Source organism: Neodiprion fabricii, chromosome 6, assembly GCF_021155785.1.
Source record: "Neodiprion fabricii isolate iyNeoFabr1 chromosome 6, iyNeoFabr1.1, whole genome shotgun sequence".
NCBI lineage: Eukaryota > Metazoa > Arthropoda > Insecta > Hymenoptera > Diprionidae > Neodiprion > Neodiprion fabricii.
Genome location: NC_060244.1, coordinates 17423650 through 17904382, shown reverse-complemented (window position 1 = coordinate 17904382; position 480733 = coordinate 17423650). Strand labels below are relative to the sequence as shown.

Here is a 480733-nt window from a genome sequence, read left to right as displayed (position 1 = left end):
TTTTTAAGGGCGTCGTCGAAGCAACAGCTTTGTGCATAATATTGGTAGAACTAAAACTGTACATCTTTTTATAATCGTTTCACATCTGTAATATCTGTAATACTCTGTAACGAGAAGGCAAAAATTATTTGTGCGAAAATGAGGCTAAGCTGCTGTTTCATCCAATGCCCTTGAACGAAATGTAGATCTATTAAGTTACAAATTCACTGTAAGCAGTTAAGTATAACAAGTATTGAACCTGCTAGAAACTGAGGATTGAAAAAAAAAAACACAATCTCATAATCATAGAACGATTTTACAAACAGGTATTGCAATCAAACGTAAGATTCGAAAAAGTGTCCTCAAACAGTTGCGAGGAAAACAGAAGAAAAGAAAAAACTAAACCGTATTCGTTGCATAATCTTGTATGCATTTGTTCATCATATTTAATTACATACGTTACGATGTATACGGTTGAATAACTGTACACTTGGGGGGAATGGAGGTTACAAATTTAAAAAAAAAAGACAACGACATAAAGTGCAACGAGTTAAGATCGTTGTTCCGTTATTAACGGGTGTCTAGATTTGATTCTAAAATTTTTTGTGTATGTTTTATAAGAAAAAAAAAATATACATATATATATATAGGGCGAAGAGTAAATGGTAAAAGGAGGAGGAAAAAGTTTGAGTAAGAACGAACCGCGAAGAGATTATTGAAAAATAAATACAAACCCTCGAGCCTGTCGACCTCCTTCTGCAACTTTTGCACGGACCTCTCGGCGAATTCAGCGCGAGCCTCAGCCTGTGAAATTAAAAACAAAAGGGAGTGAAACATACGTTAGAATCGCCAATATTCGCTCCGACGTTAAAATTCATGTACGTCAAATCGTCTGATCGCATGTACTGAATCGAATTGACGATGAAACGATATATGCGTTTGTACGCTAAAAATTATACAAGTCAACGAAGAAAAAGAATCAAATATACATATTCCGGGTTTCTTTTTCATCAAGTCATTTAAAACAATCTTTCTTTCATTTCTTTTTAAACATTCATTTTTTTTTTGAATTTGCACAGCGATTAGCAGCTAATTTTTAACGTCGTGTATATATATACATAATGGTATTCGATTAATGTCAAATCAATTGTTGTTAATAATAAAAACAACAACAATCCAACGCTTACTTCACATACATGATATATGTACTGATTGTTAATCGTCACAGGCAAATTAAAGAAAAAAAATGCATAATATTCTACGTTAGTTGTAAATTGACGGGTCAATTCAATTATTCGCGCAATACATCAGGAATAGCCTTTATTACCTTACTGATTCGGATCGTGATGCGCAAAATTGCCTTGTAAACAGATTGGGGGGATAGAGGGGGTAGTATAACAATTGACAATCTTAAACGATATTTAATATCGAAAATTAACTTTTGAGTGACTTCGAAAGTATAATAAGATCAAAGAAAAGAGTGAAATGAAGTTTAATATTAATGACAGAACAGGGTGAAAGGGAAATTTCCACCACCACTATTATCATCGTCGTCCCCTTACAGAGTCGATAAAGAATAAGTTCTGAAAAGAATAAACCGCGATTCTCACCTCCTTGAGTTGGCTGTCCAATATCTTGACTTGTCCCTCAAACGTTTCCTCCCTCTGTGTCGCCTGGGTTTTTTTTTTTTTTTAGTTAAAACACACCAAAAACAAAGAAAACAAACGCAACGAACTTTAGGGTTAATTTGTCAAATGAGAATATCAACTTATACATGCCGAAGATCTTCTGTATGATCGTCATTGACAAAATAAAAAAAGAAACATTAGACGCTTGAAAATATCGAGAACAATACTGTACATCTCTTTTTTTATGTGTGTGTGTGTGTGTGTGTGTATGTCACAGAAGAGCAGGTTGGATATACAATTTCCATATCGATTCTCAAGCGTCCAACTTTCATCGTTATCCATATACATATCGTGACACGTATCATTCGGATTATGAGAGTGTATCGTTAACAGTGCACGCACGCATCGGTTAATGTCAAACGTCGATCAAACTGTAAGGCAAGAAATTCAAAAACACTCTTTCGAAAGTCTACCTCCTTTAGACGGGTCGTCAAGGTCTTAATCTGGTTTTTGTACTCCTCCTCGCGTTGGTTTGCCTAACACATCGTAATTGATTAATGTACCATCCTTCGTCAAACATCAAACATATCATTATAATCAACGGGATTTTACAACTCGAATTGTTCTCCTATGACGCGATATCATACTTGTAAAGCCACAATGGATATGCTTGTAAAAATCGCGTTTGTTGTACGGATGACTCATTTACCACTTGGAAATCGACAAGAAATGAATCACCTTTCTACGCCTACAAATCGCGAGAGATAAGTTGAAAAAAAATAAAGGAAATATAACAATTTCAAGATATTACACTAGGTACTATTCGAATCCTCCAACGCGAATCGTCGGTCTTTATCTTTTCCTGTTCAATATTGATAATGAAACAAAACGGCGCGGTATATTTTCAATTAAATTATCAACAATGAATACGAATGTAAGATCGGACATTGACTCTCTTACCTTTTCTTCGGATACTTCGAGAGACTTCAAGTTGTTACCAACAACGCGAAGTTCTTCTTCCAACTCGACGATCTTTCTGCAAAATTAAAATCGGCCACATTTCACAATTGGGCAATCGGTTAAACTTGTTATCGCTTCGATGATATAAAAATAAATCTATATGTTACCTACAGATATCCGCACACGGCATCGCAACGAACAGTTTGACGCAATGTGAATCGGTAGAAATATAACTTATCGTTAGCTATCTTCGTTGTTCCGGTAATGATCGAACGTTATCTTTGAACGCTTATTATTATTGTGACTCTCGAAACACTTGGAAGAAAGCACAGTACAATTAATTCGGAATACCAATGAAATTGCGCTATTTCAAAACAATTGTAAGCATGTATGGAGTGAAAATAATTAATTTCGACTTCAATTTATTAATCAGATTTTTGTCGATATCTTGCAGCTGTTCTTTTTTCTGTGTTTCGATTAAATTCAAACCGACCAACGTTCACTCGTATCTTGATAAAAACTTGGTTTGCGTTACTTTTATTTTAAATACGAAAATATCACGTCAAAACGTTCGTCGCAGATTACATGAATAAGAAATCTGAAGAAGCTTTCGCTTTGGAAATAAGATATTTTTTTCTTTTTTTTTTTTTTTTTCTTTGGAGGGGCAAAAGAATAATTAATTTGTACACCTATACGGTAGACGAGAGACGTGTAATTACGGAAGCTTTTCTTTTAAATTCGTGCAAGCTGAACGATCTACTTACGATTCGGAGAGCTCAGCCTTTTCCTCGGCACGTTCGAGATCCTGTTCCATCATGACTAGCTTCCTGGCGACCTATATTAAAACAGCCACACGTGTCATGCCAAACAAAACATAATCTTTCTTCATCTTCTTTTGGGGTTTTTGATTTACGGGCTGGTGGGGAGGGGGGTAATTTTTTCACAACAAATTGTTAGGAGTCGTGCAAAAATTGTAACCAACAAAGTTGAAAAATTTCATGTAAAACTCAGTAATTTGCAAGCAAACGTTGATTTTTACACCGAGTGAAAATGAGTGACAAATATTATAGCAAAGTTTTTTCAAATCAATTCGTACCGTTCAGTTACGATAGTTCCGTTAATTTACACTATGAAAATATGGCGAGATTTTATTTCTTGTACAAAAAGTTTTCAACATTGTGCAGATAAATAAAAATAGAGTTAAAATTAAAGCTGATTAATTGTGAGTAAAAAATAAAATTCGTTGTCCTCTGGGGCAGCTTCAGGTTTCGTTCTCTGCCATCCTGTCTCATCGACCATTTTTCTGTCTTATATTAATAATCTTACAACAGTAATAAAAATAATATCCAACGCATTAGTATTTACGATACAATAAAAGTCTGCCGTTAATAACACTGACGATTTTCGATATCGTAGGAGTGACATTGAATAATTCGTAGTGATCAAATTTTTTCAGACATAGACAGAAGAGAATAAATCTCGTACTTAATACAGACATGAAACAAAATTCAGTGTATAATAAACTTAGTTTCATCCGGTCGATCCACGATTTCGAAAATTGTCATGCGTATAAAACAACTGGGAAAAATTGTGAGAAAGAAAAAAGTACAATACAATATTAAACGACTTATCGAATAATAAGATTGTAAGAAAAATAAAGGGAAAAAACAGGTGTACCACTAAAAAAAACGATCTCTAGGGGGAAAAAAAAATAAAAAAATAAAAACTCACACATGATGGGGAACAAATATAGCGATAATGATGCAAATTGGAGAAAAACGCCAAGACAAACAAATGCAAACTTCACGCGGCGAGCGAGCACACAATTTTGGAAAACCGACACTCTCCGTCTAATCGTATTAGGAAAAAAATTATTCTTCTTTTGTTTTTTGTTTTTTTTTTTTTTTTTTTATTAGGAGCGATAGAGAGAGACAGAAATATGCTTACGACTCTCCAGCCTCGGCACGTTCTTCGGCACGCTCAAGATCGGCCTCAACCATGGCCAATTTACGGGCGACCTGTGTGCGATTAACGGCCATTTTTATTTTCATTACCCGAATTCGTGGGTTTTGAACAAAATGGAGAAGAAAAAAAAATGTAAAAAAAAAATTATGAAACTTTTTTTTTTTTTTTGCTCTTTTTTTCACACAAATAGAATTAATCTCGTGTATAAAATCGTTTGAACGTCGACAAGGCGTCTTGTCTATCAAAAAAATGTAAACCAGATTGTCAAACAATTATAAGATTCGTTATTAATAATACGTATTACGATAATTATAAAAGCCATTATTGTATTCGTTCCGATATAAAAATTGGAAACGAATTCTTATGAATTATTAATGTCAAAAGTACTATTTCGAAGATGAAAATGCTCTCTACGTATTGAATTTCTTTTTCCCTTTTTTTTTTCCTTGTCAAACATTTCGTTACCGATGAATAAGTAATTGACTCGACTTCGATCTAATTTTGTTTTTTTTTTTAATTTTTATTCTTTTTAGTTACGCTTCTAAAAGTAGACAAGACGGTTTCCCGGCGATTTTCAGCAACGTTGTGCGTATCGAGTAGGAAAGAATATTTAAAAAAAACGAATCAATCGTCATTATGAGACGATGCAAATGTCAATGTGTTAATTATAGTATATTAACTGTATCTTCTAAGTGATTTTTTTGTTTTCTCTTTTCTTACTCGCAGATAAACACAACAAAGCTCTTGTATGTTTATATACATCAACGATTACAAGGTGATTAATGCATTTTAGTAATCAACACAACAAATTTTCACTGCGTATATATATATATATTATGTACGGGAAAAAAAAATCTGTTGCTGTTAGCGCACACTGCGATCTCTCAAGTTTCAAAAACTGCATCTGCGTGATCGGTAGGTATATATTTGGAAAAATACACCGACGTAAAATATCACGACCTAAAAATAAATACGTGATGATGTTACATTTGACGGTTGAAAGATCGAAAATTCAGATGCGAGAGAGAAAAAAAAATTAAACTCAATAACGGTTAGGAAAAAAAAAATAAATAAATAAAATCGAGGGGCAATTTTACGGAGTTACCGAGCTTAAAAATACACTCCAATCTACATGCAAAATTACTATATTATATTAGACATGTATAAAAAATTACGTTAATGAATTATACATTATAAGTGTATATAATGTATAACGTAAAGTGCGTGTTATTATTTGCATCAAGTAATCCACCTATAATATTCATAGTTTAATATGCAATCGAATTCGAAAGCATTGTCGAACACTTGATGACATTTCGATGACCCACCTGCATATTATTATTATTATTATCATTATAAGTTATGATATGAAAATCGATTGTCAAAGTAAAAAAACTATATATATATAAATAAAATCGAAAAATTTGTAACCGTTCGTAAAGAAGAAATATTATTTTTACTTGATAATTGTTGTTTTTTTTTTTTTCTTCTCTAATGAGCAATTTTACTTGTTGTCGTTATACCCTGAAAACTGTCATCTTTTGTTATCGTTTAATTACCGAATTTTTTGTTCTGGTTCAACAACGCGATACCGAATTAACCAAATACACTATAGTGCTTTCGGTGACGTATTTTTTACGACTTCCAACGTGAAAGGAATCGTTGATTCGGGTCTATCGACATCACGTACAATAAGGCTTCTGGATAAATCCTTTCCACGCAATATAATGTGTATATCACTGATCATTCAAAGCTATAAGTCAGTACAGAGATAAGAATATCGAAACATGGCATGAATTTTCAATCAATTATACGAGAAAAATTTTCATTTTTTTTTTTTATCTCGTTACGCGACTGATGACCGCTCTGCGTAAAGGCTGCAGGTGAAATCAACCCGGGCAAGATTTGTCTTTGCCCGAAACAAGATTGTTTATTTAATTCGATAAAATTGTTATCAACTTTTTTTTCTTTTAACCTCTGATACTTGTAATTTGTACTCGTCGTATATAGGAATTCATTATTCCATTTTTTTTCTTCTACTCATTCCTTCATCATTTTTGTCAACATTTCAATTATTGTAGCTAGGTATCTGGGCGAAGTGAATGCGTATATGATACATATTTATCCTGCGACTCGTCGATCGCTTATTAAAACATTGTCATTACGGTTAAAACAATGGTTTGAATGGTTTACACGTCAAATATTGCGTGTATACATATAATATATATAATATATATACAGAATGAATTCCTAACGACTGCACGGTCCGTCGTCTGCTAAAGTTCAATGCGCGAAAGCTACAATTCGAGATCAACTGTTTGCCAGGGTGACCAACCGTCTAACCTCAAAAATTCAAACAACTGACGGCTACAGTTGGGCTCAATTCAAAACTGTCAAAATCTTTTAGGTTAGCAACAGTTGGTCGCCCTGTCAAACAGCCACTCTTCGAACGTAACGCCAGCGTGCCAAAGTTTAGCAGACGACGGATCAAATGGTCGTTAGAAATTCGCTCTGTGTATACTATACATATACGTATAATGTCTCTGTATGCGTATATTATACAATGTATTACTCGCCTCTGTATTTAGCGCCCAATGACACAACATATGATTCCATTAGGCGTTGGATCTCGAAAGCGTGTGAATACGTAAATATCTCGGTGCGTCGGGAGATAGAGGATTCGAAAATGACAAAGAAAGAAAAAAAAAAACACCGCGGAAAAACTTTCATATTGTAGAAATTGAGCACACGTGTGAACTGATTTTACACAAGATGTTAGCGTCACCGCAGAGGCAAGATCGAAAGAAAATAAAATTAAAGAGCCACGTTATAATTATTTATCTGCGCCCGAAATTGAACACTGACGAAGCACTGTACGTATATATTTACTTTGTTAAAAAAAAAAAATGTCCATCGTTATTGTTATTTTTTATTTATTTATTTTTTTTTTGCTGTTTTATTATTATTATTATTATTATCGTTCTATAAGATCAAATTTCCTCTTCGTGACTTTTTTCAAAAATATTCATGCATCTATGTATTTATGAATAATATTCAATCCTGATTATACGTATTTTCAACGATTGCGAGGTACGTTGTAATTGTATGCAAAAGTCAGATGTATGCATAGCTTGACAATTTCGTGTCATGCTATAACGCGGAACAAAATTTTCATATTCATTCGTCTAATAAGAGATAGCAACAATAAAATCATCTTTACATATACATCTATATGTATTATTGCTCTGTAGACATTAGGTGACGAAGCTGCAGCAGATATCAGAGTGAGGAAATCAATATACCATGAATATTATTTTAATCATTGTTACTATTGTTCTTGTTGTTACTATTATTATTATTATTATTTTATACCAACATCCCTAAATACCATCTATTATTATATACAAATTTGTATAAGTATTCAATTGTGATTGATTTAGTTTTATAATCTGTTATTGAAATGAATTAGTTATATTATCATTGTTGTTACTTGTATCAATTATTTATTCGAGTTATAGTGACGCGTCAGATAATTTGAAAAATTACTCTAATTTTCTTTTCTTCCTTTTTTTTGTTTCAAGCTATGGTTATACCATATATACGTAACCGTACATATAATATACGTACAGCTAGATCGGAATAGTAAAGCACCAGTTTATCGAAATTTTTTAATAATTTTACGCAATTATTTGAATATGTGATTTAATTCGCGAGATAATCGATCTTTTAATATGTATACACATACATACATATATATATATATATATATATGTACATATATATAATATGTACATAATTTTATTCACACACATATAACATTATCACTTTACAACAACAGCCGCGTTGTCATCACGATTTTATGTATATCTATACATAAAAGTGATAATAATTCGCGAACGAGTAGAAACAATTATTAATTGTGATTCTTTTAAAACACAGAAGAAAAAAAAACGTACATAAAAACCTTCAGATTCACTAATTGATTGATTTAAAGATTCTCTATCGATAACGAGAGGAAAGGAATTGAAAACACAATGTCCAGAAAGAAATGAACGTTTTTTTTTAAATAAACATATCAAAGCTGCACGATTTTTTATCCGGTTTAAAAATTTTTATTTTATCACTTGGATTCGTTATCGACGTTTCGAATGCCCGTATAATATTTTAATATTTGGCACACCTGAGATTTATACAACGAATTTATCAATCGCGCACATCAATTTTCTCCACAATTCACGACTCGTTACTGTCATCGTCGTATACAACAAATATACAACACAGGGAAACTTTTTCAAGTATCCATACCGTCGCTGTTTGTCATCATTTCACGAATTATGGGTGTATATATGCGTAATATATACATATGTTTCACAGTCATCGACGAACGTAATTCTGGGTGAAAAATTATCACGTGTCAAATTTTGCCAACTTCAATATTACATGTATACATACGAGTAACGATATTCGTTTATCGGTTTACTACGTATATATGTATACACATATATATCATACATATACGGTTATATACGTGAAATTCGATCACGATCTGCATGTAATCGGTCGACGATCATCATCATTATCGTCGTCGTCGTCGTCATCGTAATCAAGAACAAGTGTAAATTATAGAGGGAAAACGGAAAAAAAAAAAAAAAAATCATTGTTCACAAGAAAAAAAAAAAAATGTAGACACAGCGAACACAAGGCAAGTTATTACAGGGTTATTATTAGGCACTTTTAATATCGGCTAAGAACCACCACTGCAGTCACTAGTGATTGGCGTAGTGATTGGTTCCCGAACCTCATCGTATTTCTTGTCGGCTTCTTCAGCGAGGAATCTAGCCTCCTTGAGTTGATTTTCAAGCGCGTCCATACGCTCCTCATCGGCCAAACTGCGGTTCTCAAGAACCTTGCGGGCGCTTTATACATATCGGACGGGAAAATAAAATTTGCAATTATAAAAATGATAATTACACGAGTACAATACATATAATATGTATATATACGTGGAAGAGAGAAATCATATGACATCTCTTTCGTCGTTCCGCTCAGCTCACCGCCGTTTCATTTTTTTTTTTTTTTTTTTTTACCTGTGTGACAAACATTTAGACAGCCTTGATTTTCAATTTCTCTCGAGTAAAAAAATCCTACCGCTTTTTTTTCGATTTTTTGTTTATTCGTTTTTTGTTATTTCTTTACAATCCACGGCACCCGCATTATTGCACGAACAAATAGCAGATATTATTCATGAAACGAGATGAAAATCAAAGCTCTCTGACAACAACATAAAAATGTACCGTGAATGTTTTTTTTTTCATTTTCTTTTTTTTTTTTTTTTTTCTCGTATCCAAGACCCACCTCTTCGTATTTTTTATCGGCCTCTTCAGCAATCAGTTTAGCCTGGGCCAGTTGTTGTTCCAATAAGGACACGCGGTCATCCTCCATGTTGGTACGATTTTCAAGGGCCTTCCGTATCCTGATAATTTTTTTTTTTCATATTTTTGTTGTTTTTTTTTTAACCTCTCCTCCCCCCCACCCCTCTACCGTTCGCAACGTTCGATTTTATTAAAAGAATGAGAGCCTGAATCTGTTTTCTCAACAAAATTCCGATACACTCTATGTACTTTCGTGTAATATAATATTGCAATTACGGTAAATTAAACGAAGAATTTTCGAAGATCAATAAATAAGTGAATTCTCAAGACTTGTTCTCGGAGCTCTAACTTGAACGATTTGAATGGTTTGATGATACGAATAGTAATAAAAAAAAAGTACGCCCGTAACTTCTAATAATTCTAGACGGTATAATTTACGTACTTAATATACGTGAGATGAATATTGCACCGGAGATACCGGAATTTGCGCGCCTACGAGTTGCGCGTATATGAATTGTGTATTTGGCAATTCTTCGTGCGTTTAATGTGTGTGTGTGTGTGTATTTCAAGTACCTAATGTAGCTCATTCTTTCAACATGCTGTAATAATCTCGTGACGTGTATACTAAAGGGGGGAATATGACATCATCCCCCCAGAGTGCAAAAAAAAAAAAAAAAAAACAAATCGTGTCACAGCAAATTCTTATCTATATGTATATATCGTTATATAGGTACGTAACAACGTAATAATTAATCATGTAAATATATAAGTTATGTGTTAAATAAGGCGATACGTATACGTTTTTTTTTTTTTTTTTTTTCTTTCTTTGGCAGTATAACGAGTATATAAATGCTCAGATGAGATTTGACAATTGTAATCGCATATTGTAACGTTTGATAGAAAGATTGACTCGGATATCGATAATAAAATAGGCCGGCGATCGTTAATTAACTGATTTGTGGCAAAAAAGAAGAAAAAAAAAAAAAATACGGAACCCCGTAATTACCGTAAAGTAATAATAATCTGACAGTGATAATCATAATCTGCACAAGAATATACCAACTTCCCCCCCACTTTATTATATAATACGACAAGTGGCATTGATAATTTTGTGTTTTTCGACGCAATTACATTTGTAAATCTGCAATATTTCGTGCCTTCGATCACTACGCGCTTATAACATTTATTTGCAATTTTATAAATTAAATTTGCCAAAATTTACTCGTAACCAAAACTTGAATGTCGTACGATTTTTATAGTCACATGTATCTTGAATTCATACCTTATTTTTTCATTGTGTTATTATACGCACACGTCGTAAAGTTTCGTTAATATAATTCAATAGCTTCATAAGCGCACGAAATAATAAAATCGAGCTTTATCATATACACGTTACAGGTACTTTGATCATTCAAATTGTTTTAGAAACATTTATTTTCTTCCTTCTCTCAAAAATAATCTTACACGTGATATTTATCAGTGTAAAAAATTGAAATTATCTACCAATGCGGTATAATTTTCACATAGACTATAATTATTTTTGGAAGTGTCGAAAACTTTCTCTGAAATTTTGCTTCGACAAGCATTATATATATATATATATACATTTGTAAGGCGTAAAACGAGTTTGAGTATAATTTAAAAATTGATAATAATCGCTGAAGTAGAATATAAACATTAATAAACTTCGCGTCCAAATAAATTACGATTAATTATACTCGATAAATACTGATTGCAAAAAGTTCGGACAAATTACCCAGTCACTCATCATGGTCAGCCTGCAGCGAAAAGAAGGTCCTTTATAATTTTACAACAATGTATAATAAAAAATCTCGGATTGGACGCGAAATCATTTGTTTTTTGAACAAATCGAGTATTAAGAATCGATGATTCGTTATTCACGTTGCCATCACGTGTTTGTTCGTGTGTAAGTTATTTCAAGAGAGAAGAAAAAAAAAGCAAAATAGTTATAAAATATTTATATATATACATATATAATTATAATATTATTATTATTATTATATATATATATAGATACGTGTTTGTGTGTATATGTAAATATACTCATTAGATTGGACTTTCTATAAAACTCTTACCGCTCGCTTTCATCGGCGGCCTGAGATGCCTCGGCCAACTTGGCGGTGGCAGTTGCAAGACGTTCCTCTGACCTCTCCAAATCTTCCTCAAGCAGCTGGATGCGACGGTTGAGAGCCGCGACTTCGGATTCGGCCTGAAACACGAGGTGAAAAGAGAAACGTCGAGATTAGCATTCTTCGTAACAAGGAAAAATGTTCTTTTTTTTTAACCCTTAAACTTGATCGCATCTGTAAGATTCAGCTGAAGTTTCTCATTGCAATCAAAGTATATTTAATAATCGTATCTAGTAATATACTTTTATTTTGTTTCAATTAATTCATTAAAAGAGGGGAGTCACATTTCTTACATTTCAGACAAACTTCTTTTCTTTTTTGTCTATCTTGCGATGAAATTATCCAAAGATTAGATTCAGTAATTGAAACGATGATGTCATGGACGTTTGTGCGGTAAAAAAAATGTCGTTATAATTAATTAAACATGATATTGTACGCTATTATTGTACACGAATTATTGGTACATTATATAATACGCATGTATCATGCCAGATGTAAAATATGTATGAATAAACTTGTGCGTGTCGTGATCTATATAATTGAATCATCATTCATCATGTGATTAAGCAAGAGCTCCCAAATAAAATATTATAAACAATGCCTTCGTGTAATTTAACGATTGATAATCGTCGATTTAACTCTAACAACTTTTATAACCGCACAAGTTCACAAACATACCGTCAAGAGTCACATTAATTCAGATATCCGGACTTTTTGTTGGTCATAAGGTGCATGAATAATTATATAAAATCGTTTTTTTTCTCGTCCTCTCGTTGATTTCAAGGAATTGAATACTTTCTCTTGACGCATACTTGAACGTCTACAGAGACCGAATTTTCAGTTCCGGATGAGCAACCAGATGGGAAAACAAACCATTTTCAAACACAAATATACGGCCTAAAAAAATATACCATATGACGAAGAGTGTCATTTATTTATAGACATTTTCTTATTTTTATTTTTTTATTTTTTTACATGTGATTTTAGAAATAGTGACGAAAAGACCAGAAACATTCGCAACATTTACTTAACGTGTTACATAATTGACATTAACACACAGCTCAATAATGACCGGGAAGAATTTTTCTTTCGAGAAACGTAAGAATAAATATTGAAATTTTCAATAAATTCCAAGCACAAGGCGAAGGATATAATTGTTTTGCTTAATATAAATATTTACACCGAGATTGCTGAGACACGAGAAATGTGCCCAATTTTTATTTCTTAAACGTCCGCGGATACGAAAATTGAAAAGTAAATATTGAAAAATAAATTTAAAAGAAAATGACAAACAACCGTCATTGAATTTCCTCCGAATCGAATGACAATGGCGAAAGACGCTCGAGGAACGCGCGTGATCTGCTTAAGAATTACAATTAATGTATGTCCAGTCCCCAATATATGTATATATACATAGTTATACAAATTGAAAAAAAGAAAAAGGGAGACGCCTTGAATTCTTACATTACATAGCCTCAGCTACATACGTCGTTCCACTAATGGAAAAGAAATTTGTATGACATTATACAATGATAAAAAATACGGGGAAAATGATAATGTTTTTTTAATGTATCCCGCGGTATTTTATTTCTGTGTCATACATAATTCCGTGAAATATATATCGTAATACATTATCAAACGAGGCGTGGTTGAAATTCCTAATTTCAAAAGTTCCGATACCGCCAAATTCCGAATTCTTTGGTGGCGAAACTTTGAGTAAAGAAATCAAACTTTGACGAAACATCAAAGTTCCGATAAGGCGTCAAAGTTTCGAAACAGCAAAAATGAAAAAATTGTAAAATCTGAAACATCGAAATTCCGAATGATCGAAGTTATTTAGTTCTGTGAATTTCAGGCTTGGTGAAACTTCACCACTTCGATATTTCTACGTTCAGAATCCTGATTTTCGTTTTTTTCTGATTTTTCACACCCACTCGTTGAGTAAAGCACGCCGTGTGCGTATGTTTTAATTTTTGAAATTTTAATCTACCGAAACTTTATTTTTCGGAATTTTTCTCTATCGGAACTTTACTTTTCGGCATTTTGCTCTATCGTAACTTGAATTTTCAGAATTTTGCATTTCGGAACCTTGAGCCATCGGATTTCCGACCATTCGAAACTTCATCATTTCGTAACAGTTTCATTTCTTTACTTCAAATTTCGCCACCAAATAATTCGGAATTAGGCGCTTTCGGAACTTTTCAAATTGTAAACTTCATTCCCGCCCCTGTTAAACTTAAGAAATTTTTCGACGAAAGTTTAAGTACATAAGTCGATACCAAAGTTCGTTCTTCTTCCTTCCCAAATTCGCGCGAGGAGGCGGAGGACTGTATTTTCTATCCTCATTCAATTACTTAATCAAAATTCCAGCTCCTCTTTCACGAAAGAGGCGTCAAATCATAAGACAAGAGACGTTTGGACATACAATTAAAATTCATAAAATTATATCCCCGGGGACTATAACGGCTGCACCGCAAAAAAAACACATACGTCCGTCATCAACCACCGACTGTCTATTCGACGTTACATCAGTTTCGCATGGAAGTCAGTGTCAGTGTCAGAATCGTTGATCCCATCACTCACTGTCTTCCTTTCCGTCATCTGCACGGCAGTGGGTACAGAAGAATCGATAATAACACATCAACGATCAGTGATCACGGTGTGACCAATCTGTATGCGAAGCCCGGACGTCCGGCTCGGAAACTCGGCTACACTTTATAGACGTACAGACAGACTAGACTGTGTACGTGCGTTTTTTATTTCCTCCTCTTTTTTCCCTTCGTCTATGCAGTAACGAGTTTTATACATAATGTATGCGACGCACACGACGGATTATTTTTCGTGGGATTCGGTGGAAACGCGTAACGAAGGGACGATTTATTCACGTGTTCGAACGCAGTATGCGACAAGGTGCGCCCGGCTTTTTCAATATCCACGCATGAAAACCCCACGATACAGTACATTTTACGCAACGCAACGCCACGCCACGTCAAGTCACGTCACGCAGGTGCGTCACTATTACGATTAGTCAGAAAATTTACAATTAATTGACGAAATAGGTTTCGCTGCACCCACAATTCGAATCTGTACCGTATTGTAATTCGATTTTCTTTGTTTTTCCAAAACAAAAAAACGGATAAGCTCTCGAAAAATCATTTTCTCAGTATCAAGTATAACGTTAGAATTGGAAAATTACAAATTCGATCAAGTAAAATTGTAAACCCTGTTACAAATTTACACGGAATAGTATACAATGTGTACGATATAACCGAACATTCTTCAGGCGTTATTCTTAATTTATTTGCGTACTAGCAGCCAGTCGCGACTTCACTCGCGTAATATAAAAATTCTTTTCGAAGAAAAAAACATCGCTTACAGTTAAGAATATTTTAATGAAGACGGATAATATCTGACCTAACCTAGAACTGAACCGAATCGAGTCGAACCAAACCAAACCGAACCGAACCGAACCGAACCTAACCTCTATCTATAAAAGTTTAGTCGGCGTTCGCATAAGTGAATAATCCTGTTCCGACTTGGCTTACAAATACATCGTTACTTCTCCGAAACTATCAATCTGGTAGTGACTTTGTAGCTATTCACAGGAAAAAAAAGAATCAAAATCGAAAATACGTTCATTTGTTGAAACGACTCGCGCGCCAACTATTGTAAAATGGTTGTACCAATTCAGAAAACTTCGCAGGCGTGCGCACAACTCCCCAAAGTTTCATCACGATCGGCGATCGGAAGAATGGTATAGAAATATGCATACGGTACAAACAGACATAATATATAACGATATATATATATATAAATAAAAAAAATTGCTATAAATATATATATATATATATATATATATATATATATAATATAATACACATCGCGCACAATATCCAATTTTGTACCTCAGTTGATTAATTAATTAATTCGTTAAATGATTGACCCTATTTTTATAATTCAATTATAGAAATAATACCGAAAGCTAGGCGGTATGCCTAGTACACAGGTATACAGCGGTATACAGGATACCGTATTACACTCCTTGATATACAGATATATATAATATATGGTTATAAATTATGCATTTCGCCACCGCAGAGACGCCATATCCTTTCCTCATCCTGCATCGTCAGACATAGACGTCATATATAATTGCAGTATAATTGCTACCGCGAAGAACTTCGTCGTGAAAAAGTATATCCAAACACGGCAAGTGCATCATTGTGAAGTTAGTAACGTTATCGTAACGATTCGTGCTGAGGAAGAATCGTGACTTTGCAATTTTTCAAGTGTTTGAAATTCAGCCAACCGTAATAGAATAATAGTTCCTTCAAAATCATTGTTAAAATAAGAAAATACACATTTTTCTTTCTCTACCTTTCGTTACGACAACGTTACTAACTTGTCAAGGTGTGAAATAGAAAATAGAAAATATTTTTCATTCGTAGAAAAAATTTTCATGCGAAGAATTGCGGAGAAGTAACAAACGGAGTCAATGCGAGTCTTCGACCTCGAATTATACGTACGCAGGTACCTGTAGTCGTTGTAAACGCCTATAGTATAATAAACATACCGGTTCCTTGTAGGTATGTATATATAATATAATAGATAGGCGGAACAGGGGTGAACGCAAGATAAAGATCGATGTAGCAAAAAGAAATAAAAATAAAAATAGACAAATAGGAATTTAGCCTTGAACTCCATATTAGTCTCAACTCTTGTACAGTACAAAACAACGCCATCTATAATTATATACCTATCTATATCATTGACTATATATATATATTAATCTTACACAGTGACCGAAAAATATTACTTTACAGTTCTCGGTACAAGACGAAAATTAGTTATTTAATTGCGACCGACCATATCCATTTTACTAAATTAATTTTCTAGTAGCTAGGTATAAGAAAAAAAAATTGAATATTTCCGGGTAACGAACCGCGATAAATGGAAAAATGATATCGGATGGTCGGTGGAAGCTGAAAACTCAGCAATACGCGGCTATTGTAATATATTATCGTACGCAATTTCCACACGCGCATAAAACCGCAATCGAAGAACCGTAGAGAAAATCTTGACTTTTTGCCCCCTCTGCAGCTTTTATACTGTTAACCTCATACTGCCGGTTGCGTCACCTCACTCACACGTTTTGTACCTAATATGTGTAATACGTATGTATATATGTATATACAGTGTGTGAGGATGTAACGCGTTACTCTTTGATGCGTTATATGGACTTTTGTACAACCGCAGACAGTTTCGTTTCTGTCTGGCTTTGCATTCCCATTTTCTGTAAATACTGCAATCTTATATATATATATATATATATATATATACGTCCTAGCTAGTCGGAAGATTATCATTGCGACGTTAAAAAAGAATTTTTGTAAATAAAAAGCTTTTTTCAAATCGCAAGGAAGTAGAAATCCAAAATTCAGAATATCCTAACGATATGGAACAAGTTTTTTAAAATTTTCTGATGATAACGATTATACGATATATATGTGTGTGTGTGTGCATGTGTGCGTAGATATAACGTTGCACGGAACGTCGATGACAAAAATCGTCAATGTCAGATCGATAAGAACGCGAGGCCGACAGATAAGTGGTTCAAAACGCCTATTGAAGGTGTAATATATAACAACAATTGTTTGAAGTTGTAGCTGGCAGTCTCAAAGACATCATTCAATATCCGTGCCGCAAAGTTTATCCTTTATTAGTTGTCGAACTAACCGGTATATCTAATTTTAGAAAGTAAAAAAGTGTCTTCTCTGGCAGCGGAAACTTTGTTATAATGGGAACAAATTTTTCTCGGTCGTTAAATAACGTATACAGAGACAACGACAATCTCTTCTATTCTAATGTAAAATTTGAAAATGTAGAACGTCAAAATATGAAAAATTCGTGAGGTTGAATGAAATGATGTATTTTTAGGTCAACTATTTCGCAACTTCCGAGTTGTCGGAAATTCAGTTACCGTTAATATATGTACGACCGGAATAATTCGTATGTACTTTGCAAATTAAAAGTTTCTCTTCTTCAAGTTTCACTGGCCAAGTTTTGACCCTTCGGTCATTTCGACTTGACTGTAAACTTCGCCTCTCTCCATTAATTCACAAGCTCTGTGAACTGGATTTTTCACGTCTTTGCAGATTCGACATTAAGACCCTTCCGTTGTACGGCCATCTAATTTTTCACCCTCAGGCCTCAGCCCGGCTTCCTCGGAAGCCGGAGCAGTACGGCAAAGTCCGAACGAGCGATCAAGCGGGCGTGGAGGGCTCGAGACGAGCCCACGCCCAAATTGGGGGTGGCGAAAAGATCGCATGCTGTCTGCATGCGGGGTGCATCTGGCGCCGCGTGTTCCTGACCAAGGTCAGGGTGTTGCGTGCAGAGGATGACGAAGAGTTCGTCGCCTTGGGGGGGTCGCTGATACTGGTGAACTTGCATTAAACGAAGGACCTTATATCGAATTAGAAGAAGAAGAAGAAGATGAAGAAGAAGAAGAAGATGAAGAAGTCGTCAACAAGGCCAACTGCATCACTGGACACACATTGGTCTAATATAACTCTGATAATGATTTCTCGAACCTGCGGCCTGTATCTCTCTCAGAGATAAGAGCGAGCAGATATAAACTCCGTATCAAATTTAAGCCGTACACGAATTATTCTATCCGCTACACCTGCTGTACTGCCATGATTCCGTTATAGTAGGTACCTGTTTGCGAGTATACCTTCACCGTGATTGATGAGAAAAGACAGCGTGGAAAGAAGTTGGTTGACAAATTGAAAGAAACAATGCGACGTTACGTTACGTTAAACACTATACTGTTTGCAGAGAAATAAGGTCAACAAAATGTTTTCTGAAGGTAGGTACATAGCTAAAAGGCACTCCAGATTTTTCCAGACTAATTTCTAATGTATGAAGAACATTTTTATCCGGATAAATGATCGGTACTTAATGACGGTAGGTTTTGAGGTTTTACTTTTCCGCACTTTTGTGGTAGATAAGAACTGATCTTTTTTCCCAGCCTACTTTAAGAGAAAAATAACTGCGAGGTTGAAGTTAGTAAAGTTATTGTAACGAAATAGTGGGGAAAAAAATCACTATATTCTTTTAATTTTACAATGACTTTGAAGGAACTAAACTTTCGAAATATGAGTGTACTGTATTGTTTTATTACGGTTTACTGAATTTCAGACACTTCCAAAATCGCGAAATAACGAGTTTTCCTCACGATGAATAGTTACGATAAAGTTAGTAACTTCAATATGGCGAATAACTATGATTCTTGTACTTGATTCATGTAGATCTAGCAGTTTGCTATCGGACAAATTCGATGCTCGAGAAAAATCGAAAGGCTTTGAGATAAAGGTGTTCAAATTATCTACCCTCGAGAAATAAAAAACATATAAACTTGACTAAGAACCGTATTAACCTTGGCAGGAATAGCAAGTGCTGCGTACAAATTGCTCATCGATCAAATATTTTCAAAGTTCTTTCAAATCAACTCTTTTCGGATATTCTTTTTCAAATTTTCCATATTTCGACAAAAACAACCTACGACTCAACGGAAACGCGAAATTTTACCGGTAACGAAACATGCATCTCGTTAAAAAGTGACTTTCGGTGACTTGAAGCAAACTATCGTCGCAATCGACATCTTTTCTAGCTAAATTTTTTTTTTTCTTCTTGTTTTTATTTTTCTCACCTTATCAATCAATAACCACATGTTTTGACAGTAGTATCAACAGACATTAGAAGATATCGAAAAATACGTTTATTCGTCCAGCTGGCTAATCGAGACCGATTCGGTGGCATCGTTTCATCACATACGCTCATAATTTCGTATCTATTTGGATTCTTCTTCATTTTTTTACGAACGAACGACCTGTGCACCTGTGCAACACGGGTTGAAAAAACGATAGCAAAGAGAAAAAATAAAGATCGTTAAATAGACTATATTCCTGTGTACAAATGACGCTACGAGACGTTGAATTTGTGAAAAGAATGCGGTGAGTGGTGTGCTTTTGCCCCTCCCTGCATGCGCTGGATGAGAGGCTAGCGGCGGCGGCCGCGGCCCAAACTCGTCGACGAGCCCCTGACACACACACGTCACGTTTTCGCTCTCCGTCGCACGCAGGGAGGACGGTTACTATTTCCACTCTCTTTCTCTCTCTCTCCGTTTCGCTCGCTCTTTCTCGCTTGCTCCGGGGGATCGATCCTCGGCGTTCAACAAACTCAGGACGCCGGTTCCGCGTTGATGGGAAAAAAAAAACATGGAAAAAAAAAGAAGAATAGAAGAGAAAAATAACGAGGGTGATCCATCGACGAAGGTCAAGAATGAATAGCGAAGACCGGCTGTATCCTCGAGTGTCGAGATGACCCGGAGTGTGTCTAAAATCGGGCGGATTATCGTGACCGAGAATATAATCAAGACTCACTTCTTCCCGACGCATCAGCTCGACCTGGAGCCGTTTGTGGTACTCGTCGCACTCGTCCTTGTATTTCTCCATCTCCTCCTTGGTCTGGCGCATTTTCTTCTTTAGCACGTCAAGTAGGCTACCCTGCTGTACTTGGGTCGTCATTTTTTCACCCGGTCTACGACTCGCTACTGTCACTAACTATTATAACACCGTTACAATATCGGGCTCGATTTCTAGTTTCTCTGGAGTACGAGGGTTTCGAACGCGCAAGGTGGTTCCCGTTGTCTCGAACTGTCGCACGACCACTGGCTACGATGCTTACGGCAAGATGGCCGTCGCCGTGACAAACGCGCATGCGCCATCCGCGATCGAGAAGTAGTTCCTCCACCCAGCGAAGAAACGACACACGCGACCACGACGATCACCCTGCGCGTTGATGTCTGCCTCTTTACCGACGGATCGACCTGTTAGTCGCGTGATCGAATTGAAACACATATTTCGTCGACGATAAGACGACGGAATATTACGATTGAAATATTGGCGGTAAAACCGGATGCGTACATTTTCCATGCATTAAATGCCCGTTGCCGTTTATTCCTACGCGGCCCGTCGCGCCGATCGGCCTGACCGGAAACTCCCGGAAATACCGCGCCCGGCACTTCACGCTCGGCCATTCGACCGTACAGGTATAAGAAATTTCTGTGCATTCGACCGGCCGATCAGTTATTGTCTATGCCTACCTACCCACGTACCTACCAATATACCTACACAACCACATACTGCTGCCGAAATGTGACAATATTGGATGAATTACCGCCGCGGATCGAGTAAACGTTAATTGATGTGAATCCGCGTTACGTAACGGTAGCTACGATTCATCGTTCGCCAATTTACTCCATACGTTTACGCGACGGAGGCAGGTGGGCACGACGCGTAACCTATGACCGTGAGATTAGGCACAGTTACGGCAACTCTGCCGAACACGCCTATCTGGGGATTGTCAATTTCATGCTCTAGTGTATAACAAGGGTCTGTATGCAGTAGACGATCATTCCTCAGATTAACAAGTGATCCCGTTCACTTGATACAACCGAAAAATAACAGGGACAAATCACGAGTCCCCTAACTTCGACGTCTTGCACTCAACCTTTGTAATCTATTTACCATGTTATGGACAAACTGACAAGATGAGAAACCTAGTACTCAAGTCTGGTGTCAATTGTCAATCAATTGTACTCGTTATGCAACACGTAATTTTAAAACTCTGTTTAGCTCTATTGTCTTAAAAAAATTTAACCGATTTTATGACCTAAATCGATTATATACGTGTGAATTATTTTATTGCATTGTTACTAGTATTGATTACGATAAGAGACGAAAAATAGTTGCGAGGGATTGATTGAATCTAATAGAGGACAATTAATTTTCAACTGAATCAATTACACATCTGCTTTCGACCCACAAAGAGATGATCAGTAAATCAGCCTTAACGTAGCTGTACAAACACTTTTTAGAAGCGATAAATTTTTTTTACTATCGTCATCTGTCGTTCGTCTAGAAACAATAAAAAAAAAATTATACTCCAGATAACATGGATTATCATATCGTGAATAATTTGTAAACGTATGTTACATGTTTTCAAACATATAGACAGTTTGAAGAAAAAATCTTTCTTTCCTGTTTCGAAGGAAATCAGAGGTCTGCTTTTTATCTTTGCGGTTTATCTTCCTATACATATACAGGATGGCCCTAGTTGAACTTCATTTCAATCCGTAGTTTTCCGATTAATCCCAAGTTTTTTTTACAATTTTTGCCAATCGTCTATGCCGCATAACGTAATTTGGTGAAATTTATGTCTATATAAATATGTATATCAACATACGGTCCGTTAATCAGTCCCGGTATACTAACTGGGAGTCGACACTGAACACTGTACTCTGTATATAGTTCTATTTGTAAACGACACATTCAACATATATTGAAGGCATCCAAAACGAAGCCGCAATCAATGCATTTGCAATATGCAAATCGGCAAGTTCCGCTCTATTTACGAAGGCGATGAAAGAATCAAGATATGATTTTCATTTATGTGTATACGCATCAATAAAAATCCAAGAATTAATAAATGAAAAGAGAAGTATCAAAACTGAAAAAAGGAAAATATACTAATTACTTGGAAAGTCTATTATTAATGTATACTTAAATAACGAAATAACTTAAACCCAACAACGAAAGGATTATCATTATTTTCGATCGGCGATGAGTAAAAGCTACCCAACCAGCCAGCAACCTCCTTGTTTGAACATAAGAGATTATTACCCAAGATGGTCATGTGCTGAATCCTGCAACTATATACATAATTCTTTCGTTGCAATATTTATTTCTCATATATTTTGTCGTATGTGATACATGTATATTTCCGTTAAACTTGCATCAAATCCTGAAAAATACGTAAACACCGCAGCACACGGATAACATCGACGAGAAGTAGGCGAAGAAAGAACGCGCAACGATGACAAAAGCGAAGGGCTTTTGAGGTCGGGATTTACTAGATTGCGCAATCGCCGGAACTAAGAGTGGGGACGAAATGGAGGGGGAAATTACGACGTGTTTAGGTGTCACGGTAACGTGGAGAGCGTGAGAGCCGTTGATGACAGTTGGCGAGATGACAGCGAGAGTGTCGGGCGATATGAATGATAAGGGACGCGTGAATTTGACCGCGAGCGAGATAGACTGACCGTTGCGTAACGTGTATTGTCGTTGAGCGCGGTTTGAGAAAGTAAATAAATAATAATCAACAGAGTATAAAGAGGACCGTTCAATTAAACGATTTCGTTAATTGTCAGTTATTGCTCCTATTTGCTGCGAGATAGAGAGAGAGATAGATATATAGATAAATAGATAGATACAGACGATTCGATTTTCAGTAGTTAATAGAAGATGCCTGTTAACTGCGAGAAATTTGGATCGTCTAGACAGCAGGAAAGCTCGGTGGCATTTAGACGGTATGCAGTGGCATGATGAACGATTAGGTATACTTGCTGAATATAGTTATGACGCATCTTTCCACGAGTATATAGGTATGCATGTACAATATGTACATACGTATGCATACCGAACGGAAAATAAGCCGTGAACCGAGTTCAAACAAGTCCGTTATGTTCGTGCGTGATTTCGAAGTTTTCGAACGCATATGTCTCCTTAGCATTTCGTACACCGAGTACAACGACCGCCGTTTCAAGGTCGCAAGTTTAAAGGTTACGCCGATTACGAGCTTTCACGGTGATAGCCATAGCCTTACTCAACGTTGCAAGTGTAATTACATGCTTGCAATATACTCGCTGATTCTTCGATTGAGTTTGGAATGTACGAATAAATTTAGAAAACAAAAGAACGAATAACGATACGGAAAGTCGTTCGAAGTGTTGGAACACGGTTGATCGTGAGCGAAATGCAAAAAAAATTGTAAAATTGAGGTAAAAAAATTTATCCGTGGGCGCGTATAATTTCAAATGGCAACAGCGGTTCTGAAATTACAAACGGGTCAGCGAGAGATTCGGTCTATTTTGTGTCGCGATGCGAATAAGGCCTCGTCTCTAATTTGGCGCATTCGGTGGCCCGAATTCCCTCCTCGCGGCTGATAGTGATCCCGTGGGTGTTCCTCGAGGCGACTTTGAGAAAAGGATAGCGCGTTAATTCGCGTGTACGCCGATTACGCAACCCCCGCGGGTATCGCTTTCGGCGCAAGTCGCTTATTTTTAGAACACACCGACGGTCCAGCTTTCGAAGTACATACTTCGTACGGATAGAGGGTAAAGAGAGCGAGAGAGGACGTGTGGGGCGGCCTTTCGACGAAGAATCATCGCATCCCCGAGTCTCCCGCGTAAAGGTGTATACTAACCCTTTTCAGCTGGTTCCCCATTATATTCTGCAGCTCGTTTTTAATCAAGCTGAACTTCATCATAGTGTCGCTCGAGAATATCGAGCATCCGAATGCGAGTCCGGGATAATCGGCGCACCTCTTGCGTCGCCTGGCCTCCTTCTCGGCCTGAACCTCGGTCCGCTCGCTAGGGCAACGCATCTTGGCAAGTTCGACGAGCTCCGGATCCTCCTCGATATTCGACGTCTCGTCGTCAGAATTTCCGTCGCCCCGAGCCCTCGCGACCGCGTGCTCAGGCTCGGGGCTCCTGTTCGCCTCGATTCGAAAGCTCCTCGGCGATTCGCCTCGGCGGTGCTTCGACCTCTCGGAGACATTTCGCGGGCCGAGGTGTCGATTGGAGTTCGCACTCGGCTCCGTCGGATCGGCAATCGTCGCCTTCGCCTCGTTCCGGCCACACCGCGCGGGCCTTTGAACGGGGCGTTCGGAATGTTGTTCCGGCTCGTCAGCTGGTTTGATCAGCTGTTCGTCGCGAGCTCGCAACTCGGCGTCGAGCTGCCGTCTCTCCGTCGCAGTTTCGTTTTTCCCGGGGTTTTCATCGGCGGAGGGGGGAGCCTCGTCGGTCGGGAAGAAATCGGGAATCGCGACGCCCGTGGGACCACACTGCGCGGGTCCCCCGCGGCTCGAGGCGTCAAGACGTCGCCGCGTCGCGTGTCGCGGGTGGTGCTGGTGCCCGCGACGCCGCGTCGTCGACGACGCTGTACCCTGGTGCATCCTCGTCTCCTCGCTCGCAGGGCTCGATCATAGACTACGCACTTCCACCGCACAACCCACACTCCGCCATGTTGGCTGTCACTCTAGGAATCCGCACGTAAGCAGCGGATGCAGTCTGGCATGCTGGCCGCTTCTTCGCTCCTTGCTCTCTCCTCACTCCTCGGCTACGTGACGTTTCGGCCTTGCTTGACAACTCACTAACAGCGCTACCTACCAACGCTACGCGGCGACTCCGCGCACTAACCGTGTACCAGACGCCCCTCCGCCACCCTGACAGTCGAGAACGCGAAGCCAGCGACGCCCTGCGAGGATCGAGTCAGACGCTGCGAACCCCCGACCGTCGGCAACACGGCAAACGCCGCTGTTACTAGCGTTGCCAACTGCAGGCGGTTTCTATGCGCTTACAAATTTTCACCACCTCGTCATGACACGGATTCGACCGCGGTGTTATATTACGGTAAATAGCTATGAGCTTTTTTCATCGTCGGTAGAAATTTACTTTTCCTTTTTGCTTTCTTCGAATTAGCGAAACGCCATGATACCGACGCGATCGTTGTACATATTCGTACCTGTACGTATTTCTATCACTCGTTGATCTATATTTAGAGAGTTCTTGCTAACGTCAGATGTTTTTAGTTTTTTACAGCTTTGAGGATTGTGGTATATTTTTCGAGGCCATATGGAACGATTTTACTTTTCGATACCTAGCTGCTTACCGACCAGCTCAATATTGCAGGTCCAATTTTTGCGGCCGGCTAAAGAACGGAGCGGAATTAATTATTCTTAATATTGGCGCAAGCGTTTTTTCTCTCTTTGGTAATTTCAAATGCGACCTGGAGCTAAATCACCAGCTTTAGAAACTTTTTGAAGCAGTGTAAACAAGGGCCGTAAATACACCAGAGTTCAGTGCCTAAATATCCCGGAACATGAGAACGTCTAGATGTAGGCAATCCGTGTCAAGATTACGTTGACTCGGTTGCTTATGCGTAGGTACTATAGCAAATCAACAAAAAAATAGAAATGTCAGGTACTTCAACCGCGAATGGATGCACTTTTTAAATTTCTGCACAGGGTTTGAGTTTTCATATCATTCTAGATGTGCGTATAACTCCATTTATGCCAAACCCTTCGAGGCTACGCAACTGGTGTTGCAAGCATTGAGAAATTAACGCATGAACGCCTACAGATAGGCAACGAAAGTAACAAGATAGTTACGTAAATGCAACACACAAATTGCACGTAAAAAGCATATTAATTACTGATTTCAGAGCGGCTCTAAAAGTTGAAATTACCTATCTGTCAGACTAGAAACTTTAGCTACTTACAGGTTGTGTTTGATATAACTATTATTCGCGTGTTTTCATCCCTAACGAGTGACTTGTAACCAATTTTACTCACGTTTTGAAGAGCCTTGTCCTTCTCTTCCAGCTTGGCGTTGACCTGCATAAGCGCTTCCTGGGTCTGGTCAAGTTCATTCTCGATGGTCTGGATCTTCTTCTGCAGGGAACGAGCCTCCTCTTCCGCCTGTTTTCGTAAAGATCGAATTTACCTTGTGTTATTGAATATGTCACATCATTTTCTATAGTAGCAATAAATCAGTGGAGAGAAAAATTGGGAAGCAAAATTTAGATTTTCCATTTGCTCAACAGATAGTTCGAAAACAATTTCGTCTTGAAAGTGACAAAATCCATTGCCACCATCACAATTATAGCTGTAAGAAAATAAAAAAATTGAACATGGTTGTGAAAAATTTAAGCTTGCATAAGATCATTACTGCAGTCAGTGGATGTAATCGTTGGGCAAACCGATACAATTCAGTGTCGTTTTCGTACGAAGGATGAAAATAAAACGCACGTGCTTGAGACGGCTGTCGAATTTGAAAAATTTGTGTCACCCACCTTTTCGGCGCGCGCGTTCGCATCGCGAGCCTGCTGTTCGCAGAGCAACGCGCGATCCATCGCGTTGTCCTTCTCCAGCTTCATTCCCTGCATCTTCTTCTTGATCGCGTCCATGGTAGCGACTTTTTTAATTTACCTTTGCACGAGGAAAACTCTGTAACAAACAAGTAATAAATAAATAAATACAGTGATTCACGCGTGTAGACGTAGATAAGTTTCAATTTCATTCGTTACATATGTTACAAATGTTCATTAAACTAACGAACTGGAAAAAAGTTTGATAACGAAACAAGAAAATTCAAAAAATATGTCTACCAAGGTTTTTCTCAAACTAATTTAGATTCGATTGATACTTTGCTTGAAATGAATTGAATATCAAACAAGATATGTCGTTGATACGAATTAATTTTTCACCGAAGCAATGAACGATTTGGCGAGATCAAATAAAATTTATCTGGAGTCACACAATATTCATTTTCACCAGCCGCAAAAAAATTTTATTGAATTCGGACAATTTTGTTGAACTCTTAGTCGCAAAAGACGAATGATTTTTTTCGCAGAGCGGAGACCTGTTTTTCCCCAGAAGCCGTACTCGCCACGAAATATATTACAATACGAAACTCGCATAATAATACTTGGCATCAGACACTGTTTTTAAACGTATATTGAACTTGAATATATAAGTCTCGTAATTGTTAAGACTCGACAGAAATTTTTTTTCTGTTTTTCTTTCAGTGTTATGATTATTTTTCACAATGTTATGTCACAACTCATCAACACGAATCGAAATATTAGTGTTGGAATTCAAACCGCATGGTAAATTCCATTCTCAACGTTTTCGCCTTTTTTAGCGATGTTAATATGTATTATAATTCCAACATACATACTATACGGATTATATCTTGTCTATAATGTGAATCAATTCGCTAAAAGCGTCTACACCGCGCGTTGACTCACAAAAACAACCGAGCACGTATATGAATATTTTGCCAGACTAAAGAAACAACGTTACAATAAGGCTATTTTTTTCTCTTTATTTCTTTCATTTCCTTTTGCCATTGAGCCTATCATAATCGACGAGGACAAGTGTCTGTGTCGCCCTTAGATCTGCTACGGCTACACTGAAAAAATTCAACATTACTCGCTCTACATCTTCCGCATGTACCAGCGGTAAAATATGTATGCCTAATACATGTTGGCCGCTCATTATATGAATAACACACTGTTAATTCAGTGCGAACAAAAGATAGAAGAAGAGGAACAATTTAGAAGAAGTAGAAAAATTCGGGATTTGTGCCAAAAGAATGGATTGCAAGCGAGCGGAAATATCGCCTGCCCCGAAAGCTTTCGACGGCAGAACCGTGCATCGAAGTATAATTAGTGAATGACGAGGTTTCCTATTTATAGAGGGAGGTCTTGGCTGTGAACTGCCCGGGCAGCCTAGCACACCACCATAATATCACATCCAAAACTTTCAAGCTCTTAGGGACTCGACGTGTAGTGTATATTACATCTAGTCTTCCATACGGCGGATAAAGCTCATAAGTTTGAATGAACTGTCTCACTATTGGCCACGGTCAAAGAGCTTTGAGGTGAACGAAAGAGACGAACGGAATTGTTGTTCTTTTATATGCTGACATTTCACTGCAGAAATTAATATGAGATGTGGTCATTTACTCGATTTTTGTTTTTTGGTTTTATAATAACAAGCATAAAAGTTTTTCTTCTCATTCGCGTGTTCTGAGAAACTTAATCTGTTCTTCGATTCGTTCAAACAGCGAGAGATTAGCAATATCTCCGAATTTTCCGAACTGTCCATCCATATTTAATAAAGTGAAATCTAATCAATAGCGATCAAGACACTGTTTTTAAATTTGTTTCATATGAAATCAAATTTACCATAAATCAAATTAAAAATGACCTAGAGCATACAATCGTTCCTTGAAAGGTTTTGGAATTTTCAGAATTGGCGATCTGCAGTGATATGTCGCACACAAGTTCAGGTCAAGGCAACGATTTTGCAAACGTTCCCTCTTATGTAATACACAAGTATAACGATACTCTGTGTGATATTATTGAGATCAACTTTTACAGGCAATCTGTGTAGGCAAAAAAAGATATTGGAAACCATGTCGGATCACATTTCGCACATTCTTAACATGAGAATATCACTGTCGGAAATTTGAAACTATTTATTTTTTAACCGACAATTGCTTATATATTTCCGCCATTAATCGCCTCAGGAGAGTCAGACTTGTCACAGATTTTTACCTTTGTTTAATCATCTCGAAGATAATGTATACTTGCAGTAATCTGCTATAACGACGATACTTATTGTAAATAGAATCTTTTGGCCGAACACAATAACGATCTCGAAAAGACGTCTTCGTCTTCAAATTGATGCGCAAACTTTCCAGTACTGTATCAATTTGTCATGACTGTTTATGAATGGTTTCTTTCGTCAGATTGAAATGAGAATACAATATTATTTTGAACAAGAATTCTAACAAGCGGTGCAATACAATGGTCTTCGGTTGATGGAATACCTTTGAACCAATCCCAGACTCATCGTTCCATATAAGGTATCGCGTCTCGAAGGATCGTTTGTTATTTTATTGAAGTGCATTTTATTCTTCAGCTGTCCATATTTTTTGCAAGCTTAAATGAGTTCCAAACCGCGACGTGATGCAGTCAAGATGCTTCATAACGCTTTCCATCGACTTTGAACAGGGAGAAACGCAATTTACCGATCAAAAAATCAATCGTTTCCAAATACGTAAGTACATGCGACTACAAGATCAAAAAAAATAGGTTCAAAATTATGATGAAAAACAGTAAAGATTTCCACACGAAAGGCGAGTGAAGTTCTAGATAGTTTTAGAAAAAGAAACGATAATTTTCATGATATTTTCATAACTTCAAGGACTTCCCGGACTGTTGGATCCCACACCTTGGTATTCCCGAAGAGATCGTGCATGTACGTCTCGATAGCTAAAAAGTCAATTGACAATGCCATGCAAGGACAAAGACCGCGAAAATCGAAAGACAATGCCAGCATTAAGGTGGATCCGAAAACATTCGCTCTTTCAATCGTTCATTGATGCACTCATCGACGAAGTCTGCGAGCAACGTTTCAACGTGACTTTCGCTTTCGCGTATTAGTAAAAAGCCGTTAAACGACATGAGATGAAACAAGAGCAAATAAGAAATGGTGAAGAAAGTAAAGAAGAAAAAAAAAAACATTTCCAATGTCACGGCATTCCGAAGGAGCATATTCGAAAGCGAATAGAGCCAAGGAGAGTCAAGGAACGGAGCTGTTAAGGCCCAAGATGACCCCCACCCCTCTCCCTCACCTCCCTTTCACGCCTTCCCTCTTTCCCCACCCCCGAATGGGACCGGAGCTGCATTCCTACGTTGGCACAACGATGACGTTGAGCGTTGTCTCTATCAGGTAACCCTGTCAGTCTGAAACTCTCGATTACACATCTGCAGTAACGGCAATACGCCGCTTACGCGTGCAGATTTCTCGGGCTATGTGGAGGAATATTTTTCTTACGTACTTATAAGACCTACGACAGTCATCGGACCAAACGACTCACTCACTCACTCACTCACTCTCTCTTTCTCTCTCTCTCTCTTTCTCTCTTTCCTACTCTATTTCTCTTTCTCTGAAATACACGCTCAGAACTTGAGGCTGCGGTAGCGTGACTAATACACGAACTCGAAGAAGAACTGTCTAACATATATGATATATATACCTGTACAAACTATACATGTGCACACATCATTTATACAATCGGTAAAAGAATGCGATGGGACCAAAACGTAAGACGTCACTCAGCGTCCCAGTATCGAGGTAACACATTCCGCGCATTCTCTTTCGGTGTAATTACCGAAAGGAATATACCCCGAATTCTGAGCCAACCTCGAGATAAGATTGCATTGCCGCTGCTGCAGACACGCAATAAGCGATCTGACTACTTTATACTTAGGTTCGCACAAAATTCTCACTAATAGTTCATGGGTTCATAACGCTGATCGCCAGTCCGCGAAATGCAAAAAATGATATTTGAACAAAATTCTTTTGAAACTTGTATAATTTCTAAGAATCTATAATAATCCACATGAACGCCGATTTTTCGAATAATCCAAAAAATGGCGGGAATAATTGAACGACTTTAATAGAAAGGAAAACAATTGTTTTACTCTTTTTATTTGCGACAAAGTAATTCTGGGTAACTCCGTACAGCCCCCCTGCTTTGGCTGTACGTGTGTACGAATAGGTAAGTCTATATCTGTACATATATTTGAAACACCATGGGCAAATCTTGAACGGTTGAAATCGCTCGCAGTGTGAAACGAGATGAGAGGGTTTATTTTTACGCACAAGGGCGACGGCGGGGCTGCAGAGGGAGGTAGAAGCGTTGGCCGTCGCGGACCTTTTCGGGTTACGCAGACCGAGCACCGTCGACGTACCGACGACGGTGTCCTGTTACGTTTCGTTCCGATACGATACATAGCGAATTGCCGGACTTGCGTCACTCCCGATCTTCGTTTTCATCTCATCCTGTTTAAGTATGTCTCGCTTAAATGTAAGATTCCATAAAAACTATTCGCGTTAAAACGACGGATGTCACGGGACCGTTCTAACAACCGACGAAGCTATTGTAGACGATTTTTAATTCTGGTAGGTGACTTCATCCCGTTTGTCCTGCGCAATCCTTGACTTTATATACCTATGTATGTATGTATGTATGTAACGTACGGTATACAGGTGTTCGACTGTGATAAGCACCTGTGTATTCCAACGAACAGTTAAACATTTTATAGGTATGCATCGCATATGTACGATGAATACGTTCACCTTGATGATAATTTACAATCTTTCAAAGTTTCGCAAAAATTGACAGCGATTCAACGGTTCTTTCTTTCAATGTTTTATTTTTTTATTTTGTACTTTTTTTTTTTTGATAATCACTGCTAATAACATGTCATTACCATATATGTCAGTTTAGAAATACACGCGATAATTTATAGAACCGTTTATAATTCCCTTCGTCAAAACACATTTTATCTGGATCATCGGTCGCGAAAGTGCTGAATTGGCAAAACTCGCGGTCTTGTCTTTCATTCTCTATCTTGGCCGGCTAATATTAATCGTCTATATTCCGTTCTGTCGCATACCGTAAATTAATTATAAGACACAGAAGTAACAATAAATGCAGAAAATTGTACACTTTGATGTTAAGGACGAAGCCGTCGCATCCGGTATCACCGGGTAGATTATTTTCGAGTCGATAAACCAACATTCACACAAGACGACGATTGAAATAAACACGCTTCGCTAATTCTCAGATTCTGGAAGAATTGTCAAATACAATCGAAACACTGTTGAAACATCGAACGCGGAAAATAGCAGAGTTCAAATTTGACGCGGTACTTTGGAATAATTCAAACTAAATTTGACGCGCGTGACCGGAGCCGTCGAGATTCCTCCAAATATCTGCGTTATATGCGACGATATCTTCACTTATCTCGCGAAGCGGTACAACGAGCGAATCGTCGTTTTTATATTTTGCGAAAAAACAACTTTGATACTTACATAGATTCGTCGGCTGACGAGTGTTAGAGTTGCGAGTCAAGTAACGACTGCCGCACCGCAAACTCTCCGTGTACTCCCTTCTTCGGGGCGCTCCTGGCGGACGGTTTGAAAAACACATCGCGCCACCCCCTACTATAGGCAACTTCGAAGTCGCGTTGCTCTCCGACACACACATACGCAGATGGACGCAACACGCTCGTGTAGGAACCGCCGCGAAAGACGGTCCGCTTCGCAGTTGAGGCGCCTGAGAAAGCGTAAAATATTCGCAAAAAAATTCGGGGTTGAAATACGACGAGTCGCCAGTGATCGCGGAGTCTATAAGTCGCTTTTTACTTCGAAAAACAGCTGATTGTGTCAGAGGTTGAATGGAGATAGGTTGTGTATAATAATGCTTTCTGCACTATCCTTTCTTCGGTTCATTACACTGTAAAAAATTTGCGGTGTAAACAAGCTCGGAGTTGTTGTTTAGGAATATCGGTGTCACAAACAACACCAATAAAGTGTATGAAAAACTCCGGCGATGTTGTTGTAATTAAAAATGGTGTTATCTTAACTAAATCAACACCATCTGCAGTGTTTAACTCATACTAACACCTTTTGGTGCAATTTGAATGACTAAGGTGTTGATTCAGCCTATTCAGAAGTTAGTAGACAAGCTCGGTGTTATTGGCTGGGAATTTCGGTGTCACAAATAACACCAATAAAGTTTATGAAATACTCCGGCAATTTTGTTGGAATTAAAAATGATGTCATCTTACGTGAATCAACACCATCTGCAGTTTTTTACTCAAACAGACACCTTTCGGTGCAATTTGAATGATCAAGGTGTTGATTTACCCTCTTCAGAAGTTAGTATATCTTCAAAATAAAAATTCCCATAGTCACAATGAGCCTCGTCTGTGGTACGAGGTATACTCACTGTCTAGATGTCGGAAATCTTCGTACATAACTTGAGAATTATATTCAATGATTATATCTCACCGTGCGCGAGATTACTCGGGAAAAAAATAGTCCGCCCTAACACGATAAAATTAAATAAAAACAAACAAATTACAATTCGAATTTGATCCAATAAGATTATATCAGATTATACGCATGTATGTATAAATTAGTATATATTATATGGGCAACATTTATTCGTTAATTCAAGAATTTAGCACTATATGGTGTCGAAAATGACGAGTTGCGTGTGCTTAACAAGCTGACCGTGAGCCAGCCCTCGATCTTCCCGTTATCACACTGCAGGTTCCGAGTTGACGGAAAAAAAAATATTAATATCCAATTCGAATTTCGAACTACAAATTCAGATTCGTGATTGATGTATCGAAAGTCCTTGGATACCATATTACATGAAGATAATATGATTTTCTTTTATTTTGAACCACTATAATGGATCCACCATTATAAATTTGGGAATTCTGACCTTGGATTTGTTATCGGTGACCCAAAAAACCTCCGACTACTAATTTCTACCAAAATCCGAATATTTTTAGATTTTATTCCACCATATTGGATTCGCCATTTCAGATTTTGCAAATCTGATCCCATATTCGTGATCAACGACCCCAGAAATCTCATGGTACCAATTTTCATTCAAATCCGTTGATCCATTCTCAAGATATTTTTATTTTATTTTTCGGAGATTTGATGTTCGAATAATTCAAAAAGTACTGAACCGATCAAAGCAAAAATCTAATCAGTTCTAAGTTTTGAAAAGCCGCGTCGATTGAGACCAAAATCATTGAAATGCAGTGCCTCGTTTTTGAGATATCGTGGGACAAAAAAATTGATCACACACGTATATACATACACACATACACACACACAGTCGTCCGTCCGAAAGCGGTCGGAGATGATTCTCTAGATCTTGAAACGTCAAGATTTAGTGAACACCTAACTTTTCATTTTCGGGGTGATTACAATAATTTCCTTTTTTCTCCGAAAACGGAGAAACGGGAAGTTAAAAAGCACCAAATAGTGCTGCTTCCAAACCGAAATGCAGTCTATAGAAGTTTTATAGAAGTTCACACCGTCGATTGTTTACAATGTGTTGGTTTGACGGCGATGGTGTCAACCTCAAAATCCAAGTCTGTCACAGAATTACGTATACACCGACATAGTGTTGCATTGACACCGACGCAATGTTGAATTGACACCGATGGTGTCATTCTGATGTCGAAAGCTCTTACGCGTACAAGTTTTAACATGCCGCAAGTCCTTAGCCCGCAGTCAGAAAAACTCAGTTTCCTCCACGCGCGCTTACAAGCAGTCACTTCGCATTTCAGGTAAAACGTGTCGTCTGCCTCGTGTATGGTTCTAGTTATGTCGGAATCAGATTTTGTTAATGTTTTTACCGTGACTTTGCTTAATATGGATGGCCCTGAAATGGAAAATGTGTTGATCAATAGTGCACAGCAAGCAGCAAATGTGCAGGATGCACCGGATAGTGGTGACATTATTACCGGGACATCTTTCCAGTTGCGAAAGGGACGATACAACGGGGAGACTAAATGGATAAAAGTGCTCACTCCCAATGGCAAGCCCTTGGAATAGAATGATTTTATTATTGCAGGTAAGTGTTAATAAATAATATTTTCCAATAAAACGTTAAATGCTATTTTCTGTTCATCTAACACTATTTCTATTTCACCAGTTTCACCAACACTATTTCTTTGAATAGTATCTAGGGTTCTTTCAACGCTATATAGTGTTATTTTAAACCATTTGGTGCTGACTTGTATAATTGAGTACGAACCGAGCATTATCATTTCATTCCGCGTACTGAATTACCAAAACGCTCGGTGTACACTAACCTATCTCCATTTGGTGAATTTATTGGAAATAAATTATTAAATTGGAATAAAATACTGCCACATTCTAGTCGGCATTAGCTTTGAAAAAAATTTTGAATTAACATATTTTACCTATATATAAGTGAAACTTTAGCCCGATATTTTTTACAGGATCATATACAGTAGCGAATTGTTTATGTGTTAATAAAACTATCTAGCATTTACTGATTTAAATTTCAGGAAATATTCTATGACCCTGAAGGCCGGTCAGGTTACATCTCCTGGAGACTGCGCACCCGCAATAGACGTCGTCAGGTGCCGAGTAAAGAAGTTAAAATTGAGCAGAAAGAAAACGTTCAACCCCCAAAAATGTGTACCCTCACAATGAGGAAAGTGCGCAAGGACAGTTGATCTTCCTCCGCAATGCCTGTCCTAAGACACAAAAGAAAGAAATTTTATTGGCTCAGGCGGAGGCAAATTTGATAGGTATGACAATTTTATATTTAAATTTTTGTTAGCGAGAAGCGATTTTCAATTTAATCCATCCGATAGAATATTCGTGGTGAAAAAAGTAGTTTCTGGATTTCTTTATAAAGTCGGATTTTCAATTGCAACCCATATTGATGAACAGACGGATCTACCCGTATTTCAGGTCATCACTCATATCTTTGTACATCGCAATGTACCATTCGTTATTTGTACCAAATGTAAAACAAAATATTTTAGTGACGAGTACCATGCTTTTTTAGTCGAACCCGAAATTATAAAGACCTATAGTTTAATCGATCTCAATCTGTTGGATCATAAGTATGCCTATGAATTTCATCAAAGTTATCACAAAACTACCACGTTCGTAGTGCCGAAATGTCATATTTTTTAAACGTACCAATATGCTACTATTTTCATCATTATCATAATTATAATCTATATGTATATTGTACTATTAGTTTTTACGTCTTTTCGTGTCACTCAATTCATATGTTCATATAAATGCATACCGTATTGAAAAGTTCCTATCCCGCAGAACGGAAAGTACAAACAATAATGATTAATTATTATTTAGCCAATTTGTTGTTAAAGAGAAAATAAGTTTTGTATCATTGATATTAAATATATAATATGTAAGATTATTCTAAGGTTCATGTGATTATATATATGTATATATGTATAAGCAAAAATAAGTTTATATATGTATATATTTGAAAGCACATGTATGGTGTTTACCTATATAACAGAAATTACATATTGACTTGGATTATCTTACGAATCACTGTATTTTATTTTTAAACCCTACCTCATGTGTCATATATGCATATACCTATATTCATACAAGAAAAAAAAGAGTCGGTTTACCAATTCTCTGGTGTTATTACCATGGTGTCAATTTTTTGGAGTTGTTCTCAGGGTGTAAGTTCTATAGTGCTATATTGCGGATGTCAATTTTCTGGTGTTATCAACTGGGTGTCAGTTTTTTGGTGTTATTGCCAGGGTGTTAATCCGCTGGTGTTGATTCGCAAGGTGCTTATTTAGTGGTGTGGATTCTTATGGTGTCCATTTCAATGTGGTTATTTCGCAGGGTTCAAATTCCTTGGTGCTGATTTTTATGGTGTCATAATTGTCTGGGCGTCAATACTCTGGTGTTATTCTGAAGGTGTCAGGTTTCGGGTGTTACTGCAATCGGTGTTACTTCGGAACACCGAACTTTTAACACTGTCTGTTAACACCAAGCATGCACACCAGCGGAGTGGACTTTTCGGGACTACGCGTGGTGTTAAAATGGTGTTGATTTTGACACCAAATTTTTTACAGTGTAATTGGCACCTTGGATCCATTTCTTCAAAATGTAATAGCTAGTAATTACTGTCGGGCGCAACAGTTGGCATACGATATTTTTATTGTCAAATTTAAATACGTTAAATTATCAGAACCACACAGGACCGGTAGAAATTTTCCGGTTCGAGAATAATCGTATGTTTTGGAAACACCAAACTGAAAATGTCATTTCGAGACGTGTTAATTTCGTAACGCACACTCCGGACTGTGGGAGATATTTGTTACACAGGATGATTTTGAAATTTATATAAATGATTTATCTCCGGATTTATTTTTTCTCGTAGAAGAGATTCAGCCGATCCTAAACCAGCAGATTCTCGGTTCAACCGGAGTTGGCAAACGAAACTGTTCATACGATCTTCACATTCACACTTTTGATACAAAGTATATACGTATGTTACCATCTTGCAAACCAAAGTCAGTGGCTGCCGGCTCAGCGGAAGAAACCTATAAGTACCACTGAGCGTTACACAAGACTCTCTCTGTCCCATGTGGTAATTAATAACGAGACATGAGGAAGATCTGCTATAATACGTAACGAGCCCCGCTTGCTATAACAAGCAATATTGTAAGATATCTCTCTTTTAGTAAGTTCCCAGGATCATGGGATAAAAACGCAAACCGTTCCGTAGGAACTTTATACGTAATATACACTTTGCTCCATCGTCGAAGTGAAATTTGTAATTATACTCATGGTGAGTTACTACGAATTCGTGTGATCGTACATCTCATTGTTGGTTAATTTCACGTAACTCGTCGTCAACTGTACGAGTCAGTAACGAGTTCCTCCTCTCTCTCTCTCTCTCTCTCTCTCTCTCTCTCTCTGTTCTCACACACACACACACACACACACACACTCACTCTTCTTTCTCCTTACCTATCTTCGCATCTGGGCGCTCCAGCACTTGCGTTCAAGTATGCAATGTGTATTACAAACGAACATACATACGCAGGCGTGAACCATGAGCCGGTCAGTTGACCACCTTATATGGAAAAGTGGGTAAGGTCCCCGAGGGCAGCCTTGACTCATATTCGGGCAAGTTCTTGAAATGTTGAGATCGGTTGATCGTGCGTTTCTTGATAGTCTCTCAGGAACTCTACGTCCGTGTATTACGAATACACTCTTGTGTGTTCATGTGTGCTTCACAAGTGTACCTCACGATCATGTGAGCAAACAAATTCCGTCACGGTTCACCTATACAGGTATACACATATTTATGCCCAATATCAAGACCCATCGACTAATTGAAGCTAATTAAACCATACACCTGCAATTTATAACTCAAAAACACTGTGTGATTAGAATTGCAGTATGACGAAGCAATGATGAATTACGAATTTCGAGAATGTGGATTTTGATGAAGTTTTGGATTTTGCCTACATCTATCAATTTGTATATTCTATTTCATTCCACTACATTTTTCTTAATGTGCACCGTCAGTTACAACTTTCCGTAACACATCTCATCCGATTAATAAGCTTTACTTTGCTCTGGTCTCCATGTACCCTAACTTATTGTCAGCGGTGTCCTAAAAGAATAGAATAGCAAAGAGGAAGAAAAGAAACTGTGACGAAAGGAATTCGAAGTATAGTAAATCAGATCAACAACACATGAAATACGCCAGAAATATTTCAAATTCATAACATAATTTCAAGAATATTTCTGAAATGTGTCTGAAATATGTAAAGTGTAATATAACGTTTTCAATATTTCCGAAACGTTTCAAAAATATTTCAAATGTAATATCACATCACCGGAACTATCGAAACGTTTCAGAAATATTCCAACTGCAACGTAAGACTTCGGGTATTTCTGAAATGTTTTGGAAACATCTCAACTGCAATATAACAGTTGAATATATCAGTAAAAATTTCAGAAATATATTATTTTACACGTAATAGTTTCTTTATTTCAAAAATATTTAAAACATTTGACGATTCAAATATGCCGTGTCAAATATTGCTGAAATATTTTAGACATATGTAAGATGCCACCCAATATTTCCAGTACTTTTATAAACTTCACTTAAAACCATCTTCCTATAATACATGATCCATTCAATATACTGTTCCGACAAAATTGAATTTTTTAAACTAATCACTCGTTTTATTATTGCCGAATTTCATTACATTACTTCGGCGGAAATGACACAGAGAAAACTAGAAAGACCTCATAAGCGGTAGTATAGCGTACTGGTTAGAATGTGCGATTAGTAATGCGAAGATCACGGTTCAAATACCGACTTAGGACATGATTATGCGAAGTATGTCACAGCGGACTTTGAATAGGGATTTTAGAGTCGACGTTCGGGACCAAAGTTAGGTTACGGTGACCTAAAAATCCTGCTATCCACTTAAAAATACGTTCTTTTACTTTACGTATTAACCAACCACATGGCACGAAATATGTTAAAAATGTTTCAGAAATGTTTCGCTTGTAGCATGAAGTGTTTATGCAACGTGTCAAAAATGTATCAGATATGTGTCTGTGTCTGCATTTGTAACTTATGAAATATTTATGGAAAATATTTCGCAAGTTATATATGCAGACATGGACATAATCGTGACATATTTCCAAAATGCTGCAGTGAAATATATAACATGTTTCAAACGAGACGTTTCTTAAATATTTTTCAAGTATGCCGTGTCGTATGGGATTACACTGTAATAATCGCGGACGGTCAAAACAACCACTGTACTGATAAGAGAAGATTGACAAAGATCGTGTGGCACTTGATATGCTCACGTTTCACCGTGAAAAATGCTGATAATTGCGAGTAATTTAAAGTGCGTATCATAAACCGCTTGAGTATGAAACGGAAAGTTCGTAACGTGTCTTCATGGTCGGGATTTGCAATCAGCATGCCATAACAGAAAAGAGATTATCGAAACTTTTTACGATCTTATTTCCTTTTTGTTTTGGAAGATTCTACGGTTACAAGCGCTGCTCGGTAAACTGACGACTGGACAAAACGAGACCAAGGCCAGGATAGTAATAAGTAATAGACCACCATATGGCCTGGCTATCAGCCGAATATGCAATTTTACCTTGTCCATTGCAGATAATAGTTAGCAATATCTCAACAAAGTTGTTCTGTTCCTGGCCGCAAGGCCGGTGTCCTACTTGCTTAAAACTGCTCATAAGGTGCCACGGCTTACTGAGTCATCTCCATCCTTTGAACGCGTATTCCGGCAGACTTTGAAAGTCAATCGTTTCAATGTCCAAAGTACCTGCTGTATGATATATCCATGAAATTGCCCAATCCCGCGGTGATACTTCGATGCCGATGATTTGATAAAATAGATCACGATCTTTGGGATTGTCATGTTTCTGGTGCGATCTTTCTTGGCTAATATTCATGCATAGCACCACAAGTTTTTCGACGAAATCTGTGAACGGAGATTCCGTATTAAAAAGTCTTAGAGTGTCGTACAGATTCACTGTCAACTCATTCCAAGATACCTAATTGTCAATTTTACAATTTTGCCGTATTTAACTTCGTGATTTCTTGGAATTTGACAACACTATCCTGTTTTATTTGTTGTTTTTACATACATCCCTGTAAGGTTTCGCGAGTAGTACATTTCTACATCAAATTTAATTTATTGAACTTTTATTCAAATTTCAGTTTCATTATTAGAACTGTGAGCTATTTATTTATTTTTGTTGGCCGAAGAGAATGCTTGAATGTCCTCTGGGAAAATCATGAGACTAAATTAAGTTATCGCACTCGATTGAATCTCTATTGAATATAACGAAATAGTGTACAGATAGAAAATTAACTTACACCAAAGTTTCATTTAAGAATACTCTGATTTTTTTTAGAATAAAATTTTCACACAGAAGAGAGTTTATTATTCACGGAGATTCATATTTCATATTTAGATACAAGCGAAAATCAATGATTTTAAGATGAATCCATGCTGGTACGGGCAAGGATGCAAAAGCAGTGCACAAACTTACCCGTAATCGATGAAATATGTTTAAATTAGATTTTGTTTCAATCGATTGCTACGCTTGTTACAGTGCATGAGTATAAAAGAGCACTGTCGGGAGGCAGAAAAGCCTTCACCGAACCACAACAGAGTGTGTAACTTATGTGATGACTCAACCTGCAGCGATGCAGAATATTATAAACCGTTATGAAGAGGTAAATTTTATAAATAAGTGTGTCATAAACTTGAGCGAGACCTTATCCATTTATTTATTTAACAACATAAATCCGTATCGTACTCCTATATAGGGCCGGGATGAAGTGATTCGTACCCGGTTCCCTTTTTCATTTCTTTGCTTCTGTTCCTCGTGCGAATCGTATTACAGAGAAAAGCGAAAATCATATCGGATCGCCGAACGTAAATTCTAAGAAAATTCTCTCTGCATACTTACACGTATCGTACGTATCATATATTTGAAATAATCTGCGCTATGAATAACCGATGTATAGCGGACGGCGTCTCCCTGCAGATGGCAGAAGCTGTCGCAACTGCTGGCATAAAATAAAAAATTTCAAAACAGAGAACTCCTCCAGGAAAACACCCTCGAAAGTAGTTATTTCTATACATACACACGACGTTAAACGAGGGTTAAATTCTTGAAATTAAATGACATCTAGCTATATTTTACCGTTTATGGTTGTTCGACTGTTTTCCGCCGCGCCAAATTTATGCGCCTCCCACATTAACGAAAGATGCGTGCGGTATCCCATGTTATAAATACGACATGTTTCTGGGGCAACGAACAGCTGAATAATCTCTGACGAGCATAACGAGCACGCTCATTTCCCCCCACAGTATCGTACAGCGGTGTGCGATATAAAATGTATACGCGTATCAAATAACTATGCCATGCAAACAATTCTTGAAACTTATAAGTATGATTTTTTCTCTGTCGTCTCGTACGTTATGAAGTTACTCCAACTTTGGCATCGGGGGAATCAAGTTTCCCTCGGACCCGTGTTTTCATTTTCCTATCCGTAAAAATTGCCTCGCGTTTATAGTCGCTAGGCCAGCCGCACGATCCGCCGTTTCAAAATAGAACCGACCGATGAAAACGGATATTTTAGCACCTCTGTTTACACCAACGAATTCACGAAGTTTTTATATTTAATTTCATGCGTGAATTTTTTCTCATGTTAAAACCGAATTGTGTAAAATGTGGTTAAAATATTTTTCATAGCTTGCACAAATCTAAATGTAATAAACTTGACACGCCCTCATTCCATTTTTGTAATTGATGATTCTTCACAAATTGAATCCGCTCAGATATTGTGCAACACTCGAAGTTATGCTGTTGGTAAAAAGGCAAAAATAAATTGTGCCGATGGCACAGTTTTCTGACAATCAGGCAACAAACGCATTGCTATTATGGTTATTGCATCGTTGAAATCAATATTGACGAAACGTTTTATATGACGTCTCGTGACCTACAGACCTGTTCGCAGACTAATGTTATACTACCGTACTACGCACAGAGGTAGTAAATCACTTTTTTCACGAAAATGTGTTATGAGTCTTAGATGATGTTGTATCGATTGTATATTGTATAATCTTATTGTATAATCAATTTAAAGTATTTTTTAATAGTAAAATTACTGTATCAACTACTAAGATATTATTAAATTACGCCAAAATATATTAGTATTCTTAGCATAACCTCTTAAGTTACGACTAAAATATCCTAGTATTCTTAGCGTAGCTGCTTAACCCTTAGCTTAAGTTGCAATTGAAATATCTAAGTATTTCATTGCTTGTGATACTCTCTCTAATATGTTTTCCCAGAAAATGATGTAAAAAGTAGATTTTATTGACAAATAATTTTTAAATTATTCAAATTCATAAGATACATCAGGTAATCTTAGTATTAAACGTTACAAATAATAATTCTCAAAGTAGCTAATACAAAAAATTTCAATTTTACTACTTAATTATCTAATAATTAACATTTTTATAACTAGAATAAGTAATATAATCTTTTATCTTCGTTATTCAATTCAAATATGAGAACTTATCCGCTAAAATATTATTATATGAAACTGAATATCTTAGAATGGTAAGAAAACAAGTTACCACCTTTCTGCTTAATACGGTAGTACAGCTGAGGTACGAAAATAATACACATTATGTGTATTTCGTAGTGATCAAGTGGCGATCTGTGGCGATACGTATCATGAAACTATTATTTCTCCCAACGTTTGAAATTCCAATAATTCAACCTGCACTGCCATCGTACGCGTGTATTTTAAACTTTGGCAAGGGCTTACATTCTTCGGTCAAACACACAGAAGTCATCCCGAGAATGATTTTTTTCATACCCGGTAAAATCACGCCCTACATTCCATTGTAGGTGATTGATTGAGAACAATAAAAAAAAAAAATGTATGGGAATGTTATCGGAACCCCGAAAAAATGTCACTTCAATAATTACCTACGTTATAGGGGTTAATATTTGTGGACAAACAGTCCAAGAGAAATGTCGTCTGAGGTTATTTTATTTAAAAATGAAATTGCACACAAGTTTGAAATAACTGAATACGAAAATATTAAACCATAGAGAAAGAGGCAAATATTATGGTAATTGCATAGTAAATACAAGAGGGACAATGCAGTTTGACAGTGATTATAATAAGCGGTAAAATGGATGTATTGGCTCATTTTGCTGACATTTTAATATAAATGTTGCATAATTCAACTTAATTGCATTTACGGTGATATTCCGGTGGTGCTGCTCCGTAATCTTGAAGACTGAATAAGTCGCTGCTATTCTTATGCAAGTATCTCAAAAAGTCGTGTATGTGCGCCAGAAGTAACTGAATACTTCTCTCGTCGAGAGGTGTGTAAGATAACATACTGCCAAGTTTCACTGTAGGATGAAATTATTAGAGTACTTTGAAATTTACTCAAATTAAATTCACATTATATATATGATATTATTGACTACATCGCACTCGTACTCGTTAGGCGAAGTCGTATGCACGTATCTTGCTTGCAAGGTATGGGTGGCTAACACAAAGCATGGTTTGTATTGCATACTGCGGCCTATTACACGAGTTTTATTTACAACTACTAGCGTATGCTGCTTTTAGATTTTTTTTTTTCTATTTTGACTAGTCAAGAATATATATGCAATTAATTAAAGACAGTAGATGAGAAGGATTAACGTGACGGTAGCGAGGAAACCTGGTGGTCCAGTGGGTATAAGTCCAGGTATAGGCCTCCACTGGTCCCAGGGTAGATTCTCCTGGTCGTCCGTTAATTTTTCTCATTGAAAAAATTGCACTTTCATTAATTATGAAATTCACTAGGTTTGTTATGATTAATATTTTTAACTAAATCATTTTCTGAAACGATATGTGCTACTTTGAATCCAATACAAGGCTTGAGAATAAATTTGTCGCTTACCAAATAGCCTGAGTAGGTGGAAAGCTCCGTATATTTGACTGGGAGTTGAGTCTGGATTTTCAGTCATTACTTCACTGTATTGTTGACGTTCCCATCGATAAAGTAATTGCGTACCTAACATCACATTGAAATACTCCCGCACGCCTTTTGTCACTTCTAGAACAGCGCTTTCTCTGCAGAAAAATTAGTATGAAAAATAATGTTTCTGTCCGAGCTATTATTTAAACTATTAGTAGAAAAGAAGTTAAAACGTATTTGCGTTGTCAGTTCGTATGTCTGTGTGTTATGCAATGGTCCCAAAACTCGATTTGGTGCCATTCCACTCAGGTTCATGGTTTATGCGGCTATGACTTGCTGGAGCGGAGTAATGGACTTTTAAACTGATTAGATCGAGGTCTGAGCATACTCTAGTTGGTCATAAATTTTTCAATTAAAACTGAACATTTACGTACTTATTGGGGTTGTTGGTTTTACTAGATGTCTTAAATTTGACGTAATCGTCCAAAATACGATCGACTGTATTCCTTGCAGGTAGTATTGCCAGTTTGCGTTGCCTGCTAATAGCATCCCAATCATCGACAAGCCACGGCTTCAGCTCATCGGGCATTTTAACCTTCACCTCAACTTTTGTTAAGAACTGCTCCTCCGTTTCCACAGAAGGATCAACGCGGCTGAATATAAATGAATCAGTTTGATTCTATTAACAATACTACAAAACTTTTACCAATCTAGTCACTTGTTGTTATAGAGAGTGAAGAGAAGTAAGAACCTTCTTTTTTTGCGCGGTGCATCAGACGACGAATCATGGGACGATGACGGTGTAGCACCCCCGCCAAGCCCTTTGGTAGACCGGCCCCCCGTCTTCTCAGCTATTCCAACAGGAGTACTTGCCCGACTTTCACTATCTTTGTCTCTGCCACTCTCACTTCTACGCCCTTGGGCTTTAGTAGTGGTCCCAGTCTTTTTACCTTTGTGCGAAGGCTGCTGAGTTGAATGGGCACGTTGCACTTCTCTTTGTTTTTGTACATTCGACTCGTTGTACTTCAGCACTCGACTCTCTGGCACCCATTCATCCCAACTAAAAGTAAACAGTCATCCGTCCCCTTATGTAATTTGTGACTTTACTCCATTACAGTAGTATCTAGGATATGATAAAAGACTAATGTATCAGGTTTCATACTAAAAGTAATACTGTATTGTTCTCAATATAAATCAACCCTGAATGTAAGGTATAAAACTGCATTTGTGAAATTATTTTTTTATATTTACCTGGAATGGCAATCTCGCATTAAAAGTTAGGTAAGAATGTTTCCGACATTTAAGGTAAATAAGAATGTTTTAATAATATGGTAATAAGAAAACCAGTTGCAGTATACATCTGCGCAAAACGCGATATATCAAATGGAAAAACACAAAATACATCAAATTCAAGTATCCTCGTCTCAAAAAATGCTTGTTTATTAATGATTATGATTTATTATTTAATTACCCATTACATAAGCACAGTGATATCACATTCAGATAGTGGTAGAGAATACTTTGCACAAAAAAGTAAATACTGTCCTATAATTCAATAAGTGCTGGTAAATTTTTGCTGGTTTTTAGAAATTGTAATGTAATTAACTTCCAAATTTTGGAGCGTATGAACTATCCAGGTTTATTAAATGAGGAAAATGGGCATATGAACATGTAACCACTTAAGAAAAGTCCACCCATTTACTGGATTTTGATAGTTTCAATAATTCAACAACCAAATGAACAAATATTAGGAAAGAGATTGAAGATGGTGTTTAAATGATTCTACAAAACAATGCTTAACATTTGTTATAACCTGTATTCTTGCAAATACACGCGAACCGCGGTAGAGTTCAGAAAATAAGAATAAACGGTTACTTACTTTTTGTTCCAACCCGCATAGTGTATCAGATATTTAATCTGTTTCTCCTTGGTAACCGAAGACTTCAGGCATTTCGCTTCGTATATTAATGGTCCGTGAAAACAGAGTACTTTTTCTCCTGAAATCCAATGGTATAATAATTATGGATTCAACTATCGCCAATTTGAGTAAAAATAATTACAATTACCACACCTTCTTGAAATTTACACTTCGGTGGCATTTTGTTTTCGATATTTTTACACTCTACTTGATTCCCCCCAGTTTATTTTTGTTTGATAAAATAAATAAACAAATCGTTTTTGATAGCCGACGATCAAATTTATAGGTTAGGGCACAAGACGCTTATGACAGACGCCTGACGCTCTCTCGGTCGTACTCTGCGTAACTGATATCAACCTCACACAACTATACAATCCGTGTCTCCAGCGTGATGGCAAGGCTGAATCTGGATTCGTGAAGAGAGTAAATCAATCGCAACAGTATTATACAAGAATGCTACACTTCGTTTGCTTCTGTGGAGTCTCACAATATATAACGACACGCGCGAGGTCCGACAGAGACGGTAGTCTTTCACAGGTAAACAGGACGATGAGTCATACAGAACGTTGACTGAAGAATTTAAGTACGGTGACCCCTGGGCAAATTTTTATGACTGCGACCGGTACTCGTCGGATAAGTTCCGTCAGCTTCTTTATTGACAAACACAAAATACTCCATGAGGGTAACCGTCTTTAAGGTGGTGCTCTGGCCGATATCGCCAAATAACGAGGTCCAGGGAAAAGGGTTAAACTGCCCTACTCTATATGCAATTTTGAACAAAAATACTTCAATACATTTTCATTTGACGCACAAATAAAGAGATGGGATGCTTTCTGTAAAATCGCTACAGTAAATTTGTGGAGTACATGCCATTTCTTTATTTCTGCGTCAAATGAAAATGTATTGAAGTAGTTTTGTTCAGAATTGTCTATAAGAAGGGAGTGTTGAGTCCTTTTTCGCGATTGAGGTACGTCGACTGCAATATATGTATATATATAATTCAGCGTCGCAATGGACCAGGACATTCCCTTAATGTGAAATAAGTTGAGTCAGGGATCTCATTACTAGACCTAGGACGAAATTTTATGCAAATTCAATTTAATGAAAAACTTCCCGGCTACTATATAAAATTGCCGTATATTTCTGGCATTTTTAAGGGCAATTTCAAATTCCCGTATAATTCTCGGTTTTCCAGGAATTCCTGGTCGCTGAACACTCTGTAAACGGATAAAAGCATTTTTTGTACAAAAAATCATCATTTTTTCTATTATGCGGATGTGTCATAATTCTATTCTTCGAAAAACTATAATATTATTTAAAATTTATAATAATGCAGTAAGAATTAGTTCAAAATTGAGAAAGAAGAGAGAAACTCCGAAAAACGGGATAAGTAATTTGCGGAAAAAAGTATAAAAGAGAATCATACGCTACAGTCGTCCCGCTTTTCAGGTTAAAAAAGTGTACATTTTGTTTGAATCAAAAATAAAATATGTAATGATTCATCAGATGAAGTACGACAAAAATCTGTGGAACCCTTTAAAAGAGAGATTAAGAATTGTGTAATGAAAAGAGGCAGAAACTACTAGAAGGTAATAATAAGCAACTAATGGAACAAAAAACTGAAATAAAAACTACTAATTGTTAGTAAGGAAATCACCCTACGGAGGACTGACAATAAAATAAAAAAAAAGCGAACAAGCATCGCAATAACGAAAACTCCACGCATAATCCATGCGTTTGAATAAAATTCAAACTGATTCTATGATTTAAAATATGTTTTTTAAGCACCACACGATAATGGAATCTCAATATTTACTATACTTAGTATTTCGATGTCGGGATTGAAATTTTTTTTTATCGGTCACAACTTTGTCAAATGTTAATGAATTTCAAGTTTTCTGGAATTTAGAGAAATGTTCAAAGGCCTGAATACAGTTAATGCCATTCTAATTGTTTTTGCAAGTTATTGAAACAATGCCTTGGAAAATTGTGAACCCAAAAAAAACTGAAAGCAATGAAGAGAAATTCAAGATGGAAGATTGTAACTAAAATTACATTAACTTTATGATTCCGTAATCAATTCCGATCGGAAACAAAAAGAAAACAGTCTAAAGAAAGAGCAGTTCAGAATTAAGCGCATTTTGTATTGATTGTGTAATATACATATTATAGACAGCCTAGTGCGAATAAAAAATTACAGTGGCATCAACTGTATTCAGGACTTCTGACATTTCTCTAAATGCCAGAAAAATTGAAATCCATTCATATTTGAAAAAGTTGTGCCCGACCAAAAAAATAAAAATTCCAATTCTGACATGGAAAAACTAGAAAATAGAAAAAGAATAGTGTTGTTTGATTACTTTCAGATTTTTAAAATGGCGGTTTCAGAATAGGTCTTCAGATTTTCTTTAAATTTCACGGGTGGCTCAAGAAATCTGAAAAAAAATCTGAGACACTTTTGGGTCGGTAAGAACACTATACTAAAAAATGATCCAAATCGAAGGGGGTGAGGTACATGCGGTGCTAATTTGATGTAGAATGTCCCATACACAAAACCGAAACATAGAATCGTCAGAATTCTGACCTTTTTACGTTAATTAACTCTTCCATATTTCTAATTTCTGCTTTTTTAAATTCTGTCATAGATATTCACGACTTCGAAAATTTTAGTTTGTAACTTCTGTTTTCTGATCTTTCTACATTTTTCACCCTATCCGCCATAACGGATATAAAATTAATTCGAAATATGTAATATATTATGGAACGAGCAGAAATAGTTTTAAAACATCACAACGTAAAAGAAGAATTACAGTTATGATATGTAAATCCACGTGAAATCTCTTGCCTACAAGCCGAAATTGCATGGAAATCTACCATACTCGTCACGAAGTCATTCTACAATCAATGTTAAACCCCAATTCGTGTGAAATCGATATGAAATTATGTAAAAACAATTAGAAATTCCGTGAAATCACATATAATCGCATGAAATCATACGAAGTGGGAAAAATTAGACGTAGTGTATTGCAAAGATCTGAAATCACTTGAAATTATCCGGAATCACTTGAAGTCATACGAAATCACTTGTACACTAAAAGTCTGAGTGAATATAAGCCCCTCCGATAGAATCAGGGTGTGAGTAAACGTTAAAATTGTTGGTGATTTAGCAAACGGAACTCGGCCTTGCATCTGTTTCGGCCTTATAGCATCGCATGGGTTGTGAGTTTTGCCGCTGGCTTCCGGCATACTATTCTTCAGCCGGAGCGTAAGTCGGAGTGCTCAGACTGCCCAGAATATCGTCTAATCTATGGTAATTAATATTATACCAATATTCTACAAGATTGGCAATCGACGCATGCGCATTGTGTGGCAATGCATCAGACCTCATGCGCACTTCTCCGATGCGCACAACCGTGAATAAAAATTGGTAGATAAATGAAAATATCTGAATAATAGTGAATTAGGTTAAACGAACAAGTCAGTGTAAAACTTTAGGTGAACAAGCTCATTTTTCAAATATAATTTTTACTAGTTATGAGTCTACTTGATATTCCTGTGAGGGTAGAAAGGAAGCTAGAGATAGTGAATTTTTAATTTCCGGCCGCACGCGACAGCCCAACAACAGCGCCATCTGTGGGTCACGAACGATAGTGAAAAGCTCGATATCAGTCGCCTACTGAGCAAATTTGTAAGAGATGGAGCTGACCGGAGAATTGCTACAATCCTGTTGAAAAGGTACGTGCGTTTGAACGCTAAAGAATGTTCCGGTATCGTTCCTCAACTGGAATAATCAGATACTCCGCTCAGATATTCGGGACTAACCCGAAGCCCCGTAAGCAAAGGCCACAATGGGATGACCAGACGCGTCCCCTGGTCGCTCGAAACCTGCGACGTATACGTTCTGTACATCATACGCTATTCTCTCCTGGAACTTAGCCTTCCGTAGATTAGGTTAATTGGTCGAGCCTATTTACATGTATCACCTCGCCAACATTCACTTTAGGCGAGATCCATCAGCCGGATAAATCGAGTTTTTCCATTTCTAACCGCCCAATATTCCAGCAATTCTACCAACTTATTCTGTTTAACAATCTCAGATTGTTCTGTATTCCTCTATCCGCAAATACCTACATAGGTATATATGTCACTGATAAGGATCTTGCAATTACAATCAGTTTTTCGGTTTATTTCTCAGTGTCAGTCAGCTAAACTATAGTTCAATGTTCAATAACTTGCAATATATCAGAACAGTAACGCGTAGACTTGCAAATTCAAATCTCATACTAAAGTCCACAAAATCTCTTCACAATGATTTTTTATCACTTGTCCTTTGCAGCGACTGGATTAACTTGATACAATTTGATTTTGTATTTGTTGACAATTTTCATTTTCGTTAAACTGTTGGATCAGAACTGTGTAAATGTTGTGTGCAATCTAAACTTTCTTTAGACAAAGTTGGCATACTTTCGATTTAAGCACTGTGAATAAATGCATGGTCACAGAGAAAAGAAATAGCTTGAAATCCATTGAAAGTATAAATATGTATCGTTATAGAATCAAAGTCAATGATATTGTTATTCCTTTTACATATCTAATATAGACGCTGGACAATGCAGACTGTCACGAATCAAGTTAAACAGCTTCCCTCGCGGGGGCTGAAGCAGGTGAAAGTAGACAATTGGGGGACATTTTTTCTCCAGCGATTGCAACAGCTCTATTTTGAAGAAGAGTTACTAGACCTTACAATCAAATTTCCAACTAGTGACATCACCGTACAGGTACATATTTTACTTGTATTTACTCTTATTGAACAGTTTAGCAAACTTCATGACGCGGCTGGATCATTTACTTCTTGTGGTACTTTCTAAAAAATGATTTGACAACTGTCAATAGTATTTTTATTATTAATCCTAACAGGCTCATCGTCTAGTAATCACAACATGCACAGATTACTTTACGCAACTCGAATGCCAGCTCAAAGAAAAAGATGATAATTTTGATGGTGTACTAGTCATGCCACCGGATATGCCTTATGAGTGTGTCAAGTCTATCATCAGGTACCTTATGCTTTATTTTTATCATTGACTTTCAGAGGCTTGGAAAACAGTACCTTGTATTATTGCCATTCAATAACAAAGGTAATGTACCGAAAGTGATAGCCTAGAATCTTTTTGACACTTAGTTTCCACTGCAGAAAAGTGTACAATGTCGTTTTTCAGTGTTTTTTTTTCGTTTTTTCCACAGTTTTATGTACACTGGTCAATTGGAGTATTGGACTTCAGAACAAAATGCTCTATATCGGACAGCACAAAAAATGAACATGACTGTCTTAACGAAGTTACTTGATGCACAATTTAATACCACAGACTTGCAATTGAATCCATCACCGAAGTCAAAATCTAATGTTCAACCAGTAATTACTATGACAAAACCTGTCACGCAGAGCAAAAAAATATTAAGTGGTCTCAGTCATTCGACAATTTTGCCTTCACAGCCATTACCAGGACGAAAGTAAGTACATAGCTATCAATTTTTTACATAATCATTTACCATGTTATCATTTTTTGTTCATAGTTTTTATTAAAATATTCAATTCGCGACGAATTTTTTCAGGCTCCCAATTTGGAAAAGAAAGTTAGACTCTGCATCCAATTACGACTACCCAAATAACTCAATTGGTAAGGATACCACTCCTGGTCCCTCTCGATTCGATCTCCCTGAAGTGGAAGATTTTGCTTTGGGAGTATTTTCCTCTTTTGACGACATTACCTATAACACAAAACCTATTGTCAAGGCGCCCAGCTCACAAGACGATTGTGACAATGAACTCAAAACTGGAATAAAACGTTCAAGAGACGAAGATAGACATTATAAAAACGAGACTTCAGATGATGAGGAGGGTGATGATCATGGTAGGAACCAAGAAACGGCGGCAGACAATTCAGATGATGATTGGGGCGGTCCCAAGTCTATACTAAGACCGCAAGAATCCAATCAGTCTCGGACTAAACGAGTAAGATTTGATTTAGAGGAAAAAGAAAATTTAGAAAAAGCTAAGAGTACCTCATCGCCAACAAACACCCCAGAAGCAATAAACAATCACGCTAAAATAATAAGAGAGGTTCTGAAAAAGTATCCCCACTTAGTTAGAAATAACAAGAACATACGTCTTAAAATCATGCAGAAGGAGGCAAAATCAGCCGAACCAAGTATTCCGACTAAAACTAAAGTTTCTTACGTTGTGCTCAAGTCTGACCACCTGATGGGTAACACAAACAGTGAAAGCTCAGAAGAGCCTAAGTTTAGCGGAGGGGACGGAACAGAGACAGGTCCTTGGAAATGCAATAAATGTGACATTGAAGAAGAATATGCGACTTATTATATGTATAGGAGACACATGCAGGATGTTCATGATGAAAGATTTGACCCGAGGATATGCGAACACTGTGGTTATAAGGCTACTAAGCGCAATATATTAATGTACCACCTTTATACGAAACATAACGTACCACCTCCTAAAAGTATGTGTTTCCCCAAGTGTCATACATGCTCTTATGTCGCTCTGTCTGAAAATCTTCTAGCTCGACATCAAATCAACAACAAACATTGCGCCCCTGCTCATCAGCCATCTCCGTCATCCGAAAATGTTCAGTGTTCACAATGTGCTGAGACTTTTGCAGATATATCAGAGCTGGCTAGCCACGAGATGAACACAGGTCACGGAAACAGAAGCGAAATTAGAGATAAACCCCATCGTTGTCCACACTGTGGTAAGCTGTTTGTAAGAGCGTCAAATTTGGAGGTACACATTGATTGTGTCCATAAAGATATATCAAAAAATTCCGACATCGCACCAACAGCTCCAATCGCTCTAGAGCCGTCATCCGAAGCAGAAGCACTGAGTCATGTGGCTAGTGGAATTGCAGCGTCCCTGGGTGTAGGTGATGCTATAGCAACACATGAACAAGTAATTACAACAGATCAGACGGAGTATATTGTTCCTGAGATGCAAATTACTGATGGAATGCACAATATAGCGTATAACGGACAAGAAGTTGGTGAAGAACCACAAATGGTTATGCTAATTGATAATAGTGAATATCAACAACAAGAGGGAGGTGACCATCAGCAAACAGTACACCAATTGAACGTAGGGGTTAATGAACAGATAGTTATGCAAGGTGACGAAGATGGAATGATTGTTTACGTCCATGAGAATGAGGAAGTTAGTCACGAACATTATCAGGTCGATGACTCGGCAGCGATATGTCAAGAAACTGAAGAAATTGTTGAAGAGGTAGTAGAAGAAGTTGAAGAAGAGGTTGAAGAGGTAGAAGAAGGGGAAGCTGGTGAAAATGAAGAAACAGAGGACATGGACGCAACTGAAGAAGCTCAAGAAGCAGAAGTAACAGAAGAGTATGAAGAGGCCACAGGGGAAAGAACAGAAAACGAAGGTATGGTTGAAGAAGAAGGTAACATTGAGCAAGGGGAAGACCTGGTCCAATATGTAGAGGAAGAAACAGAAATACTAGAATATCATGAAGAGCAATTAAATGAGCATACCATTGAATCCCAACCGGCAGAAGAGTCTGTCATGATTATAGAAGAGGAACAAATCGAGGCAACAGAAGGTGAAACAGTGAAAGAAAATCCGCGAGAAAATGTGAAAGCTGGTACCATAGCTGATGAATGGGATGATGACAGTGCAGACACGGGTACAACGTAGGTAATAAAAAGGCTTCCTGATACACAATAATAAATTGGTACTGAGAAAACATCAAATAAAAATGATTTTCACTGATCTGTCACCGATTTGGTTTTTTCGAGTAGGCAAAATATTAAAAATGAAGGTCAATACTCCATTTCGATTGTTATAGCCGTATCGATTATAAAAAAAATTTGCTTCCTGGAGTATAGTAGATCAGAATGAATTAGACTAATGGATATTCCACAAACAGTTTCACAATACATACAAGGATATGTATTTTATATGGTCAACGTCATTCGTCAATTTATTTAAAGTGTTGAGGAAGATTTGGTTGTTTTCTGTACTTTTATTAAGGTAATTAGGAGCCCACGTTGTTGTTACAGTACAATTGCACAGTACTTTTTGATTCTTGAGGATAATGTAATTTTTCGATAAACGCCATTTACTTCAGAATACTTCAGCTCAGAAACTTCAACTATCCTACTCTTTGGACATAATTCAGTAATTCAATTTCCACAAAGGTTTTATCTCATAAATATTAGAAATTTTTTTTACATTGAAACTAATCAATAAGAATCATCAGTTTACAGAAATACTTTATTTGATACTTATTTCAATAATGACCATTAGAGCATTTAAACTTTTGTTTAAGTTCATTCAAACTGAATTTTTATTTTTTATTATTGCAAAACTTCTTTCCACAAATCGCTTCACTGTCATACTTTATAATTCGTTATGGTTTTTTTTTATTACGATCACAGATCAGTTTCTAGATGCAATATTTCTTATTTTCTGACATGTAGGAGATGAATATTAATTCTGCTATTCAAGTGGTCAACACATTTGTAATGACTCGCGATTAGTAAATCAGATACGCTAAAATCTTAAGAACTACGTTCATTGTGTTGCAAGTAATAAGTGCAACTTAAAACATCAGCGTCATGAGTGTATAAACTTCACCTACAAAGGTTTTAAAATTGATGTGAATAAAATGAGAAATTATTTACTTAATGTAGCCTGCTTTCTGATGACTTTCCAAAACTCATCATTGTGTAGGTGCATTTAAAAGAGTAATTTTACAAAGGCTGAAACTTGTTGCAGGATATGCAAATTTCTTTCATTATATCTAGCAAAAATGGAATTATATTTTTGACTTCGACAGATTAATGATGAGATACAGATTAATACTAGAACAAACGCGTGTTGCTACAAAAATTGTTTATCGGTATTGCATTGTCACATCTCCACTACTATACATTTGTGATGCCCTAAATTTCAGTTTCAATGAAATTCATATATTAGCATGCATGACTAGTACATCAGAGAGGATGTGTGTGAGATACGTTTTGAATATTTAAAAATTTGTACTAAACGTCGACACAAAACATGAAGAGACTATACGAACAATATTCTCAATATCGTGCAATGTTTTAACAGAAATATCTATAACTAATGACCATTGAAAAGAATTGTGCATATTTATATACATTTCTCAATATAACTGAGAAAATAGTTCTACATTTAATCCACATCTGAACTCTCCAGGCTTTTGTGGCCACATTGTGGCATTTCACAATGAACATAGAGGTAGGCTGAACTGACAATTTTTTGATATACTCTGAGTTATTCAAGGTTGAACTTTGAGGAAAAAAAAATTCATCGAAGCTTATGGAATTGAGGCTATTGATTTCTATATTTCAAAAATGTTACAATGTTTGTTCATAAATTACAATTTTAGATATCGAAATAGGTCAATAATTGGGTCTCGAGTTATGAGTAATCCAAACATTGACCTCTGGTATAAATATATCGTACTTCTCGATTTAGACAATTCTCCTTTTTGTAGATTACTTATTTGAGTCATTGCACATGCCTAGAGCAGTAATTTGAATATCTAAATAACTGTCATACATCCAATAAGCTTAAGCAATTTTAAAAATCAGGTCAGACTACCTTTTTTAAAAAAAAAATTTGTGCACCCATTTAATGGTTTATAAAGATATGAAAAGCGAGAATAAGTTTTACATCCATAGTGTACCATCAATTAATTGGCATAATACCAACAATTTTTTGGCAATTATCTCCAATGTATTTGAAACCGATGCATGTATGATTTTTCTATTGATGTATATTATGAATGAAAAATTAGACGTCAAATTCACGTCATTCAGGAATGACATTCCGTTCTTTGGGTTGCCGAAATTGACTGATTTGAACAATCTAGTTTTGAAAATACTTTATTAATTACTTTTGGTAATAAGAATTCATTGTATTTTCAGCGTGAGGAACAGATAGAAATTAGTCATTATATACGAAATATACATATATACAGAAAATATTTTTGTAGCGAAAACGCTGCTACGCCAAGGACACAAAAATGATGTCTGTTCACTTACTTTCTTTTACATTTTATTTTGAATTAACATTAAAATATTCTACTATGCAACACTGTACCAAGTAGCATTAAAACAAATGAAAAGAGTATCATTGGCATCTCCCGAATATACTTTTCTTCCTTTATCAATACTATGTCCAGGTGTTTTCCTCCCAGGGCCTTGGTCCTCTTTTGTTTTCCCAATTATCTATGTCAAGCTGCAAATAAGATAAAAATAATGTTGTTGCAAATGTATTTTCTGTGATTATCGAAAACAGGACTACCCACGTCCTTGACGGAGTCATAAACTGTCTCTAAGGTCACTTCGCCTGGCTTTTTCATATCAATTCCAGCTTTCTTAGCTTCTTCGTGAAGTAATGGACCATCGTCGCGATACTGATATCTATGTGAAGAGAATTTGATGAGCGACAGAATATTCAGGAAGAGTAGGGTTTATTATTTGAAAAACGAGAAAAACTAAATAGAAAAGAAGAACATCTACCTTATCGAAGTGACCTCCTTGAGACCAAATGATCCAACGAGAACAAATAGCATGAAAGGAATACCATAGCGTCGGGTAGAACTTTTAAATAGTCCGCGAAATTTGTTTTTTAATTTATTTGATATTTTCTGATAGAATTCCATTTCACGATCAATGAAAAGGTATTTAATATCTATATGCGATTCGCGATCATCGCTGAACACTCAGCAGAAATAGTTATTAATACGATCTAATCGGTATTTGTAAAATGCATGAAGGAGCGCCGACTTCGGTTAGAGGTTAAATTTGTACAGAAGTTGGGCCACGGTACGAAGCCTAGGTACATGGAGACTGGAATGGTGTAATACATGAAGTAATGTAATGGAGACTAGAGCATAGACATAAGTATCAGAATAGACCGCGGGACGAACGGAGGTGGCCGTTGGTGAATGCGACAGCGCAATAGAAAGAGAAGCTGCATATGGGACGCCTGTATCCTTGTCTAATCGCGCATGCGCGCTCAGAGTTCTTTCAGTAAAATCAGAAATGTGAATTTCCGAAGAATTATTCATTTCGAAATGAAATTCTATTCGACAAGCGCTCGATGTATTCCATAGAATTGATATTCATAATTAATCCAACAACTTTTCATTTCCGCTTTCGATCTTAAATTTTCGTAGGCATAGGATCGAAACGCTGTTTTAGCTAGTGGCAAGTGAAGCATCTACATTAGGTAGAGGACCGTAATTGTTTTTCGAAAAGTGTTCGTATGGAAAAAAATTCAGAGTAACTGTAATACATCACGGATGCGCTAATTTTGATCGAGATGAAATGGATACTCCGTATATGAGACGGTATTTAACGCAGTGTCCTGATTTGAAGACCGAAAAAGGTGATTGCATGCCGTTTTTTCTTTTTTTTTGATAAGGAGGGATGATAAGAAGCTTGAAACTTCGAGTGTAGTTTAGCACACATTTGAAAGGTACGAGATAAAATTTCTATCATCCCACTGTCGCAGAACGGCAGCGTTATTAGCTGACGCGTTAACTGAAGGATATATCTTTAGTCAAAGGCTGATCATCGAAGGGCCTAGCCGCTTGAGTATGGAATCGGCAAGGAAGATAAAGTGCGTATTTCTTGTCTGGAATGTAAAGACATATCATATAATCATATATCATACATCATACATCGTACATCACACATCATATCATACATAGTATTGAAGTTCGAACCAAAGTTTGGATGTCGGATGTTCAGAAAGTGACGTCACTTCAAATTTTCTTTCTCTTGACGTCATCGACCTGAAATCAGCTAGCCGAATTCCTCAGTTTGGAACCAAACGCGCAGTAGAGCGGACGTGAGAGAATCGCGCTCCGCAGATTTCGAGTACCGTGTTCTTTACCTCCTGGGTCCTGCGCCCCGAGTTCGCTTTGTCGTGCAACTCGAGTTCCAGGACAAGCGCTGCGTAGTTTCTATGCTCCAGGTCCGCTACCTGGGGAAATTCGACTTTTAGGACAACCGCCCCGTAGTTTCTGCGGTCTAGGTCCACTACCTGGTGAAACTAGACATTAGGGACATGCGCTCCAAAGTTCCGGCTGTCCACGTCCTTGACCTGGTGACTTTTGACCTTCAGGACTAATTTTTCCTAGTTCTGACTGTCCTGGTTTTCCACCTTGTGGATTTTGACATCCAGGAAAAACGAGGTATGACCCGAGGTGGTGGACGGTGGTTGGTGGTGCTCGGAGGTGCACGAGGAGAAGGACGAGGAAGACAAGGAGATGAAGGTGGACGAGGTGGACGAGGATTTGTGCTCGGTAAGTTCACGATTTTTAAAATATTTAATGGCAATTGTAATTGTATTGTATTTGAAATTTTTCAAACTTGTCATGTTTACAACAAATTATTTCAATTCATTTTCTGCGCAAGCACAAATTCAGTAACTATAAATGCGCTGATAAAATTTATTATATTATTAATTATTTAAGTAATTGTATTAATCGTGACACATTATTTTTGATGTCTTTTTATGCTAAAATAATTTATTACTATTCCAGGTATAATCCAAGGTGGTTAGTGGTGGTCGTTGGTGGTGGTTGACGGTGGTTGGAGGTAATTGGAGGTGGTCGGAGGTGGACGAGGGAAGGACGATGAAGACAAGGAGATGAAGGTGGACGAGGTGGACGAGGATTTGTGCTCGGTGAGTAAAACACTTTTATAATACTTGATGGCAATTATAATTATATTTTGTCTAAAATATTTCAAACTTGTCATATTTATATCAAATTAGTTCATATCATTATTCGCGCAAGCACATATTCAGTAGCTATCAATACGCGAATAAAATTTATTATATTATTAATCAATTAAGTAATTACATAAATCCTCACACAATATTTTTGATTCTTTCCTATACTAAGAATATTTATTATTATTCCAGGTATGACCCGAGGTGGTTGGCGGTGGTCGTTGGAGGTGGTTAGCGGTGGATGGAGGCGGTCGAGCTGGACGAGGAGGAGGACGAGGAAGACGAGGAGAACACGGTGGACAAGGGGGACGAGGATTTGTGCTCGGTGAGTTTAACATCATTATAATATTTGATGAAGTAGGATCAGGAATGTAAGTAGGAGTAGAAGTGGGATCGGGAGTAGGAGTAGGAGTAGGAGTGGGAGTAGAAGTAGAAGTACGAATAGAAGAAGGATCAGGAGTAGGTGTAGGATCAGGAATAGAATCAGGAGTTGGTGTAGGATCAGCAGTAGAATCAGGAGAAGGTGTGGGATCAGGAGTAGAATCTCGAGTAGGTGTGGGATCGGGTGAAGAAGTAGTATCAGGAGTAGAAGTAGGAGTAGGATCAGGAGTAGGTGTAGAAATAGGAGTGGCAGTAGTAATAGCAGCAGGTTGCGGGGGGGGGGGGGGTAGGTTAGGGTAGGGTAGGGTGACGAAGAAGAGAAACCAAATACTAAATAGTAATAGCCCTTTGCCGCAGCATAGATCCATACAAGATTCCAAGGTAGGCATCTTAGATTTACGAGCAAAGTCTGATTAGTATTTTGTCAATCTTGTTAGACCTATGAGATACGTTTCTAACCAGACAAAATTATATTGAAAATTTACAGTATTTGACAACAGTGATACCTTATCACGTGGACAGTGGCCCACCTGATGATCAAGCTTTACAAGTCCTCATTAAGAGTAAGTTTTACAAGTTCTTGGTAACAGTACCAACAATTACTTAATAACTTCATTCGAAATTAATAATATGTTTTTGTTTTCAGTATTGAAGGCTATTAATGAGGATAGTCCAACGGTGCCCACATTATTAACGGACTACATATTGAAAGGTGGGTTGATTTCTTTCACCTTGTCTTGAATCCGTGCGAGATAAACACTTGTATATTTCACGGTCCCGTTATTATCATGAGGTTGAAGTTCGTAATGTTATTCAGGCTATGAATTTTTAGAAAAACTTGGAATACAACTTCAGGATTGTCTGAAAATAAGTAAACCGTAATAAACCAAATTATAATCATATCAAGTTATCAGTAATAAGCAATTGCGGGTAAAATATTAGCTTACTTTTGTAAGTATTTATGAATATAGCCTCTATGAATATTCATTGTTGGTATATAAGGTCTGGCAACGTACCTACTTTCTGTAAAAGATGCTGAAGATTTTCAACATAATTATGTTTCAGTTCTGTGCCCCATCTAGTGATCCACTAGTACATATCCTCCGACGTGACATCGCTGTGCTACGTATAAAGAAGAAAAGATTTATTAAGATGCAGATTGCTCCTCTCTACTTGCTATTGTGCTTTCATATAGCACTACAATAAATCTTATAGAAATAAGCTCTCATTGAGATTTTTCTGCATTTATGACTCGACGCGAGAAGGCAAAAATCAATGTAATGCCATCTGTAAGGTAATTGGACTTGTATTCGCACTACGAGAACTCGTTGGGCATTTTGCGGTGAAATTTGAAAAATTGTTGTACAAGAAATTAAATAACTACAAATATGGCTAAAAAATATTATCTCTAATTGTGAATGTAGCTAATACAGCGTTAACCGTATATTGATTATGTTAATGATCTATTGTGACAAGATCGGAATTAGATAAGCTCTCTAAATACTCTTTTCTAGACTATTAATTTATATCATGTATATGTAAATGCATATTTCTTCAGTTTATACAATCACTGCACTAGGATTACCCTTGCCACGTTTTATGGTGCGCTTTCGTAATTTGTATATTATTAACCTTACGTTTTACTCTATTTGCGACAAGTTGTGAGTGTTTCTAATTTCTTGGCAATTATTTATGTACATGTATGTGTATATATGTATATGTATACATATATACACATGTTTAAGATTAGATTTTTACAATAAACACAGAGGTTTTAGTATATTCACATACGGATTTCTGTGTATAGGTATACTTGAACTAAAATATCCTTATCTCTAATACGGAGTTCTTCGTAATTCGCATTTGTTCTTGTAACCCAATGTCCTACATACGATGGCAAAAATCGAGATCCAACTTGACTGAGTCTCAAAGCCCTGTTGACATAAAAGCAGCTATTTGATAGAAATTATAGTTTATAGTTTATACAGCACATTGCATGGTATTTCATTATAAATACATATGTTTCAATGTATTTAGGAATAATTTATCAAATATACAGAGGTCATGTGCAAGTAATAAATGAATTCGACCGCAGTTTGATGTATTCATTAGAGCTTTAACGTTAAATTTAAGCTTTGTTCTTCTTTTATTTTATTATGGATAATCAAAAACATTTCCGACTATTCGTGCTGTGGAAGCATGGGTATTAAACTAAATGTAGCAAAAGATTAGCAACAGTGTATGTAGAGTACGGGTATTTTTCTAATAATGCAAACACGTGCAGCTAGCTTAGTTTTGACATATCTAGAATACCACGCCTTGCGAATTAGCTTTCCACACAGAGATGAATGATGAATTTCAAGGACTGCATTATCGTTGTTGAATACTCTATGCCTCATGGGAAAAGAAAATGTGTAACGATAACATTGATGCACCGGATCATCGTCGACTTTAACTTTTGAAATGTCCTACCATTTCCGAACACCTCCAACCATCCTATTTACCTATATTACTAGATTAGCTATGATATGAAAAGAGAAGAATTATTCATTTAGAAATGGGATTCTATTCGACACGCGCTCGATGTATCCCATAACATTAATATTCAAAATTATTCCAACAACTTTTCATTTGCTCTCTCGATCTTGAATTTTCGTAGGCATATAATCGAAACGCTGTTCTAGCTAGTCGAGAGTGAAGTATCTACGTTGGGTAGAGAAGCAGAATTGTTTTTCGAAAAGTATTCGGATGGAAAAAAATTCAGAGTAACTGTAATACATCACGGATGCGCTAATTTTGAACGAGATGAAATGGATGCTTCGTATATGACACAGTATTTAACGCTGCGTAGTGATTTAAAGACCTAAAAAGGTGATAGGGAGAGAAAGAACGAAGCTTCTTAACACTTCGAGTGTATTTTAACACACATTTGAAAGATACGAGCAAAGTTTTCCTCATCCAACTGTCGCAGAACGGCAGCGTTATCAGCTGACCCGTTAACTGAAGGATATATCTTCAGTCAACGGCTGACCATCGAAGGGCCTGGCCGCTTGAGTCTGGAATCGGCAGGACAGATAAAGTGTGTATTTCTTGCATAAAATGTGAACACTAAAATCATTATACATCATATCATATCATCATACATCATACATCATACATCGTACATCATACATCATACATCATCATACCTAGTATTACAGTTCGAAACCAAAGTTTGAATTTTCGGATGTTCGGAAAGTGACGTCACCAATCCAAAATCGGCTAGCCGAGTTGCTCAGTCTGGTAACAACCGCGCAGTAGAGCGGACGGTTGAGAGTCGCGCTCCGCAAATTTCGAGTACGGGTTCTCAGCCTCCTGGATCCTGCGCTTCGGGTCCGCTACGTATTTCAAGTACCGGGTTCTCAACCTCCCGGATCTCGCGCTTCGGGTCCGCTACGCGGTGAAACTCGACTTCCAGGATAAGCGCTCCGTGGTTCCTGGTTCATGTTTACAATAAATTATTTCAATTCGTTTTTCGCGCAACCCCAAATTCGGTAGCTGTCAGTCCGCTAATAAAATTTCTCGACTTCCAGAATAAGCGCTCCGTGGTTCCTGGTTCATGTTTACAATAAATTATTTCAATTCGTTTTTCGCGCAATCCCAAATTCAGTAGCTGTCGGTGCGCTTATAAAATTTCTCGACTTCCAGGATAAGCGCTCCGTGGGTCCTGGTTCACGTTTACAATAAATTATTTCAATTCGTTTTTCGGGCAGCACAAATTCAGTAGCTGTCAGAGCGCTAATAAAATTTCTCGACTTCCAGGATAAGCGCTCCGTGGTTCCTCGTTCATGTTTACAATAAATTATTTCAATTCGTTTTTCGCGCAATCCCAAATTCAGTAGCTGTCGGTGCGCTAATAAAATTTCTCGACTTCCAGGATAAGCGCTCCGTGGTTCCTCGTTCATGTTTACAATAAATTATTTCAATTCGTTTTTCGCGCAATCCCAAATTCAGTAGCTGTCAGAGCGCTAATAAAATTTCTCGACTTCCAGGATAAGCGCTCCGTGGTTCCGCGTTCATGTTCACAATAAATTATTTCAATTCGTTTTTCGCGCAATCCCAAATTCAGTAGCTGTCGGTGCGCTAATAAAATTTCTCGACTTCCAGGATAAGCGCTCCGTGGTTCCTGGTTCATGTTTACAATAAATTATTTCAATTCGTTTTTCGCGCAACCCCAAATTCGGTAGCTGTCAGTCCGCTAATAAAATTTCTCGACTTCCAGAATAAGCGCTCCGTGGTTCCTGGTTCATGTTTACAATAAATTATTTCAATTCGTTTTTCGCGCAATCCCAAATTCAGTAGCTGTCGGTGCGCTTATAAAATTTCTCGACTTCCAGGATAAGCGCTCCGTGGGTCCTGGTTCACGTTTACAATAAATTATTTCAATTCGTTTTTCGCGCAATCCCAAATTCGGTAGCTGTCAGAGCGCTAATAAAATTTCTCGACTTCCAGGATAAGCGCTCCGTGGTTCCGCGTTCATGTTCACAATAAATTATTTCAATTCGTTTTTCGGGCAGCACAAATTCAGTAGCTGTCAGAGCGCTAATAAAATTTCTCGACTTCCAGGATAAGCGCTCCGTGGTTCCTCGTTCATGTTTACAATAAATTATTTCAATTCGTTTTTCGCGCAATCCCAAATTCAGTAGCTGTCGGTGCGCTAATAAAATTTCTCGACTTCCAGGATAAGCGCTCCGTGGGTCCTGGTTCACGTTTACAATAAATTATTTCAATTCGTTTTTCGCGCAACCACAAATTCGGTAGCTGTCAGTCCGCTAATAAAATTTCTCGACTTCCAGGATAAGCGCTCCGTGGTTCCTGGTTCACGTTTACAATAAATTATTTCAATTCGTTTTTCGCGCAACCACAAATTCGGTAGCTGTCAGTCCGCTAATAAAATTTCTCGACTTCCAGGATAAGCGCTCCGTGGTTCCTGGTTCACGTTTACAATAAATTATTTCAATTCGTTTTTCGCGCAATCCCAAATTCAGTAGCTGTCAGAGCGCTAATAAAATTTCTCGACTTCCAGGATAAGCGCTCCGTGGTTCCTCGTTCATGTTTACAATAAATTATTTCAATTCGTTTTTCGCGCAGCACAAATTCAGTAGCTGTCGGTGCGCTAATAAAATTTCTCGACTTCCAGGATAAGCGCTCCGTGGGTCCTGGTTCACGTTTACAATAAATTATTTCAATTCGTTTTTCGCGCAATCCCAAATTCAGTAGCTGTCAGAGCGCTAATAAAATTTCTCGACTTCCAGGATAAGCGCTCCGTGGTTCCGCGTTCATGTTCACAATAAATTATTTCATTTCGTTTTTCGCGCAACCCCAAATTCGGTACCTGTCGGTGCGCTAATGAAATTTCTATCACTTTACAATCTTCTCATAATCTTTTTGGTAAAATATGTCGATAAAAAAATTATATCAAACCTCACGCATTATTTTTGGTTTGTTCTCACGCTGAAAATGTTTATTAGTATTCGAGGCATAACTCGAGGTGGTTGGCGGTTTTCGTTGGAGGTAGTTAGGGGTGGTTGCAGGTAATCTCGGTGATTCAGGTGGAGTGGGACGAAGATTTGTGCTCGGTGAGTAAAACACTTTTATAATATTTCATGGCAATTGTAATTATATTTTATCTGAAATATTTCAAACTTCTCATGTTTACATTGAATTATTTCAATTCATTTTTCGCGCAAGCACATATTTAGTAGCTATGAATAATCTTATACAATTTATTATATTATTAATTAATTAATTAATATTCCTATAATATTCAATGGCAATTGTCATCACATTTCATCTGAAATATTACAAACTTGTCACGTTTACAATAAATCATTTCAATTCATTTTTCGTGCAAGCACATATTTAGTAGCTATGAATTATTTTATACAATTTATTATATTATTCATTAATTATTCAAGCACTTACTCAATTATTTTAATCCTTACACAATATTTTCGATGTGTTCTTATACTGAAAATATTTATTACTATTCAAAGTATAACCTGAGGTGGTTGAAGGTGGTCGGTGGTGGACGAGGAGGAGGACGAGGAGGACGAGGATTTGTGCTGGGTGAGTAAAACACTTTTATAATATTTCATGGCAATTGTAATTATATTTCATCTGAAATATTACAAACTTGTCACGTTTACAATAAATTATTTCAATTCATTTTTCGTGCAAGCACATATTCAGTAGCTATGAATAATCTTGTACAATTTATTATATTATTAATTAATTGATTAATTACATTAATCCTTACACAATATTTTTGATGCGTTCCTATACTAAAAATATTCATTACTATTCCAGGTATTACCCGAGGTGGTCGGAGGTGGACGAGGAGGAGGACGAGGTGGACGAGGAGGAGGACCAGGTGGACGAGGAGGAGGACGAGGTGGACGAGGAGGAGGCGGGGTGGGTCGTGGGAGAGGACCTCTCCTCTCCTCAGAGGAGGGGAGGGGGAGGGGCAGGGAAGGGGGAGTGGCGGGCGGGGAGGGGGAAGGGAAGGGAAGGGGCGGGGAGGGGAGGGTGGCGGGAGGGAGGGAGGGCGGGCGCGGGGGGGGTGTACTGCTCTATTAACTCTAACGGGCTCGCATCGACATCCGTCCTCCACTCTCTCCCTCCCTCCCTCCCGCCCGCCCGCCCGCCCTCCCTCCCTCCCTCCACCCTCCCCTCCCCGCCCCTTCCCTTCCCTTCCCCCTCCCCGCCCGCCACTCCCCCTTCCCTGCCCCTCCCCCTCCCCTCCTCTGAGGAGAGGAGAGGTCCTCTCCCACGACCCACCCCGCCTCCTCCTCGTCCACCTCGTCCTCCTCCTCGTCCACCTGGTCCTCCTCCTCGTCCACCTCGTCCTCCTCCTCGTCCACCTCCGACCACCTCGGGTAATACCTGGAATAGTAATGAATATTTTTAGTATAGGAACGCATCAAAAATATTGTGTAAGGATTAATGTAATTAATCAATTAATTAATAATATAATAAATTGTACAAGATTATTCATAGCTACTGAATATGTGCTTGCACGAAAAATGAATTGAAATAATTTATTGTAAACGTGACAAGTTTGTAATATTTCAGATGAAATATAATTACAATTGCCATGAAATATTATAAAAGTGTTTTACTCACCCAGCACAAATCCTCGTCCTCCTCGTCCTCCTCCTCGTCCACCACCGACCACCTTCAACCACCTCAGGTTATACTTTGAATAGTAATAAATATTTTCAGTATAAGAACACATCGAAAATATTGTGTAAGGATTAAAATAATTGAGTAAGTGCTTGAATAATTAATGAATAATATAATAAATTGTATAAAATAATTCATAGCTACTAAATATGTGCTTGCACGAAAAATGAATTGAAATGATTTATTGTAAACGTGACAAGTTTGTAATATTTCAGATGAAATGTGATGACAATTGCCATTGAATATTATAGGAATATTAATTAATTAATTAATAATATAATAAATTGTATAAGATTATTCATAGCTACTAAATATGTGCTTGCGCGAAAAATGAATTGAAATAATTCAATGTAAACATGAGAAGTTTGAAATATTTCAGATAAAATATAATTACAATTGCCATGAAATATTATAAAAGTGTTTTACTCACCGAGCACAAATCTTCGTCCCACTCCACCTGAATCACCGAGATTACCTGCAACCACCCCTAACTACCTCCAACGAAAACCGCCAACCACCTCGAGTTATGCCTCGAATACTAATAAACATTTTCAGCGTGAGAACAAACCAAAAATAATGCGTGAGGTTTGATATAATTTTTTTATCGACATATTTTACCAAAAAGATTATGAGAAGATTGTAAAGTGATAGAAATTTCATTAGCGCACCGACAGGTACCGAATTTGGGGTTGCGCGAAAAACGAAATGAAATAATTTATTGTGAACATGAACGCGGAACCACGGAGCGCTTATCCTGGAAGTCGAGAAATTTTATTAGCGCTCTGACAGCTACTGAATTTGGGATTGCGCGAAAAACGAATTGAAATAATTTATTGTAAACGTGAACCAGGACCCACGGAGCGCTTATCCTGGAAGTCGAGAAATTTTATTAGCGGACTGACAGCTACCGAATTTGTGGTTGCGCGAAAAACGAATTGAAATAATTTATTGTAAACGTGAACCAGGAACCACGGAGCGCTTATCCTGGAAGTCGAGAAATTTTATTAGCGGACTGACAGCTACCGAATTTGTGGTTGCGCGAAAAACGAATTGAAATAATTTATTGTAAACGTGAACCAGGACCCACGGAGCGCTTATCCTGGAAGTCGAGAAATTTTATTAGCGCACCGACAGCTACTGAATTTGGGATTGCGCGAAAAACGAATTGAAATAATTTATTGTAAACATGAACGAGGAACCACGGAGCGCTTATCCTGGAAGTCGAGAAATTTTATTAGCGCTCTGACAGCTACTGAATTTGTGCTGCCCGAAAAACGAATTGAAATAATTTATTGTGAACATGAACGCGGAACCACGGAGCGCTTATCCTGGAAGTCGAGAAATTTTATTAGCGCTCTGACAGCTACCGAATTTGGGATTGCGCGAAAAACGAATTGAAATAATTTATTGTAAACGTGAACCAGGACCCACGGAGCGCTTATCCTGGAAGTCGAGAAATTTTATTAGCGCTCTGACAGCTACTGAATTTGGGATTGCGCGAAAAACGAATTGAAATAATTTATTGTAAACATGAACGAGGAACCACGGAGCGCTTATCCTGGAAGTCGAGAAATTTTATTAGCGCTCTGACAGCTACTGAATTTGTGCTGCCCGAAAAACGAATTGAAATAATTTATTGTAAACGTGAACCAGGACCCACGGAGCGCTTATCCTGGAAGTCGAGAAATTTTATAAGCGCACCGACAGCTACTGAATTTGGGATTGCGCGAAAAACGAATTGAAATAATTTATTGTAAACATGAACCAGGAACCACGGAGCGCTTATTCTGGAAGTCGAGAAATTTTATTAGCGGACTGACAGCTACCGAATTTGGGGTTGCGCGAAAAACGAATTGAAATAATTTATTGTAAACATGAACCAGGAACCACGGAGCGCTTATCCTGGAAGTCGAGAAATTTTATTAGCGCACCGACAGCTACTGAATTTGGGATTGCGCGAAAAACGAATTGAAATAATTTATTGTGAACATGAACGCGGAACCACGGAGCGCTTATCCTGGAAGTCGAGAAATTTTATTAGCGCTCTGACAGCTACTGAATTTGGGATTGCGCGAAAAACGAATTGAAATAATTTATTGTAAACATGAACGAGGAACCACGGAGCGCTTATCCTGGAAGTCGAGAAATTTTATTAGCGCACCGACAGCTACTGAATTTGGGATTGCGCGAAAAACGAATTGAAATAATTTATTGTAAACATGAACGAGGAACCACGGAGCGCTTATCCTGGAAGTCGAGAAATTTTATTAGCGCTCTGACAGCTACTGAATTTGTGCTGCCCGAAAAACGAATTGAAATAATTTATTGTAAACGTGAACCAGGACCCACGGAGCGCTTATCCTGGAAGTCGAGAAATTTTATAAGCGCACCGACAGCTACTGAATTTGGGATTGCGCGAAAAACGAATTGAAATAATTTATTGTAAATATGAACCAGGAACCACGGAGCGCTTATTCTGGAAGTCGAGAAATTTTATTAGCGGACTGACAGCTACCGAATTTGGGGTTGCGCGAAAAACGAATTGAAATAATTTATTGTAAACATGAACCAGGAACCACGGAGCGCTTATCCTGGAAGTCGAGTTTCACCGCGTAGCGGACCCGAAGCGCGAGATCCGGGAGGTTGAGAACCCGGTACTTGAAATACGTAGCGGACCCGAAGCGCAGGATCCAGGAGGCTGAGAACCCGTACTCGAAATTTGCGGAGCGCGACTCTCAACCGTCCGCTCTACTGCGCGGTTGTTACCAGACTGAGCAACTCGGCTAGCCGATTTTGGATTGGTGACGTCACTTTCCGAACATCCGAAAATTCAAACTTTGGTTTCGAACTGTAATACTAGGTATGATGATGTATGATGTATGATGTACGATGTATGATGTATGATGTATGATGATATGATATGATGTATAATGATTTTAGTGTTCACATTTTATGCAAGAAATACACACTTTATCTGTCCTGCCGATTCCAGACTCAAGCGGCCAGGCCCTTCGATGGTCAGCCGTTGACTGAAGATATATCCTTCAGTTAACGGGTCAGCTGATAACGCTGCCGTTCTGCGACAGTTGGATGAGGAAAACTTTGCTCGTATCTTTCAAATGTGTGTTAAAATACACTCGAAGTGTTAAGAAGCTTCGTTCTTTCTCTCCCTATCACCTTTTTAGGTCTTTAAATCACTACGCAGCGTTAAATACTGTGTCATATACGAAGCATCCATTTCATCTCGTTCAAAATTAGCGCATCCGTGATGTATTACAGTTACTCTGAATTTTTTTCCATCCGAATACTTTTCGAAAAACAATTCTGCTTCTCTACCCAACGTAGATACTTCACTCTCGACTAGCTAGAACAGCGTTTCGATTATATGCCTACGAAAATTCAAGATCGAGAGAGCAAATGAAAAGTTGTTGGAATAATTTTGAATATTAATGTTATGGGATACATCGAGCGCGTGTCGAATAGAATCCCATTTCTAAATGAATAATTCTTCTCTTTTCATATCATAGCTAATCTAGTAATATAGGTAAATAGGATGGTTGGAGGTGTTCGGAAATGGTAGGACATTTCAAAAGTTAAAGTCGACGATGATCCGGTGCATCAATGTTATCGTTACACATTTTCTTTTCCCATGAGGCATAGAGTATTCAACAACGATAATGCAGTCCTTGAAATTCATCATTCATCTCTGTGTGGAAAGCTAATTCGCAAGGCGTGGTATTCTAGATATGTCAAAACTAAGCTAGCTGCACGTGTTTGCATTATTAGAAAAATACCCGTACTCTACATACACTGTTGCTAATCTTTTGCTACATTTAGTTTAATACCCATGCTTCCACAGCACGAATAGTCGGAAATGTTTTTGATTATCCATAATAAAATAAAAGAAGAACAAAGCTTAAATTTAACGTTAAAGCTCTAATGAATACATCAAACTGCGGTCGAATTCATTTATTACTTGCACATGACCTCTGTATATTTGATAAATTATTCCTAAATACATTGAAACATATGTATTTATAATGAAATACCATGCAATGTGCTGTATAAACTATAAACTATAATTTCTATCAAATAGCTGCTTTTATGTCAACAGGGCTTTGAGACTCAGTCAAGTTGGATCTCGATTTTTGCCATCGTATGTAGGACATTGGGTTACAAGAACAAATGCGAATTACGAAGAACTCCGTATTAGAGATAAGGATATTTTAGTTCAAGTATACCTATACACAGAAATCCGTATGTGAATATACTAAAACCTCTGTGTTTATTGTAAAAATCTAATCTTAAACATGTGTATATATGTATACATATACATATATACACATACATGTACATAAATAATTGCCAAGAAATTAGAAACACTCACAACTTGTCGCAAATAGAGTAAAACGTAAGGTTAATAATATACAAATTACGAAAGCGCACCATAAAACGTGGCAAGGGTAATCCTAGTGCAGTGATTGTATAAACTGAAGAAATATGCATTTACATATACATGATATAAATTAATAGTCTAGAAAAGAGTATTTAGAGAGCTTATCTAATTCCGATCTTGTCACAATAGATCATTAACATAATCAATATACGGTTAACGCTGTATTAGCTACATTCACAATTAGAGATAATATTTTTTAGCCATATTTGTAGTTATTTAATTTCTTGTACAACAATTTTTCAAATTTCACCGCAAAATGCCCAACGAGTTCTCGTAGTGCGAATACAAGTCCAATTACCTTACAGATGGCATTACATTGATTTTTGCCTTCTCGCGTCGAGTCATAAATGCAGAAAAATCTCAATGAGAGCTTATTTCTATAAGATTTATTGTAGTGCTATATGAAAGCACAATAGCAAGTAGAGAGGAGCAATCTGCATCTTAATAAATCTTTTCTTCTTTATACGTAGCACAGCGATGTCACGTCGGAGGATATGTACTAGTGGATCACTAGATGGGGCACAGAACTGAAACATAATTATGTTGAAAATCTTCAGCATCTTTTACAGAAAGTAGGTACGTTGCCAGACCTTATATACCAACAATGAATATTCATAGAGGCTATATTCATAAATACTTACAAAAGTAAGCTAATATTTTACCCGCAATTGCTTATTACTGATAACTTGATATGATTATAATTTGGTTTATTACGGTTTACTTATTTTCAGACAATCCTGAAGTTGTATTCCAAGTTTTTCTAAAAATTCATAGCCTGAATAACATTACGAACTTCAACCTCATGATAATAACGGGACCGTGAAATATACAAGTGTTTATCTCGCACGGATTCAAGACAAGGTGAAAGAAATCAACCCACCTTTCAATATGTAGTCCGTTAATAATGTGGGCACCGTTGGACTATCCTCATTAATAGCCTTCAATACTGAAAACAAAAACATATTATTAATTTCGAATGAAGTTATTAAGTAATTGTTGGTACTGTTACCAAGAACTTGTAAAACTTACTCTTAATGAGGACTTGTAAAGCTTGATCATCAGGTGGGCCACTGTCCACGTGATAAGGTATCACTGTTGTCAAATACTGTAAATTTTCAATATAATTTTGTCTGGTTAGAAACGTATCTCATAGGTCTAACAAGATTGACAAAATACTAATCAGACTTTGCTCGTAAATCTAAGATGCCTACCTTGGAATCTTGTATGGATCTATGCTGCGGCAAAGGGCTATTACTATTTAGTATTTGGTTTCTCTTCTTCGTCACCCTACCCTACCCTAACCTACCCCCCCCCCCCCCGCAACCTGCTGCTATTACTACTGCCACTCCTATTTCTACACCTACTCCTGATCCTACTCCTACTTCTACTCCTGATACTACTTCTTCACCCGATCCCACACCTACTCGAGATTCTACTCCTGATCCCACACCTTCTCCTGATTCTACTGCTGATCCTACACCAACTCCTGATTCTATTCCTGATCCTACACCTACTCCTGATCCTTCTTCTATTCGTACTTCTACTTCTACTCCCACTCCTACTCCTACTCCTACTCCCGATCCCACTTCTACTCCTACTTACATTCCTGATCCTACTTCATCAAATATTATAATGATGTTAAACTCACCGAGCACAAATCCTCGTCCCCCTTGTCCACCGTGTTCTCCTCGTCTTCCTCGTCCTCCTCCTCGTCCAGCTCGACCGCCTCCATCCACCGCTAACCACCTCCAACGACCACCGCCAACCACCTCGGGTCATACCTGGAATAATAATAAATATTCTTAGTATAGGAAAGAATCAAAAATATTGTGTGAGGATTTATGTAATTACTTAATTGATTAATAATATAATAAATTTTATTCGCGTATTGATAGCTACTGAATATGTGCTTGCGCGAATAATGATATGAACTAATTTGATATAAATATGACAAGTTTGAAATATTTTAGACAAAATATAATTATAATTGCCATCAAGTATTATAAAAGTGTTTTACTCACCGAGCACAAATCCTCGTCCACCTCGTCCACCTTCATCTCCTTGTCTTCATCGTCCTTCCCTCGTCCACCTCCGACCACCTCCAATTACCTCCAACCACCGTCAACCACCACCAACGACCACCACTAACCACCTTGGATTATACCTGGAATAGTAATAAATTATTTTAGCATAAAAAGACATCAAAAATAATGTGTCACGATTAATACAATTACTTAAATAATTAATAATATAATAAATTTTATCAGCGCATTTATAGTTACTGAATTTGTGCTTGCGCAGAAAATGAATTGAAATAATTTGTTGTAAACATGACAAGTTTGAAAAATTTCAAATACAATACAATTACAATTGCCATTAAATATTTTAAAAATCGTGAACTTACCGAGCACAAATCCTCGTCCACCTCGTCCACCTTCATCTCCTCGTCTTCCTCGTCCTCCTCCTCGTCCAGCTCGACCGCCTCCATCCACCGCTAACCACCACCAACGACCACCGCCAACCACCTCGGGTCATACCTGGAATAATAATAAATATTCTTAGTATAGGAAAGAATCAAAAATATTGTGTGAGGATTTATGTAATTACTTAATTGATTAATAATATAATAAATTTTATTCGCGTATTGATAGCTACTGAATATGTGCTTGCGCGAATAATGATATGAACTAATTTGATATAAATATGACAAGTTTGAAATATTTTAGACAAAATATAATTATAATTGCCATCAAGTATTATAAAAGTGTTTTACTCACCGAGCACAAATCCTCGTCCACCTCGTCCACCTTCATCTCCTTGTCTTCATCGTCCTTCCCTCGTCCACCTCCGACCACCTCCAATTACCTCCAACCACCGTCAACCACCACCAACGACCACCACTAACCACCTTGGATTATACCTGGAATAGTAATAAATATTTTTAGCATAAAAAGACATCAAAAATAATGTGTCACGATTAATACAATTACTTAAATAATTAATAATATAATAAATTTTATCAGCGCATTTATAGTTACTGAATTTGTGCTTGCGCAGAAAATGAATTGAAATAACTTGTTGTAAACATGACAAGTTTGAAAAATTTCAAATACAATACAATTACAATTGCCATTAAATATTTTAAAAATCGTGAACTCACCGAGCACAAATCCTCGTCCACATCGTCCACCTTCATCTCCTTGTCTTCCTCGCCCTTCTCCTTGTGCACCTCCGAGCACCACCAACCACCGTCCACCACCTCGGGTCATACCTCGTTTTTCCTGGATGTCAAAATCCACAAGGTGGAAAACCAGGACAGTCAGAACTAGGAAAAATTAGTCCTGAAGGTCAAAAGTCACCAGGTCAAGGACGTGGACAGCCAGAACTTTGGAGCGCATGTCCCTGATGTCTAGTTTCACCAGGTAGTGGACCTAGACCGCAGAAACTACGGGGCGGTTGTCCTAAAAGTCGAGTTTCACCAGGTAGCGGACCTGGAGCATAGAAACCACGCAGCGCTTGTCCTGGAACTCGAGTTGCACGAGAAAGCGAACTCGGGGCGCAGGACCCAGGAGGTAAAGAACACGGTACTCGAAATCTGCGGAGCGCGATTCTCTCACGTCCGCTCTACTGCGCGTTTGGTTCCAAACTGAGGAATTCGGCTAGCTGATTTTAGATCGATGACGTCAAGAGAAAGAAAATTTGGGGTGACGTCACTTTCTGAACATCCGAACATCCAACTTTGGTTTCAAACTTCAATACTATGTATGATGTATGATGTGTGATGCAAGTTGACGCATGATGTATGATGTACGATGATATGATATGATGCATTATGATTTCAGTTCTTACAATTCAGATCAGAAATACGCACTTTATCTTCCATGCCGATTCCATACTCAAGCGGCCAGGCTCTTCGATGGTCAGCCGCTGACTAAACATGCATTCTTCAGTTAACGCGCCAGCTAGTAACGCTGCCGTTCGGAGCATCCATTTTGTATCGATCAAAATTAGCGTATCCGTGATGAATTACAGTTACTTTGAATTTTTTGCCATACGAACACTTCTCGAAAAAGAATTCTACTTCTCTATCCAACGTAGATACTTCACTTGCGACTAGCTAAAACAGCGTTCTGATTCTATGCCCACGAAAGTTCAAGATCCAAAGAGCAAATGAAAAGTTGTTGGAATAATTATGAATATTAATGTTAAAGAATACATGGCCGAACAGGGGGACGAAGAGGACGAAGGTGGTCGGTCGCGGTCAGAGGTGGTTGGTGGTGTTCGGAAGTGGCAGGAGGTGGTAGGGGGTGGTAGGAGGTGACAAGAGTCGGCAGGGGGAGGTAGGAGGTGGACGAAGATGGTAGGCGGTGTTTGAAGATGGTAGGAGGTGACAGGAGGTGTTCGGCGGCGTTGGAGGGGCAGGAAGTGTTTGAAGGTGGTCGGAAGTAATCGGCGGCGGTCGAGGAGGACGACGACAATGACGAGCACGAGGGGTGGTGCTGAGGAGGAGGAGGGCGGAGTCGAAATTGACGAGGACGACGAAGGTGGGCGGAAGTGGAAGGAGGTAGTTGACTGAGGTTGGATGTGCTCGGGAGTTGTGCTAGTTGGCGGTGGACGCGGTGGTCGTCGAAGGCGGTTGGCGGCGGACTCGGGTCTTACGTACACACTTTTTACCGACTCAATCTTAAACTTTCATATGGACACTACTTTGGCTGCCACGAACGTCGGTGCGAGCCCGTTATGTAGAGTCGATAGAGCAGAACGCACCTACGCTTCCAGGCCCATCTGGGCCCACTAGGCCGCCGAAAATTGATCACCAAAATTCATCCAGGGGTACCGTCTTCATATTGTTCAGTCAACGGACGAGCACTGAAGTGAAGCCTTTTGAGCCCTCCAGCGCCATCCACCGCCCAATTTTTAATAACGTATTTCACTCTCTATTTAGCATAGCAGTTCGTGCTCCTGTCTCTACTAGTCTCTAGTCTCCATGGTCACGGTCTTACGTAGAGTTATGTACAGTTACGTACAGGTCTGGCAACTCCGGTGGTGGGGGTATGTACTCTTATTGCAGCACCGATCGTTTCGCCTAGTGACCCCGAGTGTCGCTGCGATAGAGGGATGCAGGCTGTGTGAGAGAGACGGAAATAGGTTCAAACCTAAAACTCTAAAAAAAAAAAGGCGAAACGATCGGTGCTCCAATAAGAGAAAACCCCCACCACTGAAATTTTGACCGAGTTGCCAGACCTGCATGTAAGACCGTGTCCATGGTACTGCAAATTGGCCGCAACTGTAGCGCCTAAGGGCCTGTCGTGGTTAAAACCAGCACTAAACAGGGAACCGGTCGGCCAATGGCAGTGTCCAGGCCCTGTGGCCTGAGGCTGGTAGTACTGCTTTCAACCACGGCACGCCTTTTAGCGATAAAGTCGCGGCCAATTCGCAGTACACTAGTGACGCCGCCGCCGTCTTACATTTCGTTACATTCCATAACTAACTGTGGCAGGTTTCATACTGACATTAGTTACACGCACATACCAAGTAGTGGCAAGCAGTTCAACTCACGGTTCAATCGCTGTGTTCAACTGGTTCAACAATACGAATTTCCGACAGGTGGCACTTAGAGTGGGTTTCTTTTGTATTATTTATTAAGTTTTCACAACCATGATGGCGACTATTTTCACTGGCGTACAGTTTACCTGTTGACAACCGCCATCACTTTGGCGTGAAATGTTATGTGTTTAAATAATTTTCATCGTGTGGGGTTTTGCAAATGAAAACAATAATATTATTCGGTTAACCATTGATTCTAAAAACTGAACTTTTAATAGAAAATTAGAAGTGTAAAGCGATGTAGCCCTTAATACACCTTCGTAATTTTAATTAAAAAAATCACTTCTACTCTTGAAGATGCACATTTGTTATTGAACAAATCTCATCAACTTAAATGCCGCTTGTGGTTAAACTTAAAACTTTAAAGGTTTCGGGTGTTGTGAACGTGGGGTAATGTAATGGGACGAATGATCACGACGTGGGGTCACCTAGAGGGTTTACTTCTTATTATTGCTGGTAAAATACTCCCATAGCGGAGAATGGCAGTGCGAGTGACCCTGGAATGCGGCCACACGTCGGTATTACGTTCAAGAACTACCCCCGAGGGTTATACCCACGATTGGGAAGTATTCTTAAGAGGAGTCGACAACGCTGACGTTCATCACTACATCGAGAAAGTAGTGTTTATTCTCCACAGCACCTTTCCTAAGCCAAAACGAATCATCAAAGAGCCACCATACGCAGTGCGCGAATCAGGATACGCTGGTTTTGTTATTCCGATTCAGGTCTATTTCAAAAACAAGGATGAACCAAAGAAAATCGAAATATCATATGACCTCAACTTACAACCGAGTGGTCCAGCTATCAATAAGGTCATTCGTCACGATGAGCTCATCTCCAACCCATCCAATGATTTTCGGAGAAAGCTACTGAAAGGAGGAGCTGTAAGTATTGCCATTACCAATGTAGAAATTGTCCCCCACATTGCATTATTCATTTAAGCTGTACAGCTGGCATTGTGTGATATTAATTATCATTTACCAAAAACAGCGTTGAATATAACCAGAATATTAACTTTTTTACAGACCATTGTATCAGGCTTGGAAGGTACATTGGATAAAGGAGAACCTCAAGCGACTGTTCCAATGATTGGAAAGCCAAAGCTGAGTGGATCCGATGGGAAAAAACATCGTCCCCCAGAGCCGAAAATCTCGAATTCCTTCCAGGATTTATTCGGAGAGCCAATCAAAACGGCAAAAGTTTCTCCAGACAATAAAAAAAATTTGCTAATGGATAAAGGAATAAACAACAAACCAACGGTTTATACAGAGAAAATTGAAAAAGCAGAAAAAACTTCAAAAGTAAAACATAGTCCTTATAAAGAAGGAAAAAAAGACAAGAGTACAGAAGAGAAGAAAGGCGATAAAAAAGATAAAGACCATTCTAGAGAAAGAGAACGGAGTAAGGAAAAGTCTAAGAGACCACAGAGTCCTGCAATAAAAAGTAGTCACTCTAGTCCTGGTAATAAAAGAGTTTCTTCTCCACTTCCACCCAAGAAACCTCCAAGTCCTCCATTACCTCCACCACCAAAGCGACCTCTTTCTCCAAAATCAAAGGATAGAGAAGGAAAAAAACTTTCGCATGAGAGGGAAAAGGACAAAGAGAAAGATAAGGAAAAGGATAAGTCATCTAAGGTTTCTTTGGATGGAAATGGTAAAAGTGAAAAAAAGAAGGAACAGAAGAAGCATAAAGAAGACAGGGATAAAGAAAAAAAGGACAAGCACAAGGAGAGAGATAGAGACAAGTCCAAAGAGAATACAAAGTATACTGATAAAATAGAGAAATCCGAAATGAAACAGGAGAAAACAGAGAGAATAGACAAGGTTGAAAAGCAGGTGGAAAAGCAGGAGAAAGTGGAAAAGGAGAAAAGCCAAGAGACCAAGATATCGAAAGATGTTAGGAAGTCTCCAAAGCCTTGTAAAGAAGTTGAAAAGCCAAAGGAAGATAGGGCGATAAAAGTCGAGAAGCCAGAAAAAGTGGAGAAGGCAGAAAAAAGTAAGGATGGAAAAGCTGATAAAGAAAAACAGAAACATAAGCATAAGAAACGAGACAAAAAGGACAGAGGAGATGGAAGCAAGGAAAGAGAGAAAAAAGATAAGAAGGACAGATCTAAAAGTGGCGGAGGGGAAAAACACAATAACATCAGTATTCCACCACCCCTTAATCCCTTGTCTACCCTCATAGCTGAAATGACGGAAAGGGATAGCAGCGACTCGACACCTTCACCTGATGACGATGCTCATTCTGACACAAAACAAGTTGTTATGAAGAAAGATTCTCCGCCAACGCCCCCGCCACCAACTGAGCAACCTAGACTTGCGTCTCCACCTCCACCGGCAGCAAAGAAAGAGAAGACTGAAAAAACGAAAAAAGAAAAGTCAAGAGGAAGTAGGGGTGAAGAAAGAGAAAGTAGAAAACGGAAGAAAAGAAGTAACAGCAAAGGGGATGACGAGCCAGCTGAGAAGGAGCCAAAGAAAGAAAAGGAAAAAGCACGCTCTCCCTCATTGCCACTTGAGCCTGTTTCTTCCAGTCAATCTCCTGTGGTCATGGACACGGAATCAATGCAATTGTCAAAAGCTAAAGGTGAGGACGGTGAAGAAGAGAATGCTAAGGATGAAGAGGGCGAAATGGAACAAGTTGCTCCTGATTCTACAAATAATATATTGGCAGAAGTAGATGCTGTTGACCCCCCTGTTTTCTCGGAAGCTTATCTGTCACAGCTAAAGGATCTGCAGCAAAAAATAATGACGCTACAGGACAACCAAGAACTACAAAGGGTGGTTCAGGTAATTGCAGAGACGGGACAATACGAAATCACCAAGAAGACTTTCGACTTTGACCTCTGTGCTCTCGATCGGAGAACCGTGCAACGATTGCAAAAATTTTTTTCCACATCCTGACCGTCTATTTCCTAATTGATTTACATCTTCACTTCAATTACATACTATTCAACACTTTGTACACAAGGTCATATGTTCAGCAACAAGTAAATGACCCTGTAGATTGCACTTTGTGATTTTGTCTCACCCAAGCAGAACATTATTTTGTTGAGTAATAATAGTAATTTTATCAGTATAACATAATTGTCGTTCGATTTACCTGCATTTATTTCCTGAATATGCAAAACTGAAGTTTGATTAAACAGTAAGCTGCTTTGGTGTTGGAAAATGAAAACCTGAGTATGTCTATTGAAAAAGTACGTAAGATTCGACTTGTAATATAGATAGATTGATCTCCAGCAAGAGCCATCTGGTAAAATGTAGCCCTGCTTTTTAAATTCGAGATCATCACATATTTATTGTTAATTTTTATTAATTACTTTACACCACACTAGTTCTGCAAAGCAAATGATTTAATAATTTATTTATGTTACTAATATGTAATATTAACAGTCAAATCCTGACAGTGTGAACAGCAAGAGGTCAGATAATCTTAATTAGACTGGATCTTCTTATAACAAAAGTAGAACTTTGTTGCTAATGTAGTATCACCTACGTTCAGGATAGCTTGGTGTGAAGCAGCAATTTGTTAACGCATTGCTAATTGATCTGTCTTTTTCCGAATACCCGTAATCTCTAATGATAATTATATTTACTTTCTTTCTAATAACTGCGGGACATGTTGAACAAAAGCTGCATCATAACAATTATGATTGCTTATTAGTTAACAGTGAAATTAGTATAATACCACAGTCATTATTGAATCGTGATCACATTTGTATAATAATAATAATTACCATACACAGTCATAATGTTGCGTGCAATTGACACACCAAATAGTCTAATTTTTTGATAATATTAATAATATAAGCAACAAAGAGTGTACAATACTATAACTTAGACATAACTCTTAGTCATATACACCTACCATAAATGTGTTTTTAATTTGAACAAAATTATTACATTATACTACGCGCATTACATGTAGATAGCTGAACTTTGGTTTTAAAAATAATAATAGTCATTTTAGGTAACACAGAAGAGAAAAAAGAATGCTCGAAGAAAAACTTTTGGTGTCACTACGACTACACATAATGAATTACTATATCAAGACAATTCTTGCTCTCTACAACTCAATATAGTAAACATATTCCTTTTCTTCAATCACATCTAAGCTATTATTTTATTTTTGAGTTTGAATACCTTTTTTGAATGTCTACTATATTAATTTCATTTTATTCCCATGTTCTACTAGACATATAATTTGAATGAAAAGAAATCTTGAAATATCTTCAACACGTGTTTGAGTATCAAATTTTATTATTGGTATCGCGTTTAATATAAATTTATAATTTGAGGCAGTTGGCTAAATAACATGACAGCATGTTGCTTCGTACCAAAAGATTTATCCAGAATTATCTGTAACATCAAACGATAAAAAAAAGATGTATCAACGTTTGTTCTTGCTAGTATTTTTTATTTCTACTTTGGTTTTTTATTTGTACTACGTACTGTATTCCAATTGACCTCGTGCTAAAAAAAAATTAAAGGGACTCAAAGATATGGTATTATTGATTGGTCAGTTTTATTTTTATCTCTTAATTTTTTCTTTTTGTTTACCATATGAGTGTATGTTATCAATAATTGCTACTAGTATTCATGAAATACCTGGTATATAAATCCTAAATAATATTTTACCAGATTATTGTAATGCGCAAACTCTATATAAATGTAATATCAGCATGTGTTTGATTAGTGAAAAACATTTTGAAACCAACTTAAGCATAGGTCATATAATTGGTCAGAGGTCAATCAATTTTAAGTTGCATACTTGACTGCATAATTTCAATTACGTATACAAAAAATAATACGAAATCATAATGATGATGAGAAAATAAACCAGTATCAAAAATGGATAGAAATTTTTTTAAATATGCAGAGATATGTACTCTAAGTATAATCGATTGTGCCTCTGAAAAATACCTCCGAATGAATCAATTATGTTTTCAAATCATTATCTATAAGGCGTGTCTATATAATAGCCATTGGCAACTATAAGCATGTATATACATGATAAATATAATAATAAACCTAGAAAGTAATTATCAAGAAGAACACGAGCCGTTTCATTTCATCCTAAAATTAAAACAATCTCAGCCATTATATTGGCAAGTATGTACGTATGAACAAGTTTTTATGTGATTTTTATAGAAAATCTAAAGAATTTGTTATATTGTTTTGGTGAAGTAATGAAAAAATCTCTGATAATTGACGGTGTTAGTTCAAACAAAAAGCAATCACAAGGGCATTCGTTTTTTGAATTCTAGTGGTTCAATAACTGAAGTTATGTATTTCCATCATGTAGGTAAATAATTATACAGTCGCATCTTCGTTACCAAACTTGATTTCAAATAATCCTAGCATATAGTTTCTAAATGAAACGATATATTATTATTCACTCAGCAGCAAATGACTAAAAAAAAATTCTCATATTAAAGTTCCATAGGAAAGCAAGTGTTTCAAGAAAGCTACACAAGAAAGACCTGTGTACTTGATTTGCAGATTGTAATTGTGGATTAAATAAATTTCATAGTTCCGTTTCAGCTTTTAGTATACCATACAAATATGATTACAATGCGGTATACATATACTCTGCGCGAGACTAGCTTCAGTTTCCTGATTTCCTGATGTGCAGGCGTATCTGAACATGAACCAAATTAACATTATATTATCAACTAGTTTACCTACCAGGTTGGAATTTCGAACAGTCAATCGCGAAAAAATTGTAAAATTTCTTTTTTTTCACTGTTCGTCGTTGTTGGCGCTTGTCATGTTTACATAGGACGATCACGTGCGATTGGAAAACATTTATCACGCACTGGTAATATATTTATTTAATTGTCAATTTTTTTGTGATTTTTCGAAATTCGAAATGAATGAGTCGTTTCAACTAGACGTCTGGAAAGGGGATTGGGGCCTTCCTTCTGTCGATCTTAAGTGCTTAAATATTTTGGTATGTTCTTCAATCTTAGTAAGGTTATGATCATCAAACTTGCATTATTCCGCATCATTATTTTAACAGAAAAGTTTCTTATCACATCGCAGTTTTCAAGATTTGATTATTAATCCCATCTTCAAATTGACCTGCTGAATAATCAACCAGAATATCTTATACACAGTTAAAATATCGTACCCTACCATCAATGTTTTCACAACAGCGAGAACTTCAGGTGTTTAAATTCAACTTGATCTAGATGTTTCCACTTTGTACCTTGTATTGTCATCTATTGATAGAAATTTTTATTCCTCTTACTGGTTATATACTTGTGCAATTAACTGGTTCTCAGGCAAACTTTTTTTTTTCTTCAAAGACTTAAGAAGATTGATAATCATCTTTGTATTGAAACTTTACGTCAAAATTCTCACAGGTATTTTTTCCTCACATGTCCAATAATTATTTTGTAGGTCTATGCCAAATTTAGTGGAGTACCGCTCAAGATAAATCCTACTAATAATCCATTTCGGACACCAAACGGTGCGCTACCTGTTCTCCGATGTGGTAGCGAGACTTTAGACTCAGTGAAAGATATAACTGCATTTTTTCGAAAAAAGAATTACACAGCTGATTTTAGTCTTACTCCTAAACAATGCGCTGAGGTCGTCGCATATGATACTATGCTTAAGGAGAAAATTTACCCGGCACTGCAATATGTTTGGTTAGTATAAAATAATAATCATTACCTACTAACTGTGCAAATAACAATCATGTCAAATCATCTCGTAGATCTGAATGAGTAAGTGGGAAATGTTAATTCATAGGCTTCAGAAACACGCTTGCATGCATATGATTATCAATGCCCTAAACTTTAATTTTAGGTTTCAAATGTTACAGGTGGGTTGATGTAAAGAATTACAATGAATTCATACAGCCATGGTACGCCAAAGCACTACCTTTTCCTTTGAATTTCTTTTACCCTGGTAAATTTGAAAGACAAGCTAGGAACATGATGGAATCGCTGTACCCAACTGAAGGCGAAATCAGTGCCATAGAAAATGCGGTAAATAGAAATATTTTACAAATGCTAGTATTTATTTATTTGCACATCTTCAGTAATTATCAACTAAAATTGCAGGTGTATTCTGAAGCACAGAAGTGCTTGACACTGTTATCGACTCGGCTGGGAGAAAGAGAGTATTTCTTTGGCCCTCACCCTACGTCTCTGGATGCAATAATCTATTCATATCTTGCACCTTTGTTAAAAGCTCCACTGCCAAACCCTGCATTGCAAAATCACCTCAAAGCCTGCACAAATTTAGTCAAGTTTGTAACTCGTATATCTCAGAAATACTTTCCGGACATATGTCAAGAATATGAGAGGAAAAAAGCTGAAGAAAGTGTTAGAAAAATGCGAAGAGATTCAGAGAACGAATTTCCCCACAAGAAGAGAAACCAATTCCTTGCTGGCGTTTTTGCTACTGTAGCCATGGTCGGTTATGCTTTATCCACCGGCATTGTTGAGGTATGTAAGTAAGGATAAGTTGCATTAAAGCACTCTTAAATACAGCTCCAAGATATACACATAAATTATCAATAGATACTAGTCCAAGATTTATACAAACACAAAATTACGTGAATGATATTATTAAATGAGGCTTTAGACTAGTCTGTTACACCCATTCTTAATACTATGAGATCTCGATCTCACTGATCTTCAGTTCATAATTGCTAAGATAATGGTTTTTTTAACATTGTCACAAATCCTTTATCTCACATAGTTAACCAATTCTAATTTCATCATTATAACTTGTGTGAATTCCAATTAAAAACTTACAACAAGAATTGTTCATCTTAGCTAATTGCATGGATGTGTCTGAAAAGGATGATCTAATCTGTGTTTAAGTATGTTACAAAATTGTAAAAGCTATTGACTGATTCCGTATCAAAATTATCTCCCACACATCACAACAGAATTTCTGGAACAACAAATCGTTAAGGATCAGTAGGGCTCGAAAAAAGGATTTGTGAGCATAGATCTAAATTGATATAGGTCAATTCATAATCAGTGTCATAATGTTAAAACCCCGGAGGTCCCTTACAGATTCCGAATAGAATGAAATTATGGGTGAGTTCGGTAGGTACAACGAAAAATTCTCATCCAAATATGAAAATGTTATGGTCACTTGACAGATTCGTATCAAACAAAGAAACCTGGTGTTTTGGTATGTAATTTAGACATGCCCTATTAACGAACTGAACATTTTCATACAAGTCTTTTCAAATTAACACCACACTTACTCCAATATTATGCGAAATAATCACTTGCGAAAAACATTATGTATCTGTTGAAGGTAACAAGAAATGATGACCGGATGTTGGAAGGGCCACCGGACTACATGCTTGAAGATCACACTAGAGATGAGTAGTATTTCGATATCAAATTGAATTTTAATCTCCAGAAGTGAAAACAATAAAAATTGTAAGATGTTAATAAATGGCCTTTATTTTGGAATAATGTTTACCCGCAAACTAGTACGTAGTCGTTCAATACTGTAAATCACAACTTTTTAAATCACTAGCTGTTTCTTTCAACTGAGATTATTCGAGTGATTTAGTTTAGACTTATAATCAATATTTGCAGTTATACGGTGAAGTTACTCAGATAAATTTTCATAAAAAAAACAGTTACTATCACGGTGCAACGTATTATAAACGGACCAATGATTATGAAAGAAAATAAAAAAGAATGGCTTACATATCACTGACTAATGCAAATTCGGAACAGATACAGACATTATCCAGTGTTAACTATTGTATACTTGAAGCTTGAGACACGTTTTATGCAACATAAGTGTAACAGCAGTGAAAAGTAATGTAAATAAATATTTAGTTACAGTATTGTTGAAGCTTTATTAGTTAGTTATTCCTACTTCGATATCTTCTTGTTATACTATTAGTAGCGCTTTGAATTTCCTCTGTGAACGTTTGGAAATTGTGAATTGTCGTACCACCTAAAATTATTTTTGTTCCTGGATTTTGTTTATTCAAATTATTCACAGCGAGACTTTCTTCATAAGTCGCACCGCCCACTATGAAAACAATAATTTCTTGAGGTCTGAAAATTTAGATGAAATCAAATACATGAGTACTGATTCGTGTAGTACCTACATTATATGGGAATTATTCATATTGCTTTGGAATATTATAATGAACATACCATTACTACGGTTTGCCGTAATCAAAGAAGTATTCCAATAATATTCGTTCTAAATACCTTTTTGACATGACCATATTTCCTAAATAGGGGAAAGTTTGAGTGCTCAACCTTCCTTTCAACAGATCATCCAATGTTTCGACTAGCAATGGTTTATGTTGCGTATATATGTTATCTACGCCACTCAGACCCATAAATAACTTCTTCGTTATTTTAGAAACCCCTTCATGATTAAACAGATTACTTTGCCTAGCATGAACTCCGCTGTACTCTAATATACTGTAGACAAGCTAAAAGAACAAAAGTCAAATAATTAAATTTTCTTTTCACATCACGAGCCAGTTACTATACAAACCTTTGTGTATGTTGCTGGAACACCTTTTTTCTTCAACATGTCTAACAACCCAGTGATGTCATTGTTACTATGCTTCTCATAATGAAGTGCATACAACATAACTAAACGTGTAGCATCGACGTCTCGCACTCTAGAATCATTGATCAGTTTCTTGATTTTCTGTAGCTGAAAAATGATGTACATACCGTGGAATCAAGTACAGTGTACAGCAGTATCCTTCATTCTTTGAAAACATAACTGAAGCAGACACTCGCAGCTGGTTCAAAAATATTTGAATAAATTTACAATTAGTTTATCATAACATATACCTGTGTAGAGTGTTCGCTCTGACAGCTGAGTTCCTGTTCCAATTCAGACACTTCGAGTAGATTATGCTTTCCAACAAGAGATGAAAGTTCACCAACAACAGTAACATGCTTTGACACTGTACCCGATATCTTTTTGAATTGCGGATACATTTCCACAAAATTTTTAATATCAGCTATACTTTCCAACTTTTGGTTCTTCTTTGATTTTTTTTGAAAATCATCCATTAGTGTTTTTATCATTTGTCCAATTTCACCAAAGTTTAAGTACAAGTTCTGGATTAAAAGAATATCAGGGTGATGAAATACTTTCACTATAAAGCAACTTTCTTTAAAATGAAGGAATGTATTTACATACTTGGGCATAAAATTCATCATGTTCCGCACTGAGAACAACCTCTGCCAGTTCCTTCGAAATTCCATTAACATGAGATAAGTCTACTCTGTTATTATTAATGGTCAAAAGTTCATGAACCATGGCCTGGTATGTCCATTGATTAAGTAATGGCGTAACAGGGTCATCACGCCTATCGACAATTAGTAACAGGGGATTAAGTTCTTGTCTAAAGTCAAATAGGTTTGATTCCTTGCTGAATGTTTCCCTGATTTTTTCAGCAAGTATTTTAGACATATCGGAACCACCCTGGTATCTAATGAACGGGCATTTTCTGAGAGATAGTAGAATTGAAATTATTCCTTGCGCTGTACGCTGCAAATGTGTTGGTATCCACCTTAGATCTGTAAAAATAATACTGCATTATAGTAGTAAGAAAATGTTTGAAAACCGTATTTTGTGATATTATTGTTAGAAATTAGCACTCTCCACTCACATACTATTTCAACATACCAAATCATAATCACACAAAAGAAATAATTGTGACATTGTATACCTTGTACGCAAACATTTATTCCAAGGGAGAATAGATGGGGATTCAATGCCAGGTAATCGGCATAGAATTCGTGAACTTCTCTCACTACTTCTTGTTCATCACTTTCGGCCAATGTTTTTATGTCAGCCTTTGCAATTATGTTACTGAAATCTTAATTAATGACCTTATGAAAGATACCATGTGTTCAAGTGTCTTTATGAACTTCATAACAAGTAATCGATGATAATTTAATGAAACAAAGTATGAATTATAAAAAGAACAGTGTCGTTTGTAATTTCATGATTCAATTTAACGTACAGTAAAGAGAATACTCACATATGTAATAAACCCCATATTTTGGGCACCTCAGCTCTCTACAGAGTAGGGAGATATTCTCTGCAGTTGGCCTCAAGAATACGATGCATTTCAAGTGACGAAGACCCTCAGGCTGCGCTCCACTGTCTATGCGTTCAAATAAGTAAACTTCTTTTTGCAAAATTTCCGACTTGCTGTAAACATTACTAACAATGCTTGTCTGAAAATGAAGAAAGTAAAAAAATTACATGTGTCTGATCTTTACGATCAAAGTACGATTTCAACGTTCACTCCTGTTTAGGCGGAACAACATTTAATTGTTGCCGCAACAGAAGAACCGACGTACTACTTTGACAGCCAGACCTAACCTAATCTGGAGATCGAAAATTAACTACCGTTTGCTTATCCATTAGGAGCACTTTCATACCAGGACCGCTTTCTTCGGTCATTTTGGTGATGTAAAGCTTTAAAGCCGAAAACACGTTCATTTTCGATGGATTTTTATCAATTATTCTACATTAAGGTTAAGGTGCACATAATCCACGACTTCGTGACACACAATCACTTGGTACGAATAAGAGGTAGTCCGGCGTCCAACTGCCCTGCTCCCTGTGTTGAGCTCTGTGATTATTATGCCTTAGTACGACGGAAATCCGCCAGGTACCTCATGCGTCGGTGAGGATGAGGTAAACAATAATGTCGGCGATCTAGCAGACAGTATTCACGAAAGTTTGACGTTTGCATGCGGAAAATCCATAGACATGGAAAATCAAAGCTGCTGCTGAAGATTACATGAATACATTAATATTTGACAAAATAAAATAATTGTATGATGAATGTATGTGACTATAGCGACAATATATTAGTGAAAATGAAATGTATGATGAATCGAAAGACCAAAGATTAAATAAAATTCCATTGATACGCTTTCTTGATAAAGAGAAAACGGTAATCACATTGAATCAATCATGCAAAGGATGCACAATAATAAATCTGTGGGTGGTTATTGTCTGGTTACACTTACTTAAGGGGGCTCCGACAACACGGCAAAAAATGTATCAAATCATGAAATTTGACGCGTAAGAAAAAATTGAAGTGAATTAATTTTGCTAGCAATTTTTTTTTTGGAATAGAAAAACTTGTAACGTTGACTGACGATGTAAAAAATGAGGTTGTCTAGTAGATCCAATGTATTTTATCGGGCTTTCGATTCCAGAGTGTTTCAAATCGCTAAAGTGTCGCAATCAGAATTTGAAGCTAAAAAAAGCAGCTTAGCGATATCAGGCGAAATCAATACCGCATTCGTACTTAGTTAGGACTTATTTCTAAACGATTTGACTCTTGTGATTCTAGACTTTGAAAAACTGACAGTGATATTCATATAGCATATTCGTTTGATTTAATAGTATTTTTATGGTTGCAGATAAATAAAATAGGCTTATTCGTCACATTTCACCCCACACTACATTAATTTGAATCCAGGAATAGGATTTTACAATTATTCATTTATCTCTAGATAAAAATTACATTAGTAAGTATCTCGTTTACCTGGTTAAACAATTGAGTTAGCCTTTTGCTTATCGAGCAAGAACCGCTTCCCTTATCTCTCTCAGCATTTATGAATTTTTACAAGTATATTGCCGTGTCTTAATTCACCTGAACCACTTACACTTACATACTTGCATACTCACGACGAAACAGTGTTTTGTCACAATCATGGAAGTAAGCCCACTGACCCACTGAGTACTCAGGTTTAAGTGCCTTGGGTAAATTAAGACACGGCATGTCTCAAAACAAACGTCACAAATATTGATGGGAAAAAATTGTTTTGATTGTTGCTTTTAGAATTCTGAAGATTCATTATTGTAACTTAATACAAAATTTAGTAAAGTATTTTATTGCTTTGACAACATAGGTATGTATCTACATGTAAAACGAAGAGGTGATCTCTACTTTATTATTATTGGCGGTTCTGCAGATGGAGGTAGCTCATTGGTCTCCTGAGTTTCGACAACTCTACTTTCGATAATATTCCCATCTTCATCAACTTCGTCAATCCATATCAAAATATTTGAAACAATAGGCATCGATTTGCCAGTCTCGTTAGCAGCTTCATGTTTGGACATTTTGAGGTAATCAGAATTGAGACTTTTCTCCACCTCTTCTGTTATCTATAAAATCGGATACAATTTCTCAGTAAAATGGATATAAATTTATTAAAAACATTGATAGATTTACAACTCACATATCGAAAGATAGAAGTAATACCATGAATGATTGAAAATATATACCTTCAACTTTGGTACAGAAGAACCAGCCGATAGCTCCAATAAGTAATTCTTTTCCTTTGGTGCGGACTCTCCTGTCACTTTGACAGTATCCTCATCCAAGGTTTCGTAACGCACAACTTGCAGTCGATAGCAGCCATCCTCATCTTTCTTATAACGAAACCGTTTGTGCCCGTTTGGCCATTGCAAGTGATGAGTTTCAATCAAATGCTTGGTAAGACGATAGCTCTTACGGTATTTTACTGGACATTCGTGGCAACAATAAAATCTGAGGAATTTTGAATGCACACGTTCCATATGTCTAGTGAGACAAAAACAAAATCTCAAATGAACAAACCAACTTTTAAATGTACAGAAGGAAATGAAAGTATCATGGGCAATTAATTAAAGTGTACATTATTTCAGGCATTGTTAATGAACTTCGCTTTCTTTCTAATTTTAAAATAACAGTCCAAGCACAAGAATACCTGTCCATCATGTATGAGTTTTTGCACCCATAGGAACAACCATCTACAGTACAGATGAAATTCGGTCCTCTTGTATGAACTGCCATGTGTGAATCCAAGTCTTGCTCAGATTTAGCTGCATGTGTGCACAACTGACATTTGAATGGTCTGCTGGATATATGGCGATATCTTATGTGTTTTGCCAAACTTGCCGGTGACTCGCAACTCATATCGCACATAGTGCATTTATAATGAAATACATGGAAATGCATGTGATTTCTCAGTATACTTTCTGTTGGGTAATACTTGTTGCAGTGTGAACATTGAAAGCCTTGCACTGCAGCAGAATACAAATATAATAATAAAAATTTTGAAGTACTGATAACGGGTTTCAAATAAATAAATCACACAGTCGGATTTGATAGGATTGTAAATATTGGCAAAAATTTCCCCATACATTGGTGTTATCATTACTTACGATCCAAAGGAATCTGGCGTTTGCAGTGATCATGAAATTTGGTATTGGAAGCAAATGTAGCACCGCAATCTGGGCAAGCAACCATCTTCTCCTTTGTGTGACATCTGACGTGCTCTCGAAGCTTGTACAAACTTTTGTAGTTACCATTACAACCTGTCCATAGACAATTTACTCCTCCCTCTACCTTATTTCCACGTGGATTAGTTTCAATGTGTGTAACAACATGCCACAAGTAGGCCTGGTAGTTATTGAAAGATTTTAGGCATTCTTCCCAACTGCAGATCTGAGGCAATGGCTGGTCAATCACATTTTTCAAACCCTGGTCTTGGTAACATTTCTAAAAAAATAATTTCAAATGGTTTTATATGAAATGTGAATGTATTAATTTCAAACGCAATTTAAAGCGCATTTAAGTAAACTCATTTCACAAAATATTACTAAACGAATTCTTTTGAATGATTTATGTATGTAAGCACATGTATTTTTCTGACACAGGCATGAAAAAGTCACTTTTTGATGCCTGTATAACATTCGGCGAGTGGTACTTTATACCACCAACCTCAGAACTATAGTATGAAGACTTTATACTGCAGTTTTGATGGGTAGTTCAAAGTGCATATGTTGAACTGCCATATAACAGACTTTTCTTCTATAACAGGCAATTCTGAGTCTGTTGCTCTGTCTGAAATATGGATCTCAACTGGTGTCAAAGTAACTTTTCATGCTTTTCTGGAAAAATATTGTATGGAGCGTGACCATAAAGTGTTTTTCACTCGAATAATGAATTGAGTATTTTTGCCCGGTAACCACCTACTTTACGGACATGCCACCTAAAATACTATTATGTATTTGAATAAAATTCGTCATGATCTATGCTTTCTCACTTCACTATGTAAACAAGAACAGTTACTGCAATTTGTAAAATTGACTGCCATGAACCATTTCTCACCAATGAAACAACTGGTTTTCATGAACGCTAACTCTATTACTTATATTTTTACAATCAAAGTAGAAAACGTACAGATTAAGTTCTTAGATAATGCTGCAAATGATATTGTCAATTTTGCAAGTTGCTTGAATAGTTAATTACAGTTTAGTTGGGAACTTTACAACTAAACAAGTGTAGCATGATCAAAATTATTTTAAGACAAGCAAAATAATAAAATTATATTCACAGGCAATTTAACTCTTCCTCTGATGTTAGATCCAATACATTTCAACTTTGTATGATAGGAGTGATAATTAACGTGTTTGGCTATATCGTCAGAAATATCAGATTCGAAGGAACAGCCATTCCACAGACACGCATAAACTTCCCGACCTTCTTCTGTAGTAACGATCTTGAGCTGCGGAATGTGGTTGGAAACGTGTTTGACAAAAATATCAAGAGAATTGGTGTCAAACAAACAATCCTTCCATTCGCACAGCAAATTCAAAACCTCATCTTTCACTTGTTTCAACACCCTGCGTCTTTTAGTTCCGCATTCAGAAACTGAGTCAAATTCCGAGTCAGTATCAAAGAACTCTTCTGGTTCGGTGTCTAATTTTCTTTTCAAGACATTATCCTCGGAGTATAAAAGCTCTTGCTGAGATTCCACCCAGCCATGGCATCTGTTTTGCAATTCTTTACTTGACACCAACTCTTTTTCGCTCATAGTCATTGCATAAAATTTATTAAGATATATGAATAATCATATATAAAGACTAGAGGGCGTGACAGCAAATATTTAACGAGTGATAAATTCAATGATCAAACCGCGATATATTTGATTTTACCGCCAATTTTGGTCCTGTAACAAAAATTATTGTCGATTAGTTCAGCATGTAATTATTTGCTAACCAATGAAACACAAGTAGAACCGAAAATAGAAGTACCGAGAGTCCAAGGACATTAAGAATCGCCCAGTAAGAAATATCGAAGAAATCCTACAATCAAGTTCGATATTTGTTCGCTATTGTGAAACAATTGAAAATATTAAAAATATAAATAATACGCGTTGTTGGTCACACAACTAGACGTAAGCTTTGTGGGTAGGTGTATGCATGTCCTCCACCATGACAGTTTTTAGCAGTGTAAGATCGTCCCATATTTGTTGGATTTAATCGTTCTATTTACAGTTTACCATTATTAACGATACTCACGAAGTACTTTTCAAATCTGGTCACATCGCAATCAACGTATAAAAATCCTTAGAGCATCAGAATACTGTAAATATCCATTCATAAAGATGCTCGCGCGATGCCTAACTCCACGCTTCATGATTTCGCCAGAGACTGCCGGAGTATTTTTCTTCAACAGACGGTGGAATGGAAATTCAACAATTTTTGCGCTCTCTTCTGGTTAACAATTGATCTACATATTTAATTCACCCAAAACGAAGTACAATTCATGAAAATCTAGTATTTCTAAAACTGTTTATTGAAAATTACGAAATATGCAAGTTCCGAAATAAATTTGCGTAGCTTAACGAATACAGAACACTAACTTGAATTTTAAAGTCATTCATTAAAGGTTTAACTTGATTTTAAGTTGCCCTCTGGTTATTCCATAAAGCAGGAAAATACGCAGTGCTTAGTAATTTCGAATATTTTATTTAAAGTAAAATAAAAATAAAAAAATAGTTATTATTTAAGGGCACGGGAAATGCGGTGTTGCTGTAATAAGGATATCAGGAAGTCAGGCAATTGATGCCTTGAAGCAAATGACAAACATAACGAAACTTGAACCCAGAAAAGCTTTTCTTCGAAATATCTGCGACCCAGATACAAGGGAAGTTATAGACAAGGGTTTATGTCTTTGGTTTCCAGGTAGCTACTTATTATAGATAGTTTTTGTGAAATAATTATCACACGCAATAGAATTGAATTTGATAAAACATTAACTTTATAGGACCTAATTCTTTCACTGGAGAGGACAGTGTAGAATTCCAGATACACGGCGGCTCTGCTGTAATTGCAGCTGTATCAGCTGCTCTTTCAAAATTGAAATTTGCCCATGCTTTACCAGGTGAATTTACAAGGCGAGCATTCTATAACAACAAGTTGGACCTGACTGAAATTGAAGGGTTGGCTGATCTGATCCATGCAGAGACAGAACTGCAGAGAAAACAAGCATATCTACAAGTTGATGGAAGTTTGAGCAAATTGTACAATAAGTGGAGGAAAACACTTTTACAATCTATTGCACATGTTGAGGCTTACATTGATTTTAGCGAAGATGACAACATAGAAGCTGACGTTATGGACAAATGCAATAATGTATTAAAAGTTCTAAATCAGGAAATAAAACGTCACCTTTCAGATGGTAGAAAAGGAGAGATATTACGTGAAGGTGTGCGAACTGTAATTCTTGGGGAACCAAATGTTGGGAAAAGTAGTTTACTGAATTATCTTGTTCAACGAGAAGCTGCAATAGTTACGCCTATTCCTGGAACAACAAGGGACATTGTTGAATTAAATTTAAATATATTCGATTATCCTGTGATTTTAGCTGATACTGCCGGTCTAAGAAAAGAAACGACAGACATTGTTGAGATAGAGGGTATACATAGAGCAAAGAATTATACTAAGGGGGCTGATTTTGTAATTCTATTGGCTAATTCAGTTTCGTATCTAAGAAGTAAGAAGAAGTACGACGAATTTATCATTGACTACGTCGAACGACTAGGGTTAAATGATTTGTTACTGAATAATGGAAAGGTGATGGATCACTGTATAGTAGTAATGAATAAAATAGACTTGTTGGAGCCCCAAGAAAGAGATTCGCTGTTAAAAGATGACAGGACAATATTTATTTCCTGTGCCAGAGAAGTGGGCCTCCAAAAATTCTCGAAACGTGTTGCCATACATTTAAAAAATTTGTGAGTATTGACCGGCTAAATAATCATTTATTTGATACTCTGTATTGAAACCGATCATTCATCTTTTTCTCATGTACTGTATGATAGTTAAACTTTTCATTTTGCAGATGTGGTAATCCGTGTCGTGAAAACCCTACTGTGAGTCAAACTAGGCACAGAATACATTTGACAAATTGTTCTGAACATATAGATAATTACTTCGACCTTATAAAGAGTGAGGAAAGGGACATCGTTTTAGCTGCACAAGAAATACGAAACGCTATGCGAGAACTCGGTTTGATTACGGGATACGTTAGCGTAGAACAAATTCTCGATGTAATATTCAAAGATTTTTGTATTGGCAAATAAATATACCACATTCTAGATTATCTTAATAGTGTACATTTTGTAACCATTCGTGTATTCAAATCCAATTTACCGCTATTATCCGAAAGTCGTCGATTGGCCAATGGCAGCGATAAAAGAAACGTCCATTCCTTACAATACTTCCGGCCAGCCATTTCTTTCAACGTGCGTCGTTGTGTTGTGAGGTGCGTTGTTTTTGGAATCGCGATATATCTCTCGAATCTGTACACATCATCCGTACCGTTGCATATAATTGTTTTTGTAAATGATTCAGCTACTTCATTCATTACATATTTTCATGAAATTGTACTTTCCTCAGCATTTGCGACAGTGATAACATAACCTCTAATAATTGTATTTTAACAACAGGATGGCACCAAGGTACGAATTGGCCGTCGGCCTCAAGAAGGGTCACAAAACCACGAAGATACGTGTCGCTAAAAACAAATCTGAAAAAGAAAAGACCGTTACCATCCGCCCAGCTAGGCTCAAGGGCGTAAGTGTCAATTTGTTTTGTACATAACCTCAGTATCGCGTTGCATTCAATTGGAGAAAAATTTCTCGATCCAAATACATAACAGTTTGATTTTATTTTTAAAAATTATTTCATTAATTGCCACAATCATTATTTTTGATCTTGTATGTATCACCGTTTCTGCATAGCGTCAAACAAAGCACAGCAAATTTGTACGTGACTTGATACGAGAGGTAACTGGACATGCTCCATATGAAAAACGCGCCATGGAATTACTGAAGGTGTCTAAAGACAAACGAGCTCTGAAATTCCTGAAGAGAAGGGTAAGTTACTTTAATGTTTCAGATTCCCTGTTACCAAAGCATTCTTATCGCAGTTCTTTATGAAGCGGAGGTTAGTAACTTTATTCAAATAATTTACTTTCCGGAAAAATCCATATATCACAATTTCAGGGATATCTAAAATGCAGTAAATCATAATAAGGCAAAACTTATTCATCTTTTAAAGACTCATCTATTTCAAAGTCACTATAAATTTGCAAAATAGTAATTTGTCTCCTGAATGTTTCATTACGTTACCGATATTAACTTCAGCCTTATAGTTCTTTTTGTTGCATCTAAAAAAACATGACAATCATTTTCTTGCCACTACTAAGTTATTTATGAAAATAAACGGAGTTGCAGAACATTTCAATGCTTAGACATAACCGACAAAGAAACAATTTGAATTGGAATATGTCCTACATACCAGACCATAGTAGAGATTGTGGAATGGGAGGAACTGAGTTGAAATCCCCAGTCTATCAGGGAGGATCTGAGCAATACCTCGCGAAAATTATAAGATGGGTCACATCACATAGGCGCTAAATTAGCAGGTTGAGGTTTTAACTCGGTTCGGCTACACCTGGGCAAGGTTTTTTTTTTGTAGTTTTTCTTGTCCCTTGTGCGTATATGGATGTTTCTACTGAACATCTTAAGACAGTTGCAGTTAGATAATAATGGTCACTAATTCATTCCTTCTTTTGCTCCGCACAAGTCTCCTGTACACTTCTGGAGACATACTCTATCAGGCTTGGCGGGTAATGGCAGTGATTATTATTATTATCATATAATGCACAGAAATTGCAACTTCTACCTCTTTGTACATTCCTAAAGTTCTTGACGAGCAAATGAGAAAAACCCAGGCACAATTACCTACATTTTGGGAAAAACATAAATATCAGTATGATTTGAATTTGTGCAAACATAGTAATACAGCTTGAAATACTAGATTATTTATCGATTATTCAATTGGTAGAAGTAATTTTTCTGGATATTCCAACTGAAGTGTTTGTTTAATTCTACTAACAAATTTAAAGGTTGAAATTGGTACCATTATCGTAACAAAACAATAAACAAAAAATTATTTTTTTGCAACTTGAGGGTCATTTTGAAGGAGTCCAGTTGGTAAAGTCTGAATAATTTTCGGTTTGTGACAACTTACCAAAATTTAGATAATTTTGAAATTTCCTAATAGCAAGTTTTCCCAAAGATGTGTAGACACGTTAATGTTATGAACTTCATTCTCACAAAATGTATTATGGGTTACTTGAGTTGTGCAAATTCCCAAGATCTCCAGAAAAAAATTTTTGAGAAGCCCAAAACATGGGTAACCTACCTTACATAATAATTACATCATTGTACAAATACTAAATACTAATTGTAAGTAGCATATTTAAATGACATCAATATTTTCAGTAACAAGGATATCATCTTCCATCTGGAGATCCAGGAATCTCAAAAATTTTTATCAAACTGATATTTTCATAAGTCTCATGATTTCTGGGAATTCCCAGGTTTTTGGAAATCTCAAAATTTTCGAGAACCGGAGCCGAGACTAATAGATTCTTACTGACCCAACAAGACCCAAAGAATTCTGGTACCTGCACAGCCTTATGGGTCGCCTATCTCAAAATACCTCAATAGGAATAACATTATCGTTACACAATCTCATAATTTGTCTTACGACTATTCAAAGTATTTGAAATATTGAAGACTACAAACGGTTCAATTTCTTATCGTAAAGATATTCCAGATCAATAACAATATTTCTTTTTTTTCAGTTGGGAACTCACATCCGTGCTAAAAGGAAGCGTGAGGAGCTTGGAAACATTTTGGTCCAGATGAGGAAGGCTGCTGCCCACCACTAAACAACTGTCTCCAAAAAACATACGTTAAATCAATAAAAAATTTCAACACCAAGATGTTCTTACTGATCTTCGTCTGACATTTCCCCTAATTCGCGAAATGATCATTTTATTTCTGAAGTTGATACCAGCAACACACATTTTTGTTTGTGTACAAATAGTCTGATCGATGTAATCATTACAAAAAGTTTGCACCTTTTTTCTGGAAATACAGTTAAACAACTTCTAGAGACCTGAATTTGAAATAATTTAATTGGAAAAAGATCAGAAGTAATCATTTGGGCATTAAAGAAACTGACTTGCAGTCTCATTGCAACTTTCAAAATGACAAGGAGTGGTTGTTTTTTCACGCTTTTTTGCCAAAGTATAATGCAAAATTTTAATCAACATAATCTATGATCTCATTGACCATAATAATATTAGCAAGGCTGTTCTCAACTCAGTAGTTTGCTTCAAACAAGTTTTGCTACTGTAAAAACAATTGAAAATGAAGCTGTTTATCCATTTAGCCCACAGATCTATAATGCCAGATTTTTTTGCAACAAGCTATGAAAGTAACAAATTTATCCGATTTCATTCTAAGGGAAGTAGTTTATTTTCAAGTGAATCGTTTCAATGAGGAGATTTTATACGATATGTACACAGTTTAAGTTTTCACCTATGAAATCATAGGAATTATTAAACTTTCAAATACTCACAAGTCAAAACCGTAGGTACCACAATACTTTTTAAATAAGTTTAATTTACGTACAAATATTAAAATCATCGATCTGATTGTTAATCGTTTCAATTATTGAATTCTGGACAACAGTTCAGCCGACCTAATTGTTGAATAGAATTGGTATAAGTGTAGGTAATGACAGAAACGTACATACACGTACGCATATACCTATTTGCAATCTGGGATCGTAAATTAGTTATATAATCTATAACATTCCCGTTTCGGCAATTACCTTCAACATCATTTGTTATTATTTTCTACTATACTTACTAATAACGTAAAGACAATAAATAAAAATCAAGCCTATTCTTGACGGGGCGTGACATATGGATTTCGCGTTGCTGGTAACGATTGTTGCTGTTGTTGCTGTTGTTGCTGCTGTAGCTGTGACTGCTGTTGTGGTTGTTGATTCGCAGTGGTAGTTTGTACAGAAGGGGCAATAACGCGCGCATAAACCGCTCCAGTCTTTAAACCAGCAGGTGCTGGTATGACCTTCAAACCATGCAGCGTTTTTATGTTAAGCAATTGGCTCGGCAAAATAATAGGTTGTTGCTGTTGTTGTTGTTGTTTGCTTAACACCACACCGGTTGTTCCACCTGCAACACTGACGCCTTTACTACTACTGGCCAACATTATTGGTTTCCCAGCAAGTTGAGCAGCCACCATTCGTACTGTTTGAGGTTGCTGCTGCTGTTGTTGCTGTGAGCTAACAGTCACTTTTGATTGGGCTGCTGTTGCAGCCTGCGACACAACCTAAAAATAATTACATCTGCGTTGAATTTTTTCATACGGTAATTTAATTCTAGAGCAAAATCAGATATGGTGATTATGACCTCGTAAGAGACCACAATATGTTTGACTTCTACTAACAATCAAATGATACTCAATTTACAGTGGTACTAACCTGATATTGTGCTTGTATCATTTGTTTTCCTTGTTTGTTAACTTGACTTAAAGGGCTTGTGTGAGTTGTCGCTGTAGCGAGCTTTAATCCTTTTTGAGCTAATAAACTTTCGACAGAGATTAATTGACCACCACCCGCGCTAGTTAGAACCTTGGCTAATATCTTTTGCTGTTGTTGTTGCTGATGTGGAGATTGTTGTATTTGCACAGCAATTGGTTTACCACCAATTTGGGCAATTATACGCTGCATACCAGAAGACTGTTGTTGTTGCTGTTGACTATTAACAAGGCGCTGCTGAAGTTGTTGCTGTTGCTGAAATCATATAATAATCACAAGGATAAAAACCAAATAATTTATTGAGTGGAATTTCATCTCAATAATGAGATTATAATTAAGTATAGAGCCATACAAATATTTGATTTTAGTTATACGATCCTCAACAACTCGCATCTTTGCCATTGATCTGACAGTGCAGTTTACTAAAAACTATGACCACATTTTCTTCCTTTGTACTTTCAGCTAATATCAGCGATTATTTACCTTCAATTGTTGCTGTTGCAACTGCTGTTGAGTTGTTGTTGTTGGAGATGCGGATTGTTTAATAAATATTGTCTGTCCCTGTAACCCATGGCTTGTCAGGAGTGATTTGATTTGACCAGAACTAACCAGTTTTATCTGTGAAGCAAGTAAAGTTTTTCCTGGTAAAACATGTTGCTGTTGTTGCTGTTGCTGTTGTTGCAGTTGTTGCTGCTGTGGTTGTGCTACTTGTTGCTGCTGTTGTACGATCGGTTGTTGCTGTTGCGTTTGCTGCTGTTGTTGTTGTTGTTGCAGTTGTAATTGCTGCTGTTGTTTAACAGCTTGCAAAATACTTTTTCCTGTTTGATTCGAAATGGATGTCTGTTGCTGCAACTGTTGAGCGATTTTTGTACCTGATAATATGGTTGTTATATTCGAAGTTGTTGTGGTGTTCGTACTGGTCAACGCAGGTGAATTAGTAGAGGTTTGAGAATGAAGAACGGAATGCCCAGAAAGACGAATTGTTTGTAGACCAGCTGAGGTAGATACTTGAATTTGGTGATGTGGGAAGTGTTGATTTGACTGCAACAAACTCTGAGAAGCATTTGTTGTATGACTTTTAGGCACATTAATGGATTTCCCTGTAACAACTTTTTTGATCTGCTGTTGTACATTAAGTTGCGGTTTTACTTCGACAGTAACTAATTTTTCTCTTTCTATTGGAGGGTCTGAGGTATTTATGGTTGAAGATACAACGGCTGGCGCAGTAGTTGTACTCAATGAAGAAGGTACAGCAGTAGCAATTACAGGTACAGGCTGGTCACTCGATTCAATGATCAATTCCTCAGCTTTACGATTCTCTTTTCTGTAATGTTAATATGAAATTAGAAAATGTCAAAAACAGGTGAAATTGTAACGTTAAAAAAAAAATTACAGCAGTTATTTTCACAATTTTCAACAAGACATAACTGTAGATGGGATTTAAAATGTTTTCCAATATTTACCTGGCAATACTGGGCTGTGGGACCAATGTCTTTTTTTCTCTTTTCGGAGTTGTTTCCTTACTTGTAGGCAGTTCCTTATTTCCATTAACAGGTTTAGTGATTGGATTGGCGGACTTATTACGAGATGCTCCACCAATATTTTTTTTATTCTTCGCCACACCTTGCAATTGTTGATGGTACATTTCTGTTTGCAAAGATTAAAATTTAACTATTATCCAGGAGGTTTTCCATGCTACTATCAGCTATTGATGCAGCATGAAAAAGGATTATATCCTCTGTCAAAATTAAAATTTGAAGTCACAAATTGAAGCTTGAAAAAGTTGTCAATGTGGATAAAAGAATTTATTTACGGCAGAAATAAGCAACAAATATTGTATGGGTACAAACCAAATTCAGATTCAGATCTTGCTCGGTGTAGATAAAGCCACTCCTTACGTCTGGGGTAATATCTAACACAGGGATCTGCCTCATAATGAAGCCTGTCTAGAGCTCCTGACACAACGGAATGTAAATAACCCTCTTTATCGTGGCTGCCATCACCATTATCACCCTGATCTCTAATATATTGCGAATCTTTAAGCAACTGGCAGATGTCAGCACGAGTTCCTTCACCGTTGGGCAGTCTAGCTGTTGCATCTCTGACTAGTGCAAGGATCGTCACAAAATTTGGTCTATCTGCTACCAATAGTGAGTGCCCCCGAGGTTTGTTCAGTCCAGAAGCTAAAATGGTACATGTTGGGATTACATTCTTGTAAAATGAAATTCAAAAGTCAATTTCTATTGACTGTCAACTCGTTATATCTCGTACCGACATTATGTTGATAAATTCCCTTTACTGGGCCAACAACAGAGGCATAACCATGCATCCTATATGTGAATGCCTTGTGTGGAGTTGCATAGCGCAATTGTTCTTGTCTTCTGAACTCTTCCCGTTCCTCAACCGTAGAAGCACGGACCTTCCACTCTGTTGGCCATAGAGCTCTTGGTGGCTCCCACTCACCCATTGTACCCATTAATCCATCCCCACCTGCTGTAATTTCTACAGCAGGACTCGCACCCCTGCAGGTGTTACTACTGCTATTAGCAGACTGCTGTTGCTGTTGCTGTTGTTGTTGTTTAGCGACGATGTTAGCGCTGTTTACAGAATGCACTGGAGGTCCTAAAGAGTCTCTGAAAAAACGTTGATCAATGCAAATACTATTTAGTTGGGTAAAAATGATCTTCAAATTAATTTTCTGTAAAAGTGATGTCTCAAGTTCACCTTTCTATGAACATGATGTACGTAATAGATAGAGTAAATTTATTGTGTTCTTATTTTGAATAATTAATGTGTACCTATGAGTTAGGAAACGTCCACAGTAGGTTGCAAGCCGAGAGTCTGAATCTCTACCAGCTCCTATCCACGCGTATACGCCTCTTCCCTTGTTTTCTAAATAAGGTACCAGTTCTTGTTCTGTTTGATGATCTGTTTCTTGTAAAGAGTAGACTAACTCTCCGGCAAGAAATCCGAGAGCAAGAGGCACGAGGGAAGGCCAAGAAGGTGCTAATGAATACCTGTATGAAAACTCGATAGATGAGAACCATATTTTAAGACAAGTGAAAGTTGTACATCCACAGTTTGATAGTTACCGAAAAAAAATTTAGCACTCTGTATTATAAATAAAATTTAATATGAAATTTTTAGTCCCTTAATGTACTTTGATTGATTCATTACTGACCAGTCGTTGAGCGGAGAAATAGGGTTACCCTGCCATTGCGTTATTGCATCTCTCATCTCTGCAGTACTCATTCGATATTCTCCCTTTGAAACAAACGCATCTCTCAGGAGAGAAAAGAAGCATGAGTGAGTTTCTTGCATCAGATCACCCTCTCTCCCTTCTCCTTCTTGAGTTACATCGCTACCACACCTAGTAAATTAATCAATTAATCCCGTACTACCTCATGGAAGCAAACAATATTTAATCACTGTGATTTTATACTGACTTCACATCATCCAGAAGATCAATGCCATTATCCAACTGAATCGGTATTTGCATCATGTCGATGCTCTCTAAATCCAACTGTTTTTTGTCCTCCTCGTCATCATCTTCAGTTTCTCTCTATTACATAAAAAATATGTTGATAAAGTTCAAAAGTATCTGACATCCACAAAATAGGATTTTTTTTTGATACCTCATCACAAGCCTTATTGTTGACCTCAGTTTTGATCTCTGAATCATATTCGAAATCTTCGATCTCTGTCTTGACAACAGGGGTCGATGGTAATATTCCTCCACTTGAATTTGATAATCCCGGACTCCTGAAACGGAATCAGATGATGAAATGCAACTCTTTTTGATGTCAATTGAAATATGAGAGAAAATTGATTTTTGATGGTTTAGCAAATGAACATGACTTAACATTTGCCGATATGAAAGTAAATATTCATTACAAGTACAGTAGAATATTACATGATGGTTTCATATACGACGTGGGCAGTATTTTACATTGTAATCAAACATTAATTTACTTTTTTTATATGATTACTTACGAATTCGAAAATATTTTCTTTTTCCCTGATAATTGTGGTTCGTATGTGTCTATAGGCTCCATCTTAACGGCACTCAAAGGACCGCTTGAGTCTACTGCAGATATAATTTGGCGATGATCATTATCGATTGTGTGAGAATAATCACTGTTGTCACTTTCAGGTTTTACAGAACTGACATGAACAGATTTTGAGGTCAAAGGAGGACCAGAAGGCGGTTGTTCAAGTTTTATACGTTTTTTAACAACCACAGGACGAATAGCACTGTTTAATGATAGTTTATGTTTCTGCCCAATTTGGGCACGTCGTGACAATTCGGCCAAGGAAATCCCCTGAGTATTCAACTCTGGATGGTTCTGAAATGCGCATACATATATATATATATATATATAGATATACAAGTATGAAACCTACGTTCCCTTGTTCTAGGGCATTCAATAATCACGGTTATAACGAATAATGACAAGTCTATAAGGAAACTTCATTGCTTGAACGCACATCTCGTCTAGCACGTCGTTTTTTGTGGGCAGCTAGCATGGCCCGATATGCATCATCTGATTGTTCATAGCCAAGTAAGGACAAGCCTTGATTGTCCAAAGAGAGTCCGAACTTTGATTGGTGAAAAGTAGATGACACAGGTCGTACAGTGTCCTCATCAGGATTCAATTGAAGTGATTTAATAGGTATAGCTTGAAAAGCCATTGCTAAACGTTTTTTCTTTTTCTTAGTATGTAGCTGTTGTGAATAGCGCTCCTCATCCTCTGAAGAACTTTCGACAATAGCTCGCATATTCACTCCAAGTTCTGCTCTGAGAGCACTCAATTCTTCCAAGTACCGCTGTCTCGTGCGTTCTTCAACTGAAAGATAACTCATCACTTTAATTTACATTATCAAGCATAGGACCATCTTTGGTGTAATTAACGAGCGAAAAAATTTTTATTCACTCTCTTAAACTTTTAAATCTATTATCAATACGAAGCAAATATTCTTTACCCATAGCAGGTCTAGGCTTATTCCAGTGAAACTTTGATATCCGATTTGTTGGCTGACTGAAGCCTTGCTTATAAGCACTGGCCAATAAAGCTTCTCTGGATTTAAGCAACTGCCCAGCCAGCTCATAGGAACGTTTTCTTTCCTCGTAAAGCAATCGCCTCTGTTGTGCTTTTCGCACTAATTTACGCATTCTTCTTATATCAGGGCGGTAATGCCCCGCAGATACATGATTGTGGAATGCATCCAAGGCTGCAACGCCATATCTGAAGTAAACAAAATATTAGTATTTATAATAAAAGGCATTATTTTTTTTCAATTCAAATGTCTATAATACAATGAACTTTAAGTTACCTTGAATTTTCTCTATTGAAAAGCATACGCAAGGTTTTTTCACACTCAAGCTCCTGATCACAATCTTCAGGAAACGTTGGTAGAAACCGCAACAAGCATTCCTTGTCGCTTTCACTCAAACTGTCATTCCAAATTCTCGAATAGTCAAATAATTCTTGGAAGATAGTCAGATGCTCGCAGAGTCCTTGTGGCAATTTAACTCGCCTCCCCATAGCGACACACGTCTCCCATCGCTACGTAATTTATATGGAATGTTATTTTCATCACAGTAACACTTCATAATATTCATAATACATATATCCAAGCGTAAGACATCCTTTATACAGGTTGGCTAAAACTAACTTAGTCACGTGCTTAAAATTTGTCAAATGAGGTAAAAAAGCTTCAGCTTACTACAGCGTCTTCGGAGTTTTCATTGTCATCAGCTGAGGCCTGACTATCAGAGGCGCTGGTACATTGTTCATCTCCACTGTCATCTCTGGTGTCAACTGTGCTGCTACTGCTACTACTACTGCTGCTATTTGACCGTGTGGAATCCTCTTCCTCCTCTTCTTCCTCCTCCACAGATTCACCACCAGAGCATTCATCGATATCCATTACCACTGGAGTATCAAACGAAATGATAAGAGTTGTAGGCTAGCTTGACGCCTGAATTTATCACAAGTGATTATTGTCAACCGAGTTCACTGTACAGCACTAAACTTGACACAGATATATATTCTAGTCAAGATCCTCATAACTAGATACTGTGGACTTGACGGCAAGTCGTCACGAAATTATCAAACTTATTGTCATGGCGCAGATCGAGAACTCCGGCTAGAGGCAACAGCTCTCGATTTAAGCGACGACTTTCAGTGACGAGGGAAGAGGTTATCCGTACAACGATTACATAGAGCTTATGGATTTTTCCTACTCTCCATTCTCATTCATGTAATGTTTCATAAACAATGTTTAGAAGGGTAAACATTGATTGGTTGTTCTCATTTTGCCTTCCATATTTATTCTGGTCAGCCATTTTAATCAGGTAGCGCCACCTCGTGTGGAAATTAAACACCCAATATCTCCCAATGTCTCCGTAACATAACTTATCATCATCAGGGCCTCGCGACTGCTGGGAGCGTTCCGTTCGAATGTGTTTTATTCAACGGAATTTTAAATTTATCATAATTTTCCAAAATACTAAACTTGACAAGCCTTACGATTTATTTCTTGAAATGTGACATTTTTAGAATCATTACTATTCCTTCTTTGATTACAACAATATTTAAGCTTGTAAATTTTGTCGTGCCTCTACTGTTCTCCAAAAAAATGACAAAAAAAAAAATTAAGTTGTACTAAGAGATTTGAATCCACGTGACCACCTCTAAACGCTGGATTTATATTGAACATACTAGATCAGAATAATTTGCATTATGTATCATTTGAATGATTCAGAGCGTTATTTTTGAGAACTCGGGTCAAATTTGTTTCAACCTCCAGGAATATACTTTACGATAAAACTGAAATGTTTCATTGAAGTAATACTTATAGTCATATGCATAAAACTGTTCTTTTTTTAGTACCTTACAGATATGAGAAATCAGTTTTGGACATTTTTTTTATTCAATCTTAAATACAAATTTCAAGTATCGCATGTAAAGATTTTTTTTATAATTCTTATTATACTTCTTTATTAAAGATTTACACTATCATTTCTAACTCCCTTGCATAGTCTATTGCCAAAGTGGCCAAATCGGCACTAGGAATTGGTTCCTCAGATTTTTTCTCATTTGGTATTCCAAAATAAAAATAGCCATCTTTTCCTAAGTTCCAATTTTTTTTCGTGGCAAATGTTTTGATTTCTCTTTCTGTTGTGAGATTTAACATTCTCAAGGCATCTTTCACAGATATTTTATCGTATGCATTTTCCATACAGGCACCAATCTCATCCCGAATTGTATTTAATAAAATATCAATGAAGAAATTATACGACGCTGCAGGGACATTTCCTTTGGCGAGAAATATTTTGTTGTATGAACCCTCCATCAAATACTGTTCCAAGCTCAGAGGATGTCTTATATAAACATCTGATTGTATTTGATCGGACGGAAGTAATTCCAGCTCGGTGTGAAATTCGGCTACTCTGTTTTGAGACAACAGAAACAGAAGGTTTAACCCTAGAAGCTGATACTTGTACGCAGATTCCGGTAACTCCAACTTGTAATCAAAGTAATAACACTTCAATTGTGCCATGTAACGTTCAAACGATGGTATATCTTCCGTAGAGATACTCCATTGGACTCCGATCTCAAGTACATCACCTTTAATTTGAACCACACAAATTAATTTGTAGTAATTAAAGAGAATGATCTTCAAGATACATTTGAATGGTAAATATCTGGCTGAAGGAACATATATCTTTGTAACATGTATGTGAATTTGAATTTTCCAAAGTATTAGATGTAAAGAATTATGTATTTGACTATGAAAGGCAGATTTAAATCGTAACAATAAAGTAATCTCAACTTTTTGAATGAACAGTGGCTTACGAGCGATTAGAAGTTCCTTTTGCGAAGCGCTGCTATTTGATGTAGGTAAAAACATCAACTGTGTCAAGCCAATCTATTGAAAAAAAAGTTAAATTATTTAACAATTCAACATTATGATAGCATCATATAATAATAATAATCAGCAGTACTTGACAGGCTGAAACATGTCGTAGCATCAGATGTGCAAACGTTAATTCAGATTTTGCTAACAATACATTTGCAAATGTAAGTAAAGGAGGATGATTGTTCACTTTGACACATAGTGAAATAGGTTAGATCTACGCATCAACGCTACATGGATCATAAATGTAAATGTAAGTAACGCTAAAATAAGTTTTACCTTTAATTTGTTTAATATTTGGCCGCATTGTTGTAAATTACACGGTTTCTTTGTCCATTCGTTCTTTAAAGTTTGGTACAACGACACCACTTCCTTCAGAGCCGCCATCTTTCTACCGTTGAATTCGACCAGTGACTATATGATATTCAGAGACACATAGCGGTCGAAAGTTCGTGAATTACGTTGGACTTTTGGGTACAAGCACGAACCTAGCGGTAAAGTTTTCGTTCTCAGTTACTCGACGGATATGCTACAGGATAAAAAAACAACATGCTTACTGTTATTTACAGTAGAGTACGCTTAAGTTGCGGTGAGTGTGAATACAGGTGATGCAAAAAAAAAAACAACTCATATGTGTATATTGTGTTCATTCTCTTGTCGAGATTACTATTGCTACCTCGTTAAATTCCGGTCATGTAATAATGAGATTAATTATACATGCATACAAGTGATCAATTAACAACAAGGAGAAAATAATATTTTATAGATTTATTCGAATTTTTTTTCGTATAATTGGTAACTGATTTCATGTAACTAGACCTGTAACTTACACAACGTACGAAATTTTATACATAACTACTAAACATATGGGCTAATATATAGCTATTTACACAATATTGGGCCACTTTGTTAAATTTCTTTGCCATATTATGTTTTGTTTTGTTCGTATAATTTTACAAAATTTTTGTTCTTTTTTTTAAATTTGTAAAACATTCAGACGAAACTTGGCGTATCAAAGCCATGCTAACCACAGCCTGGGCACTAACTGGAAGCTTGGAAGTCTACTTTAGATACTGCTCACTTTGGTCAATGTCGAAATTTTCCGATAAATCGATAATGGAAAAAAACATTTATTCAACAGAACAAAATAATCAACAGCATATAACAATGTTGTTTTAAACGTTTCTAAATACGAGCCAAAATTTAACACCAAAAACTATTCTGTGCAATACAGCCAAAGCACTTCTTTAATTTTCTTCCTTTTTTGAAAGTCGATTTAGAATGGTAATATAAGCAGAAAATATTACGGCATATATTTATATTTTGTCTAGCTGTTCTTCTGCACCGAAATATTTAATGCAGGTAAAAACGGAAAGTTTAATAATAATAATAATAATAATAATAATAATAATAATATTGATAATCGTAATAGTAATAGCAGCAGCCGCAACTAACGTATGTGAAATTTTTTTGATATATGAATATGTATGTTGCAGTTGTACTGTACATCAACATTATCAGAAAACGGCCGCACATGTTCCTCTTTTTTTATAATTTGCAGTTCTTAAGTACAAAATTTTTAATATTAAATACAGGCGATACATTAAATCCGAATGTTTTTTTTTTTTGTTTTTTACGCGAGATAACAGAATGTCTATTCAGCTCTTAGTACTCAGCCGCATGCCATTATCAGATGATATTGGTATAAATAAACAGACAAGCAATTGTGGGTGCACGAAAAAAAAATAAAGAGAAAATACCAACCGGTAAATTAATTAAAAAAAAACGATCGATAATTTTGAATATATAATTCAATACTACACTTTCTAGAACAAACGAAAAAATTTTACATAAATTTCAAATACATTCTGGAAATAATTAATGAGTTAACGTTAAAATTAATGGAACAATACAGACAACAATATTAAAATATAATCCTAAGTCTATTAGATGGTATTGTTTAAAATAAATCGAAATATGTAAGAAGCGTTATATTTATTTATGTACAACGATTTCTCACCAAATCCGTCTTATATTCTTTCCTCATTCGTAAATTATTCCCATTCACTCACCAATATTTTAATATACATTTTGTATTTCAACATGATTTAAAAAAGTATTTTCGTTTGCTTTTTTTTTTTTTATTTTTGTGTATTTTTGTTTTCGTTTTGTTTTAATATATGTAATATATGTATATACAAACAATATGTGTAGGTACAGTATACACATGTACGATTGTTTATGCCAGAGACGTCATCTCGCAAAGAAATTACCATGCCAATGGACGGCATGAATTTAGTTTAAATAAAATAAAATAAAATAAATTTGCAAAAAAATCAAACGAACGAAAATTATAACGCAACCTACAAGTTTACGTCGTAGAAGTGTTTTTGTTTCCACTTTTTTTCATCTTCTCTTTGTGCGTGTTATGTACACTTCCCCATGTATAATATTATAGGTATGTAAAACAGATTGATCAAAAAAAAAAAGTCCAACTGATATATAGAGATAATGTAAGTAGCAATAACCGAATTGCCATTGCGAGAATATTTTAACCAGTTTCGAGTAAAGAATTGAAAAAAGAACGACTCAACAGAGGAAAAAACAAAAACAAAATGAACTACGATTGCACAGAGAAACTATACTCCTCATCGGAACAACAACCCCTTTTGTATAAACTTTGTATAGCATGTATACAGTTTGAATACAACTGTGATTATAATCATTATACTTATCATTGCATACAAATAAAAATTATACACGTATACATACACACACACACACACACACATATATATATATATATATGTATGTATGTATGTATTTGTATTTTAGGTATTGCGTTATTTTTCCTATGTTTCCAAGCCTGGTACGAGACTATGAAATGTTTGTATATCGTGGAAGGCTCGGCCGCAGGTTTGACTGTTGCTGCGTTCGAACTTTGACAAGTCGTAATGTTCGTCGAGGGATTGAAAGTCGATAAGTCGCTCTTCGAGGGTTTTCGTAGGTTCGGGGAACCTTGCGAATTCGGTGATCCTCTCGTCGTCGCATACGTCCTGACAGTCGATAACATCCATCATACAAGATTCCGTGGAGAATAATCGGCTGTCCGATGTCCTCAATGGATTCTCATTGCAGTTCAAAGAACTTTCGGCAATATCGTTTAGGAATTGACAACTGCTGTCAGACAAGCTTAGCCGGCTTTTGCTAGAGTTTAACGAGTCAATGTTAATGTTCAAACGGTTTTCAACACCATCCATGCCGTTATTAATCGAAAGATCGTTTATACTATCAATATCAGGTAACACGTCATCGATATGAGATAAGAGTCTAGGCGTCGGTGGTAGGATGTAAAAATCGCTAAAAACGTCGTCTGGGAAATCCAAATCGTCGTGGCGTTGTTTTTTCGGACTTGAATTGTGGCTAAGGGACATATCCACGTCGTCATCGCCCAAACGTTTCTTTTGCAGCAAATCATTGTCTATATTATCTACATTCATATTTCCACTCAGGCTATTTTCCTTCGATGAATCATCCAAGAAATTAACAGACACCCCGTAGCTCCTCGATTTCTCATCACGATTTTCCCTCTGCAATCTTCTGACTGCGTTATTGATCAATACAGATCGACAAAGACTCGCTTCCGGATCTTCTATACGTCGCAGTTTAGCAGCTGATATCTTCAACAAACGACGCCGTTCCTCACGAGCTCTATATTTCGCCGAAATCATCGTCGGCCGACTTCGCCGTATTACCAAATCTTCTTCAAGTCTCATTTTCACGCCTGTAACAAAAATAACAACACATCGTTAGTCGTGAATTTATTACATACACGTATTATATCGTTATGTATATATCTACAGGTATATCGGAATCTTATCTACAACAATAATCACGATATCTTTTATATGATATTCCTGCAAGTACGCGGGAAAGTTTCTATACATGATATGATGCAGCAACGTAAGAGCGAGGCCCTCTTAATTCCCTTTTTTTAAATTTTTTTGTTCAACGAGATTCAGTTCATTTGGCTCGTGGGGAGAAGGATGTGACGTCACGAGAAGTCGGAAGTGACTTCCCCACACGCACGCGGTATGCCCAAAAGTGTCTGACCCTCGTGCGTCGAAAATAGATCTCACGCGTATACTACCTACATATATGTGCGCGAGCAACGATAGAGAGAGCCGTAGGTACAGCTAGATGAAGTTTAAAAAAAAAAAAACGTTCGTTTCCTCCAAAATTACGAGATTGATACAATAATTGCAAATCGTATACGGAGGTGTATCGCCAAGTTCAATTATGTTTTGAGGGGAAGGAAACGAGATTAAAACTAAACCCAAGAAACTTTTGTATAATATATTGTCTTAATATTTCCTGTAAGTTTTTTTTCCCCTCTACTTCATCATCAAGCTACACGGAAATTTATACCCAAGTCTTTCTTAACGATGACGGAATTTCCACGATGACTGTAGTCGACATCGAAATACTATATACTGTCACATGTCACATGTCCGTACATTGTGAGTATTACACGCCAATTTATTTTTCTCTACAAACAGTAACTTCATCGTATACACGCTCTAAATAAATCGGAACAGAGGGACGAGTACTACTACTTTATCCTGCACGAGTTAAAATCGATTCAACAACGAAGCCAAGCGTCCTCGTCTCTACTAACCCCGAGGATTCAATCGATTTGTGTTCAGACTGTTAGGTATACACACGCGGTACTCGTACAATATGCGTTGGTATGGCGCTGTCACCGGGCCGCCGTTATACGTACATATATGCATATCCAACTGCACTCACACACGTATAGCAGTTATGTGACAACAGCGCAGCTACCGCGCTCGCACACACGCGAGCTACAAAATCATACATAACCCCCACAGAGCCGGTGTAAATCACCCGAAAACACTGGTTTTCTCCATCACCGAAGAGAAAATCCTGACCTACGTCGCGGCCGCCAGCGTTGCGTGGTGGGGAGGGGAACATTTGGTGGATCGGTAAAAATGCAACCTGCTGCACATTTTATTATTACACATACTGCGGGCGTTCGTGCACGGACAGATAAGAATTACCGCATTCAAAATACAAATTATACTATTATACAAGAGCTGATATTCACACTCCTTTACACAGGTACGTATCTATAATTGTAATTCTCTGCATACGTGTATATAGGTATGTATTGTCCGTACGCTGCAGTTGTATTCGTGTATTTTTATTAGATGTATACAAACAAGTCTGATGCACGCGCGTCCCGCGGACGATGCGATACTAAGGCTTTTATAGCTATTAGAACTAGAGATCGGACGGTGTGGTTAACTTTCTCTGGGAGCGAAAAATGCTGAGACACGTTACCTAACCGCTGCAAACTTAGCGGTATACATACTACCGTATATACATAGCTTCGGGTGAGTAAGTGACGTTCACTTGTTCAAAGTGTATAATATACATATGCGTATTATAAAGACATATTGTGATGTCCGTTCGTATAATAGGGCAAGGTTTGATTTTCCAGAGGAAAAATGTTGCCGCAGATGATAGTTTTTCAATTCGTCACCGGGAACCATTTCAAGAATCGTGACTGACGTTCGCAACTTACAATACAACGATGTATATTTCTAGAGAGGAATCGTTATTTTTCGTTCTTTTCTTTTTTATAAATTTCACAGAAAACCAAAGTTATACACCACACAACTGTTAATTATTTTCAGTTCACGAATACCGACAAGACTCATCTGGATTGACGAAAAATGAGAAAAACAGCAAAAAAAATAATAATAATAAAAAAATACAATAAATAAACACAACGATAATACCGTATCTGTGGAAACAATGCTGTGTACGGTTATAGGGAGAAGTGGCTAACAGGCGACGTCGTCGTCGTCGTTCTTGTTGCGCAAATCAAAATGGAAAGTAACTACACTCGTAGGATCCTCGCTGGTCACGAGCGCCTCGAGAAAGACCTTGGATGGAATGTACAGGGCAAAAAGAATTACCGAATAGTTTACAGTTAAATATTCGGAGTATATGTGTATAATACAATAGGCAGGATATAAACCGTGAAAACATCTCGCCAACTGCACGCATGTGTGTGTGTATATATATATATATATATATATATATACACATGGTACATGCCATATACATAGGTATAATTCATCAGTCACGTGCACATATCACATGCGGTACGATGGAAAATGTCACCTGCACCTACGACGTAATATTGTGATCTTATTAGATTATAAATAACCACAAGCATCCCTCAAGGTTATACGACTGTGGTTTCGTATTATATATATTATATAGATATTATATCGAAAACAAATAATTCTGCGAGTGTGTGTGTGTTTCAATATGTATGCATATACCTACTTATGTACGGTATAAATGTTCAAATTTGTATTGTAAAAGTGATCGACGACGCGCGACAACGTAACGATCGATCGTAACCAAAAACGAAAGTCGACAAGTTTAATACAACTATAACGTTATATTATTGTTATTCCATATTACTATTGCTATTATAAGAATGCATCGAAGGTATACATTGTATGGATATGTACATGTATAATAGTTTTTCCATACGAAATTTATACCACACTTACCATTATAAAGGTACAATGCGCAGAGCGTGATATACCTATTAACACGTTTATATAGGTATGTATAATACCCGAGTCTTGCTATACTTACATACGATATATGTGTAGTATTGTATAGTGTATTCAATATAACTACGTGAACGAGTTAAGCGCGATTCCACTAAACAAGCCAACATTCAAGGACAAGTTTCTTAATACTTAATTCCGTGCGTGCATTATACGTATTAACACGCAAACGTACTGTGATAATGTGGGGTACACTATGGGGTGTGTGCGTGCATATATATATATATATATATATATATATATATATATATATATATATATATATATATATATATATATATATATATATATATATATATATATATATATATATATATATATATATATATATATATATATATATATAACGGAGCGTTACGGATAGAACACAAACTAAACAAGAAAAAAGGAGAATAATAAATAAAAAAAAATAAAAAAACGTCTAGTACAACGGAGAAGATAGACTAACTAACGGAAATAGTCATAGTACAGTATACCTACAAGTATAGCACGTAGCAAAGCATTATAGCGTCATACTGTAGGCTCGAGTACCTACAAAGAACTCCAGCTAGGCAGCAAACCCGCCATGCCTGCTATGCCTCTATCATCATCGTCTAGTTAGGACACTTGCTCTACGTCCAACCAAAGAAATAATATACATACAGTGTACAATACGTGGTAAGCAGCACCATGAGCGCAGAGATTCGTTTATACACATGGATTCCGTGTGTTGAAAGCAGATTGAAAAAGAACCGATGTATTTTATTTATGTACTGCGATGACGATGAAGCTTGGAACGCGTTCGTAATTCGTATTGAATTTTTTCATTACAAGAGAGGTTAATGATGAAAATGGTGTGGTAGAAAAAGTTACCGCGCTAAATCGTTCCGTTAAAGCGAAATTTCATTTCTCACAATCGGACAAAAATTACATATAATTCGAGATTGATAAAATTTACTGCATGCATAACGGGGTGTTTCAGAAAACAATAATTTGCGATTTTTACCCTACAAAGGTTGTTTACATTAAAAGAAAAGTTCTGGCAAAAGATGAGCATTCTACGCCATGTGGAAGATAACGCTCAGTTGATCCTTCACTTTTATACAATTTTTAAAATTTATGAAACATCGTGAATAATAATTTTTTTTTTCATCCCTCGCATCAATCATAACATCAATTTTACGTCAAATTTACGTCACCAAGAAAACACAAACTAGTAATATCGTAGCCCCCAATTAATTGAGAAGTGTATCTAACGATCTGTTCATTAATAATTCAATCCGATAAAACAGTTATAATTTAATATGAACTTTTGATTTAGGAAAATAGATTTCCGGTTGATATATTTTTGTGTTATGGATCGTGATCTTTGGCTTGAATATAAATGAAATTTTTCTATATCAGTTAGTTCTATTTCTTCGCCACCATTTTACTGGGTATTACAGCAGCTACAAGGAACTGCTCGAGGCAAGGACATTAGCAAGGTCGTATCTCCTTGGTGCTATATTGCAAATGGTATAGAAAGGTATGGAAAGAAGCGCAGTAGCGATGATTGTGTAGTAGTCGAAATGAGGTGTTGCCATTTCATGTGCGCATGCGCGTGCGCGTGTATAAAGGGGGGGAGGAGGCACACATCTTTTCTTTCTTATCTTTCACCGTATCTCTTTCTCTCATACCTATTGATACACACACACACACGCGCGCGCGCGCACACATATACACGTGTAACACATGTAACTAAGCCACGTTTACAGCTGACAGTCACTCTGCAGACGCGAAGCGCGGCGCGCGGCAAAAGGAATTTACAAAATTAGAAATTGAACTCATACGCTCGTACAATGAGCAGCAATACTACCGCCACTTGACAGCAACGAGCACTTGACTCCTCGTCGCGTTATACCTGCACGGTATACGAATACAACAGCGTGTGTATATGAAGCACGCTTACACGCTAGTAAGACTTGTTTCCATTTGGGACGCAGTACCGTTTCCGCGGCGCGCGACCCGTTATGACTTTTGTACATGTACCCGGCTTTATATCATCTGTTATATACGTACATACATGTTACATGCATCAATTATTCGATTGTTGCACATTTTGATTATCTTATTATATATCATAAAACGCGGTAACTTTTCGTTGTATAATACATACACAGTATCTATGTGCGTATAATTAATCCCCGCGAAATCAAAATCACTGATAAACACATATGTATAATACATATGCCTATATCTGCATTAAATTAGGTATTGAATATTATGTAGATATTACACCTCAACTTCGTATTAAAAATTATGATTGTTCTTGACATTGCTATACACACGATATGTGTACATGTGTATGTAAATAGATTATTAACATACATATACCTATGCAATAAAGTATCACGAGGCTCCCTCTACGCGTCAGATGATTTTGTTTTCTCAAGGGCGCTTCGATTACAACTTTCGTCTTCGATCTATAGTATTGATCACAACATGAAGCCCCGCCTCCGCTCGCCACCCTAGAGTTACACATTACCCACCCGCAGCAGATATTCTAGTCAGGTAACGATTTGTCTTTGCGAGGGGTGGTGGACGGGGAGAGGAGGGAGGAAGGGAGAGGGTCGACGTGTGGAGAAAGGAGGGGAGGACAAGGGACCGATGACGGGAGGAAAATTAGGGCAAAGTACAGTTTCAATATTATATTAGAAACTATGTACGTGTGCCCGTGTGTACATATATTTTCTAAATTTTCTTGATTTTCTCGATTTAGAGAGCGGCGGTAGACTTGACTGCGCGAGTGTATAGAGTTGCAGATCCGCCGCTGTTAAATAGGCCGTGACTATTCCGACGACTTTCTCCCGAGCCGCAATAAGCGAAGACTTTATTTCCCCTCCCCCCCTCTTCCTATCTCTTCTTTTTATCTTTCACGTTGAGAACGCGCAGATCCGTTCGAAACGACGCGCGAATGCAACGAATTTCAAGCGGCGATACTTCTTTTCTTTTTTCTTCTTCCAATTACTCCACGCGGCTAACAAATTCGTACAGTTAATTTTTAATTCGTTACAATTCATACATATAATGTAATATGGTTCAACACACTATAAAGATATACCACACAGCGATAAAAAAAAATGAATAAAAAAAAAAAAAATAATAATAAAAAAAAAAGAGAGAGATCGACACTCGGCGAGATAAATATTATTATAGCGATCTGATAAATTTTGAAAATTACACAACCGCTCCCGCAGTCTTCTCTATTATGTATTCAGTGACATCGATGAAATTAATCCGTGAAAAATCATCAGATAACAACATCGCGCCATCTATTATACCACACTAGGTACGTCACACAAGGTACACAGTCCTAAGATGTACCTGTACTACTACCGCGTTTCCCGCATCGTATAAAAATGTGTAAAACGGTTCAAATGGACATACAACACCTGTATATTGTATAACGTTAGTTACATTATAACGTAAATACGAGAAACAAAAATAACGTCAACTGGTATATCACGTTTTTCGGATGTCGGAAATTTTTCAATTCGTCGTCATATTCATGTTCGGTATTCCAAATTCGCGATAATTCATTACAGAATCGCAACGTCGTCGTTATGCATTAATATTATAATATATATACATATATAATATACGCCGTATAGACGGTGCGTGGTATAAGCTCACAAGACTCGCATCAATACATGGCAATCATGCTAAAAGCAGATGTTAACCCCACCACCAGCACCACCTCGGCTGGTAGCCGCCTTTCGGCAGCAGAGCTTCGATCACACACCGGCTCGGAAAGGTAGCGGCAAGCCGTGACGTCACACGCCGACGTAGCGACGTTTCAGCTGTCGCGCGACCAAAACGTCGTCGTCGTAGTCGTCCGGTGTGGTGGTTTTTTTTCCTTGCATTATGCATGTGCGTGCGTTTCTCTGTGTCACATATCCCCCCCCTCACTCATCCACCCCCCCCCATTATTTCCTCAACGCGAACCCACAGAATGTCAGTAAGCCAAAGCCCTCGCGTACTCGCAGTTTGAATTTCGCGGAAAACAATGACGACAAATAAAGACTGTGGACGGGACAGCTACTATCAAGATCAATCAGCGAGCATCGTCGCATGTGTTGAATGCATACGAATATGATATTTACATATAAACGGACACGCGTACCGGGAACAAGGAAAATTAGTCACACGATTAGCAATCGCAATAATTTTGACAGTTGAGAGTGTCGCGTAATTTTCCTGTATACACTGTGCTGGTATACTAGCTTGTTAACAACGTTACATGAAACAAGGAAACTGATCCGTTCGTCAGCATTGATAAAAATTGTCTAAATTCAAATGCTGCCTGTTCGCCGCTGTATCAGTATAACGAATCGCAATAACAACGATATTTCTGTTCTTCAAATGAAAAAAATAAAAAATAAAAAAAAGAAGAAAGAAATTGATCGTACCATCTTTCTACACTCACAGAGCAGCGCACATTTGCGGCAAACTACCTACATACGTGTACACATGTAAATCGGCATGACGTGCACGATGTAAACACATGCATGCAACGAGAGGGAGAAAGAGAGAGAGAGAGCGAGACCTCTGTAGAGATATTCAAAGCAAAATAGAGAGAGAGAGAGAGAGAAACATACAGACGTTAGGTTGTGAAAAAAAATACACAAGAGCATCGACGCGACGATCACGTAAATGTCCTTCAATTCGAATCGGGTGAGAAAAATAAAGGTGCCATGACGAACACGTACACAACCACATTGGCACTGACGTCATTAGCGTAATCTGCGTATAGTCTGCTGCGCGTGTGTGCGTTTTGTTGTTTTCTATACTTTTTAATTTTCTTTACGTTCCCCTCATTATCGCGTATATTACAGAACGGATCGCAGATACGCACGTCGCGCAAAACTACGTTACTTATGGGTTCGGAGTGGCTGCTTTATAGGGTCACAAGACTGTTACCCCCATCCTGGATATCGCGTAAATCTGCCGGTGTTTCGAAAACACGTTTTCAAGGCGCCCTGCACGCGCGCATTCCGGCGTCGATGTATGGTATAAAATCAGGCAAGTACGTGTCGCGAGGATGAGAAGGGGAAGACGAAGAGGAAGACGCGAAAGAGGTGGGTACGCACGCTCGTTCGCTCGTTCCTTCGCGTATTATAATCGTCGCGATGACCCCGCGATCCGCTAGGTTGTACGAAGAAGTCGAGCAGCGGCGACTGCTGCACACGCCGCTGGTGTACCACTACACGTGCCATTGCATACGACATACCATATATCGTATACCGTATACACGTAATACACTTCTTGTATGCGAGTTGCGCTATTTTCGAAAGCAGATTCACCGAGGAATGAGATCAGTGCGTTAAATTTAAATATGGGCTTGAGAAGAGTGACCGCGTAGTAGCGTAGTCGTAGTCGTGTAGTCTCGGGAGTTTTAGCGGAGCCTCTACGGTCGAGCGATCTCGCTGCGATCAACCAAGTTGGCGATTCTCTGTAATATCGCCATTATCCAAATCGCAGAACAGTATTATCCGGAAAACTATATCTGTACTCCGACACCGTATGCCGCATTAATTGATAACACCGACTACCCACTGCGTGTAACGTATTTCCACATCATCGCGCCGAAATGTAATAACAAAAACAACTACCGCGAGCGGATCGTCAGCCATAACTTGACGAAATTCACTTTCAACATTATTCACGCGCTGCGACTACATATTTTCGCGATTTTGTTTTACGGCATTTATCACTCCTTCGAATATTCGTTAGCGTTCTTTTAAGAATTTCGGACGCGCGTCATTACTGTACACAATACGCGAGGAGGAAGAGATAATACGTAAATACGCGTACATATGTTTCAACACGTATAATACGTACATAAACCTATACATATACGGATATATATCGGATCAACTTTGAATTTTTTCACACCTATATTGTGAAACTTGTATCAATTCGCAAGCAATGATCAGTATTGTCGTTATACGAGGTCGGAAAACTAAGCGAAAAAACGGTAAGAAAAAAAAACGCAACAGAAATGAAACCGAGTGTATCAGACTGACTTCTTCTCTTACACACGGTAGCAAAAATGTGAAAGTCGAAAGGCAAGACGTGTACGTATGCATGTACGCGCGTGCACGTATACGCAAGCGTGATATATATATGCACATATATGTATAAAAAAAAATTCAAATTCGATCCGATGAAAATAACCTACGTATGTAAGAAAAAATAAATAGATCATCACTGATAAAAGGTTTGCTGTGCGTAGAGATATATGTATATACTGTAGATTGTCGTACGGATTGTTTCGTTATTGCAATCGTTGACAAGGCGTGTAAAACACGATAGTGCGGACGTCGCGTATGTCGAGAATCAACTTGTCGCGACCTACAAGACGCGCGTTCCACAAAGGAAAAATTTCACGACGTGTGTACAATAAATGTAGCGTATACCGATATACCCGTACCTACGCGGGGATTTTATTTTCTTCTCAGTACCGCTCGTATAACGTTCAATACGATCAGAAGTGAGAATGGGCAATATGCGGGGGTAATGACTAACAAGAGCGTTACAGACGACGAATCGCGGGGAATTACCGCAAGCGCGTTTTATCTACCGTCAATGCTTTGCCAAAAATCAAAATTCACCAACTTGACGATCGTATATATATATATATATATATATAATATATAATGCGTAAACACGCATGACGTAAGTGAAATTTCTTTACCTGTATCAAGTTGTTCCTCAGCCACAATTATAGCAGCAGCCGCAACTTCGTTGACAGTACAGTTGGGATATTCGAATAGACCACCACACAAATGCAGCAACAGAGTATAATAAAACACTGGCTTTGTCCTTTTAAAAAATTATCCGCATGCAACGCAGTGCGCAACGAGAAACAAGACGGTTCTTTATCACCTTTTTATCTTTCTACAATTGTTTATAACTATTATTGTTATTGTATTATTTATTTTAATTTATTTTTTGCAATACCGTTCGACTTATCGAATAATGCAAACGAAATCAGAACAGTATGATGACGTCATCGCTTGGTACACACTCCGTAAATACTTTCGCCACTTTGTTAATTTCGATACATATATAATGTATCTATGTATGTTGAACGTATTTACATATACAGGTATACAACACGTTTCCGTATCGATGATGCACGACGCGTATACCGCGAATTGCGACGATCGTACAAACGATTACATCAATCGTAATATGATATTATAAGAAACGACGACGGGTGACGGTGTGTAATTGACTGATTAACTGCGATTTCCAACCGAAGTAAGTATGCACGAATGTGTGTACGTGCAAGCGAAGCTCCGGTAAAGACAACCGAGGCTAACCAGTGACAGATTGCGACTGACTGCCAGTCGAGTGGTGTGCGCGCTGGCTGGCGATGATGCGACAGCCCCGCCGAACGAACGGACGACGAACGAACGAACCAACGAACGAACCAACCGCTACGTCAGAGTTGTAAATTTCCCCTTCGCGGGTTTCCCCCACTCGTTTGTGCCGTGGCAAACAATTGCCTTTTTCTCAGTAAGTCTCAAGGATTAGCGACTAAAATTCGAGCGAAAGGTTCGCAGGCCTACGGTCAAAGTGCCGATAGAGTCCGAACCTCTTCACCTCTGCCGATTACCGATTTAGAATTTATTTTAAATATACAATCGGCCTGCTGCAGGCAGGTGCGCGGAGTGCTTCTGCACATATTACACACATGTGATGACGATATTTCCCCTCTCGGCGATTAAACAAAAATAATTTACAACGCTCGGAGAGCCGTTTCAGATAAAACGTAAACCGCGCCGCCGTCACCAGATTTTCTACATATTATACGAGAGGTTTTCCACTTCGTCTTGGCCGCGCACGTGCCCGAGCGAACAAAGATTCGGACTTCCGAAATATGACCTCTCAGTCGTCGAGTTCTTCGTCGCGCGGCAGCTTTGTTGAATATTAATTTTCTTACAATTCGACGGACTCTTCGTTATTCGACATTAATTCCTCTTCAAATCTAGGCATAACCCGGCGATCTCGCGTCCTTGTCGCACGCACGCTCCCCGCCATTACAGTTTGTCCTTCTCCGATCCACGCATATGTACGTACTCCCTGCAGGCACCTCTTTTGTTCTCGCCTCTACACGCCTATACCGTCTTCCTCGGCGCACGCAGCCCTACGTATATACAAGCCTCATCTCGCTTGGACTTACGTACGCGTGTGCAGTGTGCAGCGGTATACCGCCTCTCTCCTCTCTCTCTCTCTCTCTCTCTCTCTCTGGCGATCTAGCTGCTGCTTATTAACCAGAGAGCAAGCTAATCAGTTTTCGCGAGAGTTGGTGGCGTGGCTCAACTAAAATACATACACCTAGACGTTATACTCTGGCGCCACCGCCGCTTCGTTTCGTTTCGTTTCGTTTCGTTCTGTACTCTACATTAATACCCATCGACCGATAGTCGTGCATTGGCGTACAAGTCTAGTACAGCTTTCTATAATAACATGCATATACGTACCTGTAATATCATCGGATGTCCTACCGTATAGATGTTGATACGCGTATTTAATGCGTGTATCTACGTGCTGCCCAAAGCCTCGATATTTACAGCTGTATAGGTGTATACGAATATCAAGCATAAGGTGGATGACCGGGATGCTGACTCGAGACGAGATGAATCGTGTACCATTATTCTAATTCTTTTAAATCGAAGCGAGCGCGAATAAAATACGAAACAATGCGACTCGCGGTATAAGATTCGATCCGATATATATATATATATATGCATGTGTGAGTGTGTGTGTGTGTGTATAGTATATATATATATATATAGAGAGAGAGAGAGAGAGGTGCAATAGACGAGTTTGGTAAATGTTGGAAAACTTGCACTCCCTCCGTGCCTCGCGCGCTGCCTCCATCGGCTATTACTATACATTCTTCTCTTCGACCCTTGTAAATTTTACAGTCTTCCCCTCTTTCTACTTTTCGACGCGACGAACACATTTACTCGGCTCTTTCTCTCTTATACCTATATATCCGCTTGCCTATCGCTGCTCCCGTCTTTGTCTCACTGCTTAGACTACAAAGGTTCTCGTAAGGCTTAACGGGACCAGTTATTAACGAAACAGAAATTAGCCAGTAACTTCGACGAAATTTGAAAAATAAGGATTAGTCACGACCGTTGCAATTTCTTGACGGATTACTTCTATTGTTCCGCTTCGGGTTTATGAGCAAGCAAATAGGCCCCAACGATATTGAAGTTATACCTGGACTTCCTCGTACCCGAAACTGTGAGGAATAATTTATTCATTTTCTTTATTTAAACTTCAATCGATTGCTGCCGATGATCGATAAATTAAATTCATATTCAGCTGATTACGATGCCTGTACCCCAATTCATTATGTGTAACGGATTTTTTCGTCGGTATAAAAAATTAAGTTTTTGTAGCAGACAATCAGAACGTGACCGAACCTGTATTTTCCTCCGCATTAGTCCAAGTTAACTCGTATACTGGTCCTGTTGATAGCCGTATTGTAGCATAGGTGTACACAAGCGAATGGAATCGTCCGCTTTTACCCGCACCCTGTGCGTACGTATAGGATAAACCGCGCTTCGACAACGATGTATACCCATGCAGACAACGTATGCGCGACATGTATACGATTTACAATTATAGGATATTACAACGATGCAGAATACTTAAAAGCGTATCTACGCATACTCGCGATGACTTGGCGTACACACGTATTTATCAGTATATGCGGTAGGTACACGTGCGTGTAATACGTATGTGCGTATTTGCTTAAACACAGCTTTCATGATCCAAAGATCTTGTGTTTTCTCGCGTACTACAACAGCCTGCAGCCTGGTTTATTTTTCTCGCCTAATCTTCTCGATATATACCACTGACGTAAATATTGATCGAATCATTTTACCGATACGTCGACCATCGCGGAGAGGTTAATCGATAAACTGTGTATATGATATATACATAACGCGTGTAACATCCGCATTATTTTCTGTTAAGATTTCCCAGCACGAGTGTTTCGATCGCCGGTACTGACTGCTTTGAAAAATCCTAATGGTTAACTCATTGCGGTTCGTTCGATCGTTGTATGACACGTACTAATAAACGCGTCCAAGCTTTGCACCAAAAATGCCACCAGACAAGGTTCAACAATACACTATTGCGTACGCTTCGCGATGAACCTATTTTATTTTATAACTTTTTCAAACAGCCACTTACAGAATATACTATGGACACGAATATGTAACACGGCGCGGACGGGTAATCTTTCTCAATTCGTAATTATTTTTTAACCCAAATGCAAATGACGCGTCGAGGTAAACGATACAGTACACATACAAGGTATATTATAATTATGCAGGTTAAAGATATGAATAGAAGAATGAGGAAAAACTGCATTTCAGTATTCGCACGTACGCATTTATTTATACGTACGTAGGTATACAATGTGTAAATATAAAATGAAAGAAACTTGCACTAACGGATTCCCGTGGCCGCGGACGGATTATTCATGCGTCGGATAGATACGTGTCAGGGGTTCTCATTCCGGGTGATCCCGATGTATAGAGGAAGGGAAGGAGAGGGGAAAACAATCAGCGACACTTCCGTCCGATTTTGAATTTTTCGGCATACCGTAGCTGCTGCGTACGTAGAACGAAAAGCAGCAACGTCGTTTCGAGGAATGCTCGAGCGTCAGTGCGGTTCTCCGCAAGCCTTGTATCCCTCCACTCTGATTCCTGAATAATATACCTATACTTGTGGCCTACAAGGGCCTGCCTTGTTTGCCACTGGCGCACAGCGAAGCCCGAGGATTTTTCAAGTTTCGACGATTTTCCAGTCGAGGTGTCAAGATGGCGGGCGATGCCTACGTGACACGAGCGTATCGGGGGTCAGGCGCGGCGCGCGCGTAGGGCACACCATGCGTTTCCTTCCATTGCAGGCGCATCGTCTCGAGTCACGCGACAAATTTATACCTAAATAACACGTGCGCACACACGCGCACACACATTGGGATTAACAAGCGTACAAACTCTTCCTCCCCCCCCCCCCCCCTTCAAATTGTATCGAACAATTATACGCCGCCTGTGTGAAACATCGAGATTTTCCATCATCCCAATGTTTTGAAAATTACGTTCGTCATAGTATAGTTATAGTCGTTCGATAATTTTCACGGTGGTAAAAGTTTAAACACCGCTGAAATTTGATGTAATTACTCGGAAGATTACTCCTTGCGATATTTATTTTATATCTACACAATTGTATACACATTATACATATCTCTGTGCACTGTTTGATTCCTCTAACAAGTTGGCATTAAAACTAGTAGTAATCTGTTTGGCCAAAGCTGCGCAAAGCGACGCGCGGTGAAACATCAACTTGGTTCGTTCACGAGACCTGAGGCAGGGAACAACGACATTTGGACCGTTCCGTGATGAGTCAAATGGGGGAGGGTGGTCTAGGCGCGAGTTATGCGTGCGCGGTTGTACGCTATGCTATACGTATAAGTATAGGAGCACGATGTAGATAGACTTTGAAAGCTTCGTGAACTCCAGCGGGCAGAAGAAGAAGAAAAAGCTACGCCACACCGCCCCTGCGGTTCGACTAAAATAGTAAAAATAATACCGCGGCTAATTATAGATCAAACTGCACCGCAGACTGCTAAAAGCAGCAACAGTTTAAATGCCAAGGACCGTGTCCGATGCTTGTTGCCGATTATTTTCACCGATGTAGATCACCCTACAGACGTTTTGAAATTCACAATCGGATACAATTTGCAAACAGCGACCTGCGTACCGTGTTATACACGGTGTTTCAATTTTTCGTAACTGTTCGATTCACGATAAAATTGAATCAAATATATAAATACACCCTATAACTGGTATCTATGTATATGTATACAATCAACCGCATGCATTCGTTACTGTAAGTCCGATTAACAGAATATAACAGCAAACAAATGAACAGACCGTAAGTTACGGCTTTAGAATTGTAATAATACTGCGGACGAAGTTATGTATTCGTGTGATAAGGATTATTTCGTCTCACCGCGTCTCTCCGTCGCTCTTTCTCTCCTTCTCCCTCAAGTGAGAATCCGTACCCTTTTAAGTTCTGGGCAATTAGCGAACCGAGAAATACCACGAAGGTATTTGTAAAAATCATTTAAGCATTTTATTAAGGTTCGCGTTATAATACCCGAGCTGCAGGCTTATTGCTCGAATAATAAGGTACACACTTCCGGCGGGGGGGGGGGGGGGGGGGGGGCGGCAAGTAATGCGTGCTATAGCATGATATGAGCCATAAGGGACAATAAAAACAATATATATTTGGATGAGTAATGCTGCACAAAGAGTCAAAGTGTAGGTAGGTAGGTAGGTAGGTAGGTACGTGACAATACGGAAAAAGAGTCCAACTCAGCCCGGAGACGAGTCCTTAGTCATACTTAGGGAATTTGAACCCTCGCCCCGGCTTAGGTATGCTGGGTGCGAGTTTAAGGCTGCAAGGATATGGACGGAAAAGGGAAGCGCTTCATAGAATTCGGACGGGTCGATTTTTGAAGAATTTATTGGTATAGAAGCGGATATCTTCAGGTAGTTGTACTGTGTACACAACACGGACCGTACTGCAAGACACGCTGTGCGATGGACTTCGTCCATCGGTGCCATAACAAGGATTAGCCAGAACCGATTCGAGTGTAGGAGTTGACAATGGGCCCGAAGTACGTAGAGGAGACACTGCCGAGTAAGTCCGAAATGAATTTACCCGACCGTGCTTGCCAGATTTTTTTAAACTCCGACTGTGAATTTTCAGGGTCAGTCCAATCTCGTCCGGTGTCTCACGTATTGGGTAAATTATTCTATTACAAACGCGAATTATCGAATATAAGACACGCGGTATTGAATATGATATTACACTCGATGAGTCGAATGAGTGTCTTGTGAAAAGGTCACTAATCGGCCTACAATGATAAATTACAAAGCTTATCTTATCGCGGCTCGAATGTAGCATTGCTAGGATCGTCGCCAACTCTGTCGTACTACTACGTAATAGGCGTGTACAACTTTATACACGATCGCATAACCACGCTACGAACGCGTAAGCGGGTACAATAATATAATCGTTTAATACTGCAGTGCGTAGCGCGTGTAATATAATGGCTACCCCGCAAACGCCGGCATAAGTTACCCCCTGTTACGTCCGTGAATGTGGTTTGCTCCCAAGCGGTAGGAATAACCTGATTTTGCTTCGCTTTTACGTACTAAGACAACCGGAATTTGGATTGAGGATGGAGTAACGTTGAATTTGTTGGTAATATCAAGTATATATTTATTGCAAGAAGTCGAGATAGGGGTGAGATTGAAGTGTGCTGTACGGAGTTATTTAAAAGCTTTAGCTCTGAGGTGCTTGAGAGTTAGGATACGAATGAATCCAGAGACGAGAAACGTACGGGTGCAGAAAAAATGTGAAGCTGCTAGAGGGAGGGAATAGAATTAGATGAATAAGCGCGATAGTGAATAGCGTGAGACTAGGTAGAGATAAGAGGACAGGACAGAGACCATGATATTCATATAAGAACTGTGGGAGAGTTAGCGAACAGGAAAAATGGAGAGAGGTGGTATACTGGACGTAACACCCCCAAGCATAGCCCACACTGCGCCTCCCTCGTTCTACAAGGGGTTTGCTTGGCATCGCGGCGGGTCGTCGTCGGGGATCTTCGACTGGCTCTTCATCCTAGGTTCACGGACAAGGCCGTGAACGCGTATTGGTGTAATGCGTGGCGAAGTGTAGGGGCACAAGGGCGTTCGCCCCGATACTCCCAGTCGCCCCGTGCCCTCTTTAGCCCTTGTTCCCGCTTGACTCAAGGTTTCCAGTTCCTTTAAAACTTTCACATACAATATCTGCATGTATACCGATCCATGCGTACGTGTGCACAAGTGTGTTCTTTCGCAGCCATTACTTTTTCTTTCCTTTCCTTTCCTCCTCGTTTTTTTTTCTCATTTACTTTTGGACTGCCGCTGCAGGCTGCAGGGGTCTCCTCACCGGGTCTCTCTTATGTGTGTATAATACACAGGTTTGACCATGTCCAAACGCGATGACGGTATTTCGGCGACCGAAACCTTCGGGATACTGCTACCTGGGAATGAGCTGCGGAGTTATACGGGCATCGAATGATATTCGAAAAAGAGTGTATATACGCGGGAGCAGTGCGAGCAGAACCGCCAGGAACTTAGTCGGGACGACGCGACGCGACGCAGACCGCCGCCTCCTCCTCCTCTTCCTCCTCCTTCTCCTCCGCCGCCGCCTCGTCCTCAGCGTGCAAAGCGCACGGACGGAAGTGATTAGAGTTAAGGGGGCGCTTCTAATCGATGCCCGAAGAAGGAGAGTATACATGTATAGTGTTGTACACATGCATAGGTACAGTATACGTGTATACGAGATGTATGTGTATAGGTATATCGTTTAATGCGGCGAATGGCAGAGGGATGAAACTAGCCGGTGCAGCATGACTTGATGTTATAATTTCCGTACCGATATTTATCAGTTTTCCTATTCAGAACGTTATTGTTCGATTTTTCCCGTCTCTTCGTGAGCCTGGCGATAGTTTATCGTGCAATTTACGGTAAACAATTAGGTGCTTGCATGGAAAATTTTTTATTCGCACGTTAAGCAGAGACGCGTAAAATAATTGGATCCAGTTTTTTTCTTTTTTTTTCCACGAATATAAATGAAAATTGAAGCGTATCGTACACTAAATTCGAAACTACACACGTGATATTTGTATAACCATGCTACGGCATATCTACATGTAATGTATACTAGGAAATCTGTGAAATTCATTGTGCGGGTAACATTTGTAGTTATCTTTTTGAACGAGAGAGAAAAAAAACGACCCGATTGATTCGGGTTTCTCTATTACTGACACGTAATCAAAAATTCCAAATTATTTTAATACATGTATGATTCCTTTTTTTCCTCATTGGATGACGAGCAGAATTTTCTAACTAGACTGTACGCCCTACAAACTCTTAAGACTACACGGCTTAGGCTGAAATACAGTAATTTTTGGGTGTAGAAATTTACCTGCTTTGAATGGCGACACTATACATATATATATATATATATATAGTAAGTATAATACCTGGTAATTGTAAGTATAATTGTACTTGATTTTCTGGCTATGCTACGTACGTCATATCGGTGTGTGTAGGAGCAATAAGAACGGGGAAGGCATTTTTATATGCTCGGCGTGGCACTCACCTGCACGCGTGCGAAGGATTCTTAGTATGTGTTTTTGAATAATCTTCATCTACCTATCTGACAAGCGTCTACGACGACGTGACAACAACCGCGGGATGAACGCGCGGCGCGTGCGCATTTCAGTGCTTCGCGTGAGGAGAGACGATGTGAGTTACAAATCACGATACGCACACACAGCCAGGCATGCATAAATATATTTGTTACATGTACATGCCGTGTGGGATGTTGGGGATTTTTTTACGCGTATGTACACGATTGCGCGTATGTATTCGGTGTATACGTGCATACATACGCCTCGTCTATACGAAAAATAACAAAAATCTATCGAAACAAACGTATGTCTCTGGCCCGAAGTGTACGTTTCATTTCGTTGATTTTGTTATTGCGGTAAGGCGGTCATACTTTACATACGTTGTAGGTATAAATACATCGATAGATATCGCTATGAGTAAACAATGCGTGGTGCAGAAGTTATTGGTGCCATGATTGCCGTCAAGGTCGTTATACGTATACCTATGCGTTAGAGACCATCAGCCGCACTACCGGTCGACATTGTTCGAAAGTGGAATTTAGGTATACCCAAATGCATCTTATCTTGAAGAATAAAAAGAATTTGCACATACGTGTCTAATTTAGGGGTGGGAAATAATCACATCATTAATATTTCCCGTCGTTAAGTACGTATAATAATATGTATGCATATACGTGCGTATGCATGCATGGATGTATGTATGTAATGTACATATACGACGTCGACGTGACGCTTGGCTCAACTCAACCCAACTCCACTCCACTCAACTCATTGTCAACTCAACTCGGTTCGGCCAGCATAACAGCTGAGCGAGGTAGGATGACGTCACAAATCTCTCGGAAGCTCTCGGAATACTCCGGTCAACTTCGCTCCCTCGATAGCTCTCCGCTCTCTCTCTCTCTCTCTCTCTCTCTCTCTCTCTCTCTCTCTTTCCCTCTTTCTTGCGCTTGTTGTATTTGTACGCGCATGTACGTACGTATGTACAGTATTTTAAATCTCCGCTCGTGTGCGACTCGCCTCGGCTTGACTTGACTCTGGAGGAGAGGGCGAGCGTCAAGAAAAAGAAGCAGCAGAAAATATCGAATATATAGCTCCATATATATATATATATATATATATCAGAGCGTAATGGACAAGAATCAGCGCAGCGCGGCTATTTAAACGAGCAAAGAAATATCGAGAAGGAATCGGGTGTATTTTAAAGCGGTGCGATAATATGCGCGTGTGTTGTAGAAATCGCCTCGACTATCGGGAGAAACGGTAGCGGCAGCGATGTGCAGCAACAACATCAGGCTCACGATCAGTAGCAATGTCCACCTTATTTCGTTCCGAGTCGCGTTGCGTGTAAACGAGAGAGTTACACATACAACCACATCCGAGTCGAAGAACGTCGCCAGCAATCTACAATGAGCTGCAAGAGCGCACAAACGCGTGGCAACACCGATTTAGAAATAGTCTTCGGCAAACACTGTCGCGGCAGCCTGACGTCACAACAACGCTTATACGGAGTAGGAGCAGGAGTAGGAGTTTGACGAGAATATTGTCGATGCCGAGAAGCGGCAGCGCAGCGCAACGCCAGCCGACAACGAGAGGGATCGACGTCGCGGTAAAGAAACGGAGTAGTAGCTTAGGTGAAATTGTCCGTAGGCAAGGTACGCCGAAACACCGAGCGTGCCTACGTACCTTTTCCCCTCTCTTTTCTCGAAGCCCGACTTTCGTCTTTTCGTCCCTGTCATTTTTACTACGCGCAGCGCTCGCTCGTCATAAGGATTTCGAGTGGTCAAAACAATCTCGATGCGTACAACGAGAGGATCAGTCGCGCTAGGCGCGTTAAACTCGCAATCAAACGTTTTTAGGTCGTGCATACCGCTGCAATATGGATCAGAGGCTTTATGCGCGACGCGTTTTACGTCACGGCTATCCCACTACACAATGATCTATGTACTGCTGTTATACCGTAGGCCAGCATGTCCGCCGCTAACGGTCTGGGCGAGCAGCTCCTTCTCATCGCTGCCGCGCTGGCTTCCCGCGGCCGTAAGGCGCTCGACATTCGGCGGATGCTTGAATTTATGAAAAAATGTTCGCTCGCAGAAATTCGTCCCGTCGACGAGGAGGATACCGATAACGATATTTGTGCCTCTTAATCGTTGAACTGCGATAACGTGTGGTGGCCGGTATTACCACCGATGCTTCGTAATTCCTACAAGTTTTATAAGAAACGTGATTATATTGTGAACAACATTATGCAACGTTTAGGTATTCCTTCGTATCTATCTACCTATCTACCTACCTACCTACCTACCTACCTACCTATAACCCACCTACGTCGTCGTTGCGCGACAAAGCGCGTGTTTGTGTAATCTACGCTGTCATTTCGACCTTGAATTCTGCTAAAGCACCCGTCGGGCTTTTCGACGTCCGTGTGTAATTTGCCATGGCATATCCGCGTACGCCGGTGTACATCGTAAGTCGTGATGTACCATACGCGTGTATACGTTACGTAACTGACGCCTATATTAAACATTTTAATTCCAGCGATCTCTCAACATAGGCTTGAGTCCGATGATTTCCTGCGACCGCAATGCAACGTCGGATTGCTCACTCTCGAATCTGGCGAACCGTTCCGTTTCTTTTCTTCTCCATTTTAAATAATTTTCTTGAACTTCGGCCAATTCATGTGCCTCAAGGCGAGAAAAAAAATGTTCAACCATCGTGACACTACCCTTTATCCCGTACCGTGTAGGAGAGAGGCGGGCAAAATAGCTCCCCTGTACGATCAAACGGGATTCTAAAAAATATCGATGACACTTGAAATGTATTTTTAGGCCAGAGTCGAAAAAATTGCATTGCTGAAATTGGTCTAACGTTATTCCTCCCTCAACGATCCCCTACACCTTTACGTAATGAAACTTCGAAAAAAAATACCGATTCATGCGGAATTAAGAATATATATTATATGCGAATGAAGAAAGACACACGATTCATCCCGCGTGTATATGGAATAATAATACAGCAGGAAAATCGGACAGTACTTTAATCGTTCAAGGAAAATAAGGCGAATCAATGAAGGAAATGTTTTACGAATATATTATTTCAAGAATTCATACAGCACGTGAGATAAATCAGAATGCGAATGACGACCCTCGCCTTGGACATATGCATATTTCTGATACACATATAAGATCGAAGTCGGCCCTACATAAAAATTATAGAGGTCGATATCGGAAGTGATTTAATTCGAGTTAATTTTAGTCTATACTACCGGCAGTACTGAACTCTAATTTCATGCCGATGTAAACTAGAATGTATCAAATGAATTTATTATTCTATAAATCGATACGAATAGTGCAAGAAGTTAATTTTCCAATTAGCTAATAAATATTTAATGAGCAGCTTAACTAATTGAAGGTCCCAAAAATATATAGCGTATACAATGTACATGTGTGCCGCAGCCAGATACATGGCACGGACGAGTTTTACGAGATTGAAGTTACAGTAACGTTAGTGTAACGATGCAAGTTCGGGAAAAATCATTGAGTTACAACTTTGATATTGTTTGAAATTTAGTAAACTAGTATAATAGGTAAAAATAGTATAATAAGGCGAAAAGTATTCAAGTATTGAAGATTTAACTCCTTCAAAATTGCAAAATAATGTTTTTCTTCTTAACGTTGTTCGTTATGTTAACGTTACTAATTTCAACCTCGTCAAGTTTTATCCTCCAATATTTTGCTCGCGTTGCATCGCCTATATTTAATCTCACAAAATATCGACTAGCGTTTAAAAAATAGGAATCGAAACAACGTATTGTCTCGTCTAAAATACTTGAAACACATCAAATTTTGGTTGAAAAAATGTCATTAACAAAAGAACATTGTTCCAGAATGTATACAATCTGCAATGAACGGCTAAGAAGAAATTACTACGATTAAGAATGTAGAAACAAAAATACGTTCTGTCTCTTTCTCGAATATTCTCTTTAGAAAATATACCCTCCGTCTATATAAGAGACTGTGTGGGGTGTATATATGTATGTATGCGCGTGTACTCATACTTGATGGAAATTGAGGGGGTGTCTGACCCTCGGCGGAGCAAAAAATACCTTCTCTTTTTTAAATGTCTGAGTTCAGGAAAGATAGAGTATAAATACATGTATATATACGTTTATGCACGTATTAGACGTGTATAACTACACGTAGATCTGTAGAAAATCGGCGTACTACTGATTTATTTTTGAAGATATTCACTTTCAATTTTCAGTCTGATTTGTCGCTAGTATGGGACTTGTACGTATCAATATAGGCACATGCTAGTTTTATTACAATAAGAAAAAAAAATAATTTATAAATCACCGACGCATTGGACCGAAAACTAGACTAATTTTACTGTAAAACGTACTTGAAAAAACTTTTTTTTTCTCTATTTGAATTTATCCTGTAAACCTTATTCACAAATATAATTAAGTGATTTCGAAAAAATTCATATCAATCAATGAATTAATCGAAGATAAATTTTCCATTCAAGTTATAAGGTATGTTTCAGCAACAGGCAAGGGGTGTTTCGACGAAGCGATTGAGTTTTCAATAACACTCGAAATCATTTCGTTATCTCCAAAGTCACTTTGTAATCCTTGAAATCACTTTGTAATCACCGAAATCACACCGAAATCAGCAATATTAAAATAAAAATCTGCGTTTGTGATTATCAAGGTAATCGTTGGTAGCCATGGGAAATCATTTAGGATTACGGGAATCTCTTTGTAATCTTAAGAAATCGTATGAAATCTTAGATATCATGAGAAACCACACAATCAAAGTAAAGTTTATTTGCCAAGTAATCTCTCCTAATCACTCTATGAAATATAAGTGATCACAAAATACGTAATCGCGGTGTCAATTTGTGCTCCATTGAAAACACCTCTTGAGAACGGGTCACCGCATAGTGCATTCAAGTAGTTGAATGAATAATTTTCTACTTTTATTTTCTCTTGTTTTCCTTCCTCCGAGTGATCTATTCCGAGCATGAGAAGACTCCTGGACGATGGATGGGTACGTAGTTGAACGAGGCGTTCGACACGAACGTATAATATTTTCCAATATTGATCCGAAAGATAACATTATACAAACATTACACTCAGATGTAATACTTACTCCTACGTGATCCCGCGCGATTATATCGAACCATTAGTATTAGCGTATTACACATATTGTACAACGGTGAGTCTCTCTCCCTCTATCCCTCTATAATACAGCGATCGAGATGGTCAACGGCGCCCTGGTTACCAGGCGATATATACCCATACCCACACAACGTGCTTCCATCAACTACCTGAGAGGGCGAACGCAGCCGGTGTAGAGAGACACACGACATACGTACAAGATGCAAAGGCTCGGCCGATGAAGCGTGCAACGCGCATCTCCTACTGCACGCACACACGCGTGCATACAAGGGGTGAAGAGATATAGGAGAAGGGAAATAAACGACAGTGGTGCGGTGGTAGGTAGTCTCCGAGCGTGGCCATGCCACGCTACGCGAAGAGCTGCGCGACGCGATGGCAGGCCACCTGGTCGTGCAAGCACACCACCAGGGCGACGGCCCTTGTGTGTTGAGCATCGTTGTTCGCACCGCCGACGCAGCCAGACGCCCGTCGACGAGCCTGTCGTCGTGGTTCGCGTTAGTGCGCCGGCGCGCGCGCGCGCTAAGTGTCTACCGGGTGATACCGTGTCCTCCGGATTGCACTGCGCATGCCGTTCACTAAATCGCTCGCTCTCTCGGACGGAGGGAGAGTGCGCTTGGTCGGGAGCATGCGTCCAATAGAACGCTCAGCTTTCCGCTGGCCATGAGTTTCAGGCATCGCGGCATCGGTATGTTGTGATATACCAACATACCATGACTATATGTATAATGTATATATATATAGAAATTAAACCGTAATCCAGAGATTGGGAGTAAAGCTCACCTGTAGGTATTCGTGTATGAGGTATGAGGTACGTGTACCTGTAATAGTACATGCACAATGAAGACGGATAGAGAGGTACGGCCGCGGAACGGAACGGAACGAAACGAAACGGAATTAGAGATCCCGCTCGTCGTTCGGTGCTGATGGTTTGATTAGTTGGACATACATACTGTGATCTATAATCCCGTCTTTTCACGTTCTCACGGGCTAGTTGGAGACACTCTAACGCGAAATAGTATTCTTCACACCCTAATTCGATCCGAAGGGGGTAAAAGATGAATTTCAACTTCTGCTTCGATTGTTACATCGAGTAAAATTACATTTACTCAACAGGCCATCATGCTGTATAATTGTTATTTTTTTCCAAAAATGCTCGATATTTTTACACCGACTATCCAAAGAAATTGTTATAACAGCTGGATGAACGATGGCATAGAATTTTTAAAACTCGTTTTATTTCTTACGCGATCGTCATAAATTGAGCATCATTATTTAATAGAAGTAAACAAATAGCCATTTGGGAATAAAATCACTGAGTTACCGTTACAGCTGACTGAACGTTTTTAAACCTTCTTTCGTGCACCATCGTGAACCAAGTATTTCAAATGAAATAATTACTACACCGTAACTGGAATCTGTACCTTGCCTCCATTTATCAAAGTTAATTTGAAAGTACTGTTTCCATCGCAAGGGTGGTAGCAATGACGCTTCAATTTGAAACATCTTTTCTATCTCCATTTATACTCATACATGTATGTATATATGGGTTTCATCGTGCAGCAAAGACTTTTCCAACGGCGTGGCGGTATAAAACACTTAGAGCATTCTCTTTAGTACGCGATGCCGCCTAAACATAGAATCTTGCCCGAGGGAGCAGATGCGTTTGGAACATACATGTATGCACACGCGTACACAGGCGCATGTCACACATTCAAAGCCATTATATGCGGATGCATAACATGTCGTATGTTATACGTCATACATATTTTCATTATAATAGACAATAATCGTAGGTATTCCAGATTTCTTAATTTACCGTTAATATCGTATTAAATATTTGCTCGTCGAATAGTTACCTAAAGCTGCTTACACGCCTATATCTATCCTCGTATGGGTATATTATCCCTTTGAAGCATACATTTTTCCTAGCAGTCAAATTCCTTGAAACTGGATATATGCGAGTCCTCGAGATCGCTGATTTCAAAAATGGGCTCAGATCTGAGAAACTTTCAATATTCAAGATGGCCGATTTAATATGATCGAATAGGATCAATTTTTATATTTTCAGTCCGTCATATTGGATCCGCCATCTTGAATTTTGACATTCTGACCTCGGATTCGTTTTCAGCGACCCTAAAAACGACATACTATCGAGTTCCACTTTACTAGTCCCCATAACCTTCCCACAATTACGTTTATTCAGTAAAAACAGTCATATTCAACACTTTGATTATTTATACCGCTCACTATATTCGCGGAATCATCGTAATCCCTCTTATAGGATCAACATTAACGTCTTAGCGGTCTATGCAAAAAGAAAAAAGAAAAAATTCACAACGATATCTCAAAAATTGCATGTTAATGTTGAATAATCGATTGAAAAAAGGTACCTCACACTTGTGACTGTGCGCCACAAAGTTTTATACAACTACAAATGCGTAATCATGCGCAACATGTGTGTTCGTCGATACCCACAGCACTTGTGTATACACCAATCGTAGATGCTGTACCTTCATATGAGCAGGCCTTTCTAAAATTGTTTTATTTTATGATTATTTAGTGTCACGGTCACCAGGGCGGAGGAGTCCCTCTTGGCACGAAGATCGACCTACCGTATACCTGTGCACATAACTACACCCGCTTGTTTAGTAAGCTGGGGCAACAATGCTGAAGCTTAATAACAGCGATAATGCGTGCGCTCGCGTGTGCCCTCCAACAACGTGTTCAACGTGCTCGGCGTATTGTACACGCGTTGCGTTGCGTGTGCCCGACGAGTCGTGCTTTCCTTTCAAATCTTATTCCACCGCCACCCTCCATCCTCCTTTCTCACCCGCCGTCGTCTCCGTAGAGCCGAATATGCTTGTAGGCGTATCAGTTTTCAAACTGTAAAATACATATCGTAGTTCAAATTGGTCGTTGCACGGTATAAAACGAGGAGGTATTCACTTGTAGTTTGGGTGACACGCGATTGCAATGATTCTAACTGATTTCGAGTGATTTTAAATCTGATTTCAGAGTCGTAATCAGCGACTCCAAAAACTTATAATTTGTGTAAAACATGTATATGTGTAGAAGGGTAACTTTGTCCGAAATGAGTTATACCTTCAATTTTCAACATTTTTTCAGTCAATTTGTTTCTATCAATAATAATTTATATTACAGCGCAATAATTACTCTCTAGTATTGAAAACCTATTAGTATACCATCAGAAATAGCAATAAACTGCAAAGAAATATGTTGAAAAGTTGTCTAAATATACAAAGGATGGATATAAAATAGGTGGTAAGAATACATACTATACCACGATGACTCAAGGGGTCAAACTGCGGCGGGCAGATCATAAAATCAGTTTGAATCCGAGTTGGCATTTATGATCCTTCGCACGGTTCATTGTCAGACTTATAAAAATGCAGATTTTTTTTGTGTAACATTCAGGTATTATATAGATTATGAAAATCTGTACAAGCCAGGTTCCTTATATGAGACTTGTTATTGTTTCCTTAATTGACGGGAGAAAACAAGAAAAGCAACAGATTTTTGGATCACGCTGGATGCTTCTTTAGCATTCCGTCACATGTCGTCACACTTGTGTACAAATAAAAGCGAATTGGTACATATTTTTATCGGACTGTTCAACTACATACATCCGGCTGTAAAACTGTGATTACGTTACGGAGGCTTACGATACAAACCGATAACCAGCAAATCTTGCAGGTATTATCTATTGTAACAGGAGGAAAAAGAAAACGTGGCAGAAGAAAAAGCGCGGGTTGATTTAAGCACATTAAAGTCTTACGTAAGTGATTGCAACTGCCTGCCAACCCGACGTATCCTCCAATCAAGACGATCTCTGATTAGAATGAAGTCACACAGACAACGTGTCACCGATCCGTACTACTCTGCTTTGAATACCTTGTATATTATACAATCATGACCAACATACATACATGTCCAATGACAAGAGCATGCTTTATATCTATAGAATATATATCAGTCCGATAAATCATTGACAAAGTTTTTCCCCGCCATTCGACGTGTCTGTATGTATGCGTACACCTACTTCGCCTATCGTTCTTTATACGTATCTACTAATGTGGAGGCGATATTTTTCGAGCCGTTCTGTGCTCTCCGCCCTACATCTATACTATACGTTATATTATATAGATACAGGCAATATTAGACTCTACATAGAATCCGCCCCGTACGTGGTAAATCGATGCCGCTTAAATCACCCAACGGTCTCGACACACTATGACTCTCTCTTTCTCTCACAGATGGCGATAAAAAATAAATAAATATATTTTTTCGCAATCAAGCGTGTGTTTGCATATTTATTGTTATAGGTGCATTCTGTACCAAGGTATTGTAACACGTTGCACGATTCTTAAGGGCATACGTACGAACAAAGACTTTTTTCTCTTTCGATTTCACCAAACATGTACGGACAGCGATCAAATGTGCCGAAAGAAGTGTTTTTCAATTCAAATTATCGTGATTTCACTCCATACTAATAAAGATAAATTGTTGTTCTGATGACATTTTTCGTTGAATCGAACAATATTTCACCGAATACAGGGAGAAAAAAGAACATTTCCACTGCCATATCTTGGCCAAATCAAAAAAATCCCTTCTCAAAGTGCGAATAAAATTCAATTTTAGCTGTACACGCAATATGCTTAAATGTATGTGATGTATTCAGAAATATGACGAAGAATGATTGAATAACTGAATAAAAAGATACCATCAAGACTGCATCGAGAAAAATTTATTTATAGGTGAATTAATGTTTTCTCTCGAAAATTTAAATCCCTTTTTCGTTCAAGTTTCATGAATTGTCCGGGCATCTTGTACAATGAAACCCGCTAATTACACTTTGTCGAAGAGCATAGAAATCGATTTAGGCGATTATCAGAGAGTACTAGATCGCATGTACTAATAGATGGGAAAGAAGAACAAGTCTGAAAAAAAGGAAAGTTGAAAAAAACCACATCGAGAGTGGAGGCGAGGGCCTCGAGAGTGAGAGAGCACGAGAGCTTTGTCCACCTGTCTCCCGTTCGGCACCTGTATGACGTCACTGCAGGAAACAGCTGGTTCCTTTCTTATGCCTTCGTTGCACACTGGACGTACTTTTGTGTGCGCGTGTACTTTACACTATGGTTGCATATCGGTATATGCATTACACACACACACACACACACACACACACACACACACACACACACACACACACACACACACACACACACACACACACACACACACACACACACACACACACACATACAACGATCCCTGCTTCTCAACCCCTGATCGTACCTGGACAACCGGCGACCGGATGGCTGGCTGGTTGACTGGCTGGCTAGTACTGCAACGCCTTCGATATTTACCACGATTATGTATTATTTTACGTGTTATAATCACGAGTACATTCGTACAACGCTTGATTCGCTGTTAACATCATACGAATGAATATAGTATAATCGTACAGTTTGATTTCGAGAATTTTGTATTACATAAAAAAAAGTACTTGTATTATTTTTACAGGGAGTGTTTCGCCTTGTGGTAACAAGAGGGGATGAATTTTACAAAAAAAAAAAAATAAATAAATCGACTACTTCGATAAATATGAAAAACAGCAATTACAGTACACATGAAATTTGTTCGAATCAGTAATCTTTTCAACAATGATTGCATGGATCAAGGGTTGAAGAAAGAGAGAACATTTTTTTTCACAGTTAGACCGAGAGGAGAAGTAACGGTGGTATCCGGTATAATGGACGAGAAGAAAAGAAGATGGACTATTTTTATTCGTGTTCCTTCCTAATTTGGATTCTAATTGTAAGACGCGTGTACACAATCCAACCGTATAATATGGGTGAAATACAAATGCATACACCATACCTAGGATGTTTAACATTGAGTATATTGCGTGCAATCTGTGCGACGTATAAGGGATATCAGCGCCGCCTTGCGCGAGTCCGAGGCGAGACTTAATACACGTACAATTCATACATGAACGTGTACTACTACACGGAAAGAGATCCGCAACTAGCTTGTATACGTACATTATTACGTTTCCGAGTAGGTATATGTATGCGGAGAGTTGGCTACGGCCAATGGTTGTCCTTCTCCGAACTGTAGGTACCTACAGTACATACAGCACTACGTACAGTTTGCATGGTTACGAAGTTCCGTTACGCAGGAGAAAATAATATCGTGAAAACTACATAGTTTCCGCTCCCATACATATATACTCTCATGTATACGCGCAGTCATACGATTTTTAATAAAATTCACGATAAACGATATGATTAATTAATGTGTTGCACAAATCAAAGGATAGTCATGAATTTATAATGAATTATACCTATAGTCTCACTATCGAACATCGTTGTTGTAATCGTTACTTTACTTTGTAATCTATACGTATATTATATGTAATCTGAAGCGGTATAAATTATGTATGTATGGATGTATATGCATGTAAAATTATCATCCGCGTATTATTGGCAACGACTGTTTTTTTTTCTCGTCTAATGTTAATACGATGCATCTCACAGGTTCAACTTTGAAATCGCAAGCCCGTGTATACTGGCCGCGTATCGAAAGTATAATTACCTGCTACGTGTTTTCGTTTCGTTTTCGTTCCAACAACGTCAGATTACGAAAACTAGTCATTACGGTGATTCGGCGAATTTACACAAATCAGTCAAACCAATGATATTATTCTTCAGCTCAATCCAGGTAGAAGTATTTAAGGTATACAGCCTCTGCTCGATATAACCTTTCGCTTGAATACCCAAACAATTTGGCCAGAATGGATTTGCACAGACATCGTGCCAAGTAGAAGGGTAAGAACGACTGAGTATTTTCGATTGTATGCAAATAAATCCCTACACAATTACGATACAACAATGATGAAAATTTATCATTGCTTGAAATTTTATCCCGTATAACGATGATGATAGTAAAAATAAATTAGAATGACATCGGTAATAATGTAACTGATCAACATTCGATATTTATATCGGATATCGGCATATGTGGACAGATAATAGCGTGCAATCTCTGTTGCTTCTCTGCGTTAAAGGAGGAATTATAAAATTAAAATCTCGTCGAGTTTTGTTCGTTCGACTGCATCGAGATTATAACAACGGTAGGTACCTACTTACGTACAATTACCGTACCTCAGCTGGGCACCCGAAGAACGAACGGACAAGACTTACAAACTAACGGACAACTCGACCTCGGTGACTAAATCATACCTACGTGTTGCGAGTGTACAGCAACAGCAACAGCAACAGCAACAGCAACGGCAACGGCAGGGACGTCAGGGACGACGAGTGGCCAGGGGCACGTGACACACGAGCCACCGGAGAATGACGCGGAAAGAACCTCGCCGTTTAGTTATTCATTTGGATAAAACGAATGTAACAACGTCGATGGGAATATTGATAACGAATGAAATGAAAGACATTTTTTCAGACACATGACTGATCGTGAAGAAAAATCCACCGTCTGCATATTCGAGTTGGAAAATTAAAGTGCAGTTTGAGCAGAAAGAAGGATGTCGCAAAACTGTGTGTAATTCAACTTTAAAAAATTCGTTTCATTTGAATACCTACGACTCTCAATTGTCACAGGTGTTGGCACTTGACCTGGTTGAATTTGTCGTACGCGTATAATATAAACCTCATTAGGATCAATGAAGATTCCTAATCAATTAAACTACATGGCTTATTCGATTCGTAAAACAATTAATTGTACTGGGGATAATTTCCGTTTCTTTAACGCTTGAAATTATTTTTCATCTATTTCTTTTTCCAAATCAATCAGCTGTTATTTTTTCATCCGCATATGCATGGAGGTAAATTTCAGTTTACTTAATTAACACTGGAAGCAGAAAATTAAAATAATTAAAAGATAACCCATTGTATCGAATTGAGGAAAATTAAAATTCATTATTTCACCGACTAAGCACAGTACTTGATTTAACTAATACATTCACGTGCTGTTTGACGTCGTATAAGTTATATCTATAGATGTAAGAAGAGAAGCTTGTTTTCTCTCTTCATCGCCTAGGGTGATTTAAGAAAATTATTGATTTCAATCGGAAATTACCTTTTCTAATTTCAATGAACCTTTAAGTCATCGGATCTCTATGATACTATCCGAAAAACGGGTTTTTAGAAAATTGCCAGTTTCTCCGTCCTGACAAACTCGCGCGATGATTTTCGAAAACGACTCGATGAAAGGATCTGAAATGTCAACGACCTTACATTTAATACCCAGTAATAAAATAATGCAATAGCAATCAGTTTTAAGAAAAGAAGAAAGTATTAACGACAAAAGATTTTCATCACACTTAACATGGTAGTTTTAGAGTAATTGAATTGGTTTCTAAAGTGATGAAAATTACCGTGGAAAATACTACTTTTACGTTTTGTTATTCTTTCTCTAGTTTTTGTACGGAATATCGTCAATCCGGTATTATAAACGGGATTAAGCTAAGACATATTCGGTTACACAGAGTGTCCGGTATCTATGATGAAGAAGAAAAGAAAAAAAAGAAAAGAAAAAAAACAGACCATCAAATCTGAAAACCCGGAACTCGGTATCTCTCAATACTTAAAATCCCATCGCACATATTAAGCTTGTAAAGCGTTCGGGGTATGGTATAGTAGGTACCTACTACAGTCCATACACACAGAGTTTGGTATACAAAACGTCTGCCTCCTCCCTCTCCGCCTCTCTCGCGTACAGAGTCAGACAGACTATAATACAACGTATACACAGACCCACGCGTGCATGTATACACGCAAACGTAGCCCACAAACTGCATCTGTATACATGTGTATGCGCCGCGGCGCGCATAGTATTAGGCATAAGCAATCTACGATAGCGTCGTCGTCGTCGGGGAAATAGTGGTAGGGGGCTGAGGAGCGAAGGGGAAGCGCGCCGATGGCGTACGTCGGCGCACGGCTAGACAGCGGGAGCGAAACAGCGTGAAGTGAGCAGAGAACGCGTGTGCTTGTGTAGGCATGCATAGGTGTGCGTACAGAGGTAGAGGTGTGTATTGCGGAGTTCACGGCAGACGAAAATCAGATGGCCGTGTGTCATGCGCACCTCGCTCAGTCCGCCACCCATATATATATATATATGTGTGTATATATGTATATATATATATATATATATATATATATATATATATATATATATACACGTATTGTGTACACTGCAGGAATAATATATACATGTCTACTTATATAATGTAGGTATACGGTACGTAACACGTGTGCACACATCGCGTTAATATCGGAGCACGAGAGTTTGACGGTACGCCGATTGAGGGGTCACTCGAACCCGCGCATTACACCAGCAATAAGACCCATCTTATTTTCAAACGTCAGAATTGCAGGCTGCTCTTCGAATCTCTTGCTTGCCTGCCTGCGTAGCTTGCAGTGCTGACGCAAAAACGAACTCAATGAAGTCAGTGCACGTGTAGTCAGGTTGGTTGGTTGGTAGGTAGGTAGGTAGGTAGGTAGGTAGGTGGATATTTCAGAGCGTTCGAGGGTATACCTAACAAACGAGCAAAGGTCCTGTGCCTTTTTTCTCCGCGTGCATGGCAGTTTGTTCGTCCGGCGCCATTCGGAGTATCCCTATACGTATAGATATTGTACCTATATCAGACATATTGTGGCTAAATGTTGGTGAATTATTATAGGTACATGTAATATAGTTGGAAAAGTGGTATATGCTCTAAGCACCTGATCGGCATAGTTATATTCCACCGAGAGGTTCTCTTGAAAAGACTCGCTCATAGCGCGCCCGATTCAACTAGTATAATTTTGATTGGTTGACATCCTGAATGAAACATTCGGAAGGAAACCTTCGCCGACAAGAACAAATTCCCTAGAATCGACCTGTTGACAAGTGGCAGTCAACGATAACCTCTCGCCTATTAATAATCGCCGGATCACTCTGCCTACCAATCTGGTAACATTTTCACCAAGTTGGTTACGTCTATAGACTAGACGAGTTGAAGAGAACCTCACGGTATATCGTGCGTTAATGTGTATTAGGGTAAAACCACGGAACATATGCTATCCTCCCTAAGTTTGTATGTGCGATATGATTATACATAATGACACTGCAAGAGAGGGGGAGAAGTGCACGCAAGCGTTGGCATTGTTTGCAAAATATATAATGCTGTTAAATACAGTTCGAGTCGCTCTCCGCGGGAGCTCACGGCATTGTTGCGAGCCGAAGGAATCAGTCGCGGAAAGATATTAAAGCAGTATAATATGTAGCACGCATTTTATATTCGTCAAATAGTCTCTCGATACTTGTACGGCTCCTCGAAAACGTCGAGGCGTCATGATCGTCATCGTGATTCGCGACACGCCGATGATCGTCGCATCATCACGAAGAATCTCATTGTCAGTATGGCGTTGTGTTACCGACACGCGACGACGAAAACCACACATAGATACAGATCTATAGGTATTACAAACCCAGGCCCGACTCTCTTCTCTGACCGCGCACAAGCCCCATACAGTGTTTCTCAAGAATCTAGAATCTAGGTATATACACACCTATCGCTTACTTACCTGACTACCGACCTGCCTGCCTCTACGACTGCGCGTCTAATATACCGTCTATATTCTATCGGTTCGTCCGGAGAAATCTCACAACTTTTCGAACGATTTTGTGCCGACGACCGCAGCGGCGCCTACAATGCACACTGCAGTGACGTGTATACTTACACGTACGTAGATACGCGTGTGTATGACCACCAATAAGAAACACGACGTGCTTGCGTTATACGGCATACAGTTTCTTATTTCTGGTAGGCCTTAGCCTTTCTTCCTGAACGTACTATCTGTCTCCAACTATTTACCTATATTACGAATTTCGGATGGCTGGCACTGCACGATAAGCGCGGTGCTGATATTGTATCGACCTTGGCATCTCGAAGCTCAAAAGTCCAAATATGCATGTATATTTTCAATACTGCACTCGCTGCGTGCATGCATACACGTAATATCACACACACATCGCTCGCTCGTTATGCACTGCCGGTCGATTTTAGTGTGTAAATGTATGATACACCACCTACGCGCATCAACGTTTATCGACTTACACAACCTCGGATCGAAGCCCAACGTGCCGTCGAACAAAGCACGGCTCGAGGTCTGTGTCGAGGCTCTGCACATCAGCCGATGTACTCGTAATATATATATGTGTGTATCGAATATATACCTACACTGTGATATTACTGCAGTACGTTGTAAGAATTGCAGTAGGATACAACGATTTCTATCCCACATCTATTATAAATACCTATTATAATATATGTATGTAACGATAACCGATGTCACCTGCAGAGAATGTGAATATATATAATAGATATAGCATTTCGTCACGTGCCGAATTTTGCGTTGCTCCATATAAACGGTACAAATGCATGTATGTACGTATGTAGTTATAATTCACTCATACCAGGAAGCCTTCGTATTACATACATCGACGGAAATGATAGCTGATGAATGGTTCAAAAATTATCCTAACACTTTCTTTATTCGCACATTACTAACTACCTGGAGGGATTTTTATCACCAAGCATTTAGGAGGAACCGTGTGGAGAGTGCGAATGCAGACTCGAAGAATTGGTATCAACCTGACCAACGGGTATATAATTTATACCTGATTTTATGAATGATCACGGTTGCGGTGACTATGATTTTTACACAAAATTGCAGGTTGAAGTCAGTGTGTAAGAGTTTATCAACGACAGTTTGAATAATGCATGTACCTATAAAATATATGTATGTGTGCGCCGATAATAATAATTAGTGATAAGTAAATTCAAACATGGAGATTTACAAGATCGTAATAACGATGATGATAATTATATGTCGCAATATAACAGCGCGCCTGATTCTGTGTACCCACTTTATACGTATACATTAGGATAGATGGATACATCTTATTTCGGCATGGAAGAAAAACATTCCACAGCATGTGGATTCCGAACGCGATGTAAATATATTGTATCGGAATATAATTATACGAGTACATGCCAGGCCATCGAACGCCCACGATCAAGATAAATCGAGGAGTTTAAATTCGCGGAATATTGTTCATCGAGTATATCAGCAGCGCAAACGTTGAACCGGAAATCTAGCGGTAAAAATATAAACGCAAATTTCTTTTCACGACTTTAAACGACACGAAACAAAGAATCGATAATCGAACGATTCTGAACTTATACAACCGAAGGGGATGCCGAACGTAAAACCTAGCCCGTAAGAACGAAAATTCGAGACGAAACATCAAATATATTTTTATAAATTACCACATAATTTTACACAATGGCTGTGTTATCATAACGAGTGGCAAATCGTCTTGCAGATAATGCGAGATATCTCTCAGTAAGGAGAATCTGAGGGTGATTTTGCGTCTCAAGAATTTCTTATTCATTACGATCGTTATTATTATATTTTTTATCAAAATGTCTTCCAAGAAAAAAACGCTTTCTCAAAATACGAAACTTGTTACACGAGTCATTCAATACTCGATAATTCAAATATCCTTTCTCCTTGTTATGTCACTTCTATCGTGCCTTTTTCAAAATGTGAAATCACCTTCTGTAATATTGGACGACGACATGGTTAATCCTTCCCGTAAGAAATAGATTAGTTTCTGGGGTCCTATCGTCCCCGGGCGATCACGGAGTGTTAACGGGTTCAGGATGTATGACAGACATGGCAAAAATGGGGTATCACTAGGATAGGCTGCGTACTGCAGTAGTGAATATGAAACCGAATCGACAAGTGGCAGGTGCTAGGCGTGCAGTATCGTAAAGCAAACCGAGCGTACGTAAGAAGTATAAGAAAAAAATTAAAGATTATAGACATTGCAGGTGATACCTAGTGTCCATACGGGACAGCTGTAGAATAATATAGCAACACACACACAGACGCACACAAATGGCAAGACGGCGTTGTGTTGTATTTTACAGCGTCGTGACCCAGAAACCTACTTTCGATTAAATTAAAAGGGAAATCAACGAGTTACCTAATTCTTGCACCTTATAGATACGTACAATCAGAACACTGTTTCATTCTTCTTTCCGTTTACACATTTTTCTTCTAATTTTCTTTTCAACAAACAGAAAAGCGACTTCCACTACGTTAATCGCTCGAACGCTCCTCCACTCTCCTCTCGTATCATTCTACGTATGTACAATGTATATAATGCATACTTTTGCCTCTGCCTATCGGCGAGAGTCGTCGTCTGGCGGTAGCGACGCGCACTGTCGCTACACAAGAGGTATAGTTTCGGTGACCTGCTGCTCCATGGACTCATGGCAGACCGGGTATAATGGATTCAGGATACGCGCGTGACGAGAGAAATTTCTAATTGCGGCTGCTGCACAGGCCTCAGCTATTTTCATTTTTTACCATAAACGAAATATACCATTTTGGGTACAAAATGAAAATAAGTTTTTCTATTTTTTCTTAAGTTACTATTCTTCTGCATTATGGTAACTCGTGCTACATTTTTTCTTAACTATTGCATTAATTTGTTATTGACCGACACCGATAGATCGATACTAACGTCTTATTTAACTGAACAAACGGTCTGAAATATTGCAATAACCAGAAAGTTTAACACTGACAACTATAATCACAATAGTCACTTGTATCACATTTTCTTGTCATGCCAAAAATATTCAATCCGTTATTGTAACGTTACCTAATTTAATTATAAAATTTTCTAGTAATTTACAACATACAAAAAACGGAATTTTTGTCAGTGCGTTATTGGGTGTATATGATGTAGGTTCTATGTATAAATTGCACACATAAAATGATCCTCGAGGTGTGGTACAGTAACGTCGTGAACCTCTTGTAACTATATATGTAAATCAATATTTATACCCATGCGGAGCACCTCGATTATCTATTGACCTACAACCTGATGATACATACGATGTACATATATGCATATATTATTCACTCAAAAAAATATACAACATTTTGCAGGTAACCAATTACGTCGCGCGGAAATATACGACAAAGAAAAGAAGAATATTGAGCAGGGATACGGATAAAATACGAGTCAAATAATGATCTGAATAAGTGACCTGTTTTCTGTAAGGTTAATGTAAGGTATAAGCTGGTCCTGCATCTCGTCGTTTCTGAACGCCAAAATATCACGAAACTATTCCTTTGGCCAATGCACTGTTAATTGTATATAAAGGGAAAGTAGCCACACCGCGGTTACTACAGTTAGAATGGCTGTTCCCAGGTTAGCCTATACTACAAAACCTCTTGTTCTTATGTATGCACGCGGGGGTCTTATTCCAGCTTTGTCATTCGGTTACACGGTTAAACTGAGTATATAACGTGAAATTGTATTTTACTTTGCGGCTACTTTTTGCCCCTCAAGGGTTGCACATAGGGTGAAAATATCACAGAATTACATGTGGTATTATAGCTGATAAATGTGTAACATGAGACTGTATATTTGGATTCCGAATCAGTTGCGAGAGGAAAGGTAAACGGAAATATAAAATCATTTATTATACTGCCTGCGTATAAGCCTGATGATCAGAGACGGCACTGCGAGAGGTGTCGGTAAAAGGTAAAACGAAGAAAAAAAGGTCAATCTTTTCTGCAGGCTGTAATATGGAGAAAGTAAAAATGAACTTGAGAATAATCTGATTTAAACGATCATGTTTATTATACGTACGCGGTCAATATGGATTTTTAATAGTGCATGTATATACGAGTCTTCTAAATAAATTTTTTTTTTTCTTAAATCACAAATGGCTTAAGACTGAACCGTTAGCCAGCCCTCGAACTTCCCGTTTTCATGCTGCAGGTTCCCAGTTTACACAAAAAAAAATATTAATAACCGATTCCAATTTTAAACTACATATTTCGATTTGTGATTAACGTTTCAAAAGTTCTCAGGCACCATGTTACATGAAAATACGACGATCTTTTAAAATTTCGAACTACCACGATAGATTTGTCATTACAAATTTAGGAAGCATGACCTTCGATTCATTATCGGTGAGAAACCTGCGCTACTAATTTCTACCAAAATTCAAATGTTTTTAATTCTTTCTTCTACCATATTGGATTGACCATTTTGGATCTCGCAGATCTGACCTTATTGTTAGATTTGGGATTAGCGACCCAACAAACCTTCAAGTACCCAATCTTCATCAACGTTGAAATGATTTTATTTTTTTTCAGCATATTAGATACACCAAATTTAAATTATTCAAATCTTTAAGTGATCAGCGACCCACAAAACCCGACGATGCCAATTTTTATCCGAATCCATTTTCAGGACATCATCATTTTTACTTTATTTTTTGAAAGTTTGTTATTCAACTAATTCAAAAAGTACTGAACCGGTCAGAGCCAGAATCTAATTGGTTCTAAGTTTGTAAAAGCCGCGTCCATTGAGATCAAGATCATTGAAATCCGGTAACTCGTTCTTGAGATATCGTCGAACGAAAAAATTTATCACATACGTACATTACGCATACACACACAGGCATCCATCTGAAAATGATTGGAGGTGATTCTCTAAACTTCAAAATATGGTGGTCTAGTAAAAACTAAGGTTTTCCTTTCGGGGCGATTACAATAACTCCCCTTTTTCTCTGAGAACAGAGAAACTGATGGTTAATAAACAAGAAAAAAAAATACGATCAAACGAGAAAAAGAATTTGTCCGAAAGCATGAGTGATCGAATGAAAGGCATCGTATTTTTTTTCAACTCCGTATAATAGTTAACTTTTATACGTATATATAGGATGTATAAATATTTCGAAGCTACATCGAATACCTTATAACTATGATGATACCTATGTTTTTAAATTGCCGTCGTGAGATGTTCTTTCGTCATTTTTTCTCACGGTCGCGTCAAAATCGGAAGAAAAAAAATTAAAACAAAATGCAGTTTCCAGTTGAAACCTGCAGCTTAATTTTTCTCAACCTTAAGTTGACATTTTGAAATGGTCACACATGCGGACAGAGTACAAAAGATATGAACGAGCGGACGTTTCATATAAACAAGTACGTATATACGTTATACGCGCGTATTACGCAGTCAGAAATTCCCGGCTCTCACGGATAAGGTTCGTGAAGGTTGCGAAGAAAAGAAAAGAAGATATAAAAAGAAAAAATTTAATTTTGATCTACGTCAATTCGCGGCCATCGCCAGGTTCGAAAACTGCACGGAAGAAGATTGATGAGAAATGTAGAACTCGCTTGTAAAACGACGAGCATAATATGAGAAAGTGAAATTCCGATGCAAGTATTATATTACAAGTATTATCGTCGAAATTCAGAGGAAATAAAAATCTGTATTTTATCAGCGCCCATTTGATACCGTGTAAAGCAATAGGCTAGCTTATAAAATCGCAATACCTATAAAATAATATTACAGTATATTCCATACGCTATATTATACATTTTATACATACAAATAACCTTGCAGTACTACTTTCTATTGCGTCACTAGGTATGTATTTACATACATATAGAGGTGAGAGGCCTTCGTCGAACAATTGAATCGCTTAAACCAAAACTACTTGCGATTAGCAATGCATATATTTACGAGCGAAATTTTTTTGGAGAAAGAATTGCTGCACTTTTCTTCCACCTTCTGCATTTCGTCAATATATAAATAGAGAACACAACAAACCACGTGTTTAAAATTGTTCTCAAATGTATACTTCGATAAGTAAGTTCTACCTATAGAAGTTAAAATCCAAAATACTCGGTATGGTTTCACTTATTCGAATCTGTTTCTTGTTACTACGTGACTAAACGAATAACATATACGAAATACATCATATGTATAAAAACCGTTCCTATAAGCTCGAACGACATTTATTGTAGAGATTTGACGCGATAAAATCTTATCGAAGGTCTGTATAAAAATTAAAAACAAAACAGTGTATAAAAAAAATAAAAAAATCCACACACCATACGTGCGTACATAACGACATGTATAGGCGGTTTTAGAGTGAATGAACTCTGGGTCCTTGAGATTGAGTTTGGGATGGGGGCGACCTTAGCTCTCTACGTCCCTGGATGTCAATTGGGCCATTGCCTTCGTACCATTGCCCTGAAAATAGACCTTTCCAATGCCGTCTAATGGAATAATTTATGCATACTTATATGCGAATTATACATGCATTATATGTGTATATATATTAAACTTGTATACGGGTCTGGTATATCACACAAATGTGCAGAAATGATACCTAGGTATGATAGTCAACTATACGGCTATACCATAATCGTATATACCGAATAGCTCGTACACATAGTCGCGACGTCTAACAAAAACTCACAATCGAGACCACGTTGCACGCTTTGCGGAGCACGCGAAGTGCAAGCTGCTCCGAGTACAAGTACAGAGATCCTATGTACGAAATATATAGGTATACTTTCAAAAAGGAATAGACGGAAAAAAAACTATCATACACTTATAATGTACGAAATTTGAAATTGTATCCATATAAATAGGTCATTTGGTTATTTCGGGATTTTTTCGATTGCAGCCAAAAAATTAGTTTATATTGTGCAAAAAAAATTTCAGAACACGTGCCAGGGGGCAATTTTTAATGTTTCATAATATTTTTTTTCATAAACTAAAATCTACCGAAGCAAGCAATTTGATGCTTGAGAACAGTGATTATACTTTCAACTTAACGTAGAAACCAAAATATTATAATACACTGAATCTCAAAACTCTTATATTTCGCAAAACCATAATTTTTACATTATTTTGTTCCTATATTTAGTTGGAAGTAAAAAACATTGTTCCCAAGCATCGAATGAATTGTTTCGAGTCCATTTTCGTTTATGAAGAAAAAACATAATGAAGAAACATCGAAAATTTCAATGCATTTTACATTTAAAATTTAAATTGCCTCCCGGCACGTATATTCACAGAGGATTTTTTTCTATAATATCAACATATTTTCGGGTTGCAATTGAAAAAATTAAAAATTCCGAAATTACCAAAAAACGGACACTCTAATAGATATTTCATTTTTAAATTTCTCATTTCATTCTTATTCTGATTGCTGTGCAACAGTTGGATTTTTTGAATAACGTACAATACCGATTCATTTATCGTGAAGTAACCTACATATCGTAACGTGGTTGCTGTGAAATTTTGCTTGAAATTGTCATATCAACAGACATCAACAACAAAGTGAGGAAAAAGAAAACAATATATAACAACGAAAATAAAAATATATATTTTCTATTGTTCATCACTTTCGTTATATTATTGTTTTCAGAATATTGTTAAAAAAATTCTATTTTCCAAGGACTCTTGTACAAGACAGTACGTGAGAAATTTTTTTTTTTCGTTGAATTTTTGAGACTGACGTCATCGAACGCGTGTCCTAATACTGGAATTTGCGTATACATCTCTGCCCTCAGTTTTCTCGTTCTCTTATTTGCAAATCAATATTATATAGACACGGATGAGAAAGAAGTCAATTTTATGGCGAGACTGAAAATTATACAGTATATACGTAAGGTCGGAAATAGCGTTACATATATATGTACATACCACCGACCTAAAGTACACATCGGACAGTCTATGTACGTATATGTATACGCAAAGCCTGGACTTTCGGTCGATACATTTAGTACTGGGTTCGTGGCAGGAGAAGAAATAGAAAAAAACCACACGCACACAGCATCACAAATGAAAAAGTGAAAACAAAAAGTTAAGAAGCTTGTAATATCGATAGCTAGGTCGCATTATACGAGTATTACTGATCAACTGCAGTCCTTGACGCGGGTGAGAATAATATACAATCGTATTCTGTGTATGTGTGTGTTATATTATAAATTGTGTGTAGGTAGATAGATATAATGCGCATGCATTGAGAATACCTATAAACGTGTACAGAGGGACATACATACCGGCTGTTTTTTATCACTCCATGGTCTTTTCGCGCGGTGCTGCAGTTTATCCGAAAGCCGATAACGATGATTATACTAGTGTGTGATTCGTTCGCATTATATTGTACATTATATTATTTGTGCACACGCGTACATTAATTCAATAAAAGCTAAACTCATCGCTTCTTTTCTTTTCTTCTTTCCTTCCGACCTTATATATGGATATTTGTACGCATAAACTGCGTATCAGCTATGAGTATATGTTTATACGATTATTACAGAAGTATCGAGTCTCGAAGAAAAGGCGTGAATGTGTTTTCACTATGATTTATCTCCAAGTTTGTGTATAAACAAAATTGAACTTAATTTTAGGTACTCTGTCGCTGGAATACAACGAAAAATAGTATATCTAAACCACGTGTATAGTTACAACAGTAGTTTATTGCTATAAGAAGTCATGTCAAATTTTACCGTCAAAAGCACTGCAGGCGTATATGTACTCAATTATATATACTCAATTAGTGAAACTGAGACAGATTCTCTGTGTACATCACCACGCGATTCTGGCTGCTGAGTTTTAAAAACAACACTTTCCCTACAGTATATATAACAGTATTAGTTACTTCGATCAACAGATCAATATTGAAAAGCATCTTTGGGTGAAAATAAATTCAGCAATGATTAGATCAGATTTGAAAAAATAACACACTCGCCTGTGTTCACTCCAACGGATATAAAGACCGATATTGATAACCGCGTATAATTACACAAAAGCAGAACTCGCAATAACGTAAACCGTAAAACGATTACAATGCGAAGAATATTTGTTTTTTCCATCTCATTGTAATTAGCAGTACTTCAGTAATAATAAGGTTTCTTGCGTTTAATTAATTTAACGTTGTGAGACATGGTCGAACCCGTTTTTCCTTCTCTCACAAGATACTTAAGCACTTAAAAATAGTTTTTGCACACTAAATGTTCACGGAGGTGGAAAAGTATTCGTCGAACAATTGATATACAATGGTACATTGCGCAAGGGGGGGGGGTGTCTATTTTTACCGAGGGTTGAGATAATGGCGCACAAGTCGGAGTCGAGTGCATCATAATTTTACCCGAGGTAATAATTGTCCCCCCGCCCTGTGGCACACCGTTCTTTTTTCAACATGTGCATGTACAGCCGTTTTTTCGTGCATGTAGGAGAGAATAAAATAATTAAGTTTCATATTTGATTCGACTTATATGAATTAATCATAAGAACAATGATTGATAAACAAAATAATTCATTTTTATTTTATTACACGTTATCTCCCTAGGGAAGTAATTAAATTCGCGCTCGGAATGAGCAATTTTCCCTCTGCTTTTCATGCAAGAGAAAGTGCCTGTTTCAAGCACGTGTGGAAAAATAGCATATTGTGTAACAAGGGGGCAAACTTGGTCTTTTCGGGCCAAGCGCAAGTTTTCAGTATGAGTCGTAGGTGGGCACGCATACGAGCCGAAGGCGAGTGCGATTGTGCGAGCCAAAGACGAATACTGCAAACACGCGAGGCGAAAAGACCCTTGCCTCTTTGTTCCACACGATTCTTTATATGTATAACAAGAGAATGTTACGCGTTTTTTCACGAAGCACGAAATTGAGGTTAGTGTCACGTAATGTCAGATCAGTTTGCGACAGCACAAGCGTGCAATACAGAAAAGACCGCTTTCAACTTTTACGAGTCAAAAGTGGGTTTTTCTGTACTTGCGCGCATGTGCACTCGCAGACTTATTCTACCGTCATGGAAACGTGTGCTTCATGTACAGAAAACTCGCATGAAAAAATGTGCAGAACATGCTCCCGTCATAGAATTATTATTTTATGCCAAACAAAGTATAATTTCACATTCAATCATGTCTCTGTTATAACCAATTATGAGAATTAAGTGCGTGAAAATGGTACGATTGGTTCTTTCAATTACCATGAATTTCGAATGAATAGAATGCAGAGCGCGGTATCTGCGAAAGGATCGAAACCTCTGTGTTTGATCAATGATACGCAGGAAACAAAACATCTAATATTATAACATCTTTTCTCTTCGATTAATTAAATGTTACGAAAGCAGGATTGGGTCATTCATACAATAATGCTTACACACAATACGCAATTACATATTCAATAAGACGGGTTTTGCTGTCAGAATCACCAAAGTTATACATACCTATATTGATACCTATATTGATACGCAGGAAACAAAACATCTAATATTATCACATCTTTTCTCTTCGATTAATTAATCGATTTAATTACATGTTACGAAAGCAGGATTGGGTCATTCGTACAATAATGCTGACACACAATACGCAATTACATATTTAATAGGACGGGTTTTGCTGTCAGAATCACCAGTTATACATACCTATATTATCTGTACCTTTATTGAAGACATTGGTAACACAATTTGGGTAACATTTACTACAAAACCGCGCTCGTCATATGCTACACATCATTTTTTTTTCTTCTTTCTAAAATAATGTGAGTGAGTAAAACGCATGTAAAAAAATGCACCTACGATCCAACGTATAAATTTTATATGCATACTATTGCATACCCATGCATGCAGATACATTAAAACGCAAAATTTTAGAGTATTAAAATACAACGTACATTGTAGGTATTCCTAGTAACTCATCACGAACTCATGAGTCATATGCTTTCGGTGTACAGTCGACAAAATGACAATTATTCATGTTTCTTATTGTTAGTTATAATGTTAATAAGTGGATGTATGTGGGATCGTTTGATATTAAATCGAGGAAAAAAATGCTATTTTTCGCAAACATTTTTCTCTTCTTGCCCTTTCACACGGTTTAAGGACGTAATAGGACGTTAAGCGATGAATCATTTCAAATTTTTCAAATCCAAGTTTCTTCGTTAAATCCTTTTCGAAAAATAGAAAGTTAGTGATTCTATGATTTTTCATATCGACGAAGCAAAAAATTGCTCTAAACTACATTTTTCGAATAAGTGACAATATAGTCATGCCATCGTTGAAAAAATCTTAAAAACTTCAAGATTGATTCTTTTTATACATACTTCAGCTTGTAAAGGGGCAAAGGGATCGATGAGGGGTAGAGAAATCGACCGTTTGGTTTGACATGGAAGGCCTCGTATAGATATATTATCTCCGGGTATTATATACGATCCTTGGAAGTTTGGAGTAGGTAAATGTAAATATTACCTGTAGTCAAATGTATATATAAATTCAATATGTACAGCTTTGAATAAAGTATACGGTATTTCAGCACCCCTGCTCAACAAATACGCACTGCACATAACTGATCCAATTTGTTTAATAATTATTGTTAACAAAGCTGAATTAGGCTTTCTTACGATAAGTTGAGCGTCTGATTATGAAAGAGTTCAATAATATAATATACCGCATATGCAGAGTGTATGTAACAAATCTGGTAAGCCGTCTTCCCCGATGATTGTTTATCGTTGTACTATATAGTCGGAAAAAGGCGGGTTTTAAATAGCCATTACTGATAACTATTCAATACTATACAATAGCTATTCGAAAGTTATATTCATATACGTCGTAGGTAGCAGATTACCAGTCAACATTCAAAGACAAACTCAACATTAACTTACGATTAACACCAATCTTACTAATGAACCATGAAACTCGTACACACAATGGTTTGTCTCCGCAGTGATCAAACGAGGTTAAGAGATAGTATAGTATAACAACTACCTATAAGTCTCTCTTTGTTTTTGCAAGTATGCCTACGTGCACAGACTTGTGCATACATACATAAAACGAAACATGATACACGGTACAATGCTATGTTTTTATTGACGATTTAGGTATGTGGGTACGTAGGAAAACTAATCTCATGACGCGTCGTAGTTTAGCAATGTATTTTCGAACTTCTGTCCAGCTGCGTGCATATTGTAAACAGCACGAGTAGGTACGCATGGCGATACATGAGAAATCCAGTAAACCTCTAAAAACTCGAAGTATACTATTCATAAAAACAATGCGTATTTCGTACAACACTCCTGCGGAATGTTTCGTTTCGGTACGGAGGAGGTACTAGCAAACTCTATTGGTAACAGTACAGCGACGAACGTATTTACGGTATTCACCGTTGCGGAGACAAGGTACACAAAAATGTTTTTAAGGTTTCGCGCAGTCACCTTGAGCACAGGGGATAATCTCATAATCGAACGGCGAAAAGTCAAGAGGTACAGAATAAACAAGAGATAAAATATAAATAAACTAATCCAATTTACACGAAGAGGGTGAAATAATATAGAAAAAAGAATGTTTAGGACAACTTTTTGGAAAAGAAGACAGGAGATCATGTATGTAGTAAAGTAATATTCATCAATGCCTTAACCTGCCGGCTAACTTGTTGCCCGTCCGAAACAAAATGCGAGTTCAATTCAATTCGAATTACATGACAATGCATCCCATTCTCTCACGTCAGCTGCATCGCCAGTTATTGTCACAAAACTCGCGTTTTGCTTCACACCGAAAACAAGTTAGCCGGAAGGTTAAAGTATTGACGAATATTACTGTACATACACACATATAGACAATTAATAAACAAATTAACGAAGGTCGTATGCTCACCCTCGAGTAGGTGCCAGTCATGGTCAAGCGAAGCCAACGCTTGAATCTGATTGGCCTGTTGTTCGGAGTCCAGCATCCTTTCAGCGGAGTCGTATCGGCGGGCCAACAGAAACGATTTCCTCCTGATTGGCTCCTACGTGTTTCGCTTTATCTCTTTTTCCTCGCGCTGCTTATCGCCAAGTTAGTATCAATATTTCGAACGAGTCTATTTTATCTGCCGAAGGAGCCACCGCGCGTCGTACAGTTTGAAAAATACGCTCGCCAAGAGTTTACAATATATATGTCTATTTATTTATTATACTTTTATTTATTATTCATTTATTATCAACTACGTATGATATAGGTACAGTAGAGATTCCGAGGATATCGTAATAAGCATAAGCAATATTTAATGTTTTATTTCCAGTTTTTACTCTATGTATGTCAATCACGTAAATATTATAATTTGGTATAATTATGAAACGATACGTGTATTTCGAGCGCGAAATTGATGTATCAGTTTGCATTCGGGGTGACGTACATCTCACATGATTATTTATTGTTCATCTATAGATATAACATGAACTGAGTGTCCAAGAGTTTTCTATCGGCGTTTAAGGTCGCCCGACACATTACGTGAAAAAGAATATATACGATGTTCCCCTCAGTCAGTGACGTCTCGATACGAATGAATGTATGTATGTATGTACACACAACGTACTATGCAGAGGTGTGATGAAGACCAATAACATCACGCACGCACGTGTAACCGCGGTGGATTTCGTACGGCAACTGATTTCCCCTATCACTCGAAGCGCCACTACACGCCTCCCCCTTCACTCCTCGAGGGCTTACCGAACGACGTCGTACGTACCGACGGTTCGCGGTCCCCGCATTTTCTCCACCTGTCCCTCCGTCGTTCATCCACAGAACAGCCGGCTGCCTCCTCCGCTATCCGGCTTCTCGCTGACACGGCCGGCCGATCCCTCCACCTAGGTTCTCCGATTCAGGCTCGTGCGTACTGTTGACACGTGAGCGAACGGTTGTGTTGCGTGTTATGTATAGCTTCCCGCAGGACCCACTACTCCAGGTTGCATAGCGTTGCACTCGGGACGCTCACACCGTACTCTGTGCGCCATGTAGTTTACGAACAGCCGCACGATTGAGCCGAAACTTATGGCGATATTATTCTCTACGTCGTACTTACCTCTAGTATGTAACCTACTCTGTGACACAATATCACTTAATCGCCACGTGGTGCATCCCCACGTACACGTGACTCCTTCACATTCACCTTTGTTCCGGGTGAGACGCTCTACCTATTTACTGCGCCGCTGGGCATGCGTAGATGTCCGAAGAGCACATGTTCAGGCGCAGCGCACCGCAGCATGCGCATCAATGGTACGGCCCTGGCGATTCGCGGCTCGCGCGCTTCGTGCTCCAAGCTATCCCCCCACTTTGCCGCCCTCGACCGACCTCGGCGCGCGCCGTACCCGTTCCTCCCTTGCCTACCCCCTCGCCCGCGACGCGGCGTAACCGCTTTGACTTCGTTCTTTGAGGCTTTGACTAACCACCATTCTCAGTTCGCTGATATCGGCGTGAAATGAAAATAGTACGACGTCATTATTCCTCTGCAGTAATAAAAATACACCGGATCATTAATGCGAGTTAACTCGCGCAATACTATATTACCTTCTTTATCAACAGGGCTTAGATCACTGAACAATTCGCCAATATGCATCAAATTTTCTCATTTTCTTACCGACGTTGAATACTTGTTCAACTGTAATTTTCCTTCCGCTATTGTGATCCAGAGAAAAATTGGCGTAGAGGCACACCATCTGTGGTATACGTCATATTGAGACAAATTTATCACATCGATACTTATATGCATATAACATAAAACTCATTTGTTTCCTTTGAAAACACGCATAGAATCAGGAGAAACGATACGACGATACCTACCGTAAGCTATGGTGAACCCAGCGTCGGATATCGTATAATTTATACGATGGAAGCAAGATGTATGACGGAATAAATAACTACGTGTTTCGATTTATCTCAAGTTCCCATCAAATACATAGAGAAAAAATGTAGCCAGTGCGACCACTGAAGATTTACCAGATGGCGAAAAAATTAACGATCAGTTTGTTGTTACACTAGATTGATTTGATACTTTTTTCCGTCTTCTAATTATTGAAGTTGGATACTTTACATCATAAATTTACGTCATAGTTTATTCGACCGAATGATCAGTAATACTATGACTGGATAATTTTAACTATACCAAATGGTTACTGTAAAGTTTTTACTTTACCACGAACTCAGCCTGTTTTGTCTGATAATTGGCCAGACTCTTATGGAAAAGTGTTTTGGTTGATTTTGTAGAAAATTATTTTATATACCTATTTCGGAGGTACTTTTTTCATATATCTCCAGATGTAGAAAAAGGGATGGTTAGACGCCGAAAAACATTAATGCACAAAAAAGTTGCTGCAGTTTCTTGTATAAAATAATTTTATTATTTTAATTGTAAACTATAGCGAGGTTCACAATGTCGATTTTTTGGAACACATCTCTCAGTATTGTGTGAAGTCGAAAAAAATAATAGAAAGCGCCCTGTTGAACGCAAGAAAAATATTTGTTCACTGTAATCGGTATTTGAGTCATCAAAGAATGCGACAAAATCATCGAAAAATATAATTTTTTTTTACAATGGTCTTTTTCGTATGTGATTTTCTCCTTTTAAATATGCTAAGAAAATCAAAATGAAATTCTGCGAGGATGAATATAAAAGTTCCAAAACATCACAGAATGCGAATTCAAGTACTACTGACAATGAAATTTGACAAAGTATCGAGAATATCAATGTAAGATGAGAAAAAAACAGCAATGACATTATGCTAAATATATCCCTTGTACAGGTATATAAATGTTCAGAGGACGAAAATTGAAAAGGAAATTAATTAATAGAAGGTAAATTATCACGAGTGACGTGATATTCAAATGGAGATAAATTATTTTTATATTTTATATAATGCAAGACACACATTATGTAATTACGAATGGATCAGGATTTGAATCAAATTCATTAACCTAGTCCTAATTTCACCCGATTCCTCTGCAGTTTTTTAATAATCTTATAAATGTTGGGACAGCATAAATATATATACATGCTCTGAAAAATCATGTAATGGTGTAAGTTGAAATATACATACGCTCTTATATAATTTAGGTGCATTACTCACGTTGCACTATGAAGGGGTGTTGAAAAAAGATGCACGTGTCAACTTAATTTGTTTGTTTTTTTTTTCTATTGTAACAGAAACTGACTAGGTACAAAATAAAATGAACAATAACGTGAATATATTAACTATTTACAGAGAATTAACACGTTGCATCTATTTCTTAGTGTTATCAGCCTCTTTTCCAGTTTCCAGAAGAAGGCTGTTAATACCAACTTTTTTCAACTCTTCAATCAATTCCCCGTTTTGATGCATTTGAAGCATTATGTCACATCCGCCAACGAATTCACCGTTTATATATACTTGCGGTATCGTTGGCCAGTTTGAAAATTCTTTTATACCTGTAAGAAATATACATGTAACAACACACACATGACCAAAATATAAGTATAACGATTATTACATATAGCACGTCGTATGTTATATTGTCAACGCAACGATTGTTAGCCAAAGACCACATAGCGTTTGACTAACCCATTGTATTATTCAATATCGCCAAAGGAAAAATGGTTATTAAAATAAGAGATAGTAATTTAAATTAATGTATAGATTAGCGATTGTTAAAAGGTTTTCTGTTAACCGTATATAATTATAAATTGGAATGTCACTTAGAAGTTTCTAGTCTTCGTGCGTTCTTTTTTTTTTGGATAGCATATATAAATTTTTTGAAAACCTAATTAACGTGGTTATATAAGCATTAATAATGGATAAACTCTTCTTGGAATCAACTAGAGTTGGGGTACTGAAATTTAAAAAATTTAATCAATTAGTACCTTGTCGAAGTTCTTCGTCAGCCAGTACATCATGTGCGTTATATTGTACACCATGCATTCTGAGGATTTGTACAACAGCATTACTGAAACCACATCTTGGTTCTTCTGGCACGCCTTTCATAAAAACTACTACTTTATTTCCCTAAATAATGAAAAAAGAACTCTGATATCATTAACAATAATAAATATCACTGGGTGATTCACTATTGACATTTGTTACGTGTAGTTGACGAAAATAAACTAGTCCTCCACATTTCATCTTTATCTTATAAGTATATTATTCTTAGTCTAAAATTGAAATTTTTAATGTTTACAGTATGAACGAAACCTCGAATATGCATTACTGTTGGATTTGAAATGAAAAAATGGAATACTGCATTATAATCTTCAAGATGTTAAGAATTACAAAGAGAATGAACATCTGTTTACACATCAAATTCTTTGACAAACGTTTGAGAAACACAGAAAAAGCCAAGTAATGTTACAAAAGTTAATCTCTATATTGTCATTACCGCTTTGTATGTAAATTTATAATCATTCTTCAGAAAGTTATGTCAAAAGAAACAAGCAAAATATCAATTCAAGTTTATTGGTTTTTTTTATAAGGCGTAATTTAGAAATTTCAATCTTAGACGAAAAATAAGAAATATGAGAAGTGTGATATACAAAAAGTATTATGTTTCCCTTATGGAACACTAAGCTTATGCTACTTCTGTATTACATAATTGTCAATCATCTGAGAATTCAACTCGTCAACTGAAATATTCAGTTTATATTCCTCGGAAGAAATTAAATTTTGTAATAATATAGAAATGCCAGTTAAAAAGGACAAGAATGTCAAAATTTTGGTTTAAAATATATAGATGTACAGCTAAATTGTTTGCGTCGTTAGAACCAGTATCTGCAAACTTCATAAAAAATATTGTTTCGTATAATGCTATTGAAACAACATGTGAATTTTAGACAAAGTGGCTAACAGAATGGCTCGCTGGATAGCAATTAATTTCATTCAACATATTATACGGAATTTTTCAGATATTGTATGTTTCTAGTATAGCAACGAAAGTTTGTTGTTATCACAGCCTCGTTGTTAAGTTATAAAGGAATAGAATTTTTGAGTTTGTTGGTTTCGAATTATTCACATGACTAAAACTGATGGCTGCAAAGTATGAAATATAAATATTAAACTTTATGAAGATATTTGCCTATTACAATTAGTCGAAACTGCGTATTAAATTTTCATATCATTCTTATACAGTAAGCCAAACAATAAGTAACAATATCATCGATCTGATTAAGATATTGAAATGCGAATTGTAAAATGCAAAACGCAAGTAAGATCCAGACACACCATACGAATGCAGTAAAAAATTGTCATCAACAGTCATTTAATAGAAAATGTCAAACAGGGAATGAAAATCAGTAACGTAACTTGCTACTAGCCCTGCAATGCCATTATTTCTGGAGAAATGAAAACGTTATATTTGTTGCATCATTTTCAACACGAAAGTAGTTACTCAAGGTGAAGTTGTTATTCGATATACTTTAACTCACCTTAACAAGATTTCCAATCTCCTCCGGTTTGGTTGCGAAATTTCTTACCAGAGACGCGAAACGTATGGTTCTGAACATCGTTAATGAATATTTCTAATAGACGGCGTTAACTGTTAAAATAAATTTATATCTAATAAGTTGCGTTGTGCGGTTTCTTTGGTAACCGCATAAGTTTTTCAGGTTAGTGTTAGGTTGGATTCTCTCACGATTCTTTTGATCCTCTTGATCGAAAAAAGTTAGGTTAGGATACAAATTATACGATGCACGTACCACCTGATCGATCGACTATTTGTGAAATAAGCCGTAGGAATAAGGATGTATAATTTGCGCCTAGTGCCATCTTGCGATCGCACGCAGTAGCCTTGCGCTTAATTGTAGCATTCAATTGTGTCCCCTGTGACAAAAAAGGCTCGGTCAAAAGGAAAAAGACTTAATTAAAAGAATTCTGTGCCTGCCCTAGTCTGCCCTCTAACTGTGCCTCTAACACGAAAACAGGAACTATCAAGAACCGCAAACACGCGATCGCAAAACGAACCACCAATACATGGTCAAACATCAACCATTTCAAAGTTAGTATTCTTCATTTTGTGAGAACCCGATGAAAATAAGATAACGTTTTACACAGGTTTCCATCGTAATTTGTTCTAGAAAATAAGCACAGAAAATGTCAATTCTAAGGCCGTTCACCTGCGATGATATGTTCAAATTCAACAATGTGTAAGTACTGATTCTACACGAAATGTAACCTGAAAAATATTTTGATCCAATAACAAAACTTCAATGCATTGTACAAAACTTGTATCAAAACAAATTATCATACTGTAAATCTGAATCTTTGATGCCATTTCATGTTATCAGTGAACTTCAGTTATCCAAGCTCGAATGGATTCTTTAACCAATGCAATGTAATCTTTATTATGATATTTTAATATTTTGTATCTGTTATGAAACAGGAATTTGGATCCACTCACAGAAACAGTATCCTTTCACATGCTGCATTATTCCACTTGTATCGCTAATTGTGATATACAAGAAGAAATAAGATTATCTGTCTTTAGGAAATGTTTATTTCAATTCAATTTTTAAATATATCCTCAACGGTTCGATCTTAGTATGGACTGTCATTCTACATGCAGTACCTGGCCCATTGGCCTGAGTATTTTCAAGTCGCTGAATCCCCATCTGGAGAAATTATGGGTTATAGTAAGTAAGCTGATATAAAATTAAGATAGTTTCGAAGAATTGAAAAATGAGTTCAATAATAGTTAAATATATCCGATAATTATTTATTACTATCTTTAGTTACTACGCCACAAAATAACTGAAAAATTTATTCTGGAAAGTTGAAAGCGTCTAGTTCCTATAAATGAGAAAAGTCAAATTTTCTAACAATAAATCCAAAGTGAATTTTATATAAATCTACTAGTATTAGCACTGGATCCCTTACTTCTATACTACCTTTGCAGTTATGGGAAAAGCCGAAGGTCACAGTGAAAATTGGCACGGTCATGTAACAGCTCTTACTGTTTCTCCTGATTATCGTAGGCTAGGACTAGCTGCAACATTAATGAAATTCTTGGAAGGAGTATCAGAAAAGTACGCACTACTTTCTCATTATTTTACTTTTGAAAGGTTTGCATGCAACAGTGATTCTATATATATATGTATATATAAAATTTAACAATGTTTCAGGAAGCAAGCCTACTTTGTCGACCTTTTTGTCAGAGTGAGTAACAAAGTCGCAATAAAAATGTATCAGGAACTGGGATATATTGTTTATAGAACTGTTTTAGAGTACTACAGTGGTGATCCAGATGAAGATGCTTATGGTTAGTCGCATGTTTAACTTATATTCAATTATAAAACAGTAAATTTATCTGAACAAATCTGTGGCAAAAAAAGTAAATCACATTGAAATTAAATTTCGGATTGATAATGTCCCTCAGCAGGATAAGGAGAAAGAGAAGAAAGTCATTGCTTGCAATTTGAATAAACTTCTATCTAATAATCTTCAAGGGATCTAATTATTAATTATGGTGGTGTTATTATTATATATTATTTTTGTTTCAGATATGCGGAAAGCTTTATCAAGGGATGTTAAAAAGAAGTCAGTTATACCATTAACACATCCCGTAAGACCCGATGAAGTTGATTGAGTGACAATTGTGAAAAATGTATAATTCTTATATAACAGACAACAATAAACGTAATGTCTTAATCCTTCTACTATCATACACACCAGTGATCAAAGACATAAACAATTTTGAACAGTTCTTGCATCATGTTTATATTAGATTCAAAAATTGATTTATTTTAATGTCAACGCTGATGCATTATCATGAATAAATGACGTAGGTTACGTGAATGCAAAAACGTCTGGGTGATCGATATTACTTATCGACAATCATTCAAATGCCGAATACATAAAAGTGAAATAAAAATATTTTTGACACTGAAAAATGTGCATATGCTGAAGAAAAATGTCAAACCCAACAAAGTAGCTATTCGCTTGAATAGCCTTTGACAACATTCTTTCCAAAGTGACATTACTGAATGTACTCTCCACGGTTTTTGTATAACCCTCTCTAGAATAATTGAACCCTCAGGAATGCAGAAAATACATTAAAAAACGCAAAGGACCAGCGGCACAGAAATTAGGTGGGAAATCTTTCGTTTTGCGGCTGTAAATCCTGATCAGTTGCAGCATATTCGGACTGCGCGCAATCGAACAATTCCTCTCGCAAAATAACGGCAATATAGTGCATCAAAGAATTAATATAACTATTTTTTAAAAGATCCAAAAGACAAAAAAAACCTTTCTTTTTCTAATTTTCAGAATTGTTTTGCCAAACTCGTCTCACCAGTCGTACCCCCAGGAATGCAAAAAAAAACCATCCAAAAGCGCGTCGAACCCACTAAACTGTATGTTACACCGATCAGTGATCGAACCCATTTAAGTGGTGGTACCAACCACGGTCTTACATACAGGTCTGGCAACGAAGGTAGTGGGGGTGGTTCATTTCACGGCCGGTTATTTATCTCACGTTGTGGCCGCCAGGACGGCGCTGTGATCGAGGGATTAAGACCATGGAACCAACAGGGAGAAATTAAGCTGCATTTTCATGTGCAACAACAGCAAAATGCTCTCATTGGTTGCTTGCTACGTATGGACCGGCGGCGGGGTTTTCTGCTGTGTGGAGCAAAACCAACTGCCATAGAAAATGGGTTCATTTCTGCTTTGAACAGCAATTTCATGTTACATGCTATTATAACATTTTAGAATTGTACTATTCGGAAACTTGGTAAAGTAGTATACACTGACACCTCAACGCTTGTACTAGCACGTAGAATAAACTGGAATTGAAACTTTGTAGCTATGAATTTGTGATTTTTCTCTTCCACCTCATCTAAAACCCGCGAAAAATGGACTGAAAAAATTCGAAAGGGTCAGCATTGCTCTTCTGCGATTTTCAGAGCTCAGAAACTGTTTGTCTCAGAATCTTTTTGCTAAGATCTTTCTTTAATAATCGGATCCTCAGGAATGCGGAAAAAACATCAAAAAGAGCATAGGACCAACAGCAGATGAATTGCGAACAAAATCTTACGTTTTTCGGCTGTAATTGCTCACAGCGTATTCAATAAAGCTTGCCTATAAGCTCTATGAGTGGCTGTTCGTGATTTAAGAAAATACTCTAATTCAATCTCATTATTCTAGAACCGTAATGCAGGCAATGCAGTGAAATGAATCAAGTATTGGAATAATGAGAAGGAATTACTCGGGCTGCCCGCAGCGTCAGGCTGGGTTTTCACGAGCAGCAAAATGCTGCCGAGTTTTTGACCAATAGGAATTCTAAAAAAGCAGGGAAGCGTTACCTAGAGTCTCTATAAAACGAATTCTAGCGCTACTGGTGCGCGCTGAACATAATAAGGCGTTGATCACTTGCTGAATGTGAATTACCTATTTTCTTACCATTCCTAATAGAACGAAATTCGGCAGCAAAATACTCCGGTAGCTTTTGCTGCCTATGAAAATCCAGCCCAGACATGTATTCTGAACTAGATTTTTTCCCTCTTGCCATGAGATAGCGCCACGTATGGATACCCATTTGACAGCTAGACGACGAATTGTGGCTTAAAATATTTTGAAAATTAAATTATTAGTAATAATGAAATAAATTCAGTAGAAATGCAAGATATTTGCGAAAATATTCGTACGGCAATCGAGCACGGCCGTACCGATATTATCCGATCTCTATTGGATGCATGTATGACCTTAACCTTATTTATAATTACACGAGTCTTATTAGTTACTACTTTAAATCATCGAAAACAAGTACATTTTCATGATTATCAATTATTCTTTCACGAATTGTTGCAATATATCCCTATTGTATATCTCTGTTATACTTGTTAGGCTTTCCTTATCGAAACAAGTGCCAATACAATACAACTATCTGATGGTCAGAACAATTATTTGTCACATGCCGAATGTTTATACCAACTGATTAGACACCATATTTTTGATGCATCAGTCTGTTAGACTTGTCTAATCTTACACAATTTCCCAGCACAATATTCCGAACTTAATTACTCAATTTTGATCAGGTGAAAATGGAAATACAGGAGAGAGCATTACAAAGGAAAAAATTCTGAATCAGGCTCTCTTAGAGGAAGGGACTTTCCTTCTGTACGCATCTAAGGTGTGTACAATTTTTTAGAGCAACTGTATGAAAAATCAGTTTCTTATGCATGAATAATATGGTTTGAAATTGAATTTATTGCACCCATCATAGATAAATCAAGTAGACGTTGTGCGAAGTCTTCTTAGCTGCGGTGCAGATCCTACAATTCAAAACTCTCAGGGTTACAATGCAGTTGACGTTGCATCTTCTGATGCAATACGACGTATTTATGTCGAAGAACTCTTAAGAGCTACCGCTGCATCTGAGTGAGTATGACAGAATTAAATGTCTTTGTAACATAAATCTATGACTCTCAAGTAAATTAACATTTATTTAATGACTTAAACTTATTTGTTTGAGCCAAACTACTAGTCATTCCTTCTAATAAATCGAGTATTGAGTACTTTGCATACATCTCACTAATAACTGAGAAATTTCATAACTTGGAGAATTGATAGAAGCTTTATATTCATCTTCACAGGCTGGAAAGAGTTGTGCAATTACTAGCTGCAGGGATAAACATAAATTCCTGGGATTCAGAGGGGAGTAAAAATACTCCACTTCATTGGGCTGCTTGCTATGGCAACAAAGACATAATTAAGTGTCTGATAGGTATTTTATATATTAAATGAAAGAAACAGTCTCCCCTTAGTAATAATAACAAAGATAACGAACTTTGCTGATTGCAATAAATATTTGTGGGGTACCCAGAATATATGCAGCTTTAATAAATGTACTCATTCACTTGAATAAAACAAAGATTGAAAAGACAAATTAAGCACAAATGCATTATTACTCTAATTGTAGACAGAGGAGCAGATGTTAATGCAGAGAATAGTTGCGGAGCAACCCCTTTACATGATGCAGTTAATCGTGGAGAAGTGACAATTTGTCAGGAACTGTTACATTCTGGAGCTAATCCTCTTGCACGTGCAAACAAAGGGTAAAAACATTCAAATCTTTTGTTATCTTGAGATTATCAAACATGTGTATCTTTCAATTTCAACTTTCACTAATTGAAGTGTCTTACAAAACGAAATTTACAAAGAAAGGTAGATTGTAGCAATGTAATGCCAATTCAGTAATTTTTATTATCTTTGTAAACCAATAATAGTAATCTTACAATGTTACAGAACATTCGCTGGGAAAACTCCATATGATTTGGCAATTGGAAAGCCTACATTGCATTCTATGTTGCAGAAATTTTTAGCAATCGTAACATCTAATGAAAGCAGTAGTATGCATAATGCTAATACGTTTATGAGCCAAAACTATGGAGACCGAAAAGTATCAAAGTCTTCAAATTTGAGCCAACTTTCAATAGATTCTACCAATAAATCATTTGACCAAATATTTGAGGGGATGAGTCGTGAACCTGGAATCGATAGTCCTGTTAAAAGTATAGGAGAAAGATATGGGATATTCAATCTCATTTGGCCACAGCCGAAGACTATTATCGAACTTCCAGACGCACTTCCATTCATTGCAGGAAAAGAACTATTTATTTCTATAATACAAGGCACTGAATCGATCCACAGAATATTGGATGTATGGGAGATTAGTAGGTCAATATTATTGGAGCTTGGTCATGACGTTAAAATTGGTGAAGTACAACCAAGATCTGGAAAACTATATTCCGATCAACAGATAGAGTGTTTAGTTAATGGAAACCTCTTCAACGTTAGTAACGGCTACCAACTGCTGATTTCTCAAAATGTTATTAAAGTAACTGCTGGTAGTTTGGCAGGCTTGCATTACGCGGTTTGTACGTTTGTACAAATCCTAAGATTGTGCAAAACTCACAAAACATCAGATGTATGCGAAATTGATGCTGTCTTAGTTAAGGACGAACCAAGATTCAAACACAGAGGCGTATTACTGGACATATCTCCAAGAGGACGAATACCCAACCTAGAATACTTATTCCACATGATCGATTTATGGTCAGCATTTAAAATATCTCACTTACATCTTTACTCTAGGTTGGCACCAAGCTGTGATTGGCAATTATGTTACACTAGATCAGAAATGGTGACGCTGGACAGATACTGCAGGTTTGCATTAGTATAATTTTTCAACGGTTGAAAATGTTTGTTATCGCTTTCCACAATAAAAATTCAGTTTACGACCTGATTTACGATTTTATCTTTACAGAGATCGGCACTTGGAATTAGTGCCCGCATTGGACGTTGACTCAAACGTAAGTCAACGTCACTTACCCCAAATGTGGCCAGTATTTCAAGAACTGCTTGCCACCTTTCCAAGTCTAAATTACGTACATGTTGGGCCCCGGCTGGCTGGTTTGCTTGTTCAGTTAGAAAATTTGGACTCAAGTTTATCTGGGAATGAAACTGTGGAAACAGATATGTCTGAAGTATTCAAATCGTACTCTTGTCTCCAAGAACTTTGGCATATTTTAAACTTGAATTCCGATGCAACGTTATTACTATGTTCAAATGGACTACACTCCAAACCGGACTTACGAAACGTTCCAAGCAATGTCGTCCTGGTGGAATATGGTTTTCAGGTAATGAATAATTCATGTTGTATCGGTATAAAAATATATATAAAGGATCGATATACAGTGGGGTGTCCCTTATTTGTGTGATTTTGGAGTTTTGTCAATTACACTCCAAAAATATATTGAAATTATAGATAAAAAAATCCCCTGTAAATATAAAAATTTTTGGATATTATTAAAACGTACCAGAGAGCGACGGAACTCTTAAATGTAAAATAAATTGAAACTCTAACTTGTTAATATTATCCAAAAATTTTTGTATTGACAGGGGATTTTTTTTTTCTATAATATCAACATATTTTTGGAGTGCAATCGAAAATATTCCAAAATGCCCGAACTATAACGGACACCCTAATTTTCAGGGTAATTTATTCATTCAGCAGGCTCTCACGTTCAGCAATGAATAAATGATCCTGTGGAAAGTGCTTTACTATTTTATCATTGAAAGTTCTAAGGAGAGTTTTCCTCTGTTATTTCAGGCTGACTACGATTTCTCAGAATGGACAGAAGTATTCAGAAATGCTGGTGGCAATGTGTTGCCTAGCTCTGGAACAGCAAGTTATAATAGTTTGGCTGGATGTCCGGCTTCGACTTATGCCAACACAAGAAATGCTGTAAAAACTGCCCTACAGCAAAATTCATTCGGTATTGTCGTAGCTCACTGGTCAGGTAGCCATCATTTGACCCCGCACCCGTTCGCTTGGGTAGGGTTTTTAATTGCAGCTGGGCTTGCCTGGAATCCAGCTAGCGAGTTTGATACTTTCAATATGGAAAGCTGTGATATGTCTGAACTCCCTAATACTTCCAGGTAATCGTTTGGATTAGTTCCAGTTATGTACCTAGAGTTCTGTTCTTCAATTTTTATCTTAGAAGAAAGTTGTAAAATATTAACAAATTTACCATTAAAATCAACAATGATATTTCACTAATCAATGTAATTTACAATTACATATCTTGATCTAGATGTAAACAAAATGTCTACTCATTCATATTTCTGCAGACAGCTGACTCTAGCAAAACTGCTCGATATTCATGTTTTTTCGGACTCGGAAGGAAAAGTAGGCAATGCAATACTTGAATTAGGACGCGTGGATACGTTAGTACTAACATTGAGCAAAAATCAAGCAGTAACAGACTTGAAGCAAATACCAGATAACAGAGGTTCTACTCTGTATCGGCTTTTAACTGACCCAGACAATGTTACGTTAGATAATCTATCGACTGATTTATTTGTGGTGAGTTGATCTGTGAATATTATTATTGCAAAGCGAGACCGCTTTCTACAAATTGAAACTGCAAACTTATTAATCTAATGTAAATAACTAGACCATGTCAAAATCTTTAATTCAATTATAATATTTTCAGAAAATTACTAAGCAAATTAAACGCATTTCCCACTCATTGTATGAAGTAAACCTAACATCAAAGTTTGCTTTAATGGAAATTCAGGAACTTCAATTAACAGCAGACTTGATGCTGACTGCCTGTCGTATTGGTAGAACTCTGATCGGTGTTGGCGTTAATCCAAATAGCAATATGGGCCTAGCTGTTATTAACCTTGGAGTAAGCAATTTACCACCGACTTTTAGGACGGATATAGCCAACAAGCTTTTAGCTCATATTGAGCAGTACAAAGGTGCTTGGCTACAAAGACACTTGCCTCAAGGGCTTCAAAGTTCCTTGTTAGTGTTAACTGCGGCCTTACATAGATTTGTGCCCGAATCATAATCCTAAATTAAGAGAAAATATACAGCAGTCATATACAAAAAACATAGCTAGGCATGGAAATAAAATCAGACTTGGATAGCCGACATATATCAGTAATTTGATAGGTAAATATAACACCAATGCCATCCCTGTTGCTCTTTTGTGACAAGATATAGAGTGAAATATTTTGTCCACTTCACACACCTATGTGCAATTGTTTCAATACATTGAAGTTTGAGTGAAAAATTTGCAAACCTATTAGACAAAACTTGTTTCCAACATCGCAACACTATGGTTTAGAAAAAAAAAACGAGTTAGAAATGATTAGTAAGTCATTTCATATTACACAAATTTTTCAAGTGACAAATAAAATGAAACTGTGTTGCCTTAATTTGTAATTTCTACTATTGTCCAGCAGTTTTTGAAGTATTATTAACAATGGTATCTAGTACTAATAATAGAATAATTACAGCTTATAGCCTAAATATGTACCTGGAATGAAGGTATAAAAGAAATAAAATCTTTTAAACAATATATACATACATACATATATATATATATTCATATATATATATACACACACATATATATTGAGTATAGAATGTTTAATCAGAATATCGAAATAATACAATTTTTGGAATACTGCATTGTCAATTGAGGCCTCAATTATTTATATACAAGGTGAGAAATTCTAAGTTTTGTGACATTTATGAAAAGTTTTTGAAATGTATCTTATAAAGCACTGAAAATAATATTTTCTTGCAGGAAACATAGATATCACGACATAATTTCTTGAATTTTCTTCCAATTATTTCACTCGCGATCGTACTACATCTGTTGAATTTCTTGCCATACTTTTCTTCCATTACAAGATGGTCTTCTACTTCTATTTGACAAGGTACTGGTGTACAAAGCCATCCAATTTTATTTCGTCGAACATGAAGTAGTGTCACTATTTTACCCTTTTTATTATAGATTATCTAGCAGATGCATAGTGCTAAATTAAATTTTTTTTATAGATATTACTTTGTGAATGAAGCTGATTTCGAACAATAGGTGAATTATTACTCTTATTTACTGACAGTTCCTTCTAAAGAATTCTAAAATTATCGATATCAGTATTATTTGGTATAACTATTTTTCAGAAAGGCACATTTGAAAGACTTATCAAAAGTCAGTAAAAAAAATGTTAAGACAGCAGGAGGTTCATCACACATTCTCAAGTTCTTACTCTGCAGGCTTTCGCTGCATAGTCGTTAGAATTCGAATTGATTTATTCTTGGGAATAAAAACCATGTTCAAAAGAATATGAGGCAACAAAGTGACAGACGTCTTGTTTGCAGTTCAGCAGTTGTGATTATTGTATTAAAAAAATTTGTCCATAAAGAACCGACTTGTAGAATAGTATTAACATCAGTAAGAATTGTACTCTGTAATTTTTGTACATAATACAATTATGGTAGCCTATTTTAAAATTTGACTCATCAGGCTACAATAAGATGAATTAGACTGCGTGTGAAAAAATTGAATTCGGTTGATACAATGAAAATGTCATTTAAGCAATCATCTATAGTACGATAAATAAATATTAGTCACCTATAAAGTAAAAGCAGTTCGTTTGTTCCACTCCTATCGAATTTTATTTGTAAAAAGTTTCTTCTATAGTATTCCAACTATTTTTTTAATCTTGGCTGAGTCTAGGCATGTTGAGTGGTTGTATAAATAAACAACATACCTATATGTATAGCATGAGGATGAAAACTACGGCAAAACCGAAAAAAATATTAGTTTGAATCTAACTATTTTTTTAAATCCCCAATTCTGAGAAAAGAATGTACACTCTCAGAGCTAATTGTAAGCACAGTGTAGCGATTCCCACAATATTCATGTTACCTTATCAATGTACTTGTTATTAAAGATATACAACTACAATACAAGCCCACTGGTTAATTTAAATAAATGTGAAAGTTGTCTAATTGTATAAATTATAATACTCTATATAATTGAAACAAAATCTTGACGTAAAAGGGAAAGTAATAATGTACAAGTTAAATACTTCCATTAAAAAAGTTGAACTTATTTCATGATCACGTTGTAAAGATTTGAAGGAAAATTTGGGGTCTTCGAATTTTCTTTAAAAATCAAAATCTTTGACTATTTTCTACCTGCTCTGTCGAAGTACTGTTGTTAACAAGATTATTACGATTGTTCTCCGTCCAACCACCCATTTCTAAGTCTTCCTTGCGTTGTGCTTCAGCCTCTTCGGCTTTCATTCTATAGTATTCGTTAATTTCAAATTGAAATTTTGGGCTTGTTATACCAAAAAAGTTTGCTAGGGATTCTCCAACGTAATCACAAGCACTCAAGGTCTTACTACCCACCCAGGTTGTCTGATACCATATCCACGGAAACCAAGTCAGGGTTTTCTGCTCCATAGCAAAAAATAAGAGAAAAAAGAAAAATTTTGTTAGAACTTCAAATTAGCTTAAAACTTCAGCTTTATCAGAATAATTATCTGATATTTCACAAAAAGTAAGCTTCTGTATATCGAAAATCTCATGTTTTGTTTTAGTGGTCGCTATTAAAAACTTCTCATTTGAAGGATAGACACTCGCTATTAATAAATCACTTCAGATTGGGAAATTTTAACTCAGGATTGAACCAATCAGATGTCAAGCATCAGGCACAAAACACCTTCGTTATACTAGTCAAAGTTGAATGGTTCATCGGTATATTTCAGGTTCAACAATAATTCTGTTGCAGTAACTTTTAGGGATATCTCATTCAAATCTGGTGAATCACAACACCTAAAGCAATTGAAAAGTAATAAGAATTGTTGAAGTTTACAGCACCAACATATAGAGATGTGGCATTAAGAATTTTCCAATGATTAAAAAATTATTTAATCTGTCGAATATTTTGACTGAAATGTTTGGAATTCAAAGATATAATTTAAAGAAAAAACCACTACAAATTATAAGTATGGTACGTTGTCTCATGAAATAATCGTTTGAAAATTACAAAAATAATTCAGGTATTCTTTTGAATTCGATTGAGATGTGAGTCGATAGTATAATTTCTCATCTTACCAAATAGGGAAAATAAAATACATTTTCTTTGTAACTGCATAATTTCTCATTTGATTTAAAGGAAAAAAATGGTAAAGAATTAGTTTACATTCTCTTCAACCAGCTTTGCTTAATGTAGATTACAGAGTATCAAATACTGTAGGAACGTTAAGTCAGCCATTATATGACCTTCATTTTTCCTTTTTATTTTTATTTCTTCATTGTAATGTTAACTTGATTTTTCAATTCTCACCATTAAAACGTTCATGTTGTGTCGATGTATTTTAATTTAAGTCCATATGCAGTAGCGTTCTACCTATTTATTGTTCATCAAAATGAATAATTGATGCACAGCGTTCTTTTACCTTCACATCAATAAAGGAAATTATAGTGCTATTTTATTAAAGTAAATTGGACTTACAGGATCGACGACTGGTAGTTCTACCTTTGCCTTCTGACCATCACTTTCATCACCGGAGGAATATTCTTCCAGAGTTCCGTCCGAGCAGTGGATCACTCTTCTCGGCTCCTTGGTTTTTCTGGGTTCCATCTTATAACAAAATAGATACCGAATATCATGCAGATACAATGATAAAATTATTGAAAATCATTAGCAATGATGTAACATTCTAGAAACAGCTCATATAGTAATCTTCAATGTAATGCTGTTACTCGAAATTGACGCTGTTACTTGTGCTAAGTAATTGTTGTGAAAAGATTGTTGTCATGAATGTTTACAATTTACCTTTGATGGGTTTATGGGAATGATTTTATTTTTCTTCCCCAGTTTATTTGGTCAACTTTTCAATTTATTCAAGATACACTTATACATACATACATACATACATAAATTCAAATAACTAAATGTTGAAATAATAGAACTCTCCGATGCGTTTTTCAACTTATAGTCTTTGCTCAGTCAACGCTTTGATAATTCGTATGACAACACCCGTCAAAATAACCGTATGGTCATCAATATAGCGATGGAAATAGTACTCAACACATCCAAAGTTTTGCTATGTCAAACAAGGCTATCGGTAACGGATGAGATCACTTTGAATGAGTAATACATATGCGAGCTCTTATCGTGTTCTTTATTTCCGTTTTTTCATCCTTGGTGAGTCGCCATACATAGATAGCTATTGGTGCGAAAAATCGTACGAAAATGAGAAAAAAATAACATTGGATGATTGTATTGGATAAGTATTTACAGGTTAGAAAATTCACATATTTTTTCTAGGTATATGGAAATTTGGACAATACTTTCAAGATTCCAACCATAAACGATCAAGCGTTATTTACACCACACTTTAACCATCATATAATGTGACGCTCTCATTTGACAGGTGTCAAGATCACAAAATCATTTCGCATCAACGTAAACATAGTCGACAGATAATTTTTATGTGTGCAAAAATGGTACAATACTGTCTAATGACTTGTTTTATATAGATTGAATCCAACAAGGCGTTGAACAAGTATTCTGTAATGACTTCGTGGATAACTCTGACGCCAAGGTAAAGTTGTTTTCGTTTATCGCTTTGTCTCATCAAATTATTCTGCCGGTTTTTAATGCACTTTTATTTGTGTTTGCAGGCTAAGAGAAGGCCTCGATATTGTAGATAGAATAGATTCTGGTAAACTTCGTCTTCTTGCATCTAGAATTTGCCAAAATTTACAGACAAGTGTTGAAGGCAACGTGTTTAGTCCCAGCCAAGAAGAAAAATTGTCCGTTTCTTTAGAGTTGAATAAAACAGAGTTGAGCTTACTTCTCGACACTACGACACTGATCTATGCACAAGCTGCTTATCACGTTGTCAAGCCTGCCTTGATGGAATCTGACATGAAAGAAACATTCGCTCTTCAACATGAAAAAGCTGATGTACTTGTTCAGATCTGGGCTACTTACGCAAAGAGTATAGTTGATGAATTACGACAAAAGTCTATTTTTCCAGTCCAGGTGAATGCACATGTATTTAAAAAATTTCAAATCATTATTTTGTACGCATAATAAGGATTTTGATGGTAAAAAAACAGCAATGAAAATACCTTCAAATATCATTATTTGTTATTTTTTAAGGTTACCGAGATTAATTGGAATCTCAATGTTCAGTCTTCGTCTACGGTAGTGGCCAAAGATATGCGTCCGACTGTAACGCTTCAAGTTGGGCTAACAGATACTTCGAGCAAGCAGTCAAAGTCATCGTTAACTATTGAAACTGACAAAACAGGCTTATTAGAGCTCTACAATAATTTAGAAAAGATCCAAATGCAATTAGATTCCCTTAAATAAGGATTCAGTTGTAAAAATATAATAAACTATTGATTGTTGAAGGAAAGAATAACAATCTATAAAACAAGTGTTATTTACAGTTGAAATCATTCTCTTACTAATCCATAGTTGAAACGATTTTTAACCAATCATTGAGTCAGGGCATGGTGCAAAGGTCGAGCATGGTCAATATTAGGTATATATTATATTTTCCTGTCATTTTGTATTGTCTCAATTAAGCAGACTTACATCACTTCACAAAATTTGTATTATTGTAATAACACTTTGAAATGGTGATACCATGACTCAAATCTACATGCGTACCTAGAATACTTCCTTGACTTATTCATATAATGGACGATCATAGTACGTGCCAGTTCTTCTTATATTAATAATGAGACTAACACTATGCAAATTGCACGGGTAAAATTTTTAGTACTATTTTTACTAATTCTGTTTTGATATTTTGTCTGTTATATATATGTCTATATTCATTTATTCTTTTGACTATTGCAATAGTCACTACAGGGCAATTGAAATATTTATTTTATGCGAAAATAATTGTACATTGGTCATCTATCTGTGCCATTGAGAGATAATGCACAAAGTAAAATCTAGGTATAGGGTTGGAATTAATAGAATACAATTACCATAGTATACGGCAATAATTAGATAATCTAACATATCCGTTTATTATTCAAGGGAATGGAATAGAAAATACGATTCATGCAAGATGGATATTACCCTTATTTCTTAAGTCCTATCGTTGATTAAAAAATTTGCGGCAGTATTGTTAATTTCTTCTTTTTTTTTGTTTTGCAACGAAAATAATATGGTAACGAAATAAAATATTTGGATGTTCACATAATCCTGGACAGAAGTAGAGCTTTTGATTTACGTTAATATTCATTCCATCAATTTTGTAAATTGTTGAACAATTTTATAATTACTCGTACATACTTTAGTGAACTGAAAGTTGTCACAATGTTGAGTTCCACTGATATATGAAATAATTTCTCCGAATTCAATTACTCTTCACAAAAGAAAAACCAGACAGCAGTATCGTTTGGCAAAGGCGTAAAAATCGCTTGTGATTTGTGCAAAACTCAATGTAATGTGGAAAAAAATATAAAATATTTTTGTATTTGAGCACGAAGACATAGATTCAGAAATCAGCCGTTGCATGAAAACAAATTAATTCAAGTTTCAGGTGACACTGAACAATAGTCAGAATCACATTTATCCAATGAAAATACCTATCTAGCCTTAATTTATTGTTGAATAACATTCTTTCAACCATACCCTGAATTTATCATCTATCGTATCATCTCATCTTACGGCTTTCTTTATATATTCTTATCATCAGAACTGCCTCAAATTGCACCCAATTTAAATGTGCAGTCGGTATACATGTTTTGGTCAAAGAAATAGAAATTTTTACTCAACGCTCACTGCTGTCTAGTATTCAGCACTCTTTTCACGTCATCAAGTAATACGATACTTTTATCATCCAATTGAGTGCCAGTACCGTAGTTGGTATACTCAGGCGGATGGTGAATATTGTTTTTTGAGTCTCTGAAACTCAATTTCTTTTTGCAAATATTCTTTAACAAAAGGATGGTCTAAATGGGAGTCCTTCAACTGACTCAAGTAGCGATTTACAACTTCTGGTGGCTTCCCCATATGCTGCGAAAGAACAATCATATTAATCAATGCGTCTGGATTGTTGCTATCTTTGTCCAATGATTCTTGCAACGCCGATTCTGCCTCTTCATATTTTGCCTGTCCAATAAAGCATGTCGCTTGACCATTTAACAGCATGCTTGTGCTTGAATGTTTATCAATCATTTCCTGGAATCAGTGATAGAAATTAGTATAAAAGACTAAAAATCTGTTTTTCTCTGACAAATTATTGTCCAAGCTTATTGTTAGACCTTGAGACAATAAATATCAGACTACGATCAAGTTTTCCAAGTACCATAATATGAGAATATCATCATTTCTACTTCTGATCAGCAGTTATCTGTACCTGGAATATATAATATGCATCTTGGAGTTTATCACCTCCGCTACTTATATTGAGCCAGGCTTGAGCTAATTGGGTTAAAGTAGCGTCGTCATCCTTTTCTTGCATTGCTTTAAGTTCTTTTCTTGCCAAATCGAGACGGTCCATTTTAAGATAAATTTGTAGTGTAAGAGCGAGGCATTCCAGATTATCCGCATTTCGCAATATTCTTAATGCAGATTCTAAATTCTTTTCATGATAATAAATTGTCGCTGCAACAATCATGAAGTTGTGATTGTCTATATTAGCATTTTTGGCTATTTGGTCAAGTTCAGCAATGATCGCTTCACGCCTATTTGAATTGGCAAAGTATTCCGCCAGCATTTTCAGTGGCTGTAGATCTGATGGAGATGAATTATTTATTTCGTCCAGTACCACTCGGAATTTTCTTTGTGCTATGTAAACTCGGTACAGAAATACATCTCGTTCCAGAGCTATTTCTGACGTAGATGGCTATATTAAAGGATGAATAAAGGTAAAAATGTGATCACTTGTTCATCAATTTTGTTTATACGGTTGTTATTTAAATTATAATCTGATTGAGGTTATGTTAGGTTTGCGTATAAATCTCATTCGTCAGTAATACGGTACTGTAAAGAAAAATAACAGGTAAAAGAATATTTAACAACGCGTTATGAAATAGTTACGAAAGTAATTACTCATTTATATGTATTTTTCATTTCAATAACTTCAGATTTCGTTCCGTAGAATTTCCAAATAGCAATCTATGAATTAGGTTAATGATTCAATGATCAACGCGTTTATTATGATTTCAGCAATACATATCATACGAAAGATTCGTTGGAGATTTAAACACAGAAATATCCCAAGCTAGGGCCAAGTGCAAAACAAATATTTGTGAAGTGTTTCAATAAAGTGTACAGGAGTCTACGTCGCCAACGGTGTAGCAGCAACTTGGCAGTTTGATAATAACACATGCAGAAGGACAGTATTGTTGAAACATTAAGAAAAATATTCTAGAAAACTGTTTATACCTTTACTTTTTGGGCTTCGTTGATACATTGTTGATAATTACCGATGTAAAAATGATTTTTAACATCGAATAATTCATCAACGTCGGCCTGCTGCTGACGTGCCATCTTTTTATACTGGCCCTGTCACACGTTACATCAATGTGTTCCAGTTTCAATCCGATTTGTAAACTAATCGTTGTTTATCGCGACCGATTCTAGCTCAAAATACGATTATACAATATATGGATTTTCTATTAATGGGATTATGCTGTGTCGTGTCGATGAAATTTTTCGAGCAAGGTATTTACCAAATTAAATGAAAATCCAACTATCGGATACTCGGCTTCCGATATATGGCCGGAGAGTCTACAGCTCTCTGGAACACGTGGGTAGAGTGCGTTTGCGCCACGTCCTGCACTGCAATGCGCATTTTAGCTTACATATGTTTTTACGGTACATAAATCGAGTCAACATGTAGTGTTAATTAACGATAGTACCGCAATTTACAATCCCGTGTTCATAGATTGGAATGTCGAATTTCTTTTGATCAATGTAACTCGACGAGCTTCGAAAAGGTTTCTGCTCTCGGTGTCAGTAGCTGTCAGTAGTACCCGTAATACCTGTGGACCAAACATGGCGACCGATCCACGTTGTCGGTGATATTGCTTTTTTAGGTTATGGACGTTAAGCGAGATCGACGCGTTTATCTGCAATATCAAGTTATTGTTCCTTCATAAATTAGAATTTTATAACCTTGCGTTTACTAACTACGGCTAGACCGTTTAGAAGTACAAAAATGGACATCAGCACGTTATTTAAAGCCTGTGTGAAGACTGTACGTCTTCGCAATAAAGCTTTGGGTATACCGAGCGACACAAAGTCCCCATTAAAAAAAACCACGAAGCAAACTCCGTTTTTCGGTAAAGCCAGAGACGTTTTAATGCAAATAACAAAGTTGAGAGATTTCTTGTTAGAAAATAGAAAGGCGTATTTAAATTTTGCCAATCACTTAACGAGTCTGCCGCAAATGAGCGAAGCTGAAAGAGATCAAATTGATTTAGGCGCACAGAAGATCATGACCACATGTTCTCACCTCATAAAAGATCTTGAAAGAGAATTGGCTGGATTTGATGGTGCACGTCAGGATTTGGAACACAGGGAAATCGTACTGTTATTGATCGAGAAATATTTGCGAAACGTCTGCAAGGTATATTCGGAGCAGAAAGCAATCAGAGTAAAAAGAGCTATGGAGATGAGGAAGATGGCTAGATTAGAATCAAATACAAGCAAATTGAAGCTGTCTAAATCATCGCTCAGCGTACCTGAAGTACAGGAGGAACGAGACCAGCTAAGCTCCAATGAATCGAGTCCGATGAAAATCCAGGAAATCAATGGGGATGTTAATTTATTGGCTGATGACGAGGAGCTCACTGCTGAAGATATTCAAATACTTGAATCCGAAAATGCTCAGCTGCATAACGAGTTGAATACGTTAACTGAAGAGGTAAAGCAAGTTGAGAGCAAAGTTGTACACATTGCTGAACTGCAGGAAATATTTACAGAAAAAGTTTTGGATCAGGATAGAAATTTAGATAGATTAATGACAACGGTTGTTGGATCTACAGAAAATGTCAAAGAAGCGAATGAACAAATCCGTCAAGCCATTCAAAGGAACGCTGGTTTGAGAGTATGGATTTTATTTTTTCTCATTGTTATGTCATTTTCACTTTTATTCTTAGACTGGTATAACGATTGAAATAAATCTAAACTTAAGTCAAAGGATATTTACATTTTATACTTCTAGTGTCCGATATGATACGAAATATTGTTCAAATTGAAGAGAACGTAGCCTTGTGTTCTGTATAAAATTGATCAAACTGTTCAGTCATGTCTAAACATGTCGAAGTGCACGAAACATTATTTTCACATATTACTGGATGTGGCTGTGGTTTCGTCTTTTATAATTTTCATACACCAGTCGTGATTTATCTAATGACTATTTATAAGTTTACTGAAAATACATAATAAAATGAGATAGTCGAGTAAGACATTGATATACGTTTTGTTTTGTAGCAGTTTGTACTTTTTTATTATTCCCCTTAATTATTTTAGAATTTCATAATTTTTGGTAGTCAAATTTTACATGTTAACAGTTTGTGTAGAAAAATATGAATATTATTCTATGTAAAACTTGTGTACTACTTTGAGGAAATTATTTAGTATAAAATTCATTAATAATAGGTACCGGTAATTCCGCATATTTGAAGTCTGCAAATTTGTGTAAAATGAATTACGGATATAAATCAGCAGAGAAAACAAATGGAAAAACATCAGAATTGCCAAAATATGTCAATATATTTCATGCTGGAAAAATTGTACATAAAACATTTGTATTTTATAATTCGTAATAGCAATAAACGCAATTATTAAAATAATATATGCGGTAGTATATTTTGATTGCAATCAAAATGACTTCATAATCAAAGTATCCACCCTATTTGTGAAAAAATGTTGTACGCAAAGGTAGGTTTTCCTTGTACCTTAAAAATCAGGTCCTATTATTCCTATTCCCGTCATTCCTTTCGTTCAATGGCTATCCTAAATATCGATATTATATTTCATTCATAATTTGATGCTCGCTTCATCTATGTAATTTCATCCCCTAGGTCAAGTTTATGAGTGAAAAAAACAAACTAGTTTTTGTTTTTAAATAAAATGACAATTGATCCAAACACTAAATTCTCCTTTTCATACTTGATTATTACACAAAAATAATCACGTGATGAATTAATCCTGCACCAATATTGAAACAATTCCTATAAATTCTTCCTCGATTGTCTGGAGTTGCCATTTGATACATTGGCACATATGTTAGTTTAGTTCATTTAATTTACGAAACTATAAATGAATCGTTGTCGTAAAATTAAAAAAATAATGAAGATATCAATTAAAATACATTTGAGTTGGTCGTAAAAAAATGTCGTAGATGAAAATAAACAGGGTAATAATAAAAATTATCGGGACATGTTAAAATTCACTCAGGGCTGCATAAAATTATAGGAATATTTAGGATGAGAATCGTATTGGAGAGATTGGCCTACAATTATGCATTGTACAATCCAAACTGTCGATACCAAAGGAATTTGCAAACTATCAGCCTTTTCAACCAGCCAAGACGGGCATCTGTTATCTGTCAGTACTGCGGTTACATGAGACAAATCAGTTTCTGTAAAAAAGTGAAATTCTTACACAACTGGGTTTGACATGCCTCTTTTATGCAAATGATTAATAGTTTATAGTGCATTAATTCCATTTTGCGACAGGTTTAGTCAAAATAAGCCTGTCAGTGTTTACTTGTTCATGTTAACAATTGTACTTTAAGAGAATATTTCTAGTTGCATTAGAATGTAGCTACCTGGGTCGTTTATTATTTGAACTACAGCACCGGCATTCTCGCAGATACTGCGCCAAAATTGAATTGTACGGTTGATCACGTTTCTGTTATCCAGTACTGGCAAGGCTATTATCATCCCATTAAATGGTTGTTTGATCAATCGATCGTACGATTCAATGTATTTCCTTTTCTCTTCACTCCAACCAGCTGGCAATTCGTATGGAGTAAGTTTGAGAGTTTTTTTCTAGGGGAGAAACATGCAATATAGTTTAATGTAAGTCTACTAACTTGGAAGTACAATTTTTCATAAACAGACCTTGTAATACTTACATCCCGACAGCACTGGATTACCCAGTTGTGACTGTAGGTTGGAATCCCAACCGAAAGGCATTGTATGCTCTTTGCTGTTAAATTTGGTACATTGGTGATAAGTTTAACCTTTTTATATTCAGATTGTGGTATTTGTTTAAAGGAATCATACACTATTCCTCCCCCGTTAACCAATTGTTTTTTCACCCGATCTTTCACAAATGGCGTTTTAAGCCATTCCTCTTCATTTTCTGTTCCAGGATCCGAACACGAATCATCTGTATGATGACGTGAAATGACATCTGACGAGGTGGAGGTCAAAATGAAAGACATATTTTCAAATATTAACGATGATGCCGGAGGTATAGGTCCAAGTTCGGCATCGTCATGTATTTGCTTAGACTTGCCTCGTCCTCTCCCTTTCATTCTATCCGAAGGTCCCTTTGATATTGGAACTGATGGTATTGTTGGTAATTCAGGTTCAACACCGTCCACATCATCTGTCGCTGAAATATCAGACTCGTTTGTTTTCGTTTCGCTTTCTGAAGTCAATATTGCTTGTTTATTTCCTTTAAGTTTAGGAAGACCAGAACCAGACGGAGATATGGATTTAGCTGTTTTGTTAGATCTTGGAGAAATGGCTTTCCTTGATTTGGGTGTCGACACAGTCGGAGTGGCAGCTCGCCGTGATCGTCTTTTACCATCGATTAAGTTGTCAAGACTAACTCGACCCAAGTGTTGCGGAGTTTTTGGTAGATTTTGTAAAGCCACATCCATCTCTTCCTTCAAAATTTGAGCCTGCCCTGGCATCAAGGATATGTCGTTGATTTGGACTCTAATTTTCTCCCCAGTGTCCATTTCCACTGTATAATATATCATATTTTTAACGTTCTCGGATTTCAAAATTATCCCCATTGATGCGTAGCCGTCTTCTTTGCTAGTAGCATAAACAGATAAACCTTCCCTCAATGATCCAGGCATAGGTATTACAAATTCCTCCATCACAAGTTTGCTTTTACCATCGTAAAACTTTATCCTATACTTGTCTTTAGTTTTACCTATAACTTCACCTGGGTAGTAAGTATTGTCTGACCATTTGGCAAATACGACTTTGCCTATCAATTCATCATTTGGCAAATTTTGTGGAGTTAGACTTCTCAGCGTCTCTGTTCTTGTGCTCAGGCTACTAGGAGTTGATAAACTTGTGATTTCTTTCGATAGCTTATCTGATTGAACACTGTCGTTGCTCTCACGTTTTTTGTTAACGTGCAGTCTGGCTTCTTGACTGGTAGTTACAATTTCTGGGGAGCCTTTCCTGATACCATTGCTTTTTGCAGTTCCATTAGTTGTACGTTTCCGTTTTAATAGTCTTTTAGCCTTTGTACTTTTCGGAGTTGACACTTGCGGGGGCATTTCTGTATCTTCTATTGTTTCTGGCGTAGACGATAATACTTTGTCTTCAATTTTGCCAGGTTCGTTATCAAGATGGAAGCTTTCTGGAGAATAAATGAAAGCATTTGCAGACTGCAAGAGCGCTTCTGAAATTAAGCGAGTATTCTTCCAACCATCAATAATTTTTTCTTCTGAGTGCACTTCCATTGGTGGCCTTCTAGCATGTTTCGCACGACCTTTTGGTTCAGAGAAGTTGGTGTTCTTCAGTAGTTTTGCAGCCAAAGAAGCAGCACTTGACAAGGAACTTGAGGAGCTCATCGTTGATGCAATGGAAAGCCTAGATAGGGGAAGTTGAAACAGTTGAGGATTGCTCATCACTGATCCTGGAGAATTATCTTTGTTAGCATTCCCAGATATATCAGCTAGACATCCAGACACATCACTATTTCTTCGAGCACCCGAATTTTCAAACACTGGCTCGCAATGTACATCCGTTACTTCTTTATAAATTATTTCTTTGGTAGTTTCGTCAATGTGTAACGTGTACTTCAAGTCGACATAGAATCTCGTTTTCTTTTCAATTGCTGCTGTTTTGATACCCAATGATGCGTTCAATGGATTATCAGTTTTGTTATCAGATAATTTTTGTGTATTAACATTGCCAAAAAGACTATCTCCTTCACTGTCAGTAACAACATTCACCATCTCCAAGGTGTCATTTAGTTTAGGGCTGGATCGAAAACTTTGTTCTGTATTTGGGTGACTTGCGATGGACGCAGAAGTCTCACCTTTATTTAGTCCTGTCCCTACATCATCAACAAATGGATCAGATTCGCTGACCAAACTAACCGTCTTTGCGTTGCTATTCATAGTTAAATCGTCATCATTTGATGTATGGCAATCTAATATTTGGCTGTCATCATTATGTTTGTGGACTTCTGTACAACCTGTGGACTTGTAGCTTGATTCACTGTTAGTTTTGCTGTCCAAGCAGCTCTTATAAATTGTTGTATTTTTAGGGCTTTCCTCGTTTGAATCATCCAAAATAATCTTTTCCCCTTCTTCATCAATTTCCACCAAGCCTAAACACCTTTTTTTCTCTTGGCTCGAAGATTTTCTGTCGTATATTACCTCAATGCTCATTCGTGACTTATTTGAACCATGAGATCCTGTATCGCAAGTAGATTCTACGTTACTGTCACTAGTTGGCAGAGGCACGTCAAAAAATTCCTTAGCCACATTGTCGGAAACATTAACTTCCTTTTCACTAAACTTTGTACTTTTGCAACTCTTTTTCTCAATCAAATCTGGACTCACAATATTTGAGCTGTCATCAGTATTGCACATTTTATCATCTTCAGTTGTCTCTTGCACATCTTTTCCATTGGTATTCATTTCTGAAGTCTCACCAGAGGCTTCTATCAACATGTTTCCATCAGGTTGTGGAACCACTTTCTCGCTGTCTGACAAAGCACTATTACTGTCGAATGAATTGGGTTTACTATTAGCTGCATCAAGTTCTGAATCACGTTTATCTGTAGAACGTGGATTCTTCTCATCAGATTCATCTGATTTAACATTTGAACTCATATTTCCCAGAGCAGTCAAATCACTTGAAATAACTGGTTCAGATTCAACTGAATCTTGTGTTTCTGCAATAACTATATTTTTATAAGTTTGAGTAGTACGTAGGTCTAATTTCTCTGCATCGTCAATATTTTCGGTATTTTCAGAAAGGATATCTAATGGTTTTTGTGTATCTTCAATAGGTACTTCATTCAAGATTAATTTTGTATCTGCATTTCCCATGTTTCTATCCAGTTTTAAAACATCTCTTTGTGCTAGAGTTCGCTGGATTTTAGCTGCTGGTTCATCAAAAGAATCAGCCTTACGTTTCCTGGATGGAGAAGAAATTTCAGGTGGTGTACCTTGAATAATTTCTTCTTCGTCGCTCCCCTTTCTGTCATTACATTTTGAATCATGAGCATCGTTCTCCATGTTTGAACCTTGAATATCCTTTTCTTCACTCAGTTTCTTTTCGTGGATATAAATATTTTGTGTCTTATGAAAAATCTCTGGTTTTGTCGGATTATCATTAGTGATTTCTGTCTTTGATAGAATAGTTTTTTGTTCTACAGAGTCTCCACCAGCTTCAGCTTCGCAAACATTTTTCACAATTTGGGACTGAGATGTTGTACTTTCATCTGAATCTTCAGCAACAACCAAAGCAAAATCTTGACTTTCATCCAACATTTGGCTTCCACTCATGTTTTGCGCTTTCTCATAATAAGTTTCTTGTGAATCCACTACGGGATTGTCATTTTCTTGATTTTCAGCCATTTTTTATTACTTGAAATTAAAAATCTGTAACAAAAAAATATGATATATACAATCAAAGGCTTTCTTGTTTCTAATTACAGTTAAAACAATTACAGTACTTACAAGTCATCGAGAAGTTATCATGTTTTCTTTTTTATGATGTATTAATAACAAAATAAAATCGTTAAACAGTTCCGATTCGTTAATTTTTTTGTGGAGATCGGCAAGCATGCAGAATTATATGATACATTACATTTGGACCAAAAATACTGATTAAGTATAAATAAATCCAATACACTTTTCCCTAGACTTTGATGCAACTAGGATTTGGAAAATATTACGAATGCAAAATTTCATTTGAGCATGTGAGCTAAAAATATTCTAGTCGTTTACCTTCAATTCTATGTGTTTTAATTCTAACTTTCTAATATTTCTATCCACATTTTATACTGTTTTTATTGGTTCTTGAAGTTACTTTTAGAAAATGCTGTTGCAAGATATGCAGAAAACTTATTTAAATCAATTTAATCAATCAAATTAACCAATAAATCGTAAATGAACAATGTACTGAACGGCTGGTAAAATCTATCAAAAACATTGAGTTCATCTGTACATTATTCAAAAGTTAAGCAGCTGTCAGAAATTTCCGAACTATTTCATCAAAATATTAGTAATTATTGCATACCAAAAAATGTGTATATAATAATTGCTGCATGTTATGCACGGTAAATTTTTTTTACAAAGCTGAAGAAATAATGTTCGACAATGTATACGTTATCTTTTATATTGGTCATTTGAGACTTTTACAGCTTTCTAAGAGATTTTGGGTTTTTTGTACCAATACATAGTAATTAGTTAATTCCAAATTGAAAATATATATGATGCAAATTTTGAAATGGTAGTTATCAGTAGTTATTGACAGAGGCAAAAACCATAAATAAATCGTTGAATGAATTGTTTAATCTAGACCCTTGAGTAGCTACACAGTAATTTGACCTAAGAATCTTCACAACAGCCTTTATTTTGCTGCGTCAAACTATCCGGCGCCTTAACCTATACAAGCGTGATTTACGTCGTATCGGACAATATTAATTCTGAATAGAAAGGATAATTGATCGGTTTACAAAATACTGTAGGTTCGTAACTATTTTGGCTCTTTGTTGTCCTACAATCATTATTATTATCATTTCTTCAATAAACGTTGTTTGAATTTGGTTAAATTACTTATTACCGCACTGTAACTGAGGGTATCGTAATTTTCGAGCGCCGTTCACCGTTTGGATAGTAATTTGCGATATTATGGAAATTATATATAGAATGTAATTTCACCTGTATCCTCAAATGTTGTACTCATAGCATTTACGTTTCACATGTCCACTCAACTCTCACGTAATGATCACTCATAACTGATAAATACCCGGCATTTCAGTTATGAGTACAGGATCGTCCACAAACGCCGCCTCCAAAGTTCACGTACAAAGCGCTGTAAAACTGCGTGCGCAATGACGACATTGCGCTCTTTACATTGGCCTCAACTGCCCTCAACTCAATTTTCGCGGGTCCATATGCTATGTGATTGGCCCAGCCTCAAAGCACGTGGAACCATAGTAGAAACGACTAAAGTCACTTCACCATTGTCTAATATTGCATAAATGTCGCTGTAGTAATTGTTTAAAGCAATTTTTCACACTGTAACTTTATCATATACCTATAATTGCGCATTGATTTGAGGATCTAGCTTCCATGTAAATTTTATTATATTAGAAAATCCGTAATTCGCAATCGATGACTAATGAATTTAAAAAAATTACCGGCTTTATTCTCAAACCGTACAAATGCGTTGCATATTTTAGGTGTATGTATCGGGTCGGCAGTTTAGCCATCTCTGGTTTAGCTATTTTTAGGAATTAAGTTCAGAGTCAGTCCGTGATTCTAGCTAAAGGATTAATTGCACGTAGAAAGCCCCAGGGGCACGTCAACGATGTTGAACCGTTTTTAGATAAGATTACAAGTATTATTCGATCGGAAGACAGTCTGTACGCTGTTTCTGAAATTAAATACCGGAAAAAATTTAACCCTTAAGGAATGTCTGGTTTCGACGAAAATCCCTTTGGGGAACCAGCTTTGAACGACCCATTTTCGGCAAGTAATCTTTCTTTATTCCACGATACTCGACGAAATACGTGACACCCGATCGACACTGGCAATGTCTTTCTTAGTTGTCAAAAGATTGTTAAAACACCTGAGCTATATGAATCATTTAGTAGTAACAGTGACGTGTGGTAATATTTTCAAAAATTTTTTCGCCCAGCATATCTGAGATTAATCACCTTCGCCTTGATGTAAAATTTTACTTCGTACAAACTTAATCTTTATACCAATGTATTTTATTAATTATTTACCATTCACATATTCACAATTGTTTATTTAGAAAACATTCAGAGAAAAATGTCAGACAAATACGCGACTTGTTTTATATATTGAAAAGACTGTTGTCTTTTGGTTCAGACAATTGATTACGATGTAGAATATTTCTCCTTATCGAGTAAGGTATGAAACTTCATTAGCAATAACAGTATTATTTTATTACCGTGGATAGGATCCCGCAGTTAGACAAGCCGCCAGCTCGACTCCTGCCAACAGGGGTATCGAAGATTACAATCCCTTCGCGGACCAAGGATCGCAGGGGGCAACACAGGTAAGAGGAGCTTCAAACCCGCCCATTTATGGAGGTGTAGGAGCCACTCAACAACCAGCTACACTTCAGCCTACAAATCAGGAGGTTCCACCACCTAATTACACCCGAAGCGCGCAGCAAACAGTGACCCCTACACCTGCGGTTACCTCACCTCCAGCACCAGATGTAAGTGCATGATGAAATGATGTATATGAATGAATTTGGAATGTGATGATTCGCTCGATAGCCCAGGAAACAAATACGTTCTAAATTTAATGTTATATCTTTTGTTTCAGCGTCGGCAGGAAGACGAATGGAAAGCGAGGAGAGATGAGGAAATGAGAAATACGCCATACTATGGTGAGGCATAATAAATAATAATTACATTAACACTTTAAGCATGATGTTGGTCCCTGGGAACTATCAGTGAACGAAATTGATTATCACAGTAAAATCGGATCCGTGCTTAACGTGTGAAATTACTTGACCATCTTAAAAATGTTCCAAAAATTTTGTAATGTGAAATTTGGATTTTATTTGATTCTTATACACTATTGAAAGCATATTCTTGTTTATTCACTTGAGAAAGGTTTGAATTACCATACTGATAGCTATTAGCAAATTCTTCACGTGTGTACAACCGAAGATACTTATTTCTTCATAGTTCAGAAAAGTTATTGATGCAACTCATATTACTTTTATTTAATGCTATTTTATTTTTTTGTTCCATGAAACAGATATCACTCAATGAATTTGTTATAAAATACTGACCTATTTAGTCAAACTATTCCTGAATTTTCCTTGGTATACATGTATTGATTCACCATCAGCTGACCAAATGAGAAAACTTATTCAAACATAGCCACATCGTTTTTGGCGCAAGTGAAAAAAAGTGTCCAAATTTCTTTTTTCAATTTCATTTTTAGCAGGCTTATTCTGTAACTACTTGCCTCAAAATTGCCATTCAAAACCTGTCAACAACTATTGATATCAGTTCATTCTTACCCAGTCGATGTTTTACTAATGTTATTTCACCACGGTAATATTGTTGCAGTTTTATGGCAGTAAAGTTACAGAATAAGCTCTAGGTTCAAATTTAGAACTCGAACAATCTTGTACTTTATAATTTTAATCTTATTCAGATAAATTTTGATGTTTGAACTTTTCGTGACGGCTAATAATTTTTTTTCAAATAGCAAAGGTGTTAAAAAGTAGTAATCATGTCACTGATGTATCAATTCCTGTTATTGGAATAACAGATTCTTTCATACAAGTTTCATGAATCCTCATAGTATTTGTATATTTCAACCTTATTTTAAATGTGTAAACAATTGAATAAAAAAGCGAAGGACGGTTCTGTAAATATGATTTAAATAAACAAATATTTGCATGATTAATGTTGCTAACAATTTTATTTTAGCAAGACGAAACAATTGGCCACCGTTGCCTGAAAAGTGCTGTTTTCAACCATGTGTCTATCAGGATATCGATGTTGATATTCCTGCTGACTTCCAAAAGATTGTTAGACAACTTTACTACCTTTGGATGTGTATGTATAATTCTTCATTTCCATTTACCTGATTGTTTTCTGTATTGAATTTATAAATCTTTTCAAGAAAATTTCACTTCTCAAATCATCTAACTTTAATCATGTGTTGTAAGTTGCATTCATTGTTTAATAGGACATCTATATCGAGTTCAATCACTATGTTCATTACAGTTCATGGGTGTGTGATGGTGTTGAACGTGGTCGGTGGATTTGCATTGCTGTTATATGGCCAAGGATTTTCTACATTTGGTCTTGCCATTCTTTATCTCCTGCTATTCACTCCTTTTTCGTTTCTTTGCTGGTATAGGCCGGCATACAAGGCTTTCAGGTATTTTTTTTTTTAATGTTACAAAATATCTTTATTCACTTGTACTTCATTTCAAATCACTAACTCTAGAGTGAAATAATTTATTCCAGTAATACCACAGGATATTCGTAACCTTGTTAACTGTTGAAAATAATTATTTCTTTAATTATTCTCTCATTTTCAGGAGTGACAGTTCCTTTAATTTCATGGTTTTTTTCTTCGTATTTTTTTTCCAATTCGTTGTGACTGTTATTCAAGCTCTTGGGATATCTGGATCAGGCACATGGTAAAGAATCTTATTTTACTGCATTATAGTAAATAAAAATGTGTATCTCAGAGATACATACAAGTTTCGAATGTTGTTCATCCACCTGAAAGACGTCTAAATATTCATATCTCATCAAGTTTATTTGTCTATTTCAGCGGAATAATAATAGCAATTGAGGCATTTGATGGTACAGGATTAGGAGTATTCATTGGTATTCTTTTACTCATCATTGCTATTGGCTACGCAGTCGCGGCAGTTGGTGACATACTTTTGTTGTCCAAGGTGGGAAACGATAAAAATTTCCAGACAACTTTCAGAATTTTTCTGTACAAATTATAATGAATGTAGAATGGCTCATTATTATATGCTTTTCCTCAGATCCACCGTATCTATCGCAGCACAGGAGCGAGTGTTGCAAAGGCGCAACAAGAATTTACTTCAACTTTTCTACGGAATGAACACGTTCAGAACGCTGCTGGTAATGTAGCTGCAAGCGCAGTTCGTTCACAGATGGCTAACTCGAACCAACCACGATATTAACTGATTAGTCGGTCGTTCTATTTAACAGGTAACGTTCTATTCTCTATGTTCCTCAATTCTATCTCTTAGACCTTTGCTAGTATATGAACCATAATTTGTAATCAAATGATGATGACTAGAAAATAGTGCGTGTGTAACTAAACACACCATTTTTACAATCATATTTATCCAAAAATCTTGTGACAGCAGTTTAGTAGAGTAGTGGAGAAAAAAAGATATGAACGTCCAAATTTTTTATGTTAGTTTGGCACTTTGATAATGTCCTGATACGTACTTATCAGAATTTAGAAGAAAGGAGAGATAATAAATAGTATACTGATCATGAAGGTTTATTTCTAGTTAATTAAACGTAACGACTGTATTTCTATCATCAGAAAGAAAGAAAAAGAGGAGCATACTGAATTCAAAGAAACAATTGAGCCTCACAACCAGCATATTGGGAAATCTGGCACCAATGGTGATCAAGCTTCTATGTACACTTTTTTCAATTGAGGAATACATTTTCAAATTATGATACAACAAAGCAATGCTTATATTTTTGTTATGGAACTACGCAATACGTATGCATATACTGTTGAAAATAAAAAATAAATATAATCATAACCATATCGATTAATCGATCGAACTTGTTTCTTCTGTGAGGAAATGGATAAAGTTCTATCGATATATTGTTTATCAATGAACACTTCTAGTTTCTATGCAAAATCAATAGCTTCGCTTTTGGTTTATTAATACATCACACTCACCACTAAACTCATACGGAAGTATAAGACTTATCATGACGATAACGTTAATGTTAAACTAAAACATGAAAATCCACAAGTTAATGTTAAACAAAAAAAAAATTAAAATTTTTTGTGATTTTCTTTTATAATTCACGCAAATACTGCTTATTTATATTTACCACAAAATAGTAACGAGAGTCTGAACTTATTTTGCTAGACGTAGATTGAAGAAAGTTTTTGTTCTTTTCTTTTTTTTTTATCTTATACACATTTTGAAAACACGTGGTTCTGTGAAAATTATTGTTGAAAAAAGGAAATATAAAGAATTTGTCAATTTGCCATACGAACTGTACATAAAGAAAAATCGTTTGAATATATATAAAAATAACGATTTTGCTTTTATTTAATTTAATGCTATCGATGCAGTCTATACTTTGATTAAACTTACAAGACTTTGGATTGAATTATGAATTTATTTACAAAATATAACTGCTTCATTGTTTCACGTATCGTTTATATTTTAAATGCGGTTACACTAGATACCTATCATATAATTCGGAATCAAAGTAAACTAGCGGGGAAACATTTACTTTAATTATAAACTCAAAAAATATGTGTACAGTCACGTTAAACAGGGAACTTACTACCTACATGAGTATATTATGTAGGTGTACGTGATGCTGTACACAATCAATTTTACCAGCACTACTTGTGAGACAATTAGAAACGAACCTTACGAAGTTCGCATAAATATATACGATGACACGTGTTGAAGTATTGTGACCGTGTAGGTAGGCAGATCCTCCACAGAAAAGGTTATTCGTTATTCCAGATGCAAGTTTCAACGAAATGACCTGTACTATCGATTTTATTAAGTCGTCATCAAATTCTTGATGGAAATTGATCTCAACTTTACTTCCATTCTCGTAATACTTTTTGTTGTTTTCTTCAAATCTTACGGAATAGTAGACGATGAGTGAGAACAGTCGCCTAAAGAAAATGTATGCTTTTAATGGGTAACTAATTGTAATTATAATTTCTTTCCAATATTCTTGTATAGCAGTATTTATAGACCATAGACTAAAAATTATCAATAAGCTTAGGCGTGTGTTGTATACAATCTAAATATGTACATCTGCCTACAATCGTTATTATAAATATCTATATATACATACATACCAATGTATATATTTATACATGTATGTGTATACAAACAGCATACATATGAATATAGTTTATTTCATACGTCTAATCAACTCCTAAAGCTTTATAAAATACCTTTTTCTGAAGATACTGCATATCGTCGTTGTACAGTTAACTCATTGTTATTAATGATACAATGTTTTCAGATATTCGATATATTGACTTATCGGTATTAAATTGGAATGACAAAAATTACTTACCTGATATTTATTAACCATACCATACATGCCAAGTTCATATCAAATGTTTGTTTGACTCTTAATTAATCATTAATCTGTATTGTGTAAACATCGGCAATTCAAGATGACGAATAATTATCAAAGTGCGCTCTCGTTTTTTTGAAAAACGTTTTTATTGATACATAGCATATTCAGAAACGGTGATAGAGAGGCAATAATTTTAAATCCAAAGAAAAATAGTGAAGTAAACACTTGTCCGCGATAGTACGGCATGAAATGAGTAAGAACAGAAAGACACATGATGGCAAGAGAAATTGCGGGGATCGGCTGTTGTGTCGAGAGAAGTATGAAAAATCAAGTTGACACGCGAAAAATGCGGCAAAACTTCAAAAAATGGTATTTCAAAGCATGTTAAGGCACAGAATTTGACATACGTATTCCTAGAGCTTCAAAGTTCAGTCAGCTAAAGTTTTGTCTATCAAAACACCAGCAGTGTTTCGCTCGGGAGTTAAGTAAGATTCTTTTCTGTGAGCACCGTTCAACTTGAATTCAATGTGTGAGAGTGGACACAAACAGTTTTAGGCGGATAACACAATTTGTGCAGGCAAGAATACTGAGGACTACCAGATGTAGAGAAATTAATATTATTCAAAGCCGACCAAGGCTCAACGCCTGCAGAGTCCAGTTCGACTTTATTTCGCCTCACTAACTGCAAGGCGTTACACTCACTATATGATCCCTAAGGATTAGATTTATAGTATTATGATCACCCTTTTGTCACTCCAATTTCTTGTATTAAAGTTATAACGTAAAACTAAAGAATTGATGTTTCGATACACGCGCGGTTAAAAGGTCCCTGTTTCCATTTAATGCGATTCAATTTGCTTGCTAATCATTCTGTTGTTGCCATCTGCTACAACTTACTATTGTCCAATTGTATTTAAAGTTCTACCTAACAGTTGCCCCGTACTGACTTACTGAAGTACACAGGTTTACTATCCGATATCAACCGCTTTATGCTTGTGGCTGCTTTGACGAAGTAAGTATACGGAAGTTTAATGATTACCCAGCTGTGACGTCATACAGAGAAGTTATTTGGCATGGACGAAAGGAGCCATTAAAGTAAGTAAATTTACAAATCTATAAAGATAAGTAAAAGAACAGTTCTTGATTATACGCGATACACATACATATTCGATGATGAATATCGTGGACGAATTGTTGATAAATTTACAAAATTTATTTCAGAGCAACTACAAACAATTAAACATATATTTAATCATAATAATTATAGCATAGATATTGAAATAATTTTGAACGCCTCGCAAATAAATGTACAATAATATTTTAATTTTTTAAAGTAAAAAACATAACTATAGCATTGTTAAGACAATTCCAAATATATCAAGCGATGTTAAGATCGCCTATTTGGAACCGTTAAATACAACTTAGATAAATATATATTTGAGGGATTGAGGAAAATATCAAAATATTTTGCAAATCTGGATTTGAAGTGAAATGAAACGCAGATGGCATCACTCTTATGAAATAAACATTCCGTTCCACCATAAATTGAAATATGTCGTTGATACTAGTTTGAGCGTAATTCCAATTGCGGAGAGCTGTAAGTATAATTTCGGAACCGTTGATATCTTTCGCAAATCACTGACCCGTTATTAGAGATCAGGAATTGAAAAATTTCGGGCTCGTTGTGGTACTCAATCGGTTTTAAATTAATCATAATCTGATTAAAGTTGGTAATTATCAGCCGATTTCTCATCAAACTATACATTTACCATTTTAAGACTATACTGAGTCCGGCATGAGCAAGAAATGTTGCATTCAACAGTTGTCACATGTTGGAAATAATTGTTTTGTGCAGAGTTCATTCACATGCATTTCTTATTTTTACGGACACGGCCTAGCTGCAACAAATAGTAGAACGAATTCGGATTTCAACTGCTTTTACGTTTGAGTTCATAAAAGTATTAGAAAATACTAGAAATCTTACCTTCATATGTGTGAAAAATTTTACATAAAAACGGAGAATAACATGCACAGTGGTCAATTTTTTTAGACACAATTAATCAGACATGTCATGAATGAATCTGAACGTTGGCAAGTACAACATACAGATCAGTCGCATCTTGAAATTGAATCAGTATCATTGTGTTCATAGTATTTTGACAACAATCAAACAAACTCACATGGAATATATGTATAGTTTCCCCTGTGTCAGGGATATAAATCCCTAATACTTAGTAAGTTATAGATAAATACTATCCAAGCTAGATCTATAATAATCGATCGCAGACAGAAACATATGTATGCATTAGAAATTGTATAAAATGGACAGGTTTTTTTCTTTCTCTCTCCTTCTCTTTTCTTTCTCTTTCACTTTGCAGTCAAGGTAACAAAGCGAATATTTTTTTCGCCACTTTTCCTCCTCTCAAATAAATCTCATAACTTAATCCATAGTCGTACCATTATTTAAGAATTAAATTGTATAGTTATTAATTAGAATTGCAATTTCAATTGTAATTAATCATGCGAATAATAGTTTCGTGTATGTGTGTGTTTAGGCGTATTGCCGCCTCCCAGCATCAGTCTTTCTTGCGTTCCATTAGCCAGCTTTATTCGTCCGATTGCTAACAATATTACCATACTTTGTTCTCGATACCGTTTTTCCTCTTCTCAATCATTATTTTCACTCGATCGTTATGCGAGGCACCATGAGTCCTCGTCTAGTCAGCCAGACTCTGGAGGGCAAAGAAAATTTAAATCAATTCACAGTTCAAACTACAAATGATTCGTTGAAAACACCCGTGGCTTAGGAATAATGCAATAATTCAGAAATTTTATCCAGTAGATATGACTTCAATATTACAGCTATCGTTTATTACTCCATTTAAATACTTTACGTACGTACTTTATTGATCCAGAATAAAATCGATTTGCAATTACTTCAAAATTTGTATCATGTGTATGGAAAAAAATTCTAGCTTTAGGGCAATTTGAATTATCAAAGGATTGAATCCCTCGGATGGGTAAAATATTTTCTTCAATAAATATGTATAAGTTCATTGAACGGAAAATAGAGTAATATCACAGCAAATTAACACTAAATTTAAGTCTTACCCGAAGCCGGTGCCAATTAGAAGGGACAGAAAATTGGTGAGAAATAGTGTGTACAGAACTTCCTTGGAGAAAAGTCCATTCTTTCCAACCTTAGCTGTTCGAATGCTGTACGTTTTCCTCTTGGTCACTCCAAGAGGGTGCTTGAATTTCCAGTCCCTTTTGAGAAAAAAAAGGAAACCAAAAATAGAAATGAGGAAAAGTATACGCAGGACTATTTCGTATTAGAAAATAGAAGGTCAGATGCAATTGAATTTAATTGTAATTTGAACGTAACCGGATGGTAATTGAATTAGAGTTTCTGAATTTCTACTCTTATTACTACTTCATAGATTTAACAGTTTAAGTAATATTGATATTGCTGCATAACCGATTTAAGATTAGTTTAGAATCTTACTTTGGTGGTGCCTGGTCAGGACGAGAACTCCACTCGTAAATCCAGTCGGTATTTTTGTCCACTAATTCCCCATCCTGAAATAAATAATACTTTTTTTTTTAGTAAATCGAGAAGTTTCGAATTGGTTGACTGGTCCCGAATTAAAATTTGACAATTTCGTTCTATGTACAGATGCATTAATATTTATTGCACCGCGTCTTCAACCACATCAACAACTTGTACAAAGTAGAAGGAAACAGAATTATCGTGTCTCGCGATTTCATATACTTTAAATGATTTGCAGGATCGTTTTGAATTACGGCGTCTGGGTAAACGTATAAGATAAGATTGTAGAGACGTTCGTTTACTGAATAAGATTTTAATATCCGTGACAACTACACTGAAACCAAAAAATAGTCGAATCAAAGAAAATATTTACTCCAATAGTCCTTAGTAGACATCTAATCTCAAATGTTTGTTTGTTTGTAGAAAGAAAAGTTTATTTGAAATAGATTTTTTTTGTTGGTACAATCAAATATTTTTGTGAATCAATAAATGATCTGCTAAGGAATATTGAAATAATATTATCTTGGATCAAACTTTTTTTTTGCAGTGTTGTTTGCGTTTTGTCATTCGATATACGTGTATGTGAATGGTAATAATATCTAGAACCGTTCCTTCGCTGCTACAAATTTTTACCTTACTATAAAGTAGCCATATTGAATTATCTTAAAGTTCGATAATAACAAAAGTGGAAAAGTAAATGACGAATGCATTTAAAATTCTTTGTTCGACGACCCGTTCGATTAATAATTGATACATCTGTTATCTCTAATGCAAAAATTAGCATACACTGATCTAAATTCACGATACAATGTTATTGTAATAACTGCGTGAGTAGGTATAGTATGTATAAGTTATTTTATGATATTGATATATGAAATTGCGTATTCTTTTCTCCCTCTTTAATTGATTCAAATTAGAAAGTTTTGTGTACAGATACGTTTTATGAGATTTGGTAAAATTCCAAACGAAAATGGAGGAAGCAAAAGATGCTTCAACAATAAAAATAAACTTGAAAAATAAAATAATCAAAGGAACATTTCAGAACGCGTAAGAACAAAGAGAATTTCTCATATATTTTTGTCACACGTGAAGAGCAGGTTGAAGACGAATAGAGTCACCTCGGAAAACGATGCGACGCAGTAAAAAGAACGTTGAATCATAACTGAGCCACTCACGGATTTCGTATGACCACTTTAATGGTGTTTTTCCACCGCAGGATAATTAAAAATAACTTTTCTAATGCAACACAAGCCCAAAACTTTTCACCTCTCGAATAAGAATATACAGCATATAATTTGTTAGAATTTTTCACTCATTTATTGTCATTCAACGCGGTTGGTTTAGAATAATTAGTATCGTACGTCGTTAAAGATCTGCGATGAATGATATAAAAAGATACTGCGAAGAAAATGAACAACAACAAAAACAACAACAACAGCAAGCTGCTTCCCAAATTTCTCAAGTAGTTTTTTCGCGTCATAAACAGTGACGTTCTTCTCGAAACATCTCACTCGTCTGACAGTTGCTGAACACGAATACACTTATCGGAGTATTATTATACAATTAAAGATTGTATTCTATTTTTAGTCTGCCGCAGATCATGCGTAAATAATATATTAAAACGCAGTTTCAAATACAAGTTCGAAATAAATTGGACGCAGAATTAAAAGTTAAAATAAACAATCGAGTAAGTATAAGAGAAGGATGCACCTACGATTAATATCTACAAACCATGTTGCGTTGATATTTGTATGTAATTATATTACGATGTTTGTACATTACAGATGATCATGGCACACGTGTGTGTCTCATTTACTGGAATGTTGCCCAGATGTAAATGAATACGTAGGCAAGAATTTTTCACCCCGCACTTGCCAATCGGTCTACATTTCGAGAGTTATTTCTGTTTCGCTTCTCATGGTTCGCATGAGGTGACCGAATAGCGGAAACAGTTAAACGACACGTCTATAACTAACCCCAGAATCTAGACGCCTTTATAAGACAATAAAAACGTCAACAAAAACCGGAATAGAGTGTGTAAATTTTGTATCAAGGAGTAGGAAGTAAACGGTCGTCGGCGCAGTTTTCGGCTCGAAGAGCAAGGCTTCTAACTATCACCGTTGTCGGCTCACAATCAGTGATATTACGATTCCGTAGAGAAGTTTAGTAGGACGTAAATAGTAACCGAAAATTATGTTTAGAAGTTTTAACGTTTGAAGCGCAAAACATTCATCAACGATGATACGTACGTACTTTTCAAACCGTTTCTATACTTGAAGTAGAAACTGTCGCATACATTTATCTCTCGTTAATTCCATGCACAATTCGTTATCTATTCAGTAGGCCTTGGGGTGTGCGTTAGAGAATATTAAAAATGGCCGGAAGGTAACAGCACTGCTTGCGAATAACGTAAATTCAAATCAACAAGCGCGTCGACTTCCGGTCGTCTGTTTAACCAACCGCGAAATAATGCGATATTGTTAAGAGCGGCACCTACGCTGTGCACCGATAAATGAAAAAGGAAAGTCCGTGGATGGATGACGGAGATTATTCCATTTCGTGTAACCTTCGGGAGCCTTGGAGATAGGCGTTAATGTAGGCGGGATAAATAGAGCAATGGATATATACGAGGGAATGGTAGAGGTATGAAAAGAGCGGAAAAAAAGCCGTGTTCAAAAGGCGAAATAAAACAACTAGATTGTGCATAAATAGATGAAACTCTCGGGTTATTCATCTAGAAAATCGGCACATTTTTTCAGATCGTTGTTCCTCTGGAAGAAATGAATTTTGACGTAATCTCGTCCTTCGAGCGTAGTTGTCAGTAAAAAACCGTGTACGATCTTTTATATCAACATGATAAAGAACGCTGTACATAAGTGCGTATAAACAGGCAATCTTAAAGGAAAATGCCTATATCTTTCGAAATTCTTGAGCCGCGGACATACAATAAGTATAATTCAACAAGTTGGATTCTTAAATAATAATGAAAAAAAAGAAACTTCTCGAAGGTCGTTAATTTAGACCATTATACCTTTGCACGTACGTGCGAATGACCCGAGTGAAAAATAAAAACAGAAGTGAAGCGAAACAAAAACATACTTTTCAATTTTATCTTTCGCAATGTGATTTTATCTTTCTCTGCCGAGTTATATTTACAAAATTGCCTATATAACTATATATATGTACGTATATGCCGAGTCAGGAATTGGAACGGAGTCAATATATTTACCAAACGCCATACATCCGGTATAATAAATTTCAGTTTTGCAAAAGAAAAAAGAATTGACAAAACTAAATTTCAAACCGTATCCAAGTTTTTATACGCAACTGAAGCAATATTCAAACACGTCACTCGACGCGTGCGAATTCTCGCAATTGGTAATTAAATAAGTCGGCGTATTTCTTGGCGGATCTTTAGCTAACCGTTTGTCAGAATTTTTACGTTATCTGCGACACGTAATTGTCAAAATCGTACTAATGATCGAGTAAGAGCGTCAACTCTGTAGTCAATACCTATAAAGTCAGGATTACGCGTCTGCTGTCCGTGTGTGTGTCTGCATAATTCATTATTACAGATACAGTCATGTTCATTAATACGTTCACAGTGGCTTTTTATTTTTTTGAAATCGAAACTGGAACGAGCTTCCTTTCTAATAAAATTTTATATGTCAATGACTACTGACGAAGGTGACAGGACAAACAAACGATACGTTGATCATAGACACGTAAAATTTCTATATAAAAAAACTCGTTTCAGTTTTGATATAAAAATAAATAAGTAAATAAATAAATAGTGAGTCACTGAGAACCTATTGTGTACATATGTTCGTTCAACATCTGGTCAGGATCCCCCGCAACAATAATCCTAACTGTTTGTTTTTTATTTCAACAAACTTAAGGAAGATATTTAACAAAAGGTTGAACTGTTTTTTTTAACAAGATCGAAATGATAGTTAAATTACGGGCTTGCTTTCAGATGTGATTTTGGTTGTATGAAAGAAGAAAATCTATTTTTATGGTACAGGCATGAAAAAGTACCTTTTTGATGGCTGTTTTCGTTCCGTAAAGTGATGCTTTATACCGCTAAGTTCAATGTTGCGGTATAAAGTCTTTAAACCGCAGCAGTTCTAAAATTATGAGTTATCGTACGGACAGACAGAAAGGCGTTGAGTTTTGCATATGTGGAGAAGAGAAAAAGAAAAAACGTAACCCTTGAAATTAGCGACTTTCATAATTATCACGATACGAGAAGCGCTTGTCAGTAAATCAAATTCAAAACTGGTTATTACGTAACCGAAGAATTAAATTCCTCTATTCCATAAGAATATGTATACGCACACATACCTATCTATCCTTAAATGTATCATCTGTATTTAAAATCTCTCAATATAACTTTCAACTAAGTTTTACACTCACTTGGTAACAACAAATATAATGTTACTTGTAAATGTGATTTTTACTACATTCATTTTACGGGTATTAAAATTTTGTGATACCATTTGAAAATATATCAATAGTAGTGATAATCGATTAATTGTTATCGATGAATTAATTGACTTAGATTTGTCTCTATTTATTTTATCCAGGTATCATACAGATCATACTATGCGATATCATCTACATAAAGGGAAAAAAAATATCATCATAATCATCATCATCATAAACAAGCAGAAGATTGTTGAAAAAATCTTTTGTAAATTAATCATACTCTTGCGTAAAATATAATATATTGGAGTATAACTATATTATTACGTTGGAACAAGCGGCGGCTAAGGATTACAGGCTTTTCGGATGGTGAAAATGAAAGGAATTTCACGGGAAAAATAAAAAAAAAAAAAAGTAAAAAACACCTTCAATCAAAGAAATAATTAAAAATCAAACAATGGCCGAACAGTCTTGCAGTTAATAGGAGCCGTTTGCTCCGTCATCAAGAAGATTCGAGTTGCCAAGGAGAAAGATTACACGAGACTCTCTTGGCGGCCTTGATACGTGCCCGTTACGGTGTCGCGTCACACACAACACGCCAGCGAAACGCTAGAAAACCGACCACGCGCAAAGCCAACCAACAATCACAACAACCCAGCGTTATATGTAACAAACACGACGATAGTCGTGCACGAGCATACGTGTATTATCAAGCTCGTATGTACGTTAAGTCGAACAAATGCATACGTGTACGTAAACGTATACATTCGTTACTAGCAGGGCCGTTTCAACTCTACCCGCAAATATATTGAAATGCCTCTTGTGGCAAAACTTGAACATTTTTTTTTGTATAGCTCATCGAAACGTCGAAACATTCTTAACTTACAAATATCATTGTATCGCTAAAAGTATTGATCCGGCTTTAACGAAATATAGCCTAAAAATGGTCAAACGTTGCAGCTATCCAGAGAAAAAAAAATAATCAATATCGGTTCGATAGTTACGGAGTTATAAGCGAATATACGGACAAACACACAGAAAAAACGCTGATGTTCGTGGTCATGTTTGTAGAGAAAATAGAGACGAGATGTTATAAATATTACACGTTATAAGAACCTGGACGTAAAAGGGAGGGGGGGGGGGGGTTTGCTATACTATATGCTCTGTATTCGATCTCTCTACTTAGTGAATAATCCGCAAGAAGCTTGAATGATTTACTGTACTCTTTAAATAATGAATCGTAACACTAGAAAGAATATAATGATTTAATTGCTTTTTTTCCGTCAAGAGTTTAATATAATTAACTCTTCGTCCCCACCGTTATTTTTTGATACATGGGTTCCCACTGTGGGTACTTTGGTGCTCTGATGTTGTTTTACAGTGAATTCAGCTCCGTTACAAAAATTTCAAAAAAGTTATTGAATACAAAACGATATATGTATTTCATACTCCAATATATATTTTTGATCGAGATCTTTTGCTGTAACTTTGAAAAAAATTCTTAATGTTAGCTTCAGTGACAGCTTTGCATTATCCGCTTAGCGCTAAAGTGTACCTACAAAGTGGGGACAGAGGGTTGGTGAACAAGCGAATCCGTTCATTTTTCATTAATTTACTCTAGAGATAAAATTACGCTACCATGATCAAGTTGCAAATTGTGCAACTTTTTTTTTCTACGGCATATACAACGTACGTATAGAATATCTTTGCCGATGCAATTTCGAGTCGGTGAATGACTCACAATCCGTCTGAATTGATACTGCATATACGTACATACGTACGTACATATACAACATATAATGCTTATCCGCATGTTCTTTGTGAATATTACAATACGATATACGAGAGTTAATTAATTAAAGTTACGGCACATTATCTGGAGGTACAGCTCCTTAAATGATGATTTCGAAGGATTCTTGCGGTTTGCGAAACCATTTCACCCGTGTGAATAATTAAAGCGAATTCGTTAATATTTTTCACACAAGTGTACGATGAGATGAGATGGTTTGTTTTCCCTGTTCTTTTGGACAAATTCAAAGAATCTTGTAACCGCGATACGTTTATAAAAGACTTCCACGTGGTAAATATCAAAAGTTAAATTTCACTTATCGTTAGTTACTGAAACTCCGTGTGTTTTGTATTTTGCATGACAAGAAATGTACCGACTAATATGTGTGTTAATAAACTATCGAAGACACAACTCAACGTTGCGCAAGGATAAATTCTCTGTTCGTCTTTCTTCGTTCTCTTTTATTACATTGGGCGACGATATCGGATACTACTCTGCTACTGCCGTGCTTACTTTTTGCGTCTTTAAAAAAAAGTTCAACAAGTGCAACAGCTACAGATATTTCGAAATGGACGATCATCATGCGAATCGAATTTTTGTATGGATTTAAAATTATCGACTTACGCACTGAATCCATGAAATCTTACATGTAAATTGGTATACAAAGTGTATTTTGTATATACATATTGCAAGCTTCAACAGTGTAATACGAAATGAGGTTAAACGAATTCGGATTGGATGAACCCCCACCCCGAAAAAAAAATTAGATTGACGAAGCTCGTGCCATCATTAGATAAAATTAGAATTTCTTGCCTTGTTGCAGCTGTAGTTGATATAAACTCCTTTGAATTCGTCTTCGGTCGATAATTCGGTATTTGGACTGTTTGGCGGACTCTTCGGACTAGAAATAAAGTATAAAACCATTTTTAAATCAGAATGACATGTCGAAATTGCTGCAACAGGATTGTTGTTAATCATGGAATAACATATAAACAAACTACCGAATTGCCACTGGTTTTATACTAATACTTTTTTAAACACACGCCGATAAACACTCTTGCGCAGAGCAGAAATCGGCGAGTTTCCGGTTGAAATCTGGCCCGTCATTTAGCGATCTTTTATACATAGTACACAATGAACAATTGTAATAAATATAAATTCTTTCGAGCGTGCGTGACTGGTCTGATCGGTTAATTTTATACCTCATAGTTTTAAGAATATATCAATCCGCCAAGTCACCACTTTTGACGGCAAGGTGCGAAACTGACCCTATTTCGTCACCTTTCTCTTCGTTCCTATCTCTGCAATAACAGTAAATATACGGATCCACGAGACTGTTTAATAGAAAAATAAATAGATAAAAAAAACGAGACACTTGACAGAAAATTGAAACGTCTACGTGACTGGTATCTGATAACATTATTATACTTTTGACGCAATTGTTACAACCGGAAATATTTGTGCGAGGTAAAGCAAAGCGTGCGTAGTAATCGAGATTTGACATCTCGAAGGACGAACGACTGCTCTCACACAGCCGTACTATTGCAACGATCATGTAGATTCTCCAATTTTTTGCAAATTTAATGGCTCTCCTGGTCGATTTCGACGTTGACGTGTTACATAATTATATCCAAATATCAAAGTCCATATACCTCAAACATGAAAAAAGGCTTAGCAGCTCCATTCTATGCGCAATTCTGAACAAGAACACTCCAATCCGTTTTCATTTGACGCAGAAATAAAGAAATGGCAAGGATTCTACGAAATCGCAATAGTTAATTCGTATAATTCATGCCATTTCTTTATTTCTACGTCAAATTAAAATGCATTGGAGTCTTTTTGTTCAAAATTACGTCGAGAATGGAGCCGTTAATCCCTTTTTCGCGATTATGATATATGGACTTCGATGTTAGGAAGTACCGAAACAATTTCTTGAAAGTTGAAAATCAACCGCCCATGCGCCAAATAATTCAATCTCATTGGTCGGCGAAATCTTCCCGCAACGATATTCTTGTCTGCGATGCAGGGGGCCAACGTACACAAAATGTGTACGTTTGAATTTTCAAAGAGCACAAGCATTAAATTCCGACCGTTCTTTGAAGAATCAACTTTCCGACCCAACAACAGATGCTTTCCAAACCTTCCCGAGTCACTACATCAATTATTTGAGATTCTAACCTTGAAAATTTGTATCGACTACGTCGCCGGCAGAAACAGTTTGACAGCTGAAACTCGTGATTGCCAGCCTGCACGAAGAGCCGATAAAACTCGCGCATGCGCAGTTGATTTTCAAGTTTCCAGAGATTGTCTCGGTACATACAACCAATGTTGAAATCGACCAGGGCAGCCCCTTGAAAGCTGCAGCTTCATGTCTCGCTCTCTTGCAGCCAGAGGCAGTCTGCAGGGTCAAGGTTACCCTTCTACACGGATAATGGAAGTTGGATCTCGGCTTACCTGTCCCTAGGAGTATCCCTGCGTGAAGAAGCGAGAGAATGCCTCGCCGAAGACTGTGTAGAGTCGCGTTGAGCCTCCCGAAGAAGTCGCAGGTACTCTTCGCCGCCTCCGCCGCTGCTGCTGAACGGTAAAGGAGTCACCCTGTCGGCAGGGACGGGGTTCAGCTCGACCCAAGATTCTGCACCTCAAAAAATACAAGAAAAAATGTTCTCCTAAATAAAGATCGTTTCTGCAGTATCATGGATAATATAACAGTTCATGCCACAGCAGTAGCAGATGAGAGATCAAGTTTAAACCTTTAACAAGGGCACACGGTCCAACATGGGAAAATAAAAATCCGCAGTTGGTTGGCAAAAAATTGATACATTTTTTTAATTTCCTTCATAAGAGATGGAGTATGTAACACCGATTCAGCAAATTGTTGTATATGTAAGCTACGAAAGATCTCTAATTGAAAGTACGAAAATTTCAAACTAATGGAGCCGTCGATAAAAGCTTGAACATCTCGACGCTTCGTTCCAAACCTTTTTCGAAATTGTTGAAAATCTAATAGATTCGTTCAATTTTACTCTTATACGATGGATTATTTGGTTCAGAAGACTATTTTCTACAAATTCACTGAAACAGTTGTTTTTAATTTTTATTTTATTTTTCATTTTTGGCATTGTTAAATATTCAATTTTACAACATTGCGCCGATATTAACTATATATGATCAACAAATAGCAATATTGAATTCACTTATGAAGAACAAAGAAAATACGTTTTAGAGACTTTGTAGAAGATAGTCTTTTGAATAAAATGAGCCGTCGCGTCGTACAGTGAAATCGAACGAATTTACTAGATTTTTTTTAACAATCGTCAAGCGATTCTAAATGAAGTGTAATACCAGTATTTTTTATTTTTTCATTTTCACCGAGATTTTTGTGTTTTACTACATGTATAGTACAATAATTTGAAAAATACTCAAGGTGCAACAATCTCGTAATAAAATTAATAAACATTATCGGCTTTTGACGACCTCCTTAAGTTGGTAGTTGAAATATTTTTTGTTCACAAAAGTAGAATAACAATAACGAGTAAACGAGCCAAAAAATTGAACAGTACAGTTATCACGAGCAAACATAATGCTTGACATATGTTTCATTATCAAAAATCGAGGGTGGGTTTTTCGAGGATTTCTCTCAATACATTAAAGTAATACTTGAAGTAATTTGAATAGGATATAATTGAAGCGAGAGATAAGGATTCCCGTTTCAAAAGGATAATGCACCAGTATATACGGCTGGCCGATACATCAAGTTCAAGGGGAAAGAGGAGGTCATTCAAGCTAGACGATGTTCGATTCAACCTCATTCTGCACCGCTGACGCGACGGTGGCGAGGTTGATTGTTACTAAATTTATCCACGTGGTGTAATAAACCATCGCAATTGCTTCGGATCATCAACTCGATAATCACTGCAGACGAGCCGGTTTGTAGAATAGTCTGACTGCATACGGCCAAAGACCGCGAGGCATGGAGGCATTATGATTTAATGTATGTTAAGTATGTACATACACGGTGTAAGAATAAGAGGTGGTCCGATTAGCGCTGGATGCTGTGATTATTTCACAAAAGTCCACCATTCGAGTCGAGGTGTCGAATTGTAAAGAGGAAGTTTCATACACAAATGTTGTATTGCTGTCCAACGGACCTTAGCCTAACTACTTTGCATTCAGGTTACAACACCGTTGAAAATTATTTAATCGTTTTTCATTGAGGTTGGCGGAAAATCAACGCAATGAATAAATATTAAAAAGCATCAAAAATAATTCCGCCCAACGTGGGGCTCGAACCCACGACCCTGAGATTAAGAGTCTCATGCTCTACCGACTGAGCTAGCCGGGCTGTTGAACGGGACGACGAGCTAATCGTAATAATGCAAAGCTATCTTGCATGTTATTAAAAATGGCAATGATGCACAGTCGTAATGAAGTAAATAAGAGCCTTAAGACTAAATCATTTGATGATAATTGAATTTTAAATGTGAGACGGGAATAAGTTTCAAACCGCGTTATACGTTTTTATTTTCAGTATTTCTTTTGCGTCATAATGTTTTCATCAACAAATAATACGCGCATCTCGAATGCTATACGTTTAATATGCAGGGTAGAAAAACACGGGGCTGTATATTCGCGAGTACCAAACAAGACAGAAATAAACTTCGGGTATTATGCGAGGTCAATGATGCTTTAAAGCGATTGGAAAAACGCCACTGCTTTTTAAATTACTTTACCCGAGGCGAGCTACGTTTTGCACAGGCGGTAACCTGCGCGTCATTATTTCAGGGTTCAAAGACCGAGGAAAGACGAAATATCATACTCGGAGAATTGATTACGCGCGTATGATTCCTAAAATCACGCAAAAGAATTTTTACGCTTTTATTCGTTTGAAACATTTTTATACATCGTGTGAAAGTATACGGCATTAATGTTGACAACGTATTTATTTGTTTGCCTTATTATCAATCTCTAAATAGTTATCTCCTACAAACATTACATTATCATATATGTGTAGACAATATACAGTTACAGCGGCACAAATGACTCTTTAGCTCGACTTCAAAAATATTTACACGTTTCATTTTCAACAATTATTATACACGTCTGCTCTATAGGTAAAAACCACTTTGTACCGAAAGCACGTGATTCTTATTTGTCTCTAAACATAGTACGACGCATCAGCAATTTTGCAACTATAATTTGGCAAACCGATCCATTTGAAAAGACAACGAGTAAGTAAATACAAAACATAATGTGTTTATCTATTCACTGTGTAACATTTTTCTTCGTAACGCATCGTGTTAATCATCTCTACCAATAGTGTGATCAAGATAAGCAGACTCTAGGTGTTTGATTTGCGAGTGGATGACGTGACGTCGGACTCTGTGCATGAAGGGTTCGTAAATGGAGTTCGAAAGCGGTCGGCTACGTGACTTGAGACACGCAGGATAAAAAGGGTCTGGGATACTGTATATTTCGAGGGAGTTGAGGTAGTACTTTGGTGACTTCGAAGTCATTAGAACATCCTTTTGAAGAAGTGTATAATTTACATTAAGGTTGTTCGAATAATGCAGGAAAATAAAATTCATGAATTTTGAGAACGATTTGAACGCTAGTTTATTATAAATTTATTAATAAAGTCGAATAATCAAAATTCTGATAGCAAATCTCATGGGATGTTAGTACTTCGATGAAAATAATTACCAGGAAGAAAACTATAAAGCAATATCCTATTTCAGGAGGTTTACAGAAATTCGATTTACATACACAACGCGAGAACATTTCTTGAACCGAAGAGTCGTGATTTGTCGATCGAGTAAACAATTTCAACCAACGAACCTGCGGTGATAAAAACGACTGAAACGCGTCGACAAAATCGACGAAATTTTATTCAGAAACAATAATGAGTATCGTGTAAAGTTACTGTAGTAAATTTGAGCGGCACAATAATGAGTTTGGAATTAGATTCATTGGCCAAACGAACTCCTCAAAATTTGTAAAACTTCATAATCGACTTGTTTTCATAAAAACTAGTCAGCGAGTTTCTTTTACTTTTATATAGTATTTTCGCATCATCCTCACCGAAACCGGAACTTTCATTTCGCGATGCATAGCGCGTTTAGACAGTGCATGAATTTGCTGAAACGTAATACATGCAAACGCGCACGAGATCCACACCTGGTGGAATATTTAACTGATGCCGCACGCGCGAAATACGCACAAGTTACTCTCCTGTTTGACTACGTGACGTCGAGCAGGACAGCCAATTCTTCCCGAGGCTCGCCTATTTTCTTTTTGCCGATCCGAGTATACGTGCTGTAATGGTCGTACGCACATGTATATATCTACAGATTATACGGCCAACTTGGACAACAAAGTGCAGGGAGAATGCGGATGAGTCATGTTTTATAACTGTTCGTATGAAAAACTTGGCCATTTTTTTTTTATGGGCTGACGAGAAAATCGCTATGATTGCGCGAGCGAAAGTTCTTCAGACTTTGAAATCAGCGAATCCAACACGCGATGCGACAAATTGACAGTCTTCGCCACATATTCGTAAGGTATTTTGCGGTTTGAAGGAATTTCAACGGTAGCACTGTTTTAACCATACATACACTTTGTGCGAAAAGAACGTATAATAATATCATAGCGAAACGAAATTTTACAAAGATACGAGAATAACGGCTTGAAAAAACTGCAGCATTTGACGCGACATATAAGGGTCTCATTGCGTCCGTACAGCTTATATAGGTATATATATATATCGTATTAGAAAATAATTATTTTCCAATTGATCAGTGGTTTATTCATATCGTAGAACTATAATTAACCGGTATAAAATGTGTAACGAAATGATGTCATAAAATCAGTAAATGTCTAATTCAAATTTGATTTATCTTCTAGTCAAATAGAACCATAAATCGTTCCACGGATTGTCAAAGAATTACCCCGGTGTTGTGTAAAATTTGACTTTCGACGTTTCTACGCACGCCTGGAGATCGCAGATTCCTCCAGTAATCTCGCTCTGCATCTCTTGGGAGTCTCGATTCAGCGTGGGCTGGGCGTTGAACATCTCAAGAAACCAGGTCACGCGTCTGTTTCAAAGACCGAGGTTGCCTTGTTTGGTGTTCTTTCGATGGCACCTTGTACAGATGCAGACCGCGGTTACACGAGTCGTCGACTCACTTTTGCAGTAATGCAATTCGCGTGCAGTTTCAATATAAATTTTCCAACTATAAACGGCTGTTCTTTTTTCTATCGGACAATTTCATTTATGTTTAAACGATTCCTCCAGATATAGTAAACGTATAAAGCTCTGCATGTATAACTGCGTAATCCGGCATAAAAAGTAATATTAATCTGGCACTCCAATCCGCTGCACGAAGTCATTGAACCCACGCCCCGAGTAAGCTAATTATCGTTGATGCAGTGGCAAGTTGAGCAGGTGTGCAGGCATTCGCGTATTACATGAACTTCCGTTTCTCTAACTTTCACGCCATTTTTCGACCTCGACGCTTTTGCACGGATGCTTGAAATTTCGCGCGGTACGTACACCAATGGTGCTTAAAAATCTTACATATTCGCAACGGCAAAAGGTATATCGGGAAAGACACCGAATCGATTCAAATGGTATAAAAACTGAGGCAGAATAAAACATTCAAGTTACACGAGAATGAAGAACTGAATATTCATTTTTCTCCGACTTTTCTCCACTGACTTATATTTACTTTACGACTAGAGTATCTAATACACAAAGCTCGGAATAAATCGGTATTCAAAAATACATTCACGGTCTAGTCTGATAGTCGCGGAACCGAGAAAACGGATAAAAACTGTTCTTGGAATTTTGCTTTGTCCCGAGGTAAGCTAAATTCCCGGATCATTTTTTGGATTCCCTGACTTCCCGGTTTTCTCTAGCCAGTGGTCGTCAAAAATTATTGGAGTACAAAGAAAAATATTCAAATACTTTAAATATTCAATTCAAAATTCACACACACCTCGTGTATGTAACTTCAAAAATTTTGACAACTGCCATTCATCTGAATTTATAAATGTTGGTCGCCCTGACAAAACAACTAATCTTGCTCTCGAATTTTAGCGCATGCGCATTAAGCCATTCGATCGTTCGCACTTTACTCTCCTATGTAATATATACGTATACGTATACGTATGTATGTATGTAAGTATATGTATACATATTGTACGTGTTTCTTTAAACCGAGCTGCATCACGCGATCCCCTATTATAGTTTTATACACATAAATAGCAAGCCGCGGGCGTTCGCCTTTCGTCTTTTTAATACCTGAACAACAAATTGGCGACTTCTTTCCAAATTCTGCTTACGCATTTGCTGTAGCGTTAAATTGTTGATTGATGAATAAATTGAAGTAAATGAGTTGTTAAATGAGTTAATCAATGCCGAAACTTTATCACTGTAGTAGCAAGGGGCTCAAGTATCGAGATAATAATTATGTGGAACTACCGTCGTTGAATTACAAGATTAACAAGGAAACGGCGAATTTCTACGACGAACTTGATAATTGTGAGGTTATCTGTACGAGGGATTTCGTGAAAATTGACATGCGACGACTTCGTGAACTCGTTGAATCCGATACCCGACGCCTCCGACTTGTTATACACAATTCTAGGGATAAAGTAAAAATTCCTCGTGCGGCGCCGACGTCTTCGTCACGTTGTTGCGAGAAATCGAATATGGGATAAACGATGTTTGCGAAGAAATATAAAGTTACACCATAACTTTGTATAAGTAAATAAAATTGAAGAATCAATACCATGGATTCACATTACATGCCTCTACCTACAAAGTTATGCTGCTGCTGTGGAACAAAAATTTCTAGTCAAATAAAGAATTAATAATATCAATGTCGAAAAAGTGAAACTCAATGTTAATTGAATTCGAATTTCATTGTATAAGAATCTCTTCCCAAGATGAAATAAAAAATCTATATTAAAAACTGAAAGTAAAACGAACAAAGTGACTAATATTTGGAAAGACAGAAAACAAGAAAGAAATATATGTATGATCTTCTTAATATCAATAACCATGAGTGTCCTTCACTGTGACTTACATCTTTGATTTTCTTCCATATTAAGTTTTGAGCCAATTAACTAAAGTTTTACTTTTTAAACTTTCATTCCCATCAGTTATTTTTGCCTGTATCGCGTAGATTGTTTTTCTACTGGACTGTACAAGGAATAAAACTTCAACGAAGTCACGCAAATGTGACACGCGCACCGTGTATCGTCTTACAATAAAAGCTACGATTTATTCAATTTCTCTGCAAGTTCTCACTTACCGAGAATCTTGTACATACGTATCCATAAATAAGATTTCTACTGGGAATGACTAGCGGCAGAAATGGAAATTAAGCTTACATATATATATATATATTTACACATGTATATATGTATACATGTTATTTACAGAATTGTCAACAAACAGTATATTGTAAGGAATTATCGATTTGAAATTCATTTTTATATATTTAATTGCTATGCAATCAGGCCCGAACCAAAATTTTCAAGAGAAAGACAAAGGCAAAAATTATTGCTCGATAAGAATTCTACATAGGTATGTATATAGATACATACGAGTAACAACAGTTAAATATTGCATTTTTGCGTCTATATTTTCAGCATCGAAATACAAAGTGCCTGATGCAATTGCAAAGTTTATATTTTTACACGTGTAGAGTTTTTCTCCAACCAAAAAAATATGGAATGTCGAATGTAGATATTCTTTGGCACGCAACATGCAGGATTATATGAAATATGCCTCACAATCAAACATCTGTACCAACAACGCCGACCGTTCTCCTCTACAACGGTAATACATACATACATGTATAGGTATAATATTGTTATACCCATTGGTACGTAATTTGTGAATTACGTTCATCATCCATGCGACGTGTAAAGAATATAAATTGGACCGTGCAAGATTTATATACACAGTATTTTGCCACGTGCACATTCCGTTCTCGATGGTAATATATAAATAAATAAATAAATAAATAAATAAATACGTATGGTGTGTGTGTGTATATTTATCTATTTATTTATAATATTAATAAAAAGAGAATCAAAAGCACAAAGAAGAAAACAGTATGTCCAAAAGATTATACACGCTCGCAAGAATTAAAGCAATCTCTCGACACTCTGGATTCGATTTTTCACACATCACCGGGTATATTGTAATTATTTCGCATAGCCATTACAGATTGTTAACAAGTTCGTCGGATCTGCGGTGAATAATCTAGACTCGCTAATAACACTGCACTTGTCCGGTGGTTCAACGTCCTCTAGAAGTATTTATTTACTCGAAATATCTGCTGTACGTTAATTATAATACCATATACAACATATCGCAAACAAGTAAACTTTGTAATAATACAAAAATTTAAACAGCTGATGAAAATGATCGGCATGTACTGAACGTACAGTGTCGTGCGTGGTCTGTGCTACATTATACCGACACATGTAATTGTGATACATAGTATATATGCATAAAACTCTCGCAAGTCAGCAATTTCGTTACATGTATGTAATACATTAAATATACCATAATGTTGTGACCCCTGCGATAACCTAAACCCTCCTCGCCTCGCGTTATACGTCATGTGCATAGTATTTTTCTTGTGGATTTAATTTTTTTATTTTTGTTAACTAAACGACACGTGTCCGTTTCACAATTACGTATTCAATGCATCGGTCGTATACCTATATATAATATTACTGGAAATTCTATACAGATTTGCGCACAAGAGTGTTGTTGGGTATTGAAAAAAAAAATTATTTTATTCATTTAATTTTTTTCGACCGCTGATACGTAGTGTATAATTGGTCGAGCTAGTCCGAATAAAAAATAGAGCAATAAGAATATCACAATCTGTTCCACATCCGCTTACGTTTACCGTAATTCTATGACCAGAGAAATAATTAAATAATCAGCTACTCGCCCGAATGACGTATATATTTACGTATAGGTACCAGATGCTAAATGGTTATCATCATATCGTTTTCTTCCACGCATTATATACTGCATCACACGGATGTGTAACATGTGCTGGGTGACGTGGAGGAATGGATTCTTTACTTGTTTAATATTATCGTTGTTTTATGTACCTTTCCATTTTTATGCCGTGAGTTTGACCTCGGGCATCCGGAAAATTCACGCAAGAAAACATAATCACGTACCGTAGTTATAACGTAAGTGAGTGTATTATTCCGAAAATAAGCCAAAGGGACTAAAAGTGAATTTTTAAACAAGTATAACATAGTGTAGGAAATTGTGTAAATTTTATGTACAAGAAAAAACGCGACTGATTTTTATTTGTTTATTTATTAATTTTTATTTTTTTACAATTTTTTCATTCAACCTTGTACACAGATTAAAAAAATATTTCCGAGACAATACCGAGGATTACCTTCCCTGTGATCAATAAAAAAAACAACAGACGAAAACAGCGGATTCATTTGACTCGAACTCATTCTCATGTTACGACTAGGTATACAATTAAAATAAAAACTAAACACTACAATGTATGATTGAAAGTGTGCAAACACTGGACCGACTATAATTAAAAATTGGTAATCCTGCTTCAAAATAATTCTATTCTCAAAGTACTGTGAACGAAAACTTTGTCTCCTATGGGTTCGAAGCGCTAGACTCTATCATGTGGAGTCTTCTTATAAAAATATAAAAAATGGGCGCTGTTTGTGGAAAAAAAATCAATGCCAAAAACTATGAAAAAAAAACAAACAAAACTACGATTATCAAAGAGACTATCGCTGCATCGCCTAGTCACAGGTCCAAAGAGTCACGTCATACGAGCCGCGAGGTCATATCTTGTAATATCTCGGATTAACAACGCCAAAGCTTAAAGAGTCGTACCACTGAATGTGTAACGTTATTTGGTAATTCGATACAGGCTGGAAGGTAAAATTGCGGCTCAAGTCTGTAGCCATTCGGGGGAAACAGTCCACGTATTTGAGCAACAGGCTGTTAAGCACACTTGCACAGCTTTCTTGTCCGCTTATTTACATTTACACACCCTTCTAGTTCACCTTATAAATTCTCAAGAATTTATCGTTCGTATAACGCAAGATGTGTAATGTACTGCTTTTGCAAATTAAAATAGAAAAAAAAAAAATGTCTAATAAAAAAAAGTGTATATAATCTTTGGATATCATTTTATGTACATAATACGTCATTCTGGAAGTAGTGAATTTTTTTTCATCACAATTGAATTGTCTGGCCTTCTTCGATTGCACGAGACAAAACCTTCATACAGCTTCAACAGGCAATTTTGAGTTGTCCGTATAATTATGTGTACGTATGATAATAAAATAAATGAGTTAGCTATTAACTTGTGTGATTTACTTTTTTTATTAAGTAACTTGAAATTCAATCTATTCTGGAGAAGCTGACGATGAGGGAGGAGAAACGACGCATATGTGTATTTACAAAAAAAAAAAAGAAAAAAAACGCTCGATTCGATTTTACAACAAACGGCATACCTGCTTCATTTCGATAATACACAACAAACTGACGATTGTATAACAATGGAAGAAACCAAGGGGTTGAGTTACGGTTATACGAAGTGAAGAGTGTCATCATCACGCTGTTACTGAATACCTCTGGACACATTATACACATGTATAGTAAACGGTAAACCCGATTCAAAACAATACAGGAAAACGCCCCAACGTAAATACGGAAGTTACCTTTCGTTTTTGATAACAATGCACAGCAGCATTATACATAATAAGTTCGGTTACGCGTGTAGCGGATCGGTAAACATTGAACAAAGAAAATAATATTACGGTGCAAGATCCAATGAGAAACCACATAGTTATGAAAAAGAGGCCTTTTGTATTGTCCGCAAAGTTATACATTTGTACATCGTGTTATTGCGGGTAATAATTCTTATCACGGTAATCCGATGTCCGGATTCACTACGGCAACGAATCGTTGGTGATTTCTGTATCCGCCGACATACTGTTAAGTTTTCACCGTAATATCGAGAAAAAATTTTAAGATAGATATGATAGATTCGCCGAATTTACTCTTCTTACGACGGCAAAGAGCATATAGTAGAGTCCATACGTTAGACGGTTAAATTGAGTATGCACATTGGGGAGGAGAGCGATTCATGTAGTAATCGTAGACTAAAAATAACCTCGATAGAATGATGACCCCGCTGTTAACTGATCTGTCATTTAAATCGAGTCGACTTTACAGAGTTGACGCTGCGTTTGTACCTACACGAAAAACCGCTATTGAACATGCTTTATTTTGGTTGCGGTAATGTTTTATGCGACGACGACGAGTATTTAAAGTAGGGCATGCGAACACTATTCCTGAACAAGGTTCAAGTTGGGAAAACGTTGTTCTTGAACGATACATATTATACCTATTACGTCTTACGTATAACCATGATATGAGATAGAAGAAGAACTATCTCAGTTCGATTTCCCAGTTCTATAACCTTATCAGCTGGATAGATTTCATTGCCACTGAGCTAACGTTGCGTTTCGTACAATTTACACCGTCACAGAATGTACACACATACATGCATACAAGGATCTTTTGTGCCGCGTATTCTCCTGACGTAAAGCGTTACACACATAGGCGCACATAAATGATTAACGAGTGACAAAACCGTTATTTCATTGTGAATTTCTTCGCCTTTGTGTTATGCATATATATTGCAATCACATATGTATAGTACGTATATGTACAATTTTATGCACATGCCTGTTCAGTCGGTATCTTATTGTTAGTTTGGTAAAATATAATCAATAACTGGCGATGATTAGCCGTCGGCAGGTGGCACATACACTCTGATAATTGTCTACTACGCCTTATCTACGATATCGCGTGTATTTCTACGTCTATGTCAACATTGTACAATTTTCCACGTGAAGTGATGTGCGTCATCGCTCATTACTTCCATGGTTACGGTATAAATGTGCGTGAATACGGTGCACTCTCTCCATTTATCCCTCCACCCCCAATTACCTTCACGGAAAAGTCGCAAACTCTCTCATTAGGGCCAGCCGAGCCTGTCATGCAAGCGCGGATACATCGTTTACATCGGTTATTAGACTCCCATCTCATTTGATTTAAACCTGGAAAAATACTTCTCTAGCAATATTTCATTAGCATATGCGTTTTTTAATTTTCTTTTTTTTTTTTTTTTTGTCAATACATAATTACCCATTCAAACGTCTTAAATGGGAATAACTTTGTCTGGTAAAAAAAATGACAGAACCATTATTGCATTTGTTGAGAGAATTGTGCTTCAAACTCATAAAACTGGATGGGGATGAAGTCAGTATGGTTAAGGTAACGAAACATTGGAGGAGAGGGATTACTATTTTGAAATTTTATAGTGACCTTGAAGTAGTTAAATCTTCAAAATATGAATAAGTTTCGCCGTATTGTGATTTACTGCATTTCAGATCTTCCTGCAATTGTGAAGTAACGGTTTTTCCGAAAATTAAATCATTGCAACAATGTTACTAACTTCATCCTTGTAAACTTCGGCCGGGGGGGGGGGGGATTTTGAGGGAGTACACTGTAGCGATAAATGAACCGATCGGTAGATTCTAAATATAAAATTTCAAATTTTAACGATCGTCAAACACTCAATTCAACGTATGAGAAAATTGTGAATAATTCTGTCAAAATATCTTGTTGAATTAGTGGATATACGCGTATTGGAAGAAATAATTTTGCTTCTGTAATAATCAGACAGGAAGAATAGAGGAATACAAACCGATCACGTATTAATTATCAACGTCACTTGTTTATTGCACTGCAAAAATCCGTATCCATCGGAAGTTGCTCCTATTTTTTCTGCAACAAGTATACGGATACCTACATCTGTTGCAGTTATATTATATGTATTATAATTATACACACGTAAAATTGACCCGAGAGCCGTGCGATATGGAAAACTGAAGTGTCTGTATATATATTATGTATTGTGATATTGCTGAGCAGAAAAATCGACGTCGGGTTGCAAGCATAAAATAAATTGACAGATAATTCGTCCTTCCTTTTACTATTTTTCAATCGATTGTCTCAAGTGTGCTGCAGCATTGATCGCGTTCTTATCGTAATTATCAACGATTCTACCCAGGCATACGTGAGCATATACAAATATGTACATATGTACGATAAGTGTAGATTCTCAACGAATCTGATGATTCAGTGACGTCCAACAGCGTCGTGTCTTCCGATTCTCGATGCGTCAGCACCTTCTTTATTTTCATTCTTTCTTTCTTCATTATGCTCGTATAGTGTATAAATACATACACGATTTTCTATTTTTTTATCTTCGCGTGTTGCGCATTTTTTTATTGAATATTATTTCTCGTCATTTTGCCACGCTGAAATTACGCATCAAGCCGAGATGCGTCAAAAGATTATATCGGTACATAGGAATACGGCTTAGGAATTTCACCAGAAGCAATAGAGTGATTGTTCTTACCTCTCAAATCTAGATATCATTATTTTATAATTATATTATGACTTTTTGATGTATCGATGAGCGAAATGAAACGCAACGTCCGTCTGGTATATTATTGTTCGTCGAGGATTCATTAGCGACAAAAATTTGTAATCATATAACGGCAACTACCCATCTACGCTGTTACTCAAGCACAACCGAATCAATGCCCGCAAGCGAAACATTTGAAACTATTAGTTTCTAGATGGTATGCCTTATCTATACAGCCGAAAAAATACCCAACATTAAACCCCACAAAGAAAGCGACGGCAAATTCTTAGCCGGATTTAATTACACAACACGCTATTCCTAGTTCACGCTTGGCTAAAACGTAGCCCGACTGATAAGCGCGTTGCCATTTTCCTACAACGCAGTAGAATTCGAATTTCATTTCTTCTTGTCCGAACAAGTCGAGTCATGAGCGGCGAACGACGCAGAAAACGAATGCGAGTTAGAACGTGGGTTTATTGATGTTCCGAAGCTCAGTCTCTCCGAAACAAGGCGGGTTGAATGTAACGTAAACGTATGTATGTATGTGTGTGTGTACTTGTTGCAGCAGCGAGGAATGAAATCGTACACAGCGAAGCGTTTTATTCGACTTTAGCGGTTGTATAGAAATTATAAAACGCAAGACGTGGGATGAACGTTGAGACGTAGGCAAATACAAGCGATTCTAAGAGCAGTGATCTCGATGTATGGTTTTTTTTTTCATAACGCATAAGATGCTGGTCTGTAGGCAAAATAGAGAAGAGTTAAAGTTTCGTGATTCATTCGTCAAGGTTCCAGGTAACGAGCCGATTTTCTTCGTTAAGTACATATTTTAATCGTGCGCATATATACTATACATCTAACTTGTAGGTATGAGATTAATTTGCATAGCTATTTAATCATATTCCATTACTATTTGCGTCGCTTCGACGATCGTACCACAAATACTCGTCTACGCACGTTAACATTATTCAACAGACAATTTTGCCGGATTGAATTTCAGACAAGGTGTGCGACGCGAAGAAACTTTAACTGGATACTTTTTTTTGTCCGTTCGAATCCAGCCTATTTTAAGACGCAATTACATGCGTGGGAGAAGTACGCTAATTCTGATATCGATTTACCCGTACGTCCGATGTAAATAAAAAAAAAAAATATATGATAGAAAGGAAAAGAAAAAAGAAACATCGCGGTGGTAGCAACTGAACGTAAACAGTAAATTGAATATTAACAAAGCGTAGGTATATTGAAGGAGAAAAAGGAATATCTCCGATTTGTTTACGTGCGGTTCGAGAGCAGGGGAAATGGCTGCGTGTGGTCAACGTATGTATGCTACTGACAGCTGCTGTGTGGCGTTCATTAGTCGTTTGATTTCACAGGTGATCGTGAGGATTGGTTTTGCATTACTCACCACCGAGCAGATCGTCGGAGGTAAACTTCGCCGTTGACGACATCCTGGAGACACAACAGACTCCTCGAAGTTATTATCAATTATAAAACAGACAACTGAAGGCACCACCAAATTCTATCAAACGATATACCAACGGATCGGAGAGATCGCACGCTCGCGGCACGAATTCCTACGATAAAATGCCAGCCAGCGTAAGCGGGAGCGAAGACGACCGGAGCTGCTGCTTTGTTTTGATAAAATGTCAACACCACAGACGTCAGACGGTCGGCCAATCAGCGGTCTCGTTCCAACGTAAATATACTACAGTGATTGCCGCAGAGTCTCGATTGGAGCGTTTCGCCCTTTCAACGCCGTCAACCCCCGGCTCGATTTTAGAACGGCTCAAAATTCATCCGTTGGGATTAATTGTCAACGTCTGTTTATTCAACGTTGTTGAATAAGTCGCACGCGATACTTGTTGTGACTAACTTGTTGTCCCCAATTCGTGTAATGCTTCGTGCGGTTTTCGTTCGTTAATACATAGGTGGCAGCACCGTACGGATACGCTGCACCGCGAATTCACGCTTTATGACACGTATTTTACCTGAATAACTGCGTAATTCGTATTTTAGACGAGATATTTTGAGGAACGGATTGTAAGGTACGTGGCAGATTAATTATCAGACGCATAACGATTATACATGTGATGGAATTGCATATAACATGTCAATAATTCTCAGTTAAATCGCGAATAACAAAAATGTGTTCAACTCTGCGATCGCTGCGAGCGAAACAGTGAAAAATGGTTGCTTCTTAGTTGATCTGTCAAGTGATATTCGTTGGTTATTTCGTTTTAATATGAATCGGTAGACTAAACTGTGCTAAATTTTGGGTATTCATTGAGTTTCGGTACTAAATTAATGGTAAACTATTCTTCAGTATTTTTATCCAACCGAATATCACTTTTGTGCATTGCCATAAGTTATATCCATACGTATACATGTGTAAATGCACAAGCGCGTCCGTGAATGCAAAGATATGTGCGTAAATTATTCACTCTCACAGCTGTAGCCTTATATTTTTCTTATTACGCGATGCAACTTCTCAGTGTTTTTTTTTGTTTTCAATGAAGGCGTCTGCAAGGCATCCAAGGTGAATCGGGAATACTCAAGGTTGAATTTGGTCAGCAACCTTTCGAAAATAATTATTACACGGTCACCGTCTCCAATCGGATCATTGTCGAACTTTTTGCTCGTATTTTTTCAGCGTTCAGATAGACGGAGAGAACCGCCTGGCCTCCTTCGCATATTCCCCTCCTCTGCTACGCGAACGGTTTCTAATATTGCCACACAATTGCGAATGGAATTACACATCAGTCCATTTAATTTCGTCGTACGGTCGGTCGTTTGGTCCCGTGAATTACTGGGCTTTGAATGATCTTGATAGATTTCGTTTTCAATAACTGATTAGTTACAATCGACTATTCTTTCATCTTAAATTCAAATTCAGACGCGCAAACGCGTGAAATCTAAAAAATTAAAACTCTATAGTAGCATCTTATTGTCAGTGTTAAAATAATGTGTTTCAGTGTTGAATACAAAACTGGCATGAAAATGAAGATTCCAACCGGTGGTTCAGGGAACGGCTATTATGGCCATGATAGTGGGGTTATCTCATACCTTGATACTGTCGAGACCGAGGCCGATGTCCAGGCTGCAGGAGATGGAGACTTTTCCGAATATATGTGGATGGAGAACGAAGAAGAATTTGACAAACAGGTACTTGAATTTTAAAAATCGGATGGAATGATTCAAGGTTCTGTAGTTGGTTTGTAACTCTTAAAATCGTTTCTCGTTTGTCGAATCTGAAAGTTACAATTCGATTCATGAACGTTTTATATGTACAGTGTTTGAAATAAAAACTATAACCAAGGAAAACTAAGAAACACTAACTTTTTGGAATTGGTGACAAGTTTGGGGTATCATAGCAAATAAATCATTTTGCAGGTACTACAGCAGCTCGAAGAGGAAGAGTTGATGGAAGAATGCCTGGAAGCTATGTTGGAGGAGGAAAGGCAGCATCAGAGAAATCAAAACTCTGCTGCTTGGTCTACTGCCACAAGTACAGTGGAAAATAATGGTATTGATCTCTGCCAGCAGCTAGGTGGCCTTCGAGTACATGATGACCTTGCAAAGCAGGTATTTACGATACTACTTCAAGAGCAAAATTGATTGGAAAATTATGCGCTTTGCCACCCAACTCCACTAGCCAAGAAATAAAATCATACATAGTTTTTCATCCAAAAGCTGTGGATGCTTTGAAGTAGATATTTTGCAAATGAAAACTGACATGATTCCAGAGTACTCTGAATCCGGATGCAGCTGAATTTGTCCCAGCTTACAAACCAGCAATAACATTGGTAAGCGGGCAATCAGAGGTTACTACCGAATCTTCATAGAGACCCTCCATAATCTTGTTTACAGCAGACATAAGCCTAGAGGAGGTCAAGGAGATGCCCGGAGTCAGCCTGCCACAGTCTGTAATTTTAGCAGGAATATGTTGGGATTTGTGCATGATAGCAACTACTGTTACGTACAAATAAACAAATGAATAGATAATGCATGTGATACGAAGGGATATGCTTTCTGTAAAACGCGAAATTAACAACAACAGTTCATGTAATGTTAAGAGAACAGCGTGATGTGTTTGTTTTTGATACAGAAAAGGACACATTACAAAAGCCTATACATATATCTCTGAAAAAACAGTCTACGGTTTACTTTTTTGGGATTATCGTCCATTTCACTATAGGTTACTGGGGTTACTATAGTGTTTAAGATGCGTTTTTTAAACAGATAAAAAACAATGACATTTTTTAATCCATGTACCATTGTTTCTTTTTTTTTTTTTTATATCAATATTTTGATTACCTTTCACATTTCGATCCTTCAAGTGGCTGATTCAAACTGCGTTATTGATATTAATTCACACAAACACATTCAGCAGATCTGTGATAACAGATACACGTGATTGTTTTAGTGAAAATAGTAAATCATAATTAAATTCGACAAAAAGCCAAATGCCCACGATGATTGTACTTTTGTAAATAGTATTCCAGTTTGGTTTAAAATCATTTGCAAAGAAAGAACGTGCGCGTAATTGATTCCCGGCCTCTAACTACTGATAGATTTTTCGAATTGTTTTTGAGAAAAATATTGTTTCAACGTGAGGGACTCTTGGTGGGCCCTCTTGACTCTGTCAATAACAGGATTTAAAACATCCTGTATTCACTTCAAAAACAACTTTGTGAGTGAATAAAAATTCAATTTCGAAATTTCATACATCATAGAGCGTACGATGAACTAATGCAGGTATTTGAAACGTTCAATAGAGTTGAGTAATGAGTGGGTGTATGTTGAAGTCTTATCCCGAATTCTGATACGTAATATTGTTTTACATTATAGTTATTCATCTACTTAACAGCCGCGAAAAGTAACAAAAATTATTACATCAGATACATGTTGATGGTGAATATTTTTTTTTATTAATTAATCTTTGGCACTACCTCTTATTTTTCACTTGTTGTCTTCCAGTTAAATTTCAAATAACACTCCAAATTGTTGAACTTCGAAATAAGGTTACTTGAATAACGTTTGCGAGACTGTGATTGAAAGAAGAGAAATATGTGTACATGAATCATAACGTTTACAAGATATCACATTTATCACATTTATTCATTATACTATAGTCACATCAAATCGCTTTTCAATTGGATTTCGGATATTACGATCACTTATTTTGAATTTCCAAAAAAATTCCCTCGAGAGAATTAATTTCTTACTGAAGTTTCTAAGATCCAATAATTACCATGAATTATAAACGATTTTAAAAACTTCATACCATGAAAGAATCCGAATGGAATAGGTGATCGAAAACATTAACAATATGTAACTGTTCTTGGTTATTGTTTCAAATATGCAATAGGAAATTTCATATTAAAAATACCGTATCACGACAGTTGCATGTACTATCCAAATTTTCAACATATTAAAATTTTTACAAACTTTTAATAATCATGTGGGATTAATGGTTAACAAGAATATATCTCTTTGAAGGTTGTAAACTAAGAATATAGATCTACAGTGAAGCAATTTTTAGCTTGTAAGTAGAGTTGTTTAAGATTTTACTACAAGTGTAGAATTTCACTGTGTAATTATCAAATTGAAGGAACATCAATCTTGTGACATCATTGAAGTGTAATGAAATTTTGGCTTGCTGGATAAAGCAATTTGTTTGTTGGCTCCGATTAAATTTTGCATCTTTGTGAAAATAATGAGATTTTTGTGTGTCTTTATGACTAGGATAGGAATTATAAGTAATAAAAAAAATATTAAAATAATAAAAAAGAAAAAAAAGTACAAAAATATCAAAAGTGAAAATAAAAATACTCCAATTCAATCGATGGAATCGTAGTTTTTTTTTTTTACATAACCGATATATATACATTTAATAAAAAGCTTTAAGCGATTACCTGTGGCAGTTATCCGAGTGCAAAACTATTATGTGAATGAATTGTTATCAAAGAAATTGTAAAATTGGTATAGGAATAGTTCATTTTATTTGACATATCATTATCATTATTACTACTATTAATCTAGTTATGTATTTCATTTTTCGCCAATGATTTTGACATTTGTGATTTTTTTTCACTGCATCCCTTATTTTCTTCTACATAGCATTTAACATGTAGCATAAAATATATTGCAGATGAATGTACGTATTAAAATAGAGCTGAATCATAATTAAATCGTGCACATTTTTTTAGACGCATCTCTTCCACTCCTACAGTCCATCTATCAATGTCTCTCTTATCGAATTGTGGTCTTTTTTCAATACTATAAAAAACGTCTATTTGTCACTATAATTTCATTATAACAACTGTTCGATGAATTCAATTAGGGGATAAATCACTGCGTTCCATTCTGTGTATTCAGATTTGGTATTACGAAAGACTTGATATGTTATGTAAAAATTTATTATAGAATCCAATTTTTGTTACAATCGAATATATAGTAGGTATGTAGATAGTTGCTAAAAGTAAAAAAAAAATACGAAAAAGGTTCAACAAATCTGAGTCCATATATGATAGTACATTTAACTCACAGCTACGTTTTGAAAGAAAACGAAATTGCAGCCACAGCTCTTTGTTTCCATTACAACATGGAATGGATGATCAATTTTACTTATTGTACTGTAAAATACTGTGCATTACGTGAAATAGTATATTCAATAATGTATTCAAACTTTACTGCAATATGCCCATAGTGGTTTTTATACACGATACTTTGCTTAATATTGTGTATGACCAACAAAACACTGGGGTACTTAGCTATTATAAACCATTCTGCGAAATTGCAAAAACAAACTGAAGTCATGTATAGAGTGGACAAAGCAGTTTGCCAGACTGGGTACTGAATTACTGTAAACGATTTGTGTGTAATCGAAGTCACACCACAACAGTAAATGATAATTCTGGACAACTCTACCTAAATCCGTACCAGAACCCTGGCGAGCTATGTATGACGAGCTATATCTATCCCAAAAACAATAGTATGTGCCGCAATTAGTGCTATACCGACCAATATTGATTACGTAAAGTTGGATTCATTTTTTGTTCAGGTTAAAATAATTCCTTATATTTAATATAAAATAATTTGTAAATAATTAATCTTTACCCATAAATATAAACTCACATTCACTTATATACAATTACTGAATCAGCAGTCTCATAAATGGGATGCAATACTGCTCTCAAAGTGATATCATATGTACGGAATATGTAATACTATACGTATAAAACCCAAGTTTATGAGTGCAAACTAATTTATTCAACATAACACAAACTATTCAAAGAAATGAGGATTTTCGAACTTTGCTATTTTCAATCTGTTACACACTAGACAATTACGACTGTGAATATCACGTTTTGTTTTGTATTTGAAAAACTATATTCACGACTTATTGTGCACACTTTCTTGTTTCAACAAATCTATTCTGACGTTTTCCACTCCGTCTATATTGTTTTGAGGCGTTAGCAAATTGGAATAGCAATAAAAATGAATTCAAGGAAGTACCAGATCTTGACACGCAAAATCTAAAATATGAGGGATAAATTTGCGCAGTAAGTATCGCAACTTTTTCGCTGCAAAGGAGTTTACAAGTTAAGAGAAAGAATTTCCCCTTCTAAATTATTCTTACAAAACCCTACCTGTAAGAGCTTAAATAACCTTTATGTCAGGAGTATATTTAATACTAGATGATATAGTGTGGTCTGAGACATACCCGTTGTTTATGGAAAGAATTTTTTGGCTAACCAAATCGATAATAAAACTTATTGAAGCTTATTTTGAGAATGGCATTTTTATTTCAATTGTTTATAGGAAAGAGACACAAAAATATTATTAAAAAATAATAATAATAATAATAATAATAATAAAAAAACAACCACAAGTATCACGCTGTGGCGAAAAATGTCTTTAGTTTCATTTTTTGAAATATATGTCATTAGAAAAGGTAGAGATAATCTATGATATAGGAGTATAATCATCTGGAAATACTGATGAGTGATTTTATTAGATCACAAGTTATGTTATATCTTGTGTGACATTGGTTTCGAAATTGAAAAGTATTTTTGAAATTTACTATTACGCTGTTTTCGCAAAAGTTTTGGCGTATGAAATAACAAATAGTTATAAATTCTCGAAATGTCATTCCAAAGCAAGTAAATTTCAGTCCTGAGTATAGTTATTAGTACATACTACTTATTATTCATCTTGTGAATGTATTTCGTTACTTAAATAAGTTACTTTATCTGTAAAATATTAGTAGGAATATTGATTCTTCGAAAATCATCACATCCCAAAGCAAGTATAAAATATTGTTATTCGAAGTATTGAAAGAGCATCCAATATTTAAATACATATTCTACTTGGTAATATAAATCAACAATTTATCATGTTGGCTTTATTAAAATGATATAGTTAGTTCCAATTTTTCTTTTTCTTCAACATGGGTTGAAAAAATCTTTGTTATTAATAATTTAAAAATATTTTTGCTCAGATTGAATTCTTCAACACTTTAGCATGAATTAATGAAAACCATGTACCAGATGGAACAACCAAACTATCTCTTATTATTTACCAGCACGCGTGTGGTATCCAAAATTCATTCTTCTTTATTAGTACTAAAATATTTGTGTTCCCTCTTAAATAAAAATGTCAAACTAAACATTCATCTCTTGGTTACGCTTTTTTTCTTTACTCAATCATTAATAAATTATAATCTAAACACTCTCGGTCGGGCTCTGGAATTCAGAAAGAGCATGAATGGGATTTTGAACTTTCTTCTGGGATCCTTTTCTTACTTTGGCCCTAACTTCTTCCGGTCGCTCTGGACGAACTAAAGGTTTTTTCTCTGGTGCCTTCATCTTCCATACGACGATAGGAGACTGTTGAGAAATCAAAGATGAAATTGATCAGTGAACACAATAAAGCGAAAAAAAATCAGTTGAGAAATATCCTCAAATCATTAAGAGTCAAGCATACCCATTTCTTTTTGTACAAGTGATTTTCGAAATTGAAAAGGTATTTATCGAATAATTGATGTGAAAATTATTTCTTCGATAAGAATATTTGTTGTAAATAAAGTCCGCTAATTTTGGGTCCGCAATGTCGAGGGAATCATTGCCTTTGACGATATTCGTCACGTTTATTCGAATTTTGGCATAGACTAAAGATTGCTGTTATTACAGATGCTGGTAATTTTATTTTAGCTCTATACAGATTCTTGGCACTTGTAAGATACAAAATGTTATTTTGCGCCAAAGAAAATGGTAGCTACAGCAGCTGAAGTATAATTTTACAATGAACTGAATTTTGTTAATGGAGAATTTTTACCATGAAAATCAGTACCCATGTGCATGTATTGCGAAAAGAAATAGTTATGGATAATTCTTAACGTCAATTTTAACCTTGACTTCATAACACATTGAGTGTTATGTATTTTAGTTTGTGTGCACATTTTAACATGTAACAAGAAACGAAATTGACACAAACATATGTATATTTTTAATGAGTCAGAAAATATTAGCTAAGGCTGCAATATTAATTTTCAAATTTGAAATCTAATCTAAACATTTAGATAATGCAATGCTTCGTAAGAATAATGCTACTTATAGTTTTAGCTCAAAATTAAACACATATCAGAATATATTGAAAATATTCATCTTGTTTATCAAATCATTATCAAAATTTGAGAGAAGCTAAGTGATTTGAATTAAGCTAAAATTTTGTCAGATATGGATGTTAATAACCACACATTCGTAATGTTATTTACTAACAATAAAATTATTGGTACTTACATACTGTAAAATCCATAACAGTTAGTAAACAACAGATAAAGCCTCTATCAGCATTGTAGTTGGTATTAAGCAGTTCTAAGTAATAATTATGTATAATTTTCTAAGTGAAACGTTGAAATCCAATCACAGCGGAAACTTGAATGTTCTCATTATAACATGTATTAAATAGTCGTCTAATAAAAAAGGTATATAATCTAAAATTCTTAATCATCTCTGGATTCTGATTAAACGGTTCACTTGGTCTATATTGTACAACTGTAACTGTGGGGGTTATTGGCGCAAATGAGAACATGGATGGGTTTGGTATATACCAAATAAACAGAGTAGAGAATGGACAGGCTGTGGGATACAGGTAGGTACAGCGCGGTCGGCTTTTGTGGCCATCGTATCTCTTTCCCATTGTCTTCGATTGTCTACAAACAGTGTTGATTTTATTTTTTACTTCATTTTTCTACGCAAAATCAATATTGAAATTAAATGATGAATGATATGAAAATTGACATAGTCAAACCACATGAAATTTACTTTCCAAACAAACAGCAACAATTTTAATCATATTCTCCACAAAATTTTACTAAATTATTACCGCTATGCCTCTCTATTCTCTATAAGCTGTTATTTGAAATATGCAGAGAATCAGATTGACCAGATTGAGCATGGAAAATTCAGGTATACCTACTATCATATATTAAGCACTAATTAGTTATATTGAAGAAAAAAAATTTCAATCAAGTTGCTAAAAATAATGTACAGTAGTCGTAAGTAAGCATTGAAGCTTTTACTATCTTCTTCTTGCCCATCAGTAGTTCAGGCGATGAAAGATTAAGCGTATGAAAATTTTGACCATTCCAATTTTGAAATGGCCATTTCACGATTACTATGTGTATAATTATATTCGAGACTAGGATCTGGTAGCATGTAATATCGGTAAGTAAAAATTGTTATTCTTACCGTAACAGTAGATTGTCTGGGATATTTAGTAGACGCAACATAGGAGGCTTTCACGGTGAGGACAACGGCATTCATCAAATTCTTTGCTGCTTGAATAAGCGACGTTGCGCTGTCTAAACCAGAAACGATCAATTCTCCACTGATGTTCTGTACATCAGCTTTCACTTTGCTTGTAATATTCATTTGATGACAGTAAAGTGCGATCCGTTGTAAATAAGCGAGCAGATCTTTTTTAGTTGAACTCTCTGGACATTGATCTGCTATCTGTCTGGTTAATTTATCCAATTTTGTTCCTGCCTCTGAAATTTTCTTTGCTGCATTTATCACGTCCATTGTAGTTTTCAACGGACCACGTCCTCGTGTGAAATCTGTCATTTCCATCATAATCATACACATGTGTTTTGCGAGAACAATTATATCATTCCCGGCGTCATCCCATTTGGCAACTTCCCTGTCAAACTTTAATTTTTCACTCTTGAAAAATTCCACTTGCTGGAGAATCTTCTGTTTATCTTCTTCAGTCATTTTACGCATAGCCTCTCGGGCAGTGGTGATACCACTGATATCGGGATACTCATCTACACCATGTTCTCCGGTTTGAGCACTCGATTTACTTCGAGTTTCTAAAGTGTAATGTTCATCAAGTTCTACATCTTCTGGATCTAGATCTTCGTCAGCCTAAAAGAAAATGTGGAATCTCAAACAGGTGAAGATTCAGTATACTAAAATGTGACAATAGAAAAGCAGAAATTTTATAACAAAGAAACTAATTATGCATGCATATTGATACTTTTGAAAAATCAGAATGATTGACTAGTTAATATAATATGTCAATATCCTCACTTACTCGATTCATCAACACAGCACGTCTGATTTCCCGCACTCCATCGTAAACTAGTCTAGATGCATCAATAAAATCATTTTCATCAACATCTTTAGCCGGGTTACTTCCTAAAGCATCAACTGCAACTTCTACTCTTTGTGCAAACTTTGGCATAACCTGTTCTCGCAAAACTTTAACAGCTTCGAGAACTCTCTTGGTATAAATGCACGGCTCGTAATTATCCATCTCAGCTTGAACGACGTTGCAAACTCTGGCAGATCTCCCCCTGATAGCTCCAGCAGTTCTATCTAAAGTATCTGCATCACCTTCTTGCAAAGCTAACACACATTTATTGACATCTTCCAGGATGTGATTTTCAGAAACTGCCAAGAAGTCATCGATCGTAGTTATGTCATCGACAGCTTCAGTAAGAACGCGAACTTGATTTTCCCAAGCTTGGCGAAACACTTCCATATTATCAAGTGCTACTTTAGAACGAGGACGAGCAGCCAATACACGTGCAGCATTTATTACTTGAGGACACAGATTCTCAATCTGCGCTGCTGCATAACGAACCATTTTTACTCCATCTTCATTTCCAGACATACTACAGACCAAGTTTGCTACCTACAACGAAAATATACTTTAAAAAATCAAAATATATGTGATAAAATCAATCCGGCATTTTAAGACAGTAGAGTAGAAGCTCACCTCAACAAGTTTATTGGCATGCTCGGTGAAAACTAAAGCGTATTCTTCGACTTCTTTGTCTCTTCCATTCCTAGCAGCTTCGATAAGAACAAGCAGTGGAACACTTGTCTCAAGGAAACTGTCTGACACGTGATCAACAACAGCTTTACGTAGCTGCCGGCGCAAGTCACGTGTCTTTCTACACATGTGATCTATTGCTCGTTCCAAGCCTTCGGTTTGTTCTTTTACGCCCATCTGCAGAAGCATTTAATAACCATTATTTCGACTTTCATAGTTACTAGAAATTGTTCCAGATAATTATTTAGAAGATTATACATGTTAAATTGAATTTTGTTGTGAAATTTTCAAACTTTCGATGAAATTTACATTTTTTTAAAAATTAATCCATGTGTATAGTTTTTAATTTTTTATCGCTACAACTGTAATGTGGCAAAAAAATTATTTTCAATATTACAAATTTAAGCACAATGTGGAATTTATTGGTAAAGCTGTATTTTGTACATCAATGCTGTGCATACTGCTGTATTATGTATGCTGTGCATGTGTGAAATTCAAGCATTACTCTTCCCAGTATTACATTGTTTCGATTTTTTTTTTATAACTAGCGATAGGTGAACTCAAACATTTATATTTATTTATTCACTGCAGTAAAATATAAGCAGGGTGGCAGATAATAAAAAAATGTTACAGGCAATTCAATCTTTATATCTGTGAGTAGACTAACAATGCATGACGTTTATAAGGGAATGTGGCACATTTTAAATATTGTGAGGATTGTAATGAGAAAAAGAGGATATATAGAAGAAGGTGAAATTGGGGGAAAAAAAAAAAAAAAAAAAACCAGGAACGACTGCACAAATAGTTACTTATTAGTGCGTATTGAAAATAGAAGTCAGTATATCGATTAGTTATAGTATGGGGTTGTAAGATGCGGTTGTGAGTGGTGAGTACACCCGGATATTTCAATAACCAGCAAATTGTATTAAGAAAGTACAGTTAATAAATAATATTTAATAGAAATGCAGGAGACAAACAGGGTCGGCTGAATATTTACCCGTTTCCCACCCCGAGCGAGCTGTAACTGTGATCGCCAACAGAAATAAATCAATATAATAAATGTAATGACAATGAAAGACCCAGACTAATTATGCACACCTTTGGCAATATAAATAACACATTAAAATGCAGATTTACACTTGCTCATAAAAAAACTTTACTATTTTCATGTGTTTATGTAACTAACATTACTTCTTTTTTCACTTCAAACAGATTTAATGTACCACTGGTTACCCATCAGTGCATTTATTTCTATTTTTTTTAATTTTCAAACCTTAAAGAACTTATACTCAATAATAATAATCAATAACGTTATTTTATGCAGCTTCGAACTAAGTAGAACGTTAGAAAGTGATTGATATTCTGAAAAAAAACTTGCAATACGTCAAAAACAAAAGCTCGAAATTGCGACAAAGAGATAAACTGACAAGAGGTATAATGTAACTAGCATATTTGGTCTGAGTGCCTTCATAATGTTGTAAATGTTTACAAACTATAATTCAAAATGTAATTGATACTTTAAATGACGAATTCTCAGCTGTATTTCTATCCTGAAATTGTTTTGGGATAAAAAATGATACAGAAGGGGACTTTCAAATTATGCGATAAAAGACACGATAAGCGTCGTTTTCTAATCATTCTTTTCTTTAGGGGACACATCAGCAAAACTCGAAGATTTTTCGATTGACATCAAATTTTAACCATCAACAAAGATTCGCACCAGTTTGGATTTATTGCATTGAGTGTGTTAAATATTGGTTTCAATGTCGTCGAAACTTTGTGTCCTCGAAGAGACTTTTTGCATAGCAATTTGTTTCGTTAAAATGTTAATTAATTGCATAGCTATCTTTGTAGCACAAGTAAGAAAGGTTCTTTTTTTTTTTTTTTAAATTTTATTTCTCATTTGATGATCAATTATCAAACTGTGCCAATAATACGTAGAACAAAGTTTAAATGATAAAAGAATAAAATAAATATCTTAAGAATTAAAATCAAATTTATTTCTAAAATTAAATGTGACCAAATCAGCATACTTTCTTCAATTGAAAATTAGTGTGACTATTCTCAATAGCAAGAAACTAACATAATTTCATAGTAGATTATCAAATTGCGATTTGGATAGTAACTTTCCTGCGTGATCTTACCAGGACAGCTATGAAGTCATTTCAAATTTTAGTGAAAGGTTGATGAAACGAGAAAATCAAAGATCACTAATTTTTGAAATTGTGTAAACCAATATCTAGAAACATACTGTGTACAATCAATCCAAATAAATATAAAAAGATTTGGTTTGCGAAACCTTATTGGTGGGGAAAATATCATTGCGATTGAAATAATTTGGAATCGCAGTGAGATCTCCCTTTAAAATCAAATAACTGATAAGTTAAAGAATCTCATGATGTTTGAATGTCGATAAAAGTTGTAAATTAGACATATTAATACTTACGTTGTTCATGTATTCGCTGAGTAGATCTTGCAGTGCTTGTCTAACTGCGTTGCACTCAGCAACAATCCGTTCCCTGCGCTCATCTCTTGTACATGAAGAATCAGCCATGAGTGCAGCTCCACTAATAATGCTTTCCAACCTTTCCTCCAGACTGGGACGAGTGCGTACTTCGTTATAAGCCAGGGGTGACATTGCCATTCTTTCATCAAAATCATCAAGAGCTGCAGCCAACTCTCCTGGTCCATCATACGGATGCTGGCCATCTGTTGGTGTTTTCCCCTGTGCTACATCATTTATAGTATTAACAGCCTCGCAGACTTGTTTCAAAACGTAATCTCTGTTAGCTTTAGCAGCAGCTAGTTCTGGGTGTCGAACGTAGACTTTAGAAGCTGTTAAAAGCATCGTTGAATGTTTCTTGAGAACAGCCCTGGCAGCTGCTAAGTCATCACGAAGTTGGGGATCTTTAAGTTCTTGCTGACGTTTAGCTGCTTGATTCATAAGCTCTGAAGCATTTCTGCCAAACTGCTTGATATTCTCCAATAGCTCGCCTTGGGAAGAAGCATTTTTCAACTTCTCTAAATCGTCTTCAACCACATGCAGAGATTTTAAAAGCAAATGCACATCAACCATGTCTGCCAATATTAGAAGACGTGTGACAGCAGATAGAAGATTCCTTGCTGCACGTACCATGTTACCTCGCTTCAGCGAAGAACAAGGATCTTCTGAAAACTCCCTAAATTAAAAAGTTAAAACTTCGAATAAACTGAATAGATCAAATCTTTGAATATCTGTGAAATATTACTGTATTAAATTAAATACAATTAATTCAACAAAGAACTTAAGAAAACTAGGTTTGATAGTTATGAAAAACTTTTCTCAAACTTCTACAAGTTTCAATCAACAAAATTAATTCAACTGTACTGACCGAGCAGCAATGCTCATCGCAGCTCCTGTTTTTCTCACTTCTTCAACGGCACTAAGCATTTCAGCCGTAATATCAGGATTTTCATATGCTATCTGCTCTCCCTTTTCAATGAAGTTAGTTGTAGCCTTTTCAACTGTTCCAACCAAGGCACTGGCACGTTTAGATTTGCCTTTCTTCTTTTTGCTTGGACCTTTGGTATTAACTAAAGTAGTTACTTGCAGAACTAATGGCTCCAACGTTTTTTCTACAGACATTGTTCGAATCTCCAAATTCTTGGGATCCCATTTTAATGTTATTGGCCCAAAGTGATCCGACATTTTTAGTCCTTATCGAGTACTGCTCTGAAATATTAAATTGGGGTTTGGTTATTGATTTGCCTATGAAACTGATGACCTCAATTTTCAGACTACGTAATGTAGATGATCATAAGAAGCAGGTTTCGGAAGTCAATCAATGAGTATGCTACCAAAGTTAGTGACTAAGTAAGGAAATGTCAAATTGTCAAGTGAAGTCTACACATCAATCTGGAGTTGAGACTTGAACTTTTATTTTTATTACACAGCACGTTTCCTAAGGCTGAATTTTAAACTTGAATACGAAGATAACTGATAAAATGTATCCAGGATAACTTTGAAGATTGAAGTCGTTAAGAATTGCAGAAGCACAGAACTGAATAAACTTTTCAAAACCAATTAGGCAGCATGAGTACTTTTAGGATTTCCAAAGTGATTTTGAAATTCCACAATTATTACTGGAAATGGGTGCATACACAAAGTCAAATGGTATATCAAAGGGACTGATAAAAAGTTCCAGGAATGCATCTTGACTCATCATACGAAAATGCATTAGCTAATGTTGAGTATCACAACCAATGGGCGACACAATCGCCTCGCTATTATACTGACCTTCATAAGATACGAAAAACTAATTATTCGCACTTTTCACAATCACTAGTGATAAATTTATATTTTACTTGAACTCTAATTGCAATCGATTTATCTACTTGCTGATGACCAGTTTTACCACGAGAAGCTTGATGTCACCTCGATTTATCACACACCTTTCGTTCATGACGTCATTGCTGTCTTCAATCGGAAATGGTGCGGCAGGCGCAGGGAGGGGAGCACGGTCTACGCCCGAACCAGGGACGAAGAGATACAAAGAATATGAGCGACATTTTACCTAAGCAGAATTTTAATCATCCAACCGGGTTTTCAGCAGTTGGTCTCAGAGCGAATAGAAATCCGTCTACTACAGAAGGTGACGAATCACATACACCTGGTAGTAGTGATTGGCTGCAACCACTCGTGTGTACACGCGACCGGCCCGCTGTGACGTCAACGGCACTCCCAACTATTTCCAGATGCTAGACACTAGATTCGATCGCGCAGATACAGCTAGATGCACAGTCGGTAGCACACCGCTTAAAATTAGCAGAGTTTCAGGCCTGTGTGTAAGACCGCGCGTGAGGCACATGAGGTCTTAAGATAGGTTATGTCAAGGCGCTGTGTTGCACACAGTTGTTTAATTTTTTGCTCAAGAAATAAGGAATTTATCCTTATAAACGAATCCGACAGTAGTCAGTTGTTAAAACTTTACATGCCAGATTAGTGAATTAATTAGTTCTGTTCTTAGGTACTCTGCGTATCAATAATTATGGATAACGTACTGGATGATGCGCGATTTGCACATGTTGCAAAAGATCCGAGATTCAGACGCATTCCTAAAACTGAGCGAAAAGTAAAAATTGACAAGAGATTTCGGCCTATGTTTAATGACAAAAAGTTTCTTCTGAAGTATACTATTGATAAAAGAGGAAGACCGAGTAATCAGTCGTCGAATGAAAATTTAAAAAAGTATTACCATTTGTCAAGCAATGAGGACGAAGAGTCAGGTAGTGATGAGAATGTCAAATCAACTAATATTGAAAACAACGTACGAAAAGATGTAAAGGCTAAAAGTGTTACCGGCATGAACGGAGATAGATTGGATCATTTACAAAATCTGTCTGACCGAAAATCAAAAAGCAAGATAAAACGCACTACCAAAGTAGCCCATTTGTTGGGAAATGGAGAACTGCTGCGTACTAAAACCCAATCTGACAGTGACTTAGTATCAGAATCCGAAAATGATGAAAATGAATATTCTAAATCTGAGGATGAATTGGAATCAATTTCTAAAGTTACTATGGATTTTGAGAACGGCGCAGATCCATTGCAAATTAACAAGTCTGACACGGGAAGTATACCGACTATGATAAAAGAAAAATTAAGAGACTTAACAGTAGATTATGCTAGAGGAGAAGGCACTTTACTAACGGAAAGTTCATCCGAGGAAGAAAGCTCAGATGAAGACGGTGAGAAAATTTAGATTAGGAACTCTGAATACAGAGAAACAACAGTCCAAGATTCTAAATACAAATGATGAATTATGCGATATAATGATATTGAATATTTTCAGATCAAGAAAATGAAATAGATCATGATTGGGGTGAGCTAGATAGAGAAGCTGAAACAACAGATGAAATAACGAATAGATTGGCTGTTTGTAACATGGACTGGGACAGGATTCGTGCTGTTGATTTATTGGTTCTGTTTAACTCATTTTTGCCAAGCAATGGTCTTATTCATTCTGTTACGGTAATATAGAATCCTGAATACAATTATTATTTCCAAAAAAACTTTAGCCCCCACATGTACTTACTATTGGCATAACTACAGGTATAAGGATGAATATTTAGCATGTAGCCACGACATCACCTTTCTCAAATGTCTTAAATTTACTAAAAGGATTAATTGTACAGATTTACCCGTCAGAGTTTGGTTTACAACGGATGAAAGAGGAGGAAATAAGAGGCCCGATTGAACTGGTCGAATCAAAGAATAACACTCAGAATTTCAAGGAAGATGATGAGGTGATTTTGTCTGAATACATTTTTACTTTTGTTTTTATGACTGATGAAAAAGTGTTGTATTATGGTTAACAAATATATCTGCCCGGGCAAGTAAGATTTGAAAATAATCCTGCTTGTTTTAGAACGAGGAAGGGACAAAATACCACATGGAAAAATTAAGGCAGTATCAATTGAATCGATTAAAGTATTATTATGCAGTAATAGTTTGCGACTCACCCCAAACAGCCAATAAAATTTATACAGAATGCGACGGGATCGAATATGAATCTACAGCAACGAAATTGGATTTGAGGTTCATACCGGATGATACAACTTTTGATCAAGTACTAAACATTGCAGTCTTTTTTCAATCCAAATGTGACAATGCAATTTGTATAAGTAATTAGTTCAATTTGAGTTGTAACAGTGATTTGTTTATCTCAAGTTATCAAGTTTATCATTGAAAGTAATTCGAAATCAAATTTTTCCATAGGAGCCTAAAGAAGTCTGTGATAAAGTACCAGAATTGTCGAAGTATCAGCCAAGGCAGTTCGTTACTACTGCATTGCAACAAGTTAAAGTAGAATTGACTTGGGACGAGACAAATCCTCACAGACAAGAAATTGCAGAAAAACTTAACTGTGGAAAAGTTGACGACATTGATCCCAGTGATATCCGAGCATATTTAGGAAGTGGTTCTAGCAGTGAAGATGGTAAATTTTATGCTATGATCAAATTAATATGTTGACTCTGCTGTTTTCTATTGATCAAAACCAACTGCTCACTGTCAATGATTGAAAACAATAAATCGACTTTTCTTTTCTTTCTTATCATAGACTCCGATGAAAATGAATCGAAAAATAACTCTGATGAAAGAGACCTAGAATCTGACAATGATGCAGATCCAATAGCAAAGTACAAATCACTTTTACATGGGATCGAAGAGCAGCAAGAGAAAAATAAAAATAAAGGTATCGAAATGGAAATTACATGGGGATTAGGAAGCAAGGCCAAATCTGAAAAACTCGTTGCTGAAAAAATGAAGAAAAAGGAAGAATTAACGCCATTTGAACAATACCTTGAAAAACGTAAAGCAAAGAAAAAATCAAAAATGGCCGAAAGAAAAAAACTGAGAGAGAGCAATGAGAATGCATCGGATAGTGATAACAGTGAGGATAGTGTGCCTTCGGATATTGACATGGATGACCCATATTTTGCTGAAGAATTCAAAAATATGAAACCAAAATTGAAAAAATCTTCGAAAAATCAGATTGTCAATGATATAAATGATGTTGACAAAAAGCAACAGGAGGCTGAGCTAGAATTATTGCTGATGGATAAAACTGAGGATGCAGGACGAAAGCATTTTGATATGAAGAAAATTGAAGATAACGAATCTTTGTCAAAATCTAAAAGAAAGCGCCAGAAAAAGATGAATAAGTATTCAAATAAAGATGAAACAGTTGATGATTTTAAAGTCAATGTTTGTGATCAGCGATTTGAAGCTCTATACTCATCTCACCATTATAATATCGATCCTGCTGATCCACGGTACAGAAAAACCAAAGGAACAGAAGCCTTGATAGAAGAAAAATTGAAAAGGCGAACTGATGGCAAATTAGATCAGGTAAGGCTCACTCATATTTTTGGTACTGTATTCACGTATTTACCCATCCAAAAGTAGTCTGATCATATAGTTTCATTTTCGGTTTACATTAATGACCTATGCTCTGTGATTGATTACTCTCTTCTGTTACTATTCGCGGCTGATGCCGAGTTGTTGAAAGTAACAAAGTCTCTATATGATTGACATTGGTGATCTGTATGTTGAACAAGTAGCACAAGTCAAAGGTTTAGGTGTTAGTTTCATTGCAAACTTTCTTACAAAAAACACATCGACTATATGTATTCAGGTTTTACAGTGCTCAAACCAGGTAATTTTAGGCAAAGTAGGGAGGTATTTGGATCCCAATCCTTTTGAAGAGTCCTGACAAGTAGAGCAAAATTAAATATACACTATGGTGTCCGTTATTGGTCGTTTTGGAATTTTCCGATTGCACCCCAATGATATTTTCATATTACAGAGAAAAAAAAACCTGTAAATTACATTGAAGTATTCGATGTTTTTTCGAATGTATTTGTTTTTCACAAACTGAAATGAACTGAAAAAATCAATTTGATGCATGAGAACAATACAGGGTGTCCCTAAATTGCCTCCCATGGACTAGCCACCATGATACCTCGTTAAAATCCAACCGAGAATTTCTTTTCCGGAAGCGCGTCCGACGCATAGTTTTTGAATTATAAGCGATAGCGCTAGGCCAATCAGAGTGCACCATTTCATCTAGATTTGCCGCCACGGAAATTGCTGTTTTGTTCGTCTGTGTGAATTATTATTATTCGTTTACGAATTAAATATCGGCACCTCCCCTCTCTAACCCCCCCTCTCTATCCCTAAAACATTTTCTTCCCATTGATCCATAGTAAATTAATGAATAAAGTACAGCATGATTATTTTCAAAATTTTTCAGGATCCCGAAAAGAAGATTAAAACCGACAAGAAGTTGAATGCAGAGTTGAATGCGTTAGTAAAATCAGTAAAAAGAAAATCTCAAAATATTTCACAAAGAATAAAATATTAACGTGTCTACATTTCTAATTAGGATATATCTGCAACTTGTACATACATACATACATACGGTATTTATAATGGCATGGAAGATCGAGTGTGCATGCGTTGACACATGTACAGATTTTCCATTAGTAAACGGAGCCCAGTGCGCACTACGAAACGTTGCCAACCTATTTGACGATTGGTTTCCAACCTTTTTGTGACGCCCGTCATGCTGTTGACGAGCTATGGACATCCATCCTTGGGAACTTTGGGTTGGCAGCAGTTCGTGGCGCACTCTATCTATCCTATTCACCATAAATTCATCGTATAACAGTATAAAATATTAAAAACTTCTTGACTCTTAATTTGTTCAAAATATTAATTTTTTTTCTTGCAATAAACAAAGAATACAACTGACATACTTAGCGAAAAATAAATTTGCTGGAGCATTGCACCCCTTCCAAAAATACCAGGAACTCGTAGATAGTTCGTGTGCATCAAACGCATGCTGGTTAATGAGCAGTTATAATTTTTGTTGTAATTGCATTATTCTGTTATATTGAGGTGCAAATTGTATACAAGTATAGATGATGAATAATCATGAATGATAAATCTAATATTTGAAAAAGTGTATACAGTTTTTGGAAAATTCATAACTATACAATTTATTAAAATTATTTCTCACATTTAAGTTTCTAATAAGCGATAAGTTTCAGCGTAAAAGTTGTGTTATAACCATTGTATCAATATCTCTTATTGAAATTGAAGATATCTGTTCAAATTCATAGCCAATCTTACATATATATATCTATGATTCCCTGAATATAAAAAGTACGATTTACACACAATAAAATAAGAGTATGAATAGAATAATTTCTTGAAAATATATACCACTATCCTTACTTTTCGTCCGGGATACACCTCAGTTTCGGTTTTTTACATATTTATAATAAGGCAGCAGCCCTTTATTCCACACTTGGAATTGCGGTTAAAATGAATTTTCTACATGCCTCCTTCATTTGGATTTATGGGGGAATATTTACACTGGACCTGAAGCATCGATAGGTTGGATGAAAATGTAGACAGAAACCGAAAACTTCATTGTATTTGTGGGTGATTATAGATGAAAAATTCGTTTAAATTAAAACCCTAGCTGACCCTGTTTTGAAAATACCGATATTTTCCATTTTTTACCTATATAATCTGGTTTTTAGTAAATAAGCAAGACAAGAAATATTGGTTACTCGCGATCATTAATCCGTTTTCATGTGTAAAATTTTTAATGACATTATAAACGATGCATGGATACATATTAATATAAATAAATAAATAAATAGATATATCGTTTATAAGACGTGGTTCGCACGGATCCGGTACGCGATTCCAAGGGTTTAGAGTATTCGGTTCATTTGAACCATAAATTACAAAGGGTTTCTTAAAATATAACAAAGCAGTTCGTATTGGAGAATTTTATTCCGCAATCTTTTTTTTTTTTTTTTCTTGCAGAAATGATCACTTTAGAAACTTGAATTTCGTGTTTTGTCCCAAATTTTTCAGAACAAAAAGAGTAAATGTCCGAACCATTGTGAAGTAATTTCAAGCAAATTGGTTAACCGTTTTTGAGATATTCTGTGAAGCGACTTCAAATATGATGTTTTGAAATAATCGAGCTTAAAGTTTGCAAAAAAATATGTGGAATGTATATTTTTTTTAATTTACCATTAATCTGCAATTGCAGGGCGACAAAATACTTCCTCTACAGCTGCCGCAGCATCTTCAGTGGCCATTCTTGCGTCAATTCCTCATTTGCCTGATTTGGTGCTCTTGCCATAATTTCTCTTTCTTCCTAAATAACTGACCAACAAATTATTTTCGGTACTGATTCTCAAACGGTTAGAATATTTTTTACGATCGTAGTGTACGATCACGTACACTGTGCAGCTAATACTGCTAGATGCATTATTCCTCAAGATATTAGGATGCCTTTCATTCCAATCCCTATCACTGGCATAGTAAAACAGATTCTTGTATTTATTTCGTATGCGTTAGATATAGGTACATAAGTATACGAGCAAGTGGGTACGCTTTCGGGCTCGCAAGAACACTGTATTTCCACGTTGAATCCGACACCACGAGCACAGGTTTTTGTTATTGTATAAATTTCTGCTCCGTATTCTGTGCATCTCACATTTTCACAGATGAATGAAAAACCGACGATAAAATTTAGAATAATATAATCAATATTATGGTTTATGCTTGGTTCTGAATGAATTGATTATCGTACTTTTTTCGCTGAAACACATAACTGCCACCTTTCCGGCTACGTTGCTACGTACAGGCAGCTTTTTTTTGAGTTGACCTTTGCAAATTCCTCTCGCCTTATCTGCCTTTGTCATTTTATTGCCACTACTTTTCTTGGAGTCCAGTTGACTGTTAATTTTGATAAAACTGCGATGTACAACAAAATACTATTCACTGCTTAAAGTTAACAGTAGACTAACACTTTAGAAAAATCCGGTCGGGACACTCGACCACCTTTCGGTGTATCGCCCATACCTTTAACAGTTTTTGGAATTTCGTCATGAAATTTACGCACAATATTCTTCATACTTCAAACTTCCAGAAAGATGAAACAAAAAACGTTTTTTTGACAATTTTACTCACATGATCCCCCTTAGAAATAAATTGACTTCAGCATAAATGAAAACTGGCAAACGAAAGTTGTAATTGTCAACAAGAAATTTTCCAATCTTGTAAAACTGCATGAAAATTGATATTTTGAAATAGTGCATCTACATGCAACTGAAAATAATATGCAAAACCAATTTTTCTTTCATTTAGTGACCTTAGTTTCGTGGCCTTATAGGCCTTAGTTTAATATTCAGGCCTCTGTTGAATACTAAAATACGCAATTCATAATAATAATAATAATAATTATTCTTAGTTTTTGCGCACAAAGGTAATAAAACAATCTCATCATTCATGGTTTTGCGATCCATGTCTCTTCTTGTTGAATTTCCGTATAAATAATTTGGGTATCCCCGTTACAAGATGGAACAGACTTTATACATTAGTGGATTTCGATTTTTTACATCTAAGGATAAGTTTCAATTTCAAATCTGTTATAGTTACAATAATAATACATGGCTTTACTCTGTTATCACACATACACTATCCTTGGATAGTATTTTAATAACATTGCAATCAACGTTTCTAATATTATTTCTTCAGTAATGAGTTAATTAGTCGTAATAACATACAAAGCAAAATATATAATAGGCTCCCATGATTTAGAATAATAGATGTTCATTACTTCAACGTATCAACTGTCGGAGTAAATTGTCCCGTTCTCTGTATTAAATTTTACACACCTTACTTTCTTTCATTTGAAACAATAAGTAAACAGTGACACGTAATTAAAAAATGTGGTAAAAAACACGCGTGTAATAATCCGCACAGATGATGTGTTTTGAAAAAATAATAAGATTTTGACCAAACTTACGGCGAGTTTTAGATAATTTAAAAGTTTATAGATTGTGATCAGCAATCAGCAAACACCACACAGAGGGAAAAAAAACTTATTATTAAATTAAATTGAGATCAATTTCTTGCAAATATCGAAGTATATGACATCTTCAAAATACACCAAAAAACAATTGTCTGAAACCCTATAATAAATCCGCATTTTTTGTCGTAGGGCTTCTTGAAAAAATTAAAAATTCATGTGTTTAAAAAGTGACTCTGATGCGGCATACTCTTGAGCATCAGGAGCCCATCGTGAAATAATCAGTCTATCCATCGCTAATGTAATCTAGGATTGATCTTAATAAGAATAGTGTTATTTGTTGTATGGAAAACAGGTTAATTAATATTTATCAATATATATGATCAAATAAGCCTTATTTTCACTGTGTTTTGTCATTTCAGTTAATGACTATGAGGGGTTTTTGAATTCTTGAAATGAGAAAAACTGTATCCTGACATTATTTTTTTTGTAACCATACAGAAATATTGCATTTCTAAAGTATTTTGGAATAATGTGGAAACACATAACAGAGATCGCATTTTACTTAGAAGTAAGATGCATTTTTATTTTCATCCAATGTGACAGTTTAATTGTGACATTACTTTAAACGTATCTTATAATTGTAGTATGTATATCATATTAATGAAATTAAACACTATTCACTGAATATTAACGAATATATTATAGGGTAACAGCAATATCCAAACGCATTCTTTTTCTTTAATTCTAAATTTAAGTAAAATTCATGAGATTAGGTAGGGTATCATACAATAATTCATAATAACCAATAGTTTAGCTCCCTCTGCGTGGAAAGAGTTTTTACATCGCTAGGAATAATTTATTAGCAAACTATACTCATTACCAATTTACTGGCTAGTGAGTGAACTCAAAGTGTTTCAAGGTAATATCAATTATACAGTAAAAACGTTAAATTAAGTAGATAGCCAATACTCCTGACAATAATTGATTTATAAATTGTTTATTTCAAGTGTCTAGAGTTTGAGCAAAAATGCATTCATGAAAAATATAATCTAGAAAATGCTGCTGTTACGTATATGAATACCGCAATATTTTCAATATAAGTCAAGGACTTTAGGGCTCAATACAACTAAACAAGAACTGACATCCTACTTATATATGCCAAGTTGACTTTGAAAGAATATTCAGAAAATAATTCTTGAGATAAAATCTTTCAATCTGAAATTTGATTGAGTTCAGAAAAAAAAAATAAACTGTGAAAAAAAGTTTTGCACAAGGAAAATTGCTAATAGTTAGAGTAAATTCTATTTAATATTAGGTGAATTTTGATTTTCATTAGAGCTGGGATGAATCTACAGTAAAATATTATACAGTTACAAGTAACTAACTAATTTCAGAAAATTTGTACTCGAGCATTATAAAAAATGAAAAACTATATCTATTCAGAAGTTTCCACTTGTAAACCAAATAGAAAAAAAAAAGAAAAAAATGAAAAATACATCCGTTTGGGCATTGGCTCTCTGTAATAATCGGTAGATTATCAAGCGTTTCAAAATTTATATAAATAATTGACCAAGTTATTAAGCAACAAAACTATTATTCGTGCCTGATACCACAAATTGATAAAAAAGTGCTGTAATTATGAAGATGAGTCGTTGGGATTATGGTGGTAACTATATTTCGGTTTTCAAAATTTGATAGAACGCTTTGAATAAAATTTGGTCCTGGTGAGCTACCCACTTTATAAAAAATTCTTAAATTACAGGTAGGATTTATAGTTTGTGAACCTTTCGTCAACTTACATAGAAGATATTCGAAAGCTTCTGTAAGTTCGGCTGCGTTAAGTTCCGCAAAACTTAGATTTGTGTCTACCGCCAGGTTTCCCATTGAATTTGAAGATCCTGCAAGTTAGTAATCAAATACTGAACTATCAATTGTTGATGCGAATAATATCAATTAAGGCATCTTTTAACTAAAGAACATAATATCATCAACTAGTTGATTCACTCAACAAATTAGATTAAGGTTCCATCGTTTACCCAAAACTAGTACTTAACATATTTTGATTCCATGCAAATAAAGTCTTCAACATCTAATTAGGGAATATTATTTACTCACCAGTCGACAGGTAACATACAATAGCAGATACGTTATTCTCATAATTCCATCGTCGCCTTATGGCAACTTTAAAATCACCAACACATTTTCCAGTTTCTTCGTCTATAATGAAAGTGAAAACGCAAATGTCAGTAGTGTCTAATTCGGATAAAGTAGTTGGGAAACAAAAATATGTTGTAACACTTATATAAAGTAATGAGGGTGATTTACATGTATTGAAAGTAGAGGTCAGCTTTTATGAAAGTAGTAAATTAACATTGTTCTCTCAAGTTTCATCTATAATTTTACTCACATTCGAATCGGTTATTGTCCCGATGTGCCCAAACACACCATTCGACTTTCGCACCTCGAGGCAAGTTTGGTACAACAACGTAATCTACAATTGCATTATTAGTTCGTTTTTCCCATTCTCTGCGTGCATCAGGAATATAACTAGGATGTGTTGAAAAACAAATACCCTGTAAGAGAAGATGAATTCAAGAGTTTAATATAATGGGCATATCACCAATGATAAATTATTGAATGAAAGTTACACGATTAACTAATTTAGATGGCTGCAGATTACAGTTAATTTGTAAAAAAAAAAATATAAAGTTTACAAATATGTATTGAGAGTTCTCTCTGTTTATGTCTGAGAAACCGTTCAATTCTACTTACCTGTACAATATCTCTGAGTTGTGTATTAGCATCCATTGCTTTAACAATTCGATTGATATGCCTCAATGTTAACCGACATTGTCTTTTGATATTTAAATCCAACATCGTCATGCTCCCAGGAACTAGTGGTATTTGTCCAGCAACAGAAATAATATCTCCAACCTAAAAATGTTTAATCATTCATAAGCGATCAGTTTATTTGCTATTCTACTACGTATGAGTTGAAAACATAAAAATAAATCATTACTTACACGAATAGCTTGGGAGTATGGTCCAATATTAGCAGGCGCCCAATTACTTATACTCTGTACATGCATCGTGTGCCTTTTGTGAACTTTGTTGTCTCCTATTTGTGGAATTTCTTTATATGCTAAAGCATCTAAGACGATAGGTACGTTTAACGGGCACTCAATGCACACACGTACCGGTGGATTAACATTACTCAACCTCGAGATGTAGACTTCGTTTATTAATAAATAGTTCGACATATCTTTTAAATACAATGTTACTGCAACAATATCTGAAATCTTAAGCTTTTCTGTTTCGACTAGATCTGAAAAAAGATTGATATCATGATTTTTAGATCATTCTCTCAGAACTGATTGAATCTTGCCAATTGATAAAGAAAATATCGGCCACAGCACAAGCTGAACTTTTACAAATATTTTAATTACACAACTAGATGTTCAACAATAGAAAAAAATTAAATCAGTATTCTACAAATTATATTATCTACTGATTAGATAATAGGATATTTTTCCCCATCACATATATGGCATTGACTTAAATTGAATAGTAAGAAGTATTAAATTTTACCTACTGCTTAATTTGTCCAAGGCTTCCTCTGTGGCAAGTTTTGGATCAGAATTTTTTCCAACAATTCCTCCAAACCAGAACCAGCCAGTTTGATTTCTATTTGAAACAGGTACATCTGGATAATCTTCATCATCATACATAATTTCCATCGGACTTGGTGGGTTGAATTGACCTAAGAAACAGCAATTTCAATTTTCAATATTAGAATACATGATGTATTGAATGACAATAGACTTTGTTTCTATTACTTTCGGGGGTAATTTCATAAACAAATTTGATACGCAATAAAGCATTACAAGAGAAAAAAGCAATTAGAAAAAACTTGACGCCAAATTTATTTCATGGATGATTAAATTGTTCAAAATTTCGTATAAAGTACACAGTAAAGACAGTAATTTTTCATTTAGATACTGATGTGTGTTTCGAAATTTTTGTAGTTGTATTCTGTGGTAAACTTCAAATATCGTTTACGATATGTATTATAAAACCAATATACCAGAGTTTGATGTCTTTAAGGATTTGTTATCACTTTCAGATTCTTCGTTTTCGTCATCCGATAAATTACAGCCATCTTGTAACTCTGGTCTGACTATTTCATCAATATAGTCAGATGGGCCCTTTACGGATACCAACTGTAACCTTTCTTGCAATGATAATGCCTCTATACCATTCTGTAATATTATCATTACGTTAATTAATTGTTATGATAATATGCGAATTCTGATGCTATGACAGGTTTAATTGTTATTTACATGCATAGCAAATACAGTGCATAACTTTTTCTTAGTGACAATATTAAATATCATCATTGATCCAGTTATTCATTCATTCATTAATACGTGAAGAAACATGGAATGTGATTTTTCAATTTCTGTTTATAAAAAATTGTTCAAGTTAAATATCTTCAAATTCACTGATAATAACGTATGTAATTACGATTAAAAGGGTTGGGATAGTTTTCTCAATAAAACCTCCTAATGATAGACTAATATACCCTTCCAGCAAACATTGTTTAATATCAATTGAGAAAAAAAAAGCTAAATGAAATGAGCCTTAATCTACCCTGGTGTACAATCTCTTGAGAGCCACTTCGAATCAGATTAAGAATACTCAATATGTAATAATATTTAGCATGAACAGTGCAGTATTCCTAAGTCAGATGGTCTATGATTAATTACTGGTAGTTAAAATTCCAGTATCAACATTAGAAATACTGTAAGATTCTGAATGTACAGTACAAGACTATTCCCATCCTTTCCAAAATACAGACACAATAAATAAAGCACAGCAATGGCTGTACTATAAATCATGTTTTAGAATAATTCTGGACGGAAAAATTGCTTATTTCCACTTACATTCTTATTTTGTAAATGGATCTTTTTAAAATTCAGGTATCCGACAGGGGCTATGTCATCGTTAGAGTGAACAATGCTTTCATACTCGTCTCTGAAAATATATAAATATGTTTTGCTACTGATTACTCTCTGTAATACAAGTTTAACTTTAACTTACATTATAATGCTTTTGATAAACAATGGACAGTCTAGGGTAAAAGTCTCGTACTCTCCACCCTCTCCACATATGTTGACCCCATATTTTTCTTTCTGCAAATAAAAAGAACGTTTGTGATATTTTTACAACAATATATGTTTACTTCAAGCCGTACACTTACAGGGTATCAGATATCAGAGTGAAAGGTTAAATGACTGCATTTCAGCCACAGATGAGTTTTGATAAATTGGTAGACAACTAGTGTATTATTACAAACATAAATATTGTTATTTAGGAGTATAATAAAATGTATAAAGTTTCGTAAATTAAATGTTCAAATAAATATATGATATTGGCCTTGACAGGGTTACATAAGAAGAAATTACACAACCCAACTATGCATGTCCATTCTCATCTCTCATTCCAAAAATACATACAAGTGTGTGTTGTCAAACTATATGCCTAATGATAACTTTTGTTTCCTAGGCAAAGCTGAAGGTACTGCTTTCAAAATAGCTCACACGAATTTCACAATTAGTTACAGTCTGTTTGGTTGTGCGATTATGAAAAAAAGAATTCGAATGTAATTGATGGAAATGAATAAATAACCACAACTGTTTGTGCAGTATAGATAATCTTTGATTTTCCACGATAGATTTCATTTTCACATTTTCATGTGAGCATTATTTCAAAGATGCCAATTTCATTCAATTGTTATAATAAATGGATATCATATTATTATGTTCTGATTTCAATTAAACGCATATTCTTAAAACATGGTATTCTGAACGTTATTCTTTTTTAACATAAGATTAGTTTTCTCGTTATTTATTCTACTTATTATTCTTTGTGTTTATTGGATATTTTATATTTTTACACAAATGACTCATTTTTATTCAAAAAAAGAAGAGTTTAGTAAAGGCAATTTGATTTCTGTTGAAGCTTAGGCGTTATTAAGTGAGTCAAAGATGTACGTGTAGGTTAGTCGCCGATTAGAATTTTTGCAAATGAAAGAGATTAAATATGGATTATGTTAATTACGTACTATTTTTGCAAGATGCGATTCCATTTCTGCAATAGACTTTCCCAAATGCCGGGGTTCAAGGCCTAACGCAGCCACTTTTATGAAAACTGCATTCACGGAGCACTCGATCATCTCCTTCAGTAAATCTTCCTGACCTCTTCGCCACAAATAGCATAACGAAACAAGGCCTAAACGGCTGCACCTACAACAAGGTATACATTTTTGTTTTCCATTAACACCCTGATACCTTTCGCTCCTATCTCTTTTGCAGGAATATAGTCAGTAGACATTGAGGAATGGACATAACTTGTTACTAGACAGAATCTCGGCTGCTTGTAACAATTTCTGTCTCATGTACAAGATTTTATTATTCTTTACTTGGCCTTTAAAAGTGATTGAGTGTTTCTTCAAATGTATTGCTAGCGTCGATCAGAACAAAATAACATCTTGATAATGAATAGTGGTGAATTGATTATTTTAAGCCGACTTGTACCACTAGCTTGGGTGAACAAATAGGCTATGAATATTAGCATTTCATGTCCGAATCAATGACAGGCCTTTTTTTCTAGAGTCTTGTTTACTTGCTAAGTATTTACAGAGTGATCGACAGAAATTCTTTATCATATCATACATTTTCAGATTACTGCGGTTAGTTAAGATTTTTTCCTACACTATTAAAAGTATCCATTAGATAGTTACACATTTTCGACGCGAATGCGTTGATAGTCACTCAGAATTGCACCAGAGGCAACTGCTTCTATATTTTCCCGCTCCTAAAAACATTTGTTTCATTTGAAACCTCTTATACACTCTCATATTAGCTATATTTGGCAAAAACGTTTAAATACCTTCACTTTGACCAGCAATCTGTACAGGTCTTCAACCTCATCGTCATCCGTAGGTGAATAATTCTTTTCCAACATTTTGGACTTTCCAAATGTTGGTTCACGGTATAGCGGTAAGCCGATAGCTTCACCTAAGTACTCTACTCCTTGGTGTCCAACGGTTTGGAACATGAAAGAATCTAATTCATCTATTGAGGTTAAGAAAAGAAGAAGTTAGTTCAGTGTTTGAAAAAATGTTTCTCGAAAAATTATTCAAGGCTTTAGTTTAACGAAGAGCATATGGAAACTCAGTGCATTGGATATTGTGTATAAATACATCAAATAAAAGATGAAAAGAGGATACTGCAGATGTGATTATTAATGTTGAACATTATTATACATAAAGTTAATTGCTGATATTGTCGTAGAGCATAGACTAGGAATAGACTAAACCGAAACGAAAAAGTGTACTTCGAGAGTTAAAATCTTATTTCAAAACATCTTGAAACTGCTTGTGACTAGTGATATATAATATTTGAAATTCATATGGATTATTGCTTGTATATCCTATTATTTTATTACACATGAACTTTATTTTATGATATAAGTACAATTGATATTTCATTGCTACGTTTCCCTGTAACAAATCACTAGCAATATATTGACACTTTGTCGAATAATAATAAAAAAAAAAAGAGAACAAGTATGAAAGTGAGAAATTATTAAAACTTAAATACAAAATTTCAATGTCTCACAGTACTTTGAATTATCAAGGTCCATTTGCAGAAGCTGATGTTATACCAACAACTATTTTTAGTCGATTAGTCGTGATAATAATTGATCAAAATATCGGACAATTGACATTTAATAATTTTGAGTAACAGTTTTTTATTACAATATGTCAATTGTTGTACTGAATTATATATAACAATCAATTTCAAACCACTGATAACCAATAGTACGTAATTATAAATACAGAAAGTAACAAATGTATGGAACATTATGTAAAAGAGAACACATCTTGAAAAAGTAATGCTATTTATAACAAATTTTGTAAACTTTGTAATATCTGAGTTTACGAATTGAAATCAACAATCTGACGTCACACAAATGGCAAAGGAAAATGAGGTTGAAGTTTCTAACGTTAACGTAATTATGCATTTTGAGCGAAAATCACATCTTCATTATCATTATTTGGCAACTTTAGGATAGTTCAAAATGTAGTGTATGATAATGAAGAAATATTTTGCAAATCCTTCAATCATGTCAAAAAAAAGACTATTTTTTACAATTTTTTGTTACATTAATATTACTGATGTCAATCTCCATCAGTCCAAAAAACTTGAAAATACGCGAAAAAAAAAAATTCAGTGAAACAATATGTGTATAATTGATTAAATCGACGGATGAGGAACATGCGTTTTATCATCCTTGACTATGCAAAATAACTAGATATAATGATATAATTCAACACTCGTGTATTATTTTGAAGTACTAATGGCCCTTTATAACAAAGTTGGCTTGCAGGTACAATTGATCAATAGTATATAAATAACGTAACAAAATTGACATCACGTCTGAGATCAGGTCAGGCACTATTTATTTATCAGAAAGCATTACATGTTCGTAGATTGTTTGGATTTGAAAAAATTACCTCACCTTGCCTGAGAAGACTGTAAATCTCTATAAAAATTTTTATCCTCCCATCAGAAGGTTTCTATTTATGCCTGTAACTAGGTAAAACTAATACCTACCTTTTTCGATTGGATATAAGTTAGCCAAAGCAACAATGTCGTGGCCAGCAGCTATGCACTGCATCATATTGAAGCAGGAGTCTTTTCCACCGCTGATCAAAGCTACGACCCTCATTTTCAACTTTTTTTGCTGATGTTATCAGTTCTTTTTTGTCAAGAATTTTTTCCAAAGTTCCAAACTGAAATCTTCAAGTACCAGGGGTAATTGGTTGGCTGTGGATTATTTCAGGCAATCATCTGTTAAAAATTAGGAATATTTCGAGTATTATTGACAATGGGTTGAAAAATTACGGCAACGTATGTTATTGGAATTATTGTATGCGAACAAGTAGGTATCGTATATTGTTTATCGGTAGGAGCAGTGGCCTCTCAGTAATTAATAACAATTTTTGCAAACACACGAGATTGAATAAGTTACATTGATCAGCGGTATTATAATACAACAATAATTTTCTATCCTCATTTATGAATGCAGGCAAATATTTGAATCGTTTCAGAAATTATTATCAATAATCAAACATATTGCGAAAAAAGATACCTGAAACGATAGTACGTGTTTGTTGGTTATTGCCGACGATGAAAATACCCTGATCTATGTAATGTCGACTACTGTAAAACTATGGGAGACATGTTAAACCTAGTAATGATCGAGAATAAGCTGAATATAATGTCGAATTGTCAATAGATTCAGTATTTACATTAAAATTGGCTACGAAACCCACTGGGACGGTGAACTCCGTCAGCCATCAGCAGCCATCAGCAACTCACAGCAGCTGCAATAATGTCATCAGCGACATCTGTTGCGAATTTATTGAACCTACTAAAATAGGGTTAGTTTTAAATTATAATATTAATTTTACCAGAATATTGTCGATTCTGACTCTCAAACCATAAGAAATAATCGAACAAACCATTCCGATTAACTATGTATTGTATTTTAACGTTTTTCGTCAAATTTTGAGCAAAATCCTGTAAGGCGAGAGATTTACAGGTGAATACCGGTTGACCGTAGCGTGTGACGTCACCCAGGTATATTCGATGAACAAATCAGAGAATCTCACTATTAAAATATTTTCATTCATGCAACAGGTAGAACATTCAGGACATATATTTTCACTTGTCATAGAATAAAATTTATATAAATTACGGTTATGTATCAGTGATTTAAAAAAAAGCATGTGTCTCAAGTGTCTCCCGAATGGACCACGAGCTGATTGGTCGAAAGTATGTCATTGCCTAGAAGTTTTGAAATCAACACGCGTAGTATTTCAGCTATTACTGAATAAATATATCGATGAAACGAAGTTCGGTTGGCTCTAAATAATAAAATAATGACAGCAGTCAATGTTGATAAAACTTATTCAATTCTCGTTGAATTGAAAGTAAAAAATTGTTACTATCGTAATTAATTAACCACCGGCCAATAGGAATCGAGATACCTGCGGCCATTTTACTTTCCCTACGGTCGTACGGAGCGTAAAGCAACGAATCGCCAGGGATCGTCGTATGCTCATCAAGCTGCGATTTTCATCCTGAGATCCCATCGCGTTTTTGTAGATTATTGCACCTCGCAAGTTAACAAGTACTGTGTTCATCAATTATCTAATAAACGAATATGGTTTTGGCTGAAAGAAACACGGACAATGTTCGAAATGGGCGAAGATCTCGAGGTCCCAGCCCCAATGGGCAGACGGAGTCGTCCAGCGAGGAGGACGGAGGTACGGAATATGCGTCAACTGATTACTTTTATTTATAACAACAATTATCAAATGATTATAAAATAAGTGTTTAACAGCTTAAGCTTGTGTAAATAGTTATAGAGTCCGTCGTCTATCCGCTATCGATCGATAACGAAAATTCGTTCTCGGATCTTCAAACAGCGCGCCCTGCCTTTTTAATAATACAATCGTGAATAGTCTGGTACATACTACTAATCGAAACAATTATTTTAATACATTAAGTTCATATAGAAATTCACATGAATCTTGATCCGATGCTGGGCAGTACTAGCGAGACAGGAAAAAAATGCAATTGTATATATATGTATATTAACGATCAGATGCCCTTAACGCTTTATTCTATATTCATCAGATCGTCGCGTTCTTATCTCATTTACTTAATCGATTTTCACGATTCACCAAAGCAATATTGGGCTAAGAAAAGTTTTGTTGAAAGAAAGAAGCGTAAATACAGTTGATTAAATTTTACGTATAAAACTTAAATCTGTAAATTGGATTTTGTTCGAAAATAATATTGCAGCCATCTGTTGGTTATTGTTTAAACTATCATGTGGGGGATTGAGTGAAACAAATTTTTTCGCATTTCGTATTCGAAATTCTTTTCATATTAAAGATTTTCGAACCCTCGATTATTGTTTATTGCATATTTATCAGATCTACAAACCTTTCTTCCTCCGCAAGGATAGAGGCACTTCAGTAATTTTGTTTTGACTCAAAACTTGACCGTATGCTTCGTACCTCACAGTGATAAAAAGTAAACTCTAGCGTCTCGCAGTAATTAATTTGGTTAGATGAATATTTATTCAATTTCATATGCACTTGTGTTTTTTTCTTACATTGGATTATTTTAATTCCCTTCTGTTAGTGGACAAAAAGTGGTGTTCCGACTAATATACACTACAGTTTACTTTTCCAGTATGAAAAATGTTGAGCGCGTGAATAATTTTTATTCAATTTTTCAAGTTCCAGCAGAGAAAATACGCGTCGGACGTGACTACCAAGTTATTGTTCCAGAATTTATTCCTCTCAATGGTAAGTAGCTCCTTATTTCCTCATACTTACACCAATTTACGCCTATTCAGTTTAGCAAAATCAACATCCCACAGGTTTTCAGTCATCTTATATCTCTCATTCTCGAAACATATATAGAATTTTAATAGACACTTGGGAGGAGTGTTGAAATAATGTCATAATAATGTAGATATTAAGTAAACTATAGCAGATGGCGCCCAGTTTTTATTAGTATTTTTACTAAACAAATTGAGATATACTTCTATTGTTTGAACTAATAAAGGCCTTTTATTTTCAGAACGACGTTTGGACCAATGCCCGGATAGAGCACTACTTGTTTGGTCTCCAACAACTGATATACCTGATCAAAAATGTAAATCATCCTCTAATAATTGGTTATGAGATTCTGACGAAATTTTACCATCGAAATGAGCTGTTGCAATACTTATACAACCAATGAATTCTCAATGAATAATAGCACTTTATCAAGTTAAGAGGATGCTATTGTCATTCTTTACTCAGCGTGGTGACAGACCAGGAAAACTGAGAAAAATGGAAATAGTCAGGGAATTTAGTTTATTGGGAAAATTCAGGGAATTATGATAGTCCACCTCGAAAAACGTATTTTTTTTTATTAATTCCTTTCAAATTTGAACCATGCTTCTTTTGGTCTTAAAAGCTGCCCAACATTACCTAAGTTTTGTGGAAAATGGTCAGGGAATTCTGTATTTTTTGACAGGAAAAGTCAGGGGCTTTTATTTTAGCAAAAATTGTTTTTTGCTAAGCCACCCTTTTATTAAGAGAGTAAAATTTCTTTGTTTTTGACCATCAATGAACCTTACGCATCATTGATTTGAAGATGTCACAGTCGGTGTAATGCTACATTCAATGCCGAACAAAAATATGCAAAAATATTTTCATTTCATGCTAAAATAAGGTCAGAAAATGTATTTTTACAATAAGTGGTAATTCAATCACAGAATTAAAGAGTAACCGCAAAAACCCCCCTTTTTTCGCCCCTTTTTGCGTAGTGTGTAGCAAGAACGGGGAAGGTCGTACAGAGGTCTCCTTAACATTCATACACTAAAACATACTTCACCCCCAAAATAGGGGTAAGTCGCGCAAAATCGAAAAAAATCGAAATATGCTCACCTACATTTTCGATGACGATTAATTTAAGCCCACGGAGACCTCTGTACGACCTTCCCGTGCTTGCTATGTGATATAAAACTTTTTTGGGTATGCGTAATCGGCCTTTCATGTAGAAGTGATGGGTAGGCTTTGATAATAGTAAAAATAAGTGCCATTAATGCAGTATATATCTATAGTGTCCTCTTAAAGTTTATTAGTAAGCTCGAAAGCCAGGAAAAAATTTTCTAATACTGGCAACACAGGGAATGTTTATTAAAAACCTAAAACTATATGATCCTTCAACAGGGTGATGTGAAAGCTTATGGATCAACAGGAACTTGCAATATTATGGACTGAAAATCCTTGGAGAATTTTTTATAACATAATACAATGGTTCAAGCTAGAAGAATTTTATTTCTTTGTTTCTAAAAAAAGGCATTGCTTTCAGTTAACAGACCAGATTTCAAAAATCCTTTCTTGTATACTTATTTAATATAATTATTCATTAAAAATGAGTGAATGTTAGCTCTGATACAGTAAATTGCGAAGGTATTTGTCACATTTTAAAAAATAGTAATTGTCAACATGAATTCATGAATTGATATTTTATTCACAGTGGATGAATACATTATATTAGCAAAAGAAAAATATGGGTACAATGGAGAACAGGCTTTAGGAATGCTTTTTTGGCATAAACACAATTTGGAGCGAGCTGTTTTGGACTTGGCAAATTTCACACCATTCCCTGACGAATGGACCGTCGAAGATAAAGTTTTGTTTGAACAAGCCTTTCAATTTCATGGAAAAAGTTTTCATCGTATTCGTCAAATGGTATGTACACATTGTAATTGAGTTACGATAATAGATATTCAATTTTGCTTCTAGTAAAATTTGTGCTAGTGACGCATTCACATTATATTTTTCAAACAAGTTTCAATAAATATCGATTTTAGCTCTGTTTTGAACCAAGGCAATGTGAATTTAAAGAATACATCAGATGAAGCGGTTTTAATAATTGACTTTCTGCTGTTTCACTTGTTAATTATTAATCAATGATTTATGCTCAGTGCAATGCCTCATATATCTGTTTACAACTTGGTCTTATTAGCTTCCAGACAAATCAATCGCAAGCCTCGTGAAGTATTACTACAGTTGGAAGAAAACGAGAACTAGAACGTCGTTGATGGATAGACAAGCGCGAAAATTAAATAGTGGAGGAAAAGAAGGCGAAAACGGCAGCGAAAATGGAAGTGAACTGGGTTCCAATACCGATAGTGAGTCAGAGGATAAAGTAAGTTGCCTCCCTTTTAATTATACCATTGATACAAGTATCTAATGCATGTGTGACAAGTGTTCGATTCTAATTCGTTATTCTGTTATCAGTATCCATTGAATGATACTGCCTAGGCAATATTGAAATTTTTTAAATCTCATATTACGTGTTATTGTTTGTACCCCTTTGTTTTAAAAAAAAAATTCATTATTAGAAATAGTGTTTGATCATTTTTTTTCCATATGCGTTCGACTTACAATGAATATCTGAAATATTGTACAAAACTCTGCATTTAACTGAACACAGGTCTATGGAATGTTACTTAAAGAAAATGACCTTTTGGCCAATTATCGTCACTCTCATTGAAAATATCTCAATTTTGAATCTAAATATTGATGCAGCATTTCGGAACTAAGAGCAATCTTACTTTGCAATAGCTTGCTTGATCTATTAACGCATGTTTGTAACTTTTTGTGTGAATTTTAATATTGGGAGCTTCCTTCAAGAGAAATTTATTGCCTATTGATATAGTCAAATGATTGCAATAGCGAAGATGTAAACATCCATATACATCACGACCTGTTGGCATTTCATTTGCTGCAGGGTTCATATTATTGTTCTATTGATGGAACGGATCAGGTTTATTGATATGAAGTGGTGTTTTTTATTTGATTTACTTGAGAACTCCAAACTACTATCTAGTCCTACAAAACATTCTGATTTTTTTGGAGTAATTTACTGTAATAATGTTTTCACGCATATACATACAGTGGGCTATAGTCTCATGTGATAAGTTTATACATAACTATGGTTTTATCTATGGTCAAATTTTGATGCGCTATATATGTATCTTGACTTTTTCCGCAACCTTATCTCTTCTATCATACATTTTTTTTTCATCTCTATTGCATTTTAAATGAGTTCGAAAATGGTTACTGGATCACTATACTAACTTATATTTTAATGATAATAAAAATGTATCCACCACACGATAACATTTTAAAAATATAATATAGAGAAATGAATGAGGTAGAAGAGGAAACTGAACAAACTAAATATAATTATCCAATTTAGAAAGTAACAATTGCGAAAAGATGGTATCAACTTGAATAATAGGTCATTGTGTATTACTATTTTGAAAATTGAGCAAAAGTCATCTTCAGTACATGGAATGCAATGTAGTTATTGGTTTTTACATGGAACTATCAATCATCTGTTGATAAATTCTGTTCAATCAATGAAAATCAATCTAGTTCATTATTGTTTCGGTCTTGAAATTGGCTAAAAAAAATTGCCATTATAGAGATACCGTGACATCAGAAATAATAGTATTTGTGGACTTGAAAGAATTCATATTAACGAGACATAAAATTTGACACTGGTGTTATTTGATACATTTTTTGCCATAAATCCAATCCTCACTTCGCGTATCCCATATGATTTGTTGTGAAATGTCATTTTAAACTTGATACAAGACATGTTGTATTTTACGTTTGTCGTACTTCCTTTAAAAATGAGAATTTAGGCCATCTTTTCGTTGCATAAGGATTACGTTAAAGCTAGGCTATAGTGTGAACGAATGTGGAACGTTCTAGAAGTGGACGATCCACCGCGGAATACGTCGTGGAAAAAACCAAGCTGTGCAGGGGAGCCAAGGCGGTGATGCCAAGGCCTCGTCCGACTCGGAAAACATGCCTCAGGTTCAGGTACCCAACCTAGCCTTACCCCACTTGAGTAGGCTAGTTCGCTTCGTATATTCCACAGTAGTACTGCCAAAAACTTTACACCTATCCAATTTTACATATTGATCCTACAGTTTGCACTTCGTCAATTATGAACCCCGTCTAAAGATCGCGAGTAAACGAGAACCCTTTTTAGCTTGCTTCAAATCACAGGCTTGATTTTTATTATTTTCAAACTTGGAACAGACAGATCATATTCCCAGCAAATGAATATATCAGATTTTGCCACAATTACGAGCATACCTACAAAAAAATGAATTCTTATATCAGACAGATGACTAGTCATGTAAAAGGCCACGAGCTTTTTATTTTTTCTGGACTCGTAGGATGACTCTAAAAAAATTTATACGTTCTTCTGCCAAAACCCTGTAGTTTCCACAAAATATTCAACTCTCTAAACGCAATAAAAAAAAGTTGCATCTGTAACAAAACTCATTTCATGAAATATTCAACAGACAACGTTTTACTAAGTATAGTCATTAACCTTTTAACAGTGGGGAAATGTAAGGTAAAATTAGACGTGAATTTTAGAACTAAATTCAATGAATTCTCAATGTACAGTCCCTAATCGTACTGCTGGTCAATATATCGATCAGCTGCCCCTATAAGGTAAAGTCCAATGCAAAAACTTTGGCGTGAAGTTTTCAGTGTATTTTCTTACGTGATTTGATTTTCACACTATTTATCCTATATTCACTGCATAAAATTTCCTCTAAAAACATCAAATATTATGTTTCCCCTGATTGGTTCATATATCGACCACTCCTGCCGTTAAAAGGTTCACAAAGGTTCAAAAATAAATTTGTTTTTGTTTCAAATATCTTCATCTATAGTAATTAAATTACAGCAGTCATTTGAGTGAAAAAGATTGAAACCTCGTAATTGATCATCTCCATATATATAGGAAATATGTACATACATGATTATCTCTAGCTGAAGGGCGTCAAATTCTAAAAGCACAGAATTTTGTATTAATTAATGAGCATATTGAGATAAAATATCGCTTTCATTCATTACTAGGTATGCTGATAATTGTTAGAAAATCTCATATTATTTCATAAGAGACAAACCAGTAATTTTCCAAATATACGGCTTTAAAAATTAACACAATTACAATCATTGAATCTTCATTCTCTCCACAGTCTCAGTATGTTAGATGGAAAGAGATATGAGTGTAATTTAGTGATTCTATTTTAAATATCTGACACTGTTTGATATTGCCTAACACTGCGATGCAGTGATATTTCCTTGTAACGTAAGCATTATTATGCCAATAAAAACTTGCATTTATAATCTGAAATTTTCGTATCGGTTCAAATTTTCTCTCACAAACATTTGTTTGTACAGTTTGATTATCGAATGCAATTTTCGAAATTTTATGATGGGAATCTGTTCCAAATTTGTTTTAAAAGGGTTATTGTATTTTGTAGGGGGCGTGTAGCAACTGCGGTGTCGCTTGTCATAGCGTTCGTACAACGCCCAAGGGACATGCGTGTCATAGCTGCTATCTGCACTGGAGGTCAGTGAACTAAAACGTCAAATAATTTTAAAAAATATGAATGAAACGTCATTTCGCTATGTATCGCGAATAGTTTATTTTTATTTTTATTCTTGTAAATATCAAATCAAAATCAATCTGGATAGCACCGTTATTCATCGTAGTTAGCTGAATATACATTGTAATCCACGTCGAAGCCATACAATCCAAATGAAAATTGAAACGACATTAGCAGTATCACTCATTTTTGAAGCTTCATTCCATTTCTCACATCCATTTTCCAAGTATCATGTCATTCTGAACTTTACTACCCATTCTGTGCCCTGTAACCTCACGCTGAGCAACTTAAGGCAGAAAACGGATAGAAACTTTATAAATATTTCAATTCAAAAGTGATGGAGAGGCAATAGGGGAAAAAATATGATTCTATGGTCATAAAGCTGAATGGAATCTTACTCGGGATACAATAGTTACATTTCTCCATCGTCTAGGCGTACTGGAGTTGCCAGGCCCCTGAGCTCTGTGCCAGGTCGTTCGAACAAAAGAAAACCACCACGAGGATTGGTCGTCAATCATGACGATCTAGCAGCATTAGCTGGCCAACCAAACCAGGCAAACAACAGTCTGCAAGCCATTGACACCGAAATTGTTAGCCTGAAACGCCAAGTACGTTATGAATAAAATTTAAAAAAGAGGAATAACATAGCAAGACAACAAAACCAAAGCCCCATCGTGTGGATACATTTTTATAAGCTTTTAAATTGACTACAATTCTATAGTTACTTTTAACCTTTTATTTTCTTATACCCCCTGAGCATTATACCTATATCATTTACCCATATGCATATTGCATTGAAATTTTGAATGATATGTGATTTTCTCCAAGATAGTAACAAACCAATCATAACTATTGCTCGTTGCATGTTTTCATAACGAATATTTTTCATAGACAAGTATTTTTATGTTCTTGCATACCAACTGATGTACTTATACTACATTAATTGCAAAGTTTGACACAGATATTATAAAAACTTTTAAATCTGTAGTAAACCTGTTTGTGATGTAAATAGTCCATTAATATGCTATTTCGTTAATAACTACTTACTTATACATTTATTGTACTGCACAGAATAGACTGTCAATTGGTTATTTCGAATGCTTTAGTGATTTTATTCTATATTTTCAGTGCCTGTAAACACCAAGTAGTCCTCCGTCATACAGATATCTATATTGCTATTCAAAATATATTGGTGAACTATGAATTACAGTACATACTTCGTGTTTATCTGATTAGACAAACGCATTTCTAAAAAAAGCCTTCAAGCCTACTCGTATTTAACCTTTGATATTGTACATATGCACAAACGTACTCACTATTAAATTCTGATCTTCAGTGTTTAACATTTGAATAATAAAATATTTGCAACTGATTCTCTGTTTTTCTGATAGATACAATCGAACAAACAGCAAGTAAGTGGTTTAAAACGGAAGACAACCGACGGCATTGACGATTTACGACCACCAGAAGTTTCCAGTCGTATTAATGCACGATGGACAAATGACGAATTATTACTAGCTGTTCAAGGAGTTAGGAAATATGGAAAAGATTTTTCTGCTATCGCCGACGTGATTGGCACTAAGACAGAAGCCCACCTAAGATCATTCTTTGTTAATTATCGACGAAGATATAATTTGGACGCAGTCCTAAAAGAATATGAGGCTGAAAACGGGCCCATCTTAATCGATGATGAAAAAGATGAAAAGGTTTGTGATAAAAATATTTCTCTGTATTCTTATATCTGTACCTCGTACTTGGCATGTGAATGTTGATGATATGTTTATTATTCAATTTTCAGATGGAGGTCGATCAAGTACAGAATAGTGAAAATGCGGAGACGTCTCAAAAAGCAAAAGCGTCTGTCGCGCCAGGACAAACGACTAAATAGCAGATGAGCACTGACAAAAATAACAAATTATTACATTAAACTCAAACTTGATGCAACATAATTATGTCATATTTAAAAAATTAGTTAAAATCATAATCACTTGATCACTTGATAGCCACAGGACTGTCATTGTTTTCTGACAGTTTAGTTACTACCATTATCAAGATATTTGTATATGTATAAGAAGGCCAATTGTAATATAAAAATAAAATGGTCACATTCTTCAATTTGTAAAGATTTTTTTTTTTTTTTTTAGTCGAAGTATCGAAACAAAAAAGGGAGTAACAGAGAAAAATTTAATGAGATAATGGTATTTTAGCTGTTCTGTCTGAATATGAAACGAAAATAATCAACCTACGACAGTCAGGTATATAAAATTTCTTATGACTCATTTCATTTAATTTTAGATAAAATCATTATAAAGTTGAATCACTTTTACCTAGAAAATTCTGGAATCACGATATCATTTAGAACTAATTCGTATGAGTAGGTTAGGCTGTATTGATCGAGCCAATATATAAAAATAGGTATATGTAATCATGATATAGTTTTGCAGAGTAATCGGCATTATGTAGTAGACTTTTTTTCTTTTATATAAGATGTTAAATTTTAAAGGTCAGATGCCCCTTAAGCTGCATTTACGGGTATGGTGTACGAAATATAGTTTGAATAAAAAATTTCGTAGTCACGGTCTTTAAACCTTCTGTAGTTAGATTCTGAATAAGACTTGGCTTTTGGGATAGAGCCGCATTTAGAAACGGTTTGTTGCAGTCGTTTTATAAATATTTCATAACACAAAGGAACTTTGGTAATCTGCACGTTTCTGCTACTTTTTCCCTGTCATTTTTACTTGGCCTACTCTGCGAATTACTCTGTACAACTATATAAACACAGCAATTTTTAACTTTAGGACTTGACGTCAAGTCACTTTAGTTTAGAATGATTGTTGAGATAAGCAAAAAATGATATCTACAATAATTATGTATCATGAAGTCTGTATTTCGTAATCTATATGCTAGTTACAATATTTCTTATTTGCAGAGCATACTGAATGTGCAAAATGCATCGTTGTGTAAAAAAAAGCATTTTATTTATAATAAATGATAAGTCAGGAAATCTTAACATTGTGCATTTATACAAGTTTCATGTGAGTTACTTCTTCATGATCATGATAAGAACATTTCAAACTACTCTCTAAACAGATTGCTAACTTACCATTTGCTTTTCATAGCCGTTTTTTGGCGAAGCATTAAATATTGATTTTATTACAAAGACTGTTAATAAAAATGCAAATAAAAAATTCAATCAACTCCGTTAACATTCTTAGTCAGTTTGTACAGTTTAATTTGCATCGATCCTGCTTTTATATTCAGGATACAATAAACCTATTTTATAGATACTTATAACTTTGTGGCATTCAAATTTTTTAAGCTATTATTCTTCTGAGTCGATAAATTGTTACGAATACAGTGTATAATTTTTATTATTGACATTGTTTCTTTATTTATTTTTTTTTGACAATATTTACAATTTGCCGTTTCTCATTCATTGTTGGGAAATTTCAGCTCTTCACTGATTCTATAATTGAATTGCATGATTTAAGAACAAGGTTTCTTTTAGTTATCATGCAATCACTGTAATTAAGATCCAGAATAGTTTTCAGATCAGAATATTCTGGACTACCCTCACTTTGAATATCATTTTTGGCCCGTATTACATTAAAAGAGTCTGTTATAATAATATTTTCACCTATATGTAAATTATCTACAGATTGGTTCTTCTGTATATGTGAAATACTAAAATGTATGATATTTAAAAGTTTAGTTTCCTCTGCAGACGTTGCGTGATCTTCATGATCAAATGGACTTTCAACTAACACTTTGAAATCTTTTGGACAGTTTATGAATGTCAAGCAATCTAAAAAAAAATCGACTATCTCCATTATCGAAAAAGTAGCATGTCTAGTTTTATTCATAATAATCTCATCTAAAATTTTATAATACAGAGTCTCACTAAATGGAGGTATGCTCTGAGCGGCAAAATTACTATCAAAGAAATTTACAAAGCTAGATCTGGCTAATTCCCTTATGTCTGATATTTCATCCTTCAACAAATTTAAATACAGCCTTAGGATTTTTAATTTATTGCTATTTTCAATTCTTGGAAAATGCAACAACAAACACGATGTACAATCAATTGCTATTTTACGGAGATTTTCATCACTGTCAACAGATTTGGCGAAGCAGTAAAGTTCCAAATCATTAATTGCGACACTGTCGAAGTCGAGTGTATTAATTAGAATATGACAAAATAATTCCAGCTTCCAATATTTTCTATCTTCTTTGATCTTCTGCTTTAATTGATGCACCTTTCTCGTGATTTCGTAATTATGTAATGAGAGGTGTGAAAAACATAGCACTGCTGATTTATCTCCAATTCCGACTGGGGTGGTAGAGAAAATTGCAGAATTTCTAATAGATTCGCTTAAGTAACGAATCATTGCATCTAACAGAGCCTCGTTACAATCAGGAAACACTTGCAGAATATTATTCAGAACGATATCTTGAACGGGTACGTCGTATTTCAAGTTGTCCAAAAGAGTCACGCTCTGATCAGTGCACTGAGATTTGAGAATTTTAACTAATTTTTCATGGTCGATGTTACGAGTACGATTCACATGTTGTACATAGAGTCGAGTTGATGTGGCAATAAATTCACTAAATCCTGGTTTATTGCTTTCTGATTTTAAAACAGGATCTACATCTTGTCCAATTTCATTGAATAAAAAAATGTCATCGTAACTTTCTAAATTTTCAAATGCCACTAAAGACATTGCTTCAACGACATAGCATAAGTTTATTTTCATTTTACCATAGTACAGATCATTCCAGGATTTCTTTATTGCAGAAATTCGTGACAAACTCTTTGCTGCATTTTTTGATACTGTATGTTCAGACAAAGTGTTTTGCGAATGTTGAATTGAGAGATAATCAGCTGGACAATTTATCTTGGATTGTAGAGAATGCTGCGGTCGATAATAAGTATCAGGCTTGTTAGTACTACAGTGTGGATTAACACTTTTGCTTTCCATCTGCAATTTGTCGCTCACGTATTTTATTGCATACATGTAGCCATGAAGATCATTTGGATGATGAATGTTTTGTACAACCTGTTTCAACTTAAGGCATTCCCAACTTATCTGAGGTAATGTAACTAGTGCGGCATAAGCTTTAGCTGCTAGGATTCTTACATTAGCAATCGGACTACGGAACAGTAATTTCAGATTCTGCTTCACACTAGAAATGTATGTTTTTGATGAATAATCTACCAAGTCAGATCCACCCACAGACATTCTAGACAAAAGAATTATGCTCGGTATAGTTGCTGAATGACTCTTCAATGTATTGTCCAAATTATTGTCCCAGGAAGCAGCATTTTTCAACTCCGATAGTACATGATTTGCCAACTCTGGATAGTGGGTGATAAAATGATCCACTGAGTAACCATTTCCAAAGTCTAACGTTTGATTCCCATTACACGGGCCAGATATCCTCGGAACTATTGCGCCAAATAATTGAAGACTGGCATTCCTGAATAGAAAAAATAGATTAAATACTTGTTGGAAATTCAATAACGTAATTTTCGTACTTGTAAATGACCTACATGTGTACTCCACAATACGTGTTTTATCTTCAGTAGGATGAAATCATTATGGAGGGACTCTAATAACATGTTTATTCTTCTAAGTAGCTGAGTAAAATCGTATCGAGTTATTGTTCAAAATGTTATTCTGATCAAGGATAAGAATATTCAGATTTTTATATGAATAATTGTTAGAGTAGTGCTCGTTTTGAAACGATGCAAATCTTCTCCTAGACATTGCATGATCAGAATCTGAATATTTATCACTATAATCATTGGAGTATTTCCAACATTTGCTGGATTGGGATTGTCAATAGAATTTTTTTTTTTGAGAAGTTGAAACGAAGCTTGGAATCTCCTCTTCAGGGATGAAAATTTGAGTCATAAAACATTACAGTGAAAATAAGTGACTAAAAATGTAAATACTGATCTGCTCTTTCCTGATGACCATACTCTACTTAATTTGTAATCGTAATAATTTGCTTACCGAACAGTCCATACTTGAGAATGAAGATTTTTGAAACATTCCATAGTGATTCTCTCCAAGTAGGGAACAATTTGAGCATGCAAATCGCTGTCGGAAACTAGTCTCTGAATGAAATGCAAGTGTTTTGCGCGTGGTAGGTCTTGATAAACCTCGTTTTTATCCTCCTTTGATGTAGTACAATTTGAGTTTCGTTGAAAATTTCCTGGAACCTCCTGTGTTCCCTCTAACAAATTTAGTAAACTTCTGATCGTAGTGTGTACCAATGGTTTACCATGCCTATTATCATTTGCGACAATTCGATGAAACATTATCGCTAAACCGGCGCTCCGTCTTGTTAAATTTGGATTATTCTTATGACCAGATATTAAATTAGTCAGCCATTCTTCTGGTAGATTACTGTATCCTTTGACGTTCACTAATTTTCTACAAACAATATTACTTTTTCTAGATGTACTGTAGACGTAGACGTATAAAGTAAGATCGAATCATTTTGAACAAGTGTAGATTTCCACTTAAAGTTGGGGACAATTTACAGAACACTGTCCCGTGAGGCCTGTACTTACATAATAAAAATAACACAGTTTACATGAGAAAATATATTTTTATTGGCATACCTAGTTAAATGGCCGATTGCTACACCGGCAGCTTCGATGGCACCTTTATGACGACATTTCGTTAGTACCAAAGTAATCACACTTGCAGAACGTTCGACTGTCTTGTATGAGTATGTTAACATCCCGATTTCGGTAGCTAGTTCACACGATGCCTACAAATGAGTGTCAAAAATCAAACATACTTACATTCAAGAGTAAATAGGTAAAAACTAGACGCATAATGGCAGTACAACCTTTAGCGATATCCAAATGCAAGTAATAACTAATTGATGCGCTGGTGAAAGGATGGTATCATCATAGTCATCAGAAATTTCACTGTCTTTTACAGTTGTGTCAATTGCTAATCCCATTTCTGCGAAAGAAGACGAAAAATCTGCCAAATAAAGTTATCGATTAGTTGAGAATCTTTATTTACAACAGTGCTAATTGCAAAGCAACAATCCGATATGTAATCATAATAGTTTTTTTAGATTAAGTCAGCAAACATTTCTGAACCTTCTCGTTTATGTATATACATTTACCATGGTTACTTGATTTTGAAGACAGTAACGATAGTAAAAAGTGCACAGCATCTTCCAAAAGTTCCAATAAGTTTTCCGCAAACTCTGGGGTCATCAACTCTGTTTCTAAGTCATTTTGGAAGCCAACATTCAATATCGCCGTTAAAGTACCATGAAAAGGTGAATTTTGCATTGCAGCTCTTAGAATATCTCGTTTTATGTCAGCCAGTTGCTTATGAGCTTCGTGTAAAAGATATTCTGTGTATTTCGTGTGCATTGTTAACGACTTGTAAAATTCACAACGTTCATGCGACATAGATTCTAATTTTATCGCAGTTATTTCATGAAACGGACGCCACTTTGAAAGTATTTTAATAAGCATTGATCCACTTTCAGTTTCATAGAACTTAGACGAGTTACACTTCATTATTGCTGTATCAAATATTATCTGTAAAAATATTGAGTTTTAGTATCTGAAGTCACGATTTTTTATGAAGTCAAAGGATACCACCTTTAACTCAGAATCATTTAAAGAACTCTTTTGGAAATGTTCTAAAATAATGTTGGCAGAAATTTCTTTAACATCAGTTGCAGGGTCCAATATCAGTTTAAGCAGCCACAACAGACTCATTTTATTTGTAAAGGTCCATTCGCCGAACTTTTCCAATTGTTGTTTCATTTTGAACCCATTTCTCAGCTCATCTCTATGTCGAGGATCGTTGCTCAATTCATTGCTTATTTCTCTCTCGTTCATATAAAATAAAATTGTTTCGTATAACTTTATTCCCAACACTTTCCGTTGATAACACGAACCGATCTCAAAACAGTCCAGAAAAAATCGGTGTAACCAATAAAAAATAGAAAATACTTCAACATTGTAATGTTGCTGAGTAGTACAAGATTTCAATAAGTTGAACAAAAAAATTTTAAAATATTTGATGATACCACGTCTCAAAAACGTTGAATTAGAATTGGCGTTATAGAACAAGAAATGCTTTATGACGAAGAAATGATTTTCCACATTCTCATTTTTAAAACAAATGAGCTTTTGGCAGTGTATTGCAAAGCTGTTCAATCTCAAGTATTCATCGCAATGATCGATTAAAGTGTGTACAGTTCCAGCTTCTTGTAGTTTACGTGTTTGAGAAAAAATTCTTTCCAGATGTGAGCGAAAGAGAATATTATGCGCGTTTTTGCTCAGATCCCACAGAAATGATAAGAGCGTAGGGTTCTTTTTAACTGTAGGCTCAAGCCATTGAGTACAAAGCCAATGAAGAGCTTGATCATTTTTTCTGAAAATTAGTTTCATATCAGTTACCAAAATTGAATAATGATTATTGACGAAACTTACTGTGACCCAGATTCCCATTGACGAACCATATGGCTGATGGGATATCCAAAAGCGTTTTTCCATTGCGTTTCACCAAGTTTAGTTGAGATTATGTTATACAGTCTAGTACCAGAACTGCGCAAATAATTTTTTGTCAAGCATGTAAACGTACATAAGATAAAATCTCCTTGGACCATTACGTTAACATTGTCCCATACATCGAATACCTCAGATAAAATGACATACTTAGTCTCATTTAGCCAAGATATATTATCAAGGCAATCTTTAAATAGAAACTGCAGAAATCCTTCGTACTTTTGGTTCATTATTCTTAAATATTGATTGAAGATTGAGGTAGAATTTTGTTTGCTGACTTCTTTTATCGAGTTATTCCAATTGGAGAAGATGATGATTTCCAATTTTTTCTCAAAGATAAAATCATTCTTCTCCCAAAAATCAGTCTTTGATGTTCTCTGAAGCCATGCGTATAATACCTTGTAAGCAAGGTATGTATATTTTGTATATCGTGTACAATTTTTATATAACACTTCGAATGGTAATTTACATATCTCTCCAGCGTAAATCGACTTCCGATTGACTTGCAAGTATCCATGGGTAATTAGCAATTTGAACAAATCAATGTCTTGAATGTCATAATCTGTATTGAAGGAATGTAAGGGATTCTTGTCCAACTGCAAATAACTTTGCAAAACCCTTTTGAATTCATCAATATCATATTGCTCATAAAGCAGCACTAAAAACGCGTGAGGGATAAGTAAAATTTGCTCTTTGCCGTAGTCCCGATTATTTGCCAAAATTTCCAATAATTCCATTAAAACTGGCTGCCACATGGCTTGTTTATCTGGTACCCTTTCTTTCAGCTTACAAATTGGAGTTGTTCCACAAGTTATCAATTTCTGTAAGAAAAAAATATCCGTGGGAAAGATGTCAAAATCTTTACATCAAATGAGGAAATTTCGTGTCCATAAATTTGCTTAAAAATTTATTTTTAACCCCGGTACATTTTATTTCTGGATACACGAAAGCTAATCTATTTTCATCACTAATTAGTACATGTAAGTATAATACAGCCAATAATGACACATCAAATGTATTATGTTTCGAAATAACTATTAACTTACAATTATCATTATGCTGTCACAAAAAAAAGAAAAGAAAATAAAAACATGAAATTAGTAGTGAAATGAACAAGCACTAATTCAATTTTTAACTTGAAACATTTATTTCAAAATCAACAATGAATCATGTTGCTTGCCATTCATCCGTCAATGTACCTAACTCTTCATGATATGAAAATGATAAACGATGCATTTATGTGATTTTTACATCAGAAAAAAAATTAGAAAAACGAATGATGTAATATAAATTCAATCCCACAGTTCACGATAGTATCGAACAAATACTAACTCTAAAAATTTGTAGACTTCCATCTTTTTTGCTTTCTTTCAATTCCATCAAAACTTTTTCCATATCCATGCCAAATTATACCACTGAATCTGAAATCAATATATCATTAAACGCTTGACTCGTTACTGCCATTATGTTGTGTAAAAAAATGACTTTAAAATCTTTTCTGGACACAAATCACATTACAGCATTAACACACAGAAACATAAGTGATTTAAACGTTTATAATTCTGATGCATGACGCGACCGAAAATATAATAAATAAATATATATAATAATATTTTCGCAGACTTACTTGGATACCCCTTTTGAGCTGAATTCGGAATCCTGCAAAAAAGGGAAGTAGCTTGTAAGTATTTCATCCCTCAACAAACTGGTTTGCAGTATGGCTACTCTGTACAAGCTGTAATTAACTGTACCTGTTAGAACTATACTTTAATTAGTTGTACCACCATCATTGTATGGAAAATAAAACAAGAAAAAATAAGATGTTAACCGATAATTCGCCTTAATGTAAGAGAATAAAATACTTGAAATAAATATATTTGAGTAAGCATAATTATAATCATCACAAAATATGCTTGAAAAAAAAAAATAAGTCCAATACTTGAAGACGGATTAAATTCTCCACAACAGTTAGAGTTCATTTTGAAACCAACTTTTTATTAACATTGTTAAATAGCATCGACTATATACAATACTTTGAATCGATATTAGTGTACGTTAACAACTAAGTAAAATTATTTAGCTTTCTCTGAATCCGGCGTTGTAGGGACGTACCCCTCATTTTCGATCTGCTCCTTGAATTTAAGGTAATTTCGTTTACGATCAAAATGTTTCACCTGAAATCAATAAAAAAATTAGAAGTATAACTAAGGCATATACAGTATACACCTAATAGTTTATATTAATTAGATATAACTTTGCATTCCAATTAGAATCAGATCACCTCAGATGTTAACTGATATTTTAAAGAAAATTAGGATCAAACGACGCAAGGTGACAAACACAGACCATACACTTGGCCTTTAATTCAAATTCATAGAAATGATTCGAAACGAATATTCAAGTTTTAATAACACACCCATTGAGCAGGGCAGAATTTCTCGTATTGTTCTCGGAATTTTTTGCATTCTGAGTCAGATTTCGAGTTATCTAGGCACTGCCAGTACTCGTCCCGATATCCCCAACAAGTCAGGCGGTCCTCTTTGTTTGGAAAAGACATTCTGAAATGTAACACGGTATTAATATCATGTAAACTCAAGAAACCAGCTTACAGTATGCAACCAGCATGGATAAAGATGATTAGTGTTATATGATTACGTACTAACGGAAATTACAGTCCTCACGCTCTGGGCTAGGCTAAGAAAATTTTCATTATTTCAAGTAGCGAATACCTACTTTCTAATTGATAAATACAGTTTTAGAAAGGGTTTTATAGTATGTATAAACCAATTTTGGCATGTATTTGAAAAGTTGCAAACTAAACCAACTGTGACATATAATATAGATTTTAGGATGTTAAACGATGTTAAGTAATGATAATTTTGTAAATTAAATATGTCTATTTCACATTTGCAAATATAATTACTTACCTATGCTATGAAAAAATACAAAAACTATTTCACAACCACTTGAATTCTAAGTGAATCTGAATGAAAAACACATAATTGAAATAAATGTGATATTAAATAGGAAACAAAATTGGAAATTACAAGTGGTATTGGTAAAAATTTACACAATATTGAACAACTTTCTTTCTTCTGCGTTTATTAGACTAGTTCAGACGAACAGTAAGTCTAGACTAACTTTAAAACTTTATTTATATATTTGGAAGGTTGTATGAAAAGCATACAACATGTTTGATACAAAATCAACTCATGTTGTACGAATTTGAACGAATGAAAAGCTCTTCCGACTCCTACACAACCTCGAGCTATTATTAGTCCAGAAAATTTTCAATCTATCAACGAAACAGCCTGCCTGCGATGTATGAATGAGTAAAAAAAGCTACTCCCATACACAGTGTGTATTCTGTAACTTTGTTCGTCACACTCCGAAATGACAAACTGAAATTTGAGGCTGCTAAACAAAATACATACTCAAGCCAGGCCTTGATATTAGCCGAATATTGAATTATTTTGGTTATTGATAAAAATATCTTATTGACTCCTAAGGGACAGTAATATTAGATGACTTGGAGGAGAAAAAAAAATGTTACGTAGCAACATAATTTTTCTAATGCTGTTATTTCAGATTTTTCAACAATCACTACTTATTGTTGAAAGTTTAAAAAATTATACAAACCAATAACTAAAATAGTATTACATAGGTATGTACAATCTTGAGGTAAATGTGGTAACTTATAATAATATTTTGCTAAAAATTATACTGCAACAGTAACAAGTAATGCAAATATTGTTTAAATGCATCATTTTGTGACAGACGTTCGGATGTGAAACATGGAATTCATCTGAACATTAAAAGCCGGTTACCCAGAGACTATATTTACCGATTTCGAAAATAGAACGGTATTTGAAGAGGAGTTTAAAAAAAATTTCGGTTACGCAAGACAAGCGAAATTCGCCGTGAATTGAGCTGAATTGTTGATATTCGTGATAGGTTAGGAAATTTTTCCATTTTGCGTTACTGGTGTCAGCATTTAAAACGTGTGAATACCAAATATGTGAAATACTACAGACCGATATTCTTTGAATACAGTAAGAGTTTACCATGACAGGCCAAAATAAAGAGATATCGATGAAACGAGCGACAAAAATTTGTTGACATTTATTTAGGTTATGTATACAAGGCCATCACAGTTCGATGCCAAGAATAATTCGGTCAGAGCAGTACTGACATCTGAATTCAAGCTATTGTTAAAACATCATTCGTAACGATAATTTATTATTTTTACTGTCTTATTGTTCACAGTGTAAATGAAGATATTTCAAAATTTCACTTACCTATGCGTATTATATCTCGCAGGCTTTGTGTACAGACGACAAGAGTATTCGTCCAAAAGAGTGGGTTTATTGTTTGTGAATGTAAATGGGATAACAATAGAGTGAAAAAATCCAGAAATTTTGTGAAAAATTTGAAATCAGAATATATTATTTAAAAATTTTTTTTTCACTTTCTAATAGTAGAAATAGCAGAAAAAAAATCACATTTCTCCCCCTCCTTGCTCTTCGACCCTGAGCACGATTGGTGTTGCAGAAAATCCAATATGGTGTCCGTCGTTTAGTGATGTATGTCGGATGTCCGTATTTTGTTAAAAAATTCTTATAAACGAGGTTTATTACTATCAGTAACTATGAAAATTCGACTGAAACCGCCGTGTTGTAAATATAATTAACTATGGCCATTAGTATACTTGACTGAAGAGTGTTAAAAACGTGTGTCAAAGAGGCGGTAGCTAGGTCATCGTGTATATCAGATTGGAAAGAGAAGAAAAGAGAAATAGAAAAATATTTTATGTAAAATTAAAAAAAAAAAAATTTATAAATAACAAGGTAAACCAAAAAGGACAAAATTACAGAAACCACAAACGTTTTGAAGTAACATGCATAAATCTGCGAGCATAGAAAATAACATGGAAATAACTCATCATGAAATGCAGATGGGCCATGTCAAAATAAAAAAAGATAATGTGACAATAGATACTGTATCGCAAGACGTTGAGTCCCGTCTTACATTGAAAACAGACAATCTTAACGAGGAACGACAAGCAAATGGCTTGCATCAAGTAAACGGAGTTTTAGACTCGCCAAAAAAATCCTCAGAACTATCGAGCATCGTGTCAGTACCCCAGGGTGTTGCGTCTAGTCATAAAAGTCAACGTGGTAAGTTTCTACACGCTGCAGTTGAACATTCTTAATACCTTTTTCACATACCAGCAATAATGTGTCACAAGCCTTTGCCAGGTTAGATAATTCCTTACTTTTTATTAATTATAACAATTCTACATGAATCACCAAAATAAGTTTTCTGTCGGATATTCAAGTTCTATCAGGTTTGTAGCATAGAATCGGAGTCAAGCTATTTAAGTTGGTTTAAGCGTGGTGTCACGGAACTGATAGCGTTTTTACGACAATCTATCTCATTCGTTTGTTTAACATCGATTCGATTTGAAATGTTTTGTGATGCGATTGTTTTGATGTGCTGACCAGAACGCACTTTTCGGCAATAGTATAATCATTTTATGAGAAATTCCAAATGTATTCAAAATTTTACGCATGAATGAAATGGATTCTTGTAAAAATTCATACTCAAAACACCTTAATTCTGTTGTATATCATGTTGGATTACTTTTACAACTAGTATTTTCTAATCTTTAACCGGAACGAACATTTCATCATTGCACTGTATTTGATTGTCATTCTTCAAAAACTTGTTACAGACAATGTGGAGGAAACAGCGTCCGTGGAAAGTAAAAACAGCGATATTATGTATGTTAGTTACACGAGTGAACTGCAAATGCCAGATATTATGAAATTAATTCAGAAAGACCTGAGCGAACCTTATTCAATATATACCTATAGGTATTTTATACATAATTGGCCCAAACTGTGCTTTCTGGTACGTATTCATAGTGATGATGAATCAAGATCACGACAACGAATCCTCACCAATACTATTATTTGAGGAAAATAGATGATGTATACATATAAAATCTTAAGTTATCTCATTCTCAGTCATACTTTCAGTTTGTAATTAAGAGACATGTATGTACCTCTCTAAAGTAATAAACTTCCACCGGGCATATATACCTTACCATTTAAAATAATATTATTTGAAAGGTGGATACATAAAAAATTATACAAATTGTACACATGCAAATACTTTAAACTGAAGTTATGTCTATTTCGATTATTATTTTCAGAAACTGTGCTTTAAAATGGGGGTAAATACCTTTATTGAGACAGATTTTTTTTTCGTACGTAATTTTAATGACTATTTAAATTCTCGAAATATAGTTCAAACTGTTCAGACCGATACATAAAAATTGAAAAATCCATTAAACGTGTAAAAATCATGACCAATTTGTGTTTGCGCAGGATCAATTATTAGTAAGACAAAAAAATATATTTCAGAGGTATATGTGCTCAAACTAGTTTGAAATATTTGGCTTTCCTAATCTGAAAATGAGATCAATATTTGCGACAAGGTTGAAGTTAGTAACATAAATGTAACAAAACATTGAATGAAAAATCAGCATTTGCCATTACAGAATGACATGGAGGGAATTGTGTGTGCAAAATATGAGTATGTTTTGCTTAATTATGGCTTACCAAATATGAGACAATCCTGAAGTTTCGAGATACCAAATTTTCTTACCAATCGCGTTGTTACATGAAAATTACGAACTTCAATCTCATTGTTTGTTAACTTTAAAAGCAAAGTAGAATAATCAATGCAGGAGATTTAATTTGAAATTTATTATAACATTACATTTTACTATCTACAAAAGTTGAATAATTTTCATCGGTGACATAATGGTTCCGTGTTTTCTTTCTTTTCAAAGGCTATGCACGAAGAGGAGTGTGTTGGAGCAATTGTTTGCAAGCTTGATGTCCACAGAAAAGTGATAAAGCGCGGATACATTGCAATGCTTGCGGTAGATGTGAAATACCGTAAGCGTAAAATTGGTTCCAATCTTGTGAGACGAGCGATTCAAGCAATGGTAGCTGATGACGCTGACGAAGTAGTTTTAGAAACGGAAATAACCAATCGACCAGCGCTTCGATTGTACGAAAATTTAGGTTTCGTTCGAGACAAACGATTATTTCGATATTATTTAAACGGTGTAGATGCCTTGCGATTAAAGCTTTGGCTGAGATGAAATTCAACCGCTACTTTATGCCTATAGGAACTCAAAATAACTGCATAATTGAATCGAGCACACTTTGCATGATTCAAATTGACGCTAAACGTCAACACCAGACAGGTTGACAATTTCGTGTTGTATTATTTCTTGTTGAACAACCATCATATTGTAAAATTTAATTACTTGAATTTCGTAATGCATGTCTACACTATAACAGATAATAAAAATTCACTATAATCATTACACAATCTCAAAGATTGGGCAATGAATTGGAAAAATTGAATTAAATAACCAATAGGCAAAAACCTCTCTGATGTTAACGTTGTATCATAATATTACAGATTGAAAGTTACAGTCTGACTTGACAAAAGATAAAAAACATGTCTATAAAATAAGACTGTGACAGTTGTATTGAAACTAATCTATTGTATTTATATTTTCTTGCGTCAAGATATAATTGTTGGAATTAAGCATGCAACCAAATATCTGTTGTCAGTTGGAACTCGGAAGTGAAGAAATAAAGGAATAGGAAAAATTTTTAAAGTTAATAATCACACGGTTAAAAACGAAGGTCCGATATTTATATATTATATGATAAAATATAAAAATGACCGTTTATGGAATGAAAATTTCAAAGTTAAGTGCGCATTAATTCTGCGAACAGACTGCACAGATTGCTGTTTATCAATGATACACACAGTTGTATGAAAAATTTCACAAAAACATTGTAATGTAACTATTTAAACAGATACAGAAGGAGAAATGAAAGGGAAGACATGAAAAAATGTAAAAAATGTTAATAAAAATGCGTAAATGTTTTTACATACGTATACGCTTGCTTTATAATCTGCCAAGGTATTAAATACAATTATCTGTTGTTTATCTGGCATCAACAACCAATTTCAAATATAATTGCTCAGTGGTTTCATTCTGTTTGTCTTCAGATATCAAATGTAAGACCGTGACTATTATTTGTAAAATAGAAATTTCATTTTTAACCTTCCGTACAGTCAAGTGTATAACTTTTCATGAGTCACAAGTGGTAAGTTGCTCCTCTAATAATTTCCTTAATCATAGATCGTGAATTACATACAACTCTATGACAGATAATTTATTGATAACTTATTAATACATACATAGTCTTCTAGGTTCCATGCATAGTCCCATGATTTGGGTGTGTTCAATTAAATTGCGCGTGTTCTATCACACGTTAATAAGGAGGTTACTTAGCAACAATTAGCATAGATTTTCACTTGATTTCAATGATTTCACAATAAAAAGTTGGGCCATTGAAAAATTGCAAATAGCACCGTGCTATGAACTTCGTTTCTAATGTTCCGAAATAATAACGTCACCAAGAAGTATAACAGTTGCACAGCAGGGTTGATAGAATCTAAAAATCAAATAACTAAGTATCAAATTATATTTATGACTACACATTGTATATACTAAAAGAAGATGCATTGCCAATTCCAATGGATGAATCAATCGCGCGACTTTTTCATTTTTTTATACAGTTCTTTGATACTATATAATTTTTGAATCAAATATAAATTGTGAAAACGTGGTGAATATGATTAATAGAATTGATTTTTGTGCTTACAGATGCAACACTTCTAAATATTGAACCCAAAAACTCATTCAGAAACCACAAGAGCAAAGAGGAACCAGTATCAAACGTAAAGGGGCATCTCCCAGTGGACAGCCAAAGTAATGAGCAGTGCTTCTGGGCAATACTATTTAGGAATCAAATAATTCTACTTAATCATCAGTCTCCGGTGAGTGGTGGATGTACTTTTTCAATGAAATTTTTTTTAGTTGTAGAAGTTCATCTTACTGATTCCGCAACAGACTATCTGCCTTTCAATTGTCCATTTTGAAATTAAACCACAATTTATATACCAATGTAAAAATAAATATTTTTACAGAATTAATATATATACACTTATTATGACATATTTCACTTTAAAATTTGCAGACTTATGATCAGACGTTTGTTCTGGCAAGACAGGTTAATGACTGCAGTTTTTGTTTTCCTAGTCCTTTTAAGCCAGCTTCTTGATTGTATTTCGACATTTTATCACTACAAATTGAAAATCTTTTTTGTTACTCAATATATTTATCACTATTGAGAGTAAATTGTTTATTTGATATCGTCATAGAAATACACTAACAGAGTTGTTAGCAATTAGTAAAACTAGAAAAGATTTGTTGAAAAATCTGTAGTGTGTAATAGAATGGCTTGTTTTATGGACATTGCTTTGTGTTAGATTCTATTTGCTTGATAATTTGCAAAGGATTTATCACTTCTCTACAATGCTGATCGCAAAATATAGAAAACTGTTGCACAAGCATTCACGAATTTTATTTGGGATACAGTTTTTTCTGTCAATCATGTATATCCAGAGTTTCTAAAATTGCTTGTCAAACGTCAATCTTAGGTCTGGTCAACTTGGAAAAGTCGGGAATTTTGATGATGAAAGATTGTACGAAATGTAACTCAAAAATGCATTAAAGCGTATTATATATAAAAATCTGTACTACCTACATTGTAAAACTAGATCAATTTATCAGACTGATGATAGTGTCCAAAATATCATCAATATTGTCATCATTGTTGTAAACTTTCAAGTCCCACTTATTCATGGTGTCTAAATCACATTCAGACTCTGCATCGTCTATACCTACAAAAAGTAGAGTTCACCAAATTATATGCAATTTACTGAGACAGTATATGCCCATCACGCAAAAGTTAATGCAAATTGATAACGAGAAATTTATTATCATATTCACTGACCTGGTGTGAAGATCCATCCTCGTTTTGTCCTGATTTCATCATCAGCAATAATTCTTACAGTTTTACAAGCGCTGCCAAAATTTTCAACGAACCATTGAATATCAGTTTTCCGTCTTATGTCACTGACTATCCATATGGGTATATTACGAGCTGAAAAAAAAAATATATTACTACATGAAACAACATCAATTATAAAATAATACATCGTGTTATAAATGCGGAAACTAGGTGATTTCCATGGAGTATTGCCGTAAACACAGCATGAGCCAAGGCGACGTTCTAATAACACGAGTCTAACATAGCCTACTCGCGCATACATACTATTTCGTGCAACACCTATGAAGGAAAGTGTGATTTCAGAATCAGTTGAATGTAATAAGATAATTTAAAAGATATAGAAAGTTCAGCCATGCTCTGTCACATCACTGATTGTGCAAAAAGTTACCTGAAAAAAACTGTAATGCTGAAAATCATCTGAAGGTTTTCTTTCTCACACTGATTGGAAAAAAGGCATTTTACATACACTTTATAGTTGTAAAAAATCGAAGTATCAAAGGGGTTGCAACAAGATTTTGATACGCATTTTTCGTACACGAAATACCTGTTTCTATGACATTAAAGTGGGTCAGCAAATGCGCATGTGCAAAGTACAGAAAAGACCAATTTTGACTCCTCGCAGTTTTCTCAGGAGTTAAAGGCAGTCGTTTTTGTACTGCACATATGCGCTCTTGCAAACAAATCTGACATTATGTGATCTTGACCTCAATGTTGTGCTTCGTGAAAAACCGTGTAACATATTCTTGTTACACAAAAACTTGTGTGTAATAAGGAGGCAATTATCATTTCACCTCGCATATTTTCAATATTCGTCTTTGGCTTGAATGAGTACTCACCTACAACTCATAATGGAAACTTGCGCTTGGCCCGAAAAGATCGAATTTACCTCCGTGTTACACAATAATTTATTTTTGTTTTACAAACAGCAAAATTATAGAATATGTGATTTGTGAAAGAATGGTAAGGTGATATTACCATTATACATATCGATAGCAGCACGACAAAAGTAGCCAATATCTTTGTTCCTCATATTTTCACCCCATGCAATCATCTGTCCCCTGTATTTCTCTTTGTATTCTCCATCTCCAAGTAATTCTTTGAAATCTAGGTTCAAACTTTTGGCCCAATGAATTTTTATAGGTCCAGAAATCTTTATCGTCACGCACGGCAAATGGTTTAATCTGTGGAGTAGAGTAAATTGCAATTTTTTTTTTCAAAAGAAATACGAGAAAGTAAGTAAAATTAGAATGTGTAAAAATGATCAAAGAAAATGAATAATAACCTGGTACGGATGCACAATTTATAGGCGAATAGAAATTAATACGTACGGTCTGTGTTGATGTTTATGGTTTTACGCTATAACCTGGCAATTGTTAAATTTGACATCACGTCGAGTCACGCATGTGCGTACGTGAATCCTGTTATATCACGTTATATTGATAGACGTATATTACCTTTGCTGTAAAATGTCAGTAATGTAATCCTTGCCGGACTTTCTTTTTCCACTGAACAGTAAAATACGACGAGGTTTCACTGAAAGACATATTGAATCTCCGCTAGCATCTGCGCAGTCACGATTATCTGCAGCTGCCATTTGTAATTGGTATAGAGCTTATAGCAGATTTTCAATCATCGCAATCAGGTTGTCAGTATTTCAGTCTCAGTGTGACGTCGACGGTAGTTCGCAATAGACGGGACCAACTTGTTTTTTTAAACGTCCCAATACGAGAAAGAGCGATAAGGATGACTGACGATATACATTTAAAGACTGCTAACTTTATGAACTTTGCTTCGCAGGTATGGGCAAGCTAATGCGAGCTGAAAGCCGGCGAGGGGTTGCAGTATTTTGCTATACCGACTCGATTTAAAATTATGATTCCATAGGATGGGTCGATAGTGGTCGATAGTGCAGGGGGACGATTATGTAATTTCACTTGACTAAACTTTGCAAACTAATCAGAATGCTTGAATGGTGGAAAATGTGAAAAGTGAAATTACAGAATCGAACCCGAGGCTGAACATCTTTAGATATCTTCAGTCTCATAGTCTACGGCGATAATGCGAACAAAAGGATGAGTGGAATTTCTATCGAAATTGTCCCTCATGGGTTCTACCTAGTGCTACCCTGCCTGTATTTGTGATTGTAATTCAGTGGATTGTAGCGTATTGGGCTTATTGATTGGCTTAATGTAAAGCAGGCCAAAGCAGGCTACGTTCAATCGAAGGTTCTTACTCAGATGAGTACTGTGAACTCAACGAGGAATTTTGTTAATTTGGCTATGGTACGAATAGACTTATCTCCAATCAGAATGTGTCAATAACATGTCTCTAGTTGATACCGAAGTTAACCTAGAAGCCGGAGCGGCTGCGGCGAGTCCAAATTTAACGTATGCGAGCGAAGACAAATCTACGGGGGTCGTGATCAATGGGGTACACACCGATATCGTAATAAAAAACTACAGGTAGAGAATTCGCCAGAGATGGTGGACAGTAACGTTCAAGTGTATTTTAACCCCAAAACAATATAAATTGTTTAAAAAAAAAAAATTTTCAGGAATCGTATGTTCTTGATTCTTACTCAGTTTGAAAAATTTGGTTCCATACTGACTGTGACCAAAGAAGAAGCTGCCAAGAGCGATGTTTACACAATAAAGTATGTATTTAAGTCACTGCTAGTGATTAGTATTACTGGATATACAGAGAAAGTTTTTTGCAGAACCTTATTGGGCAAGGATGATGATCAAATACACGCAGCAGCTCGGTACATTGCTGAGCAAATAGCTACAGAAAAGCCATTGCTAATATCAATTTGTTTAAAGGATTATGGAGTACAAACTGTGAAACATATAGTGGCTGCTATCAAGAAAATATAGTCTTTGATAGTCTTTGTGATTCTTCTTGTAAATTGAAGAATCTTCATTCATCGATTGCTCATTTATAACACAATGACCTCGATATTTGGACAATTAGTAATTGGCCCACCTGGTAGTGGGAAAACTACTTTCTGCGATGCAATGTCAAAGTTTTTGACGAAACTGGGTAGAACAGTTGCTGTTATTAACATTGGTGAGCGTTGGGTTACATTATTGACTAGTCATTCCAGAAGCTCCAAGCACATCCTTAAATCCTTGAAATTGCCACAGAATTGTTTATCTATTCTACCTGTGTTTCATAAATTATGCTCATTCTCTTTAATTCTTATATTGGATAAAATTTCAAAGAAGTTTAAATCAGAGTATGAGATTATATCAGTTTTTAATATTTTGGTTCTTTTTCATTGTTATACGAACAGAAATAATTTTTTATTATAATGAACAAATGAGCACTTCATTATCACAAGCAGTTCAAAAAAAGTTTTGATATTGTTGTTTACTGGTACGATCTTTAAAAAAATGTGTGCATTCCTACCAGTTATTCAAATCGCTAAGAGAATACAATATTCAAAAATTTAAACATTGCATAGTTATATTATTTTTTGTTCTTTGTGACTGCACTTAGATCCAGCGAATGAAAACATGAAGTATGTCCCATTGGTAGACATTTCGGAGCTGATTAAACACGACGAAGTAATGACTACTTACAGACTAGGACCAAACGGTGCCTTGATTTACTGCATGGAGTTTTTAGAAGCGAATGTGAATTGGTTGATTGAAAAAATTCTCAATCTCAAAGGTTACTACTTGATCATCGATTGCCCTGGCCAAGTACGTTGATGTTAAACGTTTTTTAAATGAAGTTGTACTCCTCAAAATTATAGCATAATGTCAATCTTTCATCTTCTAAATACTCATTCTTTTTCACGAGAAAGCAATATTTATGTCTTTATGTGTCTTATTTGTGAAATGGGATATTTAAAGAAATTATGTACATATTCATTTATTTTGACACGTAATATCTGTACAATATATTCAATGTAAGATAATAATTCGAAATTTAAGGTAGAGCTGTACACCCATCACAAATCAATTAGTCGCATAGCAGAGAGATTGGAACAAAATCTTGTTAGACTGTGTTGCGTACAGCTAATTGATTCACATCATTGTAGTGATCCAGGTGAGTATTTTTTATTACTCAGGTCACTCGCAAAGTTTTGCAATTTGTGCACGTCGTGGTCTTGGTGATAGCATGCCCTGGTACAGAGAGAAAATATGCAAAAATTTTTACATGGAAAAGTAACAAAAGAGTACGTTTGTCTCAGGTGATTGACAGGCTTCAAAATCTGAATCATAGTTCTCGCCTTGAAACTTAGCTCCTACATTGTGAGCACACTCCAGAACATAGAGCAAAGGAGCCTATTTACTCAGGCTTGACTAACTCTTCTGGATCACCCTCCTAATAGTCGTAACCCAGGTCCTTGTGGCTGCCCTATTCCCAGAATTCGACAGCTAGAAGGAATGCATTTTCCCAGTAATACTGAGCTTTTTGCCGAGCGTGAGAGAATATCTACCGATATTCCGAAAGAAAAGTGGATGGGCTGGTTTAGTTACTGGATACGGCGAATGGAAAAATGTATGCAGTGTCGGGCAAATTACTTCGAAAAATTGTTAATAGTACATTCATTTTGCAAAACTTTTCGATTGACTTACTTATCAATACAGGATTATTTAGTCAAAGATTTATAATTGTTTTGTTGTTATTACAGGAAAATATTTGTCATCCTTAATGCTCTGTACCAGCACAATGCTACATCTAGGATTACCCCACATTAATGTTTTGACGAAGATAGATGAAATGAAGAAATTCAGCGATCGCTTGACATTTAATTTTGAATTTTATACGGAAGTTCTTGATTTACAATATCTTCTGGAAAAGCTCAATGAAGATCCCTTCACTTCAAAGTAATTATTCATTTGTGATTACATGGTGATGGGTGTTCAGATCATTTTATTTATGTAAACATACCTAAAAATGTAGACTTTATCTTTTTCGTAGATGCAAGTATTTAAAAGATCTGTCGTTAATACTATAATTAATTTGCAGGTATAAAAAATTGAATGCCGCATTGGTTTCACTGGTTGAAGATTACAGCTTAGTGAGTTTTATACCATTAGACATCTCCAATCAGTCTCTTCTATTGCAAGTAAAGAATGCAGTAGATAAAGCAAACGGTTACATTTTTGGTGGCAATGAACCAAAAGACGTTCAAACATTACTCGCATGTGCTGTTGGTGCCATTAGTGAAACTGAAAAAATGTCTACTATTGATAATTATCTATAAGATTGGTCTCCCGAACGTATTAACTTACAACCAATTAGAATATATTTTGGTATAACAAACTAGTAATCAGATATTCTACTGGAATGGCTTTTAAGATATACGAATTTTAGATATAAACGATAATAAAATTCATTTAAGTAAATTCTCATGTGTTATTTGCTTATGAAATAGTATCAAATGTACAATAAAATTGAAGATGTATCATTCACTTTTTTATATTTGAATGTATGGAATAGTGAATAAAACCTGTGAAAGGAATCACCTGAAGAAATGTTTTAATTTATTTTCCGATTCTGCAGTTTCGTATATAATAAGACTTATCAACCTACTAGAGAATGAACGTTTAAAAGTTAGTGCTTGCGTGCATTCGTAAAAACTTGAAAAGATATGGACTAAATGTTGATGAGCCATTAATTAATACATACCAGCTGGAAAATGGAAATATCTTTTAATTGATCTTGAATCAACAAAGGGCTGTCATTACACAAATCATTGAAATGCTCGACGTTCAGGTTTACTACCAATCAGTTATTTACAACAACGTTGAAGCGTTTATGATACTGTGAGAACAACTTTGTTCACCTGATAATCTGACATAGTTATTTGACAAAGTAGTATTATTGATGACATAGTTATGAACGACATACTGATTGATTACTTGAACGTTTGCAATGGTATGTCATCAATTCCTTTAGGAACTTTGAGTCCACGCCTGTTATATCCAAAGGCTGCTTGAATAATTTGAATTGCAGCTTCGACTGTTTTTTTAACGTCACGTTCGGTACCAATGTGTGGATTGACTTCCACTAAATCTACAGCATTTAGTCGACCTGTATTGTAGATTTCCTCCATCAAGTGAATCCCTTCTCTCAAAGTAAGACCCCCTCGAACTGTAAAGAAAATAATCGCAAACTAACATGTACCATTTATCAATACTCACAAAATTCATGGTTTCATCAAACACTCATTTTGTTCATATAATATGTCTTTTACTACCTGGGGTTCCAGTGCTTGGAGCTTCCAAAGGATCGAGTGAGTCAATATCAAAGCTGACATGTAAAGATTTGTTATTTTCTGGATCTACTTTAGATAATGCCATATGTACAACGTCATGTATACCTGAAAATATCAGACAAGTTACTTTACAAAATAGGGATGATTTTACCCACTGAAAATGAAAAATGATTTACCCATCTCAAAGAACATTTCTCATTTCAGATAAGTCAAACACTTTGAATTTCAGCTTGATTGGGATGTAGTATGAATATAAATAATACAATAAATTTTAGAAATTCTTGAATTTTTATTGTTATCTGTAAAAATGAATAAAAGCAAGTTTGAAAATACTAAGATAGAGAGTATTACCATATCGTTCAACATCTCTGATTCCATAAGCATTGATCCCAAATTTTTCGATTACTAGTCTTTCGTAGCGATCCACAGACCTCAAACCAATATATCCGACACTTCTTATGGATAACCTGAAATTATTCAAACTTGTAAACCTATGACTTTCAGGCAGGAAAGTTGTTCAGATGGACTTTGATTTATATCTATGAATTAGGTTTACATATCGCCATTCCTAAATTACATGAAGCTTTATCTTTCATTTAGCTAAACATGGTGCTGACAATATTCAGTGATCTGATTTCTGTTAAATGAAATCAATCTTATTTTTGCATTTAATTAAAAAAAATTTTAAATCCATGTTACTTCAAAATTCGGTTTCAATCCATTGCCTATACCGTGATTGTTTGTTGACAGAGACCCTTCCAAGCCACAGAGTCACCACCTATGCCAATAAATATACAATTTTTATCTGAGCCGAATGTAATTGACATATGCTGCCAACTAAATGTTGTGTACGTGTTGCCAAAGGCAGCGACCTCGTGTGCTGGAAGGGTCTGTTTCAACAGACATTCACTGTATATTACGGTCTTCATCTCAAACATTCATCATATCACCACATCGTTTCTTGGGTCATAACTATTGGTCAAGTCTTGTACCAAGTACAACGAAGAAGATTCATGCTTACACAGGTTTTTGCCAATCCATACCAGGTAAATATGGCCAATAATCGGATAACTCTTTAGTCAGCAACGCTACTGGCATACCATGCACATTGCCACTTTCGCTAGTTGCATTTGTATTGAGATCTGCATGTGCATCTATCCATAAAACAGCCACGTCTTTTTTGACCTGTAGAACAAATTTTATATTTCAAATATTTGTTGCATAGCAGGAACGTTTGTTAGTGGTAACGAGATTCAAAATTTGAGTATCAGCCCAATCATTAATTATAGTGTACATTAAGTACGTACTTTAACATGTGCATCTATACTCCCTACGCCAAGACTATGGTCACCACCAAGAGTTAATACTTGTCTGCCATCATTTAAAATCTGTTCCACCTTTTCTGATAGGCACTTAGTACAACCCGCGAAATGACCTAAGTGAGTCATGTTCTTTACTGCCACATCCTCAACTTCATAAGATAGGTCACCATAATCTTTGATGTCAATCCCTACATTGTTAAGTATAATGCAATTAACATATTTTACAATATCTGACTGCAGGTCGCAGAGTAACAATAGTTGTCCAAATAATTTTAATGTGGATAAAATCTTTACTTACCTAAAACTTCTAATTCCTTAACTAGCCCTGCAGCTCTGATCACATGTGGGCCTTTTGCAACTCCAACTTTTTCCTGAGCAGACACATGCAGTTATATAACTAACAGTTTGAATTTACGATAATAATTTAATGGATACATACTAATTTTATATTATACTGAAATTCAGATTTCAAAATAAGCATAAGATGAGTAATCGAATATTGATAGGGATCTATCATTTCCAAATTTCTTTACAAGAATATCATTTCGAATGAGCATGAGTTGACTCCCCGGACATATATTTATTAAGATGATAAAAATTGACAATGAATAATTGATTCTTGCTTACAAAGAAATAATAAGTTTTGTAATATTTTAGATACTATCATTGTGTGGCGTAATTGTTGTAGATTTACAACCTCACGCTCTTGTTTGTAGTTAATTCTCTGAAATAACTTTGGGAATAGATGAACAAATATAAAAAATGAATCAAGAAAGAAATGACGTTAGCACGGCACTTGAAAATAAAAAAAAAAAATACGAACTATCTAGGTGTCCAAAAATGTATATTTGGCTCGTAATTAAAATATCAAATCGTTTTTCTGAGGAACTTACTGATGATGTTTCTACTATTACATACTCCATAAATGGTCATAGACTGACATTGACATAGTCAGTAAACTTGGAAAAAATAGCGTTATTGTAAATGTGTTATTAGTATAACACATAGTTTATTTAAAGAAAGTGTTTTTGAAACGCACTTGCCCTGCCTCAAAAGGTACACCCACTATGCCGACTTTTCCATAGTATCGTTTCACAACTTGTCTTGTAATATGTTTAGCGTGCAAAAACATCTTGCTGTATGAAGATGCTTGGTTGGTACTCAGCCTGATATCTTGTCTGAAATTAATAACTATATAAAGTTTGACGGCCTACGACCTTGAATTGCTGATATGATAATTGGGTTGTCCTTCTATGATTTTGCAATATACCCATTATAATGTATTACCTATTGAACTTGAAAACTAATTAACATGTTGCGGGTAATACTAGTAGAAAAAAAGTATAATTGAGAAGACACGATGGAATGGCGGATAAAGAATATATAACAAGTAACTGATACATTTTAAAACACATATAGAGCATGTTACATATAAAACATACAACTAGCAAAGCAAAGACTTCACCGTAAAAATAGTAGATATCTTGACCATAGGAATCATTTTTTGCAGATAATGTTCTTTACATGATGTATCTCGCACATTGATATAAAATTCTATTTTTAGCATATCGTGGACGTTTACTATTGCAAAATGTCTTGTCAGAATAAGGATATAATACTCAATGATAGTCACTCTATATTCATACACTGTGAGTAAACATAAACTGTACAGAGTAGAATACTGAGTGCAAATGTTCACTCTAATTTGTCATTGCATCTACATAGAAATTCTAAACGTAAAAAATTTATTTTCAAAGAAAATTATCTATCTGGAACTTATTAGCAATTGCGCATAGATTAAAAAATTTATAATTATATGTTATAAAATTTGTAATTCGTGATTGATCATGCTTACAGTCCGCTGCTGCATCGTCATTATAATGATATCACCTAACCAGTAACGACGATAAAACCCATTGAAAGCAATCCCACTTCTGGCAGATCCATAAGTCGGAGCTTCTTCCACTTTTGTTGATATTGCTGTAAATAGCGAGCATAAATGCTAAACATGATAATCACCATGACTGTGAAGTGACACCTTGATTTACAGCAACGAAAGACAAAAGGTTTTCTCCTCCAATTTATGTTTACTGTGATATTTGATACTGTAATTAACATTATTTCAGTTTTATTCTACATATACTACTAGAGATTTCGTAAACTATCAGGTTTGAAGTGATGTACAGCTTGACCAACTAGTATCATCCAATCCCATTCTTTAGAACTCGTGTAACGCCCGTGGTGATTCATTATCATGCCAAACTTCTGGGGTAGTTGGGAAAGAAAAGAAGGATTATTTCCTAAACAAAATGTAATCAGTTCATCACCTCTCATTTGTTCGTCAAATTAAAAAAAACATTTGCCAATTTAATTAATGAGAGTAAGTTTTTTATATTCTCCGGTATTTTAAAACAGACGTAGTTGATTACAAACAAATATACAAACGCATATAACACGATCCAGCCGATTCTTGGGGTTTTTGTTAGCACGTGACAACTGCAATAGTGCAGTACTAAGTATAAGTATGTTACTATTTATCAAAATGTACACTATTTATATAAATAAGGTATTAAACAGATGGTTAATGATTACAAAAGTTTTGCCAAAATATTACAACTATTCCTGATTCAAATTAAAACAGTCTTGGATTGAGAATTATTTTGCTTCTTTCGGTCCAAGCATTTCTTCAGGCCTGACCCAAGCATCAAATTGCTCCGCAGTCAAACCATTTTTCAACGCAGATTCCTTTAGAGTCAAATTCTCCTTATGAGCTTGTTTAGCAATTGCGGCAGCCTAAAAAAGTGACGAGAGATATTATTTTGAAGTTACTGCCATGTATGGAATGAACAAGTGATTGAAAAAAAAAACTTTACTAGTTTAATCAATCTCTATTTCACCAAACATTCAAAACTATTTAGAATACTCCTTACCTTATCATAACCGATATGGTGGTTCAAAGCAGTAACCAGCATCAAACTCTCGTTCATAATTTTTTTGATGTTTTCTCTGTTAGCAACAATGCCTTGTACGCAATTCTTCGTAAATACTGATGCAGCGTCTCCCAGAAGTCTAGCAGATCTCAACGTATTAGCCACCATTACAGGTTTAAAAACATTCAATTCGAAGTGTCCATTACTTCCGCCAATTGATGTAGTAACGTGATTACCCATAACTTGGGCACAGACCATTGTAATCGCTTCGCACTGCGTGGGATTTACTTTTCCAGGCATTATCGAACTACCAGGCTCATTTTCTGGAAGCGAGAGCTCACCCAGGCCACAGCGTGGTCCGCTACCAAGGAATCGCAGATCGTTAGCTATCTGAAAATCGAATTAAAGGTGTTGTCATTAAAAATACCTAGGCAACCAAGTCAGCTGTATCTGTAGTTAAAGGAAAAAAGGCCAAATTTATTTCAACAAATAACTTAGAGGTTCTTACAGAAATTATGAAATTAAACAATAAATGCCGTGCATTGGAAGACAAAATTTTTCAAGTTATTTAGTGCTGACCTTCATGATAGATACGGCAACTGTATTCAATGCTCCATGTACTTCAACTATAGCATCATGACAGGCTAAAGCTTCGAACTTGTTTGGCGCTGTTACAAAAGGTAATCCTGTAAGGCTTGCAATTTTTGCAGCCGATTTTTCCGCGAAGCCTTTGTAAGTATTTAATCCAGTACCAACTGCCGTGCCTCCAAGAGCCAGCATGTATAATCTTGGTAATGTATCTTGTACTCTTTGAATTCCAAATTCAATCTGTTGTGCATAAGCTAAAAAAAATTAAGTTAATAAAAATTAATCGGTAATATTTTCCATCGTTTCATATAACCATGAATACGTAAATGTATGAATAAATAAAATTGTCTGTTGTATACATATCAAAAGCCTCTGTGTTAGTGATTCACTGTTAGATGCCAGAATATCATTCACAAACACAGTTATATAAGAGTAATCGACGAAACTCTTCAAATATTTATAGTTGTACATGAAAATTCTCTGAAACTTGATAGATAATATTTCGGAATAATTCAGTTTTATATTCAACCAACGAAATTGCGTGAAATAAGACACAGTTTTGGAATATCAAATAATTTCCCGCCCATTTCACACAGTTTATGTTCTTGATTTGTGCTATTACCTGAAAATTCTTGGCCCAAAGTTAATGGTACTGCATCTTGAGTGTGGGTACGACCAATTTTGATAATATCTTTGTACTCGTGAGATTTGGATTTGAGTGCAGCATGAAGTTCTTTGAGACCAGGCAACAATATTTTGTTAATCTCTAAAGCAACGGCAATGTGCATCGCAGTGGGAAATGTGTCGTTAGAACTCTGCGACTTGTTCACATGATCGTTAGGGTGAACTGGTTTCTTTGATCCAAGTTCTCCTCCTAGCATTTCAATTGCTCGATTAGCAATCACCTGAAATTAAATGACAAATAAGTTTTCACTTTGAGTACAAAATTTATTATACGCAAAAAACTGACTTGAACAACTCCATTATTGTGCCTAACGATAACATTCATCAGCTTTTATCGTATTAATCATACGATCAATACTCTGATATTCGGCTCTATGCGGTACAGACATGAAGCTATAATACTAACTTTACATTGTGCGAAAACAGATGAAACCATAGAAAAATAGTTGCATTTTCGTAATAAAAGGCAAATTACCTCGTTGGTATTCATATTGGTTTGAGTACCAGAACCTGTCTGCCAAATGACCAGAGGAAAATGATCATGATATAACTTTCCACTGATCACTTCATCAGCTGCTTTGCTGATAGCATCTGCAATTTTCGGATCAAGTCCATACTCTTTATTTACTTCTGCTGCCGCTTTTTTCAATATTCCCATAGCACAGATAACTGCGTACTGAAAAATAACATAAGTAATTAAAATTTTAGGCACTTATTTCTTACATTTGAGTATGAAAATCTATGAATATCATCCCACTACTTCAAATGGAATATAAAAATTTTGTCATGCTTAACTGACATCATTTGAATGTTACATATCGTAATAGTCTATTTTCGATTTATCCATACTTATACAGGTTTAATGTTCTCGGCAGTCGGATGAGAGCGCAGATATAGCTAGCTGAGGATCTACTTGCTTTTGTTCATACTTGTTCACGTCGTGATAATCGGGTGTGATTATCATCTGAGGACCCTATACTTCAAATCTGTTTACATCCACATGTATTGAACGTATCCAAAATACGGACTACGCGCACTTGCACAATCTCAGACTATTATTGTGACACTAACGAATGTGAATAATAGGAAACGGAGCCTCAGCCGGTTGAAGCTCCTCTCTTATTTGACCCCAGAAAAGATTGACCCCATATATTAAACTAAAATTGAACAAGGCACGTCTTTTTCTGTTGCTTTAATACCAATATATGCAAAGAAATTATGATGGCAACAGAAACAGCCGACATTCAAAAGGTCAGAGCAGTTAAAATGCCATACTTATTAAATAATTTGCAATTTAGATTTCCAATTTCAAGAGAAATGAAGATTTATTTACTGCATCATTTTGTTAAACTAGCCAGATGAACTTCAATGCTGCACTTAATAATTAGTTTAACAAATATACTATTATTAAATTTAGCGGGCTTTCAAACATACTAGGTGTAATTATATTATACTCACAGGCATACGCTCCGAACTATCTCCAATGGGGAAGTTGAGTACCGATCTGAGGGTTTGGGCACCGTAATATTTATCATTTGGAACTTTGAGCTCACCAAAAGTGTCTCTTTCTATCCTGTAACCCTTGTTAGATTCCTGAAACAAGAATCGTTCACCGACCGTTAGTATAAATAGTAATTGCTTCAATAGTCGCCAGAAATGTGTAATATGATCATGCGGAACGAATGCTTATGGCTTTAGATCGTAGAATAATAAATTTAGAGTAAATTAGTATACAAATATCAGGTTATGAAATACATAGAAATTTCTTAGCAATACCAGGACAATGTATGAGCGCTTTGGGAATTTAAATTAAGCATCATGAAAAAATAACTGCAATATTGTGATGGTTAATTTAGTTACCAAACGAGTTAACCAACCATTGTGCAATACTGATAAGGGAAACCTCTGACACGTATAATGAGATGCTGGTCCTATGATTGGTACAATTAGACTGGCTACTGGAGAGCTGCCTGGCCTTCACGTTTTGTACAAGTCAACTAACTATTGCAAACATCCAACTGATATATGAGCGAAAGTGTAGTAACGACCTTGGTGCAGCTGCTTTTTTTAATTTTCATAGATAACGTGGAATTAATGAGTCAATACTTGATTTCTCAAATGGACTTCCCAAAATACAGCTATTTAAAATATACAATTCCTGACTTTCTGATTATTGTTCAAATACAATTGACCCATTCAATTTTACTCATGACTAAAGGTTATCTCAAGATTTCGGTTGCACAAAAAACTTGGAAAGAGACAACTTCTGCCGGTTTGCGATGTTCCATTTTGCTATTGTACAAAAGATGGGTACGAATAATTGTTTAAAGCTATGCTACACTATTTTTGTATCGGATATCCATATGTTTTCAGATGGGTTCACATTTTTTGTGCTTTGCCTAATAAGATTACAAAGAATTCCAAATCCTTGAACATCTTTCTTAATAGCTACATCCCGTTAGGACTAGTGCCAATCCTTGAATGTGAAATAGTTGCCAAAAAAATTCATATAGATTAATGAATAAACCTAATTCAAATAATGTTTTAAATACTATATATTCAGTTACAATAAGAAGGTGTGTTATACAGCGAATTTTGAATTCAGCAATGTTTTCCTTTAAAGACTACTAATTATTTAATATGGCCTTACGTTCCTATTTCCACATCAGTGTTGCAATGAATTTATTCTGAAGTCGTCATTTGATAAATATTCATAAGCATTGCTCAATTATAGTGCACAAAAAACAAATTCTATGATAATCAGTACACGGGTCGTTGACTCATTGTCAGTATAGTTTCAATGAACGGTAAACACGTGTTAACTCTGAAATTTTCAAAAGATAAATTCACGATTAAATGTTGATTATATTAGTCTCAGATATGTTTATGAAAAATCTTGGTGTTGATAAAACCGCTGCAAACTGTTGTCATGCAAAGACATCGACAATACATTGTCCAACTTTGGTATGGGAGTAAGATTATTTATGAATACCTCTAATGTTATAGAAAATTATATATTACGTATGATAATATTCATGTTTACGAAAATATGGATGCTGAGTTAAATTTGTCAGCGATACTGTACGTCTAGAACAAAAATTGATGACAATTTTTTTGTTTGCTACCTTTTGTGTATAAGTTTTTGACTTGCAAAGAACATAACTTGAACAAAGCCTTAGCGCACATTACAAAAGATAACAAAAAATTGAACCGGTCTTTATTTCATCAAAATAATGACAGAGTATAAATTTTTAGGTGAAATCAGTACACATCCATATTCACTATCCGAAACATAACATAATTGATAATTTTTCTTTTTCTTTCTGGTAAATTATTGGAATTGTACAATTTCGGGTACGTAGTCAATTCCAATAAGAATTACATTGGTGTGGTTATGTAAAAGTAATGTGACAGTAACTGGTAATGCTGCAATAAGTCATTTGATTAAGCTGAAGCACCGAATGTTTATATAAATATACTTATTTATAATTAAATGCACGATGGAAAATATTTTCTAACACAATACCGAAAGATCCTACCTTTGAAAGGTTACATGGACCCCGACAAAATTCAGCCATTCTGATATTAACGACACCGGCGATTTTCATGAAATGCTGTCCACCGCCGACCACTGGGCGGAACCTCAATAAGTTTAATGCCATTTTGTTTTTTAAATATTTGAAATCGGCGAGAAAATAACTGACGGCCGTTACAATATTCTTATTGTCACACAACCGCCGGTGCCGAATTGCATAAGATCTACTCTCGCCAGGTTTTCGCAGAGTGCAGACGACAGAATTTCAAGGTCATCACATGGTATAATACGTCACTCAAAACATGTAATTGCTACGGGCGTAACAATATTTTTACTGATTTGATTGGAAGCTGTCGAGTAAAGAAAATTATCGTAGGTATGTATGCACGTATAATTGCAGAGGTATTAATTTCTCTTTCATCTCGTTCATCTTGATTTCCCACACGCGGTAAATGACATTCTCCCTACCGCCAATCAGAGCTCTTGCAAATGAATTCATTACTTTTTTTCATCATTGTCCCGCCAATGACACAAAAGATGGAGTTGGATTTACGAATGAAATTCTCGGCGGCAGCGGATGGACAAAAGCGTGGACAAAAGACGAAAGTAAAATTAGGCGCATTGTCAAACCGCGTTAATTCGAATTGTTGCGATAGGCCGAGATCACTGCTGTAAACAGTAATTTAAATACAGAACACGGAAAAATACTCGCGTTAAACCTATTGGCGTTTACGGCGAGTTATACGTATACGACGTTTCGTCAGAGGTATCAAATTTAAAATCTCAGACAAGACTAGTTCTAAGAATGCTCCGTTGCTCACGTAAACCTTGCAGCGTTGCTTGCAGCACTGATTTTCACTGAGATTTCACCGGCTCACCTGTAAAAGCATTTTTTTTTTTAACGAAATCCAACGCATCTTTATTTAGGATGAATCAATGTATAGGTGTACTGAAGCCGATAAAACCTTACTCGAAGAAATGCGGCCGAAGTATAAACAGTCATTGCAGTTTAATGTTTACTAATTTCTCGTAGTTTAACAGATTCTGGAAACGTTCGTAGTAGTGCTTAAATTTATAATGTTGCATTACTTTTCGTTCTTCAGTCAACCGTTGACTGAAGAATATAAGTCAACGCTTTTGGCTTCTCTGCATCGCGACCACTCGAATGCAACGATATAGTAGCTGACATATTGTACGAACGTGAGTAAAATTTGAGATATATTGTATGCAGTATAATACGTACAAAGAATTGTGTTATACACCCATTTGAAGGCCATACCGTCATGTATAGGTATGTATGATGTAGCTATAGATACATCTGGCTGTATGTATTATATGTACATACGTATGATTGACTTTCGACAGATAATACGTCAGAGTCGTTTTCTCAGAGTCTACAAGCTGCCTTTTGCAGTGACCTCGTTGTTGATTTTTACCGATACGTCAGACGCCGGCGTGTAATCATGACGTATATATAATCAATTAATTTCTCGCAGGTAGGGCTGTGACCATAATCAAATTCCGCTCGTACTTCATAAAGAATTTTTTGAATAAATAAAGCAATTGTATAACATTCACAGTTAAGGAGGTCTCATTTTTTGTTGAAATTCCCTAAAAATTTAAGCAATGTATTAAACAATTCCAAGAAAAGTATCACTACGAAGTATTAAAAACGACAGAGGAAGATATATAGGTGAAGTATAATATTCCTTGTCACAGATGGTTCCAAAAACCTTGAAAAGAACTTATTTCATCGTTCGTAATTTGGAGAAATAATCACTCGAATTCTGACTTCCCCTGCGTATTGCTGCCTGCGTGACGCGATCAGATTGATTCTGATTGGTTGTATTCCTTGAGGGGAGCATTATAGTCGTTTTTTTGTTGTCGAAATTCTTTGGATCTGAACAATGTGGGAGCGGTACAGGTATTGCCAAACGAGAACGTGGCCTTGGAAATAGACGATTCTTTGGTATATTCCTACACAAAACAGAAGCATAGAAACATGAAACTGCCACGGAATCTGCAATTTAAACGGCAGCTGCCATTTAACGCGGCAGGTCCAGTTCTCCGTCGCCATTTTAGTTGTATTGTTTCCGCTCTTGGGCCGAAGCGCTGTTGAGCGTAGGGCAAAAGCGTGAAAGATGTATTATGCGTGGAGTGACAGTAATCTTTCAGTGAATTATGAGCCGATAACGTCGAACCTTATGTCGGTGCGGTTAGCTAATAATTAAATATTGTAATTATATTACATTAAAAAAAACGAAGAAAAAAAAATGTAAATTGTATGGTAGTAATAATAGTGATTTGTAAATCGTGACGAGGTATCATTTTATTATAAAGTAATTGTGTGTAAACACCGCGACGGCAACACAGATACTCTAATTTAGTATTTTTCCTGAGGTGACGATGATTGCTCATTATATAATTCCCGAATGAGGAAACGTTATGAACAATAAGAAACGTGCCAGTGTTAATTAAAATAATTTCCACGAACATGTCCGGCCGCGAGAGCTCAACTGCTATTAGGTGAGCAAATCATCCGTTTATTAGCAACGTATGTCCAGCTGAAATCTATTTCATGTTAACTTCACAGGTTATGTTGAACAACCGGACTTCGCTCGACGGCAACGTGCCGCGACGATGGCTAACGAAAATAATACGTATATAATGCTTTAAATCCTTATTTCGTTGCATCTGCAAACATCTACGTTTCATTATTATTCATTCCACTCATTTTTCTACGCTTTCGCGTAACGTGACCGATTCTCCCGTATCGTATTTTCTCTAAATTAACCATCCACTTTTAGGAACGTGAGATCTTGTACTGATAAAAAAGTATCAATTTTCGAGAATTCGCACGATTTTCTTTTCTTCTCCGTTTCGTACTTCTTTATTCCTCGAGGGTTTATAAAATCTCACATTACCCCGTTCAATTTTGGGAACTGTACAATCTAAACAGGATTATTCTTAATTTAGAGTTGATTCGACATTATGTCAACAAAACAATCATACTTTTCAAAGAAATAGTATGCTGCCGTTATTCTGCGTGCATGAGTTATGCCCTCAAGCTCTGGAGATGAAATTTATTTCAGAGCTTTGCGAGAGGGATTAATGTGTAATAAGATTAAACCCATTTGATTGCGCAAAGTTTATAGTCCGACTAAAATGGCCAATGAGTAATTTTAAATATAGAAAATATAATCAATTACTAATTAATTGTACTTGTGCAGTTGCTGACTATGCACTACAGGAATATACATTCATTGAGTAGATACATTGCTCTGCTTGGTCTGAATATGTCTATTAATATATAAAACGTTCTATTATATGCGTTATATACATTTAATAATGTAATTGCACAAGTGGATATTATACGTACAGGATTTTGTATCTTGAGAAGAGGAAAATTTAAACATCCCCTTTTTTATTCATGCTATCTTACATATGAAAAACTGCTAATTCTAATCCAATTATTTTTCAACTACTGGATTACGACATCCAGTCATCAAACCCTATGGCAGAAGCAAAATCATAAATTTTTGTTTGGATTTAGCACCTGTTTCTAAACTATAAAATAACTAAAGAACTGCGAAAAATTGGAATCCAAAGTTTTGCATGGTTTTAAATCTGGTGTACTCAGCAAATTAAAATAAAAACTGCTGTGAAAACTGACCAATACTTAATTCTACTTTAACAAATCATAGCACATCTTGGTGTCAAGCTATATAACAATGATCGTCGAATTATTACGCAAAGTTTTTCTTAAAAGTTATGTGCAAAGCATAAGAATTTTGAGTGCCAACCTTGGTAGACGTTGCGTCAAATTGAGTTAAATAAGCTCTTATTATTTGTTTCAGATTATTTAACAATGCAGTACATTTGGTAAAATGCATTGTGCGTACCAGTTTTGTTATACTAAACAACGCCTATTGCATACCAACGTATGTTGTATGGATGATGTTACTATTCCCAATAAAATTATACCAGCCCCAAGTTTATTGGCGGATAGAAGGCCTTTTTTTCCATTGGCTGCTGGCGATGGTCTCAACATGGACTTGGTCAGCCGGTTATGACAGTAAATATTCTACCATATTCATACGAATAATCTAATTATATACATATGTTTTATATGCTATTTACTTATATTTTTAATGATAGGATAAATCATGTATGATTGTCCAAACACTAATTATGACAATAATGTATTTCGAATAACTTGCACCAATTGTTGGATGCTGATATTTCAAGAATTCAGGCCGTGATTGAAATTGTACTCTGCTTTGTTTACTTGCTTTTAAATGATAATTTCATATTCGTTGTCAGTGTTTCAAAGTCAGACTTATAACTGAATTTCTTTTCTTATTTGAGATTATAATGCAAGAGATTATAGTGCATTGACGAATGCACAACTGTTCTCAATACGTGAAATATTAATACATCAAATTTTATCGTATTATTTTGTTGTCAAATGTAAAACAAGAATTATAGTTCTGAACTTTCTCGAAAACTTTAACACAAAAAAGTCGGGGAATTTCAATTTCGATTTTATTGCCACTTTGATGATGTATTTGCATTACAATTCATATTTCAATTCCATTAATGTTATGTGAATTCTTCTGAATATTCTTTCTTCAACTGAAAGTAGGCCAATTGATTACATTTTTTAACCATTTCGGTGACAGAAGCCTCTATATTGGTACCGTTTTTTCTTTTATTTTTATTTTGTTTGTAATTTTTTTTTTATACTTCATGCAAAATTCCGAATATTTTTTGCATTTTCACCTATAAAAAATACTTATACTTTGGAATGATTAGGATTTTTTGTGAATCCATAATTATTAATCATTGTTTTAAATAAATGTGTAAAAAAAAAAACGCGTTTTCGTCAATGTAATTCGTTAGCGGAGAAATTTGATGATAAACGTATACTAAAAATGCTTGAAATTCATTGGTTGACCAACAGATCTTAGAATGGCCATTAGATTTACAAAATTCAATTCTTAAGGATAGTTTTCACCCTCATTAGGGGTGCATATAGATGGTATTGGGGGTTCACCTATTCTTGGCCTAAAATTGTACTGTTTCAAAATAAATATTCATATAAATCTTATAACAACTTAAAATAACTTGTACTGTCATGATGGTTCATCCCGTTTTCACCCCATCTTGAGGGTTGTTTTTAGCTTTATTAAATTTTTGACATCAGATTCGCATTATATATCAAAATTATATCAGAGATGTATAATTGAACTTCTGTGCCAAAAAACCTGAACTGCGTGACTGAAAGGGTTAAACTAAAAATGAGTAGAATACTGCAATTCAATCATTAAATTATCTGTTTTAGGCATGAAAATGTAAAAGAATGTGTGAATGCTTGAAATATATTATTGTTTGTAAAGAAAAAGAATGTTCTTATGACGCTTACAAATGAGTATACAAAAATGTCACCACGGCGCTCTGAATCGCTCATAGACATCCCTTTAACGATGCATTTTATTTTTGAGTTTAGGATCTCCTAGATTCAGTACGGAGATTATGAATATGAATATAATATTCAAATAAGATGGATGTGTAGAAAATTCGTGTGATAAGATGTGGCCATTATTCATTATAAATACATGTAGATGCAGTAAAATATAAAGAATATATAGCTGCTACGTTCTTGTTTAGACTTTGAAAACAGTAACTATGTAACAACTTATTACAATCAGGCATGGGATTTCGTTTAATAATAATTACTTGGTATAGAAAAAAGTTGCTACATTCTTTTCGAACTATTTAATTTCAAGTATAGCTTCACTTCCAAAGTTTGACAACTGGATGTATATAGATATGTGATACATGTAAATTTTATTGAACGTGAATACTGCAATTGCATGGTGAGCTTGAACCTGAATTCGGTTCTATACATGTGCGGATCTTATATCTCATTTGACTAATTAATCTTTGACAGTAATTGAACATGGTGATGACATACAGAGGATCACAAGTGACAGAACATTAGTCATTGCAAATCACCAAAGTACCGGGGATGTTCCTATACTGATGACAACTTTCAACGCAAAGCCAAATGTGCTGCCAAATCTCATGTGGATTATGGACAGGATATTCAAGTTCACTAATTTTGGCATTGTTTCCATTTTACATCAAGATTTTTTTATCGTTTCGGTAAGCTGTTGCACACTCTGAATTATACAGTATGCTTAATGGAAGTTTTAAGCAAATTATAGTAACGGTTATGCAAGTATGTTAAGATTTAAATTTTCAAATTTTATTCAGAAATTGCTCATGCTTTGAATATTGTGTGTTGTGACAATTTCATTTGTGATTTATTTCAGATCTATTACAGCAGTTATTTCAATTGATTAAAAAAAACAAAACATTACTTGTATAAAATAAAACATAACCTGACATGTTGTCAAATAGATCAGATAATTGTTTAAAATGCTTGATATGTATCATGGTCACATGCGTGTATGCCTCTCAAAAATCCATGTTGCTCATCTTCCAATTGAAATTACAAATCAGTGTTATTGTTCAAGGACAGTACATATTTGCGGCTCATAACTGTTAAGTATGTAGCTCTTCGCAGTATGATAAATGTAACTTGAAAATAAAAAAAACCTTCATTCAAGGACAAACGTTCTCGATCGTCCGTGTCTAGTGTGAATACTACATTATTATAAATAAATACATTTCGGGAAAAGTATTTTGCTTTAAACCCGTTAGATAAATAGTCCGATACTAACTGAGTCAGAGGCACATGTTTTGATATCTTGGTATGAAGTACCCAATTATCCTAAAAATTTTTGGATTCCAGTCTAATATGACTTTGTTTATCTCCGCCACAGATTTTATGTTTGAGATGAAAAGCCATTGTTACATAATCCTAAGTATTTGTTTATCAAATACGGGTTCGACAAATAATTTCAATGGCATACCATAGTATAAATTTTAAGATTTATATAATAATTGGTGGTATTGTTTATATCTAATTTCAATCAAACATGGTTACCATTTTAATAAACCTTGAATCACAGGGTCGCGACAAGCGAGGAGAAAGTTTGCAACAATTGGAGAAGCACTTGAGGACTTCTTACATACCGCCTGGCAGGAAATGGATGGTTTTGTTCCCTGAAGGAGGTTTTTTACGTAAAAGGCGTGAGACATCACAAAGATATGCAAAGAAAAATAATCTGCCGATTTTGGAATATGTGACGTTGCCAAGAGTTGGAGCTATGCAAACGATATACAATGTCGTTGGTCCTACACAAAACAACAATTCTATTGATCACCAGCTAAACAACAGATCAAGTATAAAATTTTTTACTTTTCATCATCTAAATCTGAATTAGCTAGTGATTCCTCTTTTGTCTCCAGGGATCCATATATCGATTGGAAAAATTAAGAAAATTCATAATATTTCAGATATGACTGTAGCTAAACCAGAACTAAGTTGGGTCTTGGATATAACCATAGCTTATCCTCAGGGTAAACCAATAGATCTACCAACAATTGTGACTGGTTCCAGACCACCTTGTGATACGGTACTCTTTTACAGAGTATATCCCAGTTCACAGGTAATAAAATATCAGTGAAAATGATGTACGTATTTCGTAAAATGAAAATTTTTCTAGAAAAGAATTTTCCACGTAGCGGCATTCAAAAATTTAATATCCTAATTCCAGTGTTGAAACAGTACGAAATATAATCTTCATAAAAAATTTTTGAATTCTTAAAAATGTACTATTCATGAACCTTAATGAATATGGAGTCATCTAAGTCTGTAAGGTTTCTGCTTTTTCCCAGTGGTTCATCGTATTAAAACGAGTTCAAAGACGACAATAATTTTTTATCTCAGGTACCAAAAGAGCCGGAATTACTCACAAAATGGCTCTATGATAGATGGGTGGAAAAAGAGGCACTTTTGGAGAATTTTTACAAATACGGAACGTTTCCTCAAGCCCCTGGAACACCACAAAATGGATCGAAAATTCAACAAGATCCCTTGCGTTTTCTAGTCCTACATTTGTTTTTCATAACTTCTAGTTATATTCACTACAATATGCTAGCGTATGTGTGGTCCTGCATCTGGTAAGTTATATTTCTAATGTGTGAATGCAATAGAATGTATCTGTCAACTGTAGCATATATCGCGTGACCAATGGAAAAAAGGCCTAAGCGAAGAAAAGTGTAATTTAAATGGCAAAAGAGCGTATATTTTTTGTTCGCCGATTAATAGGAGAACGGAGAATATCGCTGTTATCTTTTAAGCCAAAAATTAAAAGGCAACAGGGTGTGATCGCCTTCGATACGCCCTTGTGTCATTAACGAAATTTTGGACTGATGCCAAAAAGGCGTATTCAAAAAAAAAAATATATGTATATATAAATATTTTTGGCCGATACGCCAAATATATTTAATAATGATCATAATGTTAATGTTAGTCCTAGTAATATGATATTATTGATAGTAATAATAATACTAATAGCAATAACAGTAACACTAATAATAACTTGTTCTTGTTGTTGTGATTATTATTATTATCATTATTATCATAAATAAAAAATATTATATTGAAAATTTGATGTCTCTTTTGTTTTTTTTTAAGTTGTAATTGAGCACCGTGTAATTACAATTTTACATATAAATCAAAACGGTGTATTTATTATTCGTTTCCGTGGTTTCCGTCAAAACCCATTTTGATTTGTCGCGCTGCGAAGCGAGGTGCGTGAAGTGTGCCAAGTCAGATCTGCAGCTCATCGCGTATTTTTACTTGCTCTTATGGCCATATTATTGCTGTTATATTTATAGATGTCGATGACGCCAACTTATAGGGTGATGGTCGGTTCACGCTGGATAAAAATCAATGGGAAAAATTACCTGCAATAGATTCGACTATCCTGAGACCAAAATGTTGTCACTTTAATAAATAATTGTTGGTTATTTTTATTTTCGTAAGCAGAATATGTTGATACTGATTGAAGACCCAAGTTTAAGTTTTAGTGGGTACGCCCTTTTGGCCTTAGTCAGCATGATTTTTTCCAACAATTTAATGCCAGAAAGTCGTAAATATTTGTGGCAGTTACGGCCTGTTGTCATTAATTCATCAAATGTTTTTGAATAACTAGGGGTGTATCTCCGGCGTTTCAGCCCTTTCGTAATTTTTTTATTATTTGTTTTGATTTTTTTCCTTTTCAAAGCCTTCTTTGTTGAATGATGAACAAAAAAGAAATGTATGCGCAATTTTGCCTTTAAGAATTGCAAAAGGGCGTAAACTTGTGACTTAGGCCCTTTTTTCATTAATGACACGACATGTTATTTTGAAAGGTCTCCAATGCTTGGCAGCAATTTGTGTAGTGTAAAAAAACATATCTCAGAAGCAAGCACGTAATACTATCATTTAGGATTGTTTTAAATCCAATTACCTAGCAAAAATGTCAAAACTATGAAATAAACTCAGATTTTCTCCCATATTCAGAAAGTATTTTACTCGGTATTAAAATATCAAATATTTTTCTATTGCTACACTTGTGTTAATGAAACAAAAATTATGAAACGAAGAATCACAGTATATACGATGTATACTATTATTTTCACTGCATGTGCTAAAATTGTGCTGCAGCTGAATCATAGTCCTAATACTTTTTGAATCACGGTATCCGCCTGTTTTCAGACTGAGTTGTTTTTTTTGTTTTTTTTGGTCTTTTAATCATTTCTAAACTACTGTAATTATCTTCACAAAGTTATAGTATGTGTAGTCTATAACAGTATAGATATGATTTAAAGTAGCATTGAGAACACATCAGCTTTCAATATTCTATTTGACATTACAATTGCATTTATCATCATAGGAAAGTTTAATTCTGAAATAGTACTGATCACTCGAATATTATAAAATTTTCGTGTCATTAATACGATACATTAAATTGAGAAAATATCCTTTTTAGACACATTACGTATGTTCCAGTCAGTTAAAGTCAATATTTATTGTGTTTTTGCATGAGGGCTAAAAGTAACTGAGCATGTATAAGTAAATATATATATGAAGAATTGCATGTGAACCCGACCAACGTCTGACTCTCACCATTTTTGGTTTTGTTTAAAAAATTTCATGCAATTGTTTCAAGTCTAACACACTACCGTGAATTTCTTCAAGTTTTTTATTCAACCAGTCAATTACTTAAAAATATTTTAAGTGATTTTGGAAACGAACTTTTTTTAAATTCTCAATCAATTCTGAAAAAATGTATTCTTCATTCCAAACATTTCAAGAACGAGCCCAAGGTGTGCCGATTTTTGTTGCTGTTTTTTTTAGCATCTTCAATTTTTTGGTCAACTAAAACATTGCTTAAACGGCCTGAATAAATTTTCAAAATTTTAATTTGTCACTTCAAACATTTCTAGACGGGTTCTATCACAGCGGATTTAAAAATTGCAAGTTTCAAGATTTTTCGGGAATATTCAAACCTTTTAAACAATGTTTTACGTAATCGAAAAAAAATTAAAAGTGATGAAAAAAAAAATTTTGGCCCATTACGGTTCTGTAGAATTCTTTGAGATGTTTAAAAATAGTGGATGTTTTCAAATATTTTTAAATAATTAACTGGTTAGATGAACAATCTGAAAAAATTCATGCTGCTGTTTCAGAGTTGGAACAATTGCATCAAATTTTTTAAACATAATCAAAAATGGTGAAGGTCAGACATTGGTCGGGTTTGTATGGAATTTCCCATATTTTAGGACTAGAATTAATCAAATTTCAACTTTTCCAGTTAGCATTATTTACCAAATATGATTTTGAGGAACTAAGCATTTATTGATATTTTTGAAAAACTCACGTTGGAAAAGATTGAAATAAAGGTTTCGTTGAATTTTGTAAACAAAAAATTTCTTCAGTTTGAGTCAAGCTGACATGCAAAGCTGGGAACTACCTCAAAATATTCATCGTCTGTGCTCAGATTACCATAGATTGAAGTAATTATGGTTGAGACTTTTATTATGCGAAATACAAAATGAAAATCAGGGGTTCAAATTCCGCCTTAAAATAATTGTCTGGATTTATATTATAGATCATATAATTAACAATTTTATAGTAGTTCAGATTATGATTAGAGTAACTCAATTCTTGTTTACAAAAGAAGGTGCTCTTTTTTTTTTTTTTACAAACTAACATAAAATAATTTTAGTCAGAAATCAGAGTGTGCACAGGGAGAGTTGGATCTTCTCCACCTGTTATATCAATCATGCATTTTATTAGTGTTCCACCTTTCACGTCCATACTAAGTTTTGGTATGTGTTCAGCAATTCAACTTGTCGTGAACTACCAAGTGTACTCAGATCTCCCAAAAAAGTTGAAGGTCTTATCTGTGGATATTTTGACTGCATTATGGGTGATGAAATAAAACTTGTAGATATAGCAGTCAATTCTTTTCATTTTTCATATCATTTTGGACTTTTATTACCAGCAATCTTTAAGCTTATTATCGAACAATTGTGTTTAATTTTTTTTTGGCCCAATTTGTGTTGGCCTACATCGATTGAATAATAATCCAGTTTTTGGGCTACTGAACATTTAGCAATGGACACATTATAATAAATATACAGAATTGACGACTGCGTCCAAGAATTTTACTTCGGTGGCTGCCTAGACAATCATTGAAGGCATACCAACATTTAGAAAATGGTTATGAACTGCTCATGAGTTCATTCATATTTTAAAACTTTCCATTTACACCCAATACTCAATTTCAGAGATTACCTAGACCCAATGCTAGATTCAGTTAGAAATAAGACAAAACCTTGCTTTTTATCATTCTCATAACCACTGCCTATGCAACAAAATCCAAAATTTTCAATTTCACTCTCTAGAATCAAATTTTGGATGCGTTACTTTGGTTGAAGTATGTGAACTGGTGATTTGAAAACTCTTTTCACACAATAAATTCATTTCTCACAAGATTACCTGAAACTTACCCATACCCTAATAACGCGTATCTGTAAGAAGTTATCATCAATCTGTTTTCACGAAAACTTTGACAGACTGAACTTTTCGTTGAAATATATTTTAAGTACATAGTTCTTGAATATCATCCTTGAACAGGGCGTTTTCAATTGCTCAAAATTAACGTGTTGAATTGATGTATTACTTCAATTTTAACTTAAGATAACTATCATTGTATGCTTCCTATGCGTCAAATTTCACCGTAATTTCTTTCCGTATAAATCAGATTTTACCAAACAGATTTGTGAATGCAGAAATAAAGTAGGTTTACGTATGGCTTTGTCTAAAAAGAATACTGCAATAAATCGACAATGCGAGAATGAAGAGTATACTTGGCTTTGCATCTATTCAGTAAGGTTTGCTTGGCTGTGTTCTAATTGATGCGAGAGACAATGATACAAGTGAAAAATTACGTGTTTCATAGATAAGATAAATCAGATTTGAAAGTTATTTAAATTGAATATGAATGCAGTACACTGTAATTTGTTTGAATCTTTTTCATTTAAGATTATTATAAAATACAGGCATAAAGGATTCAGATATCTAGGTTCTGGCATAATTTATTCATTGTAAGAGTATTTTCTTTACATGTATATGTTTCCTGATGTGAGTCTGGATGCATTTTCATATATATTTTATGATACTGTTTCAAATATTAGTCAAGGTTTCGTGATATGACCAAAAAAAAAAAAAAAACTCTTAGTCAACTTACATGTAACATTATTTTCACGGAAAGATGTAGAAGATGATTTCTGAAACGGATTTGTTCAATCAAAAGTTGATTTATTTTTAAGGGTCAAGTTATACTTGGATCAATATGTTATGTATGAACGTAAATACACAACAGCGCGCTTATGTGTTAGTATGCTGGATAGGAAAACTTTTACCCTAAAAAAAAAATACTCCGTAAAATGGAATTGCATAATAGTATAATAGCTTGCAAAATAACGGTAAATTATATTTCATACAAAATTGAGAAATGAGAGAAAATTAGAAAAAAATGATGATAGTTATTAATCAAAATTAGAACACAAGAAATGTAATTTGCTAGGAGAAAAATAAATTAAATTAAAAAAAATTACAAAAATGAATGAATTTATGACAAATAATGTTTGAATGAATGACAAAGGTTAGCTCATTCATTCTTCTTGCAGTGATATGAAAGAATCTTAGGTAAAAAAAACCTTCTACGTAGGGTAACTTGCTGTCATCTATTTTAGAGTATCAAAGATACAAAAATCACGTAATATAGTTCTAAATTGTTAAGAACTTTATCACTTCTCGTATGGTTCAAGTAAATTTCTGTACATACACATATTATACATATGCATATATTTCTTCACCCTTCTGGTATCCAATTTTTTCTCGCAAGTGTATATTTACAGAGATTTGAGAGAGATTGTATTTTTATTGCATAAAACATGCTCTTCTTCGAATTGAATTTCGATTTACTTAATATTAACTAATATATAACGAGCAAACAGATTACCATAGATATAATATTTACAATTATGAACGATTGTCTTTTAATTATGAACCAATATTTAAGGGTCGAATCAAAAATCTATTTAGTTATCTCAATCATTCAACTAATGAATTAATTGTACATTTTTTTTTCTGCACAAGATGTGCTCAATTTAAGATATTTAAAAAAAAATCACTTTTCTATGGATTTTCATTGCTTTAAGCCATTGAACACAGTGAAACATATACAACTAAACGATCGTGTATATTATTGTTATAGGTATATAAATTCTCATACGACACAACGCAATTTGACAACAAAAAAAAGTTTTACTTTTTAATATTAATCAAAATTTGGGGTAGTACAATTGTCATCTGTGCAATGCACCACAAAAATCCGTGTACCTTAATTTGTGTATGCACACACTGTGACACCTATTCACAATACTGAGATTTTTTGTTGTTTTAATATTGCTCTTAACTGATACATCTTTACTATGCTGTAATTAAGATGGCTTAATAGCGTATTGTTTGTGGATTTAATATTCTGGTAATATATGTTGAGAAATAATTTGTAGAGATTAATTTATTGTAATATGGACCAATCAGCCACGTATTAAAAATTTTACTTGCCTCTAGGAACATTGAGCTTGTTTTACGACTAACTCTGATTTTATAATAAGTTCACATCACATGCCTGATTGATCCAAAATGTGTAAATTCTATTACATTTATATCCACTCAGGCCAGACTCGATAGATACGCTTGCCACCAGATTAGCTAATATTAGTGTTTAATGTCTAAGAATCCATCCGCACTAGTCTAATTATCAGGATGTTCAAATAATTTACAATTAATAAAATCAGGGCTATCAATTAGAAGGGCAATTATAGGCATGCAGCCCCCCCCCCCCCCCCGCGCAATCGTCGCATTGAAAAAATTAACCTTGTATTTTGAATAAAAATAAAGTAAAAGTATTGTCGATAGTTACTCAGTATAATAAATCAGTCGTCATTTATTCAAGAGCCTCATAGCTCGAAAATCGATAAATCATGTCAAATCATCAATTAAAAGTTTATCTTTTTCAATCTTCGAGTGCAATACAATGAGATTTTTTTAGATTAGAATGCAAATTATCCTCTTGAACTTAACAGAAACAAATTGATTTGTGCTTCACTCAATTTATACCTCGTAAAATGCTCTGTATGTATATTTGATGTGTAATATTTATTATGAGTTGATATCTTACGGAATCCTTTCCATACCATTTGAAAGTATCGACATTACTTACAATGAAGAATTATTGAGTCAATCATGTGAAACGATCCGTTGCGTTCCGCCTAATTGCAAAAAGGAAAAGCTTCTCAAGAAAATTTCTTTGCGCTACTAATTCATAGCCCATTTCTGATCAATCGCATTTGTATTTGCATTTAATTTATATTTAGTTGCAAAGTGCATTATGTATGTGTTTTACAGGCAGATATCACCATGTTGAAACTTTGCAACATATGAATAATTGTATACAAGGATCGTCATCATTTATGCATTTTCTTTACATGAAATCAAATAGGAATACCTTATGTAACTGAAGTATGTATGGATAAGATACATGTTCCAAAAAAAACTTCGATTTGTAATTGATAATCATGATGAAGGTTATTGTTATTACTACTATTATGTTTATATAATTATAATATAATGCAACAGAATTACGTCACTGATCCGTGATTATTGTTTGTTCTTAAACACGCAGTCTCTTTTCTGGTCAAATAAAACTAAATGTCATGATAATTATTGTAAGTAATACAAAAATAAATAACTATTAAAAACTAAATTAATTTTTAATACCAGCCTTCGGTCTTTAAAAACTATTTAATATAGAAATTATCAAGCCCCTCAAATTCAAGTTTTCTGATTTGTTATTTAAAAAAAGTATTAGATCGAAGGGCAAAAATAAATTTGTATCTCGTTAAATTTTGTTTTCACCTATGTGAATAATAGTTGCCTCGCTTCTTGAACAACTACTTTAATGAATAATTGGGACTGTAATGTAATTTATAGTTGTTAAAACTTTACAATTAAGAGTATGGTTTGCTGAAAAGATACTATATTTAATTAAATAATGATTTGTATTTTCGTAATTGTATATATTGAAAATAGTCACATATTACAAAAGTATTTGTTACCTATATTTGTCATGACATTTAGTAGACAAGATAACGTGGATTCGCTGAGCAGTCAGGAACGTGTAGGACGTTTAAAAACCACTAGATTGCAACTCCAATTCAAATGGACTAAAGATTTATGTATAAAAATAAAACTAATTGCAAATTTCAACCTGATTGATAGATTGTGAGAGCAGCAAAAAGAAAAAGGTAGTTAAATTCAAATATTTTTAACTGTTGATTTTGTTAGAAGTTTCGTTTGTTCATTTAGATAAAAAAAATTTTAAATGCATACTGTGTAAGAGAAAAAGAAATGAAAATTAAATAATATGAAAAAAGTTTTTCTTAGGTAAATCATTACGGTGGTTTTTGCAGTCGAAATTTATATGCCTGTCTTTTTAGTACCACCAAAACGATGTTGCAATTTGAACACAAAGATGATACTATTTTGTTGTAAAGCTGTACAATAAGTATTTTTTTACAATGTCTGTTACATTCACGCTCATCAAAATATATAGGTACTTTAAGCAAAGCATTCCTTTGAATCTTACACGAGAGATTAATAATTCTTAAAACTATTAGAGCCATTTTATTGTCTCGAACAATTTAAAGGAAGAACAAATGAAAGTTATCTGAATGATTTGCTGATTTGAAACATGCTAATTAGGCACGATGTTCATTATAGGCACGCAAGGCACAGGTTACATACATTCATACATTTAGAAAATAAAAAATGGCCTTTTTCCTTAAACAGAAATGGCTGGATTAGATGACATTATCTTTCTAAGTATAGATCAATAAATCGAAAATGCGCCATGACACAAAATGAAGCAGTCGTTTTGAGTCGTTCTGCTGGTAGGGTCATTAAATAACGGTTTACTTGGCATTTTTGTAACTATTATAACGACTGATGGCGCAAAAATGAACCTTTCCTGTTCTCACACCGGGAAGAGGCATGGTTTCGGTACAAATATTTCTTTTAAATTATATTGATCCCAAATCTTAATGTTCAAGTGTAAAAGAAAAAGAAAAAAGAAAACTTACACCTGGCCACTGCAGGCGACAGTACAACACACACCATCATTTTCACTGATATAAAAAATGAATAAGAATATAAAATGATTAACACTATCTCCCTTAGCGCTATACATTTTTACGTGAAACAATAACTTTATTTACATTGTCTGGCATATTCAAGCATTTATACAACTGCCAACAGACTAATCGTAGGATGTTATCATACGATTATTTTTTCTTCATCTTCAAATATTGTTTACCATAAATATCAAACACATAGCACGTAGCAATGCATGCGTACATAGCATTTTCAATGATTTCTTTTTGTTCACAATATTGATTCTAAACAGAAATAGGTTAATTTTATACAAATTATGGTAATTAATGGAGAAACAGATACAACTTATCAATCATGATGAAGTCGAATCACGGTTCAGTTTTCACACAACACTAGAAGATGAAGGCATGATTGAACGTCAGTGTACATACCTATAAAATAATGAAAATGCTATATTTTCATGTTTTCACTTCGATTGAGATCACAGATGCATAATAGGTAATTTCGTCATTACTTATAGTAGAAAATTCTTTACAAGCAGTTAAGTATTGCTCTTTTGTCGAACTTGAAATGTGTCCATGCTTTGGCACGAAATTGTAAGGATATATCAGCTCCGTAACTTTGTACTGACGGTAAGATTTTATTACGATCGCCACCACTCAATGATAACGAGGTGGACTTTGAAATCAATTGTGGGGAGTCGTAGGTATTTGGTAATTTACGAGCTGCTTCCCCAAACAAAAGTGACTTTATATTTCCGTCTGGCACTTTTACTTGAGTATTATGATACTCCTGAGACAATATTTTATCCCCTGCAAAGAACAAAGGTCAGCGTTAATACTACAGTAGTTTGACAAACGTCGTAAATGGCTACACAGTTTGATCCAATCAAATAGTAAAGCCTACCTGTCTTGTCAGCTCTGAAACTCTGGGATTTCGAATTACCAGTGGAATAAAATTTATCACCACGTTTACCAGGGTTGGACACAGGGCGCATCGCTGTTTCTTCATAGAATTCGATGTTCTGTGGACTTCCGAACGCTTCCCTTTGAGCTTGAGGACTGTCGATCAATTGCTTAGCCAGCATTGCAGGGGAATATTCTTCACCTGGTTCGCCAAACAAATTACGCTTGAACGCGCCTTTCATTGGCGTATTTCTTGGGTCATTGGTACTTCTTCGACTACGACCAGGTGAGGTATTTGCTTGATGTGGGTTCTGAAAATTAGCGATATTGATATTTACTGCAACTTCCAACAAGTGATTTATCATAAAATTCTTGTTCTCCCAACTATATCTCTTGCTGGATTTCAGACTATCTGTAAAAGCTTTGTAACTCTCGATCAAAGTAAAAGTTGGTGAGAAATTTTTACTTCTGAACAAAATTTTAAATGAAAAATAATTTCAATCCTGGTTAAAACTGAATTTCGGTTTTTCTTAATTTCAGGTTGGATAAAAATTTAGGAGAAATGAAATTGAAAACTTAGAGATTTCTATTTCGAAGTGCTTATCTGTGTTAACGAAAAGTAATAACCTGTGCAGATTGCGGAATCATTTGCTGCTGGCGTTTACTTTTGGAAATAGATTCAACATCTCCAAGGGATTTGTGTCTGTGCCTCCTAGTGGCAGTTACACCTTTCTCTCGTTGCTGCTTTTCTTGGACCCAGCGTTTCATGCGCCTGTAAAAAATTCCAGGTTTTCCAGCCAAATATTGTCCATTTGCCACTAAACTATACATTTTTAGCTTTCATACAACATGAGTAATTCTTGTTGCTCTGTTCCAACTAAGTTTCATCTACGCTATATTGTTTCAGCTGCATAATACGTGTCATATTTATCATGCTGAGATATTTAATTAAAAATTGGAGAAAAGCTGAAAACTGATTCCATACGACTAAAAATGCCACGAATTTGGTGATCCTAACTGCAAGGTGTAAAGCAGTAAAATTTTAAACTGGAATGCCTGTAAATCAGTCAGATTATAGACATAAAAAGAGAAGTGCTCACTTGACAAATGGGACAACCATAAACAAGGCATTTGGTCCAACCCCCATCTTTACTTTAGGCGTCATATCCTTTTTGTTGTTTGGTAAATCAGCCAGAGCGAACCACTCGACATTCTTTATCTCTTTACGTGTTTTAGGCTGAAACTTAGTGTCTTTTTGAACTCCTGATATAATGTAAAGTCTTACAAGTTGATCGTTTATCACAGACTCGATGTATTCATTTTTATCTATCAAATTTGATATATCAAATCCCGTCTCCTCTAAAACCTCCCTGACTGCACAGTGAGAAGGATCTTCATCTGCGTTTACTTTTCCCTTGGGGAAACCCCAGCTACTTTTAGCCCAGTAACTTTGAACCAGTAAGACTTTGGTCAGGTCTTCATTTAGTACTATAGCTCCATAAGTCGGCACATTTTGCTTGTAACATCTCCATTGCTCGATGACTGAATCTATGTGGTTGACATGTGGTTTCAGGAATGGAGTATGTTGGAACATATGCGTCGCAAATTCTTTCATATTACACTGTTTCAGTTTTGGATTTTCTTCTGTGCAAAAGAAGTCTAGATAAAACCAGTGTGCCAATTCTATTTGAAAGCAAATTCTGACCAGGTCTTTCTTTTCTTCCTCAGGCACATTGATGATGAATCGACTGGAAGATTGAAAACCATTTGATCAGAGCCACGTCAAAACTAAAACTTGAAGTTGCTGATGCTTACTATTTTACACTAATGTGCGAACTACGTAATAAAATGACAAAATGTACTTTTCAAAGATATTGGTCAAGTGATGGTGTGAAAAAATGTGGGAAACCTTATGATTAAAATATAAAGTTAATTCAGGTAATAAAAAATATAACTAAATACTAACCTGCGAAGGTCGTCAAGAATGTCGAGAGGGATAGAGTGCTCTGCCATGTTGTTGTATTTGACTTACGTACTTATAAATGTAATTGAACAATCTGTGATTTTTGCCCTTTTAGAAATGGAAAAGCCTTTCACCAAGATGTTGTTCATCAAATTTCAGCTGCAACTTCGTTTTTCTCCAGTCGGCTGGTTTTTATCCAATCTTAAATTATGTTAAAAATACTGTACGAAAATGAAAATTTCCCCTCAAACTTCGGCCGCTTTAGATTATGATGCATAAGATAGTGTTGTGTATCACACACGTAAACAACGAACAAAGTAAATTCACAGGTTAATCATTTAAAAGAAGTACTAGCTGGACCTGACCTGAAAAGTAACGTTTTATTCTTTTACCACACGTCTTTCTCTCTCTTAATCATTGCTCATTAACGTGATACTAGCGCTATCCTCAGTTTTTTTTTCTTTACCTTGTGTTCATCTCAAAAAAGGAATATTTTAACCTGCAGCAGTCGACTCGACTGTCAGTGACTGGTACTCGCTGACAGCTTCCGAAAAAGATTGCTGAAGACAGCCAGCGATGAGTATTGTGTTCTTTTGAAGCGAGCAAAAGGGGACAACGGGCGCCGGGGTAATGAAAAAGTGGCAGTGCCCTACATTTACCGACTCGTTTATGAGACCATGTTAATTGGACCTGTACACAGTAGTTACAGGCACAGCACAATGATTGATTTCGTTGAGTAGCTTAGAGCATATTACTGTTTATGCTCCAAGTTGTAAATATGCTTTAAGTCATAAATGCAGAATGTGGAACAAGAATCCCGCACTACCAGCCATGTGCTCTATAGAATAAAAAATCAGTTTCCGTTTCCTCTCTGTCTTAGTTCTCCTTGGTTTCTGATCTGACTGCATATGGTTACTGGTTGGCATAAGTCCGTGGGTTGGCACTTGCGCTTTTGTTTACAAAATTTGAATCTCATAGTTAGTGGGAAGGATGAAAAGAATGTGTATCACTGTTCAGAATTAAGTCTGATTTGCTGTTTGAATATAGCAAAACATTGCCAGCAGATCTGAAATCGTTATCCCTTAGTGGAATATAATGATTATTCCGTTATAAATTAATTGACCAGTAGCAGTGATTTTTTTCGTAGATTCTGATGGAACCGCCTACAGAATTTCTTTTTCCTTTTCCTGCTTATCAAATTCAAAAAGAGTTTATGAACCAGTTGTACATGTGCCTCGAAAATGGTAATCTAGGAATTTTTGAGAGTCCTACCGGAACAGGGAAATCTCTCTCAATTATTTGCGGGGCTGTTAAGTGGCTCCTAGACCATGAGAACTACAAGAAAAATGATTTGATTGATAAGATAGGAGTGTTAAACATGAAATTAATTGAGATTGAAAAGAAGAAAAGTACAGATTGGTTCAATGTTCAGGTAGGCCAACTTGAAATACAAAAAGAAAAACAAACCCTTCAAAATAAATTGGATTTGATACTAAGATATGAGGAAAAAATGTCTAAAATAAAGCAAAAGATTACTGCCAATGGTGAAAAATTATGCCACAAAGCAAAATTCGCCAAATCAGCGTCTACAAATTTAATCCAGGGTAATGATGAAAAATGTAATGACCTGTCTGATGACCATTTGATTTTGGAAGATTTTTCTGATTGTTCAGATGAGTCAGATGAAGAAAGTGATCGCTATGAGAGCACCAAAATATATTTCTGCTCCAGAACACATACACAGCTGTCCCAGTTCATTGGGGAATTAAAACGCAGCCCGTACACCGATTCCGTACGCTTGATACCTCTAGCATCTCGTTTAAGTTACTGCATAAACGACAGTGTCAAAAAGTTAAAACACCTCAGTCTGGTAAATGAGCGGTGTTTGCAGTTACAGCGTAAGAAGATGACAAGTAAAGATGAGAGAAATGTTAAAAAATCCAAGATCACCACAAACTGCCCCTTTTTACCTGGCAATCAGGAGTCTCTGAAGACTCAAATCTTGGGTGGTATAAAAGACGTAGAAGATATAGTCCAGATAGCCAGGGAACTTGAAACTTGTGCTTACTATTCGTCACGGAATACGATAGAGGATGGTCATGTTATCGTCGTACCATACAACTCAATCTTACACAAAAGCACGCGCTCAAGCTTGGGAATTAATCTTAAGGGAAACGTACTGATCATAGATGAAGCCCACAACTTGTTGGATGCTATAGAACGAATGCATAGCACTGAAGTAAATGGGAGGAATCTTTTGCATTCTTTCAATCAATTGACTGAGTATCAAAACAGGTAAAATTTAAAATTTTTTTAATGTATTTATTGCTTTAATATACCTAAAAGTGAGATATGTGAATCCACACTCAATATCGTATGAGCTCCCTTTGTTACACTTTGAAATATGAAAAAACTATTCATTTTGGCTCAAAAGAAAGTCATAAGCTGGGACCATATGATTGCAATCATCCTCAAGTGTATCAATTCTTGACTCTTTTATTTATAGATTTGAGTCTCGGCTTTCAGCAAAGAATCTTTTACTTGTGAGTCAGTTGAGTTTCTGCCTGAAGAAATTGATAAAGTTTCTCGGCGGAACTAGTAAATCTGACCCAGAGGATGAAGTTGCTGAGAAAGTTTCACGATTATACACACTAGTAGAATTTGAAGTCCTCGCTGAAATAGATACTATAAATTTATTTCACCTGATGGATTTTGTGAAGAATTCGAAACTAATTTATAAACTCCAGAATTACATCGATAAAGTTGGGAGTACTGTAACCATTCATGAAACTAGAAAAAAAAAGACTGGAGTTTCAGGTTTTTTAAAGAGTCTTCAAGGGAAAGATTTGGAAGCTGAGGACAACTCTTCGAATGAGAATACAAAGCCAATCGAAAATCAATCTAATTCTTTCATGGTTGTGATGAATTTTTTTGAATGCCTAAAAAACAACTCTTGTGACGGACGCATATTCTTGCTTCCCGCATCAACGTTAGGTCAAGCTGCACTAAAGTTTGTTCTCTTGAATCCTGCAGCTCATTTTGCAGACATTGGTTTGTTTATATTCTTTGAATCAATAAAATAGCTACAGTAATTGAATTTGTTATATTTTACATGGAAAACCTAATAATATGTTAATATACAAACATTTCCAAATGAATTTTGAATAGTAACAGACGCGAGGGCAATTATTCTGGCTGGTGGAACAATGGAACCTATGTCTGAGTTCAGGGATCAATTATTTGCTAGCGCAGGGGCTGATCCTGCAAGGATACACATATTTTCTTGCGGACACGTAGTTCCGAAGGAAAATATTATGGCAAATGTATTAACCAGAGGACCCAGTGGAATTGATCTGGAGTTCAATTACCAAAATCGAGAAAACGGCAAACTTGTCAGTCAAATTTTTCTCTCATCGATAGTTTGATAAAATTGATACTATTATCCAAAAATTGAAAGTATTGAATTGTTAGTATATAACGTTATTCTATGGAAATAAATGATCTTAAATTTTTTTACAGCTAGATGAGATCGGCCGCATTTTAGTCAATCTCTGTAACATTGTGCCAGGTGGAATCGTCGTATTTTTACCATCTTACAAGTATGAAGTAACAGTCAACAAGCATCTCGAAGATACAGGGATTTTGAAAAAGTTATCCGGGAAGAAGCATATCTTTCGGGAGTCTAAACTTGCTTCAGAAGTATTCAATTGTTCACGAACTAGTTGATTTAATCTGATATTAAAAAGTGAAGTATTATTATAAATTAACAGTCTTGATATCCGTGCTTGTCACAGGTGGAGAAGACACTCGAAGAATATACGAAATCCATTAAAAGTCCCCAAAGTCCGCGGAACGGGTCACTATTATTCAGCGTGATCGGTATGTAACGGTTTTTCACTGGTTATAATAATAACGTATAAAATATATTCTCCAATAATTTGGCTAGATTCACGGCTATTGAGATATTGTAATTGTTTTTACTTGCATTTTGAGTGTTATGTTTTTTAGGAGGCAAATTAAGTGAAGGACTAAATTTTTCGGACAACTTGGGACGTTGTATCATTGTGATTGGCATGCCGTATCCAAATATAAAATCACCAGAACTGCAGGAAAAGATCAAGTTTTTAAATGAGAATACAGTATGATGCTTAAATAAACTATACCAATATAGAATTTTGTGTGCATGAAAAGAATTTATGAATATTTACAAACATATTAGATGATTTGCTCTCTTTTAGTATTCATATGTCTGGATAATCTTTTTTATAATAATTTAGATTTTATTCGATATAAGCATGACTTTGTTTCAGGCACCAAATGCTGGAAATATATTTTACGAAAATCTGTGCATGAAAGCCGTAAATCAATGCATCGGGAGAGCTATACGTCACGCGAACGATTATGCAACCGTCGTTTTACTTGATAAACGATACGCGCATAAATCGAAGTCATTGCCCAAATGGATACAAAATTCATTGTTTGTCACTGACTCATTTGGTACAACTGTCCGCAGTATGGCAAAATTCTTTGCTGACAAAAGAAAAAAAGACGTCTCGTCGGTATAGATAACAATTAGTATTCTTGTGGTAAAGCTCTCTAAGAATATCATACGAAAGTTCCTGCATGACAGATCTATCACCAGTGGTTGAATGATGTTTTAAATACCCTACTAAAAATTCCTTTAGACGCGGATAGAAACGCACAGAAAGTGTACCAAAAACGCTAATGGAACAGACGGAAAACGGATTCTCTGTCTGTTTTCTATACGGTGGTTGACATAGTTTCTGTACTTATCTGTCTGCGTCTAACGAAATTTTTATCAGAGTGCCATCCTAAATTATTCGTAAAAAATGTCAACTGCTTATAGTTTATAGTTCTATTAATCGCTTGTATTGAAACTTGTATAAGAGATTCAAAAAGATATGCTTTTTAACTTCCGTCACGGCCACGTGGAGCGCTGAATTGAGCGGGCTGCTTGAAGTTTGAAATATTACACAAAACTGGTTCTCCCACTACAATGTTCTGGAGATTATCTTACGAAGTTCACCCATGTCGTATTCTCGAGGTTTAAGCGGGTCTTAGCAGATCTCTGTACTCGGGAGACTCGCTTCTTAATAGATACAAAGAGTAAATATTGAGAACGTAATCACGAAGTGTAAATAATTTTTCCCTATCTTATAACTGTTCCCCAACATAGAGGAGCTGTTAAATGCGTAACTAATGAAAGTTTAATCCTCCAAAGTTAATCCGAAAATAATCTGTTTCAATTAAAGAAGTTAGCTAGTATTATACGATATTCATCCTTATTATTTTTAAATATATGTGATAATGTAAAAAGTAAACCTTATAAAAGTAAAAATGATTAAAATTGAATTAACAATTCACTGAGTACTTTTAATCAGTAATTGAAAATTTAAGTTGTTTTAATTCTCTTAACAAAATTGGACTGATACGAATGATTGAAGATTAAAGATGAGTGGATATAATTCTTTAGCAGGTTGTCACAATCGAAGTGAAAAATATAGCTTAAGACCACGCATTGGAGATCGTACAAAATTGAAAATTGAACCAGATAAAGGGAAGTGCGTTTTGGCTGGTACGAATAACTCCTCCAGTTTCCAAACTAGTAAAATGAACATCAAAGATAATGCTAAACAAAAACCAGCATTGTTGAGTAAGTACAGAAGAAAAACAGCAAACGCTAGAGAACGTTCAAGAATGCGTGAAATCAATTTGGCGTTTGAAACATTAAGGAAGGCCGTACCGTCTTACATGCCTCAATTATTTTGTCCAGTAAGTGTAGCTTATCCTCTAAACTTAATTTATTGGCACTGAAAAATTTGGGGATTTTAATCGATGTGTAATTAACTCAGGGATTTGTCTTCTATTTTATGCGCACTTGACTCAGAACCAGCTATGTTAATTAGATCTCTGGTAAAATAAAAATTTTCAGTTGTATCTGTGAGACATGGAATTCGGCAAGCGGACCTTAATCGTCTTGCACTATATTATAAAAAATTCTAAACTTATATATAAAACTCACAGAGCAAATGACTTTGTCTTTATAAAATTCTCTTTATCCATTGGAACCATTTTACGGTATAATATGATTGTGTGTTAGATATTAATTTAAGTTTTAAACAGAGTTAAATTGTTATTATTACTTTCATAAATAATTAAAATAGTTTTGATTTATCCATTCGTAGGACTAACGATGTTTTCGATCACATCCATTAAAATCCCTCGTTCGATAACGTACTGCTCACAGCTTCGAACTCTAAACAATTCAGCATAGCTATTTCACTTTTTATGCAGTTAAAGAGCTGTAGTCATTATTATAGGGTGACGGATCCAATGAAAAGCTGACAAAAATTACGACGCTCCGTCTAGCTATGAAGTACATAACAAGGCTTACTGAATTATTACATAATGATGAATCCTACATCACGGACGAATGTGCTGAACTTATGGAGCAGCATCCCATCATTTTTCGTGAGACTGACACATGCACACTCACTGCATTGAATTATACATCTACCTATGACGTTCTTAACTCGCGTAAATATCTCAATGTAAGATAAATTATGTTTCTAATTATGATCAATGGTTTTAAGACTATTAGTAATTTTGATTGATTAACTTACACAACTTTTGTATAAATCAACGTATTATTTGAATGAGTCTTATACTAATAAACTCGACGTTATTAAAGCAATATCATACCCCGTTCTGTACTGTTACTTCTCACATATTTTAAGTAAGAATCGTGTGAGTGACCTAGGTCTAAGCTGATAACATTATTCATTACAGGATGGTGGTAGTGATGGAGAAAGTTTACATTCAGGATCAGCGACAATAGACAACATATTTGAGAGCTTTACCGAAACTTTGGTGCCGGATGTGAATTTTGACTTTACAGAAAGTTTTTTCAATCCAGAGCTGGGTTAGGTCATTAAAAACTTCAGTAATTGTATACACGAAAATGAAAATACAACGCAAACGAGTAAAAGATATATTCAGCACACGATATGATATATATTATCAACTTACAATTAATGAAGGAAAAATCTGCGTATTTGAGAGTGATAAGTAAAATACTTGAACTTGAACCAGTTGTGCAATTAGAGAGATACTTTATGTTGATGGAATTATTTGTATGATACGAATCAGCTCACACTGATGTCCGTGTATAACATAATTATATATCATGCATAATATTGCTCCAAGACTAACAAAATCGCAATAAATAATATTTGTAATTAAAGACGAAGACTGTCTGTCTATTTATTTATAATATTGCCAGTAGATATTTTATAGCATTACCCGAATAAAGCGAGTATTTTTTACATATATGTGTAGGTATGTAAATTTACACCAATGCATTTATATGTACATCACATATGCAAAGCTGCCGCGCCAATTCGCCCACACAAACCAGTTTTACCTGTGCACTTTATACTTCTTAACACTGGATATATAAAAGAACACCACGTACGTTATCATAAAGTAACATTTTTCGACACTGTAATGTGAAGCCTTTGTTAACAGCCTCAGAAATTATAATAACATTTTTATTAGTGAGTTACTATAGTATAAGTGTAACAAAATTTTGTACGCTTACTTATTTCGTTTCTTGTTTTCTAATATATACTTATATATATATATATATATATATATATATATATATTTATTTTCGAATCAGAAGCATGAAACTCCTTAAAACAATAGTTGAATAAATAAGGTGTATAAATATGAGTCTGAACATATTTTATGCAAATTTCATTTTTAAAAAAACACGTTTCTTGATAAATATCATCACAAACGATTCTAGATTACGGCCAGTCCGTACTGAAATTTTTTCTGTGGTTAATCACATAACATTGTGAGCGAAATTCGGATGTATTTTACGATGCAATTTAACACGTGAATACGACTTAATGCATAATAAATCACAAGATAAATTCTGAAGTATAGATTATATAATAAATTGAATAAAAAATCATGTGACGAATTATAGTTTCGTAATATGATTTGTTATGTATTTTATCTTATAATCAATACTTCATGATTTATCATGTGATTTTTTATGTATTAATTTGTATTCATGATAAAATACATCTGAATTTTGGTCATGATTTATCACAAAATAATTTTCAGTAGGGGTATGGCTCTCATAATTTAAGCTTGTTAGCAATTTGTAGATTTGCTAACTGGATCGTATTAATTGGGGTAAAAATAAATATTTTCTATAAACCGGTTACATTATTTAGTATTCATTTTCAGTTATTAAAATTGTGATTATTTTATTAATACAAGAAGTACGATAGCTAATTGAAAAGTGATTATATAATTAACAGCTTTAACGAATGATTGTAAATAACCATATTGTATATAGACTGGCTATAATACTAAAACTAGTTATTTAGTCTAAGTCCGTAAAAATACCCCACGTAGTATAATGCATACACGTATAGTGCTAACTGAAGTGAATGGGCATACATAGTGCTCAATCTATGTCCATAAAAGGTATGTGGGACATAGTCTTGTATTGCGGATAAACTCCTGCGGATGACATATACTTTAATTACATAAGATCAAGCTATCAGTACAATCGCCCGCAGTGATACACAAATACTAGTAGTTCGTATATAAATTATACATGCACAGCTTATGTATATTAGTTCGAAATAATTAACTTGAATCGAAATAATTCACCGCTCTCTTAACTCAAACGTTGAAAACATGTTTTTTTCTAAAGAATAAGCGAATAAAAGTGAATAAAATTGTATTTGTAAGATATCCCAGGCAATGAAAAAATATTGGGAATAATCGCGAAATCATACGAAATTTCAATTCTGCTGAAATTGTTTCTTCAATCACGAAATAAAACGCGACAACAACAGCTTGAAGAATACGGACTACGTGTTGAATCTGTTCCGTTATAATTATCCAGTGATTTATAAACCATTACAACGAACCGAGCGACTTAATTAAGTACAATCGAATTGCTAATTGAAATCACAATTCATATTGAGCGTTAAACAAATGAAATTATATCTTTAACACTTTACACATACTTTCTATTCATTGGCATCATATTTTTATTGTGTATTCATCTAGCCATTTTGTCTAATCACATGCTCTAATACAGAAACCTTAGATTCCCAACTTTATATTAGACGGAATTGACTCATTAACCCCACCAGGTTTAACATTACACATACCGATGATTTGTGTATACCAAAATTGTTGAAATGATATAGCTTGGAATGCAAACGTGAATTTGTCGGCGCAAATTTTTACTCATTTCTCGTTGATATGAATGGTTTATTTGATAAAATTTAATCAAACTTAACGTTTGCCAGCGAGAAAATATAGTATTCTGAAACATCTCATAATTTCAATAAGATCGTATGAATAGTTTTTCAACTATATTGCAATTGTTGCACGCCAATTCCGAAAAACCGGTTCGTGAAAAATGCTTTTAAAGGCACCGAAGCGCAGTGGGTAGCAGGGTCATGTAAACTAGTACGCTCAACGTGCGAGTAGAAAACTTCTCGTAGCTCTAGTGATATTTGGAGTTTTGACCTATGACCTCAGGGTACATTCTTGAGACATTTTCCTGACAATTGAGGCAATAAAGAATGTCGATTTTTTTTGACCTGCTACAGCAGGCTCTCCCCTTAAGACTAGTATCTTGAATAGCGATATGATAACGTTATACCCAGCGAATTTTAAACGAAAGTTTAAAAACGGTTATTTGACTGGCTGTAGTAGATTCAGTTTTAATTATTTGTGGATCATCATGTGTATTTGCAATTCTTCGACTCACAATCAGTTTGTAACTATCAAGTTTAATTCGAAACGTTTGAGAAATAAAGGCGAAAATCTACAAGTACTTGAAATTTTCCACCACGAGACTAAGCAGATGTATGGCAATTCGGAACAACACGAAAAATCACAATAGTTTAAAATGGAACGTGCGCAAATGCTATCTATGGATTCATTCAAAGCCAAGTTAGTACAGGATGATTTAAAGAAAAACAAATAAATGAAGCAGGAATTCTTTCCAACGTATATTCAATTACCACCCAAAATACAAGGTGATATTCACTTTTAACGGAAAGAATTACCAAATACGAATATACAGACATGGATGTGTTTCAATTATTATTTACATATTGAATCAGATTCGAATTATTCTGTAATTTCGGAAGAACGAAACAGAAACAAATATAGTCAGGGGTGGTGGTGTGAAAAAAAATTGTGATATTCTTGAGTACCGGATGGATGTAAGGTAATACGTTTACACGGCCTGCGGCCTACTGTAATGCAATTTTCAATTATTGCCTCATCCGGATAAAGACCATTAATCTGGCTGAATCACTTTCTACATAGATATAACTTCTACTGCAGCTGAGTTTGGCTTATATAAATACTACATAGAAATGTCTGTTGCTCAGACTATTTGATTGTTTGTGCAGTAATAAAAATGGGAGAATTAATATTTGCTGTGTCATTCGCCTTGTCAGAATCTTTTTCGAATTTTAAACAGTACTTTGAATATGATCGATCTCAATATCGATCCAAATTACCCCACAAGTATCGTTCATTGACTTGTTGTTACAAGACAATAAACTACACGTTAGTTTTGAATGAATCTTACCTTCGCCACGTCTAGGCGCGCTACTTTACAATATCACTCCCTAGATCACTGGTACGTTTAGTTATTCCGGTTTTACTATGGCTGACATGATAATACCGGATTTAAAAATGCATGTAAATGGCGCCTTACACCGTATATGACGGGTTCACACCTATTTTTAAATCCGGCATCACTATGTTGGCCACAGTAAAATCGGAATACAGCGCCGTGTAAGCGTACTCATAATCTAGATTTTCACGGGCAGCAAAATGCCGCTGCAGCGGGCAGCGCAAACGCTGCCATAGCGAAAAACTGCACGTGGAAATGTATCGGTAGCAGTAGTTTTTTACTATCGCAGCGTTCGCGCTGCCCGCTGCCGCTGCAGCGGCTGTTCGTGAAGATGCACCCAAGTGTGCCTGCCCCCACCACCGAAATTCGGGTTTATCTTGGGTGGTTTCCATTTACTGACTCAAATCGACTTATGTCGCTATTTCTGGTGTAACCGGCCAATCTGGGCAAAGGAATACATCAGAATAGTGACACAAATTGACTTGAGTCAGTAAATGGAAAGCACTCCTTCAGGTGCGTTCCGAAATTAGTTCCCAATGCTGTCAACCATCTTTTATCTCTTTGGCACTGCCCAATTTGTAAGTAGCTCTGACTCTGTCCTAGGGAGTTCTTAGCGCTACCAGCTAGTTTTGAAACGCACCCTATGTAAGACCGTGTTTGGAACTCTTTTGGAATATTTGATTGGTTAAGACGGGTCAGGATAGGTTAAATGCATCTGCGCAACTGTCAAAATATTTCGGAAGAATCAAGTTATGTGAACTTGGCATGACTGATTAGCCATTTAACAAAACTTTAGGTGTATTTGGCTATGTATTGTATAAGATGAACTTAATCTTGTTAGTAGTTAACCGTGTGGTGTAAGTAGTTTCGAAAGTGTTGTTTACTTTTGGCGTGATCGAAGACTGCATGTCGGATTGAAGTGAACCAGATATTATAGCACTTGGAAATTTTCGATATTCCCTTATTATTTGATGACCAGAAACGATTGATCTCAGTGAGTGGAAAATATATGTATATTGTATATGATCTTCTTCATGTTTTTAAATCGTACATTGACCAACTGTTATTCATAACTTTCTCGCTTCGGACATCGTTCGTTTAGTTCGTTTTCTTCGTCCACGTTTTGGTATAATACATAGTTTCAGATAAGATTACATTAAACAACTATTCTGTCATAATAACATTCAGGGATACCAGTTATTTTTTCTCTTAACCTTGGTATATTCCAAAATTCAAGGTTACTTCGACGAATACTGTGATTTCATATTATGACTTGAAAAGCATATTAATACCACCAACATCTAATCCTATTAATCCGAACGTCAAAATACAACATGTCTTTTACTCGAGTTTTAAATATTTATCAAACTTGATATATTTTATAATATCTTCCAACTTGTTTGCATAAAATTGATTTAAACAAACATTCCGATGATCTAATAACTGAAAAACAGTCATGTGTAAGCCTACAATACATACAACAATAAAAATTTGTCTATCCGGATATTAGGAAGATGTTTCATTTTAATGAAGCTATAAATATTTCCTAGTCAATGTTGACAAACACAAATCAAATTCCTTGAGGTCATATAAATCAATATCAATATTTTTATTTAGTTTATTTATTTATACAGAATAATTGGTCCATTACGTTAATTTTCCTCAAATAAGCATCTTAAATTTGGAATTAGTTCCAGTCTTTTCAATTGTTCTGCAAATATAATAATGAATTGACTAAGATCTAAACGTTTATTATACATATATGTACATACCTTGTTTCTTCTTCTCTTAAATAAGTTATTGGTAGTTATATTAATTGCCAGTTTGTGAATGATTGAGCCTGACTTGAATTCTGCATTATTATGATCGATGAGAGCCGGTTGACAAGTTTAATCATGGATGTTTGCAATGCTTTTGATGTCAAAAGATAATCATAAAATCGTTGTTTACTCCTAGAAATAACAGTCGGGTTTGGTACCCAAGATGAGCTCGCACCATCACCTGGGTCCTTCATCCGGTGAAATAGAACACATTAATTTTTTGTCGGACGACATTGGTGCCTTGTACTTATCAGATGATTACTCAGATGTAACATTGGTTGTTGCTGGTCAGCGGTTTAATGCTCACAAGGTGATCTTGGCTGCTCGAAGTCAATATTTTCGCGCACTTTTGTATGGAGGATTGAAGGAGTCAAATCAACAAGAAATTGAGTTGAAAGGAACCACTTTACCAGCTTTCAAAGGACTGCTTAAATACATTTACACTGGCCATATGTCTCTCGCCAATCAACGTGAAGAAGTGAGACTGACTACAAATTATATATTTCCGAAAATTAACTGTATAATATAGCTAATTGCTTTTTCAATGTGTGTTGCTTAGGTCATCTTGGACATACTGGGGTTGGCTCATCAATATGGATTTTTAGATTTGGAAACCTCAGTCTCTGATTACTTGAGGGAAATTCTCAACATTAAAAATGTTTGTATTATATTCGATGCAGCTCGTCTGTATCAGCTTGAATTTTTATCTAAGGTAAGTTAAACATTGAAATAACAGTAAGTAAATTGTTCCACATATATGTATGTAGTTTCAATGTTATTTTTTGTAGTTAAACTAGGTACGAAAGTGTTCATGTCACTTTCAACATATAATCCCTGTGCAAATTTTACATGAAACAACCATCGCGAGTTTGCATGATAAAATATTTTTAAATGCATTTTCATTCTTGCATATTCAACCTCAAGACGATACTGAGGTCGTTCATTTCATAGAACACATTTTGCATGATAACTAACTGATCGTATTTGCCTCTGGGGAAAGGCTCGTCCATTCGAAAATATGATGTACGATTTGAAAAATTCGCTTTCCAGGTAAACTCAGATCTCGCATTTTCAGGGGAGGCACAACGTACATTTCCAAGGTGTGAAGCTGAGTGTAATTGTGGGAGTTAATTTGGACTAGCATAAAATAACACCGTTAAACTTTTCAGTTTTTCCAATACAAACTACACTTTTATTTCATTTCGACCTACCAAAAGCTCAAGATCTAATTCTTCAGCTATATCTTGGTGAACTTTGGATTATAGCTACATTGTCTAAGTGATTTTGTAGCATAGCTGATTTTCAAGTAATTGAAACAAAATTGAATTTGTTAAAACTTCAGATATCAAATATACTAAATTTTGTGGGGTGGAGTGCTCTACACCTACCATAGTGCTTTTGCTGCTCCTGGTCATAATCTAGTATATTTGTGGATTGAATAAACAATTTTCATAGAAAACACATTCTCATTGAATGAACGACCAAACCAGGCTAAAACAATAGTCATCACAATTTTTGATTTACTCTTCAAGCGGCTACATTCAGTTTAGATATTTTTGGTCATCGCATCAACAAAATATGTGTCAAAATATTTCATGCCACTACTATAATACAATAGACCTTGCCATGGCATTGATATGTGATTTTTAAAATCCGTATCAAATCTACTATAAAGAGTGACTTTTTCTGACTATATCACTATTAGTAATCTTCTGACAAGTAATTATTTTCTTTTACAGGTGTGTCATGCATACATGGACAAACATGCTCTTGAAGTCATACAGCACGAGACTTTTTTACAACTAAGCCCGAGTGCTTTGAATGAGTTGATAGCGCGAAATTCATTCTATGCCCCAGAAATTGACGTGTTCCTAGCTGTGCAGGCTTGGGTGAAAGCAAATCCGGATCTGCGTGCTAGGGATGTTGTAGGTAAGAGCATTTATTGCATTATGTTGTTGTAAATATTGTCAAAACCAAGTATAAAGTAGTTTCATTTCAGTTAAAATCAGCATATTCCATTTTATTGTAAATTTGAATGTTGTGAAAACTACTTAGTTTAGACATAAGTCTATTGAGCTACATTTTACGATAACTGACAACTGTTTTTCAGGTCAGGTCCGACTAGGATTAATTGATCTAAAAGATTTATTGAATATCGTTCGACCGACTGGGCTAGTATCATCAGAGGCTATTTTAGATGCAATTACAGAAAGAACACAAACAAAAGACTCGGAATTGAACTATCGTGGTCGTCTTCTGATCGAAGAGAATGTAGCCCATCCCAGACTTGGTGCCCAAGTTTTACAGGGTGAAATGCGTAGTTTTTTACTCGACGGTGACACTCACAATTATGACATGGAACGAGGGTATGTCATTACTGTTTTAAAAATGATTATAAGATATTAACAAAAACTGTGTAATAAATGTCTTTCCTTGAATTTATGTGAGCCGGCTAAAATTTATCCAATGAATTAGTTATACGTTTATAATTTGTTAAATATATCTCGAGTCTTGAATAAAAAGAATATTTTAAAAACTAATTTTGTTAATTATCTGAACTTCATTTACACAGGTACACTCGACATGCTATAACAGATTCTCACGGACACGGAATTTTAATTAAATTGGGAACGCAATGTATTATAAATCACGTGAAGATGCTTTTGTGGGATAGAGATCTGCGATCGTATTCCTATTACTTGGAGGTAAGTGTTGAGTGTTAAAATCACTGACATTTTTATATAAATTTTTTGTTAGTAATGCAACTTTAATGTCAAAGTTTCTTTTATTTCTTTTTATTATAATAAGACTTAGGTCCGTATCAAAATTGTAATCAATCGAAATTTCTTTAACTCTAAATCAACGTTCACAGAACTGAATCGCCATCAAGTTTCCATAAGGTGGCAAATGCTGCTAGGAATCATTTACCTGGCTAAACTAGCTGCTACATTTTACATAAATAAAAAAAGCATCATATTTGACAGGCATAACGAACGTGCCCTATAAATTTTGAACGGTTTCGGCCCGGCGGCTTTTAAGTTATTAACCTTTAAAGATGATGAACAATTGTTCTCCTTCGTCGCAGATCGTTGATATGTTGTCTTGGAGACACGATATCTATCGAATCGTGGCACATATGAAAATGAAATTTCAAACGTAGGTTTCCATCATTCAAATCTGGAAATCCATCCATGCAGAATGAAGTAATTATTTATATTGCAAACCGCAGTTTACCTCTAGGAACCATAAAATTAGCGGTTCCTCATATGTGAACATGAAATTTGAAGAGTATGCTCATACTATCTAAATCTTGTTTTCTTAAAAAGATATAATAATATGGAACCGATTTCTGTAACCATGTCTTATTAGATTATGAAAACTACACCGTCAGATTTTTCAACTGCAACAATTTACTAAAAATTTTGGCAGTACCCTCCTACCAATAGATGTCAGGTCATTGAGTGCGTCAAAATACAGATTAATTATACCAGCTGAACAGCTCGACCAATAGTTTTGAAATTTAGATGGTAGATTTGTGTCATTAATATCTTGATTGCTATTGATTTTGAAGAAAATTGGAATATGGGTAGTACAGTTATTGATTTTTTTCTACAACCGGTGTATAGTGCGATTTCTCACAAACTGCTGGAAGTGAATTCTTCGAATTTAAAAGACAAGTTCGTTGGAGGTGGCAAGCAAAGTCTTTAGATTTTGAAATATCCTTTAACATCATATCGATAACACATTAAACATACATAATTAACATATCAATGTATAATACAATCATGTTTACAGTCTCCTTTATCAGAATGTTGGAATGAAATCTTAATTCTACCTGTAGTTGCGTTCCTCTTCGTGAATCATGAAATGCACTGAAACTTGAGAGCGAAAATTAATCATCAGTGTCTGTTATGAAATTAAAAAATAGAGCTAAGCACTATACAATCGCCTCACAAATATGAATTTCAACTTCGCATCTCACTGTTTTCCTTAGTGATATCGGAAAATGATTGCACAGCGTCCATACTGGGGAGGCACACTGTGTCTTATAATTTAACGCTGTTCTTGTTTTATGTTGAAATATTATTATTTTTTGTACCAAATTTTTAATGACAGAATGAGATATTTGTTCTATAGAGATTCGTGCGTATTAACTTGTATATTGAATGAATATTACAAACTAATTCACTCGTACTTTAATTCTTGGAAACCGAATTCTGGAAACTATGTGCAGATGCAGTTAAAAACTATATCTATGATACAACAGGCATAATATTCCTGAGAGGTAGATTAAGTCTCAGATTAATAGTGGATGTCAATCCAAACGATGTATTAACTTTGAAAATAATAAGAAAGATCACTCGAAATTTAAGCAACTGACTAATCAACATGATTTAGCATTGATATGTTTCTATACTGCGCGCTTAAGAAATAGTACTATATATTTAAAAACCATAAAGTGACTGCACATTAGAGTGTCCCTTAACAGGGGTGTTTCCCAATTTGTATGCTCCCAGGGGCTCGAACGCTTCCAAATCGATAAAAAAAAATCCTCTAAAAATTTCAGCTCTTAATATTAACTCTAACATAGTCTGCTTTCCTGCTAAAGTTTCTTATGGAAATAACATGTAAAAAATATGTGTTGTTTTTTTAAACTGTGTGACGAATTGACTTACAATAATGAGAAGTACATATTTTTGTAGAAAATTCGATGCTCTATAAAAAAAAGTCTCTTACTTAGATTTTTTGCTAAATCTACTGGTTCAAAAGTCATTCGAGCTCAAAGTTTAATTTATATAAAATTATCAATATTATCGAGTATATTTAAAGGATTAGCAGTTGTATGATGAAATATATTCCATTTTTCCTGCAGGTTATTTTATTTCAGATCAATTACAGTTTATATTATGAGCTTTTGGTATGATAACCAATACATATTTATCTTAAATTAATAAAATTAGATAAATGTTGACACGGAAAAATGAAAATTTTTTAAATAATAATAAATTTTAAGAATCAATTTTCATATTTTCAACGATTGAACATTTTCGAGTATCAGTATAGTTTTGTTTATATTCTGATAAAAATTTGACTATAAACTGCTGCTGTTCTGGATTTTTAGTCAGAATATTGTGATAATCTTCAATTAACTTGACTGCTAATCCTTTAAATATACTCGATAACATTGATAATTTTATATAAATTAAACTTTGAGCTCGAATAACTTTCGAACCAGTAGTCTTAGTAAAAAATTGTAAGAGACCTTTTTTATAGAGCGTCGAATTATCTACAAAAACAGTACTTCTCATTATTGTAGGTTAATTCGTCACCAACGTACACAGTTTAAAAGAACAACATATATTTTTTACATGTCATTTCCATAAGAAACTTTAGCTGGAAAGCGAACTATCTTAGAGTTAATATTAAGAGCTGAAATTTTTAGAGCATTTATTTTTATCGATGTGGAAGCGTTTGAGCCCCTGGAAGCATACAAATTCGAAAACACCCTTGTTAAGGGACACCCTACTGCACATTGTAAGGTGTCTTTCAATAAAAGTGTATAGTATAGTTGAATGCTAATGACAGTCAAAATACTTGAAATCCTAACAGTATTAAGCATATACAAATTAGAAGCTGACTGGACATTGTAGGGTCTCCTTTGATGAAACATTTCCAGGTCGTGTACGTTGGTATGTCCTCTTTTTTCACAAGGTGAATGAAGGTGTGGAAGGCTGACTGGAAAAAAGAACGTGCCCACCAAGTATGTTGCTTTGGAGTGATTTTTCGATATCATTAGACGAAAGTTAGAGCCGAATTCGAGATCCATACTTGTGAGGAAGTTGTATAGTGCTTGGCTATACTTTTGCATTACATAACAGAGACTTGCGATTAGCTTTTACGCTCAATTTTCTATTAATTTAAAAGTACATACTCAGTGGAATTGTTGACATGTATAATGTTTTGCCCTGTATTTGATTTCTTTTTGTATGCCTCGTATGATATTAATGCTATAACCTCATGTGCTGTCCAAGTAAAAATGCGTACTTGGTAAATTTTTTAACCTTTATAGTGTTTTTGTGATGGACCAAACAGTATTCCTACACATTCAGTATTTTTAGTTTATTTTCGAAACTATTGATTTCAGAATTGTAACTGCGAATGGATCTACTAGATCAACGATACTGTAATCAAATTTTTTTGAAGAAAGTAATCAATTATATACGTTCATTAATGTTGAATTCGTAAGTTTACTACTTTTGTATTTTTTACATTAGGTATCGATGGACCAGAAAGATTGGGTTAGAGTAATTGATCATACAGAATACTTTTGCCGTAGCTGGCAGTACCTATACTTTGAAGAAAGAGTTGTCTCTTACATACGTATAGTTGGAACCAACAACACTGTAAACAAAGTAAGTAAAGTATAAAATTTATTCAGAATCTAAGTTTTCATTTAATTTTCAATGCACTAAAATAGCGAAAAAAAGATGTTTACAAAACGTTTGCATCCTGAGTCGAATTAATAAGAATCTGAAATTATAATTATTCAAAGTATTGCTTATATTTTTTAAGAAACAGTTTCAGAACTATCTTATTTAAACGTGGAAAATTGAAATTTCACCTCTCATTTATTTTGTGATTAGGTGTTTCATGTGGTCAGTTTCGAGGCATACTACACACACCAGCCAGTCAAGTTGTCTAAAGGTTTCGTTGTGCCAATACGAAACATTGCTACAATGGAGCGAAGTGCTAGTGTTACAGAAGGTGTCAGCAGGTCAGGTACCATAGAATGCATGTTTAGATTATGATACTGAGTCTCTACGTGTCATGATACTTATGAATTACTTGTGGGGCATTAAATAATGAAATATAGAAACTTTATCCATGAACTGATCATAAACCCTGTATAATTAGGTCTCGCAATGCTTTGTTGAACGGTGATACATCCAATTATGATTGGGACAGCGGATACACATGCCATCAGCTTGGGTCTGGTGCCATTTTAGTACAACTTGGACAACCATATATGATTGACTCTATGCGGTATGATTTTTGCAAACTATCCTTTATGGTTGAAATTCTTGTTCAAAATTAATTTTGATTTTGAAGCAATAGTTGGAAATCCATTTCCTCTTTTTGCTTTTCTTTGGGTTAAAGTCAATTACCAAAGTGAATTGCTGAATTTACGTTAATTAGTATTCGAGATAGGCATATTTACTTGTAAAGTAAATATAAATGAAAATAATTGTTTTATTTCATTAGATTGCTGCTTTGGGATTGTGATGAACGTTCTTACTCATACTACATTGAAGTGTCTGGTAATTCATGGGACTGGGAGGTTGTTGCAGATAAAACAAAAGAAGCTTGTCGATCTTGGCAAACGCTTCGCTTTCATCCGCCAAGACCAGTTGTTTTCATTCGCATTGTTGGCACACACAACACTGCCAATGAAGTGAGTTAAAATTTAATAAACTGCATTAATCTCATTTTTTCTTAAATCATCAATATTATCCGCATATTATTTCATTGTCAATGATCTGAAAAAAGGTGAGGTGATGCAGGCATAAGATTCATATTGAATGGATAACTTTGCCCTTTACTAAAGGTATTCATAGTAATGTGTTCATTTTATTATATTCATGTAGGTATTTCATTGCGTACATTTTGAATGCCCGGCACAAACAGAGGACGAAAAAGCTATCAACTCACCTACTAAGCGAGGAAAAAAGTCAGTACTAAACACTCTTAATCCCTTGATGCCACCACCACCAGAAACTGCAACGGAAGCAGTCAACATTGACAATGAAGACAACTCGACAGATGATTTGATGGCTGGCGCTGCTGTCTTTTAAAAAATGCCGACTAGGCTTAACACTGTATTATCAACTAAGAATTTCGGTTAATAAGAATGTTTCAACGAGGTTCAAGATTCATGTGAGTACTCTTCGAAACTTTTTTGTAATCACATTAGTTTAAATTCATTTCAACTTGATGCCTGGCATATGGGATATGTCCAGAGTTTTTTATTGAATACTGGCCACGATTGCGACTGATGCAGTCGATTTTACCTGAAGCCTGAATAAGCCGCCCTCTTTCTTGAAAGTGGGGTGGCCAGTATTTGATAAATGACTCCATATATAGATAGAAACGTGGTAAAATGCCCCCAAGCTGTTGAGATACAAAGTGATTCATCTATGTGTACCAGGCCGATTTAAGAAACTAAAAATAAGTTGAGGATACTCGCTACTGAAAAAAAAAGTCGTTCAATTGGAGAAAAAATTGATTTTGCTGGAAAACCGAACGGAATTTTCAACCATGCTTGGAACAAAAAAATATAAAAACAACCACTTCTAACAGTTATGATTGTACGGTGTCTTTAGTATAATGAGTTTTTGAAAAAATCGAATATACATAACCACCTATATATGTGTACCATCATGGTACGAACTATATCAATGCCATAAAAATCTGATTGTGCAGGCAAATATAAATATACGTAATGACAACGATCTTTGACTTATTGCAAAGTTACTATTTTTTTAAATTAGTAATGTGAGAATGTAAAATTTTTTATTTCGTTGTGCTTAGTGACAGACTTAAACATGTTTCAATGCTATATTTTTTAATACGGAATGTTATTCATAAGCGGTATGACTTGAGCGTAGAATATAAATACATTGTCATTTTGAAATCTTAAAATTTCTGGCGCTTGAAAGTATGACAAATGATTATCAGAGACGTACTAACGAACCCCAAAATACTCTTGCTACATCTTATTCATAGTATGAGAAGAAGTTATTTATTTAACTAGGAAGTACCTATAAAAAGTAGTATTTTTCTTCGGATTAGCTTTCGTTTTGATATCATTTTAATATGTTATTCTACATAATTTATAAATTCCCATATTTTTCATCTTATCAGGAATTAATCCGCAAATTCTCAAGACATGTATGTTCATAATGATCATGTTTTATAACTTGAAAGCTTGAAAGTAGAAGTTGTTATTTTCAATTATTGATAGACTATAGGAGAGTAATAATTGCTCAATCAAAGGTTAGTACAATTCCACATCATTCTCAGGTTTAACTTTGATATTTTATGATCAATTTACTACTCTATATATGCATACATGCATACGTGTATATGCATGTGTGTGTGTGTGTGTACATATTCATATACTTATATATGGAGGTTTGGTGTCAATTTTTTTCTAGTCTTCCTCCATCAACAATATGTTACTATAGAAATTGGGTAAAAATGGTGTAGAATATTGCTAAATAAATCAGTTGAAAAGAAAACCATTCCTCATCCTGATTCTATCTGTATAAATCTGGTGCTACTGAAGGCGTGTGTTCACATTTAATTATTTACTAGTTCGAAAATTTTACAGGGTAGTGTTTAACTTTAAGAAAATGACGTATCACAACTCATTTTGTTTTCATTTTATTCTCTATTACAGGCTCTAACTGTCCAAAATTGAATCCAGCCATTTTTCAAGATCAATCGATTTCACAGGAGCCGAAGAGTTCGGGATTTTTTCCTCTGTTAACAGAATAAATAAATAAGTACAGCAATTTAAAAGAAATGGTAAAAACGGCATTTCTAACTATAAATGTAGACAAATGCAATAGACTCCCACCTTCAGTTTTAATTTGGTAAGTAGGTGGAGCAATTTTAGCCTGATCAAGTTTAACAGGTTCCTTTAATGAAAGAAGAAAATCTAAATCTTCCTCTATTGTTTCCTTTCCTTGAGCCATCTCATGAATTTCAATTGATACTTCAGGTTCACTTCCACTGTCTATATCTTGATTTTCAGCAACAGTTTCTCTTTTAATATCCATCAAAATTTGGACAATGTTGTTATCAACCTCAATAACATCTGATCTGGACATTTCAGCAAGATTCTGAAACTTCATTAGCTGATCAGCCTGCAACAAGTATTGGGCAGTTTACGAGCCTTGAGAAGTATGTTCAATTAAAGTAATAATTTAGGATAATTTAAAAGCTGCCACTTACCGTGAAATATCTATCTTCTACATCAATATATTCAGTGAATGGAACGCAGTTTATATCTCTGGCAAGTTTTTTAACATTTAATGAAAATAAATCGGAATACTTGGAGACTTCGATTGCCCAATTTTTTTCAGACTTAAAAATGAAATGTCCGCCTTCAGATATTGGAACATTCAACAGTGTTTGAAAATCTTTTGCTGGAATTTCTGTATCTGGTATTTCCTCATATTTTTTCCAATTCGATACAACTTTACGACGAGTACGAGAATTTGTTGTAGGGGCATTGTTCAATATATCAGCCTCCTGCGTTTCTCGTTTCAAATGGGCAAATTGCGTTTTGTCAGAATTCGTGTAATCGTAATCTTCTGGATTTAATTTTTTAATAACTGGAGTTTGGTCGGGTTTACTGCCTGAATCTTTTCCTGTTTCTGAGATTTTAGAGACCTCATCTTTCTGCCTAGACGGCTTGTAACCCCCTTTTCGAATCCTATAATTATTTGTTGTAATTAATTTTCTACAAGTTAGTTTGACTTAACCTAAATTATTTTAAATCTATTGGCTTTCTTTATCATTTCATCAATAACAATTCAAGTATCACCTTGGCTTTCTTTGCTCCATTTCATTAATATTCAATTACGATAAATACTTGTTAAAATTAAACATTCATCAATCCGACGTTACATTTGTGGTACGGTGATAGGAGTCAACAACTTATAGCTGACAGGTCGTATTCAGTTATTCCTTAGATCATAGTAACATTCGACCGGCCTGCGACCAATTTTTTTCCTCATAATATCGGCACCGTTCTTTTGACTAGATTTTCATGGGCAGTAAAATGCTGCGGCAGCATGCAGTGCGACACTGCCACAGCGAAGTACCGAAAAACCACTGAAATACAATCTTATCTATACAAAAGTGTTATTCAACATTAATTTAGGGTGCGTATCGCTATTAGCTTCCAGTGCAACGAGTGCTTTCAACAAGTTTTTGTCTCTGCTGACTTCTTGAGTAGCTTTGCCTCTGTCCTAAGGAGTTTTTAGCACTGCCAGCTAATTTCGGAACGCCCTACGGTCAAAAGAAAAAGCCCTAGAGGGGTTTTTCTAAGAGATAGATGTGAAGAGTAAGTCCATGATGGAGAGCATAGATTGACGTCACATTATAAGCAGTCCCACCTACAAGGAGTAGTTTAGTCGATAAGAATACCATGCATATAATCCACACCCTGAACCCAAAAATATTGTTACTTATATCTCAATACCCAGATATCTATAACCATTAATATTATTTTTCATATCATAATACCCAAATGCCAATGACCAGAATATTGTCTATGCATACATTAATATTTTAAACTTCCATATAAAAAATATTGTTTATTCATACTTAAGTGTTGTTTACTCATACTATACACCGGAATATCTTTATTCATATTATAATACTTAAATATCTATAATTCTGAAGATAGTTTATTTACGTTACTGTCCACATTATAATATTCGAGTATCTGTAAAGCAGAATATTGTTGCCTATATTTTAGTGCAGAATACATGAACTTAAACGAATAGAATTACATTAACATTAATATAATCATGAGTCTTACCACGGGTGTAATCGTCTCGCAGTGCTATGCCATCTTAGGGTGCTATTTCATGAGCAGTAAAAAGCAGCAGTTGTTTAGTAGCTTACTAGTTTTCACTAGCATCAGTCTGGTAATTTTACGCAGCAGCAGCGCTGCTCATGAAATAGATCGTGATAGCAGTAATTGTTGCGGAGCGTCGCATCATGGTCGTATCGTCTCGAACCTAACCTCAATTTAAACGTGAAAACCAGTGACACGCAGCAGAATCGTGGGATCGTGTGTGAAAGTATTGGAGTATTTATTTCTCATTTCTATTGATTCTTGTGATCTTGTGGCTTGTGGCTCGAAAAACTGAACTGCGAGCAGCAGAAACTTGCGCCGGAAGTGATAGGGGAAAACTGCTGCTGCTGCTGCTTTTTACTGCTCATGAAATAACACCCTTAGGCTGGATTTTTACGGGAATCAAATGACGCGGCAGCACCACGCCATCGCCGGGAAAAGTCACTCATTAAAATAGGTACCGATGCAACGGCAAAATGACGCACGTCGAAATCAACGTGTTAAGGTCAATTGATTTCAATTACATTTTTATTCGAAGAATTTAAAATCTTGGATTGTCAATTGGAAGTATGAAACAATGGAGAAAATGAAAAAGCGAGACGAAGTAGCTGATGGCATATTTGGACGAAGCACAATTGATTTCTCTCGGAAAATCACGTCAATACAGTGCATCAAAGAATCAATTTAACTATTTTTCAAAATTGGCCAAATTTTTACTGAAAAAATCCAAAAGGGTTAGGGTGCTGTTGTGCGATTTTCACAATTCGGAAACTTTTTATTTCAGAATCGTTTATGCAGGACTCTTTTTTCACCAGTTGGACTCTCAGGAATGCGAGAAAGGTATCAAAAAGAGCGTAGGACGCACAGCAGAAGAATTACGAACGAAATCCTACGTTTTTCGGCTGTTACTCTTGATATGTTGCTCGCAGCGCATTCCATAGAGATTGTCTGAGCTCTATGAGTAGCTGTTCAAGTTTAAGAAAATAATTTAATTCATTCTCATTATTCTACAATCGTAATACATGTAATGTATCGAAATGAATCAAGTATTATTATCTTTCTTATTATTGTTTATTGTATAGTAGAAAGGCCCTGGAAACATTGCGATATTTTCAGTATGATCTGTGCGGTAATAAACGTATCCAAAGGTATCTTAATTATGCTTGAGTGCACGATTCTAGAACAATGAGAAGGAATTAGATTATTTTCTTACCTCGAAGAACTGCTACCATTTTACTTGATTTTCTTTTCGCTTCTTCATTTTCTCCGTTTGTTCACACTTTCAATAAACAACCCTAAATTTTTCAATTCTTGGACTAAGTTCACATAGGCGCGGCGGTGTGGAGCGCGGTCCAGCGTAACTAATCAAATGCATGAAATCTAGTGAACAATATAGTCCACGCATTTTGATTAGTTACCGTTATATATATACGTTTCCTTTCAGCCAATATAATGTAGCGTGAGAGAGACAGAGTATCTCTCACATATATATATATCTCTCTCTCATCACTTCGGCTGTATTTTTCGCGAGGTCGATGGGATAGGTAACTACTTGGGCCGTGTTCGAAAATTGACTGACAGTACTGTCAGCAATCTTTTATCTCTTTTGTGCTTCTAAGTTCGTGAATAGCTCTGACTCTGTCCTAGGGAATTTTGAGTACTGTCGGTCAATTTACGAACGCGGCCTTAGAGCATATACCATGCAGGAAGCCGTATACCCTTTCGTGTTAGTGGAAAACGGCACAGAGAAGGGAATAGTAGGACGAGTACCTTTCTCTGTCTCGCACGCTCGCGATTGGCTGCCGTAGAAAGAGAGAAATACTCGTCTCACTATGTTTCTCTCTTTCGCACTCGGGGACTCTTTTTCCGCCACCAGGCTTCCTCTATGGTATGTTATGGTATATGCTCTAAGGTTCAAAGCAAAGCTCCCCGATAGCAGTGACTTCGTGTGTAGATATCAGAAGCTTGCAAAACTTGCAAACCTGGAGTCACCCCCACCTTCGAGATTTCATATTTAAGCGTTATGTAAGATCGTATTTCAGTATTATTATATTCCAGTGTTCTTGATGAATACCGAAAACAGGGATATGGACGTTCGTTTTCAAATTACTCCTATCTGCCAACGCTTCTAGCGCTCAAAGTATGGAACGAGAGGGCCTTCCTCACCACCTATCGTTTCAGACCTTTGCATATTGAGTTTCCCTCTAGAATCACTTTCACAACTAACGTTCTAACCTAGTGCACAGTAATTAATGGCGGATTGGTGGAACTTGTGTATGAGAGACGAAAGCATATATTAGCAAATGTTTGCGGAGTGAAGAATAAGGTTTAAAAAATTTTCATGCAGTTTGATGTGAAAAACGAGTTGAAGCATGCTACCCCGACCAATGGCTAGAACATATAAGTGTGATTATATTGAAAAATAAGTGTTTTGTAGTGTGCAGTGAATTACAGCGTAGTCCTGCATATTTCGGCAATATATATTGAATTGTAAAAAATTAACCACTGTGTGAACTACATTAAATATCTTTACGTTTGAGTAAAATTGTTGGGGGGATATGGGAGACGCACAGATGGGCGTCGCGACGCCTGGAGACGGTCAGCAAGTCGTCAAGGAAGGCTGGCTTCAAAAACGCGGTACTAAATATATGCACGTACATTTACGTACTATGCGCTCCCATACGCATACGCGGTACACGCAGTTGCATAGAGTATATATACACAGTCACGTTACACATATTTACATCTCATACTCGTGTTTTATCAGCGATTGTTTTGCTATAGCTCATTTTATCTCTACAATCATCCTCCGCGCTTCCGAAATGTATTTTTTTATGCACTTATATTCTGTTCTGACTTTTATTTTCGTTTCTTCATCCAGGTGAACATATAAAGAATTGGAGATCACGTTACTTTGTGCTTCGAGATGATGGCACCCTGGTTGGTTTCAAGACCAAACCTGAGCAGCAAATTGCTACAGCTGCGCATCCGCTCAACAATTTCACTGTGCGTGGTTGCCAAATTATGTCTGTCGACAGGCCTAAACCGTATACATTCGTTATTAGAGGCTTGCAATGGACAACTGTCATTGAGCGAACGTTTCATGTTGACACAGAACAGGAAAGAGAGGATTGGGTCGCAGCAATCAGGTAATATTATCAATTCTATCTTACAAAGCTTCTGAAATTATGTCCCTGAGAACTTTCTGATAGGTTTAATGTTACAACTTTGAGCCCAGGTAATGAATACTTCAATCATTGACAAGTGAAAATAAGCCCCAAAGCAGTTATTTATTTCAAGACGTTCAACGTTTGTTAATTGTCTTATGTTACCCATGTTTGATTCAGCGTGTTTGCTTCAGTAGAGATGCTCGTAGGTTGTTTTCATGCAAAGCTCTCAATCAGTATGAGCCAAGTGATTCACACGATATGATAATTACTTGAGTATACATGTGGTCAAATAATAAGCATTTGAATATTTTCAAAACTAGCTATCTCTGTTGTTGATTAAACAGAAACAATGAACAATGAGCTAGTGATATTCTAGGGCATAATATATGTTATAAATGCTGTTTTTCTGTCATCCCACCATTACATATGTTTTTGTTCAACTGTACTTAGTTTCTTTACTTTTCACATGGTAACCGATGAGTATTGTGAATGTTGTATTTTTTATTTTACATCCTTTTTCGGACTAATATTATTTGTAATCATATCTCGGAGTGTGTAGAATACTTCTTCACTTTTGATTCATTTTAATATTGATTGAGGTTTGAATTTATAGAATTGGTTTACTTTTGACTTTGGTTTTGTTCTTATATGCAACAAAATGCCGATTTCAAAATTAATACAATTCAGTAACTTCTTTAATCATGCAACTACTGTCCCCATTTTTTAATCATGCAAGTACCGATCCCTTTGATGTATTATTGCCATAGAGTGTTTCGTTTAGTTGTTTTTATAGTCATTATACATAGATTCAAACATATTTCAGGTTACACAGTGGGTCCCTTATTTCTTTAAAAGTACCTTATTTTATTTTCTTTTCCTATAAAACTGAGGGCTTCTGAAGGTAAAACTCCCCTACTTTTGCCAGTCAGTTACTTCATCAACTAAAATGGACCTAAAAATTCAATTTGATGCTTGAGAACAATGTTTATATTTCCAGCTTAACATAGGCACAAAAAAAAAATACATTTAATCTCAAAAATCTCACATATCCTTTGGTCTTGATTATAGTAAAGCGTGTGATACAAATGTCGTTAATTAAATTTATTTATAACAGATTAGATTTTGTTTACTTGCACGTAGATATGTAGCAGATCGGCTGGCTAGTCAGGAACGGTTGGATGGCGCGATGCAACCTTCGGCATTGTCTGAGGACATGGATGTAGAGATATCTCCTGGTGTGCGATCAGATTCATGTGGATCACTTGGTGTTGTATCAGGAGACAGTGATGGAGGCAGCATTGATGAATTGTCAGCAAAATTTAGTGTTCAGGGTACATCGAGCAGTAAAAGTACTGGCAAGAAGAAAGTGGCAAGTAGAAAAATCTGAAAGTTTTCTCTCAGCTGTTTAAAACAAACATTATAATACCTCCTTATTGTTACCATAGACGCTGGAAAATTTTGAGTTCTTGAAAGTACTCGGAAAGGGAACATTTGGCAAGGTGATTCTATGCCGTGAAAAAGCCACCGGTCATCTGTATGCTATAAAAATTTTACGGAAAGAAGTGATCATTCGGAAAGACGAAGTTGCACATACATTGACAGAAAATCGTGTCCTCCGTACGACCAGTCATCCTTTTTTAATTGTACGTATACATTAATTGTCAATTTATCCATCCATTTAGTTATATTGATTAATTTCAGTTTGCTTTCGTTTATTCGAAAGAAACTTTTAATTATCACTCAATATAACTCATTCTTACTTGTAAATTATTCCTTTCTCAGTCTCTGAAGTACAGTTTCCAGACAGCGGACAGACTGTGTTTTGTTATGGAATATGTAAACGGGGGCGAATTATTCTTCCATCTTAGTCGTTCCAGAGTATTTCCAGAGGATCGTACGCGTTTTTATGGGGCAGAGATTATATCTGCCTTAGGATATTTGCATTCCCAGGGTATTATCTACCGCGATTTGAAACTTGAAAATCTTCTATTGGATAAAGATGGACACATAAAAATCGCGGACTTTGGTCTGTGCAAAGAGGATATCACGTATGGTATGTGATCTGTTAGACTCCGGCAGTTTGCATTCCAAAATACTCGGGGTCCATATTTTGAGACAAAGAATCATCGTAATATTTCCACAAATTGTTTTCATCATTTTGTGATTACTTTACAAGGGAGGACCACTAAGACATTTTGCGGTACACCGGAGTACCTAGCTCCTGAAGTACTTGAAGATAACGACTATGGTAGAGCAGTAGATTGGTGGGGTGTTGGAGTTGTTATGTATGAAATGATGTGCGGTCGACTCCCATTTTACAACCGTGACCATGAGAAATTGTTCACCTTAATTATTATGGAAGAAGTCAAATTTCCAAGAGCAATCAGTAATGAGGCTAAGGATATGCTTGGTGGTTAGTTGAAACTGTTATTAATAATTTAAACTTTACATTTATACAAGTATCGATTTATAATGTGAAAAGTTAATGACTGAACATTTTGAATATTTCTTATTTATTACTTGCAGGATTACTGATTAAAGATCCAAGTAAAAGACTAGGAGGGGGTCCAAACGATGCGAGAGACATAATGAATCATGCATTCTTTTCATCTATTGACTGGTCAGACCTGGAGCAAAAGAAAATTCCACCACCTTTCAAGCCTCAAGTAACATCGGACACAGACACACGGTATTTTGACAGTGAATTTACTGGAGAAAGCGTAGAATTAACGCCTCCAGATCAGGGATGCTTGGGCAGCGGAGGCGGATTAAATTCCATCGCTGAAGAACAGGAACATTTTCCACAATTTTCGTATCAGGAAAGTCATTCAGCAGCAACATCTTCGATTGTCTCGATCAATCACTGACCTTATATCTTATACAGAGAATTCAAACCCACAGCTCTAAATACGGTGATTCGGTGCTCTATAGCCTCTGATTTTTTTTCTAATAGGTATTATCAAGCTACTCATATAATCTAAATGCAATCTAACTTTGAATATATTCATGATTTATAATGAAAAAAGAGAGAAGGAAATGGAAAACCGAGTTTGCAGTAATTGTTTCAAGAGAAATTACAGATTGCTGACTCAACTTGCGTCAATCCGAGAATGTCCCTTATATGCAGGGGATGATTCGGATACAAAAATAATTGTATAAAATGATGAGCAAAAAAGCCTTTTTCAAAAGTATTGGTTATTCATAATAATGCCTAGTAATTAAATGTCTTATTACCACGTAATGAGATTTGCGGTGAGCGAAAAAAACAAATTGAATCAGGAAATTTAATAATATGTTATTTATCCAGAATATTAATGAAATTAATTATTCTGCTATGAATGATAATTTGGCAATTTAGGAATGTTTGAATTTTACAGAAACTTTATTCTCAATATTATTACTATTATTTATTCCTTTTTTTTCTCTCACCGTGTTATATTAATGAATACTGATAAGATGAAAAAAGAAAATTCAATAAAAAAAGAAGGAGATAAAAAAAACCGATAAGCAAATGATACCAAGTAACATTAGCCAAGAGGGAATTATACATATTATTATTATACACCATAATAACTATATTATTATATATACATATATTTATATTTTAACAATTAAACGATCATACATTATACAGGCTTGTAATGTATATCCATTCCTTGCTCTGTAAGCGGGTTGCCATAACTAAAATGTTACAAATGAAAGGTGTTAGTGGAAGTGCAGTAGAGTTTTTGCTACCATAAACGACAAGGCAGACAAGTTGTTTTGACATTGGCTGTTCTGGTGCCTCAGAAGCTTAGAACATAAATACTCGGAGCGACCCTTGTCATAGTTTGTGTACACAATAAAATATTTGACGGTAAATTTTCCAGCTAGAAACCTACTTCGAAGATACTGTTTGAATTCTTTGATCAAATCGCATAAAAGCGTCCCGTGATACATTCTAAGCAACTTAGCTAACTGATTTTAAGTCTGAGACGCTCTTGGAGCTTCAATGCCATTCTTGGCAATAAAACTGCAAAGACGTGTCTATATACGGCATCTTCTAGATGTTTGGTTAAGTATGCCTGAATTGCTAAGTAACCGCTTTATCTAACCCTCACTTCATGATTTCGCTGTCCTACGGCAGTGTTGCCAAATAAGGAGAATTTCTCCTAATTTGCCTCGAGCGTTGACTGAAGAATATAAAGATGGATACCCCTGGGTAAATTTTTGTGACGAGTTTTTGGCGGGCAAGTGGGCCCAGGTGGGCCTAGGACACTCGACATTCGTAGCAGCCAAAGTAGTGTCGATATGAAAGATTAAGGCCGTGTTCCAAAATTGACTGACAGTACTGTCAGCAATCTTTTAACTCTTTTGCGCTTCCAAGTTTGTCAATAGCTCTGACTCTGTTCTAGGGATTTTTGAGTACAGTCAGTCAATTTACGAACACGGCCTTAAGATTGAGTCGGTAAAATGTAAGTACGTAGACTACTTGTCGACTGCGACTTGGAAATGTCGATCAGCTCGATCATCCCCGTGAGAAGACGCGTAAGCGCATCCGCCGCCAACTACCACAACCCCCGAGCACGTCTAACCTCCATCAACTACCTGCTCCCAGCGCCGAATTTAACTTGGAGCCGCCTGTAGTCCCGAACTTATTCGCCGCCCCCCACCCACCCCGCACCGAGCGATCTGTTCACTAATGGATTTTTTCAATCAGGATCGATCAATATTTGATAATTTGTATCACACATGCTCATAAGTAGTCATTTTATTCAATATTTTTCGATATAGCTACATACATATAATAATAATAGAGACATACAGGTAAATCGGGCGCTGATTGGGGGACTTCCCCCTATACTAGTCTTGTGGTTTAAAGGGCTACTCATGAATTCACTCCCATCCAAAATTCTCCAACGCCGTGATAGAAGTTTCACTTCAAAAAATCCATTCTACAAGTTGCATATGATTTTGATTTACCAAAAAAATTGAATTTCCAGCGCCCATTTTTGCAGCCCCTAGAAAATACCACTCTAGGCCATAGACATATGAGAATAGACCGCGTGAGCGGGCTGAGAAGGCGATAGCGTGGTAGAAAGAGAAAGCTGCATATAGGCCCCCTTCTATCCTTGTCTAATCGCACATGCGCGGGACACGCGAGTTGTGTATGCCAGTATACTACACTGCGAGGCGTGAGAGTATAAAAACTTTTATTCATACATTTTCTATTTTATCCTTACTAGAAGAATACTGAACGCGCATGCACGCGTTAGACAAGGATAGAAGGATGGGCCCATATGCAGCTTTCTCTTTCTATCCCGCTATCGCATTCACCAACGAGCTACCTTCGAGCTCGCGCGGTCTATCCTTATATGTCTATGCTTTAGGCCCGGGCCTCTCGAGCCTATAGGTAAGTCCGGCGCTGCCTCCACCCACCTCCGACCGCCTTCCTCGTCCTCGTCAACTTCGACCCCATCATCCTCCTCCGCACCCTCGGCCCACGTGATCATCATCGTCGTCGTCCTCCTCGACCACCGCCGATCACTTCCGGCCACCTCCAAACACTTCCTACCCCCTCCAGCCACCGCCAAACACCTCCTGTCACCTCCTACCACCTTCAAACACCGCTTACCATCTCCGTCCATCTCCTACCACCCCCTGCCAACTCTTGCCACCTCCTACCGCCCCGTACCACCACCTACCATTTCCGAACACCTCCAACCACCACCAACCTCCGCCGACCACCTTCGTCCTCTGCGTCCCCCTGCTCGGCCATGTATTCTATAACATTAATATTCATAATTATTCCAACAACTTTTCATTTTTTCTCTCGATCTTGAACTTTCGTAGGCATACAATCGAAACGCTGTTTGAGCTAGTCGCAAGAGAAGTATCTACGTTGGATACAGAAGCAGAATTGTTTTTCGAAAAGTGTTCGTATGGCAAAAAATCCAAAGTAACTGTAATTCATCACGGATACGCTAATTTTAAGATGAAATGGATGCTCCGTATATGAGACAGTATTTAACGCAGTGTCCTGATTTACAGACGTAAAAAGGCGATTGTCGGCGATTTTTTTTTTTTTTAATCGAGAGAGATAAACGAAGCTTCTTAAAACCTAGAGTGTATTTTAACACACAATTAAAAACTACAAGCAAACTTTTGTATCATCCAACTGTCGCAGAACGGCGGCGTTATTAGCTGATCCGTTAACTGAAGAATATACTCTTTAGTCAGCGGCTGACCATCGAAGGGCCTGGCCGCTTGGGTCTGGAATCGGCAGGAGAGATAAGGTGCGTATTTCTTGTATGAAATGTGAAAACTAAAATCATTGTACATCATATCATATCATCATACATCATACATCATACATCATACATCATACATCATACATCATCATACCTAGTATTACAGTTCGAAACCAAAGTTTGAATTTTCGGATGTTCGGAAAGTGACGTCACCAATCTAAAATCGGCTAGCCGAGTTCCTCAGTCTGGTAACAACCGCGCAGTAGAGCGGACCGTTGAGAGTCGCGCTCCGCAAATTTCGAGTACCGGGTTCTCAACCTCCCGGATCCCGCGCTTCGGGTCCGCTACGCGGTGAAACTCGACTTCCAGGATAAGCGCTCCGTGGTTCCTGGTTCATGTTTACAATAAATTATTTCAATTCGTTTTTCGCGCAACCCCGAATTCGGTAGCTGTCAGTCCGCTAATAAAATTTCTCGACTTCCAGGATAAGCGCTCCGTGGTTTCTGCTTCATGTTTACAATAAATTATTTCAATTCGTTTTTCGCGCAACCCCGAATTCGGTACCTGGCAGTCCGCTGATAAAATTTCTCGACTTCCAGGATAAGCGCTCCGTGGTTCCTGGTTCATGTTTACAATAAATTATTTCAATTCGTTTTTCGCGCAACCCCAAATTCGGTAGCTGTCAGTCCGCTAATAAAATTTCTCGACTTCCAGGATAAGCGCTCCGTGGTTTCTGGTTCATGTTTACAATAAATTATTTCAATTCGTTTTTCGCGCAACCCCGAATTCGGTACCTGGCAGTCCGCTGATAAAATTTCTCGACTTCCAGGATAAGCGCTCCGTGGTTCCTGGTTCATGTTTACAATAAATTATTTCAATTCGTTTTTCGCGCAACCCCAAATTCGGTAGCTGTCAGTCCGCTAATAAAATTTCTCGACTTCCAGGATAAGCGCTCCGTGGTTCCTGGTTCATGTTTACAATAAATTATTTCAATTCGTTTTTCGCGCAACCCCGAATTCGGTACCTGGCAGTCCGCTGATAAAATTTCTCGACTTCCAGGATAAGCGCTCCGTGGTTCCTGGTTCATGTTTACAATAAATTATTTCAATTCGTTTTTCGCGCAACCCCAAATTCAGTAGCTGTCGGTGCGCTAATGAAATTTCTATAACTTTACAATCTTCTCATAATCTTTTTGGTCAAATACGTCGATAAAAAAATTATATTAAACTCTACACGGTATGTTTGATTTGTTCTCATCCTGAAAATATTTATTAGCATTCGAGGTATAACTCGAGGTGGTTGGCGGTGGTCGTTGGGGGTGGTTAGGGGTGGTTGCGGGTAATCGCGGTGATTCAGGAAGAGCGGGACGAGGATTTGTGCTCGGTGAGTAAAACACTTTTATAATATTTGCTGGCAATTGTAATTATATTTTATCTAAAATATTTCAAACTAGTCATGTTTACATTAAATTATTTCAATTCATTTTTCGAGCAAGCACATATTCAGTAGCTATGAATAAGCTTATACGATTTATTATATTATTAATTAATTAATTGATATTCTTATAATATTTAATGGCAATTGTAATTATATTTCATCTGAAATACTACAAACTTGTCACGTTTACAATAAATTATTTCAATTCATTTTTCGTGCAAGCACATATTCAGTAGCTATGAATAATCTTATACAATTTACTATATTATTAATTGATTAATTGATATTCTTATAATATTTAATGGCAATTGTAATTATATTTCATCTGAAATATTACAAATTTCTCACGTTTACAATAAATTATTTCAATTCATTTTTCGTGCAAGCACATATTCAGTAGCTATGAATAATCTTATACAATTTACTATATTATTAATTAATTAATTGATATTCTTATAATATTTAATGGCAATTGTGATTATATTTCATCTGAAATACTACAAACTTGTCACGTTTACAATAAATTATTTCAATTAATTTTTCGTGCAAGCACATATTTGATAGCTATGAATAATCTTATACAATTTATTATATTATTAATTGATTAATTGATATTCTTATAATATTTAATGGCAATTGTAATTATATTTCATCTGAAATATTACAAACTTCTCACGTTTACAATAAATTATTTCAATTCATTTTTCGTGCAAGCACATATTCAGTAGCTATGAATAATCTTATACAATTTACTATATTATTAATTAATTAATTGATATTCTTATAATATTTAATGGCAATTGTGATTATATTTCATCTGAAATACTACAAACTTCTCACGTTTACAATAAATTATTTCAATTCATTTTTCGTGCAAGCACATATTCAGTAGCTATGAATAATCTTATACAATTTATTATATTATTAATTGATTAATTGATATTCTTATAATATTTAATGGCAATTGTAATTATATTTCATCTGAAATATTACAAACTTCTCACGTTTACAATAAATTATTTCAATTCATTTTTCGTGCAAGCACATATTCAGTAGCTATGAATAATCTTATACAATTTACTATATTATTAATTAATTAATTGATATTCTTATAATATTTAATGGCAATTGTGATTATATTTCATCTGAAATACTACAAACTTCTCACGTTTACAATAAATTATTTCAATTCATTTTTCGTGCAAGCACATATTCAGTAGCTATGAATAATCTCGTACAATTCATTATATTATTAATTATATGATTAATTACATTATTCCTTACACAATATTTTTGATGTGTTCCTATACTAAAAATATTCATTACTATTCCAGGTATTACCCAAGGTGGTCGGAGGTGGACGAGGAGGAGGACGAGCTGGACGAGGAGGAGGACCAGGTGGACGAGGAGGAGGCGGGGTGGGTCGTGGGAGAGGACCTCTCCTCTCCTCAGAGGAGGGGAGGGGGAGGGGGAGGGAAGGGGGAGAGGTGGGCGGGGAGGGGAAGGGACGGGAAGGGAAGGGAAGGGGCGGGGAGGGGGCAGGTGGGAGGGCGGGTGGGTGGGTGGGCGGGCGGGTGGGCGGGAGGGAGGGAGGGAGGGAGGGAGGGAGGGCGGGTGGGCGGGTGGAGGAAGAGAGTGGAGGACGGATGTTGATGCAAGCCCGTTACAGTTAATAGAGCAGTACACCCCCCCCCCCCCATCCCTCCCTCCCTCCCTCCCTCCCTCCCTCCCGCCCACCCGCCCACCCACCCCCTCCCGCCCCCCTCCCCGCCACCCTCCCCTCCCCGCCCCTTCCCTTCCCTTCCCGTCCCTTCCCCCTCCCCGCCCACCCCTCCCCCTTCCCTCCCCCTCCCCCTCCCCTCCTCTGAGAAGAGGAGAGGTCCTCTCCCACGACCCACCCCGCCTCCTCCTCGTCCACCTGGTCCTCCTCCTCGTCCATCTGGTCCTCCTCCTCGTCCAGCTTGTCCTCCTCCTCGTCCACCTCCGACCACCTCGGGTGATACCTGGAACAGTAATGAATATTTTTAGTATAGGAACACATCAAAAATATTGTGTAAGAATTAATGTAATTAATCAAATAATTAATAATATAATAAAGTGTACAAGATTATTCATAGCAACTGAATATGTGCTTGCACGAAAAATGAATTGAAATAATTTATTGTAAACGTGACAAGTTTGTAATATTTCAGACGAAATATAATTACAATTGCCATCAAATATTATAAAAGTGTTTTACTCACCCAGCACAAATCCTCGTCCTCCTCGTCCTCCTCCTCGTCCACCTCCGACCGCCTTCAACCACCTCAGGTTATACCTCGAATACTAATAAATATTTTCAGCGTGAGAACAAATCAAAAATAATGTGTAAGGTTTGATATAATTTTTTTATCGACATATTTTACCAAAAAGATTATGAGAAGATTGTGAAGTTATAGAAATTTTATTAGCGCACCGACAGCTACTGAATTTGGGGTTGCGCGAAAAACGAATTGAAATAATTTATTGTAAACATGAACCAGGAACCACGAAGCGCTTATCCTGGAAGTCGAGAAATTTTATTAGCGGACTGACAGCTACCGAATTTGGGGTTGCGCGAAAAACGAATTGAAATAATTTATTGTAAACATGAACCAGGAACCACGGAGCGCTTATCCTGGAAGTCGAGAAATTTTATTAGCGGACTGACAGCTACCGAATTTGGGGTTGCGCGAAAAACGAATTGAAATAATTTATTGTAAACATGAACCAGGAACCACGGAGCGCTTATCCTGGAAGTCGAGAAATTTTATTAGCGGACTGACAGCTACCGAATTTGGGGTTGCGCGAAAAACGAATTGAAATAATTTATTGTAAACATGAACCAGGAACCACGGAGCGCTTATCCTGGAAGTCGAGAAATTTTATTAGCGGACTGACAGCTACCGAATTTGGGGTTGCGCGAAAAACGAATTGAAATAATTTATTGTAAACATGAACCAGGAACCACGGAGCGCTTATCCTGGAAGTCGAGAAATTTTATTAGCGGACTGACAGCTACCGAATTTGGGGTTGCGCGAAAAACGAATTGAAATAATTTATTGTAAACATGAACCAGGAACCACGGAGCGCTTATCCTGGAAGTCGAGAAATTTTATTAGCGGACTGACAGCTACCGAATTTGGGGTTGCGCGAAAAACGAATTGAAATAATTTATTGTAAACATGAACCAGGAACCACGGAGCGCTTATCCTGGAAGTCGAGAAATTTTATTAGCGGACTGACAGCTACCGAATTTGGGGTTGCGCGAAAAACGAATTGAAATAATTTATTGTAAACATGAACCAGGAACCACGGAGCGCTTATCCTGGAAGTCGAGAAATTTTATTAGCGGACTGACAGCTACCGAATTTGGGGTTGCGCGAAAAACGAATTGAAATAATTTATTGTAAACATGAACCAGGAACCACGGAGCGCTTATCCTGGAAGTCGAGAAATTTTATTAGCGGACTGACAGCTACCGAATTTGGGGTTGCGCGAAAAACGAATTGAAATAATTTATTGTAAACATGAACCAGGAACCACGGAGCGCTTATCCTGGAAGTCGAGAAATTTTATTAGCGGACTGACAGCTACTGAATTCGGGGTTGCGCGAAAAACGAATTGAAATAATTTATTTTAAACATGAACCAGGAACCACGGAGCGCTTATCCTGGAAGTCGAGAAATTTTATTAGCGGACTGACAGCTACCGAATTTGGGGTTGCGCGAAAAACGAATTGAAATAATTTATTGTAAACATGAACCAGGAACCACGGAGCGCTTATCCTGGAAGTCGAGAAATTTTATTAGCGGACTGACAGCTACCGAATTTGGGGTTGCGCGAAAAACGAATTGAAATAATTTATTGTAAACATGAACCAGGAACCACGGAGCGCTTATCCTGGAAGTCGAGAAATTTTATTAGCGGACTGACAGCTACCGAATTTGGGGTTGCGCGAAAAACGAATTGAAATAATTTATTGTAAACATGAACCAGGAACCACGGAGCGCTTATCCTGGAAGTCGAGAAATTTTATTAGCGGACTGACAGCTACCGAATTTGGGGTTGCGCGAAAAACGAATTGAAATAATTTATTGTAAACATGAACCAGGAACCACGGAGCGCTTATCCTGGAAGTCGAGAAATTTTATTAGCGGACTGACAGCTACCGAATTTGGGGTTGCGCGAAAAACGAATTGAAATAATTTATTGTAAACATGAACCAGGAACCACGGAGCGCTTATCCTGGAAGTCGAGAAATTTTATTAGCGGACTGACAGCTACCGAATTTGGGGTTGCGCGAAAAACGAATTGAAATAATTTATTGTAAACATGAACCAGGAACCACGGAGCGCTTATCCTGGAAGTCGAGAAATTTTATTAGCGGACTGACAGCTACCGAATTCGGGGTTGCGCGAAAAACGAATTGAAATAATTTATTTTAAACATGAACCAGGAACCACGGAGCGCTTATCCTGGAAGTCGAGAAATTTTATTAGCGGACTGACAGCTACCGAATTTGGGGTTGCGCGAAAAACGAATTGAAATAATTTATTGTAAACATGAACCAGGAACCACGGAGCGCTTATCCTGGAAGTCGAGAAATTTTATTAGCGGACTGACAGCTACCGAATTTGGGGTTGCGCGAAAAACGAATTGAAATAATTTATTGTAAACATGAACCAGGAACCACGGAGCGCTTATCCTGGAAGTCGAGAAATTTTATTAGCGGACTGACAGCTACCGAATTTGGGGTTGCGCGAAAAACGAATTGAAATAATTTATTGTAAACATGAACCAGGAACCACGGAGCGCTTATCCTGGAAGTCGAGAAATTTTATTAGCGGACTGACAGCTACCGAATTCGGGGTTGCGCGAAAAACGAATTGAAATAATTTATTTTAAACATGAACCAGGAACCACGGAGCGCTTATCCTGGAAGTCGAGAAATTTTATTAGCGGACTGACAGCTACCGAATTTGGGGTTGCGCGAAAAACGAATTGAAATAATTTATTGTAAACATGAACCAGGAACCACGGAGCGCTTATCCTGGAAGTCGAGAAATTTTATTAGCGGACTGACAGCTACCGAATTTGGGGTTGCGCGAAAAACGAATTGAAATAATTTATTGTAAACATGAACCAGGAACCACGGAGCGCTTATCCTGGAAGTCGAGAAATTTTATTAGCGGACTGACAGCTACCGAATTTGGGGTTGCGCGAAAAACGAATTGAAATAATTTATTGTAAACATGAACCAGGAACCACGGAGCGCTTATCCTGGAAGTCGAGAAATTTTATTAGCGGACTGACAGCTACCGAATTTGGGGTTGCGCGAAAAACGAATTGAAATAATTTATTGTAAACATGAACCAGGAACCACGGAGCGCTTATCCTGGAAGTCGAGAAATTTTATTAGCGGACTGACAGCTACCGAATTTGGGGTTGCGCGAAAAACGAATTGAAATAATTTATTGTAAACATGAACCAGGAACCACGGAGCGCTTATCCTGGAAGTCGAGAAATTTTATTAGCGGACTGACAGCTACCGAATTTGGGGTTGCGCGAAAAACGAATTGAAATAATTTATTGTAAACATGAACCAGGAACCACGGAGCGCTTATCCTGGAAGTCGAGAAATTTTATTAGCGGACTGACAGCTACTGAATTCGGGGTTGCGCGAAAAACGAATTGAAATAATTTATTTTAAACATGAACCAGGAACCACGGAGCGCTTATCCTGGAAGTCGAGAAATTTTATTAGCGGACTGACAGCTACCGAATTTGGGGTTGCGCGAAAAACGAATTGAAATAATTTATTGTAAACATGAACCAGGAACCACGGAGCGCTTATCCTGGAAGTCGAGAAATTTTATTAGCGGACTGAAAGCTACCGAATTTGGGGTTGCGCGAAAAACGAATTGAAATAATTTATTGTAAACATGAACCAGGAACCACGGAGCGCTTATCCTGGAAGTCGAGAAATTTTATTAGCGGACTGACAGCTACCGAATTTGGGGTTGCGCGAAAAACGAATTGAAATAATTTATTGTAAACATGAACCAGGAACCACGGAGCGCTTATCCTGGAAGTCGAGAAATTTTATTAGCGGACTGACAGCTACCGAATTTGGGGTTGCGCGAAAAACGAATTGAAATAATTTATTGTAAACATGAACCAGGAACCACCGAGCGCTTATCCTGGAAGTCGAGAAATTTTATAAGCGGACTGACAGCTACCGAATTTGGGGTTGCGCGAAAAACGAATTGAAATAATTTATTGTAAACATGAACCTGGAACCACGGAGCGCTTATCCTGGAAGTCGAGAAATTTTATTAGCGGACTGACAGCTACCGAATTTGGGGTTGCGCGAAAAACGAATTGAAATAATTTATTGTAAACATGAACCAGGAACCACGGAGCGCTTATCCTGGAAGTCGAGAAATTTTATTAGCGGACTGACAGCTACCGAATTTGGGGTTGCGCGAAAAACGAATTGAAATAATTTATTGTAAACATGAACCAGGAACCACGGAGCGCTTATCCTGGAAGTCGAGAAATTTTATTAGCGGACTGACAGGTACCGAATTTGGGGTTGCGCGAAAAACGAATTGAAATAATTTATTTTAAACATGAACCAGGAACCACGGAGCGCTTATCCTGGAAGTCGAGAAATTTTATTAGCGGACTGACAGCTACCGAATTTGGGGTTGCGCGAAAAACGAATTGAAATAATTTATTTTAAACATGAACCAGGAACCACGGAGCGCTTATCCTGGAAGTCGAGAAATTTTATTAGCGGACTGACAGGTACCGAATTTGGGGTTGCGCGAAAAACGAATTGAAATAATTTATTGTAAACATGAACCAGGAACCACGGAGCGCTTATCCTGGAAGTCGAGAAATTTTATTAGCGGACTGACAGCTACCGAATTTGGGGTTGCGCGAAAAACGAATTGAAATAATTTATTGTAAACATGAACCAGGAACCACGGAGCGCTTATCCTGGAAGTCGAGAAATTTTATTAGCGGACTGACAGCTACCGAATTCGGGGTTGCGCGAAAAACGAATTGAAATAATTTATTTTAAACATGAACCAGGAACCACGGAGCGCTTATCCTGGAAGTCGAGAAATTTTATTAGCGGACTGACAGCTACCGAATTTGGGGTTGCGCGAAAAACGAATTGAAATAATTTATTGTAAACATGAACCAGGAACCACGGAGCGCTTATCCTGGAAGTCGAGAAATTTTATTAGCGGACTGACAGCTACCGAATTTGGGGTTGCGCGAAAAACGAATTGAAATAATTTATTGTAAACATGAACCAGGAACCACGGAGCGCTTATCCTGGAAGTCGAGAAATTTTATTAGCGGACTGACAGCTACCGAATTCGGGGTTGCGCGAAAAACGAATTGAAATAATTTATTTTAAACATGAACCAGGAACCACGGAGCGCTTATCCTGGAAGTCGAGAAATTTTATTAGCGGACTGACAGCTACCGAATTTGGGGTTGCGCGAAAAACGAATTGAAATAATTTATTGTAAACATGAACCAGGAACCACCGAGCGCTTATCCTGGAAGTCGAGAAATTTTATTAGCGGACTGACAGCTACCGAATTTGGGGTTGCGCGAAAAACGAATTGAAATAATTTATTGTAAACATGAACCAGGAACCACGGAGCGCTTATCCTGGAAGTCGAGAAATTTTATTAGCGGACTGACAGCTACCGAATTTGGGGTTGCGCGAAAAACGAATTGAAATAATTTATTGTAAACATGAACCTGGAACCACGGAGCGCTTATCCTGGAAGTCGAGAAATTTTATTAGCGGACTGACAGCTACCGAATTTGGGGTTGCGCGAAAAACGAATTGAAATAATTTATTGTAAACATGAACCAGGAACCACGGAGCGCTTATCCTGGAAGTCGAGAAATTTTATTAGCGGACTGACAGCTACCGAATTTGGGGTTGCGCGAAAAACGAATTGAAATAATTTATTGTAAACATGAACCAGGAACCACGGAGCGCTTATCCTGGAAGTCGAGAAATTTTATTAGCGGACTGACAGGTACCGAATTTGGGGTTGCGCGAAAAACGAATTGAAATAATTTATTTTAAACATGAACCAGGAACCACGGAGCGCTTATCCTGGAAGTCGAGAAATTTTATTAGCGGACTGACAGCTACCGAATTTGGGGTTGCGCGAAAAACGAATTGAAATAATTTATTTTAAACATGAACCAGGAACCACGGAGCGCTTATCCTGGAAGTCGAGAAATTTTATTAGCGGACTGACAGCTACCGAATTTGGGGTTGCGCGAAAAACGAATTGAAATAATTTATTGTAAACATGAACCAGGAACCACCGAGCGCTTATCCTGGAAGTCGAGAAATTTTATAAGCGGACTGACAGCTACCGAATTTGGGGTTGCGCGAAAAACGAATTGAAATAATTTATTGTAAACATGAACCTGGAACCACGGAGCGCTTATCCTGGAAGTCGAGAAATTTTATTAGCGGACTGACAGCTACCGAATTTGGGGTTGCGCGAAAAACGAATTGAAATAATTTATTGTAAACATGAACCAGGAACCACGGAGCGCTTATCCTGGAAGTCGAGAAATTTTATTAGCGGACTGACAGCTACCGAATTTGGGGTTGCGCGAAAAACGAATTGAAATAATTTATTGTAAACATGAACCAGGAACCACGGAGCGCTTATCCTGGAAGTCGAGAAATTTTATTAGCGGACTGACAGGTACCGAATTTGGGGTTGCGCGAAAAACGAATTGAAATAATTTATTTTAAACATGAACCAGGAACCACGGAGCGCTTATCCTGGAAGTCGAGAAATTTTATTAGCGGACTGACAGCTACCGAATTTGGGGTTGCGCGAAAAACGAATTGAAATAATTTATTTTAAACATGAACCAGGAACCACGGAGCGCTTATCCTGGAAGTCGAGAAATTTTATTAGCGGACTGACAGGTACCGAATTTGGGGTTGCGCGAAAAACGAATTGAAATAATTTATTGTAAACATGAACCAGGAACCACGGAGCGCTTATCCTGGAAGTCGAGAAATTTTATTAGCGGACTGACAGCTACCGAATTTGGGGTTGCGCGAAAAACGAATTGAAATAATTTATTGTAAACATGAACCAGGAACCACGGAGCGCTTATCCTGGAAGTCGAGAAATTTTATTAGCGGACTGACAGCTACCGAATTCGGGGTTGCGCGAAAAACGAATTGAAATAATTTATTTTAAACATGAACCAGGAACCACGGAGCGCTTATCCTGGAAGTCGAGAAATTTTATTAGCGGACTGACAGCTACCGAATTTGGGGTTGCGCGAAAAACGAATTGAAATAATTTATTGTAAACATGAACCAGGAACCACGGAGCGCTTATCCTGGAAGTCGAGAAATTTTATTAGCGGACTGACAGCTACCGAATTTGGGGTTGCGCGAAAAACGAATTGAAATAATTTATTGTAAACATGAACCAGGAACCACGGAGCGCTTATCCTGGAAGTCGAGAAATTTTATTAGCGGACTGACAGCTACCGAATTCGGGGTTGCGCGAAAAACGAATTGAAATAATTTATTTTAAACATGAACCAGGAACCACGGAGCGCTTATCCTGGAAGTCGAGAAATTTTATTAGCGGACTGACAGCTACCGAATTTGGGGTTGCGCGAAAAACGAATTGAAATAATTTATTGTAAACATGAACCAGGAACCACCGAGCGCTTATCCTGGAAGTCGAGAAATTTTATTAGCGGACTGACAGCTACCGAATTTGGGGTTGCGCGAAAAACGAATTGAAATAATTTATTGTAAACATGAACCAGGAACCACGGAGCGCTTATCCTGGAAGTCGAGAAATTTTATTAGCGGACTGACAGCTACCGAATTTGGGGTTGCGCGAAAAACGAATTGAAATAATTTATTGTAAACATGAACCTGGAACCACGGAGCGCTTATCCTGGAAGTCGAGAAATTTTATTAGCGGACTGACAGCTACCGAATTTGGGGTTGCGCGAAAAACGAATTGAAATAATTTATTGTAAACATGAACCAGGAACCACGGAGCGCTTATCCTGGAAGTCGAGAAATTTTATTAGCGGACTGACAGCTACCGAATTTGGGGTTGCGCGAAAAACGAATTGAAATAATTTATTGTAAACATGAACCAGGAACCACGGAGCGCTTATCCTGGAAGTCGAGAAATTTTATTAGCGGACTGACAGGTACCGAATTTGGGGTTGCGCGAAAAACGAATTGAAATAATTTATTTTAAACATGAACCAGGAACCACGGAGCGCTTATCCTGGAAGTCGAGAAATTTTATTAGCGGACTGACAGCTACCGAATTTGGGGTTGCGCGAAAAACGAATTGAAATAATTTATTTTAAACATGAACCAGGAACCACGGAGCGCTTATCCTGGAAGTCGAGAAATTTTATTAGCGGACTGACAGCTACCGAATTTGGGGTTGCGCGAAAAACGAATTGAAATAATTTATTGTAAACATGAACCAGGAACCACGGAGCGCTTATCCTGGAAGTCGAGAAATTTTATTAGCGGACTGACAGGTACCGAATTTGGGGTTGCGCGAAAAACGAATTGAAATAATTTATTGTAAACATGAACCAGGAACCACGGAGCGCTTATCCTGGAAGTCGAGAAATTTTATTAGCGGACTGACAGCTACCGAATTCGGGGTTGCGCGAAAAACGAATTGAAATAATTTATTTTAAACATGAACCAGGAACCACGGAGCGCTTATCCTGGAAGTCGAGAAATTTTATTAGCGGACTGACAGCTACCGAATTTGGGGTTGCGCGAAAAACGAATTGAAATAATTTATTGTAAACATGAACCAGGAACCACCGAGCGCTTATCCTGGAAGTCGAGAAATTTTATTAGCGGACTGACAGCTACCGAATTTGGGGTTGCGCGAAAAACGAATTGAAATAATTTATTGTAAACATGAACCAGGAACCACGGAGCGCTTATCCTGGAAGTCGAGAAATTTTATTAGCGGACTGACAGCTACCGAATTTGGGGTTGCGCGAAAAACGAATTGAAATAATTTATTGTAAACATGAACCTGGAACCACGGAGCGCTTATCCTGGAAGTCGAGAAATTTTATTAGCGGACTGACAGCTACCGAATTTGGGGTTGCGCGAAAAACGAATTGAAATAATTTATTGTAAACATGAACCAGGAACCACGGAGCGCTTATCCTGGAAGTCGAGAAATTTTATTAGCGGACTGACAGCTACCGAATTTGGGGTTGCGCGAAAAACGAATTGAAATAATTTATTGTAAACATGAACCAGGAACCACGGAGCGCTTATCCTGGAAGTCGAGAAATTTTATTAGCGGACTGACAGGTACCGAATTTGGGGTTGCGCGAAAAACGAATTGAAATAATTTATTTTAAACATGAACCAGGAACCACGGAGCGCTTATCCTGGAAGTCGAGAAATTTTATTAGCGGACTGACAGCTACCGAATTTGGGGTTGCGCGAAAAACGAATTGAAATAATTTATTTTAAACATGAACCAGGAACCACGGAGCGCTTATCCTGGAAGTCGAGAAATTTTATTAGCGGACTGACAGCTACCGAATTTGGGGTTGCGCGAAAAACGAATTGAAATAATTTATTGTAAACATGAACCAGGAACCACGGAGCGCTTATCCTGGAAGTCGAGAAATTTTATTAGCGGACTGACAGGTACCGAATTTGGGGTTGCGCGAAAAACGAATTGAAATAATTTATTGTAAACATGAACCAGGAACCACGGAGCGCTTATCCTGGAAGTCGAGTTTCACCGCGTAGCGGACCCGAAGCGCGGGATCTGGGAGGTTGAGAACCCGGTACTCGAAATTTGCGGAGCGCGACTCTCAACGGTCCGCTCTACTGCGCGGTTGTTACCAGACTGAGGAACTCGGCTAGCCGATTTTAGATTGGTGACGTCACTTTCCGAACATCCGAAAATTCAAACTTTGGTTTCGAACTGTAATACTAGGTATGATGATGTATGATGTATGATGTATGATGTATGATGTATGATGTATGATGATATGATATGATGTACAATGATTTTAGTTTTCACATTTCATACAAGAAATACGCACCTTATCTCTCCTGCCGATTCCAGACTCAAGCGGCCAGGCCCTTCGATGGTCAGCCGTTGACTGAAGATATATCCTTCAGTTAACGGGTCAGCCGATAACGCTGCCGTTCTGCGACAGTTGGACGATGAAAAATTTTGCTCGTATCTTTCAAATGTGTGTTAAAATACACTCGAAGTGTTAAGAAGCGTCGTTCTTTCTTTCCCTATCACCTTTTTAGGTCTTTAAATCACTACGCAGCGTTAAATACTGTCTCATATACGAAGCATCCATTTCATCTCGTTCAAAATCGGCGCATCCGTGATGTATTACAGTTACTCTGAATTTTTTTCCATCCGAATACTTTTCGAAAAATAAATTCTGCTCCTCCACCCAACGCAGATACTTCACTTGCGACCAGCCAAAACAGCGTTTCGATTCTATGCCCATGAAAATTCAAGATCGAAAGAGCAAATGAAAAGTTGTTGGAATAATTATGAATACTAATGTTATGGAATACATCGAGTGCGCGTCGAATAGAATCCCATTTCGAAATGAATAATTCTTCTCTTTTCATATCATAGCTAATCCAGTAATATAGGTAAATAGGATGGTTGGAGGTGTTCGAAAATAGTAGGACATTTCATAAGTTAAAGTCATCGATGATCCGGTGCATCAATTTTATCGTTACAGATTTTTGTTTCCCATGAGGCATAGAGTATTCAACAACGATAATGCAGTCCTTAAAATTCATCATTCATCTCCGTCTGGAAAGCTAATTCGCAAGGCGTGGTATTCTAGATATGTCAAAACTAAGCTAGCGGCACGTGTTTGCATTATTAGAAAAATACCTGTACTCTACATACACTGTTTCTAATCTTTTGCTACATTTGGTTTAATCCCCATGCTTCCACAGCACGAATAGTCGGAAATGTTTTTGATTATCCATAATAAAATAAAAGAAGTAACAAAGCTCAAATTTATTGTTAAAGCTCCAATGAATACATCAAACTGCGGTCGAATTCATTTATTATTTGCACATGACCTCTGTACATTTGATAAATTATTTCTAAATACATTGAAACATATGTATTTATAATGAAATATCATGCAATGGGCTGTGTAAACTATAAACTATAATTTCTATCAAATAGCTGCTTTTATGTCAACATGGCTTTGAGACTCAGTTAAGTTGGATCTAGATTTTTGCCATCGTATGTATTATAGGACATTGGGTTACGAGAACAAATGCGAATTACGAAGAACTCCGTATTAGAGATAAGGATATTTTAGTTCAAGTATACCTATACACAGAAATCCGTATGCGAATATACTAAAACCTCTGTGTTTATTGTAAAAATCTAGTTCTCAATATGTGTATATATGTATATACACATGCATAAGTATACATATACATATATACACATACATGTACACAAATAATCGCCAAGAAATTAGAAACACTCACAACTTGTCGCAAAAACAGTAAAACGTAAGGTTAATAATATACAAATTACACAAGCGCAACATAAAACGTGGCAAGGGCAATCCTAGTGCAGTGATTGTATAAACTGAAGAAGTATACATTTACATATACATGATATAAATTAATAGACTAGAAAAAAGTATTTAGAGAGCTTATCTAATTCCGATCTTGTCACAATAGATCATTCACATAATCAATATACGGTTAAAGCTGTATTAGCTACATTCACAATTAGAGATAATATTTTTTATCCATTTTTATAGTTATTTAATTTCTTGTACAACAATTTTTCAAACTTCACCGCAAAATGCCCAACGAGTTCTCGTAGTGCAAATACGAGTCCAATTACCTTACAGATGGCATCACATTGATTTTTGCCTTCTCGCGTCGAGTTATAAATACAGAGAAATCTCAACGAGAGCTTATTTCTATAAGATTTATTGTAGTGCTATATGAAAGCACAATGGCAAGAAGAGAGGAGCAATCTGCATCTTAATAAATCTTTTCTTCTTTATACGTAGCACAGCGATGTCACTTCGGAGGATATGTACTAGTGGATCACTAGGTGGGGCACAGAACTGAAACATAATTATGTTGAAAATCTTCAACATCTCTTACAGAAAGTAGGTACGTTGCCAGACCTTATATACCAACAATGAATATTCATAGAGGCTATATTCATAAATACTTACAAAAGTAAGCTAATATTTTACCCGCAATTGCTTGTTACTGATAACTTGATATGATTACAATTTGGTTCATTACGGTTTACTTATTTTCAGACAATCCTGAAGTTGTATTCCAAGTTTTTCTAAAAATTCATCGCCTGAATAACATTACAAACTTCAACCTCATGATAATAACTGGACCGTGAAATATACAAGTATTTATCTCGCACGGATTCAAGACAAGGTGAAAGAAATCAACCCACCCTTCAATATGTAGTCCGTTAATAATGTGGGCACCGTTGGACTATCCTCATTAATATCCTTTTATACTGAAAACAAAAACATATTATTAATTTCGAATGAAGTTATTAAGTCATTGTTGGTACTGTTACCAAGAACTTGTAAAACTTACTCTTAATGAGGACTTGTAAAGCTTGATTATCAGGTGGGCCACTGTCCATGTGATAAGGTATCACTGTTGTCAAATACTGTAAATTTCCAATATATTTTTGTCAGGTTAGAAACGTATCTCATAGGTCTAACAAGATTGACAAAGTACTAATCAGACTTTGCTCGTAAATCTAACATGCCTACCTCGGAATCTTGTATGGATCTATGCTGCGGCAACGGGCTATTACTATTTTGTATTTGGTTTCTCTTCTTTGTCACCCTACCCTATCCTACCCTACCCTCCCCCGCCCCACCCCGCCAACGAGCACCGTGCTGCTAATACTACTACTACTCCTATTACTACACCTACTCCTGATGGTACTCCTACTTCCACTCCTGATACTACTTATTCACCTGATCCCACAGCTACTCGAGGTTCTACTCCTGATCCCACACCTACTCCTGATTCTACTGCTGATCCTACACCAACTCCTGATTCTATTCCTGATCCTACACCTACTCCTGATCCTACTCCTGATCCTTCTTTTATTCGTACTTCTACTTCTACTCCCACTCCTACTCCCATTCCTGATCCTACTTCATCAAATACTATAATGATGTTAAACTCACCGAGGACAAATCCTCGTCCTCCTCTTCCACCGTGTTCTCCTCGTCTTCCTCGTCCTCCTCCTCGTCCAGCTCGACTGCCTCCATCCACCGCTAACTACCTCCAACGACCACTGCTAACCACCTCGGGTGATACCTGGAATAGTGATAAATATTTTTAGTATAAGAACACATCAAAAATATCATGTAAGGATTAATATAATTAATTAATATGTAATAAATTTTATTAGCGCATTTGAAGCTACTGAACATGTGCTTGCGCGAAAAATGAATTGTAGTAATTTATTGTAAACATGACAAGTTTGAAAAATTCTAAATACAATGTTAATGCAATTACCAATAAATATTATAAAAATGTTTCACTCACCGAGCACAAATCCTCGTCCTCCTCGTCCACCTTGCTCTCCTATTTTCCTCGCCCTCCTCCTCGTCCACCTCCGACCACCACCAACCACCGCCAACAACCACCGACGACCACCTCGGGTTATACCTGGAATAGTATAAATATTCCAAGTATAAGAACACATGAAAAATATTGTGTTTGGATTAATATAATCAATTAATTAATTAATATGTAATAAATTTTATGAGCGCATTTAAAACTACTGAATATGTGCTTGCGCGAAAAATGAATTGAAATAATTTATTGCAAACATGACAACTTTGAAAAATTTTGAATACAATGTAAATGCAATTACCAATAAATATTATAAAAATGTTTCACTCACCGAGCACAAATCCTCGTCCTCCTCGTTCACCTTGTTTTCCTTGACTTCCTCGTCCTTCTCCTCGTCCACCTCCGACCACCGCCAACCACCGCGGGTTATACCGGGAATAGTAATAAATATTTCCAGTATAAGAACACATCAAAAATGTTGTGTCACGATTAGTATAATTAATTTATTAATTAATAATATAGTAAATTTTATCAGCGCATTCATAGCTACTGAAGTTTTGCTTCCGCGAAAAGAAGAATCAATTGAAATAATTTATTGTAAACATGACAAATTTGAAATATTGTAGATGAAATATAACTACAATTGCCATCAAATACTATAAAAATGTTTCACTCACAGTGCACAAATCCTCGTCTTCCTCGTCCTTCTCCTCATCCACCTCCAACCACCGCCAACCACCTCCAACAACCACCTTCAACCATCTCGGGTTATACCTTGAATAGTAATAAATATTTCCAGTATAAAAACACATTAAAAATATTGTGTAAGGATTACTATAATTAATTAATCAGTTAATAATATAATAAATTTTATCAGCGCATTCATAGCTACTGAATTTGTGCCTGCGCGAATAATGAATTGAAATAACTTATTGTAAACGTGACAAGTTCGAAAAATTTGAAATGAAATATAATTGGAATTGCCATTAAACATTACAAAAATGTTGAACTCACCGAGCACAAATCCTCATCCTCCTCGTCCACCTCGTCCTCCTCGCCCACCTCCCACCACCGCCAACCACCTCCAACAACCACCGCCAACGACCTCGGGTTATACCGCGAATACTAATAAATATTTTCAGTATCAGAACACATCAAAAATATTGGGTAAGGATTATTATAATTTTTGTAACGACACATGTTATCCAGAAGTTTATGAGAAAATTTCAAAAAATTATAGAAATTTTATTAGCGCACTGACAGCTACTGAATTTGGGCTTGCGTGAAAAATGAATTGAAATACGGAGCGCTTGTCCTGGAAGTCAAGCTTCACCAGGTAGCGAACCTGGAGCGCAGGAACCACGAAGTGCTTGTCCTGGAATTTAAGTTTCACCAGGTAGTGGACCCGGAGCGCAGAAACTACGGAGCGCTTTGTCCCGAAAGTCGAGTTTTACCAGGTAGTGGACCCGGAGCGCAGAAATTACGAAGCGCCTGTCCTTGAACTCAAGTTGCACTAGGACGCGGACCCCGAGCGCACGATCCAGGCGGTAGAGAACCCGGTACTCGAAATTTGCGGAGCGCGATTTTCATACGTCCGCTCTACTGCGCGGTTGTTTCCAGACTGAGGAATTCGGCCCGCAGATTTTCAAGCAGATCGATGACGTTAAGAGAAAAAAAATTCTGAGTGACGTCACTTTCTGAACATCCGAACATCCAAACTTTGGTTTCGAACTTTAATACTATGTACGATGATGTATGATGTATGATGTATGATGATATGATACGATGTATAATGATTTTAGTTTGCACATTTCGTACAACAAATACGCACTTTATCCTTCCTGCCGATTCCAGACTCAAGCGGCCAGGCCCTTCGATAGTCAGCCGTTGACTAAAGATATATTCTTCAGTTAACGGGTCAGCTAACAATGCTGCCGTTCTGCGACAGTTGGATGATAAAAAATTTTGCTCATACCTTTCAAATGTGTGTTAAAATACACTTGAAGTTTCAAGAAGCTTTGTTTTTTCTCTCCCTATCACCTTTTTAGGTCTTCAATTCACTACACGGCGTTACTGTCTTATATACCGAGCATGCATTTCATCACGATCAAAATCAGCGCATCCGTGATGTATTACAGTAACTCTGAATTTTTTTCCATACGAATACTTTTCGAAAAACAATTCTGCTCCTCTACCCAACGTAGATACTTCACTTGCGACCAGCTAAAACAGCATTTCGATTTTATGCCGACGAAAATTCAAAATCGAGAGAGCAAATGAAAAGTTGTTGGAATCATTATGAATAATAATGTTATGGTACACATCGAGCGCGCGTCGAATAGAATCCCATTTCGAAATGACTAATCCTTCTTTTCTCATATTACAGCCGTATTATTGTATATAATCTAGTTTGTCTCCTGGAAAATTATAAAATTTATAGTATGGATCACGTATTAATCCTAAATGTATCATACATATCAATATCGTACATGGACCGCGTGTGCGTGTATACTTTTTGGTCTCTGCATCATTATTAAATCTGATCTGTTATCATTTATAATCTAGGTATTAATTCTTCCCTCGGGTACGTATACTTTAATTAAATCACTGTTTTGCTACGAATTTTGGAAGAAATTTATTCTCATTAATTATTTCTTGTATCGCCGACAAGTCGGTAACGCTTCAACTCGATAAGTACACACAGGCTAAATACTGGCTTGGGATTACTATTGCGAAGACTGTGTTACTCAGAAGGTGAATGCAGCCAGCATCATGTCGAAATCGGTAACTCTCCGATGTTCTGCAATAAGTTCTCAACTCCACCGTCGGAACATCTCAGGAGGCGCACGCGCACGACGATTTTCGGTCGTCACACCAAAGCCCATAAGGGTAACTGTCTTTATCTTCTTCAGTCAACGGTTTTACATTTGCATGTGGAAAATCAAATCTGCTACTGAAGATTACATGGGCACATAAACATTTTACTCAAGAAAATAATTGTATGATGAATGTATGTGACCATAGCGACACATATTAGTGAAAATGAAATGCATGATGAATCGAAAGACCAAAGATCAAATAAAATTCCATCGGTACGTTTTCTTGATGAAAAGAAAACGGTAATCACACTGAATCAATTTCAAATCAAAATCAAATGCAAAGGATACACAATAATGAGTGTGTGGGGTAATAATAAAGTAATTACGCATTATGTATAATATTATTATTATTATATTAAAATACCTCAAAAATTTAACGTGGCGTTTTTACGTAGAGTATAGTTTGGATTGCTTCTTAATTACCCTACTATTCTTCAACATTTTCCGACTTTTTTTTTAGCTGATTGAGGCATTCTCATGACTGTATAGTAGTGTAGACAGTATACAATGACTTCATCCTTATGCAAATCGCATGGAAACGAGAACTCACAATTTATTAGAGCATCATCATCTGTCACCTGATATAAATAGATACGCAATAGTTGAAGTGCTTTTCGCAAATAAAATGATTGAATTTAAGATCGACACCGAATTTTTTAGCAGCACTGTACCACTTTTGAAATATAATAGGATCCTTGGGAGCACGAAACAAGGAGATTGTTTCGTCAGCTCCTAGACATCCGCTCCGACAATCGGGAAAACAACAGTTCACCACTTTCTTGTCTTTCGAGTAAACGACAGAGATCCAAACGTCGATCCTGAATTGCCTGTCAACTTTCGTAAATACTGTGTTGTTAAATTACCGCCATTATTGTTTAACTCACCCGCACCGACGCATGAGGCCCCTGGCGGATTCCCACCGTACTAAGATAAAGTAATCACAGCGACCGAGAGCCAGTCGGACCCTTTCTTATTTTTACACCGTCGGATTCATAGCACTCGGTATTAGAGGTAAATACCCAACGGGCTTGAAAACATGTTTGAAGGAGTGGAAGGATTACCATTCGACTGTGTTTTAACTGATGTACGGGATTACGGGCGTGTACGTCAAAATTGTACTAGATCAATGAAAATTATATAAATTGTTTCCACTTTTATTTCAAACTCCTATGTAAAATTTGAAAGCGAATATCTGAATCATATTGGAGTTATTTTACTTTTAATTTAACGTTATTTTACATTGAGACCTTAGAGCATATACTACTGGATGTAGCTACCCATGCTGTCAATCTCGCGAAAATTGTGGCCGTGTGATACGAGCGCGATATATTACCGGGTTACTTGGAAACTCCGGCTCACTCACACGGTATTTCATTGGCTGAAAGGAAACGTATCGGCGAATCAGGTTGTATACATAGCATACTGCACTATCTCACTCCTCCACCACACTTTCTGTACATGCGAGGCTACCTCCAGCATGATAAAAGATTGAGCCTGACAGTTGCTCTAATAAGAATCATGCGTCAAAAAGTACCTACATGTGCATATACAACAAATTTTATTTCCTGTGCTACCATCTGTCAAAGATGAGAATATTGTGTAGTTTTTATAAGTACTAGTGCTCATAAAAATTACAAAATAGTTGACTCATTGACAAAGCTAGTACAGAAAACAAAATTAATAAAATTCAAAGGAAACATAATATCATGCATGTATGTTAATATCCCAGTTATTTCTTTAAAATTAATTTGGAGTGTATTCAGGCCATAAATCATCTTTGATTAACCATAATTGGTCCAAAACTGCTCCTTGTTTGTCATCAGATACCTGTAGGTAAAGAGATCGTTAAGTAAGTACTAATTATCAAGTCTGTTTCACAATTATAATAATGGCCGTTCAAAGCTGAATAAGGACTAGTTGTTTCAGACCCTTGTTGCAACAAAACATACCAAAAAATTACAGCTATTTTAGTATGGGGAAAGATTCTGACCTGCTCTAGATACAAATGAGTTGTATTAAATGCCTTCAAACGGGTATATCCATAGTCAGAACTACGGTACGCAGACCAGTCTGGCCTATTAGGGATAAACTTCTCTTTCCCTTCCTTACAACCAGCAGATCCAGTTACTATATGCACTGGAGCTTTGTAATTTCTGTATGGTTGCTCATATGATCCATTGTACACCTGAATTTAATGGGAAATTCAAATAGTTGATGATTTCATTGAATTGTTAAATTATCGTTTTCACTATAGAATGGTATACATGAGTCGTTTGAATCCTCGGCATTTTACCAATGAGATATTCTGTGGAGGTCAATTTGCTTAGCATTATTCTACTGGTGTGTATAAAAAAAGATTGGGTTAGGGATAGTTTACTGCCACAGGCTCCTTGGAATCGGTTAGTTTAGCTATAGCTGGTAGGACGTAAACATCTGTCGAGGATGCAAATGATCCGCCATAAAAAGACCCTCTTTTAGTTGCTGAATTCTCCCATATTTGTTTTTCCCGAAAGTACGGAATCTCAAGTAAAAATGTCTAAAAGGATTTCTTTTCAAATAACTCACTTCACAAAAGTTATTAATGTTTCAATGTTACCGTGCATTTTGTGCATTTTTTTTGGACGATTGAATTAAAAATTCCCAAATTAATGTTACAATATTATTATTGTTCAAACTTATATTCAAAACTGTAAAGAACACTTATGATTTTTTTTCGGAATTTTTAGTAATGTTAAGGGTTGTTAAATACGTTGGGAACGCAAACAACCCTCAGAAGATGCCAAAAAATAGTGCACCATTCTAGAATTAATTATGATGAGTATCAATTGTTCCATACAATACCTTAAAGTTATACATAGGCCACAAGCGTTCGTAGCTGTGTTCATGAGCCCATATTTCCAGATCCACTTTGTGTTTATAAAACAAATCTTCCAAACCGAACCAGTGGAAGAGTGGCAATCCAACTCTGACCAGCGATTGATGATTTGTACAATCATCGGCGTTAGCATTACTGCAGTACATTGGTCTGTGTCCAAAAGTAACGATCCAGGGACGTTTGGCTCTATAATAAAATTTATTATTCGATTTCTCAATTCAATGGAAAAACATCAGACAAAAATCAAATCTTATATGAAATCTTACCTATTTTCAGGTTTATTGGCTTCGCGCAAGTCATTGTCGAGCCATTCATACTGTTTAACAAGCTGTTTCAATCCATAATTCATAAAATAATAGGCTTCTGTTTCAATGCCAATAAAATGCACAGGACCCATATTAAAGCTGTACCAAAGGCCTTCTGATTCTCCAGGCATTGTGAAGCGGGCTCTATAAAGTATGCATTTGGCATTTACAAACATACTTACAAAAAGAGTATCATTTAAAGCTAAAACATTTCAAAGTACTTATTCTTACCTATAGTTACTGAAATTGTATTTCTCTTCGTGATTACCAGGCACTGTCATGTATGGCAGATAGGCTGCAATTGATTCAATTTGCCGCATGAACTGATCTCCGACAGCTGCATTGTTTGTATTCATATCATACGCAAAATCACCTACATGAATTGCAGCATCGTACAGACCGCGCTGAGTTTCTTCTTGTAGCCTGCGCAAACTCTGTGCATTTTCATTACCCATATCTCCAAAAATAACAACTTGGGGAGCCCATGTTGCCTGGTCAGTCGGTGCAGTTACAAAATAAAACATGTCTGACCATGCGTATTCATTTCCGCATTGGTACACTGTGATTTAAAATGATACGAAATAGGGTATAAATATAATACTAGTAATAGTAATATAATTTAATAGTAACATAAGTGCCATGGCTTTGCTTACAATAAAAGTTATGTGAAAATTGTTATGTTATTAAGGGGAGCGCCGGATAAACTTGCCAAGTCTGGCATTTTTCAATAGAACTAAATGCATATCAGATTACTTGTTTTCGGGTCTTAAAAACCATATACAACCATCTCAAAACCGAGAAAATGTTTTTGGTAATGAGTGTTTCGGTCTTTGATAAGTTTCAGACGACCCGCTCTTATTTCTGTTGAACAAGATGTCGGGTTGTTGCATCGATTTTTTTAGGCCCCTAAACTGAAAGTAAAAATGAAAACCCATATTTTACCCTTTCTCTTGAGAAGTTTGCGTTATTCCTGTCAAACCAAGAATTCATAACTTCCTCCGATTTTTCTTGTGTTCCTAGGATCTATCCTAGCATCAGTTCATTTTTTCTTTCAGATTTGGAGACATAAATAAAATAAAAGCGATCCTAGACATTCTTTGTATGGATATTAGGAATCCTAAAAAAATCGATGTGACAGCCAGAGATCTTGCTTAAAAGAAATAAGAGCGTGTAGCCTAGAACCTATCACGGACCGAAACACGTATTAACAAGAACGTTTTTTTTGGTTTTGAGATGGTTGTTTGTGGTTCTTAAGGCCCAAAAACAAGTGATCTAATAAGCATTCAGTTACACTTAAATATGCAATCACCTGATACTTCTCTTGAGTCAAGATTTCTTACCGTATTTACTCCCTGGTGTTAAGTCTTTCAGCAATACCCTGTGTATGTATTGCTTGTGTTTTTTTCGACCCCCATCAACAAATGGAGTTGAATTACCCTTGGCTGTGAGTGCGTAACCATTAATACCATATTGAACAATGGATTCCTGAGTTTTATCCATTGTAGTCCAAGTGATGGAGATATCATGCACATTATCTGTGTAAAATTGATTAAATCTGACTATTAGCTGATGATATACAATCATGTTTAACGACATCTTTTATAACTGGCCAAAAATTAAATAGCATAAACTTCATGGACTATAATTGAATTATGCACAAAGAAATTTGTAATAGGCCATTCATTTGTGTACTAGAAATAGTAGATTTTACCTCCATATGCGATGTGCACAGCTTCCGGTTGATACTGAACAATTCCTAAGGCTGAACCCAAGATTCCCAAAACCAGGATCAATGATGTGGGAATCATTGTGCATGTACTGCTAGAAACAAAGAAGTGATTAACGTGACATTTCCACTGAGAGTTCGCTTCACTTATCTATTGTGACTGATGGATAATGAGAACATGTGACTCAGACTACATGTATATGAGCAGAGTGTATGTTAAATTGATCAAAGTTCGTGTAGACACGTTTACATTGGATTGCGTGTACTGCATATTTGTGATATTATTATGACCTCTCCTCCCCTTTGAATCAGTACAATTAGGTAAAATTGTTCAAGGACAGATAAGCTAGATTTCGAAACCAATGCCTATGGTTAAATGTTCAATGATTTGCAAACAAGGTAGTATATTTTTTTTTAAACTTTTACACAGTTCTCTTTTCCAGGTTTCATCACTTGAGATATGTACTTATTCTAGAAACCTTGTAGGTAGAACTTGTTCAAACGATAAATAGAATATTAAATCCTGTTTCCACATTTCATTCAAATACACTTCACACACTGCTATTCTCACAAACTCGTCTACCCTTATTTACATACTATGACTATATATGTATATATTTGTCAAAAAATTAAAAAGACAATTTGCAATAGAGAAGTTGATTCTGTGAAGAGGCAAAATGCGTGTAAGTTGTATATGGATGCATATAGGTATGTACATACATATACTTATAAGTAACCCTACAATAAGATATGAGAATGACAAATAAAGCAAGATGATGGCAAAATGATTTGCACATATTATTGTATGAATGTTATCCAATGACACAGGGATCTTTAATCAAGGCATTTAAACGACTTCTAGGAAGTACGTACGACACGAAACTCTAGAGTGTCAACCACATCATTATAGAGGAAAAACAGTGACGAAAAACGATTAGGACCAATAAATACAATAAATAATGTATCGTACAGGAAAAGTCTATTGTAGTGGCAGGATTATGGATGAAGAAATACAAGTTGAAGAGTATCGTGTAAATTACGCAGGCACTTACTTTTTTGAACTCAATTGTATCGTTTACTGTACTACGGATCTAAATTGTTAACATTAATGAACTTCGTATCCAATATTCTCCGTCACTTGGACGGAGGTGGACAGCACGGCTTGTAAACAGGTCACAGTGTAAGAATATAGGTGCTTCGATGCAACTTCGGTTTGTGACTGACTAGATTCTACACCAGTGTTGCCAAATGTTCCGGGCGTCCTACCCCTAGACTGATTTCGTTTCTCCCTGAAAATACCCTAGATTCCTCTACTACCACGGATTTATGGACGGTGCAGGCTAGACTTGTGGGCGAGGGGTATGCGCCTTGGAGAGAGTACATGTGGGCCGTGTTCGTAAATTGACTGACAGTACTGAAAATTCCCTAGGACAGAGTCAGAGCTATTCACGAACTTGGGAGCGCAAAAGAGATGAAAGATTGCTGACAGTACTGTCAGTCAATTTTCGAACACGGCCGTGATAGCACGTCGGCCATATTGATGAGCTAAGTTTTCGGGCGCCACGTTTAAACGATTCACTTTAGGCAGTATTAGTTTTTCGGACAGATCACTGCGATAAACTATTTCCGCGAACTGTATAGGTATTTACGAACACCGCTTCAATTCTTTTTGTATAAAAAACTGTGCAGGTAAGCACATTGTTTTTAAATCCAATTTTAATTCCGGCGTACATTCTGTAGAGGTGCAAAGCACCTGTACATAGAACCAGAATAATACTGAGTATAAATATAAACAAAGAAAAAAACAAAAAAAAAAACATAATACAATGATAGAATGAACAGAAAACATCGCGTTGAATAATTCGTAAATTATTGTATATAGAACCTACATAAATATATGATTTATGTTCACGTCCTGAAATATATTTGTATTAAAAAACTATGAATTGAACTCACATTTGGAATAGCATCGTCTTTTAGCCTAACTATGAAGGCAGATATTCGATCGAATGATTTCGGTGAAAAATGACATGAACATAAATAAGCATACTTTGGCCACTCTTTGGCACACTTGTGTTCGTCAACCCTATCGTATCAAGCCATATCCTACGCCTCTCAATATTTTTCGGAAAACTTGAATGAATATAGATACAAATACATTACTTGGAATCACAGCATTCATATTATTTACAGTTTCAAAAGCTTTACTTATACTTACAGGTGAAATGTAGCCTTATTCTGTACTTCGACCTCATATTGTTTTGGTGATTTTGAGAAAGATCTGCGTTTGCAGTTAGGCGCTACACAATAAGGTATGTTGTATTATTCTGAATTCTCAGTCTGTGATCGGGTACCTTCTGGCCTAACCTATACAATAATAACAACAACCGCACGTGCGTACACATCCGTGTGCGTCCGTGGTCGGTGGTATACGTATATCTATTTAGCTCATCAAGGTGGCTGACGGCTCTGATTCCCTTTCCATCTTTCGCCGCATCCCCGCAGGAAAAGACTTCGTCCATAAGTCCGTGCCTACTACAATTTCTATTGATGTGGGGGAAATCTAGACCTAGAATTGATGCGATTTTAAAAGGTTAATTTCAGCTCATTTACGGCGATTTTGACCAATACAGTGGGAGGAGTTTTAATAGTATATTAAATGGAAATTTACGTCGGTCTCGATTAGATCCATAAATTAACTGATTATTTAACTCGACGTAAGTAAAACTTATGGAGGGTATAGGTACGACAGAGGACAATGTTATATGGGCTTTCAACTGGAAAAGTTTCCGCTACAAAGCAGTAAGCAAATAGTGGTTCAATAAGTGATCAGAATGGCGTTGATAAGCAATAACGGTTCAACCTGAACTTATGGTTGAAGTGAAGTACTCGTATGTCAAAGGGGGGTAGCAAAATATGGAAAGTGCATGGTCAGCTGCTAGCGTAGTGAAATGAAAATATACTCAATATAACCTGAAAACTTGTCACAAGATCTTATTGAAACCCAATCCTGGTTTTCAAATTTTTACGATAGATTTAATACATGGAACAAATAACTTTATTTCATTGAGATTTGGAAATGTCATTTTATAACTTTCTTGAAAACAGTGCTTGCAAAATGCGAATATCTATCTTTCTCCGTTTAATTCTGTCCTGTTTTAATGATTCTAGAAATTCTAGGCGCTTTGAAATGTTCCATTTCGTTACAGCAACGCCATCTCATATGTTATATACATTTACGGAAACTTTCTATACTTTATTGAGGTTATTGTTATCCTGGTAACTAGACCGCAGCGACAACTGGTGGTGCCGCTAGAATCGAAATTTGGCCTCGCCAAGCGATGCGAATAATCGTGGCTCCCGGCCACGGTCTTACATACAGGTCTTGTAACGGACGTGGTGGGGGGTGGTCAGTTCACGTCCGAAACAAAAGTACAACTTATGGCCACAGGAGCAACGCTACGAGTTATTCATAAGCTTATTATCATTATTTGGCGGAACCCTAACCAATCTTTTTGATACTCATCCACAGCTAACCTTACGTTGTAACGTCACTCATATGTCTATGAATAACTGACAGCGCTGCGTAGTGGCCAGTAGTGGCAAAAAAAATCTGAACAATAACTCGGCTACCCCCACCACTCAAATTTCAGTTCGTTGCAGGACCTGCATGTAAGACCGTGGTCCCAGCGTAGGAGTTGCCAGACCTGTGTATAAGATCGTGTTCAAGAGGTAACTTTGAACAGCTGTGCTATTACAGAATGTAAACAGTATTTTTAATCAATCAAAAATAAGTGCAATGTTCATTAAAACCTAATATTTCTCTTTCCAGACGAAATACGCGTAGGGTTATAGTGATGATTTATTTGATATATGTATACCGAGCATGTACAATGTACATACATTTTGCGGTAATAAATATCATAACATTTTCAGATGTAACCATATTTTTTACCGTTCAATTAGTAGCAAGAACAGTTATTTTTTATCGTCAAAAGAAGTTGAACTCATTAATTGTCAGACAAACTGTGAATCCTAAGCTGAGGCAAACGGCATTTGAGACACTAATACATAAATTTATACCTATAGCATCCGTTGACTGAAGATATACATACTCAGTCAATGTAGTATCGACTAGTAGTGTAGTGGGAGTGTGCTTATCTTGCACGTGGTCGACGCACGTAAAATCCCTTTACCGTTCATAAAAAAATAGTATTGTTAAATTTTCTGGTGTGATGTTTCGTTTGTCAATTTGTATTTTTTTAAAATTGTTTTATTATGTGAATGTACAGCGTGACCACGAAGCTCTACAAGGTTATCTGCAACTGTTTATTTTATATCTACAACCCCTAGTACGACAGCGCAGGTAGTGGACAAACGAGGAACACAGTTTGGTCATACTACCATGACAATCCCCACCACAATAGCACCAATCACACTAATGCCTTGCGGGGCTGTAAACATTGCGGGATTGCAGTCCCTACAACCAACGAATCGGTGTCGTTTTTCCAAGTTTTTTCGGAAAGTGTGAGGGAGCAAATGACAAAATTGGTAGACAATTGATAAGAAATCGAGGAGCAGTTAAAAGTAATATGCACTTGGTCCAATTGATAAGTTTTATTTTGTAGATTAGTTTAATTCTGCAGTTCGTCGACGTAACCTCCAAACTAGACTCTCCGTTATTTCCCAGTTTGCTCGAAAACTATCAGGGAGCAAATTACGAGACTTGCGGAGCAATTACGGGCGGCCCAGGAATAATTAGTAGCAATCATTAGATTTTCCATACCACTATTCCTTTTGGCAATACATCAAATCGAATTCTACCACACTTCGCCTCGCGAAACGCTCTTTTTCGTTTTTTTTTCTCGAATCATTCGAAAACCATGCAGAAGTAATACAAAAAACTAACAGAATAATTCAAAGCAATTAAGGAGCAATTCAAAGCAAATGTCATTTCGTTTGCATCACTATTGGTTTGTTTCAAATACTTCGTTGAATTTGGCGCCATTTTACTGGGCTACAAGTAGCCGAAACTTTTTTTTGTTTTTTCTTGAAAAGCGCGAGGGAGCAAATGATACAAATTGTGGTATAATTAAGGGCAATTAAGGAGCAACTATTTGGTGTACATGTTTTTAACAAAGTCAATGGCCGCAGGCCAACTGTACGCAGGTGAAATCAATATCTTATTCTTTTCCATCCCAATTTTTCCACGAAGATAGAAAATCCAACGTTACCGATGAATTGCTTACTAACTTTTATCTTGCCATCAAATACTTTGAAGTTGCTAATATTACCGACGAGCACTACAACGGAATCTATCGAAAAAAATACTCCATGAAGTCACCCTCCGCTGGGCGCCACAGATTTCGGTCCAGCACACTCCTGTATTATAGTCTCCTTGTATTACGAAGAATAACCCAGGGTTAGCAGTTTAACGACATGGCGCTATAGAGATACATGCTCTCTAACTGCACAGTTAGTCATTGATGTTCTTTATATTTTTAATGTAAGTGTAAGATCTTTACATAGTTATCAGTTTTGAAATTGAAAACAGAACTGAAGAATTACATATGGAAAATTGAATTGATCTGTCTATCGAATGAATAAGTAATTACAGCCATTGAAAAACGAAGTACACGTCATTTAGTCAACAAATCGTTTCAGGATAAATAAAAAAAAATATTTTGTTGCAAATGTCTTGTTCACATTTAGCTGAACTTAATCTTAGTATTCAAATCGGACGGTTAAACAACTGTAGAATAGTGAATCGAAGGCAACAACTATAAATACTCAAATGCTTTTATTATGATTCCAGTAACGATATAATTGCTTTTAGATGTGACAAATAACAACATGACTGACATTATTTTTCGTCGGTTTGAAAATGTAATTTACGCGTGTAAGAAAACAACAATGCATAAAGCATTTATGCAAGTGTGGTAGTGAACAATTGCATATAACTATTGAACCATGCTATGGTTTGAGCCTGAAATCAGAAATGGATCTGCGCCATGAATATACGTAATTCACTCGAAAATAATGAAAATTTTTGGAAATTCGAACTCACAATTAACGAGACATCCCAAACGATAAAATATTACAACTGATCATTTTGGATTCAAAATTGTATGGATAATTTACATGAATTGTTATGTGGTACTATCTAATCTGTCTCATTAAAAACATATTATAATTAACCCAGTTTTCGAGAAGAACGACAATTTTTAAAAACAGCAAGCGTTTGTTGTTGCCTTCTACATCCTGTATAAAGCAACAAGTCAGAAGTAAGGGTCCTCAAATTGGAGCATCCGTAGCATTTTCCAAGTGTCTCGTCTCATTTACAAGTGTCTACGTGCCCATGCTAGCTATAGTCCCAGGCTGGGTGCTCTCGAGTTAACTGAGACAGAAAATAATTACCCATCCACACGGAATGAAATGTGTGTTGGTCGATCGCGGCGATATAAAAAGTAAAGGAAAGATAAAAATGGCCGAGAAAAAAGATAATAATAAAAATATAGAAAAATAATGAGGCAAGAGCCACAGTTATTGACAGGTTATAAATATATTGATAATCCTTCGCCTAAAAACTGTATACATATGAAGAGACTAAGGCAGATATTCCGATGACATAGTTATCAATAACAATTCGTTAATATTATATACCTTATATCATATCAGATACATAAAAACTATACCTCTTACCTTATGTACAGGTATCCGTTATCATTTTTTAATAAACTGATCTATAATTTTTTTATCCAAGTCAATGCGAATGGCATTCTCAACACGTTGCAAAAATCTGGAGCATATAAAAAAAAACTAACAGAAATAACGAGAGTAAATGATAAAAAAACAGTATATATACTAGTACGAGTAGTATCTTTTTTTTTATAGTGAACTCGCCCTAATAGTTATACGGGAAATTCGGTCAATTTTATCAAGTAGGATGGAAATGGTGTTTGAGGAGTTGAATCAGGGTGGTTTTCTCGAGAGGGTTTCGATAAACCCGAATGACGCAGACGGGCTAGTGAGGCCGATGCGCCGTATCGAGTCTCGACTCGAAAGCATCCCCTAGGAGGAGGCAGCGGCAGAGCCAGACTGGCAGCATCGGGTCCCCTATATTGATCTCTCGGCTCACCTCTCCGTCGTGCATTCGGGACGAATCTCAGTGTTAGAAGGCGGTTTCTTCGCAATCTCCACCTATATGTGTGGAAATTAGGGATAAACGGAGCGCGGTGACGGCGGTCGAGCGGCAAGATGAGAAAAATAATAGTGGAACAATTGAATTTGTCGATAAAAAGATTGGGTGAAAGTGTTGCGGGATAAACGGGAGCAGTAACTGGGGGTTGTGAGACAGATCAAAAATGAAAATTCAAAGTAAGTGCGGTGCGGGATATAACCGCGATAGAATGGGTGTACACCCATCGGGAAGAACAGTTTTGAACGATTGTACAAATTTGTTAAATCTGTCGCACCGTGTTACATTACTATCGGCGTTAAACGGCGTATTTAAATTGAATTCTAAATGAATGACTCAACTGTGCAATGATAAAAGCCAGCAGATAACGGAGATAATGACAAGAATAAAAGATGGCCATAGTAGACACAATAAAGAAAACAAACCTAATCGAATCAAAAATCAATAAGAGTTAACCGAAAAAGTGAAATTTTAAATTCCGAATAACTTTGCATACCGATGGGCAACGAGATGTGAAGGGGCCCAAATCTGGGGCCCCGCAGTGCCCGAAATAGTTATATCGTTCAAATGACAATTGCTAAATAAATGATCTCATATGTTCGGGAAAAATATAACCTGAATATACAGCAGTTGAAAACGCAGTCGGCCGTTAATAATATAAATCAAGGAAACCTGTCTTTCATATAACCCTGAGGATTTTCGAATCGCGGGTGCCAAATTCATATTTAAATAATTACATAACGAATAATGTTTATAGAATTGAAAAGTGATCGTTGATGCGAATTGCCTTAGTATATATTCTATTAGTCTCCGAAGAGGGGATGATCATATTTAGAAAAGAGTCGAAACATAATAAATCCGTATTATAATATAACTATGAGTACCAACTATATCCAATTGTGTGTCGGTAGGGCAAGTGTCTTAAATAAACGTCTTTGAAGATCAAATTTTAAACTGTACTGTTAATAATAGCTCCGTTATAAGATTAAGATCATCTTGACTATCGTACATTAGTAATAAATACATACAACACACAAGTTCTATGCATATTGTAAAAGATTGTATTTTCGCAAAGGGTAACAAGTGTTTTAAACCACCTTATGCTAAAAATCTTTATCTCAACTCATCGAATCAAACGACAGATGTAACACCAATCGCACAACACGATGTAACCAGCAACAGTATCTACAGCGGCAAAAACAACTTCAATGACAACAATACAATAAAACCCTCGATGATTAATCATGAATTGTTGTGATACTCGATAAACAAGAATATACGCAGTCATTAAAAACAAATCTTAGATACGTGTAACAGATGTGAGGTGTCCTTTTAATCAAAATATTGGGGGAATAATACCGAAAAGATGGTGGACCTCGGTGGATACATCATCATCTTGATGAATCACAACGGAAAAGTCAAATTATACGGTAAGTTTTTGATAACGCTACAATCATCGACGATAAATCAAAGAAAACGTTCGTTTTACTTGCTAGAAATGAAACTGGATGTTTTTTCGGTTAAAAATTGTTAGACACAAAACTTCGGATCTACCTGTGAAACATATTTCTACCATATCCAGTGTTTTGACAGGCCTTAAATAACTTGCGGATAAAAGGTACGTCAAAGAATGGCCTATCCCGTTTTCAAGTTACACTTGGTCAGAAAACGCAAAGGTGTATTTTTTGATGGATTCAAAGTCAATCTGCACGAAAACTAAGGATATTTCTAGGAAAGTTTTATACATCAACATTCATGTTTTACATACACGAGTTTATACGTGATCGAGAACATCTCATTTCCAATTCTGGTATATCTAATATTTCGTTGTCGATCCGCGTGTCTCTGTTAAGGAAGGAAGGAAGAAAGGAAGAATGAAACACTAAATATGGATACGTTTTTCGAGTGTATTCAAACATTACGTATTGACAAAGCATATTTATCTATCTAACTGATACGTGCGCGACGCGTATACACACAACAGGTTTTAGATAACGCCCATTAAGTATACGTATGAATGTGGATAGGTATAATAACACGCTATTGAATCGTTACCATAGAAACACAGTGATCAGATACTATACGAAATCAAAGTCTTGGCTCACAGCCTGCATTCGATTGTATCAGTGCGAACCCGACATTCAAACCGTCCAAATTTCAAAGCCTCAGCTCAGCAAATGGGTCAAACCCCGACACAAAATAAACAGACTTTCGGGACGTAATGAAAATAGCAATGCATAGTTCTCTTTTAGCTTTGACGAAAATATTTTACTGAAACGAGTAAAGTTGAGTATTTTTACCGCAAATTTTATACATTGTACCTACTCGATTTTGATTGTTATGCTGCAGGTGTATTGTAGGTGCAAAAACCATTGCAGAACATCCCGATCATACTTGTAAATTATGTAAATAACTTTATGAATGATTCAGATGGCTTTCGATGCTTCCTCTTGTAGTTGAATCAATCTGTGTAAAATTCACAATGAAACATTGCGGTATGACTCAAACATGTTTTCGTCTGCAATGGTGTAATTGAATAAAAATTACGCTGACCAATGATTCAAAATTAAAATAGATTTGTTCCATGATTTGATGTTTATTGCAGGTGTACGATTCAGTTATGTTTAGTTCCAGTATGAAATTTAAAACTTGAATTTCGTCGAATTAATTCGCTACCGTAACAATCGAATACGCGCATATCTACGCGCACACATATGAAATGCCATTAGGTGCGATAACAATGAAGTAGTAAGTGATCGATCACTAGCAAATTGCAATAACAATTAAACGATTGTTTATTCAATTATAGGGTCACCCGCTGACAACGCGGACAACCTGGAGGTCGGTGACGAGATACTAGAGGTGAACGGTCGCACTTTGGAAAACGCAACGCACTCAGAAGTCATTCAACATATTCATCAGGTATTCTGTCCGATTTTTCAAGTTTTTGTCAGAGCACTTGCAAGGATTGAATTTGAGTGTGTTACATTTAAGGTTTATTAAAAAAATTCGGTTCTTTAAAACCAGGACTTGTAGTGGAAGTATAAAAAATTGAAAAGTGATTCGTTAGATTTATCGTACATTCTTATTGCAGGGAATTTGAATTACTACTAATTACTTTATAAGTTGGGTGAAGTTTTGGAAAAATAAAATTGAGTTGATCAACCATTTCATCAAAAAGGGACTTACCAAAACTGTCAAAATCTAGTAGATTAGGCGCTTATGCATTTTATCGAACATGTTCAATTTATCCGCTGAAGGTTTATTAAACATGACCTTTCGCTTATCCAAATCAAAACTTCTCCACCGCAAAGCTTTAGACTGCACAAATATCCTCCGAATTTGAAGACTTCTGACACTTGAAAAAAAATGCTACGTCCATGAACTACACTTTTCTATTTTACTACGGATGATTAGGTTTTCACAACTATAGCTAACCGAAGTTTTATCGGTTGTATTAATACTGAATTAGAATTTATGCCAATGATTTGAGTAAAGAAAACTAATCGACGTTTGAGCACGCATTGTTAACAGTAAGTTAACTTTCCAAGTTTTCTTCTCATATGCATAGAGAAAAAATTGTCCAACTTCTTTCATTATTCGCAAGACATTTTTACAACAGCCGGTGGCAAAATGGTAAAACTGAAACTGGAAACGAAAATGATCATACTTTTTGTTTGTTGTACACCCACCTTCACGGTATCTGTCGACCCCGGAATTGGCAACCGAAGTGACGACACGTTCAATTTAGGTTGGCGATAGCCTAGGTAATGTAGGGATCTGCTAACTACGAGCTTGATTCTCATATTACCCTATATTACCCGGTTATTAGCCCTATATTACCTGAACTGTCGCCAAACTTAATTGATCGTATCACTTCGGTTGCCTATTCCGGTGGTGACAGATACCGTAAAGGTGCTCATGTAGTATCTCAAGTCAACAATTTGTTCACGAATTTCTGCTAGGTTGTCAATTTTCAGTTAATGACGTACGTACGATTCGACTGTAAATTAACTAATTAGTCATACGTGTTTCGACAAGTGCGCTACCTGGGACAATTCAGAGATAATAACGAACAGCAGATTGAAACTAATTTTGTTAGAAGTATTCGTGTGATAAAGCTGCTGTTTCTGTCAGTTTTTATTAATTCGATAACAGAAATAAAAACAATTTTGACAATAAGTTTCTTTTCACAGTTATGCGTAAAATTTCATCATACCATTACGATGGTAGCTTGCTTTGAAACAAAAATTCAACTTGCATTCGATTGATCGAATAGTCGAACGTTATACTTTTTCTTTCTTACCGTAACGATGAGAAATAGATACATTTTTAAACGACAAAGATGTAAGTCCTTTTAACATGGTACAAATATTTAGACACAATCGTTTCTGGACGGGCGTTCGAGTTTTTCGGATAATAGTGGAGTAAAATTAGGCAATCATTGTACGAGTACCTTAGAAAAGAAACGACTCGGGTATAACAAAGTCGATATTATAACTACCGTCGGAGTACATTTGGTGGCATACTCTAGCGGTTTGTTTTCGAACTACGACAGTCGAAGTTCTACACGAAAGTGTTAACATGGGAAAGCTGCATGCCTTACGTCGATTAAATACAACAGAAATACGGAATAAGTATGCCGGTGTTTCCCCCCGAACGCCCGTATCACATGTACGAACGTACGTAAATAGCACTGATATATTACGCTTTCAGGGAGATAAGCTTTTTCCGTCCAGTATTTACATGCATCCTGCATAATTATACTTTGCGCACGCAAATATCGCCACCGTTTCTCAATTTTTTTTATAAAGTGCACCCGCACCTGTTACCTGTGAACGCACGTCGATGTTGACATGTCTGGAAAGTTGATCTGAAGATGTCAACCCTTAGAAATGTGTAAAACAGTAAATTGGCTAGTGATAGAGATTATCACAAATATCTCGATATCGGCATAAAATCAATTCTTCCTTCACAACCGTTAATTTTTTACTCATCGTCACCTGGAATGATATTTAGATCAATTATAAATCGGTACAACAGTTACGCTCTTCAATATACGTACCGATACGTTCTGGTTTTCGGATTTTCCTAACGACTATAGCCCAAGTTACGTTCGCAAAGTTCGTCACATACCTAAGCCTCTCTAGATATATTTTGGTCCACGGATATAATAATACGCGGCGTCCTTACTATCTGCAAACTAACGAGTGCGAATATACATATATGCAAAGTAAAAGTCGCATGCGAGTAACCTTGCATGGTCAGTAATAACAACGAAGAAACCTTCAGCGTGAAAAGATTGTTTGAGGAATCCATTCGACCGCGTAAGTATAAGCTGTTTGAAATTCCTGCTTATTCATTAGGCACTATTTTCTCTATTGACTTCCTTCCTGCGATTCGAAGGCCTCTGAAATATAACGGAACTTACACTATATCAACGTTTCGCAACTTTTCAATTTTCAACTTCACGTATATGCAAATGTGCAAGAAAAAAAATAAAATCGGCCGAATAGGTCGAGAATTCGATCAAAGACGAATAAACCGGTTATATTGTAGAGATAATTAGCGATACGAATGGTATGTGATGTCGTAGTGTATCAATGAAAATCATTATTTACACACTGTTAGAATCACTCATACTTTCTCTTTTTTTCTTTTACAGTGCATCAAATCCCGAACGATATGTTTAAGGGTACGGAGAAGAAGTGGCAACAAAATGGGTGAGATTACTTTGAATATATTTTGAAATTATTCTAATTCGTAGAATTCAATCATTTTCTAACCTTGAAGTCTGTAAGTCAAATGTAATCGTCAGAATTAGGACTCTGTTAATTGTGAGTACCTTCGCATTTTTAAATGCCAGCGAAGATGACTATCGCATTGAATTTGATACGAATAACGTTTTTGAACCGGGGTGAATTCGAAACTGGAAACTGTGATATTATGAAAAATGTTCGAGCAAGCAACCTTGGAAACCTTCACTTTGCGTAACTCACAATATAGCAAATTGTTTTCAAAGCGGTTTGTAACTTCGAAAATTTGATAATAAATAATAAAAGCAGTACATCTTTCCATTCATCATATAACATACTTTGTCGTCTTCTGTAAAAGTCGAGCCGATTCCGTTCGGATCAAATTTCACCGTTGAATGAAAATCGGAATTAAATTTTTACCAGTGAATAATTAATTGATATATTGAACCATGTGACATAAGGGGGATAAATTGGCACATCTCACTGCTATCGATCGATCGGAATGTAGTGTATGGTAATTAAAAATTTCGCCACTTGTATTTTTCGTCGTGTATTTATACAACGGGGACGGAAATGGGTTTTAAAAAAGACTCTACGATTTCGGCATGTTTACGAATATGTAAAAACTTTGCTTGTATCCTTAATCGTATACAACCACCAGACCTAAGTATAGAGTCAAACGCTCAAGAGACTATTCGGCAAAGTTCGTTATTCTCCGTTGGTATTCGTGTTCGGCAGGTAAATCAGGTGACTATTCGACGCTACATATATACCGCCAGCCGATGGAACTCGGGTAAAAAGTTAAAAATCCCTTTCTACACCGGACTTATAATCCAATACCAAACCGAACACTCGGTACATCGAGCATAGGTACGATGCGTTATACCGGGCCTGAAAACACAGGGAGATGGTATAAAATTTGGGCTTAGTATTATCGGGCATAGAGGAATGCGGTAAGTGCAAGATGAGGGGTGTGCGTAGGAAAGACGATTCGCCGATCGGATAGAGATATAAAAAAACAAAAAAAAAAAAACGAAAAACGAAAAAAAGAGCAAAATCTCTCGGTCCCCGTACATATTCGAGGGGATTGGATAAAAATGAAAGCAAAGACGAAAGAGGTGAGACCCGTCGGCGGACACAAGGTGGGAGAGAAAGCCTGTTGCCTGCACGTTGATATACAGTTATCCAGTATTGGTTCGGTCTCGGATATAACAACTCGTTCGCTCGTTCGCGACTTTGGCTTCCGCAAATTTAATCGGCGATGCCGATTTTCCGTTGATACTTGATCGAGCCCGTCTCCTCGCAATTTTTCACCCTCCTTCGGGAAGCGTGCGGTTCCCGTAACCGGAATTCATCCCGGCTGGTGAACAACACCGCATGGCGTTAACGAGAGTTACAGTGACCAGGAATATCGCATTATACTAGGAAGTCGGTGCTGCGGTGATGAATATTACAGTGACGCATGTGTAGTCGAATGTGTGTATAATCGAATCTTGCGGGTGAGAGATTCGCGCCTCGTTGATTAGTGCGATGACGTTGTAGTGAATTCACGTTCAATACACACGTGCTTGTATACCTGTATCTCACCACTGCAGAGACACCCATACATAACCGCGATTCCATGCCATGGAATAAATATATTTACGCACGTACGGTGCAGATCGTGAATAATTGTCGGTGATTCGATTCTTTCGTGAACGTTGCCGCGTATACGCGTATATATTCATATCTGTTGGTAACAATATACGTCTTATGCTGTGTATAGGTTGTTCGATGGGCGGAAACCCGGGTGTTGTTTTGAATGTTTCGTCGTTTAATTTACCAGCGACAATTGTATTCGTGAACTTTTATTAAACAAAAAAAAAAAAAAATAAATAAAACACCATCTTTCGAAGGACGACCGCCGCCCGAATCACGAAGTATTGATTTAGAAAGGGAGAGAAGTTCGATTAAAACAGGAGAAGAGAAAAAAGATCAAAGGTTTGAAAAATCTCCGACTGAAGTTACACAAGGTTTACAGACTAATTCATCCTCCGACGAATATTGAACACTCTGCGGACTGTGCGGGTATACAACACGGGGGAATTATACGGCGTTGTAAAGCCGCGTTACGTCATCAACGTATTATCTGCCTCTCGCACTCTTCCTTCTGCTGCAGGTAAATAACTACGAATGCATATATACATATACGTATGTGCGTGCAGTATATGTACATATGTGACATACGTACGTATAGGTATATTTAATAATTAATCAATTTGCGAAGAGCTTCTATGCTGATACATATTCCCCCAAATTACGTATTTTACGTGGATACAACTATGTATATTATACTCAGGTTGTATTCCATACCTTCCTTCAGTTAATATATCTCATTGTCAAGTTCTAATCGTGACTTACATCACTGAAGACGTATATGTGTATATATATTGGTGCCTTGTATTTATGTACCTGTACCACACCTTTGCCTTTCTTTTCTACCACCAAAATTCTTCAATCTCGAAATTAGGCAGGAATTAATTTTTCGTTATGTGCCGACAGTGGAACAAATATTCTTTGTAATACGCTTGATACGTCATAAGTGCATTTTTGTAGGACCTACAATATATTAGACGGAAAGCGAATTTTTTTTAACACCGAACAACAATCAGCGAGTCTAAAAGAAGTATATTCTCGACTAACCGTTCGTGTAATCGCAAAATTTTCCAGATCAGTTGTAAATTTCTAATTGTGAGTTTGAGATATATAATTTTCTCATTTTGACTCTAAGGTGTTTAATTCTTGGAGAAACACGAGTCTCTGTCGTCAACTGGTAAATTTCTTTCGTATAGAAATTATTCTAAAAACGCCGCATTTCCGACATTCTCAAACACTTCGACTCACAACGAAATATTTTTTATTTTCACAACATAAAACGATTCTCCTATGATGTAATCTTTAGTAAATATAGATTTTTACTTGTTTCTTTATCACTATATTCATATACTTGCCGATAATCGATCGACCGTAAGTGAGTTTCGTAAAGTTTGACTCTGTGATGTTTGAGATTGATTGCAAAAAATTTGAAAAAGAAACGGCTGCGTATTTTTGCGACACAGTTTTATAAGATACGGAAATTCTACTCTCGCTCCACTTCTGGGTAGAAAATCTTTAGTGAATTTGCAAACAGTTTCAATAGTATACGTATAATAGTACTCGTAACTATCGCGTAGCTGCAACTATATCTGAACACGAACCCCGCGCGGGAAACCGAACTATTCGTATTATTCGAATAGTTCAAGTATGAAATCAAATCAAGCGCTGCAACTATTCGAATAGTTTGGATAGTACGGATACCCGGGTACTCGAGTACTAGAACTATCCGGATAGTCCGAATATCCGAACTTGAAGCGTTTGGATTCGGTGGATCCGCGTTGTTCCGATAATTCGGATAGTCGAAAAAGTCGGAGCTCTGATGCGTACCAGAAAAATGAGAATAATGAAAAATTAGGTGCATTTGCGAAATGGAAGAAAGGTCGAAGATGAAATATGGAAAATAATGAGCCGAGGTGTCTGTATTATGGTCTCAAGTTCTTCCCGCGCGTCCGACGTGCGGTTGTAACGCTCCATTGCGATATATGTATACACGATTGAATACAGTTAGAAAACTGGTTTCCCCACACGAGCGGCTACGCGACGCGACGCAACACAACAAAATATGTCCGCCGTCGTGACTTCCAGCCGATCGGTTCAAAAAATAACTCACTGCTGTTGTAACACAGACAATGCGGAATCTACGTTGACATTGCGCAGCTTTGCTCGATTCGAGAAGGATATGAACTCCGAAAAATTTTCGAAAGCCACGTGGGTCAAGTCAGACTCGTTTCGGGTGCGGATCGTCGATTCGCAGGCTTTGCTCGAGGATTAATCGGCGAACCACCCGAACGGAAAGTTAGGAAAAGAGGGAAACCGCTTAAAAGTGCTTGGAGACGATATCTTTAGCGAATAAGGCAGCGACTCTACTATGCAATGGAAATGATTCTAGGCAAATTCGAATGATATGCGAGTTAAAGTATCAAAAATGTGAGTTTTATTATTGGAACGTTCGATATGATTAAACTCTCGTGTTTTTAATCGGATTCTAATGCTTTCAGATCTTCGTAAAATGTCTACAAAAAATTCATTTTTATCCACTCTTGAGATAACTATTCGTGAAACCTTTCTTCGGACGATTTTTGGAGGTCTTCGCGACGAATAAAATCTCCCCGAAAAATCAGAATTGGATTAAAAACATCCGCTTTTGGAAATTTTGAACGTTCTAATCGTGAAACCCTTTTTCTAATTGAATCGGCATCTTACAATTATAGCTTGTATTATTCGAGTTTGGTCAGGATTGTTGTTATTAAGTAGCAGGGTTGTTTTTTCATTCGTGTCCACTGTAATTGGCGCAAATAACATTTGTGGAAATTTTTCGAATAGTTTTTTTTTTTTTTTTTTAGCTTTTTCCAACTTTTCATTCCAAGGGACCGATCGATTTATTCTCGTACGCTTTGCGTTTTCACAGCTCTTTTCGAGCCTCACGTCGTGACGCTGTCGGCAACGCTACGTTTAAGTTATTCTAATTGCGAGTGACGAAGCGAAAAAATGGAGAAAAACGTGAGACGAGTCGGCTGTACTAACGTATAACATATACCTATATATGTAAATATGAACGGTTCTTCGACTAATATCCGACAGACTTTGGTCCGAGTGCAGTTGCTGATTCTTTTCTAACTCTAGGAATATTCTGTATGATCTTTTAGGTATTTGAAGTAATTTTATAGTATGAATTTGTATGAAATAAATATAGTATGAAATGACATTCTCTTGTCAAAACAATTCTCGGCTTACTCGTTCTGTAATTCAGGAATGCGCTGAAAATGCGACTAATTATTGAAACAGTATTGGAGGTTTCTTTTCGGAATCAATTGCTTACCTCGCATTTATTGACATCTCTTTTTTTACGTAAGATATTAGATTTTCTACTATATAAAAGACGGTAGGAAGTCTGTAATAATCAATCAAATACAATCGAATATTGGCCAAATATATTCTAGCTATTTGAACTAAATTGGACGGTGAAAAATTTTTCTTTTCCATCGCTTATCTAGGCTTTGAATTACTTTGAACACTTCAGGCATAATCTAATTGCAATTGTTTTGAGTAAGCTATTCACTTTTCACGTGATTAAGAATTCATAGAACACGTTAGGATCAGGTATGGAATATTATTAGAGTGGAAAGGACCTATCAATAAAGTGGCGAATAGTTTTAAATATTGAACATTTCATGCAAGAATGTGGAACAACGAAGGATTCCATTCCATCACAGGACAGTATTCCAATATTATGCGTACGCTTCCAGTGAGGCGAAACATTGATCCAGGTTCTAAAAGAACCGCATATAATTAGACCATATTTTTCGAAAAAAAATGTGTCAATTTTTTTGTTCACGTATTTACGCTAACGTTACGCCGAATATCTTTCAAATACCCTCGAGAAAAATATCTAATTGTGTAGGTTACCGTCAGACTATCACTTCTATTTTATTTTCACTCAGCCATTACCATAAATCAATGTTGATTTAACAATGAAGCGTATGCAAGAAAATCTGTTGTAGCAACAACTATAACATCCATTATCGACAACTATCATTACAGTAAATTGTTACTTCTACCAAATTTTCTTGTAATTCTGACAATGTTTAAATCGTTGTTACAAGGACAGCCATTTGACTCACAGAATTTTCTAGTAAATATAATAGATCAAAATTTTTGTCGATGGCAAATATAAGAGAGGATTTATTTTGTGTAACCCTCGGGTTATTTTTTATTATAAAAAATGGACAAAAAATCGTCAGACTCAGGGGTACGCGACGATACGTACAACGGTTACTGTCTATTGCACTAATACTCCCTGTGCGAAGTGGCAGGTTACAGTTGCGAACCGTTAAATAGAACGATGTATTTGCGTTATACATACCGCGGTGAAAATGTGTATCATATAGCATGGAACTGAAACGAGGACATTGGAACAATCAGTTTCATGTGCATCACGTCACGTCGTACGTTTAATGAATTATTACGAAATTTGTAATGAGGAACTCAGGTATGCGCTGTCGTAATTTAAACGCGAAAAATAGAATAACACCACTCGCGGTTATAATAATATTAATAATAACATTAAAAATAATAATCATAAAACTATCGTCATATTTATTACTATCAGCAAATTACGAGTTGCCAAACCAGAGCTGCTGACTGACTCGTTATGCAACAGAAACTGTAGTACACCTGTGCTCTCTGCGAGCCTTCTGTCGCGATCCACGTGTTTGATCGAATGAAATAACTTATAGGAGTTTCTGTACAAGTAGGTTATACATGGAGCTCTGACACCTGCGCTACGAAGCCGGGGACTCGTAGAGTGACGGTTATATTATTCACATTACACGCCTGTATAATTTTGATGTTATTTTTTTTTTTATTATACGTCGAATCTTGATCGTAATAGTTTCGTTCTCTTTGAGATTAACTCGCGACGATGATTGTATAATTTTTAAAAAAAATCTGCACAGCAGGATCGGATCATTTATTTATGTCGCATTCCGCAGAAAGAACGAATCGTATGACAATGTGTAATGCGTAACGGAATAGTAAGCTTGGAGAAATTTTTACGGCAAAAAACAAAAAAAAAAAAAAAGAAAACTTCAAATTGCATTCTCTCGATATATGTATTTAATTTATTTCTGTAACTGAACATAATTTCTGTTATATTCGAATAAATGTCGAGAGCGTACAAAAGTTTGTTCGTAAATAAAAATTGAAAAAAATGTTTCATCTATTTTACTTATGAATCGTTTCATTTCAAACGAAGGCCTGCTTTTCGCTTTGGAAAATCAAGTATCGTATAATGTCGTTAGGGAAGTTAATGAAATCAGATGACCAAGCAGATTCCTATTACACACAGTCATCTTTGGAATCGATGAGAGAATGCTTTGACAAGCCGTGAAATTTTGGTCATGATGAAAATCTGGGAAATCAGTTTTCAATTATTGAGTTTAAACGTTTGTCAATTTTTTGTTAAGCTAGGGAATTTCGTGCGATGAAATCAAGGAAGTGTTTTTTATTTCCGTGAAACAAATCCGCGATAATTTTTTAAAGCGTTTTCTTTGAATCTTATGAAAATAATTTTAAATGCCAACGCAATGCATTTTTATCGCTAATGGATACGACGGCTTCTGGTAAATTCCAATAGTCGAATCCAACAGATTTCTTTTTATCAATACACGCTCTTTGTGTTCAAATACATCGTTTCTCTGGGGTACACAAAGCGATATCAACTATCTCATGTATTGGAATGGAAGCATGTGGTTTAACTCAGAAATCTGGTCATGAAAAAGAGAATTACCAGGAGATTATTTCCAAGAAAATTGCACGAACATCACAGTTCATAAAATTTCGTTTAACGTGTCAATCTTTCATTTTGGTAAACTACGTCAATACCAAGTATTGCAAACGCGGTCTACGGAAACTTAAACAATGAAAATCAAATTTTTCCGAGTGGAATACTTTCTTTCATCGTGTTTTTGTTTTAACTGAAACATGTTTCTCTTAAGACTATACAACGTAGTTATTCCTTATCGACCGCGTTAAATTTCACTTATTTTCACCATTATCAAAGCTTATGCACCACTGATGTGAACATCACGTAGGCAGCATAATTTCACATGTAATAGAGAATAAAAATGTTGAAAAAAAGTTTAGTTTCACGCAACGGTGTTGCCTCCTTGAGTTGACTATAACCAAGATTTAAAAGTTATACGATAATTTCATGGAAAATTCTTGAGGATAGACAATTACAATAATTCTGGCTATCGTATTTTTCTGAATTTTTCAATTTTCATTACACCGAACACCATCAGCGAACCACGAACTACCTTCCCTTCGCGTTATTAGCGCTACTACATTTTACTCAGTCGGTAAGGACTGACTACAGTATCCTCTTCATTTCAACCTTACGCAGTATTTTCCCTGAACAACTAAAATTCTTCCCCCTTATTTTAGCTAACAAAGTAATCGTGGTTTTTATCGCAGATAATTTTGCATAGTTAATACATGGCAAAATTGGTCAAACACAACAATAGAATAAAATCGGGGTTTAGAAAATTGAAATCAATTTATTCAAGTTCAATTCGAATAAAAGTGTTTTCTCGCAAAGAAAGAAAAAAACACTGGCTGCCTCGAATTGTGGTAAAGAAAGTTCGGTTAGTAATAATTTACAAAATATTACATTGCTGCTCCGTTTCTGATCAACTTCCACATACGTGCCTGTCATTTTTTTCCATTAAAATTCCGTTCATCGGAAAAACGCTGTACACAAGACAAATTTAGTTTAGGATCAACAAATTTATTTGATTGATTGAAAATGTATATCGACTCTACTCGAAATCCATTCCGAGGTATCTGTAGAACATCCAGTCATGAACAAAGCTGACTCTGATTTAAAGAAATAGAATAATCGTGTGACTTTTCTAAAATTAATGGTAAGTGAATTTTTTTGATTTAAATTACAGGTTTGACTTTTTTCAATAATAAAGAAATATTTTCCTAAACTACAATTCAGTTCAACTTTTCAAACCCTGATCTTACAATTGTCACTTTTCATCGCCTGTGGTGATACACGCAAAGTGTTGATTTCGACCGAAAATCGATTATGCTAATTGCAACAAACATTTACGTTTTAGAAATTTTAGTATCCGGAAAACAGCATTTTATAAAGATGTCAGTCGGTCTGTTTGTCCTGATACACACTCTCGCAATGATTTTGAAAACGACGCGTTGACAAAATCTGTAGTTTATAGAATTTTTTGTGCATTCAAACGATGGACATGAAAAACTGTCACATTCCGTTTTCCAAAAGCCTTGTTCAATATCATGACGTCGCAACACGATGTGACAAACATGGCAAATCTTCGATTTAGAAAATACAACAAGTCGTTCAATTTTTCAAATAACTAAAAACTGTAAACAGTTTACAATAATACAATCCTATACATTTACTCTCTAAATTTGAATTTTCTCCAGCGGTACACTTACAACTGATTCCCATTCAGAGAGTAATCAACTACGGATCTGAACAACAACTCTGACAGCGTTCGTACGTACCATTTGTAAGAAGTATTATTGAAATTACCGTGGAAAACGAATAAACTTTACCGCAATGAGACATACTTCCGTACAAAAAATAAAGAAACGATTTTACGAACAAAAGAAACTATTAACGATAGAATATTTTCATTGCATAATCGATAGATGCCTTCGGTAATTGAATTTCGGGTCTCTATAAGACGTCGATTCGAACATCCTCACTCAGGTTATACGCTGAATCGTGAATTTGGAATCTCCCAAGATAATAATTATAAAACTATTTGAAGCACGTGTAAAGCTCAATCCACCCTCTTGCGTCCTGGTCCCAAGGCTTGGACTCGCCTTCAGCAACTCGGTCTCAAGTGGCGCACGCTACAAAGCTCGTGCTTTTCCTATCGGTGTGGGGAACCTGCCTACTTATTTGATATTGACCATCCGACATCCTTGCACCCATCCATCCACCGTTCGTTACCTACACATCGGGCGATCGGAACTCCAAGACTCGTACTTAAAGGTCCTACAGTCAAAGTGCATTGAACCTCCCCGACTATCCCGCAGTCTGTACACTGACTACCCGCGAGTTTATTTAGGATTCTACTATGATCCAAATATAAACGTATGACGCCTTTGCGGCAGTTCTTTCTCTGCGCGCCCCGCGAACGTGTAGATCTACCGATTTTAGTGCCCACGCACGCTGATATATTCGGAGGAAATCGACCATCGCAAGCCTCCCTGAACCTAGTTCCGGGATTTTGTTTCTCGAAAGGATCGGTTCAATTTACTCGAATACACGGGAATCTGAGATTTGAAATTTACCCCGCTACTCCACGCATATTTATTTTTGTCGATAGTTAATGTCGGTGATAACTAACGTTGTTTTCGAACAGCACAACCTCGGACTTTTGTCCGCCAGTATATGATATCGATTCTCAAATTGACTGGATAACGATCAAAATTCCGGGGGAGAAAGTTATAGGAATTCTGTTATTATCGGGTTGCAGGTTATGAGGTTGGTCGACCAAAAATCGATGCCATTTATTATTTTAATTACGATACAATCGTACTTTGAATATTCGGTAAATAAGTGTATACTCGCATATGTGCAACAAGGATATATTTAACTAAATTAAATTAGAAAATACTGGAATTATAAACAAAAGCTTACAATTAGATGTCGATACTTCGCTTCGAAACTCTTCAGAATAGTTTACAATATAATTGATTGGTTCGATTTCACTCTACGACGACTCATTTTATTCAGCAGACTATTTAGTACAGATTCAGTTTTTTAGTGTGATTCTTGATTTTACAACAATGTACTGAATGTTGCTGAATTGAATATTGAATAAAAATAAAACTCGTTTCAGTGACTTTACAGAAAATACTTTTCTGAACAAAACAAGCCGCCATCGTAGAATGGAATCGAACGAATCTACTGTATTTTTAACAATTTTGAAGCGATTTGAAATTTAGCATCGATATCCAAGCTTTTATTTTATAATTTCGGTATTATCTATTTGTTTTTTTTTTTTTACTTTTGTAGAGATCTTCGTAGGATACGAATATTACACGTTTGATAATTACTCAATATTCGACTGTTCCGTAATAAACTTAACAAAAAGTGTAAATTTTTGGCCAACCAGCCTTCATAATTGCCTCGAATTTAGGCAAAAAATTGAAAGTAGAAAAAGCCGACGCACGATCGTTGCTTTGAGACAGTAAAGTAGGACTGTGTCTAGGAATAACGTATTATACGGGCATGTGCATCGAAAAAATATACTTTCAGCATACTAATTTCTAGCGCTAATCCGTCGATACGTGCGTATTTTTTGTATGCAATGAGCGAAGTGTAGCCAGTGTTTTGCAGTATTTTGCATACCGACAAGTCGGACTGCGCGCATGATTTGTCATTTGGTATAACATCAGGCAACGCCTATCTGTCGCCGCGTACGTGCGTAAACATCGTGAATATGACACAGATACGAAGGATATTTGAAACGTTCTGTTATTTTGCGATCAATACATTGCACATTCAACAGATTCGCCTATAGCGTTTTTTTCACCTCCTTTGTCGCCATTTTTTCTTATTCACTTCTCTGTTATTGTTTCTTCTCTCTTTGTTTTTTCCATCAATCGGAATCCTTGACATTCTTAGAGGCATTAACTATGCGATGCCTCAAGTTGAGAGTTACTTTACCGTGAAGCTGCGTGTCGGCCTTGTATTCGGTTACAATTAAAAAAAAAAAAAAGAATTTGACCTACCGTATTATTGACTGGATACTAGTTAAAAATGACCATGAAAACATTGTAAAATTAGACTTTTTCACTGCAGACCGATTCGTGATAACAGTGCATCATACATGAATGACGATTTTAAATTCGTTCAGATTATTTTTGCAAGTTTTTCAAACGTTCTTTCGATATTATCTACACCATTTTTTATCATTCAAATTCTCTGACGTTTCTTGAATTCCTCTATTTTCGAAATAGAAAGAAATTTATTTGCATTTAAAACGTCATTCGAGAATGAGGTCATATTGTATTTTCGATTTTCACGAATGCGATGCGATAAAAAAAAAATGTGCAAGTTGCCCTGAGTTTTGTAAGAAGATGGAAAGAGCGATCACGATCGGTTTTAGGGATTCAATAGGAAGGCGTGACATATTTTTGTAGACGGTTTTTGGTACTCGCTTGGTTTTCGGTGCGCATTGAACAAAAAGGAGAAAACTATCGGCGTTTTATTAGTGGATTATTCGGCTCTACGGGATATGTGGTGCGGGTGCAGCAAACGATCGAGACACGATAGTGACTCGACTATAATTGACGCCTGCGAGGCAAACTGCGAGGAGGAATTATGCATAACGAGTGCGTGTATAAACGACCTAGACGATAGTGACGAGGATTTTGGGATGAAAAAATACTTCGACCTCTCGGCGATTAAATTCATCGACGAGGATGCAGACCTCGAGAATGGCGTCGATTGTGCGATCAGCGATATAGGTCTTTGCATTCTGAAGTATTCATACGTATTCCGTATACAGAGTGAATTCCTAACGACTGCACGGTCCGTCGTCTGCTAAAACTTAATGCGCATGCGCTACAATCTGAGACTAGCTGTTTGCCAGGGCGACCAACCGTCGTAATTTTAGACGACGGCTCGCCGCGATGTACGCTACTTGAAGAATTTTGACAGAACTGTCGGATTTTAGCTCGTGCGCATTAGATTTTAGCAGACGACGGACCGTGCAGTCTTTAGAAATTCACTCTGTATAGCCACGTGATATAATCTCACCGGGAAACATTTCAGAAAAAATATCGCTAATTGAATGCTGCGTTGGTATGGCAGGAGCTGTTGTAGGTGATGGTTCCGAGAAAATATCACACTTTCAACTGTGTCTCTGTACTCTATATCGATTATTTTAAAAACACGTGCGTAATGTTCGTTTGATGTTAGAATTAATCAGGGCTCAGCGATTAATCGATTGACGCAGACTTGGAATAATTCGTTTTTTAATCAATTGATTTATAGCCGAAAAAACGATTAATTGAAAAGATCGACTTACCGATTAATCGAAAAAAACAATTGAAAGGGACGATTCTAAATGTTAGAATTTCTGAGATCTTCAAGAGCGAGACTTTGAACTTTTCATACGATTTCGAAGACGTTTGTAACGCAGTTAGTGAGGCTAAAGATTGTGCTCAAAATAAACGCCTGCAGATGTTGTTACACAATAAGTTTTGAAATTCTACAATTGACTTCGCACCAAAATCCAATATCACCTGTGAAATTCGTATCCATCAAGTAACAGTTGTATTATTGTTTATGAAGACTTGAAGCAGAGATTTGGAAATATTGATTTTCTGTCGATCTTCCTGACTTCTTTCTAATGAGTTCTGAATCCAACGAGCATTCCTGGGGTTTGCAATTTGTATAAAGCAACTCAAGAATAAGAGAATAATAATTTGGATGCATTTCGGAACATTGAAATGTTATTACACGAAGAAGTTGTTAAATCCAAGAAATTACAACTTTATAAATCGTAAGCGTGTAAAAAAATAGTAAATTATAATGTAATTAGTTGCTACTTGCATTGAATGAGTTGGTAAAAAAGATACTTCTCAATCATTTTTGCACAGCTTCAAATATCGTTCCCGTGTGATTTAATTTTAAAAAGTTGCGCACAAGCTAATCAATATCAATTCATTATCATGTAAATGACATGTAATATGTCACGTGAAAAATCAACACTTTCAGATTAATAAAGAACAGTGTCTCAGCGTCCTCGCAATTGTACTAAGCGTCGAAATCCTTCACATTCGAAGAATTTCCAAGTTCTTCCCGACGTGTGATAACCACGGAGTGGATAAAATTTTGAATTAATACATTATCAAGTTAGAAAAATTGTATTTAACGATAACATTATACCAGCGTCACCATTCATCGAGTCTTGCAAACTTCAAGGAACTTCCCTCTCTTCCAACGCACTATTATTTTGCTTCTCATAGATTGAATTAATTCACCTACCGTGTTACTGTTTTTAACCTGTGTTTCTCTGACTGTTGGCAGAAGAGTTGGATGGACCGAATGCCGGACGCATCAGGGATGCTTGGGTCATCGCCGTCGAAAGGTAAAATCTGAAAGAGAACCTTACTGTATTTAGCTATCTAACGATGTATGAGTCGCGGCAAATTGAACCAACTCATCTGTCAAGGAACATGACTTTTTGAATATCACGTGGATTATCTAATGAATTAAAATTATTTTACTCTTCGTTTTATTTCTTTTCCTTATATTTTGTTTGGTGTTTTCACGATCCAGAGGAGCAAGAGAGAGATTGCAGAGGCTGACAGCTTTGAGAAGAATCCAGCCGCGAGATATACAAGCTATTCTCCATCAGAAGGTGAATATACCTTTTACACGGATAATATTATCTGCAGTTTGAATAAAAATGAATACAAATAAATTATCAGATTCGGTGAATTTGCAAAATAGAATAAATAGTTTACCGTTAGCGTGGCAATTCAGCACAACAAATTGGATGTAATTTCGGACAATAGAGCAATGACAAAGTGGAGAATGAACAGGATACCTTCACCAACATATCCGTCTATAAACCGAGGTATAAGCGTAGCATTTTTTCGTCCGTTCGTTCGTTCCCGTTGCACTGATGGCAAATATAAAATTAAAATATTTCATTCGAGTAAAACACAATTGTTTAATTGCGTACGAAAACTCGTTGACAATATAGCTGCTGGTCTATTTAAATTAGCGTGTTCGAATCAATATACTACGAATCATTGATCGAAGTAATTTTTTTTTTTTCATCGTGGTAAGTAAAATATTTAAAAATAGATATGTGTCTGACGCAAAACATTTTGTTTTGTCAAATTTTACACGATGCTTTGTATTCGTGTTATCCACGGTATGATAACGAGAGTCACTTTGATATCCCGGGCAATTTTAGCACCCTCGGAACCATTGATTGATCTCTGTGAAAAAACATCCGGTGTTGCATAACGCGTGCTTATTAAACTTTTCTTCACCTGGATATATAGAACTTTCATTCATCATCTCTATTCCATTGGGGCTACTTTGGTGCGAATTCATCAGTCCCTTTCTTTCCGGTGTCCTCAAGACCTTTCCTCTTCATCCTCTATTCACTCCGTAATTACTTCACCCCTCGTTCTCCGCCACAGCTAGTTATATACCTACCCCTTTATCTCTTCTTTTGCTGCGCGACCAGCTTCAGGCAAAACCCTCGTGAAAATCTTTGGCGCACTTACCGTCAACTAGGTCGCATCTCTTCTAGAAAAGACTGGTGCCGATTCGTGTGTGTATGAAGTCTAAGTCGTGACCTACGTGTTCGAGCTAAAAAAAAAAAAATTAAAACTTACACTTTCGAGGTGAACGCAAGAAGTCTGGTCAGACGAAGTTTGATAGCGTTTCTTTGATTTCATCACATGATATTCAGAGTTTATGAAATTTATATCTTCGTAAAGTACGACGACTTATTTAACGATTAAAAAAAAAAAATGAACCCTAAAATGGTAAACAAGAAGTAGGATATCGATGCTTCATTTTAAATTGCTTCAAGATGGTTATAAATCCGAAAGATTCGTTCAATTTCACTTCACGATGGCTTATTTTGTTGGGAAAACTACTGGGTATTTTGCTTTCTGATGATACTTGCGAGCGACATCATATGCAGGGTGTGATTTGGGAACAGTGTAGTGTGTTACAGCTTTGGAAAGTGGGTGATTTCCGATAAGTGTGAAGTTTATAGCGTGACTCGTAAAGCGAGTGCTACAATCGCACGAGTTATACCAGTGTGAACGCCGCATGAGCCAAGGTGAGCGCTGTAAATACACGAGTCAGATATCACCCATTAGAACGCCTGACACACGCTATTTTTTACAACACCTGTGTAGGAAAGCTTGATTTGAAACAAAAATCGAATGTAATATAATAATTTAAAAGACGTAGATCAAGGGCAATCAAGAGGTCCATAGGTCCGGAGGCACAGGCCCGGCTTCGTGAAGCCTGATTCTAAACGTGTAAACTTCAAGTTGAACTCATTGCCAGCCGAATGACGTCACTGGCGGTGCTTAAACTCCGTGCGTAAAATTGAGTTATCGGTAAATGCGCATGCGCCGAGAAAGTCCTGGTTCGTAAAATTGAGAAATTCAGCTAAGCGCATGCGCGAGCGTCGTTTTACCGCACTTTTCAGAAATGGGGGCAATTCGGGCACGCTCCACAGGCTTCGAAAACTAACTTGTTGGCGATATGATATACCTACACATATGTACCTGCAGGCCATTTCAATTATGTTTTCTATCACATAACGTACAGCGGCAGCTATGCTTTTCGAGATTTACCCAATTGGTTATACAACGATGCGCGTCCTTCAATGCGCATTATAACTACAGATATATCTTTACATGATTCAGGATGAAAACACGTCGCAGATAAACGACGGAGGTGCTTCTTCTAGTACGATAACCACTCGTGCTGAAATAACAAGTAATCAAATCACCGTAACCGTCAAAGACAGGTGAGTAAAGTATAGATACGTTATACGCATCAAGTAACTCTCACTTACGAATAACGAATGCTGGTCGAATATTAGAAATTCAAGTTGCACCATAGCGATACGATTGATCTGATCTACTAAATACCGTTCGAATCAAAAATGCACGATTTAGCTAAATTTCCATACTCGCGTGTAATTCAGAATTGCCGGGGTGTTATATTCGAGAATGTTATATTACGTATTTTATAGTTCTATAAAGTACTACAATAATTGAAGTCGAAGCTAGAGTTCCAGAAAGCTGGAACATCTATTCAGATTATTTCATTAATTGACGCAACATTAAACAATAATCACGAAGTAATTCGTATAATAAATTTACAATTTACACTACGCATTGCAGTAAACATTTCGAGATTCAAAATACATGCATTCATGATACATGCTCATCAAACCTGATCAGCCGAAAACCATAAAAACCTTTTTTCGCCACAGGGAATGTCCACCGACCGAATTTCCGGTGAAATTGAGCAACGGGACGGTACCAAAGGTTGCAACGAGCAAGGTACAGGTCAGCCCTGCACCGGCGTCGAATAAGCTCACCAAGGAAAAGGAGGATAACTCGGGAGCGCCGGCGAAGGAGAAAAAGGAGTCTTTAGAGAAACAGCAAAGCTGCCCCGAGGAGTCGAACAATCTATTGGTACACCCGGCACCTTCGCAGGGTACTAGAGTCGGCGAGAGAAGGGCCAGCAGCCCCTTTCAAAATGGCCGTACCGAGGTCCTGATCGGCGACGCTGAAGGTGGACCAAGATCGCCGAGGGGATCGACGTCGTCGGGAGCTAATGACAATAACCTGCTCAATCCGCCTACCGAATCCGACAACCCAGAACCAATTTGCAGGTGAGTTGTGTTTTTCAAAATCTGTGTTGCAGGGCGCACATAATTTTTGCAGGTTTCATTCATGAATATTCTTTTTCATCTGATTATTCCATTCCGTATACTGATCGTGAATGTATTTAATTCGGAAACAGGCAAAATGGAAGTCGGTGATATTTTTCTAAATATTTTCTGTTACCAATGATATTGATTATGCTTATAATCACCACCTCGTTGTTGAATTTTCAATGTGGTGTGTCACTCCAACTAAAGCTTCGTGGTTTTTCCATGCGGCAACTTCATGGTTTCATCGGTTGAAAACAACTGCAAATTCATGTGCAGAATTAGTTGCTCCGTAGCCTCAATGAACTATAACAAAATTTCTGCAAATAGAAGTGTTAAAATTTCGCAGACGTAGGTGTTTTTATTTTTCTATTTTTGCTATTCAGAACTTTGAGTGATCACAACGCATGTTGATCTAGCGGGCCATAGATTTACATACAAGTAGCGAAATGTGTTACATAGTTACGTATCATAAGAATACATAGCAATCATATTTCTGCACGAAATAACGACATAACAATTGCGAAGAGTTTTCAGAAATTTATTCTGTTCGTCCCTTATACGTGTGGAACAGGTCCAATGAAAATTAGGTATTCAATGAAGTTTTCTATTTCATTTTACCTACGGAATATCGTTTCTGACCAAACGGAGCTTTCCCGATATCTACAAACTTTCTATATCCCGTCTATGCGACTTTACACAGTGACGTTATACGGATTTACATTCAGAATTTTCAGCTTTCCCAGATTTTCATCTTACTGTGCAAACAGTGTGTGATTGATTTGATTATACCCGCCTCTCAGTATAAGTAAATTTACTTCTTTGGGAGAATCGAGGATGTTGCATAGTGATACTCTGACGAGAATTTTCCGATCATTTCCATTATTACGTATTACGTTTATGTTGTGCTTACTTCGCACTGTAATTCAGTAAGTATACACGTAGAAATGATTCGTTACATCAATCAAGTGAATTTAGCTCAACAAGTTCAGTTCAAAAATTATATGTAGGATGATTGAGGAAATATTTATTATTAACAGAAACCATTGAAAACCATTTAAAATTTATCAACGAATCAATTCGTGTAAATACCTATTTTTAAAAAGTAAAATAAGTCTAACCACAGAGTCCTGGAGGTTTGAGGAAGACGACAAATAATAATTATAATCATCCCCGGTTATCCGCGGGCGATGCAGAGAAATATATTGGAATCGAACCAACGGGGCAGCGAATATACGGACATTGCGAAATGCCCGAAATCGATGCAATATAGGTAGTTATTGCGAAGCAATAAAATTAATATAGGCTTGCAGTTGTATATCGCTATGGGTATTCGGTTATTACACCAGAACCGCGCACAAGTTCTACATATAGAAGTTAATTTTTAGTTTCTCCTTTTATTTTTTATTTTTTCTTCTCCTTATCGCCCGGTTAAACGACTGGCCGCAGATATTTACGCTCCTCCGCCTTAATAATAAATAATGCTTTTACGAACGCAAAAGACTACGCGTGCACCGAAGCGAATCAAGTTGCCTGTTCGTAGGCGTTCCCCTGACTGTTCGAGTAGCAAGGAGGCAAACCCCGCACCAAATTCAATAAGTACGTCAAAACTCGCTGTGCCCAGAAATATTGTTTGACAAGAATTGATTGTTTTATAAAACGCCGAGATTCCAATGTTTCTGTTGGTGTACGTATGACAAATTTTTCATACTTTTTTTAATTTAGGGATTTATATTATTCAACCCGATTGCGTAAAACAGGCGCGCAATTTTCGATGTCTTCAAAATTAGAGTATATCTTTACTCTTGACTTCGCCTGTGCGGTTAATCGATTAATAGTTTTTTGAATTAATCACAAAATTCCCCTCGTCGTTTTTCCTATCCATCGATTGGACAGCCCATTCAATTAGGCGTCTTTTTGTCAAGTCAGCTTTTTCGAACAGACTCTACACCAATTCATGTTTTTTTACACCTTTCTTGACAAATAGGCCCGCACAATTGATTGCGTTTTCGATTCATCGGTTTTGAATTTCAAATACCGGTCGCTCGTGCAGTCGTTCTATTCTCATTCGATTATTGTAGGACATTTTGTAGAACGTTTTTGCGACGTATCTAAATCACGACGAACGAACGGAAATACCGAATAGAATTTTGCGTAAATCACGTATTTCGAAACAACTCGCGAGTAGCATTACGCATACCGCTTGTCTCTTTAATTCGATTAAATTTGTATCACATACATTGAATTTCGGTTCTTCAGCGGCGAATCTATTTGGTGATTCACCGAATTCGGAAATACCTACGTAACAGAGCTACCAGATTGACCAAGCTTATACACTTACGTAACGGCCTGTTTCGTTAATCTAATTATCCAATACAATTAGGTAGAAATCAATGAACGGTAGCACGGCGAGAGTTGTGTGACAGTGGCAGGCGAAGCGGCTGCACGGCGTGGATGAAACGAAAACGACGAAGCGGTAATTTGGATGAAATTTGTCGAAGAATAAATAAGCAGGGGTGTAATGTAATGGAACAGGTATATGAACGATACCGGATACCTGCAGCATGCCGCCAGCTCGGGCGATAATCAATACGAGTGTACGTATTTATGAGTCATGGCGATACCGATCGGGTGTCGCTCGAGTGTGCATGGGGTATATAATAGAAGAAGGCAATGAAAGAAGAATAAAACGAGGTACCTTATAGAGGAGAGAAAATGAGAGACATAAATTCTACACGTTCGATTCATTACTTGGATCGTACTCGCACATAAAACAATAGTAGGTACAAAATAATTGCGAGAACGGTATTGGTATTATATACGGCATCTTATACCTATCCATTACGGATACCGAAGCTTATATCGTCGGCGGAAGAACGATGTGACATCTTCGACAGCGCTTTATAATTTCAGCGCTTCCTCCGTCAACAACTCGACTGCTTTGTAGTTTTTGACAGAGGTAGCACAGAAAATAGGAATTGTGGTGTGTGCGTTATATAGGGACTTTTGGACTCGTGTGCGTTTTGCACTCGTCAAGAAATCCCTATTTTATGAGCATTTGCCACAAAAATAACTATTTTTACAAGAACGGAATTATTGTTTTTCGATAATCTTTTAGCGCACTGTAGGTATGCGTTGTTAGTTTGAAATGTCACGTAATTGAAATATAGTAATATATCCTGCGGTGAATGGAGTATCCAATTTTATAAATCATACTGTTCCAACTGTTACAGGGATTGGTTACGGGTTTAGGAACTATGCACATGGTCAAGTGAGCCATGATAATTAAGCGGTCGAAAATAAGGAAAACTAAATTCGACGTTGCACGAAAGTGAAACGGTTGTACGGAAAAGGAATAACGAGGAAGTAATGGATTGGTTTATCAACCTAATCAAGTTCTTTCCCACTTTTTTTTCTTCAATTTACCCAGTACAAGAATGGTGATATCGATATGTAATACGTATAATTGAACATTCGAATCAATTATTGATTTGCAGTTTGTGTAATCGCCGTAGGTTAAAGCAGTCTAAAAATTAGACTATCACAAGAAAAGTACCTACAGGGTAAATGGACTTACGTAGTATCACATATCTTATGCCGGCATTAACTTTACTAATTATCTTGAAATAATAAACACGGCGTCATTTCGAAATTCGTGTAAACACTGGTACTGCGATGCCTCAGTATTTACCCCAGTTTACTATATTCAGTACATAACAATATGCAGATCAAATGAGTAATGAACGTTATTCGAATTAGACGTATTAAAGATTCGCGTGATCTGCGACAATTCAGATGCGCCGTTTTCTCTTGTGGGCGGTAAATAATTACGAGTACAAAGGGAGAAAGGATAAAGGATAGATAAGACATACGATAAACAGCCAAAGTGGCGACTTATCGTACACCTCGTATTCAAACGCAGTACTTCAGGCCGTGTAAGTGCAGTCTAAACAATGCTTTTTCTGTCTTTTTAATCTCACTGCGCCTGCGACGAGCTGAGCTGGATCGGCTTATTCTTTCCGAAGAGAAGGATCGAGCGAAGCCGGTGGGGCAAAGGGATAGCGGGAGTAAGAGAAATAGAAGGATCGACAGAGGGAGAGAGAGAAAGAGAGAGAGAGGAGACAAAGGCTTGGCGAGCGCATACCTTCTTTTCACCCTAAGAACCTCGACGCTATACTCGATTCTGTACTTTAGCATATGCTATAGTTCGAGGAGGATATCGCATCGCGTACAACGAACAGGCGCATTTCCGTAGGACAAGTCCTTCGTTTTAGCCTCAATGAAGCTGAATTCACGGAACCGCCGGGCAAATTATGTACTTGTCAATATTATACATTTTCCGGTTATCGCAAGGTCAAGTCTATTCGTTTAGTTAGCGACATTTTTTCAAATAAATAAGGCCGCAGGGACATGTAGGAGTCCTAAGCTTACCGACTGAGTAAATTCACTCTTTTTATTCCTATATTAAATAAACAAATGAATGGAAGGAGTTCAAATTTCGACGTTGCATCGTCCTTTCGGAGCGCAATTCGGGAAAGTTATTCATATCTCGAAAATCGTCAAGAAAATGTGTGGTTTCTTGACACGTGTTATTATTTCCACATTTCCCGCATTTCTGGGGCCAAAAACTGCATAGTTGAGATACTTTCCGCACTTCTCAAAAAACCACATATTTTTTTGACGATTTTCGGGATATGAATAACTTTCCTGAATTCCGCTTATACGAAAGAACGATGCACCGTCAAAATTTGAACCCTTACCCTTCATTTGTTTATTTAATAAAGAAAATCCTAGTTACATGACTTATTTAAAAACCGACGTAATATAATACGAATGTCTGATGAGATCTCACAAAATTGTTATAAGTATGATTTCTTTGATGGCCCGTGAAATTTTATGATATTCGGATCAGTCCTATGAGTTTTCTTAAGCTTCATAAAATCTTATGGGACTTCCGTAGCAACGATACGGAATAGTTATACCTGCGGTGCAATATTGTAGTGTATAGTGGGATTTTTTATAAACCATAAAAGTTGAAAAAGTCTCTTTAAATCTTTCGAACTCACAAAGTTCTGTGAAATCTCTCACGAGCGTCAAATGATTCGATGAATAAAGATTTCCGTGTGGGTAGACATACTGAAGGATTGTAAAAATTCAACAAGGGCTTTCACCATGCGGTTGCTAAACTTGTATCTACCGCAATAACGCCCTTACTAGCATCCAAAGGAATGCCATGTAATCCTATGCGTTGGCGCACTTTCACTTGTTAATCGCAATTCGCAAGCTGCATTAGCTATCATATCCAGCAACGGTGTTGGTTAAGCGATAACATTTCCGCTAGCAGTTTAAAATGTATGAATTGACCACGCAGATTGTTTATTTATCATTTATGGATCCTTAAAGCTTGACTAAAGACGTGTGAAACCAAATGTAATTGTAAAGTATCAAGTTTATAAGATGAATTTGACGTTAACCAACATAAATTATTGAAATTCACGAAAAATTTGGAAAAATTCATTTCAAATTAAAACTGAATAAAGTAGTCATTTTTTTACTAAGAGGAAAAAAAAGAATCTCAATATGTCACAATAGATGAGTATTTAAAGAAACTCGATTCACAATTAGCAAAATTACATGTAACGAATGAAAATTATACGAATAATGCGTTTGCCTCACAGTGAAAACAATAAAACTTCAATCATTGCATAGTTTTTCAAGCCGGAATAATTAGTTTACTCAAGGGAGTATGTTTATATAACGCAAGCATGTTTTGCGCGTTTTATTACGCTTGTGTTCGGTACGTAAAGTAACTGTTTTAGCGATAGTGAGTGTGAGTCGCGACTGCGCATGTGCGCAGTACAATAAAGAGCATTTTCAAGTCCTACGAGTTAAGAGTGGTCTTTTCTGTACTCTGCGCATGCGCATTCGCAAGCAAATCTGACATTACGCGACCCTAACCTCAATTTCACGCTTCGTGAAAGAACGCGAAACTGACTCGTGTTATACAAACAATCGTATGCTACAAAGAGGCAACTGACTTTTGCCTCGCATATCTATACCAATATATAAAATCCTTTGTCCGTTTGTCTCTTTGTTACCGATAAAGTCGAGAACTAGTGAACCGATTTACACGAAACTTGCAGTAAATTGTTCCTTGGGTCTGTCCCAGTAACATAGACTATACGAGTCATGCCTATGAGATCCATTAGTTGTAAAAATTATAAAAAGATGATAAATACGTTGACTTTTGACATGGAATGTACACTATGCGCGTAGAAATTCTGACTGTCACCGCGAGATTGCGGGTGTTGCCTCGCCTACCTTACCATGTTAGCCGTCTCAGTCCAAGTCAGCTGAATGGCATGGTCAGCGAGGCAATGCCATATTACTAATAAATCCACCAGATGGCTTTCGTCTCTCGCAATTGGATTCCACTCTTTCGGATACATACCTCGCGATACAAAAGAATCTCTCCTTGTGGTTTTTGGGATTAGGGTTGTAATGTACAGTGTTCACCTCGCACGAAGGTGAGGCGCGGAGCACCGAGTGCCGGCAAAGATTGACGCGCGCAGTCCTTAGTTTACGATATTCGTCTTCGGCTCATATTGCGAACTTACACTCGGCCCAAAAAAAACCGAGTCTACCTCCTTGTTACGCAATGTACTCTTATTTTCATGAAACTTACTTGATTAGCATTAGCTTTTGCATGTATCACGCTTGCACTTCAATCCTTATTCAGTCAGATATTCCACCCAGCGAAGTTTCAGGCTTTGCATGCTGTTTTATCAGGATTGCCATTGATTATAAAATAAGCTTGATACAATTTATTTTTGTTATGTTGTAGTTCATGTATCATGTACTTATGCAGAATGTATGTTCTCTACATCAGTTGCCTTTCGCGTGTATCGTGACACAAGAGCGTTCGGAAACCTGAAACGTTCGCTTTTCACACGAGGGGCTTTGCATGAATATTACCATAATGGAAGATTATTAGTGACGTTTATGTGAAGTCGATTCGAGTACTTTTAACAAAGATCTCTTTTTTTATTTTGTGGCTAACGGCAGCCTCGAAAGTTGAGAATATTTATAGGAGGTTAATTGGCCAAATATCAATACTTTCTATTAATTTTAATACGAGAGAGTCGGATAATGAGTATTTATCAAGTATTACATTTGTGCCTTCGAAGGTTTCATTAGAAACAAAAAAAAAAAAAAAAATAGACAATACCGAGATTTTAAACAAAAACTTCAGCATCGATGCTTCATTTCAAATTATTTAAAAATCGTTAAAAATCTCGTAGGATAGTTTGAATTTTACTGGAAGGTGGTAACTGAAATTATTCAGAAGGTTATTTTCCACAAAGTCACTTGAGCAGACTTTTTTTCTATCATTAGTCATTTAAATATTGCCATTCGTTGATCATAATCAATATCGGTGCAACGTTGTGGAATTAGCTATGATGATAAAAAAAAGTTTCACTGCGTTTGTTAAAAATAGTCTTCTAAATAAAATGAGTCATCCTAATAAATTTACTTGTTTTATAACTGTTTTTATACGATTTGAAATGAAGCATCAATATCCAAGCCCGTTGCTTCTAATTCCAGCCTATTGGATCCCTGTATTTTTAAACAGTACTTCGTACCTATCTTTATCACGATGAAATAATGACAGTATCGATATCAAACATCGTCAAACAATAAGCCCGAATCATTTCCATTTTGCCAGTAGAAAAAAAAAAAAAATAATACAAATGTGTTATTTATCGATAATTGTGTCCCACTGCTTCTATCGAGTGCATGGTAACGCGACGCGTATGATGGCAATCAAATTTGGTGCAAATTCGAAATTCATGTAAGCTGTATAGGTGAAAAAAGGGGCATAAGAAACCAGACTGTTTGCGTAACGTCGCGCTTGCTGGCTCGCGGCCATTACCGTCAATGATATATTGTGCAGACAGACTGTTAGAGACAATCTAATAACTGACCTTGGTCAATGTACATCCGAATAGTCGGTCTTCTCGAAGGTGCAGGCAATGGGAAAGAAACTACACGAGACGATCGGGACGCGACGTTGAAATACCGCGGTGATGAGAGGAGGGCCGACGAAGAAGAGAGGTGGAGAGAGAGAGAGAGAGACATAAACATCTAGTACCCATCCGACACAATGTTCGATAAGTAATGCAGGAGAATCCATTCACTCGAGGGACGCGAGGCTTCTTCGGTATTCATTGCCAACGCGTATATAACGCGCCATACGCATCAGTACAATGAGTGATTATCCAAACACAATACGCGGGGAGCTTATTCGAACTTATCGACCAATTTTTCTGAGAACTACGCTTTGGTCGAATTAAAACATTTCTTCACGTTACGTACGTAGAGGAGGAAAATATTCTTCAAATTAATTTTCATTTCTTTTCGGTTTTTAGTCCTTTGTAAGGTGTATAAGGTGGTTTTCTTTCTAGAAATTTTTTCCTCTGTACGAATCAAGGGGTACATTGAGGAGATAGTCGATACAAGGTGACGTGAATGCAGGCTTAGAAATTTCAAAACTCATTTCAATTTACGGATTATCGACATCCGTTGATGACAGTTATATAGCGCAAAACGTGAGAAATTCAGTTTGAAAGATATATATATATATATACAGAATGAAAAATACGAAATCGTGATCGAAACTTGTTATTTTTGTTGCCATTTCGTTATTTTTGTTTACACCCGAAATGTAGTGATGTGTGTTTGTTCAGAATTGTGTGTTAAATGCGGCTGTTATGCGAGTTTTTGCGTTGAGATGCATAGCATCTGATAATAACCAAAATACGAGAGACTTAAATGACTTAATCGTCTGTACAAAAGTATTTTCAACAGAGTTATCTACTTGAAGAGAAAAATACGTCAGTTTTGTCGATGCTTCCAAATACGTTAAGTAACAATGAAATTTAAATATCTAAATCATCAACACTTCTAGTGGTTAAACCATAAATGCTTCCGTTTTTTAAATAATAATTATAGCCTCTGAAAAATTAGACCAATAACAATTCATCTATTTGCTCACTTCTCATGACGATCGCATCATCAGCTACCAACGATTATTGAACTTGAACGAGTTCGAACCGTCTGTCATAAGACCGAATCGGTGCACGCATTAAAACACGACAAGAAAAATACGTGGTGGATTTCTAACGCTATCCGATATCGAATATCTGGAAAAACTTTTTCCACACGAGTGACCATTTTTTCATAATTATTTTTTACAGTGTACCGGATAGAATAAATGCTTTTAAATGCGCGGTAGAGCTCTGCGCCACGATTCAAAGCAGGAAGAGAATAATTGAATGAAATAAACGATGCGCACGATCGCAAGGATATTTCCACGTTTACAACAATGGCCCACTGGAGGCGTGTCCCTCCTATCCGTCCATACGTTGATATCCGTTCGTCGGTCATTCCTATACGTACGCAACCTTCCTCTCGGTTTTTCTTTATTCCTCTCGTAGTCGTGGTTTCTTTTTTTTTCCGTTCCTCTTATTTTGTTGCCCCCCCTACCTCCAGTTTTTAATTCCAAAGCGGAATACGGGTTGGAACAGGAAACGCCATGGGAGAGTGAGCAATTGGTATGCTCTACCTGTAACGTTGACACACTATCGCCTTCCCGGTTTTCGAGCACGTGTGCGAGTTCGTCCGTGATTTCAGTATGGGTACGTAATATACGTACGTACGTAGAGTCCTCGGTGTGCGTCGCGGCTCTGTTTTATAACGCACCTTCGCATCGCACACAAGAGCGTCGCGAACCTCGGCGAGTTTAGTGACGTCCGTATGGGTAAAACGGAGGATCGTCTCGCCTCGACTTCGTTCTCCTCGTCGTCGGCGTCTCTCTGCGTCGTTTCTACTTATCCTTACGTATACAATGCCAGTTAAGTATAGGCGAGGAATGCTAATCTTGCAAGATGCGGCTCACGTCCGCGTACTTTTGTCCGTCTACGCACAGGCACATGTGTTATATGTTATATGTATACCTTGTACACACACGCGCGCGCACGTATTGAGAAAATGATTAATTATTTGTCAATTGATTGTAACCTGGAGCCTTGATATGTCGATTCAAAAAGGGTGCGATAAAATTGTGTCGGAAATTGTGTCTATTTGGAAAAAATATTCGTCATGGATTTTACAGGTCAGACGACACGCCAAAAACAGCATTCTTTTATTATGTGTGATCAATCAATTGTTATAACTCGCTTTGTTCGTACATACATATATATATATATATATTATATTTTTTATTTTGAAATTATTTTATTTTTTATTTTTTATAATTGAAACAATTTTTTATTTTTTTTTCAAATCTTCAGATCTCATATATTAATTTGCAATTCTCAATACTAAAGAAAATTTCATATCGAATCCCAAATTTTGTTGATCGACTCTGAATTGACAAAGAAAAAAATTGTTTTGGAAAAGAAAAGTCAATATTTGAAGTTGTAATTTTGCATTTTGTAAATATCTTGATAAATACGCAATATGTAAAAAAATCACAAGAGTCGTTTTTCACGGTAAATTGAATTTCATAAAAAAGATCTTCTCAGACTTTTTGTCATATATGTTATATTTTGGGAGATTTTTAGGAAAAAGTGAAAGAAAGAACGAGAAATCAATTGCACCAGTTCTTACGCATAAGCTACGTGGTTCAAATTTCAAGAGGTTATTTTTTAGTTCCCAAACAGGCATTTTGTCGGGTAGCGTTAAGAAAAATCCAAAGTTTTTTTTTTTTTTTGAAACACTCTGATATACATATATTTATTTATTTATTTAAGAACGTTATTGTACTACGAAGAATACAACTCTTGAACCATTTATGATAATTACCGTCAAACTACGCGGAGTTGCATAAACAATACGTCGTGGCTATGATATTGAACTGTTACGTTCCTTGCTTAAAATGCACGCTAAAAGATTTTGTGCTTCAATTGAAGGAAATGTTTTTCCAACCGCATAAAACACAATTGATCTAAATCACACATTTTGAACCTTTGTTGAACAGTTTTCGAAATTCGGCAATGTTTCAAGTAAACTAGTATAAGCTACGTTTTGGAAGCATCCTGTAAAAGAATTGAGCCCGTAACTTAGGTTCTACTTTCCGTCCCACTCTCTACCTCGCCTGGTACTTGTACGTAGGTCTGAATTATTGTCGAGAAAAACTGGTTGTCACATTTTTGAAATCCGGTAGGTATAACGAAACGACCTCGATTTTGAAGTTGTCTGAAAAATTGTCGGTGCATAGACGAAACGGTAAACAAAACTATCTGCAACCGGGCGTTTCTGTATCGGTGGTAGTTAATAATTAGCAAAATTGACAACTTGAACACGGTAAAGTATGCTATAGGTGTATGCATGTATAACGTTGTAGGTATATAACGTGTGCATTCAATAGACAGCGAACCGTGGAAGTATTACGATAATTGGGCCGATTAATTAACCATCGCGAATCGGATCGTGCACGGGTGTATAACTATGTTAACTTTTATACTTTCGAATATTTAATGAAGACGTTAGTCGCATGCGGGAACCAGACCGTCGCATGGGCAAAGAGAGATGGATGCTCAGAGAGATTGAGCGCGGAAATGGAGAAAAATCGTAATTCCAGATATTAAATAGCTCTCAGTAATAGTTTGTTATGCATCCTAAGAACTTTGTAGCTCGTAAGTTTGTTTTATTTAATGTCAGAGCGAGCACTTTTTCAAATTAAACGCATTGTAAACCAAATTATAGCGTTGAGCACCCTTTACTATTTCAAAATGTACAAGGTATTATCATACTCGAATGAAAATGTATTTATTATTTACTGTGGCATTTCCTTCAAGATTTGTACACTTTGAACATTCAAAACAAGACGCTTTTCTGCCCGGACATTTTGCACACTCATCCAAACACTGTAGGCATCCAGTTTTTCTTTGGCATCCGGAAAATTGGGTTCAAATCAACGGTATGCTCATCCTGAGCAAATGTGTCGTAGGGTTAAAGTCTCAGATTATTTCTGTTGCTCATGTTTTTTACACGCCAATTATCACGCGTATTATACGTTTTGCATTACACAGACGGTACGGATAGACGGTGGCATCCTGAAGCTTTGTCTTCCTACTTTCAAAATTGTGTAACACCTCTTCGATCTTTGTCCCAATTTCAGAGTTATCCCCAATCTGGGTATGAAAAAGGTGTTTTTGTTTAAGTATTGGTGCGTCACCGATAGGTTATTATTTTTTTCTCACAATGCTTATTTATGAAATTAGATTACTACAATTTTCAAAATCGATCAACTATTTAACCATATGGATCTCTGAAATGATGTCGTGAAAAATCAGAGATTGTATTCGATTCTTTGAAAATTCCTGTAATTTGGTAAGAATATATGATACGGAATACTTCTAATCAAATTCAAAAAATATAAGTGAATAATACATGTCGTAATGACATTGGTGAACGAGAACTTTTTTCGAAATAAGAAGTCACGTGTGTGAGAAATCATAACGAACAGCTGTCGTATTAAGACTTAATATCTAACAGTCTCAAGTGTCTCGAAAATTTCATAATAATTCGAAATGATTTGGTGTGAAAATTTTACGTATACATTTTTTCCATACACATAACATATACATTACATTGCACACGATACAGGAGACAAGTGATTGAATTCGTTTTTCTCCACCTGCACTTGAGATAAACCATGTACGAAGAAAGAAGACGAACCAGGGTTTTTTTTTGTCCACTTTTTTTCCCCTCTTCACCGCCCCACGACAGACTAACTTCGTAGCAGAAGGCCCGCTGGTTCCGTGTAAGATAAAATTTGGGTCTCCTTAACGCGGGCTCAGGTTTCGCCGAATTTGACTTGGCCTCTCAGCTTACGTTTTTAATGGAGCTGGCGAGGCTAAAAGTGAGTATACAGGTCGAGGTACAGGAGGGTCGGAAAACGCCCCGCATGGAAAGGCAGGGAGGCCGTTGCAGGCTACCTGCGACTGTTTACTTTACCTGCTGTCATTAGAGACCATAGGACCCGTAGAACCAATCCTGTACCTTACACGCGCTACCGTCGGGAAGAAATTCTTTCGACGATATCGGGCAACCGTGCAGCCCTGACTAACAGGTAGTCGGGGCCCCGAAATATTTGAAAGGTCTGGCCGCCCTTCAATGGGCCTGCGGAACTCCTACAGGGTGGAAAGCTACGTGGCTCCGAAATACCACGTTGCCTCCTATAGCTATAAGTCGCGTTGAGTCAAACCGTTACACCTGCACTTCCCGTCATTTGTGTTCCATGATCAGGTGGGAGCGTCGGGGTAAAGTGGCGGGGAGGGGAGGGGAACAAAAAAAGGGGGCTAATATGAAACATGGCCGGTTCCTTCGCCACGCGATGGGAATGAGGGCTTGGAGCTTAGCATGCGCGCATGTAAAATACATCGGATGTGTTATACCTTGATACGTGCTATTCGTGTAATGTAGGTATCAACACTGCGACGTGAGCGACTGTAAGGGGGGTACTTAGTGCTTGCTTCTACCCTGAGCCGAGTCTCCACGGGCAACGAATTTTTAAAACATTGTGTACGGAAAACTTGCGCATGGGGATGCGTCATGCGTGCACGTCATTCGGGGTGTACGTTATCATGTAATTATACGGAGGAAGGGCTCGTGACGAGTCCCATCTGTAGTCCTGGGAATAACACTAATAAAAGAAGTTCCCCCCAGTACGGGGTAATGAAGTGTTCGAGAAAAACTAGGGAATAACACAGGTCTGTTGTCAAAAAACTTCACGGTTTTTGTTTTATACTGTTTCTTATACATATAGATTTTCGCTCAACGAAACCGTGGAACACACGCAGAAAGTTCCATCGCGTCAGATTTTTTCTTGAACTCGTGTTTGTAGTTTTATTTAGAGTGAAACTACCGTTTAATGTGCGTAATCCGATATCCTATTCTTGATTCTTAAGATCCTATGCAAAAGTCATTTCTTACTTCCATTTAATGTGTATTAGAGTGAGAATCAAGAATGAATACGAAAGGGGAAACAGAAGACGGAAAGCGGAAGCGTTTTTGGAGGTGTATCAAAGAGAAGAAGCAAAGGTTTCATAGGCGAAAAAAATGAACACTGAATGTTAAACACATTTCATAAAGTAATTGCTTGTTTAATTTTATAAGAAATATTGGTCAGTTCATTGTAATGAAACGATAGTTTTTTCATTATTTTTATGCTTTTTTTTGTGCAAACATCTTGTATTTTGCAAGAATACTGTACGCGATGCAGGGAAATGGAAGTCATATTTGTATTCAGCACATTCGGAAACATTATATTTACCAAAAACTTTCCATACAGCTAAAAAAAAAAATTTTTTTTGCAGACCCCTGTTATTATCTGAGGCAGATGAACGAAGTAACATCTCTATTACGTAACACAAGCTAACGATAAGATATCCGTAATTTGAGAAAAGTTTTTATACTTTCGGATTAAAAACGCCAGAGTTTTATAATTTTGAATGTTCTAAATAAAAAAACCTTGCTTCGAATTATCGATATCCTAACTTGTGTAATTCGATTTTGCGCAAATTCATTTCTTTAACGCGACTTTAGTCAGCAGGGATATTGTTTCACTCGTTTTCACCATCATTGACGCAAATAATATTGCCGAAGGTTTTTAAACTGTTTTTCTGTTACTTTAACTTTTGATTCAGGTGTCCGCAGACCAATTTTTATATACATACGTAGCTGAACGTACGGAAGTTTCTCAATGCATTCACGTACAGTAAACAATGATTATTTAGAAATTAATAAGTAACCGTCAATTTCAATCACTGAAATTCAACGAGCAATGAAAAATGGTAACGCAATCATTGCTATACTTAAAACATCGTATTGAAGAGAAACGAAAGTTAACCAGCGCGATCGATGATTTGTCGTTGTATTCGAGGAAACCTTGTAAAAAAAGAAAAAGAAAAAAAAAGTTCATCAACTTATTACATAACTGCGGTACGATCAAGCCATCACAGTCGCGTGACGCAAAATCAAGCAGATGCCTACAGACGCGATAAATTGTCATATAAATATCCAGGGTTACCTCCATCCTTATCCCTGTTCATCGTGTAGCATAATACGTGAAGTATATAACGTGAAAGAAGCTCTCCGATATCACATATCCGTCCCGAAGTATCAGAGACTACATACAACAACAACGGATCGCGACATTAACTCGCGTCGACGAATTCGCCGAGATACCTAATAATTTTATTTGTATCTATAGCGATACGTACAATATCGGCATACGTACCTACGTAGACATGAAATTAATGCAAGCGCGTGCGTGTTGCGTTGTGAAACAGGAGGAGGATGAGGAGAAGGGGTTGGAAGCAGAGAGTAAAGGTATACATAGTTAGTACAGGCATACGCGTTATACCTGTATGTATAACCTGTACACATGAAAATAGATAAGTTTTTCTTATCGGCTGGCGCTTCTGATAAAGCACATTCCAGGCGTCAGTTCTCATGCTCTCGACACCTTTCGCCATGTCGAAAACATGTTAAGTTTACTTTTCTCAAGTGAATATCGCCCCCCCGGTTGTTTACTTTCTTTCACATATACGACCCTTATACCAAACACTCGGATGTTACGGATCGTACCGGAAACTATCAAAATCACAGCGAAATGGTTCTGACAAACCTAACCATCGACCAGGTGTGCGGGCCTTGTGCAGCGTGCTGGGCCTGCTTCACTCGGCGTGTACGAAACTGTTTGTGCAGGTAAATTACGTCTCTATTTTATCCATGCGTGAGTTCGCTTCCGTTCTATGCGGATTTCAATGATTTCTTTATCTTGCTGTGACTGAAGGAAAAAAAATTACTCCGTGATGTAAACACAATAATCGAAATTCGTTCCAACCAATCAATATCACCTTTTGGATATGTTCTAAATTTTGCAGGTTTATAACCGATATAAATCGATCGTAATTATTAGAGTAACTAGATGAATTTCAAAATGTTTTTTCTTCAAACTGAGCCATAGCGTAATTTAGAGAAGAATTTACTTGATTGATATTTAATATCGACGTTAACGTATAACAGTACCTCCAATTATCGAAGTCTACGCATCTGAAATGCAAAAAATTGGCTCAACAGCACCATTTTGTACGCGATTCTGAACAAAAATACTAAATGATAGTAGTAACTGCGGAGAATTTATGCCATATTTTTATTTCTGCGCCAAATGAAAATATATTAAGATGTTTTTGTCCGGAATCGCCTATAAAATGGGTCTTTCAAGCCCGTTTTCGTATTTAAGATACGCGGACTTTGATATTCGCAGATATATACGTCAACGTCGAAATCGACCAGAGAATCCCCTTAGTAGTAAATATTAGAGAATAAAATATTAAGCTGTGACACTGTTCTCACGAAAGAAGTAGAAAAATTTTTCATCGATCATTGTTAATCGCGTAACGATAAAATTGTTGACGAATTCTGCATCATTGGATTGTGAAATGTTTCTAAAACGTGATATTGTTATACGCTCGGTAGCCGGCTTAAACAGTTGTTATTAGAACCGTGATATTCTCTGTTTGTTAAACAACGTCGTGCGGTCATTAAGTACAGTTTGCGATTGATTGTACACGATACCCGCATTCGTTGCATAACTTCCCGTGTTATACCAGTAAACTCCAGTATTGGTTGATGCCTGCAACGGTGTATTTTTTACTACGACAACCCTACCCTTTGAGGAAGTCAGCTAGTATGAGTTAACTTTGTCAAACAGGAAACATACGAAAAGAAATAAAAGAATCTCAGCAGAAGTCTTGTCTCAAAAGGTTGCGAGTTGGTGTTGGTCTGTTACCTAGATTTTATGTACGTGTAAATCAGATCTCCAAAAGAGAAAAAACTCAACGATATTTTGTTGCAAATTTTTCAATTTCAGTTGAAAAATTGTAATTTTCTTCGATGTATGTAACTGCGCAAAATTTTGATGCGTAATGTAAGCATTCTCTGCGGTTCGAGTGATGAATGCTTATCTTCTAAACGTCAAGAAATTCAACAATTGATATCAGCCCAACGATCAACTGAGAACCGAAAGTCAGTGAATATGTCAAACCAGGTCGCTGCACAGCAAATTATTTTTCCTCAGCAGCATGAAAATGAATTTTCTTCAATAAATAATTACAGCGTGACTTGATATTGTTATCACAAAGTTGACTTTATCGCGTTACCGATTCATAATACCTAATTTCGTCGATTATAATCGACTTATCACCGGCGCAAATACACGTATATCTGTATAATCATAGATTCCATGCATTTATATTCCATACAAATGCGTTTTCTCTCAAGACAAGATAGAGTACGTCGAGATCAGTGACAACTTCGACGTGTTCGCTGGTAAATAAACCTACAATATTATGCGTCACGTTACAAGAAAGGTGCACTCGAAAACTTGAACGTGTAAGGTATTTTCGAGTGTCAAGATCGAATATATACGTGCTTGAACAGCAAAAGCAGATACAAGAAGAAACATCAGCCCGCTTTTCCCAGACTTGAAGTGGTCGAGTCTGGGGGTGGAAAATTATCCAGACGCGTCTTTGATCCGAGCCATAGTGTTCGAGGTCCTTTGGTCGAACAGTCTTTTCCTTATGAGAGAAAAAGCGAGACAGAGAGAGAGAGAAAGAGAGAAAGAGAGAGAGAGAGAGGGGAGGAGGGTTGGGCTCTCGTCCTCCTCCATCCATCCATCCTCTCATCTCCTCATCCACAAATGGAGAATTTCCTATAGTGAGCGCGATTTCTGGTTTTCCTCAAATGCCGCACAAAGGCATGTATATGCATGCTCGGAATACACTTGGCTAGCTCTTGGCGTACATGTGCGTGGGAAACGTCCAACGATTGTTGGACTCATTGTCAGTAGGAAGCCTGTATTCTGGACTCGCCCGACGTGCCCCTCGCCTAGGGCTGCATCCTGAGAGCCAGAGGAGCTGGTCTAAGTCGGCGTAAGACGCGGCTTTGCGTGTCTTCGCGGATTCCATACAGGGACTCGTTGATAGGTACCCACGTAATACCAGAGTGGATGGATACCTGCAGTTCAGGAACGAGCGCACGGAGTGACGACGGATTCCAACGACGACGATGGGATGGATATTGCTCTCCGTTTCTTCCAACATGCGACAAGAGGATCGACAACAACCGAGGCGACCATTACGGACCCGGTCTCTGTTAGTTTACCCGGAATTTTGTTGATTTGCGTTTATTGCTAGGCATTAGTCTTCACAGGTGCCGGTATAACACCTTTATCAACCTGTCCTGCAGCGTATGTAAAAGGGTGTTGATGAGTTAACAAGCACTTTTTACTGCGCTTCGTTTTCAGGAAAATTCGGGTTCAATACACCGAGAGAAAGAAATTTTTAGTTCCGGTTACCGCTCAGTCCTTAACTATTTTCATTTTTTACCACATTCGAAAAATATAGTTCTAGGCACAAAATGTAAATTAATTCTCTAGCTGTTACGAGAAATTCTAGTATCTGTTACTATTCTTTCTCGTTACGATCACTGTTGCGAAAATTTAATGCTTGTGCAACAATAAATTGACGTTAAAGCCTTGTTTGACTAAAAAAGTAAAGTAAACCTTACGAACTGATTTTGCGTTGCAATTACCAAAAAATGATCGACGATAGCGCAAAATGGTTAGGCGTACCTCGTTTTTCGTAATTCCAACAATTTTTAAACAGTTTTTTTTAACGATACCCGTTCTACTGAATTTTTCTAGTTACTGTAACAAATGAAATTTTTCCCAGTGTACAACCAACAAATTTTCATTGAAGGGGATGTCGGAGTGCTGACGGGGTGAGCCAACCGTATTACACACTTATCTTCTCTCCAGAGTATAGATGCAATCGTTTGAAACTTTAGGAAATGATAGTGTATGCAATTTTGCTTGTGTGGTCATGAAAGAAAGTTCAGAAGATTCGCGAAAATACTATGAATAGACTTGTGGCAGATTCTTACTCAATTTGAGGTTATTGACTGACATCGAATTACAATTTCTCGATCTCTCTCATCATTTCTCAAAATTTGAAACAATTTCATCATTCAGGAGAGAGAAAAAAGTGTAAAATCCGACATCTTCTCAACCCGTATAGTTCAAAACAAAATCGGCGTTGGTAAACCCTTTGAAATGACTTTGGCGCAATGAAATAAGTGAATACCGTAAAGGACACCGAAGCCCAGTAGTTGTTCGTTAATGGCGGGTCATTGTTCGAAATGTTTGTACAAAATTGATACCCACACCTGAACACATCAAAGCAGAGTGTTTCAAACATTTCCGATAATTTTCTTCCCATTAGAGAACGCCGACTTCGTCGCTCTTGACGGAGTTCGCTTTACGAGTTACATCAGATCCAAACGAAATCTGTTCGATCTCTCTCATAGAGTTTTAGACTTTGAATTCAGATTAGAATGAATATGCGGAATTCTCTTATAACGACCAGCATAAGTATTATGCAAAGTAGTTTTTGCTTCAACGAGATACTTGAATTCCCCAAAAACCTTTCACGATAGAAAGTTGACATACCGTGTAACAATCGAAGTATTTTATCTTATACTACATAGTTAATTTTACAGCAACGTTCGCGTTTCCTCTACTACAGGTACACCCCACCTGAAACTATTCAACGAATACGGCTTGTCGCGAAGAAATTCAAGAGTATAATACATACCGTGGTTTCTAAGCAAGGCACACAGTGTGTGTGAGAAAGAAAGAGAGAGAGAGAGAGAGAGAGAGGGTGAGAGAGGCAGTGCATGGAGGGGAAAAGACAGACCCAAAGAGAATTCATAATGAACTGCGGAGCACCTCAAGAGCTGTGCCCTGACTCACTGCAGCCTGCTGCTCTGCATCTCTATACGCGTGATGCCGTGTTTCGACATCCAGACCCTGTATACAAATCGCTGTGGAGTGCGGAGGAGATCAGGATACGTGTAAGGGGAGAGAATAAGATGATAGGGGAAAGTGAGAAAAATATACCCGCGAGAATGTAAACAGGACAAACTAGTCGGGCGTAGCGTTATACGTAGGTATATATTTCATTTCGTTACGACTGCAAACATATTCAAGTTTGTCTGTTATACCGTTAATGAATCGCAACCGATAACACCAATGATGGTGATGGGCGCTGCTGTCGCTAGTGCCAGTTAACCGTGGAAGTACAAAAACCTTCACGGAAGAGGCATTTCAACGCGTCAATTTTTTCCTCGAGAATTTCGACTTTTATTCGATGATTTCACACCGCTAAAATCCTGATGTTTAAATACAGTTCCCTGGAACTACCCAACAAGATTGACAGTGAACGAGAACTGATTGTGAGCTTGACAAGTTGAGCGTTGAGCAGGTCCTTGTAAAATATGACGGAGATCGAAAAATGTTCATTTACGTCAGGTAATGCATTTCAGCGGTAGACTGCCGGCCTGCGTTCTCACGTAATACAATTACAAAAAGAACGCGGGGTTGGATAGAAAGTGCACTTGACAAATTGCGATGGGCGGAAGGAAAGGACGAGCACATAACTAAGCCGTGAAGTATTAGAAACTATACAAGCACGAGGAATGAGGATATCTTTTTGCTCGTTGCATATACATATATACGCGAAAGAAGTGGGAAAAGAAGAAGAAAAAAAAGAGGTGGGTAAAACCATTTGCTAAAAGGAGTACGCATACTTTGAGATGAAGAGGACGAAAGAAGCGAAGAAAAAACAAAAAAAAAAAAAAACACACAGTAAGGAAGAAGACAAAAAATACGAAAACTAACCCTCGTTGAGCTTTTGAAAATCAAACAAAGAACCCACTGTGCGAAAACTGGGTTATATAGGTGTATACGTGATACCTTTGATATGAACAAAGAACAAACCGATTGTGCGAGAATCAGCGGTTAAGGAAGGATAAAGAAGAAAAAAAAAACCACAAAGAAGACGAATAAAACGAGAGAGCAGGAATAAAAGAATGGGAGAGAGGCTCGTTCGACAATTTTAACGGACCTATTTAGCACTCGTAGCTATTGGCGCGATTTGCAGTACCCCGTTTAGAACACTTGTATTGTCTCCCGAGGCTTTTTGGCAACTGCATCAGCGCCGGCTCGAAACTTGGAACTGCAGTCGGAAGGGCCTGACGGACAGAGAAGAAGAGGATCACAGCCTGCAGATGCGGCCAGAAGACCCGGGGCCTCGCAGGGCTGGGCTGGGCAGGGCAGCCTCAGGACAGGTACACCACCTTACCAAGGTTTTACAAAGGGGGAAATCCCCCGTCCCGCCAAACACCGACTCGCCCTTCCCCGCCGCCGTTTCTACCTCCGCCATCACCTATACGGTTGAATGCAGCGACGACAACGCAACCCGTGAACATCGTGTGTTTAACGTACAGGGTCGTTTCACAAACCTGCGAATATCACGAATGTTCGGGATTTCTGTTAAAATTTGAAGGGAAATTTTGTCAATAATTTTTTTTTTTTTGTCTTATTCTTTCTCTATTTCAATTTTGTCTTCGTATTGTCCATACTTTTCTTAGTGTCCTCTTGATACTCGCGATCAAAAATTTGATTCGAATTATTCCAGGCCATGAGGTGCAAGATATGCAAAATAAAACTCGATCTGACATTTCCTGCAGTGCGATTGTAGTCCTTACACGAGGCGTTCTCCGCCAACTCGGACACTTTTTCATTTAACCTCCCGGATCTGTTCCGTAATTGGTTACATAGTAGTAAGACTTGAAAGTAATTTTTTTGAATTTTTTTGAATTTTATTATCCACTCGTTTCGGAAGTGGTTTTTTTTTTTTTTTTTAAACCCGTAAATGGAAGATTCAAGTCGGACAACAAAGATTTTAACATAAAAAAAATTCATGCTTTTCCACGAACTACTTAATGCATTATGTAAGAAAAAGTGGCTGAGTTGGTGGAGAACGCCTCATATGTGTAATCAAGATTGGTGTTCTACAAAAAAAAATTAAAAAAAAAAGAAGTTCTTATCCTTTTTTTTCAAATCTTTCATCGGTTTTACGGTCTTGTCCACCGATGTGTATGTATGGGTGCTGCAGACGCACAATTAATTCAATTATCATCGATAACCGTTACATTATTAAACAATAGACACCTATAAATAAAACGAGGTGATGCTATCACTCCAGCATTGCTTCGACGCGTAGACCAATTCACCCGCTCAAAGTTTAAATCACTGCGTAAATGTGTACTAGATCTTACCCAAGAAGGTAAATATTACGAGTATATACCGTACACAGAGAAAGGTATCCTTCGTATGATTAGATATACCTGAATCGAAATATGAATCAGTGGGTATCAGTCGTCTTATGATCCCCGGCGATAACGGTGAGAATCATACCTCCGCGTTCTCTGAGATAACATCTCCGTGTATTCAATGAGTGAGCTCAACTCACCGATTGAATCTCTCATCTCTAGCCGAAATGAAATTTGAGCTGACTCGCCCGTAGAAGAGCACACTTATCTTTATACACGGTGAAATCACGGTAAAAATTGACGAATTTTAATACCTTAAAATCTGTCGTTAGTATAGTATGTTACGGAATTATACGGAATGTTATTCATGCGAGACCGACTACTTAATGCTGCGACTTTAGTCTGTGATGTTGGATGTTGGCAGTTTAAACACCATAATTACAAAAACGAAAAAAATGAAGAAATTTAAACAAATACACCATCGGTGACCAATGTTATTCTTGATAAATTTGTCAAATTTTCAGCAAACTTTGTCTTTTGCAATGAGAAGTGGAGCCACGAGTACATAAAACTCTAAAGGAAATCGTTGGTAAACCTCTGTAAATCGAGTATCACTCGAGTTTAACAAAAATTTTCGTAATTTTTTAACAGCCGTATGAAAACGGCGATATCGAAATTTCTAAAGTTTTAAAAAATTACAGTTTCGGAATCAGCGACCCGAAACATCGGCTAAAAATCAACTATCAAGGAAATCTTGTAACGCGTGATTACAGTAAACAAATTGCGTTCCTCAACGTATAAAATATCTAATTTTCACCAACGCCGTGTTATCTTTCGCAAATTATACGCATGCGTCTACGTGTCACGACTTATACGCTGCTCTCGAAATGAGATGCATCAGAAAATTGCACGTCCGCGCTTCTTTTGTGACAACCTGTAAAGGTGAGGAACGTGTGGGAGTAGGAGGGGAAACAGGAGGAAGAAGGAAAAGGCGCTGAGGGGCGGAAAGGGGTGGGGGGGGGCGGGCGGTGGTTACAGGCAGAGAGGGCCGCCGAGGGGAAGGGGTCGAGTTTTAAGGTGAGGGGTAAAGCGGAGTGGGGGTGGGGTAAAGCCGAAGCCAACAAACTCAGTTCCAAGCCGGACTGACGCCTCGCGGGATACTGCGGTGCATCGGGCTGACTTTTTTTTTTTTAAAGCAACTCGGTGCCAAGGGAGAAATAAACAAAATTTTAACACAAATTTTAAACGAGAAAACACAAACGGTTGTTAGAAAAAACAACAACTTTTTTTTTGTTTAATTTTGGAGGGGCACGAAGATTGCCTTGTTCGAGGTTCATCGATGAACCTCGTGTAACTTCTCGTTTCGGTGACAACGGTAAAGATCAGACGTACTTTTATTTTTCGCCGATCGTGGAGTGAGAGAATGAGTGACAACTGACAATCTTTGAACACACTTGTTCCGAACGATTTGTTGTTACAGCTGCGTTAATTGTTTGTGAGTTGAAAAAGGTGGCCAGGATGATCCTGTTCGACGAGTGATATCAGGCGTGAATAAAGAACGCGGTTGACAAAAATTGCAACGAATCAGTGCGCAGATACGTGTACGAACATTGTGCGTGTATGTGCATATTGTTAATTTACGGCCAGTTATTTCACGCGTTAAAAGTTGGCGTACGCAAGGGCACGTGTATAAAATATACCTGCGGACATAAGATACGCCGATATATACTGCAGGCAATTGGTACGATGGCCAATTTGACGGAGTGAGGAAGAACCGCGAGGATAACCGGTAAGGCGGTCCGTGCAGGTCTCCGTGACTCAAGTCGCGGAGGAATCTTATTAACACAAGAAAGTCGGTGTGTAGATGGTTAACGGTGGAAATACCTTGTGCCTACTATGACCATACCTGAAACCGGTATGCGAGAGGAACGCGTTAAAAATCATTACACACGTATAATAAATACGTGAGTGTAACCGGGCCGTGGACGAGCGGGTTGGAATTTTTGAATAAAGTAAAAGAGAGGAAGAAGGTGACGGTGGAAGAGAGACAGACGGAACGAAGGATAAAATAAAGAACCGATTTCTACGCATCGGCGAACGCCGATTCGCTTCCTTCCTTCCTTCCTTCCTTCCTTCCTTACTCCGTGCCGCGCTTCCGTTTCAACTCTCGTTCTACCCTTTGCAGCTTATCGTAACGGTATAAGGAACGACACGTTACACGGGCTAGAGAGGATTCCTTAAATCACTCTAATTACACTCGAGACTTTCGATCGAGAACACCGTCAAGTGTCGCGCCAATCGACGACGTCCGGGAACTTCGTACGCACGCAATTATTTACACGTTCGAACCTCCTGACGACTTCACGTAACCACGATGATGTCGGTGATGTTTTTCACCAATAAGGGAGACATTGTCTGCCCGAACAGCTATCGCTGTCAAGTGACGTACACGGTTATTTATTTACATTGAATCGTCATCGAATCTCTTGTGCCCGAGTAAATACGTATTTTAGACGGACGTTTTTGTTCTTCTCGTTTTTTTTTTTTTTTTTTTATTTTCTAATCATGGGCCGCAGTGTCGACGTTAATTAAATTGCAACGAGGAATAAAACAAAAATTAAAACAAATTAAAATTTATTAAAATCGATTGTAAATCGATTTACTATAAATCTGCACCCACGCCATGAGGATTCTGAAAACGCTTCATTGGTACGTTTCACTTTACACTATACAAAGTTATGGATTTTGTACTTTTATTGCACTATTTAATTGACATGTGTTTCGGTTTGAATATCGGAATCGATGGGAAATTTTTTAATGAAATATGTTACGTGAAAAATGCGGTGAGAACATTTTCGCGACTTTATATAACGCTTTTCTTTCTGAGATTATTTGAAAATATTTCACTTATCTTACAATTGATTATACCACGAAGGACACATATGTGTTCAATTGAAGGAAAAAATTTCGACGAATAAAGAAGTACCGGTAATAAATCAGGCAAAACCACGTGATTGTTGAAGTTGATCAGTTACATATACGCGAAATTTATTATAATGCATATGCAATGCATATCTGTACAAACATACGAGTACGTTGTTAAGGCACAGATATACATGTACAAGCTTCGAAAGAGAATTTGGAAATAAATTTGTTTACACAATTCGAATTATTCACTACATATATAAATATATGTAGTTTTTAATTTATTACGAATTTTTTAATTTATGTTTTACGTAATTACTTTATCACAATTGCAGTTTATTATTATTATTTCCATATACATATATACAGTATATTTACGTGTAACATTTACGCATATGTTTCTACCGGGGAATCGTAACCTTGTGATTAATCGTGTTTCTCTTTCGTGATATTTATTTTATAACAATGAATTATACAGATCTCCGCGTTGATATTTGCCAGCTCAGAATTAGATTCGATCGTTGTTTTTTTTTTTTTCTACACGCCTTCTCTTCGTTTTTATTATTAATAATTGTAATTAGGTAATATTTAGAATATAATTTACGTATATTTTAGCAATCTTATGCAAAGAACATCACGGCCTAGGACTGTTACGAATATTCGGATACTCAAGAGAAGGAATGCAATAATATATAGGTGTGTCTCGATGCCACTATCGTGGTTTTCTCGATTTATTCATTGTACGTCCCACGTATCTGTCACGAGTATACCTAGGTATAGTGCAAACCCGTAGAATTCCGCAGCTATGTAGAAAAATAATGAAGGGAAAGTAAAAATAAATAAAAAGAAATAAGAGAAGAATTAGACCAAAAGTCAGTTGCCTTGGTCGTAATCCAGTTTTAGCCCGGGGGGGGGAGGGGGCTGAGCTTATTTTGCGTGTGGAAACCAGTCAACTACGACGTTGAAATATTACAGAGAAAATGGGATTCATTTCTGCGGTTGTATACCAGTATCACCGTGCAAAGCGTGACTTTATGACGAAAAAAAAAAAAAAAGGAAACGAAAAATCTGATAGCGGTGTAAAAGAAGAAACCACTCGCAATCGGTTGCGGAAATAATTTATTGTAGTTAGGTTGGCAATGTGAGTAATCTTAAATACAGTACAAATTAGAATGCAAAGAGAGAACTTGTAATCGTGATTTGGTGACGTGAGAATTTTTCAAAAGAACAATTAGGCACGATATGTTTCATCACGGCGAAAATTAACTCCCGCGGAAGATGACGTCTGTATTTCAATGGATTAAATCTGACAGAGGAAACAATATGAAACGAAATTTAAGAGGAAAAAAAAAACAAAAAACATACATTTTGCCAGTTATGTACTCGCCATGTAGTATGTATTGTACGCACGCACCTGCCATTTATTTCTCATCACTCAACAAACGTTGAATTCATAATCCGAGAATATCCTCAGCTTCTTTTCACAATACACATATCCTATCCGTCTATTTTGTTGCACGATGTGTACGTGTTTTTATTACATACGTTTCTTTTTTCGGAATCTTTTGCTGTACGTTAGATTGAACAAAAAATTGGACCAAAACGTTCTAGATTTTTTTAACGGAACTATTTTGTGAATTGATTGACAACACTTTCTTGGATTGAAAAAAAAAGTGCTATCCAGTCATGTTGTAATTGTTATACTTTAACGAAGCTCACCATTTTTCCCTAACTTTTCGAACTGACACTGATTAGTCCCAGTGGAACACGACAATTCTAACCGATTTAATTAACCGATCGTTAGTCTAAAAACCTGCTCGAAGCTCATGTTCATACGCAATTGTTTAAGTGACTGATGATTCATGAAACATGAAGGCAATTCGAAAAGGCCGTTTCAAAAAACGATTTTGATTGAAAGAATGATTACAGGTGACGTTCGCATTAATTACGAGCCTGCGATGACTTTTGATCCCAAGCAATTCCGTAGTACATGAAATCCGAAGATATTTCACGTGATTTCAAATGGTTTCCGATGATTTACAGATTTAAAAATATCACCTGATTTCAATAAACTTTTTAGCTCACATTAACGATGATTTCAATAATTTCACGTCACCCCGGATTGCAGTTCTATTTTATTCGCAGAGAGGATTTTATGTATCGATCGGTATTATCGCGTAAAAATCTGATCGAATAATGATATTTCGAACGTAATCAACGTCGCAATTCTCATTTCTATAGGTAGTTAAGTAATTGCAGGAGAAAAAGATAAAGTCAATGTACGACATTCACCGTTTCAATTTCCATCGAGCGCCATCAAGACTGATGATAAACATTTCGTATGCACATACAGCCGTTTCCCATCAAATCTTCATGAGGTCGGTTGCACGAAGCATGCACTGCTGCAGCTTACATCCCAACACGGTTATGCCGCTCGTTTAAATTCACGTCCTGTTGGCTTTGTCCGGTTTGCGGGCTCGCCGCTTTTACACACACACGCGCACGCAAAAACATGCTCGTACCTACATCTATCTATAATCTACAATGACTCGTATGCACAGATAGATGTAGGTATGAGCATATGTATGTATATGTATATCAGGGTGGTCCTTATTTGGCGGTCGGAAAAATTTTCATTGGGACGCCTCTCACATCTGTTCCAAATCATTCAAACAATAACTGTGTAAATTTTCAAACCTGTACGTCAACTGGAACGCATGTCTGATAGCTCCGAAAGTTTCAAATGTAACTAGTTACTTAGTTTTTTTTATGACTTTGGTAAAAGTTAAAGAAAAGATTTGAAACTTTGCTTGAGTTGTTGCTTATAATGATAGGAATAAACCGTGAAATTTTCAAGTTTCTATAATTATTGTTTCCTTATACGAGCTTGATAAAAATGATGCTTTTAACCCTCCGCCGGCTATCCATGACGATATCGTCATATCTGACTTTGGCACGTCCTGGTATCTCGGGAAGGGGAAGTGGATGCGGCTTCGGACCTGCACCTAAAAAAACTACTTTGTACTAATAAACTGTTTTTTTTTTTGTTACGACTTTAATTCACTAACGCTGAACTTTATTGAATAAAAGAACAAAAAGTTTTATAATCATCAAACTATTAATAATAACAATAATCAGCCGTAATACCCGCTTTCCCTTGATTCTGCGCGAACTTCAAAAAATTGTACACCTCAAAGTCAGTCACCAAAATGTCTGCCTTTTGTTTTTTGCCTTCCGGGAGTCCTAATGAATCGAATGGGCACAACTAGAACCATGATCAGATGATTTTGTACAGCTTTTTTTTTTACATTTTTACGACCTCATCCCGCGATAATGCAGCGGTCTGGATGTTTGCCTCTTAGATTTTCTTCGTTTTTGGGATGATTTTGACCATCAGTCCAAAGGGCAGACATGATCAATAAAGACCATAGTATCAAGAATAAGGCCCTAGAATATTTTTTCTTAATAGAAATTTGGGTTCAAGATATCGATTTTTTAGTGAAACGGTCGAATTTACCCGTATTGCGCTGTTTATAAATTTCTATTTGTTAATTGGTCAAAAATTTTGAAATGAAAACTGTTGGAATATTGAGATGAGACCTAAAACTGGTTCCCTGAATTTTTTGGGACTTTTCGGATACTCCTAAGTGGGTTAAAAATAACCGACGACGATATCGTCATGGATAGCCGGCGGAGAGTTAAGCTTACATGTCAGACAATAATTATTACAAAATTGTTACAAAATTTTTTAATTTTCAAGGTTTTTTCCTATCATTATAACTTATTACACAATAATTATTATAAAATTGTTACAAAATTTTTTAATTTTCAAGGTTTGTTCCTATCATTATAACTTTGCCAGGTTTCAAGTTGTTCCTTTAATCTATACCAAAGTCATAAAAAAAACGAAGCAACTGGTTATAACAACTACATGTATTTTCTATTTGAAAATTTCGAAGCCTTGAGGCATGTGTTCACGTTGACGTAGCGGCTTGAAACTTTGCACAGATTTTTTTTGGATGATTTGTAGCAGATTTGGGGGGCATCCCAATGAAAATTTGGACAAATAAGGACAAACCTAAATTATACATATGTATGTTACACCAAGGGGAGTTTCACAGAGAAAAAATTGACTCCATGATTGCATATTTCATGATTATATACATTTTGCAGAGTGATTACGAGAGATTACTTGACGAATAATTTTATTTCGATCAGGTGATCTCTCATAACTTCTAGAAGATTCCATTTCATTTCTAAAAATTACAAAAAGATTTCTCACCACTACTAACGATTACCAATGTAGCGTTTCACTTTAATATTACTGATTACAGTGCGATTTCGAATATTACGAAATCATTTCCAACTATATTGACAACGTGATACCTTGGGCGAAACACCCCTTGTCTTATACACAAGGCAAGGCCAAAGAACCTGCGGTGTGCAATGGTCACGCCTTATACCGTCTATAGAACTCGGAACAGTCCTGCATGGATGGAAAAGTCGTGGTTTTGCCGCTGTTGCTACTGCAACGAGAGCAACGGTGTAGACGCAACAGGTTGTTGGTCGGTGTATACCTGTGTACCACACACACACGTATGCAGAGTGTATGCATGTAAACAAGAATTTTCCAACCCGCGTTCCTCCGCGTCCGTCTTGTTTCAAATTACGCGCATTATATACTTATGGTACGCACTTACGTACCATGGGCATGCGTGCGTTATACAGCTTTGCTCCTTATGCGACGGCATATCACTCGTGAGTACGTGTAAATTTTCAAATTGTCGAGGGGGCGATATCGTACACCTACAATATGATATTTTAATGCCTGAACCGAGTGTTGATTTTAAGTAATTATTGTTTGTAAACCGGAGAAGTTGCTGCCGTGCGCGTGGTGTAGGTCTCTGTGATATTCCTTTTTTACTGCAAAATTCAACACTCTCTGGATGTTTGTATTCGTGGTTTGATTCGAAATGCATAAGCGGAAATGCTGCGCGACCGTTGTACGTTTGTCTCGAGGCTGTGCGATTAATCGATTGATCGTAGGCTTCGATTGAGCGATCATTCCGAGAATTCGTTAATCGATAACATCGAGACATCGAGAAAATGATTGTTTCAACGGGCCGGTTGAAAAGAACTATTATTCAATTGAAGTATACGAATTAATCGATTACTTACTAGCAGAGCTCTAGTTTATTCGCATTGCTCTGTTAAACAATCTACGTAATTCTTCACGGAAGAAAGTCTACGACCTTGAGAGAGATCGAAATCGATCTTGAGGTAGAAATTTTACCGACATCCTGTAACGATCTCTTAAAATCCAAACAAACTTTGGTCATCTGTATAACAATGGCTAAGATCGATGAAGTCAAAACCGCGAAATCCAGTAAACAGCTATCAATAAATGAACTATATGGATAAAAGCGAAAACGTATAAATAATTTGTTCAATTTTTATTAACCATGTTTAACGCATGCAGGAATATAGGTCGTACTTGTTGATAATGCGTACATTCAGGGACACAATTTCTGTTTGGTCTCGATGGCGATCTTACACGAAAAATAGCCGATTAAAATAAAAAACACCAAGTTTCGTGTTTTCTCAAGCATTTCAAAGGCTGACATTGAAAACTACTTATACCTGCAGAAGTCGGTCGACACAGAAAATTAATGAACAAGTGTGCCAAGCGCCTTTATTAGGCTGTATGCTCAAGAATGATTCGCACTGAGAGTTTCCGAAAAATCAGGCCAACGGTCGGTTGGTTATCAGGTGCAAACAATCGAAGGATTTAATTATCCATAAGGCACAGTCTTGACCCGATATTCACCACTCATTGTCGCAGATTGCACGGAGCTAAATTTCCAAATCTCGTGAGGTATGCGTGACGTAATTACTGGAGTGTAAGATCGGCGAAAGATCGAGAGAAAGAATTGAGGAGATTGCTTGAAACCGAAGACAATTAGAAAAAATTAAAGATAGTTTCGGACGTATTCAAGGTGAATGCAATTATCCACGAAATTTGCATTCCGTTACTTTTCGTTCCGTTATTCACCGCCTAATTGAAGCAGAAAATTTCCTACCACATACCTTGCAGCAACGTCAACTTGCGTCCATTACATATACAATTTTACTCACCCACACGCGTACACCGAGCTTCCTGCTTAATGCAAAAAGAGACGGACAGATATTGCAGAAGACCGTTGAATTCATACCTGGCTCAGCCCACGGGCCCGTTGCATTCTATTATGGGGCCCCGTCAGGGGACTGAGACACGTCGGTATTTCCTACTCATACCACCATTGTCTCCGTCCCTCTTTCTCTCTCTCTCTCTCTCTTTCCCTCGGCTCTTTGTTCGCACTCTATTAAATACCTTGTTCCACGAAACCATTATTCAACCTTTTCGTATTTTCCTGTCGTCCGCAATACATTAATACGCCAATGGGCAAACCAAAATGGGCCAGGGTAAGACATGGGCAGACCCTGAGAAACTGCGCGGTGTATACTAAATTCCGGCGCGCTTAAACCAGATCGGAAAAAAACCAAATCTTCCTTACAATCACTTCGTATCGCTTCGTCGACGCACGATTCCTCGACGAAGAGAAAACTGCGATCGCAATGAAGAAATTCGCGTCAAAATTTGATCACGTGTACTCGTTAATAATGAAATTGAAGTTAGTTACGTTAAAGTAACGAACCGTTGAAATGAAACCTATTTTGCAACTCCGGAGTGACTTTGATGAAGTTGAATTTGAAAAAGAGAAGGATTTTTACGGCTTGGTTTTATTTTAGCGTTATTTTTGAGAACGTTTGTCAACATATGGTTGGAATAGTTTCGATTCTTGGCTTATTGCCAGTCATTGCCACATTTCAGGCGATTAATTACCGTTTCGTCGACTTCCTGTCGAGTCCAAGTCAGATTTTGAATCTTTTGAATCAAGTGTGCAACCTCGGATTAATACGTCACGATCTTCAACTTCGTCGCTAATAGGGAAGATTTACGCGGGTATTTCGAAATATTCTCTTGTATATTTTTCTTAATCATACTTCGCAGGCAGTGTTGCGCGTCGAATAAGTTATACACCGGGTCTCCGGTGATTTGCGAAGTTTCTGCTCCGTCGATGATCAGTATTTATCACAACGTTACTTCGAGTTGGGTATATAAATATTCTTCAAGGGGGGGAAGGTGGAAAAATTTTTGAAATACAAGAATTAATTTCTTGCGGCAGTTCAATGTCCATGAAAGTTCAATCTTCGCCGTATTATATTCCTGGAACATTGAAACTCTGGCTGATTTCGTTGTAATTCCTTAATTGTTTAATGTATTCTCTACGTATGCAACCATGAATACTCCGGGCAGCGAAAGTGCTATTCTACCTGGATATACTTGCATCCACCTGTAAAGTTGTTGAAATTCTATGGATTTCATTGATTCACTTACTTATATGTACCGTAAATATTTATAGGAAGCGGTACACGTTAGCTTTGAAAATTAGGAGGATGAAAATGTAGTCGTGCTATTATTATATTTTCGGAGAAACGCAACTTTCGCAATCACCGATAGAAAACCGATGAAATGAATAAAGGCTCATAAGATTTTCTCAGATATTTATTCTTCTTGTTAATTTATTCACCGTCAGCGATTAATAGATACAAAAAATAAATGATCCAATATATTGGATGAACCCCGTAGATCGGTAAGCTGAATAACAACACCAAAAACAAGATGGATATATATCGTGGATGCAAGAAATTTATAATTAATAATATCGCGTTGTTTAGACGTGTTGATATCATTTCACTGATTGTACTATGCGAGTATTTAATTTCGTAGTAGTTTTCGTACATATCTGTAATGTATTATGTTCGTCTATTGTTGCACATTATAGTTTGCAATATATAATATCTTACATCTACCTATTGTACATAAGGGAGGGTAGGATCTGATCTCTCAAAATATATTTGATGATGCTAGTTAAAGGTATTTGACGAGCAAGAAGTTTTTTTTAAGAATTTGAAGCTTTCAAATAATAGTGATATCTTGAAGGAAAATCCTTTATTTCTATACGTATTGAAATTTTGAACCCAATGTAGTTTTATTAAGTTTATTGACGGTATGTAGAATGCTATAACGTATATTTTTGAGATATCCCCTCCTGGTACACAGCCGAAAAATTTAATTTGCGTATCGTTACAATAACGGTTTAAATATTGTTAGAATTACAAGAAAATTTGGCATAAGAAACTATTCACTATGATTATAGCTGTCAGTATTACATTTTTTACTTATCTCAACGTTGAATCATTTTGTTCAGTTCACTGCATTTTTCTGTTAAATACGACCTTAACATCAATTTATCGTCGCGCAAACATAAAACTATTGCTAATGGTTAGTGTTCATAACAGTAACATATACTAGTCTTTCTTGTCACAGATAAAAGACTCATTTCCATTTTATACCGAGAACCATATTTTTCCGTTATGGTAAAAAAAAATGATAATAGTTAAATAGACCGTATGGTAACCACAATTAGAAATTTCCCTCGTTGTATAAGCTGTAAAAAAAGAAAAACGTATGGAACGAAAGTGTAATGTGGATGTATTCTTGGTATTGCAGGTCTCGTATTCGAAGCGGCAGTGGCGTAGGGGAAATCCACCTGCAGGAAAATAACAACGGTTCGCGTGAGGTGAAGGAGGGGGTTGGGCCCGTAGAGGGGCCCGATGAAATGTGGGCCCCGAGTGCGCTCGGGCACCACCGGGAACTCCCCGTTGACGTTCCCGACACCCTCCTCCAGCAGGCCTACCCCAACGCAACAAAGGTAAAACTAAATACCGATTCACCCTGCGCTCGGAAAATCGCACATTCCCGTAGCGCTAGCGACCTTCGCGATTTGCAGGCGAACGTGACCGACTTAGAACCCCTTAACAGCGTCCTAACCCTTAACAAAAACCTGACCACCACATTAAACATTAACAATAACACGAACGACGCGGATAAAATCGAGAACGACTGCATGTCGATTGTAATCGGAAGTGATAAAAAGGAACAGCGGATCCAGGGACCGGATATAATCATCGATCAGACCGACGGCGGTCCCGTAATTCCGGGATTCCTGGTACCGGAAAACGTCGATATCCTGCCGCGGCACAAAAAGCCGAGCGTTGACGCCGAGGAGGACTATCCCTTTGCCAAGGAGGACTACCCGACCATGCTCAAAACTTGTAGCGACGACTCGGCGAGCCCTCGAAGCTCTTCGGGAAGGTCGGACAGCACCGCGCCCCTCGACGGAAGCCTGGATGGCGTCAACCTGGAGGCGAACCTGGTTATCGGTCACCGGTTGCACGGGGCGGAAAAGGACTCTACCTCGATTTACGACGCACGTCGCATAGACCTGGGATCCCCCTGCAGGACGATCATGCCAGAGATAAAAGTTGCACCACTTTTCAATCGTGGCAGGGTGTCGACCTCGTTCGATAATCCAGCCTACGGTTTGGTCGGCCTGCAGGACATTCAGGGGCTCTTGATCAGGTCCGACGAGGTCTCGGACCTCACGAGGCTTATCGACGACGCCCTGATCACGGGGAAGTGCGTAGAGCAGCCGACTGTCAACGCCGGGAAGCTCAGGAAGAGCGGGAAAAACGCGGCGAAAAATTCCCTTCCGACTGTCGGATCCAGGGTCGTGATGGAAACGGAAGGGCTCAGTCGCGCCGGGTCCACGGATGAACTCATCGAGGGCGAACCGACCGTCAACGTGACCTCGAGGCCGAGGAACAAGAATAAGAAACACTCGTCGAGCGGCTACTCGACTCTGAAGAGCGATGCTTCCACGAACTTTGGGCCGTCCTCGTTTGTCGTCGAGAACGACAATAAAATGTACAGAGAAATGGCGGTCGATTGCCCGAAGGATTTCGTGCCGATGGCCAAGTCCCATCCGGTTTATCCACCCCCTGGAAAGACTTCGGGGACTCTGAAGGGAGGCGCTGTTATCGAGGAGCAGCATCGAGCGAGGAACGAGAAGCTTCAATCTGCCGTCGCTAAATCCAACATCACGGACTGTAGTAAAACGAATGAGCTTAACGGAAACGCGGACGCGGAGGCAAACAGTGTCCAATCGAAATCGAACCTAAACGATGATGTTAAAAATGTTGAATCGGTAAACAACAATCGAACCACGCTAGACTCGAGCCATAATCACACTACCGAGAGCGTAATCGTAGACATTGTTGATCAAAAAGACTCGAAGGTAAGGTCACGTGTCAAGATGCTTTTGGATAGCTTCTCACTAAAGCACCGTAATAAAACACATTGTAACTTATTCAGCACCGCTTATAACAATTCTCCAAACTGCTTTGTACCTAGTCCTGCTGCAAACGGCTTCATCCTTTCAAAACCTATGAACGCTGCTGCATCTTATGTGCAATCTTCAAACACACATTCTACGACACTAACAGACTTCGGGGATAATGAATCCCCGAGATATCCATCACAAACGATTTACGGCTCGAGCGATAATTTGCTGGCCAATTCTCATTTCCCATTAACAGAAAACTCCACAAACTTCTTTTACGATAATCCATGTCTAGCCATGTCTCATGATAATCTTGACGCTATCAACCCGGCTGACAGTTTGCCAAAAATTACATTCTCAACGTTCCGCGGTGAGGGCGGCGGCGGGGCTCGTAGAACGGTAAAAGAACATCTGTTCTCGTCGGAGCCTGACTTCGACGAATCTTTTACTCACGAGAAAAATCAAAACTCTCGTAATTCCATTCGGGAAATGACGTGGAAAAAAGACACCCCACCGATAGTTTATTACTCACCGAAGTACGAGAGAGCACGTATCGCGATCTCGGGTGATGAAACGTTGGATACTGTTGAAAAGGTCGAACAGCCCTTAGACGAGTCACCGAATACCCAGAATTTGAAAAATTCCCGGCTATCTTTGGAGTACAAAAACTACCAAAAACACCTTGAGGTCTTCTCGGCCTCTCCGAGAGATAATCTTCAGATAAATGAATCTTTATCGAAAAGTCACTTGAACCTTTCCTGTCTCCTCGATAAATCAATTTCTAAGGTCCACACTTCGCTCTCGGACTCGAATTTGAATCAAGCATGCGGTATGCGGGATGACAAAGAAACTCCGACTGACTCGCGTAAATCATTTTCATCAGTAATTACCCATGAAAATACTCCGACAAAAATATCACCAGACACGTCGAGGAACTCGTTATACGACTCCGTACACCCTTACGAGGACCTGGACGATGTTTGCTCTCAGGTAAAAATGAACAAAACATTCACTCTAACCAACTCGCTCATGTTTACAAACTTTTTTTTTCCTTTCAACAATTTCTCACTCTCGGTGACTTGGAACAATAATTATTATGTCTAAAATTTTAACAACGCAAGACATGAGATAAGTAGACTTGCTTTCATCGACAAAAATACTTAAACGCTATTTTAGTTCTCGTTATTATTGTTATTTTTTGTTGTTATTATTATCATTATTGTTATTATTATTATTATATCAGAACATTACACCGATCACTCATGGACCATCATCATCATTCATCTGTCCTATCTAAGAATCAGCCGTTTTTCCTTATTCCAAAGGGAATCTGAAACATAATCGTACAACAGCAAATTAATATGATGATTTTGGACGATTTCTTTAATTTCAATTTAAAATATTAATAATAATAATGTGGTAATTATAATACAAAAACTATAATTATAATGGAAAAAATGCGCGTTGGTGCAATATTTTCATGCGTTTCTGCAAGGTTCATAAAAGTTATGGATGCCTCAGCATGTCGATGGATTTCTATAATGGGTTTGTGGTGAAACATACAGTATGTTAGGTATCCTTCCCGATCAGAGTGAACATTTTTTCGTAGAAGTAATATTGTAGTAGCGTCTATGTATAATGTGATAATAGTATATTGTGTAACAAGGAGGCAAACTCGGTCTTTTCGGACCGAGCGTAAGTTTGCGATATGAGTCATAGGTCAGCCGAAGACGAATATTGCGAATACACGAGGCGAAAAGACCGTTGCCTCCTTGTTGCTCACCATTGTTTATATAACAAGAGAACATTACGCGTTTTTTCACGAAGCACCAAATTGAGTTTAGGGTCAGATTTGCTTCTAACCTAGAAGTTCAAAGTGGTATTTTTTGTACTGCGCGCATGCGCATTCGCAGACTCACTTTACCGTCATGGTAACTGGTACTTGGCGTACGGAAAATGCGAATGAAAAACGCGTAAAACATGCTCGCGTTATATAAAACTATTTACTTTGTGCAACCGGTGATTCGCTGTGTAAAAATGTCGTTCGAATAATCGGAAAGAGAAAACTAGCCTTCGAAAGATATTGCTAAAAAAAAACGTAAGAAATCTATGTGTATTGAGTATGAAAAATAAATAACGAAAAACCGAAGGCATTTTTTTCACAGCATTTCGCATCTGTCATTTCGAGTAAGTGTATAGAAGTGCGTGGTATTACTGGTAGAGGAGAACATATGATGTATAAAACCCAAGAAAGCGATGGCATGTCTAACAGTTCAAGACTCAATTTATTACTGTTGACGGTTGATATATCCACGCCCCGAAAACTTTGTCCGTTTTCTCTGCAGCCCATCTTGGTTGCAATTTCTTGCCGTGGCAATTGATGCAAGATGCAGTGCAAGGATCGGGATACGTAAGAGGAACGTAGGGTGGCGATTAATTGGACGATTTTGTTTTTCAAATGGATTTTTAGACCGGTCTGAACGGGGTAAAACCTGCGATACCACCAAGAGATCAGAAGAGAGCCCCGGCAAGACCTCCGAAGGACAACAGACTGTCGCAGAACAATAACGTCGAACAAACGGAACCAACCCAACAGCAGCTTCACTCCATACAGAAATACAAGGTGAGAGTCAAAAAATGAACAAAATCAGTGTTCCCCAGTTCATGACTTAAATTAAGCGATAGAACTTCTTCTTCAACTTCGCTTTTTTCAATTCACGTACATTGTGACCGTGTTCAACCTGTAAATGATTTTCTGCGTGTTACGTATTGAAACTCCGCTAAACCTTCATTTTCCCATACGATTATACGAGCTTAAATTATTATTAAATTATTGTTGAAAAACATTTTTCTGCTTCCAACTTCGCAACGCCATCGCACCTCTGTGTATGTGTTGGATTAGTCGCCACTGTACCTCAGCTCCTCAGCGATCTCACAATACGCCTTTGCGATGGCTAATTTAATTGCACAGGGTACACATATTAGGACTAGCTCTCAGGATATGTGTAAATAAATTTTCCTTCGTTATACTCGCGGAGATTACTTCTTTACGCTTTTACACTGTAGCAGCAGCTACGTGCTTGCAGACTTTGAATCTGGACGTTGGTAATTCTTTAATATTCACCCTGATTCTGACACCAAGAAAGAAAAGAACGTTGGTACAACAGAAACGAAGAAAATGGAAAAAGAGGTACGGGGGCGGGAATGGCCGGGGGGGGGGGGGGGGGGAGTTAGAGGTGAGGGAGGAGATTGCGTCTGGCACTTGTACGTTTGTAAGATACAATTCTGTGGGGAGTATAACGCAGGCATCATGAGGAATGCCAGAACCAGAACCCCTGTGGTCTCGATGGGAGCGGGGCACAAACTCTCTGCCACAACTTAATGCCCGGATAGAGCTAGTACGTCTTTTATCTAAAGGTACTACCTAAAGGGGCCGTATTTTTCCACTAGGTATATATGGGGTACTCGGGGTTGTGTTGGTGGAGTGTTTTTTTCTCTACGGAATTTAAAGGACCCAAAGCGGGGGCCAAGATTAGGCATGGTGCCGTCATAAGAGTGGTACAGGAACCGCGGGAAACTGTTCAAAGGAGTTCATATCCAGCGTAAGGCTCTGAGCACCTAGTCCGCAGTATAATACCTTCGGTATCTGCTATTGAAAGCAGGGTAAGATTCCTCTTGAGAAGACGTAATCGTAGTACAGGTTCTACGATTACGGTACGATACCCCGGTTGTGAGATTTAAGTGTGATATAATGACGGCCAGGCAGACCGCTTCTTCATTATATCGTTTATTATACATACCTATATATATGCATAATGCGCGATCTATTATCTAACAAGCCGAGGGATGAAATTGTCGCGTATCGTTGAAGAAAATTTCAATAGTAATATCAGTAATCATCCCAATCACCGGTCCTTGGATGATTAACTTTCGATTCCACTGCCAACGACCAACGTGTACACTATGCTTCTTTTTTATTTTCATCTTCTCAGTTTCATTGCGTCGTAAAATTGTGTTGCTGGCAATTTTTTAGCCACGAAGATGGGGTACAATAGCGTACAATTATTTTTGCCGATGTTTTAAACAATAAATCGAAGGCCGCAAATTTTTTAATCTTTATAAAATACAGAGACAACGACTATGTTCATATCGTATTACGTATTGTTAGCACAATCAATGACGCAATGTTGTTTTATAATGTCTTTTCAACTTCGTTACAGTTGTAGAGCAGATGTGTTTCGGTTTATTGTTTCTTGTTTGTTTTCATTTTTATTTGAAGCGAGGAACGTGACACTGACACGCGTACATTGCAATATAACAGTGTGTAGAATTATTTTCGAATAGATTACGTAAATTTCACCAATTTCTTTGTTTGTAAAAAACGCAGGGATATGTATAATTGAACATCCATTGAATCATTTTGGGCATAATTTATTAGCGCGATGAATTCAATATCATCATTAATTGTTACCCAGGAACAACTCCGCAAACGGAAAGATGAAGAAGAAAAACAGGAATACTTGAATCGGTCTCTACGTGGATCTCGGAAACTCCACGCCCTAGAAAGTCATTCGACAAGTCTTTCTGGACAAGAAAATCAAGCCTATGCTCAAGACGAATTTGTCAGTAGGTCGAATTCGATTCCCAGTAAACCGATCAACTCTATAACTTCGTCGGAAATTAAAGAGTCTCCGAAACCGCTTAGTAAGTATTTTTACTATCTTTGATTATCATTTATTTTAGAGCATTCTGGACACAAATTAACTGAATGGCAAATACCGATAAGAACTCGTATTAAATCGGAACTGGTTATCATATTATATGTTAGACAAGTTTTTCAAAAATCTTCAACTGGATAAAGAAGAACATAATTGAATTATGTTTACTGTTTTTTATTGTGCAGCTTATGGAGAGGTCGTGGCAACATTGGAAAGGCTACAATTGCAGCTCAGAAATGTAGCTGGAACTTTAGGAGTACCGTCGCCTGGTGTAGAAGCAAAACTAGAAGCAGTTAGGACACTTTTGATTCAAAGGCGTTTCGCAACTGCCCTAGCGACACACCATGCGCTGCGAAATTGTTTGAGGGAGAATGGTAAAACTGTGAAACCCTTGCACCATACCGAAGATGCCGCCAATCTGGCTCGAGACGTAAGTTAGTTTAAGATAACTATCCTACACTTATTCATTGAGACTTTATGCAGCATTTATTAGTTATAAGTTCCCCGTAATTGCGAATAGGTATTCATACAGGCAAGTTTCAAGGTTGCTACAAACGGTAAACAACTCATTTTTTTTATGTAAGCCGTAGAAAACGGTATATGAATACTAAAAGTTTTAAATGTCAGTTGTCTCGCGTTATCCCTCACAAGCCCGTATTCCTTGACCTGACTACTGAAATCTGAACTAAATTTCTATGCGTTTCATTTTTGCATTTTATTAGTGCGTCGAGGTGCTGGAACAATGGCAAACCTCATCGAAGGGTGGCGGAAATAGCGGAGACTCTATAGGACCCATTGTAGAAGAGCTGACAAGTTTACTAACAAGTTATGAAATCGAGGGCCTCCTTCTTGCCCATGATTCCATTAGTTCCTACGTTGACGGTCTTCAGCGTCGACAGAGTCCGTCCTCATCCTCGCCAAGCGGACCGCCCAGCCCCACTTCTAGCACACATGGATCTAGAGTAGCTGAAAACATCAAAATCATTAGAATCGAAAAGACTAACGAGCCTTTGGGTGCTACTGTTAGAAACGAAGGAGATGCCGTAATTATAGGTATTATATTATAGCCATATTATTGTTTATATACACTTGATAGGCCGCATGGCAAAAAAGCAAACTAAAATTTCTTGACGAGTGAAAAAGATTCGCATTTTCGCCAATGCATACCGAATATATTGAAAAAAAATGAGGTTCATTGTATTTGATGAACCCGATCAAACCAAGGAAAGAAAAATTGAATATAAGTCTACTCAACCCCGAAAAAAAATTCTTAGAAATTAATCTCTATCAAAACAGTCTAAGTGGTCAGAAATCATTCACAGTTTCCGGCTAATGTTTTAGACTGAATGTTAAAAAGCGATAAGATTGGTGAAAAAAGTCAATAATGAATGGTGGTTTCAATTTTAGTTGGAACAAGTGTAATTTAATCGAAGTTGTGGAAAATACATATTTATTTCAAATAGAATTTCTTCCAATTTTTAAAAGTTTTTCACAACTATTTTAAGCTTATGGTCAGAAAGTTATGTGACTCGTTATTTCACAGAACTTTTATCCACAAGAAAACGATTTCATATAAAAATCGGGCTCAGGCATTTGTGTCATGCCGCCCGTCACTTGCACATTACTACTATTGATACGGAATATATTGTTGGTAAAAAAAAAATAATTCAATTTATAAAGGACATCAAAAACGATTTTGAAAGATAAGAAAACAAGATAATCTCGTGATTTTAAAAGATAGCATCACTAATATTCCATTATTAAATTTACCATGCTTACATGCAATTTATATTTCCACTTGGTCGAAAATTTTATCAAGTAATAGCAAAGAATGAAAATGTGAAAATAGCGGTGATTATATCTGGCCTTCCATGCTAAAATCAAATCAAGAATTAGAGATTATTATTTGTAAATTTCTTAGTAGTAGTAGAGTTTAGCTATTTACACTGAAGATCTTTACGAATGTCTTCGGCATTATTTTTAACAGCCTATCTTAAAGCAACATGTTCTCTATTAGGTCGAGTTGTACGTGGAGGAGCAGCCGACAAATCGGGCTTGTTGCACGAAGGTGATGAAGTGTTGGAAGTAAATGGAGTCGAAATGCGAGGCAAGAGCGTGAATGAAGTCTGCGATATTCTTGCCGGAATGCAGGGTAGCTTAACGTTCCTCGTTCTACCAGCACCAGTTGACCACAGGAATAACGGTAATACCAACATCCGCGAGGACACGACCCTGGTATGTATTTCACGAACTAAATAAATGCTTGTAAAGAAAGGCAACTAAATGCAATCCTCTTGATATTACAGATACAACATGTGCGAGCACACTTTGATTATGATCCGGAAGAAGACCCTTACATTCCTTGTCGAGAACTAGGCGTAAGCTTTCAGAAAGGGGATGTACTGCATGTAATTTCTCAAGAAGATCCAAGCTGGTGGCAAGCTTACCGCGAAGGGGAAGAAGATCAGACGTTGGCCGGTCTTGTCCCTAGCAAGAGCTTCCAACACCAGTAAGCATGATAGCCAAGTGTCATTTAGTTTTTGTTACATACACTAGCTTGTTTGGAGAATTCAAAATGTTATTGCCGTTTCTTTCTGTTTCACAGACGTGAATCCATGAAACAAACGATAGCTGGAGAAAAATCAACGGGACGTGGTTCGAAAAAATCAAGTACGTTACTTTGCGCAAGAAAGAATCCGAAAAAAAAGAAGAGAAGCAAGTCTGGCTCAAATTTCAATGACGACGGGTACCCTCTCTATGCTACAACAGCTATCGACGGTTGGTTAACTTTGTTCAAACCAAAATTTTGATATAAGATTGAATTTATTTAGCATCTCAATCGACGTGAATCTTTCTTGAAACGAGGCTTCCAAAGGCACACGGTCACCGCCTGCACCAACACGTGTACAATTTTTACCTGAGAGCGTTTGTCCGCTACGCTTGGCTTAGATCAAATTTGTGGATACATTAGCACAGACGATAACGTATGACACGAAAGGGCTCGTTTCAAGAAGGTTTCACAATAGAAGAAAATACTAACAATAAGCATTATTGAATCCAGTTTGATAAATCAAAGATATGGAAACATAAAGTCGATAAGATATTGTAATCAATCAACTTACACTGCATAAACTACCAGGGAATTCATGGTTTAATATAAGTGTAAATCATATTTTTAGATTATGACAGCGAGGAAGTGCTTACGTATGAAGAAGTAGCCCTTTATTATCCCCGAGCAAATCATAAAAGGCCAATAGTATTAATCGGTCCACCTAATATTGGAAGACACGAACTTCGCCAACGATTAATGCAAGATAGCGAGCGCTTTGCTGCAGCAATCCCACGTGAGTTGTTGCAAAGATGATTAACATTCTAAGAAATTGATTTAAAACATATTTAAGGGTCGAACATTGACCTAATGCACAGGAAACAATTATCAAATACAGGACACAGGTCCAAAAAGAAATGATTAAAATCAATAATCTTTCTTTCAGTACGTTACCTAAAACTTTTGTAGACAATTTCAATATGTGTAAAAAGGAAACTTTGCCAGATGTTAAACTGTATTTTAACTTTCTCACAGATACAAGCCGCCCAAGGAAAGACTCCGAAGTAGACGGACAGGATTATCATTTCATATCAAGATCACAATTTGAGTCAGATATATTGTGCAGAAAGTTTGTGGAGCACGGAGAATATGAAAAAGCTTATTATGGAACTTCGGTGGAGGCTATACGCTCTGTTGTGAACTCTGGTAAAATTTGTGTATTGAATCTGCATCCGCAGAGTTTAAAAATTCTACGCAGTTCAGATCTGAAGCCATATGTAGTTTTCGTTGCGCCACCAAGCCTTGAGAAATTGAGGCAAAAACGGATCAAGAATAATGAAAACTTCAAGGAAGATGAATTAAAAGATATAATTGAAAAGGCTAGAGACATGGAAGACAAGTATGGCCATTTATTTGACATGATTATTATTAATAATGATACTGATCGGGCATATAATCAGTTGCTTACTGAAATCAATTCTTTGGAAAGAGAACCACAGTGGGTTCCCGCATCTTGGCTTCAATAAGAACAAGGTATAGAGCAAAAACAAAAAAAATGAACGAATGAATTGTGGTACACGATAGCTTCCCTTTCGTAGCTTCTGAAACGAATATTTACTGAAACAAAAAAGTATCCATTCCAAGAATTCGATAATTCGTCATCAAATTTTGAAATCAAATTTACCTGGGCTTGATTGGAACAGGCTCAATGTGGTCAATGACTTACATATTTTTCGCTATTTTTATAAGTAGACTCATTTATGAGACATTTTGTAAAGAGAATTATTTATAATCTTCAATTTTTATACAGGCAAAGATTTTTTAATCTCGTAACGGACTATATACAATTATCAGAAGTATCTGAAATTTTATTCAATTCAAGGCCGCACACCACAATACTGGATGTAATAAGCAACACAAGTAAAATACAACACCTTTGCCTACGTTGTTATGCAGTTTTGAGTAATTTGAAATGCTCTTAAATTTGATGATGAATGGTGAAATGTGAGTGCACCGAATTGTGGAGCAATAAAGTGGCAATTGGCAGAAGAAATAATTTAGGTGGATTATTTGAAGTAAAAAACGTTATTGAAATAGGCAAAAATTACAACAATTGTAATTGATAATATTCTGATCAGAAGCTGCATGTAGGAAAAACCTTTAGAATCTCGAGACAAAAAATATCACAACTAAATAAATCTATCACATCTAGTAAATTGCAATTGAAAAAAAATTGATAGAAAAATATTTTTAAAAAAATTATGCGAAAAAAATAAAAACGACACAGTTATTGATATTTCATCGTTTATTAGACTGTCTTGTATCTGTATAGAGAGTTTATTCAAAAACATGTAGACTTGTTACGTAATAGACATAGATGATGGATAAAAAATTCCAAGCTTGTGTCAAGTTCCAAAATTGTGCCAACGGTTGAATATGCAGTGAAGCCAGTCGGAAACACAAATGTGCCAAACTGAATTGGATAATTCACGGCGTTTTTGAAAAATATGCGCTCAAAGGCACAGTAGGATTCGTCGTTACTTATAATTATGTAAATACTTGTGCAATTGACAATTGTATAGAGAAGATACACTATTGCATGCAACCCTGCTGATCAACACAATCTTTGCTGTACAGTTGCACATTGTCTTATTTTTTTCCAACAGTTAAAGCATTAACATGATTTTGTCATATAAATTAAATCACTTTACTATCATTCATAATGTACTTTTCTTCATTATCAATCCTATGAGCGACTTGAAATTTGATGTGTTATTTCATGACAGACTTGTTTATAAATGCAAGGTATTGAAAGTCAAAGTCTTCTTCATTGGCAGGGTTGTATTACAAGATTATTAAGATTCTATCAGGAGTCAAGAGATAGATTTGTTCACTAGGAGATCAAAGAATGTAACAATGAACCCACACCTCGACACAATGATGTGGTCTTGGTGAATTTATTGCAAGATATAATAAAGCGATGATAGTTTAGTGATTAATTTTCATTGTTTTATATTTTATACAATTTGTATTTTATTATTTCAATACTTTCGTGATTGTGAAAGAAGTGGAGTGACATCTTGATTACTGACAGAAACTTCGTAATTACTGGTTGGATTATTATCAATACTATTAAAGTGTGTATATTGATATTGGTTTCAAATGTAAAATAAACGTATAAGCGTTCCAGCGTAAAGATATAAATAAGAAAATAAATAATATAATTAGCAATAATGTTGATAAGTATAAAATGAATTCAAGCATTCGAGATGCGTGCGAACATTCTAAAAAGAAACTCTTCCGAACGTTAACTATATATTATTAATATATTACTTTAAATTATATTAACATAAAATATAATAATTCCAATGAGTCTTCCAATTGAAATATCATAAATCAAGAGTAGGTTTAAGGATTTACATATACAGACGTATATGTTTAGATTCACAGACTGCGCTAGAAATATGATATTTCATTCAATCATTGGAAAAACCAAATTTGCCCAATGGCAGCTACTACAGAAGCTCTGTATCGATGGAAAATATTGAAGAGCATTTTTTGAAACTTAATTTTCATAATTACTGACCGTAACTAAATCTACTTCAAGTACAGTGCATGAAGTTGCAAAGAATCTTGTATAAATTGTAACATTTTAAAGTATATTATGTATAGAGGAAACGGATAATGGAAAAAAATCGCCATAAAGAGTTATTACGCTCATCATCCATGCGACGTCACGAGTGATTCTGTTACATGTTCTGTTGAATAAAGGTTATTATAACATTTCAAAAGTCAAAATATTGTTCATTTCTTCTCAATCGAGTGAAGAATCAAAAACTTGACCGACTTTGGAAGTATCTGGTCAAAAAATTGTAACACATTATAGTCAGTCAGGAATGATGGTCAGAGATGTTACCGAACGTTTTTCGACATTTCTTTAAGAGTGTATGTGTTCGATTTCGACATACACTTATATATATATCCAAGTATCGAAGTCCATGTGTCTCAAACGCAACAAAGGGCTTAACATTCGATACACAATCTTGAACAAAGAAACTGCAACGCCTTTTCATTTGAGGTGGAAATAGAACACTGACATGTATTTTACGAATTTGCTATTGCGATTTCGCAGAATCGTGCAGTTTCTTTACTTCTGTGTCCAAGGAAAAAGTATTGGAGGATTTTTGTTCAGAATTGCATCTACAATGAGGCTGCTAAATTTTTTTGTGTGTTTGAGATACGTGGATTTCGATATTTGGAGTTATATGTATACGTCAATATTAAGATCGACTAGGACACCTTCTTAAATGGATAATGGTATCCGTTCGGAGCCCATGATTATTATTGATTACCAAATGTTGACTGAACACTGCTAAAGATAACCAGCCATAGGTATTATTAATGAAAGTGTAGCTAACCACCCATTCACTGAAAGTTTGTATACAGGGGATTCCACATCACATCGGATGAAAAAATTTGATTTTTTGGCTTACTACTTTTGATATTTTCGCCCTTTTACTCGCTTGAAGTTGGTATTGAGAGCATCAAATCTGAATTTTTTCAGATTTTTCTGACCAAGCATTTTATTACCACAGCTAGTTGAAACATCAGCTCATGAAGATTTCTCATTTTTTCAAGTTAACATGGCATAAAATTCAGATGACATATGGAAAAAGTTCCTATACAAAAGTTTAGCATCTTTGTATGAAATTTCTAAGACAATTTTGTACGATTTCTCGTGCCTCGTTACAATACAGTTTTGATGAAAAATCTTCGAAAATCTTGTGTAACAAAGTAGCGCCCTAATCGAATTAGCTGAAATTTTTACCTAGTATGTCTTGTTCAATACCAAAATTGCCTAGAAGTTGCGTAGTTGGCGGAAAACTAGTTCAAAGTTACAAGTAATAGTTTACATGGAACTGTGAAATTTCTCCTCCACACGTACTATACTGTGGCGGTATGAATGGTGAGTTATACAATCGGCAGTACGATGCGCAACACATTGATGAATTCTTACCTTGAATGAATATACTTGAAAAAAAGCCAGTATTTAGCCTGTGTGTACTTATCGAGTTGAAGCGTTACCGACTTGTCGGCGATACAAGGATTTATTAATGAGAATAAATTTCTTCCAAAATTCGTAGCAAAACAGTGATTTAATTAAAGTATACGTACCCGAGGGAAGAATTAATACATACATTATAAATAATAACAGATCAGATTTAATAATGATGCAGAGACCAAAAATTGTACACGCACACGCGGTCCATGTACGATATTGATATGTATGATACATTTAGGATTAATACGTGATCCATGCTATAAACTTTATAATTTTCCAGGAGACAAACTAGATTATATACAATAGTACGGCTGTAATATGAGAAAAGAAAGATTAGTCATTTCGAAATGGGATTCTATTCGACGCGCGCTCGATTTGTACCATAACATTAGTATTCATGATTATTCAAACAACTTTTCATTTGCTCTCTCGATCTTGAATTTTCATAGGCACAGAATCAAAACGCTGTTCTAGCTAGTCGCAAGTGAAGTATTTAGGTTGGGTAGAGAAGCAGAATCTTTTTTCGAAAAGTGTTCGGATGGAAAAATATTAAGAGTAACTGTAATGCATCACGGATGCGCTAATTTTGAACGAGATGAAATGGATGCTCCGTATGTAAGACAGTATTTAACGCAGCGTAGTGATTTAAAGACCTAAGAAGAAGATAGGGAGAGAAAAATCGAAGCTTCTTGACATTTCGAGTGTATATTAACACGCATTTGAAAGATACGAGCAAAGTTTTCCTCATCCAACTGTCGCAGAACGGCAGCGTTATCAGCTGACCCGTTAACTGAAGGATATATCTTCAGTCAACGGCTGACCATCGAAGGGCCTGGCCGCTTGAGTCTGGAATCGGCAGGACAGATAAAGTGGGTATTTCTTATATGAAATGTGAAAACTGAAATCATTGTACATCATATCATATCATCATACATCATACATCATACATCATACATCATCATACATAGTATTAAAGTTCGAAACCTAAGTTTGGATGTTCGGATGTTCAGAATGTGAAGTCGACCAACTTTTTTTTCTCTTGACGTTATCGATATGTATGGACGAAAATCAGCTAGCCGAATTCCTCAGTCTGGAAACAACTGCGCAATAGAGCGGACGCATGAAAATCGCGCTCCGCAAATTTCGAGTACCGGGTTCTCAACCTCTCAGATCCCGCGCTTCGGGTCCGCTACGTATTTCGAGTACCGGGTTCTCAACCTCCCGGATCCCGCGCTTCGGGTCCGCTACGCGGTGGAACTCGACTTCAAGGATAAGCGCTCCGTGGTTCCTGGTTCACGTTTACAATAAATTATTTCAATTCGTTTTTCGCGCAACCCCAAATTCGGTACCTGTCAGTCCGCTAATAAAATTTCTCGACTTCCAGGATAAGCGCTCCGTGGTTCCTGGTTCACGTTTACAATAAATTATTTCAATTCGTTTTTCGCGCAACCCCAAATTCGGTACCTGTCAGTCCGCTAATAAAATTTCTCGACTTCCAGGATAAGCGCTCCGTGGTTCCTGGTTCACGTTTACAATAAATTATTTTAATTCGTTTTTCGCGCAACCCCAAATTCGGTACCTGTCAGTCCGCTAATAAAATTTCTCGACTTCCAGGATAAGCGCTCCGTGGTTCCTGGTTCACGTTTACAATAAATTATTTCAATTCGTTTTTCGAGCAACCCCAAATTCGGTACCTGTCAGTCCGCTAATAAAATTTCTCGACTTCTAGGATAAGCGCTCCGTGGTTCCTGGTTCACGTTTACAATAAATTATTTCAATTCGTTTTTCGCGCAACCCCAAATTCGGTACCTGTAAGTCCGCTAATAAAATTTCTCGACTTCCAGGATAAGCGCTCCGTGGTTCCTGGTTCACGTTTACAATAAATTATTTCAATTCGTTTTTCGCGCAACCCCAAATTCGGTACCTGTCAGTCTGCTACTAAAATTTCTCGACTTCCAGGATAAGCGCTCCGTGGTTCCTGGTTCACGTTTACAATAAATTATTTTAATTCGTTTTTCGCGCAACCCCAAATTCGGTACCTGTCAGTCCTCTAATAAAATTTCTCGACTTCCAGGATAAGCGCTCCGTGGTTCATGGTTCACGTTTACAATAAATTATTTCAATTCGTTTTTCGCGCGAGCCCAAATTCGGTACCTGTCAGTCCGCTAATAAAATTTCTCGACTTCTAGGATAAGCGCTCCGTGGTTCCTGGTTCACGTTTACAATAAATTATTTCAATTCGTTTTTCGCGCAACCCCAAATTCGGTACCTGTCAGTCCGCTAATAAAATTTCTCGACTTCCAGGATAAGCGCTATGTGGTTCCTGGTTCACGTTTACAATAAATTAATTCAATTCGTTTTTCGCGCAACCCCAAATTCGGTACCTGTCAGTCCGCTAATAAAATTTCTCGACTTCCAGGATAAGCGCTCCGTGGTTCCTGGTTCACGTTTACAATAAATTATTTCAATTCGTTTTTCGCGCAACCCCAAATTCGGTACCTGTCAGTCCGCTAATAAAATTTCTCGACTTCCAGGATAAGCGCTCCGTGGTTCCTGGTTCACGTTTACAATGAATTATTTCAATTTGTTTTTCGCGCAACCCCAAATTCGGTACCTGTCAGTCCGCTAATAAAATTTCTCGACTTCCAGGATAAGCGCTCCGTGGTTCCCGGTTCACGTTTACAATAAATTATTTCAATTCGTTTTTCGCGCAAGCCCAAATTAAGTAGCTGTCGGTGCGCTAATAAAATTTCTACAACTTTACAATCTTCTCATCATCTTTTTGGTAAAATATGTCGATAAAAAAATTATATCAAACCTTACACATTATTTTTGATTTGTTCTCGCGCTGAAAATATTCATTAGTATTCGAGGTATAACCTGAGGTGGTTGAAGGTGGTCGGAGGTGGACGAGGAGGAGGACGAGGAGGTCGAGGATTTGTGCTGGGTGAGTAAAACACTTTCATAATATTTGATGGCAATTGTAATTATATTTCGTCTGAAATATTACAAACTTGTCACGTTTACAATAAATTATTTCAATTCATTTTTCGTGCAAGCACATATTCAGTAGCTATGAATAATCTTGTACAATTTATTATATTATTAATTAATCGATTAATTACATTAATTCTTACACAATATTTTTGATGTGTTCCTATACTAAAAATATTCATTACTATTCCAGGTATCACCCGAGGTGTTCGGAGGTGGACGAGGAGGAGGACGAGCTGGACGAGGAGGAGGACCACGTGGACGAGGAGGAGGCGGGCTGGGTCGTGGGAGAGGACCTCTCCTCTCCTCAAAGGAGGGGAGGGGAAGGGGGAGGGAAGGGGCAGAGGTGGGCGGGGATGGGGAAGGGAAGGGAAGGGACGGGGAGGGGCGGGTAGGGAAGGGCGGAGGGGGGGATGCGGGAGGGGGGAGGGGGAGGGGGAGGGCGGGCGGGAGGGTGGGGGGGAGTGCGGGAGGGAGGGCGCGGGGCCGGGGGGGTGTACTGCTCTATTAACTGTAACGGGCTTGCATCAACATCCGTCCTCCACTCTCTCCCTCCCACCCGCCCACCCGCCCTCCCTCCCTCCCTCCCTCCCGCCCACCCGCCCGCCCTCCCCCTCCCACCCCCTCCCCGTCGCCCTCCCTTCCCCGCCCCTCCCCTTCCCGTCCCTTCCCCCTACCCGCCCACCTCTCCCCCTTCCCTGCCCCTCCCCCACCCCTCCTCTGAGGAGAGGAGAGGTCCTCTTCCACGACCCACCTCGCCTCCTCCTCGTCCACCTCGTCCTCCTCCTTGTCCACCTGGTCCTCCTCCTCGTCCACCTCCGACCACCTCGGGTGATACCTGGAATAGTAATGAATATTTTTAGTATATGAACACATCAAAAATATTGTGTAAGGATTATTGTAATTAATCAATTAATGAATAATATAATAAATTGTACAAGATAATTCATAGCTACTGAATATGTGCTTGCACGAAAAATGAATTGAAATAATTTATTGTGAACGTGACAAGTTTGTGATATTTCAGATGAAATAGAATTACAATTGCCACCAAATATTGTAAGAATATAATTAATTAATTAATAATATAAGAAATTGTATAAGATTATTCATAGCTACTGGATATGTGCTTGTACGAAAAATGAATTGAAATAATTTAATGTAAACATGACTAGTTTGAAATATGTTATATAAAATATAACTGCAATTGCCATCAAATATTATAAATGTGTTTTACTCACCGAGCACAAATCCTCGTCCCGCTCCTCCTGAATCACCGCGATTACCCGCAACCTCCCTATCCACCCCCAACGACCACCGCCAACCACCTCGAGTTATACCTCGAATGCTAATAATTATTTTCAGCATAAGAACAAATTAAAAATACCGCGTAAGGTTTAATATAATTTTTTATCGATATATTTTACCAAAAAGATTATAAGAAGATTGTGAAGTTATAGAAATTTCATTAGCGCACCGACAGCTACTGAATTTGGGCTTGCGCGAAAAACGAATTGAAATAATTTATTGTAAACGTGAACCAGGAACCACGGAGCGCTTATCCTGGAAGTCGAGAAATTTTATTAGCGGACTGACAGGTACCGAATTTGGGCTCGCGCGAAAACGAATTGAAATAATTTATTGTAAACGTGAACCAGGAACCACGGAGCGCTTATCCTGGAAGTCGAGAAATTTTATTAGCGGACTGACAGGTACCGAATTTGGGGTTGCTCGAAAAACGAATTGAAATAATTTATTGTAAACGTGAACCAGGAACCACGGAGCGCTTATCCTGGAAGTCGAGAAATTTTATTAGCGGACTGACAGGTACCGAATTTGGGGTTGCGCGAAAAACGAATTAAAATAATTTATTGTAAACGTGAACCAGGAACCACGGAGCGCTTATCCTGGAAGTCGAGAAATTTTATTAGCGGACTGACAGGTACCGAATTTGGGGTTGCGCGAAAAACGAATTGAAATAATTTATTGTAAACGTGAACCAGGAACCACGGAGCGCTTATCCTGGAAGTCGAGAAATTTTATTAGCGGACTGACAGGTACCGAATTTGGGGTTGCGCGAAAAACGAATTGAAATAATTTATTGTAAACGTGAACCAGGAACCACGGAGCGCTTATCCTGGAAGTCGAGAAATTTTATTAGCGGACTGACAGGTACCGAATTTGGGCTCGCGCGAAAAACGAATTGAAATAATTTATTGTAAACGTGAACCAGGAACCACGGAGCGCTTATCCTGGAAGTCGAGAAATTTTATTAGCGGACTGACAGGTACCGAATTTGGGCTCGCGCGAAAAACGAATTGAAATAATTTATTGTAAACGTGAACCAGGAACCACGGAGCGCTTATCCTGGAAGTCGAGTTTCACCGCGTAGCGGACCCGAAGCGCGGGATCCGGGAGGTTGAGAACCCGGTACTCGAAATACGTAGCGGACCCGAAGCGCGGGATCTGAGAGGTTGAGAACCCGGTACTCGAAATTTGCGGAGCGCGACTCTCAACCGTCCGCTCTACTGCGCGGTTGTTACCCGACTGAGGAACTCGGCTAGCCGATTTTAGATTGGTGACGTCACTTTCCGAACATCCGAAAATTCAAACTTTGGTTACGAACTGTAATACTAGGTATGATGATGTATGATGTATGATGTATGATGTACGATGTATGATGTATGATGTATGATGATATGATATGATGTATAATGATTTTAGTTTTCACATTTCATACAAGAAATACGCACTTTATCTCTCCTGCCGATTCCAGACTCAAGCGGCCAGGCTCTTCGATGGTCAGCCGTTGACTGAAGATATATCCTTCGGTTAACGGGTCAGCTGATAACGCTGCCGTTCTGCGACAGTTGGATGGTGAAAAATTTTGCTCGTATCTTTCGAATGTGTGTTAAAATACACTCGAAGTGTCAAAAAGCTTCGTTCTTTCTCTCCCTATCACCTTTTTAGGTCTTTAAATCACTACGCAGCGTTAAATACTGTCTCATATACGAAGCATCCATTTCATCTCGTTCAAAATTAGCGCATCCGTGATGTATTACAGTTACTCTGAATTTTTTTCCATCCGAATACTCTTCGAAAAATAAATTCTGCTCCTCCACCCAACGCAGATACTTCACTTGCGACCAGCTAAAACAGCGTTTCGATTCTATGCCTATGAAAATTCAAGATCGAAAGAGCAAATGAAAAGTTGTTGGAATAATTATGAATACTAATGTTATGGAATACATCGAGTGCGCGTCGTATAGAATCCCATTTCGAAATGAATAATTCTTCTTTTTTCATATCATAGCTAATCCAGTAATATAGGTAAATAGGATGGTTGGAAGTGTCCGAAAATGGTAGGACATTTCATAAGTTAAAGTCGACGATGATCCGGTGCATCAATTTTATCGTTACAGATTTTCGTTTCCCATGAGGCATAGAGTATTCGACAACGATAATGCAGTCCTTAAAATTTATCATTCATCTCCGTCTGGAAAGCTAATTCGCAAGGCGTGGTATTCTAGATATGTCAAAACTAAGCTGGCGGCACGTGTTTGCATTGTTAGAAAAATACCCGTACTCTACATACACTGTTTCTAATCTTTTGCTACATTTGGTTTAATTCCCATGCTTCCACAGCACCAATAGTCGGAAATGTTTTTGATTATCCATAATAAAATAAAAGAAGTAACAAAGCTTAAATTTATTGTTAAAGCTCCAATGAATACATCAAACTGCGGTCGAATTCATTTATTATTTGCACATGACCTCTGTTCATTTGATAAATTATTTCTAAATACATTGAAACATATGTATTTATAATGAAATACCATGCAATGGGCTGTGTAAACTATAAACTATAATTTCTATCAAATAGCTGCTTTTATGTGAACAGGGCTTTGAGACTCAGTTAAGTTGGATCTAGATTTTTGCCATCGTATGTAGGACATTGGGTTACAAGACAAATTCGAATTACGAACAACTCCGTATTAGAGATGAGGATATTTTAGTTCAAGTATACCTATACACAGAAATCCGTATGTGAATATACTAAAACCTCTGTGTATACCTCTCTGTATACATGTATATACACATGCATAAGTATACATATACATATATACACATACGTATACATTAATAATCACCAAGAAATTAGAAACACTCACAACTTGTCGCAAATACAGTAAAACGTAAGGTTAATAATATCCAAATTACACAAGCGCACCATAAAACGTGGCAAGGGTAATTCTAGTGCAGTGATTGTATAAACTGAAGAAATATACATTTACATATACATGATATAAATTAATAGACTAGAAAAAAGTATTTAGAGAGCTTATCTAATTCCGATCTTGTCACAATAGATCATTAACATAATCAATATACGGTTAACGCTGTATTAGCTACATTCACAATCAGAGATAATATTTTTTATCCATTTTTAAAGTTATTTAATTTCTTGTACAACAATTTTTCAAACTTCACCGCAAAATGCCCAACGAGTTCTCGTAGTGCAAATACGAGTCCAATTACCTTACAGATGGCATTACATTGATTTTTGCCTTCTCGCGTCGAGTTATAAATAGAGAGAAATCTCAATGAGAGCTCATTTCTATAAGATTTATTGCAGTGCTATATTCGTAGCTGTACCTGTTATTCTATATTATACGCTGTCCTTAATTTTAAACACACACCACAACAATCGCTGAAAGCACAATGGCAAGAAGAGAGGAGCAATCTGCATCTTAATAAATCTTTTCTTCTTTATACGTAGCACAGCGATGTCACGTCGGAGGATATGTACTAGTGGATGACTAGGTGGGGCACAGAACTGAAACATAATTATGTTGAAAATCTTCAACATCTCTTACAGAAAGTAGGTACGTTGCCAGAACTTATATACCAACAATGAATATTCATAGAGGCTATATTCATAAATACTTACAAAAGTAAGCTAATATTTTACCCGCGATTGCTTATTACTGATAACTTGATATGACAATATCCCCTTCCCGCCCCTCCCCGCCCCTCTCACGACCCACCCCGCCCTACCTACTTCTGCTCCTACTCCTACTACTCCGACTACTCCTACTCCTAATCCCACTCTCACTCCTACTATTCCTACTTCTACTCATATTCCTACTCCGAGTCCTATTCCTACCACTACTCCTACTTCTACTCCTATTTCTACATCTTCCCCTGATCCTACTCCTGATGCTGATTCTACTTCGTCAAATATTGTAAAAATGTTAAACTCACCGAGCACGAATCCTCGTCCTCCACCTCGTCCAGCTCGACCACCTCCAACCACCACGGGTTATACCTGGAATAGTAATAAATATTCTCAGTATAGGAACACATTAAAAATATTGTGCAAGGATTGATATAATTAATTAATTAATTAATGATATAATAAATTTTATTAGTGCATTTATATCTACCGAATTTGTGCTTGCGCGAAAAATCAATTTAAATAATTTAATGTAAACATGACAAGTTTGAAATATTCTAGATGAAATATAATTACAATTGCCATCAAATATTATAAAAGTGTTTTACTCACCGAGCACAAATCCTCAGCCACCTTCTTCTCCTAGTCTTCCTCGTCCTCCTCCTCGTCGACCTCCGACCACCTCCGACCACCGCCAACCACCTCGGATTATACCTGGAATAGTAATAAATTATTTCAGTATAAGAACAAATCAAAAATATTGTGTAAGGAGTAATGTAATTAATTAATTAATAATATAATATAATAAATTTTATTAGCGCATTGATAGCTACTGAATATGTGCTTGCGGAAAAATGAATCGAAATAATTTAATGTAAACATGACAAGTTTGAAATATTTTAGATAAAACATAATTTCAATTGCCATCAAATATTATAAAAGCATTTTACCCACCGAGCACAAATCCTCAGCCACCTTCTTCTCCTAGTCTTCCTCGTCCTCCTCCTCGTCGACCTCCGACCACCTTCAACCACCGCCAACCACATCCAACAACCACCGATAACCACCTCGGGTTATACCTGGAATAGTAATAAATATTCTCAGTATAAGAATATATCAAAAATATTATGTAAGGATTAATATAATTATTTAATTAATTGATAATATAACAAATTTTACTATCCCATTTATAGCTACTGAATATGTGCTTGCGCGAATAATGAATTGAAATAATTTATTGTAAACATGACAAGTTTGTATAATTTTAGATGAAATATAATTACAATTGCCATCAAACATTACAAAAACGTTTTACTCACCGAGCACAAATCCTCGTCTTCCTCGTCCTCCTCCTCGTCCACCTCCGACCACCTCCAACCACCGCCAACCGACTCCAACGACCACCGCTTACCACCGCGAGTTATACCTCGATTCTTAATAAATATTTTCAGTAAATATTAGATCACATCGAAAATATTGTTTCAGGATTCATATAAGTTTTTCATCGACACATTTCACCAAGAAGATTATAAGAAAATTATAATAAATTATAGAAATCTCATTAGCGCATTGATAGCTACTGAATTTGGGTTTTCGCGGAAAGTGGTTCGAAATAATTTATCGTAAACATGAAAAGTTTAAAATATTCCGGATAAAATGCAATTACAATTGCCATTAAATAATATAAAGATCTGGTACTCACCGTGCACAAATCTTCGTCCTCCTCGTCCTCCTCCTTGTCCACCTTGATCACCCGCTACCACCCCTAACCACCTCCAACGACCACCGCTAACAACCTCAAGTTATACCTCGAATACTAATAAATATTTACAGTATTAAAACGGATCAAAAATATTGTGTGAGGATTAATATAATTTTTATATTGACACATTTTACCAAAAACATCATCAGAAAATACTATCAAATGAGCTACGGAGCGCTTGTCCTGGAAGTCTAGTTCCACCTGGTAGCGGACCCGGAGCGCAGGATTGAGGAGGTAGAGAACCCGGTACTCGAAATCTGCGGAGCGCGATTCTCATCCGTCCGCTCTACTGCGCGGTTGTCACTAGACTGAGAAATTTTGGCGGTCGACGATTGCTATAGATCGATAACGTTGAGGGAAAAAAATATTTGGGTGACGTCATTTTCTGAACATCCGAGCATCCAAACTTTGGTTTCGAACTGTAATACTAGGTATGATGATGTATGATGTATGATGTATGATGTATAATGATATTAGATTCTCCATTTCAGACAATAATACGCACATCATCTTTCCTGCCTGTCCAGACTCAAGTGACTAGGCCCTTCGATGGTCAGCCGTTGACTAAGGACTCTTCAGGTAACGGGTCAGCTAATCACGCTGCCGTTCTGCGACACTTGGATGATAAAAATTCTTGCTCGTACATTTTAAATATGTGTTAAAATTTACTCGAAGGTTTAAGGTGCTTTATTCTGTCTCTCCGTATCAAAAAAAAAAAATCGCCGTCAATCACTTTCTTAGGTCTTTAAATTAGGACATTGCGTTAATTACTGTCTCATATACGAATCATCCATTTAATCTCGATCCAAATTAGCGCATTCGTTATATATTACAGTTTATCTGAATTTTATTTCATACGAACACTTTTCGAAAAACAATTTTGTTTCTCTACCCAACGTAGATACTTTACTTACGACTAGCTAAAACAGCGTTTCGATTATATGCCAACGAAAATTCAAGATCGAGAGAGCAAATGAAAAGTTGTTGGAATAATTATGAATAGTAATGTGAATACATGGCGCAGCAGTGGGACGAAGAGGACGAAGAGGACGTAGGTGGTCGGCGGTGTTCGGGACTGGTAGGCGGCGGTAGACGCTGGTACGAGGTGGTAGGGGGTGGCAGAAGGTGGTTGGAGATGGTAAGAGGTGATAGGAGGTGTCTGAACTTGGTTGGCCGTGATAGAAGATGGTCGAGGAGGACGAGGACGATGAGGACGACGGCTGAGCGGCGGCGGAGCAGGACGAGGAGGGGGTCGAGGTGGACGAGGCGGACGAAGGTGGTCGGTGGTGGTCGGAGGTGGTTGACAGCGGTTGGCGGTGGACGAGGTCAAGCTTCTTCTCACGGGGATGATCGAGCTGATCGACATTTCTACGTCGCAGTTGACAAGTAGTCTTACGTACTTACTTTGTACCAACTCAAGTTCTCCTAGGCCTTGGTTTTGGATTTCAGACTTTGTATACAGCATAACTTTGTACACTTTTGTATTGATGTTTCCCAATATTGTTATGGAAAAGATGATAATAAAACCATCAAACTATCAAACCCTTTTGCATTTTTGGCGAAAATTTTCGCGATTTTGAAAAGTGCTGGAATAAATCATTTGATTCACCATTTCGACGTATTCTTGATAGAGGAAACGATTGTTTTCAGTTCAGAGTCGCTGTAAGCAACGAAAATATCTCCATACTTGCTAGGTTATCCCGTAGTAGTTGGTAGAACTTTGTCGGAGATGTTCAATCTTAAGTCTAGATCGATGAGTTACCAAAGGATCCACGACTTACGATCGCAAACTAAATCTTGAGATGAAGAATCCAAATAAATAATGATTATGGAGTCCCAAAATTTCTCTCACAGTTAAAAATGTCATTTTTTTTACGAACGAAAATCGTAAATAATACATCTAGACTCTCATATCACTTACACCGTCGTCGCTATATTATATTCATGCAAGCATTTCGCTCATGCTTCTGAAGAGAGAAGCCATGTCCTCCAGTCACATATCGCTGTACCATAAACTTACCTCACACAAAAAACCTCAACTTGGGTGTAAATCCGCACCGTCAACTCGTACATAATGCTTATTTCCCGTAAGAAAAAAGTTGAGGGTTGTTTTTCGTGAAGGCTTACACACAGTTGCAGTTTCATGTTCATGTCTCAGTCCGTATTTTACTGCAGTTCCTGAATCTGGTTTTTACTCCACACTCTTAGGCCAGGCTAATCATTGTCTGCGAAAGACGAATGCATGTGTTGAAGAGCTTTCACTGTCATAAAACGTAGTATTCACATTTATTCATTTTGAAACTAAATTTAATTCGTAACTCCATTTGTAGATTGGTCGAAATTTGGGTCCTACCAGTCAGTAATATCTAATGTAAGACCTATCTACATCAACTATCATACGACTATCTATTATATCTAACGTGACGTTTTTTTCAATAGAAAATAAATAATATATATATATATATTAGGGTGCTTTTTTTTTGGACTATATTTTTTTTTTCGGTCCCATCGTGAAATTTTGTTGGAAATACAACAAAAAAAATTCCCTGAAAGATTGAGCCCTTAATATTAATATTAAGTGCTCGCCCAAGGCATGTAAAGATTTCCCGCTTAAAATACACGTAAACTTCAATTTTTTTCTTTAAAACATCTACAGTTCAGAGGCATTCTATGGTGTAGTCTAGGACGTCAGTAGGTTTTCTTCGGAATGAAATGCTCTACAAAAGTGCTCATTGCGGTGAAGTCGTAACTCACACCGGCGAAGTCGTACGGGCCACCCAAACCCAATTTTTTCATGAAATTCTTGTCTTTTTGCCCGTACCTCGTAAATAACAAGAGCTACAAAAAAATATTCAACAAATTTGTAGGAAATTTAATTTCCTACAAAAAAGTTCCAGAAAACCAAATTGCTAACATCGATATTTATTGAGATATTGGGCTTTTAAGGTGGGGAAGTATGGAATTTTCATGAATTATTGAGTTCAATTGTCGAATTATTGATTGTCGAATATTTTTTTGTTTTGTAGCTCTTGTAATTGTAATGACAAGAATTGTAATTGTAAGCTCTTGTCATTACAATTACAATTCTTGTAATTATTGATTGTCGAATATTTTTTTGTTTTGTAGCTCTTGTAATTGTAATGTCCCCAACACTTGGCTAATTTTACCGGCCGTCGGCTGCGACATCCATTTTCGCTGTAATATTCTCGAGTGTGTTCTTTGCGACATGTTGGTGCTGTAAACATGGCAAAAATTGTAATTTGTCATGCTCCTAAGTATGTTTACAATCTCTCATTGAATCATCATTTTCCAACGCCTAGTACGCGAATGAACACGTGAAGAATACTAATACGATATTTATGACGGCATGTACGTTAGTGCCGTTCTAGTGAGATACTGTCATGCGAGATCTTATGGTTGATCTACCTTTTTCGCAAAATAATCCCTGCCAACCTGCTTGGCATTTGAAGGTGTATCCGTTTAAAAACGGATTTGGAACACACTGCGATCCCTTTTTACACTCGTGTCCTGCGCATAGATCGCTCACTCCTGTGCCTGGTGCTGATACGGCTATGTCTGTGAACATGAGTTGAAATGAGAGCTTTTCCGTACAACCGGCGTGAGGTTGTATTCGATAAATTATTGGGTCAACTCCGATATGGATAAATATTGTGGTAGCTAGATTTATTTACCAGAATGCTCACGACTAATTTGTTCGTTAGTCTCTTCACTACTACTGATGATGTCTCTAGTATCGGTGCTACTCGCCTCATCAGCCTCTTCTTCGCCAGAAATTCAGCCTGGTGTAACCTTGTTTATCTTTACTGCGTTGCTAAAGTCAACGAGTTTGTGGTTGATCCACATTTCCGATATACAGCTTAAAGAAGACGCGGAGAATGATTAAACGTGACAATTCGTTGTGGGAATTGAAAACCTGAATAAGAGATTACCTTGGAAACTAGTCGTGTTTCTCAAATGGAACTCGGTGAATGCGACGCCGGCAGTCTCTGGAGGAACACCACCAATGAACATGGACGTGGTCAGCTTCAGATAGTCCCTTGGTTCCTCGTTGATGATGCTCCTGGCAGTTCCGCTGTCGACGCTCATAGTAAAGTTCTTTTTAATAGCCAACAACTCGGCCTTGTGCGGTTTTCCATCAGACACCATTTCGTAGCTGTACATTGTTGAGGTCGGGTAGTTACCGACATCGTATGACACACTGACACGGCCGTTGTACAATTCAACAGCAATGTGTTCTCCATTCTGTCCGTCGTAAAGCAGAACTCCATTCTCGTTAGTCGTGGTGAACACTATGGTCACGTTGGCTTCAGGCCTTGTGCGAAGTGGCTCAAGCTCGACCAGCGAGCTGTTATCCACAAAGCTCAGACTTGTCAGGTACTCGCATCGTTTTCCTGGTTAAGCGGGGGAGAAGGATTAATTTTGCATCGCAGCGAATGAAAAACTAAAACACGGTGAGTTGTTCGGGTATCAATGGGTATCCTTACCAGTATAACCGGGATGGCACTGGCAGAGGTAGTCCGCGGTGGACGCAGGGGAGGGTTGAAAACAGACACCGTGAAGGCCATCGGGATGAGCACAAGGACTCGTTTGAGGATAGAGCATGGCGATTGCCGGCGCCACTTTGCAATACCTCCCTTCAAACTCCCCCGCGTACTTACATTCGTAATTGTTTATGCCGTCGATGCAGGTTGCACCGTTCTGGAAGAAGGTTTCACAGTGACGATACGTATAGCGACGGCGCTACTGTCCGAGTGTACATGAATCATTGAACGTATAACGCAGGTGAATTTCTGAGTGCATCGTACCTGGCACAGATGATTAGCGCAATCATCCAGATTATTTGAGCAGTTAAAGCCCGAGAATCCGAGTGAGCACTCGCAGCTGTAGTGGGTTTGGTGGTCGACGCATCGACCTCCGTTCTCACAGGGGTCGTGTCCTTTTGTGCAGAATGGTATTTTCTCTTGACAGTATTCTCCCATGAAGCCCGGGGTGCATTGGCATCTGTAGGCCTGAACCAGGTCCGCGCAGGTCGAGTTGTTCGAACATTTGTTTCCCACGCAGTCGTCGATGTTGTTCTCACATCTGAGGCCCCCGTAACCGGAGGTGCAGTCGCAACTGTCACACATTGACTAAACGTCAATCAAGACATTGAGCCCAAAATTGGATCGCGGGTGATCCGCTACCAACCAAAACCTCGTCCTCTAATTTCAAACTCAAACCTAATGGGCTACCCAAAAATATCTACCAGCTACCTACCAGCTACGGACCAAGTTCTACGTATTATAAGTTCTATGTCTTCGGATTCCATTCGATAAATTTACCTATAGAGTAACAATCGTACGTCCTCCACCGATTTGTGAAAACAAGAAAAGGTTCGCACAAAAAATTGGGGATGCTACGTGTAAAGATACTGATAGGCGTTTCACACGGTAAATCGTACAAGTAGAGAAAAATGATAAACTAACACTGTGAGAGGAAGACAGTGGCAGTATACATGTAACAGAATATTGTCCTACGTACAATCCTTACGTTTACCCTGGCACGAACTACTTAAGAATAGAATTACCATGGACATAGTTACCTGAATCTTCCTTCCTCCAGTACTTTGCAAGTTCCGGAGTTCCGGGAAGGATTTCCATAGCACGCGTCAATTTTATACTGACACCTGTCCCCGTGATATCCTGGTGCGCACTTACAACGGAATTCTCTATCGGGTAGCGTTTCGCAGTAACCTCCGTTCTGACAAGGGGCCGTGTAGCACATGTCGCACTTGGCCAGCACCTCGGCTGGCTGCTGTTTTGCTGCACAGAAGATAAGTCTAAAATTAATGAGCAATTTGAGTGCCATTCTAAAAGGCGGGCCAAAATAAACAATATTACAGATTTAGAAAATGGAATGGAATGTGGACTACTTCGATATTTGGCAAGATACTTCAGCTATCGCTAAATATTTTCTCAAAATTTCTGATGGGTACAATCGTATTGGAAGATTCAATCCCCCCCTCCCGAGTTGCGATCATTAAATTCAAGTACAAGCACGTCTTTTTTAGCCTAATTCCAACTCTATCCCCTAAATCATTAGTGATGTCTTTATATAATACTTACTTTTACATTGGAAGGCGGATGCTGGTGTTGACAGAAGCAATTTATCTTTCATACTGGGTGGATCCATGCATCGAGCGATACCTGGCTCGACGTAATCCTTTTTCACCCAATCAGCTAACCATCTCATGCCGCAGTCGCAGTAGAGTGGATTTGACCCAAGTGCCTTAAAAAAGTATCAAAATGGATTGGGATCTGAATATTGTTTAAAAAGCGTGTGATAAGACAAGGATGCTCACAGGTGGGTGATGGACTTTAAATCCTCGGAGGCTCCCTCGGAAATAAGCGAGATATCGTTACCGTGGAGAGAGCTGAAAGGCATCAACTTATTTTCAACATTTTCTATGACATGTATCTTTGACAACAGTAATAATTATATTGTCAATAATGCACATTGCATGTCTGAGAAAAAGAAGAGGAGAACCAGAACAACTTACATTATTCGGAGGGACTTAAGTCCTGCAAGAGCGTTGCGCTGCACACGCTGCAGTTTGTTGTAACTTATGATTCTGTAACATCACAACGAATGACAAGAGTTGAGAAAATGGTGCCAAACTGTAATTTACAATTGGTACATATAAAGAAGCATTTGATTAAACTCACAGCGTTGAAAGTTTCGTCAGATTCCTGAACGTGCCGTTGGATAACATGCCTATTTGATTGTTGCTCAGGTCTCTGTGGGAAAGAGAAGCAAAAAGTCGAATGAATCGCGAGATTAAGTCATTATTGTCAACTTCACAAGTATACTCACAGCCTTGTCAGCGCTCTGAGATGGTTCAGCCTTTCAATTTGAATGGTCTTAATGTCGTTCACATCCAAGTAAAGTTCGGTAGTTTCCGGTGGAATTCCACGTGGTATTTCGGTCAAATGTGATCTCGAACATCTGACAACTGATCCAGCGCAGTGGCATTGAGGGGGGCAATATTCATCGCCAAGGCACCCGATGATGTCACCTGTGGAACAAGAAACAGCCATTGCAATTCGTCGGTTAATTCAGTATTTATCAGTAGCGAAACGAAGAGTCTAAAGAAACGCCGACTTACTGTTGCACTTGAACTCGTGTTGAGGTATGTCCTTGATGATCGCGTCTTTCAATCTTGGAGGATCGTGACACCGGCCGGTTATGCCTTGAAGATCTCACCCTCTGAGCCATTCGGCAAACCACGATAAGTGGCAATTGCACGACAGAGGATTTCCTTGAAGGTCACTGGAAGATAAAAATTTTTAAAATTTGACGACCTGAAGGCTCTTGCCTTTCAGACAGTTGAGTGAGGAAAAGGGTAATCTTGAGAACTCACATCATATGAACGCGTACTAAGCTGTCAAACGATCCGGGCATCACGCACCCCCTCCCCCTCCCGGCCACTCCTCTCCCACGACCCACCCCGCCCCGCCTACTTCTACTCCTACTCCAACTCCTACTAATAATCCTACTCCTATTCCTACTCCTGATGCTGATCCTACTTCATCAAATATTATAAAAATGTTAAACTCACCGAGCAGGAATCTTCGTTCTCCACCTCGTCCAGCTCGACCACCACCAACCACCTCCAACAACCACCGCCAACCACTTCGGGTTATACCTGGAATAGTAATGAATATTCTCAGTATAGGAACACATCAAAAATATTGTGTAAGGATTAATATAATTAATTAATTAATTAATAATATAACAAATTGTATAAGCTTATTCATAGCTACTGAATTTGTGCTTGGGCGAAAAATGAATTGAAATAATTTATTGTAAACATGACAAGTTTGAAATATTTTACATGGAATATAATTACAATTGCCACCAAATATTATGAAAATGTTGAACTCGCCGAGCACAAATCCTCGTCCCCCTCCTCCTGAATCACCTTGATTACCCGCAACCACCCCCAACCACCTCCAACGACCACCGCCAACCACCTCGAGTTATACCTCGAATACTAATAAATATTTTCAGCATGAGAACAAATCAAAAATAATGTATAAGGTTTAATACAATTTTTTTATTGACATATTTTACCAAAAAGATTATGAGTAGATTATAAAGTTATAGAAATTTTATTAGCACACTGACAGCTACTGAATTTGGGCTTGGGCGAAAAACGAATTGAAATAATTTATTGTAAACGTGAACCAGGAACCACGGAGCGCTTATCCTGGAAGTCGAGTTTCACCGCGTAGCGGACCCGAAGCGCGGGATCCGGGAGGTTGAGAACCCGGTACTCGAAATTTGCGGAGCGCGACTCTCATCCGTCCGCTCTACTGCGCGGTTGTTACCGGACTGAGGAACTCGGCTAGCCGATTTTAGATTGGTGACGTCACTTTCCGAACATCCGAAAATTCAAACTTTGGTTTCGAACTGTAATACTAGGTATCATGATGTATGATGTATGATGTATGATGTATGATGTATGATGTACGGTGTATGATGTATGATGTATGATGATATGATATGATGTATAATGATGTTAGTTTTCACATTTCATACAAGAAATACACACTTTATCTCTCCTGCCGATTCCAGACACAAGCGGCCAGGCCCTTCGATGGTCAGCCGTTGACTGAAGTTATATCCTTCGGTTAACGGGTCAGCTGATAACGCTGCCGTTCTGCGACAGTTTGATGATGAAAAATTTTGCTCGTATCTTTCAAATGTGTGTTAAAATACACTTGAAGTGTTCAGAAGCTTCGTTCTTTCTCTCCCTATTACCTTTTTAGGTCTTTATATCACTACGCTGCGTTAAATACCGTCTTATGTACGGAGAAACCATTTCATCTTAATAGAAATTGGCGCATCCGTGATGTTTTAAAGTTACTCTGAATTTTTTTTCCATCCGAACGCTTCTCGAAAAACTATTCAGCTTCTCTACCCAACGTAGATACTTCACTTGCGACTAGCTATAACAGCGTTACGATTCTATGCCTACGAAAATTCAAGATCAAGAGAGCAAATGAAAAGTTGTTGGAATAAGTACGAATAATAATGCTATGGAATACATCAAATGCGTGTCGTATAGAATCCATTTCGAAATGAATAATTCATCTATCTTCATATGAAAGCCGTATTATTATAGATAATCTAGTTTGTCTCCAGGAGAATTATAAAATTTATAGTATGCATCACGTATTAATCGTAAATGGATCATATATGTATTTTCATATCGTACACGGACCGCATATACTTATATACATTTTGGTCTCTGTATGATTATTACATCTGATCTATTATTATTTATGATCTATGTATACATTCTTCTCTCGGGTACCTATACGTTAATTAAATCACTTTTTACTACGAATTTTGGAAGAAATTTATTCTCATCAATAATTTCTTGAATCGCCGACAAGTCGGTAACGCTTCAACTCGATAAGTACACACAGGCAAAGTACCAGCTGGGGCTTACTATTGCGAAGACTGTGTTACTCGGAAGGTGAATGCAGCCAGCATCATGGCGAAATCGGTAGCTCTCTGATGTTCTGCAATAAGTTCTCAACTCTACAGTTGCAACATCTCGGGGAGCGCAAGCGCACGACGATTTTTGGTTGTTACACCAAAGCCCATTAGGGCAACTGTCTTTATATTCTTCAGTCAACAATAGCATGCTATAGGGTTTATAGCCCAAAGTAATGCTATACTTCGTGGATTACAGCTATACAAGCTATAGCGAATAGTGGCTTCAGCGCCATGTTACGGAAGTCCGGTAGGGACATCTACAAGCATATGTGAAGATACCGACCGACACTGGATCGTCGAAGCGTTGTCTGAGGCGTTGACTGAAAAATATAAAGACGTATACCCCTGGGTAAATTTTTGAGACCAGTTTTCGGCGGGTCAAAGGGACCTAAGTGAAGTTGGCCTGCGACCTTTGAATTTTTGAAAAATTTTTATACCAAACAATTGCTCCCAACTTGCTCTCAATTGCTCTCTATTTTTTATTATTTGCTTCCTCGCAGTTTTCGAGAAAATCGAAAAAAACGAAAATGCATATCGGGCAGTAGCCGTGTGTTTCGCGAATTTTGGAAAATGGTGGAATTTCCGGGAAATTCTTGTACCGTTTAATTGCTCCTCAATTGCTCTTAATTGCTCCGTCATTTTATATTATTTGCTCCCTCATGGTTTTTCAGAAAATCTAAAAAAACGTTGCAGGTACCGTGAGTCGGTAACTTTTTGGGTAAAATGGCGCCATATTTAAACCAATGTTGGTGACAAAACGTTCCTTATTCCGCCGAAACAGAATAAGCTCTGAATTGCTCCTTAATTACCCCTTGTTACTCTATTGTTTTAATCGATTGCTTCTGTATTGTTTGCGAATAAATTAGAAACAGACGAAACAAGGGTTTTCTAAATGCGAAGTATGGTCGAATTCATTTTGATATATCTCTTTAACGAATTGGGATGTGAATAATCCGATAATTGCTCTTAATTGCTCCTGAATCGCTGGTAATTGCTCGGCAAATCTTGTAATTTGTTCCCTCATAGTTTTCGTTAAAACGGGAAAAACAACGCTGCATCTGATTTGTAGGTTATGTGGACAAGCGGTGAATTCGAAATTGTATCCGAAACGAGAAGAAAACTGGAAATTGTGATCAGAAATCGAGAAGCAATCGGAAGCAATTGTAGCTCGTACCGAATCGAAATGTTCTTATTGCAGATAATATTTCGAACGTTAATAAATATTAAAAAAATTAAAAAAAATAAAATATTACGCAGCATACGCTCTGCGGTTTTTGACGGTTTTTTCGATAATTAGGCAAGAGCAAGGCTGCCCCCCATCGTCCTCCTCCTCCTCCACCCAGCCTCACATCGTCGTCGTCGTCCTCGTTCTCCTCGACCAACGACAATCACTTATCCAACCACCGCCAAACACTTCCTCCCCCATCCGACCACCTCCTGCCACCTTCTACCACCTCCTACCGCCCCCAACCACCTCCAACCACCTCTAACCACCTCCTACCAGATCCTACCACCACGTACCATTTTCGTAGGCATAGAATCGAAACGCTGTTTTAGCTAGTCGCAAGTGAGGTATCTACGTTGGGTAGAGAAGCAGAATTGTTTTTCTAAAAGTATTCGTATGGAAAGAAATTTAGAGTAACTGTGATACATCACGGATGCGCTAAGTTTGATCCAGATGAAATGGATGCCCCTATATGTGACGGTATTTAACGCAGCGTCCTGATTTAAAGACCTAAAAAGGTGATTGTCGACCACGTTTTTTAGGCAGGGAGAGATAGTATGAAGCTTCTTAAAACTTCGAGTGTATTTTGACACACATTTGAAAGGTACGAGCAAAAATTTTTATCATCCAACTGTCGCAGAACGGCAGCGTTATGACCTGACCCGTTTGATTGTGATATTTGACATCTACTGGCCAAGGTCAATGCACAATACACTAATGAATTGAAAACATGACGTGCTATCGAAGACATTGTTGCAGCGTAAAGTTTTAATGCCAGCAACGTCCGGTACGCTAGATTCACGTTTCGAAATGAGCCAATTAGTCAGCTCCATCAGACCTGAGACTTGACTCCAGCACTGATTCAGCTTTATCAGTTATGTTCGGGTCTTCTCCACATTACGAAAAGGAAGTGGTGCTATTTCGTAGTTTGGACGCCGAAAGGACTGATCTTTGACAAAATTATTCGCGACGACAATTTTTGGACATTGAAAATGGAAATAAATTAGCTGACTTTTTTCATTTCTGCCTTTTGCCAGCAATAGTAGACTCCAGACGTGCTCGACAACTTCCGATTCGCGACCCTCCTCAAATAATTGAAGCTAGAAATTCTGCGGTCAAATAAAAAAACTCAACAACTGATGTTTCCATCCGTAAGAAAAAGAAAATGACAACCGACAGTACTAACGAGTAACTATACAGACGTTTTTACATATTTGTATATTTTTCTTTTCATTTATACATAACTATTTCACAATAATGTCACACACAGAAAACTATTCTTGATTCAAGAATATTTTATTTCTTAGATCAAGTGTATGCTATTTTTTTTATAAAAATATCACATATTCTTGAATGAAGAATACTCAGCACTTGATTCAAGAATATTTTAATTCTTGATTCAAGGATTGTTTTCTTTGCGTGTAGGCCATTTTTTATTTTTTGTATTACAAATCAACCCTCGCATGTATATCCTGCTTGTTAAATTTTCATTTTTCAGTTACAGCCCTTTCGAAATTTTGCACGGATACAACGTGTTTTCACATTATGTTCTCAAGCTCAGAAATTAATGAATTTCTGAATAACGATTTTTCATATTCGTTTGCTGAATGTTTGCATCTTTCATTCCATAATATTCATTGAAACAGTTTATTTTGAAGATTCGTTTTATTTTTATAATAATTACTTGTTATACCAAAGAAACGTCATAACGGAAAGCGAAAAGTATGGTACTCCACGCAATCGAATTTATATATTTTATTTATTGACGCGCCATTACTTTTGATAATGTTTTGTACCATATATTTTGCTGATTTTTCAATACGCCTTATCTATCAATTTCTAATACACTCCTGCATGTCTAGCTCAATTTTTTTGATTTAATAATTTTCTTTTGAATATCTATCGATGTATGTAACACTTTTAATTTTTCCTGGCATGGTTGAGAGGTTGGAACGGCATAGGGTGGGTCTCTTCATCGCAGCGACCTCCACGTGGTGAGACCTGGGTCATTGATGGCAATGTATTTAGTAGGGATGCGCGATTCTAGATCGATTCACTCAAGAATCGAACTTTTGAGTCGAGAGAATAGATCTTTTGTATTGGTACTTTACTAATCGATTTTTTCTAGAATCTATTCCAAGTCTGCAAGGATCGGATTAGGTTCTTCAATTAAAAAAAGTTTTGAAAGTCTATTTTGGCGTTCTGTATTTTATGAATAATATAGGTTTGAGAATACAAAAGAATCGACCAATTTCTAGCGCTGAATAAATCTAATATCACAACTAATAAAAAAAGCTTCCCACCTAGTCGGCTGGATTTGTGTAATATGTATATGAGAACTATTGCTGTGATAAACAAATATGACTCAAAGCAAACTATTGTTAAATATCAAAACTGTTGAATAAGTACTACATTTTTGTGACACGATTTTTAATCTTCAATATAGCTACCGGTTTCCAGTTAAACTAAAAAGTAAAAATAACGATCAACCTTTTGTATCCGATTTTTTGGATGAAACCAATTTTCCAAAATCAATTCGAATCGATACTGAGAATCGATCTTTTGCTTGATATCGCCCATCCCTAGTATTTAGTCACGAATTAGGTAACTGCTGTTTCGGTCAATTTCTCTTGTACTATTTTTCACTTTACTGCAACGAGTTATGCAATAGATCACTTGAAAACTCGAAGATTATTGAATGATTTCTGTAACTTATTATTATTTGCATAAGCAATAAATATTTGAAATAATATGTATACGTGCCAACCTCTCCTTGGATAAACGTATCCTAATCTCATCAACCACGCGAAACTCATACGGGCTTCCAGTTATATTCCTCGCACGTCAGAACTTCAGAACGTTCAAGTGCAAGCGTTAAAAAAATACTTCGAGCTGGCATATCACGGTTTTACGGAGCGCAATACATTATAATCGCTATGGAAGTTGGCAGATCATTTTTTCGATTCACTTTTTTCGGGCAATTTCGCCAGAACTATTACTAAAACGTATCAGGAACTATAGAACTCGGTTGCATGCGAAGAGAACTCCGCTATATTTTTCATTTGCTGTATATTGATCTGCTACGGGAAGTTGGCAGATCATTTTTTCGATTCACTTTTTTTTACTCAAATCGACAGAACTATTACTAAAACGTATCAGGAACTATAGAACTCGGCTGCATGCGAAGAGAACTCCGTTTTATTTTTGATTTGCTGACAATTGATATGCTGATTTCACGTACATAGGATACTGAAGAACCTCTATGATAGGGCGCATATAAGAATAAAGACTCCAGAAGGTCTAACGGATAGGATAGGTATAGCGGAAGGGGTACTACAAGAAGAAATCCTTAGTCCACATTTGTTTATTCTTTTTATCGCGGATATGGAGGAATGCTTCCGGGAAGAAGGCCTCTACGGTACAAGTTTAAACATTCTAACTGATGTACCATTACTTCTGTATGCTGACGACCTAGCAATAATAGCAAATAATAAAGCTGATGTCGCGAAAAAACTTAAAGTTCTATACAAATACTGCGAAAATAATGGGCCAACTGTAAATGTAGATAAATCTTACATTTTGTACTGTAGAAAAGCAGGAAAGATATCAAACAACCTTAAATTCTATTACAATGCAAAAAATATAGAAATATTGTCAAATTTTACATATTTTGGGATACCTATATCAGCGTCAGGACGGGGACGCTTGGCAATGACGAGTGCAATAAGTAAAGCAAGAACCGCAATAGGCGCCATAAATACAGTTATCTATAAAGCTAGAATGTATGACTTTGAAAGTATTAACACACTATTTAATAGCATGATTTCCTCGATAGCACTATATGCAGCCCCTGTGTGGGCTCTCAGATATACAAACGAAATTGATAGCCTTACCACAGAATTCTATAAGAAGATATTATGCATAAAACGTACAACTTCGAATAATCTGGTACAGTATGAGACAAACAGAATTGATTTAGCGTACAATATTTGGAAGCTTACTTGGGGCTGGATAGTAAAAGTGCTAAAGATGGAAGAAAACAGATATCCATTGATATGTCTCAAAAAATAGATAGAGCTATATAAAAGCGGGTACGAATCTTCTGAATATAATTGGTTTACCGAAGTAGGCAAGTTTATAAAATCATTAGATGAAATGTATATGTGCGTTCTTGACTCGGTTGACGGTAATGAGTGGGAGAGAGTAGGTAAAATTCTATTAAGAAAGTACAAACAAACCTTAACAGGCAAAATAAAAGCTCAAGTTAAAAGAATTGCCTATCTAGAAACCCCAGATCTATATAACAAACTAAGTAATCAATACCTTCATAGTAAGGCCCCGCTAAAGATTAAAAAAGTCATGGCACAACTTAGAACGGCAAATAATTATGGTTTTAGTCTGTTGGACAAGTTTAATGTGGGTTCGCCCTGCGTGGCAGATCGCTCGTCGACATTCTCGGGGTGTCTAAGACGTGAGCCAATAAGAGCTCGAAGCGCGCGCATGCGTGAGAGTCACGAGAATTTTCGGTTGATGCTATGTTCACGAGATTCAGTCGTTTCTAGAACGTTGTACGAGCGAAAAAAAAAAAGAAATAAAATATTCGTTGATCTTCGTTCGATTGAAATTGGTGTCACTTTAATTTTTCTATACCTGTTTCCCATCCTCGCAATAAATATTCAACATAGTCTATACGTAAATAAAAAAGCAAATAAGTTTAACCCATTCGAGCCTTGTGCAACATGTCAGGACAGAGCACACGATACTTTTAAGCATTTTCTAATAGAATTCCCTTTGCACCGGGACATAAGAGGCAAGTTTGTGAATAATCTAAATGTAACAATCAATAATCTTAATGTCGTGGAAATATGTGAAACGGACAATCCAATACAACTTAACAAAATTTATCTTTATGTTGAACAATTATGTAGGCTAAGAGAATTACGCATTTCTAACAATAATATTTTAGACTAAGCGATTTGTAATTAATTAATTAGTAATTTTAAGCTAAGTAACAAAATGTACAATTCCGAACTCAATTAGTAAACATTAGAAAAATCTAATAAGGCAAAGAATAAAGAAGAAGAAAAAATCTATCATACGAATTTGAACGTCATTACGGAATCGCCACGAAGAAAAGTTAAGAAGATCGTGGATTCCAAAATTTTATAGAAGGATTCGCAAAATCACATGGACGATTACACGACGGAGCTGCTGCCGAGTATTTAAATGAAGGGATAAGTGATTTTTAATATATTTGTGGATGACCAACTTTTTACCTCATCACTATAGACAATTTTATAGCCCAGTGTGAATTCCGGCGTATTTTATCTTAATTTATTTGTGAATGTTTGGAATGAATGTGTAATTTTAATCGTTAGAACAATGGAAGTATTTAGAGAGTTTTTATATGTTATTTATATTTTAGTTATATTTCATCTACATTTCATTTATATTTTATTTATTTTTCATTCACGTTTTATTTATATGTTATTTATATTTCAGTCATATTGTATTTATATTTAATTTATTCAATTGATAGTCAAAGTTGTATTTATTATCGTTCTCGTAATTTTTTTTTTATAAGCCTGTCCATTGATTTCATATTTTTTCTTTTATATTTTACAATAGGCTCAAATTCTTCACCGTCCCCTTATTTATATTACTTATATCCCCGTATTGACATATGTTTTTGACCTCCCACATTAATAGGCAAAAACAAAAATAAAAACAATTATTTACACACTTTTAGCAGTGTGCAACATTTATAACTTCAAGTAAGTTATGGTAAATTAAATTGCAAAAAAAAAATAATTATTAGACTGATAGTCAAGCACGTTGCGATCGTGAATGAGCCTATCTGTACAGTAGGGAAATCGAAGATTAGTGTAACAATTGTTACCGCCACGCCACGTGACAGAGGAATCCCAGGGAAATACCCGTAACCTAACACGTGCAAACTCACCAACGTTGCCGAGAAATGTAAAAGTTACTGGAAAGTCTCTGCTTAAATCTGTAAAAAACAAAACAGACCAATTGAATTAATTCAAAAACCGGCTTTTCAGTTTGCAAGTGAATTATTACCGTTTAATTTCATATCCATTGCATGTTATGCAAGAACAAAAGTTCGGCTTCATATGTACCACCTTGAATTATCGATCAATTAGAATAAGTATTGTTACCTCTACTCTGGGCTGCTCCAGACTTTTACACGTAGTAGTTCCTGTTGCATCTCAGGTTTGTTGGTGAAGCGACGCACTTTTTACATAATTTAAATCTTCACTAATCTCTTGTAATCCAAAAATCCGCACCGCAATAACATTCGATTCTACACTCACTGTTTGTGCTGTTGCTGTCTGTTTGAAACGACTGAATAAACTTGCCAACAATGCACCTGCGCATTTGCCGAAAATCAGTCACAAAAATAATAATATTGACACTCGACGCACAGAGACAAAAATAGATATCACTGAAATCTGAAGTTGCATAAAACAATGAAAACTTAGGACACGAAATTCACCTTCAGCTTTCGTAGCATGTTTTTATTTCAGTAACTCGGTTTTTCTTCAGGCTACACGCTGCTTCTCGCTTAGTATTCACAGATGAGTATGGTGAAAATACACTGATCGAACAACGTGACAACAACGCCGTCTGAATGTCGAACCAATACTGAGAGCACGTGATTTCGTTCTGATTGCTCGGAAACGACTGATGCCGCACTGCGCTGCGAGAGATTTAAATCAGTTCTCTGAAGGACGGAAGATCATAATTATTCCTACCTTCTCTGTCGCTTTTCCCATGGAGCGGGATTAGCTACACGCGCCTGCCTAGCTGTTCTTCTCTTCTCGTGGTCCCCACTAGATGGGTAGAGCGACAAGGAGGGCGGGAGAAGTATTATCTTCTGTCCTTCAGAGAACCGATTCGAATGCGTTCACGGGACGTTTACGCTCTTGCTTACGCTCTATTTTATATATCTATGGTCTCAACGGCCGGGTGAAAACATCACGTAAGATACAC

At 36.5% G+C, this 480733-nt stretch overlaps 45 protein-coding genes, 3 long non-coding RNA genes, 1 other non-coding gene and 1 pseudogene across 116 annotated transcripts in view; 23 read left to right on the top strand and 27 right to left on the bottom strand.

Annotated features, from left to right (window-relative positions):
- The window catches only part of LOC124184955 (tropomyosin-1), a 21264-nt gene extending 18349 nt beyond the window's left edge, over positions 1–2915 (bottom strand). Inside the window, exon 1 of the mRNA XM_046575227.1 lies at positions 2910–2915. The gene's annotated coding sequence lies outside the window, so the exon portion shown is untranslated. The remainder of the gene's footprint in view (positions 1–2909) is intronic.
- Positions 1–32788, bottom strand: part of LOC124184933 (tropomyosin Per a 7.0102) — a 40674-nt gene extending 7886 nt beyond the window's left edge. For 4 of the 17 annotated variants that reach the window (XM_046575162.1, XM_046575167.1, XM_046575169.1 and 1 more), the window contains exons 1-7: positions 24382–25282; positions 12001–12134; positions 9331–9448; positions 4515–4585; positions 2568–2643; positions 2081–2143; positions 714–783 (exon numbers count right to left, since the gene is read on the bottom strand). In XM_046575162.1, the coding sequence (XP_046431118.1) occupies positions 714–783; positions 2081–2143; positions 2568–2643; positions 4515–4585; positions 9331–9448; positions 12001–12134; positions 24382–25131 (1282 nt within the window). In that variant the 5' untranslated portion in view covers positions 25132–25282. Of the gene's footprint in view, positions 1–713; positions 784–1589; positions 1653–2080; positions 2144–2567; positions 2644–3331; positions 3403–4514; positions 4586–9330; positions 9449–9887; positions 10006–12000; positions 12135–20498; positions 20803–24381; positions 25283–26529; positions 26656–27029; positions 27184–32631 lie in introns of those variants that run through there. The other 13 variants (XM_046575165.1, XM_046575168.1, XM_046575170.1 and 10 more) reach the window with 9 other exon arrangements.
- Positions 25479–27167, top strand: LOC124184998. Its single transcript, XR_006871309.1, has 2 exons — positions 25479–25588; positions 25778–27167. It is a non-coding gene; the product is annotated as an uncharacterized LOC124184998 (long non-coding RNA).
- Positions 32789–43112: 10324 nt separating the features above from the next.
- On the bottom strand, positions 43113–49869 carry LOC124184946 (mortality factor 4-like protein 1). Of its 4 annotated transcripts, none has more exons than XM_046575208.1 (7): positions 49635–49869; positions 46744–47240; positions 46552–46669; positions 45424–45732; positions 45107–45325; positions 44655–44827; positions 43118–44115 (listed from the first exon to the last, which is right to left on the bottom strand). In XM_046575208.1, exons 2-7 carry the CDS (start codon positions 46769–46771, stop codon positions 43946–43948), a joined length of 1017 nt encoding a protein of 338 aa, XP_046431164.1. In that variant the 5' UTR covers positions 46772–47240; positions 49635–49869; the 3' UTR covers positions 43118–43945. The 4 variants fall into 4 exon arrangements, with proteins under 4 accessions (XP_046431166.1, XP_046431164.1, XP_046431165.1 ...); XM_046575209.1 differs by lacking the exon at positions 49635–49869 and having other exon boundaries at positions 46744–46996; positions 47078–47621; XM_046575210.1 differs by lacking the exons at positions 46744–47240; positions 49635–49869 and adding an exon at positions 49436–49599 and having other exon boundaries at positions 43113–44115.
- A 307-nt stretch (positions 49870–50176) lies between these two features.
- LOC124184907 (centrosome-associated zinc finger protein CP190) lies at positions 50177–56285 on the top strand. Of its 2 annotated transcripts, none has more exons than XM_046575106.1 (5): positions 50177–50325; positions 51191–51368; positions 51508–51647; positions 51835–52101; positions 52204–56285. In XM_046575106.1, exons 2-5 carry the CDS (start codon positions 51201–51203, stop codon positions 54314–54316), a joined length of 2688 nt encoding a protein of 895 aa, XP_046431062.1. In that variant the 5' UTR covers positions 50177–50325; positions 51191–51200; the 3' UTR covers positions 54317–56285. The 2 variants fall into 2 exon arrangements, with proteins under 2 accessions (XP_046431062.1, XP_046431061.1); XM_046575105.1 differs by lacking the exon at positions 50177–50325 and adding an exon at positions 50348–50422.
- LOC124184985 (cytochrome c oxidase assembly protein COX16 homolog, mitochondrial) lies at positions 56271–57530 on the bottom strand. Its single transcript, XM_046575281.1, has 3 exons — positions 57175–57530; positions 56961–57075; positions 56271–56890 (listed from the first exon to the last, which is right to left on the bottom strand). Exons 1-3 carry the CDS (start codon positions 57315–57317, stop codon positions 56825–56827), a joined length of 324 nt encoding a protein of 107 aa, XP_046431237.1. The 5' UTR covers positions 57318–57530; the 3' UTR covers positions 56271–56824.
- Positions 57531–58755: 1225 nt separating this feature from the next.
- LOC124184986 (fasciculation and elongation protein zeta-2-like) lies at positions 58756–72282 on the top strand. Of its 4 annotated transcripts, none has more exons than XR_006871287.1 (4): positions 58756–58967; positions 60267–60342; positions 60426–60491; positions 60862–61144. XR_006871287.1 is itself a non-coding variant. In XM_046575282.1 (4 exons), the coding sequence occupies exons 1-4, from the start codon at positions 58932–58934 to the stop codon at positions 72280–72282; spliced, it is 270 nt and encodes an 89-aa protein (XP_046431238.1). In that variant the 5' UTR covers positions 58756–58931. The 4 variants fall into 4 exon arrangements, 1 of the variants encoding a protein (XP_046431238.1); XR_006871285.1 differs by having other exon boundaries at positions 60845–61144; XM_046575282.1 differs by lacking the exon at positions 60862–61144 and adding an exon at positions 72191–72282.
- On the bottom strand, positions 71687–368322 carry LOC124184988 (fasciculation and elongation protein zeta-2-like). 5 transcript variants are annotated; one of them, XM_046575285.1, is made up of 7 exons: positions 74620–75095; positions 74237–74379; positions 73962–73996; positions 73108–73205; positions 72489–72564; positions 72340–72405; positions 71687–71986 (listed from the first exon to the last, which is right to left on the bottom strand). In XM_046575285.1, exons 4-7 carry the CDS (start codon positions 73189–73191, stop codon positions 71970–71972), a joined length of 243 nt encoding a protein of 80 aa, XP_046431241.1. In that variant the 5' UTR covers positions 73192–73205; positions 73962–73996; positions 74237–74379; positions 74620–75095; the 3' UTR covers positions 71687–71969. The 5 variants fall into 5 exon arrangements, 3 of the variants coding, with proteins under 3 accessions (XP_046431241.1, XP_046431239.1, XP_046431240.1); XM_046575283.1 differs by lacking the exon at positions 71687–71986 and having other exon boundaries at positions 72231–72405; XR_006871289.1 differs by lacking the exons at positions 72489–72564; positions 73108–73205; positions 73962–73996; positions 74237–74379; positions 74620–75095 and adding exons at positions 366558–366633; positions 367891–367959; positions 368279–368322.
- Positions 76895–82120, top strand: LOC124184917 (protein AF-9). Its single transcript, XM_046575131.1, has 2 exons — positions 76895–77950; positions 78092–82120. Exons 1-2 carry the CDS (start codon positions 77546–77548, stop codon positions 79964–79966), a joined length of 2280 nt encoding a protein of 759 aa, XP_046431087.1. The 5' UTR covers positions 76895–77545; the 3' UTR covers positions 79967–82120.
- On the top strand, positions 82643–85759 carry LOC124184949 (metaxin-1). Of its 2 annotated transcripts, none has more exons than XM_046575216.1 (5): positions 82643–83018; positions 83471–83721; positions 83898–84063; positions 84139–84525; positions 85355–85759. In XM_046575216.1, the coding sequence occupies exons 1-5, from the start codon at positions 82938–82940 to the stop codon at positions 85427–85429; spliced, it is 960 nt and encodes a 319-aa protein (XP_046431172.1). In that variant the 5' UTR covers positions 82643–82937; the 3' UTR covers positions 85430–85759. The 2 variants fall into 2 exon arrangements, with proteins under 2 accessions (XP_046431172.1, XP_046431173.1); XM_046575217.1 differs by lacking the exon at positions 82643–83018 and adding an exon at positions 83039–83235.
- On the bottom strand, positions 84075–88639 carry LOC124184923 (vacuolar protein sorting-associated protein 45). The gene is made up of 8 exons (XM_046575141.1): positions 88457–88639; positions 88083–88281; positions 87768–87917; positions 87236–87615; positions 86881–87153; positions 86573–86737; positions 86278–86507; positions 84075–86118 (listed from the first exon to the last, which is right to left on the bottom strand). The coding sequence occupies exons 1-8, from the start codon at positions 88547–88549 to the stop codon at positions 85920–85922; spliced, it is 1689 nt and encodes a 562-aa protein (XP_046431097.1). The 5' UTR covers positions 88550–88639; the 3' UTR covers positions 84075–85919.
- On the bottom strand, positions 89702–93551 carry LOC124184925 (histone H4 transcription factor). Its single transcript, XM_046575144.1, has 6 exons — positions 93416–93551; positions 92449–93063; positions 91274–91610; positions 90817–91132; positions 90353–90650; positions 89702–90232 (listed from the first exon to the last, which is right to left on the bottom strand). The coding sequence occupies exons 2-6, from the start codon at positions 92932–92934 to the stop codon at positions 90011–90013; spliced, it is 1659 nt and encodes a 552-aa protein (XP_046431100.1). The 5' UTR covers positions 92935–93063; positions 93416–93551; the 3' UTR covers positions 89702–90010.
- Positions 93125–95501, top strand: LOC124184931 (tRNA modification GTPase GTPBP3, mitochondrial). Of its 2 annotated transcripts, none has more exons than XM_046575159.1 (4): positions 93125–93304; positions 93908–94081; positions 94164–95133; positions 95241–95501. In XM_046575159.1, exons 2-4 carry the CDS (start codon positions 93976–93978, stop codon positions 95479–95481), a joined length of 1317 nt encoding a protein of 438 aa, XP_046431115.1. In that variant the 5' UTR covers positions 93125–93304; positions 93908–93975; the 3' UTR covers positions 95482–95501. The 2 variants fall into 2 exon arrangements, with proteins under 2 accessions (XP_046431115.1, XP_046431113.1); XM_046575157.1 differs by lacking the exon at positions 93125–93304 and adding an exon at positions 93482–93613.
- Positions 95578–98193, top strand: LOC124184984 (60S ribosomal protein L36). The gene is made up of 4 exons (XM_046575280.1): positions 95578–95663; positions 95848–95974; positions 96142–96276; positions 98055–98193. The coding sequence occupies exons 2-4, from the start codon at positions 95849–95851 to the stop codon at positions 98139–98141; spliced, it is 348 nt and encodes a 115-aa protein (XP_046431236.1). The 5' UTR covers positions 95578–95663; position 95848; the 3' UTR covers positions 98142–98193.
- On the bottom strand, positions 98348–106147 carry LOC124184899 (nuclear factor related to kappa-B-binding protein-like). The gene is made up of 15 exons (XM_046575077.1): positions 105548–106147; positions 105155–105387; positions 104804–105066; positions 104309–104667; positions 103814–104166; positions 103456–103582; positions 103267–103382; positions 103002–103190; positions 102619–102837; positions 102092–102453; positions 101671–102003; positions 101284–101467; positions 100304–101144; positions 99764–100075; positions 98348–99612 (listed from the first exon to the last, which is right to left on the bottom strand). The coding sequence occupies exons 1-15, from the start codon at positions 105749–105751 to the stop codon at positions 99163–99165; spliced, it is 4545 nt and encodes a 1514-aa protein (XP_046431033.1). The 5' UTR covers positions 105752–106147; the 3' UTR covers positions 98348–99162.
- LOC124184958 (26S proteasome non-ATPase regulatory subunit 8) lies at positions 106738–108170 on the bottom strand. The gene is made up of 3 exons (XM_046575235.1): positions 108023–108170; positions 107683–107755; positions 106738–107454 (listed from the first exon to the last, which is right to left on the bottom strand). The coding sequence occupies exons 1-3, from the start codon at positions 108128–108130 to the stop codon at positions 106835–106837; spliced, it is 801 nt and encodes a 266-aa protein (XP_046431191.1). The 5' UTR covers positions 108131–108170; the 3' UTR covers positions 106738–106834.
- LOC124184948 lies at positions 108497–159595 on the bottom strand. 2 transcript variants are annotated; one of them, XM_046575213.1, is made up of 2 exons: positions 158485–159595; positions 108497–111527 (listed from the first exon to the last, which is right to left on the bottom strand). In XM_046575213.1, exons 1-2 carry the CDS (start codon positions 158558–158560, stop codon positions 110596–110598), a joined length of 1008 nt encoding a protein of 335 aa, XP_046431169.1. In that variant the 5' UTR covers positions 158561–159595; the 3' UTR covers positions 108497–110595. The 2 variants fall into 2 exon arrangements, with proteins under 2 accessions (XP_046431169.1, XP_046431170.1); XM_046575214.1 differs by lacking the exon at positions 158485–159595 and adding an exon at positions 121136–121815.
- LOC124184982 (glutaredoxin-related protein 5, mitochondrial) lies at positions 161750–164145 on the bottom strand. The gene is made up of 3 exons (XM_046575278.1): positions 164036–164145; positions 162482–162623; positions 161750–162049 (listed from the first exon to the last, which is right to left on the bottom strand). Exons 1-3 carry the CDS (start codon positions 164111–164113, stop codon positions 161865–161867), a joined length of 405 nt encoding a protein of 134 aa, XP_046431234.1. The 5' UTR covers positions 164114–164145; the 3' UTR covers positions 161750–161864.
- Positions 164450–166253, top strand: LOC124184977 (N-alpha-acetyltransferase 20). Of its 3 annotated transcripts, XM_046575270.1 has the most exons (8): positions 164457–164604; positions 164684–164752; positions 164989–165013; positions 165148–165238; positions 165502–165631; positions 165728–165761; positions 165829–165864; positions 166106–166253. In XM_046575270.1, the coding sequence occupies exons 2-8, from the start codon at positions 164700–164702 to the stop codon at positions 166157–166159; spliced, it is 423 nt and encodes a 140-aa protein (XP_046431226.1). In that variant the 5' UTR covers positions 164457–164604; positions 164684–164699; the 3' UTR covers positions 166160–166253. The 3 variants fall into 3 exon arrangements, with proteins under 3 accessions (XP_046431224.1, XP_046431226.1, XP_046431225.1); XM_046575268.1 differs by having other exon boundaries at positions 164450–164604; positions 165728–165864; XM_046575269.1 differs by having other exon boundaries at positions 164484–164752; positions 165728–165864.
- LOC124184906 lies at positions 167951–177423 on the top strand. Of its 2 annotated transcripts, XM_046575103.1 has the most exons (12): positions 167951–168300; positions 168641–168735; positions 168829–168983; positions 169199–169329; positions 169525–169660; positions 169851–170771; positions 170872–171244; positions 171718–172046; positions 172239–172473; positions 172604–173070; positions 176437–177226; positions 177360–177423. In XM_046575103.1, the coding sequence occupies exons 1-10, from the start codon at positions 168222–168224 to the stop codon at positions 172964–172966; spliced, it is 2817 nt and encodes a 938-aa protein (XP_046431059.1). In that variant the 5' UTR covers positions 167951–168221; the 3' UTR covers positions 172967–173070; positions 176437–177226; positions 177360–177423. The 2 variants fall into 2 exon arrangements, with proteins under 2 accessions (XP_046431059.1, XP_046431060.1); XM_046575104.1 differs by lacking the exon at positions 176437–177226.
- LOC124184994 lies at positions 175380–176770 on the bottom strand. The gene is made up of 3 exons (XR_006871303.1): positions 176759–176770; positions 176435–176563; positions 175380–176329 (listed from the first exon to the last, which is right to left on the bottom strand). It is a non-coding gene; the product is annotated as an uncharacterized LOC124184994 (long non-coding RNA).
- LOC124184967 (COMM domain-containing protein 10-like) lies at positions 177049–179396 on the top strand. The gene is made up of 4 exons (XM_046575249.1): positions 177049–177130; positions 177466–177530; positions 177610–177973; positions 178094–179396. Exons 1-4 carry the CDS (start codon positions 177086–177088, stop codon positions 178304–178306), a joined length of 687 nt encoding a protein of 228 aa, XP_046431205.1. The 5' UTR covers positions 177049–177085; the 3' UTR covers positions 178307–179396.
- Positions 178478–181594, bottom strand: LOC124184952 (coatomer subunit epsilon). 2 transcript variants are annotated; one of them, XM_046575221.1, is made up of 3 exons: positions 181352–181594; positions 180315–180803; positions 178478–180136 (listed from the first exon to the last, which is right to left on the bottom strand). In XM_046575221.1, the coding sequence occupies exons 1-3, from the start codon at positions 181448–181450 to the stop codon at positions 179828–179830; spliced, it is 897 nt and encodes a 298-aa protein (XP_046431177.1). In that variant the 5' UTR covers positions 181451–181594; the 3' UTR covers positions 178478–179827. The 2 variants fall into 2 exon arrangements, with proteins under 2 accessions (XP_046431177.1, XP_046431176.1); XM_046575220.1 differs by having other exon boundaries at positions 181346–181555.
- LOC124184950 (syntaxin-18) lies at positions 181726–183818 on the top strand. Its single transcript, XM_046575218.1, has one exon. It carries the CDS (start codon positions 182121–182123, stop codon positions 183078–183080), a length of 960 nt encoding a protein of 319 aa, XP_046431174.1. The 5' UTR covers positions 181726–182120; the 3' UTR covers positions 183081–183818.
- On the bottom strand, positions 183661–190214 carry LOC124184900. The gene is made up of 4 exons (XM_046575078.1): positions 190068–190214; positions 185049–188783; positions 184740–184962; positions 183661–184550 (listed from the first exon to the last, which is right to left on the bottom strand). Exons 2-4 carry the CDS (start codon positions 188757–188759, stop codon positions 184363–184365), a joined length of 4122 nt encoding a protein of 1373 aa, XP_046431034.1. The 5' UTR covers positions 188760–188783; positions 190068–190214; the 3' UTR covers positions 183661–184362.
- Positions 190710–197869, top strand: LOC124184944 (secretory carrier-associated membrane protein 5). Of its 2 annotated transcripts, none has more exons than XM_046575203.1 (9): positions 190710–190880; positions 191338–191601; positions 191712–191775; positions 192836–192964; positions 193136–193292; positions 193456–193557; positions 193695–193821; positions 193918–194107; positions 194454–197869. In XM_046575203.1, the coding sequence occupies exons 1-8, from the start codon at positions 190824–190826 to the stop codon at positions 194077–194079; spliced, it is 1062 nt and encodes a 353-aa protein (XP_046431159.1). In that variant the 5' UTR covers positions 190710–190823; the 3' UTR covers positions 194080–194107; positions 194454–197869. The 2 variants fall into 2 exon arrangements, with proteins under 2 accessions (XP_046431159.1, XP_046431158.1); XM_046575202.1 differs by having other exon boundaries at positions 190712–190880; positions 194419–197869.
- LOC124184972 (BCL2/adenovirus E1B 19 kDa protein-interacting protein 3) lies at positions 197516–223053 on the bottom strand. 2 transcript variants are annotated; one of them, XM_046575256.1, is made up of 6 exons: positions 222913–223053; positions 208432–208609; positions 206791–206878; positions 199719–199792; positions 199325–199480; positions 197516–198945 (listed from the first exon to the last, which is right to left on the bottom strand). In XM_046575256.1, exons 1-6 carry the CDS (start codon positions 222953–222955, stop codon positions 198894–198896), a joined length of 591 nt encoding a protein of 196 aa, XP_046431212.1. In that variant the 5' UTR covers positions 222956–223053; the 3' UTR covers positions 197516–198893. The 2 variants fall into 2 exon arrangements, with proteins under 2 accessions (XP_046431212.1, XP_046431211.1); XM_046575255.1 differs by having other exon boundaries at positions 208432–208615; positions 222913–223048.
- On the bottom strand, positions 210247–210319 carry Trnak-cuu. Its single transcript has one exon. It is a non-coding gene; the product is annotated as a tRNA-Lys (tRNA).
- LOC124184976 (polyadenylate-binding protein-interacting protein 2) lies at positions 223136–226032 on the top strand. 5 transcript variants are annotated; one of them, XM_046575266.1, is made up of 5 exons: positions 223136–223203; positions 224480–224669; positions 224898–225089; positions 225251–225310; positions 225378–226032. In XM_046575266.1, the coding sequence occupies exons 1-5, from the start codon at positions 223151–223153 to the stop codon at positions 225381–225383; spliced, it is 501 nt and encodes a 166-aa protein (XP_046431222.1). In that variant the 5' UTR covers positions 223136–223150; the 3' UTR covers positions 225384–226032. The 5 variants fall into 5 exon arrangements, with proteins under 5 accessions (XP_046431222.1, XP_046431220.1, XP_046431218.1 ...); XM_046575264.1 differs by having other exon boundaries at positions 225375–226032; XM_046575262.1 differs by having other exon boundaries at positions 225251–226032.
- On the bottom strand, positions 226092–238296 carry LOC124184904 (catenin alpha). 5 transcript variants are annotated; one of them, XM_046575096.1, is made up of 9 exons: positions 238129–238296; positions 237224–237564; positions 236299–237031; positions 234850–234876; positions 233796–234029; positions 233109–233711; positions 232262–232939; positions 231622–231723; positions 226092–230398 (listed from the first exon to the last, which is right to left on the bottom strand). In XM_046575096.1, the coding sequence occupies exons 2-9, from the start codon at positions 237538–237540 to the stop codon at positions 230234–230236; spliced, it is 2859 nt and encodes a 952-aa protein (XP_046431052.1). In that variant the 5' UTR covers positions 237541–237564; positions 238129–238296; the 3' UTR covers positions 226092–230233. The 5 variants fall into 5 exon arrangements, with proteins under 5 accessions (XP_046431052.1, XP_046431054.1, XP_046431053.1 ...); XM_046575098.1 differs by lacking the exon at positions 231622–231723 and adding an exon at positions 231311–231313 and having other exon boundaries at positions 238129–238293; XM_046575097.1 differs by lacking the exon at positions 234850–234876 and having other exon boundaries at positions 238129–238293.
- LOC124184916 (ESF1 homolog) lies at positions 238865–243901 on the top strand. The gene is made up of 7 exons (XM_046575130.1): positions 238865–239579; positions 239684–239862; positions 240027–240137; positions 240260–240460; positions 240610–240829; positions 240953–241743; positions 242648–243901. The coding sequence occupies exons 1-7, from the start codon at positions 238880–238882 to the stop codon at positions 242756–242758; spliced, it is 2313 nt and encodes a 770-aa protein (XP_046431086.1). The 5' UTR covers positions 238865–238879; the 3' UTR covers positions 242759–243901.
- On the bottom strand, positions 243647–255683 carry LOC124184919 (diphthine--ammonia ligase). 2 transcript variants are annotated; one of them, XM_046575134.1, is made up of 16 exons: positions 255618–255659; positions 255458–255536; positions 254920–255156; positions 253190–253374; positions 253041–253114; positions 252363–252543; positions 251339–251430; positions 251182–251272; positions 250323–250497; positions 249831–249998; positions 249262–249563; positions 249011–249172; positions 248646–248811; positions 248354–248455; positions 248038–248136; positions 243647–244584 (listed from the first exon to the last, which is right to left on the bottom strand). In XM_046575134.1, the coding sequence occupies exons 3-16, from the start codon at positions 255032–255034 to the stop codon at positions 244577–244579; spliced, it is 1920 nt and encodes a 639-aa protein (XP_046431090.1). In that variant the 5' UTR covers positions 255035–255156; positions 255458–255536; positions 255618–255659; the 3' UTR covers positions 243647–244576. The 2 variants fall into 2 exon arrangements, with proteins under 2 accessions (XP_046431090.1, XP_046431089.1); XM_046575133.1 differs by lacking the exons at positions 243647–244584; positions 255458–255536 and having other exon boundaries at positions 246920–248136; positions 255618–255683.
- Positions 256406–265496, top strand: LOC124184928 (REST corepressor). Of its 4 annotated transcripts, none has more exons than XM_046575151.1 (10): positions 256406–256637; positions 257628–257690; positions 257968–258042; positions 259417–259631; positions 259909–260091; positions 261669–261779; positions 263246–263334; positions 263805–263979; positions 264763–265077; positions 265170–265496. In XM_046575151.1, exons 1-10 carry the CDS (start codon positions 256535–256537, stop codon positions 265257–265259), a joined length of 1419 nt encoding a protein of 472 aa, XP_046431107.1. In that variant the 5' UTR covers positions 256406–256534; the 3' UTR covers positions 265260–265496. The 4 variants fall into 4 exon arrangements, with proteins under 4 accessions (XP_046431107.1, XP_046431106.1, XP_046431105.1 ...); XM_046575150.1 differs by having other exon boundaries at positions 256407–256637; positions 257622–257690; XM_046575149.1 differs by lacking the exon at positions 256406–256637 and adding an exon at positions 256964–257102 and having other exon boundaries at positions 257622–257690.
- On the bottom strand, positions 263445–264763 carry LOC124185003. Of its 2 annotated transcripts, none has more exons than XR_006871315.1 (3): positions 264688–264763; positions 263770–263967; positions 263445–263657 (listed from the first exon to the last, which is right to left on the bottom strand). It is a non-coding gene; the product is annotated as an uncharacterized LOC124185003 (long non-coding RNA). The 2 variants fall into 2 exon arrangements; XR_006871316.1 differs by lacking the exon at positions 264688–264763 and adding an exon at positions 264150–264220.
- Positions 266781–276316, bottom strand: LOC124184897. Of its 3 annotated transcripts, XM_046575076.1 has the most exons (12): positions 274345–274392; positions 274041–274102; positions 273556–273587; positions 273261–273349; positions 272079–272749; positions 271854–271967; positions 271014–271794; positions 270524–270950; positions 270236–270375; positions 270003–270154; positions 269389–269811; positions 266781–268849 (listed from the first exon to the last, which is right to left on the bottom strand). In XM_046575076.1, the coding sequence occupies exons 4-12, from the start codon at positions 273327–273329 to the stop codon at positions 266821–266823; spliced, it is 4806 nt and encodes a 1601-aa protein (XP_046431032.1). In that variant the 5' UTR covers positions 273330–273349; positions 273556–273587; positions 274041–274102; positions 274345–274392; the 3' UTR covers positions 266781–266820. The 3 variants fall into 3 exon arrangements, with proteins under 3 accessions (XP_046431032.1, XP_046431030.1, XP_046431031.1); XM_046575074.1 differs by having other exon boundaries at positions 271854–272749; XM_046575075.1 differs by lacking the exons at positions 274041–274102; positions 274345–274392 and adding an exon at positions 276227–276316 and having other exon boundaries at positions 271854–272749.
- LOC124184959 (N-alpha-acetyltransferase 30) lies at positions 276502–280372 on the top strand. Its single transcript, XM_046575236.1, has 3 exons — positions 276502–277105; positions 277663–277841; positions 278788–280372. The coding sequence occupies exons 1-3, from the start codon at positions 276826–276828 to the stop codon at positions 279103–279105; spliced, it is 777 nt and encodes a 258-aa protein (XP_046431192.1). The 5' UTR covers positions 276502–276825; the 3' UTR covers positions 279106–280372.
- On the bottom strand, positions 278687–283557 carry LOC124184970 (phosphomevalonate kinase). 5 transcript variants are annotated; one of them, XR_006871280.1, is made up of 6 exons: positions 283399–283557; positions 282920–283125; positions 281888–282037; positions 281639–281774; positions 280694–281173; positions 278687–280483 (listed from the first exon to the last, which is right to left on the bottom strand). XR_006871280.1 is itself a non-coding variant. In XM_046575252.1 (5 exons), exons 1-4 carry the CDS (start codon positions 283536–283538, stop codon positions 281653–281655), a joined length of 618 nt encoding a protein of 205 aa, XP_046431208.1. In that variant the 5' UTR covers positions 283539–283557; the 3' UTR covers positions 278687–280483; positions 281639–281652. The 5 variants fall into 5 exon arrangements, 1 of the variants encoding a protein (XP_046431208.1); XR_006871281.1 differs by having other exon boundaries at positions 280852–281173; XR_006871282.1 differs by having other exon boundaries at positions 280928–281173.
- Positions 283928–287647, top strand: LOC124184953 (GPN-loop GTPase 2). Its single transcript, XM_046575222.1, has 7 exons — positions 283928–284406; positions 284499–284597; positions 284661–285010; positions 285443–285648; positions 285883–285997; positions 286587–286782; positions 286925–287647. Exons 3-7 carry the CDS (start codon positions 284890–284892, stop codon positions 287160–287162), a joined length of 876 nt encoding a protein of 291 aa, XP_046431178.1. The 5' UTR covers positions 283928–284406; positions 284499–284597; positions 284661–284889; the 3' UTR covers positions 287163–287647.
- LOC124184947 (arginase, hepatic) lies at positions 287074–290661 on the bottom strand. Of its 2 annotated transcripts, none has more exons than XM_046575211.1 (7): positions 290538–290661; positions 289797–289869; positions 289484–289686; positions 289198–289361; positions 288528–288643; positions 288159–288281; positions 287074–288052 (listed from the first exon to the last, which is right to left on the bottom strand). In XM_046575211.1, the coding sequence occupies exons 1-7, from the start codon at positions 290628–290630 to the stop codon at positions 287817–287819; spliced, it is 1008 nt and encodes a 335-aa protein (XP_046431167.1). In that variant the 5' UTR covers positions 290631–290661; the 3' UTR covers positions 287074–287816. The 2 variants fall into 2 exon arrangements, with proteins under 2 accessions (XP_046431167.1, XP_046431168.1); XM_046575212.1 differs by lacking the exon at positions 290538–290661 and adding an exon at positions 290392–290520.
- Positions 291865–297529, bottom strand: LOC124184927 (fumarate hydratase, mitochondrial-like). 2 transcript variants are annotated; one of them, XM_046575147.1, is made up of 7 exons: positions 297240–297529; positions 295159–295293; positions 294176–294376; positions 293639–293921; positions 293008–293270; positions 292429–292818; positions 291865–292291 (listed from the first exon to the last, which is right to left on the bottom strand). In XM_046575147.1, exons 1-7 carry the CDS (start codon positions 297360–297362, stop codon positions 292154–292156), a joined length of 1533 nt encoding a protein of 510 aa, XP_046431103.1. In that variant the 5' UTR covers positions 297363–297529; the 3' UTR covers positions 291865–292153. The 2 variants fall into 2 exon arrangements, with proteins under 2 accessions (XP_046431103.1, XP_046431104.1); XM_046575148.1 differs by lacking the exon at positions 297240–297529 and adding an exon at positions 295578–295702.
- On the top strand, positions 299360–305599 carry LOC124184940 (acyl-CoA:lysophosphatidylglycerol acyltransferase 1-like). Of its 2 annotated transcripts, none has more exons than XM_046575193.1 (6): positions 299360–299761; positions 301093–301310; positions 303189–303403; positions 304276–304549; positions 304664–304815; positions 305097–305599. In XM_046575193.1, exons 1-6 carry the CDS (start codon positions 299730–299732, stop codon positions 305331–305333), a joined length of 1128 nt encoding a protein of 375 aa, XP_046431149.1. In that variant the 5' UTR covers positions 299360–299729; the 3' UTR covers positions 305334–305599. The 2 variants fall into 2 exon arrangements, with proteins under 2 accessions (XP_046431149.1, XP_046431150.1); XM_046575194.1 differs by lacking the exon at positions 299360–299761 and adding an exon at positions 299861–299895.
- On the top strand, positions 304965–324347 carry LOC124184965 (helix-loop-helix protein delilah-like). 2 transcript variants are annotated; one of them, XM_046575246.1, is made up of 4 exons: positions 304965–304978; positions 321732–322604; positions 323153–323383; positions 323622–324347. In XM_046575246.1, the coding sequence occupies exons 2-4, from the start codon at positions 322284–322286 to the stop codon at positions 323757–323759; spliced, it is 690 nt and encodes a 229-aa protein (XP_046431202.1). In that variant the 5' UTR covers positions 304965–304978; positions 321732–322283; the 3' UTR covers positions 323760–324347. The 2 variants fall into 2 exon arrangements, with proteins under 2 accessions (XP_046431202.1, XP_046431203.1); XM_046575247.1 differs by lacking the exon at positions 304965–304978 and having other exon boundaries at positions 322242–322604; positions 323153–323369; positions 323622–323760.
- LOC124184932 (m7GpppN-mRNA hydrolase) lies at positions 310867–317009 on the bottom strand. Its single transcript, XM_046575160.1, has 5 exons — positions 316815–317009; positions 315949–316596; positions 315476–315620; positions 314850–315159; positions 310867–314755 (listed from the first exon to the last, which is right to left on the bottom strand). The coding sequence occupies exons 1-5, from the start codon at positions 316859–316861 to the stop codon at positions 314475–314477; spliced, it is 1431 nt and encodes a 476-aa protein (XP_046431116.1). The 5' UTR covers positions 316862–317009; the 3' UTR covers positions 310867–314474.
- Positions 317739–321376, top strand: LOC124184908 (ATP-dependent DNA helicase DDX11). The gene is made up of 7 exons (XM_046575107.1): positions 317739–319106; positions 319318–319862; positions 319980–320203; positions 320331–320510; positions 320606–320690; positions 320820–320950; positions 321122–321376. The coding sequence occupies exons 1-7, from the start codon at positions 317965–317967 to the stop codon at positions 321374–321376; spliced, it is 2562 nt and encodes an 853-aa protein (XP_046431063.1). The 5' UTR covers positions 317739–317964.
- LOC124184921 (BTB/POZ domain-containing protein 9) lies at positions 328219–339469 on the top strand. 2 transcript variants are annotated; one of them, XR_006871276.1, is made up of 12 exons: positions 328219–328519; positions 329482–329823; positions 329905–330057; positions 331085–331274; positions 331456–331711; positions 331918–332050; positions 335621–335758; positions 335990–336120; positions 336261–336389; positions 336609–336798; positions 336992–337280; positions 338806–339469. XR_006871276.1 is itself a non-coding variant. In XM_046575137.1 (11 exons), exons 2-11 carry the CDS (start codon positions 329509–329511, stop codon positions 337196–337198), a joined length of 1842 nt encoding a protein of 613 aa, XP_046431093.1. In that variant the 5' UTR covers positions 328285–328519; positions 329482–329508; the 3' UTR covers positions 337199–338639. The 2 variants fall into 2 exon arrangements, 1 of the variants encoding a protein (XP_046431093.1); XM_046575137.1 differs by lacking the exon at positions 338806–339469 and having other exon boundaries at positions 328285–328519; positions 336992–338639.
- LOC124184954 lies at positions 338774–340113 on the bottom strand. Of its 2 annotated transcripts, none has more exons than XM_046575225.1 (4): positions 339958–340113; positions 339363–339846; positions 338986–339250; positions 338774–338888 (listed from the first exon to the last, which is right to left on the bottom strand). In XM_046575225.1, the coding sequence occupies exons 1-4, from the start codon at positions 339975–339977 to the stop codon at positions 338809–338811; spliced, it is 849 nt and encodes a 282-aa protein (XP_046431181.1). In that variant the 5' UTR covers positions 339978–340113; the 3' UTR covers positions 338774–338808. The 2 variants fall into 2 exon arrangements, with proteins under 2 accessions (XP_046431181.1, XP_046431180.1); XM_046575224.1 differs by having other exon boundaries at positions 338986–339274; positions 339958–340112.
- On the top strand, positions 343045–347799 carry LOC124184926 (RAC serine/threonine-protein kinase). The gene is made up of 7 exons (XM_046575146.1): positions 343045–343635; positions 343880–344147; positions 345309–345537; positions 345614–345811; positions 345951–346221; positions 346345–346581; positions 346695–347799. The coding sequence occupies exons 1-7, from the start codon at positions 343557–343559 to the stop codon at positions 347033–347035; spliced, it is 1623 nt and encodes a 540-aa protein (XP_046431102.1). The 5' UTR covers positions 343045–343556; the 3' UTR covers positions 347036–347799.
- Positions 368323–371576: 3254 nt separating the features above from the next.
- Positions 371577–377663, bottom strand: LOC124184936 (acid phosphatase type 7). Of its 5 annotated transcripts, none has more exons than XM_046575186.1 (8): positions 377563–377663; positions 375330–375436; positions 374959–375153; positions 373850–374177; positions 373580–373762; positions 373280–373499; positions 372429–372623; positions 371577–372265 (listed from the first exon to the last, which is right to left on the bottom strand). In XM_046575186.1, exons 2-8 carry the CDS (start codon positions 375424–375426, stop codon positions 372182–372184), a joined length of 1302 nt encoding a protein of 433 aa, XP_046431142.1. In that variant the 5' UTR covers positions 375427–375436; positions 377563–377663; the 3' UTR covers positions 371577–372181. The 5 variants fall into 5 exon arrangements, with proteins under 5 accessions (XP_046431142.1, XP_046431137.1, XP_046431138.1 ...); XM_046575181.1 differs by lacking the exon at positions 377563–377663 and adding an exon at positions 377301–377329 and having other exon boundaries at positions 375330–375439; XM_046575182.1 differs by lacking the exon at positions 377563–377663 and adding an exon at positions 377301–377329.
- A 4801-nt stretch (positions 377664–382464) lies between these two features.
- Positions 382465–451950, top strand: LOC124184902 (protein PALS1). 3 transcript variants are annotated; one of them, XM_046575087.1, is made up of 17 exons: positions 382465–383972; positions 385352–385464; positions 388208–388265; positions 402028–402088; positions 402280–402361; positions 404409–404512; positions 404984–405388; positions 439215–439416; positions 443357–443509; positions 445362–445590; positions 445790–446034; positions 446327–446657; positions 447622–447839; positions 447911–448113; positions 448210–448382; positions 448784–448948; positions 449188–451950. In XM_046575087.1, the coding sequence occupies exons 1-17, from the start codon at positions 383909–383911 to the stop codon at positions 449676–449678; spliced, it is 3297 nt and encodes a 1098-aa protein (XP_046431043.1). In that variant the 5' UTR covers positions 382465–383908; the 3' UTR covers positions 449679–451950. The 3 variants fall into 3 exon arrangements, with proteins under 3 accessions (XP_046431043.1, XP_046431042.1, XP_046431044.1); XM_046575086.1 differs by lacking the exons at positions 382465–383972; positions 385352–385464; positions 388208–388265; ... (3 more) ...; positions 404984–405388; positions 439215–439416 and adding an exon at positions 439423–440841; XM_046575088.1 differs by lacking the exons at positions 382465–383972; positions 385352–385464; positions 388208–388265; ... (3 more) ...; positions 404984–405388; positions 439215–439416 and adding an exon at positions 440850–441876.
- Positions 451951–465141: 13191 nt separating this feature from the next.
- On the bottom strand, positions 465142–472751 carry LOC124185551 (annotated as a pseudogene).
- Positions 472752–480733: the final 7982 nt, after the last annotated feature.

Coding starts and splice junctions, on each gene's coding strand:
- LOC124184932 (XM_046575160.1), bottom strand. CDS start 316,861: ATGGCAGAGCACTCTATCCCTCTCGACATTCTTGACGACCTTCGCAG. Junction 316,597..316,814: donor ATTCTTGACGACCTTCGCAG/GTTAGTATTTAG, acceptor TCAATCTTCCAG/TCGATTCATCATCAATGTGC. Junction 314,756..314,849: donor TTTCAGAGCTGACAAGACAG/GTAGGCTTTACT, acceptor TGTTCTTTGCAG/GGGATAAAATATTGTCTCAG.
- LOC124184986 (XM_046575282.1), top strand. CDS start 58,932: ATGAAGGTGGACGAGGTGGACGAGGATTTGTGCTCG. Junction 60,343..60,425: donor TTTACAAGTCCTCATTAAGA/GTAAGTTTTACA, acceptor TTTTGTTTTCAG/TATTGAAGGCTATTAATGAG. Junction 60,492..72,190: donor AACGGACTACATATTGAAAG/GTGGGTTGATTT, acceptor ACTTATTTTCAG/ACAATCCTGAAGTTGTATTC.
- LOC124184900 (XM_046575078.1), bottom strand. CDS start 188,759: ATGGCTGAAAATCAAGAAAATGACAATCCCGTAGTGGATTCACAAGAA. Junction 184,963..185,048: donor TAATCCAGTGCTGTCGGGAT/GTAAGTATTACA, acceptor TTTCTCCCCTAG/AAAAAAACTCTCAAACTTAC. Junction 184,551..184,739: donor TCAAATAATAAACGACCCAG/GTAGCTACATTC, acceptor ACTTTTTTACAG/AAACTGATTTGTCTCATGTA.
- LOC124184970 (XM_046575252.1), bottom strand. CDS start 283,538: ATGGCAGCTGCAGATAATCGTGACTGCGCAGATGCTAGCGGAGATTCA. Junction 283,126..283,398: donor ACTGACATTTTACAGCAAAG/GTAATATACGTC, acceptor TCTACTCCACAG/ATTAAACCATTTGCCGTGCG. Junction 281,775..281,887: donor AGGATGGATCTTCACACCAG/GTCAGTGAATAT, acceptor TACTTTTTGTAG/GTATAGACGATGCAGAGTCT.
- LOC124184959 (XM_046575236.1), top strand. CDS start 276,826: ATGCATAAATCTGCGAGCATAGAAAATAACATGGAAATAACTCATCAT. Junction 277,106..277,662: donor TAGTCATAAAAGTCAACGTG/GTAAGTTTCTAC, acceptor AACTTGTTACAG/ACAATGTGGAGGAAACAGCG. Junction 277,842..278,787: donor GGCCCAAACTGTGCTTTCTG/GTACGTATTCAT, acceptor TTCTTTTCAAAG/GCTATGCACGAAGAGGAGTG.
- LOC124184916 (XM_046575130.1), top strand. CDS start 238,880: ATGGATAACGTACTGGATGATGCGCGATTTGCACATGTTGCAAAAGAT. Junction 239,580..239,683: donor AGAAAGCTCAGATGAAGACG/GTGAGAAAATTT, acceptor GAATATTTTCAG/ATCAAGAAAATGAAATAGAT. Junction 240,461..240,609: donor ATGATACAACTTTTGATCAA/GTACTAAACATT, acceptor ATTTTTCCATAG/GAGCCTAAAGAAGTCTGTGA.
- LOC124184908 (XM_046575107.1), top strand. CDS start 317,965: ATGGAACCGCCTACAGAATTTCTTTTTCCTTTTCCTGCTTATCAAATT. Junction 319,107..319,317: donor TTGACTGAGTATCAAAACAG/GTAAAATTTAAA, acceptor TTTTATTTATAG/ATTTGAGTCTCGGCTTTCAG. Junction 320,511..320,605: donor AGTCTAAACTTGCTTCAGAA/GTATTCAATTGT, acceptor TGCTTGTCACAG/GTGGAGAAGACACTCGAAGA.
- LOC124184985 (XM_046575281.1), bottom strand. CDS start 57,317: ATGGAATTCTATCAGAAAATATCAAATAAATTAAAAAACAAATTTCGC. Junction 57,076..57,174: donor AAGGAGGTCACTTCGATAAG/GTAGATGTTCTT, acceptor CTCTTCACATAG/ATATCAGTATCGCGACGATG. Junction 56,891..56,960: donor TTTATGACTCCGTCAAGGAC/GTGGGTAGTCCT, acceptor TCTTATTTGCAG/CTTGACATAGATAATTGGGA.
- LOC124184902 (XM_046575086.1), top strand. CDS start 439,612: ATGTCGATTGTAATCGGAAGTGATAAAAAGGAACAGCGGATCCAGGGA. Junction 446,658..447,621: donor AGGAGATGCCGTAATTATAG/GTATTATATTAT, acceptor GTTCTCTATTAG/GTCGAGTTGTACGTGGAGGA. Junction 448,383..448,783: donor TGCTACAACAGCTATCGACG/GTTGGTTAACTT, acceptor TCATATTTTTAG/ATTATGACAGCGAGGAAGTG.
- LOC124184899 (XM_046575077.1), bottom strand. CDS start 105,751: ATGGATATCGATGAATGCTCTGGTGGTGAATCTGTGGAGGAGGAAGAA. Junction 102,454..102,618: donor GGACGTTTCCTAACTCATAG/GTACACATTAAT, acceptor ACGTTTTTTCAG/AGACTCTTTAGGACCTCCAG. Junction 102,004..102,091: donor AATTTATCAACATAATGTCG/GTACGAGATATA, acceptor GTACCATTTTAG/CTTCTGGACTGAACAAACCT.
- LOC124184936 (XM_046575181.1), bottom strand. Junction 374,178..374,958: donor AACACCAGGGAGTAAATACG/GTAAGAAATCTT, acceptor TTTAAATCACAG/TGTACCAATGCGGAAATGAA. Junction 373,763..373,849: donor TACAATTTCAGTAACTATAG/GTAAGAATAAGT, acceptor CATACTTTATAG/AGCCCGCTTCACAATGCCTG.
- LOC124184907 (XM_046575106.1), top strand. CDS start 51,201: ATGCAGACTGTCACGAATCAAGTTAAACAGCTTCCCTCGCGGGGGCTG. Junction 51,369..51,507: donor CTAGTGACATCACCGTACAG/GTACATATTTTA, acceptor TAATCCTAACAG/GCTCATCGTCTAGTAATCAC. Junction 52,102..52,203: donor CAGCCATTACCAGGACGAAA/GTAAGTACATAG, acceptor GAATTTTTTCAG/GCTCCCAATTTGGAAAAGAA.
- LOC124184952 (XM_046575220.1), bottom strand. CDS start 181,450: ATGGCACGTCAGCAGCAGGCCGACGTTGATGAATTATTCGATGTTAAA. Junction 180,804..181,345: donor ACGAAGCCCAAAAAGTAAAG/GTATAAACAGTT, acceptor CCTTTAATATAG/CCATCTACGTCAGAAATAGC. Junction 180,137..180,314: donor ATGCATATTATATATTCCAG/GTACAGATAACT, acceptor CACTGATTCCAG/GAAATGATTGATAAACATTC.
- LOC124184950 (XM_046575218.1), top strand. CDS start 182,121: ATGGACATCAGCACGTTATTTAAAGCCTGTGTGAAGACTGTACGTCTT.
- LOC124184931 (XM_046575157.1), top strand. CDS start 93,502: ATGCTCGCGCGATGCCTAACTCCACGCTTCATGATTTCGCCAGAGACT. Junction 94,082..94,163: donor TTTATGTCTTTGGTTTCCAG/GTAGCTACTTAT, acceptor TTAACTTTATAG/GACCTAATTCTTTCACTGGA. Junction 95,134..95,240: donor GCCATACATTTAAAAAATTT/GTGAGTATTGAC, acceptor TTCATTTTGCAG/ATGTGGTAATCCGTGTCGTG.
- LOC124184921 (XM_046575137.1), top strand. CDS start 329,509: ATGAGCTCGCACCATCACCTGGGTCCTTCATCCGGTGAAATAGAACAC. Junction 330,058..331,084: donor AGCTTGAATTTTTATCTAAG/GTAAGTTAAACA, acceptor TTTCTTTTACAG/GTGTGTCATGCATACATGGA. Junction 336,799..336,991: donor CACACAACACTGCCAATGAA/GTGAGTTAAAAT, acceptor ATATTCATGTAG/GTATTTCATTGCGTACATTT.
- LOC124184927 (XM_046575147.1), bottom strand. CDS start 297,362: ATGGCATTAAACTTATTGAGGTTCCGCCCAGTGGTCGGCGGTGGACAG. Junction 294,377..295,158: donor ATAGTTCGGAGCGTATGCCT/GTGAGTATAATA, acceptor GTTATTTTTCAG/TACGCAGTTATCTGTGCTAT. Junction 292,292..292,428: donor ACCATATCGGTTATGATAAG/GTAAGGAGTATT, acceptor TCACTTTTTTAG/GCTGCCGCAATTGCTAAACA.
- LOC124184953 (XM_046575222.1), top strand. CDS start 284,890: ATGACCTCGATATTTGGACAATTAGTAATTGGCCCACCTGGTAGTGGG. Junction 285,649..285,882: donor TCATCGATTGCCCTGGCCAA/GTACGTTGATGT, acceptor TCGAAATTTAAG/GTAGAGCTGTACACCCATCA. Junction 285,998..286,586: donor ACATCATTGTAGTGATCCAG/GTGAGTATTTTT, acceptor TTGTTATTACAG/GAAAATATTTGTCATCCTTA.
- LOC124184984 (XM_046575280.1), top strand. CDS start 95,849: ATGGCACCAAGGTACGAATTGGCCGTCGGCCTCAAGAAGGGTCACAAA. Junction 95,975..96,141: donor GCCCAGCTAGGCTCAAGGGC/GTAAGTGTCAAT, acceptor GTTTCTGCATAG/CGTCAAACAAAGCACAGCAA. Junction 96,277..98,054: donor TGAAATTCCTGAAGAGAAGG/GTAAGTTACTTT, acceptor CTTTTTTTTCAG/TTGGGAACTCACATCCGTGC.
- LOC124184965 (XM_046575246.1), top strand. CDS start 322,284: ATGAGTGGATATAATTCTTTAGCAGGTTGTCACAATCGAAGTGAAAAA. Junction 322,605..323,152: donor TGCCTCAATTATTTTGTCCA/GTAAGTGTAGCT, acceptor TCATTATTATAG/GGTGACGGATCCAATGAAAA. Junction 323,384..323,621: donor ACTCGCGTAAATATCTCAAT/GTAAGATAAATT, acceptor TATTCATTACAG/GATGGTGGTAGTGATGGAGA.
- LOC124184948 (XM_046575213.1), bottom strand. CDS start 158,560: ATGCTGGACTCCGAACAACAGGCCAATCAGATTCAAGCGTTGGCTTCG. Junction 111,528..158,484: donor TGACTGGCACCTACTCGAGG/GTGAGCATACGA, acceptor TTTTTGTTACAG/GCGTGAAAATGAGACTTGAA.
- LOC124184982 (XM_046575278.1), bottom strand. CDS start 164,113: ATGTTCAGAACCATACGTTTCGCGTCTCTGGTAAGAAATTTCGCAACC. Junction 162,624..164,035: donor AGATTGGAAATCTTGTTAAG/GTGAGTTAAAGT, acceptor TTCATTATTTAG/GGAAATAAAGTAGTAGTTTT. Junction 162,050..162,481: donor TGACGAAGAACTTCGACAAG/GTACTAATTGAT, acceptor TATTTCTTACAG/GTATAAAAGAATTTTCAAAC.
- LOC124184947 (XM_046575211.1), bottom strand. CDS start 290,630: ATGTTTTTGCACGCTAAACATATTACAAGACAAGTTGTGAAACGATAC. Junction 289,687..289,796: donor TAAGGAATTAGAAGTTTTAG/GTAAGTAAAGAT, acceptor TTAACAATGTAG/GGATTGACATCAAAGATTAT. Junction 288,644..289,197: donor ATGGATTGGCAAAAACCTGT/GTAAGCATGAAT, acceptor GAATAATTTCAG/GTTATCCATAAGAAGTGTCG.
- LOC124184946 (XM_046575208.1), bottom strand. CDS start 46,771: ATGCCACCGAAGTGTAAATTTCAAGAAG. Junction 45,733..46,551: donor TATGCGGGTTGGAACAAAAA/GTAAGTAACCGT, acceptor GTTTACTTTTAG/TTGGGATGAATGGGTGCCAG. Junction 44,116..44,654: donor CCACCTACTCAGGCTATTTG/GTAAGCGACAAA, acceptor TTCATCCTACAG/TGAAACTTGGCAGTATGTTA.
- LOC124184925 (XM_046575144.1), bottom strand. CDS start 92,934: ATGACTATGAGCGAAAAAGAGTTGGTGTCAAGTAAAGAATTGCAAAAC. Junction 91,611..92,448: donor GAGGAAGAGTTAAATTGCCT/GTGAATATAATT, acceptor TTATTTTTTTAG/AAATGTTACCAAGACCAGGG. Junction 91,133..91,273: donor ACGCCAGATTCCTTTGGATC/GTAAGTAATGAT, acceptor ATTCTGCTGCAG/TGCAAGGCTTTCAATGTTCA.
- LOC124184897 (XM_046575075.1), bottom strand. CDS start 273,329: ATGGATATGGAAAAAGTTTTGATGGAATTGAAAGAAAGCAAAAAAGAT. Junction 269,812..270,002: donor GCAATCGGCCATTTAACTAG/GTATGCCAATAA, acceptor TATTGTTTGTAG/AAAATTAGTGAACGTCAAAG. Junction 268,850..269,388: donor TCTCAAGTATGGACTGTTCG/GTAAGCAAATTA, acceptor TTTTCTATTCAG/GAATGCCAGTCTTCAATTAT.
- LOC124184919 (XM_046575133.1), bottom strand. CDS start 255,034: ATGAGGGTCGTAGCTTTGATCAGCGGTGGAAAAGACTCCTGCTTCAAT. Junction 253,375..254,919: donor CTTATATCCAATCGAAAAAG/GTAGGTATTAGT, acceptor TAACCTCAATAG/ATGAATTAGATTCTTTCATG. Junction 248,812..249,010: donor AACTCAGAGATATTGTACAG/GTAAGTAGAATT, acceptor CTTCTCTTACAG/GGTATTTGTTTTTCAACACA.
- LOC124184967 (XM_046575249.1), top strand. CDS start 177,086: ATGCGAGCTCTTATCGTGTTCTTTATTTCCGTTTTTTCATCCTTG. Junction 177,131..177,465: donor TTTCCGTTTTTTCATCCTTG/GTGAGTCGCCAT, acceptor TGTTTTATATAG/ATTGAATCCAACAAGGCGTT. Junction 177,531..177,609: donor TGGATAACTCTGACGCCAAG/GTAAAGTTGTTT, acceptor TTGTGTTTGCAG/GCTAAGAGAAGGCCTCGATA.
- LOC124184926 (XM_046575146.1), top strand. CDS start 343,557: ATGGGAGACGCACAGATGGGCGTCGCGACGCCTGGAGACGGTCAGCAA. Junction 345,812..345,950: donor CCAGTCATCCTTTTTTAATT/GTACGTATACAT, acceptor TTCCTTTCTCAG/TCTCTGAAGTACAGTTTCCA. Junction 346,582..346,694: donor GGCTAAGGATATGCTTGGTG/GTTAGTTGAAAC, acceptor TATTACTTGCAG/GATTACTGATTAAAGATCCA.
- LOC124184923 (XM_046575141.1), bottom strand. CDS start 88,549: ATGAACGTGTTTTCGGCTTTAAAGCTTTACATCACCAAAATGACCGAA. Junction 87,154..87,235: donor ATGATGAATTTTATGCCCAA/GTATGTAAATAC, acceptor CTTTTAATCCAG/AACTTGTACTTAAACTTTGG. Junction 86,738..86,880: donor AGAGCGAACACTCTACACAG/GTATATGTTATG, acceptor ATCATTTTTCAG/CTACAGAAAATCAAGAAACT.
- LOC124184906 (XM_046575104.1), top strand. CDS start 168,222: ATGCAAGATATTTGCGAAAATATTCGTACGGCAATCGAGCACGGCCGT. Junction 168,736..168,828: donor TCCTTCTGTACGCATCTAAG/GTGTGTACAATT, acceptor CACCCATCATAG/ATAAATCAAGTAGACGTTGT. Junction 170,772..170,871: donor ACGCTGGACAGATACTGCAG/GTTTGCATTAGT, acceptor TTATCTTTACAG/AGATCGGCACTTGGAATTAG.
- LOC124184977 (XM_046575268.1), top strand. CDS start 164,700: ATGTCAATTCTAAGGCCGTTCACCTGCGATGATATGTTCAAATTCAAC. Junction 164,753..164,988: donor ATGTTCAAATTCAACAATGT/GTAAGTACTGAT, acceptor GTTATGAAACAG/GAATTTGGATCCACTCACAG. Junction 165,632..165,727: donor TTGGAAGGAGTATCAGAAAA/GTACGCACTACT, acceptor ACAATGTTTCAG/GAAGCAAGCCTACTTTGTCG.
- LOC124184988 (XM_046575283.1), bottom strand. CDS start 73,191: ATGGAGGCGGTCGAGCTGGACGAGGAGGAGGACGAGGAAGACGAGGAG. Junction 72,565..73,107: donor GGGACGAGGATTTGTGCTCG/GTGAGTTTAACA, acceptor GAAAATTTACAG/TATTTGACAACAGTGATACC. Junction 72,406..72,488: donor TTTACAAGTCCTCATTAAGA/GTAAGTTTTACA, acceptor TTTTGTTTTCAG/TATTGAAGGCTATTAATGAG.
- LOC124184917 (XM_046575131.1), top strand. CDS start 77,546: ATGGCAGTGCGAGTGACCCTGGAATGCGGCCACACGTCGGTATTACGT. Junction 77,951..78,091: donor AGCTACTGAAAGGAGGAGCT/GTAAGTATTGCC, acceptor ACTTTTTTACAG/ACCATTGTATCAGGCTTGGA.
- LOC124184940 (XM_046575193.1), top strand. CDS start 299,730: ATGTCCGGCCGCGAGAGCTCAACTGCTATTAG. Junction 299,762..301,092: donor GAGAGCTCAACTGCTATTAG/GTGAGCAAATCA, acceptor TATTTGTTTCAG/ATTATTTAACAATGCAGTAC. Junction 304,816..305,096: donor GAGTATATCCCAGTTCACAG/GTAATAAAATAT, acceptor TTTTTATCTCAG/GTACCAAAAGAGCCGGAATT.
- LOC124184972 (XM_046575255.1), bottom strand. CDS start 222,955: ATGTCGTCAACGGCGAAGTTTACCTCCGACGATCTGCTCGGTG. Junction 199,793..206,790: donor TCAACTACAGCTGCAACAAG/GCAAGAAATTCT, acceptor TATTTATTTCAG/GATGGGGAATTAGTGGACAA. Junction 199,481..199,718: donor CCTGACCAGGCACCACCAAA/GTAAGATTCTAA, acceptor TTTTCTCAAAAG/GGACTGGAAATTCAAGCACC.
- LOC124184904 (XM_046575096.1), bottom strand. CDS start 237,540: ATGTCGGATCACTTTGGGCCAATAACATTAAAATGGGATCCCAAGAAT. Junction 234,030..234,849: donor TCGCTCGGGGTGGGAAACGG/GTAAATATTCAG, acceptor ATGCTTCTGCAG/ATGGGCGTAAAAGAACAAAC. Junction 233,712..233,795: donor ATGCCAATAAACTTGTTGAG/GTGAGCTTCTAC, acceptor TTTTCGTTGTAG/GTAGCAAACTTGGTCTGTAG.
- LOC124184949 (XM_046575216.1), top strand. CDS start 82,938: ATGAATGAGTCGTTTCAACTAGACGTCTGGAAAGGGGATTGGGGCCTT. Junction 83,722..83,897: donor CCGGCACTGCAATATGTTTG/GTTAGTATAAAA, acceptor CAAATGTTACAG/GTGGGTTGATGTAAAGAATT. Junction 84,526..85,354: donor TATCCACCGGCATTGTTGAG/GTATGTAAGTAA, acceptor TATCTGTTGAAG/GTAACAAGAAATGATGACCG.
- LOC124184928 (XM_046575149.1), top strand. CDS start 256,979: ATGCCCTTAACGCTTTATTCTATATTCATCAGATCGTCGCGTTCTTAT. Junction 259,632..259,908: donor TTCATCGTATTCGTCAAATG/GTATGTACACAT, acceptor TGGTCTTATTAG/CTTCCAGACAAATCAATCGC. Junction 263,335..263,804: donor AGCTGCTATCTGCACTGGAG/GTCAGTGAACTA, acceptor TCCATCGTCTAG/GCGTACTGGAGTTGCCAGGC.
- LOC124184976 (XM_046575262.1), top strand. CDS start 223,151: ATGTCAACACCACAGACGTCAGACGGTCGGCCAATCAGCGGTCTCGTT. Junction 224,670..224,897: donor AAGAAGAATTTGACAAACAG/GTACTTGAATTT, acceptor ATCATTTTGCAG/GTACTACAGCAGCTCGAAGA. Junction 225,090..225,250: donor ATGATGACCTTGCAAAGCAG/GTATTTACGATA, acceptor ACATGATTCCAG/AGTACTCTGAATCCGGATGC.
- LOC124184944 (XM_046575203.1), top strand. CDS start 190,824: ATGTCTGGTTTCGACGAAAATCCCTTTGGGGAACCAGCTTTGAACGAC. Junction 192,965..193,135: donor ACTTTACTACCTTTGGATGT/GTATGTATAATT, acceptor TGTTCATTACAG/TTCATGGGTGTGTGATGGTG. Junction 193,293..193,455: donor CCGGCATACAAGGCTTTCAG/GTATTTTTTTTT, acceptor TCTCATTTTCAG/GAGTGACAGTTCCTTTAATT.
- LOC124184958 (XM_046575235.1), bottom strand. CDS start 108,130: ATGGCGGCTCTGAAGGAAGTGGTGTCGTTGTACCAAACTTTAAAGAAC. Junction 107,756..108,022: donor AAATATTAAACAAATTAAAG/GTAAAACTTATT, acceptor TTTTTTCAATAG/ATTGGCTTGACACAGTTGAT. Junction 107,455..107,682: donor AAAGGAACTTCTAATCGCTC/GTAAGCCACTGT, acceptor TTCAAATTAAAG/GTGATGTACTTGAGATCGGA.
- LOC124184954 (XM_046575224.1), bottom strand. CDS start 339,977: ATGGAGCAAAGAAAGCCAAG. Junction 339,275..339,362: donor TAGAAGATAGATATTTCACG/GTAAGTGGCAGC, acceptor TACTTGTTGCAG/GCTGATCAGCTAATGAAGTT. Junction 338,889..338,985: donor TTACCAAATTAAAACTGAAG/GTGGGAGTCTAT, acceptor TTCTGTTAACAG/AGGAAAAAATCCCGAACTCT.